Source organism: Moschus berezovskii, chromosome 5, assembly GCF_049115385.1.
Source record: "Moschus berezovskii isolate FMDL1 chromosome 5, NW_MosBer_1.0, whole genome shotgun sequence".
In the NCBI taxonomy this organism is placed as follows: Eukaryota; Metazoa; Chordata; class Mammalia; order Artiodactyla; family Moschidae; genus Moschus; species Moschus berezovskii.
In genome coordinates this window covers 11274379-11851094 of record NC_142464.1, presented here as the reverse complement: position 1 = coordinate 11851094, position 576716 = coordinate 11274379, and the positions used below count along the sequence as shown (strand labels likewise).

The window sequence follows — 576716 nt, the reverse complement described above, 5'->3', positions numbered from 1 at the left end:
CTGTTGAGGAAAGTTCCTCTCCAGGAATTTTAGATAGCTTTATTGACTTGCTTAACTGATAGAACATGATAAAGAATACTTTATGGGACTTTTGAGGCTAGATCCTAAGAAGTTCTGTAACTTTTATGCAGGCCTACAGAGCACTCTCTGAAATTTCTGAGCTGCCACCTAAGAAGTTTGCCTAACCTGAGTCTGCCATGCTGCAGGAGTGCTCCAGCTGACAGTCCCAGCTAGCCCTGCCTCCAGCCATAGCTTCCAGGATGTCAGACATGTAAGTGAAGCTGCCTTGAACTCTCCAAAGCAGAGTATTAGCTGGCTGAGTATCACTGAGTAACCTCAGTCAACGCTATGGGGAGCAGAACCCTCACCTGACCGAAGTCCTCTTAAACTCTTGGTCCATAAAATTGACAGTTATATGTAAGTGACTGTGTTTTTAAGTCACCTAGTTTGGGAAAGTGTGTCGCTTCTCTGTTCCTGAATAGCAAATCATCCCCGTATTTAGTGACTTACAATGATAGCCATTATCTCTCTGTGTCTGTTTGGGTCAGGAAGTTGAACGGCCACAGCTGGACTGACTTTTCACTGCTCTACAATGTCTGAACTGGGAATACTTGAAAGCCAGGAGTGACTCGATGGCTGAGGGCTTGAGTCATATGAAAACTTACACTTCTGGTGGTTGCTTTGGATTGTTAGCCAGGACCTCAGCTGATCTGTTGACTGGCACACTATGTAGCTTTGTGATCTTTCCATGAGGTCTCTTCATGTGGGCTAGTTTGGACTTCCTCAGGGCTTGGTACCAGGTTCCAAATGAGTGAATGCTCTGCTGTCTCTATGTCTTAGTTTTGTAAATCACATATGTTCTTTTTGATATAGTCATGGGCCATCTAGATTAAGGGGAGGAAAGACAAATCTTAGGTGACCAAGGCCTCAGGTTTGTTTTTGTTTGTCTGTTTGTTTTGCTTGGGCCAAAGGGTTTCTTGGACACAAGGCTTTCAGTGGTAAAACCAGAAAAGTTCCAGGCAAACCAGGATGAATTGGTCACCCTACTAACCTCCTGTTCTGGAGGAGTATCAGAGTCACATTTTTTTTTTTTTTTTTACGGTTTTACCATTTATTTATTTATTTATTTTTGGTAATTTATTTTTTATTGGAGGCAAATTATTTTACAATATTATATTGGTTGGTTTTGCCATACACTGACATGAATTCGCCCCGGATGTACATGAGTTCACCCTCCTGAACCCCCCTCCCACCTCCCTCCTCCCCTTATCCTCCCTCTGGGTCATCCCCACATGCCAGCCCTGAGCATCTTATAACATGCATCGACCCTGAACTAGTGATTCATTTCACATATGACAAAATACGTGTTTCAATGCCATTCTCCCAAATCATCCCACCCTCACCCTCTCCCACAGAGTCCCAAAGACTGTTCTATACATCTGTGTCTCTTTTGCTGTCTTGTATACAGGGTTATCATTTGCATCGTTCTAAATTCCATATATATGCGTTAGTATACTGTATTGGTGTTTTTCTTTCTGGCTTACTTCACTCTGTATAATAGGCTCCAGTTTCATCCACCTCATTAGAACTGATTCAAATGTATTCTTTTTAATGGCTGAATAATACTCCATTGTGTATATGTACCAAAGCTTTCTTATCCATTCGTCTGCAGATGGACATCTAGGTTGCTTCCATGTCCTGGCTATTATAAACAGTGCTGCAATGAACATTGAGTACATGTGTCTCTTTCAATTCTGGTTTCCTCGGTGTGTATGCCCAGGAGTGCGATTGCTGGATTATATGGCAGTTCTATTTCCAGGTTTTTGAGGAATCTCCACACTGTTCTCCATAGTGGCTGTACTAGTTTGCATTCCCACCAATAGTGTAAGAGGGTTCCTTTCTCTCCACATCCTCTCCAGCATTTATTGCATGTAGACTTTTGGATAGCAGCCATTCTGACTGGTGTGAAATGGTATCTCATTGTGGTTTTGATTTGCATTTCTCTGATTATGAGGGATGTTGAGCATTTTTTCATGTGTTTGTTAGCCATGTTTATGTCTTCTTTGGAGAAATGTCTGTTTAGTTCTTTGGCCCATTTTTTAATTGGGTCATTTATTTTTCTGGAATTGAGCTGCAGGAACTGCTTGTATATTTTGGAAATTAATCCTTTATCAGTTGCTTCATTTGCTATTATTTTCTCCCATTCTGAAGGCTGTCTTTTCACCTTGCTTATAGTTTCCTTTGCTGTGCAGAAGCTTTTGATTTTAATTAGGTCCCATTTGTTTATTTTTGCTTTTATTTCCAATATTCTGGGAGGTGGGTCATGGAGGATCCTGCTGTGATTTATGTTGGAGAGTGTTTTGCCTATGTTCTCCTCTAGGAGTTTTATAGTTTCTGGTCTTACATTTAGCTCTCTAATCCATTTTGAGTTTATTTTTGTGTATGGTGTTAGGAAGTGTTCTAGTTTCATTCTTTTACAAGTGGCTGACCAGTTTTCCCAGCACCACTTGTTAAAGAGACTGTCTTTTGTCCATTTTATATTCTTGCCTCCTTTGTCAAAGATAAGGTGTCCATAGGTGCATGGATTTATCTCTGGGCTTTCTATTTTGTTCCATTGATCTATATTTCTGTCTTTATGCCAGTACCATACTGTCTTGACGACTGTGGCTTTGTAGTAGAGCCTGAAGTCCGGCAGGTTAATTCCCCCAGTTCCATTTTTCTTCCTCAAGATTGCTTTGGCTATTTGAGGTTTTTTGTATTTCCATACAAATTGTGAGATTATTTGTTCTAGTTCTGTGAAAAATATCGTTGGTAGCTATTACTTTGGGTAGTATACTCATTTTCACAATATTTATTCTTCCAATCCATGAACATGGTATATTTCTCCATCTATTAGTGTCCTCTTTGATTACTTTCAGTAGTGTTTTATAGTTTTCTATGTACAAGTCTTTTGTTTCCTTAGGTAGATATATTCCTAAGTATTTAATTCTTTTCGTTGCAACAGTGAATGGAATAGTTTCCTTAATTTCTCTTTCTATTTTCTCATTATTACTGTATAGGAATGCAAGGGATTTCTGTGTGTTGATTTTATATCCTGCAACGTTACTGTAATTATTGATTAGCTCTAGTAGTTTTCTGGTAGAGTCTCTAGGGTTTTCTGTGTAGAGGATCATGTCATCAGCGAACAGTGAAAGTTTTACTTCTTCTTTTCCAATTTGTATTCCTTTTATGTCTTTTTCTGCTCTGATTGCTGTAGCCAAAACTTCCAGAACTATGTTGAATAGTAGTGGTGAGAGTGGGCACCCTTGTCTTGTTCCTGACTTTAGGGGAAATGCTTTCAGTTTTTCATCATTGAGGATAATGTTTGCTGTGGGTTTGTCATATATAGCTTTTATTATGTTGAGGTATGTCCCTTCTATTCCCACTTTCTGGAGGGTTTTGATCATAAATGGATGTTGAATTTTGTCGAAGTCTTTCTCTGCATCTATTGAGATAATCATATGATTTTTATTTTTCAGTTTGTTAATGTGGTGTATTAGGTTGATTGATTTGCGGATATTGAAGAATCCTTGCATTGCTGGGATAAAGCCCACTTGGTCATGATGTATGATCTTCTTAATATGTTGTTGGATTCTGATTGCTAGAATTTTGTTAAGGATTTTTGCATCTATGTTCATCAGTGATATTGGCCTGTAGTTTTCTTTTTTTGTGGGGTCTTTACCTGGTTTTCACTTTCATCAAGAGGCTTTTGAGTTCCTCTTCACTCTCTGCCATAAGGGTAGTGTCATCTGCATATCTGAGGTTATTGATATTTCTCCCAGCAATCTTGATTCCAGCTTGTGCTTCTTCCAGCCCAGCGTTCCTCATGATGTACTCTGCATATAAGTTAAATAAGCAAGGTGACAATATACAACCTTGACGTACACCTTTTCCTATTTGGAACCAGTCTGAAAGAGGAGAGTGAAAAGGTTGGCTTGAAGCTCAACATTCAGAAAACAAAGATCATGGCATCTGGTCCCATCACTTCATGGGAAATAGATGGAAAAACAATGGAAACAGTGTCAGACTTTGTTTTTTTGGGCTCCAAAATCACTGCAGATGCTGATTGCAGCCATGAAATTAAAAGACGCTTGCTCCTTGGAAGGAAAGTTATGACCAACCTTGATAGTATATTAAAAAGCAGAGACATTACTTTGCCGACCAAGGTCCGTCTAGTCAAGGCAATGGTTTTTCCCGTGGTCATGTATGGATGTGAGAGTTGGACTGTGAAGAAAGCTGATCGCCGAAGAATCGATGCTTTTGAACTGTGGTGTTGGAGAAGACTCTTGAGAGTCCCTTATACTGCAAGGAGATCCAACCAGTCCATTCTAAAGGAGATCAATCCTGGATGTTCATTGGAGGGACTGATGCTAAAGCTGAAACTGCAATACTTTGGCCACCTCATGAGACGAGTTGACTCACTGGAAAAGACTCTGATGCTGGGAAAGGTTGGGGGCGGGAGGAGAAGGGGACGACGGAGAATGAGATGGCTGGATGGCATCACCGACTCTGTGAACATGAGTTTGAGTGTACTCCGGGAGTTGGTGATGGACAGGGAGGCCTGGCGTGCTTTGATTCATGGGGTCGCGGAGAGTCAGACACGACTGAGCGACTGAACTGAACTGAACTGAACTTACCTGGTTTTGCGATTAGGGTGATGGTGGCCTCACAGAATGAGTTTGGAAGTTTCCCTTCCTCAGCAATTTTCTGGAAGTTTGAGTAGAATAGGTGTTAGCTCTTCTCTAAATTTTTGGTAGAATTCGGCTGTGAAGCCGCCTGGACCTGGGCTTTTGTTTGCTGGAAGATTCCTGATTACAGCCTCTAGTTCCATGCTTGTGATGGGTCTGTTCAGATTTTCTATTTCTTCCTGGTTCAGTTTTGGAAAGTTGTACTTTTCTAGGAATTTGTCCATTTCTTCCAGCTTATTCATTTTATTGCCATGTAATTGCTGATAGTATTCTCTAATAATCCTTTGTATTTCTGTGTTGTCAGTTGTGATCTCTCCATTTTTATTTCTAATTTTATTGATTTGGTTCTTCTCCCTTTGTGTCTTGATAAGTCTGGCCAGTGGTTTGTCAATTTTATTTACCTTCTCAAAGAACCAGCTTTTGGCTTTGTTGATTTTTGCTATGGTCTCTTTTGTTTCTTTTGCATTTATCTCTGCCCTAATTTTTACAATTTCTTTCCTTCTACTGACCCTGGGGTTCTTCATTTCTTCCTTTTCTAGTTGCTTTAGATGTAGAGTTAGGTTATTTAGTTGACTTTTTTCTTGTGTCTTGATGTGTGCCTATGTTGCTGTGAACTTCCCCCTTAGCACTGCTTTTATAGTGTCCCACAGGTTTTGGGTTGTTGTGTTTTCATTTTCATTCATTTCTATGCATATTTTGATTTCTCTTTTGATTTCTTCTATGATTTGTTCATTATTCAGCAGTGTGTTGTTCAACCTCCATATGTTGGCATTTTTAATAGTTTTTCTCCCATAATTGAGATCTAATCTTACTGCATTGTCGTCAGAAAAGATGCTTGGAATGATTTCAACTTTTTTGAATTTACCAAGGCTAGATTTATGGCCCAGGATGTGATCTATCCTGGAAAAAGTTCCGTGTGAGCTTGAGAAAAAGGTGAAATTCATTGTTTTGGGGTGAAATGTCCTATAGATATCTATTAGGTCTAACTGGTCTATTGTATCATTTAAAGTTTGTGTTTCCTTGTTAATTTTCTGTTTAGTTGATCTATCCATAGATGTAAGTGGGGTATTAAAATCTCCCACTATTATTGCATTATTGTTAATTTCCCCTTTCAGACTTGTTAGTAATTGTCTTACATATTGCGGTGCTCCTATGTTGGGTGCATAAATATTTATAATTGTTATATCTTCTTGGATTGATCCTTTGATCATTATGTAGTTTCCTTCTTTGTCTCTTTTCACAGCCTTTGTTTTAAAGTCTATTTCATCTGATATGAGTATTGCTACTCCTGCTTTCTTTTGGTCTCTATTTGCATGGAATATCTTTTTCCAGCCCTTCACTTTCAGTCTGTATGTTTCCCTCGTTTTGAGGTGGGTCTCTTGCAGACAACATATATGGGGGTCTTGTTTTTGTATCCATTCAGCCAGCCTTTGTCTTTTGGTTGGGGCATTCAACCCATTTACATTTAAGGTAATTATTGATAAGTATGATCCCGTTGCCATTTTCTTTATTGCTTTGGGTTCGAGTTTATACACCCTTTCTGTGTTTCCTGTCTAGAAAACATCCTTTAGCATTTGTTGGAGAGCTGGTTTGGTAATGCTGAATTCTCTAAGCTTTTGCTTGTCTGTAAAGCTTTTGATTTCTCCTGCATATTTGAATGAGATCCTTGCTGGGTACAGTAGTCTGGGCTGTAGGTTATTTTCTTTCATCACTTTAAGTATGTCTTGCCATTCCCTCCTGGCCTGAAGAGTTTCTGTTGAAAGATCAGCTGTTATCCTTATGGGAATCCCCTTGTGTGTTATTTGCTGTTTTTCCCTTGCTGCTTTTAATATTTGTTCTTTGTGTTTGATCTTTGTTAATTTGATTAATATGTGTCTTGGAGTATTTCGCCTTGGGTTTATCCTGTTGGGGACTCTCTGGGTTTCTTGGACTTGGGTGATTATTTCTTTCCCTATTTTAGGGAAGTTTTCAACTATTATCTCCTCAAGTATTCTTTCATGGTCTTTCTTTTTGTCTTCTTCTTCTGGGATTCCTATGATTCGAATGTTGGAGTGTTTAACATTGTCCCAGAGGTCTCTAATATTGTTCTCATTTCTTTTAATTTGTTTTTCTTTTTTCCTCTCTGTTTCATTTATTTCTACAATTCTATCTTCTAGCTTGCTTATCCTGTCTTCTGCCTCTGTTATTCTACTGTTTGTTCCCTCCAGAGTGTTTCTGATCATTGCATTATTCATTGTATATTGACTCTTTTTATTTCCTCTAAGTCCTTATTAAACCTTTCTTCCATCTTCTCAATCCTTTTCTCCAGGTTATTTATCTGTAACTCCATTTTGCTTTCAAGATTTTGAATCATTTTCACCACCAAAATTCGAAATTCTTTATCAGGTAGATTCCCTATATCTTCCTCTTTTTTTTGTGTTGATGGGCATTTATCTTGTTCCTTTACTTGCTGGGTATTTCTCTGCCTCTTCATCTTGCTTATATTGCTTTGCTTGGGGTGGCCTTTCCCTCTTCTGGCAGTTTGTAGAGTTCTCTTTATTATGTAGTTTCCTCTCTGTGTGTGGGGTTGGACAGGTGACTTGTCAAGGTTTCCTGGTTATGGAAGCTTGTGTCGGTGTTCTGGTGGGTGGAGCTGGATTTCTTCTCTCTGGAGTGCAATGAAGTGTCCAGTAATGAGTTATGAGATGTCAGTGGGTTTGGAGTGACTTTGGGCAGCCTGTATATTGAAGCTCAGGGCTAGTTTCCTGTGTTACTGGAGAATTTGCGTGGTATGTCTTGCTCTGGAACTTGTGGACCCTTGGGTGGTGCTTGGTTTTAGTGTAGGTATGGAGGCGTTTGATGAGCTCCTATCGATTAATGTTCCCTGGAGTCAGGAGTTCTCTGGTGTTCTCAGGGTTCGGCCTTAAGCCTCTTGCCTCTGGTTTTTGGTCTTATTCTTGGAGTAGCCTCTAGATGTCTCTATCTGTCATTTCCAAGGTGGTTCCCTCTGTTTTAGCTTCTGTTTGCTGGTCTCTTCAGTGTCTAATTTCCACCCTGAAACTAGGGGGTGGGTGGATACTTTTTAAGGCTCAGTTGTTCAGTCCTGTTCTGGGAAGGGAGGAACGCTGCAGAGAAACATCTCTGGCGTCTGTGGGGAGTGCTCACAGCGTCTCGGCCACAGTATGTTTGCCCCCGCTCACAGCGCGTGTGTTGTCCCAGTCTACACTGCACAGGCTCTAGGTTGCTCTGCTGGGAACTGTCTGAGGCCGGCGCTGGGTTGTACACACTTCCCAGGTCTGAGAGGCTCAAGTTCAGGTTCTCAGGTACTCCACAAAGGCGCAGACTTGGTTGGGCCTGCGTTTTGTGCCTTCCCTGGTCTGAGCAGCTCAGGGGACCAAGTGTTTGGCGAGCGTGGTCTCTGCGACTTATCGCCTCCACAGTCCCCGCCACTCAGTTTTCTGGGTGTACAACCAGCACACCTTCTCAGGGGGATATCGACTGGCCCGAGTCCAAGAAGTCCTGATTAGCAACAAGCCTGCCTGCAGTTTGTATCAGATGCCTTTCTGGGGCCGCGGTTGGCCCCTCCGGCTCTGGCTGCCCTCCCTGCCTGTCTCGGTGGGGGATGGGGGATGGGCCGACCGCAGCCGGCTCACTCTGCTCAGTCCTTTATTTTGTGAGCAGGGCTGGCCGAGTCTTAGGTTAGAGCTTTCCGCCTTTTCGTGAGGAAGCTATCCCACAGTCTGCTTTGCTCTCCCCAGTTCTCTCAAATTGTTCTCGTGGCATTCAAGCCCAGTCCTCTCTCTGAGCAGTTCAGCCGGCTCCTCCCTGCCCAGCCCCCGCTTGCTAATGGCTTATGCAGGCATCTGTGCTGCTTCTCTGCTGGGAGTTACCTTTTGGCGGGTAATCTGTGGGTTTTAAAAAAATCTTAAAAAAAAAAATTGTTATGTGGCCCTCTGAGCTTCCAAGGCTCGCCACAGTTTCGCCAGTGAGAGTGTTTCCTGGTGTTTGGAAACTTCTCTCTTTTTAAAGCCTCCCTTCCCGGGACGGAGCTCCGTCCTTACTTCTTTTGTCTCTCTTTTTATCTTTTATGTTTTTTCCTACCTCCTTTCGAAGACAATGGGCTGCTTTTCTGGGTGCCTGACGTCCTCTGCCAGCATTCAGAAGTTGTTTTCTGGACTTTACTCCACGTTCAAATGTTCTTTTGATGAATTTGTAGGGGAGAGAGTGGTCTCACCATCCTATTCCTCCGCCATCTTGTTCCTTCAGAGTCACATTTTATTAAAAGTGGGAGACAGCGATGGGGCCATCTTTGAAAAATAAATCCTCCCACAGGTGTTTTATTTATTCCAGAATGTATACCTGGAACACCAGTAGGGCAGTGAACCATTCATCGGAGTACAAATTCTGTGAGAACAGATATATTTCTTCTGTTGTTTATCAGTGAGTTTCAAGACCTAGTATAGTATAGTGATTGGCACAGAGTCATTGTCAATAAATATTTATGGAATGACTGAATGGATAAATGTTAAGTCCTATAACATTCCATTACTTAAAATCCAGGTAATATATGACTTTACCACACTTTTCTTGCTTGCTAGTAACCAGAGGATAAATTATTAAAAAAAATTTTTTTAATGAAATAACAGCCTTTCAGGGTGGTAGAAAGTAGAAAACTAATCAAACCCGATGGACTTTAGAGACTATCACTTCATCCTGTGAGACCAACCCCTAAGTTTTCTCCCTTAGGTGCACTTGACAGGCAGAATTTTGGATGACTGTAGTAGGGACAAGATGACAAGGTGCTAAGGTTCCTTATATTTGTCTGACACGCAGGGTATTCCTGTTGTGATAGGGTCCTTTTGGTCAAAAGTCATACCCTTTTTCTCATTTAAGCAAGTGGTGGTTAAAAATATTACTTTTGCTTTGGAAAACCCATAAGTTGGAGAAGGGTGAATAGGGAAATTTCTACAGTAAGAACCTAAGGCTTTGGGAGAGGAATTGATGTTAAGAAAAATTAAGGGAGGAGGTCCATGCTTTAAATCAGATTCTTTTAAAGGATGTAACATGAACCAATGTAGAAAATTGGAGGACCATTTTGGCAGCTGGCTGTACTCTGTGTTCATTTTCTCATCTTTCACATCAGGGGATTTATTAATACTTTCCAGAGTTTAAACACGGGGTTACATTATTTAACAACTCCAAAATTTTAATAAATTTTAAATAGCATGTTTCTGACAGGAGGACATTGATCTCAAAGAACGAAGACCTGTTTGGGGAAAAAATGGGAAATGTGATGGGATGATAGGATCCAGGTAGAGAATGGAAGAGTTCAGATGTCAGACAAAGAGAATTTTTTTCATACTGCAAAAGAGTGACTTTTCCTTTTCCTGTTTTTGCCTTGACATGTCAGTGCCCTAAATTATTTCCACACGTTCTCCATAATTCTAAGTTTCTTAATCTTGACATTTGTAAAATAGATTTTAAAAGGTGAAAATCCTACCTCTATTTATCATTCTTCACATTGATGCTAAAAGACTAGATATTATATTTATAAAACAAGGTTAATTTCTATAAAGAAATTCTGTAATATATCACATCATTCCATAAAAGCCATAAAATTTACTGAGAGAGCTTGTTACAGTATCAAATAATTTTGGTATAAATTATTGATAAATGACACAAATGATTCTGATTTAGTTACCAAAATAAATTACATACACTTGAAAATAAACCTCTTTATTAATTTCTTGCTATTTAAAAACTATTTTAAATTTGGAGTTGTTATAATGTAACCTCCTGCTTCAACTTTGGACACTATTGATAAATTCCCTGCTATGAAAGATGAGGAAATTCACACATAATGTAGCCAGCTGCCAACATGGCCTCCAATGATTCTTACTCCCCTGCATTTTCACACTTATTTTGTTCCCTCTTTCACTGAATAAGATGTATGTGACTCATAGAAATTGTGTGAGGTAATGGCTGTTAGCTTTTGTCAACAATTAAGTTTTGAGGGATCTAATACATAGCAGTAGATAACCGGTTCACATATCTAATTCCCACTTTCTTGCTCATCTGTTTCCACTTTCTTCAGTGTCCATGATTTGCATGACTTCAGTTTTCTTGTTCGCTTGGCCAGAAAGAGCTAAATTCTATCCCCTGGCACCTGTCCTATTATGAGATGCTGACATAGCTTCTTGATAACAGACCAAAATGTGGAAATTTTCATGGTATAGCTCCTCTCTTCTCCTTCAAGTATTTATATAGCACAAGAATCTCTCTACTGTTCGTTCTCCAGTGCCTTCAGATAATTACTTTTTGTAGGATTTTACAGTTATTTTATGAGGAAATTGCCTGGTATTGTCTTACGCTATTAATAAGAGAATCAGAAATTCCTCCCTTATTTTTAAAAAATTTGTTCTTTGTTTAACTGGGTTTTGAATCAAATAATAGTTGATAGCTGCTTTTTCATCCATCTTTCTAACTAGAAGTTCTTCCAATTTGGTTTCTTTTAGTAAAAGACAAAAACATACCTGGTTTACAGTTCTCTTTTACTCTTTGTAACTCTTATAGCAAACCCAAGCATTAAAATACAGGGTAGATTTTGTTGAACCTGTATTTAAAAGCACAGACTTTCTATTATCATATATTTCAAACTCTATCTCCAGGAACCAGTGAGAAGTTGAATAATCAGGGAGAACTAGGTAACTTGATAACTGGGTGACATTGGGTGAGTTGTTGGGTCACTGTGTGCCTGAGTTTGTGAATTTGGGACAAAAATATCTATCAAAAGTATAGTGTCAAGGATTAAATGAGGTGATAAAGTCCCAATAAAGAGTAGGTAATAAGAAAATGTTGATTGTCTGTTTAACTCCTCATTTCACATTTTTCTCACTCCTAAATTAAATTAGGATGCTCTTAATTATTTTGGGGCTTCCCTGGTGGCTCAGAGGTTAAAGTGTCTGTCTGCAATGCGGGAGACCTGGGTTCAATCCCTGGGTCGGGAAGATTCCCTGGAGAAGTAAATGGCAACCAACTCCAGTATTCTTGCCTGGAGAATCCCATGGACAGATGAGCCTGGTGGACTACAGTCCACAGGGTCGCAAAGAGTCGGACACGACAGAGCAACTTCACTTCACTAATTATTTTTAATCTTTCCCTATTTATTTTGCTAATTATGCCATTTTATTTATAACTTTCTATGATTATTTGAGACTTGTTTATACTTCTCATTATGTTTTAAGTGTTTCAAGAGACAGATTTTGCTTATTTGTAGTGCCTTGTATAGATTAAAAGTATTCAGTGAGAATCTGCAGAATTTATTTTCTTGAGTTGCCATTTCATCATCATTATAGCAGTTTCCTTGCGAGATATTATAAAACCCAATATCTGTTCTTAAAATGCATGAAACACTCTTAGTAACATTGATTTTTCCCATTTTTTTTCAGTGTTTAAAAATAAATCTAAAGATTTGACTTAAAGTTTTCAAATTCAAAAGCACACACTAATCAGTTTGATCCTGTATCCATAATGGCAAATGTCTCTCTATCTTAACTTCAAATGTTTTGTGAGGTTTATAATCAAGAACTAAAAAAGTCAACAAAACACTTCTCTGTCTTTATTCAAGTATTTTTAGCAGTTGACTAGATGGTATGACTATACATCCATGTTTGTTTGGTTTATTCAGATACACTTGAATTTATTTGTGTACAAGCATGTTGTTTTTCTCTCCCTTCAATACGTGGGAGCTATTGTTTTCGTTTGCCTAGCATAAAACATGCCCCACCTTCACATCATAGGAATGGATAAATGATCTCATCAATGCCAACAAAACGATTCTTCACTTTAAAAATGTGAATCTCTAGTGGGTATGCCCAAGGAAGAAAGTAGCTAAAACAGAATAATTTATGACAGTGTGACTCTGATTAAGACTTCATAAACACCTTCTACTAAGGCTCCCTCTTCTTTTTTTTTTTTTCTAGATTTCTTTTTTGATGTGGACCATTTTTAAAAGTCTTTATTGTTACAATATTATTTCTGTTTTATGTTTTCGTTTTTTGACCTTGCAGCGTGTGGGATCTTAGCTCCCCAACCAGAGACTGAACCCACACCCCCTGTATTGGAAGACAAAGTCTTAACCACTGTACCATCAGGAAAATCCCCCCTCTTCTTGAAGTTTGTTGAGCTCTACCTCTGGTATAGTGAGATAAGATTCTTTCCTTTTCTTTTGGTGGGTTGGGGGGAGGCGAGCATAAGTTAATCATAATTTTTTTTTCTTTTGAACGATAAAAAAGTACAGAAAATCTCTTTTTGGAATTGCTTTATATACTCTTGGACACAAAAATATCATAATAGTAATTTTTTTTGATTCTGTACTTGAAGCAAAGTCCTGTTCTTCTTTTCCCGTTTTCCATTTCATGTTCCCGTGAGAGAACTTAAACCAATTGCTCAAAGTCCATTGTAGAAAAGGCTTTAACTATCACTGCTCTAAAACAGAAACCCAATGAGAGAAGAGGACTAGAGAGAAACCACAGTCTAGATATTAGGTGATACTGGGGCTTGAAGGAAAATGTTCAGGCACTGTGTCAGGAAGCAGAATGCTCAGTGTAGGCCTTCTTATGGCTAAATGCTCTGTAAACAGCTGTGACTAAGCACATAGTGTGGATTTCTGAAAGCTAAATGACTTCAGGAAAATTCTGCTTGCTTTTGAGGGCATCAATGTACAGTTTCTTTTTGTGATTTGTCAAGCTACTTATAAGTTATTAATTGCCTATTGTGTAAGGGAAAGTGCTTCTGTATAGGTGTTCTATCCTTAAAACTCATTTGTAGATTTCAAACAGCCTATAATGCATAGATCTGTTGCTCTCCTTTACTCCTTTCACTGTCCCCTTCTATATTATGTGTGATGTCTTCCTTCATTCATGGTTTATGTGCAAAATTAAGACTATGGAGGCCCCTGAATGCCCACTTAACGTGTTGTTTTTACTACTGAAAGCCTTTACACCTTCATAAGTAGTGCTTAGTTGCTAGAACCTCTCTATGTGTTAATTCGTAGCTTATCATAGAAGCTTAAGAAATGAGTCTTATGAAAGCTTCCACTGCTGGAACTATATTGATGCAAACAGAATTGAGAGAGTTCAGTTATTAAGGCTCCTTTAGAACACATTGATAACTGTCAAAGTTTTTGGTGAGGTGACATTCAACTTTTTCCCCATGACCTCATTACTGAATTTGGAGAAGGCAATAGCAACCCACGCCAGTATTCTTGCCTGGAAAATCCCATGGACAGAGGAGCCTGGTAGGCAGCAGTCCATGGGGTCGAGAAGAGTCGGACACAACTGAGTGACTTTACTTTCACTTTTCACTTTTACACATTGGAGAAAGAAATGGCAACCCACTCCAGTGTTCCTGCCTGGAGAATCCCAGGGATGGGGAAGCCTGGTGGGCTGCCGTCTGTGTGGTCGCATAGAGTTGGACATGACTGAAGCAACTTAGCAGCAGCAGCATTAATGAATTATAATGAATGCAAATCTTAAACTAAATTATTGAACAAATATAGATTACCACGTGTGAACAAAACTGTATATACAGCATTTTCTGTCAGTTTGATTATGTTCCAGCTCTCTTTATTAGGTGCCCTAATGGCAACCCACTCCAGTATTCTTGCCTGGAGAATTCCATGGACAGAGGAGCCTGGTAGGCTGCAGCCCATGGGTCACAAAGAGTCGGACACGACTGAGTGACTAACACTTTCACTTTCAAGACCATCTTCAATAAAGCATTTCACTTCAGTTCAGCTCAGGTGCTCAGTTGTGTCCGATGCTTTGCGACCCCGTGGACTGCAGCACACCTGGCTTCCCTTTCCATCACCAACTCCCGGAGCTTACTCAAACTCATGTCCATTGAGTCGGTGATGCCATCCAACCATCCCATCTTCTGTCATCTCCTTCTCCTCCTGCCTTCAATCTTCCCATCATCAGGGCCTTTACAAATGAGTCATTTACTTGAAACAATTGCAAGAATGTGCTGAAGGCAGGATTTGGCTGATTTATATCTGACGAAAGGAAAACAGAATTCTCCACTCTAGGGTCTGGATCCCAGCACAATTAAGACCTAAGCCTCAAGCTCTGTGTCCAAAGATTCAGGTACTAGGGCTTCCTAGATTACTATACTTTTATGCAAGGGCAGGAGTGTCTTAAAACTTTAGGTAACCCACGTGTCTGGAATACCACTATTGTTACCATTGAAAACACATTTTTAATATTTATCATGCTGACAACACAAACATTCATTTCACAAATGAGACCCCACTTTGTTACTCATTATTTTAATTGTTAAAAATCCAGTATTGGTCACAAATAAAGAAAGCTGGAGTTTTTAGAATAGCTGTCTCTAAAGTCTGATCTTTCTCATATAATGCTAGGTGACTATCCCTGGAATGTGAATTTTCAATTAAGATAATTGATTAAATTTAAGGTGTAATTGGGCTTCCCTCATAGCCCAGTTGGTAAAGAATCCGCCTGCAATGTGGGAGACCTGGGTTTGATCCCTGGGTTGGGAAGATCCCCTGGAGAAGGGAAAGGCTACCCACTCCAGTATTCTGGCCTAGAGAATTCCATGGACAGAGGAGCCTGCCAGACTATAGTCCACGGAATCACAAGAGTTGGACACGACTTAGCGACTAAATCACCACCAAGGTGTAATTTAAGCTAAATAACACATATTACATAATATACTATTTATGTTTAAATATTTTAATGCAAATTTAAGGTGTTTTGTTATTCTGAAATTTTCAGAGATTATAAATGTTCATGGTTTTAGAAATTCAGGCTCAGGAATTCTGTGATTCAAATATTAGTTAAGTTTTAGCCATATCAATAATTAAATCTAGTTTTGTATCAGAGTTGGAAAGCAAAACGACTGTGAAATAGTAGCTCCAGAATCTCTACTTGGTCTGAGTCTTTGGAAGGAAAGTCTAGTAATGAATTTACTAGACTTTGTATTTACATAACAAGGCCACTGTTTTTACTTGGATTTTATGTTTATTTGGATGGCTTTGAATGTGAGATTATGGAGGACCCTGCTTGGATATTTTCACTGGGCAGACTTATGCAATATAACTTTAAAAAGTTGAATGGCATATATTTTTAATAATTCATTTGTAATGTATGTGAGGCATTTATGCTCAAATTTTAAAATTTTGAATGTTTGATTATTCTGATCTATAAGAGAGACAAAATTATCTAGTGGATGGGAAGGTTTATTGCAGAATTTGATTTGAGTTCCACAAATGACAATAAAATAGTAGAAGTTCCTTTTCTATAACATTAAGCATTAGTATATACTTCCTGAGTCTAAACATAATGGCAGGTCTAACAAGAAGCAGGTTTATGGTCTAAAAAAAAGTACCAATTTATCTTCATTATAATTGTTTCCCTAAGAAATAGTTATTATATTATACTCCGATTTACTAAATCTGTGTTACATCATATATATAGTTTCATGGACCAATTGCGATTTTTAATATGATTCTTTTTTTTTAGAGTAAATAAATTGATATTATAGAAAATTATAATGCCATACAAATTTCCCATCTCTTGAAAATTATTCACAAAGGTGCTTTAATCACTATAAGACCTCACTTTTTCATTTGTAAAACTATGATTCTCTCCTTAAAAGGAAATTATATTTGTAAATCATCTGATGATGAAAGAATCTGTATAAAATTTGTGAGTTATTCCTTATAGTGAAAATCATGGTGAAATTTTTAAACAGATGATTTTCAATTAGTATGAACTATTTTTTTATTCTCCCCTAATACCATACTCTTTACAGTTCTTCAGAAATTGGATTCATTTGTTCCATTATCTTTAAAGTCTCTAATCTCAAAAGCTATTCTGTGTTTCAAAAAGGCTTAAAGCTATTATGTGGTCCCTCAACTTAGGCAGAGAATGGCTTTTGAGATCACGAACATATGGATGAGAGTCAATAAGATCATTCTGAGAGAGAAAAGATAATGAGAAAAGAATAGGGTAGAAGAAAGAGCCCTGAAGAATAACAGCATTAGGGAAAGTGAAAAATATGGGCAAAGGAAAATTTGAAAATTATTGACATCTTCTATGCTAGGAAAAAAGATGAGTAAGTGGTCAGATGTATCAAACCCTGTTTCACATTTCTGGTGAAGCTGTAGAAGGTTTAAAAGACCACTGATTGCATGATAAAGGTGAGAATGGATAAACTAAACAGTAGTGTTTGTATTTTAAGCTGTCAAAAAGTGGTAGAGTCAAGTAAGTCTAAGTAAATTCCAAACATAGACAAACCTTCCCTGTCTTGTCACAAGTCAGTGCCAGCTTGCATTTCTGGGTTAGTCTGCGAATCACTCGCAGATGTAATAGGTTTGTTATAGGCAAAGAAAAACTGTGAGGACAAGGGGAAAACAACCACACTGGGGCTAACATGTTACATCTGAATCTGAAGGAGACTTAAGAACTCTGCTCCCCCCAGTTCTCCTCTGTGGGGATTTTGCTGAATAAGCTCAGTGTTGCTGTGAACTTAAAACTGCCCTAGAAAAGAAAGTTTACTAATTTAAAAGAAATGACATGCAGAATTGATTGGATTTACACCAGGGTAACTGAAACAGGGGGCTTCCCTGGTGGCTCAGAGGTTAAAGCGTCTGCCTCCAATACGGGAGACCTGGGTTCGATCCCTGGGTCGGGAAGATCCCCTGGGGAAGGAAACGGTAACCCACCCCAGTATTCTTGCCTGGAGAATCCCATGGACGGAGAAGCCTGGTAGGCTACAGTCCACGGGGTCGCATAGAGTCGGACACGACTGAGCGACGGAATGGATGAATGGATGGAACTGAAACAGGAGAACGTGTTAGTAACAGATCAATAGCTAAACTAAAGCATGTTCAGTTCAGTCGCTCAGTCGCGTCCGACTCTCCGCGACCCCATGAATCACAGCATGCCAGGCCTCCCTGTCCATCACCAACTCCCGGAGTTCACTCAAACTCATGTCCATCGAGTTGGTGATGCCATCCAGCCATCTCATTCTCTGTCATCCCGTCTCCTCCTGCCCCCAAACTAAAGCATGTAGGATAAGACAATTAAAAATTACTGACTAGAAAAGCAAAGTCTGAGAGGAAAATATAACATGGCCTACTATACATGTAATTTATGTCCCAGGAAAGAAGGAGAATGGGCAGGAAAATAAAATATGAAGAGAAAATAGCCTAGATGTTTTCAAAGCTGGTTAAAGTCTCAAACCCCAGAATTAAGAAGCCTGCTGAATACCAGGCAAGATAAACACAAAGAAAGTCTTGCCAAGGTAAATCATAGTCAAGCTGTTGAAAACCAAAGATAAAGAGAAAAACCCTAGACATAGTCTTGATTAAGAAATATGGATGATTGACTAAATACACAGAAGCTAGAGAAATGGAATAACCTTAAATGCTGAAAGGATGTCAGTTCACAGTTCTTTACCTAATGAAAATATCTACTACAATTAAAATGAAGTAAACATGACTTCAGAAAAATTACGAGGTTATTCTTCACTAGCAGACATGTCTGAACAGTAGCTTAAAGAAGTCTTTTTTAGAATGAAGGGAATTTGCCCAATTGGAAAGTTGGATGTTTAATAAGAAAACAAAGAACACAGAAAAGGATAAACACGTGGATAAATATGAAAATGAAAGTCATAAGTCAGTTATATCAATAATTATATAAATATTGATGGAATAAACTGCAAAATGCAGAAAATGTCAGCTGGACTTAAAAGTAAGACCCAATAATACAATTTATAATTGGGTCTTGTTTTTTAAGCAGCCTGACATTAAGCCATTGAAAATAAGGATGCAGAGGACTTCCCTGGTAGTGTAGTTGATAAGAATCCACCTGCCAATGCGGGGGACAGCAGTTTGATCTCTGGTCTAAGAAGATTCCACATGCTATGGAGAAACTAAGCCTGTGCGCCACACTACTGAAGTCTGCACTCTCCAGGGCCTGTGAACTGCAATTAGTGAGACCCTGTGTAGCAACTACTAAAGCCTGCACACATGCAGCCTGTGCTCTGCAGCAAGAGAGAAACTACCGTAATGAGAAGCGTGAGCTAGAGAGTAGCTCCCACTCAACTAAAGAGAGCCCACGTGCAGCAGTGAAGACCCCGTACAGCCAAAAATAAAGATAAGTAAATACATGAATAATAAGGATGCAGAGGCGTTGGAAGTGAAACCACTGAGAATCCTGTCACAAAACAGATAAAGTTAGCTAAAATTTGTAGTAGATAAAGTAGACTTCAAGTCAATGGATAGTATCAGAAATGAAGAGAAAAGTTTGGAGAGTTTTCATGACTAGATTTTAAAATTTATTCTAAAGTCACAGTAATTAAGACAGTGTGATATTGGTGTAAGGGTAAACAAGTAGATCAACAGAACAGATTACAGTGCAAACCTACATGTATAGAGTCACTTAATTTTTTACAAAGGTGCCAATATAATTTAAAAGGGAAAAAAATCCTTAAAATATTGATGTTGGGAGCACCATAAAATGAATATTTATGAAACCAAAAACATTTATGACCACTTCATACTGTACATGAAAATTGATTTGTGACATAGATCTAAACATGAATGCTAAATAACTAGAAGAAAACATAATAAAGGGAAAAATTTATGACTGTAAAGAAGGCAAAGATTATTTAGACAGGATACAGAAAGCACTAACCAAAAATATTTTTACATAGATAGTACAAAGATTTTAGCAAAATTAAAGTTTCTTTTTATCAATAGACATAAGAAAGTCACAGACTTAGAGATAATATTTACAATATAAACATCTAACAAAGTACCAATATGGAGTAACTAAAGACTGACTTGTAATGAATAATAATTTGGGACTAATAAAAGATAAACAAACCAGTTAAAATACATAATGTAGATGAATCTGCATTTCACAACATAAAACATTTGAATGGTCAATAAATATATAAAAGGTGCTTAGATCATTCATCATCAGGGAAATGAAAATTTAAATTGTAATTATATCTCTTCATATTTATAAGAATAAAACAATTTTACTAAAGGATATGCAAAATCAAGTATGGTCAGTATACCTCATACATTGCAGGGAGTGTGTAAAATGGTGCCCCCACCTTTGATAATTTTTTTGCAGTTTCTTGTAAAGTTTGAAAAGGCATTGCCCAAAGAAAGGCAATGCCAAACAATACTCAAACTACGGCACAATTGCACTCATCTTGCTGCTGCTGCTAAGTCACTTCAGTCGTGTCCGACTCTGTGCGACCCCATAGACGGAAGCCCACCAGGCTCCCCTGTCCCTGGGATTCTCCAGGCAAGAACACTGGAGTGGGTTGCCATTTCCTTCTCCAATGTGTGAAAGTGAAAAGTGAAAGTGAAGTCGCTCAGTCGTGTCTGACCCTTAGCGACCCCACGGACTGCAGCCTACCAGGTTCCTCCATCCATGGGATTTTCTAGGCAAGAGAACTGGAGTGGCTTGCCATTGCCTTCTCCTGCACTCAGCTTACACATTAGTAAAGTAATGCTCAAGATTCTCCAAGCCAGGCTTCAGCAATATGTGAAGAGTGAACTTTCATATGTTCAAGCTGAATTTAGAAAAGGCAGAAGAACCAGAGATCAAATTGCCAACATCCCCTGGATCATCCAAAAAGCAAGAGAGTTACAGAAAAACATCTATTTCTGCTTTATTGACTATGCCAAAGCCTTTGACTGTGTGGATCACAATAGACTGTGGAACATTCTGAAAGAGATGGGAATACCAGACCACCTGACCTGCCTCTTGAGAAACCTGTATGCAGGTCAGGAAGCAACAGTTAGAACTGTACATGGAATAACAGACTGGTTCCAAATAGGAAAAGGAGTATGTCAAGGCTGTATATTGTCACCCTGCTTATTTAACTTATATGCAGAGTACATCATGAGAAACGCTGGGCTGGAAAAAGCACAAACTGGAATCAAGAATGCTGGGAGAAATATCAGTAACCTCAGATATGCAGATGACACCACCCTAATGACAGAAAGTGAAGAGGAACTCAAAAGCCTCTTGATGAAAGTGAAAGAGGAGAGTGAAAAGGCTGGCTTGAAGCTCAACATTCGGGAAACTAAGATCATGGCATCTGGTCCCATCACTTCATGGCAAATAGATGGAGAAACAGTGGCTGGCTTTATTTTTGGGGGTTCCAAAATAACTGCAGATGCTGATTGCAGCCATGAAATTAAAAGACGCTTGCTCCTTGGAAGAAAATCTATGACCAACCTAGACAGCATATTAAAAAGCAGAGATATTACTTTGCCAACAAAAGTCCATCTAGTCAAAGCTATGGTTTTTCCAGTAGTCATGTATGGATGTGAGAGTTGGACTATAAAGAAAGCTGATTGCTGCAGAATTGATGCTTTTGAACTGTGGCGTTGGAGAAGACTCTTGAGAGTCCTTAGACTGCAAGGAGATCCAAGCAGTTCATCCTAAAGGAAATCAGTCCTGAATATTAATTGGAAGGACTGATGTTGAAGCTGAAATTCCAGGACTTTGGCCATCTGATGGGAAGAGCTGACTCATTTGAAAAGACCCTGATGCTGGGAAAGATTGAGGGCAGGAGAAGGGGACGACAGAGGATGAGATGGTTGGATGGCATCACCGACTCAATGGACATGAGTTTGGGTGAACTCCAGGAGTTGGTGATGGACAGGGAGGCCTGGCGTGCTGCGGTTCATGGGGTCACAAAGATTTGGACATGACTGAGCGACTGAACTGAACTGTGAAGTTTAAACATACACATACCTTTGATTTGCTCATTCCCTTTGTGACTCAGACGGTAAAGCATCTGCCTATAATGCCTACAATGCAGGAGACGCAGGTTCAGTCCCTGGGTCGGGAAGATCTCCTGGAGAAGGAAATGGCAACCCACTCCAGTATTCTTGCCTGGAAAATTCTATGGACAGTGGAACCTGGTAGGCTACAGTCCATAGGGTCGCAAAGAGTGGAACATGACTAAGCGACTTCACTTTCACTTTCACCTTTGACTTTGCAAGTGTACATCTAGGTATATCCCCACCCCATCCCCAAAATTAGTTCACAACTTCACAAAAAATTTTGTATAAGAAGAATGCTTATATTAGTTTTGTTCCAGTAGAGCATCAGACAAAGCACGGAAGTTGAGAATATAATGATTTCAGTAGAAAGGGTGATTAAGTTGGCGCTAGTTGTAAAGAACCCTCCTGACAATGCAGCAGATGGAGGAGATGCAGGTTTGATCTTTGGTTCAGGAAGATCCCCTGGAGGAGGCCATGGCAACCCACTCCATTATTGCCCAGAGAATCCCATGGACAGAGGAGCCTATTGGGGTCACAAAGAGTTGGACACGACTGAAGTAACTTAGCATGCCATCTGAGAAAGAAGCGCCCTTGGAACTGAAGTTTTGTCCATCTTTGGCCTGACAGTGGAGCCATTGCCTTTAACAATGTGAACTTCAAGTACAGCTCAAATGGCCCTCTAGTATTGAAGGATCTGAGAGCAAGCACTGACTCAAGAGAAAAGGTTGGCTTTTTGGGAAGAACACGGTGGTACAATTTTGATGGATAACAATTCAACATCCCATATTGGACTTCACAATTTAAGGAAGAAAATATCAGATTACAAACAACCCATAAAAGACTGGAAACAACCCAAAAGTTCATCAACAGGAAATGTGAAAACAAACTGTAGTTAATTTCATATAATGAAACACTATGGGAGTAGTGAAAGTCGTAATAAACCACAAACACACTCAATCACGTTAGCGAATCTTTAAAATATTATTTGTGTGAAAGAAGCCAAACACAAAGAATACATACCATATGCTGCGAAGTAACTTCAGTCGTGTCCGACTCTGTGCGACCCCATAGACGGCAGCCCATCAGGCTTCCCCGTCCCTGGGATTCTCCAGGCAAGAACACTGGAGTGGGTTGCCATTTCCTTCTCCACACACCATATGACTTCATTAAAAAAAAATTATTGGAGTATCAGTTCAGTTCGGTCGCTCAGTTGTGTCCGATTCTTTGCAACCCCGTGGACTGCAGTGCGCCAGGCTTCCCCGTCCATCACCAACTCTCAGAGCTTACTCAAACTCATGTCCATTGAGCCAGTGATGCCATCCAACCATCTCATCCTCTGTCATCCTCTTCTCCTCCCACCCTCAATCTTTCCCAGCATCAGGGTCTTTTCAAATGAGTTCTTTGCATCAGGTGGCCAAAGTATTAGAGTTTCAGCTTCAGCATCAGTCCTTCCAATGAATTTTAAGGGATTGATTTCCTTGAGGATGGACTGGTTGGCTCTCCTTGCAGTCCAAGGGACTCTTCAAGAGTCTGTTCCAACACCACAGTTCAAAGGCATCAATTCTTTGGCACTCAGCTTTCGTTTATACTCCAACTCTCACATCCATACATGACTACTGGAAAAACCATAGCTTTGACTAGAGGGACCTTTGTTGTCTCTGCTTTTTAATATACTGTCTAGATTGGTCATAATTTTTCTTCCAAGAAGCAGGCTGCTTTCAATTTCATGGCTGCAGTCACCATCTGCAGTGATTTTTGGAGCCCCCCAAAAATGAAGTCTGTCACTGTTTCCACTGTTTCCCCATCTATTTGCCATGAAGTGATGGGACCAGATGCCACGATCTTCGTTTTCTGAATGCTGAGTTTTAAGCCAACTTTTTCATTCTCCTCTTTCACTTTCATCAAGAGGCTTTTCATTTCTTCGCTTTCTGCCATAAGGGTGGTGTCATCTGCATATCTGAGGTAATTGATATTTCTCCTGGCAGTCTTGATTCCAGCTTGTGCTTCATCCAGTCCACCATTTCTCATGATGTACTCTGCGTATAAGTTAAATAAGAAGGGTGTCAATATACAGCCTTGACTGTATATTATTGGACTGTCAAAGATTTGGAACTGATTTGGAACCAGTCTGTTATTCCATGTCCAGTTCTAACTGTTGCTTCTTGACCTGCATACAAATTTCTCAAGAGGCTAGTTGATTTATAAAGTTGTGTTGGTTTCAGGTGTACAATAAAAGGTATCATTTATATATAAACCTATAGCCACTCTTTTTTAGATTGTTTTCCCGTATAGGTCATTACAGAATAATGACTGAAGTTTTCTATGCTATACAGCAAGTCCTTATTAGTTATCCATTTTAGATATGGCAGTATGCATGTGTCACTCTCAATTTCCCAATTTATCCTCCCACCAAGCCTTTCACCACTGGTAACTATAAATTTGTTTTCTGCACCTGTGACTCTCTTCTGTTTTGTAAATAAGTACATTTGCATCTTTCTTTTAGATTCCACATTTAAGCAATACCCTATATTTGTCTCTCTTCATCTGACTTCACTCAGTATCTCAGTATGATAATCTCTAGGACCATCAACTAGCTGTAAATGGCATTATTTCTTTGTTTGTATGGCTGAGTAATGTTTTGTTGTATATGTGTACCACATCTTCGTTACCAAATCCTTTGTTCTTTTCAGTCTTTGTTATCCAGTTCAGTTCAGTTCAGTCGCTCAGTCGTGTCCTACTCTCCATGACCCCATGAATCACAGCATGCCAGGCCTCCCTGTCCATCACCAACTCCCGGAGTTCACTCAAACTCATGTCCACAGAGTCGGTGATGCCATGCAGCCATCTCATTCTCTGTCGTCCCCTTCTCCTCCCGCCCCCAACCTTTCCTAGCATCAGAGTCTTTTCCAGTGAGTCAACTCGTCACATGAAGTGGCCAAAGTATTGGAGTTTCAGCTTTAGCATCAGTCCTTCCAATGAACACCCAGAATTGATCTCCTTTAGAATGGACTGGTTGGATCTCCTTGCAGTCCAAGGGACTCTCAAGAGTCTTCTCCAACACCACAGTTCAAAAGCATCAATTCTTCGGCAATCAGCTTTCTTCACAGTCCAACTCTCACATCCATACATGACCACGGGAAAAACCATAGCCTTGACTAGACGGACCTTTGTTGACAAAGTAATGTCTCTGCTTTTTAATATACTATCAAGGTTGGTCATAACTTTCCTTCCAAGGAGTAAGTGTCTTTTAATTTCATGGCTGCAATCAGCATCCGCAGTGATTTTGGAGCCCCAAAAAATAAAGTCTGACACTGTTTCCACTGTTTTTTCATCTATTTCCCATGAAGTGAAGGGACCAGATGCCATGATCTTTGTTTTCTGAATGTTGAGCTTCAAGCCAACCTTTTCACTCTCCTCTTTCACTTTCATCAAGAGGCTTTTGAGTTCCTCTTCACTTTCTGCCATCAGGGTAGTGTCATCTGCATATCTGAGGTTATTGATATTTCTCCCGGCAATTTTGATTCCAGCTTGTGCTTCTTCCAGCCCAGCATTCCTCATGATGTACTCTGCATATAAGTTAAATAAGCAAGGTGACAATATACAGCCTTGACGTACTCCTTTTCCTATTCGGAACCAGTCTGTTGTTCCATGTACAGTTCTGACTGTTGCTTCCTGACCTGCATACAGGTTTCTCAAGAGACAGGTCAGGTGATCTGGTATTCCCATCTCTTTCAGAATGTTCCACAGTTTATTGTGATCCACACAGTCAAAGGCTATAGCATAGTCAATGAAGCAGAAATAGATGGTTTTCTGGAACTCTCTCGCTTTCTCCATGATCCAGTGGATGTTGGCAATTTGATCTCTGGTGCCTCTGCCTTTTCTAAAACCTGCTTGAACATCTGGGAATTCACGATTCACATATTGCTGAAGTCTGGCTTGGAGAATTTTGAGCATGACTTTGCTAGCTTGTGAGATGAATGCAATTGTGCGGTAGTTTGAGCATTCTTTGGCATTGCCTTTCTTTGGGATTGGAATGAAGACTGACCTTTTCCAGTCCTGTGGCCACTGCTGAGTTTTCCAGATATGATGACATGTTGAGTGCAGCACCTTCACAGCATCATCTTTCAAGATTTGAAATAGCTCAACTGGAATTCCATCACCTGCACTAGCTTTGTTCATAGTGATGCTTTCTAAGGCCCACTTGACTTCCCATTCCAAGATGTCTGGCTCTAGGTCAGTGATCACGTTATCGTGACTATCTTGGTCATGAAGATCTTTTTTGTACAGTTCTTCTGTGTATTCTTGCCACCTCTTCTTAATATCTTCTGCTTCTGTTAGGTCCATACCATTTCTGTCCTTTATCGAGCCCATCTTTGCATGAAATGTTCCCTTGGAATCTCTGACTTTCTTGAAGAGATCTCTTGTTTTTCCTATTCTGTTGTTTTCCTCTATTTCTTTGCATTGATCGCTGAGGAAGGCTTTATTATCTCTCCTTGCTATTCTTTGGAACTCTGCATTCAGATGCTTATATCTTTCCTTTTCTCCTTTGCTTCTCACTTCTCTTCTTTTCATAGCTATTTGTAAGACCTCCTCAGACAGCCATTTCACTTTTTTGCATTTCTTTTCCATGGGGATGGTCTTGATCCCTGTCTCCTGTACAATGTCACGAACCTCCGTCCAGAGTTCATCAGGCACTCTATCAGATCTAGTCCCTTAAATCTATTTCTCACTTCCACTGTATAATCATAAGGGATTTGATTTAGGTCATATCTGAATGGTCTAGTGGTTTTCCCTACTTTCTTCAATTTAAGTCTGAATTCAATATTACAGTAATCCAGGCCTATGCCCCAACCAGTAACGCTGAAGAAGCTGAAGTTGAACGGTTCTATGAAGACCTACAAGACCTTTTAGAACTAACAGCCAAAAAAGATGTCCTTTTCATTATAGCGGACTGGAATGCAAAAGTAGGAAGTCAAGAAACACCTGGAGTAACAGGCAAATTTGGCCTTGGAGCACGGAATGAAGCAGGGCAAAGGCTAATAGAGTTTTGCCAAGAGAATGCACTGGTCAGAGCAAACACCCTCTTCCAACAACACAAGAGAAGACTCTACACATGGACATCACCAGATGGTCAACACCGAAATCAGATTGATTATATTCTTTGCAACCAAAGATGGAGAAGCTGTATACAGTTAGCAAAAACAAGACCAGGAGCTGACTGTTGCTCAGATCATGAGCTCCTTTGTTATCAAGGTGTTAGCTATTTTGCCTTGTTCTTTAATTTTGTCTATTTTTTCCTTGTTTTCTATTTCTTTGTCATTTTGTTTCCTTTTTTGAAGACATTTTAAACTGCATTTTCAGCCTTTCTATTGAATTTTCCATTTCAGGATTTTTATATTTATTTTAAAAACTTCTTTTATGTCTCTGAACGTCTTTTTTTAAATCCATCCCTTTCTTGTTTCATGGTTATAACGTGTTTTCTTGTTTATTAATGATTGACTTTGAAATTTTGTTCTTCTGTAAAGTCAGTTTCTTAAAAATTACTTTGTTTGAAACCATGTTGAAGACTTTACTCAGATTTCTGGTGTCTTTGATATTACCCTCATAATTAAAAGCTTGGGGTAAAAATGGTAATTGGAAACTCTGAAAATACAGGTGGAAATTACTGACTGGCTTCTCTAGAATGATCTGAATGGAATTTTTGCTGGAGAACCCCAGTTTCCCAATACTTTAAGATTTTCCTAAGACTGTGGATTTCTGAGAGAGTTTTCTTTTATAGTACAAATTACTTTTTGGAATGTTAAGCTCAGTGCTCTGGTGGTTAAGTGGGAAAACAGGACATGTGTCTCAACTTTCAACATGTAATCCAGTTGATATGAGTCATTCGGTCCTTCACTTGTCCAGAACAGACTTCCCCAGTGTTCAGCCAGTGCTGAGAAGGGGCAGCCATCAGATTGTGAAGAGGAAGGTGTGTCTGGGGAAACCCCGATTTGTCACACAGCGTTGACCCAGTCCTCCCTATTTTAACCTCTAAACCCTTTGGGTTTCCACGGTGGCTCAGGTGGTAAAGAATCTTCCTGCAGTGCAGGAGAGCAGGCTTTGATCCCTGGGTCAGGAAGATCCCCTGGAGAAGGGCGTGGCAACACACTAGAGTATTCTTGCATGGAGAATTCCATGGACGCAGGCACCTGGCAGGTCACGATCCATGGGTTGCAGAGTTGGCATGTTTGAGTGACTAACATTTCCACTATAAATTTCAGAAAAACCTGTTTACAAATGTTGAACCTTTTGAGGATTCTTCTTTGTAAACTAAAACCTAAGTCTTAGATGTTGCTACTGCTTATTTTAGATTAGGCATTCTAACTCCCATCTGTTTTTCTGGGTTCCAAAAGTTTGTTGCTTTTGTTAACCTCTCTTGTTTGTCTTCTGACTTTTTGTCTTCAAAATATGCAGTTAGAGTGAAGTTTTTGAAGGTGGAGAATTGAATTGTTTATTAAGTGTACTTTTTTAATTCAGAAGACTTTTTATTAATTGACTTTAGAAGGTAAGAAATGAAGTCTTCTACAATTCTTGAGAGTACTTATTACTGTGACAACTTAAGCATGTAAAATTAGAATATCTTTAATAGGCTTCCCATAATTATTTTAAGCATTAATTATTTTTATGAACGCAGAATGTTTTCATGACAACAAGCAATTATCTTTGACAGTAAAATTTAAATGTATTAATGACTACTAGTTATTCTAGTGTGTTTGGTTATTAGCAGTTATTTAGAATTTAGTCACAGTAAATTCACGTTGTACATATTCCTTTTATGCATTTTCCAGACTCCTCTCCTAATTGATTATTACCTTCATAAGAAAAATTTATCTTTATCACAACTCTAAACTCTAGGACCTACAGTGTCTTGTATGTCTGATGAGAGCACTAACTTTATGTTGTGTGCATTTTAAGAGAGGGAAAACCAACAGGACTGAAGTACATCCTACTCTAATTACTTGTATTTCAGTGTAACAATTGATAGGTGGATCCAGAGAATCCATATAACATTTTTAAAGCTAGTGAAATTTTATAAAACCTTAAAATAAATTATATTTTTTGTGTGTGGAATTCTTATTAGAATAATCCCACTGATTATCATCTGTGTACTTAGGCAAAATGAACGCTTACTGGCACTGTATATGACACAGTTCTGCACTTCAGTTTTTCCCGTTGTTGTGCCCCAAAACTATTTTAAAATGGTACCTGAGCCTAGTATTGCTTAAGTGTTCCTTGGAACTTACTTGGTAAAAGATAAGTTTATGTTTTCAAAACTATCCTGTGATTTCTGTCTTTAGTTCAGTTTAATATGGATGTTTTAAATTTGCATGATTCTGACAAGAATAGAGTGTTAAAACCTGAGGACTTTTGGTTTCACAAATGAAATCAAAATAAATAAAGAAGGAGGAAACTGACTTTTCTGTTCAAATAGCTTTGTATAATTTTTAGGAATTAGACTTGAGATCAGTCAATGTTTGAGAAAAGTTTTCAGTTAACTTTTGCAAGGCACTGTTTAAAACTTCTTTTCAAACTAGTGTAGATGGATATTGTAACTGTGTGTTGCAACCCAATCTTGTAACTATGTTTTTTTTTTTCTTCATTAAACCTAATTTGTATTGTCTGAATAAATAACTCCCAGAAGAATTCCCTCACTCAAAGGGAGGTCTGAAAATTATAGCAAGTTACCTGCTTTTCTCATTAATTTGAAATAAGATTAGTTTGATTTATAAATGATGGATTATTTCATCTAATGTTTGTTGTTCCTCAGAATAGTGTATCCCTTCTAAAAGAGAAAGTTATTGATCTTTTCCCGAGAACTGTAGATACAAGAAAGAGTTGAGAGTAGTGTTAATACTGATGGTGCTGGTCATTTGAAAACAACTAAAATGAGTGAGAGTCTAGGCTAAGTTTCTCCTTTCATTGGCATATGAGAGTCAAAGAAAGTAAGAGTGATGAACGATAGGAATACTTACTATGTGTCGGACCCATTTTAATCAGCTGTATGGTATTAACTCATCTTCAGAACAACTCTGTAAAGTAAATACAATTATTATCATCCCCATTTCATAGAAGAAGAAATAGAGGTAAGTCATGGGGCTGATAAATGATAAAACTGGGCTTTGCATCCAGACAGTCTGGTTCTGGAGTCCATTAGCTTAACTACCACTCTAAATTGTTGCTACTAAAAGAGATTTTCTGCAGAAAAATATGAAATTGCTCTCAAATAAAAGAAGAAAAAGAAGTGGGGATAAAAGAACATAGCCAAACCAAGTGAGTCAAGGTCATGGGGCTCTGATTTATTGACATGGATCAGTATTATTGTGAGATTTTAACTTATTTGGCTTATTTAGAGAAAAGAGTAAAATAAAGATGACTAAAGGGGCTTCCTGGATGGCTCAGTGGATAAGAATCTGCCTGCAACACAGGAGACTCAGATTTGATCCCTGGGTCAGGAAGATCTGTCTGAAGGAAGAAATGGCAACCCACTTCAATATTCTTGCCTGGAGAGTCCCATGGACAGAGGAGCCTGGCCAGCTACAGTGCAAAGGGTTGCAAAAAGTCAGACACAATTGAGCTACTAAGCATGCAGGAAATAAATTTGTCACATTAAAATCAAGAAGAAACACGATATACCTTGTATATTCAGTAGTTTTTCTTCTCACTTATTCTACTGATATTATTGTAATTCCAAACGGAGGATGGAAGTGAGAGTCACATTAACATGTATATGTATAACTGAATCACTGATGTACACCTAGAACAAACACAACATTTTTAATCAACTATACATCAAAGTAAAATAAAAATAAATAACTTACTGAAAAAAAGTTTTGAGGTGCTAATTTGACATTCAGTGATCAGTGCTAAGTAAGCTGTTGGATTAATGTAACTTAAGCTCAGAAGTCTGGGCTGAAGATAAAAATTGGAGATCATTAAGACATAATGATATTTAAAGTCATGAAATTCCTTGGTATTATCTAGGAAGAGGGTAGACAGAGAGAAGGAAATCTCATATTAGGGTGAGAGGAGAAGGCAATAAAGGAGCCTGGGAAAGAGCAGTTCATAGAACAAGAGGAAATGCAGAAATGTGTGATGCAGGAAAGCCAGGAAAGTAAGAGTGGTAGAATGTACCTAAGCCTGCTGAGGATTAGATTATGCGCAAGAAAAGTTTACTGTGTTTGGCAATGTGGAAGGCACTGATGAATTTAGCAAAAGTAGTTTCAATGGACTGTGGACAGGGAAGCTAGATTGAGATGTATGGAAAAATTAACAGGAAGTAAGCGCTGTGATTCATGGGGCCGCAGAGAGTCGGACATGACTGAGCGACTGAACTGAACTGGAGCAGGGGTAAACTAATATAGGGAGAGGCTTAGCAGACTAATTCTACTACGCTATTCTCGTGTCCGACTCTATGAGACCCCATGGACTGTACCCGCCAGGCTCCTCTGTCCATTGACTTCTCCAAGCAAGAACACTGGAGTGGATAGCCATTCCCTTCTCTAGGGGATTTTCCCTACCCAGGGATCGAACCCGCGTCTCCTGCTTTGCAGGCAGACTCTTTCCCATCTGAGCCACCAGGGAGGCCCTCATCAGACCAAGCCAAGTTTTAATCACTAACCTCCTCAACTCTATGGAACTGTCATTCACATGATTCTATCATCTTTTTCTCTTTGTTTACCTCTTATTTATCCTTCTACTTCATCTTTCCCTTTAAAATTCGATTACTGTATCTTAGGGAATTCATTTTCTCTGGTTAAAAGTCTTCAGCCATATCTTTCAATGTTATTTCTGCTTGCTTACTTTATCTTTGCCTTGAATGGGGACATTGACTCCCCTCACATACCATGCAGGCCAGGAGTGGGAGCATTATCCTTGTTGACTATTGCCATTTTCAGGCAATACCCCTCCTCTTCTGAGTTTTCCCAAAGAGTAGGATGGAATTTTAGTTATCTTAAAAGTAGCAGGGCTCTCAGAGTGTCTTGCATATAGTATTCATTGTACTGCATATTCCATTTTATGTAAGACTTCAGCAACCATGGATTTTGGGAACCATAGCCCATGGATATTTAGGGGTGATTGTAGTTTCTTTCTCTTAAAACTCTTGCCTGTATTTGTTTGTTTGTTTTTTTCCTCTAGAACTCTTTCTTGGGACCAGACTATAACTCAAAGAAACATTGTTCGATATATCAGAGAGTAAGGATTTTGATTATGAAGTTTTCAGCTTTACGTCCTCTGAATGTTATACCTGAAAAACAAGAAACTAACATATTTCTTCTAAATATGAAATACCAAAATAGTCATTTTAGAAGGATAATCTGAAATAATGTGGTTGCTAAGAATACTTGGGAGCTAATGTAGTGCATAAGAAAGTGGATGAAAATTATTATAATTTTTATTGTAAAAATATTTCATATACTTATTTTATTTTCATTTCTAGATTACAGTGTATTGGCAAAGCAATAGTTTTCTCTGAATTTATAATTTGGTTTGTCTTCATGAAATGTTTCTCTCTTTCTAACTCAACCTTTAACCCAGAGACATTTGAGCCCTAGGAAAATTATCCCTTTGGGACAAGAATTTTTCACTTTAAATGACTCATTATTCAGTTTTGAGTAAAAGAATTTGATTAAAAAGGTTAAGTACCCAAGAAAATGTATAATCTACAATTGTAGAAAAAAAATTTAATAATCAAACATTCTTTTTTCATATCCCCATAATTAAACCCATGGTCACCATAATTTCTAAATCTCTTATATGTCATTCATCCATCATCTCAAATCTCTAATGTAGCTTCTTGGTAAGAATAAATGATATATTGAATCATGACCAGTTTTATTATTTAGCATAACAGCTTGAAAATGAATCTATCGTCAGAATTTTTTTTTTAACCTATGTATATACCCAAATATGGCTTCCCAGGTAGCACAATGGTAAAGAATCTATCTGCCAAAGGAGGAGACGCAAGAGATGTGGATTCAATCCCTTGGTTGAAAAGATCCCATGGAGAAGGAAATGGTAACCAGGTCCAGTATTCTTTCATGGAAAATTCCATACACAGAGGAAGCTGGCCAACTGCAGTGCATGGGGTCACAAAGAATCAGACATGACTGAGTGACTGAGCTTGCACACATGCATACCCTGATATAGAAAACAAACCTCTGGATAGCAGAAAGATTAATTAGCAATAAGGTCTCTAGAGGCCCTCACTGTCAGTTCTCAGTCCTGTCTTATGAAAAAACCTTCTAAGCTAAAACGTTCTCTTCTTTGTGAATGTAATGTGGTTTTTCTTATAGAAAGTGATCACATATTCTAAGAGTCTAATTTAATGTATTTAATTGTCTATTTCACTTCTCTTTTTGAGTATAAGACAGTTCAAGCCAGAGACTTAGTTCTTTGGCTGGATCTCCTCAAACTAATGGGGTTTTGCTTACTAGCTCAGTCAGTAAAGAATCTTCCTGCAATGCAGGAGACCTGGGTTTGATTCTTGGGTTGGGAAGATATGCTGGAGAAGGAAATGGCAACACACTTCAGTATTCTCGCCTGGAGAATCCCATGGACAGAGGAGCCTGGCAGGCTATAGTCCATGGGGTCGCAAAGAGTCAGACACGACTTAGCCATTGAACTACCACCACATACCTCAAACTGAAGATGCTACCGTTAAAACAACAATAATTACAAAATGTGAAATCTGTGGTTCAGTTCAGTTCAGTTCGGTCGCTCAGTCGTATCCGACTCTTTGTGACCCATGAATCTCAGCACACCAACTCCCGGAGTTCACTCAAACTGAGGTCCATCGAGTCGGTGATGCCATCCAGCCATCTCATCCTCTGTCGTCCCCATCTCCTCCTGCCCCCAGTCCCTCCCCGAATCAGGGTCTTTTCCAGTGAGTCAGCTCTTCGCATGAGGTGGACAAAGTATTGGAGTTTCAGCTTCAGCATCAGTCCTTCCAATGAATGTAAACTCTAAACTTCACTGTTCCAAGTAGAACATGATTGTGAAAGTGGGTTATTTTCCAAATCTTACAGCAATACACAGGACTTTTTTTTAAGTTGCAGTTGCTGACCCCCAGGAAGTAGCATTGGCTCTGTTGAGACCGTTTATTGGTATTACAGTAAATACACGTACTTCATTGTTGTTGTTGCTCAGTTGTGTCTGACTCTTTGTGACCGCTTGAACTGCAGCCCACCAGGCTTCCTTGTCCTTCACTATCTCCTGGAGTTTGCTCAGACGCAAGTCCATGGAGTTGGTGATGCCATCCAACCATCTCATCCTCCGTCGTTGCCTTCTCCTCCTGCCCTCGGTTTTTTCCAGCATCAGTATCTTTTCCAAACAGTTGGCTCTTCACATTAGGTGGCCAACGTTTTGGAGCTTCAGCTTTAGCATCAGTCCTTCCAATGAATGTTCAGGGTTGATTTCCTTTAAGACTGACTGGTTTGATATCTTTGCTGTCCAAGGGACTCTCAAGAGTCTTCTTCAGCCCTGCAATTCAAAAAAATCAATTCTTCGTCATTCAGCTTTCTTTATGGTCCAGCTCTCACATCTGTACCTGACTCCTGGAAAAACCATAGCTTTGACTGTATAGATGTTTGTTAGCAAAGTGATATCTCTGCTTTTTAATACGCTGTCTAGGTTTGTCATAGTTTTTCTTCCCAGGAGCAAGTGTCTTAATTTCATGGCTGCAGTCCCTGCCATGATTTTGTGAAGTTGCTCAATCATGTCTGACTCTTTGCGATCGCATGGACTGTAGCCTACCAGGCTCCTCTGTCTGTGGAATTCTCCAGGCAAGAGTACTGGAGTGGGTAGCCTTTCCCTTCTCCAGGGGATCTTCCCAACCCTGGGATTGAACCCAAGTCTCCCTCATTGCAGGCAGACACTTTACTGTCTGAGCCACCAGGGAAGCCCTGATTTTGGAGCCCAGGAAAATAAAATCTGTCACTGTTTCCACTTTTTATCCATCTATTTGCCATGAAGTGATGGGATCGGAGAATATGATCTTAGTTTTTTGAATTTTGTGTTTTAAGCCAGCTTTTCCACCCTCCTCCTTTACCCTCATCAAGAGACTGTTTAGTTCCTCTTTGCTTTCTGTCGTTAAAGTGGTATCATCCGCGTATTTGAGGTTCTTGATATTTCTCCTGGCAATCTTGATTCCAGCTTGTGATTCACCTGACCTTTGTAGGCCTTTATTTTTTTTCACATAAGTAATACATATTTGCCCCTTCCTTTTTCCTTCCTGTTTAACAGAATCACAATGCTTTTCTTACAGTGAAGATGAATTATTTTCCTTTTTTGACTTGAGCAACCACCAAGCAGTATAGATTTGGGGAGAAATAAAGGGATCTCATGTAAAGTTTATTTTTTTTTAATATGAAGACAGAATTTGTAGGTCAGAGTTGTTTAAGTATTATGCCTTAGTTTATAAGTTTAGGCAAATCATTAAACTTCTCAGGACTTCATTTACCTCATCTGTGGAATGAAAATCATGGACTAAATTACAAATTCTTGCAGTGCTAAAAATTCAGTTATTATTTGATTGATATGAATCAGTCTAAGATTAAAAATTGAAAGTGGAACAATACCTTTTTAACAATCATGAAAAAATTATTAAGCACTAAATTTATCCATGGCAATATTTTTCTATAAAATTTAAAGAATTAAGTGTCTACTTTGAACTAGCTTACATTTAAAAAGGAAAAAGTCAAATAGGTCACCAGGGCCATTAAAGAAGACATGTCAAGATATATCTTGACATTTCTTCATTCAGCCTATTCACTTAACATCTCTTAGCTAGACCTTGTGCAGGCAACAGAGGATTCAGAGATGAATAAAACATGGCTTCTAACCTCGAGGAGTTTACAATTTAACATGTTTAAATGTCACTGCTAAATTATGACCATAAAAACCTGAATAGCAAACTTGTAAATTGGGATTTTCCTTATTCTTTAGAACTGACATTATCTTCCTTTACTAAATTAATCAGGGACTTTATTAAGTTAGTCAGTGTAAGTGTAAACTTGAATTTTGTATTATGGTTTTTTCACAGTGCCACGTTTTTCCTAGTCTGTAGGCTTGATAAAGGAAGGTACAGGTCTTATTTGAAGCTGTTATGCTAGCACTTAGTACAGTGATTAGAGTGGAGAGATACTTGATATGTTTGGTGAAATGAATTAAGGGCATAACATAGGTTGACATTTCTTACTATGATATAATTTTTGCTTGTTTACTTTGTAGTATACACATACAGATTACTGCATAAAGGACTATTGTGTTGCTCAATGAGTTATGGTAAAGTAAGCACCTGTATAACCACTACGAAGGTTAATAAAAAAGATCATTGCCCCCTTTTAACTCCTACTCCTTCCCTTCTTCCAAAAATCACACTGATTCCTTGTGCTATCCACATGGCCCAAGAGGCTTCCAAAAGCATTACTCAGCTTGTCATCACCTCTAGTGGGATTAGGAGACACTAAGTGGGACTTTCCAGGCACTTCTCTGTGTGTCTTTCTTCTGACTCTTGGTCCTTGTAATTTGGTCTGCCGTAATGGAAGATCACAATATTTTAAACCAAGGCACAGAGGTCATATTGAAAAGAGATACTAATTTTAAACAATGATAAACATATAATCTTCCTGCCATTGCAGGAGATGCAAGTGACATGGATTTGATCCCTTGTCATGAAGGTCCCCTAGAGTAGGAAATGGCAACCCACTCCAGTATTCTTGCCTGGAAAATTCCATGGACAGAGGAGCCTGGCAGGCTACAATCTATGGGGTCGCAGAGTCAGACACAACTGAGCAACTGAGCATGTGCTGCTGCTGCTGCTGCTAAGTCACTTTAGTCGTGTCTGACTCTGTGTGACCCCATAGACGGAAGCCCACCAGGCTCCCCCGTCCCTGGGATTCTCCAGGCAAGAACACTGGAGTGGGTTGCCATTTCCTTCTCCCCGTTATTTGGTCTTCAGTTTTGAACTTTATAGTTAAATACACAAATATTGTTCAGTTCAGTCACTCAATAGTGTCCAACTCTTTGCGACCCCATGGACTGCAGCACACCAGGTTCCTTGTCCCTCACCAACTCCCAGAGCTTATTCAAACTCATGTCCATTGAGTCGGTGATGCCATCCAACCATCTCATCCTCTGTTGTCCCCTTTTCCTCCCGCCTTCAAACTTTCCCAGCATCAGAGTCTTTTCCAATGAGTCAGTTCTTTGCACCAGGTGGTCAAAATATTGGAGTTTCAGCTTCAACATCAGTCCTTTCAATGAATATTCAGGACTATTTCCTTTAGGATGGACTGGTTGGATTTCCTTGCAGTCCAAGAGACTCTCAAGAGTCTTCTCCAACACGACAGTTCAAAAGCATCCATTCTTTCGCACTCAGTTTTCGTTATAGTCCAGCTCTCACACCCATACATGACTAGTAGAAAAACCATAGCTTTAACTAGATGGACCTTTGATGGCAAAGTAATGTCTCTGCTTTTTAATATGCTGTCTAGGTTGGTCATAACTTTCCTTCCAAGGAGTAAGCATCTTTTAATTTCATGTCTGCAGTCAGCATCTGCAGTGATTTTGGAGCCCAAAAAAATAAAGTCTGACATTGTTTCCACTGTTTCCCCATCTATTTCCCATGAAGTGATGGGACCAGATGCCGTGATCTTCGTTTTCTGAATGTTGAGCTTCAAGCCAACTTTTTTACTCTCCTCTTTCACTTTCATCAAGAGGCTTTTGAGTTCCTCTTCACTTTCTGCCATAAGGGTGGTGTCATCTGCATATCTGAGGTTATGGATATTTCTCCCGGCAATCTTGATTCCAGCTTGTGCTTCTTCCAGCCCAGCGTTCCTCATGATGTGCTCTGCATAGAAGTTAAATAATCAGGGTGACAATATACAGCCTTGACGTACTCCTTTCCCTATTTGGAACCAGTCTGTTGTTCCATGTCCAGTTCTGTTCTTCCTGACCTGCATACAGGTTTCTCAAGAGGCAGGTCAGGTGGTCTGGTATTCCCATCTCTTGAAGAATCTTCCACAGTTGATTGTGATCCACACAGTCAAAGGCAGTGATTTTGGGGCCCCCCAAAATAAAGTCTGTCACTGTTTCCATTGTTTCCCCATCTGTTTGCCCTGAAGTGATGAGACTGGATGCCATGATCTTCGTTTTCTGAATGTTGAGTTTTAAGCCACCTTTTTTCACTCTCCTCTTTCACTTTCAAGAGGCTCTTCTTCACTCTCTTCCGTAAGGGTGGTGTCATCTGTATATCGGAAGTTATTGATATTTGTCCCTGCATTCTTGATTTCAGTTTGTGCTTCATCCAGCCTGACTCACTGGAAAAGGCCCTGATGCTTGGAAAGTTTGAAGGCAGGAGGAGATGGTTGGATGGCATCACTTACTCGATGGACATTAGTTTGAGTAAGCTCTGGGAGCTGGTGATGGACAGGGAAGCCTGGTGTGCTGCAGTCCATGGGGTCACAAAGAGTCGGACACAACTGAGCCACTGAGCTGAAGTGAACTGATAATGGCATGTATCCACCATTGTAGTATCATACAAAGTATTTTCACTACCCTCAAAATCCTCTGTGTTCTGCCTCCCCACAACACTGGCAGCCACTGATCCACTGATCTTTTTGCCGTCTCCATAGTTTTACCTTTTCCAGAATTTGAGTAGTTGGAATCATATGGTGTGTAGGTAGCCCTTTCACACTGGCTTATTTCACCTAGTAATATATGCTTAAGGTTTCTTCATGTCTTTTCATGGATTGATAACTCATTTTTAGCTCTGAATAATATTCCATTGTCTATTTACACCACAATGTATTTATCCATTCACTTTCTAAAAGACATCTTGAATGCTTCCAAATTTTGGCAGTTACAAATTAAGTTGATACAAGCTTCCGTGTTCAGATTTTCATGTGGACATAGATATCAACATTTGAGTAAATATCAAGGATTGTGATTACTGGATTGTATTGTAAGAGTATGGTTTGCTTTGTATGAAACAGCCAGACCATCTTCCAAAGTGGCAATATCATCTTTCATTCCCATTTGCAGTGTGTGAATTTGGGTTGCTCTGTATCCTCTCCAGCATTTGTTGTCAGTATTTTGGATTCTGGCCATTCTAATAGATGTATAATGGTATTTCTTTGTTTTAATTCTCAGTTCCCTAATGACATATGATGTTGAACATCTTTTCATATGTTTACTTGCCATCTGTATATCTTCTTTAGTGAGGTGTCTGTTAAGACCTTTTGCCCATTTTTAAACATGAGATTATTGATTTTCTTTTTGAGTTTTAAGAATTCTTATAAATGTTGGATGATAGTCCTTTATCAGATATGCCTTTTGTTAGTATTTCCTCCTGTTCTGTTGGTTATCTTCTCCTTCTTTTGACATTGTCTTTTGCAGAGCAGAATTTTCTTTTAGTTGGAGGATAATTATTTCACAGTGTTGTGTTGGTTTCTGCCATGCAACAAATTATATCAGCCTTAAGTGCATATATATATATACCCCTTCCTCCAGAGCAGAAGTTCTTAATTGTAATGAAGTCCAAATTATCAATTATTTCTTTCATGGATTATACTTTGGGTGTTGTATTTAAAATATTATCACCATGTCTGTTATCTAGATTTTATTCTATGTTTTTCTGGGAGTTCTATAGTTTCTTTTTTAAAGCACCACAGATTTTTTTAAGCTGTATTCAGAAAAGTTGATATACAAAATTTAACATAAACATCATAGTGAGTTTTTTTTTTTTTTTTGGCTGGGCTGTACATAATGCAAGATCTTAGTTTCCCTACCAAGTATTGAACCTGCACTCTCTGCAGTGGAAGTGCAGAGTTTAAACCCTTGGACCACTGGGAAAGTCCCAGGAGTTCTGTAGTTTTACATTTTGCATTTATATCTACAATCTATTTGACTTAATCTTTGTGGAGGGTGTAAGGTCTGCAAAGATTCTTTTTTGTCCCTGCCTGTGACTGTCTAGTTGTTCTAGCACCGTTTGTTGAGAAGATTATCTTTGTTCCACTGATTTGCCTTTCCTCTTGTGAAAGATTAATTGATTGTGTTTATCTAGGTCTATTTCTTGGTTCTCTATTCTGTTTCATAGATCTGTTTGTTTCTTCTTTTGCAACATATTACTGTCTTGATCACTGTAACTTTATACTAAGTTTTGAAGTCAGATAGTTTCAGTCCTCTGCCATGCTTTTCTTTACTTAAACATCCCTTCCTAGTTGCTCCAGTACCTCTGCAACTACTATATTTCACTGAGTTTGTGCATGTCTGTTTTTTAATCCTTCTTGCTCTTTTGTGGTCTGTCCTGATCATCTTATCACTTTGCTTTCTTTATTTAATAATCTATATTGAAATTTATAACTAATTGTTTTTAAATTTACATGTGGCAAGCTTCTTCCCTGAACCCCTCTCATTCTCATCAGAAAGAAGTTCCATTGAAAGTAAGGAAAATCAACACATCTCCACAATAATTGCCTCAAGTTCCCATATATCCCCCTGGCTTGCACTGTCATACTTTCCCATGAATTTCATAATACCTTATATCATATCTCTGCATATTCTGCCAGCCCTTGAATTGACTAATTTCTGCTGCTGCTGCTAAGTCACTTCAGTCGTGTCCGACTCTGTGTGACCCCATAGACGGAAGCCCACCAGGCTCCCCCGTCCCTGGAGTGGGTTGCCATTTCCTTCTCAGGCCTCATTTCTCCTTCTAACTATAAGCAGGCTGAGGTCTCCTTGAACTGTACTCCAGCTTTATTCATTTCTATTGTATTTCATTTACAATACTGAGCTTAGTTGTTGTAATAGATTTCTCAGTTTTCTGAAGAAAAGGACAATTTATTAATTTTGATACCCACAAACAGCTGTCCCAGTGACCCGTAAGTAGCAGTTGCTCCATTATGTACATATGTTGAATTCCTGATTAAAACTAGAGCTACTGAGCCCCTGCTACTGCAACTGGAGAACGCCCACATAGCATGAATTTTAGTCATTTGTGATAATGAAATTTATCAAAATTTAAACAGTGCAAAAGCTAGCATCAGTTCATCATTGGTAGTTAAGTCATTTTAATAGATCCCCTCTGAGGACTTTTCCTATTCAAGTATTTTGTGATTTGTCATATGTGAAACGAATCACTAGCTCAGGGTCAATGCATGTTATAGGATGCTCGGGGCTGGCATGCGGGGATGACCCAGAGGGAGGATAAAGGGAGGAGGGAGGTGGGAGGGGGGTTCAGGAGGGGGAACTTATGTAAACCTGGGGCAAATTCATATCAATGTATGGCAAAACCAATCAATATAATATTGTAAAATAATTTGCATCCAATAAAAAATAATTACCTAAAAAAAATAAATAAAAAAAAATAAAAAATAAAAAAATATTCAGTTTTGTTCACAGTTGAAAAAGTTAATTGGCAGAGATATGAGTTCAGTTCAGTTCAGTCACTCAGTCGTGTCCAACTCTTTGCGACCCCATGAATCACAGCATGCCAGGCCTCCCTGTCCATCACCAACTCTAGGAGTTCACTCAAACTCATGTTCATCGAGTCGGTGATGCCATCCAGCCATCTCATTCTCTGTTGTTCCCTTCTCCTCCCGCCTCCAATCCCTCCCAGCATCAGAGTCTTTTCCAGTGAGTCAACTCATCGCATGAGGTGGCCAAAGTATTGGAGTTTCAGCTTTAGCATCAGTCCTTCCAATGAACACCCAGGACTGATCTCCCTTAGAATAGACTGGTTGGATCTCCTTGAAGTCCAAGGTAGATAGTAGAAAAAATTCAGGAGAAGAATCTAAGAATTCCTAGATTTCTATATAAATTCCATAATTTATAAACTGAAAAATCAGTCCTTTAGTAGATAATGAACTGTGTAATTTCTTATGAAGTTATTTCCATTCCTTTGGTGAAAGTGAAAGTCAGTCACATATGTCCAACTCTTTGTGACTCCATGGACTATACAGTCCATGGAATTCTGCAGGCTAAAATACTGGAGTGGGTAGCCTTTCCCTTCTCCAGGGGATCTTCCCAACCCGGGGATAGAACCCAGGCCTCCTACGTTTCAGGCAGTCTTTACCAGCTGAGCCACAAGGAAAGTCCAAGAATACTGGAGTGGGTAGCCTATCCCTTTTCCAGGGGATATTCCTGACCCAGGAATTGAACCGTGGTCTACTGCATTACAGGCAGATTCTGTACCACTGAGATATCAGATATTTACATATATTTTAATGGTTCTTTGTTTTTATATTTCTGAGCAATTTCAATCATATAAAACTTTAGAGATTTTTATTCACAGAAGTATTGCACTATTTTTAGTATGTTCTATGAAAAACTTCATTCAGAACTAGAATTATTAAAATTAATATTAATCTCTAGAGATATATTTTTCAGCAGATGGGAGAATACTTAGGCTTGCTTGCTTGCTTGCTTGCTAAGTCACTTCAGTCGTGTCCGACTCTGTGTGACCCCATAGACAGAAGCCCACCAGGCTCCCCCGTCCCCGGGATTCTCCAGGCAAGAACACTGGAGTGGGTTGCCATTTCCTTCTCCAATGCATGAAAGGGAAAAGGGAAGCTACTAAACCTAATTCATAAAACACTATCTAGGGTAATGAGACTTTAATGTTCTTTTCAATTTTTCCATTAACTTGAAGTGTCCAGGACTTTCAGATAAGTTATTTTGGTACAATCACTATGGGACAAATATGACTCTGTTGCTGTGGAAAACTTACTCCTTAAATGTGCATTTTCCCTTTTATGTTGAGATCTCTTAATTCCTTTTCTATACTCCCATAATGTAACATATCAAAGAATATAAGTATTCTAAAACTTTTTTATTATGATTATATTGATATGTAAAATATGTATCTGAGATTATGGTGATTAATATTAAAAATGAAGAAGAAGGAAAAGTTTAGCTTTTTAAAGGTAACAGTATTGTAGCTACCAAGAATCAGAGCCCACCATTAATTCTATAAACTACTAAAACATTTATATGTCGTAATCCAAATATAATAATTGCCTGATTTATATAACTTGATAGAAAAATTGGAAATTTGAATTTTAAATGTGGAAATCAAAGTTCCTGGAAGTTATGTGTCTGAGTATTTAGTACCACATAATGCTCCAAGAAGATACATTCGAGAAATGAATTCTTAGAAGTTCAGCTTATATGTTATATATCTTACAGTTATGAAAGCTGTCTAATCTAGTTTAATATAATACTTTACTAACTTGATATTGAAACAGTTATTTTAATAATTAACATATTAGTTGATTTTGGAAATCATTTAACCGAACTCACTCTAAGAAATATTGCAATATGTCAATACTCTAAAGCTAATGTAGTAGCATTTATTTATTTATTTATCTTTGGCTGTGCTGGGTCTTCGCTGCTGTGTGGTTTTTTCTCTAGCTGTGATGAGAAGGGGCTACTCTGGTTGCAGTGCACAGTGGTGGCTTCTCTTGTTGTGGAGCACGGATTATAGGGCACATGGACTTCAGTAATTGTAGCGCGTGGGCTCAGTAGTTGCAGCTGGTGGGCTCTAGAGCACAGGCTCTAGTTAACTGTGGCACACAGGCTTAGTTTCTCTTAGGCATGTGGGATCTTCCCAGACCAGGGACTGAATGCATGTCTCTAGCATTGGGATTCTTCACCACTGAGCCACCAGGGAAGCCCAATAATTGAACTTTTATCATGATATAACTTCCACTTTACTTCTATGGGTTTGTAAATATTTGGATCAAACAATTGAACATAACTTTAAAAGGTGAACAGGTAGAATTATTCAAGTATTTTTATTCGCCAATCACATAGTAAGATTAGCTTCTAAAAATAAAGCCTGAAGATTGAAGGTAATATTTTAGAGGATATTTTAACAATGGATAGATTAGATAATCTGAAAATCCTCCCAGTAAAAATTTAAAGCAAAATGAGATTAATATATTTGAAAGAATATCTGAAATTACAGTAAAGTGAAGACAATCCTTTTGGGTCACAGATAAAGGTGGCATGTGAAGCAGGCTTTCTTGGATTGAGGTGGTAGATAGGTGAAGCTTAGGAAAAATTCTGAGAGCTGATTTTGTTGGAGCCCTGGAAAAGGAGGGCTAAGGGAAAAGTGGGGAGTTAGTTTGGGTTTTAATGGTGATCCAGCTACAGGTTCTTCTGATCATGAGTGTACAGAATCATACTCTCTGTGTATTAGGGCTTTTGGAGGTCTACCCTTCAGTGAAATGGTGGCTGAGAGAAATCTACTCACTTGGACAGTGTGATGATAGGAAGTTTGTTGGGGTAGTCATAGGCCCTGTATGGAAATAACCTGATCTGCTGAGGATTTGTTAACATGGATCAACCCATACAAGTTTAGGTTCTGAGTACCTGTGAGGTCCAGGAAACCCCAAGCTAACAAATTAACAAAACAAGTAGTCTTTACTTCACACCTACTAGGATGGCTATAATCAATAAAACAGAAGGTAACAACTGTTAGCCAGGAAGTGGAGAAATTGGAAACCTCATGCATTGAAGTGGGATGTAAAATGATGGAGCTGCTAGGGTAAACTGTTGGTTCCTCAAAAAGTTAAACACAGAATTGCCATATGGCCCAGCAGTTCCCTTCCTAGGTACATGTCTAAACAAATGAAAAGCAGGGACGTAAGTAGTTGTACACCAATTTTCATAACAATTCAGTTCAGTCACACATTCATGTCCAACTCTTTGTGACCCCATGGACTGCAGCACACCAAGCCTCCCTGTCCATCACCAACTCCCAGAGTTGAATCAGATTCATGTCCACTGAGTTGGTGATGCCATCCAACCATCTCATCCTCTGTCATCCCCTTCTCCTCCTACCTTCAATCTTTCCCAGCATCAGGGTCTTTTCCAATGAGTCAGTTTGATGCATCAGGTGGCCAAAGTATTGGAGTTTCAGCTTCAACATCAGTCCTTCCAATGAATATTCAGGATTTATTTCCTTGAGGATGGACTGGTTGGATCTCCTTGCAGTCCAAGGGACTCTTGAGGGTCTTCTCCGACACAACGGTTCAAAAGCATAAATTCTTCTATGCTCAGCTTTCTTTATAGTCCAAGTCTCACATCCATACATGACTACTGGAAAAACCATAGCCTTGACTAGACGGACTTTTGTTGGCAAAGTAATGTCTCTGATTTTTAATAAACTGTTTAGGTTGGTCATAACTTTTCTTCCAAGGAGTAAACATCTTTTTATTGCATGGCTGCAGTCACCATCTGCAGTGATTTTGGGCCCCCCAAAAATAAAGTCTGTCACTTTTTCCCCATCTATTTGCCATGAAGTGATGAGACCGGATGCCATGATCTTAGTTTCCTGAATGTTGAGCCTTAAGCCAACTTTTTCAGTCTCCTCTTTAACTTTCATAAAGAGGCTCTTTAGTTCCTCTTCACTTTCTGCCATAAGAGTGGTGTCATCTGCATATCTGAGGTTATTGATATTTCTCCCAGCAATCTTGATTCCAGCTTGTGCTTCATCCAGCCCAGTGTTTCTCATGATGTACTCTGCATATAAGTTAAATAAGCACAGTGACAATATACAGCCTTGACGTACTCCTTTTCCTATTTGGAACCAGTCTGTTGTTCCATGTCTGGTTCTGACTGTTACTTCCTGAACTGCATACAGGTTTCTCAAGAGGCAGGTCAGGTGGTCTAGTATTTCCATCTCTTTCAGAATTTTCCACAGTTTGTTGTGATCCACACAGTCAAAGGCTTTGACATAGTCAATGAAGCAGAAATAGATGTTTTTCTGGAACTCTCTTGCTTTTTCCATGATCCAGCGGATGTTGGCAGTTTGATCTCTGGTTCCTCTGCCTTTTCTAAAACCAGCTTGAACATCTGGAAGTACATAGTTTACGTATTGCTGAAGCCTGACTTGGAGAATTTTGAGCATACTTTGCTAGCATGTGAGATGAGTGCAATTCTGTGGTAGTTTGAGCATTCTTTGGCATTGCCTTTCTTTGGGATTGGAATGAAGACTGACCTTTTCCAATACTGTGGCCACTCCTGAGTTTTCTAAATTTGCTGGCATATTGAGTGCAGCACTTTCACAGCATCATCTTTTAGGACTTGAAATAGCTCAACTGGAATTCCATCACCTCCACTAGCTTTGTTCATAGTGATACAGCATTGTGCAAAACAGCTGAAAGGTAGAAATAATCTAAGTGTCTATCAACAGATGGATGGATAAACAAAATGTGATTTATACTCAGCTATGAAGTTATGAAATCTTGATATATGCTACAACATGGATAGACACTAATAATATTTTAAGTGTAATAAGCCAGACATAGAAAGGCAAATATTGTATGATTCCTCCATTTATACCTCCATTTATATGAGGTATCTAGCATAGGCAAATTCATCAAGATGGGAAGTAGAATAGAGGTTAATGGAGGTTGGGGGAGTAGGAAAGGAAGAGTTATTGTTTAATGGATACAGAATGGCTGGAGGCAAAATGTTTTGAGCATAACAGTGGTTCACCCAATACTGAGAATGTATGTAATGCCCCTGCACTGTTGGAAATATAAATTGGTACAGCCATTACAGAAAGACTCTACTATGGAGGTTCCTCCAAAAAAAAAAATGGTAAAGAAGGATAGAACTACCACATGATCCAGCAATTTTACCTCTGGGTATTTATTCAAAGGAAATGAAAGCACTCTCTTAGATATCTGAACTCCCATGTATATTGCAGCATTATTCACAATTTTCCTAAGACATGGAAACACTTGTATCCATAAATGGAATAATGCTTAAATAAAATGTGGTACATATATTCAACAGAATATTATTCAGCCATTAAAAAAGGAGATCTTGCCATTTGTGACTGTGTAGATGAAACTTGAGGGCATTAAGCTAAGTGAAATAATTCAGACAAAAAAAATTCTGTATGAGATCACTTACATGTGGCATCTAAAAAGGTTGAATTCATAGATATAGAGAATAGAATGGTGGCTGCCAAGGGCTGGAGTTGGGGGAAATGAGGGGATATTGGTTAATGAGTGTGAACTTCCCGTTGTAAGAGGAGTACATTCTGAGGCTATAATGTGCAACATGGTAACTATGGTTTCCAGTACTGTATTGTATACTTGAAAGTTGCTAAGAAAGCATATCTTAAATGTTCTCATCACCACCACAACAAAATGGTAATTATGTGAGGTGAAGGATGTGTTAGTTAACCTATTGTGATGAACATTTTGCAATGCATGTGTATTAAATGTGACGGTTATCACATTGTACACTTTAAAATTATCCATTGTTATTATTCAATTATAGCTCAGAAATGTTGGAGAAAAATAATATGATCTTAATTTCACCTACCTTACCAGGGCTTCCCTGGTGGCTCAGAGGTTAAAGCATCTGCCCCCAGTGCGGGAGACCCAGGTTCGATCCCTGGGTCGGGAAGATCCCCTGGAGAAGGAAATGGTAACCCACTCCAGTATTCTTGCCTGGAGAATCCCATGGACGGAGAAGCCTGGTAGGCTACAGTCCACGGGGTTGCAAAGAGTCAGACACGACTGAGCGACTTCACTTTCACTTTCACCTTACTGTTAGGGACTGAATGTTTGTCTCCCTCAAATTTATATGTTGAAATTCTAACCCAATGTGATGGTATTAAGAGGTTTTAACTTTGAAAGGTGATTAGATCGTGAGCATGGAGTCCTCATGAATGGGATTAGTGCTCTTATAAAGGATACCTCAGAAAGCTCTATAACCATCCAGGACACAGCAAGAAAATGTCCATCTGTGAACAAGGAAGTGGGCTCTCACCCGACACTAAATCATTTGGCACATTGATCTTGAACTTCCAGACTCCATAACTGTGGGAAATAAATGTTTGCTATTAAAGCCATCTGTCTATGGTATTTTTGCTACAACAGTTCAAATGGACCAAGATACCCACCACCAAAGTTTCTTGGGTACCCTCAGGAGTTCAGACTGCAATTTGAAAATCATACTTTGAGAATAAGATTATATGACTAGATTAAAAGCACAGCTATGTGCCATTCATAAGAAAAATATCTAAAGTGTAAGTTGAAAGTATTTACTAGGGTGACAAAAGATAGACCAAAAAATATGCATGTGTTGTCAGAATCAGGCTAGGTAGGCTTTAAGGCAAAATGCATTACTAAATATAAAGAGTGTAATAATATTATGATTAATATTCTTCAGGAAAGTCTAATAATCCTAAATTTATAGTGTACCAAATAAGATACCACCTAAATATATAAAGACAAATTTAACAAATACATAATTATAGTGAAATGTATTACCACAAGGGCTTCCCAGTGGCACTGGTGGTAAAGAACCTGCCTGCCAAAGCAGGAGACATAAGAGATGCAGATTAAGTTTCTGGATCAGGAGAATCCCCTGAAGGACGGCATGGCAACTCACTCCAGTATCCTTGCCAGGAGAATGTCATGGACAGAGAAGCCTGGCAGGCTACAGTCCAGAGGGTTGCAAAGAGTCGGTCATAACCGAAGCAACTTAGCACACACTCACATATTACCACAAAGTATAATATGTTAATATATATCTGTAATTACTAGCTTCTCAGAGAAATGAACAACAAAATAAACAAGCTTGTTCTAATTGATTTATGGATATGCTGACACTCTAACTAATGCCAGATAGTTCATAAAGTGTGTGTTTAACCTCCATATGCTGAAGGTTAAAACTCTGGCTCTCACAACCTTATGTTGTGATTGAGATGCTTCCTAATTGATTGAATTAATTTAAGGGGAAATAATATAGGCTCTAGGATTCTTGATTAACTCTTTTGAGCTATTGGGACATTTTATTTCTCTTTTAGGAAATATTGCTTGAAGTGACTACTGAAAAGATGTTATACATACTCAAGTATAGCTTTCTTCTAATAAATAATAGTGAGGAAACTTCTCTATGCTCAAGAACATGGAAGTAAAGAAATAAGCTGCCTCTCAGAGATAAATTATTAAATCAGTTCATACTGGATCAGAAAAAGAGATATTCAAGATTCACTTCTCCCATACTAGGGAAGTTTTCAGCTATTATCTCTTCAAATATTTTCTCAAATCCTTTCTCTCTTTCTTCTCCTTCTGGGACCCCATAATGATAATGTTGCTGCGTTTAATGTTGTCCCAGCGGTCTCTTAGGCTGTCTCTTTTTTTCACTCTTCCTTCTGTATTGTGTTTTGCAGCCGTGGTTTCCGCTTTTCTGTCTTCCAGGTCACTTATCCATTCTTCTGCCTCAGTTATTCTGTTACTGATTCCTTCTAGTGTATTGTTCATCTCTGTTCTTTAGTTCTTCTAGGCCTTTGGTGAACATTTCTTGCATCTTCCCCATTGTTTTCCTGAGATCCTGGACCATCTTCACTATCATTATTCTGTCTTTTTCTGGAAGGTTGCCTATCTTCCCTTCATTCAGTTGTTTTTCTGGGCTTTTATCTTGTCCCTTCATCTGGGACAGAATTCTCTGTATTTACATTTTATCAATTTAATAACTTTCTGTGATGTGATTTTCATCCTGGAGGCTTCAGGATTGTAATTTTTCTAGTTTTTTCTGTCTGCCCTCTGGTAGATGAGGCTAAGCATCTTGTGTAAGCTCCCTGATGGAAGGGACTGGTGGTGGGGAAAACTGGGTTTTGCTCTGGTGAGCAGAGCTGTGTTCAGTAAAATTGTAATTGAATTGTCTGCTGATGAGTGGGGCTGCACTCCCTCCCTTTTAGTTGCTTGGCCTGAAGCAACCCAGTCCTGGAGTCTACAAGTTCTGTGGTCTCAAGAGGGCTCATGCCAAGGGGGATCTCCCAGGATTGCTGCTGCCAGTACTCACCTCCCTGCAGTGAGCCACTGCCAGCCCATGCCTCCATAGGAAACCCTCCAATATCAGCAGATAGGTCTGGTTCAGTCTCCTGTCTGGTCACTGCTCCTTTCCCCCGGGTCCTAGTGCATGCAAGATTTTGTTTGTACCCTCCAAGAGTGGAGTCTCTGTTTCTCCCAGTCCTGTGAGAGCCCTGAGATCAAATCCCACTGGGCTTCAAAGTCAGATTTCCTGGAGATTCCTGGTCCCTTTAGCAGATCCCCAGACTGGGAAGCCTGCCATGGGGTTAAAAACCTTCACAACAGTGGGAGAACTTCTTTGGTGGTGGTGTTCTCCAGTTTGTGGGTCACCCACCTGGCAGGTATGGGATTTGATTTTATTGTGATTGCATCTGTCTGCTGTCTCATCGAGGCTGCTTCTTTGTCTTTGGACATGGGGTATCTTTGTTTTGTGGGTTCCAGCATCCTTCTCTTGATGGTTGTTCAGTAGCTAGTTGTGATTTTGGTGCTCTCTCAGGGAGATGAACACATGTCCTTCTACTCCACAGTCTTGAACCGACCTGCCTTTGCTAACAATTGTGGTGATGTCGACCTTGTTACATACCTAATGGGACAGCTTGGTAACTCTGGCTATTCAGAGGAGACAATTAACTTATTTTTCTTTGATTCTTTTGCTTTACCGCCTATGATTTGGTTTCCTGGGCATTTTCACTTAAAATATATTCACCTATAATCTACCAATCAGTGAACACAAATCATAACTGGTTTTTGTAAATGAAAGTAGCATCTTAAAAAAAATACCAGTTGTTTCTGCCTTAGGTTATAGTGAGTCAGCTCCCCAGAGTCTGATTCCGTTGCATGTACAAGAAATCAAAATCCCAGACATCCAGAGCTTAACTGGAATGATATGGTGGCCCCGAGGTCCTTCTGACTGTGTGGGTCTGTTGGGAAGACTGCAGATCTCTCATGAGAGATAACTGACCTCACTGCCATGTGCTTCATTCTAACTGCAACACTTACTACTCCAGGTAAGGGCATGCACTGGCTCATTATCCTGGGTTTGAGCATCAGATAAGAATAAACCAGTACATCTCTCCCTACTATTTTTCATAGATTTGACAACAAATACATTGGACCTCTAGTACACTGTTAGGACAGCGGAGAATTAAGGTGATATGAGAATTCTCAGACTTCCAACATTTTATGGTGTAGAGATAAGTGAAAGTGTTAGTCACTCAGCTGTGTCTGACTCTTTGTGACTCCATGGACTGTATGGACTGTAGCCTTACAGGCTTCCCTTCTATGGAATTCTTCAGGCAAGAATACTGGAGTGGGTAGACATTCCCTTCTCCAGGGGATCTTCCTGACCCACTGATCAAGCTCAAGTCTCCTGAACTGCAGGCAGATCTTTACTTTCTGAGCCACCAGAGATGAAAAACAAGTAAGCAATAGTACAAGACTGGTGTAAGTGAGGATTCTACAAGGGATACAGAAAATGTCTGAGGGTATTCAGAGGAAACAGAAATCACCTCTGCTTGAGGGAGAAAACTTAATGGAGGAAGTAGTAGGTAAAATGGCTCAGTAGTGAAGAATACACCTGCCAGTGCAGGAGATGCAAGTTTGATCCCTGGGTTGGGAAAATCCCCTGGAGAAGGAGCTAGCAACCCACTCCAGTATTCTTGCTTGGGAAGTCTTATGGGCAGAGGAGCCTGGCAGGCTACAGTTTATGGGGTCTCAAAACAGTCAGACATGACTTTGTGACTAAACAGCAGCAACAAAGTATGTAAAACAGCCTTGAAGAGGTGTGACTGATAAAGGGATATTTTCAAATCTATTTAAAAATTCTTGCTTATCCCCATACATATGCTTAAACCCACTGGGTGGCTTCCTGCTCTTTAGAGACAAAGACTGAAATACTTAGCATGTCTGCTTATCCAGCTCTATCTTACCCTGCACTCTCTGCTCACCTGTACTCTGACCTTCTTTGGGGTCTTGTTAATGCTGTGCTCACTCCTGGTCTAGTGACTTTGGACATGCCAATCCCTCTGCCTGAAACCCATCTGCCCACCATCTTATCTGTATTTCCTAATTTGCTCTTACAAAGTCTCTTGATTTCAGTTAAAAATGAATATCATCAAAGTCTGCTTGTTACAGTGTAAATGACATTCACTGGTTAAACACTGTCATGTGCCACTTCACTTTTATTCCAGTGCATGCACTGTGCTGTTTCACAGATCTAATTACGCATGTTCCTGTTTGATTATTTGATTTGTTGGAACCCAGATACTCCAGACTGTAAACTCAAAGAACGATGAGACATTATCTGCTTTTTTTCCCATCAGATGCTTCAGTTCAGTTCAGTTCATCACTCAGTCATGTCCGACTCTTTGCGACCCCATGGACTGCAGCATGCCAGGCCTCCCTGTCCATCACCAACTCCCAGAGTTTACCCAAACTCATGTCCATTGAGTCAGTGATGCCATCCACACATCTCATCCTCTGTCATCCCCTTCTCCTCCTGCCCTCAATCCCTCCCAGCATCAGTGTCTTTTCCAATGAGTCAACTCTTCTCATGAGGTAGCCAAAGTACTGGAGTTTCAGCTTCAGCCTCAGTCCTTCCAATGAACACCCAGGACTGATCTTTAGAATGGACTAGTTGGACCTCCTTGCAGTCGAAGGGACTCTCAAGAGTCTTCTCCAGCACCACAGTTCAAAAGCATCAATTCTTTGGTGCTCAGCTTTCTTCACAGTCCAACTCTCACATCCATACATGACCACTGGAAAAACCATAGCCTTGACTAGACGGACCTTTGTTGGCAAAGTAATGTCTCTTCTTTTTAATAGGCTATCTAGGTTACCACCCTGCATACACTCACCCACCACCTGACCCATTGTCGCTATGCAATAAATATTTATTGAATGAATGAGAAATGCGAAAAAGGAGAAGTTGTTTTAGATTGTGGGCAAAATGCAAATCAAAATACAGAGGTGAAAACTGCCCAAGCTCAAGGACATAGGAAATTATGCTTTAGTGTCAGAGATTTATTATTCAACTGCAGGATATGCAGAGATGAGTTAGTTAATGCCTCTGGAAAGGACTAACCCTCACTAAAAACACTTCTTGCTACCAACCAGATTCTTGACAGAAAGAAAGAGTTGTTATTCATCAAGTGGTAGAAAAGTGTGACAAAGTAAAATAATTTAGAGAAACAATTAGTAATGTTTCAAGAACATTTGTTAATTGATTGTACAAAATATGGTCAAAGTCAGGTACCGGTGCAAAACCAAAGCCTTGAAAGAAATGAACAAAGCACCTTGTCTGAGCTTGCAGTGACATTGTTAGTTTTCAGAAAGAACTGGTCTTAGAGCAAATCATGCATAGACCAAATTTCCTTTTTTAAAATTGTATTAATGCAAAATTTACACACAGTGAAATGCAAAAAATCTTAAGGGTATAATTTGAAGATTTTGAAAAATTCATGTAAATCTAATCTACAACATTTTCCAGATGATAGAATTTTCCCTTCCTCCCAGACAATTCCTTCTTGTCCATTCCCAGTCAGCTCCCTCTCCCACAGGAAGCTACTGCTATAAAATCTAAATCCATAAAGTAGTTTTGCCTGTTCTGGATCTTCATATAAATGAAATTATACAGTAAGCAAAATTTGGTGTCTTGTTTCTGTTGCTCAGCATATTTTGAAGATTCATCCATGTTGTTGCATATCAGTTCAGTTCAGTTCAGTTCAGTCGCTCAGTCGTGTCCGACTCTCCGCGATCCCATGAATCACAGCACGCCAGGCCTCCCTGTCCATCACCAACTCCCAGAGTTCACTCAAACTCATGTCCACAGAGTCGGTGATGCCATCCAGCCATCTCATTCTCTGTCGTCCCCTTCTCCTCCCGCCCCCAACCTTTCCCAGCATCAGAGTCTTTTCCAGTGAGTCAACTCGTCGCATGAGGTGGCCAAAGTATTGCAGCTTCAGCTTTAGCATCAGTCCCTCCAATGAACATCCAGGATTGATCTCCTCCAGAATGGACTGGTTGGATCTCCTTGCAGTATAAGGGACTCTCAAGAGTCTTCTCCAACACCACAGTTCAAAAGCATCGATTCTTTGGCGATCAGCCTTCTTCACAGTCCAACTCTCACATCCATACATGACCACAGGAAAAACCATTGCCTTGACTAGACGGACCTTGGTTGGCAAAGTAATGTCTCTGCTTTTTAAAATACTATCAAGGTTGGTCATAACTTTCCTTCCAAGGAGCAAGCGTCTTTGTTGCATATAGCAGTGGTTCATTCCTTCATGTCACTTCAGAGTAGTCTGTTGTCTGAATATACAATTTATTTACTTAGTTTCATTTTGACATACATTTGGATTGTTTCCATTTAGGACTTACTAATACTATAAATAAATAATACAAATTATTAACTTCATATCAACATGAATAAATTTACTATGAACATTATTGTACAAATATTTGTGGATATATATTTATTTTTTTATATAATTGTATTTATTTGTTTTTGGCTGTGCTGGGTCTTCATTGCTGTGAAGGCTTTTCTCTAGCTGCAGCCGGTGGGGACTACTCTTTGTTGACAGTACATGGTCTTCTCATTGTGGTGACTTCTCTTGTTGTGGAGCATGGGTTCCAGTAATTGTGGCACATGGGCTTGTAGGATCTTCGTGGATCAGGGATTGAACCCGTGTCTCTTGCATTGGCAGGCAGGTGGACTCTTTACCACTGAGCCACTAGGGAAGCCTGGACATATATTTACTTTAATCTCAGGTATATACCTAGGTGGTGCAGTGGTAAAGAATCTGCTTGCAAATGCAGCATGCAAGAGACATGGGTTTGATTGGGAAAATCCCCTGGGGTAGGAAATGGCAACCTGCTGCAGTTTTCCTACCTAGAGAATTCCATGGACAGTGGAGCCTGGCAGGCTATGGTCTATGGGATGCAAAGAATAGGACACAACTGAGCACACGCACACACATACACACACACACTCACATTACCCCCGCCCCCCCACAAGGAAATTGATGGGGCATCAGTTCAGTTCACTTTAGTCACTGAGTTGTGTCTGACTCTGCGACCCCATGGACTGCAGCACGCCAGGCTTCCCTGTCCATCACCACCTCCCAGAGCTTACTCAAACTCATGTCCACTGAGTCAGTGATGTCATCCAATCATCTCATCCTTTGTTGTCCCCTTCTCCTCTGGCCTTCAGTCTTTCACAGCATCAGGGTCTTTTCCAGTGAATCAGTTCTTCGCATCTGGTGGCCAAAGTATTGGAGTTTCATCTTCAGCATTAGTCCTTCCAATGAATATTCAGGACTGATTTCTTTGAAGATGGATTGGTTGGATCTCCTTGCAGTCCAAGAGACTCTCAAGAGTCTTCTCCAATACCACAGTTGGAAAGCATCAATTCTTCAGCACTCAGCTTTCTTTATAGTCCAACTCTCACATCCATACATGACTACTGGAAAAACCATAGTTTGACTAGATTGCCCTTTCTTGGCAAATTAATGTCTCTACTTTTTAATATGCTGTCTAGGTTGGTCATAGCTTTTATTCCAAGGAGCCAGCATCTTTTAATTTCATGGTTGCAGTCACCATCTGCAGTGATTTTGGAGCCCAAGAAAATAAAGTCTTGTCACTGTTTCCACTGTGTCCCCATCTGTTTGCCATGAGATGATGGAACTGGATGCCGTGATCTTAGTTTTCTAAATGTTGAGTTTTAAGCCAATTTTTTCAATCTCCTTTTTCATCAAGAGGCTCTTTAGTTTTTCTTTGCGTTCTACCATAAAGGTGGTGTCATCTGCATATCTGAGGTTATGGATATTTCTCCCAGCAATCTTAATTCCAGCTTGTGCTTCATTCAGTCCAGCATTCCTCATGATGTACTCTGCATACAAGTTAAATAAACAGGGTGACAATATACAGCCTTGATGTACTCCTTTCCCTATTTGGAACCAGTCTGTTCCATGTCCAGTTCTAACTGTTGCTTCTTGATCTGCATACAGATTTCTCAGGAGGCAGGTCAGGTGGTCTGGTATTCCCATCTTTTTAAGAACCAGAGATCAAATTGCCAACATCCATTAGATAATCAAAAAAGCAAGAGAGTTCCAGAAGAATATCTACTTCTGCTTTATTGACTATGCCAAAGCCTTTGACTGTATGGATCTTGACAAACTGTGGAAAATTCTTAAAGAGAATTTGTGATCCACAATTTGACCTCTGGTTCCTCTGCCTTTTCTAAATCCAGTTTGAACATCTGGAAGTTCTCAGTTCATATACTGTTGAAACTTGGCTTGGAGAATTTTGAGCATTACTTTGCTAGCCTGTGAGATGAGTACATTTCTGTGGTAGTTTGAGCATTCTTTGGCATTGCCTTTCTTTGGGATTGGAATGAGAACTGACCTTTTCCAGTCCTGTGGCCACTGCTGAGTTTTCCAAATTTCCTGGCATATTGAGTGCAGCAGTTTCACAGCATCATCTTTTAGGACTTGAAATAGCTCAACTGGAATTCCATCACCTCCAGTAGCTTTGTTTGTAGTGATGCTTCCTAAAACCCACTTGACTTTGCATTCCAGATGTCTGGCTCTAGGTGAGTGATCACACCATCCTGCTTATCTGGGTCATGAAGGTCTTTTTTGTACAGTTCTTCTGTATGTTCTTGCCACCTCTTCTTAATATCTTCTGCTTCTGTTAAGTCCATACCATTTCTGCCCTTTATTGTGCCCATCTTTGCATGAAATGTTCCCTTGGTATCTGTAATTTTCTTGAAGAAATCTCTAGTTTTCCCATTTTATGATGGGGCATAGGTAGGAATTTGATTAACTTTATAAGAAATCTCACTGCTGTTTTCCAAAGGCTGTAACATTTTACCCTCTCGCTAGCGATGTGTGAGAGCTCTGGTTATTCCCACCAACACTTGGTATTGTCATTGTTTTCAATTTGACATGGTATGTGTATAGTGGTGTTGCATTTTGGTTTTAATTTTCATTTCCCTGATGATTGATGATTTTAAGCATTTTTCATGTCTAACTTATCATTTGTATATTTTCCTATGTGAAGTATCTGATCAATCTTTTACCAGTTTCTTCACATGCAGTTGTCTCATATTATTAGTGATTTGCAGGATTTATGTATATATTCTGGAAACAAGTTATTTTTCTGATAAATATTTTGCGAAGATTTTCTCTTGGTCTGTCCTTGCTTATTAATATTCTTAATGGTGTCTCCAATGAACAGATGTTTTTAATTTGAATGAAATCTAAGTTGTCATTTTCTTTTTATAGTTAGAGCTTTCTGTTTCCTAAGAAGTGTTTGCCTAACTCAAGTTGGCAAAGAAAGTCTCCTCAAATTTCCCTAAATGTATTAACATTTTAGCCTTTGCTTTTAGGTTTGTGATCTTAAGTCTGTGTGGGTTTATTTCTGCAATTTCTATGCTTTTCGTTTGGTCAGCTTATCTGTCCTTTTGCCAGTACTACACTAGCTTGATTACTATAAAGTTATACTATTTCTTGAAATCAAGTAGTATAAACTCTCCAATCTATTGCTCCTTTTTCAAGATTAGCTTTCTAGATATTTTGTATTTTCATATACATTTTGGAATCAACTTACCATTTTCTGAAAGCAAAACAAACTTTAAAAATTCTGCTGGGATCGTGATTAGGGTTGCATTAAATTTACTGATCAGTTTGGGAAAACATAATATTTTAACAATATTAAGTTTTCCAATTTATTGATGTATATTTCTCTTTTAGTTCAGGTGTTCTTTAATTTTTTCTCAGCTATGATTAGTGGTTTAGTGAAGAGCTCTTACACTTCTTGGAGAAGGAAATGGCAACCCATTCCAGTGTTCTTGCCTGGAGAATCCCAGGGACTGGGGAGCCCGGTGGGCGGCCATCTATGGGGTCGCACAGAGTCGGACACGACTGAAGCGATTTAGCAGCAGCAGCAGCAGCTTACACTTCTGCTATTGCTTCTGTCTGAGTACCATATTTTTCATATTATTATTTAGGATTTTCTTTTGTTTCATTTTCTTAGTACTCATTGCTAAAATCCAGAAAAAAACAATTGATTTTTGTATTTGACTTGTATTGGTATCCTGTAAATATTTCTAAAAGTACCTAATAATTCTAGGAGTTGTTTTGTAGACCTTTTGGTATTTTCAATGTAAATAATTTGTTATATTTAAATATGGAAGCATTTTAGGTTTTTTTTTTCCAGTTCTTACGTATTTTTGTTTTGCATTGTTTCATTCACTAGAATCTCAAGAAAAATGTTGACTAGAAGTGGTGAGTGAACATCCTTGCTTGTTCCCAATATTAAGACAGCATTCAGGTTTTTACCATCAAGCATAATTTTAACTGTAGATTTCTACAAATATCTCTTATTAGGGTCTATTCCGAATGTATTAGTTGTTAAAAGTTATTTATTTAATTCTGGGCTGTGCTGGGTCCTTGTTGCTGCATAGGCTTTTCTTTAGTTGGGGCAAGCCGGGGCTGCTCTCTAGCTCTGGACCTGGGCTTCTAATCGCAGTGGCTTCTCTCCTGTTGCAGAACGCAGGTGTGTGGGCTCCAGTAGCTATGACACGTGGGCTCAGGACTTGTGGTTCCCCAGCTCTAGAGCCCAGGCTCAGTAGTTGTGACATCTACTGAAATCTTTGCACATCATCGAACCCGTGTCTCCTGCATTGACTCTTTACCACTGAGCCATCAGGGAAACCCTGTTATTTTATTTTTTTTATCATGAAGACGTGTTGATTTTTTTTTTAAACGCTTTTTCTGTACCTACTGAAATGATCATATAATTTTCTCTTTTCATGCTTATGTGGTTAACTGTATCCATTGATTTTTAAATGTTGAACTAACTGTGCCTTCCTGTGAAACATTTCACTTGGCTATATTTCTTTTTTATACATTGTTAGATTTAAATTATAATAATTTGTTAGGGAATTTTATGTCGATATTCATGGGAGGTATTGGTTTGTAAATTTATTTTTGTAATGTCCTTATCTGGTTTTGGGATCAAGATTATCCTAACCTTATAAAATGAATTGCAGAGTGTTTTTTCTCCTTCTATTTTCTGAAAAAAAAATTGTGTAGAATTAGTATTATTTCTTCTTTACATGCTAGGAGCATTCATTAGACACTCCAGATTAGCCTGGAATTTTCCTTGAGGGAAAACTTCTAATTACAAATTCAAAGAGATATTGTAATACTCAGATTGTCTAACTTCTTATATCTGTTTTGGCAATTTGTATCTCCTTCCCCCAATTTTTTTCTTGAGTTTTTCCTGAGTTGTCCAGTTTTTGCTTGCTTATTCATTGTTGGACGTATTGGGTCTTAGTGGTGGCACCCGGGATCTTCCACGCAACACGTGGAATCTTTTGTTGTGGCATGTGGGCTCAGGAGTTCAGGCATGCTGGCTTGGTCACACCATAGCATGTAGGATCTTATTTCCCCAACCAGGGAAAGCTGTGTCCCTGCATTGGAAGGTGGATTCTTAACCACTAGACTACTAAGGAAGTCCCTGGCCAGTTTGAAAAAAATAGCATAAAAATATTAACAATACCATCTTTTTGAAATTTAATGTCTGCAGTTTCCCTAGTGATACCCTCTTTCATTCTTTATACTTGTTTTCCCTCTTTTATTGTTGATTAGTCTAGTTTATCAGTTTTATTAATCTTTTCAAGGAATCCACTTTTGACTTTGTTAGTTATCTTTGTGTTTATATTCTGTTTCACTTTTTGTTTATATTCTGATTGCTGCTTTTATATTTATTATTTTCTCCCTTTTATTTATTTAAATTTAATTTAATATTTTTATAACTTTAGTTGAAACTTAGTTTAGTTCTTCTTTTCCAATATAGAGCTGCAAAGTTCCCTTTAAGAATCACTTTAGCAGTATCACAGACTTCTATCTGTTGTGATTTCATTATTATTTAGTTAACAGTGTTTCCTAATCAATCTGTGTTTTCTTTTTGGATCTTTGAATCATTTATAAATGTATTGCTTAACTTTCAAATATTTCGATATTTTCAAATATTTGATATTTTGTGTTCATTGATTTTTACTTTAATTTTATTATGATCAGAGAACATAATTCACATGATTTTAATCCTTTACATTTTGAGACTTCTTTTTTTTTTTCTCAGCACATGATTTATCTTGGTGACTATTACATGTGCATTTTAAAAGAGTAAGTATTCTGTAGGTGCTGGATAAGTGAAGTGAAATGAAGTCACTCAGTCATGTCTGACTCTTTCCTACCTCATAGACTGTAGCCTACCAGGCTCCTCCGTCCATGGGATTTTCCAGGCAAGGGTACTAGAGTGGGTTGCCATTTCCTTCTCCAGGGGAACTTCCTGACCCAGGAATCGAACCCGGATCTCCCTCATTGCAGGCAGATGGTTTACCGTCTGAGCCACAGGGGAAGCCCTGGAGGTGCTGGGTATAGTATCCATAAAACAATCAGATTAAATTGCTTGCCAATGTTAAGTCTTACATTCTTCCTGATTTCTCAGTTTGCTTATTCTATCGGTGACTGAGAAAGGAGTGTTAAAATCAGTTCAGTTCAGTTCAGTCGCTCAGTCGTGTCCGACTCTCCGCGACCCCATGAATCACAGCACGCCAGGCCTCCCTTTCCATCACCAACTCCTGGAGTTCACTCAAACTCATGTCCACAGGGTCGGTAATGCCATCCAGTCATCTCATTCTCCGTCGTCCCCTTCTCCTCCCGCCCCCAACCTTTCCCAGCATCAGAGTCTTTTCCAGTGAGTCAACTCGTCGCATGAGGTGGCCAAAGTATTGGAATTTCAGCTTTAGCATCAGTCCTTCCAATGAACACCCAGGATCGATCTCCCTTAGAATGGACTGGTTGGATCTCCTTGCAGTCCAAGGGACTCTTAAGAGTCTTCTCCAGCACCACAATTCAAAAGCATCAATCTTCGGCAATCAGCTTTCTTCACAGTCCAACTCTCACATCCATACATGATCACGGGAAAAACCATAGCCTTACTAGACGGACCTTTGTTGGCAAAGTAATGTCTCTGCTTTTTAATATGCTATCAAGGTTGGTCAAAGCTTTCCTTCCAAGGAGTAAGTGTCTTTTAATTTCATGGCTGCAAATCAGCATCCGCAGTGATTTTGGAGCCCCAAAAAATAAAGTCTGACACTGTTTCCACTGTTTTCCATCTATTTCCCATGAAGTGATGGGACCAGATGCCATGATCTTTGTTTTCTGAATGTTGAGCTTCAAGCCAACCTTTTCACTCTCCTCTTTCACTTTCATCAAGAGGCTTTTGAGTTCCTCTTCACTTTCTGCCATAAGGGTAGTGTCATCAGCATATCTGAGGTTATTGATATTTCTCCCAGCAATTTTGATTCCAGCTTGTGCTTCTTCCAGCCCAGCGTTCCTCATGATGTACTCTGCATAGAAGTTAAATAAGCAGGGTGACAATATACAGCCTTGACGTACTCCTTTTCCTATTTGGAACCAGTCTGTTGTTCCATGTACAGTTCTGACTGTTGCTTCCTGACCTGCATACAGGTTTCTCAAGAGGCAGGTCAGGTGGTCTGGGATTCCCATCTCTTTCAGAATGGTCCACAGTTTATTGTGATCCACACAGTCAAAGGCTTTGGCATAGTCAGTGAAGCAGAAGTAGATGTTTTTCTGGAACTCTCTTGCTTTCTCCATGATCCAGCGGATGTTGGCAATTTGATCTCTGGTTCCTCTTCTTTTTCTAAAACCTGCTTGAACATCCGGGAGTTCATGGTTCACATATTGCTGAAGCCTGGCTTGGAGAATTTGAAGTCAAGTGGGCCTTAGAAAGCATCACTACGAACAAAGCTAGTGGACGTGATGGAATTCCAGCTGAGCTATTTCAAATCTTGAAAGATGATGCTGTGAAAGTGCTGCACTCAATATGCCAGCAAATTTGGAAAACTCAGCAGTGGCCACAGGACTGAAAAAGGTCAGTCTTCATTCCAATCCCAAAGAAAGGCAATGCCAAAGAATGCTCAAACTACCGCACGATTGTACTCATCTCACACACTAGTAAAGTGTTAAAATATGCAACTATAATTGTGGCTTTGTCAGTTCTTCCCTTTAATTTTTTCAGGTTTTTCTTTACATAGTTTGAAACTCTGTTATTATTACGTTGGAAGAGGATTATGACTTCTTACTGACTCTTTAGCATCTTGGAATGTACATTTTTAACCTTTTGTATGTTTACAATGGCTACTTTAAAGACTTTATTTCCCAGTGCCAACATGTCTCATCTTTGAGATCATTTGTTTTGTCTATTTTTTTCATGGTTACATGCTATATGTTCTTGTGTCTTCACACATCTAGTCATTTTTGATAGTCTGCAGAGTATTGTAGATACTTTGTTTTTGAAAATTTAGTTTACTTTGTTTCCCTAAAGATCACTCAATTTTATACTAATGGACAGTTAATTTACTAGAGTGTCAGCTTGATCCTGTTGAGCTCTCTTTTAAGACTTAATTTGGTTGTGCTTAAGATGGCCTTACTATGACTCTTCTGAAGCAAATCCTTTTTAGGCTGTCAACTAAATGCCCAGAATGTTCAATAAGTTCTTTCCACTGTGGATGATTGAAACTCCAGGTTTTCCTAGCAACATATTATGTCCAGAATTATTATTCAACTCACTGTCACCCAGTAACTGTTCTGTTCTAGTCCTTGTAAAATTTTGTCCTGTATGTAGTACAAAGTCGTATTTGGCCCAAAGTCTGTGGAATCCTGTGAAGATTTCTGTTGTTTCTTTTCTGAACATCTTTCTCTCTGGTACCTTTCCAGCAAATTCCAGTTACCACAGCAGCCCCAAACATTGATTTCTGTTTCCTTCAGTCAGAATGATCATGCCTTGCTCTTTTGGACTCTACTTGCCTCCGATTCATTTTGGAAAGAGGACAAAATAAGGATGAATGCATAGCTTACCTCATGCATTTCTCTTTTCAGAGGGATTACGTCTAGTTCTTTCTGTTGTACATTGCTTGAGAACAATTGCTTTACATAGTGTTTCAAGTTCTATAGTTGTCTCTGGTTGTAGTCTATCATGATCAGAACTTAAAGTTCACATAGATGTTAAAAAATTGTCTCCAGTACATCTTGTCTGTTTTGAAAAATGTGGAGGGAGTATTGGGCTTCCCAGGTGACACAGTGGTAAAGAATCCATCCACAGTGCAGGAGACACAAGAGACACAGGTTTGATACCTGGGTTTGGAAGATGCCCTGGAATAGGATATGGCAACCCACTCTGGTATTCTTGCCTGGAAAAATTCAGTGGGCAGAGAAACCTGGCAGGCTGCAGTCCATGGGGTCGCAGAGAGTTAGACATGGCTGAGTGACTGAGCATGCACGTGCAGAAGGGCGATTTTAGTAAAATTTTTGGAAATGGTTTGTCAAAATAATATACATCTACTAACTTTCTTATATACATATCACCTGTGAAATATTTTAGCTTAACAAAGAAAGCAATAATTAACAAAAGTCTTTCTAACATATGCATAATTTACTTTGTCTTTTTTAGCTCCCTCCATCATCATCATCATCTTTCTCTCTCTCTCCAAAATTTTTCGTTTATCATTCTTCTACCTCTCAGATTTTTTCTTAGAGTTGGTCCAATTTGTTTCCTTCCACACTCAGGGACATTAACCCTCTAGGGATTTGTGTCTTTAGGAGCTCTTTGCTACTCATTGCAAATGTCTAACTTGCTTTTCTAAAAAAAAAAAATCTGTTTTTTACCCATTTTTTTTCTAAAAAGGGGTAAAACAAATTGCCGTCTGTCTGACTTGTCTTGTGTGTGTGTACACATACAGAGAAGCAGCATCAGGGAGGGGCTAACTTGGTTTTAAATTATCCTGGTCTAGACAGTTGCCACAATCTTCCAGAGACAACAGGTTTGGGGACTTTTCTATCATTTCTCTTTTTATTTCTTTATTCTATGAAGGAATAATTCTCTATTAAATGATGCTGTTGGTATCAATTGCGTACCCTCCAGCTGCTTCCAGTGTATTGATTGAGCTTCTAGTACTGTTGAATGACTCTTTAATTTTACTTAAAGTAATAAACAAATAAAATGTAGATTATCTTTATCAACAAGTTTTTCACAGATACATCAGTAGATTGGGAGTGTGGAAATCAGCATTAAGAAATCCAAAATGCTTATTTAAAGACTTGCAAAATGTTGAGATGACCTCATGTTTCCAGACATGTCTGATGTATAAGTGTACACAATGTACCTTGCTTTAGAAAACTGCTAGTTTCTGTAGTCCCTTACGTCTCAAGGATAGACTTAAAAATATCTATTTAGCTCATGCTCTGTGTCTGACACTAGGCTGGGACAGAATAATTTCTTTTAAGTGATTGACCAGAAGGAAAATAGTCCCAGCAAAAGGGGCTTGCTTCCCAGGTGGATCAGTGGGTAAAGAACCTGTCTGCAATGCAGGAGATGCAGAAGACTTGGGTTCTTCCTGGGTCGGGTAGATATCCTGGAGGAGGGCACTGCCTCACTCCAGTATTCTTGCTGGAGATTCCCATGGACAGAGGGACCTGGCAGGCTACAGTCCGTAGGTCGCAAAGAGTCGGACACGACTGAAGTGAGTGAGCGTGCATACACACAGGATGCAAGAAGGTGATTCTTTGAGTATTTGAAAACTATTTTAGTTGGCTGATGTGAGTTTGAGTGGAGCCTAAATGACATGTGAGAGGGAGAACAAACCTCTCCTAGCTGCATAGCAGAAACCATAGAGAAGGGGGAAAATGACACCTGCAAATTTGTCTCATTACTTGTGATTTGACTTTGAATGCACTTTGCACCTGTTCTTTTGATCTTCACTTGTTCACAAGTTTGTCCATTAAATTGAAAGTGAGCACAAGTATTTGAAAAATTAAATTACTCTTCCACTGACTCTAAAAAGAATCAGTCTAAGACAACAAAATTTTATGTCACTTTGAAAAAATTACTTTTTTCCACAAGTTTATATTTACAACTGGTAGGTTGTATTAAATAGTATTATGGTAAATTCATCCTGGACCAATATGGAAATCTTCAGTTATATGAGAAAATTCATAGTAAATGTTAATAGAAGAAATAAAAAACACTAACTTAAGTTGACAGTAAACTGCATACTAAACAAAACTACAAAATTTGAGTGGAGAAATTGGATTTGATAGGTTTATGACTGCAAAAGAACACTCAAAAAGGCAAAAGCTATAAAGTGTAAAAGTGGATGTGAAAAACAGACTGATTACTCAAAGGAAAATGTAATATAAAATGTTTTTATAAAGTAGTTGATACCTGGTGAATATTTTCAAATAAAATTCCAATGTAGACAAAATTTCTCATTTAAATATTTACATTTATTAAAAATAATGTCAAAGCATCCTCAGGATTAAAACAGTGGGATAAAAAAATGGAACAGGTAAAGCATCTTATTCATGTGCAAGATATATCTAAAACAAGTTACATTGTTTACAGAAGAGTGTAACAATTTTTCTAACATTTTACTATAATTCTTGCTCAGTCTTCTCAGTTATAGTTAAAATCATAGATACTGAGACAGATGCTGTTAAATCTGAAAAAGTTGAAACTCAATTTACAAATGTTCTGATAGTTATTAATATATCAAAGTGTACTGCAACCCATGCTTTAAAAGCTCTCCCATATCTTGTGTAACTCTGTATATTATGGAATCATTCATATTTGCAAATACTCACTTGCAAAATGTATTTGAATCCAAATCAAACCTACCTGACAGGTCTTCATCAGAGAATATCTAGATCCCTTCAATGCAAGTGGGACTTGGTAAGTTCTCAGGATGCTTTGGTATGTTCTAAGGTACAGGATAAACTTGAATCCATTTTAGAAAAGATATTTTTCATATCTCCTGTCCCCTCCCCAACTCTACTAGAGAGAATGTTAAATCATCTTCTTTTCTACAAAATTAAAGTTACATGGTTACAAAGTACCAACATTCAGGGTAAAAATTAACCTCCTGTTAAAAAGTAGAGACATTACTTTGCCAACAAAGGTCCGTCTACTCAAGGCTATGGTTTTTCCCGTGGTCATGTATGGATGTGAGAGTTGGAATGTGAAGAAAGCTGAGCGCCGAAGAATTGATGCTTTTGAACTGTGGTGTTGGAGAAGACTCTTGAGAGTCCCTTGGACTGCAAGGAGATCCAACCAGTCCATTCTAAAGGAGATCAATCCTGGATGTTCATTGGAAGGACTGATGCTAAAGCTGAAACTGCAATACTTTGGCCACCTCATGCGACGAGTTGACTCACTGGAAAAGACTCTGATGCTGGGAAAGGTTGGGGGCGGGAGGAGAAGGGGACGACGGAGAATGAGATGACAGGATGGCATCACCGACTCGATGGACATGAGTTTGAGTGAACTCCGGGAGTTGGTGATGGACAGGGAGGCCTGGCGTGCTGTGATTCATGGGGTCACAAAGAGTTGGTCGCGACTGAGTGACTGAACTGAACTGAAGCTATTTAGTGGGATAGGCAAGACATGAGTGGTAAAGCGATAACAAAAAGGAATAAATATATGTGTGTCTTAGGTTTAAGCTGAGAAACCATTCTTTGCAGATTTTAAATGACAGGGCCATGAAACTGGAAAGACCGGAGAACGATGTACAGTCACTTCTTAATGCGTATGTTGAAAACAGAGTGCAGTTCCCTGCCTTCAATTTAGTGCTTCCCCTGAAAAGTTAAGCACCAGCAAGAAGTTTATTTAAAAAGGCATTTATCATCGTATCATCTACTGGATCACCCATTTGAGTGTTTAAATAGCTCTTAGTCCTGTGTAACAGAAGAGAAATAAAACTATATCAATATATCAAAGAATATATGTTTAATTTTTCTAAGCCTCTTGTGCCAACTCCTTCATAAAGAAATGAAATAAAAATTTTATTTAAAAGTTCTTTCAAAACATAGCACACTTTTTTAAAAAGACCAAATCATTCTATTGTTACACTGAACTGAAGAAACTATTGACAGAGAAAAATAGCAAAATGTATATATGAAGCTTAGTGAAGTCGCTCAGTCGTGTCCAACTCTTTGCGACCCCATGGACTGTAGCCCTCCAGGCTTCTCCATCCATGGAATTTTCCAGGCATGAGTACTAGAGTGGGTTGCCATTTCCTTCTCCAGGGTATCTTTCTATATGAAGCTTCCTGTCTGTCAGAAAAAAAAGACAGGAAAAAGGACCCAAGAAAGTGTGCAGAGAATAGCCAGAAGTTTGTACACAATATTAACTTTGAAGAGTGTAGATAAAAGAAAATGGAACATGTCATTTTGTTCAGTCCATTTACCACTTCACAATATGGGCTAAATCGTTTGTTTACACATGCTGTTAGTATTTTAAATTTCTATACATTATTTTTTTACTTTTTATGTGTTTGTTTTTCCTGTCACTCATAATTATTTCTCTAAGTGTGAAACTTTATGTTTAATTTGTCTGTAATAATGCTTCCATCAGTAAAGAGCCTGATGTTGATTATCTAGTTCCTTTACTCTCCATGTAGGAGGAAAATTCCACCCATATATTAAGAGCTCTGTAGTTTTAGCAGAAACAGTGTTCCTAGTAACTCTTGAGAAACAGCAGTGAGAGATCCTAAAAGTAAATCAAGTGAAATTAAAGCACCTGTAGGTCATTTGGCACAAGTAGGCAACTGTCACGTTAGCTTTTACTTTCTTAGGTAATGGAATTGGTTACATAATGCTTTATAATTCCAGTGGAGTACTGTTTGGTCTTCTAAAATCTAAACTTTCAAGATTTAAGACAGTGATGAAAGGCAAATGGTAACTTGGCTGACTTCTTAGCTGTTTAGTGTGGTGTATGGTGTTTTGTTTTGTGATGAGAACACACTAATAAGGATCTTTCATCAAGATTGGCTCTGTCAGAGCAATGGAGGATGTGAGATGGAGAGGTGAGAGCTCAAGCCCCTTGTTCAGTGACACTCAGGATCCTTGAGTGTATGTGGAGTTGGGAAGTTCTGGGAAGAGCAAAGTACGATTTAATTTCAGAGCTTATACAAGCAAGTCTACTTGCCTTGGCTTCTCGTTTTATGTCATAAAATTTTCAATAATTGCTATTAAATATGATAAAACTTAAAGGAAATAGTTTTCTGAATCAGGAAATTGTTATTATTATGGCTGTTAACGTGAAAATCTGAAACAGGCAAGTCAGTCTCTTGTGAAGGCTGAACATCCTTTCACCTGGCCTATCTTTAGAGCAGGAGTGGGGGTAATCATAAAGGATAGTATTATGCAGGTCTGAGGTGATGGACAGGGAGGCCTGGCAACTGCAGTCCTTGGGGTTGCAAAGAGTCAGACACGACTGAGTGACTGAACTGACTGACTGACTGAAGCTGGTGCTAGTGGTAAAGAATCTGCCTGCCAATGCAGAAGATATAGGAGATGCAGGTTTGATGCCTGGTTTGGGAAGATCCTCTGGAGTAGGAAATGGCAACCTACTAGTATTCTTGCCTGGGACATCCCATTGATAGAGAAGCCTGGTGGGCTGTAGTCCACGGGATCGCAAAGAGTTGGACGTGACTGAGCACTGAAAAAAATCTGCACTCCCCAAAAGCAAGCATTCATTTTGGGCTATATGCAGCCCATTTCCCAGAGTCCTGAGCAAAGTCTGACCCAATGGTCTGAAGAAAATGTTTATTTCAGTAGAAGCTGAGCATAACCAGGGACACATATTACAGTCAAAAACCTTCTTCTGCAGAATCTTTTAAAAACAATTAGATGAGAAGGTGCAATTTTTTGGACCTAATTCATGCCAAGATCTTGCATATACTTAGGAGCAAATACTTGCATATGTGTCATTATAAACAAACACGGCAAATATTGCTACCCAATCTTTTTCCACACAACTTTTCAGACAGCTAATACCAATAAACCAGAGGGTCCTGCAAATTAAAATCTTCTATTTTTGATCTAGTCTAGTAAACCTGATGCCAAAATTGGATGGCCCTAGAGACCAACTTAACATAAATTTACTGAATAATTTAATCATCAGAATACTTTGTATGGTTACATGAGATCACAGTGAGGCATAAAATGTGGTGTACACCCTTGAGGAACTTTGAATCTTGTAGGAGAGAGAAGACACAGATTGGAATCATGAGGTATTAAGTGATAATTGGGCAAGACGGTCAAGAGGGTCCTACAGGAAATCTAGATGAGAGAGCTGGAAGGTGTAAAATGTTTAAGCATATAAAGAGCAACAATTGGGGAATTTGGCTAAGGTAGGGAGGAGCAGAGAAAAGAAGGTAAGATCCAGAGAGGAAGAGAGTTGCTCAAAGGGCTCCAGGATTGTGAAGAAAGCTGATCGCCGAAGAATTGATGCTTTTGAACTGTGGTGTTGGAGAAGACTCTTGAAAGTCCCTTGGACTGCAAGGAGATCCAACCAGTCCATTCTAAAGGAGATCAATCCTGGGTGTTCATTGGAAGGACTGATGCTGAAGCTGAAACTGCAATACTTTGGCCACCTCATGTGACGAGTTGACTCACTGGAAAAGACTCTGATGCTGGGAAAGGTTGGGGGCGGGAGGAGAAGGGGACGGCAGAGAATGAGATGGCTGGATGGCATCACCGACTCTGTGGACATGAGTTTGAGTGTACTCCGGGAGTTGGTGATGGACAGGGAGGCCTGGCGTGCTGTGATTCATGGGGTCGCGGAGAGTCGGACACGACTGAGCGACTGAACTGAACTGAACTGATCCTGAAAAACAAGTCTTTACTGTCTGCTCCACTCTGCATTGTCTACAGCATATAGGTGCCTCGAGTTAGACAGAAGGATTGTTGGAGCCACAGATGCATCAGTGTTTCTAGAATGCCTAATAATATAAGGAATATGTTTGAATTGTTTGAAGTTTTTTTTTAAGTGGAGAACAAACAGTGAAATCAAACCAATTCTTGAATACTAAGTTTTATAAGATTGGAGAACACTAAGGCATTTTTATACTACTAAATTAGTTACTAGACATAGAAATGTATCTGTAAAGTATACTGTATACTTAATCAAATATTTAATGGACAGCCTTTGTTTGTCTCTTTTACAACTTAAACCAACTATTTTCACTGTATATTTATGAGAGGAAGCTGTTAGTTCTTTCTGTGACTTGTAGAAATTATTTTTGCCATGGAACTCTTTACAAAGTTATCTTCTAATTTTATTTTCCCTAGCACATTCTACTTAGGCTAGCAATGCATTATAAGTGCTGTATTTAATAATGCTGCATAGAAAGCTTTATTTCTGTTCCAGTGATTAAATTTACTGAAAGTAACTATGTAAACTTAATTTTTTATCTAATATTATATCCAAAAGATATTTATCCAAGGAATATGGCAAAGTCAGTGTCTGTATTTGTTGAACATAACATTTTACAAACTCTGTTTACTGATATCTTCAACTAATCTTATATTTTTCCAAAAAATGCACAGTGTTTAATTGCACACAACTGGATATAAACTTCAAATGTGCTTACTTGGATCATTCTCTGTTTGGAAAAGAAATATCTACCATTATAACCAAGGTTTCTCTTTTTATTTAGTTTTAAAGCAGTTGAAAACATAGTGCAGTGAACCCATCTTTAAAGAGGTTTCCTAGTGGGATCTCAGAGCTTAAATACTGCTAGCAGGATTGCAGATGGTCCGTCTATATGATATAGCCTATCAGATGACTGATCTCTTACATGGGCAGATGGCAGAGGCCTGACAGCAGCTCAGTTTCCAAGTTGCAAGTGAGTGTATGTGTGTGTGTGTGTGTGTGTGTATAACCACTGAAGAACAAAGCTCCTTTACTCTGAAAGGCAAAAATAATTGTATATGTTACGTAGGCCATATTTGTCAGCACAACACTGAAAACTAACTCTTGAGTTTTGGAGTTATGCATGAAAAGAATAGATTACCTAACTAAAAACAAAGCAAAACAAAAAATTGTAAGGCTGCTGATTTACCTAAATTATGGTTCTAAATTTTCTATAAAATAAAAAATCAGAGAACTCTGCTCAATATTATGTAACAACCTAAATAAGAAAAGAATTTGAAATAGAATAGGCACATGTATATGTATATTTGAATCACTTTGCTATACACCTGAAACTATCACAATATCGTTAATCAACTATATTCTAAAAAATAAAAAAAACCTGAAATAGTTGAAGAATGATGAGCATCTGAAATAGCTGAAGAATGATTCAGTTGAAGAATGCTTCAGAAAATTTTAAATTTAATGTTAATTTTTACTCTTTGAAAATTGGAGAATTATATTCTTCACTAGTGAAAGATATTTGAAATTTAAGAAAAATAATTTGCATCTTTTCATCTATAAGAATCTAAAATACTCTTTTTTATAACCTCCTGTTCTCTGTCTTTTCAAAAAAAATACAATTCTATATTCAATTTGAACTCATCTCTTCTGAGAAATAAATGAAAAAATTTCAGAAAATTGTTAGCTGCAGAGTAGGCACTGGAGTAGTGGTGCTCCTTTGCTGTATCTGTGAAGGACACAGTTATTTCATTAGCTCCCGGAGCTAGTTGATCTGGAAAATCTCAGTTGTTTTCCTTTCAAAATTATTCTGTCATCTGACACATCTCAATCATTTATCATGAGAACAGTCAGAAATGAGGGATTTTGTTTTCTTCTTTTTTTTCTGATCTAAGATGTAGTAAGTAAGCAAACAAATTTCCATAATTTCTGGTGCAACCTGTCCCAGGAAACAAGATATTTTGAGAAGAAAATGAGTTGGTGCCTGCCTGGAGGGTAGATGCGGTAAACCATCTATCCCCTCAGGAGATGGAAGGCAGCCACACATTTAGCAGCAAATACTCAGTCAACTGACAGAGCAGGCAGTTGGCAGCACAGGAAAAGTGCATCTGTTGCATTATTAAGTATCAGGATGACAAACAGAGGTCGTAATTAAGCTTGTACTTAACAGCTCATTGCCTTGAGTAGCAACAACTACGATTTTCTAAAGGCACCCTCCTATCACGTCTCCCATTTCCTCACAGAGAAATGTAATGATGTCAGAGTTGTCATCACTAGGGCAATTTATCAGCGCTCTCCTTAATTAAAACCTTTCCTCTAGTCTTCTTGCTAACATTTTTATATTTTCCAGCTTTTAAAATTACTTCAGTTGCTCTTTGGAGACAAATCACTGTATAAATCCCCAAACACAAATAAGTCATCCCAATTACATGTTGTCTAAAGCAATTACTTCATTTATATATGTCTATTCAAAATGAGAAAGAAAAGTATTAGAGAAACTTCAGATGAATACTATATTTTGATAAATAATAACACTGAAGTGGGATTATGCAATGAAATGGCAAGGTATTGTATAAAACCTACATTACATATGTTACATATTACATCTTTGCACAAAGATTGAGTAGTTTCTGTTACAGGTGAAAGAAAAGAAAGGAAGTATACTTAGCAGGTAATTAGAAATAATATTTTTACAGAGCTAATTTGTCCTAACTTATTTTTAAAAAGAGTAAAATAATGAATTAGAATTCCATATTCAAGACAAATAAAATGTACTAATTTTGATTAAATAAGAAACCAAAAGAAACACACACAAAAAGCAGCTGTTCAAAGAGTGATTCAGTTCAGTTCAGTCGCTCAGTCGTGTCTGACTCTTTGCGACCCCATGAATCACAGCACACCAGGCCTCCCTGTGGCAATTAGTACCTGATCAAAAGCATAATAAAAAAAACCTGAGGATTCTAGTTAATAAGGATTATTCTAAGATGTTTCAAGTTTGGTATGTTGAGCCAGGTACAAGTAAATAAAAAATATAACTTTCTAATTTCTCCAACCATATGTAAATTATAAGTGATGTTTGAGGTCCCTGCATAATAAAATGTTGTATGGATGTGAAAGCTGGACTATAAAGAAAGCTGAGTGCAGAAGTTTTGATGCTTTTGAGCTGTGGTGTTGGAGAAGACTCCTGAGAGTCCCGTGGACTTCAAGGAGATCAAACCAGTCAATCCTAAAGGAAATCAATATTGAATATTCAATGGAAGGACTGATGCTAAAGCTGAAACTCCAATACTTTGGCCACCTCATCCGAAGAACTAACTCATTAGAAAAGACCCTGATGATGGGAAAGATTGAAGGCATGAGGAGAAGGGGACGAGACAGGATGAAATGGTTGGATGGTATCACTGACTCAATGGACATGTGTTTGAGTAAGCTCTGGGAGTTGGTGATGGACAGGGAAGCTTGGTGTGCTGCAGTCCATGGGGTAGCAAAGAGTCAGACTCAACTGAGAGACTGAACTGAATGTTGAAAGTCAAGTAAGAAGGAATAAAGCATGGTTTTTAGGTTCTACTAAAAGTATGGATCATTTAGGTTCTGTTAAGAAAAAAAGAACAACTGAGAGGTCTGTGAATTTACTGTATGTAAATTTCTCATGAGTTTTCGGTGAAGAGTTTTTGGTCTATAGGTACCATAGAAGATCAGGCATTGGACAATAGACACATCAGTACTGAGGGCCTCACATTCCTGAGCAGTCCAGTAGGCAAATCCACAGTGATTAATATGGTTATTTTTTCGCCATTATTGTTCCTGTTTTGTTGTTATTATTGCTCAGCTGATACTCCAGTAAAGCTGCTCCTTCTGTAGTCAGCCTAATTTATTTGCTCTAGGACAGTGACAGTCAAGTAAGCACAGGATGCAAAAGATTGAGTAGGCTGTTCTCCCCTGACTGTTTCTAGTCCTCTTACAGGGAGAACAGGTACTAGGGAAGAACACTAGTTTCACTTGACATTTTCATTGCTCACTTTTCTCTTCCTTTTTATTTTTTAAAAATAATCCCCACCATTGCGAAAAGTCTGCTGGTAGATAAAAGAATCCGTGGAAGGTTCCAACAAATCTGCAGTGGAGGATTTTTTATTTAAGTATAATGGACTTGGATGAACATGTGAACGAGAAGGTGGAAGCTAGAGTATCCTTTCTTTTTGCATGGATTGTATCAGTGCCCTCTTGCCTTCCAGTGCATATTCTTGCCTAAGCTTGTGACTCAGTTTAAGAGCAAGGATTTTGGAAAAAGTCCTAGGTTTAAGTACTGGCTTCTACCTTGGTGGGTCATGTGATTCTGGGCGGGTCAGTTATACTTTCCTGGCTTTGGTCACCTCATATGTGAAAATATAGAGTCGTGATGATACCTACTTCAGAGACATTTTGAGATAAATAAATATAAGACTATGTAAGGGATTTAGTGTAGTCAGACATATAAACAATTAACAAATAATACTCTTGTACAGCTTGAAAGGCATTTCCCACTCAAAATCATTCACTCTTCCAATTAACAGTGTGTATGAAAAAGATAAAGTATTGATCCTCAAGGGCAAATGATAGGAAAAGAACTGCTTTTGGAGTACTTATCGTTTGTTTCAAAAGAGAACAGACCTGTCAGCAACTGTGTCAAATACACAGCTATGGGAACCCTTGTTGCAGCTTTGAGGGCACACTGTAACCAGCCAAGATATTTTGGAAATTTAGCTGCCATTAAGCTTGTGGCAAGGTCCTTGATCTACCGTGGAAGCTTAAGGCTGTCCCATGAGCCAGCAAGAGAGAACTGTGTTAAGGTTTATTCTTCGTTGGGATTGAATTTTTGATGGCTTAGCTGTTTTAGGACTAGGATGGACCACCTGGGCTCTCAGAGATACCCTGGGACACCCCACTGAAAGACATTATTTGCCAGCTCACTGTGTTAGCATAACACATCCCATGGTGAGCTGTTTCATTTCACTATGATCCCTAACCCAAACCTGGTTGATTTTTGGCTGACTGAAGTTCACTGCCTCTTCAAGGCTGGTCAGTTTTGCTGCTTTATTCTCTTTCATCACAGACCTCCTTTTGTCCTACCTATTCTACCTTCCTATTCCTTTTTGGTAAGATTACTCTAGGTTTCCTGGCTTGAGCATTTTGTTTTGATCCTTAGTGTCAAAACTTTTGAGCAAATTTGTAACATTTCTGACATGAAGTTCAAGTACCACAAAAGATAGCTTTTTTTCCTACTCACCTGCCATCATGATGATCCGTAGGTTTTCTCATAGCCTTGACCATCTTACTTCTCTATCCCTAAGTCCTAGTTGCCTGGCACAAATTTAACCTTTGTTAAACCTACCACTTTACATTTTGCATACCTACAACAGACTTGCTCATTGAGGCTGGAAAAAATACACAATCACAACTGCATTCATGGTACACAGTTTATAGCTCCAAGACAGCAATATTAAATTTATGACAACAGATCTCAAAAGAGCACTCAGTTAAGCCCAGAAGCCCAGTAATACTTCCTTTATCAACCTTTCCTCACATTCTCTAAAAGATCTTCTGTTTCTTCAAACACCCCAAATTCTATCCCCTTTTCTCACTCATATCTGTTGACCTTATTTCACTAATAAAATAGAAAGCATAAGAAAAGCACCTTATGTTTTCACTGTTAACCCCCCAAAGACATCTGGCTTTGAAAACCTATAGGGCTTATATCCTGAGGAGACATAGGGCCATAGGGAATGGAGATTCTGCTCTTGAAGAACTGATGTGCAGATTCACTTATCCTGGGACTCAGTCCACAAACAGCACTTTGAAAAGTGCCCAGGCCATATGTGAAGGAGATTCACTTGCTGATCTTAAAGCATTTGCCAGAGGGACAAAAGCGTGTTTAGATTCTTTCCAGGGCTGAAAGTGCTAGTGGGTGCCATTTGTGTACTCTGACTTGCTAGCACCCGCCTCCTCGCGATGCTTTCGTAGCCCTGCCAGAGGCAGCAGGTGCATGCTCTGCCCCCTTGTGTCTCTGCCAAAGTCCTTTTGGAGGTGATGGGCAGGTGTTCACCCCTCCATGTATGTTCCAGTCACTTCACTGGAGGTGGTGGGTGAGTATCCTGCCTCCCCCACAGACCCCCAGAGCCAGTGGGCACATGCAACACACACAGAATATGCCCCTTGAGCACTGGGCTCTGGTGGCTGGGTGGATTGTTTCAGAGCCCATAGTTCTGAAACAGAGAGAGGCTTCAAGAGACAGCCAAGTACCAGTGCAGGATTAAACAATAAAGTGTATTGCCTACATGAGGCCACCTCTTTAAGACTGGGAGAGAGAGCTGTTTTACCTAATATATAGAACAAACATGAAGAGTCAAGAAAAATGAGGAAATAAAAGAGTAGGCTCCAAAAAGAAGAGCAAGACAAATCTTCAGGGAAAAAAAAAGTTAATTAAATGAGATGAGTAACTTCCATAATAAAGAATTCAAAGTAGTAGTCATAAAGATGCTCTGCTCACTGATCTTAGGAAGAGAATGGATGAACAGAGATCTTCGATAAAGGGATAGAAAATAAATACCAAACAGAAGTCACAAAACTGAAGAATACAATAACTGAACTGAAAATATACTTAGAAGGGTTCAATAGTGGACTTGAATGAAGCAGAAAAAAAAAAAAAGATTAGGGATCTGGGAGACAAGGAAGTGGAACTCACCCAGACAGAGAAGCAAAAAACAAAAAAGTTAAGACTGCTTAAGGGACCTGCCTCTTGAGAAACCTGTATGCAGGTCAGGAAGCAACAGTCAGAACTGTACATGGAACAACAGACTGGTTCCAAATAGGAAAAGGAGTGCGTCAAGGTTGTATATTGTCACCCTGCTTGTTTAACTTATATGCAAAGTACATCATGAGGAACGCTGGGCTGGAAGAAGCACAAGCTGGAATCAAGATTGCTGGGAGAAATATCAATAAGCTCAGATATGCAGATGACACCACCCTTATGGCAGAAAGTGAAGAGGAACTCAAAAGCCTCTTGATGAAAGTGAAAGAGGAGAGTGAAAATGTTGTCTTGAAGCTCAACATTCAGAAAACAAAGATCATAGCATCTGGTCCCATCATTTCATGGGAAATAGATGGGAAAACAGTGGAAACAGAATCAGACTTTATTTTTTTGGGCTCCAAAATCACTGCAGATGCCGATTGTAGCCATGAAATTAAAAGACACTTACTCCTTGGAAGGAAAGTTATGACCAACCTAGATAGTATATTAAAAAGCAGAGACATTACTTTACCAACCAAGGTTCATCTAGTCAAGGTTATGGTTTTTCCAGTGGTCACATATGGATGTGAGAGTTGGACTGTGAAGAAAGCTGATCGCCGAAGAATTGATGCTTTTGAACTGTGGTGTTGGAGAAGACTCTTGAGAGTCCCTTGGACTTCAAGGAGATCCAACCAGTACATCCTAAAGGAGATCAATCCTGGGTGTTCATTGGACGGACTGATGTTGAAGCTGAAAGTCCAATCTTTTGGCCACCTGATGCGAAGAGCTGACTCATTGGAAAAGACCCTGATGCTGGGAAAGATTGAGGGCAGGAGGAGAAGGGGACGACAGAGGATGAGATCACTGACAGAGGATGGCATCACCGACTCGATAGACATGAGTTTGAGCGAGCTCTGGGAGTTGGTGATGGACAGGGAGGCCTCATGTGCTGCAGTCATCGGGGTTACAAAGAGTCGAACATGATTAAGAGACTGAACTGAACTGAACTAGGAGGAGTGAAATCCAGGGTGATTCTGTGGATCTCAGAAGTAAGAGTTCTGTCATTTTGTGGCTCCTGCTGGCTCTCAAGAATCCAACTGACTGTTCGATCAATCAGCTATGGTCATCCTGACAGGATATAGAACAGAGCAATAGGGGCCTAATTCCCAATCAGCATACATGGGTGAAAATATAAAATTTGGGAATGATTGTTCCTCCAAATAGATGTTCCAAAGATTTAAAGCATTTTGTTTTATACATAAATGAATGAATCTAAGGGAATACTCTTTTCTTAAAATCTCACTGAACTTAATGCATCCTCTTTATCCTAGCCCTTGGCTGTAAGAAAAAGTTATGCAAAAATAGAATAGGCTGCGTTCAACATTTTCTTTAAATATTGTTTGGGAAAATGTCTGACATACTGTTTGTCAGAGGCAAAAGTTTCCAGGGAGCTATAGTTAGTGGCTATAAAAGCATTAAGAGAAGCATTGTATTAAATGTTACCCTTAGCTGATCTAGCTGAAGAAAAAAATGACAAAAGAGAAGAGTGTTTGAGACTCAAGGGGTAAGATAAAAAGTCACCATTCACAGTTTGGAGAAATCAAAAAGGCCCTGTTGAAATCTGAATGCAGCCTCTCTATTTGGCTGTCCTGTAACGTGCTAAGTCGCCTCAGTCGTGTCCTGCTCTTTGTGACCCGAACTGTAGCCCACCAGGCTCCTCTGTCCATGGGATTCTCCAGGCAAGATACTGGAGTGGGCTGTCAACCCCTTCTTTAGGGTTCTTCCCAACCCAGGGATCGAATTAGAGTCTCTCATGTCTACCTGTGTTGGCAAGCAGGTTCTTTACCACCAGCACCACCTGGGAAGCCTTTGGTTGTACTAGCAGAGGGAAACGGACCTGAGTCATACAGTGAAGTGTACACCTAGGGTGACCTGGCTGAAGCACTAGAGTAGGTGCCAGCCCAAGAAAGGTTAAAAAGATCATGTTTCCTGAGGTGTCTGGGAAAGCCCAGAGGAGAGAACACTGTGCTTCCTAACACAGGTTAATATTTAGTTGCTAATGATAACTGATGGAGAAGGAAATGGCAACCTACTCCAGTATTCTTGCCTGGAAAATCCCATGGACAGAGGAGCCTGGCAGGCTATAGTTCATGGGTCACAAAGAGTTGGGTACAACTTAGTGACTAAACAACAGTGATAACTGAGGGCTTATTATGTGTCATATACCTCAGATTGGCTTGCTTTATTTCACTTAACATTCAAAATAGCTTAATGAGATAAGTACTGTTCTCTACTCCAGTTTACTGAAGTGGCCACAGAAAGTCCACGGTTTTGGACCATGTGATTTTATTTTGATACTCCATATAAACAGATGTCAGCATAAAAAAATTTTAAGAGGAAAACCAGCCCCTTCATTGTTAAAAGTTTATCCTAAAATAAACTAAGTGATGACAGTTTCTCAGGCAGCACCCAACATTAGTGAAGTTCTAACTTTGTGCCATATTAAAGATTTGTAAGCTTGACCAGGGTTATGAATTTGATTATTTTTTAAATGGCTGGCAATTTAGCAGGTTATCTTGGCCAAACCCCTCAAATAGAAAAAAAAAAAATGCCTTGCACTTTGGCAAGTGAATATTTTTTATTTGTATGCTCATCCAAAACAGGGGATACAGCATTTCTATTTCTGTATACCAGAGTCAGGCTTCCCAGGTGGCACTACTCTTAAAGAACCCACCTGCCAATGCAGAAGACTTAACAAACATGGGTTTGATCCCTGGGTCGGGAAGATCCCCTGGATGAGGGCATGGCAATCCACTCCAGTATTCTTGCCTAGAGAATGCCATGGACAGAGGAGCCTGGTGGGCTATAGACCGTGGAGTCATAAACAGTCAGACACGACTGAAGTGACTTAGCATGCATGCATGCAGAGTCAACAAGGATATTCATTATTATTCTGAGCATGCATGATAAAATTGTTAATTACAAGTTTATAACCAAGTTAATGAACTTATGATATTTCTGTAATTTATGTATTATAACAAATAAAATGTGTAGTTAATGTAATTAATTATTAGTTACAAATTTAACGATAACTAGCTCAGTTAATACTTTGTAGAACTATGAATTCTCATATCACATGCATTTTTTTTTGTCTCCTAACTTGTATTTTGATTATTTGAATATCTCCCCCTCTGTATTTTAGGCACAACTAGCTAGGGACTATGGAGAAGGAAATGGCAACCCACTCCAGTATTCTTGCCTGGAGAATCCCAGGGACAGAGGAGCCTGTGGGCTGCCATCTATGGGGTCACGCAGAGTGGACACGACTGAAGCAACCTAGCAGCAGCCAGGGACTATAATTTAATTATAGTCTCAGAATTTTCCCCAGTTATGTCAAGAATTAGGATTCTTTAACTTTGGTACCTCAAGCACACAACTTTTACGGTAGTTTGGGGAGAATTATTTTCCATGTCTGAGTTTCCTTATCACAGCAATACCTTCTATTGCTTATTTCTATTCCAGGACCTATAAATTGCTTCACAGTAGGGTTTTCGAAGCTAGATATTGTATACCAATCTCCACAGTTTTTGCCAAATATCTGTACTGTTACCTAATTAATATTTTCTTTAAATAAATTCAAGACTTTTATCTAAATTTTACTTGTGAAGGAACTATCTAACTATTGCAAATGGGAAGACAGAATAAGGCAAGTGATTTGCAATAGTTGTATAGATCCTTTATAAATAGACTATATTTATACAATTTATGGGCTTCTCCAATGACTCGCTGGTAAAGAATCTGCCTACAGTGCAGGAGATGCCGGTTCCATCTCTGGTTCAGGAAGACCCCCCAGAGGAGGAAATGACAACCCTCTCCAATATTCTTGCCTGGGTAATCCCATGGACTAAGGAGCCTAGCAGGCTACAGTCCATCGGCTCACAAAAGAATTAGACAAGACTGAGCGACTAAGCATGCACAAGCATATAATTTATAGGTATAATCACCTATAGAATAATTATATAGATTAAAATAATATGCTGGAAACAAAGCTTTGGCTTTATTTTCTTACCAGCTCTCAACTGAAAGAGGGAGAGAGAGAGTAGCAGTTATTAGAGAAGCGTTAAATGCACACTGGCACTAATCTCAGTCTTTACCATTGATGCAATCAAGCTAATCAAAGAAGTTTATAAAGGAGTTGGTTTCTTATGATCTAATGCTATGTTACCTCATGCCACTTTTTAAATTTTTAATTTATTTTTAATTGGAGGATAATTGCTTTATGATATTGTGTTGCTTTCTGCTGCATATCAACATGAATCAGCTATAGATATACACATGTTTCCTCCCTCTTGAACTTCCCTCCCACCTCCCATCCTTGCCCACCCTTCCAGGTTGTCACAGAACACTGGATTTGAACTCCCTGCATCATGCAGTAAATTTCCACTGGCTATCTAATTTTACATATGGTAATTATTGTTTCAATGATACGCTGTCAATTCACCCTCCCCCACCACCATGTCCAAAAATGCCCGTGAACATCTTATTTCCAATCATGTTTTTTTTTGGGAAACATGCCTTATGACATGGATCACAAACAATGTGCATCATACCTTAGCTCAAATCCCCTCTCCTTAATTGCCTGATTTTTAACAAGTTACTTAATTCCTTTAAACCTTGATTTTTTACTGAAGAGAGGAATGATAGTATTTGCATTTCTTTTTTTTTATATTTTGTGAAATTTATTCCAAAGTATTTCATATTCAAGATAATGTTATTGCTATTTTTTTAAATTTAAAATTCTGATTTTTTAGAAAAAAATTTTTATTTTGAGATAATGAACATTCATAGGAAATAGCAAAAATAGTAGTGGTCTCATGTACCTTTCACCCAGTTTCCCCCAGTGGCTACACCTTGTTATTACAATAGTAAAATCAGGAAATTGATATTGATACATGGTGTGTGTATAGTTCTGTGCCATTTTGTCACATGTGTAGATTCAGGTAACCAACACTCTATTCAAGATGCACCACAAAGATGTTCCTTGTGACTGTAAGTCATCTCCAACCAATTATCCTAATATCTGTTAGCCATGAATCTTTTCCCCATTTATATAATTTTGTCATTTTTGAGAATGTTTTATAAATGAAATCATACAATACGTGCCTTTCTGAGACTGGCATTTTTCACTCAACATAAATACCCTGGAGATAAATCCATGTTTTCATGTGTACCTGTAGTTCATCCTCTTCATTGTTGAGTAGTGTTCTGTAGTACATTGTACCACAGTTTAGCCATTCACTCATTAAAGGACATTTGAGTTAGTTCCTGTTTTGGGCTATTACAATAAAATATTATGTAGTCACTCCCACCTCTGTCTCCTCCTCCTTCTTCATATTCTTATTTGAATGCTTTCTCATACCATAAAATTTACACTGTTATAGTGCACAATTTTATGGTTTTATTATATTTGCAGAGCTGTGTGACTATCACTACTACTTAACTGTAGAACATTTTCATCACCCCAAAAAGAAACTGTATACCCATCAGCAATCACTCCCCTTCCTTCCTCCCTAGCCCCTGGAAACCACTAATCTACTTTCTGTATCTGGACGTTTCATATAAATGAAGTGATACTATATGTGGTTCTTATGACTAGCTCCTTTCACTTAACATAGTATCCTCAAGGTTCATCTACTTTGTTACTTGTGTCGGTACTTTATTCTTTTTTTTTTTAAATGGAGTAACTTTGGTTTTACGAGCAGCAAGCAAAGTACAGAAGCAAAAATGCATTACAGGAGCATTAAGTTCTACATTAGGTAACAGCGTCTAATCTGAAATCACACCCGTAATATCATTTTTCAGGATATCTGGGAAATAGTTATTTCCCAGGATTGTCTGAACCATAGCTACTCTATTTTGACTTTTAATTGTAAAAAAAAAATTTTTTTAATAGCCAAAGCAGATGTCACCATTAATGACGTCAGTGTTTTTCTAGGTATGAGAAGATGCAAGAATTGGAACTCATGAAACCTTTTTCTGAAAAGATCTAACTATCTGAAGACCTGTTCTGCCAGTTGTTTTTTTTTTTTCAGAGCACAGAGTGCCTCATTCTTGATTTTCACCCTGAACTTCTTTCAGGGGGTGTTGAAGGTCAGCAGCTTGCAATGGTCATGATGTAATCTTTGTAGAGGCAGCTGGCAAGTACCAAATTCCAGTCAGCAGGGTCCCTTCATAGCCATATATCTGACCATGTGACACTATTTCATGGCCATTGTGTCCTGCGGTGCTGGGAAGGCTCATTCCCAGGTCTAGGGAAGTGATGGGCCACTCAGTGTGCTAAAATTGGACCAGGCCTTGCAAGTAGCAAAAGTCTCTGGACCACTGTCTTACTAGCCTCCTGGTCCAGGAAAATATTTCCTCTTGTTGCTTTTTCCCATACCCAGAGTCACATTATTACAATTATTGATCTCATATGAAACTGTCAGTTCAGCATTAGATCACAGGCTCAGTGAAACAAGTGACATAGAAAATAATATATCCATAGCTAGCAGTTATTAGTAAAATAAGAATTATAAGTCAAGAACTTTCATTAGATAAAGCCTGGTATACCCCAAGTCACCTGACTTCATTCGTTAAATGATTATAGTCTGGTGTTAATCTCCTGGTTGTACATGATGGAGCATCCGACCTTTATCTGAAGATTGGTTACTGAGATAAGCCTTAGAAACTAACCTAGAGTGTCCTTTTTAATAACTTAATTAAATCTTTTAGCAGTATCACGTAACAAGGAGCTGTCTCAGCAGTGAATCTTAGTAAACACTAGACATTAACAAAACTAGAAACTTAATTTAACAATTTACAAAACTTAATATTCCATGATTTTTCATTATGGAGGCCCTGTAGCCAGGGAGGCTTTAACCCATCAAATAAAAAATGAGGTTTGTCAGGGAGCTGGGAAAAGCCAAGCAGCCATCTTGGATTTCCCATAGCCCTGACTCTGATTTCCAGCTATTGTTTTTAATTTTCCAATTTAGAAGAAGACTGTTGCCATGGTTTAAGGACATTAGGATGGCACAATATAAGCAGAATGAGCTTTTACATGTCTACAAACCCGACAATTGGATTAATTTCTAAAACTAGTATAGGATCACTTTGAGAACATATGATATAATATTCACAACGTGTCTAGTCTTGTGCCTAGAGTTTACTGAAAACACGTGAACTCCTACTATGTGTCAACTATGGTCTTTTGGTGCCTCAGCATCTGGAAGACATCACAGAGCAGAGCTCTGCTTTCAGGGAACTTGATTCTAGTAAGGGCAGACCAACCACAACCAACTCAGGTCGTTTCTGGCAGTAGGTAAAGCTCTGAAGTAAACAAAACAAGGCAACATGAAAGAAACTGACTGGTATCCAGTGAGTGCTGATTTCCTCCTGTACTGTCACCTCTGTATCAGCTCAGTCTCTCAGTCGCGTCCGACTCTTTGTGACCCCGTGGACTGCAGCACGCCAGGCCTCCCTGTCCATCATCAGCTCCTGAAGTTCACTCAAACTCATGTCCATTGAGTCGGTGATGCCATCCAGCCATCTCATCCTCTCTTGTCCCCTTCTCCTCCTGCCTTCAGTCTTTCCCAGCATCAGTGTCTTTTCCAATGAGTCAGTTCTTTGCATCAGGTGGCCAAAGTATTGGAGTTTCAGCTTCATCACCTCTATATGGTTAGTATTTAATATATGTGAAAAGGATGAACTATTGAGAATATGCTTGTCAACTGACGTAAATAAAGGGCAAACACCAGAATAAATAATAATTGCAGTTTAAAACATAATTAAATGTGAAAAGTGAAAGTGTTAGTCAATCATGTCCCACTCTTTGTGACCCTGTAGACTGCAGAAATACATGGGCCACATTTTAGGTTTCTGTACTGCTCTTCAGTTCAGTTCAGTTCAGTTCAGTCGCTCAGTCGTGTCCGACTCTCCGCGACCCCATGAATCACAGCACGCCAGGCCTCCCTGTCCATCACCAACTCCCGGAGTACACTCAAACTCATGTCCACAGAGTTGGTGATGCCATCCAGCCATCTCATTCTCCGTCGTCCCCTTCTCCTCCCGCCCCCAACCTTTCCCAGCATCAGAGTCTTTTCCAGTGAGTCAACTCGTCTCATGAGGTGGCCAAAGTATTGGAGTTTCAGCTTTAGCATCAGTCCCTCCAATGAACATCCAGGATTGATCTCCTTTAGAATGGACTGGTTGGATCTCCTTGCAGTATAAGGGACTCTCAAGAGTCTTCTCCAACACCACAGTTCAAAAGCATCAATTCTTCGGCGATCAGCTTTCTTCACAGTCCAACTCTCACATCCATACATGACCACGGGAAAAACCATTGCCTTGACTAGACGGACCTTGGTCGGCAAAGTAATGTCTCTGCTTTTTAATATACTATCAAGGTTGGTCATAACTTTCCTTCCAAGGAGCAAGCGTCTTTTAATTTCATGGCTGCAATCAGCATCTGCAGTGATTTTGGATCTGCTCTAAGTTTTTTGTAAAGCACATGCTCTTATTTTTGAAACAGAGGACATTTAAATGATCATGTTTTGCAAATTAAATGCAGTTGAGGCTTTATCACCTACTTTTGTCATGAAAAAAAAAGTGAAAGTGTTAGTTACTTCTCTTCAGACTCATCATTTGCAGTTTTTATAAAGTAAAAGTAAAGTGTTAGTCGCTCAGTCATGTCCAACTTTTTGTGACCCTGTGGACTGTAGCCCTCAAGGCTCCTCTGTCCATGAAATTCTCCAGGCAAGAATACTGGAGTGGGTAGCCTTTTCCTTCTTCAGAGATCTTCCTGACCAAAGAATCGAATCTGGGTCTCCTGGATTGCAGACAGATTCTTAAGCATCTGAGCTACTTTTGTCATGGTTGTGTTTAAAAAAAAAAACAACAAAACTCCAGAACTCATTTTATTATGCTTCATGGGTTTGGTTTCAAAAAAGTTAACATTTCACCTCATAGTTAAAACCCCTAATATACTTTGGGGAAATTTTCACGAATTTTTTTTTCAAATATATGTTTCTACATAGACAAATTTCACTAGGTAATTTCTCAAGAGAAAATTTTTAAAAAAAACTTTCTCACTTTTTTCTTTTTTTTGCATTATAAAAAAATAGTGAACCACGGTTTTAAACTGAACTAAATGAACCTTTTGCAGACTCTCTAGAAATGGGAGCTTACTGTTGAATTCAGCTATCAACAGATTCCCTGAGCGGGGCAGCACTCTAGGTCAGAGCGCTAATGGTAATGGAATGGGAAACCAAGTTGAAATAATGAAATTTTGTGTGAAAAGCACAGGATGGATTTATACAGACAAATAAATTTCAAAGACCTATTATTTGTCCCGTGAAAGATAAATTGGAGGCATTGCAGATTAACTTTGGAGTGCTAGGAAAAAGGTTTCTCTTCTAATTCTTTTATCACTTTTTCATCTTTGTCACTTGTAATGGCTTTGAGTTCTATTTCTCTTACTGGACTCTGTTAACATCTTTCCAGTGTCTAACTGGTTTAATTATTGGAATTTAAGATTCTGACGAATCAATTAAAGAGACTATCAACTTGGAGACAGGATGCCCAGTTAGAAAATACTGAAAAGGCAACACATTTGCTCCTGGTGTCTTTCATCTCAGTCATTGTTGAATCTTGCTTTTCCTTCTCAAGTTACAATAACCTTTCAATTTTTGTGATGGAAGGAAAGATCAAGCTGATTCTCAGAACCCACAAATGAGTCTCTTACCCTTCTCTACTTCTTCAAAGATTCAGCTAAATTTGACTTGCAGTTATGTTTTCAGTGTAATTACCAGGAACAGAAGAAAATTGCTTCCTTTATTATCATAACTGAAAAACACCATTTCTTTATTCTTCCATTTTTTTTAATGTTACTTTTTATATCAGTGCGATTCATGTAAATTTCATTTGTTCTAGGGCAATTCACAATAAGAGATTTTCAAAGTAATGTTTTTTTTTTTTTCTTTTCTGTCAGAACCCCTACCTCTAAAACAAGTAAGTTCAGTTCTGCTTGTCCATAATTTACTTTAGAAGCCTAATGATTCTATTTCCCAGAATAGTAATTATGAATGTTTAACAGACTAGATGACATAGTGGAAAAAGCTGTGATCTAGTTCTGACCCCAGTGTTTACTATTTGTCCTTTAGCAAGTGAAATCTGAATATCACCAGTTACGTATCTGTAGAACATAAAATATAGAAATGCATATGTCTGCTTTTTAAGCAGACTGAAGCAGCATACAAGAGCTCATGAAGCATGACTCCGGTTAACCTCATTTTTTAGTGCTCATTTTATGCAGCCACTTGTGTTCATTTGGACAGATATCATTTTGGGAGCTTGAATTATGGTGTTGAATACCTCAGTTCTTCTCTAAACAAATCCATGGAGATAACCGCTGAGATTCCAAACACAGGATGAAAGAGCAGTTCAGAGCCACCCTTAGCCACATTCTTGAAGTGTATATCTCGTAGGTGGACTGCCTCAGACTTCTTGAAAGTTTACTTGGCAATAATGATCCAAATGATATACTGTCTGTAATAGTACTGATTCACTGATAAGTCTGTATTGAAATTTTGGGGTCAGCCCACCTCACATAATCCATTTCTCTCTCCGTTCTCTCTTTTACCAAACCTACCAGCCAGGAATGCCTTGTCACACAAGGCTGCTTGGGGATTTGGCCTGTGTGGCTGTTTCATCCAGAAGCTCTCTGAAATCCAGACTAGTTCAGGGATTTCCGGTCTGTAGCAAATGGAAGACCCTTAAAAGACTAAAATTAAGTTTTATTTTACTTTGTGAGATGAGGTGGAACTGAGTAGAGCTGACTGAGGACAAGATTTCAGAAAACAGAGGCTGATCAGTAACAAGACACTGTGATGGTCAATTTTTTATGTCAACTCGACTAGCCTGAGGTGTGCAGTAGTTTGGTCAGCACCAGTCTAGATTCCAAAGAAGGAATTCAGCCTGAAGACTCCAATGTAGAAACCCTGCCTGAGTTTCTCACTTGCCTCACCAACCTTCAGAATTTTGACTCAAGACTGTGATGTTAAATCTTAAATGAATTTCTAGCCTGTCAGCTTGCCCTCCAGATTTCGACTTGTCAGCCATCATAAACATGTAAGCTAGTTTCTTATGATGAAGTGCTTGTGCATTCTCTCTGTCTGCCTGAAACAAAACAAGCACATTTCAGTACAACAGAGTAAATAGGGGGAAGAAGACAACAGTTTAATATGTAAATTCACTCACTACTTAGTCCTTTCAAATGTAACCTACTCCTTGTTTTCCAACCTTTACTTCTTGCATCCCAACCAAGTGTCTAACTTGAAATTCTGCTGCAGTAAGCTTCTATGTTCAAGTTGCCAAGTTTCTAAATAAAAGTTGTGGGGGTTTTTTTCCTGCCAAATTCTAATCTTATCTCAAGGATAATACCCTCTGATCTTAAATTATAACCATTTACAGATCTCCTTAAAATCCATTTGTGTGCTTTGGAAAGAAAGCTAAAACTTGCTCTCTTTAAAGACATGATGGAGCTATAATTCGTGTTCATTCTGGGAGGCCCAAGACACCATTATTTAAGAAAATGAGAGATCACAGAAAGGAACTAGTGTTTAGGAGACTGGAATAGAGTTGTTTGAAAAGATTGAGAGACATGATCACTGTGGTTGTCATCTGTACATTTGCAGAGGAGCCAATCAGGAATAAGCTGACCCAATTATCTAGCAATTACCGTGCCAGGCCCTTTGGGTGCAGAAGCCTGGAATCTAATGAGAAAGACAAAGCTAAAACATACTAAGCATTTACATAAATATTTTTAGGTTCACAAAACCTTTTGTTCATATGCATGAATAAAATAATAAAGCAAAAATTATATTTAAAAATAAAGAATAAGTTGAGCTGCTTGTTGAAGTTATAGGAGTGACCAGAGCAGGGCTTCACTGGTGTATCTTGGTTTCTCACTGTTTCAGCCCTGTTCCTGGTAGCTCCTGGAGGTGCTGTGTAATACCACCTGAGAGCCATTGAGAGGTCAAGATTTCCTATTTTCTCAGTTTCTAGGGCCCATGGATTATATGTGTACACATTCACTTGAACACACTTGCTTGGGGGCAGAGAATCATTGGGGAAAAAAAAAACGACTCATGTATACATAAAGAAATATTTCAATTTCAGAAATTTTTTTAAAAATAAAAGCACGTGCCTTAAGACTACATTTCAGAAAAATTATGTGAAAATGATTACAAGGCTGTAGAAATTCAGAAGGGGAAATGCCAGTCTGACTGAACAAATCAAGACAGACTTCACTGGGAAGCTGACAGTCGATATGCTGAATCTGGACAAGAGAAGAGGACAAGAAGGGAACCACGTAGGAGTGGTGACAGTGAGAACATGAGTGCTGGAGCTGGAATGACTGAACTTGATATTGGGAGACTGACCATGTGGAACAAAGAGCCTGCACGACACATTTGGAAAGATTGAGATATGTTACCAAGAGCTTCCGTTGTAGCTCAGTTGGTAAAGCATCGGCCTGCAGTACAGGAGACCTGGGTTCGATCCCTGGGTTGGGAAGATCCTCTGGAGAAGGAAATGGCAACCCACTCCAGTATCCGTGCCTGGAAAATCTCATGGACCCAGGAGCCTGGTGGGCTTCAGTCCATGGGGTTACGAAGAGTCGGGCATGACTGAGTGACTAACACTTACTTATTTACTTACTTACCAAGGGCAGGCCCTGAAGTATTGGGTTACCTCTAAACGTCCAGCCTGTATAACTTTACCCAATACATATTGGATGTTTAAAATTACACATAAAATTAGGAAATTTTATTTAATTCAGGAGATAATGGGAGAGCAACATCTTTCTAGATTAGACAAGTACATTGTGCTATTTCCTCCTATAGATCTCATATTTAAACTATGAATTATTAATGTTCTTCTGTGTATTCTTGCCACCTCTTCTTAATATCTTCTGCTTCTGTTAGGTCCATACCATTTCTGCCCTTTATTGAGCCCATCTTTCCAGGAAATGCTCCCTTGGTATCTCTAATTTTCTTGAAGCGAACTCTAGTCTTTCCCATTCTATCGTTTTCCTCTATTTCTTTGCATTGATACACAAAATACACAGAAGAATGATACAAAAAGATCTTCATGACCCAGATAAACACGACGGTGTGATCACCCATCTAGAGCCAGACATCCTGGGATGCAAAGTCAAGTGGACCCTAGGACGCATCACTATGAACAAAGCTTCTGGAGGTGATGAAATTCCAGTTGAGCTACTTAAAATCCTAAAAGATGATGCTGTGAAAGTGCTGCACTCAATATGCCAGCAAATTTGGAAAACTCAGCAGTGACCACAGGACTGGAAAAAGTCAATTTGCATTCCAATCCCAAAGAAAGGCAATGCCAAAGAATGCTCAAACTATTGTACAATTGCACTCATCCCACACAGTAGCAAAGTAATACTCAAAATTCTCCAAGCCAGGTTTCTACAGTATGTGAACCATGAAATTCCAGATGTTCAAGCTAGATTTAGAAAAGGCAGAGGAACCAAAGATCAAATTGCCAACATCTGTTGGATCATCAAAAAAGCAAGAGAGTTCCAGAAAAACATCTACTTCTGCTTTATTGACTATGCCAAAGCCTTTGACTGTGTGGACCACAACAAACTGTGGAAAATTCTTAGAGATGGGAATACCAGACCACCTGACTTGCCTCTTGAGAAATCTGTATGCATGTCAGGAAGCAACAGTTAGAACTGGACATGGAACAACAGACTGGTTCCAAATCGGGAAAGGAGTATGTTAAGGCTGTATATTGTCACCCTGTTCATTTCACTTATATGCAGAGTGTATTATGAGAAATGCCAGGCTGGATGAAGCACAAGCTGAAATCAAGATTTCAGGGAGAAACATTAATAACCTCAGATATGCAAATGACACCACCCTTATGGCAGAAAGTGAAGAAGAACTAAAAAGCCTCTTGATGAAAGTGAAAGAGGAGAGTGAAAAAGTTGGCTTACAGCTCAAGATGCAGAAAACTAAGATCATGGCATCCCATTCCATCACTTCATGGCAAATAGATGGGGAAACAATGGAAACAGTGACAGACTTTATTTTTTGGGCCTGGAAAATCACTACAGATGGTGATCACAGTCATGAAATTAAAAGACCCTTGCTCCTTGGAAGAAAATCTATGACCAACCTCGATGGCATATTAAAAAGCAGAGACATTACTTTGCCAACAAAGGTCCATCTAGTCAAAGCTATGGTTTTTCCAGTAATCATGTATGGATGTGAGAGTTGGACTATAAAGAAAGCTGAGCGCCGAAGAATTGATGCTTTTGAATTGTGGTGTTGGATAAGACTCTTGAGAGTCCCTTGGACTTCAAGGAGATCCAACAAGTCGATCCTAAAGGAAATCAGTCCTGAATATTCATTGGAAGGACTGATGCAGAAGCTGCAACTCCAATACTTTGGCCACCTAATATGAAGAGCTGACTCCTTGGAAAAGATCCTGATGCTGGGAAATATTGAAGGCAGAGGAGAAGGGGACGACAGAGGATGAGATGTTGGATGTTATCACCGACTGGATGGATATGAATTTGAACAAGCTCTGAGAGTTGGTGATGGACAGGGAAGCCTGACGTGCTGCAGTCCATGGGGTCACAAAGAGTTGGACATGCCTGAGTGACTGAACTGACTGACTGACTGATTATTAATGTGTTATTAATGTAGGACTTCCCTAGAGGCTTGATGGTAAAGAATCTGCCTGTAATGAGACGTGGGTTCTATCCCTGGGTTTGGAAGATCCCCTTGAGGAGAACATGGCAACCCACTTCAGTATTCTTGCCTGGAGAATCCTCATGGACAGAGGAGCCTGGCAGGCAACAGTCCATGGTTTGCAAAGACTTGGACACGAGTGACCAACTAAGCACATTATTACCGCAAATATATTTTAAAGTAATAACCCAATATTGATTTGAACTCTTGATAATATTCACAATATTATGAAAGCAACACATTGCCAACTCCCAAAAACTTTACAATTGTTTTGTTAAATGTAATAAAGTTAACCAAGTACTAAGATGCATGTTTTCTACTACCACAAGTTACTTTTTCTATCTTTTAAGTATTATTTTGATAGTAGGCTTCCCTGGTGACTCACATGGTAAAGAATCTGCCTGTAATGCAGGAGACCTGGGTTGGGAAGATCCCTTGGGGAAGGGAATGGCACCCCACTCCAGTATTCTTGTCTGGAGAATTCCATGGACAGTGGAGCCTGGTGGACTGTAGTCCATGGAGTTGCAAAGAGTCGGACACACCTGAGCGACTAACACTTTCACTTTCACAGTTTTGATAGTACTTGGAATTTATTTTAATCATATATTGTAAGACACACAGATGTGGAAACGAGTGTTTATGAGGCAAGAACTCTCACAGATTCTTAGAAACAGGAGGCATAGTACACCCTGCAGGGTTGGGCGGGGGGCACATGGAAAAGCTCCAAAGCTGGTCAGGAGGCAGAAGGTATGGGAGAAATCATGGGCAGGAGCCTTTACTGTGGTTTCTGTGGGCAGGTACAATTGAGGCAGTGTAAGCAGGGTTAGGATTGGCTAGTGTGAGTAATTTCAGCAGTCTCTGCGGGCATAGGGCTTTGTTGTCTGGTACTTAGCTTTTGGAGTGATTGAGATAAGGGGATATTGCCCTGGAGTGTAAGAGCCCCTAACCCTAAAAAATTGGCTGACACTGGGAGGGGTAGTTCTTTCAAGCTAGCAAGTATGTAATCCAGGAACTACCTGGTATATAGCTCTGATCTACTAACGAGAGACCAGAAAATCCTAAACTGTTATAAAGTAGGCCCATAATGCTGAAAACCTGCCTAGGGAACCATGTATAAGTCAGGAACTGAATTAGCCTAGAAGTACTGGGGCTGACTGATATTCCCAATATTCATGCTGATGAAGCTCTGTGCTACTGATACAAGAATCTTTCTTTAGTAGCTTCAGGCGGTTAGATCGGGGCAGCTGAAGAAGATTAAATTAGAAAGGCAAGGGCAGAGGAGGAGCTTTTAAAATTTGTTTTCAAGGTGAGCCATCAAACTGAAATAAAATATGAGATATGAAGACAGTAAGAAAAATAACCAGTCAGGAGATGAATTCATTCCAGATAAAAATGAAAAATGTTGAGCAGTCTTAAAATGACTTTAAGTCTTTTTAAAACCCTATCTTAGTCTACTCATGTTGCCATAATGTAATGCCGTAGACTGGATGGCTTAAAAACCAGATTCATTTTCCTGCAGTTTTGGAGGCTGTTAAGTCCAAGATCAAGGTGCTGGCAAGGTCTGCTGATGGCAAGAGCTCTCTTCCTGGCTTGCGGAGGGCTGGCTTCTCACTCTGTTGTCACAGGCCAGAGAGAGCGGACATCAGCTCCAATGTATCGGATTACTACCCTTCTGACTTCTTTTAACCCTAATCACCTTGAAAACTCTATCTCCAATACAGTCACATGGACGATTAGGGTTTTAACATACAAATTTGGGGAGGTGACACATTGAGTTCAAAGCAATATGCCTCTGCTGCTGCTGCTGCTAAGTCTCTTCAGTCGTGTCCGACTCTGTGTGACCCCATAGACGGCAGCTCACCAGGCTCCCCAATCCCTGGTATTCTCCAGGCAAGAACAGTGGAGTGGGTTACCATTTCCTTCTCCAATGCATGAAAGTGAAAAGTGAAAGTGAAGTCGCTCAGTCGTGTCCGACTCTTCATGACCCCATGGACTGCAGCCTATCAGGCTCCTCCATCCATGGGATTTTCAAGGCAAGAGTACTGGAGTGGGTTGCCAATATACCTCTAGCTGCCCAAAATTCATGTCTTTATCATGTGCAAAATACATTCATTAGTCCGCACAGCCCCAAAAGCCTTAATTCATTCTAGCATCAACTCTAAAGTCCAAAGTCTAATCTAAATACCATCTAAATCAGATATGGAGATTCAGTGTGGAGATTCCTTAAAAAACTGGAAATAGAACTGCCACATGACTCAACAGTCCCACTCCTGGGCATACACACCGAGGAAACCAGAACTGAAAGAGAGACATGTACTCCAGTGTTCATCGCAGCACTGTTTATAATAGCCGGGACATGGAAGCAACCTAGATGTCCATCTGCAGACGAATGGATAAGAAAGCTGTGGTACATATACACAATGGAGTACTACTCAGCTATTAAAAAGAATACATTTGAATCAGTTCTAATGAGGTGGATGAAACTGGAGCCTATTATACAGAGTGAATTAAGCCAGAAAGAAAAACACCAATACAATATACTAATGCATATATATGGAATTTAGAAAGATGGTAACGATAACCCTTTATACGAGACAGCAAAAGAGACACAGATGTATAGAACAGTCTTTTGGACTCTGTGGGAGAGGTAAGGGTGGGATGATTTGGGAGAATGGCACTGAAACATGTATATTTTCATATGTGAAATGAATCGCCAGTCCAGGTTCGATGCATGATACAGGGTGCTCGGGGCTGGCGCACTGGGATGACCCAGAGGGATGATATGGGGAGGGAGGTGGGAGGGGGGCTCAAGATGGGGAACACATGTACACCCGGGGCGGATTCATGTCAATGTATGGCAAAACCAATACAATATTGTAAAGTAAATAGCCTCCAATTAAAATTAAAGAAAAATCAGATATGGATGAGATTCAAGGTACATTTCATCCTGAAACAAAAATTCTTTTCTAGCTGTGAACCTGCGATATCAGACAATTATGTGCTTCTGAAATACAGTGGTGGTTCAGGCATAGACATTACCACTCCAAAAGAAAGAAATAGGAAAGGATAGGGTGACAGGTCCCAAGCAAATCCAAAACCTAGCAAGGCAGATTCTTTTAGATTAAAAAAACATTTTATTGGAGTATAGTTGCTGAGCAGTGTTCTGTTAGTTTCTGCTGTACAGCAAAGTAAGTCAGTTACATGTGTACATAGATCCACTCTTTGATTTCCTTCCCATTTAGGTCATCACAGAGCACCGAGCAGAGTTCCCTGGCTACACAGTAGGTTCTCATTAGTTATCTGTTTTATACATTGTAATGCATATATTTCAATCCCAATCTCCCAATTCACCTATCCCTCCTCTTCACCCCTTTGTGTTCATATGTATGTTCTGTATATTTGTGTTTCTATTTCCTTCTTCACAAATAGGTGAAAGTGAAAGTCACTCAGTCGTGTCTGAATCTTTGTGACCCCATGACTATACAGTCCATGGAATTCCCCAGGCCAGAATACTTTAGTGGGTGACCGTTCCCTTTTCCAGGGGATCTTCCCAACCCAGGGATTGACCCCAGGTCTCTCGCATTGCAGGAGGATTCTTTGCCAGCTGAGCCACCAGAGAAGCCCTGGTGCAAATAGGTTAAGCTGTACCATTTTTTCTAGATTGCACATAGGTGTGTTAATATACAGTATTTGTTTTTCTGACTCACTTCACTTTATATGACAGTCTTTAGATTTATCCACATCTCTACAGATAACTCAATTTTGTTTCTTGTTGTGTTTGAGTAATATTCCATTGTCTATACACACACACATATATATATTACACATTATACAGTGGAAGTGACCAATAGATTTAAGAGATTAGATCTGTTAGAGTGCCTGAAGAACTATGGACAGAGGTTCATGACATTGTACAGGAGGCAAGGAACAAGAACATCCCCAAGGAAAAGAAATGCAAAAAGGCAAAATGGTTGTCTGAGGAGGCCTTACAAATATATGTGAATATAGAGGAGAAACGAAAGGCAAAGGAGAAAAGGATATATACTCATTTGAATACAGAGTTCCAAAGAATAGCAAGGAAAGATAAGAACACCTTCCTCAGTAATCAGTGCAGAGAAACAGAGGAAAACAAGAGAATGGGAAAGACTAGAGATCTCTTCAAGAAAATTAGAGTTACCAAGGGAAATTTTCATGCAAAGATGGGCTCAATAAAGAACAGAAATGGTATGGACCTAACAGAAGCAGAAGATATTAAGAAAAGGTGGCAAGAATACACAGAAGAACTATACTAAAAAGATCTTCATGATCCATATAATCCTGATAGTGTGATCACTCACCTAGAGCCAGACATCCTGGAATGCAAAGTCAAGTGGGCCTTAGGAAGCATCACTGCAGACAAAGCTAGTGGAGGAGATGGAATTCCAGTTGACCTATTTCAAATCCTGAAAGATGATGCTGTGAAAGTGCTGCACTCAATATGCCAGCAAGTTTGGAAAACTCAGCAGTGGCCACAGAACTGGGAAAGGTCAATTTTCATTCAAATCCCAAAGAAAGGCAATGCCAAAGAATGTTCACACTACCACAAAATTGCACTCATCTCACACACTAGCAAAGCAATGCTCAAAATTCTCCAAGCCAGACTTCAACAGTACATGAGCCATGAACTTCCAGATGTTCAAGCTGGATTTAGAAAAGGCAGAGGAACCAGAGATCTAATTGCCCACATCTGTTGGATCACCAAAATAGCAAGAGAGTTCCAGAAAAACATCTTCTTCTGATTTATTGACTATGCCAAAGCCTTTGACTGTGTGGACCACAACAAACTGTGGAAAATTCTGAAAGAGATGGGAATACCAGACCACCTGACTTGCCTCTTGAGAAATCTGTATGTAGGTCAGGAAGCAACAGTCAGAACTGGACATGGAACAACAAACTTGTTCCAAATTGGGAAAGAAGTACGTTAAGGCTGTATATTGTCACCCTGTTCATTTAACTTATATGCAGAGTATATCATGAGAAATGCCAGGCTAGATGAAGCACAAGCTGAAATCTAGATTGCTGGAGAAATATCAACAACCTCAGATACGCAGATGACACCATCCTTATGGCAGAAAGTGAAGAAGAACTAAAAAACCTCTTGATGAAAGGGAAAGAGTAGAGTGAAAAAGCTGGCTTAAAGCTCAGTACTCAGAAAGCTAAGATCATGGCATCTGGTCCCATCACTTCATGGCAAATAGATGGGGAAACAGTGGGAATAGTGACAGACTTTATTTTTTGGGCTCCAAAATCACTGCAGATGGTGACTGCAGCCATGAAATTAGAAGAACCTTGCTCCTTGAAATAAAAGTTATGACAGCGTGTTAAAAAGCAGAGACATTAGTTTGCCAACAGAGGTCTGTTTAGTCAAAGCTATGGTTTTTCCAGTAGTCATGTATGGATGTGAGAGTTGGACTATAAAGAGCTGAGTGCTGAAGAAGTGTTGCTTTTGAACTATGGTGTTGGATAAGACTCTTGAGAGTCCCTTGGACTGCAAGGAGATCCAGCGAATCAATCCTGAAGGAATTCAGTCCTGAATATTCTTTGGAAGGACTGATGTGGAATCTGAAATTCCAATACTCTGGCCACCTGATGCAAAGAACTGACTCACTTGAAAAGACCCTGATCCTGGGAAAGCCTGAAGGTGGGAGGAGAAGGGGACAACAGAGGATGAGATGGTTGGATGGCATCTCTGACTTGATGGACATGAGTTTGAGCAAGCTCTGGGAGTTGGTGATGAACCGGGAAGCCTGGTGTGCTTTAATCCATGGGGTCACAAAGAGTCGGACACAAGTAGCAACTCAACTGAACTGATACACACACATGCACACACACACACATTAGGTTTCCCAGGTGGCACTAGTGGTGAGGACCCTGCCTGCCAGGAGATGTTAGAAATGTGGGTTCAATCCCTGGATCTGGAAGAGCCACTGGAGGACGGCATGGCAGTCCCCTCCAGTATTCTTGCCTGGAGAATCCCATGGACAGAGGAGCCTGGTGGGATATAGTCCATAGGGTTGCAAAGAGTCAAAGACAACTAAAGGAACTTAACAGGCATGCATACATACATACATACATATATATCCATGCTTTATCCATTCCTCTGTTGATGTTTAGGTTGCTTCCATGTCCTGGCTATTGTAAATAGTGCTCCAATGAACATTGAGGGGTACATATCTTTTGGAATTATGGTTTTCTCCAGGTGTGTGCCCAGGAGTGGGATTTCTGGGTCATATGATAGCTCTATTTTTAATTTTTTAAGGAACCTCCACACTGTTCTCCATGGTGGCTGTGTCAGTTTACATTCCCACCAACAGTGCAAGAGGGTTCCCTTTTTTCCATACCCTCTCCAGCATTTATTGTTTATAAATTTTCTTGGGAATAATCCTCTTTGGCTCCATGCCCCACCTTGTGGACCCACTGGGGTGGCAGTCCTGTGGTTTTTCCAGGTGGAGGTCTCATCCCCAAGGCTTCAGTTGGAGGCCATATGGCCTGTTGAAACCAAGGTGATGGTCCATGCTTTGAAGCTTAAGAAGGAATCTGATGATCTCTAAATGGCCTTTGGAGTCTTTCTTTTCGTTTCTTAAAGGATAGTGTACATTTGCAGCCCAATAGCTCTTTGCTTCCCTCTTATAGAATCTAAGCATTTTAACAGCCTTCTTTCATTTCATCCTGTCTCAGTATCCCTAATTGTCTGTGATTCTGCCAACAAAATCCTCTAGTCCTGGTTTTTGCTTAGGTGGTAGATAATTTTGCGGAGAAGGCAATGGCAAGCCACTCCAGTACTCTTGCCTAGAAAATTGCATGGACAGAGGAGCCTGGTGGGCTGCAGTCCATGGGGTTGCTACTAGTCGGACACGACTGAGCGACTTCACTTTCACTTTTCACTTTCACACATTGGAGAAGGAAATGGCAACCCACTCCAGTGTTCTTGCCTGGAGAATCCCAGGGATGGGGGAGCCTGGTCGGCTGCCGTCTATGGGGTTGCACAGAGTTGGACACGACTGAAGTGACTTAGCAGCAGCAGCAGCAGCAGATAATTTTGTGATTCTAATCCCTACTAGTCTTATTTTCAAAGGTTGGATAGCCATACCCTCTGTTTTTTCTTTAGGAAAAGCTTACTCATTTTTTTTTTTTTTGGTAAAATGTATAAACATTTTCTAAGTATTCAAGTGGTGCTTCCTTTTTGCTCAACAATTCCTTCTTCAGTTCCGCTCCCTCTTCTTGCATTTTATTATAAGCAGTCAGGAGGAACCACACTGCTCCTTTAACACTTTGCTGAGCAACCTCTACAGCTAAAAACCCACGTTTTTTGATATTCCATTTTATTATAAAAAACCGATTTTAAAAGTATAGTTGCTATATGTTGTGTCTGATACAGTAATTCACAATTTTTAAAGGTTATATTCCATTCATAGTCATCATAAAATATTTGCTGCTATTTCCTTGTGCAGTATATCCTTGTAGCTGACTTTGTCCGTAATAGCCTGTGGCTCTTAGTTCCCGATTCTCTTCATGCCCTCCCTCTTCCCTCTGCCAGTCTGCACAGCCAGCCTGTTCTCTGTGAGTCTGCTTCTTTTTCTTTCGGTCACTAGATTCCACATATAGGTGACAGCATACAGTGCTCTTCTTTGTCTTGCTTACCTCTCGTAGCATAGTGCTCTGCCCCAGGTCCGTCCATATTGCTGGAAATGGCAAAAATTTATTCTTTTTAATGGCTGAATGGTATTCCATTGTATGTATGTGCATTTCATCCATCCGTCAGTGGACCCTTAGGTTGCTTCTATGTCTTGAAAGTTGAATAATACTGCTATGAACATTGGGGTGCATGTGTATTTTCGAGTAGAATTTTTGTATTTTCCAGATATATACCCAGGAGTGAGATTGCTGGATATGGTATTTCTGTTTTTAGTTTTTTTTTAGAAACCTCCATAGTGTTTTCCACAATATGAATGGAGGCACTAAGTGAGAAGTTAAAAGTTTTTAACAAAGAGCCAAACAACCAAATAGAGGTGAAGAGCAAATAACTGAAATAAAAATACACTCAAAGGAATCAACAGTAGATTGAATGATACAGGGCAGCAGATCAGTGAGCAAGAAGACAAAGAGTAGTGCAGATCACTGCCACTGAACTAAATACTCATTTTTATTGCTTGCAAGTTCTCTTTTTCACAGAACTAGAACACCAGTTCAACCAAGTTCTTTGCCCTTTATCACATGGTTATCTTTTCTTAGTTTCCAGTAACATGTTCTTCATTTCCATCTGAGGCTTCACCAGAATGACCTTGAATGTCCATATTTCTACTAACATAACGGTTCATAATTATTTGTTTATTCTCTAATAAGATAGACTGCCTCTCAAGCTCTCCTCTTTTTTTTTGAATCCTTACTAGAATCACCTCTAACATCTGTAGTTCTACCAATATTGTCCTCACAGTAACTCAGGCTTTTATTAGCATGTATCTCAAAAACTCCTCCAAGCCTCTGCTCACTACCCAGTTTGCAAAGCCCCTTCCATATTTTTAGCAATTGTTACAGCAGCAGCCTACTTCTTGGTACCAGAATCAGAAAGGAAAAGGAATGATCTCTATTTAAAAAAATATGTATATAATCATATGGATAGGAAAAAGATCCAGTTGGTAACCCTAGAAAATATATTAGCATTTGAAAACTCATAAAATTTAAAACATAAACTCTGAAATGGGACAAAGTTAAAGACCTAACAAACTGGAAGAGAGAACTAAGAATTGTACCCAAGATGCAGCATAAAGAAAAAAATTGAAAAAATTTTGAGATATGATGTTCAAAAATCCTTAATAGAATTTTAATGGGATGCTAGCAAAAGATAATAGAGGAATGTTACAGCAGCATATTCAGAGAGATAATGTCTGAGAAGTTTTAATATGTGTAAATAAAACTCAATAAGAAAAACACTCATCTACAGTGTACTAATCCAAGAAAAGTTAGAAGGAGGAGGACAGATGAAGCCATTAGAAACTGCTGATGAAACTAAACTATGGAATAAAATGATGTAACTCAAAATACATTGTAGTGACAACAAATGTAAATGGATTACATGAATCTGGTTAAATTAAAAATTACTAGCTTAGATATTAAAAAAATCAGTTATATGGTGTTTATAGGAGACACTGACACAGAAACACGCACACCGCCAAATCCAGGCACACCCACCCTAAAACAGAAAAGTTAAAATGAGGAAAAGCAAAGGAGACATTCCAGGCATATACGGACCTAAGGAATATAAGTCAGATGCATTAGCATTAATAAAGAATATTTATAAAAAGAGTATAAAAATTAAAACTGTGTATGTTTAATATAGATGTAGACTGTAACCCCCCTTCCAAAAAAAAAGCTATAAAAGCTCAGAATTACAAAATAAAATTGACAAACTTATTATCATAATGGGAGAATTTAACACCTCTCTTAGAAACTACTAATTTGGAGAATATACAGAGAGGATTTGAGTAACACATATGCTGCTGCTCAGTCGCTTCAGTTGTGTCCAACTCTGTGCGACCACCCTATAGACGGCAGCCCACCAGGCTCCTCTGTCCCTGGGATTCTCTAGGCAAGAACACGGGAGAGGGTTACCATTTCCTGCTCCAATGCATGAAAGTGAAAAGTGAAAGTGAAGTTGCTCAGTCATGTCTGACTCTTCACGATCCCATGGAGTGTAGCCTACCAGGCAAGAGTACAGGAGTGGGTTGCCATGTCCTTCTCCAGAGTAACACATATAGCATGATTTTAAATTTATATATATCTTTGTACCCCAAAGAGAACCCAACAGAGAATACACACAGTTCTAAAGCATGCATGCAACATTTAAAAGTTTAAAATTTACTATATACTTGCAGTCACAAAGAATCACAACCATTCACATATTATCTAGTCACTAGTCTATTAAAATTAGAAATTAACTATTACAAATAGTAATGAAAATCCTTAGGTGGGGAACCTGAAAAAATGAAAAGCCTAAACAATGTATGGATTAAAAAATAATTCACAAAGAAAATTATAAAATATATTAACTGAATGATTAAAAAACTAAAATACTAAAAAATAAAAATAATTATTTATGAGATATAGCTAATGCAGTGGAATAAAAATTGAATGTATATATATTACATTCATATTCTAGTCAATATATTGTAATTATTAATCACCATAAAGAGAATGTTTCCTCTTTTTTTTTAACTTTTATTTAATAAATGGTACAAAGCACAATGCCAAAAACATTAACAGGTAAAATTTCACCAAATGAAAAAAATACTATAGAATACACAGTTGAAAAAAGCTACATTAAGTTATTTTAAAACTGCCTCAGGCTGCAAAAAGAAAAAAAAAACCCAATGCCATACTTAAGTTATCCCTCTCTCAAAATAATGCCATTCATGTTATAAACCATGAGCATCCCATCAAAAGACGGGGACTGCTTTTGTTAATTCATGTATATATATGACTGTATCACATTGCTATACACCTGAAACAAACACAACACTGTGAATGAAATATAGTACAATATAAAATAAAAATAAGTAACAGACCCTTGGGGCTTTACACAGAGTTAGAGTTCCTATCAGAGGGATAACAGCACCACAGCTATACTGAATCCTCATGAAGGAGGCACACGAATGACTGAATTACAAGAGTTACAGGAATTAGAGCTGCCTTCCTCAGCAATCAGTGCAAAGAAATAGAGGAAAACAACAGAATAGGAAAAACAAGAGATCTCTTCAAGAAAATTAGAGATTGCAAGGGAACATTTCATGCAAAGATGGGCTCAATAAAGGACAGAAATGGTATGGACCTAACAGAAGCAGAAGATATTAAGAAGAGGTGGCAAGAATACACAGAAGAACTGTACAAAAAGAACTTCATGACCAAGATAATCACGGTAACGTGATCACTGACCTAGAACCAGACATCTTGGAATGTGAAGTCAAGTGGGCCTTAGAAAGCATCACTATGAACAAAGCTAGTGGAGGTGATGGAATTCCAGTTGAGCTATTTCAAATCTTGAAAGATGATGCTGTGAAAGTGCTGCACTCAATATGCCAGCAAATTTGGAAAACTCAGCAGTGGCCACAGGACTGGAAAAGGTCAGTCTTCATTCCAATCCCAAAGAAAGGGAATGCCAAAGAATGCTCCAACTACCACACAATTGCACTCATCTCACACGCTAGTAGTCATGCTCAAAATTCTCCAAGCCAGGCTTCAGCAGTATGTAAACCGTGAACTCTCAACTGTTCAAGCAGGTTTTAGAAAAGGCAGAGGCACCAGAGATCAAATTGCCAACATCCGCTGGATCATGGAGAAAGCGAGAGAGTTCCAGAAAAACATCTATTTCTGCTTCATTGACTATGCCAAAGCCTTTGACTGTGTGGATCACAATAAACTGTGGAAAATTCTGAAAGAGATGCGAATACCAGACCACCTGACCTGCCTCTTGAGAAACCTGTGTGCAGGTCAGGAAGCAATAGTCAGAACTGTACATGGAACAACAGACTGGTTCCAAATAGGAAAAGGAGTACGTCAAGGTTGTATATTGTCACCTTGCTTACTTAACTTATATGCAGAGTACATCATGAGGAACGCTGGGCTGGAAGAAGCACAAGCTGGAATCAAGATTGCTGGGAGAAATATCAATAACCTCAGATACAAAGATGACACCACCCTTATGGCAGAAAGTGAAGAGGAACTCAAAAGCCTCTTGATGAAAGTGAAAGAGGAGAGTGAAAAGGTTGGCTTGAAGCTCAACATTCAGAAAACAAAGATCATGGCATCTGGTCCCATCACTTCATGGGAAATAGATGGGGAAACAGTGGAAACAGTGTCAGACTTTATTTTTGGGGGCTTCAAAATCACCTCGGATGCTGATTGCAGTCATGAAATTAAAAGACACTTGCTCCTTGGAAGGAAAGTTTTGACCAACCTAACCTGAGACATTACTTTGCCAACCAAGGTCCATCTAGTCAAGGCTATGGTTTTTCCCGTGGTCATGTATGGATGTGAGAGTTGGACTGTGAAGAAACCTGATCGCTGAAGAATTGATACTTTTGAACTGTGGTGCTGGAGAAGACTCTTGAGAGTCCCTTGGACTGCAAGGAGATCCAAGCAGTCCATTCTAAAGGAGATCACTCCTGGGTGTTCATTGGAAGGACTGATGCTAAAGCTGAAACTCCAATACTTTGGCCACCTCATGCGACAAGTTGATTCACTGGAAAAGACTCTGATGCTGGGAAGGATTGGGGGCGGGAGGAGAAGGGGACGACGGAGAATGAGATGGCTGGATGGCATCACTGACTCGATGGACATGAGTTTGAGTGAACTCCGGGATTTGGTGATGGACAGGGAGGCCTGTCATGCTGTGATTCATGGGGTCGCAAAGAGTTGGACACGACTGAGCGACTGAACTGAACTGATGAAGACCTACAAGACCTTTTAGAACTAACACCCCAAAAAGATGTCCTTCTATTTTAGGAGACAGGAATGCAAAAGTAGGCAGTCAAGAAACACCTGGAGTAACAGGCAAATTTGGCCTTGAAGCACAGAATGAAGCAGGGCAAAGGCTAATAGAGTTTTGCCGAGAGAACGCACTGGTCATAGCAAACACCCTGTTTCAACAACACAAGAGAAGACTCTACACATGGACATCACCAGATGGTCAACACTGAAATCAGATTGATTATATTCTTTGCAGCCAAAGATGGAGAAGCTGTATACAGTTAGCAAAAACAAGATCAGGAGCTGACTGTGGCTCAGATCAGAACTCCTTATTGCCAAATTCAGACTTGAAGAAAGTACGTAAAACCACTAGACCATTCACGTATGACCTAAATCAAAGACTGTAAAGTCATGTCTAAAATTTGTCTTACTGCTACTCACTGAGTTCCATTTGTGCTGTTTGCTACCTCTTCAGTTTTAAAATTTGCAGTCGTTACCAGTCAATGTAAAATTTCTGTACTCTTAGAAAAGTTCACAAATTCATTTATACCTTTTTTAGTAGACATTTACCCAGGCATTAAAAGTAATATAAAATTAACACAAGGAATAATCATTTACCACAGTAGTTTGGATTGTTGAGCTATGTATAAAAATACCAGTGTAATTCCTGATTGTGCATAGCAGCATATGAGCCAATTTCTAATGGGGTGAAATATTTATGCATTATAAAAGAGCAATTAGTTTGAGCTGGAATGGTCACAGATGTCTTTTGTTAAATTTCTGAATGAGTAGAACCCAAGTAGCTATCTAGTTTGTGTATATTTAGAGACAAAGAGGAGTTGATGATTACACTTAGAGATGTGCGTGTATCTTGTTTAGGAAACAGTGAAGTGTCTGACCTAGCTAAAGAAAAGGATCTACACTGAGAAATAGTGAAGAAAACATGGATTACTGGAGCAGGTTGCATTGTAGAGGGTCTTCTGTGACCTAAGAAGATAAATTAAGAGCAGTCTTTATTTATGTATGTTCCTAGGATCATTAATAGAGTTCCTCCAAAACGACCTCTCAGGTCAGATGTGGAAAATACTGAGTTTCTTTACTGTGAGTCTTCTCTAAGACATTAATATGTTAATGGGCATTTTGATTTCCAGTAGGAAAATACAGCATTTCCCAAACCTATTTGACCATGGAACCCTTGCTAGGGAAACAATGCATGGATCAAGTATTCTATATATATTGGTATCAATCTCAGTCTACAAACTGTAATATATTAAGATATGTACTGTTCTATAGTTTAAAATAGTACATTTTATGTCTAGTGTAATCCTTTTTCCCAGATTGGCAGAAATTCAAGGTCTTTCCATTTTCTCCATGAATGTATCCATGTTCTGGAGTCTTCTAATGCTAAGGAGTTAGGTGATTGTGGAATGAGGTATGACATTTATCCACTGTGTCATCTGTGTATGCTGGACATCTACTGAAATGTCCTGCTTGCTGTCTTGTCCCAGGTGATTGGCCTGTACCACTATTACTGAGACATGTGTTACTCAGATCCAGTGGTTCTCTTTGTTCCTTCCATATCGTAATTCTCATGTTGATGGGAATAACTTCACTAATCTGTTCCATGTTGAGGTACAAGAAATTCTGTATGAATGTACAATGCCCCATCTTTCTTAGACATGTTATTTAATTGTTCTCTGGGGGCTTCCTAATTCCTCTTGGTTTCTGTTTATGAAATGCGGCATGTATTCCATACACCTAATGATTTGAGGCTTTTCCCATGAGGTTTCTGCCTAGATCTTTACCCTCTGCCAGACCACCTGACCTGCCTCTTGAGAAACCTGTATGCAGGTCAGGAAGCAACATTCAGAACTGTACATGGAACAACAGACTGGTTCCAAATAGGAAAAGGAGTACATCAAGGTTGTATATTGTCACCCTGCTTATTTATATGCAGAGTACATCATGAGGAACACTGGGCTGGAAGAAACACGAGCTGGAATCAAGATTGCTGGGAGAAATATCAATAACCTCAGATACAAAGATGACACCACCCTTATGGCAGAAAGTGAAGAGGAACTAAAAAGCCTCTTGAAGAAAGTGAAAGAGGAGAGTGAAAAGGTTGGCTTGAAGCTCAACATTCAGAAAACAAAGATCATGGCATCTGGTCCCATCACTTCATGGGAAATAGATGGGGTAACAGTGGAAACAGTGTCAGACTTTATTTTTTTGGGCTCCAAAATCACTGCGGATGCTGATTGCAGCCATGAAATTAAAAGACGCTTACTCCTTGGAAGGAAAGTTATGACCAACCTAGATAATATATTAAAAAGCAGAGCCATTACTTTGCCAGCAAAGGTCTGTCTAGTCAAGGCTATGGTTTTTCCAGTGGTTATGTATGGATGTGAGAGTTGGACTGTGAAGAAAGCTGATTGCCAAAGAATTGATGCTTTTGAACTGTGGTGCTGGAGAAGACTCTTGAGAGTCCCTTGGACTGCAAGGAGATCCAACCAGTCCATTCTAAAGGAGATCAGTCCTGGGTGTTCATTGGAAGGACTGATGCTAAAGCTGAAACTGCAATACTTTGGCCACCTCATGTGATGAGTTGACTCACTGGAAAAGAGTCTGATGCTGGGAAGGATTGGGGGCGGGAGGAGAAGGGGACGACAGAGAATGAGATGGCTGGATGGCATCACTGACTTGATGGACATGAGTTTGAGTGAACTCCGGGATTTGGTGATGGACAGGGAGGCCTGTCATGCTGTGATTCATGGGGTCGCAAAGAGTCGGACACGACTGAGTGACTGAACTGAACTGATGCATTGTTTTTGTTTCCTGGGAAACTAAGTTTTCAAAACTCATAAGCAGCAAAATACTCTTTCTCTTATACTTCTGTAATTTCTTCTCCTCTGGGGAAATGATCTAGCTGTCCCTTAGTTTTTCTAATGGTTAGTTTCAAACCAGCTTTTTCACTCTCTTCTTTCACCCTTTTCAGGAGACTCTTTAGTTCGTCTTCACTTTCTGCCATTAGAGTAATATCATCCTTATATCTGAGCCTGTTGACAATTCTCCCAGAAATCTTGAGTCCAACTTGTGATTCATCCAGCACAGCACTTCGCATGATATACTCTGCATATCAATTAAATAAGCAGAGTAATGATATATAGCCTTTCTAAACTATGAACCAGTCCTTTGTTCCATGTTCATTTCTAACTATTGCTTCTTGACTGGCACACAGGTTTCTCAGGAGGCAAGTAAGGTGGTTTGGTACTCATCTCTTTAATCATTTTTCACAGTTTGTTGTGATCCACATGGTCAAAGGGCTTCCCTGATAGCTCAGCAGGTAAAGATACCACCTCCAACACAGGAGTCTCAAGAAACATGGATTTGATCCCTGGATCACGAAAATTCCCCTGGAGGAGGAAATGGCAACCCACTCTAGTATTCTTGCCTGGAAAACCCCATGAAGAGAGGATCTGGTGGGCTATATAGTCCATAGGGTTGCAAAGATTTGGACACGACTGAAACAACTGACCACCATGCATACATACAGTCAAAGGCTTTAGCATAGTCATTGAAGCAGACATAGATGTTTTTCTGGAACCCCCTTACTTTCCTCAGTAAATAATGAATAATTCATTGTCTTTGTAGTCTTCTGTGGAGCCCTTTTCTACATTGACTCTTGAAAAGCCTCTCTTGCTGTTGCGAACTCTTCTTCCACCATATGAAGTAGGCCGGTTTTCTTGTTGAAGACATGGGGATCAACCCAGAGCCAACTTCAAACAGCAGACATGTAGCTTACTCCAGTTGAGCTGCCAACTGATTAAAGGTTCATAAGTGATCTTAGCTGAGACCCAAACTGCCAGTTGAGCCTCTACCAAAGTGTTAAAATGAATCATAAGCAAATGAAATGGTTGTCTAACCTATTTTATTGCACCAGTATAAAAATGTACAGTACAGTACAAAAAATAATATAATATGGTAGGAACGAAAGAAGAGATGCTTTGGGGAAAATATTCTCTCAAACATGGACATATGGGATCAAGACAAACTGAAATGGCGTAAGCTGGGGCCTTGACAGGCCTTATTTTCACGGAATGATCCAAGTGGTTTTCTCGGTTTAGGTGCCTCATGTTCATGCTTGTGCCAGGAAATTCATTTATTTCTGGACTAGATCTGAGCATTTAATTCAAACTCAACAAAATCATGCAAATGTTTTATTAAACAGTGTTCTCAAATGAGATATTGCATGAAAAAGAAAAAGGAAGGGTAAAGTGTGATCATGGGGACTGTAATCTTCAGGAACTCAGAAAACTGTAGACAGGTTAGTGGATGGACCCGTCTTTGATGAGGTCATGGCATCATACTGCAGTTGTACCTTTGTGTAATTCACTGTCACTCTCACTGACTTGGATTCAAGAGGTTGTTCTGTTGTCACTGATAAAATGAAAGCAAACAGTTGTCTTAGTTTGAACATATTCTCAGATATTCAGTTCAGTTCAATTCAGTTCGGTTGCTCAGTTGTGTCCGACTCTTTGCAACCCCATGAATCACAGCATGCCAGGCCTCCCTGTCCATCACCAACTCCCGGAGTTCACTCAAACTCATGTCCATAGAGTTGGCAATGCCATCCAGCCATCTCATTCTCTGTTGTCCCCTTCTCCTCCTGCCCCCAACCTTTCCCAGCATCAGAGTCTTTTCCAGTGAGTCAACTCGTCGCATGAAGTGGCCAAAGTATTAGACTCATCTAAATGCCTAATTAAATGGATTGACCTAAAGATTTCCTCAAAGCAATGAGATAAGTGTCATAAAACCAAGAGATATTAAAAATATGAAGGGACTCATGATTCATGTCTGAATCTAAATGCTGCCTTGTAAAAATTGACTGCTACCAGTAAGCTGTGATTAGCTAGGCTCAAGTAGTTCCGTTGCTCATTCGTGTCCCACTCTTTGCGACCCTGTGGACTGTAGCCTACCAGGCTTCTCCGTCTATGGGATTCTCCAGGCAAGAATACTGGAGTGGGTTACTGTTTCCTTCTCCAAGGCATCGTCCCGACCCAGGGATCAAACCGGGGTCTCCCGCATTGGAGGCAGACGCTTTAACCTCTGAACCACCAGGGAAGCCCCACACAAGTAGTACTAACTCTAATCTCATGAGACCTACTACTAGCCCTATTAATTGCTTCATTACAGGTTTATTTTACATCAATTATCTTATTTAATCTTTACAGCAATCCTAAGATTTAGATATTTTTTTATTCACATCTTCGAGATGAAGAAACTGAAACTGAGCTAGAATAATGGGCCAAAGTTAACACAACTGGCAAATAGTGGTACAAGAGTTTATAGTCTGGAAAGTTTTTTTTGGCATTAGTCCTTTTTTTCTCAATGATGCTGGTTTTTTTCAACCTATTGCAAAGGCACTAGAAACCATCAGTGCCTCAGGGACCATTGACCAAAAAAAGGAAGGAGAGGGGAATAAACCAGGCAGTTCTCTGGGCCCCTCATCCTAGGTTCAGCCAGAGCACATCTTTTATATATGAGTTGCATTTAAAGTTTTATTTTAAAAATTTCCAAATGTGATGGTATAACGGGATGCCCATTTTGAACCATGGTGTTGGAGAAGAATCGTGAGAGTCCCTTGGACAGCAAGGAGATCCAACCAGTCCATCCTAAAGGAAATCAGTCATGAATGCTCATTGGAAGGACTGATGCTAAAGCTGAAACTCCAATGCTTAGGCCACCTAATGTGAGGAACTGACTCATTTGAAAAGACCTTATCAATGTATGGCAAAGGCAACCAATATAATATTGTAAAATAAAAAAAAATAAATTAAAAAATAAAAAAAAAAAGAAAAGACCTTATGCTGGGAAAGATTGAAGGCAGGAGAAGGGGACGAGAGAGGATGAGGTGGTTGGATGGCATCACTGATTCGATGGATGTGAGTTTGAGTAAGCTATGGGAGTTGCTGATGGACAGGGAAGCCTGGCATACTTCAGTTCTTGACCCCAAGGATTTGGGGTCACTGTAGTACTTGGGATCACAAAGAGTCGGACACGACTGAGCAACTGAACCGAACTGAACCGTGGTGTCTCCTAAAGCTATACTAGTAGTTTCTTGAAATCAGAACAGTCTTATCCTTTCTTTGATCTCACAAGTGGGAAAATTCCCATGTCTTGGAGCGGATGGAAGTTACTGCCTTTAGAATGTGCTTTGGGCTCTAGGATCCCCCATTGACCCTGGCAGCCTTGCTGTCTTTTGCATCAAAGCCCGTTACATTATTCACGTACCTGCAACCTTCTCATTCTTATCAGTGATATCACTGTTACCACAACTCACTGAGTTCTCTCCAAAGAGAGAAGTGATATCTTCTCCAAATATCTTGAGACAGTTTTCAATGAGAAACTGTATGAAAGAAATCTGTAATACAAAGGGGCAAAAAATCAGGTATTACTGTACATATGACATAATTAAATCACATTTTGTACATGGATCTTGGCTCTAACAAAAAACTACAAAAGAAGTCTGAGAAAAATTCAGACTTGATTAAAAATATATGTATATATATATATTATATATACATCAGCATTTTCTAACAAATAACTGATACTTTCAAGAGGACTTTGGGCACAAATTTTAAAATTCTTTTAGTCGGTGGACTAAAGTTATGTGACCTAGTTTAATAGCTAAAATTTTGTAATGATGGTTACATGCTTAAAACTAGGATGATTTTTAAGTAGCCCACATAGGATGTTTGGGACAAAAATGTATCTTCTCTTATTCAGGTCAGTTCAGTCACTCAGTCGTGTCCGACTCTTTGTGAACCCATGAATCACAGCACCCCAGACCTCCCTGTCTATCACCAACTCCTGGAGTTCACTCAAACTCATGTCCATCGAGTCGGTGATGCTATCCAGCCATCTCATCCTCTGTCGTCCCCTTCTCCTCCAGCCCCCAATCGCTCCAAGCATCAGAGTCTTTTCCAGTGAGTCAACTCTTCGCATGAGGAGGCCAAAGTATTGGAGCTTCAGCTTTAGCATCAGTCCTTCCAATGAACACCTAGGACTGATCTCCTTTAGAATGGACTGGTTGGATCTCCTTGCAGTTCAAGGGACTCTCAAGAGTCTTCTCCAGCACCACAGTTCAAAAGCATCAATTCTTTGGCAATCAGCTTTCTTCACAGTCCAACTCTCAAATCCATACATGACCACGGGAAAAACGATAGCCTTGACTAGACAGACCTTTGTTGGCAAAGTAATGTCTCTGCTTTTTAATATGCTATATATTTTTATTAAAATTTTTCTGGGTTAATTGAGATGGAATTTATATAGAGCATCTCATTAAAATTTATAAAGTATCGAATACAACACAAATTGTGAAATTCACTTCAGTGAAGAAATATCTGAAACTTGGGTGGCAGAGGTTTCAGTGTGGGGCGGGGCGGTTTCTGAAGGAAGAAAGCACCTGGAGAGAAAACATGTCTGTCTGTCTGACTTCATCGCCTTGCCTCACACTTGCTGTCCGGGGGAGCTTGGAGAAGAGCTCTGATCTTAGCATGTTGTGGCTCTGTGAGGATGTTCTGAAATATTTTACTAGCCTCCTCATCCTCTAGCGGAGACACAGTAGAAGCCAAGTACTTTCCTGAGAGCCACAACTGGCAGAGTGTGGCCAGTATGTGTGGAGCCTTGGGTGCTCGTATTGCCCAGGCCGCCTAAGATGTGCTGACAGTGACCAGATGTCCTGGGTGTTGTCATCATTGTGTAATGATGACATCACAGATTGGAGGCTTGTACACCCCTCAGTGATTCGGCTGGGAGTTGAACCTTGGGTCTCAGATTCCAAAGCCAGGTTCTTTTCTATCATATCCTCCTGCTCTTACCTCTCTATTGTTTAATCTCTTGGATGGCAAAGGAGAAGTGACTCAACTGTTCTCAGTTATAATACACCTTCCCATGCCCAACCAGAGTAGGACCCTGCCACTCCAAGGCAGTGTAATTAAAATGTGCATTTTTAAAAACTGGTTCATTGGAATTAATACCACGGACTTCAGGTTCAAAATGGGGACTCTGCCCCGCAAGGCATAAAAATGAGAGATCTCATTACCTTTTTGGTGAGGTTTTCTAATTCTGAGCTGCCGGAATTAAGCAGGCAAAGAATGCTTGGGGCTATACACACTGACAAATTATAAGCTGTCATCTGATTGGTTGAGGAATGTTGCTCAATGTTGTGTAACATTCCAAAAAGGTATCGCAGAAAAACTACATTGGCTCTTGGCAGCTGGTCTAGAAGCCTAATGACAGAAAAAGCAATTGTAAATAAAGTGAGTCATTTTGCTTAGTAAGTGGAAATACAGAGAACAAAGTACTTCTTTTTATACCATGTACACAGTCCATTCTCACAGTTCTAGGCATGAATGCATACAAAAATGTTTCACCGAATTTAATTCCTGAACCAGATAAGAACTACCCTGGTTAGTTATGTGTTTGTATTTAAGATCATACCACTGGCAGATTGGCTCTTTATCATCTCTTTTTGGACAGGTGGATTTCATCTCCAACAGTTTCATGTATTCAGAATGTGTAAAAAGGTCAAGCATTCCGTATTAATAAGATTAGCAGAAAAATACCAATTGCAATGTCACCAATACGGCATGCATCTCTTTTCAAGCTGGCTTCCAAGGGTATGATCAAGTGAAACCCCTTGATACTGGTCATTGTTTTAGAGGACAAAGTTGTAAACTACAAGCTAATATTTTCCTAACAGTATGTTGGTTGTATTTTCTCCGAGTTGAGTAATTATTGCATCATTACCTCTGGGTCGCAGTCATTTTCTCCTCCTCATTCTCTTGATCAATAACATCAAGCCATTTATCATAGAGACTGGTGGAAAATATGCTTCCTTGGATATTTCGAAGAAAATCCTTATATAGATCAAAAAACAGGTATTATTCTTATGATAAATTCGGTGGAGAAATTGCAGAGAAAATATTTCGCTGAAAAATTCAATTCAGTCCACAATTCCTTCACAACTATGCCGACTGCTTCACACAGAGCTTGGCTGTGATTCTCCACAGCCTTGCACATCCAGAAGTACTGGTTGGATTTTCCCCAACTAAAATTAGAAGCATAAAAGTAGAGTCTGGGCTGTATTGAGAATGAAGCTGAAGCTCCTTCTATCACCTGGAACTCACTGTTTGTGTACATGTTAGCACATTAGTACAAACTGGAAAGGTCTGGTGATAACTCATCCTAAATCCTATTAGTTTCTTGAAAAGAAGTGCACATTCCATCGTGTTCGTTTGCTTCAGACACAGTGCTTGCTCTTAATTCAAGAAAGAGAAGTTCTGAAATAAAATTACACCCCTACATGCTCTTATACACATATTAAGAGAAAAGCTGACGTATGTGTGTTCTTTGGGAAAAACCTAGTATCGTAATAGCTTCAGTCTTTTTCTTTTTTAAAAAAAAAACCATATAAAAGTTCAGTTCTACAGACTTTTAAGCAACAGGTGTTAGAAATAAACCAAAAGCCCCAATGGGTACACTACATGTTACCCTTACAACTCTTTGGATGGAATATTTCTCCCTAAAGAGGAAACTGAGAACCTAGATACATGGCAACTTCACACCTGTGGGATAGAATATGCAAATGTAAGCTTCCTAAGTGGAGGCCTGGAAAGTGTATCCTGATGAACAAGTCTTCATATCATAGAATGGGGCCTATTAAAAGAGATGAGGTTGTTAAGTGTTGCGCAAGACTGAGGGGAAATGATTCCATTGCCTTGCCGGCTCCAAAGGCACACCTTGCCTCCCCTGGTCTTAATATACAGCCTGACTTCTCTTCGTAGTATCTTGTTCAGGCAGTGTTTCTAGGCGACTATCATGATGATAATCGTGTCACTGTTGACTTGTTTCAGTGCTCACTGAGCTGCTGTTTGTGTCAGGCGCTCTTTTGAGTACTGAGGATAGAGTGTGAAGATAATGTACAAAGCCTCAGTCCTCTCATACTTTTTCTTGTAATTGGTATACAGTACCCAATCATGGTCATTAGGTTTTCACTATGCTTCTTATGGCGTGCCCACAGTATATTTGGAAGGAGGAAGCACTCCATTTCAGTTCAGCCGTTCAATCGTGTCCTACTCTTTGCGACCCCATGGACTGCAGCACCCCAGGCTTTCCTGTCCATCACCAACACCTGGGTCTTGCTCAAAGTCATGTCCATCGAGTTGGTGATGCCATTCAGCATCTCATCTGGCTATGGCTTCTGGGAGTGTGGGAGTGTGCAGCAGGGCCTTTGCCTTGTGTACCAAACTACATGCACTTGGAGTGTGTCTCTTCTCTCTCCTGGACCCTGTGCTGTAGAATCGATCGGTGAGACTGAGTTTGGTTAAGCCAGGACATGACTCATGCAGAATATGCCATGGGTATTTGCTCCTGGACCTCTGTTTATAGACAGTTTAATGGAAAACTCAATGTGGTTCTGACTCTATATTCATTTCTGATTTAGACCAACTCTGTGTTTGCTTTGACATATGGTATTATCAAGGCCAAAGCTGCAAAGTCTGATGCCCCACCAAGATCAATCAACTTTAGGAAGAGAAAACTTTGGGATTGTCGAAGATTTGTACCCATAAGTAGGCACCCTCTTACTAGTGTGTGCTTATAGCATGGAAAGAGGTAAGAGCCTAGGTATACTTGCTCACAAATCAAATTGGTTCCAAGTGTGCACCTTATAGTGGGTAGCACACTACTTGCTATTTGGAGACCTAGTGTGTATTATTATGGTGCAAGTGTAGTAGGGGGCAACCCTAAGTCATTTCTGCACTGTATCTATTATCGTACAATCGAACATTAACAGGGGACAAGGAAACACCATATGTTATTTAGTTTCTAAGATAATTTTAGTAACCTGTCTGTAGTTATCACTACATTAATATATTTTGGTTCATAGCTGCTAACAAGTACCAAGATGGATTGATTAACTTTCTATTCTGTTCTATTATCCCCCTGGTAGAAATTTAACTACACACTTGTGATTTAGCTCTATCATTTCAAACTCAGTCTATTTTTTTGTATAAATCTATTGAATTTTTCAAACTTCCAAACTGATTTTGACTGTTGCACTCACTTTAAAAATAAGATTTATAAGCTGAGGCATGTAGTAAAACTGGTTACCATGTAACTGTAACCTTGGGTGGTGGGTTAAACATACAAATATTAACAAAGGGTGTTAAAGATGTAAGGGAGATAAAAGGAGGAACAAATGGTGGAGTCATCCCTACACTGATTTTAAAGTAAAAGGCATTGATAAACAGGGGGAGGATGATGACGTGATCAGAGACATTGGTGGCCTCACTAAGCATTTTTGAGTCATTGTAAGACAGAGAATGAGATGGCTGGATGGCATCACCGACTCTGTGGACATGAGTTTGAGTGAACTCCGGGAGTTGGTGATGGACAGGGAGACCTGGCGTGCTGTGATTCATGGGGTCGCGGAGAGTCGGACACGACTGAGCGACTGAACTCAACTGAACTGAACTGAAGACACATGGGCTTTCCAGGTGACGCTAGTGGTAAAGGATCTGTCTGCCAATGCCGGAGATGCAGGAGATGCAGGTTCGATCCCTGAATCAGGAAGATCCCCTGGAGAAGGGCATGGCAACCCACTCTAGTATTCCTGCCTGGAGGATCCCATGGACAGAGGACTCTGCTGGGCTTCAGTCCGTGGGATCACAGAGAATCTGATGCAACTAGGCGACTCACACACAGACACACACACACACACACACACGAGTTTACCATAGTAAGTAAACATCTGTCTTGCATCCATGCTAAGTTGTTTCAGCCATGTCCGACTCTGTGCCACTCCATGGATTATAGCCAGAGAGACTACTCTGACCATGGGATTCTCCAGGCAAGAATACTGGAGTCGGTATGCCAGTCCCTCTTCCAGGGGATCCTTCCAACCCAGGGATCAAACCCAGGTTTCCTACATTACAGACAGATTCTTTACTGTCTGAGCCGCCTGGGAAGTTACTTCTGTTAACTGTTTCCAAAACCTCAATATGAATTTTATTTTTGAAATGTTGCCTTCATTAGGAAGGTGATGAGGAAGTCATCAAAAGCAGGAAGCTTGTATTGGTAAACACTCAATGTGTAAGTGGGTATTTTGAAATTTATTATTATTCTTTTGCACGGAGTGTTCTGGAGTCAAGATGTGCAATGATAAAGGAAAATATCTAATGTATGGAGCTTATAATATTTGAGGTACCTTCCTTCAATTTTGTCTTTGTGAAGTGTTTTTCACTTTTTCAGATCCTTCCTCTCTAATGCCTATTATGTTTCTTGGGCATTCATAATGAAGGACCAGTCATATAGCTTCAGATTTACTCTGTGCGTGGATAATGCCCAAACTTTCCTTACCTTTAAGACGGATGCTACCACGAGAACGGATTCATCATCCAAGTTCACTTTGTCCCCAGAGTTTAGTTTCTCCTTTAGGGCTCTGCATGATTTTATACTGGCTGATTTTGCGAAGATGGCTTCTGTGAATGGCCCTTTTTGATTGATAAAGGAAAGAATATCCTATACGGAAGAAAAGAAAGGAAAACTATGGGACGTTTGATATCTACAAGCCCAGAGCACAAGCTTGCTCCTGTTTTGACAGAGCTGTGGTATATGAGGCTACAGTGCTAGAACTGGACTGAAGTCAATTTGAAATTTTTTCTTCAGTGTCTCTAAATATATTATCTACCCAACAATCGATTTTGCATTCATACACTGAAACATTTTAAATACTTGTGTTAAAACGCCCCTCCAGGTCCTCCCCACCATTCTAGGCAAAACAAAGAACTCTCTCACTCGAAGAAAAAAATGGGCATTAGGTTGATTATGCTCAGCTCCCAGCCTGTCCCAGCCTCTGGTCAATCTCCAGAATTCCTTGCCCCAGCCGTTTTAAGAGATAACTACTCTGAACAACCTTGCAAAAGAATAGTCCCCCTTAAGACAGTAGCTTTCCACATACATGCCTTTATATACTTACTGTTTTCTTGGGCAAGGGCAGCAGCTCACTGATCTGACTACTGCCCCTTCTCGCCTTATTAAAGGTGATCTGTTCCTGTACAGTGCTGGTCTCATTCTTTGTCTCAACCTCGCCTGCTCTAACTACCTTACCTTCAGTTCAGTTCAGTCGCTCAGTCGTGCCCGACTCTCCGCGACCCCATGAATCACAGCACGCCAGGCCTCCCTGTCCATCACCAACTCCCGGAGTACACTCAAACTCATGTCCACAGAGTCGGTGATGCCATCCAGCCATCTCATTCTCCGTCGTCCCCTTCTCCTCCCGCCCCCAACCTTTCCCAGCATCAGAGTCTTTTCCAGTGAGTCAACTCGTCGCATGAGGTGGCCAAAGTATTGCAGTTTCAGCTTTAGCATCAGTCCCTCCGATGAACACCCAGGATCGATCTCCTTTAGAATGGACTGGTTGGATCTCCTTGCAGTCCAAGCGCCTCTCAAGAGTCTTCTCCAACACCACAGTTCAAAAGCATCGATTCTTCAGCGATCAGCTTTCTTCACAGTCCAGCTCTCATATCCATACGTGACCACGGGAAAAACCATTGCCTTGACTAGACGGACCTTGGTTGGCAAAGTAATGTCTCTGCTTTTTAATATACTATCAAGGTTGGTCATAACTTTCCTTCCAAGGAGCAAGCGTCTTTTAATGTCATGGCTGCAATCAGCATCTGCAGTGATTTTGGAGCCCCAAAAAATAAAGTCTGACACTGTTTCCACTGTTTTTCCATCTATTTCCCATGAAGTGATAGGACCAGATGCCATGATCTTTGTTTTCTGAATGTTGAGCTTCAAGCCAACCTTTTCACTCTCCTCTTTCACTTTCATCAAGAGGCTTTTGAGTTCCTCTTCACTTTCTGCCATAAGGGTACCTTACCTTACAGAGTCCATTTTAACTGGTCTGAGCTGAAACAAATGAGTCTTTGCTGATATCAGTGGAATGGATGAGAGTATCTTTTTATCTTGTATTTGCCTTTTGACTCTGCAGTACCTAAATCAGATGTTATTCTTTGAAGTAATATTATGAAACTTACCGGACAAAGCCAGACTTCTTCATTAGGGTGTAGATTTGGAAGAGAACACTTGATTTCTCACAACTCAGCTCCTCAGGAAGGTTCAGTTCAGTTCAGTCGCTCAGTCATGACCAACTCTTTGCGACCCCATGAATCACAGCACACCAGGCCTCCCTGTCCATCACCAGCTCCCGGATTTCACACAAACTCAAGTCCATCGAGATGGCCATCCAGCCATCTCATTCTCTGTCGTCCATTCTCCTCCCACCCCCAATCCTCCTGCCCCCAATCCTGTAATCAGGAAGGTTACAGAAAACCAAAATAAGACCTACCAGAATTGGGGTGGGCAGAGTGTCATTATCACATAAGTCCTCAAAAGGAGCTCCAAAGAGCTGTTTTGGCTTTGTGGCTGGTAGAGTTGGGTGTTGGTTGTTTTTGGGAGTCCTGGAGGTGCACCAAAAGGGCCACTTTTTGACAGAACTCTTACTAACTGTCTTCTTCTCTGGATCTAATGTAGAAGAGAGATTTTCACTAGTAGTATTTTAGATTATTTAGCCTAATTTCCACCACTTACATTCAGCAGCATGTTCATTGCAGAGGCTGAAAGAGAGAAACTGAACCATTTGTTACATAGACTTCCCCGCATTCTGAAACGGGCTAATTGCATCCTTGTGGTGTTAACGACTTCTTCTTCCCCGTGTTCTGCAAACCAGCAGTTAAACCTAGAGGCGTGATCAGACTCAGGGTTGATTCTCCCTGTGACAGTATTCCCCAGACAGTGCTACCTCTTCCCTTTGCCCTGTGTCATGAGGCACTTAACCTGTAGTTATACAGGTCTCCTAATGTTAAGTATTATCAGTGGATTCCGGTATCAGATCTCATTTTAAAAGCAAAAAATATTCAGTATTCAAATCAAGCAGCATTTGCTTATCCTTTGCTTTTGTAGAAAGTTTCCTTCCTCTGTTCAGTTACCTCTTTGGCTTTCTGAGTACCCAGTCATGCCCACTTTTCTCCCATCAAAAGAATCGCATTTCATGAGACATCCTGCCTGACCCTGCTTTTCAGTCAGCCTCTGGACCTCTCCTCTGGGAAGCCGCACCCCTCAGTCAGCTCCAAGGATGACTTCCTGCCCTGAGGGTCCTTGGGAAGTAGTCATTAAATGCAGACTATGTGGTAAGATTACAGGTGGCCATTTTTCTGTAACACCTTACTCAGCTAACCCAAAGATGAGTTTTAACTCCCAACAGCCCCTGTCAAAGGAATGCAGATGAAGGGCTTTTCAAAGAAAGGGTGATCGGCAATGAAAAATTGGGTTCAAAGTTTCTCGTGCCCAGCTATGAATGTTTTCCTGATAGTTGCTCAATAAAGCTGCTGAATATTTCCTTAAATAACCTGCTTAAATAACCAGCTAAAGAAGTCAATAGAGGAGCCAAGTTGTAGAAAAATAAACAGAAGAATTTAACCAAGTATTTTAAAATGCCCATCCACTTGGCTTTTCTGAGACATAGTGAGTGCATCACCATGTCCATTCAGGTGGGTGAACCACTTGTGCTGGGTGAGAGAACCAGAAGGCTCCTATTCTGCCTTTTAATTGGATAATTTACCTAAAACTCTTTGAGTTTCAATTTGATCAAGTGTAACATGAATGATGCTACTTACACCTCACAGAACTACATAACATAATGTACTACTCAGCACAAGACATGGCACATAGCAGCCTTAATAAAGGTAACTTCCCTCCTTCAAAGGGCCTAAGGCACCCTAGACATCAGTCAATTCCCCCCAAGCAGGCCCCACCCCCATTCTCCATTTGATTTTGCAGCCTCCAGAATGTGTGCATTCCTGAAGGAATGCCATCATTTTGCCTTAGGCTCTTCCTGCCCTGACATTCATACAGGCATCATTTTAAAAGGAGATAATGAAGAAAGCAAATGCATTCTTAAATTCAGAAAGAGATTCTCCTAATTAATATGTACAAATGTTAAAAAGATACATGTTTATATGGGTTGAGTTGCTTTATGCACCCTGGTTTCCCTACTCTTAACCTGATTATTTCTAAACTACCCGAACGTATTCATGTATTCCAAATGTATTCATATATTGTTTAATAAGAATACTCTTAGGAAAAAAGCTCTATCAGTTGCCACAAAGCTATACGTTCAGCTACTCTATAAGCATAGATGGAAAGGAAAATAGACAATAAGCCCTATATTATTTTCAGGCCTAGATGGACTTTTCACAATGTACATTGGTTGGTGTTACAGTACTTGTTGGCTCTGTGCCCAATAAAAATACATACTGTAGCCACGAAAAGTATGGTGCTCAGTTGTTCAGTCGTGTCCAACTCTTGCGACCCCCACAAAGTATAGCACGTCAGGCTCCTGTCCATGGGATTTCCCGGATGATAAAACTGGAGTGGGTTGCCAAGGTCTGTTAAACAGGTTAACTTTATAACCTGATCTTTGTTTAACAGTCCTGGTAAGATTTAGTTTAGTGTTCCTCATGTTCACATTAGGGTTTGAATGTTAAAAAGTGAAATTTTGAAACTTTGTGGGTATAGAATAGCAATTATAAGAATAAAATTACTTTAAGTAGAAATTCTATTCTGGCCTCAATACTTTCTAAGTTAGCAAGACAATTTATTCAGAGAAAGAAATGTCAATGGGACAATATTGGAATGGTAGCAGGGATAATTGCAAGAGGAAAGATTAAAAGCAAACAAACATAAACATTCAGTCCAGTTCCATTTGCAACCTGGGTCTGAAGCAGACTTGAAAGTGAGCTTGATGTGGAGATAGAATCGAGAGTTCATTCTCAGGGGCGATCCTAAGATGGTGGAGCAATAGGACGGGGAGACCACTTTCTCCCCCACAAATTCATTGAAAGAATATTTGGACGCTGAGCAAATTCCACAAAACAACTTCTGAATGGTGGCTGAGGACATTAGGCACCGAGAAAGGCAGGCCCTTCTCTTCAAAAGGAGGTAAGACAAAATATGAAAGAGAAAAAGAGAGACAAAAGAGGTAGGGATGGACGTTGTCCCGGGAATGAGTCTTAAAAGAGGTGAAGTTTGCAAACACCAGGCAACACTCTCACTGGCAGGTCAGTGGGGAGTTTTGGAATCTCAGAGGGCAACATGACTAGGAGGAAAAATAAATAAAACCCACAGATGAGGTGCCTAATGGCAACTCCAGGCAGAGAAGTAGCCCAGACACTCACATCTGGCACCATATGGAGGCTGAAACAACATGCTTCTGAATAACCTACAAATCACAGAAGAAATCAAAAGATGCAGAGAAATGAGTGAGAATGAAAACACAACAACTGATAATATATGGGACAGTGTAAAAGCAGTGCTAAGGGGAAGGTTCATAGCAATACAGGCTTCCCTCAAGAAACGAGGAAAAAGTCAACTAAATAACCTAACTAACCCTAAAGCAACTAGAAAAGGAAGAAATGAAAAACTCTAGGGTTAGTAGAAGGAAAGAAATCTTAAAAATTAGGGCATAAATAAGTGCAAAAGAAACAAAAGCGACCATAGGAAAAAAATCAACGGAGCAAAAAGCTGGTTCTTTGAGAAGTTAAATAAAATTGACAAATCATTAGCCAGAGTCATCAAGAAGCAAAGGGAGAAGAATCAAATCAACAAAATTAGAAGTGAAAACGGAGAAATCGCAACAGACAACACAGAAATACAAAGGATCATATGAGACTACTCTCAGCAATTTTATGCCAGTAAAATGGACAACTTGGAAGATATGGACAAATTCTTAGAAAAGTATAACTTTCCAAAACTGAACCAAGAAGAAATAGAAGATCTTAACAGACCTTTCACAAGCATGGAAATCGAAACTGTAATCAGAAATGTTCCAGCAAACAAAAGCCCAGGACAGGATGGCTTCAAGGCTGAATTCCACCAAAAATTTAGAGAAGAGCTCACACCTATCCTATACAAACTCTTCAACAAAATTGCAGAGGAAGATAAACTTCCAAAATCATTCTATGAGGCCACCGTCACCCTAATACCAAAACCTGACAAGGATGTCACAAAAAAAGAAAACTACTGGCCAATATCACGAATGAACATAGATGCAAATTCCTTAACAAAATTTTAGCAAACAGAATCCATACATCATGACCAAGTGGGATTTATCCCAGGGATGCAAGGATTCTTCAATATCTGCATATCAATCAATGTAGTACCCCACATTAACAAATTGAAAGATAAAAACCATATGATTATCTCAATAGATGCAGAGAAAGCCTTTGACAAAATTAAACATCCATTTATGAAAGAAACCCTCCAGAAAGCAGGTATAGAAGGAACATACCTCAACATAATAAAACCTATATATGACAAACCCAAAGCAAACATTATCCTCAGTGGTGAAAAATTGAAAGCATTTCCCCTAAAGTCAGGAACAAGATGAAGGTGCCTACTCTCACCACTACTATGCAACATAGTTTTGGAACTTTTGGCCACATCAATCAGAGCAGAAAAAGAAAGAAAAGGAATCCAGATTGGAAAAGAAGCAGTAAAACTCTCACTGTTTGCAGAATACACGATCCTCTATATAGAAAACACTAAAGACTCCACGAGAAAATTACTAGAGCTAATCAATGAATATGGTAAAGTTATAGGATATAAAATTAACACACAGAAATCCCTTGGATTCCTATACACTAACAATGGGAAAACAGAAAGAGAAATTAAGCAAACAATTCCATTCACCATTGCAACGAAAAGAAATACTTAGGAATATAAAACAAAAGACCTATACATAGAAATGTATAAAACACCGATGAAAGAAATCAAAGAGGACACAAATAGATGGAGAAATATAGCATGTTCATGGATTGGAAGAATCAATATAGTGAAAATGAGTATATTATCCAGAGCAATCTACAGATTAAATGTAATCCCTATCAAGATACCAACGGTATTTTACAGAGAATTAGAACAAATAATTTCACAGTTTGTATGGAAATACAAAAATCCTTTAATAGCCAAACGAAGACTGGAACTGGAGGAATCAACCTGCCTGACTTCAGGCCCTATTGCAAAGCCACAGTCATCAAGACAGTGTGGTATTGGCACAAAGACAGAAATATAGATCAATAGGACAAAATAGAAAGCCCAGAGAAAAATCCACACACCTATGGACACCTTATCTTTGACAAAGGAGGCAAGAATTTACAATGGCGAAAGACAATCTCTTTAACAAGTGGTGCTGGGAAAATTGGTCAACCACTTGTAAAAGAATGAAACTAGAATACTTTCTAACACCGTACACAAAAATAAACTCGAAATGGACTAAAGATCTAAATGTAAGACCAGAAACTATAAAACTCCTAGAGGAAAACATAAGCAAAACACTCTCCGACATAAATCACAGCAGGATCCTCTATGAGCCACCTCCCAGAGAAATGGAAATAAAAGCAAAAATAAACAAATGGGACATAATTAAACTTAAAAGCTTTTGCACAACGAAGGAAACTATAAGCAAGGTGAAAAGACAGCCTTCAGAATGGGAGAAAATAATAGCAAACGAAGCAGCTGACAAAGAATTAATCTCAAAAATTTACAAGCAACTCCTTCAGCTCAATTCCAGAAAAATAAACCACCCAATCCAAAAATGGGCCCAAGAATTAAACAGACATTTCTCCAAAGAAGACATACAGATGGCTAACAAACACGTGAAAAGATGCTCAACATCACTCATTATCAGAGAAATGCAAATCAAAACCACAGTGAGGTACCATCTCACGCTGGTCAGAATGGCTGCTTTCACAGTGTCTACAAACAATAAATGCTGGAGCGGGTGTGGAGAAAAGGGAACCCTATTACACTGTTGGTGGGAATGCAAGCTAACAGAGCCACTATGGAGAACAGTGTGGCGATTCCTTAAAAAACTGGAAATAGAACTGCTGGGTATACACACTGAGGAAACCATAATTGAAAGAGACACATGTACTCCAATGTTCACTGCAGCACTGTTTACAATAGCCAGGACCAGGAAGCAAGCTAGATGTCCATCTGCAGACGAATGGATAAGAAAGCTGTGGTACATATACACAGTGGAATATTACTCAACCATCAGAAGGATACATTTGAATCAGTTCTAATGAGGTGGATGAAACTGGAACCTATTATACAGAGTGAAGTAAGCCAGAAAGAAGAACACCAATACAGTATACTAACGCATATATATGGAATTTAGAAAGATGGTAACAATAACCCTATATGTGAGACTGCAAAAGAGACACAGATGTATAGAACAGTCTTTTGGACTCTGTGGGAGAAGGAGAGGGTGGGATGATTTGAGGGAATAGCATTGAAACCTGAATATTATCATATGTGAAACAGATCACCAGTCCAGATTCGACGCATGAGGCAGGGTGCTCAGGGCTGTTGCACTATGATGGATGACCCGAGGGTTGGGATGGGGAGGGATGTGGGAGGGGGTTTCAGGATGGGGTACACGTGTACACCCAGGCTGATTCATATCAATGTATGGCAAAATCACAACAATATTGCAATTAGCCTCCAATTAAAATAAATTTTAGAAAAAGAAAAAAAAAACATTGTCATGAGAAATATCAATAACCTCAGGTATGCAGATGACACCACCCGTATGGCAGAAAGCGAAGAACTAAAGAGTCCCTTGATGAATGTGAAAGAGGAGAGTGAAAAAGCTGACATAAACTCAACATTCTGAAAGCTAAGATCATGGCATCTAGTCCCGTGACTTCATGGCAAATAGATGAGGAAACAGTGGAAAGAGTGACAGACTTGATGTTTCTGGGTGCCCAAATCACTGCAGACGGTGACTGCAGCCATGGAATTAAAAGATGCTTGCTCCTTGGAAGAAAAGTTTTGACCAACCCAGATAGCATATTAAAAAGCAGAGACATTACGTTGCTGACAAAGGTCCATGTAGTCAAAGATACGCTTTTTCCAGCAGTCATGTATGGATGTGAGTGTTGGACTATAAAGAAAGCTGCTGCTGCTGTAAGTCACGTCAGTCGTGTCCGACTCTGTACGACCCCATAGACAGCAGCCCACCAGGCTCCCATCCCTGGGATTCTCCAGGCAAGAATACTGGAATGGGTTGCCATTTCCTTCTCCAGTGCATGAAAGTGAAAAGTGAAAGTGAAGTCGCTCAGTTGTGTCCGGCCCTTTGTGACCCCATGATCTGTAGCCTACCAGGCTCCTCCGTCCATAGGGTTTCCCAGGCAAGAGTACTGGAATGCGTTGCCATTTCCTTCTCCAATAAAGAAAGCTGAGCACCGAAGAATCGATGCTTTTGAACTGTGCTGTTGGAGAAGACTCCTAACAGTCCCTTGGAGAGCAAGGAGAAGCAACCTGTCCATTCTAAAGGAAATCATTACTGAATGTTCATTGGAAGGACTATTGCTGAAGATGCAACATCAATACTTTGGCCAGGTTATGCAAAGAACTGTCTCATTTGAAAAGACCCTGATCCTGGCAAAGATTGAAGGCGGGATGAGAAGGGACGACAGAGGATGAGATGATTGGATGGCATTACCAACTCGGTGGACATAGGTTTGAGTCAACTCTGGCCGTTGGTCATGGACAGGGAGGCCTGGTGTGTTGCAGTCCACGGGGTCGCAAAGAGTCAGACACGACTGAGATGAACTGAACTGAACAATGTTGTTTAGCTTTTATTGCTATTTTTGTCTTCTGTGAAAGTTTCCTTTTTTAATGCTTTATTTTATATTGGAGTATAATTGGTTAGTAATGTTGTGTTAGCTTCTGGTGTACAGAAAAATGGTTCAGTTATACATACATCTATTTTTTTCAAATTCTTTTCCCATTTAGGTTCTTACAGAGTATTCAGCATTGTTCCCTGTGGTATAGAGTATGTCCTTGTTGGTTATCCATTTTAAATAGAGCAGTCTGTACATGTCAATCCCAAACATACCTAGTTGAGATATGTCTTTTATCATAGGTCACTTTAAATCAGCATGGGAAGTAATCAGAATGAACATTTTACTAATAATATCATTAATTCGTAAAATATTCATTAAGCACAATACCAGACATTCCAACACAAGTGTCTTAAGATTTCTCTTCTCTTGAAAATCAAAATCATAGGAAAATATTGAATAAAATAGTCTTCCCCCAAAGAGAACTAGCACATTCAGTTTACTAACAGGATAAACGAGAATGTTGATAACTGAATTATATTGCAAGACTCCAAGTTAAACTAGTTAAAGGCGAATATTAGATTTTCTATAAATAGATGTTTGATCAAGGTGCTTGCTAATTTATCTTCTCTGCTTATAAACTGTATGCAAGAGCATTTGGACTTTCATAATTACAAAATATACTGAGCCAAAATTAATTTTGCGAGCAAATAGCAAATGGTTTAGTTACTATTCTTTTTGAAATATATTTTCTTCAATAAATATACCAACATAAAAACAACAAGAGTTCAAGTCTAACCAGAATGCCCAAGGCCACTTCCGCCTAAGCACAGAATAGGTTCTGGGTCTTATCTAAGCCACACAGTCATCTAAGCACCTCCTGTGAGGGGCCCAAGATACTGGACAAAACCTTGGGATGGGGAATGTGTGTTTCCAGGCCATAAGAAGCTCATGTTCTAATAAGATACGTAGATGTGTGTGTGTGTGTGTGTGTGTGTGTGTGTCTTTAAGTTGTTCAGTCGTGCCCAACTCTTTGTGATCCCACGGACTGTAGGCTGCCAGGCTCCTCTGTCAGTGGGATTCTCCAGGCAAGAATATTGGTGTGGCTGATAGCCATTCCCTTTGCCATGGGATCTTCCTGACCCAGGGATCGAACTCAGGTCTCCTGTGTTGCAGGCAGATGCTTTACCATCTAGGCCACCAGCAGCTCACACAAATGTGTGAATCCGTAATTATATGTAGGAAGTGCTATGCTGTCTGCCTAGAGAAATTAGAAAAAAAAGTCTTCCTATAAGTGAATTGGGTCTTGATTTCGGACCTTTGGGGCTTCTCTGGGCTTGATTCTGGGTGGAATTGGTGCCTGCCTATACTGCCTTCCAGCCCCACATGGAGAACTGGCTGCACGTCAAGAGTTTGTTTTCAGGAGTAGAAACAAGAGCCAAGAGAAGCCACTTGCAGGAAGGGAAGGGTCTCACCTTTCCCCTGCTGATTCCTGGCCTCCTTCCTGGCTGAGTGCTTGGGTTTCAGGATTAACTGGTCTTGAATCTCTTGGGGCCCCTCCAGGAAGGCCTCCTGGAGGGCAGAAGCAGAAGTGCAGTCCTCAAGTCCCTGCTGCAGCAGCCCAGTAGCTGGAACCGCACTCATTTTAATTCCATAGGGATGTTCGTGACCTATATGGAGAAAATCTAAATATAAATTCAGACCGATGGTGATGGGTGTGATCAAACCCACCTTACCATTAGAGAGTGTGCCACACTGGTGTGACTGCTGGGTAGAGAAGGCTGTGACTCCCGAGTAAGCACAATGTGCAGTCTCAAGGGGACACACTACAAAAAGCAGGTGCCGAAGCAAAAGAGTTCAAAACATAACAAGAAAAGTGTTTTTTAGACACCTTGCTTGGCTTGGAAGGTATATATTCATCAGTGAATTGCACAATATTGACTTTCATCGTGTTTCCATCTGAGAATATCTGTGGCCTTCTAGTTTCTGCCTTGACACGCTACACCTGTACATCTTAGGCAAAGTGCTAGCCTTAAGATTCCTCCTTTGAAACACTGACCCTCACACATAGACTCATAAGGATCAAAGTAAATATATGAATAAGCATTGGTGCTTAATATTTTTAAAATAATCGGACTGTGTATGTTAAGAATGGCTCTGATCAGTGTTCTACCCCACATGTCAGTTTAACATATTTTCCATTTCCTTTTGTCGGTGTAGTAGGCAGAGTGCAGTGGGGTGGTCTGCCTTAATGTTTCCCTCCCACTGCTGCTTCCCTCTGAGGGGTTTCCTACAAGGCAGTGATCAGAGACAAGCCTGCATGTCTGAGAAAACCCAGAAGTAAAGTGCAAAACTGTTTACAGAGTGGAAAACCACACCAGAAATCATCGGGAGTTGCCTGCCAAGTGATTTGTTTTGCTCTTTCATGCTATAAATTGCTTCCTCTCCATAGAATTCTCTAAGACCCTGTGCTGTCCTGTGGATTCCATCTTTAAAGAAGTGCATGAAAGCTCCTTTTCTTTTGTTTCTGATGTATTAAATGCAACTGGAGGAGTTCTTGCTTTTGCTTTACATCTGGCATAAACGCAATGTCAATGCTCTATTCAGAACAAGAATCACAGCGACTTCCAAAAGAAGCTCCTGTGAGAGTAATAAAATACAGCCAAGTCACCAGGATAACCAGGAGCTAATCCATACTTGTGAGCTGAGAACATGTTAAGAAATGCATTCAGAATGACTGCTGAGGCAGCATCATGAAAGACAGCCTCTTAGGAGTCCTTAGAGCCAGCCATGGTGTTTGAAGCTATTCTAAGCTTAAAAGTTGTCATCTGCATGGTTTTGTTTAAATTAATGCATTTTATTAGACTAAATATGTTTAAATGTTCAGTTTTTTTCACTTTACTGCTGACTGACTTTTATAAGGATGTGAACAAGACAAGAAAACACGTGAAACGGGTGAGGTGATTTTGTCCTCAGCTTTATATTGGTGACTCCATGTATTCTAAGACTGGGAATATACATATCACAGAAAAAACTTAGTTGTTTAGATTCTCCAGACCACATGAAAATGTTGCTCAGATCACTTGAAAGAGTAATAGACTCACAGAATTGCTGAACGGATGAAAAATGTTAAAAAAGGATTATGTAAGAGGAAGTGCGCTAAGATTTCTAGCAGAAGCCGTCGTCCCCATGACGATATTGCAAGTTCTACTACAAGTTTTGTCTTCTCCCTTGTTTTAATCCCTTCTTTTTTCACTGACCACCCTGATTTGCTCATCCAAGAATGTGCATTATTATTTCTAGTTAACTTGCTATGGTAACTATTTTAGGAAAGATGTAGTCTATTTATCGAACATTTCAAGAGCAGTGCTAGTGAACTCAGCTTGAGAAACAGCAAAGTACATGCAGGTGGTTTAGTCAGTGAAGAATCTAAGTGTCTGAGTGTGATTACTTCGTTTTCTTTTTATGATGCTGGGAAAAGCTTTGGACACAGAGTAGGTATTAAATCAATGTACTTGAGGTCAGAGGCATGGCTGGATTTTAGACATGTGTACCCCAGTGTTCATCACAGCACTGTTTACAATAGCCAGGACATGGAAGCAACCTAGATGTCCATTGACAGACAAATGGATAAGAAAGCTCTGGTACATATACACAGTGGAATATTACTCAACCATCAGAAGGATACATTTGAATCAGTTCTAATGAGGTCGATGAAACAGGAGCCTATTGTACAGAGTAAGGTAAGCCAGAAAGAAAACCACCGATAGAGTATACTAATGCATATATATGGAATTTAGAAAGATGGAAAAGATAACCCTCTATGCGAGACAGCAAAAGAGACACAGATATATAGAACAGTCTTTTGGCAGTGTGGGAGTAGGCGAAGGTGGGATTATTTGAGGGAATAGCATTGAGAAATGAATATTATCATATGTGAAAGAGATCACCAGTCCAGGTTCGATGCATGAGGTAGGGTTCGCAGGGCTGGTGCACTGGGATGGATGACCCAGAGGGTTGGGATGGGGAGGGATGTTGGAGGGGGTTTCAGAATGGGGTACAGATGTACACCTATGGCTGATTCATATCAATGTATGGCAAAATCACTACAATATTGTGAAGTAGTTAGCCTCCAATTAAAATAAATAAATTTTAGAAAAAGAAAAAAAAAGATTGCCTGGAGAAATATCAATAACCTCAGGTTGGGGGCGGGAGGAGAAGGGGACGATGGAGAATGAGATGGCTGGATGGCATCACCGACTCTGTGGACATGAGTTTGAGTGTACTCCGGGAGTTGGTGATGGACAGGGAGGCCTGGCGTGCTGTGATTTATGGGGTCGCGGAGAGTCGGACACGACTGAGCGAGTGAACTGACTGACTGACTGACTGATGCAGATGACACCACCCTTATGGCAGAAAGCGAAGAACTAAAGAGTCCCTTGATGAATGTGAAAGTGGAGAGTGAAAAAGTTGGCATAAAATCAACATTCTGAAAGCTAATATCATGGCACCTAGTCCCATTACTTCATGGCAAATAGATGGGGAAACAGTGGAAACAGTGACAGACTTTATGTTTCTGGGTGCCTAAATCATTGCAGATGGTGACTGCAGCCATGGAATTAAAAGATGCTTGCTCCTTGGAAGAAAAGTTTTGACCAACCCAGATAGCATATTAAAAAACAGAGACATTACTTTGCTGACAAAGGTCCATGTAGTCAAAGATACGCTTTTTCCAGTAGTCATGTGGATGTGAGGTTTGGACTATAAAGAAAGCTGAGCACCAAAGAAATGATGCTGTTGAGCTGTCGTGTTGGAGGAGACTCTTGAGAGTCCCTTGGACTGCAAGGAGATCCGACCAGTCCATTCTAAAGGAGATCAGTCATGAATGCTCCTTGGAAGGACTGATGCTACAGCTGAAGCTCCAATACTTTGGCCACCTGATGGGAGGAACTAACTCATTTGAAAAGACCCTGATGCTGGGAAAGACTGAAGGCAAGAGAAAGAGACGAGAGAGGACGAGATTTTGGGATGGCATCACTGATTCGATGGATGTGAGTTTGAGTAAGCTCCGGGAGTTGCTGATGGACAGGGAAGCCCGGCACGCTACAGTCCTCGTCCCCAAGGCCTTGGGGTCACTGTAGTCCTTGGGGTCACAAAGAGTCGGACACGACTGAGCAACTGAACCGAACTGAACCGTGGTGTCTCCTAAAGCTGTACTAGTAGTTTCTTGAAATCAGAACAGTCTTATCCTTTCTTTGATCTCACAAGTGGGAAAATTCCCATGTCTTGGAGCGGATGGAAGTTACTGCCTTTAGAATGTGCTTTGGGCTCTAGGATCCCCCATTGACCCTGGCAGCCTTTCTGTCTTTTGCATCAAAGCCCGTTACATTATTCACGTACCTGCAACCTTCTCATTCTTATCAGTGATATCACTGTTACCACAACTCACTGAGTTCTCTCCAAAGAGAGAAGTGATATCTTCTCCAAATATCTTGAGACAGTTTTCAATGAGAAACTGTATGAAAGAAATCTGTAACACAAAGGGGCAAAAAATCAGGTATTACTGTACATATGGCATAATAGTAAATCACATTTCATACATGGATCTTGGCCCTAACAAAAAATACAAAAGAAATCTGAGAAAAATTCAGACTTGATTAAAAATATATGTATATATATATATATATATATATATATATTATATATACATCAGCATTTTCTAAGAAATGACTGATACTTTCAAGAGGACTTTGGGCACAAATTTTAAAATTCTTTTAGTCGGTGGGCTAAAGTTATATAATGTGACCTAGTTTAATAGCTAAAATTCTGTAATGATGGTTACATGCTTAAAACTAGGATGATTTTTAAGTAGCCACAAAGGATGTTTGGTACAAAAATGTATATTCTCTTGTTAAGTTTTATTTATTTTTATTGAAATTTTTTCTAGTTTTATTGAGATGGAATTTATATAGAGCATCTCATTAAAATTTATAAAGTATCGAATACAACACAAATTGCGAAATTCACTTCAGTGAAGAAATATCTGAAACTTGGGTGGCAGAGGTTTCAGTGTGGGGCGGGGCGGTTTCTGAAGGAAGAAAGCACCTGGAGAGAAAACATGTCTGTCTGTCTGACTTCATCGCCTTGCCTCACACTTGCTGTCCGGGGGAGCTTGGAGAAGAGCTCTGATCTTAGCATGTTGTGGCTCTGTGAGGATGTTCTGAAATGTTTTACTAGCCTCCTCATCCTCTAGCGGAGACACAGTAGAAGCCAAGTACTTTCCTGAGAGCCACAACTGGCAGAGTGTGGCCAGTATGTGTGGAGCCTTGGGTGCTCGTATTGCCCAGGCCGCCTAAGATGTGCTGACAGTGACCAGATGTCCTGGGTGTTGTCATCATTGTGTAATGAGGACATCACAGATTGGAGGCTTGTACACCCCTCAGTGATTCGGCTGGGAGTTGAACCTTGGGTCTCAGATTCCAAAGCCAGGTTCTTTTCTATCATATCCTCCTGCTCTTACCTCTCTATTGTTTAATCTCTTGGATGGCAAAGGAGAAGTGACTCAACTGTTCTCAGTTATAATACACCTTCCCATGCCCAACCAGAGTAGGACCCTGCCACTCCAAGGCAGTGTAATTAAAATGTGCATTTTTAAAAACTGGTTCATTGGAATTAATACCACGGACTTCAGGTTCAAAATGGGGACTCTGCCCCGCAAGGCATAAAAATGAGAGATCTCATTACCTTTTTGGTGAGGTTTTCTAATTCTGAGCTGCCGGAATTAAGCAGGCAAAGAATGCTTGGGGCTATACACACTGACAAATTATAAGCTGTCATCTGATTGGTTGAGGAATGTTGCTCAATGTTGTGTAACATTCCAAAAAGGTATCGCAGAAAAACTACATTGGCTCTTGGCAGCTGGTCTAGAAGCCTAATGACAGAAAAAGCACTTGTAAACAAAGCGAGTCATTTTGCTTAGTAAGTGGAAATGCAGAGAACAAAGTACTTCTTTTTATACCACATACACAGTCCATTCTCACAGTTCTAGGCATGAATGCATACAAAAATGTTTCACTGAATTTAATTCCTGAACCAGATAAGAACTACCCTGGTTAGTTATGTGTTTGTATTTAAGATCATACCACTGGCAGATTGGTTTTATCATCTCTTTTCGGACCAGTGGATTTCATCTCCAACATTTTCATGTATTCAGATGCTGTAAAATGGTCAAGCATCCCATATTAATAGGATTAGGAGAAAAACACGAGTTGCAATGTCACCAATAAGACATGCATCTCTTTTCAAACTGGCTTCCATGGGTATGATCAAGTGAAACCCCTTGATACTGGTCATTGTTTTAGAGGACACAGTTGTAAACTACAAGCTAATATTTTCCTAACAGTATGTTGGTTGTATTTTCTCCGAGTTGAGTGATTATTGCATCATTACCTCTGGGTCGCAGTCATTTTCTCCTCCTCATTCCCTTGATCAATAACATCAAGCCATTTATCATAGAGACTTGCAGAAAATATGCTTCCTTGGATATTTCGAAGAAAATCCTTATATAGATCAAAAAACAGGTATTATTCTTATGATAAATTCAGTGGAGAAATTGCAGAGAAAATATTTCGCTGAAAAATTCAATTCAGTCCACAATTCCTTCACAACTATGCCGACTGCTTCACACAGAGCTTGGCTGTGATTCTCCACAGCCTTGCACATCCAGAAGTACTGGTTGGATTTTCCCCAACTAAAATTAGAAGCATAAAAGTAGAGTCTGGGCTGTATTGAGAATGAAGCTGAAGCTCCTTCTATCACCTGGAACTCACTGTTTGTGTACATGTTAGCACATTAGTACAAACTGGAAAGGTCTGGTGATAACTCATCCTAAATCCTATTAGTTTCTTGAAAAGAAGTGCACATTCCATCGTGTTCGTTTGCTTCAGACACAGTGCTTGCTCTTAATTCAAGAAAGAGAAGTTCTGAAATAAAATTACACCCCTACATATTCTTATACACATATTAAGAGAAAACCTGACATATGTGTGTTCTTTGGGAAAAAGCTAGTATCGTAATAGCCTCAGTCTTTTTCTTTAAAAAAAAAAAAAAAGCATATAAAAGTTCAGTTCTACAGACTTTTAAGCAACAGGTGTTAGAAATAAACCAAAAGCCCCAGTGGGTACACTACATGTTACCCTTACAACTCTTTGGATGGAATATTTCTCCCTAAAGAGGAAACTGAGAACCTAGATACATGGCAACTTCACACCTGTGGGATAGAATATGCAAATGTAAGCTTCCTAAGTGGAGGCCTGGAAAGTGTATCCTGATGAACAAGTCTTCATATCATAGAATGGGGCCTATTAAAAGAGATGAGGTTGTTAAGTGTTGTGCAAGACTGAGGGGAAATGATTCCATTGCCTTGCCGGCTTCAAAGGCACACCTTGCCTCCCCTGGTCTTAATATACAGCCTGACTTCTCTTCGTAGTATCTTGTTCAGGCAGTGTTTCTAGGCGACTATCATGATGATAATCGTGTCACTGTTGACTTGTTTCAGTGCTCACTGAGCTGCTGTTTGTGTCAGGCGCTCTTTTGAGTACTGAGGATAGAGTGTGAAGATAATGTACAAAGCCTCAGTCCTCTCATACTTTTTCTTGTAATTGGTATACAGTACCCAATCCTGGTCATTAGGTTTTCACTATGCTTCTTATGGCGTGCCCGCAGTATATTTGGAAGGAGGAAGCACTCCATTTCAGTTCAGCCGTTCAGTCGTGTCCTACTCTTTGCGACCCCATGGACTGCAGCACCCCAGGCTTTCCTGTCCATCACCAACACCTGGGTCTTGCTCAAAGTCATGTCCATCGAGTTGGTGATGCCATTCAGCATCTCATCTGGCTATGGCTTCTGGGAGTGTGGGAGTGTGCAGCAGGGCCTTTGCCTTGTGTACCAAACTACATGCACTTGGAGTGTGTCTCTTCTCTCTCCTGGACCCTGTGCTGTAGAATCGATCGGTGAGACTGAGTTTGGTTAAGCCAGGACATGACTCATGCAGAATATGCCATGGGTATTTGCTCCTGGACCTCTGTTTATAGACAGTTTAATGGAAAACTCAATGTGGTTCTGACTCTATATTCATTTCTGATTTAGACCAACTCTGTGTTTGCTTTGACATATGGTATTATCAAGGCCAAAGCTGCAAAGTCTGATGCCCCACCAAGATCAATCAACTTTAGGAAGAGAAAACTTTGGGATTGTCGAAGATTTGTACCCATAAGTAGGCACCCTCTTACTGCTGCTGCTGCTGCGTCACTTCAGTCGTGTCCGACTCTGTGTGACCCCATAGACGGAAGCCCACCAGGCTCCCCCATCCCTGGGATTCTCCAGGCAAGAACACTGGAGTGGGTTGCCATTTCCTTCTCCACACCCTCTTACTAGTGTGTGCTTATAGCATGGAAAGAGGTAAGAGCCTAGGTATACTTGCTCACAAATCAAATTGGTTCCAAGTGTGCACCTTATAGTGGGTAGCACACTACTTGCTATTTGGAGACCTAGTGTGTATTATTATGGTGCAAGTGTAGTAGGGGGCAACCCTAAGTCATTTCTGCACTGTATCTATTATCGTACAATCGAACATTAACAGGGGACAAGGAAACACCATATGTTATTTAGTTTCTAAGATAATTTTAGTAACCTGTCTGTAGTTATCACTACATTAATATATTTTGGTTCATAGCTGCTAACAAGTACCAAGATGGATTGATTAACTTTCTATTCTGTTCTATTATCCCCCTGGTAGAAATTTAACTACACACTTGTGATTTAGCTCTATCATTTCAAACTCAGTCTATTTTTTTGTATAAATCTATTGAATTTTTCAAACTTCCAAACTGATTTTGACTGTTGCACTCACTTTAAAAATAAGATTTATAAGCTGAGGCATGTAGTAAAACTGGTTACCATGTAACTGTAACCTTGGGTGGTGGGTTAAACATACAAATATTAACAAAGGGTGTTAAAGATGTAAGGGAGATAAAAGGAGGAACAAATGGTGGAGTCATCCCTACACTGATTTTAAAGTAAAAGGCATTGATAAACAGGGGGAGGATGATGACGTGATCAGAGACATTGGTGGCCTCACTAAGCATTTTTGAGTCATTGTAAGACAGAGAATGAGATGGCTGGATGGCATCACCGACTCTGTGGACATGAGTTTGAGTGAACTCCGGGAGTTGGTGATGGACAGGGAGACCTGGCGTGCTGTGATTCATGGGGTCGCGGAGAGTCGGACACGACTGAGCGACTGAACTCAACTGAACTGAACTGAAGACACATGGGCTTTCCAGGTGACGCTAGTGGTAAAGGATCTGTCTGCCAATGCCGGAGATGCAGGAGATGCAGGTTCGATCCCTGAATCAGGAAGATCCCCTGGAGAAGGGCATGGCAACCCACTCTAGTATTCCTGCCTGGAGGATCCCATGGACAGAGGACTCTGCTGGGCTTCAGTCCGTGGGATCACAGAGAATCTGATGCAACTAGGCGACTCACACACAGACACAAACACACACACACACACGAGTTTACCATAGTAAGTAAACATCTGTCTTGCATCCATGCTAAGTTGTTTCAGCCATGTCCGACTCTGTGCCACTCCATGGATTATAGCCAGAGAGACTACTCTGACCATGGGATTCTCCAGGCAAGAATACTGGAGTCGGTATGCCAGTCCCTCTTCCAGGGGATCCTTCCAACCCAGGGATCAAACCCAGGTTTCCTACATTACAGACAGATTCTTTACTGTCTGAGCCGCCTGGGAAGTTACTTCTGTTAACTGTTTCCAAAACCTCAATATGAATTTTATTTTTGAAATGTTGCCTTCATTAGGAAGGTGATGAGGAAGTCATCAAAAGCAGGAAGCTTGTATTGGTAAACACTCAATGTGTAAGTGGGTATTTTGAAATTTATTATTATTCTTTTGCACGGAGTGTTCTGGAGTCAAGATGTGCAATGATAAAGGAAAATATCTAATGTATGGAGCTTATAATATTTGAGGTACCTTCCTTCAATTTCCTTGGCAACCCACTCCAATATTCTTGCCTGGAGAATCCCATGGATGGAGGAGCCTGGTGGGCTACAGTCCATGGGGTCGCAAAGAGTCGGACACGACTGAGCGACTTCACTTCACTTCACTTCACTTCCTTCAATTTTGTCTTTGTGAAGTGTTTTTCACTTTTTCAGATCCTTCCTCTCTAATGCCTATTATGTTTCTTGGGCATTCATAATGAAGGACCAGTCATATAGCTTCAGATTTACTCTGTGCGTGGATAATGCCCAAACTTTCCTTACCTTTAAGACGGATGCTACCACGAGAACGGATTCATCATCCAAGTTCACTTTGTCCCCAGAGTTTAGTTTCTCCTTTAGGGCTCTGCATGATTTTATACTGGCTGATTTTGCGAAGATGCCTTCTGTGAATGGCCCTTTTTGATTGATAAAGGAAAGAATATCCTATACGGAAGAAAAGAAAGGAAAACTATGGGACGTTTGATATCTACAAGCCCAGAGCACAAGCTTGCTCCTGTTTTGACAGAGCTGTGGTATATGAGGCTACAGTGCTAGAACTGGACTGAAGTCAATTTGAAATTTTTTCTTCAGTGTCTCTAAATATATTATCTACCCAACAATCGATTTTGCATTCATACACTGAAACATTTTAAATACTTGTGTTAAAACGCCCCTCCAGGTCCTCCCCGCCATTCTAGGCAAAACAAAGAACTCTCTCACTCGAAGAAAAAAATGGGCATTAGGTTGATTATGCTCAGCTCCCAGCCTGTCCCAGCCTCTGGTCAATCTCCAGAATTCCTTGCCCCAGCCGTTTTAAGAGATAACTACTCTGAACAACCTTGCAAAAGAATAGTCCCCCTTAAGACAGTAGCTTTCCACATACATGCCTTTATATACTTACTGTTTTCTTGGGCAAGGGCAGCAGCTCACTGATCTGACTACTGCCCCTTCTCGCCTCATTAAAGGTGATCTGTTCCTGTACAGTGCTGGTCTCATTCTTTGTCTCAACCTCGCCTGCTCTAACTACCTTACCTTCAGTTCAGTTCAGTCGCTCAGTCGTGCCCGACTCTCCGCGACCCCATGAATCACAGCACGCCAGGCCTCCCTGTCCATCACCAACTCCCGGAGTACACTCAAACTCATGTCCACAGAGTCGGTGATGCCATCCAGCCATCTCATTCTCCGTCGTCCCCTTCTCCTCCCGCCCCCAACCTTTCCCAGCATCAGAGTCTTTTCCAGTGAGTCAACTCGTCGCATGAGGTGGCCAAAGTATTGCAGTTTCAGCTTTAGCATCAGTCCCTCCGATGAACACCCAGGATCGATCTCCTTTAGAATGGACTGGTTGGATCTCCTTGCAGTCCAAGCGCCTCTCAAGAGTCTTCTCCAACACCACAGTTCAAAAGCATCGATTCTTCAGCGATCAGCTTTCTTCACAGTCCAGCTCTCATATCCATACGTGACCACGGGAAAAACCATTGCCTTGACTAGACGGACCTTGGTTGGCAAAGTAATGTCTCTGCTTTTTAATATACTATCAAGGTTGGTCATAACTTTCCTTCCAAGGAGCAAGCGTCTTTTAATGTCATGGCTGCAATCAGCATCTGCAGTGATTTTGGAGCCCCAAAAAATAAAGTCTGACACTGTTTCCACTGTTTTTCCATCTATTTCCCATGAAGTGATGGGACCAGATGCCATGATCTTTGTTTTCTGAATGTTGAGCTTCAAGCCAACCTTTTCACTTTCCTCTTTCACTTTCATCAAGAGGCTTTTGAGTTCCTCTTCACTTTCTGCCATAAGGGTACCTTACCTTACAGAGTCCATTTTAACTGGTCTGAGCTGAAACAAATGAGTCTTTGCTGATATCAGTGGAATGGATGAGAGTATCTTTTTATCTTGTATTTGCCTTTTGACTCTGCAGTACCTAAATCAGATGTTATTCTTTGAAGTAATATTATGAAACTTACCGGACAAAGCCAGACTTCTTCATTAGGGTGTAGATTTGGAAGAGAACACTTGATTTCTCACAACTCAGCTCCTCAGGAAGGTTCAGTTCAGTTCAGTCGCTCAGTCATGACCAACTCTTTGCGACCCCATGAATCACAGCACACCAGGCCTCCCTGTCCATCACCAGCTCCCGGATTTCACACAAACTCAAGTCCATCGAGATGGCCATCCAGCCATCTCATTCTCTGTCGTCCATTCTCCTCCCACCCCCAATCCTCCTGCCCCCAATCCTGTAATCAGGAAGGTTACAGAAAACCAAAATAAGACCTACCAGAATTGGGGTGGGCAGAGTGTCTTTATCACATAAGTCCTCAAAAGGAGCTCCAAAGAGCTGTTTTGGCTTTGTGGCTGGTAGAGTTGGGTGTTGGTTGTTTTTGGGAGTCCTGGAGGTGCACCAAAAGGGCCACTTTTTGACAGAACTCTTACTAACTGTCTTCTTCTCTGGATCTAATGTAGAAGAGAGATTTTCACTAGTAGTATTTTGGATTATTTAGCCTAATTTCTACCACTTACATTCAGCAGCATGTTCATTGCAGAGGCTGAAAGAGAGAAACTGAACCATTTGTTACATAGACTTCCCCGCATTCTGAAACGGGCTAATTGCATCCTTGTGGTGTTAACGACTTCTTCTTCCCCGTGTTCTGCAAACCAGCAGTTAAACCTAGAGGCGTGATCAGACTCAGGGTTGATTCTCCCTGTGACAGTATTCCCCAGACAGTGCTACCTCTTCCCTTTGCCCTGTGTCATGAGGCACTTAACCTGTAGTTATACAGGTCTCCTAATGTTAAGTATTATCAGTGGATTCCGGTATCAGATCTCATTTTAAAAGCAAAAAATATTCAGTATTCAAATCAAGCAGCATTTGCTTATCCTTTGCTTTTGTAGAAAGTTTCCTTCCTCTGTTCAGTTACCTCTTTGGCTTTCTGAGTACCCAGTCATGCCCACTTTTCTCCCATCAAAAGAATCGCATTTCATGAGACATCCTGCCTGACCCTGCTTTTCAGTCAGCCTCTGGACCTCTCCTCTGGGAAGCCGCACCCCTCAGTCAGCTCCAAGGATGACTTCCTGCCCTGAGGGTCCTTGGGAAGTGGTCATTAAATGCAGACTATGTGGTAAGATTACAGATGGCCATTTTTCTGTAACACCTTACTCAGCTAACCCAAAGATGAGTTTTAACTCCCAACAGCCCCTGTCAAAGGAATGCAGATGAAGGGCTTTTCAAAGAAAGGGTGATCAGCAATGAAAAATTGGGTTCAAAGTTTCTCGTGCCCAGCTATGAATGTTTTCCTGATAGTTGCTCAATAAAGCTGCTGAATATTTCCTTAAATAACCTGCTTAAATAACCAGCTAAAGAAGTCAATAGAGGAGCCAAGTTGTAGAAAAATAAACAGAAGAATTTAACCAAGTATTTTAAAATGCCCATCCACTTGGCTTTTCTGAGACATAGTGAGTGCATCACCATGTCCATTCAGGTAGGTGAACCACTTGTGCTGGGTGAGAGAACCAGAAGGCTCCTATTCTGCCTTTTAATTGGATAATTTACCTAAAACTCTGTGAGTTTCAATTTGCTCAAGTTTAACATAAATGATGCTACTTACACCTCACAGAACTACATAACATAATGTACTACTCAGCACAAGACATGGCACATAGCAGCCTTAATGAAGGTAACTTCCCTCCTTCAAAGGGCCTAAGGCAGCCTAGACATCAGTCACCTCCCCCAAGCAGGCCCCACCCCCATTCTCCATTTGATTTTGCAGCCTCCAGAATGCGTGCATTCCTGAAGGAATGCCATCACTTTGCCTTAGGCTCTTCCTGCCCTGACATTCATTCATACAGGCATCATTTTAAAAGGAGGTAATGAAGAAATCAAATACATTCTTAAATTCAGAAAGAGATTCTCCTAATTAATATGTACAAATGTTAAAAAGATACATGTTTATATGGGTTGAGTTGCTTTATGCACCCTGGTTTCCCTACTCTTAACCTGATTATTTCTAAACTACCTGAAAGTATTCATGTATTCCAAATGTATTCATACATTGTTTAACTTTAATAAGAATACTCTTAGGAAAAAAGCTCTATCAGTTGCCACAAAGCTATACGTTCAGCTACTCTATAAGCATAGACGGAAAGGAAAATAGACATTAAGCCCTATATTATTTTCAGTCCTAGATGGACCTTTCACAATGTACATTGGTTGGTGGTACAGTTCTTGTTGGCTCTGTGGCCAATAAAAATACATACTGTAGCCACGAAAAGTATGGTGCTCAGTTGTTCAGTCGTGTCCAACTCTTGCGACCCCCACAAAGTATAGCACATCAGGCTCCTGTCCATGGGATTTCCCGGATGATAAAACTGGAGTGGGTTGCCAAGGTCTGTTAAACAGGTTAACTTTATAACCTGATCTTTGTTTAACAGTCCTGGTAAGATTTAGTTTAGTGTTCCTCATGTTCACATTAGGGTTTGAATGTTAAAAAGTGAAATTTTGAAACTTTGTGGGTATAGAATAGCAATTATAAGAATAAAATTACTTTAAGTAGAAATTCTATTCTGGCCTCAATACTTTCTAAGTTAGCAAGACAATTTATTCAGAGAAAGAAATGTCAGTGGGACAATATTGGAATGGTAGCAGGGATAATTGCAAGAGGAAAGATTAAAAGCAAACAAACATAAACATTCAATCCAGTTCCATTTGCAACCTGGGTCTGAAGCAGACTTGAAAGTGAGCTTGATGTGGAGATAGAATCGAGAGTTCATTCTCAGGGGCGATCCTAAGATGGTGGAGCAATAAGACTGGGAGACCACTTTCTCCCCCACAAATTCATTGAAAGAATATTTGGACGCTGAGCAAATTCCACAAAACAACTTCTGAATGGTGGCTGAGGACATTAGGCACCGAGAAAGGCAGGCCCTTCTCTTCAAAAGGAGGTAAGACAAAATATGAAAGAGAAAAAGAGAGACAAAAGAGGTAGGGATGGACGTCTGTCCCGGGAATGAGTCTTAAAAGAGGAGAAGCTTGGAAACACCAGGCAACACTCTTACTGGCAGGTCAGTGGGGAGTTTTGGAATCTCAGAGGGCAACATAACTGGGAGGAAAAATAAATAAAACCCACAGATGATGTGCCTAATGGCAACTCCGGGCAGAGAAGTAGCCCAGACACTCACATCCGGCACCATATGGAGGCTGAAACAACATGCTTCTGAATAACCTACAAATCACAGAAGAAATCAAAAGATGCAGAGAAATGAGTGAGAATGAAAACACAACAACCGATAATATATGGGAAACTGTAAAAGCAGTGCTAAGGGGAAGGTTCATAGCAATACAGGCTTCCCTCAAGAAACGAGGAAAAAGTCAACTAAATAACCTAACTCTAACCCTAAAGCAACTAGAAAAGGAAGAAATGAAAAACTCTAGGGTTAGTAGAAGGAAAGAAATCTTAGAAATTAGGGCATAAATAAGTGCAAAAGAAACAAAAGCGACCATAGGAAAAAATCAACGGAGCAAAAAGCTGGTTCTTTGATAGTTAAATAAAATTGACAAACCATTAGCCAGAGTCATCAAGAAGCAAAGGGAGAAGAATCAAATCAACAAAATTAGAAGTGAAAACGGAGAAATCGCAACAGACAACACAGAAATACAAAGGATCATATGAGACTACTCTCAGCAATTTTATGCCAATAAAATGGACAACTTGGAAGATATGGACAAATTCTTAGAAAAGTATAACTTTCCAAAACTGAACCAAGAAGAAATAGAAGATCTTAACAGACCTTTCACAAGCATGGAAATCGAAACTGTAATCAGAAATCTTCCAGTAAACAAAAGCCCAGGACAAGATGGCTTCAAGGCTGAATTCTACCAAAAATTTAGAGAAGAGCTCACACCTATCCTATACAAACTCTTCAACAAAATTGCAGAGGAAGATAAACTTCCAAAATCATTCTGAGGCCACCGTCACCCTAATACCAAAACCTGACAAGGATGTCACAAAAAAAGAAAACTACAGGCCAATATCATGAATGAACATAGATGCAAATTCCTTAACAAAATTTTAGCAAACAGAATCCAACAACATATTCAAAAGATCATACATCATGACCAAGTGGGCTTTATCCCAGGGATGCAAGGATTCTTCAATATCTGCATATCAATCAATGTAGTACAGCACATTAACAAATTGAAAGATAAAAACCATATGATTATCTCAATAGATGCAGAGAAAGCCTTTGACAAAATTAAACATCCATTTATGAAAGAAACCCTCCAGAAAGCAGGTATAGAAGGAACATACCTCAACATAATAAAACCTATATATGACAAACCCACAGCAAATATTATCCTCAGTGGTGAAAAATTGAAAGCATTTCCCCTAAAGTCAGGAACAAGATGAAGGTGCCTACTCTCACCACTACTATGCAACATAGTTTTGGAACTTTTGGCCACATCAATCAGAGCAGAAAAAGAAAGAAAAGGAATCCAGATTGGAAAAGAAGCAGTAAAACTCTCACTGTTTGCAGAATACACGATCCTCTATATAGAAAACACTAAAGACTCCACGAGAAAATTACTAGAGCTAATCAATGAATATAGTGAAGTTACAGGATATAAAATTAACACACAGAAATCCCTTGCATTCCTATACACTAACAATGGGAAAACAGAAAGAGAAATTAAGCAAACAATTCCATTCACCATTGCAATGAAAAGAAATACTTAGGAATATAAAACAAAAGACCTATACATAGAAATGTATAAAACACCGATGAAAGAAATCAAAGAGGACACAAATAGATGGAGAAATATAGCATGTTCATGGATTGGAAGAATCAATATAGTGAAAATGAGTATATTATCCAGAGCAATCTATAGATTAAATGTAATCCCTATCAAGCTACCAACGGTATTATACAGAGAATTAGAAAAAATAATTTCACAGTTTGTATGGAAATACAAAAATCCTTTAATAGCCAAACGAAGACTGGAACTGGAGGAATCAACCTGCCTGACTTCAGGCCCTATTGCAAAGCCACAGTCATCAAGACAGTGTGGTATTGGCACAAAGAAAGAAATATAGATCAATAGGACAAAATAGAAAGCCCAGAGAAAAATCCACACACCTATGGACACCTTATCTTTGACAAAGGGGGCAAGAATTTACAATGGCGAAAGACAATCTCTTTAACAAGTGGTGCTGGGAAAATTGGTCAACCACTTGTAAAAGAATGAAACTAGAACACTTTCTAACACCGTACACAAAAATAAACTCGAAATGGACTAAAGATCTAAATGTAAGACCAGAAACTATAAAACTCCTAGAGGAAAATATAAGCAAAACACTCTCCGACATAAATCACAGCAGGATCCTCTATGAGCCACCTCCCAGAGAAATGGAAATAAAAGCAAAAATAAACAAATGGGACATAATTAAACTTAAAAGCTTTTGCACAACGAAGGAAACTATAAGCAAGGTGAAAAGACAGCCTTCAGAATGGGAGAAAATAATAGCAAACGAAGCAGCTGACAAAGAATTAATCTCAAAAATTTACAAGCAACTCCTTCAGCTCAATTGCAGAAAAATAAACCACACAATCCAAAAATGGGCCCAAGAATTAAACAGACATTTCTCCAAAGAAGACATACAGATGGCTAACAAACACGTGAAAAGATGCTCAACATCACTCATTATCAGAGAAATGCAAATCAAAACCACAGTGAGGTACCATCTCACGCTGGTCAGAATGGCTGCTTTCACAATGTCTACAAACAATAAATGCTGGAGCGGGTGTGGAGAAAAGGGAACCCTATTACACTGTTGGTGGGAATGCAAGCTAACAGAGCCACTATGGAGAACAGTGTGGCGATTCCTTAAAAAACTGGAAATAGAACTGCTGGTTATACACACTGAGGAAACCATAATTGAAAGAGACACATGTACTCCAATGTTCATTGCAGCACTGTTTACAATAGCCAGGACGTGGAAGCAACCTAGATGTCCATCTGCAGAAGAATGAATAAGAAAGCTGTGGTACATATACACAGTGGAATATTACTCAACCATCAGAAGGATACATTTGAATCAGTTCTAATGAGGTGGATGAAACTGGAACCTATTATACAGAGTGAAGTAAGCCAGAAAGAAGAACACCAATACAGTATACTAACGCATATATATGGAATTTAGAAAGATGATAACAATAACCCTATATGTGAGACTGCAAAAGAGACACAGATGTATAGAACAGTCTTTTGGACTCTGTGGGAGAAGGAGAGGGTGGGATGATTTGAGGGAATAGTATTGAAACCTGAATATTATCATATGTGAAACAGATCACCAGTCCAGATTCGACGCATGAGGCAGGGTGCTCAGGGCACTATGATGGATGACCCAGAGGGTTGGGATGGGGAGGGATGTGGGAGGGGGTTTCAGGATGGGGTACACGTGTACACCCAGGCTGATTCATATCAATGTATGGTCCCATCACTTCATGGGAAATAGATGGAAAAACAGTGGAAACAGTGTCAGACTTTGTTTTTTGGGCTCCAAAATCACTGCAGATGCTGATTGCAGCCATGAAATTAAAAGACGCTTGCTCCTTGGAAGGAAAGTTATGACCAACCTTGATAGTATATTAAAAAGCAGAGACATTACTTTGCCAACCAAGGTCCGTCTAGTCAAGGCAATGGTTTTTCCCGTGGTCATGTATGGATGTGAGAGTTGGACTGTGAAGAAAGCTGATCGCCGAAGAATCAATGCTTTTGAACTGTGGTGTTGGAGAAGACTCTTGAGAGTCCCTTATACTGCAAGGAGATCCAACCAGTCCATTCTAAAGGAGATCAATCCTGGATGTATATTGGAGGGACTGATGCTAAAGCTGAAACTGCAATACTTTGGCCACCTCATGCGACGAGTTGACTCACTGGAAAAGACTCTGATGCTGGGAAAGGTTGGGGGTGGGAGGAGAAGGGGACGACAGAGAATGAGATGGCTGCATGGCATCACTGACTCTGTGGACATGAGTTTGAGTGTACTCCGGGAGTTGGTGATGGACAGGAAGGCCTGGCGTGCTGTGATTCATGGGGTCGCGGAGAGTCGGACACGACTGAGCGACTGAACTGAACTGAACTGAACTGATGGCAAAATCACTACAATATTGCAATTAGCCTCCAATTAAAATAAATTTTAGAAAAAGAAAAAAAAAAGATTGCCTGGAGAAATATCAATAACCTCAGGTATGCAGATGACACCACCCTTATGGCAGAAAGCGAAGAACTAAAGAGTCCCTTGATGAATGTGAAAGAGGAGAGTGAAAAAGCTGGCATAAACTCAACATTCTGAAAGCTAAGATCATGGCATCTAGTCCCGTGACTTCATGGCAAATAGATGAGGAAACAGTGGAAAGAGTGATAGACTTGATGTTTCTGGGTGCCCAAATCACTGCAGACGGTGACTGCAGCCATGGAATTAAAAGATGCTTGCTCCTTGGAAGAAAAGTTTTGACCAACCCAGATAGCATATTAAAAAGCAGAGACATTACATTGCTGACAAAGGTCCTATGTAGTCAAAGATACGCTTTTTCCAGCAGTCATGTATGGATGTGAGTGTTGGACTATAAAGAAAGCTGCTGCTGCTGTAAGTCACGTCAGTCGTGTCCGACTCTGTACGACCCCATAGACAGCAGCCCACCAGGCTCCCATCCCTGGGATTCTCCAGGCAAGAATACTGGAATGGGTTGCCATTTCCTTCTCCAGTGCATGAAAGTGAAAAGTGAAAGTGAAGTCGCTCAGTTGTGTCCGGCCCTTTGTGACCCCATGATCTGTAGCCTACCAGGCTCCTCCGTCCATGGGGTTTCCCAGGCAAGAGTACTGGAATGCGTTGCCATTTCCTTCTCCAATAAAGAAAGCTGAGCACCGAAGAATCGATGCTTTTGAACTGTGCTGTTGGAGAAGACTCCTAACAGTCCCTTGGAGAGCAAGGAGAAGCAACCTGTCCATTCTAAAGGAAATCATTACTGAATGTTCATTGGAAGGACTATTGCTGAAGATGCAACATCAATACTTTGGCCAGGTTATGCAAAGAACTGTCTCATTTGAAAAGACCGTGATCCTGGCAAAGATTGAAGGCGGGATGAGAAGGGACGACAGAGGATGAGATGATTGGATGGCATTACCAACTCGGTGGACATAGGTTTGAGTCAACTCTGGCCGTTGGTCATGGACAGGGAGGCCTGGTGTGTTGCAGTCCACGGGGTCGCAAAGAGTCGGACACGACTGAGATGAACTGAACTGAACAATGTTGTTTAGTTTTTATTGCTATTTTTGTCTTCTGTGAAAGTTTCCTTTTTGAATGCTTTATTTTATATTGGAGTATAATTGGTTAGTAATGTTGTGTTAGCTTCTGGTGTACAGAAAAATGGTTCAGTTATACATACATCTATTTTTTTCAAATTCTTTTCCCATTTAGGTTCTTACAGAGTATTCAGCATTGTTCCCTGTGGTATAGAGTATGTCCTTGTTGGTTATCCATTTTAAATAGAGCAGTCTGTACATGTCAATCCCAAACATACCTAGTTGAGATATGTCTTTTATCATAGGTCACTTTAAATCAGCATGGGAAGTAATCAGAATGAACATTTTACTAATAATATCATTAATTCGTAAAATATTCATTAAGCACAATACCAGACATTCCAACACAAGTGTCTTAAGATTTCTCTTCTCTTGAAAATCAAAATCATAGGAAAATATTGAATAAAATAGTCTTCCCCCAAAGAGAACTAGCACATTCAGTTTACTAACAGGATAAACGAGAATGTTGATAACTGAATTATATTGCAAGACTCCAAGTTAAACTAGTTAAAGGCGAATATTAGATTTTCTATAAATAGATGTTTGATCAAGGTGCTTGCTAATTTATCTTCTCTGCTTATAAACTGTATGCAAGAGCATTTGGACTTTCATAATTACAAAATATACTGAGCCAAAATTAATTTTGCGAGCAAATAGCAAATGGTTTAGTTACTATTCTTTTTGAAATATATTTTCTTCAATAAATATACCAACATAAAAACAACAAGAGTTCAAGTCTAACCAGAATGCCCAAGGCCACTTCCGCCTAAGCACAGAATAGGTTCTGGGTCTTATCTAAGCCACACAGTCATCTAAGCACCTCCTGTGAGGGGCCCAAGATACTGGACAAAACCTTGGGATGGGGAATGTGTGTTTCCAGGCCATAAGAAGCTCATGTTCTAATAAGATACGTAGATATGTGTGTGTGTCTTTAAGTTGTTCAGTCGTGCCCAACTCTTTGTGATCCCATGGACTGTAGGCTGCCAGGCTCCTCTGTCAGTGGGATTCTCCAGGCAAGAATATTGGTGTGGCTGATAGCCATTCCCTTTGCCATGGGATCTTCCTGACCCAGGGATCGAACTCAGGTCTCCTGTGTTGCAGGCAGATGCTTTACCATCTAGGCCACCAGCAAAGCGCACACAAATGTGTGAATCCGTAATTATATGTAGGAAGTGCTATGCTGTCTGCCTAGAGAAATTAAAAAAAAAAAAAAATGTCTTCCTATAAGTGAATTGGGTCTTGATTTCGGACCTTTGGGGCTTCTCTGAGCTTGATTCTGGGTGGAATTGGTGCCTGCCTATACTGCCTTCCAGCCCCACATGGAGAACTGGCTGCACGTCAAGAGTTTGTTTTCAGGAGTAGAAACAAGAGCCAAGAGAAGCCACTTGCAGGAAGGGAAGGGGCTCACCTTTCTCCTGCTGATTCCTGGCCTCGTTCCTGGCTGAGTGCTTGGGTTTCAGGATTAATTGGTCTTGAATCTCTTGGGGCCCCTCCAGGAAGGCCTCCTGGAGGGCAGAAGCAGAAGTGCAGTCCTCAAGTCCCTGCTGCAGCAGCCCAGTAGCTGGAACCGCACTCATTTTAATTCCATAGGGATGCTCGTGACCTATATGGAGAAAATCTAAATATAAATTCAGACCGATGGTGATGGGTGTGATCAAACCCACCTTACCATTAGCGAGTGTGCCACACTGGTGTGACTGCTGGGTAGAGAAGGCTGTGACTCCCGAGTAAGCACAATGTGCAGTCTCAAGGGGACACACTACAAAAAGCAGGTGCCCAAGCAAAAGAGTTCAAAACATAACAAGAAAAGTGTTTTTTAGACACCTTGCTTGGCTTGGAAGGTATATATTCATCAGTGAATTGCACAATATTGACTTTCATCGTGTTTCCATCTGAGAATATCTGTGGCCTTCTAGTTTCTGCCTTGACACGCTACACCTGTACATCTTAGGCAAAGTGCTAGCCTTAAGATTCCTCCTTTGAAACACTGACCCTCACACATAGACTCATAAGGATCAAAGTAAATATATGAATAAGCATTGGTGCTTAATATTTTTAAAATAATCGGACTGTGTATGTTAAGAATGGCTCTGATCAGTGTTCTACCCCACATGTCAGTTTAACATATTTTCCATTTCCTTTTGTCGGTGTAGTAGGCAGAGTGCAGTGGGGTGGTCTGCCTTAATGTTTCCCTCCCACTGCTGCTTCCCTCTGAGGGGTTTCCTACAAGGCAGTGATCAGAGACAAGCCTGCATGTCTGAGAAAACCCAGAAGTAAAGTGCAAAACTGTTTACAGAGTGGAAAACCACACCAGAAATCATCGGGAGTTGCCTGCCAAGTGATTTGTTTTGCTCTTTCATGCTATAAATTGCTTCCTCTCCATAGAATTCTCTAAGACCCTGTGCTGTCCTGTGGATTCCATCTTTAAAGAAGTGCATGAAAGCTCCTTTTCTTTTGTTTCTGATGTATTAAATGCAACTGGAGGAGTTCTTGCTTTTGCTTTACATCTGGCATAAACGCAATGTCAATGCTCTATTCAGAACAAGAATCACAGCGACTTCCAAAAGAAGCTCCTGTGAGAGTAATAAAATACAGCCAAGTCACCAGGATAACCAGGAGCTAATCCATACTTGTGAGCTGAGAACATGTTAAGAAATGCATTCAGAATGACTGCTGAGGCAGCATCATGAAAGACAGCCTCTTAGGAGTCCTTAGAGCCAGCCATGGTGTTTGAAGCTATTCTAAGCTTAAAAGTTGTCATCTGCATGGTTTTGTTTAAATTAATGCATTTTATTAGACTAAATATGTTTAAATATTCAGTTTTTTTCACTTTACTGCTGACTGACTTTTATAAGGATGTGAACAAGACAAGAAAACACGTGAAACGGGTGAGGTGATTTTGTCCTCAGCTTTATATTGGTGACTCCATGTATTCTAAGACTGGGAATATACATATCACAGAAAAAACTTAGTTGTTTAGATTCTCCAGACCACATGAAAACGTTGCTCAGATCACTTGAAAGAGTAATAGACTCACAGGATTGCTGAACGGATGAAAAAAGTTAAAAAAAGATTATGTAAGAGGAAGTGCGCTAAGATTTCTAGCAGAAGCCGTCGTCCCCGTGACGATATTGCAAGTTCTACTACAAGTTTTGTCTTCGCCCTTGTTTTAATCCCTTCTTTTTTCACTGACCACCCTGATTTGCTCATCCAAGAATGTGCATTATTATTTCTAGTTAACTTGCTATGGTAACTATTTTAGGAAAGATGTAGTCTATTTATCGAACATTTCAAGAGCAGTGCTAGTGAACTCAGCTTGAGAAACAGCAAAGTACATGCAGGTGGTTTAGTCAGTGAAGAATCTAAGTGTCTGAGTGTGATTACTTCGTTTTCTTTTTATGATGCTGGGAAAAGCTTTGGACACAGAGTAGGTATTAAATCAATGTACTTGAGGTCAGAGGCATGGCTGGATTTTAGACATGTGTACCCCAATGTTCATCACAGCACTGTTTACAATAGCCAGGACATGGAAGCAACCTAGATGTCCATTGACAGACAAATGGATAAGAAAGCTCTGGTACATATACACAGTGGAATATTACTCAACCATCAGAAGGATACATTTGAATCAGTTCTAATGAGGTCGATGAAACAGGAGCCTATTTTACAGAGTAAGGTAAGCCAGAAAGAAAACCACCGATAGAGTATACTAATGCATATATGTGGAATTTAGAAAGATGGAAAAGATAACCCTCTATGCGAGACAGCAAAAGAGACACAGATATATAGAACAGTCTTTTGGCAGTGTGGGAGTAGGCGAGGGTGGGATGATTTGAGGGAATAGCATTGAAAAATGAATATTATCATATGTGAAAGAGATCACCAGTCCAGGTTCGATGCATGAGGTAGGGTTCGCAGGGCTGGTGCACTGGGATGGATGACCCAGAGGGTTGGGATGGGGAGGGATGTTGGAGGGGGTTTCAGAATGGGGTACAGATGTACACCTATGGCTGATTCATATCAATGTATGGCAAAATCACTACAATATTGTAAAGTAGTTAGCCTCCAATTAAAATAAATAAATTTTAGAAAAAGAAAAAAAAAAGATTGCCTGGAGAAATATCAATAACCTCAGGTATGCAGATGACACCACCCTTATGGCAGAAAGCGAAGAACTAAAGAGTCCCTTGATGAATGTGAAAGAGGAGAGTGAAAAAGCTGGCATAAACTCAACATTCTGAAAGCTAAGATCATGGCATCTAGTCCCATGACTTCATGGCAAATAGATGAGGAAACAGTGGAAAGAGTGACAGACTTGATGTTTCTGGGTGCCCAAATCACTGCAGACGGTGACTGCAGCCATGGAATTAAAAGATGCTTGCTCCTTGGAAGAAAAGTTTTGACCAACCCAGATAGCATATTAAAAAGCAGAGACATTACGTTGCTGACAAAGGTCCATGTAGTCAAAGATACGCTTTTTCCAGCAGTCATGTATGGATGTGAGTGTTGGACTATAAAGAAAGCTGCTGCTGCTGTAAGTCACGTCAGTCGTGTCCGACTCTGTACGACCCCATAGACAGCAGCCCACCAGGCTCCCATCCCTGGGATTCTCCAGGCAAGAATACTGGAATGGGTTGCCATTTCCTTCTCCAGTGCATGAAAGTGAAAAGTGAAAGTGAAGTCGCTCAGTTGTGTCCGGCCCTTTGGGACCCCATGATCTGTAGCCTACCAGGCTCCTCCGTCCATGGGGTTTCCCAGGCAAGAGTACTGGAATGCGTTGCCATTTCCTTCTCCAATAAAGAAAGCTGAGCACCGAAGAATCGATGCTTTTGAACTGTGCTGTTGGAGAAGACTCCTAACAGTCCCTTGGAGAGCAAGGAGAAGCAACCTGTCCATTCTAAAGGAAATCATTACTGAATGTTCATTGGAAGGACTATTGCTGAAGATGCAACATCAATACTTTGGCCAGGTTATGCAAAGAACTGTCTCATTTGAAAAGACCCTGATCCTGGCAAAGATTGAAGGCGGGATGAGAAGGGACGACAGAGGATGAGATGATTGGATGGCATTACCAACTCGGTGGACATAGGTTTGAGTCAACTCTGGCCGTTGGTCATGGACAGGGAGGCCTGGTGTGTTGCAGTCCACGGGGTCGCAAAGAGTCGGACACGACTGAGATGAACTGAACTGAACAATGTTGTTTAGTTTTTATTGCTATTTTTGTCTTCTGTGAAAGTTTCCTTTTTGAATGCTTTATTTTATATTGGAGTATAATTGGTTAGTAATGTTGTGTTAGCTTCTGGTGTACAGAAAAATGGTTCAGTTATACATACATCTATTTTTTTCAAATTCTTTTCCCATTTAGGTTCTTACAGAGTATTCAGCATTGTTCCCTGTGGTATAGAGTATGTCCTTGTTGGTTATCCATTTTAAATAGAGCAGTCTGTACATGTCAATCCCAAACATACCTAGTTGAGATATGTCTTTTATCATAGGTCACTTTAAATCAGCATGGGAAGTAATCAGAATGAACATTTTACTAATAATATCATTAATTCGTAAAATATTCATTAAGCACAATACCAGACATTCCAACACAAGTGTCTTAAGATTTCTCTTCTCTTGAAAATCAAAATCATAGGAAAATATTGAATAAAATAGTCTTCCCCCAAAGAGAACTAGCACATTCAGTTTACTAACAGGATAAACGAGAATGTTGATAACTGAATTATATTGCAAGACTCCAAGTTAAACTAGTTAAAGGCGAATATTAGATTTTCTATAAATAGATGTTTGATCAAGGTGCTTGCTAATTTATCTTCTCTGCTTATAAACTGTATGCAAGAGCATTTGGACTTTCATAATTACAAAATATACTGAGCCAAAATTAATTTTGCGAGCAAATAGCAAATGGTTTAGTTACTATTCTTTTTGAAATATATTTTCTTCAATAAATATACCAACATAAAAACAACAAGAGTTCAAGTCTAACCAGAATGCCCAAGGCCACTTCCGCCTAAGCACAGAATAGGTTCTGGGTCTTATCTAAGCCACACAGTCATCTAAGCACCTCCTGTGAGGGGCCCAAGATACTGGACAAAACCTTGGGATGGGGAATGTGTGTTTCCAGGCCATAAGAAGCTCATGTTCTAATAAGATACGTAGATGTGTGTGTGTGTGTGTGTGTGTGTGTGTGTGTGTCTTTAAGTTGTTCAGTCGTGCCCAACTCTTTGTGATCCCATGGACTGTAGGCTGCCAGGCTCCTCTGTCAGTGGGATTCTCCAGGCAGGAATATTGGTGTGGCTGATAGCCATTCCCTTTGCCATGGGATCTTCCTGACCCAGGGATCGAACTCAGGTCTCCTGTGTTGCAGGCAGATGCTTTACCATCTAGGCCACCAGCAAAGCGCACACAAATGTGTGAATCCGTAATTATATGTAGGAAGTGCTATGCTGTCTGCCTAGAGAAATTAAAAAAAAAAAAAAATGTCTTCCTATAAGTGAATTGGGTCTTGATTTCGGACCTTTGGGGCTTCTCTGGGCTTGATTCTGGGTGGAATTGGTGCCTGCCTATACTGCCTTCCAGCCCCACATGGAGAACTGGCTGCACGTCAAGAGTTTGTTTTCAGGAGTAGAAACAAGAGCCAAGAGAAGCCACTTGCAGGAAGGGAAAGGGCTCACCTTTCTCCTGCTGATTCCTGGCCTCGTTCCTGGCTGAGTGCTTGGGTTTCAGGATTAACTGGTCTTGAATCTCTTGGGGCCCCTCCAGGAAGGCCTCCTGGAGGGCAGAAGCAGAAGTGCAGTCCTCAAGTCCCTGCTGCAGCAGCCCAGTAGCTGGAACCGCACTCATTTTAATTCCATAGGGATGTTCGTGACCTATATGGAGAAAATCTAAATATAGATTCAGACCGATGGTGATGGGTGTGATCAAACCCACCTTACCATTAGCGAGTGTGCCACACTGGTGTGACTGCTGGGTAGAGAAGGCTGTGACTCCCGAGTAAGCACAATGTGCAGTCTCAAGGGGACACACTACAAAAAGCAGGTGCCCAAGCAAAAGAGTTCAAAACATAACAAGAAAAGTGTTTTTTAGACACCTTGCTTGGCTTGGAAGGTATATATTCATCAGTGAATTGCACAATATTGACTTTCATCGTGTTTCCATCTGAGAATATCTGTGGCCTTCTAGTTTCTGCCTTGACACGCTACACCTGTACATCTTAGGCAAAGTGCTAGCCTTAAGATTCCTCCTTTGAAACACTGACCCTCACACATAGACTCATAAGGATCAAAGTAAATATATGAATAAGCATTGGTGCTTAATATTTTTAAAATAATCGGACTGTGTATGTTAAGAATGGCTCTGATCAGTGTTCTACCCCACATGTCAGTTTAACATATTTTCCATTTCCTTTTGTCGGTGTAGTAGGCAGAGTGCAGTGGGGTGGTCTGCCTTAATGTTTCCCTCCCACTGCTGCTTCCCTCTGAGGGGTTTCCTACAAGGCAGTGATCAGAGACAAGCCTGCATGTCTGAGAAAACCCAGAAGTAAAGTGCAAAACTGTTTACAGAGTGGAAAACCACACCAGAAATCATCGGGAGTTGCCTGCCAAGTGATTTGTTTTGCTCTTTCATGCTATAAATTGCTTCCTCTCCATAGAATTCTCTAAGACCCTGTGCTGTCCTGTGGATTCCATCTTTAAAGAAGTGCATGAAAGCTCCTTTTCTTTTGTTTCTGATGTATTAAATGCAACTGGAGGAGTTCTTGCTTTTGCTTTACATCTGGCATAAACGCAATGTCAATGCTCTATTCAGAACAAGAATCACAGCGACTTCCAAAAGAAGCTCCTGTGAGAGTAATAAAATACAGCCAAGTCACCAGGATAACCAGGAGCTAATCCATACTTGTGAGCTGAGAACGTGTTAAGAAATGCATTCAGAATGACTGCTGAGGCAGCATCATGAAAGACAGCCTCTTAGGAGTCCTTAGAGCCAGCCATAGTGTTTGAAGCTATTCTAAGCTTAAAAGTTGTCATCTGCATGGTTTTGTTTAAATTAATGCATTTTATTAGACTAAATATGTTTAAATATTCAGTTTTTTTCACTTTACTGCTGACTGACTTTTATAAGGATGTGAACAAGACAAGAAAACACGTGAAACGGGTGAGGTGATTTTGTCCTCAGCTTTATATTGGTGACTCCATGTATTCTAAGACTGGGAATATACATATCACAGAAAAAACTTAGTTGTTTAGATTCTCCAGACCACATGAAAACGTTGCTCAGATCACTTGAAAGAGTAATAGACTCACAGGATTGCTGAACGGATGAAAAAGGTTAAAAAAAGATTATGTAAGAGGAAGTGCGCTAAGATTTCTAGCAGAAGCCGTCGTCCCCATGACGATATTGCAAGTTCTACTACAAGTTTTGTCTTCTCCCTTGTTTTAATCCCTTCTTTTTTCACTGACCACCCTGATTTGCTCATCCAAGAATGTGCATTATTATTTCTAGTTAACTTGCTATGGTAACTATTTTAGGAAAGATGTAGTCTATTTATCGAACATTTCAAGAGCAGTGCTAGTGAACTCAGCTTGAGAAACAGCAAAGTACATGCAGGTGGTTTAGTCAGTGAAGAATCTAAGTGTCTGAGTGTGATTACTTCGTTTTCTTTTTATGATGCTGGGAAAAGCTTTGGACACAGAGTAGGTATTAAATCAATGTACTTGAGGTCAGAGGCATGGCTGGATTTTAGACATGTGTACCCCAATGTTCATCACAGCACTGTTTACAATAGCCAGGACATGGAAGCAACCTAGATGTCCATTGACAGACAAATGGATAAGAAAGCTCTGGTACATATACACAGTGGAATATTACTCAACCATCAGAAGGATACATTTGAATCAGTTCTAATGAGGTCGATGAAACAGGAGCCTATTTTACAGAGTAAGGTAAGCCAGAAAGAAAACCACCGATAGAGTATACTAATGCATATATGTGGAATTTAGAAAGATGGAAAAGATAACCCTCTATGCGAGACAGCAAAAGAGACACAGATATATAGAACAGTCTTTTGGCAGTGTGGGAGTAGGCGAGGGTGGGATGATTTGAGGGAATAGCATTGAAAAATGAATATTATCATATGTGAAAGAGATCACCAGTCCAGGTTCGATGCATGAGGTAGGGTTCGCAGGGCTGGTGCACTGGGATGGATGACCCAGAGGGTTGGGATGGGGAGGGATGTTGGAGGGGGTTTCAGAATGGGGTACAGATGTACACCTATGGCTGATTCATATCAATGTATGGCAAAATCACTACAATATTGTAAAGTAGTTAGCCTCCAATTAAAATAAATAAATTTTAGAAAAAGAAAAAAAAAAAGATTGCCTGGAGAAATATCAATAACCTCAGGTATGCAGATGACACCACCCTTATGGCAGAAAGCGAAGAACTAAAGAGTCCCTTGATGAATGTGAAAGAGGAGAGTGAAAAAGCTGGCATAAACTCAACATTCTGAAAGCTAAGATCATGGCATCTAGTCCCGTGACTTCATGGCAAATAGATGAGGAAACAGTGGAAAGAGTGACAGACTTGATGTTTCTGGGTGCCCAAATCACTGCAGACGGTGACTGCAGCCATGGAATTAAAAGATGCTTGCTCCTTGGAAGAAAAGTTTTGACCAACCCAGATAGCATATTAAAAAGCAGAGACATTACGTTGCTGACAAAGGTCCATGTAGTCAAAGATACGCTTTTTCCAGCAGTCATGTATGGATGTGAGTGTTGGACTATAAAGAAAGCTGCTGCTGCTGTAAGTCACGTCAGTCGTGTCCGACTCTGTACGACCCCATAGACAGCAGCCCACCAGGCTCCCATCCCTGGGATTCTCCAGGCAAGAATACTGGAATGGGTTGCCATTTCCTTCTCCAGTGCATGAAAGTGAAAAGTGAAAGTGAAGTCGCTCAGTTGTGTCCGGCCCTTTGTGACCCCATGATCTGTAGCCTACCAGGCTCCTCCGTCCATGGGGTTTCCCAGGCAAGAGTACTGGAATGCGTTGCCATTTCCTTCTCCAATAAAGAAAGCTGAGCACCGAAGAATCGATGCTTTTGAACTGTGCTGTTGGAGAAGACTCCTAACAGTCCCTTGGAGAGCAAGGAGAAGCAACCTGTCCATTCTAAAGGAAATCATTACTGAATGTTCATTGGAAGGACTATTGCTGAAGATGCAACATCAATACTTTGGCCAGGTTATGCAAAGAACTGTCTCATTTGAAAAGACCCTGATCCTGGCAAAGATTGAAGGCGGGATGAGAAGGGACGACAGAGGATGAGATGATTGGATGGCATTACCAACTCGGTGGACATAGGTTTGAGTCAACTCTGGCCGTTGGTCATGGACAGGGAGGCCTGGTGTGTTGCAGTCCACGGGGTCGCAAAGAGTCGGACACGACTGAGATGAACTGAACTGAACAATGTTGTTTAGTTTTTATTGCTATTTTTGTCTTCTGTGAAAGTTTCCTTTTTGAATGCTTTATTTTATATTGGAGTATAATTGGTTAGTAATGTTGTGTTAGCTTCTGGTGTACAGAAAAATGGTTCAGTTATACATACATCTATTTTTTTCAAATTCTTTTCCCATTTAGGTTCTTACAGAGTATTCAGCATTGTTCCCTGTGGTATAGAGTATGTCCTTGTTGGTTATCCATTTTAAATAGAGCAGTCTGTACATGTCAATCCCAAACATACCTAGTTGAGATATGTCTTTTATCATAGGTCACTTTAAATCAGCATGGGAAGTAATCAGAATGAACATTTTACTAATAATATCATTAATTCGTAAAATATTCATTAAGCACAATACCAGACATTCCAACACAAGTGTCTTAAGATTTCTCTTCTCTTGAAAATCAAAATCATAGGAAAATATTGAATAAAATAGTCTTCCCCCAAAGAGAACTAGCACATTCAGTTTACTAACAGGATAAACGAGAATGTTGATAACTGAATTATATTGCAAGACTCCAAGTTAAACTAGTTAAAGGCGAATATTAGATTTTCTATAAATAGATGTTTGATCAAGGTGCTTGCTAATTTATCTTCTCTGCTTATAAACTGTACGCAAGAGCATTTGGACTTTCATAATTACAAAATATACTGAGCCAAAATTAATTTTGCGAGCAAATAGCAAATGGTTTAGTTACTATTCTTTTTGAAATATATTTTCTTCAATAAATATACCAACATAAAAACAACAAGAGTTCAAGTCTAACCAGAATGCCCAAGGCCACTTCCGCCTAAGCACAGAATAGGTTCTGGGTCTTATCTAAGCCACACAGTCATCTAAGCACCTCCTGTGAGGGGCCCAAGATACTGGACAAAACCTTGGGATGGGGAATGTGTGTTTCCAGGCCATAAGAAGCTCATGTTCTAATAAGATACGTAGATGTGTGTGTGTGTGTGTGTGTGTGTGTGTGTGTCTTTAAGTTGTTCAGTCGTGCCCAACTCTTTGTGATCCCATGGACTGTAGGCTGCCAGGCTCCTCTGTCAGTGGGATTCTCCAGGCAGGAATATTGGTGTGGCTGATAGCCATTCCCTTTGCCATGGGATCTTCCTGACCCAGGGATCGAACTCAGGTCTCCTGTGTTGCAGGCAGATGCTTTACCATCTAGGCCACCAGCAAAGCGCACACAAATGTGTGAATCCGTAATTATATGTAGGAAGTGCTATGCTGTCTGCCTAGAGAAATTAAAAAAAAAAAAAAATGTCTTCCTATAAGTGAATTGGGTCTTGATTTCGGACCTTTGGGGCTTCTCTGGGCTTGATTCTGGGTGGAATTGGTGCCTGCCTATACTGCCTTCCAGCCCCACATGGAGAACTGGCTGCACGTCAAGAGTTTGTTTTCAGGAGTAGAAACAAGAGCCAAGAGAAGCCACTTGCAGGAAGGGAAGGGGCTCACCTTCCTCCTGCTGATTCCTGGCCTCGTTCCTGGCTGAGTGCTTGGGTTTCAGGATTAACTGGTCTTGAATCTCTTGGGGCCCCTCCAGGAAGGCCTCCTGGAGGGCAGAAGCAGAAGTGCAGTCCTCAAGTCCCTGCTGCAGCAGCCCAGTAGCTGGAACCGCACTCATTTTAATTCCATAGGGATGTTCGTGACCTATATGGAGAAAATCTAAATATAGATTCAGACCGATGGTGATGGGTGTGATCAAACCCACCTTACCATTAGCGAGTGTGCCACACTGGTGTGACTGCTGGGTAGAGAAGGCTGTGACTCCCGAGTAAGCACAATGTGCAGTCTCAAGGGGACACACTACAAAAAGCAGGTGCCCAAGCAAAAGAGTTCAAAACATAACAAGAAAAGTGTTTTTTAGACACCTTGCTTGGCTTGGAAGGTATATATTCATCAGTGAATTGCACAATATTGACTTTCATCGTGTTTCCATCTGAGAATATCTGTGGCCTTCTAGTTTCTGCCTTGACACGCTACACCTGTACATCTTAGGCAAAGTGCTAGCCTTAAGATTCCTCCTTTGAAACACTGACCCTCACACATAGACTCATAAGGATCAAAGTAAATATATGAATAAGCATTGGTGCTTAATATTTTTAAAATAATCGGACTGTGTATGTTAAGAATGGCTCTGATCAGTGTTCTACCCCACATGTCAGTTTAACATATTTTCCATTTCCTTTTGTCGGTGTAGTAGGCAGAGTGCAGTGGGGTGGTCTGCCTTAATGTTTCCCTCCCACTGCTGCTTCCCTCTGAGGGGTTTCCTACAAGGCAGTGATCAGAGACAAGCCTGCATGTCTGAGAAAACCCAGAAGTAAAGTGCAAAACTGTTTACAGAGTGGAAAACCACACCAGAAATCATCGGGAGTTGCCTGCCAAGTGATTTGTTTTGCTCTTTCATGCTATAAATTGCTTCCTCTCCATAGAATTCTCTAAGACCCTGTGCTGTCCTGTGGATTCCATCTTTAAAGAAGTGCATGAAAGCTCCTTTTCTTTTGTTTCTGATGTATTAAATGCAACTGGAGGAGTTCTTGCTTTTGCTTTACATCTGGCATAAACGCAATGTCAATGCTCTATTCAGAACAAGAATCACAGCGACTTCCAAAAGAAGCTTCTGTGAGAGTAATAAAATACAGCCAAGTCACCAGGATAACCAGGAGCTAATCCATACTTGTGAGCTGAGAACATGTTAAGAAATGCATTCAGAATGACTGCTGAGGCAGCATCATGAAAGACAGCCTCTTAGGAGTCCTTAGAGCCAGCCATGGTGTTTGAAGCTATTCTAAGCTTAAAAGTTGTCATCTGCATGGTTTTGTTTAAATTAATGCATTTTATTAGACTAAATATGTTTAAATATTCAGTTTTTTTCACTTTACTGCTGACTGACTTTTATAAGGATGTGAACAAGACAAGAAAACACGTGAAACGGGTGAGGAGATTTTGTCCTCAGCTTTATATTGGTGACTCCATGTATTCTAAGACTGGGAATATACATATCACAGAAAAAACTTAGTTGTTTAGATTCTCCAGACCACATGAAAATGTTGCTCAGATCACTTGAAAGAGTAATAGACTCACAGGATTGCTGAACGGATGAAAAAGGTTAAAAAAAGATTATGTAAGAGGAAGTGCGCTAAGATTTCTAGCAGAAGCCGTCGTCCCCATGACGATATTGCAAGTTCTACTACAAGTTTTGTCTTCGCCCTTGTTTTAATCCCTTCTTTTTTCACTGACCACCCTGATTTGCTCATCCAAGAATGTGCATTATTATTTCTAGTTAACTTGCTATGGTAACTATTTTAGGAAAGATGTAGTCTATTTATCGAACATTTCAAGAGCAGTGCTAGTGAACTCAGCTTGAGAAACAGCAGAGTACATGCAGGTGGTTTAGTCAGTGAAGAATCTAAGTGTCTGAGTGTGATTACTTCGTTTTCTTTTTATGATGCTGGGAAAAGCTTTGGACACAGAGTAGGTATTAAATCAATGTACTTGAGGTCAGAGGCATGGCTGGATTTTAGACATGTGTACCCCAATGTTCATCACAGCACTGTTTACAATAGCCAGGACATGGAAGCAACCTAGATGTCCATTGACAGACAAATGGATAAGAAAGCTCTGGTACATATACACAGTGGAATATTACTCAACCATCAGAAGGATACATTTGAATCAGTTCTAATGAGGTCGATGAAACAGGAGCCTATTTTACAGAGTAAGGTAAGCCAGAAAGAAAACCACCGATAGAGTATACTAATGCATATATGTGGAATTTAGAAAGATGGAAAAGATAACCCTCTATGCGAGACAGCAAAAGAGACACAGATATATAGAACAGTCTTTTGGCAGTGTGGGAGTAGGCGAGGGTGGGATGATTTGAGGGAATAGCATTGAAAAATGAATATTATCATATGTGAAAGAGATCACCAGTCCAGGTTCGATGCATGAGGTAGGGTTCGCAGGGCTGGTGCACTGGGATGGATGACCCAGAGGGTTGGGATGGGGAGGGATGTTGGAGGGGGTTTCAGAATGGGGTACAGATGTACACCTATGGCTGATTCATATCAATGTATGGCAAAATCACTACAATATTGTAAAGTAGTTAGCCTCCAATTAAAATAAATAAATTTTAGAAAAAGAAAAAAAAAAGATTGCCTGGAGAAATATCAATAACCTCAGGTATGCAGATGACACCACCCTTATGGCAGAAAGCGAAGAACTAAAGAGTCCCTTGATGAATGTGAAAGAGGAGAGTGAAAAAGCTGGCATAAACTCAACATTCTGAAAGCTAAGATCATGGCATCTAGTCCCGTGACTTCATGGCAAATAGATGAGGAAACAGTGGAAAGAGTGACAGACTTGATGTTTCTGGGTGCCCAAATCACTGCAGACGGTGACTGCAGCCATGGAATTAAAAGATGCTTGCTCCTTGGAAGAAAAGTTTTGACCAACCCAGATAGCATATTAAAAAGCAGAGACATTACGTTGCTGACAAAGGTCCATGTAGTCAAAGATACGCTTTTTCCAGCAGTCATGTATGGATGTGAGTGTTGGACTATAAAGAAAGCTGCTGCTGCTGTAAGTCACGTCAGTCGTGTCCGACTCTGTACGACCCCATAGACAGCAGCCCACCAGGCTCCCATCCCTGGGATTCTCCAGGCAAGAATACTGGAATGGGTTGCCATTTCCTTCTCCAGTGCATGAAAGTGAAAAGTGAAAGTGAAGTCGCTCAGTTGTGTCCGGCCCTTTGTGACCCCATGATCTGTAGCCTACCAGGCTCCTCCGTCCATGGGATTTCCCAGGCAAGAGTACTGGAATGGGTTGCCATTTCCTTCTCCAATAAAGAAAGCTGAGCACCGAAGAATCGATGCTTTTGAACTGTGCTGTTGGAGAAGACTCCTAACAGTCCCTTGGAGAGCAAGGAGAAGCAACCTGTCCATTCTAAAGGAAATCATTACTGAATGTTCATTGGAAGGACTATTGCTGAAGATGCAACATCAATACTTTGGCCAGGTTATGCAAAGAACTGTCTCATTTGAAAAGACCCTGATCCTGGCAAAGATTGAAGGCGGGATGAGAAGGGACGACAGAGGATGAGATGATTGGATGGCATTACCAACTCGGTGGACATAGGTTTGAGTCAACTCTGGCCGTTGGTCATGGACAGGGAGGCCTGGTGTGTTGCAGTCCACGGGGTCGCAAAGAGTCGGACACGACTGAGATGAACTGAACTGAACAATGTTGTTTAGTTTTTATTGCTATTTTTGTCTTCTGTGAAAGTTTCCTTTTTGAATGCTTTATTTTATATTGGAGTATAATTGGTTAGTAATGTTGTGTTAGCTTCTGGTGTACAGAAAAATGGTTCAATTATACATACATCTATTTTTTTCAAATTCTTTTCCCATTTAGGTTCTTACAGAGTATTCAGCATTGTTCCCTGTGGTATAGAGTATGTCCTTGTTGGTTATCCATTTTAAATAGAGCAGTCTGTACATGTCAATCCCAAACATACCTAGTTGAGATATGTCTTTTATCATAGGTCACTTTAAATCAGCATGGGAAGTAATCAGAATGAACATTTTACTAATAATATCATTAATTCGTAAAATATTCATTAAGCACAATACCAGACATTCCAACACAAGTGTCTTAAGATTTCTCTTCTCTTGAAAATCAAAATCATAGGAAAATATTGAATAAAATAGTCTTCCCCCAAAGAGAACTAGCACATTCAGTTTACTAACAGGATAAACAAGAATGTTGATAACTGAATTATATTGCAAGACTCCAAGTTAAACTAGTTAAAGGCGAATATTAGATTTTCTATAAATAGATGTTTGATCAAGGTGCTTGCTAATTTATCTTCTCTGCTTATAAACTGTATGCAAGAGCATTTGGACTTTCATAATTACAAAATATACTGAGCCAAAATTAATTTTGCGAGCAAATAGCAAATGGTTTAGTTACTATTCTTTTTGAAATATATTTTCTTCAATAAATATACCAACATAAAAACAACAAGAGTTCAAGTCTAACCAGAATGCCCAAGGCCACTTCCGCCTAAGCACAGAATAGGTTCTGGGTCTTATCTAAGCCACACAGTCATCTAAGCACCTCCTGTGAGGGGCCCAAGATACTGGACAAAACCTTGGGATGGGGAATGTGTGTTTCCAGGCCATAAGAAGCTCATGTTCTAATAAGATACGTAGATGTGTGTGTGTGTGTGTGTGTGTGTGTCTTTAAGTTGTTCAGTCGTGCCCAACTCTTTGTGATCCCATGGACTGTAGGCTGCCAGGCTCCTCTGTCAGTGGGATTCTCCAGGCAGGAATATTGGTGTGGCTGATAGCCATATCCTTTGCCATGGGATCTTCCTGACCCAGGGATCGAACTCAGGTCTCCTGTGTTGCAGGCAGATGCTTTACCATCTAGGCCACCAGCAAAGCGCACACAAATGTGTGAATCCGTAATTATATGTAGGAAGTGCTATGCTGTCTGCCTAGAGAAATTAAAAAAAAAAAAAAAATGTCTTCCTATAAGTGAATTGGGTCTTGATTTCGGACTTTTGGGGCTTCTCTGGGCTTGATTCTGGGTGGAATTGGTGCCTGCCTATACTGCCTTCCAGCCCCACATGGAGAACTGGCTGCACGTCAAGAGTTTGTTTTCAGGAGTAGAAACAAGAGCCAAGAGAAGCCACTTGCAGGAAGGGAAGGGGCTCACCTTTCTCCTGCTGATTCCTGGCCTCGTTCCTGGCTGAGTGCTTGGGTTTCAGGATTAACTGGTCTTGAATCTCTTGGGGCCCCTCCAGGAAGGCCTCCTGGAGGGCAGAAGCAGAAGTGCAGTCCTCAAGTCCCTGCTGCAGCAGCCCAGTAGCTGGAACCGCACTCATTTTAATTCCATAGGGATGTTCGTGACCTATATGGAGAAAATCTAAATATAAATTCAGACCGATGGTGATGGGTGTGATCAAACCCACCTTACCATTAGCGAGTGTGCCACACTGGTGTGACTGCTGGGTAGAGAAGGCTGTGACTCCCGAGTAAGCACAATGTGCAGTCTCAAGGGGACACACTACAAAAAGCAGGTGCCCAAGCAAAAGAGTTCAAAACATAACAAGAAAAGTGTTTTTTAGACACCTTGCTTGGCTTGGAAGGTATATATTCATCAGTGAATTGCACAATATTGACTTTCATCGTGTTTCCATCTGAGAATATCTGTGGCCTTCTAGTTTCTGCCTTGACACGCTACACCTGTACATCTTAGGCAAAGTGCTAGCCTTAAGATTCCTCCTTTGAAACACTGACCCTCACACATAGACTCATAAGGATCAAAGTAAATATATGAATAAGCATTGGTGCTTAATATTTTTAAAATAATCGGACTGTGTATGTTAAGAATGGCTCTGATCAGTGTTCTACCCCACATGTCAGTTTAACATATTTTCCATTTCCTTTTGTCGGTGTAGTAGGCAGAGTGCAGTGGGGTGGTCTGCCTTAATGTTTCCCTCCCACTGCTGCTTCCCTCTGAGGGGTTTCCTACAAGGCAGTGATCAGAGACAAGCCTGCATGTCTGAGAAAACCCAGAAGTAAAGTGCAAAACTGTTTACAGAGTGGAAAACCACACCAGAAATCATCGGGAGTTGCCTGCCAAGTGATTTGTTTTGCTCTTTCATGCTATAAATTGCTTCCTCTCCATAGAATTCTCTAAGACCCTGTGCTGTCCTGTGGATTCCATCTTTAAAGAAGTGCATGAAAGCTCCTTTTCTTTTGTTTCTGATGTATTAAATGCAACTGGAGGAGTTCTTGCTTTTGCTTTACATCTGGCATAAACGCAATGTCAATGCTCTATTCAGAACAAGAATCACAGCAACTTCCAAAAGAAGCTCCTGTGAGAGTAATAAAATACAGCCAAGTCACCAGGATAACCAGGAGCTAATCCATACTTGTGAGCTGAGAACATGTTAAGAAATGCATTCAGAATGACTGCTGAGGCAGCATCATGAAAGACAGCCTCTTAGGAGTCCTTAGAGCCAGCCATGGTGTTTGAAGCTATTCTAAGCTTAAAAGTTGTCATCTGCATGGTTTTGTTTAAATTAATGCATTTTATTAGACTAAATATGTTTAAATATTCAGTTTTTTTCACTTTACTGCTGACTGACTTTTATAAGGATGTGAACAAGACAAGAAAACACGTGAAACGGGTGAGGTGATTTTGTCCTCAGCTTTATATTGGTGACTCCATGTATTCTAAGACTGGGAATATACATATCACAGAAAAAACTTAGTTGTTTAGATTCTCCAGACCACATGAAAATGTTGCTCAGATCACTTGAAAGAGTAATAGACTCACAGGATTGCTGAACGGATGAAAAAGGTTAAAAAAAGATTATGTAAGAGGAAGTGCGCTAAGATTTCTAGCAGAAGCCGTCGTCCCCATGACGATATTGCAAGTTCTACTACAAGTTTTGTCTTCGCCCTTGTTTTAATCCCTTCTTTTTTCACTGACCACCCTGATTTGCTCATCCAAGAATGTGCATTATTATTTCTAGTTAACTTGCTATGGTAACTATTTTAGGAAAGATGTAGTCTATTTATCGAACATTTCAAGAGCAGTGCTAGTGAACTCAGCTTGAGAAACAGCAGAGTACATGCAGATGGTTTAGTCAGTGAAGAATCTAAGTGTCTGAGTGTGATTACTTCGTTTTCTTTTTATGATGCTGGGAAAAGCTTTGGACACAGAGTAGGTATTAAATCAATGTACTTGAGGTAAGAGGCATGGCTGGATTTTAGACATGTGTACCCCAATGTTCATCACAGCACTGTTTACAATAGCCAGGACATGGAAGCAACCTAGATGTCCATTGACAGACAAATGGATAAGAAAGCTCTGGTACATATACACAGTGGAATATTACTCAACCATCAGAAGGATACATTTGAATCAGTTCTAATGAGGTCGATGAAACAGGAGCCTATTTTACAGAGTAAGGTAAGCCAGAAAGAAAACCACCGATAGAGTATACTAATGCATATATGTGGAATTTAGAAAGATGGAAAAGATAACCCTCTATGCGAGACAGCAAAAGAGACACAGATATATAGAACAGTCTTTTGGCAGTGTGGGAGTAGGCGAGGGTGGGATGATTTGAGGGAATAGCATTGAAAAATGAATATTATCATATGTGAAAGAGATCACCAGTCCAGGTTCGATGCATGAGGTAGGGTTCGCAGGGCTGGTGCACTGGGATGGATGACCCAGAGGGTTGGGATGGGGAGGGATGTTGGAGGGGGTTTCAGAATGGGGTACAGATGTACACCTATGGCTGATTCATATCAGTGTATGGCAAAATCACTACAATATTGTAAAGTAGTTAGCCTCCAATTAAAATAAATAAATTTTAGAAAAAGAAAAAAAAAAGATTGCCTGGAGAAATATCAATAACCTCAGGTATGCAGATGACACCACCCTTATGGCAGAAAGCGAAGAACTAAAGAGTCCCTTGATGAATGTGAAAGAGGAGAGTGAAAAAGCTGGCATAAACTCAACATTCTGAAAGCTAAGATCATGGCATCTAGTCCCGTGACTTCATGGCAAATAGATGAGGAAACAGTGGAAAGAGTGACAGACTTGATGTTTCTGGGTGCCCAAATCACTGCAGACGGTGACTGCAGCCATGGAATTAAAAGATGCTTGCTCCTTGGAAGAAAAGTTTTGACCAACCCAGATAGCATATTAAAAAGCAGAGACATTACGTTGCTGACAAAGGTCCATGTAGTCAAAGATACGCTTTTTCCAGCAGTCATGTATGGATGTGAGTGTTGGACTATAAAGAAAGCTGCTGCTGCTGTAAGTCACGTCAGTCGTGTCCGACTCTGTACGACCCCATAGACAGCAGCCCACCAGGCTCCCATCCCTGGGATTCTCCAGGCAAGAATACTGGAATGGGTTGCCATTTCCTTCTCCAGTGCATGAAAGTGAAAAGTGAAAGTGAAGTCGCTCAGTTGTGTCCGGCCCTTTGTGACCCCATGCTCTGTAGCCTACCAGGCTCCTCCGTCCATGGGATTTCCCAGGCAAGAGTACTGGAATGGGTTGCCATTTCCTTCTCCAATAAAGAAAGCTGAGCACCGAAGAATCGATGCTTTTGAACTGTGCTGTTGGAGAAGACTCCTAACAGTCCCTTGGAGAGCAAGGAGAAGCAACCTGTCCATTCTAAAGGAAATCATTACTGAATGTTCATTGGAAGGACTATTGCTGAAGATGCAACATCAATACTTTGGCCAGGTTATGCAAAGAACTGTCTCATTTGAAAAGACCCTGATCCTGGCAAAGATTGAAGGCGGGATGAGAAGGGACGACAGAGGATGAGATGATTGGATGGCATTACCAACTCGGTGGACATAGGTTTGAGTCAACTCTGGCCGTTGGTCATGGACAGGGAGGCCTGGTGTGTTGCAGTCCACGGGGTCGCAAAGAGTCGGACACGACTGAGATGAACTGAACTGAACAATGTTGTTTAGTTTTTATTGCTATTTTTGTCTTCTGTGAAAGTTTCCTTTTTGAATGCTTTATTTTATATTGGAGTATAATTGGTTAGTAATGTTGTGTTAGCTTCTGGTGTACAGAAAAATGGTTCAATTATACATATATCTATTTTTTTCAAATTCTTTTCCCATTTAGGTTCTTACAGAGTATTCAGCATTGTTCCCTGTGGTATAGAGTATGTCCTTGTTGGTTATCCATTTTAAATAGAGCAGTCTGTACATGTCAATCCCAAACATACCTAGTTGAGATATGTCTTTTATCATAGGTCACTTTAAATCAGCATGGGAAGTAATCAGAATGAACATTTTACTAATAATATCATTAATTCGTAAAATATTCATTAAGCACAATACCAGACATTCCAACACAAGTGTCTTAAGATTTCTCTTCTCTTGAAAATCAAAATCATAGGAAAATATTGAATAAAATAGTCTTCCCCCAAAGAGAACTAGCACATTCAGTTTACTAACAGGATAAACAAGAATGTTGATAACTGAATTATATTGCAAGACTCCAAGTTAAACTAGTTAAAGGCGAATATTAGATTTTCTATAAATAGATGTTTGATCAAGGTGCTTGCTAATTTATCTTCTCTGCTTATAAACTGTATGCAAGAGCATTTGGACTTTCATAATTACAAAATATACTGAGCCAAAATTAATTTTGCGAGCAAATAGCAAATGGTTTAGTTACTATTCTTTTTGAAATATATTTTCTTCAATAAATATACCAACATAAAAACAACAAGAGTTCAAGTCTAACCAGAATGCCCAAGGCCACTTCCGCCTAAGCACAGAATAGGTTCTGGGTCTTATCTAAGCCACACAGTCATCTAAGCACCTCCTGTGAGGGGCCCAAGATACTGGACAAAACCTTGGGATGGGGAATGTGTGTTTCCAGGCCATAAGAAGCTCATGTTCTAATAAGATACGTAGATGTGTGTGTGTGTGTGTGTGTGTGTGTGTGTCTTTAAGTTGTTCAGTCGTGCCCAACTCTTTGTGATCCCATGGACTGTAGGCTGCCAGGCTCCTCTGTCAGTGGGATTCTCCAGGCAAGAATATTGGTGTGGCTGATAGCCATTCCCTTTGCCATGGGATCTTCCTGACCCAGGGATCGAACTCAGGTCTCCTGTGTTGCAGGCAGATGCTTTACCATCTAGGCCACCAGCAAAGCGCACACAAATGTGTGAATCCGTAATTATATGTAGGAAGTGCTATGCTGTCTGCCTAGAGAAATTTAAAAAAAAAAAAAAATGTCTTCCTATAAGTGAATTGGGTCTTGATTTCGGACCTTTGGGGCTTCTCTGGGCTTGATTCTGGGTGGAATTGGTGCCTGCCTATACTGCCTTCCAGCCCCACATGGAGAACTGGCTGCACGTCAAGAGTTTGTTTTCAGGAGTAGAAACAAGAGCCAAGAGAAGCCACTTGCAGGAAGGGAAGGGGCTCACCTTTCTCCTGCTGATTCCTGGCCTCGTTCCTGGCTGAGTGCTTGGGTTTCAGGATTAACTGGTCTTGAATCTCTTGGGGCCCCTCCAGGAAGGCCTCCTGGAGGGCAGAAGCAGAAGTGCAGTCCTCAAGTCCCTGCTGCAGCAGCCCAGTAGCTGGAACCGCACTCATTTTAATTCCATAGGGATGTTCGTGACCTATATGGAGAAAATCTAAATATAAATTCAGACCGATGGTGATGGGTGTGATCAAACCCACCTTACCATTAGCGAGTGTGCCACACTGGTGTGACTGCTGGGTAGAGAAGGCTGTGACTCCCGAGTAAGCACAATGTGCAGTCTCAAGGGGACACACTACAAAAAGCAGGTGCCCAAGAAAAGAGTTCAAAACATAACAAGAAAAGTGTTTTTTAGACACCTTGCTTGGCTTGGAAGGTATATATTCATCAGTGAATTGCACAATATTGACTTTCATCGTGTTTCCATCTGAGAATATCTGTGGCCTTCTAGTTTCTGCCTTGACACGCTACACCTGTACATCTTAGGCAAAGTGCTAGCCTTAAGATTCCTCCTTTGAAACACTGACCCTCACACGTAGACTCATAAGGATCAAAGTAAATATATGAATAAGCATTGGTGCTTAATATTTTTAAAATAATCGGACTGTGTATGTTAAGAATGGCTCTGATCAGTGTTCTACCCCACATGTCAGTTTAACATATTTTCCATTTCCTTTTGTCGGTGTAGTAGGCAGAGTGCAGTGGGGTGGTCTGCCTTAATGTTTCCCTCCCACTGCTGCTTCCCTCTGAGGGGTTTCCTACAAGGCAGTGATCAGAGACAAGCCTGCATGTCTGAGAAAACCCAGAAGTAAAGTGCAAAACTGTTTACAGAGTGGAAAACCACACCAGAAATCATCGGGAGTTGCCTGCCAAGTGATTTGTTTTGCTCTTTCATGCTATAAATTGCTTCCTCTCCATAGAATTCTCTAAGACCCTGTGCTGTCCTGTGGATTCCATCTTTAAAGAAGTGCATGAAAGCTCCTTTTCTTTTGTTTCTGATGTATTAAATGCAACTGGAGGAGTTCTTGCTTTTGCTTTACATCTGGCATAAACGCAATGTCAATGCTCTATTCAGAACAAGAATCACAGCGACTTCCAAAAGAAGCTCCTGTGAGAGTAATAAAATACAGCCAAGTCACCAGGATAACCAGGAGCTAATCCATACTTGTGAGCTGAGAACATGTTAAGAAATGCATTCAGAATGACTGCTGAGGCAGCATCATGAAAGACAGCCTCTTAGGAGTCCTTAGAGCCAGCCATGGTGTTTGAAGCTATTCTAAGCTTAAAAGTTGTCATCTGCATGGTTTTGTTTAAATTAATGCATTTTATTAGACTAAATATGTTTAAATATTCAGTTTTTTTCACTTTACTGCTGACTGACTTTTATAAGGATGTGAACAAGACAAGAAAACACGTGAAACGGGTGAGGTGATTTTGTCCTCAGCTTTATATTGGTGACTCCATGTATTCTAAGACTGGGAATATACATATCACAGAAAAAACTTAGTTGTTTAGATTCTCCAGACCACATGAAAACGTTGCTCAGATCACTTGAAAGAGTAATAGACTCACAGGATTGCTGAACGGATGAAAAAAGTTAAAAAAAGATTATGTAAGAGGAAGTGCGCTAAGATTTCTAGCAGAAGCCGTCGTCCCCATGACGATATTGCAAGTTCTACTACAAGTTTTGTCTTCGCCCTTGTTTTAATCCCTTCTTTTTTCACTGACCACCCTGATTTGCTCATCCAAGAATGTGCATTATTATTTCTAGTTAACTTGCTATGGTAACTATTTTAGGAAAGATGTAGTCTATTTATCGAACATTTCAAGAGCAGTGCTAGTGAACTCAGCTTGAGAAACAGCAGAGTACATGCAGGTGGTTTAGTCAGTGAAGAATCTAAGTGTCTGAGTGTGATTACTTCGTTTTCTTTTTATGATGCTGGGAAAAGCTTTGGACACAGAGTAGGTATTAAATCAATGTACTTGAGGTCAGAGGCATGGCTGGATTTTAGACATGTGTACCCCAATGTTCATCACAGCACTGTTTACAATAGCCAGGACATGGAAGCAACCTAGATGTCCATTGACAGACAAATGGATAAGAAAGCTCTGGTACATATACACAGTGGAATATTACTCAACCATCAGAAGGATACATTTGAATCAGTTCTAATGAGGTCGATGAAACAGGAGCCTATTTTACAGAGTAAGGTAAGCCAGAAAGAAAACCACCGATAGAGTATACTAATGCATATATGTGGAATTTAGAAAGATGGAAAAGATAACCCTCTATGCGAGACAGCAAAAGAGACACAGATATATAGAACAGTCTTTTGGCAGTGTGGGAGTAGGCGAGGGTGGGATGATTTGAGGGAATAGCATTGAAAAATGAATATTATCATATGTGAAAGAGATCACCAGTCCAGGTTCGATGCATGAGGTAGGGTTCGCAGGGCTGGTGCACTGGGATGGATGACCCAGAGGGTTGGGATGGGGAGGGAAGTTGGAGGGGGTTTCAGAATGGGGTACAGATGTACACCTATGGCTGATTCATATCAATGTATGGCAAAATCACTACAATATTGTAAAGTAGTTAGCCTCCAATTAAAATAAATAAATTTTAGAAAAAGAAAAAAAAAAAGATTGCCTGGAGAAATATCAATAACCTCAGGTATGCAGATGACACCACCCGTATGGCAGAAAGCGAAGAACTAAAGAGTCCCTTGATGAATGTGAAAGAGGAGAGTGAAAAAGCTGGCATAAACTCAACATTCTGAAAGCTAAGATCATGGCATCTAGTCCCGTGACTTCATGGCAAATAGATGAGGAAACAGTGGAAACAGTGACAGACTTGATGTTTCTGGGTGCCCAAATCACTGCAGACGGTGACTGCAGCCATGGAATTAAAAGATGCTTGCTCCTTGGAAGAAAAGTTTTGACCAACCCAGATAGCATATTAAAAAGCAGAGACATTACGTTGCTGACAAAGGTCCATGTAGTCAAAGATACGCTTTTTCCAGCAGTCATGTATGGATGTGAGTGTTGGACTATAAAGAAAGCTGCTGCTGCTGTAAGTCACGTCAGTCGTGTCCGACTCTGTACGACCCCATAGACAGCAGCCCACCAGGCTCCCATCCCTGGGATTCTCCAGGCAAGAATACTGGAATGGGTTGCCATTTCCTTCTCCAGTGCATGAAAGTGAAAAGTGAAAGTGAAGTCGCTCAGTTGTGTCCGGCCCTTTGTGACCCCATGCTCTGTAGCCTACCAGGCTCCTCCGTCCATGGGATTTCCCAGGCAAGAGTACTGGAATGGGTTGCCATTTCCTTCTCCAATAAAGAAAGCTGAGCACCGAAGAATCGATGCTTTTGAACTGTGCTGTTGGAGAAGACTCCTAACAGTCCCTTGGAGAGCAAGGAGAAGCAACCTGTCCATTCTAAAGGAAATCATTACTGAATGTTCATTGGAAGGACTATTGCTGAAGATGCAACATCAATACTTTGGCCAGGTTATGCAAAGAACTGTCTCATTTGAAAAGACCCTGATCCTGGCAAAGATTGAAGGCGGGATGAGAAGGGACGACAGAGGATGAGATGATTGGATGGCATTACCAACTCGGTGGACATAGGTTTGAGTCAACTCTGGCCGTTGGTCATGGACAGGGAGGCCTGGTGTGTTGCAGTCCACGGGGTCGCAAAGAGTCGGACACGACTGAGATGAACTGAACTGAACAATGTTGTTTAGTTTTTATTGCTATTTTTGTCTTCTGTGAAAGTTTCCTTTTTGAATGCTTTATTTTATATTGGAGTATAATTGGTTAGTAATGTTGTGTTAGCTTCTGGTGTACAGAAAAATGGTTCAGTTATACATATATCTATTTTTTTCAAATTCTTTTCCCATTTAGGTTCTTACAGAGTATTCAGCATTGTTCCCTGTGGTATAGAGTATGTCCTTGTTGGTTATCCATTTTAAATAGAGCAGTCTGTACATGTCAATCCCAAACATACCTAGTTGAGATATGTCTTTTATCATAGGTCACTTTAAATCAGCATGGGAAGTAATCAGAATGAACATTTTACTAATAATATCATTAATTCGTAAAATATTCATTAAGCACAATACCAGACATTCCAACACAAGTGTCTTAAGATTTCTCTTCTCTTGAAAATCAAAATCATAGGAAAATATTGAATAAAATAGTCTTCCCCCAAAGAGAACTAGCACATTCAGTTTACTAACAGGATAAACGAGAATGTTGATAACTGAATTATATTGCAAGACTCCAAGTTAAACTAGTTAAAGGCGAATATTAGATTTTCTATAAATAGATGTTTGATCAAGGTGCTTGCTAATTTATCTTCTCTGCTTATAAACTGTATGCAAGAGCATTTGGACTTTCATAATTACAAAATATACTGAGCCAAAATTAATTTTGCGAGCAAATAGCAAATGGTTTAGTTACTATTCTTTTTGAAATATATTTTCTTCAATAAATATACCAACATAAAAACAACAAGAGTTCAAGTCTAACCAGAATGCCCAAGGCCACTTCCGCCTAAGCACAGAATAGGTTCTGGGTCTTATCTAAGCCACACAGTCATCTAAGCACCTCCTGTGAGGGGCCCAAGATACTGGACAAAACCTTGGGATGGGGAATGTGTGTTTCCAGGCCATAAGAAGCTCATGTTCTAATAAGATACGTAGATGTGTGTGTGTGTGTGTGTGTGTGTGTGTGTCTTTAAGTTGTTCAGTCGTGCCCAACTCTTTGTGATCCCATGGACTGTAGGCTGCCAGGCTCCTCTGTCAGTGGGATTCTCCAGGCAGGAATATTGGTGTGGCTGATAGCCATTCCCTTTGCCATGGGATCTTCCTGACCCAGGGATCGAACTCAGGTCTCCTGTGTTGCAGGCAGATGCTTTACCATCTAGGCCACCAGCAAAGCGCACACAAATGTGTGAATCCGTAATTATATGTAGGAAGTGCTATGCTGTCTGCCTAGAGAAATTAAAAAAAAAAAAAAATGTCTTCCTATAAGTGAATTGGGTCTTGATTTCGGACCTTTGGGGCTTCTCTGGGCTTGATTCTGGGTGGAATTGGTGCCTGCCTATACTGCCTTCCAGCCCCACATGGAGAACTGGCTGCACGTCAAGAGTTTGTTTTCAGGAGTAGAAACAAGAGCCAAGAGAAGCCACTTGCAGGAAGGGAAGGGGCTCACCTTCCTCCTGCTGATTCCTGGCCTCGTTCCTGGCTGAGTGCTTGGGTTTCAGGATTAACTGGTCTTGAATCTCTTGGGGCCCCTCCAGGAAGGCCTCCTGGAGGGCAGAAGCAGAAGTGCAGTCCTCAAGTCCCTGCTGCAGCAGCCCAGTAGCTGGAACCGCACTCATTTTAATTCCATAGGGATGTTCGTGACCTATATGGAGAAAATCTAAATATAGATTCAGACCGATGGTGATGGGTGTGATCAAACCCACCTTACCATTAGCGAGTGTGCCACACTGGTGTGACTGCTGGGTAGAGAAGGCTGTGACTCCCGAGTAAGCACAATGTGCAGTCTCAAGGGGACACACTACAAAAAGCAGGTGCCCAAGCAAAAGAGTTCAAAACATAACAAGAAAAGTGTTTTTTAGACACCTTGCTTGGCTTGGAAGGTATATATTCATCAGTGAATTGCACAATATTGACTTTCATCGTGTTTCCATCTGAGAATATCTGTGGCCTTCTAGTTTCTGCCTTGACACGCTACACCTGTACATCTTGGGCAAAGTGCTAGCCTTAAGATTCCTCCTTTGAAACACTGACCCTCACACGTAGACTCATAAGGATCAAAGTAAATATATGAATAAGCATTGGTGCTTAATATTTTTAAAATAATCGGACTGTGTATGTTAAGAATGGCTCTGATCAGTGTTCTACCCCACATGTCAGTTTAACATATTTTCCATTTCCTTTTGTCGGTGTAGTAGGCAGAGTGCAGTGGGGTGGTCTGCCTTAATGTTTCCCTCCCACTGCTGCTTCCCTCTGAGGGGTTTCCTACAAGGCAGTGATCAGAGACAAGCCTGCATGTCTGAGAAAACCCAGAAGTAAAGTGCAAAACTGTTTACAGAGTGGAAAACCACACCAGAAATCATCGGGAGTTGCCTGCCAAGTGATTTGTTTTGCTCTTTCATGCTATAAATTGCTTCCTCTCCATAGAATTCTCTAAGACCCTGTGCTGTCCTGTGGATTCCATCTTTAAAGAAGTGCATGAAAGCTCCTTTTCTTTTGTTTCTGATGTATTAAATGCAACTGGAGGAGTTCTTGCTTTTGCTTTACATCTGGCATAAACGCAATGTCAATGCTCTATTCAGAACAAGAATCACAGCGACTTCCAAAAGAAGCTCCTGTGAGAGTAATAAAATACAGCCAAGTCACCAGGATAACCAGGAGCTAATCCATACTTGTGAGCTGAGAACATGTTAAGAAATGCATTCAGAATGACTGCTGAGGCAGCATCATGAAAGACAGCCTCTTAGGAGTCCTTAGAGCCAGCCATGGTGTTTGAAGCTATTCTAAGCTTAAAAGTTGTCATCTGCATGGTTTTGTTTAAATTAATGCATTTTATTAGACTAAATATGTTTAAATATTCAGTTTTTTTCACTTTACTGCTGACTGACTTTTATAAGGATGTGAACAAGACAAGAAAACACGTGAAACGGGTGAGGTGATTTTGTCCTCAGCTTTATATTGGTGACTCCATGTATTCTAAGACTGGGAATATACATATCACAGAAAAAACTTAGTTGTTTAGATTCTCCAGACCACATGAAAACGTTGCTCAGATCACTTGAAAGAGTAATAGACTCACAGGATTGCTAAACGGATGAAAAAGGTTAAAAAAAGATTATGTAAGAGGAAGTGCGCTAAGATTTCTAGCAGAAGCCGTCGTCCCCATGACGATATTGCAAGTTCTACTACAAGTTTTGTCTTCGCCCTTGTTTTAATCCCTTCTTTTTTCACTGACCACCCTGATTTGCTCATCCAAGAATGTGCATTATTATTTCTAGTTAACTTGCTATGGTAACTATTTTAGGAAAGATGTAGTCTATTTATCGAACATTTCAAGAGCAGTGCTAGTGAACTCAGCTTGAGAAACAGCAGAGTACATGCAGGTGGTTTAGTCAGTGAAGAATCTAAGTGTCTGAGTGTGATTACTTCGTTTTCTTTTTATGATGCTGGGAAAAGCTTTGGACACAGAGTAGGTATTAAATCAATGTACTTGAGGTCAGAGGCATGGCTGGATTTTAGACATGTGTACCCCAATGTTCATCACAGCACTGTTTACAATAGCCAGGACATGGAAGCAACCTAGATGTCCATTGACAGACAAATGGATAAGAAAGCTCTGGTACATATACACAGTGGAATATTACTCAACCATCAGAAGGATACATTTGAATCAGTTCTAATGAGGTCGATGAAACAGGAGCCTATTTTACAGAGTAAGGTAAGCCAGAAAGAAAACCACCGATAGAGTATACTAATGCATATATGTGGAATTTAGAAAGATGGAAAAGATAACCCTCTATGCGAGACAGCAAAAGAGACACAGATATATAGAACAGTCTTTTGGCAGTGTGGGAGTAGGCGAGGGTGGGATGATTTGAGGGAATAGCATTGAAAAATGAATATTATCATATGTGAAAGAGATCACCAGTCCAGGTTCGATGCATGAGGTAGGGTTCGCAGGGCTGGTGCACTGGGATGGATGACCCAGAGGGTTGGGATGGGGAGGGAAGTTGGAGGGGGTTTCAGAATGGGGTACAGATGTACACCTATGGCTGATTCATATCAATGTATGGCAAAATCACTACAATATTGTAAAGTAGTTAGCCTCCAATTAAAATAAATAAATTTTAGAAAAAGAAAAAAAAAAAGATTGCCTGGAGAAATATCAATAACCTCAGGTATGCAGATGACACCACCCGTATGGCAGAAAGCGAAGAACTAAAGAGTCCCTTGATGAATGTGAAAGAGGAGAGTGAAAAAGCTGGCATAAACTCAACATTCTGAAAGCTAAGATCATGGCATCTAGTCCCGTGACTTCATGGCAAATAGATGAGGAAACAGTGGAAACAGTGACAGACTTGATGTTTCTGGGTGCCCAAATCACTGCAGACGGTGACTGCAGCCATGGAATTAAAAGATGCTTGCTCCTTGGAAGAAAAGTTTTGACCAACCCAGATAGCATATTAAAAAGCAGAGACATTACGTTGCTGACAAAGGTCCATGTAGTCAAAGATACGCTTTTTCCAGCAGTCATGTATGGATGTGAGTGTTGGACTATAAAGAAAGCTGCTGCTGCTGTAAGTCACGTCAGTCGTGTCCGACTCTGTACGACCCCATAGACAGCAGCCCACCAGGCTCCCATCCCTGGGATTCTCCAGGCAAGAATACTGGAATGGGTTGCCATTTCCTTCTCCAGTGCATGAAAGTGAAAAGTGAAAGTGAAGTCGCTCAGTTGTGTCCGGCCCTTTGTGACCCCATGCTCTGTAGCCTACCAGGCTCCTCCGTCCATGGGATTTCCCAGGCAAGAGTACTGGAATGGGTTGCCATTTCCTTCTCCAATAAAGAAAGCTGAGCACCGAAGAATCGATGCTTTTGAACTGTGCTGTTGGAGAAGACTCCTAACAGTCCCTTGGAGAGCAAGGAGAAGCAACCTGTCCATTCTAAAGGAAATCATTACTGAATGTTCATTGGAAGGACTATTGCTGAAGATGCAACATCAATACTTTGGCCAGGTTATGCAAAGAACTGTCTCATTTGAAAAGACCCTGATCCTGGCAAAGATTGAAGGCGGGATGAGAAGGGACGACAGAGGATGAGATGATTGGATGGCATTACCAACTCGGTGGACATAGGTTTGAGTCAACTCTGGCCGTTGGTCATGGACAGGGAGGCCTGGTGTGTTGCAGTCCACGGGGTCGCAAAGAGTCGGACACGACTGAGATGAACTGAACTGAACAATGTTGTTTAGTTTTTATTGCTATTTTTGTCTTCTGTGAAAGTTTCCTTTTTGAATGCTTTATTTTATATTGGAGTATAATTGGTTAGTAATGTTGTGTTAGCTTCTGGTGTACAGAAAAATGGTTCAGTTATACATATATCTATTTTTTTCAAATTCTTTTCCCATTTAGGTTCTTACAGAGTATTCAGCATTGTTCCCTGTGGTATAGAGTATGTCCTTGTTGGTTATCCATTTTAAATAGAGCAGTCTGTACATGTCAATCCCAAACATACCTAGTTGAGATATGTCTTTTATCATAGGTCACTTTAAATCAGCATGGGAAGTAATCAGAATGAACATTTTACTAATAATATCATTAATTCGTAAAATATTCATTAAGCACAATACCAGACATTCCAACACAAGTGTCTTAAGATTTCTCTTCTCTTGAAAATCAAAATCATAGGAAAATATTGAATAAAATAGTCTTCCCCCAAAGAGAACTAGCACATTCAGTTTACTAACAGGATAAACGAGAATGTTGATAACTGAATTATATTGCAAGACTCCAAGTTAAACTAGTTAAAGGCGAATATTAGATTTTCTATAAATAGATGTTTGATCAAGGTGCTTGCTAATTTATCTTCTCTGCTTATAAACTGTATGCAAGAGCATTTGGACTTTCATAATTACAAAATATACTGAGCCAAAATTAATTTTGCGAGCAAATAGCAAATGGTTTAGTTACTATTCTTTTTGAAATATATTTTCTTCAATAAATATACCAACATAAAAACAACAAGAGTTCAAGTCTAACCAGAATGCCCAAGGCCACTTCCGCCTAAGCACAGAATAGGTTCTGGGTCTTATCTAAGCCACACAGTCATCTAAGCACCTCCTGTGAGGGGCCCAAGATACTGGACAAAACCTTGGGATGGGGAATGTGTGTTTCCAGGCCATAAGAAGCTCATGTTCTAATAAGATACGTAGATGTGTGTGTGTGTGTGTGTGTGTGTGTGTGTCTTTAAGTTGTTCAGTCGTGCCCAACTCTTTGTGATCCCATGGACTGTAGGCTGCCAGGCTCCTCTGTCAGTGGGATTCTCCAGGCAGGAATATTGGTGTGGCTGATAGCCATTCCCTTTGCCATGGGATCTTCCTGACCCAGGGATCGAACTCAGGTCTCCTGTGTTGCAGGCAGATGCTTTACCATCTAGGCCACCAGCAAAGCGCACACAAATGTGTGAATCCGTAATTATATGTAGGAAGTGCTATGCTGTCTGCCTAGAGAAATTAAAAAAAAAAAAAAATGTCTTCCTATAAGTGAATTGGGTCTTGATTTCGGACCTTTGGGGCTTCTCTGGGCTTGATTCTGGGTGGAATTGGTGCCTGCCTATACTGCCTTCCAGCCCCACATGGAGAACTGGCTGCACGTCAAGAGTTTGTTTTCAGGAGTAGAAACAAGAGCCAAGAGAAGCCACTTGCAGGAAGGGAAGGGGCTCACCTTCCTCCTGCTGATTCCTGGCCTCGTTCCTGGCTGAGTGCTTGGGTTTCAGGATTAACTGGTCTTGAATCTCTTGGGGCCCCTCCAGGAAGGCCTCCTGGAGGGCAGAAGCAGAAGTGCAGTCCTCAAGTCCCTGCTGCAGCAGCCCAGTAGCTGGAACCGCACTCATTTTAATTCCATAGGGATGTTCGTGACCTATATGGAGAAAATCTAAATATAGATTCAGACCGATGGTGATGGGTGTGATCAAACCCACCTTACCATTAGCGAGTGTGCCACACTGGTGTGACTGCTGGGTAGAGAAGGCTGTGACTCCCGAGTAAGCACAATGTGCAGTCTCAAGGGGACACACTACAAAAAGCAGGTGCCCAAGCAAAAGAGTTCAAAACATAACAAGAAAAGTGTTTTTTAGACACCTTGCTTGGCTTGGAAGGTATATATTCATCAGTGAATTGCACAATATTGACTTTCATCGTGTTTCCATCTGAGAATATCTGTGGCCTTCTAGTTTCTGCCTTGACACGCTACACCTGTACATCTTGGGCAAAGTGCTAGCCTTAAGATTCCTCCTTTGAAACACTGACCCTCACACGTAGACTCATAAGGATCAAAGTAAATATATGAATAAGCATTGGTGCTTAATATTTTTAAAATAATCGGACTGTGTATGTTAAGAATGGCTCTGATCAGTGTTCTACCCCACATGTCAGTTTAACATATTTTCCATTTCCTTTTGTCGGTGTAGTAGGCAGAGTGCAGTGGGGTGGTCTGCCTTAATGTTTCCCTCCCACTGCTGCTTCCCTCTGAGGGGTTTCCTACAAGGCAGTGATCAGAGACAAGCCTGCATGTCTGAGAAAACCCAGAAGTAAAGTGCAAAACTGTTTACAGAGTGGAAAACCACACCAGAAATCATCGGGAGTTGCCTGCCAAGTGATTTGTTTTGCTCTTTCATGCTATAAATTGCTTCCTCTCCATAGAATTCTCTAAGACCCTGTGCTGTCCTGTGGATTCCATCTTTAAAGAAGTGCATGAAAGCTCCTTTTCTTTTGTTTCTGATGTATTAAATGCAACTGGAGGAGTTCTTGCTTTTGCTTTACATCTGGCATAAACGCAATGTCAATGCTCTATTCAGAACAAGAATCACAGCGACTTCCAAAAGAAGCTCCTGTGAGAGTAATAAAATACAGCCAAGTCACCAGGATAACCAGGAGCTAATCCATACTTGTGAGCTGAGAACATGTTAAGAAATGCATTCAGAATGACTGCTGAGGCAGCATCATGAAAGACAGCCTCTTAGGAGTCCTTAGAGCCAGCCATGGTGTTTGAAGCTATTCTAAGCTTAAAAGTTGTCATCTGCATGGTTTTGTTTAAATTAATGCATTTTATTAGACTAAATATGTTTAAATATTCAGTTTTTTTCACTTTACTGCTGACTGACTTTTATAAGGATGTGAACAAGACAAGAAAACACGTGAAACGGGTGAGGTGATTTTGTCCTCAGCTTTATATTGGTGACTCCATGTATTCTAAGACTGGGAATATACATATCACAGAAAAAACTTAGTTGTTTAGATTCTCCAGACCACATGAAAACGTTGCTCAGATCACTTGAAAGAGTAATAGACTCACAGGATTGCTAAACGGATGAAAAAGGTTAAAAAAAGATTATGTAAGAGGAAGTGCGCTAAGATTTCTAGCAGAAGCCGTCGTCCCCATGACGATATTGCAAGTTCTACTACAAGTTTTGTCTTCGCCCTTGTTTTAATCCCTTCTTTTTTCACTGACCACCCTGATTTGCTCATCCAAGAATGTGCATTATTATTTCTAGTTAACTTGCTATGGTAACTATTTTAGGAAAGATGTAGTCTATTTATCGAACATTTCAAGAGCAGTGCTAGTGAACTCAGCTTGAGAAACAGCAGAGTACATGCAGGTGGTTTAGTCAGTGAAGAATCTAAGTGTCTGAGTGTGATTACTTCGTTTTCTTTTTATGATGCTGGGAAAAGCTTTGGACACAGAGTAGGTATTAAATCAATGTACTTGAGGTCAGAGGCATGGCTGGATTTTAGACATGTGTACCCCAATGTTCATCACAGCACTGTTTACAATAGCCAGGACATGGAAGCAACCTAGATGTCCATTGACAGACAAATGGATAAGAAAGCTCTGGTACATATACACAGTGGAATATTACTCAACCATCAGAAGGATACATTTGAATCAGTTCTAATGAGGTCGATGAAACAGGAGCCTATTTTACAGAGTAAGGTAAGCCAGAAAGAAAACCACCGATAGAGTATACTAATGCATATATGTGGAATTTAGAAAGATGGAAAAGATAACCCTCTATGCGAGACAGCAAAAGAGACACAGATATATAGAACAGTCTTTTGGCAGTGTGGGAGTAGGCGAGGGTGGGATGATTTGAGGGAATAGCATTGAAAAATGAATATTATCATATGTGAAAGAGATCACCAGTCCAGGTTCGATGCATGAGGTAGGGTTCGCAGGGCTGGTGCACTGGGATGGATGACCCAGAGGGTTGGGATGGGGAGGGAAGTTGGAGGGGGTTTCAGAATGGGGTACAGATGTACACCTATGGCTGATTCATATCAATGTATGGCAAAATCACTACAATATTGTAAAGTAGTTAGCCTCCAATTAAAATAAATAAATTTTAGAAAAAGAAAAAAAAAAAGATTGCCTGGAGAAATATCAATAACCTCAGGTATGCAGATGACACCACCCGTATGGCAGAAAGCGAAGAACTAAAGAGTCCCTTGATGAATGTGAAAGAGGAGAGTGAAAAAGCTGGCATAAACTCAACATTCTGAAAGCTAAGATCATGGCATCTAGTCCCGTGACTTCATGGCAAATAGATGAGGAAACAGTGGAAACAGTGACAGACTTGATGTTTCTGGGTGCCCAAATCACTGCAGACGGTGACTGCAGCCATGGAATTAAAAGATGCTTGCTCCTTGGAAGAAAAGTTTTGACCAACCCAGATAGCATATTAAAAAGCAGAGACATTACGTTGCTGACAAAGGTCCATGTAGTCAAAGATACGCTTTTTCCAGCAGTCATGTATGGATGTGAGTGTTGGACTATAAAGAAAGCTGCTGCTGCTGTAAGTCACGTCAGTCGTGTCCGACTCTGTACGACCCCATAGACAGCAGCCCACCAGGCTCCCATCCCTGGGATTCTCCAGGCAAGAATACTGGAATGGGTTGCCATTTCCTTCTCCAGTGCATGAAAGTGAAAAGTGAAAGTGAAGTCGCTCAGTTGTGTCCGGCCCTTTGTGACCCCATGATCTGTAGCCTACCAGGCTCCTCCGTCCATGGGATTTCCCAGGCAAGAGTACTGGAATGGGTTGCCATTTCCTTCTCCAATAAAGAAAGCTGAGCACCGAAGAATCGATGCTTTTGAACTGTGCTGTTGGAGAAGACTCCTAACAGTCCCTTGGAGAGCAAGGAGAAGCAACCTGTCCATTCTAAAGGAAATCATTACTGAATGTTCATTGGAAGGACTATTGCTGAAGATGCAACATCAATACTTTGGCCAGGTTATGCAAAGAACTGTCTCATTTGAAAAGACCCTGATCCTGGCAAAGATTGAAGGCGGGATGAGAAGGGACGACAGAGGATGAGATGATTGGATGGCATTACCAACTCGGTGGACATAGGTTTGAGTCAACTCTGGCCGTTGGTCATGGACAGGGAGGCCTGGTGTGTTGCAGTCCACGGGGTCGCAAAGAGTCGGACACGACTGAGATGAACTGAACTGAACAATGTTGTTTAGTTTTTATTGCTATTTTTGTCTTCTGTGAAAGTTTCCTTTTTGAATGCTTTATTTTATATTGGAGTATAATTGGTTAGTAATGTTGTGTTAGCTTCTGGTGTACAGAAAAATGGTTCAGTTATACATACATCTATTTTTTTCAAATTCTTTTCCCATTTAGGTTCTTACAGAGTATTCAGCATTGTTCCCTGTGGTATAGAGTATGTCCTTGTTGGTTATCCATTTTAAATAGAGCAGTCTGTACATGTCAATCCCAAACATACCTAGTTGAGATATGTCTTTTATCATAGGTCACTTTAAATCAGCATGGGAAGTAATCAGAATGAACATTTTACTAATAATATCATTAATTCGTAAAATATTCATTAAGCACAATACCAGACATTCCAACACAAGTGTCTTAAGATTTCTCTTCTCTTGAAAATCAAAATCATAGGAAAATATTGAATAAAATAGTCTTCCCCCAAAGAGAACTAGCACATTCAGTTTACTAACAGGATAAACGAGAATGTTGATAACTGAATTATATTGCAAGACTCCAAGTTAAACTAGTTAAAGGCGAATATTAGATTTTCTATAAATAGATGTTTGATCAAGGTGCTTGCTAATTTATCTTCTCTGCTTATAAACTGTATGCAAGAGCATTTGGACTTTCATAATTACAAAATATACTGAGCCAAAATTAATTTTGCGAGCAAATAGCAAATGGTTTAGTTACTATTCTTTTTGAAATATATTTTCTTCAATAAATATACCAACATAAAAACAACAAGAGTTCAAGTCTAACCAGAATGCCCAAGGCCACTTCCGCCTAAGCACAGAATAGGTTCTGGGTCTTATCTAAGCCACACAGTCATCTAAGCACCTCCTGTGAGGGGCCCAAGATACTGGACAAAACCTTGGGATGGGGAATGTGTGTTTCCAGGCCATAAGAAGCTCATGTTCTAATAAGATACGTAGATGTGTGTGTGTGTGTGTGTGTGTGTGTGTGTGTGTGTGTGTGTCTTTAAGTTGTTCAGTCGTGCCCAACTCTTTGTGATCCCATGGACTGTAGGCTGCCAGGCTCCTCTGTCAGTGGGATTCTCCAGGCAGGAATATTGGTGTGGCTGATAGCCATTCCCTTTGCCATGGGATCTTCCTGACCCAGGGATCGAACTCAGGTCTCCTGTGTTGCAGGCAGATGCTTTACCATCTAGGCCACCAGCAAAGCGCACACAAATGTGTGAATCCGTAATTATATGTAGGAAGTGCTATGCTGTCTGCCTAGAGAAATTAAAAAAAAAAAAAAATGTCTTCCTATAAGTGAATTGGGTCTTGATTTCGGACCTTTGGGGCTTCTCTGGGCTTGATTCTGGGTGGAATTGGTGCCTGCCTATACTGCCTTCCAGCCCCACATGGAGAACTGGCTGCACGTCAAGAGTTTGTTTTCAGGAGTAGAAACAAGAGCCAAGAGAAGCCACTTGCAGGAAGGGAAGGGGCTCACCTTCCTCCTGCTGATTCCTGGCCTCGTTCCTGGCTGAGTGCTTGGGTTTCAGGATTAACTGGTCTTGAATCTCTTGGGGCCCCTCCAGGAAGGCCTCCTGGAGGGCAGAAGCAGAAGTGCAGTCCTCAAGTCCCTGCTGCAGCAGCCCAGTAGCTGGAACCGCACTCATTTTAATTCCATAGGGATGTTCGTGACCTATATGGAGAAAATCTAAATATAAATTCAGACCGATGGTGATGGGTGTGATCAAACCCACCTTACCATTAGCGAGTGTGCCACACTGGTGTGACTGCTGGGTAGAGAAGGCTGTGACTCCCGAGTAAGCACAATGTGCAGTCTCAAGGGGACACACTACAAAAAGCAGGTGCCGAAGCAAAAGAGTTCAAAACATAACAAGAAAAGTGTTTTTTAGACACCTTGCTTGGCTTGGAAGGTATATATTCATCAGTGAATTGCACAATATTGACTTTCATCGTGTTTCCATCTGAGAATATCTGTGGCCTTCTAGTTTCTGCCTTGACACGCTACACCTGTACATCTTAGGCAAAGTGCTAGCCTTAAGATTCCTCCTTTGAAACACTGACCCTCACACATAGACTCATAAGGATCAAAGTAAATATATGAATAAGCATTGGTGCTTAATATTTTTAAAATAATCGGACTGTGTATGTTAAGAATGGCTCTGATCAGTGTTCTACCCCACATGTCAGTTTAACATATTTTCCATTTCCTTTTGTCGGTGTAGTAGGCAGAGTGCAGTGGGGTGGTCTGCCTTAATGTTTCCCTCCCACTGCTGCTTCCCTCTGAGGGGTTTCCTACAAGGCAGTGATCAGAGACAAGCCTGCATGTCTGAGAAAACCCAGAAGTAAAGTGCAAAACTGTTTACAGAGTGGAAAACCACACCAGAAATCATCGGGAGTTGCCTGCCAAGTGATTTGTTTTGCTCTTTCATGCTATAAATTGCTTCCTCTCCATAGAATTCTCTAAGACCCTGTGCTGTCCTGTGGATTCCATCTTTAAAGAAGTGCATGAAAGCTCCTTTTCTTTTGTTTCTGATGTATTAAATGCAACTGGAGGAGTTCTTGCTTTTGCTTTACATCTGGCATAAACGCAATGTCAATGCTCTATTCAGAACAAGAATCACAGCGACTTCCAAAAGAAGCTCCTGTGAGAGTAATAAAATACAGCCAAGTCACCAGGATAACCAGGAGCTAATCCATACTTGTGAGCTGAGAACATGTTAAGAAATGCATTCAGAATGACTGCTGAGGCAGCATCATGAAAGACAGCCTCTTAGGAGTCCTTAGAGCCAGCCATGGTGTTTGAAGCTATTCTAAGCTTAAAAGTTGTCATCTGCATGGTTTTGTTTAAATTAATGCATTTTATTAGACTAAATATGTTTAAATATTCAGTTTTTTTCACTTTACTGCTGACTGACTTTTATAAGGATGTGAACAAGACAAGAAAACACGTGAAACGGGTGAGGTGATTTTGTCCTCAGCTTTATATTGGTGACTCCATGTATTCTAAGACTGGGAATATACATATCACAGAAAAAACTTAGTTGTTTAGATTCTCCAGACCACATGAAAACGTTGCTCAGATCACCTGAAAGAGTAATAGACTCACAGGATTGCTGAACGGATGAAAAAAGTTAAAAAAAGATTATGTAAGAGGAAGTGCGCTAAGATTTCTAGCAGAAGCCGTCGTCCCCATGACGATATTGCAAGTTCTACTACAAGTTTTGTCTTCGCCCTTGTTTTAATCCCTTCTTTTTTCACTGACCACCCTGATTTGCTCATCCAAGAATGTGCATTATTATTTCTAGTTAACTTGCTATGGTAACTATTTTAGGAAAGATGTAGTCTATTTATCGAACATTTCAAGAGCAGTGCTAGTGAACTCAGCTTGAGAAACAGCAAAGTACATGCAGGTGGTTTAGTCAGTGAAGAATCTAAGTGTCTGAGTGTGATTACTTCGTTTTCTTTTTATGATGCTGGGAAAAGCTTTGGACACAGAGTAGGTATTAAATCAATGTACTTGAGGTCAGAGGCATGGCTGGATTTTAGACATGTGTACCCCAATGTTCATCACAGCACTGTTTACAATAGCCAGGACATGGAAGCAACCTAGATGTCCATTGACAGACAAATGGATAAGAAAGCTCTGGTACATATACACAGTGGAATATTACTCAACCATCAGAAGGATACATTTGAATCAGTTCTAATGAGGTCGATGAAACAGGAGCCTATTTTACAGAGTAAGGTAAGCCAGAAAGAAAACCACCGATAGAGTATACTAATGCATATATGTGGAATTTAGAAAGATGGAAAAGATAACCCTCTATGCGAGACAGCAAAAGAGACACAGATATATAGAACAGTCTTTTGGCAGTGTGGGAGTAGGCGAGGGTGGGATGATTTGAGGGAATAGCATTGAAAAATGAATATTATCATATGTGAAAGAGATCACCAGTCCAGGTTCGATGCATGAGGTAGGGTTCGCAGGGCTGGTGCACTGGGATGGATGACCCAGAGGGTTGGGATGGGGAGGGATGTTGGAGGGGGTTTCAGAATGGGGTACAGATGTACACCTATGGCTGATTCATATCAATGTATGGCAAAATCACTACAATATTGTAAAGTAGTTAGCCTCCAATTAAAATAAATAAATTTTAGAAAAAGAAAAAAAAAAAGATTGCCTGGAGAAATATCAATAACCTCAGGTATGCAGATGACACCACCCTTATGGCAGAAAGCGAAGAACTAAAGAGTCCCTTGATGAATGTGAAAGAGGAGAGTGAAAAAGCTGGCATAAACTCAACATTCTGAAAGCTAAGATCATGGCATCTAGTCCCGTGACTTCATGGCAAATAGATGAGGAAACAGTGGAAAGAGTGACAGACTTGATGTTTCTGGGTGCCCAAATCACTGCAGACGGTGACTGCAGCCATGGAATTAAAAGATGCTTGCTCCTTGGAAGAAAAGTTTTGACCAACCCAGATAGCATATTAAAAAGCAGAGACATTACGTTGCTGACAAAGGTCCATGTAGTCAAAGATACGCTTTTTCCAGCAGTCATGTATGGATGTGAGTGTTGGACTATAAAGAAAGCTGCTGCTGCTGTAAGTCACGTCAGTCGTGTCCGACTCTGTACGACCCCATAGACAGCAGCCCACCAGGCTCCCATCCCTGGGATTCTCCAGGCAAGAATACTGGAATGGGTTGCCATTTCCTTCTCCAGTGCATGAAAGTGAAAAGTGAAAGTGAAGTCGCTCAGTTGTGTCCGGCCCTTTGTGACCCCATGATCTGTAGCCTACCAGGCTCCTCCGTCCATGGGATTTCCCAGGCAAGAGTACTGGAATGGGTTGCCATTTCCTTCTCCAATAAAGAAAGCTGAGCACCGAAGAATCGATGCTTTTGAACTGTGCTGTTGGAGAAGACTCCTAACAGTCCCTTGGAGAGCAAGGAGAAGCAACCTGTCCATTCTAAAGGAAATCATTACTGAATGTTCATTGGAAGGACTATTGCTGAAGATGCAACATCAATACTTTGGCCAGGTTATGCAAAGAACTGTCTCATTTGAAAAGACCGTGATCCTGGCAAAGATTGAAGGCGGGATGAGAAGGGACGACAGAGGATGAGATGATTGGATGGCATTACCAACTCGGTGGACATAGGTTTGAGTCAACTCTGGCCGTTGGTCATGGACAGGGAGGCCTGGTGTGTTGCAGTCCACGGGGTCGCAAAGAGTCGGACACGACTGAGATGAACTGAACTGAACAATGTTGTTTAGTTTTTATTGCTATTTTTGTCTTCTGTGAAAGTTTCCTTTTTGAATGCTTTATTTTATATTGGAGTATAATTGGTTAGTAATGTTGTGTTAGCTTCTGGTGTACAGAAAAATGGTTCAATTATACATACATCTATTTTTTTCAAATTCTTTTCCCATTTAGGTTCTTACAGAGTATTCAGCATTGTTCCCTGTGGTATAGAGTATGTCCTTGTTGGTTATCCATTTTAAATAGAGCAGTCTGTACATGTCAATCCCAAACATACCTAGTTGAGATATGTCTTTTATCATAGGTCACTTTAAATCAGCATGGGAAGTAATCAGAATGAACATTTTACTAATAATATCATTAATTCGTAAAATATTCATTAAGCACAATACCAGACATTCCAACACAAGTGTCTTAAGATTTCTCTTCTCTTGAAAATCAAAATCATAGGAAAATATTGAATAAAATAGTCTTCCCCCAAAGAGAACTAGCACATTCAGTTTACTAACAGGAAAAACGAGAATGTTGATAACTGAATTATATTGCAAGACTCCAAGTTAAACTAGTTAAAGGCGAATATTAGATTTTCTATAAATAGATGTTTGATCAAGGTGCTTGCTAATTTATCTTCTCTGCTTATAAACTGTATGCAAGAGCATTTGGACTTTCATAATTACAAAATATACTGAGCCAAAATTAATTTTGCGAGCAAATAGCAAATGGTTTAGTTACTATTCTTTTTGAAATATATTTTCTTCAATAAATATACCAACATAAAAACAACAAGAGTTCAAGTCTAACCAGAATGCCCAAGGCCACTTCCGCCTAAGCACAGAATAGGTTCTGGTCTTATCTAAGCCACACAGTCATCTAAGCACCTCCTGTGAGGGGCCCAAGATACTGGACAAAACCTTGGGATGGGGAATGTGTGTTTCCAGGCCATAAGAAGCTCATGTTCTAATAAGATACGTAGATGTGTGTGTGTGTCTTTAAGTTGTTCAGTCGTGCCCAACTCTTTGTGATCCCATGGACTGTAGGCTGCCAGGCTCCTCTGTCAGTGGGATTCTCCAGGCAGGAATATTGGTGTGGCTGATAGCCATTCCCTTTGCCATGGGATCTTCCTGACCCAGGGATCGAACTCAGGTCTCCTGTGTTGCAGGCAGATGGTTTACCATCTAGGCCACCAGCAAAGCGCACACAAATGTGTGAATCCGTAATTATATGTAGGAAGTGCTATGCTGTCTGCCTAGAGAAATTTAAAAAAAAAAAAAAAAATGTCTTCCTATAAGTGAATTGGGTCTTGATTTCGGACCTTTGGGGCTTCTCTGGGCTTGATTCTGGGTGGAATTGGTGCCTGCCTATACTGCCTTCCAGCCCCACATGGAGAACTGGCTGCACGTCAAGAGTTTGTTTTCAGGAGTAGAAACAAGAGCCAAGAGAAGCCACTTGCAGGAAGGGAAGGGGCTCACCTTTCTCCTGCTGATTCCTGGCCTCGTTCCTGGCTGAGTGCTTGGGTTTCAGGATTAACTGGTCTTGAATCTCTTGGGGCCCCTCCAGGAAGGCCTCCTGGAGGGCAGAAGCAGAAGTGCAGTCCTCAAGTCCCTGCTGCAGCAGCCCAGTAGCTGGAACCGCACTCATTTTAATTCCATAGGGATGTTCGTGACCTATATGGAGAAAATCTAAATATAAATTCAGACCGATGGTGATGGGTGTGATCAAACCCACCTTACCATTAGCGAGTGTGCCACACTGGTGTGACTGCTGGGTAGAGAAGGCTGTGACTCCCGAGTAAGCACAATGTGCAGTCTCAAGGGGACACACTACAAAAAGCAGGTGCCCAAGCAAAAGAGTTCAAAACATAACAAGAAAAGTGTTTTTTAGACACCTTGCTTGGCTTGGAAGGTATATATTCATCAGTGAATTGCACAATATTGACTTTCATCGTGTTTCCATCTGAGAATATCTGTGGCCTTCTAGTTTCTGCCTTGACACGCTACACCTGTACATCTTAGGCAAAGTGCTAGCCTTAAGATTCCTCCTTTGAAACACTGACCCTCACACATAGACTCATAAGGATCAAAGTAAATATATGAATAAGCATTGGTGCTTAATATTTTTAAAATAATCGGACTGTGTATGTTAAGAATGGCTCTGATCAGTGTTCTACCCCACATGTCAGTTTAACATATTTTCCATTTCCTTTTGTCGGTGTAGTAGGCAGAGTGCAGTGGGGTGGTCTGCCTTAATGTTTCCCTCCCACTGCTGCTTCCCTCTGAGGGGTTTCCTACAAGGCAGTGATCAGAGACAAGCCTGCATGTCTGAGAAAACCCAGAAGTAAAGTGCAAAACTGTTTACAGAGTGGAAAACCACACCAGAAATCATCGGGAGTTGCCTGCCAAGTGATTTGTTTTGCTCTTTCATGCTATAAATTGCTTCCTCTCCATAGAATTCTCTAAGACCCTGTGCTGTCCTGTGGATTCCATCTTTAAAGAAGTGCATGAAAGCTCCTTTTCTTTTGTTTCTGATGTATTAAATGCAACTGGAGGAGTTCTTGCTTTTGCTTTACATCTGGCATAAACGCAATGTCAATGCTCTATTCAGAACAAGAATCACAGCGACTTCCAAAAGAAGCTCCTGTGAGAGTAATAAAATACAGCCAAGTCACCAGGATAACCAGGAGCTAATCCATACTTGTGAGCTGAGAACATGTTAAGAAATGCATTCAGAATGACTGCTGAGGCAGCATCATGAAAGACAGCCTCTTAGGAGTCCTTAGAGCCAGCCATGGTGTTTGAAGCTATTCTAAGCTTAAAAGTTGTCATCTGCATGGTTTTGTTTAAATTAATGCATTTTATTAGACTAAATATGTTTAAATATTCAGTTTTTTTCACTTTACTGCTGACTGACTTTTATAAGGATGTGAACAAGACAAGAAAACACGTGAAACGGGTGAGGAGATTTTGTCCTCAGCTTTATATTGGTGACTCCATGTATTCTAAGACTGGGAATATACATATCACAGAAAAAAATTAGTTGTTTAGATTCTCCAGACCACATGAAAATGTTGCTCAGATCACTTGAAAGAGTAGTAGACTCACAGGATTGCTGAACGGATGAAAAAGGTTAAAAAAAGATTATGTAAGAGGAAGTGCGCTAAGATTTCTAGCAGAAGCCGTCGTCCCCATGACGATATTGCAAGTTCTACTACAAGTTTTGTCTTCGCCCTTGTTTTAATCCCTTCTTTTTTCACTGACCACCCTGATTTGCTCATCCAAGAATGTGCATTATTATTTCTAGTTAACTTGCTATGGTAACTATTTTAGGAAAGATGTAGTCTATTTATCGAACATTTCAAGAGCAGTGCTAGTGAACTCAGCTTGAGAAACAGCAGAGTACATGCAGGTGGTTTAGTCAGTGAAGAATCTAAGTGTCTGAGTGTGATTACTTCGTTTTCTTTTTATGATGCTGGGAAAAGCTTTGGACACAGAGTAGGTATTAAATCAATGTACTTGAGGTCAGAGGCATGGCTGGATTTTAGACATGTGTACCCCAATGTTCATCACAGCACTGTTTACAATTGCCAGGACATGGAAGCAACCTAGATGTCCATTGACAGACAAATGGATAAGAAAGCTCTGGTACATATACACAGTGGAATATTACTCAACCATCAGAAGGATACATTTGAATCAGTTCTAATGAGGTCGATGAAACAGGAGCCTATTTTACAGAGTAAGGTAAGCCAGAAAGAAAACCACCGATAGAGTATACTAATGCATATATGTGGAATTTAGAAAGATGGAAAAGATAACCCTCTATGCGAGACAGCAAAAGAGACACAGATATATAGAACAGTCTTTTGGCAGTGTGGGAGTAGGCGAGGGTGGGATGATTTGAGGGAATAGCATTGAAAAATGAATATTATCATATGTGAAAGAGATCACCAGTCCAGGTTCGATGCATGAGGTAGGGTTCGCAGGGCTGGTGCACTGGGATGGATGACCCAGAGGGTTGGGATGGGGAGGGATGTTGGAGGGGGTTTCAGAATGGGGTACAGATGTACACCTATGGCTGATTCATATCAATGTATGGCAAAATCACTACAATATTGTAAAGTAGTTAGCCTCCAATTAAAATAAATAAATTTTAGAAAAAGAAAAAAAAAAGATTGCCTGGAGAAATATCAATAACCTCAGGTATGCAGATGACACCACCCGTATGGCAGAAAGCGAAGAACTAAAGAGTCCCTTGATGAATGTGAAAGAGGAGAGTGAAAAAGCTGGCATAAACTCAACATTCTGAAAGCTAAGATCATGGCATCTAGTCCCGTGACTTCATGGCAAATAGATGAGGAACCAGTGGAAAGAGTGACAGACTTGATGTTTCTGGGTGCCCAAATCACTGCAGACGGTGACTGCAGCCATGGAATTAAAAGATGCTTGCTCCTTGGAAGAAAAGTTTTGACCAACCCAGATAGCATATTAAAAAGCAGAGACATTACGTTGCTGACAAAGGTCCATGTAGTCAAAGATACGCTTTTTCCAGCAGTCATGTATGGATGTGAGTGTTGGACTATAAAGAAAGCTGCTGCTGCTGTAAGTCACGTCAGTCGTGTCCGACTCTGTACGACCCCATAGACAGCAGCCCACCAGGCTCCCATCCCTGGGATTCTCCAGGCAAGAATACTGGAATGGGTTGCCATTTCCTTCTCCAGTGCATGAAAGTGAAAAGTGAAAGTGAAGTCGCTCAGTTGTGTCCGGCCCTTTGTGACCCCATGCTCTGTAGCCTACCAGGCTCCTCCGTCCATGGGATTTCCCAGGCAAGAGTACTGGAATGGGTTGCCATTTCCTTCTCCAATAAAGAAAGCTGAGCACCGAAGAATCGATGCTTTTGAACTGTGCTGTTGGAGAAGACTCCTAACAGTCCCTTGGAGAGCAAGGAGAAGCAACCTGTCCATTCTAAAGGAAATCATTACTGAATGTTCATTGGAAGGACTATTGCTGAAGATGCAACATCAATACTTTGGCCAGGTTATGCAAAGAACTGTCTCATTTGAAAAGACCCTGATCCTGGCAAAGATTGAAGGCGGGATGAGAAGGGACGAGAGAGGATGAGATGATTGGATGGCATTACCAACTCGGTGGACATAGGTTTGAGTCAACTCTGGCCGTTGGTCATGGACAGGGAGGCCTGGTGTGTTGCAGTCCACGGGGTCGCAAAGAGTCGGACACGACTGAGATGAACTGAACTGAACAATGTTGTTTAGCTTTTATTGCTATTTTTGTCTTCTGTGAAAGTTTCCTTTTTGAATGCTTTATTTTATATTGGAGTATAATTGGTTAGTAATGTTGTGTTAGCTTCTGGTGTACAGAAAAATGGTTCAATTATACATACATCTATTTTTTTCAAATTCTTTTCCCATTTAGGTTCTTACAGAGTATTCAGCATTGTTCCCTGTGGTATAGAGTATGTCCTTGTTGGTTATCCATTTTAAATAGAGCAGTCTGTACATGTCAATCCCAAACATACCTAGTTGAGATATGTCTTTTATCATAGGTCACTTTAAATCAGCATGGGAAGTAATCAGAATGAACATTTTACTAATAATATCATTAATTCGTAAAATATTCATTAAGCACAATACCAGACATTCCAACACAAGTGTCTTAAGATTTCTCTTCTCTTGAAAATCAAAATCATAGGAAAATATTGAATAAAATAGTCTTCCCCCAAAGAGAACTAGCACATTCAGTTTACTAACAGGATAAACGAGAATGTTGATAACTGAATTATATTGCAAGACTCCAAGTTAAACTAGTTAAAGGCGAATATTAGATTTTCTATAAATAGATGTTTGATCAAGGTGCTTGCTAATTTATCTTCTCTGCTTATAAACTGTATGCAAGAGCATTTGGACTTTCATAATTACAAAATATACTGAGCCAAAATTAATTTTGCGAGCAAATAGCAAATGGTTTAGTTACTATTCTTTTTGAAATATATTTTCTTCAATAAATATACCAACATAAAAACAACAAGAGTTCAAGTCTAACCAGAATGCCCAAGGCCACTTCCGCCTAAGCACAGAATAGCTTCTGGGTCTTATCTAAGCCACACAGTCATCTAAGCACCTCCTGTGAGGGGCCCAAGATACTGGACAAAACCTTGGGATGGGGAATGTGTGTTTCCAGGCCATAAGAAGCTCATGTTCTAATAAGATACGTAGATGTGTGTGTGTGTGTGTGTGTGTGTGTGTGTCTTTAAGTTGTTCAGTCGTGCCCAACTCTTTGTGATCCCATGGACTGTAGGCTGCCAGGCTCCTCTGTCAGTGGGATTCTCCAGGCAAGAATATTGGTGTGGCTGATAGCCATTCCCTTTGCCATGGGATCTTCCTGACCCAGGGATCGAACTCAGGTCTCCTGTGTTGCAGGCAGATGCTTTACCATCTAGGCCACCAGCAAAGCGCACACAAATGTGTGAATCCGTAATTATATGTAGGAAGTGCTATGCTGTCTGCCTAGAGAAATTTAAAAAAAAAAAAAAATGTCTTCCTATAAGTGAATTGGGTCTTGATTTCGGAACTTTGGGGCTTCTCTGGGCTTGATTCTGGGTGGAATTGGTGCCTGCCTATACTGCCTTCCAGCCCCACATGGAGAACTGGCTGCACGTCAAGAGTTTGTTTTCAGGAGTAGAAACAAGAGCCAAGAGAAGCCACTTGCAGGAAGGGAAGGGGCTCACCTTTCTCCTGCTGATTCCTGGCCTCGTTCCTGGCTGAGTGCTTGGGTTTCAGGATTAACTGGTCTTGAATCTCTTGGGGCCCCTCCAGGAAGGCCTCCTGGAGGGCAGAAGCAGAAGTGCAGTCCTCAAGTCCCTGCTGCAGCAGCCCAGTAGCTGGAACCGCACTCATTTTAATTCCATAGGGATGTTCGTGACCTATATGGAGAAAATCTAAATATAGATTCAGACCGATGGTGATGGGTGTGATCAAACCCACCTTACCATTAGCGAGTGTGCCACACTGGTGTGACTGCTGGGTAGAGAAGGCTGTGACTCCCGAGTAAGCACAATGTGCAGTCTCAAGGGGACACACTACAAAAAGCAGGTGCCCAAGCAAAAGAGTTCAAAACATAACAAGAAAAGTGTTTTTTAGACACCTTGCTTGGCTTGGAAGGTATATATTCATCAGTGAATTGCACAATATTGACTTTCATCGTGTTTCCATCTGAGAATATCTGTGGCCTTCTAGTTTCTGCCTTGACACGCTACACCTGTACATCTTAGGCAAAGTGCTAGCCTTAAGATTCCTCCTTTGAAACACTGACCCTCACACATAGACTCATAAGGATCAAAGTAAATATATGAATAAGCATTGGTGCTTAATATTTTTAAAATAATCGGACTGTGTATGTTAAGAATGGCTCTGATCAGTGTTCTACCCCACATGTCAGTTTAACATATTTTCCATTTCCTTTTGTCGGTGTAGTAGGCAGAGTGCAGTGGGGTGGTCTGCCTTAATGTTTCCCTCCCACTGCTGCTTCCCTCTGAGGGGTTTCCTACAAGGCAGTGATCAGAGACAAGCCTGCATGTCTGAGAAAACCCAGAAGTAAAGTGCAAAACTGTTTACAGAGTGGAAAACCACACCAGAAATCATCGGGAGTTGCCTGCCAAGTGATTTGTTTTGCTCTTTCATGCTATAAATTGCTTCCTCTCCATAGAATTCTCTAAGACCCTGTGCTGTCCTGTGGATTCCATCTTTAAAGAAGTGCATGAAAGCTCCTTTTCTTTTGTTTCTGATGTATTAAATGCAACTGGAGGAGTTCTTGCTTTTGCTTTACATCTGGCATAAACGCAATGTCAATGCTCTATTCAGAACAAGAATCACAGCGACTTCCAAAAGAAGCTTCTGTGAGAGTAATAAAATACAGCCAAGTCACCAGGATAACCAGGAGCTAATCCATACTTGTGAGCTGAGAACATGTTAAGAAATGCACTCAGAATGACTGCTGAGGCAGCATCATGAAAGACAGCCTCTTAGGAGTCCTTAGAGCCAGCCATGGTGTTTGAAGCTATTCTAAGCTTAAAAGTTGTCATCTGCATGGTTTTGTTTAAATTAATGCATTTTATTAGACTAAATATGTTTAAATATTCAGTTTTTTTCACTTTACTGCTGACTGACTTTTATAAGGATGTGAACAAGACAAGAAAACACGTGAAACGGGTGAGGTGATTTTGTCCTCAGCTTTATATTGGTGACTCCATGTATTCTAAGACTGGGAATATACATATCACAGAAAAAACTTAGTTGTTTAGATTCTCCAGACCACATGAAAATGTTGCTCAGATCACTTGAAAGAGTAATAGACTCACAGGATTGCTGAACGGATGAAAAAGGTTAAAAAAGGATTATGTAAGAGGAAGTGCGCTAAGATTTCTAGCAGAAGCCGTCGTCCCCATGACGATATTGCAAGTTCTACTACAAGTTTTGTCTTCGCCCTTGTTTTAATCCCTTCTTTTTTCACTGACCACCCTGATTTGCTCATCCAAGAATGTGCATTATTATTTCTAGTTAACTTGCTATGGTAACTATTTTAGGAAAGATGTAGTCTATTTATCGAACATTTCAAGAGCAGTGCTAGTGAACTCAGCTTGAGAAACAGCAGAGTACATGCAGGTGGTTTAGTCAGTGAAGAATCTAAGTGTCTGAGTGTGATTACTTCGTTTTCTTTTTATGATGCTGGGAAAAGCTTTGGACACAGAGTAGGTATTAAATCAATGTACTTGAGGTCAGAGGCATGGCTGGATTTTAGACATGTGTACCCCAATGTTCATCACAGCACTGTTTACAATTGCCAGGACATGGAAGCAACCTAGATGTCCATTGACAGACAAATGGATAAGAAAGCTCTGGTACATATACACAGTGGAATATTACTCAACCATCAGAAGGATACATTTGAATCAGTTCTAATGAGGTCGATGAAACAGGAGCCTATTTTACAGAGTAAGGTAAGCCAGAAAGAAAACCACCGATAGAGTATACTAATGCATATATGTGGAATTTAGAAAGATGGAAAAGATAACCCTCTATGCGAGACAGCAAAAGAGACACAGATATATAGAACAGTCTTTTGGCAGTGTGGGAGTAGGCGAGGGTGGGATGATTTGAGGGAATAGCATTGAAAAATGAATATTATCATATGTGAAAGAGATCACCAGTCCAGGTTCGATGCATGAGGTAGGGTTCGCAGGGCTGGTGCACTGGGATGGATGACCCAGAGGGTTGGGATGGGGAGGGATGTTGGAGGGGGTTTCAGAATGGGGTACAGATGTACACCTATGGCTGATTCATATCAATGTATGGCAAAATCACTACAATATTGTAAAGTAGTTAGCCTCCAATTAAAATAAATAAATTTTAGAAAAAGAAAAAAAAAAGATTGCCTGGAGAAATATCAATAACCTCAGGTATGCAGATGACACCACCCGTATGGCAGAAAGCGAAGAACTAAAGAGTCCCTTGATGAATGTGAAAGAGGAGAGTGAAAAAGCTGGCATAAACTCAACATTCTGAAAGCTAAGATCATGGCATCTAGTCCCGTGACTTCATGGCAAATAGATGAGGAAACAGTGGAAAGAGTGACAGACTTGATGTTTCTGGGTGCCCAAATCACTGCAGACAGTGACTGCAGCCATGGAATTAAAAGATGCTTGCTCCTTGGAAGAAAAGTTTTGACCAACCCAGATAGCATATTAAAAAGCAGAGACATTACGTTGCTGACAAAGGTCCATGTAGTCAAAGATACGCTTTTTCCAGCAGTCATGTATGGATGTGAGTGTTGGACTATAAAGAAAGCTGCTGCTGCTGTAAGTCACGTCAGTCGTGTCCGACTCTGTACGACCCCATAGACAGCAGCCCACCAGGCTCCCATCCCTGGGATTCTCCAGGCAAGAATACTGGAATGGGTTGCCATTTCCTTCTCCAGTGCATGAAAGTGAAAAGTGAAAGTGAAGTCGCTCAGTTGTGTCCGGCCCTTTGTGACCCCATGATCTGTAGCCTACCAGGCTCCTCCGTCCATGGGATTTCCCAGGCAAGAGTACTGGAATGGGTTGCCATTTCCTTCTCCAATAAAGAAAGCTGAGCACCGAAGAATCGATGCTTTTGAACTGTGCTGTTGGAGAAGACTCCTAACAGTCCCTTGGAGAGCAAGGAGAAGCAACCTGTCCATTCTAAAGGAAATCATTACTGAATGTTCATTGGAAGGACTATTGCTGAAGATGCAACATCAATACTTTGGCCAGGTTATGCAAAGAACTGTCTCATTTGAAAAGACCCTGATCCTGGCAAAGATTGAAGGCGGGATGAGAAGGGACGACAGAGGATGAGATGATTGGATGGCATTACCAACTCGGTGGACATAGATTTGATCAACTCTGGCCGTTGGTCATGGACAGGGAGGCCTGGTGTGTTGCAGTCCACGGGGTCGCAAAGAGTCGGACACGACTGAGATGAACTGAACTGAACAATGTTGTTTAGCTTTTATTGCTATTTTTGTCTTCTGTGAAAGTTTCCTTTTTGAATGCTTTATTTTATATTGGAGTATAATTGGTTAGTAATGTTGTGTTAGCTTCTGGTGTACAGAAAAATGGTTCAATTATACATACATCTATTTTTTTCAAATTCTTTTCCCATTTAGGTTCTTACAGAGTATTCAGCATTGTTCCCTGTGGTATAGAGTATGTCCTTGTTGGTTATCCATTTTAAATAGAGCAGTCTGTACATGTCAATCCCAAACATACCTAGTTGAGATATGTCTTTTATCGTAGGTCACTTTAAATCAGCATGGGAAGTAATCAGAATGAACATTTTACTAATAATATCATTAATTCGTAAAATATTCATTAAGCACAATACCAGACATTCCAACACAAGTGTCTTAAGATTTCTCTTCTCTTGAAAATCAAAATCATAGGAAAATATTGAATAAAATAGTCTTCCCCCAAAGAGAACTAGCACATTCAGTTTACTAACAGGAAAAACGAGAATGTTGATAACTGAATTATATTGCAAGACTCCAAGTTAAACTAGTTAAAGGCGAATATTAGATTTTCTATAAATAGATGTTTGATCAAGGTGCTTGCTAATTTATCTTCTCTGCTTATAAACTGTATGCAAGAGCATTTGGACTTTCATAATTACAAAATATACTGAGCCAAAATTAATTTTGCGAGCAAATAGCAAATGGTTTAGTTACTATTCTTTTTGAAATATATTTTCTTCAATAAATATACCAACATAAAAACAACAAGAGTTCAAGTCTAACCAGAATGCCCAAGGCCACTTCCGCCTAAGCACAGAATAGGTTCTGGGTCTTATCTAAGCCACACAGTCATCTAAGCACCTCCTGTGAGGGGCCCAAGATACTGGACAAAACCTTGGGATGGGGAATGTGTGTTTCCAGGCCATAAGAAGCTCATGTTCTAATAAGATACGTAGATGTGTGTGTGTGTGTGTGTGTGTGTGTGTGTGTCTTTAAGTTGTTCAGTCGTGCCCAACTCTTTGTGATCCCATGGACTGTAGGCTGCCAGGCTCCTCTGTCAGTGGGATTCTCCAGGCAGGAATATTGGTGTGGCTGATAGCCATTCCCTTTGCCATGGGATCTTCCTGACCCAGGGATCGAACTCAGGTCTCCTGTGTTGCAGGCAGATGCTTTACCATCTAGGCCACCAGCAAAGCGCACACAAATGTGTGAATCCGTAATTATATGTAGGAAGTGCTATGCTGTCTGCCTAGAGAAATTAAAAAAAAAAAAAAATGTCTTCCTATAAGTGAATTGGGTCTTGATTTCGGACCTTTGGGGCTTCTCTGGGCTTGATTCTGGGTGGAATTGGTGCCTGCCTATACTGCCTTCCAGCCCCACATGGAGAACTGGCTGCACGTCAAGAGTTTGTTTTCAGGAGTAGAAACAAGAGCCAAGAGAAGCCACTTGCAGGAAGGGAAGGGGCTCACCTTTCTCCTGCTGATTCCTGGCCTCGTTCCTGGCTGAGTGCTTGGGTTTCAGGATTAACTGGTCTTGAATCTCTTGGGGCCCCTCCAGGAAGGCCTCCTGGAGGGCAGAAGCAGAAGTGCAGTCCTCAAGTCCCTGCTGCAGCAGCCCAGTAGCTGGAACAGCACTCATTTTAATTCCATAGGGATGTTCGTGACCTATATGGAGAAAATCTAAATATAGATTCAGACCGATGGTGATGGGTGTGATCAAACCCACCTTACCATTAGCGAGTGTGCCACACTGGTGTGACTGCTGGGTAGAGAAGGCTGTGACTCCCGAGTAAGCACAATGTGCAGTCTCAAGGGGACACACTACAAAAAGCAGGTGCCCAAGCAAAAGAGTTCAAAACATAACAAGAAAAGTGTTTTTTAGACACCTTGCTTGGCTTGGAAGGTATATATTCATCAGTGAATTGCACAATATTGACTTTCATCGTGTTTCCATCTGAGAATATCTGTGGCCTTCTAGTTTCTGCCTTGACACGCTACACCTGTACATCTTAGGCAAAGTGCTAGCCTTAAGATTCCTCCTTTGAAACACTGACCCTCACACATAGACTCATAAGGATCAAAGTAAATATATGAATAAGCATTGGTGCTTAATATTTTTAAAATAATCGGACTGTGTATGTTAAGAATGGCTCTGATCAGTGTTCTACCCCACATGTCAGTTTAACATATTTTCCATTTCCTTTTGTCGGTGTAGTAGGCAGAGTGCAGTGGGGTGGTCTGCCTTAATGTTTCCCTCCCACTGCTGCTTCCCTCTGAGGGGTTTCCTACAAGGCAGTGATCAGAGACAAGCCTGCATGTCTGAGAAAACCCAGAAGTAAAGTGCAAAACTGTTTACAGAGTGGAAAACCACACCAGAAATCATCGGGAGTTGCCTGCCAAGTGATTTGTTTTGCTCTTTCATGCTATAAATTGCTTCCTCTCCATAGAATTCTCTAAGACCCTGTGCTGTCCTGTGGATTCCATCTTTAAAGAAGTGCATGAAAGCTCCTTTTCTTTTGTTTCTGATGTATTAAATGCAACTGGAGGAGTTCTTGCTTTTGCTTTACATCTGGCATAAACGCAATGTCAATGCTCTATTCAGAACAAGAATCACAGCGACTTCCAAAAGAAGCTCCTGTGAGAGTAATAAAATACAGCCAAGTCACCAGGATAACCAGGAGCTAATCCATACTTGTGAGCTGAGAACATGTTAAGAAATGCATTCAGAATGACTGCTGAGGCAGCATCATGAAAGACAGCCTCTTAGGAGTCCTTAGAGCCAGCCATGGTGTTTGAAGCTATTCTAAGCTTAAAAGTTGTCATCTGCATGGTTTTGTTTAAATTAATGCATTTTATTAGACTAAATATGTTTAAATATTCAGTTTTTTTCACTTTACTGCTGACTGACTTTTATAAGGATGTGAACAAGACAAGAAAACACGTGAAACGGGTGAGGTGATTTTGTCCTCAGCTTTATATTGGTGACTCCATGTATTCTAAGACTGGGAATATACATATCACAGAAAAAACTTAGTTGTTTAGATTCTCCAGACCACATGAAAATGTTGCTCAGATCACTTGAAAGAGTAATAGACTCACAGGATTGCTGAACGGATGAAAAAGGTTAAAAAAGGATTATGTAAGAGGAAGTGCGCTAAGATTTCTAGCAGAAGCCGTCGTCCCCATGACGATATTGCAAGTTCTACTACAAGTTTTGTCTTCGCCCTTGTTTTAATCCCTTCTTTTTTCACTGACCACCCTGATTTGCTCATCCAAGAATGTGCATTATTATTTCTAGTTAACTTGCTATGGTAACTATTTTAGGAAAGATGTAGTCTATTTATCGAACATTTCAAGAGCAGTGCTAGTGAACTCAGCTTGAGAAACAGCAAAGTACATGCAGGTGGTTTAGTCAGTGAAGAATCTAAGTGTCTGAGTGTGATTACTTCGTTTTCTTTTTATGATGCTGGGAAAAGCTTTGGACACAGAGTAGGTATTAAATCAATGTACTTGAGGTCAGAGGCATGGCTGGATTTTAGACATGTGTACCCCAATGTTCATCACAGCACTGTTTACAATAGCCAGGACATGGAAGCAACCTAGATGTCCATTGACAGACAAATGGATAAGAAAGCTCTGGTACATATACACAGTGGAATATTACTCAACCATCAGAAGGATACATTTGAATCAGTTCTAATGAGGTCGATGAAACAGGAGCCTATTTTACAGAGTAAGGTAAGCCAGAAAGAAAACCACCGATAGAGTATACTAATGCATATATGTGGAATTTAGAAAGATGGAAAAGATAACCCTCTATGCGAGACAGCAAAAGAGACACAGATATATAGAACAGTCTTTTGGCAGTGTGGGAGTAGGCGAGGGTGGGATGATTTGAGGGAATAGCATTGAAAAATGAATATTATCATATGTGAAAGAGATCACCAGTCCAGGTTCGATGCATGAGGTAGGGTTCGCAGGGCTGGTGCACTGGGATGGATGACCCAGAGGGTTGGGATGGGGAGGGATGTTGGAGGGGGTTTCAGAATGGGGTACAGATGTACACCTATGGCTGATTCATATCAATGTATGGCAAAATCACTACAATATTGTAAAGTAGTTAGCCTCCAATTAAAATAAATAAATTTTAGAAAAAGAAAAAAAAAGATTGCCTGGAGAAATATCAATAACCTCAGGTATGCAGATGACACCACCCGTATGGCAGAAAGCGAAGAACTAAAGAGTCCCTTGATGAATGTGAAAGAGGAGAGTGAAAAAGCTGGCATAAAATCAACATTCTGAAAGCTAATATCATGGCACCTAGTCCCATTACTTCATGGCAAATAGATGGGGAAACAGTGGAAACAGTGACAGACTTTATGTTTCTGGGTGCCCAAATCACTGCAGATGGTGACTGCAGCCATGGAATTAAAAGATGCTTGCTCCTTGGAAGAAAATTTTTGACCAACCCAGATAGCATATTAAAAAGCAGAGACATTACGTTGCTGACAAAGGTCCATGTAGTCAAAGATACGCTTTTTCCAGTAGTCATGTGGATGTGAGGTTTGGACTATAAAGAAAGCTGAGCACCAAAGAAATGATGCTGTTGAGCTGTCGTGTTGGAGGAGACTCTTGAGAGTCCCTTGGACTGCAAGGAGATCCCACCTGTCCATTCTAAAGGAGATCAGTCATGAATGCTCACTGGAAGGACTGATGCTACAGCTGAAGCTCCAATACTTTGGCCACCTGATGGGAGGAACTAACTCATTTGAAAAGACCCTGATGCTGGGAAAGACCGAAGGCAAGAGAAAGAGACGAGAGAGGACGAGATTTTGGGATGGCATCACTGATTCGATGGATGTGAGTTTGAGTAAGCTCCGGGAGTTGCTGATGGACAGGGAAGCCTGGCACGCTACAGTCCTCGACCCCAAGGCCTTGGGGTCACTGTAGTCCTTGGGGTCACAAAGAGTCGGACACGACTGAGCAACTGAACCGAACTGAACCGTGGTGTCTCCTAAAGCTGTACTAGTAGTTTCTTGAAATCAGAACAGTCTTATCCTTTCTTTGATCTCACAAGTGGGAAAATTCCCATGTCTTGGAGCGGATGGAAGTTACTGCCTTTAGAATGTGCTTTGGGCTCTAGGATCCCCCATTGACCCTGGCAGCCTTGCTGTCTTTTGCATCAAAGCCCGTTACATTATTCACGTACCTGCAACCTTCTCATTCTTATCAGTGATATCACTGTTACCACAACTCACTGAGTTCTCTCCAAAGAGAGAAGTGATATCTTCTCCAAATATCTTGAGACAGTTTTCAATGAGAAACTGTATGAAAGAAATCTGTAACACAAAGGGGCAAAAAATCAGGTATTACTGTACATATGGCATAATAGTAAATCACATTTCATACATGGATCTTGGCCCTAACAAAAAATACAAAAGAAATCTGAGAAAAATTCAGACTTGATTAAAAATATATGTATATATATATATATATATATATATTATATATACATCAGCATTTTCTAAGAAATAACTGATACTTTCAAGAGGACTTTGGGCACAAATTTTAAAATTCTTTTAGTCGGTGGGCTAAAGTTATATAATGTGACCTAGTTTAATAGCTAAAATTCTGTAATGATGGTTGTTACATGCTTAAAACTAGGATGATTTTTAAGTAGCCACAAAGGATGTTTGGTACAAAAATGTATATTCTCTTGTTAAGTTTTATTTATTTTTATTGAAATTTTTTCTAGTTTTATTGAGATGGAATTTATATAGAGCATCTTATTAAAATTTATAAAGTATCGAATACAACACAAATTGTGAAATTCACTTCAGTGAAGAAATATCTGAAACTTGGGTGGCAGAGGTTTCAGTGTGGGGCGGGGCGGTTTCTGAAGGAAGAAAGCACCTGGAGAGAAAACATGTCTGTCTGTCTGACTTCATCGCCTTGCCTCACACTTGCTGTCCGGGGGAGCTTGGAGAAGAGCTCTGATCTTAGCATGTTGTGGCTCTGTGAGGATGTTCTGAAATATTTTACTAGCCTCCTCATCCTCTAGCGGAGACACAGTAGAAGCCAAGTACTTTCCTGAGAGCCACAACTGGCAGAGTGTGGCCAGTATGTGTGGAGCCTTGGGTGCTCGTATTGCCCAGGCCGCCTAAGATGTGCTGACAGTGACCAGATGTCCTGGGTGTTGTCATCATTGTGTAATGAGGACATCACAGATTGGAGGCTTGTACACCCCTCAGTGATTCGGCTGGGAGTTGAACCTTGGGTCTCAGATTCCAAAGCCAGGTTCTTTTCTATCATATCCTCCTGCTCTTACCTCTCTATTGTTTAATCTCTTGGATGGCAAAGGAGAAGTGACTCAACTGTTCTCAGTTATAATACACCTTCCCATGCCCAACCAGAGTAGGACCCTGCCACTCCAAGGCAGTGTAATTAAAATGTGCATTTTTAAAAACTGGTTCATTGGAATTAATACCACGGACTTCAGGTTCAAAATGGGGACTCTGCCCCGCAAGGCATAAAAATGAGAGATCTCATTACCTTTTTGGTGCGGTTTTCTATTTCTGAGCTGCCGGAATTAAGCAGGCAAAGAATGCTTGGGGCTATACACACTGACAAATTATAAGCTGTCATCTGATTGGTTGAGGAATGTTGCTCAATGTTGTGTAACATTCCAAAAAGGTATCGCAGAAAAACTACATTGGCTCTTGGCAGCTGGTCTAGAAGCCTAATGACAGAAAAAGCACTTGTAAACAAAGCGAGTCATTTTGCTTAGTAAGTGGAAATGCAGAGAACAAAGTACTTCTTTTTATACCACGTACACAGTCCATTCTCACAGTTCTAGGTATGAATGCATACAAAAATGTTTCACTGAATTTAATTCCTGAACCAGATAAGAACTACCCTGGTTAGTTATGTGTTTGTATTTAAGATCATACCACTGGCAGATTGGTTTTATCATCTCTTTTCGGACCAGTGGATTTCATCTCCAACATTTTCATGTATTCAGATGCTGTAAAATGGTCAAGCATCCCATATTAATAGGATTAGGAGAAAAACACGAGTTGCAATGTCACCAATAAGACATGCATCTCTTTTCAAACTGGCTTCCATGGGTATGATCAAGTGAAACCCCTTGATACTGGTCATTGTTTTAGAGGACACAGTTGTAAACTACAAGCTAATATTTTCCTAACAGTATGTTGGTTGTATTTTCTCCGAGTTGAGTGATTATTGCATCATTACCTCTGGGTCGCAGTCATTTTCTCCTCCTCATTCCCTTGATCAATAACATCAAGCCATTTATCATAGAGACTTGCAGAAAATATGCTTCCTTGGATATTTCGAAGAAAATCCTTATATAGATCAAAAAACAGGTATTATTCTTATGATAAATTCAGTGGAGAAATTGCAGAGAAAATATTTCGCTGAAAAATTCAATTCAGTCCACAATTCCTTCACAACTATGCCGACTGCTTCACACAGAGCTTGGCTGTGATTCTCCACAGCCTTGCACATCCAGAAGTACTGGTTGGATTTTCCCCAACTAAAATTAGAAGCATAAAAGTAGAGTCTGGGCTGTATTGAGAATGAAGCTGAAGCTCCTTCTATCACCTGGAACTCACTGTTTGTGTACATGTTAGCACATTAGTACAAACTGGAAAGGTCTGGTGATAACTCATCCTAAATCCTATTAGTTTCTTGAAAAGAAGTGCACATTCCATCGTGTTCGTTTGCTTCAGACACAGTGCTTGCTCTTAATTCAAGAAAGAGAAGTTCTGAAATAAAATTACACCCCTACATATTCTTATACACATATTAAGAGAAAACCTGACATATGTGTGTTCTTTGGGTAAAAGCTAGTATCGTAATAGCTTCAGTCTTTTTCTTTTAAAAAAAAAAACATATAAAAGTTCAGTTCTACAGACTTTTAAGCAACAGGTGTTAGAAATAAACCAAAAGCCCCAATGGGTACACTACATGTTACCCTTACAACTCTTTGGATGGAATATTTCTCCCTAAAGAGGAAACTGAGAACCTAGATACATGGCAACTTCACACCTGTGGGATAGAATATGCAAATGTAAGCTTCCTAAGTGGAGGCCTGGAAAGTGTATCCTGATGAACAAGTCTTCATATCATAGAATGGGGCCTATTAAAAGAGATGAGGTTGTTAAGTGTTGCGCAAGACTGAGGAGAAATGATTCCATTGCCTTGCCGGCTCCAAAGGCACACCTTGCCTCCCCTGGTCTTAATATACAGCCTGACTTCTCTTCGTAGTATCTTGTTCAGGCAGTGTTTCTAGGCGACTATCATGATGATAATCGTGTCACTGTTGACTTGTTTCAGTGCTCACTGAGCTGCTGTTTGTGTCAGGCGCTCTTTTGAGTACTGAGGATAGAGTGTGAAGATAATGTACAAAGCCTCAGTCCTCTCATACTTTTTCTTGTAATTGGTATACAGTACCCAATCCTGGTCATTAGGTTTTCACTATGCTTCTTATGGCGTGCCCGCAGTATATTTGGAAGGAGGAAGCACTCCATTTCAGTTCAGCCGTTCAGTCGTGTCCTACTCTTTGCGACCCCATGGACTGCAGCACCCCAGGCTTTCCTGTCCATCACCAACACCTGGGTCTTGCTCAAAGTCATGTCCATCGAGTTGGTGATGCCATTCAGCATCTCATCTGGCTATGGCTTCTGGGAGTGTGGGAGTGTGCAGCAGGGCCTTTGCCTTGTGTACCAAACTACATGCACTTGGAGTGTGTCTCTTCTCTCTCCTGGACCCTGTGCTGTAGAATCGATCGGTGAGACTGAGTTTGGTTAAGCCAGGACATGACTCATGCAGAATATGCCATGGGTATTTGCTCCTGGACCTCTGTTTATAGACAGTTTAATGGAAAACTCAATGTGGTTCTGACTCTATATTCATTTCTGATTTAGACCAACTCTGTGTTTGCTTTGACATATGGTATTATCAAGGCCAAAGCTGCAAAGTCTGATGCCCCACCAAGATCAATCAACTTTAGGAAGAGAAAACTTTGGGATTGTCGAAGATTTGTACCCATAAGTAGGCACCCTCTTACTGCTGCTGCTGCTGCGTCACTTCAGTCGTGTCCGACTCTGTGTGACCCCATAGACGGAAGCCCACCAGGCTCCCCCATCCCTGGGATTCTCCAGGCAAGAACACTGGAGTGGGTTGCCATTTCCTTCTCCACACCCTCTTACTAGTGTGTGCTTATAGCATGGAAAGAGGTAAGAGCCTAGGTATACTTGCTCACAAATCAAATTGGTTCCAAGTGTGCACCTTATAGTGGGTAGCACACTACTTGCTATTTGGAGACCTAGTGTGTATTATTATGGTGCAAGTGTAGTAGGGGGCAACCCTAAGTCATTTCTGCACTGTATCTATTATCGTACAATCGAACATTAACAGGGGACAAGGAAACACCATATGTTATTTAGTTTCTAAGATAATTTTAGTAACCTGTCTGTAGTTATCACTACATTAATATATTTTGGTTCATAGCTGCTAACAAGTACCAAGATGGATTGATTAACTTTCTATTCTGTTCTATTATCCCCCTGGTAGAAATTTAACTACACACTTGTGATTTAGCTCTATCATTTCAAACTCAGTCTATTTTTTTGTATAAATCTATTGAATTTTTCAAACTTCCAAACTGATTTTGACTGTTGCACTCACTTTAAAAATAAGATTTATAAGCTGAGGCATGTAGTAAAACTGGTTACCATGTAACTGTAACCTTGGGTGGTGGGTTAAACATACAAATATTAACAAAGGGTGTTAAAGATGTAAGGGAGATAAAAGGAGGAACAAATGGTGGAGTCATCCCTACACTGATTTTAAAGTAAAAGGCATTGATAAACAGGGGGAGGATGATGACGTGATCAGAGACATTGGTGGCCTCACTAAGCATTTTTGAGTCATTGTAAGACAGAGAATGAGATGGCTGGATGGCATCACCGACTCTGTGGACATGAGTTTGAGTGAACTCCGGGAGTTGGTGATGGACAGGGAGACCTGGCGTGCTGTGATTCATGGGGTCGCGGAGAGTCGGACACGACTGAGCGACTGAACTCAACTGAACTGAACTGAAGACACATGGGCTTTCCAGGTGACGCTAGTGGTAAAGGATCTGTCTGCCAATGCCGGAGATGCAGGAGATGCAGGTTCGATCCCTGAATCAGGAAGATCCCCTGGAGAAGGGCATGGCAACCCACTCTAGTATTCCTGCCTGGAGGATCCCATGGACAGAGGACTCTGCTGGGCTTCAGTCCGTGGGATCACAGAGAATCTGATGCAACTAGGCGACTCACACACAGACACAAACACACACACACACACGAGTTTACCATAGTAAGTAAACATCTGTCTTGCATCCATGCTAAGTTGTTTCAGCCATGTCCGACTCTGTGCCACTCCATGGATTATAGCCAGAGAGACTACTCTGACCATGGGATTCTCCAGGCAAGAATACTGGAGTCGGTATGCCAGTCCCTCTTCCAGGGGATCCTTCCAACCCAGGGATCAAACCCAGGTTTCCTACATTACAGACAGATTCTTTACTGTCTGAGCCGCCTGGGAAGTTACTTCTGTTAACTGTTTCCAAAACCTCAATATGAATTTTATTTTTGAAATGTTGCCTTCATTAGGAAGGTGATGAGGAAGTCATCAAAAGCAGGAAGCTTGTATTGGTAAACACTCAATGTGTAAGTGGGTATTTTGAAATTTATTATTATTCTTTTGCACGGAGTGTTCTGGAGTCAAGATGTGCAATGATAAAGGAAAATATCTAATGTATGGAGCTTATAATATTTGAGGTACCTTCCTTCAATTTCCTTGGCAACCCACTCCAATATTCTTGCCTGGAGAATCCCATGGATGGAGGAGCCTGGTGGGCTACAGTCCATGGGGTCGCAAAGAGTCGGACACGACTGAGCGACTTCACTTCACTTCACTTCACTTCCTTCAATTTTGTCTTTGTGAAGTGTTTTTCACTTTTTCAGATCCTTCCTCTCTAATGCCTATTATGTTTCTTGGGCATTCATAATGAAGGACCAGTCATATAGCTTCAGATTTACTCTGTGCGTGGATAATGCCCAAACTTTCCTTACCTTTAAGACGGATGCTACCACGAGAACGGATTCATCATCCAAGTTCACTTTGTCCCCAGAGTTTAGTTTCTCCTTTAGGGCTCTGCATGATTTTATACTGGCTGATTTTGCGAAGATGCCTTCTGTGAATGGCCCTTTTTGATTGATAAAGGAAAGAATATCCTATACGGAAGAAAAGAAAGGAAAACTATGGGACGTTTGATATCTACAAGCCCAGAGCACAAGCTTGCTCCTGTTTTGACAGAGCTGTGGTATATGAGGCTACAGTGCTAGAACTGGACTGAAGTCAATTTGAAATTTTTTCTTCAGTGTCTCTAAATATATTATCTACCCAACAATCGATTTTGCATTCATACACTGAAACATTTTGAATACTTGTGTTAAAACGCCCCTCCAGGTCCTCCCCGCCATTCTAGGCAAAACAAAGAACTCTCTCACTCGAAGAAAAAAATGGGCATTAGGTTGATTATGCTCAGCTCCCAGCCTGTCCCAGCCTCTGGTCAATCTCCAGAATTCCTTGCCCCAGCCGTTTTAAGAGATAACTACTCTGAACAACCTTGCAAAAGAATAGTCCCCCTTAAGACAGTAGCTTTCCACATACATGCCTTTATATACTTACTGTTTTCTTGGGCAAGGGCAGCAGCTCACTGATCTGACTACTGCCCCTTCTCGCCTCATTAAAGGTGATCTGTTCCTGTACAGTGCTGGTCTCATTCTTTGTCTCAACCTCGCCTGCTCTAACTACCTTACCTTCAGTTCAGTTCAGTCGCTCAGTCGTGCCCGACTCTCCGCGACCCCATGAATCACAGCACGCCAGGCCTCCCTGTCCATCACCAACTCCCGGAGTACACTCAAACTCATGTCCACAGAGTCGGTGATGCCATCCAGCCATCTCATTCTCCGTCGTCCCCTTCTCCTCCCGCCCCCAACCTTTCCCAGCATCAGAGTCTTTTCCAGTGAGTCAACTCGTCGCATGAGGTGGCCAAAGTATTGCAGTTTCAGCTTTAGCATCAGTCCCTCCGATGAACACCCAGGATCGATCTCCTTTAGAATGGACTGGTTGGATCTCCTTGCAGTCCAAGCGCCTCTCAAGAGTCTTCTCCAACACCACAGTTCAAAAGCATCGATTCTTCAGCGATCAGCTTTCTTCACAGTCCAGCTCTCATATCCATACGTGACCACGGGAAAAACCATTGCCTTGACTAGACGGACCTTGGTTGGCAAAGTAATGTCTCTGCTTTTTAATATACTATCAAGGTTGGTCATAACTTTCCTTCCAAGGAGCAAGCGTCTTTTAATGTCATGGCTGCAATCAGCATCTGCAGTGATTTTGGAGCCCCAAAAAATAAAGTCTGACACTGTTTCCACTGTTTTTCCATCTATTTCCCATGAAGTGATGGGACCAGATGCCATGATCTTTGTTTTCTGAATGTTGAGCTTCAAGCCAACCTTTTCACTTTCCTCTTTCACTTTCATCAAGAGGCTTTTGAGTTCCTCTTCACTTTCTGCCATAAGGGTACCTTACCTTACAGAGTCCATTTTAACTGGTCTGAGCTGAAACAAATGAGTCTTTGCTGATATCAGTGGAATGGATGAGAGTATCTTTTTATCTTGTATTTGCCTTTTGACTCTGCAGTACCTAAATCAGATGTTATTCTTTGAAGTAATATTATGAAACTTACCGGACAAAGCCAGACTTCTTCATTAGGGTGTAGATTTGGAAGAGAACACTTGATTTCTCACAACTCAGCTCCTCAGGAAGGTTCAGTTCAGTTCAGTCGCTCAGTCATGACCAACTCTTTGCGACCCCATGAATCACAGCACACCAGGCCTCCCTGTCCATCACCAGCTCCCGGATTTCACACAAACTCAAGTCCATCGAGATGGCCATCCAGCCATCTCATTCTCTGTCGTCCATTCTCCTCCCACCCCCAATCCTCCTGCCCCCAATCCTGTAATCAGGAAGGTTACAGAAAACCAAAATAAGACCTACCAGAATTGGGGTGGGCAGAGTGTCATTATCACATAAGTCCTCAAAAGGAGCTCCAAAGAGCTGTTTTGGCTTTGTGGCTGGTAGAGTTGGGTGTTGGTTGTTTTTGGGAGTCCTGGAGGTGCACCAAAAGGGCCACTTTTTGACAGAACTCTTACTAACTGTCTTCTTCTCTGGATCTAATGTAGAAGAGAGATTTTCACTAGTAGTATTTTGGATTATTTAGCCTAATTTCTACCACTTACATTCAGCAGCATGTTCATTGCAGAGGCTGAAAGAGAGAAACTGAACCATTTGTTACATAGACTTCCCCGCATTCTGAAACGGGCTAATTGCATCCTTGTGGTGTTAACGACTTCTTCTTCCCCGTGTTCTGCAAACCAGCAGTTAAACCTAGAGGCGTGATCAGACTCAGGGTTGATTCTCCCTGTGACAGTATTCCCCAGACAGTGCTGCCTCTTCCCTTTGCCCTGTGTCATGAGGCACTTAACCTGTAGTTATACAGGTCTCCTAATGTTAAGTATTATCAGTGGATTCCGGTATCAGATCTCATTTTAAAAGCAAAAAATATTCAGTATTCAAATCAAGCAGCATTTGCTTATCCTTTGCTTTTGTAGAAAGTTTCCTTCCTCTGTTCAGTTACCTCTTTGGCTTTCTGAGTACCCAGTCATGCCCACTTTTCTCCCATCAAAAGAATCGCATTTCATGAGACATCCTGCCTGACCCTGCTTTTCAGTCAGCCTCTGGACCTCTCCTCTGGGAAGCCGCACCCCTCAGTCAGCTCCAAGGATGACTTCCTGCCCTGAGGGTCCTTGGGAAGTGGTCATTAAATGCAGACTATGTGGTAAGATTACAGATGGCCATTTTTCTGTAACACCTTACTCAGCTAACCCAAAGATGAGTTTTAACTCCCAACAGCCCCTGTCAAAGGAATGCAGATGAAGGGCTTTTCAAAGAAAGGGTGATCAGCAATGAAAAATTGGGTTCAAAGTTTCTCGTGCCCAGCTATGAATGTTTTCCTGATAGTTGCTCAATAAAGCTGCTGAATATTTCCTTAAATAACCTGCTTAAATAACCAGCTAAAGAAGTCAATAGAGGAGCCAAGTTGTAGAAAAATAAACAGAAGAATTTAACCAAGTATTTTAAAATGCCCATCCACTTGGCTTTTCTGAGACATAGTGAGTGCATCACCATGTCCATTCAGGTAGGTGAACCACTTGTGCTGGGTGAGAGAACCAGAAGGCTCCTATTCTGCCTTTTAATTGGATAATTTACCTAAAACTCTGTGAGTTTCAATTTGCTCAAGTTTAACATAAATGATGCTACTTACACCTCACAGAACTACATAACATAATGTACTACTCAGCACAAGACATGGCACATAGCAGCCTTAATGAAGGTAACTTCCCTCCTTCAAAGGGCCTAAGGCAGCCTAGACATCAGTCACCTCCCCCAAGCAGGCCCCACCCCCATTCTCCATTTGATTTTGCAGCCTCCAGAATGCGTGCATTCCTGAAGGAATGCCATCACTTTGCCTTAGGCTCTTCCTGCCCTGACATTCATTCATACAGGCATCATTTTAAAAGGAGGTAATGAAGAAATCAAATACATTCTTAAATTCAGAAAGAGATTCTCCTAATTAATATGTACAAATGTTAAAAAGATACATGTTTATATGGGTTGAGTTGCTTTATGCACCCTGGTTTCCCTACTCTTAACCTGATTATTTCTAAACTACCTGAAAGTATTCATGTATTCCAAATGTATTCATACATTGTTTAACTTTAATAAGAATACTCTTAGGAAAAAAGCTCTATCAGTTGCCACAAAGCTATACGTTCAGCTACTCTATAAGCATAGACGGAAAGGAAAATAGACATTAAGCCCTATATTATTTTCAGTCCTAGATGGACCTTTCACAATGTACATTGGTTGGTGGTACAGTTCTTGTTGGCTCTGTGGCCAATAAAAATACATACTGTAGCCACGAAAAGTATGGTGCTCAGTTGTTCAGTCGTGTCCAACTCTTGCGACCCCCACAAAGTATAGCACATCAGGCTCCTGTCCATGGGATTTCCCGGATGATAAAACTGGAGTGGGTTGCCAAGGTCTGTTAAACAGGTTAACTTTATAACCTGATCTTTGTTTAACAGTCCTGGTAAGATTTAGTTTAGTGTTCCTCATGTTCACATTAGGGTTTGAATGTTAAAAAGTGAAATTTTGAAACTTTGTGGGTATAGAATAGCAATTATAAGAATAAAATTACTTTAAGTAGAAATTCTATTCTGGCCTCAATACTTTCTAAGTTAGCAAGACAATTTATTCAGAGAAAGAAATGTCAGTGGGACAATATTGGAATGGTAGCAGGGATAATTGCAAGAGGAAAGATTAAAAGCAAACAAACATAAACATTCAATCCAGTTCCATTTGCAACCTGGGTCTGAAGCAGACTTGAAAGTGAGCTTGATGTGGAGATAGAATCGAGAGTTCATTCTCAGGGGCGATCCTAAGATGGTGGAGCAATAAGACTGGGAGACCACTTTCTCCCCCACAAATTCATTGAAAGAATATTTGGACGCTGAGCAAATTCCACAAAACAACTTCTGAATGGTGGCTGAGGACATTAGGCACCGAGAAAGGCAGGCCCTTCTCTTCAAAAGGAGGTAAGACAAAATATGAAAGAGAAAAAGAGAGACAAAAGAGGTAGGGATGGACGTCTGTCCCGGGAATGAGTCTTAAAAGAGGAGAAGCTTGGAAACACCAGGCAACACTCTTACTGGCAGGTCAGTGGGGAGTTTTGGAATCTCAGAGGGCAACATAACTGGGAGGAAAAATAAATAAAACCCACAGATGATGTGCCTAATGGCAACTCCGGGCAGAGAAGTAGCCCAGACACTCACATCCGGCACCATATGGAGGCTGAAACAACATGCTTCTGAATAACCTACAAATCACAGAAGAAATCAAAAGATGCAGAGAAATGAGTGAGAATGAAAACACAACAACCGATAATATATGGGAAACTGTAAAAGCAGTGCTAAGGGGAAGGTTCATAGCAATACAGGCTTCCCTCAAGAAACGAGGAAAAAGTCAACTAAATAACCTAACTCTAACCCTAAAGCAACTAGAAAAGGAAGAAATGAAAAACTCTAGGGTTAGTAGAAGGAAAGAAATCTTAGAAATTAGGGCATAAATAAGTGCAAAAGAAACAAAAGCGACCATAGGAAAAAATCAACGGAGCAAAAAGCTGGTTCTTTGATAGTTAAATAAAATTGACAAACCATTAGCCAGAGTCATCAAGAAGCAAAGGGAGAAGAATCAAATCAACAAAATTAGAAGTGAAAACGGAGAAATCGCAACAGACAACACAGAAATACAAAGGATCATATGAGACTACTCTCAGCAATTTTATGCCAATAAAATGGACAACTTGGAAGATATGGACAAATTCTTAGAAAAGTATAACTTTCCAAAACTGAACCAAGAAGAAATAGAAGATCTTAACAGACCTTTCACAAGCATGGAAATCGAAACTGTAATCAGAAATCTTCCAGTAAACAAAAGCCCAGGACAAGATGGCTTCAAGGCTGAATTCTACCAAAAATTTAGAGAAGAGCTCACACCTATCCTATACAAACTCTTCAACAAAATTGCAGAGGAAGATAAACTTCCAAAATCATTCTGAGGCCACCGTCACCCTAATACCAAAACCTGACAAGGATGTCACAAAAAAAGAAAACTACAGGCCAATATCATGAATGAACATAGATGCAAATTCCTTAACAAAATTTTAGCAAACAGAATCCAACAACATATTCAAAAGATCATACATCATGACCAAGTGGGCTTTATCCCAGGGATGCAAGGATTCTTCAATATCTGCATATCAATCAATGTAGTACAGCACATTAACAAATTGAAAGATAAAAACCATATGATTATCTCAATAGATGCAGAGAAAGCCTTTGACAAAATTAAACATCCATTTATGAAAGAAACCCTCCAGAAAGCAGGTATAGAAGGAACATACCTCAACATAATAAAACCTATATATGACAAACCCACAGCAAATATTATCCTCAGTGGTGAAAAATTGAAAGCATTTCCCCTAAAGTCAGGAACAAGATGAAGGTGCCTACTCTCACCACTACTATGCAACATAGTTTTGGAACTTTTGGCCACATCAATCAGAGCAGAAAAAGAAAGAAAAGGAATCCAGATTGGAAAAGAAGCAGTAAAACTCTCACTGTTTGCAGAATACACGATCCTCTATATAGAAAACACTAAAGACTCCACGAGAAAATTACTAGAGCTAATCAATGAATATAGTGAAGTTACAGGATATAAAATTAACACACAGAAATCCCTTGCATTCCTATACACTAACAATGGGAAAACAGAAAGAGAAATTAAGCAAACAATTCCATTCACCATTGCAATGAAAAGAAATACTTAGGAATATAAAACAAAAGACCTATACATAGAAATGTATAAAACACCGATGAAAGAAATCAAAGAGGACACAAATAGATGGAGAAATATAGCATGTTCATGGATTGGAAGAATCAATATAGTGAAAATGAGTATATTATCCAGAGCAATCTATAGATTAAATGTAATCCCTATCAAGCTACCAACGGTATTATACAGAGAATTAGAAAAAATAATTTCACAGTTTGTATGGAAATACAAAAATCCTTTAATAGCCAAACGAAGACTGGAACTGGAGGAATCAACCTGCCTGACTTCAGGCCCTATTGCAAAGCCACAGTCATCAAGACAGTGTGGTATTGGCACAAAGAAAGAAATATAGATCAATAGGACAAAATAGAAAGCCCAGAGAAAAATCCACACACCTATGGACACCTTATCTTTGACAAAGGGGGCAAGAATTTACAATGGCAAAAGACAATCTCTTTAACAAGTGGTGCTGGGAAAATTGGTCAACCACTTGTAAAAGAATGAAACTAGAACACTTTCTAACACCGTACACAAAAATAAACTCGAAATGGACTAAAGATCTAAATGTAAGACCAGAAACTATAAAACTCCTAGAGGAAAATATAAGCAAAACACTCTCCGACATAAATCACAGCAGGATCCTCTATGAGCCACCTCCCAGAGAAATGGAAATAAAAGCAAAAATAAACAAATGGGACATAATTAAACTTAAAAGCTTTTGCACAACGAAGGAAACTATAAGCAAGGTGAAAAGACAGCCTTCAGAATGGGAGAAAATAATAGCAAACGAAGCAGCTGACAAAGAATTAATCTCAAAAATTTACAAGCAACTCCTTCAGCTCAATTGCAGAAAAATAAACCACACAATCCAAAAATGGGCCCAAGAATTAAACAGACATTTCTCCAAAGAAGACATACAGATGGCTAACAAACACGTGAAAAGATGCTCAACATCACTCATTATCAGAGAAATGCAAATCAAAACCACAGTGAGGTACCATCTCACGCTGGTCAGAATGGCTGCTTTCACAATGTCTACAAACAATAAATGCTGGAGCGGGTGTGGAGAAAAGGGAACCCTATTACACTGTTGGTGGGAATGCAAGCTAACAGAGCCACTATGGAGAACAGTGTGGCGATTCCTTAAAAAACTGGAAATAGAACTGCTGGTTATACACACTGAGGAAACCATAATTGAAAGAGACACATGTACTCCAATGTTCATTGCAGCACTGTTTACAATAGCCAGGACGTGGAAGCAACCTAGATGTCCATCTGCAGAAGAATGAATAAGAAAGCTGTGGTACATATACACAGTGGAATATTACTCAACCATCAGAAGGATACATTTGAATCAGTTCTAATGAGGTGGATGAAACTGGAACCTATTATACAGAGTGAAGTAAGCCAGAAAGAAGAACACCAATACAGTATACTAACGCATATATATGGAATTTAGAAAGATGATAACAATAACCCTATATGTGAGACTGCAAAAGAGACACAGATGTATAGAACAGTCTTTTGGACTCTGTGGGAGAAGGAGAGGGTGGGATGATTTGAGGGAATAGTATTGAAACCTGAATATTATCATATGTGAAACAGATCACCAGTCCAGATTCGACGCATGAGGCAGGGTGCTCAGGGCACTATGATGGATGACCCAGAGGGTTGGGATGGGGAGGGATGTGGGAGGGGGTTTCAGGATGGGGTACACGTGTACACCCAGGCTGATTCATATCAATGTATGGTCCCATCACTTCATGGGAAATAGATGGAAAAACAGTGGAAACAGTGTCAGACTTTGTTTTTTGGGCTCCAAAATCACTGCAGATGCTGATTGCAGCCATGAAATTAAAAGACGCTTGCTCCTTGGAAGGAAAGTTATGACCAACCTTGATAGTATATTAAAAAGCAGAGACATTACTTTGCCAACCAAGGTCCGTCTAGTCAAGGCAATGGTTTTTCCCGTGGTCATGTATGGATGTGAGAGTTGGACTGTGAAGAAAGCTGATCGCCGAAGAATCAATGCTTTTGAACTGTGGTGTTGGAGAAGACTCTTGAGAGTCCCTTATACTGCAAGGAGATCCAACCAGTCCATTCTAAAGGAGATCAATCCTGGATGTATATTGGAGGGACTGATGCTAAAGCTGAAACTGCAATACTTTGGCCACCTCATGCGACGAGTTGACTCACTGGAAAAGACTCTGATGCTGGGAAAGGTTGGGGGTGGGAGGAGAAGGGGACGACAGAGAATGAGATGGCTGCATGGCATCACTGACTCTGTGGACATGAGTTTGAGTGTACTCCGGGAGTTGGTGATGGACAGGAAGGCCTGGCGTGCTGTGATTCATGGGGTCGCGGAGAGTCGGACACGACTGAGCGACTGAACTGAACTGAACTGAACTGATGGCAAAATCACTACAATATTGCAATTAGCCTCCAATTAAAATAAATTTTAGAAAAAGAAAAAAAAAAGATTGCCTGGAGAAATATCAATAACCTCAGGTATGCAGATGACACCACCCTTATGGCAGAAAGCGAAGAACTAAAGAGTCCCTTGATGAATGTGAAAGAGGAGAGTGAAAAAGCTGGCATAAACTCAACATTCTGAAAGCTAAGATCATGGCATCTAGTCCCGTGACTTCATGGCAAATAGATGAGGAAACAGTGGAAAGAGTGATAGACTTGATGTTTCTGGGTGCCCAAATCACTGCAGACGGTGACTGCAGCCATGGAATTAAAAGATGCTTGCTCCTTGGAAGAAAAGTTTTGACCAACCCAGATAGCATATTAAAAAGCAGAGACATTACATTGCTGACAAAGGTCCTATGAGGTCAAAGATACGCTTTTTCCAGCAGTCATGTATGGATGTGAGTGTTGGACTATAAAGAAAGCTGCTGCTGCTGTAAGTCACGTCAGTCGTGTCCGACTCTGTACGACCCCATAGACAGCAGCCCACCAGGCTCCCATCCCTGGGATTCTCCAGGCAAGAATACTGGAATGGGTTGCCATTTCCTTCTCCAGTGCATGAAAGTGAAAAGTGAAAGTGAAGTCGCTCAGTTGTGTCCGGCCCTTTGTGACCCCATGATCTGTAGCCTACCAGGCTCCTCCGTCCATGGGATTTCCCAGGCAAGAGTACTGGAATGCGTTGCCATTTCCTTCTCCAATAAAGAAAGCTGAGCACCGAAGAATCGATGCTTTTGAACTGTGCTGTTGGAGAAGACTCCTAACAGTCCCTTGGAGAGCAAGGAGAAGCAACCTGTCCATTCTAAAGGAAATCATTACTGAATGTTCATTGGAAGGACTATTGCTGAAGATGCAACATCAATACTTTGGCCAGGTTATGCAAAGAACTGTCTCATTTGAAAAGACCGTGATCCTGGCAAAGATTGAAGGCGGGATGAGAAGGGACGACAGAGGATGAGATGATTGGATGGCATTACCAACTCGGTGGACATAGGTTTGAGTCAACTCTGGCCGTTGGTCATGGACAGGGAGGCCTGGTGTGTTGCAGTCCACGGGGTCGCAAAGAGTCGGACACGACTGAGATGAACTGAACTGAACAATGTTGTTTAGTTTTTATTGCTATTTTTGTCTTCTGTGAAAGTTTCCTTTTTGAATGCTTTATTTTATATTGGAGTATAATTGGTTAGTAATGTTGTGTTAGCTTCTGGTGTACAGAAAAATGGTTCAGTTATACATACATCTATTTTTTTCAAATTCTTTTCCCATTTAGGTTCTTACAGAGTATTCAGCATTGTTCCCTGTGGTATAGAGTATGTCCTTGTTGGTTATCCATTTTAAATAGAGCAGTCTGTACATGTCAATCCCAAACATACCTAGTTGAGATATGTCTTTTATCGTAGGTCACTTTAAATCAGCATGGGAAGTAATCAGAATGAACATTTTACTAATAATATCATTAATTCGTAAAATATTCATTAAGCACAATACCAGACATTCCAACACAAGTGTCTTAAGATTTCTCTTCTCTTGAAAATCAAAATCATAGGAAAATATTGAATAAAATAGTCTTCCCCCAAAGAGAACTAGCACATTCAGTTTACTAACAGGAAAAACGAGAATGTTGATAACTGAATTATATTGCAAGACTCCAAGTTAAACTAGTTAAAGGCGAATATTAGATTTTCTATAAATAGATGTTTGATCAAGGTGCTTGCTAATTTATCTTCTCTGCTTATAAACTGTATGCAAGAGCATTTGGACTTTCATAATTACAAAATATACTGAGCCAAAATTAATTTTGCGAGCAAATAGCAAATGGTTTAGTTACTATTCTTTTTGAAATATATTTTCTTCAATAAATATACCAACATAAAAACAACAAGAGTTCAAGTCTAACCAGAATGCCCAAGGCCACTTCCGCCTAAGCACAGAATAGGTTCTGGGTCTTATCTAAGCCACACAGTCATCTAAGCACCTCCTGTGAGGGGCCCAAGATACTGGACAAAACCTTGGGATGGGGAATGTGTGTTTCCAGGCCATAAGAAGCTCATGTTCTAATAAGATACGTAGATATGTGTGTGTGTCTTTAAGTTGTTCAGTCGTGCCCAACTCTTTGTGATCCCATGGACTGTAGGCTGCCAGGCTCCTCTGTCAGTGGGATTCTCCAGGCAAGAATATTGGTGTGGCTGATAGCCATTCCCTTTGCCATGGGATCTTCCTGACCCAGGGATCGAACTCAGGTCTCCTGTGTTGCAGGCAGATGCTTTACCATCTAGGCCACCAGCAAAGCGCACACAAATGTGTGAATCCGTAATTATATGTAGGAAGTGCTATGCTGTCTGCCTAGAGAAATTAAAAAAAAAAAAAAAATGTCTTCCTATAAGTGAATTGGGTCTTGATTTCGGACCTTTGGGGCTTCTCTGAGCTTGATTCTGGGTGGAATTGGTGCCTGCCTATACTGCCTTCCAGCCCCACATGGAGAACTGGCTGCACGTCAAGAGTTTGTTTTCAGGAGTAGAAACAAGAGCCAAGAGAAGCCACTTGCAGGAAGGGAAGGGGCTCACCTTTCTCCTGCTGATTCCTGGCCTCGTTCCTGGCTGAGTGCTTGGGTTTCAGGATTAACTGGTCTTGAATCTCTTGGGGCCCCTCCAGGAAGGCCTCCTGGAGGGCAGAAGCAGAAGTGCAGTCCTCAAGTCCCTGCTGCAGCAGCCCAGTAGCTGGAACCGCACTCATTTTAATTCCATAGGGATGCTCGTGACCTATATGGAGAAAATCTAAATATAAATTCAGACCGATGGTGATGGGTGTGATCAAACCCACCTTACCATTAGCGAGTGTGCCACACTGGTGTGACTGCTGGGTAGAGAAGGCTGTGACTCCCGAGTAAGCACAATGTGCAGTCTCAAGGGGACACACTACAAAAAGCAGGTGCCCAAGCAAAAGAGTTCAAAACATAACAAGAAAAGTGTTTTTTAGACACCTTGCTTGGCTTGGAAGGTATATATTCATCAGTGAATTGCACAATATTGACTTTCATCGTGTTTCCATCTGAGAATATCTGTGGCCTTCTAGTTTCTGCCTTGACACGCTACACCTGTACATCTTAGGCAAAGTGCTAGCCTTAAGATTCCTCCTTTGAAACACTGACCCTCACACGTAGACTCATAAGGATCAAAGTAAATATATGAATAAGCATTGGTGCTTAATATTTTTAAAATAATCGGACTGTGTATGTTAAGAATGGCTCTGATCAGTGTTCTACCCCACATGTCAGTTTAACATATTTTCCATTTCCTTTTGTCGGTGTAGTAGGCAGAGTGCAGTGGGGTGGTCTGCCTTAATGTTTCCCTCCCACTGCTGCTTCCCTCTGAGGGGTTTCCTACAAGGCAGTGATCAGAGACAAGCCTGCATGTCTGAGAAAACCCAGAAGTAAAGTGCAAAACTGTTTACAGAGTGGAAAACCACACCAGAAATCATCGGGAGTTGCCTGCCAAGTGATTTGTTTTGCTCTTTCATGCTATAAATTGCTTCCTCTCCATAGAATTCTCTAAGACCCTGTGCTGTCCTGTGGATTCCATCTTTAAAGAAGTGCATGAAAGCTCCTTTTCTTTTGTTTCTGATGTATTAAATGCAACTGGAGGAGTTCTTGCTTTTGCTTTACATCTGGCATAAACGCAATGTCAATGCTCTATTCAGAACAAGAATCACAGCGACTTCCAAAAGAAGCTCCTGTGAGAGTAATAAAATACAGCCAAGTCACCAGGATAACCAGGAGCTAATCCATACTTGTGAGCTGAGAACATGTTAAGAAATGCATTCAGAATGACTGCTGAGGCAGCATCATGAAAGACAGCCTCTTAGGAGTCCTTAGAGCCAGCCATGGTGTTTGAAGCTATTCTAAGCTTAAAAGTTGTCATCTGCATGGTTTTGTTTAAATTAATGCATTTTATTAGACTAAATATGTTTAAATATTCAGTTTTTTTCACTTTACTGCTGACTGACTTTTATAAGGATGTGAACAAGACAAGAAAACACGTGAAACGGGTGAGGTGATTTTGTCCTCAGCTTTATATTGGTGACTCCATGTATTCTAAGACTGGGAATATACATATCACAGAAAAAACTTAGTTGTTTAGATTCTCCAGACCACATGAAAACGTTGCTCAGATCACTTGAAAGAGTAATAGACTCACAGGATTGCTGAACGGATGAAAAAAGTTAAAAAAAGATTATGTAAGAGGAAGTGCGCTAAGATTTCTAGCAGAAGCCGTCGTCCCCGTGACGATATTGCAAGTTCTACTACAAGTTTTGTCTTCGCCCTTGTTTTAATCCCTTCTTTTTTCACTGACCACCCTGATTTGCTCATCCAAGAATGTGCATTATTATTTCTAGTTAACTTGCTATGGTAACTATTTTAGGAAAGATGTAGTCTATTTATCGAACATTTCAAGAGCAGTGCTAGTGAACTCAGCTTGAGAAACAGCAAAGTACATGCAGGTGGTTTAGTCAGTGAAGAATCTAAGTGTCTGAGTGTGATTACTTCGTTTTCTTTTTATGATGCTGGGAAAAGCTTTGGACACAGAGTAGGTATTAAATCAATGTACTTGAGGTCAGAGGCATGGCTGGATTTTAGACATGTGTACCCCAATGTTCATCACAGCACTGTTTACAATAGCCAGGACATGGAAGCAACCTAGATGTCCATTGACAGACAAATGGATAAGAAAGCTCTGGTACATATACACAGTGGAATATTACTCAACCATCAGAAGGATACATTTGAATCAGTTCTAATGAGGTCGATGAAACAGGAGCCTATTTTACAGAGTAAGGTAAGCCAGAAAGAAAACCACCGATAGAGTATACTAATGCATATATGTGGAATTTAGAAAGATGGAAAAGATAACCCTCTATGCGAGACAGCAAAAGAGACACAGATATATAGAACAGTCTTTTGGCAGTGTGGGAGTAGGCGAGGGTGGGATGATTTGAGGGAATAGCATTGAAAAATGAATATTATCATATGTGAAAGAGATCACCAGTCCAGGTTCGATGCATGAGGTAGGGTTCGCAGGGCTGGTGCACTGGGATGGATGACCCAGAGGGTTGGGATGGGGAGGGATGTTGGAGGGGGTTTCAGAATGGGGTACAGATGTACACCTATGGCTGATTCATATCAATGTATGGCAAAATCACTACAATATTGTAAAGTAGTTAGCCTCCAATTAAAATAAATAAATTTTAGAAAAAGAAAAAAAAAAAGATTGCCTGGAGAAATATCAATAACCTCAGGTATGCAGATGACACCACCCTTATGGCAGAAAGCGAAGAACTAAAGAGTCCCTTGATGAATGTGAAAGAGGAGAGTGAAAAAGCTGGCATAAACTCAACATTCTGAAAGCTAAGATCATGGCATCTAGTCCCGTGACTTCATGGCAAATAGATGAGGAAACAGTGGAAAGAGTGACAGACTTGATGTTTCTGGGTGCCCAAATCACTGCAGACGGTGACTGCAGCCATGGAATTAAAAGATGCTTGCTCCTTGGAAGAAAAGTTTTGACCAACCCAGATAGCATATTAAAAAGCAGAGACATTACGTTGCTGACAAAGGTCCATGTAGTCAAAGATACGCTTTTTCCAGCAGTCATGTATGGATGTGAGTGTTGGACTATAAAGAAAGCTGCTGCTGCTGTAAGTCACGTCAGTCGTGTCCGACTCTGTACGACCCCATAGACAGCAGCCCACCAGGCTCCCATCCCTGGGATTCTCCAGGCAAGAATACTGGAATGGGTTGCCATTTCCTTCTCCAGTGCATGAAAGTGAAAAGTGAAAGTGAAGTCGCTCAGTTGTGTCCGGCCCTTTGTGACCCCATGATCTGTAGCCTACCAGGCTCCTCCGTCCATGGGGTTTCCCAGGCAAGAGTACTGGAATGCGTTGCCATTTCCTTCTCCAATAAAGAAAGCTGAGCACCGAAGAATCGATGCTTTTGAACTGTGCTGTTGGAGAAGACTCCTAACAGTCCCTTGGAGAGCAAGGAGAAGCAACCTGTCCATTCTAAAGGAAATCATTACTGAATGTTCATTGGAAGGACTATTGCTGAAGATGCAACATCAATACTTTGGCCAGGTTATGCAAAGAACTGTCTCATTTGAAAAGACCCTGATCCTGGCAAAGATTGAAGGCGGGATGAGAAGGGACGACAGAGGATGAGATGATTGGATGGCATTACCAACTCGGTGGACATAGGTTTGAGTCAACTCTGGCCGTTGGTCATGGACAGGGAGGCCTGGTGTGTTGCAGTCCACGGGGTCGCAAAGAGTCGGACACGACTGAGATGAACTGAACTGAACAATGTTGTTTAGTTTTTATTGCTATTTTTGTCTTCTGTGAAAGTTTCCTTTTTGAATGCTTTATTTTATATTGGAGTATAATTGGTTAGTAATGTTGTGTTAGCTTCTGGTGTACAGAAAAATGGTTCAGTTATACATACATCTATTTTTTTCAAATTCTTTTCCCATTTAGGTTCTTACAGAGTATTCAGCATTGTTCCCTGTGGTATAGAGTATGTCCTTGTTGGTTATCCATTTTAAATAGAGCAGTCTGTACATGTCAATCCCAAACATACCTAGTTGAGATATGTCTTTTATCATAGGTCACTTTAAATCAGCATGGGAAGTAATCAGAATGAACATTTTACTAATAATATCATTAATTCGTAAAATATTCATTAAGCACAATACCAGACATTCCAACACAAGTGTCTTAAGATTTCTCTTCTCTTGAAAATCAAAATCATAGGAAAATATTGAATAAAATAGTCTTCCCCCAAAGAGAACTAGCACATTCAGTTTACTAACAGGATAAACGAGAATGTTGATAACTGAATTATATTGCAAGACTCCAAGTTAAACTAGTTAAAGGCGAATATTAGATTTTCTATAAATAGATGTTTGATCAAGGTGCTTGCTAATTTATCTTCTCTGCTTATAAACTGTATGCAAGAGCATTTGGACTTTCATAATTACAAAATATACTGAGCCAAAATTAATTTTGCGAGCAAATAGCAAATGGTTTAGTTACTATTCTTTTTGAAATATATTTTCTTCAATAAATATACCAACATAAAAACAACAAGAGTTCAAGTCTAACCAGAATGCCCAAGGCCACTTCCGCCTAAGCACAGAATAGGTTCTGGGTCTTATCTAAGCCACACAGTCATCTAAGCACCTCCTGTGAGGGGCCCAAGATACTGGACAAAACCTTGGGATGGGGAATGTGTGTTTCCAGGCCATAAGAAGCTCATGTTCTAATAAGATACGTAGATGTGTGTGTGTGTGTGTGTGTGTGTGTGTGTGTGTCTTTAAGTTGTTCAGTCGTGCCCAACTCTTTGTGATCCCATGGACTGTAGGCTGCCAGGCTCCTCTGTCAGTGGGATTCTCCAGGCAGGAATATTGGTGTGGCTGATAGCCATTCCCTTTGCCATGGGATCTTCCTGACCCAGGGATCGAACTCAGGTCTCCTGTGTTGCAGGCAGATGCTTTACCATCTAGGCCACCAGCAAAGCGCACACAAATGTGTGAATCCGTAATTATATGTAGGAAGTGCTATGCTGTCTGCCTAGAGAAATTAAAAAAAAAAAAAAAATGTCTTCCTATAAGTGAATTGGGTCTTGATTTCGGACCTTTGGGGCTTCTCTGGGCTTGATTCTGGGTGGAATTGGTGCCTGCCTATACTGCCTTCCAGCCCCACATGGAGAACTGGCTGCACGTCAAGAGTTTGTTTTCAGGAGTAGAAACAAGAGCCAAGAGAAGCCACTTGCAGGAAGGGAAAGGGCTCACCTTTCTCCTGCTGATTCCTGGCCTCGTTCCTGGCTGAGTGCTTGGGTTTCAGGATTAACTGGTCTTGAATCTCTTGGGGCCCCTCCAGGAAGGCCTCCTGGAGGGCAGAAGCAGAAGTGCAGTCCTCAAGTCCCTGCTGCAGCAGCCCAGTAGCTGGAACCGCACTCATTTTAATTCCATAGGGATGTTCGTGACCTATATGGAGAAAATCTAAATATAGATTCAGACCGATGGTGATGGGTGTGATCAAACCCACCTTACCATTAGCGAGTGTGCCACACTGGTGTGACTGCTGGGTAGAGAAGGCTGTGACTCCCGAGTAAGCACAATGTGCAGTCTCAAGGGGACACACTACAAAAAGCAGGTGCCCAAGCAAAAGAGTTCAAAACATAACAAGAAAAGTGTTTTTTAGACACCTTGCTTGGCTTGGAAGGTATATATTCATCAGTGAATTGCACAATATTGACTTTCATCGTGTTTCCATCTGAGAATATCTGTGGCCTTCTAGTTTCTGCCTTGACACGCTACACCTGTACATCTTAGGCAAAGTGCTAGCCTTAAGATTCCTCCTTTGAAACACTGACCCTCACACATAGACTCATAAGGATCAAAGTAAATATATGAATAAGCATTGGTGCTTAATATTTTTAAAATAATCGGACTGTGTATGTTAAGAATGGCTCTGATCAGTGTTCTACCCCACATGTCAGTTTAACATATTTTCCATTTCCTTTTGTCGGTGTAGTAGGCAGAGTGCAGTGGGGTGGTCTGCCTTAATGTTTCCCTCCCACTGCTGCTTCCCTCTGAGGGGTTTCCTACAAGGCAGTGATCAGAGACAAGCCTGCATGTCTGAGAAAACCCAGAAGTAAAGTGCAAAACTGTTTACAGAGTGGAAAACCACACCAGAAATCATCGGGAGTTGCCTGCCAAGTGATTTGTTTTGCTCTTTCATGCTATAAATTGCTTCCTCTCCATAGAATTCTCTAAGACCCTGTGCTGTCCTGTGGATTCCATCTTTAAAGAAGTGCATGAAAGCTCCTTTTCTTTTGTTTCTGATGTATTAAATGCAACTGGAGGAGTTCTTGCTTTTGCTTTACATCTGGCATAAACGCAATGTCAATGCTCTATTCAGAACAAGAATCACAGCGACTTCCAAAAGAAGCTCCTGTGAGAGTAATAAAATACAGCCAAGTCACCAGGATAACCAGGAGCTAATCCAGACTTGTGAGCTGAGAACGTGTTAAGAAATGCATTCAGAATGACTGCTGAGGCAGCATCATGAAAGACAGCCTCTTAGGAGTCCTTAGAGCCAGCCATGGTGTTTGAAGCTATTCTAAGCTTAAAAGTTGTCATCTGCATGGTTTTGTTTAAATTAATGCATTTTATTAGACTAAATATGTTTAAATATTCAGTTTTTTTCACTTTACTGCTGACTGACTTTTATAAGGATGTGAACAAGACAAGAAAACACGTGAAACGGGTGAGGTGATTTTGTCCTCAGCTTTATATTGGTGACTCCATGTATTCTAAGACTGGGAATATACATATCACAGAAAAAACTTAGTTGTTTAGATTCTCCAGACCACATGAAAACGTTGCTCAGATCACTTGAAAGAGTAATAGACTCACAGGATTGCTGAACGGATGAAAAAGGTTAAAAAAAGATTATGTAAGAGGAAGTGCGCTAAGATTTCTAGCAGAAGCCGTCGTCCCCATGACGATATTGCAAGTTCTACTACAAGTTTTGTCTTCTCCCTTGTTTTAATCCCTTCTTTTTTCACTGACCACCCTGATTTGCTCATCCAAGAATGTGCATTATTATTTCTAGTTAACTTGCTATGGTAACTATTTTAGGAAAGATGTAGTCTATTTATCGAACATTTCAAGAGCAGTGCTAGTGAACTCAGCTTGAGAAACAGCAAAGTACATGCAGGTGGTTTAGTCAGTGAAGAATCTAAGTGTCTGAGTGTGATTACTTCGTTTTCTTTTTATGATGCTGGGAAAAGCTTTGGACACAGAGTAGGTATTAAATCAATGTACTTGAGGTCAGAGGCATGGCTGGATTTTAGACATGTGTACCCCAATGTTCATCACAGCACTGTTTACAATAGCCAGGACATGGAAGCAACCTAGATGTCCATTGACAGACAAATGGATAAGAAAGCTCTGGTACATATACACAGTGGAATATTACTCAACCATCAGAAGGATACATTTGAATCAGTTCTAATGAGGTCGATGAAACAGGAGCCTATTTTACAGAGTAAGGTAAGCCAGAAAGAAAACCACCGATAGAGTATACTAATGCATATATGTGGAATTTAGAAAGATGGAAAAGATAACCCTCTATGCGAGACAGCAAAAGAGACACAGATATATAGAACAGTCTTTTGGCAGTGTGGGAGTAGGCGAGGGTGGGATGATTTGAGGGAATAGCATTGAAAAATGAATATTATCATATGTGAAAGAGATCACCAGTCCAGGTTCGATGCATGAGGTAGGGTTCGCAGGGCTGGTGCACTGGGATGGATGACCCAGAGGGTTGGGATGGGGAGGGATGTTGGAGGGGGTTTCAGAATGGGGTACAGATGTACACCTATGGCTGATTCATATCAATGTATGGCAAAATCACTACAATATTGTAAAGTAGTTAGCCTCCAATTAAAATAAATAAATTTTAGAAAAAGAAAAAAAAAAAGATTGCCTGGAGAAATATCAATAACCTCAGGTATGCAGATGACACCACCCTTATGGCAGAAAGCGAAGAACTAAAGAGTCCCTTGATGAATGTGAAAGAGGAGAGTGAAAAAGCTGGCATAAACTCAACATTCTGAAAGCTAAGATCATGGCATCTAGTCCCGTGACTTCATGGCAAATAGATGAGGAACCAGTGGAAAGAGTGACAGACTTGATGTTTCTGGGTGCCCAAATCACTGCAGACGGTGACTGCAGCCATGGAATTAAAAGATGCTTGCTCCTTGGAAGAAAAGTTTTGACCAACCCAGATAGCATATTAAAAAGCAGAGACATTACGTTGCTGACAAAGGTCCATGTAGTCAAAGATACGCTTTTTCCAGCAGTCATGTATGGATGTGAGTGTTGGACTATAAAGAAAGCTGCTGCTGCTGTAAGTCACGTCAGTCGTGTCCGACTCTGTACGACCCCATAGACAGCAGCCCACCAGGCTCCCATCCCTGGGATTCTCCAGGCAAGAATACTGGAATGGGTTGCCATTTCCTTCTCCAGTGCATGAAAGTGAAAAGTGAAAGTGAAGTCGCTCAGTTGTGTCCGGCCCTTTGTGACCCCATGATCTGTAGCCTACCAGGCTCCTCCGTCCATGGGATTTCCCAGGCAAGAGTACTGGAATGGGTTGCCATTTCCTTCTCCAATAAAGAAAGCTGAGCACCGAAGAATCGATGCTTTTGAACTGTGCTGTTGGAGAAGACTCCTAACAGTCCCTTGGAGAGCAAGGAGAAGCAACCTGTCCATTCTAAAGGAAATCATTACTGAATGTTCATTGGAAGGACTATTGCTGAAGATGCAACATCAATACTTTGGCCAGGTTATGCAAAGAACTGTCTCATTTGAAAAGACCGTGATCCTGGCAAAGATTGAAGGCGGGATGAGAAGGGACGACAGAGGATGAGATGATTGGATGGCATTACCAACTCGGTGGACATAGGTTTGAGTCAACTCTGGCCGTTGGTCATGGACAGGGAGGCCTGGTGTGTTGCAGTCCACGGGGTCGCAAAGAGTCGGACACGACTGAGATGAACTGAACTGAACAATGTTGTTTAGTTTTTATTGCTATTTTTGTCTTCTGTGAAAGTTTCCTTTTTGAATGCTTTATTTTATATTGGAGTATAATTGGTTAGTAATGTTGTGTTAGCTTCTGGTGTACAGAAAAATGGTTCAGTTATACATACATCTATTTTTTTCAAATTCTTTTCCCATTTAGGTTCTTACAGAGTATTCAGCATTGTTCCCTGTGGTATAGAGTATGTCCTTGTTGGTTATCCATTTTAAATAGAGCAGTCTGTACATGTCAATCCCAAACATACCTAGTTGAGATATGTCTTTTATCATAGGTCACTTTAAATCAGCATGGGAAGTAATCAGAATGAACATTTTACTAATAATATCATTAATTCGTAAAATATTCATTAAGCACAATACCAGACATTCCAACACAAGTGTCTTAAGATTTCTCTTCTCTTGAAAATCAAAATCATAGGAAAATATTGAATAAAATAGTCTTCCCCCAAAGAGAACTAGCACATTCAGTTTACTAACAGGATAAACGAGAATGTTGATAACTGAATTATATTGCAAGACTCCAAGTTAAACTAGTTAAAGGCGAATATTAGATTTTCTATAAATAGATGTTTGATCAAGGTGCTTGCTAATTTATCTTCTCTGCTTATAAACTGTATGCAAGAGCATTTGGACTTTCATAATTACAAAATATACTGAGCCAAAATTAATTTTGCGAGCAAATAGCAAATGGTTTAGTTACTATTCTTTTTGAAATATATTTTCTTCAATAAATATACCAACATAAAAACAACAAGAGTTCAAGTCTAACCAGAATGCCCAAGGCCACTTCCGCCTAAGCACAGAATAGGTTCTGGGTCTTATCTAAGCCACACAGTCATCTAAGCACCTCCTGTGAGGGGCCCAAGATACTGGACAAAACCTTGGGATGGGGAATGTGTGTTTCCAGGCCATAAGAAGCTCATGTTCTAATAAGATACGTAGATGTGTGTGTGTGTGTGTGTGTGTGTGTGTGTGTCTTTAAGTTGTTCAGTCGTGCCCAACTCTTTGTGATCCCATGGACTGTAGGCTGCCAGGCTCCTCTGTCAGTGGGATTCTCCAGGCAGGAATATTGGTGTGGCTGATAGCCATTCCCTTTGCCATGGGATCTTCCTGACCCAGGGATCGAACTCAGGTCTCCTGTGTTGCAGGCAGATGCTTTACCATCTAGGCCACCAGCAAAGCGCACACAAATGTGTGAATCCGTAATTATATGTAGGAAGTGCTATGCTGTCTGCCTAGAGAAATTAAAAAAAAAAAAAAATGTCTTCCTATAAGTGAATTGGGTCTTGATTTCGGACCTTTGGGGCTTCTCTGGGCTTGATTCTGGGTGGAATTGGTGCCTGCCTATACTGCCTTCCAGCCCCACATGGAGAACTGGCTGCACGTCAAGAGTTTGTTTTCAGGAGTAGAAACAAGAGCCAAGAGAAGCCACTTGCAGGAAGGGAAGGGGCTCACCTTCCTCCTGCTGATTCCTGGCCTCGTTCCTGGCTGAGTGCTTGGGTTTCAGGATTAACTGGTCTTGAATCTCTTGGGGCCCCTCCAGGAAGGCCTCCTGGAGGGCAGAAGCAGAAGTGCAGTCCTCAAGTCCCTGCTGCAGCAGCCCAGTAGCTGGAACCGCACTCATTTTAATTCCATAGGGATGTTCGTGACCTATATGGAGAAAATCTAAATATAGATTCAGACCGATGGTGATGGGTGTGATCAAACCCACCTTACCATTAGCGAGTGTGCCACACTGGTGTTACTGCTGGGTAGAGAAGGCTGTGACTCCCGAGTAAGCACAATGTGCAGTCTCAAGGGGACACACTACAAAAAGCAGGTGCCCAAGCAAAAGAGTTCAAAACATAACAAGAAAAGTGTTTTTTAGACACCTTGCTTGGCTTGGAAGGTATATATTCATCAGTGAATTGCACAATATTGACTTTCATCGTGTTTCCATCTGAGAATATCTGTGGCCTTCTAGTTTCTGCCTTGACACGCTACACCTGTACATCTTGGGCAAAGTGCTAGCCTTAAGATTCCTCCTTTGAAACACTGATCCTCACACATAGACTCATAAGGATCAAAGTAAATATATGAATAAGCATTGGTGCTTAATATTTTTAAAATAATCGGACTGTGTATGTTAAGAATGGCTCTGATCAGTGTTCTACCCCACATGTCAGTTTAACATATTTTCCATTTCCTTTTGTCGGTGTAGTAGGCAGAGTGCAGTGGGGTGGTCTGCCTTAATGTTTCCCTCCCACTGCTGCTTCCCTCTGAGGGGTTTCCTACAAGGCAGTGATCAGAGACAAGCCTGCATGTCTGAGAAAACCCAGAAGTAAAGTGCAAAACTGTTTACAGAGTGGAAAACCACACCAGAAATCATCGGGAGTTGCCTGCCAAGTGATTTGTTTTGCTCTTTCATGCTATAAATTGCTTCCTCTCCATAGAATTCTCTAAGACCCTGTGCTGTCCTGTGCATTCCATCTTTAAAGAAGTGCATGAAAGCTCCTTTTCTTTTGTTTCTGATGTATTAAATGCAACTGGAGGAGTTCTTGCTTTTGCTTTACATCTGGCATAAACGCAATGTCAATGCTCTATTCAGAACAAGAATCACAGCGACTTCCAAAAGAAGCTCCTGTGAGAGTAATAAAATACAGCCAAGTCACCAGGATAACCAGGAGCTAATCCATACTTGTGAGCTGAGAACATGTTAAGAAATGCATTCAGAATGACTGCTGAGGCAGCATCATGAAAGACAGCCTCTTAGGAGTCCTTAGAGCCAGCCATGGTGTTTGAAGCTATTCTAAGCTTAAAAGTTGTCATCTGCATGGTTTTGTTTAAATTAATGCATTTTATTAGACTAAATATGTTTAAATATTCAGTTTTTTTCACTTTACTGCTGACTGACTTTTATAAGGATGTGAACAAGACAAGAAAACACGTGAAACGGGTGAGGTGATTTTGTCCTCAGCTTTATATTGGTGACTCCATGTATTCTAAGGCTGGGAATATACATATCACAGAAAAAACTTAGTTGTTTAGATTCTCCAGACCACATGAAAACGTTGCTCAGATCACTTGAAAGAGTAATAGACTCACAGGATTGCTGAACGGATGAAAAAGGTTAAAAAAAGATTATGTAAGAGGAAGTGCGCTAAGATTTCTAGCAGAAGCCGTCGTCCCCATGACGATATTGCAAGTTCTACTACAAGTTTTGTCTTCGCCCTTGTTTTAATCCCTTCTTTTTTCACTGACCACCCTGATTTGCTCATCCAAGAATGTGCATTATTATTTCAAGTTAACTTGCTATGGTAACTATTTTAGGAAAGATGTAGTCTATTTATCGAACATTTCAAGAGCAGTGCTAGTGAACTCAGCTTGAGAAACAGCAAAGTACATGCAGGTGGTTTAGTCAGTGAAGAATCTAAGTGTCTGAGTGTGATTACTTCGTTTTCTTTTTATGATGCTGGGAAAAGCTTTGGACACAGAGTAGGTATTAAATCAATGTACTTGAGGTCAGAGGCATGGCTGGATTTTAGACATGTGTACCCCAATGTTCATCACAGCACTGTTTACAATAGCCAGGACATGGAAGCAACCTAGATGTCCATTGACAGACAAATGGATAAGAAAGCTCTGGTACATATACACAGTGGAATATTACTCAACCATCAGAAGGATACATTTGAATCAGTTCTAATGAGGTCGATGAAACAGGAGCCTATTTTACAGAGTAAGGTAAGCCAGAAAGAAAACCACCGATAGAGTATACTAATGCATATATGTGGAATTTAGAAAGATGGAAAAGATAACCCTCTATGCGAGACAGCAAAAGAGACACAGATATATAGAACAGTCTTTTGGCAGTGTGGGAGTAGGCGAGGGTGGGATGATTTGAGGGAATAGCATTGAAAAATGAATATTATCATATGTGAAAGAGATCACCAGTCCAGGTTCGATGCATGAGGTAGGGTTCGCAGGGCTGGTGCACTGGGATGGATGACCCAGAGGGTTGGGATGGGGAGGGATGTTGGAGGGGGTTTCAGAATGGGGTACAGATGTACACCTATGGCTGATTCATATCAATGTATGGCAAAATCACTACAATATTGTAAAGTAGTTAGCCTCCAATTAAAATAAATAAATTTTAGAAAAAGAAAAAAAAAAAGATTGCCTGGAGAAATATCAATAACCTCAGGTATGCAGATGACACCACCCTTATGGCAGAAAGCGAAGAACTAAAGAGTCCCTTGATGAATGTGAAAGAGGAGAGTGAAAAAGCTGGCATAAACTCAACATTCTGAAAGCTAAGATCATGGCATCTAGTCCCGTGACTTCATGGCAAATAGATGAGGAAACAGTGGAAAGAGTGACAGACTTGATGTTTCTGGGTGCCCAAATCACTGCAGACGGTGACTGCAGCCATGGAATTAAAAGATGCTTGCTCCTTGGAAGAAAAGTTTTGACCAACCCAGATAGCATATTAAAAAGCAGAGACATTACGTTGCTGACAAAGGTCCATGTAGTCAAAGATACGCTTTTTCCAGCAGTCATGTATGGATGTGAGTGTTGGACTATAAAGAAAGCTGCTGCTGCTGTAAGTCACGTCAGTCGTGTCCGACTCTGTACGACCCCATAGACAGCAGCCCACCAGGCTCCCATCCCTGGGATTCTCCAGGCAAGAATACTGGAATGGGTTGCCATTTCCTTCTCCAGTGCATGAAAGTGAAAAGTGAAAGTGAAGTCGCTCAGTTGTGTCCGGCCCTTTGTGACCCCATGATCTGTAGCCTACCAGGCTCCTCCGTCCATGGGATTTCCCAGGCAAGAGTACTGGAATGGGTTGCCATTTCCTTCTCCAATAAAGAAAGCTGAGCACCGAAGAATCGATGCTTTTGAACTGTGCTGTTGGAGAAGACTCCTAACAGTCCCTTGGAGAGCAAGGAGAAGCAACCTGTCCATTCTAAAGGAAATCATTACTGAATGTTCATTGGAAGGACTATTGCTGAAGATGCAACATCAATACTTTGGCCAGGTTATGCAAAGAACTGTCTCATTTGAAAAGACCCTGATCCTGGCAAAGATTGAAGGCGGGATGAGAAGGGACGACAGAGGATGAGATGATTGGATGGCATTACCAACTCGGTGGACATAGGTTTGAGTCAACTCTGGCCGTTGGTCATGGACAGGGAGGCCTGGTGTGTTGCAGTCCACGGGGTCGCAAAGAGTCGGACACGACTGAGATGAACTGAACTGAACAATGTTGTTTAGTTTTTATTGCTATTTTTGTCTTCTGTGAAAGTTTCCTTTTTGAATGCTTTATTTTATATTGGAGTATAATTGGTTAGTAATGTTGTGTTAGCTTCTGGTGTACAGAAAAATGGTTCAGTTATACATACATCTATTTTTTTCAAATTCTTTTCCCATTTAGGTTCTTACAGAGTATTCAGCATTGTTCCCTGTGGTATAGAGTATGTCCTTGTTGGTTATCCATTTTAAATAGAGCAGTCTGTACATGTCAATCCCAAACATACCTAGTTGAGATATGTCTTTTATCATAGGTCACTTTAAATCAGCATGGGAAGTAATCAGAATGAACATTTTACTAATAATATCATTAATTCGTAAAATATTCATTAAGCACAATACCAGACATTCCAACACAAGTGTCTTAAGATTTCTCTTCTCTTGAAAATCAAAATCATAGGAAAATATTGAATAAAATAGTCTTCCCCCAAAGAGAACTAGCACATTCAGTTTACTAACAGGATAAACGAGAATGTTGATAACTGAATTATATTGCAAGACTCCAAGTTAAACTAGTTAAAGGCGAATATTAGATTTTCTATAAATAGATGTTTGATCAAGGTGCTTGCTAATTTATCTTCTCTGCTTATAAACTGTATGCAAGAGCATTTGGACTTTCATAATTACAAAATATACTGAGCCAAAATTAATTTTGCGAGCAAATAGCAAATGGTTTAGTTACTATTCTTTTTGAAATATATTTTCTTCAATAAATATACCAACATAAAAACAACAAGAGTTCAAGTCTAACCAGAATGCCCAAGGCCACTTCCGCCTAAGCACAGAATAGGTTCTGGGTCTTATCTAAGCCACACAGTCATCTAAGCACCTCCTGTGAGGGGCCCAAGATACTGGACAAAACCTTGGGATGGGGAATGTGTGTTTCCAGGCCATAAGAAGCTCATGTTCTAATAAGATACGTAGATGTGTGTGTGTGTGTGTGTGTGTGTGTGTGTCTTTAAGTTGTTCAGTCGTGCCCAACTCTTTGTGATCCCATGGACTGTAGGCTGCCAGGCTCCTCTGTCAGTGGGATTCTCCAGGCAGGAATATTGGTGTGGCTGATAGCCATTCCCTTTGCCATGGGATCTTCCTGACCCAGGGATCGAACTCAGGTCTCCTGTGTTGCAGGCAGATGCTTTACCATCTAGGCCACCAGCAAAGCGCACACAAATGTGTGAATCCGTAATTATATGTAGGAAGTGCTATGCTGGCTGCCTAGAGAAATTAAAAAAAAAAAAAAATGTCTTCCTATAAGTGAATTGGGTCTTGATTTCGGACCTTTGGGGCTTCTCTGGGCTTGATTCTGGGTGGAATTGGTGCCTGCCTATACTGCCTTCCAGCCCCACATGGAGAACTGGCTGCACGTCAAGAGTTTGTTTTCAGGAGTAGAAACAAGAGCCAAGAGAAGCCACTTGCAGGAAGGGAAGGGGCTCACCTTCCTCCTGCTGATTCCTGGCCTCGTTCCTGGCTGAGTGCTTGGGTTTCAGGATTAACTGGTCTTGAATCTCTTGGGGCCCCTCCAGGAAGGCCTCCTGGAGGGCAGAAGCAGAAGTGCAGTCCTCAAGTCCCTGCTGCAGCAGCCCAGTAGCTGGAACCGCACTCATTTTAATTCCATAGGGATGTTCGTGACCTATATGGAGAAAATCTAAATATAAATTCAGACCGATGGTGATGGGTGTGATCAAACCCACCTTACCATTAGCGAGTGTGCCACACTGGTGTGACTGCTGGGTAGAGAAGGCTGTGACTCCCGAGTAAGCACAATGTGCAGTCTCAAGGGGACACACTACAAAAAGCAGGTGCCCAAGCAAAAGAGTTCAAAACATAACAAGAAAAGTGTTTTTTAGACACCTTGCTTGGCTTGGAAGGTATATATTCATCAGTGAATTGCACAATATTGACTTTCATCGTGTTTCCATCTGAGAATATCTGTGGCCTTCTAGTTTCTGCCTTGACACGCTACACCTGTACATCTTAGGCAAAGTGCTAGCCTTAAGATTCCTCCTTTGAAACACTGACCCTCACACATAGACTCATAAGGATCAAAGTAAATATATGAATAAGCATTGGTGCTTAATATTTTTAAAATAATCGGACTGTGTATGTTAAGAATGGCTCTGATCAGTGTTCTACCCCACATGTCAGTTTAACATATTTTCCATTTCCTTTTGTCGGTGTAGTAGGCAGAGTGCAGTGGGGTGGTCTGCCTTAATGTTTCCCTCCCACTGCTGCTTCCCTCTGAGGGGTTTCCTACAAGGCAGTGATCAGAGACAAGCCTGCATGTCTGAGAAAACCCAGAAGTAAAGTGCAAAACTGTTTACAGAGTGGAAAACCACACCAGAAATCATCGGGAGTTGCCTGCCAAGTGATTTGTTTTGCTCTTTCATGCTATAAATTGCTTCCTCTCCATAGAATTCTCTAAGACCCTGTGCTGTCCTGTGGATTCCATCTTTAAAGAAGTGCATGAAAGCTCCTTTTCTTTTGTTTCTGATGTATTAAATGCAACTGGAGGAGTTCTTGCTTTTGCTTTACATCTGGCATAAACGCAATGTCAATGCTCTATTCAGAACAAGAATCACAGCGACTTCCAAAAGAAGCTCCTGTGAGAGTAATAAAATACAGCCAAGTCACCAGGATAACCAGGAGCTAATCCATACTTGTGAGCTGAGAACATGTTAAGAAATGCATTCAGAATGACTGCTGAGGCAGCATCATGAAAGACAGCCTCTTAGGAGTCCTTAGAGCCAGCCATGGTGTTTGAAGCTATTCTAAGCTTAAAAGTTGTCATCTGCATGGTTTTGTTTAAATTAATGCATTTTATTAGACTAAATATGTTTAAATATTCAGTTTTTTTCACTTTACTGCTGACTGACTTTTATAAGGATGTGAACAAGACAAGAAAACACGTGAAACGGGTGAGGTGATTTTGTCCTCAGCTTTATATTGGTGACTCCATGTATTCTAAGACTGGGAATATACATATCACAGAAAAAACTTAGTTGCTTAGATTCTCCAGACCACATGAAAATGTTGCTCAGATCACTTGAAAGAGTAATAGACTCACAGGATTGCTGAACGGATGAAAAAGGTTAAAAAAAGATTATGTAAGAGGAAGTGCGCTAAGATTTCTAGCAGAAGCCGTCGTCCCCATGACGATATTGCAAGTTCTACTACAAGTTTTGTCTTCGCCCTTGTTTTAATCCCTTCTTTTTTCACTGACCACCCTGATTTGCTCATCCAAGAATGTGCATTATTATTTCTAGTTAACTTGCTATGGTAACTATTTTAGGAAAGATGTAGTCTATTTATCGAACATTTCAAGAGCAGTGCTAGTGAACTCAGCTTGAGAAACAGCAGAGTACATGCAGGTGGTTTAGTCAGTGAAGAATCTAAGTGTCTGAGTGTGATTACTTCGTTTTCTTTTTATGATGCTGGGAAAAGCTTTGGACACAGAGTAGGTATTAAATCAATGTACTTGAGGTCAGAGGCATGGCTGGATTTTAGACATGTGTACCCCAATGTTCATCACAGCACTGTTTACAATTGCCAGGACATGGAAGCAACCTAGATGTCCATTGACAGACAAATGGATAAGAAAGCTCTGGTACATATACACAGTGGAATATTACTCAACCATCAGAAGGATACATTTGAATCAGTTCTAATGAGGTCGATGAAACAGGAGCCTATTTTACAGAGTAAGGTAAGCCAGAAAGAAAACCACCGATAGAGTATACTAATGCATATATGTGGAATTTAGAAAGATGGAAAAGATAACCCTCTATGCGAGACAGCAAAAGAGACACAGATATATAGAACAGTCTTTTGGCAGTGTGGGAGTAGGCGAGGGTGGGATGATTTGAGGGAATAGCATTGAAAAATGAATATTATCATATGTGAAAGAGATCACCAGTCCAGGTTCGATGCATGAGGTAGGGTTCGCAGGGCTGGTGCACTGGGATGGATGACCCAGAGGGTTGGGATGGGGAGGGATGTTGGAGGGGGTTTCAGAATGGGGTACAGATGTACACCTATGGCTGATTCATATCAATGTATGGCAAAATCACTACAATATTGTAAAGTAGTTAGCCTCCAATTAAAATAAATAAATTTTAGAAAAAGAAAAAAAAAAGATTGCCTGGAGAAATATCAATAACCTCAGGTATGCAGATGACACCACCCGTATGGCAGAAAGCGAAGAACTAAAGAGTCCCTTGATGAATGTGAAAGAGGAGAGTGAAAAAGCTGGCATAAACTCAACATTCTGAAAGCTAAGATCATGGCATCTAGTCCCGTGACTTCATGGCAAATAGATGAGGAAACAGTGGAAAGAGTGACAGACTTGATGTTTCTGGGTGCCCAAATCACTGCAGACGGTGACTGCAGCCATGGAATTAAAAGATGCTTGCTCCTTGGAAGAAAAGTTTTGACCAACCCAGATAGCATATTAAAAAGCAGAGACATTACGTTGCTGACAAAGGTCCATGTAGTCAAAGATACGCTTTTTCCAGCAGTCATGTATGGATGTGAGTGTTGGACTATAAAGAAAGCTGCTGCTGCTGTAAGTCACGTCAGTCGTGTCCGACTCTGTACGACCCCATAGACAGCAGCCCACCAGGCTCCCATCCCTGGGATTCTCCAGGCAAGAATACTGGAATGGGTTGCCATTTCCTTCTCCAGTGCATGAAAGTGAAAAGTGAAAGTGAAGTCGCTCAGTTGTGTCCGGCCCTTTGTGACCCCATGATCTGTAGCCTACCAGGCTCCTCCGTCCATGGGATTTCCCAGGCAAGAGTACTGGAATGGGTTGCCATTTCCTTCTCCAATAAAGAAAGCTGAGCACCGAAGAATCGATGCTTTTGAACTGTGCTGTTGGAGAAGACTCCTAACAGTCCCTTGGAGAGCAAGGAGAAGCAACCTGTCCATTCTAAAGGAAATCATTACTGAATGTTCATTGGAAGGACTATTGCTGAAGATGCAACATCAATACTTTGGCCAGGTTATGCAAAGAACTGTCTCATTTGAAAAGACCCTGATCCTGGCAAAGATTGAAGGCGGGATGAGAAGGGACGACAGAGGATGAGATGATTGGATGGCATTACCAACTCGGTGGACATAGGTTTGAGTCAACTCTGGCCGTTGGTCATGGACAGGGAGGCCTGGTGTGTTGCAGTCCACGGGGTCGCAAAGAGTCGGACACGACTGAGATGAACTGAACTGAACAATGTTGTTTAGTTTTTATTGCTATTTTTGTCTTCTGTGAAAGTTTCCTTTTTGAATGCTTTATTTTATATTGGAGTATAATTGGTTAGTAATGTTGTGTTAGCTTCTGGTGTACAGAAAAATGGTTCAATTATACATATATCTATTTTTTTCAAATTCTTTTCCCATTTAGGTTCTTACAGAGTATTCAGCATTGTTCCCTGTGGTATAGAGTATGTCCTTGTTGGTTATCCATTTTAAATAGAGCAGTCTGTACATGTCAATCCCAAACATACCTAGTTGAGATATGTCTTTTATCATAGGTCACTTTAAATCAGCATGGGAAGTAATCAGAATGAACATTTTACTAATAATATCATTAATTCGTAAAATATTCATTAAGCACAATACCAGACATTCCAACACAAGTGTCTTAAGATTTCTCTTCTCTTGAAAATCAAAATCATAGGAAAATATTGAATAAAATAGTCTTCCCCCAAAGAGAACTAGCACATTCAGTTTACTAACAGGATAAACAAGAATGTTGATAACTGAATTATATTGCAAGACTCCAAGTTAAACTAGTTAAAGGCGAATATTAGATTTTCTATAAATAGATGTTTGATCAAGGTGCTTGCTAATTTATCTTCTCTGCTTATAAACTGTATGCAAGAGCATTTGGACTTTCATAATTACAAAATATACTGAGCCAAAATTAATTTTGCGAGCAAATAGCAAATGGTTTAGTTACTATTCTTTTTGAAATATATTTTCTTCAATAAATATACCAACATAAAAACAACAAGAGTTCAAGTCTAACCAGAATGCCCAAGGCCACTTCCGCCTAAGCACAGAATAGGTTCTGGGTCTTATCTAAGCCACACAGTCATCTAAGCACCTCCTGTGAGGGGCCCAAGATACTGGACAAAACCTTGGGATGGGGAATGTGTGTTTCCAGGCCATAAGAAGCTCATGTTCTAATAAGATACGTAGATGTGTGTGTGTGTGTGTGTGTGTGTGTGTCTTTAAGTTGTTCAGTCGTGCCCAACTCTTTGTGATCCCATGGACTGTAGGCTGCCAGGCTCCTCTGTCAGTGGGATTCTCCAGGCAAGAATATTGGTGTGGCTGATAGCCATTCCCTTTGCCATGGGATCTTCCTGACCCAGGGATCGAACTCAGGTCTCCTGTGTTGCAGGCAGATGCTTTACCATCTAGGCCACCAGCAAAGCGCACACAAATGTGTGAATCCGTAATTATATGTAGGAAGTGCTATGCTGTCTGCCTAGAGAAATTTAAAAAAAAAAAAAAATGTCTTCCTATAAGTGAATTGGGTCTTGATTTCGGACCTTTGGGGCTTCTCTGGGCTTGATTCTGGGTGGAATTGGTGCCTGCCTATACTGCCTTCCAGCCCCACATGGAGAACTGGCTGCACGTCAAGAGTTTGTTTTCAGGAGTAGAAACAAGAGCCAAGAGAAGCCACTTGCAGGAAGGGAAGGGGCTCACCTTTCTCCTGCTGATTCCTGGCCTCGTTCCTGGCTGAGTGCTTGGGTTTCAGGATTAACTGGTCTTGAATCTCTTGGGGCCCCTCCAGGAAGGCCTCCTGGAGGGCAGAAGCAGAAGTGCAGTCCTCAAGTCCCTGCTGCAGCAGCCCAGTAGCTGGAACCGCACTCATTTTAATTCCATAGGGATGTTCGTGACCTATATGGAGAAAATCTAAATATAAATTCAGACCGATGGTGATGGGTGTGATCAAACCCACCTTACCATTAGCGAGTGTGCCACACTGGTGTGACTGCTGGGTAGAGAAGGCTGTGACTCCCGAGTAAGCACAATGTGCAGTCTCAAGGGGACACACTACAAAAAGCAGGTGCCCAAGCAAAAGAGTTCAAAACATAACAAGAAAAGTGTTTTTTAGACACCTTGCTTGGCTTGGAAGGTATATATTCATCAGTGAATTGCACAATATTGACTTTCATCGTGTTTCCATCTGAGAATATCTGTGGCCTTCTAGTTTCTGCCTTGACACGCTACACCTGTACATCTTGGGCAAAGTGCTAGCCTTAAGATTCCTCCTTTGAAACACTGACCCTCACACATAGACTCATAAGGATCAAAGTAAATATATGAATAAGCATTGGTGCTTAATATTTTTAAAATAATCGGACTGTGTATGTTAAGAATGGCTCTGATCAGTGTTCTACCCCACATGTCAGTTTAACATATTTTCCATTTCCTTTTGTCGGTGTAGTAGGCAGAGTGCAGTGGGGTGGTCTGCCTTAATGTTTCCCTCCCACTGCTGCTTCCCTCTGAGGGGTTTCCTACAAGGCAGTGATCAGAGACAAGCCTGCATGTCTGAGAAAACCCAGAAGTAAAGTGCAAAACTGTTTACAGAGTGGAAAACCACACCAGAAATCATCGGGAGTTGCCTGCCAAGTGATTTGTTTTGCTCTTTCATGCTATAAATTGCTTCCTCTCCATAGAATTCTCTAAGACCCTGTGCTGTCCTGTGGATTCCATCTTTAAAGAAGTGCATGAAAGCTCCTTTTCTTTTGTTTCTGATGTATTAAATGCAACTGGAGGAGTTCTTGCTTTTGCTTTACATCTGGCATAAACGCAATGTCAATGCTCTATTCAGAACAAGAATCACAGCGACTTCCAAAAGAAGCTCCTGTGAGAGTAATAAAATACAGCCAAGTCACCAGGATAACCAGGAGCTAATCCATACTTGTGAGCTGAGAACATGTTAAGAAATGCATTCAGAATGACTGCTGAGGCAGCATCATGAAAGACAGCCTCTTAGGAGTCCTTAGAGCCAGCCATGGTGTTTGAAGCTATTCTAAGCTTAAAAGTTGTCATCTGCATGGTTTTGTTTAAATTAATGCATTTTATTAGACTAAATATGTTTAAATATTCAGTTTTTTTCACTTTACTGCTGACTGACTTTTATAAGGATGTGAACAAGACAAGAAAACACGTGAAACGGGTGAGGTGATTTTGTCCTCAGCTTTATATTGGTGACTCCATGTATTCTAAGACTGGGAATATACATATCACAGAAAAAACTTAGTTGTTTAGATTCTCCAGACCACATGAAAACGTTGCTCAGATCACCTGAAAGAGTAATAGACTCACAGGATTGCTGAACGGATGAAAAAAGTTAAAAAAAGATTATGTAAGAGGAAGTGCGCTAAGATTTCTAGCAGAAGCCGTCGTCCCCATGACGATATTGCAAGTTCTACTACAAGTTTTGTCTTCGCCCTTGTTTTAATCCCTTCTTTTTTCACTGACCACCCTGATTTGCTCATCCAAGAATGTGCATTATTATTTCTAGTTAACTTGCTATGGTAACTATTTTAGGAAAGATGTAGTCTATTTATCGAACATTTCAAGAGCAGTGCTAGTGAACTCAGCTTGAGAAACAGCAAAGTACATGCAGGTGGTTTAGTCAGTGAAGAATCTAAGTGTCTGAGTGTGATTACTTCGTTTTCTTTTTATGATGCTGGGAAAAGCTTTGGACACAGAGTAGGTATTAAATCAATGTACTTGAGGTCAGAGGCATGGCTGGATTTTAGACATGTGTACCCCAATGTTCATCACAGCACTGTTTACAATAGCCAGGACATGGAAGCAACCTAGATGTCCATTGACAGACAAATGGATAAGAAAGCTCTGGTACATATACACAGTGGAATATTACTCAACCATCAGAAGGATACATTTGAATCAGTTCTAATGAGGTCGATGAAACAGGAGCCTATTTTACAGAGTAAGGTAAGCCAGAAAGAAAACCACCGATAGAGTATACTAATGCATATATGTGGAATTTAGAAAGATGGAAAAGATAACCCTCTATGCGAGACAGCAAAAGAGACACAGATATATAGAACAGTCTTTTGGCAGTGTGGGAGTAGGCGAGGGTGGGATGATTTGAGGGAATAGCATTGAAAAATGAATATTATCATATGTGAAAGAGATCACCAGTCCAGGTTCGATGCATGAGGTAGGGTTCGCAGGGCTGGTGCACTGGGATGGATGACCCAGAGGGTTGGGATGGGGAGGGATGTTGGAGGGGGTTTCAGAATGGGGTACAGATGTACACCTATGGCTGATTCATATCAATGTATGGCAAAATCACTACAATATTGTAAAGTAGTTAGCCTCCAATTAAAATAAATAAATTTTAGAAAAAGAAAAAAAAAAAGATTGCCTGGAGAAATATCAATAACCTCAGGTATGCAGATGACACCACCCTTATGGCAGAAAGCGAAGAACTAAAGAGTCCCTTGATGAATGTGAAAGAGGAGAGTGAAAAAGCTGGCATAAACTCAACATTCTGAAAGCTAAGATCATGGCATCTAGTCCCGTGACTTCATGGCAAATAGATGAGGAAACAGTGGAAAGAGTGACAGACTTGATGTTTCTGGGTGCCCAAATCACTGCAGACGGTGACTGCAGCCATGGAATTAAAAGATGCTTGCTCCTTGGAAGAAAAGTTTTGACCAACCCAGATAGCATATTAAAAAGCAGAGACATTACGTTGCTGACAAAGGTCCATGTAGTCAAAGATACGCTTTTTCCAGCAGTCATGTATGGATGTGAGTGTTGGACTATAAAGAAAGCTGCTGCTGCTGTAAGTCACGTCAGTCGTGTCCGACTCTGTACGACCCCATAGACAGCAGCCCACCAGGCTCCCATCCCTGGGATTCTCCAGGCAAGAATACTGGAATGGGTTGCCATTTCCTTCTCCAGTGCATGAAAGTGAAAAGTGAAAGTGAAGTCGCTCAGTTGTGTCCGGCCCTTTGTGACCCCATGATCTGTAGCCTACCAGGCTCCTCCGTCCATGGGATTTCCCAGGCAAGAGTACTGGAATGGGTTGCCATTTCCTTCTCCAATAAAGAAAGCTGAGCACCGAAGAATCGATGCTTTTGAACTGTGCTGTTGGAGAAGACTCCTAACAGTCCCTTGGAGAGCAAGGAGAAGCAACCTGTCCATTCTAAAGGAAATCATTACTGAATGTTCATTGGAAGGACTATTGCTGAAGATGCAACATCAATACTTTGGCCAGGTTATGCAAAGAACTGTCTCATTTGAAAAGACCCTGATCCTGGCAAAGATTGAAGGCGGGATGAGAAGGGACGACAGAGGATGAGATGATTGGATGGCATTACCAACTCGGTGGACATAGGTTTGAGTCAACTCTGGCCGTTGGTCATGGACAGGGAGGCCTGGTGTGTTGCAGTCCACGGGGTCGCAAAGAGTCGGACACGACTGAGATGAACTGAACTGAACAATGTTGTTTAGTTTTTATTGCTATTTTTGTCTTCTGTGAAAGTTTCCTTTTTGAATGCTTTATTTTATATTGGAGTATAATTGGTTAGTAATGTTGTGTTAGCTTCTGGTGTACAGAAAAATGGTTCAATTATACATACATCTATTTTTTTCAAATTCTTTTCCCATTTAGGTTCTTACAGAGTATTCAGCATTGTTCCCTGTGGTATAGAGTATGTCCTTGTTGGTTATCCATTTTAAATAGAGCAGTCTGTACATGTCAATCCCAAACATACCTAGTTGAGATATGTCTTTTATCATAGGTCACTTTAAATCAGCATGGGAAGTAATCAGAATGAACATTTTACTAATAATATCATTAATTCGTAAAATATTCATTAAGCACAATACCAGACATTCCAACACAAGTGTCTTAAGATTTCTCTTCTCTTGAAAATCAAATTCATAGGAAAATATTGAATAAAATAGTCTTCCCCCAAAGAGAACTAGCACATTCAGTTTACTAACAGGATAAACGAGAATGTTGATAACTGAATTATATTGCAAGACTCCAAGTTAAACTAGTTAAAGGCGAATATTAGATTTTCTATAAATAGATGTTTGATCAAGGTGCTTGCTAATTTATCTTCTCTGCTTATAAACTGTATGCAAGAGCATTTGGACTTTCATAATTACAAAATATACTGAGCCAAAATTAATTTTGCGAGCAAATAGCAAATGGTTTAGTTACTATTCTTTTTGAAATATATTTTCTTCAATAAATATACCAACATAAAAACAACAAGAGTTCAAGTCTAACCAGAATGCCCAAGGCCACTTCCGCCTAAGCACAGAATAGGTTCTGGGTCTTATCTAAGCCACACAGTCATCTAAGCACCTCCTGTGAGGGGCCCAAGATACTGGACAAAACCTTGGGATGGGGAATGTGTGTTTCCAGGCCATAAGAAGCTCATGTTCTAATAAGATACGTAGATGTGTGTGTGTGTGTGTGTGTGTGTGTGTGTGTCTTTAAGTTGTTCAGTCGTGCCCAACTCTTTGTGATCCCATGGACTGTAGGCTGCCAGGCTCCTCTGTCAGTGGGATTCTCCAGGCAGGAATATTGGTGTGGCTGATAGCCATTCCCTTTGCCATGGGATCTTCCTGACCCAGGGATCGAACTCAGGTCTCCTGTGTTGCAGGCAGATGCTTTACCATCTAGGCCACCAGCAAAGCGCACACAAATGTGTGAATCCGTAATTTTATGTAGGAAGTGCTATGCTGTCTGCCTAGAGAAATTTAAAAAAAAAAAAAAAAATGTCTTCCTATAAGTGAATTGGGTCTTGATTTCGGACCTTTGGGGCTTCTCTGGGCTTGATTCTGGGTGGAATTGGTGCCTGCCTATACTGCCTTCCAGCCCCACATGGAGAACTGGCTGCACGTCAAGAGTTTGTTTTCAGGAGTAGAAACAAGAGCCAAGAGAAGCCACTTGCAGGAAGGGAAGGGGCTCACCTTTCTCCTGCTGATTCCTGGCCTCGTTCCTGGCTGAGTGCTTGGGTTTCAGGATTAACTGGTCTTGAATCTCTTGGGGCCCCTCCAGGAAGGCCTCCTGGAGGGCAGAAGCAGAAGTGCAGTCCTCAAGTCCCTGCTGCAGCAGCCCAGTAGCTGGAACCGCACTCATTTTAATTCCATAGGGATGTTCGTGACCTATATGGAGAAAATCTAAATATAAATTCAGACCGATGGTGATGGGTGTGATCAAACCCACCTTACCATTAGCGAGTGTGCCACACTGGTGTGACTGCTGGGTAGAGAAGGCTGTGACTCCCGAGTAAGCACAATGTGCAGTCTCAAGGGGACACACTACAAAAAGCAGGTGCCCAAGCAAAAGAGTTCAAAACATAACAAGAAAAGTGTTTTTTAGACACCTTGCTTGGCTTGGAAGGTATATATTCATCAGTGAATTGCACAATATTGACTTTCATCGTGTTTCCATCTGAGAATATCTGTGGCCTTCTAGTTTCTGCCTTGACACGCTACACCTGTACATCTTAGGCAAAGTGCTAGCCTTAAGATTCCTCCTTTGAAACACTGACCCTCACACATAGACTCATAAGGATCAAAGTAAATATATGAATAAGCATTGGTGCTTAATATTTTTAAAATAATCGGACTGTGTATGTTAAGAATGGCTCTGATCAGTGTTCTACCCCACATGTCAGTTTAACATATTTTCCATTTCCTTTTGTCGGTGTAGTAGGCAGAGTGCAGTGGGGTGGTCTGCCTTAATGTTTCCCTCCCACTGCTGCTTCCCTCTGAGGGGTTTCCTACAAGGCAGTGATCAGAGACAAGCCTGCATGTCTGAGAAAACCCAGAAGTAAAGTGCAAAACTGTTTACAGAGTGGAAAACCACACCAGAAATCATCGGGAGTTGCCTGCCAAGTGATTTGTTTTGCTCTTTCATGCTATAAATTGCTTCCTCTCCATAGAATTCTCTAAGACCCTGTGCTGTCCTGTGGATTCCATCTTTAAAGAAGTGCATGAAAGCTCCTTTTCTTTTGTTTCTGATGTATTAAATGCAACTGGAGGAGTTCTTGCTTTTGCTTTACATCTGGCATAAACGCAATGTCAATGCTCTATTCAGAACAAGAATCACAGCGACTTCCAAAAGAAGCTCCTGTGAGAGTAATAAAATACAGCCAAGTCACCAGGATAACCAGGAGCTAATCCATACTTGTGAGCTGAGAACATGTTAAGAAATGCATTCAGAATGACTGCTGAGGCAGCATCATGAAAGACAGCCTCTTAGGAGTCCTTAGAGCCAGCCATGGTGTTTGAAGCTATTCTAAGCTTAAAAGTTGTCATCTGCATGGTTTTGTTTAAATTAATGCATTTTATTAGACTAAATATGTTTAAATATTCAGTTTTTTTCACTTTACTGCTGACTGACTTTTATAAGGATGTGAACAAGACAAGAAAACACGTGAAACGGGTGAGGAGATTTTGTCCTCAGCTTTATATTGTTGACTCCATGTATTCTAAGACTGGGAATATACATATCACAGAAAAAACTTAGTTGTTTAGATTCTCCAGACCACATGAAAATGTTGCTCAGATCACTTGAAAGAGTAATAGACTCACAGGATTGCTGAACGGATGAAAAAAGTTAAAAAAAGATTATGTAAGAGGAAGTGCGCTAAGATTTCTAGCAGAAGCCGTCGTCCCCTTGACGATATTGCAAGTTCTACTACAAGTTTTGTCTTCTCCCTTGTTTTAATCCCTTCTTTTTTCACTGACCACCCTGATTTGCTCATCCAAGAATGTGCATTATTATTTCTAGTTAACTTGCTATGGTAACTATTTTAGGAAAGATGTAGTCTATTTATCGAACATTTCAAGAGCAGTGCTAGTGAACTCAGCTTGAGAAACAGCAAAGTACATGCAGGTGGTTTAGTCAGTGAAGAATCTAAGTGTCTGAGTGTGATTACTTCGTTTTCTTTTTATGATGCTGGGAAAAGCTTTGGACACAGAGTAGGTATTAAATCAATGTACTTGAGGTCAGAGGCATGGCTGGATTTTAGACATGTGTACCCCAATGTTCATCACAGCACTGTTTACAATAGCCAGGACATGGAAGCAACCTAGATGTCCATTGACAGACAAATGGATAAGAAAGCTCTGGTACATATACACAGTGGAATATTACTCAACCATCAGAAGGATACATTTGAATCAGTTCTAATGAGGTCGATGAAACAGGAGCCTATTTTACAGAGTAAGGTAAGCCAGAAAGAAAACCACCGATAGAGTATACTAATGCATATATGTGGAATTTAGAAAGATGGAAAAGATAACCCTCTATGCGAGACAGCAAAAAAGACACAGATATATAGAACAGTCTTTTGGCAGTGTGGGAGTAGGCGAGGGTGGGATGATTTGAGGGAATAGCATTGAAAAATGAATATTATCATATGTGAAAGAGATCACCAGTCCAGGTTCGATGCATGAGGTAGGGTTCGCAGGGCTGGTGCACTGGGATGGATGACCCAGAGGGTTGGGATGGGGAGGGATGTTGGAGGGGGTTTCAGAATGGGGTACAGATGTACACCTATGGCTGATTCATATCAATGTATGGCAAAATCACTACAATATTGTAAAGTAGTTAGCCTCCAATTAAAATAAATAAATTTTAGAAAAAGAAAAAAAAAAGATTGCCTGGAGAAATATCAATAACCTCAGGTATGCAGATGACACCACCCTTATGGCAGAAAGCGAAGAACTAAAGAGTCCCTTGATGAATGTGAAAGAGGAGAGTGAAAAAGCTGGCATAAAATCAACATTCTGAAAGCTAAGATCATGGCATCTAGTCCCGTGACTTCATGGCAAATAGATGAGGAAACAGTGGAAAGAGTGACAGACTTGATGTTTCTGGGTGCCCAAATCACTGCAGACGGTGACTGCAGCCATGGAATTAAAAGATGCTTGCTCCTTGGAAGAAAAGTTTTGACCAACCCAGATAGCATATTAAAAAGCAGAGACATTACGTTGCTGACAAAGGTCCATGTAGTCAAAGATACGCTTTTTCCAGCAGTCATGTATGGATGTGAGTGTTGGACTATAAAGAAAGCTGCTGCTGCTGTAAGTCACGTCAGTCGTGTCCGACTCTGTACGACCCCATAGACAGCAGCCCACCAGGCTCCCATCCCTGGGATTCTCCAGGCAAGAATACTGGAATGGGTTGCCATTTCCTTCTCCAGTGCATGAAAGTGAAAAGTGAAAGTGAAGTCGCTCAGTTGTGTCCGGCCCTTTGTGACCCCATGCTCTGTAGCCTACCAGGCTCCTCCGTCCATGGGATTTCCCAGGCAAGAGTACTGGAACGGGTTGCCATTTCCTTCTCCAATAAAGAAAGCTGAGCACCGAAGAATCGATGCTTTTGAACTGTGCTGTTGGAGAAGACTCCTAACAGTCCCTTGGAGAGCAAGGAGAAGCAACCTGTCCATTCTAAAGGAAATCATTACTGAATGTTCATTGGAAGGACTATTGCTGAAGATGCAACATCAATACTTTGGCCAGGTTATGCAAAGAACTGTCTCATTTGAAAAGACCCTGATCCTGGCAAAGATTGAAGGCGGGATGAGAAGGGACGACAGAGGATGAGATGATTGGATGGCATTACCAACTCGGTGGACATAGGTTTGAGTCAACTCTGGCCGTTGGTCATGGACAGGGAGGCCTGGTGTGTTGCAGTCCACGGGGTCGCAAAGAGTCGGACACGACTGAGATGAACTGAACTGAACAATGTTGTTTAGTTTTTATTGCTATTTTTGTCTTCTGTGAAAGTTTCCTTTTTGAATGCTTTATTTTATATTGGAGTATAATTGGTTAGTAATGTTGTGTTAGCTTCTGGTGTACAGAAAAATGGTTCAATTATACATACATCTATTTTTTTCAAATTCTTTTCCCATTTAGGTTCTTACAGAGTATTCAGCATTGTTCCCTGTGGTATAGAGTATGTCCTTGTTGGTTATCCATTTTAAATAGAGCAGTCTGTACATGTCAATCCCAAACATACCTAGTTGAGATATGTCTTTTATCATAGGTCACTTTAAATCAGCATGGGAAGTAATCAGAATGAACATTTTACTAATAATATCATTAATTCGTAAAATATTCATTAAGCACAATACCAGACATTCCAACACAAGTGTCTTAAGATTTCTCTTCTCTTGAAAATCAAAATCATAGGAAAATATTGAATAAAATAGTCTTCCCCCAAAGAGAACTAGCACATTCAGTTTACTAACAGGATAAACGAGAATGTTGATAACTGAATTATATTGCAAGACTCCAAGTTAAACTAGTTAAAGGCGAATATTAGATTTTCTATAAATAGATGTTTGATCAAGGTGCTTGCTAATTTATCTTCTCTGCTTATAAACTGTATGCAAGAGCATTTGGACTTTCATAATTACAAAATATACTGAGCCAAAATTAATTTTGCGAGCAAATAGCAAATGGTTTAGTTACTATTCTTTTTGAAATATATTTTCTTCAATAAATATACCAACATAAAAACAACAAGAGTTCAAGTCTAACCAGAATGCCCAAGGCCACTTCCGCCTAAGCACAGAATAGGTTCTGGGTCTTATCTAAGCCACACAGTCATCTAAGCACCTCCTGTGAGGGGCCCAAGATACTGGACAAAACCTTGGGATGGGGAATGTGTGTTTCCAGGCCATAAGAAGCTCATGTTCTAATAAGATACGTAGATGTGTGTGTGTGTGTGTGTGTGTGTGTGTGTCTTTAAGTTGTTCAGTCGTGCCCAACTCTTTGTGATCCCATGGACTGTAGGCTGCCAGGCTCCTCTGTCAGTGGGATTCTCCAGGCAAGAATATTGGTGTGGCTGATAGCCATTCCCTTTGCCATGGGATCTTCCTGACCCAGGGATCGAACTCAGGTCTCCTGTGTTGCAGGCAGATGCTTTACCATCTAGGCCACCAGCAAAGCGCACACAAATGTGTGAATCCGTAATTATATGTAGGAAGTGCTATGCTGTCTGCCTAGAGAAATTTAAAAAAAAAAAAAAAATGTCTTCCTATAAGTGAATTGGGTCTTGATTTCGGACCTTTGGGGCTTCTCTGGGCTTGATTCTGGGTGGAATTGGTGCCTGCCTATACTGCCTTCCAGCCCCACATGGAGAACTGGCTGCACGTCAAGAGTTTGTTTTCAGGAGTAGAAACAAGAGCCAAGAGAAGCCACTTGCAGGAAGGGAAGGGGCTCACCTTTCTCCTGCTGATTCCTGGCCTCGTTCCTGGCTGAGTGCTTGGGTTTCAGGATTAACTGGTCTTGAATCTCTTGGGGCCCCTCCAGGAAGGCCTCCTGGAGGGCAGAAGCAGAAGTGCAGTCCTCAAGTCCCTGCTGCAGCAGCCCAGTAGCTGGAACCGCACTCATTTTAATTCCATAGGGATGTTCGTGACCTATATGGAGAAAATCTAAATATAAATTCAGACCGATGGTGATGGGTGTGATCAAACCCACCTTACCATTAGCGAGTGTGCCACACTGGTGTGACTGCTGGGTAGAGAAGGCTGTGACTCCCGAGTAAGCACAATGTGCAGTCTCAAGGGGACACACTACAAAAAGCAGGTGCCCAAGCAAAAGAGTTCAAAACATAACAAGAAAAGTGTTTTTTAGACACCTTGCTTGGCTTGGAAGGTATATATTCATCAGTGAATTGCACAATATTGACTTTCATCGTGTTTCCATCTGAGAATATCTGTGGCCTTCTAGTTTCTGCCTTGACACGCTACACCTGTACATCTTAGGCAAAGTGCTAGCCTTAAGATTCCTCCTTTGAAACACTGACCCTCACACATAGACTCATAAGGATCAAAGTAAATATATGAATAAGCATTGGTGCTTAATATTTTTAAAATAATCGGACTGTGTATGTTAAGAATGGCTCTGATCAGTGTTCTACCCCACATGTCAGTTTAACATATTTTCCATTTCCTTTTGTCGGTGTAGTAGGCAGAGTGCAGTGGGGTGGTCTGCCTTAATGTTTCCCTCCCACTGCTGCTTCCCTCTGAGGGGTTTCCTACAAGGCAGTGATCAGAGACAAGCCTGCATGTCTGAGAAAACCCAGAAGTAAAGTGCAAAACTGTTTACAGAGTGGAAAACCACACCAGAAATCATCGGGAGTTGCCTGCCAAGTGATTTGTTTTGCTCTTTCATGCTATAAATTGCTTCCTCTCCATAGAATTCTCTAAGACCCTGTGCTGTCCTGTGGATTCCATCTTTAAAGAAGTGCATGAAAGCTCCTTTTCTTTTGTTTCTGATGTATTAAATGCAACTGGAGGAGTTCTTGCTTTTGCTTTACATCTGGCATAAACGCAATGTCAATGCTCTATTCAGAACAAGAATCACAGCGACTTCCAAAAGAAGCTCCTGTGAGAGTAATAAAATACAGCCAAGTCACCAGGATAACCAGGAGCTAATCCATACTTGTGAGCTGAGAACATGTTAAGAAATGCATTCAGAATGACTGCTGAGGCAGCATCATGAAAGACAGCCTCTTAGGAGTCCTTAGAGCCAGCCATGGTGTTTGAAGCTATTCTAAGCTTAAAAGTTGTCATCTGCATGGTTTTGTTTAAATTAATGCATTTTATTAGACTAAATATGTTTAAATATTCAGTTTTTTTCACTTTACTGCTGACTGACTTTTATAAGGATGTGAACAAGACAAGAAAACACGTGAAACGGGTGAGGTGATTTTGTCCTCAGCTTTATATTGGTGACTCCATGTATTCTAAGACTGGGAATATACATATCACAGAAAAAACTTAGTTGTTTAGATTCTCCAGACCACATGAAAATGTTGCTCAGATCACTTGAAAGAGTAATAGACTCACAGGATTGCTGAACGGATGAAAAAGGTTAAAAAAGGATTATGTAAGAGGAAGTGCGCTAAGATTTCTAGCAGAAGCCGTCGTCCCCATGACGATATTGCAAGTTCTACTACAAGTTTTGTCTTCGCCCTTGTTTTAATCCCTTCTTTTTTCACTGACCACCCTGATTTGCTCATCCAAGAATGTGCATTATTATTTCTAGTTAACTTGCTATGGTAACTATTTTAGGAAAGATGTAGTCTATTTATCGAACATTTCAAGAGCAGTGCTAGTGAACTCAGCTTGAGAAACAGCAAAGTACATGCAGGTGGTTTAGTCAGTGAAGAATCTAAGTGTCTGAGTGTGATTACTTCGTTTTCTTTTTATGATGCTGGGAAAAGCTTTGGACACAGAGTAGGTATTAAATCAATGTACTTGAGGTCAGAGGCATGGCTGGATTTTAGACATGTGTACCCCAATGTTCATCACAGCACTGTTTACAATAGCCAGGACATGGAAGCAACCTAGATGTCCATTGACAGACAAATGGATAAGAAAGCTCTGGTACATATACACAGTGGAATATTACTCAACCATCAGAAGGATACATTTGAATCAGTTCTAATGAGGTCGATGAAACAGGAGCCTATTTTACAGAGTAAGGTAAGCCAGAAAGAAAACCACCGATAGAGTATACTAATGCATATATGTGGAATTTAGAAAGATGGAAAAGATAACCCTCTATGCGAGACAGCAAAAGAGACACAGATATATAGAACAGTCTTTTGGCAGTGTGGGAGTAGGCGAGGGTGGGATGATTTGAGGGAATAGCATTGAAAAATGAATATTATCATATGTGAAAGAGATCACCAGTCCAGGTTCGATGCATGAGGTAGGGTTCGCAGGGCTGGTGCACTGGGATGGATGACCCAGAGGGTTGGGATGGGGAGGGATGTTGGAGGGGGTTTCAGAATGGGGTACAGATGTACACCTATGGCTGATTCATATCAATGTATGGCAAAATCACTACAATATTGTAAAGTAGTTAGCCTCCAATTAAAATAAATAAATTTTAGAAAAAGAAAAAAAAAAGATTGCCTGGAGAAATATCAATAACCTCAGGTATGCAGATGACACCACCCGTATGGCAGAAAGCGAAGAACTAAAGAGTCCCTTGATGAATGTGAAAGAGGAGAGTGAAAAAGCTGGCATAAACTCAACATTCTGAAAGCTAAGATCATGGCATCTAGTCCCGTGACTTCATGGCAAATAGATGAGGAAACAGTGGAAAGAGTGACAGACTTGATGTTTCTGGGTGCCCAAATCACTGCAGACAGTGACTGCAGCCATGGAATTAAAAGATGCTTGCTCCTTGGAAGAAAAGTTTTGACCAACCCAGATAGCATATTAAAAAGCAGAGACATTACGTTGCTGACAAAGGTCCATGTAGTCAAAGATACGCTTTTTCCAGCAGTCATGTATGGATGTGAGTGTTGGACTATAAAGAAAGCTGCTGCTGCTGTAAGTCACGTCAGTCGTGTCCGACTCTGTACGACCCCATAGACAGCAGCCCACCAGGCTCCCATCCCTGGGATTCTCCAGGCAAGAATACTGGAATGGGTTGCCATTTCCTTCTCCAGTGCATGAAAGTGAAAAGTGAAAAATGAAGTCGCTCAGTTGTGTCCGGCCCTTTGTGACCCCATGATCTGTAGCCTACCAGGCTCCTCCGTCCATGGGATTTCCCAGGCAAGAGTACTGGAATGGGTTGCCATTTCCTTCTCCAATAAAGAAAGCTGAGCACCGAAGAATCGATGCTTTTGAACTGTGCTGTTGGAGAAGACTCCTAACAGTCCCTTGGAGAGCAAGGAGAAGCAACCTGTCCATTCTAAAGGAAATCATTACTGAATGTTCATTGGAAGGACTATTGCTGAAGATGCAACATCAATACTTTGGCCAGGTTATGCAAAGAACTGTCTCATTTGAAAAGACCCTGATCCTGGCAAAGATTGAAGGCGGGATGAGAAGGGACGACAGAGGATGAGATGATTGGATGGCATTACCAACTCGGTGGACATAGATTTGATCAACTCTGGCCGTTGGTCATGGACAGGGAGGCCTGGTGTGTTGCAGTCCACGGGGTCGCAAAGAGTCGGACACGACTGAGATGAACTGAACTGAACAATGTTGTTTAGCTTTTATTGCTATTTTTGTCTTCTGTGAAAGTTTCCTTTTTGAATGCTTTATTTTATATTGGAGTATAATTGGTTAGTAATGTTGTGTTAGCTTCTGGTGTACAGAAAAATGGTTCAATTATACATACATCTATTTTTTTCAAATTCTTTTCCCATTTAGGTTCTTACAGAGTATTCAGCATTGTTCCCTGTGGTATAGAGTATGTCCTTGTTGGTTATCCATTTTAAATAGAGCAGTCTGTACATGTCAATCCCAAACATACCTAGTTGAGATATGTCTTTTATCGTAGGTCACTTTAAATCAGCATGGGAAGTAATCAGAATGAACATTTTACTAATAATATCATTAATTCGTAAAATATTCATTAAGCACAATACCAGACATTCCAACACAAGTGTCTTAAGATTTCTCTTCTCTTGAAAATCAAAATCATAGGAAAATATTGAATAAAATAGTCTTCCCCCAAAGAGAACTAGCACATTCAGTTTACTAACAGGAAAAACGAGAATGTTGATAACTGAATTATATTGCAAGACTCCAAGTTAAACTAGTTAAAGGCGAATATTAGATTTTCTATAAATAGATGTTTGATCAAGGTGCTTGCTAATTTATCTTCTCTGCTTATAAACTGTATGCAAGAGCATTTGGACTTTCATAATTACAAAATATACTGAGCCAAAATTAATTTTGCGAGCAAATAGCAAATGGTTTAGTTACTATTCTTTTTGAAATATATTTTCTTCAATAAATATACCAACATAAAAACAACAAGAGTTCAAGTCTAACCAGAATGCCCAAGGCCACTTCCGCCTAAGCACAGAATAGGTTCTGGGTCTTATCTAAGCCACACAGTCATCTAAGCACCTCCTGTGAGGGGCCCAAGATACTGGACAAAACCTTGGGATGGGGAATGTGTGTTTCCAGGCCATAAGAAGCTCATGTTCTAATAAGATACGTAGATGTGTGTGTGTGTGTGTGTGTGTGTGTGTGTGTCTTTAAGTTGTTCAGTCGTGCCCAACTCTTTGTGATCCCATGGACTGTAGGCTGCCAGGCTCCTCTGTCAGTGGGATTCTCCAGGCAGGAATATTGGTGTGGCTGATAGCCATTCCCTTTGCCATGGGATCTTCCTGACCCAGGGATCGAACTCAGGTCTCCTGTGTTGCAGGCAGATGCTTTACCATCTAGGCCACCAGCAAAGCGCACACAAATGTGTGAATCCGTAATTATATGTAGGAAGTGCTATGCTGTCTGCCTAGAGAAATTAAAAAAAAAAAAAAATGTCTTCCTATAAGTGAATTGGGTCTTGATTTCGGACCTTTGGGGCTTCTCTGGGCTTGATTCTGGGTGGAATTGGTGCCTGCCTATACTGCCTTCCAGCCCCACATGGAGAACTGGCTGCACGTCAAGAGTTTGTTTTCAGGAGTAGAAACAAGAGCCAAGAGAAGCCACTTGCAGGAAGGGAAGGGGCTCACCTTTCTCCTGCTGATTCCTGGCCTCGTTCCTGGCTGAGTGCTTGGGTTTCAGGATTAACTGGTCTTGAATCTCTTGGGGCCCCTCCAGGAAGGCCTCCTGGAGGGCAGAAGCAGAAGTGCAGTCCTCAAGTCCCTGCTGCAGCAGCCCAGTAGCTGGAACAGCACTCATTTTAATTCCATAGGGATGTTCGTGACCTATATGGAGAAAATCTAAATATAGATTCAGACCGATGGTGATGGGTGTGATCAAACCCACCTTACCATTAGCGAGTGTGCCACACTGGTGTGACTGCTGGGTAGAGAAGGCTGTGACTCCCGAGTAAGCACAATGTGCAGTCTCAAGGGGACACACTACAAAAAGCAGGTGCCCAAGCAAAAGAGTTCAAAACATAACAAGAAAAGTGTTTTTTAGACACCTTGCTTGGCTTGGAAGGTATATATTCATCAGTGAATTGCACAATATTGACTTTCATCGTGTTTCCATCTGAGAATATCTGTGGCCTTCTAGTTTCTGCCTTGACACGCTACACCTGTACATCTTAGGCAAAGTGCTAGCCTTAAGATTCCTCCTTTGAAACACTGACCCTCACACATAGACTCATAAGGATCAAAGTAAATATATGAATAAGCATTGGTGCTTAATATTTTTAAAATAATCGGACTGTGTATGTTAAGAATGGCTCTGATCAGTGTTCTACCCCACATGTCAGTTTAACATATTTTCCATTTCCTTTTGTCGGTGTAGTAGGCAGAGTGCAGTGGGGTGGTCTGCCTTAATGTTTCCCTCCCACTGCTGCTTCCCTCTGAGGGGTTTCCTACAAGGCAGTGATCAGAGACAAGCCTGCATGTCTGAGAAAACCCAGAAGTAAAGTGCAAAACTGTTTACAGAGTGGAAAACCACACCAGAAATCATCGGGAGTTGCCTGCCAAGTGATTTGTTTTGCTCTTTCATGCTATAAATTGCTTCCTCTCCATAGAATTCTCTAAGACCCTGTGCTGTCCTGTGGATTCCATCTTTAAAGAAGTGCATGAAAGCTCCTTTTCTTTTGTTTCTGATGTATTAAATGCAACTGGAGGAGTTCTTGCTTTTGCTTTACATCTGGCATAAACGCAATGTCAATGCTCTATTCAGAACAAGAATCACAGCGACTTCCAAAAGAAGCTCCTGTGAGAGTAATAAAATACAGCCAAGTCACCAGGATAACCAGGAGCTAATCCATACTTGTGAGCTGAGAACATGTTAAGAAATGCATTCAGAATGACTGCTGAGGCAGCATCATGAAAGACAGCCTCTTAGGAGTCCTTAGAGCCAGCCATGGTGTTTGAAGCTATTCTAAGCTTAAAAGTTGTCATCTGCATGGTTTTGTTTAAATTAATGCATTTTATTAGACTAAATATGTTTAAATATTCAGTTTTTTTCACTTTACTGCTGACTGACTTTTATAAGGATGTGAACAAGACAAGAAAACACGTGAAACGGGTGAGGTGATTTTGTCCTCAGCTTTATATTGGTGACTCCATGTATTCTAAGACTGGGAATATACATATCACAGAAAAAACTTAGTTGTTTAGATTCTCCAGACCACATGAAAATGTTGCTCAGATCACTTGAAAGAGTAATAGACTCACAGGATTGCTGAACGGATGAAAAAGGTTAAAAAAGGATTATGTAAGAGGAAGTGCGCTAAGATTTCTAGCAGAAGCCGTCGTCCCCATGACGATATTGCAAGTTCTACTACAAGTTTTGTCTTCGCCCTTGTTTTAATCCCTTCTTTTTTCACTGACCACCCTGATTTGCTCATCCAAGAATGTGCATTATTATTTCTAGTTAACTTGCTATGGTAACTATTTTAGGAAAGATGTAGTCTATTTATCGAACATTTCAAGAGCAGTGCTAGTGAACTCAGCTTGAGAAACAGCAAAGTACATGCAGGTGGTTTAGTCAGTGAAGAATCTAAGTGTCTGAGTGTGATTACTTCGTTTTCTTTTTATGATGCTGGGAAAAGCTTTGGACACAGAGTAGGTATTAAATCAATGTACTTGAGGTCAGAGGCATGGCTGGATTTTAGACATGTGTACCCCAATGTTCATCACAGCACTGTTTACAATAGCCAGGACATGGAAGCAACCTAGATGTCCATTGACAGACAAATGGATAAGAAAGCTCTGGTACATATACACAGTGGAATATTACTCAACCATCAGAAGGATACATTTGAATCAGTTCTAATGAGGTCGATGAAACAGGAGCCTATTTTACAGAGTAAGGTAAGCCAGAAAGAAAACCACCGATAGAGTATACTAATGCATATATGTGGAATTTAGAAAGATGGAAAAGATAACCCTCTATGCGAGACAGCAAAAGAGACACAGATATATAGAACAGTCTTTTGGCAGTGTGGGAGTAGGCGAGGGTGGGATGATTTGAGGGAATAGCATTGAAAAATGAATATTATCATATGTGAAAGAGATCACCAGTCCAGGTTCGATGCATGAGGTAGGGTTCGCAGGGCTGGTGCACTGGGATGGATGACCCAGAGGGTTGGGATGGGGAGGGATGTTGGAGGGGGTTTCAGAATGGGGTACAGATGTACACCTATGGCTGATTCATATCAATGTATGGCAAAATCACTACAATATTGTAAAGTAGTTAGCCTCCAATTAAAATAAATAAATTTTAGAAAAAGAAAAAAAAAGATTGCCTGGAGAAATATCAATAACCTCAGGTATGCAGATGACACCACCCGTATGGCAGAAAGCGAAGAACTAAAGAGTCCCTTGATGAATGTGAAAGAGGAGAGTGAAAAAGCTGGCATAAAATCAACATTCTGAAAGCTAATATCATGGCACCTAGTCCCATTACTTCATGGCAAATAGATGGGGAAACAGTGGAAACAGTGACAGACTTTATGTTTCTGGGTGCCCAAATCACTGCAGATGGTGACTGCAGCCATGGAATTAAAAGATGCTTGCTCCTTGGAAGAAAATTTTTGACCAACCCAGATAGCATATTAAAAAGCAGAGACATTACGTTGCTGACAAAGGTCCATGTAGTCAAAGATACGCTTTTTCCAGTAGTCATGTGGATGTGAGGTTTGGACTATAAAGAAAGCTGAGCACCAAAGAAATGATGCTGTTGAGCTGTCGTGTTGGAGGAGACTCTTGAGTGTCCCTTGGACTGCAAGGAGATCCCACCTGTCCATTCTAAAGGAGATCAGTCATGAATGCTCACTGGAAGGACTGATGCTACAGCTGAAGCTCCAATACTTTGGCCACCTGATGGGAGGAACTAACTCATTTGAAAAGACCCTGATGCTGGGAAAGACCGAAGGCAAGAGAAAGAGACGAGAGAGGACGAGATTTTGGGATGGCATCACTGATTCGATGGATGTGAGTTTGAGTAAGCTCCGGGAGTTGCTGATGGACAGGGAAGCCTGGCACGCTACAGTCCTCGACCCCAAGGCCTTGGGGTCACTGTAGTCCTTGGGGTCACAAAGAGTCGGACACGACTGAGCAACTGAACCGAACTGAACCGTGGTGTCTCCTAAAGCTGTACTAGTAGTTTCTTGAAATCAGAACAGTCTTATCCTTTCTTTGATCTCACAAGTGGGAAAATTCCCATGTCTTGGAGCGGATGGAAGTTACTGCCTTTAGAATGTGCTTTGGGCTCTAGGATCCCCCATTGACCCTGGCAGCCTTGCTGTCTTTTGCATCAAAGCCCGTTACATTATTCACGTACCTGCAACCTTCTCATTCTTATCAGTGATATCACTGTTACCACAACTCACTGAGTTCTCTCCAAAGAGAGAAGTGATATCTTCTCCAAATATCTTGAGACAGTTTTCAATGAGAAACTGTATGAAAGAAATCTGTAACACAAAGGGGCAAAAAATCAGGTATTACTGTACATATGGCATAATAGTAAATCACATTTCATACATGGATCTTGGCCCTAACAAAAAATACAAAAGAAATCTGAGAAAAATTCAGACTTGATTAAAAATATATGTATATATATATATATATATATATATATATATATATTATATATACATCAGCATTTTCTAAGAAATAACTGATACTTTCAAGAGGACTTTGGGCACAAATTTTAAAATTCTTTTAGTCGGTGGGCTAAAGTTATATAATGTGACCTAGTTTAATAGCTAAAATTCTGTAATGATGGTTGTTACATGCTTAAAACTAGGATGATTTTTAAGTAGCCACAAAGGATGTTTGGTACAAAAATGTATATTCTCTTGTTAAGTTTTATTTATTTTTATTGAAATTTTTTCTAGTTTTATTGAGATGGAATTTATATAGAGCATCTTATTAAAATTTATAAAGTATCGAATACAACACAAATTGTGAAATTCACTTCAGTGAAGAAATATCTGAAACTTGGGTGGCAGAGGTTTCAGTGTGGGGCGGGGCGGTTTCTGAAGGAAGAAAGCACCTGGAGAGAAAACATGTCTGTCTGTCTGACTTCATCGCCTTGCCTCACACTTGCTGTCCGGGGGAGCTTGGAGAAGAGCTCTGATCTTAGCATGTTGTGGCTCTGTGAGGATGTTCTGAAATATTTTACTAGCCTCCTCATCCTCTAGCGGAGACACAGTAGAAGCCAAGTACTTTCCTGAGAGCCACAACTGGCAGAGTGTGGCCAGTATGTGTGGAGCCTTGGGTGCTCGTATTGCCCAGGCCGCCTAAGATGTGCTGACAGTGACCAGATGTCCTGGGTGTTGTCATCATTGTGTAATGAGGACATCACAGATTGGAGGCTTGTACACCCCTCAGTGATTCGGCTGGGAGTTGAACCTTGGGTCTCAGATTCCAAAGCCAGGTTCTTTTCTATCATATCCTCCTGCTCTTACCTCTCTATTGTTTAATCTCTTGGATGGCAAAGGAGAAGTGACTCAACTGTTCTCAGTTATAATACACCTTCCCATGCCCAACCAGAGTAGGACCCTGCCACTCCAAGGCAGTGTAATTAAAATGTGCATTTTTAAAAACTGGTTCATTGGAATTAATACCACGGACTTCAGGTTCAAAATGGGGACTCTGCCCCGCAAGGCATAAAAATGAGAGATCTCATTACCTTTTTGGTGCGGTTTTCTATTTCTGAGCTGCCGGAATTAAGCAGGCAAAGAATGCTTGGGGCTATACACACTGACAAATTATAAGCTGTCATCTGATTGGTTGAGGAATGTTGCTCAATGTTGTGTAACATTCCAAAAAGGTATCGCAGAAAAACTACATTGGCTCTTGGCAGCTGGTCTAGAAGCCTAATGACAGAAAAAGCACTTGTAAACAAAGCGAGTCATTTTGCTTAGTAAGTGGAAATGCAGAGAATAAAGTACTTCTTTTTATACCATGTACACAGTCCATTCTCACAGTTCTAGGTATGAATGCATACAAAAATGTTTCACTGAATTTAATTCCTGAACCAGATAAGAACTACCCTGGTTAGTTATGTGTTTGTATTTAAGATCATACCACTGGCAGATTGGTTTTATCATCTCTTTTCGGACCAGTGGATTTCATCTCCAACATTTTCATGTATTCAGATGCTGTAAAATGGTCAAGCATCCCATATTAATAGGATTAGGAGAAAAACACGAGTTGCAATGTCACCAATAAGACATGCATCTCTTTTCAAACTGGCTTCCATGGGTATGATCAAGTGAAACCCCTTGATACTGGTCATTGTTTTAGAGGACACAGTTGTAAACTACAAGCTAATATTTTCCTAACAGTATGTTGGTTGTATTTTCTCCGAGTTGAGTGATTATTGCATCATTACCTCTGGGTCGCAGTCATTTTCTCCTCCTCATTCCCTTGATCAATAACATCAAGCCATTTATCATAGAGACTTGCAGAAAATATGCTTCCTTGGATATTTCGAAGAAAATCCTTATATAGATCAAAAAATATGTATTATTCTTATGATAAATTCGGTGGAGAAATTGCAGAGAAAATATTTAGCTGAAAAATTCAATTCAGTCCACAATTCCTTCACAACTATGCCGACTGCTTCACACAGAGCTTGGCTGTGATTCTCCACAGCCTTGCACATCCAGAAGTACTGGTTGGATTTTCCCCAACTAAAATTAGAAGCATAAAAGTAGAGTCTGGGCTGTATTGAGAATGAAGCTGAAGCTCCTTCTATCACCTGGAACTCACTGTTTGTGTACATGTTAGCACATTAGTACAAACTGGAAAGGTCTGGTGATAACTCATCCTAAATCCTATTAGTTTCTTGAAAAGAAGTGCACATTCCATTTTGTTCGTTTGCTTAAGACACAGTGCTTGCTCTTAATTCAAGAAAGAGAAGTTCTGAAATAAAATTACACCCCTACATGCTCTTATATACATATTAAGAGAAAACCTGACGTATGTGTGTTCTTTGGGTAAAAGCTAGTATCGTAATAGCTTCAGTCTTTTTCTTTTAAAAAAAAAAACATATAAAAGTTCAGTTCTACAGACTTTTAAGCAACAGGTGTTAGAAATAAACCAAAAGCCCCAATGGGTACACTACATGTTACCCTTACAACTCTTTGGATGGAATATTTCTCCCTAAAGAGGAAACTGAGAACCTAGATACATGGCAACTTCACACCTGTGGGATAGAATATGCAAATGTAAGCTTCCTAAGTGGAGGCCTGGAAAGTGTATCCTGATGAACAAGTCTTCATATCATAGAATGGGGCCTATTAAAAGAGATGAGGTTGTTAAGTGTTGCGCAAGACTGAGGAGAAATGATTCCATTGCCTTGCCGGCTCCAAAGGCACACCTTGCCTCCCCTGGTCTTAATATACAGCCTGACTTCTCTTCGTAGTATCTTGTTCAGGCAGTGTTTCTAGGCGACTATCATGATGATAATCGTGTCACTGTTGACTTGTTTCAGTGCTCACTGAGCTGCTGTTTGTGTCAGGCGCTCTTTTGAGTACTGAGGATAGAGTGTGAAGATAATGTACAAAGCCTCAGTCCTCTCATACTTTTTCTTGTAATTGGTATACAGTACCCAATCCTGGTCATTAGGTTTTCACTATGCTTCTTATGGCGTGCCCGCAGTATATTTGGAAGGAGGAAGCACTCCATTTCAGTTCAGCCGTTCAGTCGTGTCCTACTCTTTGCGACCCCATGGACTGCAGCACCCCAGGCTTTCCTGTCCATCACCAACACCTGGGTCTTGCTCAAAGTCATGTCCATCGAGTTGGTGATGCCATTCAGCATCTCATCTGGCTATGGCTTCTGGGAGTGTGGGAGTGTGCAGCAGGGCCTTTGCCTTGTGTACCAAACTACATGCACTTGGAGTGTGTCTCTTCTCTCTCCTGGACCCTGTGCTGTAGAATCGATCGGTGAGACTGAGTTTGGTTAAGCCAGGACATGACTCATGCAGAATATGCCATGGGTATTTGCTCCTGGACCTCTGTTTATAGACAGTTTAATGGAAAACTCAATGTGGTTCTGACTCTATATTCATTTCTGATTTAGACCAACTCTGTGGTTGCTTTGACATATGGTATTATCAAGGCCAAAGCTGCAAAGTCTGATGCCCCACCAAGATCAATCAACTTTAGGAAGAGAAAACTTTGGGATTGTTGAAGATTTGTACCCATAAGTAGGCACCCTCTTACTAGTGTGTGCTTATAGCATGGAAAGAGGTAAGAGCCTAGGTATACTTGCTCACAAATCAAATTGGTTCCAAGTGTGCACCTTATAGTGGGTAGCACACTACTTGCTATTTGGAGACCTAGTGTGTATTATTATGGTGCAAGTGTAGTAGGGGGCAACCCTAAGTCATTTCTGCACTGTATCTATTATCGTACAATCGAACATTAACAGGGGACAAGGAAACACCATATGTTATTTAGTTTCTAAGATAATTTTAGTAACCTGTCTGTAGTTATCACTACATTAATATATTTTGGTTCATAGCTGCTAACAAGTACCAAGATGGATTGATTAACTTTCTATTCTGTTCTATTATCCCCCTGGTAGAAATTTAACTACACACTTGTGATTTAGCTCTATCATTTCAAACTCAGTCTATTTTTTTGTATAAATCTATTGAATTTTTCAAACTTCCAAACTGATTTTGACTGTTGCACTCACTTTAAAAATAAGATTTATAAGCTGAGGCATGTAGTAAAACTGGTTACCATGTAACTGTAACCTTGGGTGGTGGGTTAAACATACAAATATTAACAAAGGGTGTTAAAGATGTAAGGGAGATAAAAGGAGGAACAAATGGTGGAGTCATCCCTACACTGATTTTAAAGTAAAAGGCATTGATAAACAGGGGGAGGATGATGACGTGATCAGAGACATTGGTGGCCTCACTAAGCATTTTTGAGTCATTGTAAGACAGAGAATGAGATGGCTGGATGGCATCACCGACTCTGTGGACATGAGTTTGAGTGAACTCCGGGAGTTGGTGATGGACAGGGAGACCTGGCGTGCTGTGATTCATGGGGTCGCGGAGAGTCGGACACGACTGAGCGACTGAACTCAACTGAACTGAACTGAAGACACATGGGCTTTCCAGGTGACGCTAGTGGTAAAGGATCTGTCTGCCAATGCCGGAGATGCAGGAGATGCAGGTTCGATCCCTGAATCAGGAAGATCCCCTGGAGAAGGGCATGGCAACCCACTCTAGTATTCCTGCCTGGAGGATCCCATGGACAGAGGACTCTGCTGGGCTTCAGTCCGTGGGATCACAGAGAATCTGATGCAACTAGGCGACTCACACACAGACACACACACACACACACACACGAGTTTACCATAGTAAGTAAACATCTGTCTTGCATCCATGCTAAGTTGTTTCAGCCATGTCCGACTCTGTGCCACTCCATGGATTATAGCCAGAGGGACTACTCTGTCCATGGGATTCTCCAGGCAAGAATACTGGAGTCGGTATGCCAGTCCCTCTTCCGGGGGATCCTTCCAACCCAGGGATCAAAGCCAGGTTTCCTACATTACAGACAGATTCTTTACTGTCTGAGCCGCCTGGGAAGTTACTTCTGTTAACTGTTTCCAAAACCTTAATATGAATTTTATTTTTGAAATGTTGCCTTCATTAGGAAGGTGATGAGGAAGTCATCAAAAGCAGGAAGCTTGTATTGGTAAACACTCAATGTGTAAGTGGGTATTTTGAAATTTATTATTATTCTTTTGCACGGAGTGTTCTGGAGTCAAGATGTGCAATGATAAAGGAAAATATCTAATGTATGGAGCTTATAATATTTGAGGTACCTTCCTTCAATTTTGTCTTTGTGAAGTGTTTTTCACTTTTTCAGATCCTTCCTCTCTAATGCCTATTATGTTTCTTGGGCATTCATAATGAAGGACCAGTCATATAGCTTCAGATTTACTCTGTGCGTGGATAATGCCCAAACTTTCCTTACCTTTAAGACGGATGCTACCACAAGAACGGATTCATCATCCAAGTTCACTTTGTCCCCAGAGTTTAGTTTCTCCTTTAGGGCTCTGCATGATTTTATACTGGCTGATTTTCTGAAGATGCCTTCTGTGAATGGCCCTTTTTGATTGATAAAGGAAAGAATATCCTATACGGAAGAAAAGAAAGGAAAACTATGGGACGTTTCATATCTACAAGCCCAGAGCACAAGCTTGCTCCTGTTTTGACAGAGCTGTGGTATATGAGGCTACAGTGCTAGAACTGGACTGAAGTCAATTTGAAATTTTTTCTTCAGTGTCTCTAAATATATTATCTACCCAACAATCGATTTTGCATTCATACACTGAAACATTTTAAATACTTGTGTTAAAACGCCCCTCCAGGTCCTCCCCGCCATTCTAGGCAAAACAAAGAACTCTCTCACTCGAAGAAAAAAATGGGCATTAGGTTGATTATGCTCAGCTCCCAGCCTGTCCCAGCCTCTGGTCAATCTCCAGAATTCCTTGCCCCAGCCGTTTTAAGAGATAACTACTCTGAACAACCTTGCAAAAGAATAGTCCCCCTTAAGACAGTAGCTTTCCACATACATGCCTTTATATACTTACTGTTTTCTTGGGCAAGGGCAGCAGCTCACTGATCTGACTACTGCCCCTTCTCGCCTCATTAAAGGTGATCTGTTCCTGTACAGTGCTGGTCTCATTCTTTGTCTCAACCTCGCCTGCTCTAACTACCTTACCTTCAGTTCAGTTCAGTCGCTCAGTCGTGCCCGACTCTCCGCGACCCCATGAATCACAGCACGCCAGGCCTCCCTGTCCATCACCAACTCCCGGAGTACACTCAAACTCATGTCCACAGAGTCGGTGATGCCATCCAGCCATCTCATTCTCCGTCGTCCCCTTCTCCTCCCGCCCCCAACCTTTCCCAGCATCAGAGTCTTTTCCAGTGAGTCAACTCGTCGCATGAGGTGGCCAAAGTATTGCAGTTTCAGCTTTAGCATCAGTCCCTCCGATGAACACCCAGGATCGAGCTCCTTTAGAATGGACTGGTTGGATCTCCTTGCAGTCCAAGCGCCTCTCAAGAGTCTTCTCCAACATCACAGTTCAAAAGCATCGATTCTTCAGCGATCAGCTTTCTTCACAGTCCAGCTCTCATATCCATACGTGACCACGGGAAAAACCATTGCCTTGGCTAGACGGACCTTGGTTGGCAAAGTAATGTCTCTGCTTTTTAATATACTATCAAGGTTGGTCATAACTTTCCTTCCAAGGAGCAAGCGTCTTTTAATGTCATGGCTGCAATCAGCATCTGCAGTGATTTTGGAGCCCCAAAAAATAAAGTCTGACACTGTTTCCACTGTTTTTCCATCTATTTCCCATGAAGTGATGGGACCAGATGCCATGATCTTTGTTTTCTGAATGTTGAGCTTCAAGCCAACCTTTTCACTCTCCTCTTTCACTTTCATCAAGAGGCTTTTGAGTTCCTCTTCACTTTCTGCCATAAGGGTACCTTACCTTACAGAGTCCATTTTAACTGGTCTGAGCTGAAACAAATGAGTCTTTGCTGATATCAGTGGAATGGATGAGAGTATCTTTTTATCTTGTATTTGCCTTTTGACTCTGCAGTACCTAAATCAGATCTTATTCTTTGAAGTAATATTATGAAACTTACCGGACAAAGCCAGACTTCTTCATTTGGGTGTAGATTTGGAAGAGAACACTTGATCTCTCACAACTCAGCTCCTCAGGAAGGTTCAGTTCAGTTCAGTTCAGTCGCTCACTCATGACCAACTCTTTGCGACCCCATGAATCACAGCACACCAGGCCTCCCTGTCCATCACCAGCTCCCGGATTTCACACAAACTCAAGTCCATCGAGATGGCCATCCAGCCATCTCATTCTCTGTCGTCCATTCTCCTCCCGCCCCCAATCCTCCTGCCCCCAATCCTGTAATCAGGAAGGTTACAGAAAACCAAAGTAAGACCTACCAGAATTGGGGTGGGCAGAGTGTCATTATCACATAAGTCCTCAAAAGGAGCTCCAAAGAGCTGTTTTGGCTTTGTGGCTGGTAGAGTTGGGTGTTGGTTGTTTTTGGGAGTCCTGGAGGTGCACCGAAAGGGCCACTTTTTGACAGAACTCTTACTAACTGTCTTCTTCTCTGGATCTAATGTAGAAGAGAGATTTTCACTAGTAGTATTTTAGATTATTTAGCCTAATTTCCACCACTTACATTCAGCAGCATGTTCATTGCAGAGGCTGAAAGAGAGAAACTGAACCATTTGTTACATAGACTTCCCCGCATTCTGAAACGGGCTAATTGCATCCTTGTGGTGTTAACGACTTCTTCTTCCCCGTGTTCTGCAAACCAGCAGTTAAACCTAGAGGCGTGATCAGACTCAGGGTTGATTCTCCCTGTGACAGTATTCCCCAGACAGTGCTACCTCTTCCCTTTGCCCTGTGTCATGAGGCACTTAACCTGTAGTTATACAGGTTTCCTAATGTTAAGTATTATCAGTGGATTCCGGTATCAGATCTCATTTTAAAAGCGAAAAATATTCAGTATTCAAATCAAGCAGCATTTGGTTATCCTTTGCTTTTGTAGAAAGTTTCCTTCCTCTGTTCAGTTACCTCTTTGGCTTTCTGAGTACCCAGTCATGCCCACTTTTCTCCCATCAAAAGAATCGCCTTTCATGAGACATCCTGCCTGACCCTGCTTTTCAGTCAGCCTCTGGACCTCTCCTCTGGGAAGCCGCACCCCTCAGTCAGCTCCAAGGATGACTTCCTGCCCTGAGGGTCCTTGGGAAGTGGTCATTAAATGCAGACTATGTGGTAAGATTACAGGTGGCCATTTTTCTGTAACACCTTACTCAGCTAACCCAAAGATGAGTTTTAACTCCCAACAGCCCCTGTCAAAGGAATGCAGATGAAGGGCTTTTCAAAGAAAGGGTGATCGGCAATGAAAAATTGGGTTCAAAGTTTCTCGTGCCCAGCTATGAATGTTTTCCTGATAGTTGCTCAATAAAGCTGCTGAATATTTCCTTAAATAACCTGCTTAAATAACCAGCTAAAGAAGTCAATAGAGGAGCCAAGTTGTAGAAAAATAAACAGAAGAATTTAACCAAGTATTTTAAAATGCCCATCCACCTGGCTTTTCTGAGACATAGTGAGTGCATCACCAGGTCCATTCAGGTGGGTGAACCACTTGTGCTGGGTGAGAGAACCAGAAGGCTCCTATTCTGCCTTTTAATTGGATACTTTACCTAAAACTCTTTGAGTTTCAATTTGCTCAAGTTTAACATAAATGATGCTACTTACACCTCACAGAACTACATAACATAATGTACTACTCAGCACAAGACATGGCACATAGCAGCCTTAATGAAGGTAACTTCCCTCCTTCAAAGGGCCTAAGGCAGCCTAGACATCAGTCACCTCCCCCAAACAGGCCCCACCCCCATTCTCCATTTGATTTTGCAGCCTCCAGAATGTGTGCATTCCTGAAGGAATGCCATCACTTTGCCTTAGGCTCTTCCTGCCCTGACATTCATACAGGCATCATTTTAAAAGGAGATAATGAAGAAAGCAAATGCATTCTTAAATTCAGAAAGAGATTCTCCTAATTAATATGTACAAATGTTAAAAAGATACCTGTTTATATGAGTTGAGTTGCTTTATGCACCCTGGTTTCCCTACTCTTAACCTGATTATTTCTAAACTACCTGAAAGTATTCATGTATTCCAAATGTATTCATACATTGTTCAGCTTTAATAAGAATACTCTTAGGAAAAAAGCTCTATCAGTTGCCACAAAGCTATACGTCCAGCTACTCTATAAGCATAGACGGGAAGGAAAATAGACATTAAGCCCTATATTATTTTCAGGCCTAGATGGACCTTTCACAGTGTACATTGCTTGGTGTTACAGTTCTTGTTGGCTCTGTGGCCAATTAAAATACATACTGTAGCCACGAAAAGTATGGTGCTCAGTTGTTCAGTCGTGTCCAACTCTTGCGACCCCCTCGAAGTATAGCACGTCAGGCTCCTGTCCATGGGAATTCCCGGATGATAAAACTGGAGTGGGTTGCCAAGGACTGTTAAACAGGTTAACTTTATAACCTGATCTTTGTTTAACAGTCCTGGTAAGATTTAGTTTAGTGTTTCCTCATGTTCAAATTAGGGTTTGAATGTTAAAAAGTGAAATTTTGAAACTTTGTGGGTATAGAATAGCAATTATAAGAATAAAATTACTTTAAGTAGAAATTCTATTCTGGTCCAAATACTTCCTAAGTTAGTAAGACATTTTATTCAGAGAAAGACATGTCAATGGGACAATATTGGAATGGTAGCAGGGATAATTGCAAGAGGAAAGATTAAAAGCAAACAAAAAACATAAACATTCAGTCCAGTTCCATTTGCAACCTGGGTCTGAAGCAGACTTGAAAGTGAGCTTGCTGTGGAGGTAGAATCGAGAGTTCAAGTCTCAGGGGCGGTCCTAAGATGGCAGAGGAATAGGAAGGCGAGACCACTCCCTCCCCCACAAATTCATCAAAAGAACATTTGAACGTTGAGCAAATTCCACAAAACAACTTCTGAATGCTGGCTGAGGACATTAGGCACCCAGAAAGTCAGTCCCTTGTCTTCAAAAGGAGGTAGGACAAAATATGAAAGAGAAAAAGAGAGACAAAAGAGCTGGGATGGACGTCTGTCCCGGGAAGGGAGTCTTAAAAGAGGAGAAGTTTGCAAACACCAGGCAACACTCTCACTGGCAGGTCAGTGGGGAGTTTTGGAATCTCAGAGGGCAACATAACTGGGAGGAAAAATAAATAAAACCCACAGATGACGTGCCTAATGGCAACTCCGGGCAGAGAAGTAGCCCAGACACTCACATCCGGCACCATATGGAGGCTGAAACGACATGCTTCTGAATAACCTACAAATCACAGAAGAAATCAAAAGATGCAGAGAAATGAGTGAGAATGAAAACACAACAACCGTAATATATGGGACACTGTAAAAGCAGTGCTAAGGGGAAGGTTCATAGCAATACAGGCTTCCCTCAAGAAACGAGGAAAAAGTCAACTAAATAACCTAACTCTAACCCTAAAGCAACTAGAAAAGGAAGAAATTAAAAACTCTAGGGTTAGGAGAAGGAAAGAAATCTTAGAAATTAGGGCATAAATAAGTGCAAAAGAAACAAAAGCGACCATAGGAAAAAATCAACGGAGCAAAAAGCTGATTCTTTGAGAAGTTAAATAAAATTGACAAACCATTAGCCAGAGTCATCAAGAAGCAAAGGGAGAAGAATCAAATCAAAAAAATTAGAAATGAAAACGGAGAAATCACAACAGACAACACAGAAATACAAAGGATCATAAGAGACTACTCTCAGCAATTTTATGCCAATAAAATGGACAACTTGGAAGAAATGGACAAATTCTTAGAAAAGTATAACTTTCCAAAACTCAACCAAGAAGAAAGAGAAGATCTTAACAGAACCATAACAAGCACAGAAGTCAAAACTGTAATTAGAAATCTTCCAGTAAACAAAAGCCCAGGATCAGACGGCTTCACGGTTGAATTCTACCAAAAATTTAGAGAAGAGCTCACACCTATCCTATGCAAACTCTTCCACAAAATCGCAGAGGAAGATAAACTTCCAAAATCATTCTGTGAGGCCACCGTCACCCTAATACCAAAACCAGACAAGGATGTCGCAAAAAAAGAAAACTACAGGCCAATATCACGAATAAACATAGATCCAAAAATCCTTAACAAAATTTTAGCAAACAATCCAACAACATATTCAAAAGATCATACATCATGACCAAGTGGGCTTTATCCCAGGGATGCAAGGATTTTTCAATATCTGCATATCAATCAATGTAATATACCACATTAACAAATTGAAAGATAAAAGCTATATGATTATCTCAATAGATGCAGAGAAAGCCTTTGACAAAATTCAACATCCATTTACGATAAAAACCCTACCAGAAAGCAGGTATTTAAGGAACATACCTCAACACAATAAAAGCTATATATGACAAACCCATAGCAAACGTTATCCTCAATGGTGAAAAATTGAAAGCATTTCCCCTAAAGTCAGGAACAAGACGAAGGTACCCACTCTCCCCACTACTATGCTACATAGTTTTGGAAGTTTTGGCCACAGCAATCAGAGCAGAAGAAGAAAGAAAAGGAATCCAAATTGGAAAAGAAGCAGTAAAACTCTCACTGTTTGCAGAATACATGATCCTCTATATAGAAAACACTAAAGTAGTTTTCCACCAGAAAATTTTACTAGAGCTAATCAATGAATATAGTAGTTACAGGATATAAAATTAACACACAGAAATCCCTTGCGTTCCTATACACTAACAATGAGAAAACAGAAAGAGAAATTAAGGAAATAATTCCATACACCATTGCAATGAAAAGAAATACTTAGGAACATATCTACCTAAAGAAACAAACGACCTATACATAGAAATGTATAAAACACTGATGAAAGAAATCAAAGAGGACACAAATAGATGAAGAAATATAGCATGTTCATGCATTGGAAAAATCAATATAGTGAAAATGAGTACACTACCCAAAGCAATCTATAGATTAAATGCAATCCCTATCAAGCTGCTGCTGCTGCTGCTAAGTCACTTCAGTCGTGTCCGACTCTGTGTGACCCCATAGACGGAAGCCCACCAGGCTCCCCCGTCCCTGGGACTCTCCAGGCAAGAACACTGGAGTGGGTTGCCATTTCCTTCTCCAATGTGTGAAAGTGAAAAGTGAAAGTGAAGTCGCTCAGTCGTGTCCGACCCTTAGCGACCCCATGGACTACAGCCTACCAGGCCGTTCCATCCATGGGATTTTCTAGGCAATAGTACTGGAGTGGCTTGCCATTGCCTTCTCCACCCTATCAAGCTACCAACGGTATTTTACAGAGAATTAGAACAAATAATTTCACAGTTTTTATGGAAATACAAAAAAACCTTTAATAGCCGAACGAAGACTGGAACTGGAGGAATCAACCTGCCTGACTTCAGGCCCTAATGCAAAGCCACAGTCATCAAGACAGTGTGGTATTTGCACAAAGACAGAAATATAGATCAATAGAACAAAATAGAAAGCCCAGAGATAAATCCACACACATATGGACAGCTTATTTTTGATAAAGGAGGCAAGAATTTACAGTGGAGAAAAGACAATCTCTTTAACAAGTGGTGCTGGGAAAATTGGTCAACCACTTGTAAAAGAATGAAACTAGAACACTTTCTAACACCGTACACAAAAATAAACTCAAAATGGATTAAAGATCTAAATGTAAGACCAGAAACTATAAAACTCCTAGAGGAAAACATAAGCAAAACACTCTCCGACATAAATCACAGCAGGATCCTCTATGACCCACCTCCCAGAGTAATGGAAATAAAAGCAAAAATAAACAAATGGGACATAATTAAACTTAAAAGCTTTTGCACAACGAAGGAAACTATAAGCAAGGTGAAAAGACAGCCTTCAGAATGGGAGAAAATAATAGCAAACGAAGCAGCTGACAAAGAATTAATCTCAAAAATTTACAAGCAACTCCTTCAGCTCAATTCCAGAAAAATAAACCACCCAATCCAAAAATGGGCCCAAGAATTAAACAGACATTTCTCCAAAGAAGACATACAGATGGCTAACAAACACGTGAAAAGATGCTCAACATCACTCATTATCAGAGAAATGCAAATCAAAACCACAGTGAGGTACCATCTCACGCTGGTCAGAATGGCTGCTTTCACAATGTCTACAAACAATAAATGCTGGAGCGGGCGTGGAGAAAAGGGAACCCTATTACACTGTTGGTGGGAATGCAAGCTAATAGAGCCACTATGGAGAACAGTGTGGCGATTCCTTAAAAAACTGGAAATAGAACTGCTGGGTATACACACTGAGGAAACCATAATTGAAAGAGACACATGTACTCCAATGTTCACTGCAGCACTGTTTACAATAGCCAGGACCAGGAAGCAAGCTAGATGTCCATCTGCAGACGAATGGATAAGAAAGCTGTGGTACATATACACAGTGGAATATTACTCAACCATCAGAAGGATACATTTGAATCAGTTCTAATGAGGTGGATGAAACTGGAACCTATTATACAGAGTGAAGTAAGCCAGAAAGAAGAACACCAATACAGTATACTAACGCATATATATGGAATTTAGAAAGATGATAACAATAACCCTATATGTGAGACTGCAAAAGAGACACAGATGTATAGAACAGTCTTTTGGACTCTGTGGGAGAAGGAGAGGGTGGGATGATTTGAGGGAATAGCATTGAAACCTGAATATTATCATATGTGAAACAGATCACCAGTCCAGGTTCGACGCATGAGGCAGGGTGCTCAGGGCTGTTGCACTATGATGGATGACCCAGAGGGTTGGGATGGGGAGGGATGTGGGAGGGGGTTTCAGGATGGGGAACACGTGTACACCCAGGCTGATTCATATCAATGTATGGCAAAATCACAACAATATTGCAATTAGCCTCCAATTAAAATAAATTTTAGAAAAAGAAAAAAAAACATTGTCATGAGAAATATCAATAACCTCAGGTATGCAGATGACACCACCCTTATGGCAGAAAGCGAAGAAGAACTAAAGAGCCTCTCGATGAAAGTGAAAGAGGAGAGTGAAAAAGCTGGCATAAACTCAACATTCTGAAAGCTAAGATCATGGCATCTAGTCCCGTGACTTCATGGCAAATAGATGAGGAAACAGTGGAAAGAGTGACAGACTTGATGTTTCTGGGTGCCCAAATCACTGCAGACGGTGACTGCAGCCATGGAATTAAAAGATGCTTGCTCCTTGGAAGAAAAGTTTTGACCAACCCAGATAGCATATTAAAAAGCAGAGACATTACGTTGCTGACAAAGGTCCATGTAGTCAAAGATACGCTTTTTCCAGCAGTCATGTATGGATGTGAGTGTTGGACTATAAAGAAAGCTGCTGCTGCTGTAAGTCACGTCAGTCGTGTCCGACTCTGTACGACCCCATAGACAGCAGCCCACCAGGCTCCCATCCCTGGGATTCTCCAGGCAAGAATACTGGAATGGGTTGCCATTTCCTTCTCCAGTGCATGAAAGTGAAAAGTGAAAGTGAAGTCGCTCAGTTGTGTCCGGCCCTTTGTGACCCCATGATCTGTAGCCTACCAGGCTCCTCCGTCCATGGGATTTCCCAGGCAAGAGTACTGGAATGGGTTGCCATTTCCTTCTCCAATAAAGAAAGCTGAGCACCGAAGAATCGATGCTTTTGAACTGTGCTGTTGGAGAAGACTCCTAACAGTCCCTTGGAGAGCAAGGAGAAGCAACCTGTCCATTCTAAAGGAAATCATTACTGAATGTTCATTGGAAGGACTATTGCTGAAGATGCAACATCAATACTTTGGCCAGGTTATGCAAAGAACTATCTCATTTGAAAAGACCCTGATCCTGGCAAAGATTGAAGGCGGGATGAGAAGGGACGACAGAGGATGAGATGATTGGATGGCATTACCAACTCGGTGGACAAAGGTTTGAGTCAACTCTGGCCGTTGGTCATGGACAGGGAGGCCTGGTGTGTTGCAGTCCACGGGGTCGCAAAGAGTCGGACACGACTGAGATGAACTGAACTGAACAATGTTGTTTAGTTTTTATTGCTATTTTTGTTTTCTGTGAAAGTTTCCTTTTTGAATGCTTTATTTTATATTGGAGTATAATTGGTTAGTAATGTTGTGTTAGCTTCTGGTGTACAGAAAAATGGTTCAATTATACATATATCTATTTTTTTCAAATTCTTTTCCCATTTAGGTTCTTACAGAGTATTCAGCATTGTTCCCTGTGGTATAGAGTATGTCCTTGTTGGTTATCCATTTTAAATAGAGCAGTCTGTACATGTCAATCCCAAACATACCTAGTTGAGATATGTCTTTTATCGTAGGTCACTTTAAATCAGCATGGGAAGTAATCAGAATGAACATTTTACTAATAATATCATTAATTCGTAAAATATTCATTAAGCACAATACCAGACATTCCAACACAAGTGTCTTAAGATTTCTCTTCTCTTGAAAATCAAAATCATAGGAAAATATTGAATAAAATAGTCTTCCCCCAAAGAGAACTAGCACATTCAGTTTACTAACAGGAAAAACGAGAATGTTGATAACTGAATTATATTGCAAGACTCCAAGTTAAACTAGTTAAAGGCGAATATTAGATTTTCTATAAATAGATGTTTGATCAAGGTGCTTGCTAATTTATCTTCTCTGCTTATAAACTGTATGCAAGAGCATTTGGACTTTCATAATTACAAAATATACTGAGCCAAAATTAATTTTGCGAGCAAATAGCAAATGGTTTAGTTACTATTCTTTTTGAAATATATTTTCTTCAATAAATATACCAACATAAAAACAACAAGAGTTCAAGTCTAACCAGAATGCCCAAGGCCACTTCCGCCTAAGCACAGAATAGGTTCTGGGTCTTATCTAAGCCACACAGTCATCTAAGCACCTCCTGTGAGGGGCCCAAGATACTGGACAAAACCTTGGGATGGGGAATGTGTGTTTCCAGGCCATAAGAAGCTCATGTTCTAATAAGATACGTAGATGTGTGTGTGTGTGTGTGTGTGTGTGTGTGTGTGTCTTTAAGTTGTTCAGTCGTGCCCAACTCTTTGTGATCCCATGGACTGTAGGCTGCCAGGCTCCTCTGTCAGTGGGATTCTCCAGGCAGGAATATTGGTGTGGCTGATAGCCATTCCCTTTGCCATGGGATCTTCCTGACCCAGGGATCGAACTCAGGTCTCCTGTGTTGCAGGCAGATGCTTTACCATCTAGGCCACCAGCAAAGCGCACACAAATGTGTGAATCCGTAATTATATGTAGGAAGTGCTATGCTGTCTGCCTAGAGAAATTTAAAAAAAAAAAAAAATGTCTTCCTATAAGTGAATTGGGTCTTGATTTCGGACCTTTGGGGCTTCTCTGGGCTTGATTCTGGGTGGAATTGGTGCCTGCCTATACTGCCTTCCAGCCCCACATGGAGAACTGGCTGCACGTCAAGAGTTTGTTTTCAGGAGTAGAAACAAGAGCCAAGAGAAGCCACTTGCAGGAAGGGAAGGGTCTCACCTTTCTCCTGCTGATTCCTGGCCTCGTTCCTGGCTGAGTGCTTGGGTTTCAGGATTAACTGGTCTTGAATCTCTTGGGGCCCCTCCAGGAAGGCCTCCTGGAGGGCAGAAGCAGAAGTGCAGTCCTCAAGTCCCTGCTGCAGCAGCCCAGTAGCTGGAACAGCACTCATTTTAATTCCATAGGGATGTTCGTGACCTATATGGAGAAAATCTAAATATAGATTCAGACCGATGGTGATGGGTGTGATCAAACCCACCTTACCATTAGCGAGTGTGCCACACTGGTGTGACTGCTGGGTAGAGAAGGCTGTGACTCCCGAGTAAGCACAATGTGCAGTCTCAAGGGGACACACTACAAAAAGCAGGTGCCCAAGCAAAAGAGTTCAAAACATAACAAGAAAAGTGTTTTTTAGACACCTTGCTTGGCTTGGAAGGTATATATTCATCAGTGAATTGCACAATATTGACTTTCATCGTGTTTCCATCTGAGAATATCTGTGGCCTTCTAGTTTCTGCCTTGACACGCTACACCTGTACATCTTAGGCAAAGTGCTAGCCTTAAGATTCCTCCTTTGAAACACTGACCCTCACACGTAGACTCATAAGGATCAAAGTAAATATATGAATAAGCATTGGTGCTTAATATTTTTAAAATAATCGGACTGTGTATGTTAAGAATGGCTCTGATCAGTGTTCTACCCCACATGTCAGTTTAACATATTTTCCATTTCCTTTTGTCGGTGTAGTAGGCAGAGTGCAGTGGGGTGGTCTGCCTTAATGTTTCCCTCCCACTGCTGCTTCCCTCTGAGGGGTTTCCTACAAGGCAGTGATCAGAGACAAGCCTGCATGTCTGAGAAAACCCAGAAGTAAAGTGCAAAACTGTTTACAGAGTGGAAAACCACACCAGAAATCATCGGGAGTTGCCTGCCAAGTGATTTGTTTTGCTCTTTCATGCTATAAATTGCTTCCTCTCCATAGAATTCTCTAAGACCCTGTGCTGTCCTGTGGATTCCATCTTTAAAGAAGTGCATGAAAGCTCCTTTTCTTTTGTTTCTGATGTATTAAATGCAACTGGAGGAGTTCTTGCTTTTGCTTTACATCTGGCATAAACGCAATGTCAATGCTCTATTCAGAACAAGAATCACAGCGACTTCCAAAAGAAGCTCCTGTGAGAGTAATAAAATACAGCCAAGTCACCAGGATAACCAGGAGCTAATCCATACTTGTGAGCTGAGAACATGTTAAGAAATGCATTCAGAATGACTGCTGAGGCAGCATCATGAAAGACAGCCTCTTAGGAGTCCTTAGAGCCAGCCATGGTGTTTGAAGCTATTCTAAGCTTAAAAGTTGTCATCTGCATGGTTTTGTTTAAATTAATGCATTTTATTAGACTAAATATGTTTAAATATTCAGTTTTTTTCACTTTACTGCTGACTGACTTTTATAAGGATGTGAACAAGACAAGAAAACACGTGAAACGGGTGAGGTGATTTTGTCCTCAGCTTTATATTGGTGACTCCATGTATTCTAAGACTGGGAATATACATATCACAGAAAAAACTTAGTTGTTTAGATTCTCCAGACCACATGAAAATGTTGCTCAGATCACTTGAAAGAGTAATAGACTCACAGGATTGCTGAATGGATGAAAAAAGTTAAAAAAGGATTATGTAAGAGGGAGTGCGCTAAGATTTCTAGCAGAAGCCATTGTCCCATGACGATATTGCAAGTTCTACTACAAGTTTTGTCTTCTCCCTTGCTTTAATCCCTTCTTTTTTCACTGACCACCCTGATTTGCTCATCCAAGAATGTGCATTATTATTTCTATTTAACTTGCTATGGTAACTATTTTAGGAAAGATGTAGTCTATTTATCGAACATTTCAAGAGCAGTGCTAGTGAACTCAGCTTGAGAAACAGCAAAGTACATGCAGGTGGTTTAGTCAGTGAAGAATCTAAGTGTCTGAGTGTGATTGCTTCGTTTTCTTTTTATGATGCTGGGAAAAGCTTTGGACACAGAGTAGGTATTAAATCAATGTACTTGAGGTCAGAGGCATGGCTGGATTTTAGACATGTGTACCCCAGTGTTCATCACAGCACTGTTTACAATAGCCAGGACATGGAAGCAACCTAGATGTCCATTGACAGACAAATGGATAAGAAAGCTCTGGTACATATACACAGTGGAATATTACTCAACCATCAGAAGGATACATTTGAATCAGTTCTAATGAGGTCGATGAAACAGGAGCCTATTTTACAGAGTAAGGTAAGCCAGAAAGAAAACCACCGATAGAGTATACTAATGCATATATGTGGAATTTAGAAAGATGGAAAAGATAACCCTCTATGCGAGACAGCAAAAGAGACACAGATATATAGAACAGTCTTTTGGCAGTGTGGGAGTAGGCGAGGGTGGGATGATTTGAGGGAATAGCATTGAAAAATGAATATTATCATATGTGAAAGAGATCACCAGTCCAGGTTCGATGCATGAGGTAGGGTTCGCAGGGCTGGTGCACTGGGATGGATGACCCAGAGGGTTGGGATGGGGAGGGATGTTGGAGGGGGTTTCAGAATGGGGTACAGATGTACACCTATGGCTGATTCATATCAATGTATGGCAAAATCACTACAATATTGTAAAGTAGTTAGCCTCCAATTAAAATAAATAAATTTTAGAAAAAGAAAAAAAAAAGATTGCCTGGAGAAATATCAATAACCTCAGGTATGCAGATGACACCACCCGTATGGCAGAAAGCGAAGAACTAAAGAGTCCCTTGATGAATGTGAAAGAGGAGAGTGAAAAAGTTGGCATAAAATCAACATTCTGAAAGCTAATATCATGGCACCTAGTCCCATTACTTCATGGCAAATAGATGGGGAAACAGTGGAAACAGTGACAGACTTGGTGTTTCTGGGTGCCCAAATCACTGCAGATGGTGACTGCAGCCATGGAATTAAAAGATGCTTGCTCCTTGGAAGAAAAGTTTTGACCAACCCAGATAGCATATTAAAAAACAGAGACATTACGTTGCTGACAAAGGTCCATGTAGTCAAAGATACGCTTTTTCCAGTAGTCATGTGGATGTGAGGTTTGGACTATAAAGAAAGCTGAGCACCAAAGAAATGATGCTGTTGAGCTGTCGTGTTGGAGGAGACTCTTGAGAGTCCCTTGGACTGCAAGGAGATCCCACCAGTCCATTCTAAAGGAGATCAGTCATGAATGCTCACTGGAAGGACTGATGCTACAGCTGAAGCTCCAATACTTTGGCCACCTGATGGGAGGAACTAACTCATTTGAAAAGACCCTGATGCTGGGAAAGACTGAAGGCAAGAGAAAGAGACGAGAGAGGACGAGATTTTGGGATGGCATCACTGATTCGATGGATGTGAGTTTGAGTAAGCTCCGGGAGTTGCTGATGGACAGGGAAGCCTGGCACGCTACAGTCCTCGACCCCAAGGCCTTGGGGTCACTGTAGTCCTTGGGGTCACAAAGAGTCGGACACGACTGAGCAACTGAACCGAACTGAACCGTGGTGTCTCCTAAAGCTGTACTAGTAGTTTCTTGAAATCAGAACAGTCTTATCCTTTCTTTGATCTCACAAGTGGGAAAATTCCCATGTCTTGGAGCGGATGGAAGTTACTGCCTTTAGAATGTGCTTTGGGCTCTAGGATCCCCCATTGACCCTGGCAGCCTTGCTGTCTTTTGCATCAAAGCCCGTTACATTATTCACGTACCTGCAACCTTCTCATTCTTATCAGTGATATCACTGTTACCACAACTCACTGAGTTCTCTCCAAAGAGAGAAGTGATATCTTCTCCAAATATCTTGAGACAGTTTTCAATGAGAAACTGTATGAAAGAAATCTGTAACACAAAGGGGCAAAAAATCAGGTATTACTGTACATATGGCATAATAGTAAATCACATTTCATACATGGATCTTGGCCCTAACAAAAAATACAAAAGAAATCTGAGAAAAATTCAGACTTGATTAAAAATATATGTATATATATATATATATATATATTATATATACATCAGCATTTTCTAAGAAATAACTGATACTTTCAAGAGGACTTTGGGCACAAATTTTAAAATTCTTTTAGTCGGTGGGCTAAAGTTATATAATGTGACCTAGTTTAATAGCTAAAATTCTGTAATGATGGTTGTTACATGCTTAAAACTAGGATGATTTTTAAGTAGCCACAAAGGATGTTTGGTACAAAAATGTATATTCTCTTGTTAAGTTTTATTTATTTTTATTGAAATTTTTTCTAGTTTTATTGAGATGGAATTTATATAGAGCATCTTATTAAAATTTATAAAGTATCGAATACAACACAAATTGTGAAATTCACTTCAGTGAAGAAATATCTGAAACTTGGGTGGCAGAGGTTTCAGTGTGGGGCGGGGCGGTTTCTGAAGGAAGAAAGCACCTGGAGAGAAAACATGTCTGTCTGTCTGACTTCATCGCCTTGCCTCACACTTGCTGTCCGGGGGAGCTTGGAGAAGAGCTCTGATCTTAGCATGCTGTGGCTCTGTGAGGATGTTCTGAAATATTTTACTAGCCTCCTCATCCTCTAGCGGAGACACAGTAGAAGCCAAGTACTTTCCTGAGAGCCACAACTGGCAGAGTGTGGCCAGTATGTGTGGAGCCTTGGGTGCTCGTATTGCCCAGGCCGCCTAAGATGTGCTGACAGTGACCAGATGTCCTGGGTGTTGTCATCATTGTGTAATGAGGACATCACAGATTGGAGGCTTGTACACCCCTCAGTGATTCGGCTGGGAGTTGAACCTTGGGTCTCAGATTCCAAAGCCAGGTTCTTTTCTATCATATCCTCCTGCTCTTACCTCTCTATTGTTTAATCTCTTGGATGGCAAAGGAGAAGTGACTCAACTGTTCTCAGTTATAATACACCTTCCCATGCCCAACCAGAGTAGGACCCTGCCACTCCAAGGCAGTGTAATTAAAATGTGCATTTTTAAAAACTGGTTCATTGGAATTAATACCACGGACTTCAGGTTCAAAATGGGGACTCTGCCCCGCAAGGCATAAAAATGAGAGATCTCATTACCTTTTTGGTGCGGTTTTCTATTTCTGAGCTGCCGGAATTAAGCAGGCAAAGAATGCTTGGGGCTATACACACTGACAAATTATAAGCTGTCATCTGATTGGTTGAGGAATGTTGCTCAATGTTGTGTAACATTCCAAAAAGGTATCGCAGAAAAACTACATTGGCTCTTGGCAGCTGGTCTAGAAGCCTAATGACAGAAAAAGCACTTGTAAACAAAGCGAGTCATTTTGCTTAGTAAGTGGAAATGCAGAGAATAAAGTACTTCTTTTTATACCATGTACACAGTCCATTCTCACAGTTCTAGGTATGAATGCATACAAAAATGTTTCACTGAATTTAATTCCTGAACCAGATAAGAACTACCCTGGTTAGTTATGTGTTTGTATTTAAGATCATACCACTGGCAGATTGGTTTTATCATCTCTTTTCGGACCAGTGGATTTCATCTCCAACATTTTCATGTATTCAGATGCTGTAAAATGGTCAAGCATCCCATATTAATAGGATTAGGAGAAAAACACGAGTTGCAATGTCACCAATAAGACATGCATCTCTTTTCAAACTGGCTTCCATGGGTATGATCAAGTGAAACCCCTTGATACTGGTCATTGTTTTAGAGGACACAGTTGTAAACTACAAGCTAATATTTTCCTAACAGTATGTTGGTTGTATTTTCTCCGAGTTGAGTGATTATTGCATCATTACCTCTGGGTCGCAGTCATTTTCTCCTCCTCATTCCCTTGATCAATAACATCAAGCCATTTATCATAGAGACTTGCAGAAAATATGCTTCCTTGGATATTTCGAAGAAAATCCTTATATAGATCAAAAAATATGTATTATTCTTATGATAAATTCGGTGGAGAAATTGCAGAGAAAATATTTAGCTGAAAAATTCAATTCAGTCCACAATTCCTTCACAACTATGCCGACTGCTTCACACAGAGCTTGGCTGTGATTCTCCACAGCCTTGCACATCCAGAAGTACTGGTTGGATTTTCCCCAACTAAAATTAGAAGCATAAAAGTAGAGTCTGGGCTGTATTGAGAATGAAGCTGAAGCTCCTTCTATCACCTGGAACTCACTGTTTGTGTACATGTTAGCACATTAGTACAAACTGGAAAGGTCTGGTGATAACTCATCCTAAATCCTATTAGTTTCTTGAAAAGAAGTGCACATTCCATTTTGTTCGTTTGCTTAAGACACAGTGCTTGCTCTTAATTCAAGAAAGAGAAGTTCTGAAATAAAATTACACCCCTACATGCTCTTATATACATATTAAGAGAAAACCTGACGTATGTGTGTTCTTTGGGTAAAAGCTAGTATCGTAATAGCTTCAGTCTTTTTCTTTTAAAAAAAAAAACATATAAAAGTTCAGTTCTACAGACTTTTAAGCAACAGGTGTTAGAAATAAACCAAAAGCCCCAATGGGTACACTACATGTTACCCTTACAACTCTTTGGATGGAATATTTCTCCCTAAAGAGGAAACTGAGAACCTAGATACATGGCAACTTCACACCTGTGGGATAGAATATGCAAATGTAAGCTTCCTAAGTGGAGGCCTGGAAAGTGTATCCTGATGAACAAGTCTTCATATCATAGAATGGGGCCTATTAAAAGAGATGAGGTTGTTAAGTGTTGCGCAAGACTGAGGAGAAATGATTCCATTGCCTTGCCGGCTCCAAAGGCACACCTTGCCTCCCCTGGTCTTAATATACAGCCTGACTTCTCTTCGTAGTATCTTGTTCAGGCAGTGTTTCTAGGCGACTATCATGATGATAATCGTGTCACTGTTGACTTGTTTCAGTGCTCACTGAGCTGCTGTTTGTGTCAGGCGCTCTTTTGAGTACTGAGGATAGAGTGTGAAGATAATGTACAAAGCCTCAGTCCTCTCATACTTTTTCTTGTAATTGGTATACAGTACCCAATCCTGGTCATTAGGTTTTCACTATGCTTCTTATGGCGTGCCCGCAGTATATTTGGAAGGAGGAAGCACTCCATTTCAGTTCAGCCGTTCAGTCGTGTCCTACTCTTTGCGACCCCATGGACTGCAGCACCCCAGGCTTTCCTGTCCATCACCAACACCTGGGTCTTGCTCAAAGTCATGTCCATCGAGTTGGTGATGCCATTCAGCATCTCATCTGGCTATGGCTTCTGGGAGTGTGGGAGTGTGCAGCAGGGCCTTTGCCTTGTGTACCAAACTACATGCACTTGGAGTGTGTCTCTTCTCTCTCCTGGACCCTGTGCTGTAGAATCGATCGGTGAGACTGAGTTTGGTTAAGCCAGGACATGACTCATGCAGAATATGCCATGGGTATTTGCTCCTGGACCTCTGTTTATAGACAGTTTAATGGAAAACTCAATGTGGTTCTGACTCTATATTCATTTCTGATTTAGACCAACTCTGTGGTTGCTTTGACATATGGTATTATCAAGGCCAAAGCTGCAAAGTCTGATGCCCCACCAAGATCAATCAACTTTAGGAAGAGAAAACTTTGGGATTGTTGAAGATTTGTACCCATAAGTAGGCACCCTCTTACTAGTGTGTGCTTATAGCATGGAAAGAGGTAAGAGCCTAGGTATACTTGCTCACAAATCAAATTGGTTCCAAGTGTGCACCTTATAGTGGGTAGCACACTACTTGCTATTTGGAGACCTAGTGTGTATTATTATGGTGCAAGTGTAGTAGGGGGCAACCCTAAGTCATTTCTGCACTGTATCTATTATCGTACAATCGAACATTAACAGGGGACAAGGAAACACCATATGTTATTTAGTTTCTAAGATAATTTTAGTAACCTGTCTGTAGTTATCACTACATTAATATATTTTGGTTCATAGCTGCTAACAAGTACCAAGATGGATTGATTAACTTTCTATTCTGTTCTATTATCCCCCTGGTAGAAATTTAACTACACACTTGTGATTTAGCTCTATCATTTCAAACTCAGTCTATTTTTTTGTATAAATCTATTGAATTTTTCAAACTTCCAAACTGATTTTGACTGTTGCACTCACTTTAAAAATAAGATTTATAAGCTGAGGCATGTAGTAAAACTGGTTACCATGTAACTGTAACCTTGGGTGGTGGGTTAAACATACAAATATTAACAAAGGGTGTTAAAGATGTAAGGGAGATAAAAGGAGGAACAAATGGTGGAGTCATCCCTACACTGATTTTAAAGTAAAAGGCATTGATAAACAGGGGGAGGATGATGACGTGATCAGAGACATTGGTGGCCTCACTAAGCATTTTTGAGTCATTGTAAGACAGAGAATGAGATGGCTGGATGGCATCACCGACTCTGTGGACATGAGTTTGAGTGAACTCCGGGAGTTGGTGATGGACAGGGAGACCTGGCGTGCTGTGATTCATGGGGTCGCGGAGAGTCGGACACGACTGAGCGACTGAACTCAACTGAACTGAACTGAAGACACATGGGCTTTCCAGGTGACGCTAGTGGTAAAGGATCTGTCTGCCAATGCCGGAGATGCAGGAGATGCAGGTTCGATCCCTGAATCAGGAGGATCCCCTGGAGAAGGGCATGGCAACCCACTCTAGTATTCCTGCCTGGAGGATCCCATGGACAGAGGACTCTGCTGGGCTTCAGTCCGTGGGATCACAGAGAATCTGATGCAACTAGGCGACTCACACACAGACACACACACACACACACACACGAGTTTACCATAGTAAGTAAACATCTGTCTTGCATCCATGCTAGGTTGTTTCAGCCATGTCCGACTCTGTGCCACTCCATGGATTATAGCCAGAGGGACTACTCTGTCCATGGGATTCTCCAGGCAAGAATACTGGAGTCGGTATGCCAGTCCCTCTTCCGGGGGATCCTTCCAACCCAGGGATCAAAGCCAGGTTTCCTACATTACAGACAGATTCTTTACTGTCTGAGCCGCCTGGGAAGTTACTTCTGTTAACTGTTTCCAAAACCTTAATATGAATTTTATTTTTGAAATGTTGCCTTCATTAGGAAGGTGATGAGGAAGTCATCAAAAGCAGGAAGCTTGTATTGGTAAACACTCAATGTGTAAGTGGGTATTTTGAAATTTATTATTATTCTTTTGCACGGAGTGTTCTGGAGTCAAGATGTGCAATGATAAAGGAAAATATCTAATGTATGGAGCTTATAATATTTGAGGTACCTTCCTTCAATTTTGTCTTTGTGAAGTGTTTTTCACTTTTTCAGATCCTTCCTCTCTAATGCCTATTATGTTTCTTGGGCATTCATAATGAAGGACCAGTCATATAGCTTCAGATTTACTCTGTGCGTGGATAATGCCCAAACTTTCCTTACCTTTAAGACGGATGCTACCACAAGAACGGATTCATCATCCAAGTTCACTTTGTCCCCAGAGTTTAGTTTCTCCTTTAGGGCTCTGCATGATTTTATACTGGCTGATTTTCTGAAGATGCCTTCTGTGAATGGCCCTTTTTGATTGATAAAGGAAAGAATATCCTATACGGAAGAAAAGAAAGGAAAACTATGGGACGTTTCATATCTACAAGCCCAGAGCACAAGCTTGCTCCTGTTTTGACAGAGCTGTGGTATATGAGGCTACAGTGCTAGAACTGGACTGAAGTCAATTTGAAATTTTTTCTTCAGTGTCTCTAAATATATTATCTACCCAACAATCGATTTTGCATTCATACACTGAAACATTTTAAATACTTGTGTTAAAACGCCCCTCCAGGTCCTCCCCGCCATTCTAGGCAAAACAAAGAACTCTCTCACTCGAAGAAAAAAATGGGCATTAGGTTGATTATGCTCAGCTCCCAGCCTGTCCCAGCCTCTGGTCAATCTCCAGAATTCCTTGCCCCAGCCGTTTTAAGAGATAACTACTCTGAACAACCTTGCAAAAGAATAGTCCCCCTTAAGACAGTAGCTTTCCACATACATGCCTTTATATACTTACTGTTTTCTTGGGCAAGGGCAGCAGCTCACTGATCTGACTACTGCCCCTTCTCGCCTCATTAAAGGTGATCTGTTCCTGTACAGTGCTGGTCTCATTCTTTGTCTCAACCTCGCCTGCTCTAACTACCTTACCTTCAGTTCAGTTCAGTCGCTCAGTCGTGCCCGACTCTCCGCGACCCCATGAATCACAGCACGCCAGGCCTCCCTGTCCATCACCAACTCCCAGAGTACACTCAAACTCATGTCCACAGAGTCGGTGATGCCATCCAGCCATCTCATTCTCCGTCGTCCCCTTCTCCTCCCGCCCCCAACCTTTCCCAGCATCAGAGTCTTTTCCAGTGAGTCAACTCGTCGCATGAGGTGGCCAAAGTATTGCAGTTTCAGCTTTAGCATCAGTCCCTCCGATGAACACCCAGGATCGAGCTCCTTTAGAATGGACTGGTTGGATCTCCTTGCAGTCCAAGCGCCTCTCAAGAGTCTTCTCCAACACCACAGTTCAAAAGCATCGATTCTTCAGCGATCAGCTTTCTTCACAGTCCAGCTCTCATATCCATACGTGACCACGGGAAAAACCATTGCCTTGGCTAGACGGACCTTGGTTGGCAAAGTAATGTCTCTGCTTTTTAATATACTATCAAGGTTGGTCATAACTTTCCTTCCAAGGAGCAAGCGTCTTTTAATGTCATGGCTGCAATCAGCATCTGCAGTGATTTTGGAGCCCCAAAAAATAAAGTCTGACACTGTTTCCACTGTTTTTCCATCTATTTCCCATGAAGTGATGGGACCAGATGCCATGATCTTTGTTTTCTGAATGTTGAGCTTCAAGCCAACCTTTTCACTCTCCTCTTTCACTTTCATCAAGAGGCTTTTGAGTTCCTCTTCACTTTCTGCCATAAGGGTACCTTACCTTACAGAGTCCATTTTAACTGGTCTGAGCTGAAACAAATGAGTCTTTGCTGATATCAGTGGAATGGATGAGAGTATCTTTTTATCTTGTATTTGCCTTTTGACTCTGCAGTACCTAAATCAGATCTTATTCTTTGAAGTAATATTATGAAACTTACCGGACAAAGCCAGACTTCTTCATTTGGGTGTAGATTTGGAAGAGAACACTTGATCTCTCACAACTCAGCTCCTCAGGAAGGTTCAGTTCAGTTCAGTTCAGTCGCTCACTCATGACCAACTCTTTGCGACCCCATGAATCACAGCACACCAGGCCTCCCTGTCCATCACCAGCTTCCGGATTTCACACAAACTCAAGTCCATCGAGATGGCCATCCAGCCATCTCATTCTCTGTCGTCCATTCTCCTCCCGCCCCCAATCCTCCTGCCCCCAATCCTGTAATCAGGAAGGTTACAGAAAACCAAAGTAAGACCTACCAGAATTGGGGTGGGCAGAGTGTCATTATCACATAAGTCCTCAAAAGGAGCTCCAAAGAGCTGTTTTGGCTTTGTGGCTGGTAGAGTTGGGTGTTGGTTGTTTTTGGGAGTCCTGGAGGTGCACCGAAAGGGCCACTTTTTGACGGAACTCTTACTAACTGTCTTCTTCTCTGGATCTAATGTAGAAGAGAGATTTTCACTAGTAGTATTTTAGATTATTTAGCCTAATTTCCACCACTTACATTCAGCAGCATGTTCATTGCAGAGGCTGAAAGAGAGAAACTGAACCATTTGTTACATAGACTTCCCCGCATTCTGAAACGGGCTAATTGCATCCTTGTGGTGTTAACGACTTCTTCTTCCCCGTGTTCTGCAAACCAGCAGTTAAACCTAGAGGCGTGATCAGACTCAGGGTTGATTCTCCCTGTGACAGTATTCCCCAGACAGTGCTACCTCTTCCCTTTGCCCTGTGTCATGAGGCACTTAACCTGTAGTTATACAGGTTTCCTAATGTTAAGTATTATCAGTGGATTCCGGTATCAGATCTCATTTTAAAAGCGAAAAATATTCAGTATTCAAATCAAGCAGCATTTGGTTATCCTTTGCTTTTGTAGAAAGTTTCCTTCCTCTGTTCAGTTACCTCTTTGGCTTTCTGAGTACCCGGTCATGCCCACTTTTCTCCCATCAAAAGAATCGCCTTTCATGAGACATCCTGCCTGACCCTGCTTTTCAGTCAGCCTCTGGACCTCTCCTCTGGGAAGCCGCACCCCTCAGTCAGCTCCAAGGATGACTTCCTGCCCTGAGGGTCCTTGGGAAATGGTCATTAAATGCAGACTATGTGGTAAGATTACAGGTGGCCATTTTTCTGTAACACCTTACTCAGCTAACCCAAAGATGAGTTTTAACTCCCAACAGCCCCTGTCAAAGGAATGCAGATGAAGGGCTTTTCAAAGAAAGGGTGATCGGCAATGAAAAATTGGGTTCAAAGTTTCTCGTGCCCAGCTATGAATGTTTTCCTGATAGTTGCTCAATAAAGCTGCTGAATATTTCCTTAAATAACCTGCTTAAATAACCAGCTAAAGAAGTCAATAGAGGAGCCAAGTTGTAGAAAAATAAACAGAAGAATTTAACCAAGTATTTTAAAATGCCCATCCACCTGGCTTTTCTGAGACATAGTGAGTGCATCACCAGGTCCATTCAGGTGGGTGAACCACTTGTGCTGGGTGAGAGAACCAGAAGGCTCCTATTCTGCCTTTTAATTGGATAATTTACCTAAAACTCTTTGAGTTTCAATTTGCTCAAGTTTAACATAAATGATGCTACTTACACCTCACAGAACTACATAACATAATGTACTACTCAGCACAAGACATGGCACATAGCAGCCTTAATGAAGGTAACTTCCCTCCTTCAAAGGGCCTAAGGCAGCCTAGACATCAGTCACCTCCCCCAAACAGGCCCCACCCCCATTCTCCATTTGATTTTGCAGCCTCCAGAATGTGTGCATTCCTGAAGGAATGCCATCACTTTGCCTTAGGCTCTTCCTGCCCTGACATTCATACAGGCATCATTTTAAAAGGAGATAATGAAGAAAGCAAATGCATTCTTAAATTCAGAAAGAGATTCTCCTAATTAATATGTACAAATGTTAAAAAGATACCTGTTTATATGAGTTGAGTTGCTTTATGCACCCTGGTTTCCCTACTCTTAACCTGATTATTTCTAAACTACCTGAAAGTATTTATGTATTCCAAATGTATTCATACATTGTTCAGCTTTAATAAGAATACTCTTAGGAAAAAAGCTCTATCAGTTGCCACAAAGCAATACGTCCAGCTACTCTATAAGCATAGACGGAAAGGAAAATAGACATTAAGCCCTATATTATTTTCAGGCCTAGATGGACCTTTCACAGTGTACATTGCTTGGTGTTACAGTTCTTGTTGGCTCTGTGGCCAATTAAAATACATACTGTAGCCACGAAAAGTATGGTGCTCAGTTGTTCAGTCGTGTCCAACTCTTGCGACCCCCTCGAAGTATAGCACGTCAGGCTCCTGTCCATGGGAATTCCCGGATGATAAAACTGGAGTGGGTTGCCAAGGACTGTTAAACAGGTTAACTTTATAACCTGATCTTTGTTTAACAGTCCTGGTAAGATTTAGTTTAGTGTTTCCTCATGTTCAAATTAGGGTTTGAATGTTAAAAAGTGAAATTTTGAAACTTTGTGGGTATAGAATAGCAATTATAAGAATAAAATTACTTTAAGTAGAAATTCTATTCTGGTCCAAATACTTCCTAAGTTAGTAAGACATTTTATTCAGAGAAAGACATGTCAATGGGACAATATTGGAATGGTAGCAGGGATAATTGCAAGAGGAAAGATTAAAAGCAAACAAAAAACATAAACATTCAGTCCAGTTCCATTTGCAACCTGGGTCTGAAGCAGACTTGAAAGTGAGCTTGCTGTGGAGGTAGAATCGAGAGTTCAAGTCTCAGGGGCGGTCCTAAGATGGCAGAGGAATAGGAAGGCGAGACCACTCCCTCCCCCACAAATTCATCAAAAGAACATTTGAACGTTGAGCAAATTCCACAAAACAACTTCTGAATGCTGGCTGAGGACATTAGGCACCCAGAAAGTCAGTCCCTTGTCTTCAAAAGGAGGTAGGACAAAATATGAAAGAGAAAAAGAGAGACAAAAGAGCTGGGATGGACGTCTGTCCCGGGAAGGGAGTCTTAAAAGAGGAGAAGTTTGCAAACACCAGGCAACACTCTCACTGGCAGGTCAGTGGGGAGTTTTGGAATCTCAGAGGGCAACATAACTGGGAGGAAAAATAAATAAAACCCACAGATGACGTGCCTAATGGCAACTCCGGGCAGAGAAGTAGCCCAGACACTCACATCCGGCACCATATGGAGGCTGAAACGACATGCTTCTGAATAACCTACAAATCACAGAAGAAATCAAAAGATGCAGAGAAATGAGTGAGAATGAAAACACAACAACCGTAATATATGGGACACTGTAAAAGCAGTGCTAAGGGGAAGGTTCATAGCAATACAGGCTTCCCTCAAGAAACGAGGAAAAAGTCAACTAAATAACCTAACTCTAACCCTAAAGCAACTAGAAAAGGAAGAAATGAAAAACTCTAGGGTTAGTAGAAGGAAAGAAATCTTAGAAATTAGGGCATAAATAAGTGCAAAAGAAACAAAAGCGACCATAGGAAAAAATCAACGGAGCAAAAAGCTGATTCTTTGAGAAGTTAAATAAAATTGACAAACCATTAGCCAGAGTCATCAAGAAGCAAAGGGAGAAGAATCAAATCAAAAAAATTAGAAATGAAAACGGAGAAATCACAACAGACAACACAGAAATACAAAGGATCATAAGAGACTACTCTCAGCAATTTTATGCCAATAAAATGGACAACTTGGAAGAAATGGACAAATTCTTAGAAAAGTATAACTTTCCAAAACTCAACCAAGAAGAAAGAGAAGATCTTAACAGAACCATAACAAGCACAGAAGTCAAAACTGTAATCAGAAATCTTCCAGTAAACAAAAGCCCAGGATCAGACGGCTTCACGGTTGAATTCTACCAAAAATTTAGAGAAGAGCTCACACCTATCCTATGCAAACTCTTCCACAAAATCGCAGAGGAAGATAAACTTCCAAAATCATTCTGTGAGGCCACCGTCACCCTAATACCAAAACCAGACAAGGATGTCGCAAAAAAAGAAAACTACAGGCCAATATCACGAATAAACATAGATCCAAAAATCCTTAACAAAATTTTAGCAAACAATCCAACAACATATTCAAAAGATCATACATCATGACCAAGTGGGCTTTATCCCAGGGATGCAAGGATTTTTCAATATCTGCATATCAATCAATGTAATATACCACATTAACAAATTGAAAGATAAAAGCTATATGATTATCTCAATAGATGCAGAGAAAGCCTTTGACAAAATTCAACATCCATTTACGATAAAAACCCTACCAGAAAGCAGGTATTTAAGGAACATACCTCAACACAATAAAAGCTATATATGACAAACCCATAGCAAACGTTATCCTCAATGGTGAAAAATTGAAAGCATTTCCCCTAAAGTCAGGAACAAGACGAAGGTACCCACTCTCCCCACTACTATGCTACATAGTTTTGGAAGTTTTGGCCACAGCAATCAGAGCAGAAGAAGAAAGAAAAGGAATCCAAATTGGAAAAGAAGCAGTAAAACTCTCACTGTTTGCAGAATACATGATCCTCTATATAGAAAACACTAAAGTAGTTTTCCACCAGAAAATTTTACTAGAGCTAATCAATGAATATAGTAGTTACAGGATATAAAATTAACACACAGAAATCCCTTGCGTTCCTATACACTAACAATGAGAAAACAGAAAGAGAAATTAAGGAAATAATTCCATACACCATTGCAATGAAAAGAAATACTTAGGAACATATCTACCTAAAGAAACAAACGACCTATACATAGAAATGTATAAAACACTGATGAAAGAAATCAAAGAGGACACAAATAGATGAAGAAATATAGCATGTTCATGCATTGGAAAAATCAATATAGTGAAAATGAGTACACTACCCAAAGCAATCTATAGATTAAATGCAATCCCTATCAAGCTGCTGCTGCTGCTGCTAAGTCACTTCAGTCGTGTCCGACTCTGTGTGACCCCATAGACGGAAGCCCACCAGGCTCCCCCGTCCCTGGGACTCTCCAGGCAAGAACACTGGAGTGGGTTGCCATTTCCTTCTCCAATGTGTGAAAGTGAAAAGTGAAAGTGAAGTCGCTCAGTCGTGTCCGACCCTTAGCGACCCCATGGACTACAGCCTACCAGGCCGTTCCATCCATGGGATTTTCTAGGCAATAGTACTGGAGTGGCTTGCCATTGCCTTCTCCACCCTATCAAGCTACCAACGGTATTTTACAGAGAATTAGAACAAATAATTTCACAGTTTTTATGGAAATACAAAAAAACCTTTAATAGCCGAACGAAGACTGGAACTGGAGGAATCAACCTGCCTGACTTCAGGCCCTACTGCAAAGCCACAGTCATCAAGACAGTGTGGTATTTGCACAAAGACAGAAATATAGATCAATAGAACAAAATAGAAAGCCCAGAGATAAATCCACACACATATGGACAGCTTATTTTTGATAAAGGAGGCAAGAATTTACAGTGGAGAAAAGACAATCTCTTTAACAAGTGGTGCTGGGAAAATTGGTCAACCACTTGTAAAAGAATGAAACTAGAACACTTTCTAACACCGTACACAAAAATAAACTCAAAATGGATTAAAGATCTAAATGTAAGACCAGAAACTATAAAACTCCTAGAGGAAAACATAAGCAAAACACTCTCCGACATAAATCACAGCAGGATCCTCTATGACCCACCTCCCAGAGTAATGGAAATAAAAGCAAAAATAAACAAATGGGACATAATTAAACTTAAAAGCTTTTGCACAACGAAGGAAACTATAAGCAAGGTGAAAAGACAGCCTTCAGAATGGGAGAAAATAATAGCAAACGAAGCAGCTGACAAAGAATTAATCTCAAAAATTTACAAGCAACTCCTTCAGCTCAATTCCAGAAAAATAAACCACCCAATCCAAAAATGGGCCCAAGAATTAAACAGACATTTCTCCAAAGAAGACATACAGATGGCTAACAAACACGTGAAAAGATGCTCAACATCACTCATTATCAGAGAAATGCAAATCAAAACCACAGTGAGGTACCATCTCACGCTGGTCAGAATGGCTGCTTTCACAATGTCTACAAACAATAAATGCTGGAGCGGGCGTGGAGAAAAGGGAACCCTATTACACTGTTGGTGGGAATGCAAGCTAACAGAGCCACTATGGAGAACAGTGTGGCGATTCCTTAAAAAACTGGAAATAGAACTGCTGGGTATACACACTGAGGAAACCATAATTGAAAGAGACACATGTACTCCAATGTTCACTGCAGCACTGTTTACAATAGCCAGGACCAGGAAGCAAGCTAGATGTCCATCTGCAGACGAATGGATAAGAAAGCTGTGGTACATATACACAGTGGAATATTATTCAACCATCAGAAGGATACATTTGAATCAGTTCTAATGAGGTGGATGAAACTGGAACCTATTATACAGAGTGAAGTAAGCCAGAAAGAAGAACACCAATACAGTATACTAACGCATATATATGGAATTTAGAAAGATGATAACAAAAACCCTATATGTGAGACTGCAAAAGAGACACAGATGTATAGAACAGTCTTTTGGACTCTGTGGGAGAAGGAGAGGGTGGGATGATTTGAGGGAATAGCATTGAAACCTGAATATTATCATATGTGAAACAGATCACCAGTCCAGGTTCGACGCATGAGGCAGGGTGCTCAGGGCTGTTGCACTATGATGGATGACCCAGAGGGTTGGGATGGGGAGGGATGTGGGAGGGGGTTTCAGGATGGGGAAAACGTGTACACCCAGGCTGATTCATATCAATGTATGGCAAAATCACAACAATATTGCAATTAGCCTCCAATTAAAATAAATTTTAGAAAAAGAAAAAAAAACATTGTCATGAGAAATATCAATAACCTCAGGTATGCAGATGACACCACCCTTATGGCAGAAAGCGAAGAACTAAAGAGTCCCTTGATGAATGTGAAAGAGGAGAGTGAAAAAGCTGGCATAAACTCAACATTCTGAAAGCTAAGATCATGGCATCTAGTCCCGTGACTTCATGGCAAATAGATGAGGAAACAGTGGAAAGAGTGACAGACTTGATGTTTCTGGGTGCCCAAATCACTGCAGACGGTGACTGCAGCCATGGAATTAAAAGATGCTTGCTCCTTGGAAGAAAAGTTTTGACCAACCCAGATAGCATATTAAAAAGCAGAGACATTACGTTGCTGACAAAGGTCCATGTAGTCAAAGATACGCTTTTTCCAGCAGTCATGTATGGATGTGAGTGTTGGACTATAAAGAAAGCTGCTGCTGCTGTAAGTCACGTCAGTCGTGTCCGACTCTGTACGACCCCATAGACAGCAGCCCACCAGGCTCCCATCCCTGGGATTCTCCAGGCAAGAATACTGGAATGGGTTGCCATTTCCTTCTCCAGTGCATGAAAGTGAAAAGTGAAAGTGAAGTCGCTCAGTTGTGTCCGGCCCTTTGTGACCCCATGATCTGTAGCCTACCAGGCTCCTCCGTCCATGGGATTTCCCAGGCAAGAGTACTGGAATGGGTTGCCATTTCCTTCTCCAATAAAGAAAGCTGAGCACCGAAGAATCGATGCTTTTGAACTGTGCTGTTGGAGAAGACTCCTAACAGTCCCTTGGAGAGCAAGGAGAAGCAACCTGTCCATTCTAAAGGAAATCATTACTGAATGTTCATTGGAAGGACTATTGCTGAAGATGCAACATCAATACTTTGGCCAGGTTATGCAAAGAACTGTCTCATTTGAAAAGACCCTGATCCTGGCAAAGATTGAAGGCGGGATGAGAAGGGACGACAGAGGATGAGATGATTGGATGGCATTACCAACTCGGTGGACATAGGTTTGAGTCAACTCTGGCCGTTGGTCATGGACAGGGAGGCCTGGTGTGTTGCAGTCCACGGGGTCGCAAAGAGTCGGACACGACTGAGATGAACTGAACTGAACAATGTTGTTTAGTTTTTATTGCTATTTTTGTCTTCTGTGAAAGTTTCCTTTTTGAATGCTTTATTTTATATTGGAGTATAATTGGTTAGTAATGTTGTGTTAGCTTCTGGTGTACAGAAAAATGGTTCAATTATACATATATCTATTTTTTTCAAATTCTTTTCCCATTTAGGTTCTTACAGAGTATTCAGCATTGTTCCCTGTGGTATAGAGTATGTCCTTGTTGGTTATCCATTATAAATAGAGCACTCTGTACATGTCAATCCCAAACATACCTAGTTGAGATATGTCTTTTATCGTTGGTCACTTTAAATCAGCATGGGAAGTAATCAGAATGAACATTTTACTAATAATATCATTAATTCGTAAAATATTCATTAAGCACAATACCAGACATTCCAACACAAGTGTCTTAAGATTTCTCTTCTCTTGAAAATCAAAATCATAGGAAAATATTGAATAAAATAGTCTTCCCCCAAAGAGAACTAGCACATTCAGTTTACTAACAGGAAAAACAAGAATGTTGATAACTGAATTATATTGCAAGACTCCAAGTTAAACTAGTTAAAGGCGAATATTAGATTTTCTATAAATAGATGTTTGATCAAGGTGCTTGCTAATTTATCTTCTCTGCTTATAAACTATATGCAAGAGCATTTGGACTTTCTTAATTACAAAATATACTGAGCCAAAATTAATTTTGCGAGCAAATAGCAAATGGTTTAGTTACTATTCTTTTTGAAATATATTTTCTTCAATAAATATACCAACATAAAAACAACAAGAGTTCAAGTCTAACCAGAATGCCCAAGGCCACTTCCGCCTAAGCACAGAATAGGTTCTGGGTCTTATCTAAGCCACACAGTCATCTAAGCACCTCCTGTGAGGGGCCCAAGATACTGGACAAAACCTTGGGATGGGGAATGTGTGTTTCCAGGCCATAAGAAGCTCATGTTCTAATAAGATACGTAGATGTGTGTGTGTGTGTGTGTGTGTGTGTGTGTGTGTCTTTAAGTTGTTCAGTCGTGCCCAACTCTTTGTGATCCCATGGACTGTAGGCTGCCAGGCTCCTCTGTCAGTGGGATTCTCCAGGCAAGAATATTGGTGTGGCTGATAGCCATTCCCTTTGCCATGGGATCTTCCTGACCCAGGGATCGAACTCAGGTCTCCTGTGTTGCAGGCAGATGCTTTACCATCTAGGCCACCAGCAAAGCGCACACAAATGTGTGAATCCGTAATTATATGTAGGAAGTGCTATGCTGTCTGCCTAGAGAAATTAAAAAAAAAAAAAATGTCTTCCTATAAGTGAATTGGGTCTTGATTTCGGACCTTTGGGGCTTCTCTGGGCTTGATTCTGGGTGGAATTGGTGCCTGCCTATACTGCCTTCCAGCCCCACATGGAGAACTGGCTGCACGTCAAGAGTTTGTTTTCAGGAGTAGAAACAAGAGCCAAGAGAAGCCACTTGCAGGAAGGGAAGGGGCTCACCTTCCTCCTGCTGATTCCTGGCCTCGTTCCTGGCTGAGTGCTTGGGTTTCAGGATTAACTGGTCTTGAATCTCTTGGGGCCCCTCCAGGAAGGCCTCCTGGAGGGCAGAAGCAGAAGTGCAGTCCTCAAGTCCCTGCTGCAGCAGCCCAGTAGCTGGAACAGCACTCATTTTAATTCCATAGGGATGTTCGTGACCTATATGGAGAAAATCTAAATATAAATTCAGACCGATGGTGATGGGTGTGATCAAACCCACCTTACCATTAGCGAGTGTGCCACACTGGTGTGACTGCTGGGTAGAGAAGGCTGTGACTCCCGAGTAAGCACAATGTGCAGTCTCAAGGGGACACACTACAAAAAGCAGGTGCCCAAGAAAAGAGTTCAAAACATAACAAGAAAAGTGTTTTTTAGACACCTTGCTTGGCTTGGAAGGTATATATTCATCAGTGAATTGCACAATATTGACTTTCATCGTGTTTCCATCTGAGAATATCTGTGGCCTTCTAGTTTCTGCCTTGACACGCTACACCTGTACATCTTAGGCAAAGTGCTAGCCTTAAGATTCCTCCTTTGAAACACTGACCCTCACACGTAGACTCATAAGGATCAAAGTAAATATATGAATAAGCATTGGTGCTTAATATTTTTAAAATAATCGGACTGTGTATGTTAAGAATGGCTCTGATCAGTGTTCTACCCCACATGTCAGTTTAACATATTTTCCATTTCCTTTTGTCGGTGTAGTAGGCAGAGTGCAGTGGGGTGGTCTGCCTTAATGTTTCCCTCCCACTGCTGCTTCCCTCTGAGGGGTTTCCTACAAGGCAGTGATCAGAGACAAGCCTGCATGTCTGAGAAAACCCAGAAGTAAAGTGCAAAACTGTTTACAGAGTGGAAAACCACACCAGAAATCATCGGGAGTTGCCTGCCAAGTGATTTGTTTTGCTCTTTCATGCTATAAATTGCTTCCTCTCCATAGAATTCTCTAAGACCCTGTGCTGTCCTGTGGATTCCATCTTTAAAGAAGTGCATGAAAGCTCCTTTTCTTTTGTTTCTGATGTATTAAATGCAACTGGAGGAGTTCTTGCTTTTGCTTTACATCTGGCATAAACGCAATGTCAATGCTCTATTCAGAACAAGAATCACAGCGACTTCCAAAAGAAGCTTCTGTGAGAGTAATAAAATACAGCCAAGTCACCAGGATAACCAGGAGCTAATCCATACTTGTGAGCTGAGAACATGTTAAGAAATGCATTCAGAATGACTGCTGAGGCAGCATCATGAAAGACAGCCTCTTAGGAGTCCTTAGAGCCAGCCATGGTGTTTGAAGCTATTCTAAGCTTAAAAGTTGTCATCTGCATGGTTTTGTTTAAATTAATGCATTTTATTAGACTAAATATGTTTAAATATTCAGTTTTTTTCACTTTACTGCTGACTGACTTTTATAAGGATGTGAACAAGACAAGAAAACACGTGAAACGGGTGAGGTGATTTTGTCCTCAGCTTTATATTGGTGACTCCATGTATTCTAAGACTGGGAATATACATATCACAGAAAAAACTTAGTTGTTTAGATTCTCCAGACCACATGAAAATGTTGCTCAGATCACTTGAAAGAGTAATAGACTCACAGGATTGCTGAACGGATGAAAAAAGTTAAAAAAGGATTATGTAAGAGGGAGTGCGCTAAGATTTCTAGCAGAAGCCGTCGTCCCCATGACGATATTGCAAGTTCTACTACAAGTTTTGTCTTCTCCCTTGCTTTAATCCCTTCTTTTTTCACTGACCACCCTGATTTGCTCATCCAAGAATGTGCATTATTATTTCTAGTTAACTTGCTATGGTAACTATTTTAGGAAAGATGTAGTCTATTTATCGAACATTTCAAGAGCAGTGCTAGTGAACTCAGCTTGAGAAACAGCAAAGTACATGCAGGTGGTTTAGTCAGTGAAGAATCTAAGTGTCTGAGTGTGATTGCTTCGTTTTCTTTTTATGATGCTGGGAAAAGCTTTGGACACAGAGTAGGTATTAAATCAATGTACTTGAGGTCAGAGGCATGGCTGGATTTTAGACATGTGTACCCCAGTGTTCATCACAGCACTGTTTACAATAGCCAGGACATGGAAGCAACCTAGATGTCCATTGACAGACAAATGGATAAGAAAGCTCTGGTACATATACACAGTGGAATATTACTCAACCATCAGAAGGATACATTTGAATCAGTTCTAATGAGGTCGATGAAACAGGAGCCTATTTTACAGAGTAAGGTAAGCCAGAAAGAAAACCACCGATAGAGTATACTAATGCATATATGTGGAATATAGAAAGATGGAAAAGATAACCCTCTATGCGAGACAGCAAAAGAGACACAGATATATAGAACAGTCTTTTGGCAGTGTGGGAGTAGGCGAGGGTGGGATGATTTGAGGGAATAGCATTGAAAAATGAATATTATCATATGTGAAAGAGATCACCAGTCCAGGTTCGATGCATGAGGTAGGGTTCGCAGGGCTGGTGCACTGGGATGGATGACCCAGAGGGTTGGGATGGGGAGGGATGTTGGAGGGGGTTTCAGAATGGGGTACAGATGTACACCTATGGCTGATTCATATCAATGTATGGCAAAATCACTACAATATTGTAAAGTAGTTAGCCTCCAATTAAAATAAATAAATTTTAGAAAAAGAAAAAAAAAAGATTGCCTGGAGAAATATCAATAACCTCAGGTATGCAGATGACACCACCCGTATGGCAGAAAGCGAAGAACTAAAGAGTCCCTTGATGAATGTGAAAGAGGAGAGTGAAAAAGCTGGCATAAACTCAACATTCTGAAAGCTAAGATCATGGCATCTAGTCCCGTGACTTCATGGCAAATAGATGGGGAAACAGTGGAAACAGTGACAGACTTGATGTTTCTGGGTGCCCAAATCACTGCAGATGGTGACTGCAGCCATGGATTTAAAAGATGCTTGCTCCTTGGAAGAAAAGTTTTGACCAACCCAGATAGCATATTAAAAAACAGACATTACGTTGCTGACAAAGGTCCATGTAGTCAAAGATACGCTTTTTCCAGTAGTCATGTGGATGTGAGGTTTGGACTATAAAGAAAGCTGAGCACCAAAGAAATGATGCTGTTGAGCTGTCGTGTTGGAGGAGACTCTTGAGAGTCCCTTGGACTGCAAGGAGATCCCACCAGTCCATTCTAAAGGAGATCAGTCATGAATGCTCACTGGAAGGACTGATGCTACAGCTGAAGCTCCAATACTTTGGCCACCTGATGGGAGGAACTAACTCATTTGAAAAGACCCTGATGCTGGGAAAGACTGAAGGCAAGAGAAAGAGACGAGAGAGGACGAGATTTTGGGATGGCATCACTGATTCGATGGATGTGAGTTTGAGTAAGCTCCGGGAGTTGCTGATGGACAGGGAAGCCTGGCACGCTACAGTCCTCGTCCCCAAGGCCTTGGGGTCACTGTAGTCCTTGGGGTCACAAAGAGTCGGACACGACTGAGCAACTGAACCGAACTGAACCGTGGTGTCTCCTAAAGCTGTACTAGTAGTTTCTTGAAATCAGAACAGTCTTATCCTTTCTTTGATCTCACAAGTGGGAAAATTCCCATGTCTTGGAGCGGATGGAAGTTACTGCCTTTAGAATGTGCTTTGGGCTCTAGGATCCCCCATTGACCCTGGCAGCCTTGCTGTCTTTTGCATCAAAGCCCGTTACATTATTCACGTACCTGCAACCTTCTCATTCTTATCAGTGATATCACTGTTACCACAACTCACTGAGTTCTCTCCAAAGAGAGAAGTGATATCTTCTCCAAATATCTTGAGACAGTTTTCAATGAGAAACTGTATGAAAGAAATCTGTAACACAAAGGGGCAAAAAATCAGGTATTACTGTACATATGGCATAATAGTAAATCACATTTCATACATGGATCTTGGCCCTAACAAAAAATACAAAAGAAATCTGAGAAAAATTCAGACTTGATTAAAAATATATGTATATATATATATATATATATATATATATATATATTATATATACATCAGCATTTTCTAAGAAATAACTGATACTTTCAAGAGGACTTTGGGCACAAATTTTAAAATTCTTTTAGTCGGTGGGCTAAAGTTATATAATGTGACCTAGTTTAATAGCTAAAATTCTGTAATGATGGTTGTTACATGCTTAAAACTAGGATGATTTTTAAGTAGCCACAAAGGATGTTTGGTACAAAAATGTATATTCTCTTGTTAAGTTTTATTTATTTTTATTGAAATTTTTTCTAGTTTTATTGAGATGGAATTTATATAGAGCATCTTATTAAAATTTATAAAGTATCGAATACAACACAAATTGTGAAATTCACTTCAGTGAAGAAATATCTGAAACTTGGGTGGCAGAGGTTTCAGTGTGGGGCGGGGCGGTTTCTGAAGGAAGAAAGCACCTGGAGAGAAAACATGTCTGTCTGTCTGACTTCATCGCCTTGCCTCACACTTGCTGTCCGGGGGAGCTTGGAGAAGAGCTCTGATCTTAGCATGTTGTGGCTCTGTGAGGATGTTCTGAAATATTTTACTAGCCTCCTCATCCTCTAGCGGAGACACAGTAGAAGCCAAGTACTTTCCTGAGAGCCACAACTGGCAGAGTGTGGCCAGTATGTGTGGAGCCTTGGGTGCTCGTATTGCCCAGGCCGCCTAAGATGTGCTGACAGTGACCAGATGTCCTGGGTGTTGTCATCATTGTGTAATGAGGACATCACAGATTGGAGGCTTGTACACCCCTCAGTGATTCGGCTGGGAGTTGAACCTTGGGTCTCAGATTCCAAAGCCAGGTTCTTTTCTATCATATCCTCCTGCTCTTACCTCTCTATTGTTTAATCTCTTGGATGGCAAAGGAGAAGTGACTCAACTGTTCTCAGTTATAATACACCTTCCCATGCCCAACCAGAGTAGGACCCTGCCACTCCAAGGCAGTGTAATTAAAATGTGCATTTTTAAATACTGGTTCATTGGAATTAATACCACGGACTTCAGGTTCAAAATGGGGACTCTGCCCCGCAAGGCATAAAAATGAGAGATCTCATTACCTTTTTGGTGAGGTTTTCTATTTCTGAGCTGCCGGAATTAAGCAGGCAAAGAATGCTTGGGGCTATACACACTGACAAATTATAAGCTGTCATCTGATTGGTTGAGGAATGTTGCTCAATGTTGTGTAACATTCCAAAAAGGTATCGCAGAAAAACTACATTGGCTCTTGGCAGCTGGTCTAGAAGCCTAATGACAGAAAAAGCACTTGTAAACAAAGCGAGTCATTTTGCTTAGTAAGTGGAAATGCAGAGAATAAAGTACTTTTTATACCATGTACACAGTCCATTCTCACAGTTCTAGGCATGAATGCATACAAAAATGTTTCACTGAATTTAATTCCTGAACCAGATAAGAACTACCCTGGTTAGTTATGTGTTTGTATTTAAGATCATACCACTGGCAGATTGGTTTTATCATCTCTTTTCGGACCAGTGGATTTCATCTCCAACATTTTCATGTATTCAGATGCTGTAAAATGGTCAAGCATTCCATATTAATAGGATTAGGAGAAAAACACGAGTTGCAATGTCACCAATAAGACATGCATCTCTTTTCAAACTGGCTTCCATGGGTATGATCAAGTGAAACCCCTTGATACTGGTCATTGTTTTAGAGGACACAGTTGTAAACTACAAGCTAATATTTTCCTAACAGTATGTTGGTTGTATTTTCTCCGAGTTGAGTGATTATTGCATCATTACCTCTGGGTCGCAGTCATTTTCTCCTCCTCATTCCCTTGATCAATAACATCAAGCCATTTATCATAGAGACTTGCAGAAAATATGCTTCCTTGGATATTTCGAAGAAAATCCTTATATAGATCAAAAAATATGTATTATTCTTATGATAAATTCGGTGGAGAAATTGCAGAGAAAATATTTAGCTGAAAAATTCAATTCAGTCCACAATTCCTTCACAACTATGCCGACTGCTTCACACAGAGCTTGGCTGTGATTCTCCACAGCCTTGCACATCCAGAAGTACTGGTTGGATTTTCCCCAACTAAAATTAGAAGCATAAAAGTAGAGTCTGGGCTGTATTGAGAATGAAGCTGAAGCTCCTTCTATCACCTGGAACTCACTGTTTGTGTACATGTTAGCACATTAGTACAAACTGGAAAGGTCTGGTGATAACTCATCCTAAATCCTATTAGTTTCTTGAAAAGAAGTGCACATTCCATTTTGTTCGTTTGCTTAAGACACAGTGCTTGCTCTTAATTCAAGAAAGAGAAGTTCTGAAATAAAATTACACCCCTACATGCTCTTATATACATATTAAGAGAAAACCTGACGTATGTGTGTTCTTTGGGTAAAAGCTAGTATCGTAATAGCTTCAGTCTTTTTCTTTTAAAAAAAAAAACATATAAAAGTTCAGTTCTACAGACTTTTAAGCAACAGGTGTTAGAAATAAACCAAAAGCCCCAATGGGTACACTACATGTTACCCTTACAACTCTTTGGATGGAATATTTCTCCCTAAAGAGGAAACTGAGAACCTAGATACATTGCAACTTCACACCTGTGGGATAGAATATGCAAATGTAAGCTTCCTAAGTGGAGGCCTGGAAAGTGTATCCTGATGAACAAGTCTTCATATCATAGAATGGGGCCTATTAAAAGAGATGAGGTTGTTAAGTGTTGCGCAAGACTGAGGAGAAATGATTCCATTGCCTTGCCGGCTCCAAAGGCACACCTTGCCTCCACTGGTCTTAATATACAGCCTGACTTCTCTTCGTAGTATCTTGTTCAGGCAGTGTTTCTAGGTGACTATCATGATGATAATCGTGTCACTGTTGACTTGTTTCAGTGCTCACTGAGCTGCTGTTTGTGTCAGGCGCTCTTTTGAGTACTGAGGATAGAGTGTGAAGATAATGTACAAAGCCTCAGTCCTCTCATACTTTTTCTTGTAATTGGTATACAGTACCCAATCATGGTCATTAGGTTTTCACTATGCTTCTTATGGCGTGCCCGCAGTATATTTGGAAGGAGGAAGCACTCCATTTCAGTTCAGCCGTTCAGTCGTGTCCTACTCTTTGCGACCCCATGGACTGCAGCACCCCAGGCTTTCCTGTCCATCACCAACACCTGGGTCTTGCTCAAAGTCATGTCCATCGAGTTGGTGATGCCATTCAGCATCTCATCTGGCTATGGCTTCTGGGAGTGTGGGAGTGTGCAGCAGGGCCTTTGCCTTGTGTACCAAACTACATGCACTTGGAGTGTGTCTCTTCTCTCTCCTGGACCCTGTGCTGTAGAATCGATCGGTGAGACTGAGTTTGGTTAAGCCAGGACATGACTCATGCAGAATATGCCATGGGTATTTGCTCCTGGACCTCTGTTTATAGACAGTTTAATGGAAAACTCAATGTGGTTCTGACTCTATATTCATTTCTGATTTAGACCAACTCTGTGGTTGCTTTGACATATGGTATTATCAAGGCCAAAGCTGCAAAGTCTGATGCCCAACCAAGATCAATCAACTTTAGGAAGAGAAAACTTTGGGATTGTCGAAGATTTGTACCCATAAGTAGGCACCCTCTTACTAGTGTGTGCTTATAGCATGGAAAGAGGTAAGAGCCTAGGTATACTTGCTCACAAATCAAATTGGTTCCAAGTGTGCACCTTATAGTGGGTAGCACACTACTTGCTATTTGGAGACCTAGTGTGTATTATTATGGTGCAAGTGTAGTAGGGGGCAACCCTAAGTCATTTCTGCACTGTATCTATTATCGTACAATCGAACATTAACAGGGGACAAGGAAACACCATATGTTATTTAGTTTCTAAGATAATTTTAGTAACCTGTCTGTAGTTATCACTACATTAATATATTTTGGTTCATAGCTGCTAACAAGTACCAAGATGGATTGATTAACTTTCTATTCTGTTCTATTATCCCCCTGGTAGAAATTTAACTACACACTTGTGATTTAGCTCTATCATTTCAAACTCAGTCTATTTTTTTGTATAAATCTATTGAATTTTTCAAACTTCCAAACTGATTTTGACTGTTGCACTCACTTTAAAAATAAGATTTATAAGCTGAGGCATGTAGTAAAACTGGTTACCATGTAACTGTAACCTTGGGTGGTGGGTTAAACATACAAATATTAACAAAGGGTGTTAAAGATGTAAGGGAGATAAAAGGAGGAACAAATGGTGGAGTCATCCCTACACTGATTTTAAAGTAAAAGGCATTGATAAACAGGGGGAGGATGATGACGTGATCAGAGACATTGGTGGCCTCACTAAGCATTTTTGAGTCATTGTAAGACAGAGAATGAGATGGCTGGATGGCATCACCGACTCTGTGGACATGAGTTTGAGTGAACTCCGGGAGTTGGTGATGGACAGGGAGACCTGGCGTGCTGTGATTCATGGGGTCGCGGAGAGTCGGACACGACTGAGCGACTGAACTCAACTGAACTGAACTGAAGACACATGGGCTTTCCAGGTGACGCTAGTGGTAAAGGATCTGTCTGCCAATGCCGGAGATGCAGGAGATGCAGGTTCGATCCCTGAATCAGGAAGATCCCCTGGAGAAGGGCATGGCAACCCACTCTAGTATTCCTGCCTGGAGGATCCCATGGACAGAGGACTCTGCTGGGCTTCAGTCCGTGGGATCACAGAGAATCTGATGCAACTAGGCGACTCACACACAGACACACACACACACACACACACGAGTTTACCATAGTAAGTAAACATCTGTCTTGCATCCATGCTAAGTTGTTTCAGCCATGTCCGACTCTGTGCCACTCCATGGATTATAGCCAGAGGGACTACTCTGTCCATGGGATTCTCCAGGCAAGAATACTGGAGTCGGTATGCCAGTCCCTCTTCCGGGGGATCCTTCCAACCCAGGGATCAAAGCCAGGTTTCCTACATTACAGACAGATTCTTTACTGTCTGAGCCGCCTGGGAAGTTACTTCTGTTAACTGTTTCCAAAACCTTAATATGAATTTTATTTTTGAAATGTTGCCTTCATTAGGAAGGTGATGAGGAAGTCATCAAAAGCAGGAAGCTTGTATTGGTAAACACTCAATGTGTAAGTGGGTATTTTGAAATTTATTATTATTCTTTTGCACGGAGTGTTCTGGAGTCAAGATGTGCAATGATAAAGGAAAATATCTAATGTATGGAGCTTATAATATTTGAGGTACCTTCCTTCAATTTTGTCTTTGTGAAGTGTTTTTCACTTTTTCAGATCCTTCCTCTCTAATGCCTATTATGTTTCTTGGGCATTCATAATGAAGGACCAGTCATATAGCTTCAGATTTACTCTGTGCGTGGATAATGCCCAAACTTTCCTTACCTTTAAGACGGATGCTACCACAAGAACGGATTCATCATCCAAGTTCACTTTGTCCCCAGAGTTTAGTTTCTCCTTTAGGGCTCTGCATGATTTTATACTGGCTGATTTTCTGAAGATGCCTTCTGTGAATGGCCCTTTTTGATTGATAAAGGAAAGAATATCCTATACGGAAGAAAAGAAAGGAAAACTATGGGACGTTTCATATCTACAAGCCCAGAGCACAAGCTTGCTCCTGTTTTGACAGAGCTGTGGTATATGAGGCTACAGTGCTAGAACTGGACTGAAGTCAATTTGAAATTTTTTCTTCAGTGTCTCTAAATATATTATCTACCCAACAATCGATTTTGCATTCATACACTGAAACATTTTAAATACTTGTGCTAAAACGCCCCTCCAGGTCCTCCCCGCCATTCTAGGCAAAACAAAGAACTCTCTCACTCGAAGAAAAAAATGGGCATTAGGTTGATTATGCTCAGCTCCCAGCCTGTCCCAGCCTCTGGTCAATCTCCAGAATTCCTTGCCCCAGCCGTTTTAAGAGATAACTACTCTGAACAACCTTGCAAAAGAATAGTCCCCCTTAAGACAGTAGCTTTCCACATACATGCCTTTATATACTTACTGTTTTCTTGGGCAAGGGCAGCAGCTCACTGATCTGACTACTGCCCCTTCTCGCCTTATTAAAGGTGATCTGTTCCTGTACAGTGCTGGTCTCATTCTTTGTCTCAACCTCGCCTGCTCTAACTACCTTACCTTCAGTTCAGTTCAGTCGCTCAGTCGTGCCCGACTCTCCGCGACCCCATGAATCACAGCACGCCAGGCCTCCCTGTCCATCACCAACTCCCGGAGTACACTCAAACTCATGTCCACAGAGTCGGTGATGCCATCCAGCCATCTCATTCTCCGTCGTCCCCTTCTCCTCCCGCCCCCAACCTTTCCCAGCATCAGAGTCTTTTCCAGTGAGTCAACTCGTCGCATGAGGTGGCCAAAGTATTGCAGTTTCAGCTTTAGCATCAGTCCCTCCGATGAACACCCAGGATCGAGCTCCTTTAGAATGGACTGGTTGGATCTCCTTGCAGTCCAAGCGCCTCTCAAGAGTCTTCTCCAACACCACAGTTCAAAAGCATCGATTCTTCAGCGATCAGCTTTCTTCACAGTCCAGCTCTCATATCCATACGTGACCACGGGAAAAACCATTGCCTTGGCTAGACGGACCTTGGTTGGCAAAGTAATGTCTCTGCTTTTTAATATACTATCAAGGTTGGTCATAACTTTCCTTCCAAGGAGCAAGCGTCTTTTAATGGCATGGCTGCAATCAGCATCTGCAGTGATTTTGGAGCCCCAAAAAATAAAGTCTGACACTGTTTCCACTGTTTTTCCATCTATTTCCCATGAAGTGATGGGACCAGATGCCATGATCTTTGTTTTCTGAATGTTGAGCTTCAAGCCAACCTTTTCACTCTCCTCTTTCACTTTCATCAAGAGGCTTTTGAGTTCCTCTTCACTTTCTGCCATAAGGGTACCTTACCTTACAGAGTCCATTTTAACTGGTCTGAGCTGAAACAAATGAGTCTTTGCTGATATCAGTGGAATGGATGAGAGTATCTTTTTATCTTGTATTTGCCTTTTGACTCTGCAGTACCTAAATCAGATCTTATTCTTTGAAGTAATATTATGAAACTTACCGGACAAAGCCAGACTTCTTCATTTGGGTGTAGATTTGGAAGAGAACACTTGATCTCTCACAACTCAGCTCCTCAGGAAGGTTCAGTTCAGTTCAGTTCAGTCGCTCACTCATGACCAACTCTTTGCGACCCCATGAATCACAGCACACCAGGCCTCCCTGTCCATCACCAGCTCCCGGATTTCACACAAACTCAAGTCCATCGAGATGGCCATCCAGCCATCTCATTCTCTGTCGTCCATTCTCCTCCCGCCCCCAATCCTCCTGCCCCCAATCCTGTAATCAGGAAGGTTACAGAAAACCAAAGTAAGACCTACCAGAATTGGGGTGGGCAGAGTGTCATTATCACATAAGTCCTCAAAAGGAGCTCCAAAGAGCTGTTTTGGCTTTGTGGCTGGTAGAGTTGGGTGTTGGTTGTTTTTGGGAGTCCTGGAGGTGCACCGAAAGGGCCACTTTTTGACGGAACTCTTACTAACTGTCTTCTTCTCTGGATCTAATGTAGAAGAGAGATTTTCACTAGTAGTATTTTAGATTATTTAGCCTAATTTCCACCACTTACATTCAGCAGCATGTTCATTGCAGAGGCTGAAAGAGAGAAACTGAACCATTTGTTACATAGACTTCCCCGCATTCTGAAACGGGCTAATTGCATCCTTGTGGTGTTAACGACTTCTTCTTCCCCGTGTTCTGCAAACCAGCAGTTAAACCTAGAGGCGTGATCAGACTCAGGGTTGATTCTCCCTGTGACAGTATTCCCCAGACAGTGCTACCTCTTCCCTTTGCCCTGTGTCATGAGGCACTTAACCTGTAGTTATACAGGTTTCCTAATGTTAAGTATTATCAGTGGATTCCGGTATCAGATCTCATTTTAAAAGCGAAAAATATTCAGTATTCAAATCAAGCAGCATTTGGTTATCCTTTGCTTTTGTAGAAAGTTTCCTTCCTCTGTTCAGTTACCTCTTTGGCTTTCTGAGTACCCAGTCATGCCCACTTTTCTCCCATCAAAAGAATCGCCTTTCATGAGACATCCTGCCTGACCCTGCTTTTCAGTCAGCCTCTGGACCTCTCCTCTGGGAAGCCGCACCCCTCAGTCAGCTCCAAGGATGACTTCCTGCCCTGAGGGTCCTTGGGAAGTGGTCATTAAATGCAGACTATGTGGTAAGATTACAGGTGGCCATTTTTCTGTAACACCTTACTCAGCTAACCCAAAGATGAGTTTTAACTCCCAACAGCCCCTGTCAAAGGAATGCAGATGAAGGGCTTTTCAAAGAAAGGGTGATCGGCAATGAAAAATTGGGTTCAAAGTTTCTCGTGCCCAGCTATGAATGTTTTCCTGATAGTTGCTCAATAAAGCTGCTGAATATTTCCTTAAATAACCTGCTTAAATAACCAGCTAAAGAAGTCAATAGAGGAGCCAAGTTGTAGAAAAATAAACAGAAGAATTTAACCAAGTATTTTAAAATGCCCATCCACCTGGCTTTTCTGAGACATAGTGAGTGCATCACCAGGTCCATTCAGGTGGGTGAACCACTTGTGCTGGGTGAGAGAACCAGAAGGCTCCTATTCTGCCTTTTAATTGGATACTTTACCTAAAACTCTTTGAGTTTCAATTTGCTCAAGTTTAACATAAATGATGCTACTTACACCTCACAGAACTACATAACATAATGTACTACTCAGCACAAGACATGGCACATAGCAGCCTTAATGAAGGTAACTTCCCTCCTTCAAAGGGCCTAAGGCAGCCTAGACATCAGTCACCTCCCCCAAACAGGCCCCACCCCCATTCTCCATTTGATTTTGCAGCCTCCAGAATGTGTGCATTCCTGAAGGAATGCCATCACTTTGCCTTAGGCTCTTCCTGCCCTGACATTCATACAGGCATCATTTTAAAAGGAGATAATGAAGAAAGCAAATGCATTCTTAAATTCAGAAAGAGATTCTCCTAATTAATATGTACAAATGTTAAAAAGATACCTGTTTATATGAGTTGAGTTGCTTTATGCACCCTGGTTTCCCTACTCTTAACCTGATTATTTCTAAACTACCTGAAAGTATTCATGTATTCCAAATGTATTCATACATTGTTCAGCTTTAATAAGAATACTCTTAGGAAAAAAGCTCTATCAGTTGCCACAAAGCTATACGTCCAGCTACTCTATAAGCATAGACGGGAAGGAAAATAGACATTAAGCCCTATATTATTTTCAGGCCTAGATGGACCTTTCACAGTGTACATTGCTTGGTGTTACAGTTCTTGTTGGCTCTGTGGCCAATTAAAATACATACTGTAGCCACGAAAAGTATGGTGCTCAGTTGTTCAGTCGTGTCCAACTCTTGCGACCCCCTCGAAGTATAGCACGTCAGGCTCCTGTCCATGGGAATTCCCGGATGATAAAACTGGAGTGGGTTGCCAAGGACTGTTAAACAGGTTAACTTTATAACCTGATCTTTGTTTAACAGTCCTGGTAAGATTTAGTTTAGTGTTTCCTCATGTTCAAATTAGGGTTTGAATGTTAAAAAGTGAAATTTTGAAACTTTGTGGGTATAGAATAGCAATTATAAGAATAAAATTACTTTAAGTAGAAATTCTATTCTGGTCCAAATACTTCCTAAGTTAGTAAGACATTTTATTCAGAGAAAGACATGTCAATGGGACAATATTGGAATGGTAGCAGGGATAATTGCAAGAGGAAAGATTAAAAGCAAACAAAAAACATAAACATTCAGTCCAGTTCCATTTGCAACCTGGGTCTGAAGCAGACTTGAAAGTGAGCTTGCTGTGGAGGTAGAATCGAGAGTTCAAGTCTCAGGGGCGGTCCTAAGATGGCAGAGGAATAGGAAGGCGAGACCACTCCCTCCCCCACAAATTCATCAAAAGAACATTTGAACGTTGAGCAAATTCCACAAAACAACTTCTGAATGCTGGCTGAGGACATTAGGCACCCAGAAAGTCAGTCCCTTGTCTTCAAAAGGAGGTAGGACAAAATATGAAAGAGAAAAAGAGAGACAAAAGAGCTGGGATGGACGTCTGTCCCGGGAAGGGAGTCTTAAAAGAGGAGAAGTTTGCAAACACCAGGCAACACTCTCACTGGCAGGTCAGTGGGGAGTTTTGGAATCTCAGAGGGCAACATAACTGGGAGGAAAAATAAATAAAACCCACAGATGACGTGCCTAATGGCAACTCCGGGCAGAGAAGTAGCCCAGACACTCACATCCGGCACCATATGGAGGCTGAAACGACATGCTTCTGAATAACCTACAAATCACAGAAGAAATCAAAAGATGCAGAGAAATGAGTGAGAATGAAAACACAACAACCGTAATATATGGGACACTGTAAAAGCAGTGCTAAGGGGAAGGTTCATAGCAATACAGGCTTCCCTCAAGAAACGAGGAAAAAGTCAACTAAATAACCTAACTCTAACCCTAAAGCAACTAGAAAAGGAAGAAATTAAAAACTCTAGGGTTAGGAGAAGGAAAGAAATCTTAGAAATTAGGGCATAAATAAGTGCAAAAGAAACAAAAGCGACCATAGGAAAAAATCAACGGAGCAAAAAGCTGATTCTTTGAGAAGTTAAATAAAATTGACAAACCATTAGCCAGAGTCATCAAGAAGCAAAGGGAGAAGAATCAAATCAAAAAAATTAGAAATGAAAACGGAGAAATCACAACAGACAACACAGAAATACAAAGGATCATAAGAGACTACTCTCAGCAATTTTATGCCAATAAAATGGACAACTTGGAAGAAATGGACAAATTCTTAGAAAAGTATAACTTTCCAAAACTCAACCAAGAAGAAAGAGAAGATCTTAACAGAACCATAACAAGCACAGAAGTCAAAACTGTAATCAGAAATCTTCCAGTAAACAAAAGCCCAGGATCAGACGGCTTCACGGTTGAATTCTACCAAAAATTTAGAGAAGAGCTCACACCTATCCTATGCAAACTCTTCCACAAAATCGCAGAGGAAGATAAACTTCCAAAATCATTCTGTGAGGCCACCGTCACCCTAATACCAAAACCAGACAAGGATGTCGCAAAAAAAGAAAACTACAGGCCAATATCACGAATAAACATAGATCCAAAAATCCTTAACAAAATTTTAGCAAACAATCCAACAACATATTCAAAAGATCATACATCATGACCAAGTGGGCTTTATCCCAGGGATGCAAGGATTTTTCAATATCTGCATATCAATCAATGTAATATACCACATTAACAAATTGAAAGATAAAAGCTATATGATTATCTCAATAGATGCAGAGAAAGCCTTTGACAAAATTCAACATCCATTTACGATAAAAACCCTACCAGAAAGCAGGTATTTAAGGAACATACCTCAACACAATAAAAGCTATATATGACAAACCCATAGCAAACGTTATCCTCAATGGTGAAAAATTGAAAGCATTTCCCCTAAAGTCAGGAACAAGACGAAGGTACCCACTCTCCCCACTACTATGCTACATAGTTTTGGAAGTTTTGGCCACAGCAATCAGAGCAGAAGAAGAAAGAAAAGGAATCCAAATTGGAAAAGAAGCAGTAAAACTCTCACTGTTTGCAGAATACATGATCCTCTATATAGAAAACACTAAAGTAGTTTTCCACCAGAAAATTTTACTAGAGCTAATCAATGAATATAGTAGTTACAGGATATAAAATTAACACACAGAAATCCCTTGCGTTCCTATACACTAACAATGAGAAAACAGAAAGAGAAATTAAGGAAATAATTCCATACACCATTGCAATGAAAAGAAATACTTAGGAACATATCTACCTAAAGAAACAAACGACCTATACATAGAAATGTATAAAACACTGATGAAAGAAATCAAAGAGGACACAAATAGATGAAGAAATATAGCATGTTCATGCATTGGAAAAATCAATATAGTGAAAATGAGTACACTACCCAAAGCAATCTATAGATTAAATGCAATCCCTATCAAGCTGCTGCTGCTGCTGCTAAGTCACTTCAGTCGTGTCCGACTCTGTGTGACCCCATAGACGGAAGCCCACCAGGCTCCCCCGTCCCTGGGACTCTCCAGGCAAGAACACTGGAGTGGGTTGCCATTTCCTTCTCCAATGTGTGAAAGTGAAAAGTGAAAGTGAAGTCGCTCAGTCGTGTCCGACCCTTAGCGACCCCATGGACTACAGCCTACCAGGCCGTTCCATCCATGGGATTTTCTAGGCAATAGTACTGGAGTGGCTTGCCATTGCCTTCTCCACCCTATCAAGCTACCAACGGTATTTTACAGAGAATTAGAACAAATAATTTCACAGTTTTTATGGAAATACAAAAAAACCTTTAATAGCCGAACGAAGACTGGAACTGGAGGAATCAACCTGCCTGACTTCAGGCCCTACTGCAAAGCCACAGTCATCAAGACAGTGTGGTATTTGCACAAAGACAGAAATATAGATCAATAGAACAAAATAGAAAGCCCAGAGATAAATCCACACACATATGGACAGCTTATTTTTGATAAAGGAGGCAAGAATTTACAGTGGAGAAAAGACAATCTCTTTAACAAGTGGTGCTGGGAAAATTGGTCAACCACTTGTAAAAGAATGAAACTAGAACACTTTCTAACACCGTACACAAAAATAAACTCAAAATGGATTAAAGATCTAAATGTAAGACCAGAAACTATAAAACTCCTAGAGGAAAACATAAGCAAAACACTCTCCGACATAAATCACAGCAGGATCCTCTATGACCCACCTCCCAGAGTAATGGAAATAAAAGCAAAAATAAACAAATGGGACATAATTAAACTTAAAAGCTTTTGATAACGAAGGAAACTATAAGCAAGGTGAAAAGACAGCCTTCAGAATGGGAGAAAATAATAGCAAACGAAGCAGCTGACAAAGAATTAATCTCAAAAATTTACAAGCAACTCCTTCAGCTCAATTCCAGAAAAATAAACCACCCAATCCAAAAATGGGCCCAAGAATTAAACAGACATTTCTCCAAAGAAGACATACAGATGGCTAACAAACACGTGAAAAGATGCTCAACATCACTCATTATCAGAGAAATGCAAATCAAAACCACAGTGAGGTACCATCTCACGCTGGTCAGAATGGCTGCTTTCACAATGTCTACAAACAATAAATGCTGGAGCGGGCGTGGAGAAAAGGGAACCCTATTACACTGTTGGTGGGAATGCAAGCTAATAGAGCCACTATGGAGAACAGTGTGGCGATTCCTTAAAAAACTGGAAATAGAACTGCTGGGTATACACACTGAGGAAACCATAATTGAAAGAGACACATGTACTCCAATGTTCACTGCAGCACTGTTTACAATAGCCAGGACCAGGAAGCAAGCTAGATGTCCATCTGCAGACGAATGGATAAGAAAGCTGTGGTACATATACACAGTGGAATATTACTCAACCATCAGAAGGATACATTTGAATCAGTTCTAATGAGGTGGATGAAACTGGAACCTATTATACAGAGTGAAGTAAGCCAGAAAGAAGAACACCAATACAGTATACTAACGCATATATATGGAATTTAGAAAGATGATAACAATAACCCTATATGTGAGACTGCAAAAGAGACACAGATGTATAGAACAGTCTTTTGGACTCTGTGGGAGAAGGAGAGGGTGGGATGATTTGAGGGAATAGCATTGAAACCTGAATATTATCATATGTGAAACAGATCACCAGTCCAGGTTCGACGCATGAGGCAGGGTGCTCAGGGCTGTTGCACTATGATGGATGACCCAGAGGGTTGGGATGGGGAGGGATGTGGGAGGGGGTTTCAGGATGGGGAACACGTGTACACCCAGGCTGATTCATATCAATGTATGGCAAAATCACAACAATATTGCAATTAGCCTCCAATTAAAATAAATTTTAGAAAAAGAAAAAAAAACATTGTCATGAGAAATATCAATAACCTCAGGTATGCAGATGACACCACCCTTATGGCAGAAAGCGAAGAAGAACTAAAGAGCCTCTCGATGAAAGTGAAAGAGGAGAGTGAAAAAGCTGGCATAAACTCAACATTCTGAAAGCTAAGATCATGGCATCTAGTCCCGTGACTTCATGGCAAATAGATGAGGAAACAGTGGAAAGAGTGACAGACTTGATGTTTCTGGGTGCCCAAATCACTGCAGACGGTGACTGCAGCCATGGAATTAAAAGATGCTTGCTCCTTGGAAGAAAAGTTTTGACCAACCCAGATAGCATATTAAAAAGCAGAGACATTACGTTGCTGACAAAGGTCCATGTAGTCAAAGATACACTTTTTCCAGCAGTCATGTATGGATGTGAGTGTTGGACTATAAAGAAAGCTGCTGCTGCTGTAAGTCACGTCAGTCGTGTCCGACTCTGTACGACCCCATAGACAGCAGCCCACCAGGCTCCCATCCCTGGGATTCTCCAGGCAAGAATACTGGAATGGGTTGCCATTTCCTTCTCCAGTGCATGAAAGTGAAAAGTGAAAGTGAAGTCGCTCAGTTGTGTCCGGCCCTTTGTGACCACATGATCTGTAGCCTACCAGGCTCCTCCGTCCATGGGATTTCCCAGGCAAGAGTACTGGAATGGGTTGCCATTTCCTTCTCCAATAAAGAAAGCTGAGCACCGAAGAATCGATGCTTTTGAACTGTGCTGTTGGAGAAGACTCCTAACAGTCCCTTGGAGAGCAAGGAGAAGCAACCTGTCCATTCTAAAGGAAATCATTACTGAATGTTCATTGGAAGGACTATTGCTGAAGATGCAACATCAATACTTTGGCCAGGTTATGCAAAGAACTGTCTCATTTGAAAAGACCCTGATCCTGGCAAAGATTGAAGGCGGGATGAGAAGGGACGACAGAGGATGAGATGATTGGATGGCATTACCAACTCGGTGGACAAAGGTTTGAGTCAACTCTGGCCGTTGGTCATGGACAGGGAGGCCTGGTGTGTTGCAGTCCACGGGGTCGCAAAGAGTCGGACACGACTGAGATGAACTGAACTGAACAATGTTGTTTAGTTTTTATTGCTATTTTTGTCTTCTGTGAAAGTTTCCTTTTTGAATGCTTTATTTTATATTGGAGTATAATTGGTTAGTAATGTTGTGTTAGCTTCTGGTGTACAGAAAAATGGTTCAATTATACATATATCTATTTTTTTCAAATTCTTTTCCCATTTAGGTTCTTACAGAGTATTCAGCATTGTTCCCTGTGGTATAGAGTATGTCCTTGTTGGTTATCCATTTTAAATAGAGCAGTCTGTACATGTCAATCCCAAACATACCTAGTTGAGATATGTCTTTTATCGTAGGTCACTTTAAATCAGCATGGGAAGTAATCAGAATGAACATTTTACTAATAATATCATTAATTCGTAAAATATTCATTAAGCACAATACCAGACATTCCAACACAAGTGTCTTAAGATTTCTCTTCTCTTGAAAATCAAAATCATAGGAAAATATTGAATAAAATAGTCTTCCCCCAAAGAGAACTAGCACATTCAGTTTACTAAAAGGAAAAACGAGAATGTTGATAACTGAATTATATTGCAAGACTCCAAGTTAAACTAGTTAAAGGCGAATATTAGATTTTCTATAAATAGATGTTTGATCAAGGTGCTTGCTAATTTATCTTCTCTGCTTATAAACTGTATGCAAGAGCATTTGGACTTTCATAATTACAAAATATACTGAGCCAAAATTAATTTTGCGAGCAAATAGCAAATGGTTTAGTTACTATTCTTTTTGAAATATATTTTCTTCAATAAATATACCAACATAAAAACAACAAGAGTTCAAGTCTAACCAGAATGCCCAAGGCCACTTCCGCCTAAGCACAGAATAGGTTCTGGGTCTTATCTAAGCCACACAGTCATCTAAGCACCTCCTGTGAGGGGCCCAAGATACTGGACAAAACCTTGGGATGGGGAATGTGTGTTTCCAGGCCATAAGAAGCTCATGTTCTAATAAGATACGTAGATGTGTGTGTGTGTGTGTGTGTGTGTGTGTGTGTCTTTAAGTTGTTCAGTCGTGCCCAACTCTTTGTGATCCCATGGACTGTAGGCTGCCAGGCTCCTCTGTCAGTGGGATTCTCCAGGCAGGAATATTGGTGTGGCTGATAGCCATTCCCTTTGCCATGGGATCTTCCTGACCCAGGGATCGAACTCAGGTCTCCTGTGTTGCAGGCAGATGCTTTACCATCTAGGCCACCAGCAAAGCGCACACAAATGTGTGAATCCGTAATTATATGTAGGAGGTGCTATGCTGTCTGCCTAGAGAAATTAAAAAAAAAAAAAATGTCTTCCTATAAGTGAATTGGGTCTTGATTTCGGACCTTTGGGGCTTCTCTGGGCTTGATTCTGGGTGGAATTGGTGCCTGCCTATACTGCCTTCCAGCCCCACATGGAGAACTGGCTGCACGTCAAGAGTTTGTTTTCAGGAGTAGAAACAAGAGCCAAGAGAAGCCACTTGCAGGAAGGGAAGGGTCTCACCTTTCTCCTGCTGATTCCTGGCCTCCTTCCTGGCTGAGTGCTTGGGTTTCAGGATTAACTGGTCTTGAATCTCTTGGGGCCCCTCCAGGAAGGCCTCCTGGAGGGCAGAAGCAGAAGTGCAGTCCTCAAGTCCCTGCTGCAGCAGCCCAGTAGCTGGAACAGCACTCATTTTAATTCCATAGGGATGTTCGTGACCTATATGGAGAAAATCTAAATATAGATTCAGACCGATGGTGATGGGTGTGATCAAACCCACCTTACCATTAGCGAGTGTGCCACACTGGTGTGACTGCTGGGTAGAGAAGGCTGTGACTCCCGAGTAAGCACAATGTGCAGTCTCAAGGGGACACACTACAAAAAGCAGGTGCCCAAGCAAAAGAGTTCAAAACATAACAAGAAAAGTGTTTTTTAGACACCTTGCTTGGCTTGGAAGGTATATATTCATCAGTGAATTGCACAATATTGACTTTCATCGTGTTTCCATCTGAGAATATCTGTGGCCTTCTAGTTTCTGCCTTGACACGCTACACCTGTACATCTTGGGCAAAGTGCTAGCCTTAAGATTCCTCCTTTGAAACACTGACCCTCACACATAGACTCATAAGGATCAAAGTAAATATATGAATAAGCATTGGTGCTTAATATTTTTAAAATAATCGGACTGTGTATGTTAAGAATGGCTCTGATCAGTGTTCTACCCCACATGTCAGTTTAACATATTTTCCATTTCCTTTTGTCGGTGTAGTAGGCAGAGTGCAGTGGGGTGGTCTGCCTTAATGTTTCCCTCCCACTGCTGCTTCCCTCTGAGGGGTTTCCTACAAGGCAGTGATCAGAGACAAGCCTGCATGTCTGAGAAAACCCAGAAGTAAAGTGCAAAACTGTTTACAGAGTGGAAAACCACACCAGAAATCATCGGGAGTTGCCTGCCAAGTGATTTGTTTTGCTCTTTCATGCTATAAATTGCTTCCTCTCCATAGAATTCTCTAAGACCCTGTGCTGTCCTGTGGATTCCATCTTTAAAGAAGTGCATGAAAGCTCCTTTTCTTTTGTTTCTGATGTATTAAATGCAACTGGAGGAGTTCTTGCTTTTGCTTTACATCTGGCATAAACGCAATGTCAATGCTCTATTCAGAACAAGAATCACAGCGACTTCCAATAGAAGCTTCTGTGAGAGTAATAAAATACAGCCAAGTCACCAGGATAACCAGGAGCTAATCCATACTTGTGAGCTGAGAACATGTTAAGAAATGCATTCAGAATGACTGCTGAGGCAGCATCATGAAAGACAGCCTCTTAGGAGTCCTTAGAGCCAGCCATGGTGTTTGAAGCTATTCTAAGCTTAAAAGTTGTCATCTGCATGGTTTTGTTTAAATTAATGCATTTTATTAGACTAAATATGTTTAAATATTCAGTTTTTTTCACTTTACTGCTGACTGACTTTTATAAGGATGTGAACAAGACAAGAAAACACGTGAAACGGGTGAGGTGATTTTGTCCTCAGCTTTATATTGGTGACTCCATGTATTCTAAGACTGGGAATATACATATCACAGAAAAAACTTAGTTGTTTAGATTCTCCAGACCACATGAAAATGTTGCTCAGATCACTTGAAAGAGTAATAGACTCACAGGATTGCTGAACGGATGAAAAATGTTAAAAAAGGATTATGTAAGAGGAAGTGCGCTAAGATTTCTAGCAGAAGCCGTCGTCCCCATGACGATATTGCAAGTTCTACTACAAGTTTTGTCTTCTCCCTTGCTTTAATCCCTTCTTTTTTCACTGACCACCCTGATTTGCTCATCCAAGAATGTGCATTATTATTTCTAGTTAACTTGCTATGGTAACTATTTTAGGAAAGATGTAGTCTATTTATCGAACATTTCAAGAGCAGTGCTAGTGAACTCAGCTTGAGAAACAGCAAAGTACATGCAGGTGGTTTAGTCAGTGAAGAATCTAAGTGTCTGAGTGTGATTGCTTCGTTTTCTTTTTATGATGCTGGGAAAAGCTTTGGACACAGAGTAGGTATTAAATCAATGTACTTGAGGTCAGAGGCATGGCTGGATTTTAGACATGTGTACCCCAGTGTTCATCACAGCACTGTTTACAATAGCCAGGACATGGAAGCAACCTAGATGTCCATTGACAGACAAATGGATAAGAAAGCTCTGGTACATATACACAGTGGAATATTACTCAACCATCAGAAGGATACATTTGAATCAGTTCTAATGAGGTCGATGAAACAGGAGCCTATTTTACAGAGTAAGGTAAGCCAGAAAGAAAACCACCGATAGAGTATACTAATGCATATATATGGAATTTAGAAAGATGGAAAAGATAACCCTCTATGCGAGACAGCAAAAGAGACACAGATATATAGAACAGTCTTTTGGCAGTGTGGGAGTAGGCGAGGGTGGGATGATTTGAGGGAATAGCATTGAAAAATGAATATTATCATATGTGAAAGAGATCACCAGTCCAGGTTCGATGCATGAGGTAGGGTTCGCAGGGCTGGTGCACTGGGATGGATGACCCAGAGGGTTGGGATGGGGAGGGATGTTGGAGGGGGTTTCAGAATGGGGTACAGATGTACACCTATGGCTGATTCATATCAATGTATGGCAAAATCACTACAATATTGTAAAGTAGTTAGCCTCCAATTAAAATAAATAAATTTTAGAAAAAGAAAAAAAAAAGATTGCCTGGAGAAATATCAATAACCTCAGGTATGCAGATGACACCACCCGTATGGCAGAAAGCGAAGAACTAAAGAGTCCCTTGATGAATGTGAAAGAGGAGAGTGAAAAAGTTGGCATAAAATCAACATTCTGAAAGCTAATATCATGGCACCTAGTCCCATTACTTCATGGCAAATAGATGGGGAAACAGTGGAAACAGTGACAGACTTGGTGTTTCTGGGTGCCCAAATCACTGCAGATGGTGACTGCAGCCATGGAATTAAAAGATGCTTGCTCCTTGGAAGAAAAGTTTTGACCAACCCAGATAGCATATTAAAAAACAGAGACATTACGTTGCTGACAAAGGTCCATGTAGTCAAAGATACGCTTTTTCCAGTAGTCATGTGGATGTGAGGTTTGGACTATAAAGAAAGCTGAGCACCAAAGAAATGATGCTGTTGAGCTGTCGTGTTGGAGGAGACTCTTGAGAGTCCCTTGGACTGCAAGGAGATCCCACCAGTCCATTCTAAAGGAGATCAGTCATGAATGCTCACTGGAAGGACTGATGCTACAGCTGAAGCTCCAATACTTTGGCCACCTGATGGGAGGAACTAACTCATTTGAAAAGACCCTGATGCTGGGAAAGACTGAAGGCAAGAGAAAGAGACGAGAGAGGACGAGATTTTGGGATGGCATCACTGATTCGATGGATGTGAGTTTGAGTAAGCTCCGGGAGTTGCTGATGGACAGGGAAGCCTGGCACGCTACAGTCCTCGACCCCAAGGCCTTGGGGTCACTGTAGTCCTTGGGGTCACAAAGAGTCGGACACGACTGAGCAACTGAACCGAACTGAACCGTGGTGTCTCCTAAAGCTGTACTAGTAGTTTCTTGAAATCAGAACAGTCTTATCCTTTCTTTGATCTCACAAGTGGGAAAATTCCCATGTCTTGGAGCGGATGGAAGTTACTGCCTTTAGAATGTGCTTTGGGCTCTAGGATCCCCCATTGACCCTGGCAGCCTTGCTGTCTTTTGCATCAAAGCCCGTTACATTATTCACGTACCTGCAACCTTCTCATTCTTATCAGTGATATCACTGTTACCACAACTCACTGAGTTCTCTCCAAAGAGAGAAGTGATATCTTCTCCAAATATCTTGAGACAGTTTTCAATGAGAAACTGTATGAAAGAAATCTGTAACACAAAGGGGCAAAAAATCAGGTATTACTGTACATATGGCATAATAGTAAATCACATTTCATACATGGATCTTGGCCCTAACAAAAAATACAAAAGAAATCTGAGAAAAATTCAGACTTGATTAAAATGTATATATATATATATATATATATATATATAATATATACATCAGCATTTTCTAAGAAATAACTGATACTTTCAAGAGGACTTTGGGCACAAATTTTAAAATTCTTTTAGTCGGTGGGCTAAAGTTATATAATGTGACCTAGTTTAATAGCTAAAATTCTGTAATGATGGTTGTTACATGCTTAAAACTAGGATGATTTTTAAGTAGCCACAAAGGATGTTTGGTACAAAAATGTATATTCTCTTGTTAAGTTTTATTTATTTTTATTGAAATTTTTTCTAGTTTTATTGAGATGGAATTTATATAGAGCATCTTATTAAAATTTATAAAGTATCGAATACAACACAAATTGTGAAATTCACTTCAGTGAAGAAATATCTGAAACTTGGGTGGCAGAGGTTTCAGTGTGGGGCGGGGCGGTTTCTGAAGGAAGAAAGCACCTGGAGAGAAAACATGTCTGTCTGTCTGACTTCATCGCCTTGCCTCACACTTGCTGTCCGGGGGAGCTTGGAGAAGAGCTCTGATCTTAGCATGTTGTGGCTCTGTGAGGATGTTCTGAAATATTTTACTAGCCTCCTCATCCTCTAGCGGAGACACAGTAGAAGCCAAGTACTTTCCTGAGAGCCACAACTGGCAGAGTGTGGCCAGTATGTGTGGAGCCTTGGGTGCTCGTATTGCCCAGGCCGCCTAAGATGTGCTGACAGTGACCAGATGTCCTGGGTGTTGTCATCATTGTGTAATGAGGACATCACAGATTGGAGGCTTGTACACCCCTCAGTGATTCGGCTGGGAGTTGAACCTTGGGTCTCAGATTCCAAAGCCAGGTTCTTTTCTATCATATCCTCCTGCTCTTACCTCTCTATTGTTTAATCTCTTGGATGGCAAAGGAGAAGTGACTCAACTGTTCTCAGTTATAATACACCTTCCCATGCCCAACCAGAGTAGGACCCTGCCACTCCAAGGCAGTGTAATTAAAATGTGCATTTTTAAAAACTGGTTCATTGGAATTAATACCACGGACTTCAGGTTCAAAATGGGGACTCTGCCCCGCAAGGCATAAAAATGAGAGATCTCATTACCTTTTTGGTGCGGTTTTCTATTTCTGAGCTGCCGGAATTAAGCAGGCAAAGAATGCTTGGGGCTATACACACTGACAAATTATAAGCTGTCATCTGATTGGTTGAGGAATGTTGCTCAATGTTGTGTAACATTCCAAAAAGGTATCGCAGAAAAACTACATTGGCTCTTGGCAGCTGGTCTAGAAGCCTAATGACAGAAAAAGCACTTGTAAACAAAGCGAGTCATTTTGCTTAGTAAGTGGAAATGCAGAGAATAAAGTACTTCTTTTTATACCATGTACACAGTCCATTCTCACAGTTCTAGGTATGAATGCATACAAAAATGTTTCACTGAATTTAATTCCTGAACCAGATAAGAACTACCCTGGTTAGTTATGTGTTTGTATTTAAGATCATACCACTGGCAGATTGGTTTTATCATCTCTTTTCGGACCAGTGGATTTCATCTCCAACATTTTCATGTATTCAGATGCTGTAAAATGGTCAAGCATCCCATATTAATAGGATTAGGAGAAAAACACGAGTTGCAATGTCACCAATAAGACATGCATCTCTTTTCAAACTGGCTTCCATGGGTATGATCAAGTGAAACCCCTTGATACTGGTCATTGTTTTAGAGGACACAGTTGTAAACTACAAGCTAATATTTTCCTAACAGTATGTTGGTTGTATTTTCTCCGAGTTGAGTGATTATTGCATCATTACCTCTGGGTCGCAGTCATTTTCTCCTCCTCATTCCCTTGATCAATAACATCAAGCCATTTATCATAGAGACTTGCAGAAAATATGCTTCCTTGGATATTTCGAAGAAAATCCTTATATAGATCAAAAAATATGTATTATTCTTATGATAAATTCGGTGGAGAAATTGCAGAGAAAATATTTAGCTGAAAAATTCAATTCAGTCCACAATTCCTTCACAACTATGCCGACTGCTTCACACAGAGCTTGGCTGTGATTCTCCACAGCCTTGCACATCCAGAAGTACTGGTTGGATTTTCCCCAACTAAAATTAGAAGCATAAAAGTAGAGTCTGGGCTGTATTGAGAATGAAGCTGAAGCTCCTTCTATCACCTGGAACTCACTGTTTGTGTACATGTTAGCACATTAGTACAAACTGGAAAGGTCTGGTGATAACTCATCCTAAATCCTATTAGTTTCTTGAAAAGAAGTGCACATTCCATTTTGTTCGTTTGCTTAAGACACAGTGCTTGCTCTTAATTCAAGAAAGAGAAGTTCTGAAATAAAATTACACCCCTACATGCTCTTATATACATATTAAGAGAAAACCTGACGTATGTGTGTTCTTTGGGTAAAAGCTAGTATCGTAATAGCTTCAGTCTTTTTCTTTTAAAAAAAAAAACATATAAAAGTTCAGTTCTACAGACTTTTAAGCAACAGGTGTTAGAAATAAACCAAAAGCCCCAATGGGTACACTACATGTTACCCTTACAACTCTTTGGATGGAATATTTCTCCCTAAAGAGGAAACTGAGAACCTAGATACATGGCAACTTCACACCTGTGGGATAGAATATGCAAATGTAAGCTTCCTAAGTGGAGGCCTGGAAAGTGTATCCTGATGAACAAGTCTTCATATCATAGAATGGGGCCTATTAAAAGAGATGAGGTTGTTAAGTGTTGCGCAAGACTGAGGAGAAATGATTCCATTGCCTTGCCGGCTCCAAAGGCACACCTTGCCTCCACTGGTCTTAATATACAGCCTGACTTCTCTTCGTAGTATCTTGTTCAGGCAGTGTTTCTAGGCGACTATCATGATGATAATCGTGTCACTGTTGACTTGTTTCAGTGCTCACTGAGCTGCTGTTTGTGTCAGGCGCTCTTTTGAGTACTGAGGATAGAGTGTGAAGATAATGTACAAAGCCTCAGTCCTCTCATACTTTTTCTTGTAATTGGTATACAGTACCCAATCATGGTCATTAGGTTTTCACTATGCTTCTTATGGCGTGCCCGCAGTATATTTGGAAGGAGGAAGCACTCCATTTCAGTTCAGCCGTTCAGTCGTGTCCTACTCTTTGCGACCCCATGGACTGCAGCACCCCAGGCTTTCCTGTCCATCACCAACACCTGGGTCTTGCTCAAAGTCATGTCCATCGAGTTGGTGATGCCATTCAGCATCTCATCTGGCTATGGCTTCTGGGAGTGTGGGAGTGTGCAGCAGGGCCTTTGCCTTGTGTACCAAACTACATGCACTTGGAGTGTGTCTCTTCTCTCTCCTGGACCCTGTGCTGTAGAATCGATCGGTGAGACTGAGTTTGGTTAAGCCAGGACATGACTCATGCAGAATATGCCATGGGTATTTGCTCCTGGACCTCTGTTTATAGACAGTTTAATGGAAAACTCAATGTGGTTCTGACTCTATATTCATTTCTGATTTAGACCAACTCTGTGGTTGCTTTGACATATGGTATTATCAAGGCCAAAGCTGCAAAGTCTGATGCCCAACCAAGATCAATCAACTTTAGGAAGAGAAAACTTTGGGATTGTCGAAGATTTGTACCCATAAGTAGGCACCCTCTTACTAGTGTGTGCTTATAGCATGGAAAGAGGTAAGAGCCTAGGTATACTTGCTCACAAATCAAATTGGTTCCAAGTGTGCACCTTATAGTGGGTAGCACACTACTTGCTATTTGGAGACCTAGTGTGTATTATTATGGTGCAAGTGTAGTAGGGGGCAACCCTAAGTCATTTCTGCACTGTATCTATTATCGTACAATCGAACATTAACAGGGGACAAGGAAACACCATATGTTATTTAGTTTCTAAGATAATTTTAGTAACCTGTCTGTAGTTATCACTACATTAATATATTTTGGTTCATAGCTGCTAACAAGTACCAAGATGGATTGATTAACTTTCTATTCTGTTCTATTATCCCCCTGGTAGAAATTTAACTACACACTTGTGATTTAGCTCTATCATTTCAAACTCAGTCTATTTTTTTGTATAAATCTATTGAATTTTTCAAACTTCCAAACTGATTTTGACTGTTGCACTCACTTTAAAAATAAGATTTATAAGCTGAGGCATGTAGTAAAACTGGTTACCATGTAACTGTAACCTTGGGTGGTGGGTTAAACATACAAATATTAACAAAGGGTGTTAAAGATGTAAGGGAGATAAAAGGAGGAACAAATGGTGGAGTCATCCCTACACTGATTTTAAAGTAAAAGGCATTGATAAACAGGGGGAGGATGATGACGTGATCAGAGACATTGGTGGCCTCACTAAGCATTTTTGAGTCATTGTAAGACAGAGAATGAGATGGCTGGATGGCATCACCGACTCTGTGGACATGAGTTTGAGTGAACTCCGGGAGTTGGTGATGGACAGGGAGACCTGGCGTGCTGTGATTCATGGGGTCGCGGAGAGTCGGACACGACTGAGCGACTGAACTCAACTGAACTGAACTGAAGACACATGGGCTTTCCAGGTGACGCTAGTGGTAAAGGATCTGTCTGCCAATGCCGGAGATGCAGGAGATGCAGGTTCGATCCCTGAATCAGGAAGATCCCCTGGAGAAGGGCATGGCAACCCACTCTAGTATTCCTGCCTGGAGGATCCCATGGACAGAGGACTCTGCTGGGCTTCAGTCCGTGGGATCACAGAGAATCTGATGCAACTAGGCGACTCACACACAGACACACACACACACACACACACGAGTTTACCATAGTAAGTAAACATCTGTCTTGCATCCATGCTAAGTTGTTTCAGCCATGTCCGACTCTGTGCCACTCCATGGATTATAGCCAGAGGGACTACTCTGTCCATGGGATTCTCCAGGCAAGAATACTGGAGTCGGTATGCCAGTCCCTCTTCCGGGGGATCCTTCCAACCCAGGGATCAAAGCCAGGTTTCCTACATTACAGACAGATTCTTTACTGTCTGAGCCGCCTGGGAAGTTACTTCTGTTAACTGTTTCCAAAACCTTAATATGAATTTTATTTTTGAAATGTTGCCTTCATTAGGAAGGTGATGAGGAAGTCATCAAAAGCAGGAAGCTTGTATTGGTAAACACTCAATGTGTAAGTGGGTATTTTGAAATTTATTATTATTCTTTTGCACGGAGTGTTCTGGAGTCAAGATGTGCAATGATAAAGGAAAATATCTAATGTATGGAGCTTATAATATTTGAGGTACCTTCCTTCAATTTTGTCTTTGTGAAGTGTTTTTCACTTTTTCAGATCCTTCCTCTCTAATGCCTATTATGTTTCTTGGGCATTCATAATGAAGGACCAGTCATATAGCTTCAGATTTACTCTGTGCGTGGATAATGCCCAAACTTTCCTTACCTTTAAGACGGATGCTACCACAAGAACGGATTCATCATCCAAGTTCACTTTGTCCCCAGAGTTTAGTTTCTCCTTTAGGGCTCTGCATGATTTTATACTGGCTGATTTTCTGAAGATGCCTTCTGTGAATGGCCCTTTTTGATTGATAAAGGAAAGAATATCCTATACGGAAGAAAAGAAAGGAAAACTATGGGACGTTTCATATCTACAAGCCCAGAGCACAAGCTTGCTCCTGTTTTGACAGAGCTGTGGTATATGAGGCTACAGTGCTAGAACTGGACTGAAGTCAATTTGAAATTTTTTCTTCAGTGTCTCTAAATATATTATCTACCCAACAATCGATTTTGCATTCATACACTGAAACATTTTGAATACTTGTGTTAAAACGCCCCTCCAGGTCCTCCCCGCCATTCTAGGCAAAACAAAGAACTCTCTCACTCGAAGAAAAAAATGGGCATTAGGTTGATTATGCTCAGCTCCCAGCCTGTCCCAGCCTCTGGTCAATCTCCAGAATTCCTTGCCCCAGCCGTTTTAAGAGATAACTACTCTGAACAACCTTGCAAAAGAATAGTCCCCCTTAAGACAGTAGCTTTCCACATACATGCCTTTATATACTTACTGTTTTCTTGGGCAAGGGCAGCAGCTCACTGATCTGACTACTGCCCCTTCTCGCCTCATTAAAGGTGATCTGTTCCTGTACAGTGCTGGTCTCATTCTTTGTCTCAACCTCGCCTGCTCTACCTACCTTACCTTCAGTTCAGTTCAGTCGCTCAGTCGTGCCCGACTCTCCGCGACCCCATGAATCACAGCACGCCAGGCCTCCCTGTCCATCACCAACTCCCGGAGTACACTCAAACTCATGTCCACAGAGTCGGTGATGCCATCCAGCCATCTCATTCTCCGTCGTCCCCTTCTCCTCCCGCCCCCAACCTTTCCCAGCATCAGAGTCTTTTCCAGTGAGTCAACTCGTCGCATGAGGTGGCCAAAGTATTGCAGTTTCAGCTTTAGCATCAGTCCCTCCGATGAACACCCAGGATCGAGCTCCTTTAGAATGGACTGGTTGGATCTCCTTGCAGTCCAAGCGCCTCTCAAGAGTCTTCTCCAACACCACAGTTCAAAAGCATCGATTCTTCAGCGATCAGCTTTCTTCACAGTCCAGCTCTCATATCCATACGTGACCACGGGAAAAACCATTGCCTTGGCTAGACGGACCTTGGTTGGCAAAGTAATGTCTCTGCTTTTTAATATACTATCAAGGTTGGTCATAACTTTCCTTCCAAGGAGCAAGCGTCTTTTAATGGCATGGCTGCAATCAGCATCTGCAGTGATTTTGGAGCCCCAAAAAATAAAGTCTGACACTGTTTCCACTGTTTTTCCATCTATTTCCCATGAAGTGATGGGACCAGATGCCATGATCTTTGTTTTCTGAATGTTGAGCTTCAAGCCAACCTTTTCACTCTCCTCTTTCACTTTCATCAAGAGGCTTTTGAGTTCCTCTTCACTTTCTGCCATAAGGGTACCTTACCTTACAGAGTCCATTTTAACTGGTCTGAGCTGAAACAAATGAGTCTTTGCTGATATCAGTGGAATGGATGAGAGTATCTTTTTATCTTGTATTTGCCTTTTGACTCTGCAGTACCTAAATCAGATCTTATTCTTTGAAGTAATATTATGAAACTTACCGGACAAAGCCAGACTTCTTCATTTGGGTGTAGATTTGGAAGAGAACACTTGATCTCTCACAACTCAGCTCCTCAGGAAGGTTCAGTTCAGTTCAGTTCAGTCGCTCACTCATGACCAACTCTTTGCGACCCCATGAATCACAGCACACCAGGCCTCCCTGTCCATCACCAGCTCCCGGATTTCACACAAACTCAAGTCCATCGAGATGGCCAACCAGCCATCTCATTCTCTGTCGTCCATTCTCCTCCCGCCCCCAATCCTCCTGCCCCCAATCCTGTAATCAGGAAGGTTACAGAAAACCAAAGTAAGACCTACCAGAATTGGGGTGGGCAGAGTGTCATTATCACATAAGTCCTCAAAAGGAGCTCCAAAGAGCTGTTTTGGCTTTGTGGCTGGTAGAGTTGGGTGTTGGTTGTTTTTGGGAGTCCTGGAGGTGCACCGAAAGGGCCACTTTTTGACAGAACTCTTACTAACTGTCTTCTTCTCTGGATCTAATGTAGAAGAGAGATTTTCACTAGTAGTATTTTAGATTATTTAGCCTAATTTCCACCACTTACATTCAGCAGCATGTTCATTGCAGAGGCTGAAAGAGAGAAACTGAACCATTTGTTACATAGACTTCCCCGCATTCTGAAACGGGCTAATTGCATCCTTGTGGTGTTAACGACTTCTTCTTCCCCGTGTTCTGCAAACCAGCAGTTAAACCTAGAGGCGTGATCAGACTCAGGGTTGATTCTCCCTGTGACAGTATTCCCCAGACAGTGCTACCTCTTCCCTTTGCCCTGTGTCATGAGGCACTTAACCTGTAGTTATACAGGTCTCCTAATGTTAAGTATTATCAGTGGATTCCGGTATCAGATCTCATTTTAAAAGCAAAAAATATTCAGTATTCAAATCAAGCAGCATTTGGTTATCCTTTGCTTTTGTAGAAAGTTTCCTTCCTCTGTTCAGTTACCTCTTTGGCTTTCTGAGTACCCGGTCATGCCCACTTTTCTCCCATCAAAAGAATCGCCTTTCATGAGACATCCTGCCTGACCCTGCTTTTCAGTCAGCCTCTGGACCTCTCCTCTGGGAAGCCGCACCCCTCAGTCAGCTCCAAGGATGACTTCCTGCCCTGAGGGTCCTTGGGAAATGGTCATTAAATGCAGACTATGTGGTAAGATTACAGGTGGCCATTTTTCTGTAACACCTTACTCAGCTAACCCAAAGATGAGTTTTAACTCCCAACAGCCCCTGTCAAAGGAATGCAGATGAAGGGCTTTTCAAAGAAAGGGTGATCGGCAATGAAAAATTGGGTTCAAAGTTTCTCGTGCCCAGCTATGAATGTTTTCCTGATAGTTGCTCAATAAAGCTGCTGAATATTTCCTTAAATAACCTGCTTAAATAACCAGCTAAAGAAGTCAATAGAGGAGCCAAGTTGTAGAAAAATAAACAGAAGAATTTAACCAAGTATTTTAAAATGCCCATCCACCTGGCTTTTCTGAGACATAGTGAGTGCATCACCAGGTCCATTCAGGTGGGTGAACCACTTGTGCTGGGTGAGAGAACCAGAAGGCTCCTATTCTGCCTTTTAATTGGATAATTTACCTAAAACTCTTTGAGTTTCAATTTGCTCAAGTTTAACATAAATGATGCTACTTACACCTCACAGAACTACATAACATAATGTACTACTCAGCACAAGACATGGCACATAGCAGCCTTAATGAAGGTAACTTCCCTCCTTCAAAGGGCCTAAGGCAGCCTAGACATCAGTCACCTCCCCCAAACAGGCCCCACCCCCATTCTCCATTTGATTTTGCAGCCTCCAGAATGTGTGCATTCCTGAAGGAATGCCATCACTTTGCCTTAGGCTCTTCCTGCCCTGACATTCATACAGGCATCATTTTAAAAGGAGATAATGAAGAAAGCAAATGCATTCTTAAATTCAGAAAGAGATTCTCCTAATTAATATGTACAAATGTTAAAAAGATACCTGTTTATATGAGTTGAGTTGCTTTATGCACCCTGGTTTCCCTACTCTTAACCTGATTATTTCTAAACTACCTGAAAGTATTCATGTATTCCAAATGTATTCATACATTGTTCAGCTTTAATAAGAATACTCTTAGGAAAAAAGCTCTATCAGTTGCCACAAAGCTATACGTCCAGCTACTCTATAAGCATAGACGGGAAGGAAAATAGACATTAAGCCCTATATTATTTTCAGGCCTAGATGGACCTTTCACAGTGTACATTGCTTGGTGTTACAGTTCTTGTTGGCTCTGTGGCCAATTAAAATACATACTGTAGCCACGAAAAGTATGGTGCTCAGTTGTTCAGTCGTGTCCAACTCTTGCGACCCCCTCGAAGTATAGCACGTCAGGCTCCTGTCCATGGGAATTCCCGGATGATAAAACTGGAGTGGGTTGCCAAGGACTGTTAAACAGGTTAACTTTATAACCTGATCTTTGTTTAACAGTCCTGGTAAGATTTAGTTTAGTGTTTCCTCATGTTCAAATTAGGGTTTGAATGTTAAAAAGTGAAATTTTGAAACTTTGTGGGTATAGAATAGCAATTATAAGAATAAAATTACTTTAAGTAGAAATTCTATTCTGGTCCAAATACTTCCTAAGTTAGTAAGACATTTTATTCAGAGAAAGACATGTCAATGGGACAATATTGGAATGGTAGCAGGGATAATTGCAAGAGGAAAGATTAAAAGCAAACAAAAAACATAAACATTCAGTCCAGTTCCATTTGCAACCTGGGTCTGAAGCAGACTTGAAAGTGAGCTTGCTGTGGAGGTAGAATCGAGAGTTCAAGTCTCAGGGGCGGTCCTAAGATGGCAGAGGAATAGGAAGGCGAGACCACTCCCTCCCCCACAAATTCATCAAAAGAACATTTGAACGTTGAGCAAATTCCACAAAACAACTTCTGAATGCTGGCTGAGGACATTAGGCACCCAGAAAGTCAGTCCCTTGTCTTCAAAAGGAGGTAGGACAAAATATGAAAGAGAAAAAGAGAGACAAAAGAGCTGGGATGGACGTCTGTCCCGGGAAGGGAGTCTTAAAAGAGGAGAAGTTTGCAAACACCAGGCAACACTCTCACTGGCAGGTCAGTGGGGAGTTTTGGAATCTCAGAGGGCAACATAACTGGGAGGAAAAATAAATAAAACCCACAGATGACGTGCCTAATGGCAACTCCGGGCAGAGAAGTAGCCCAGACACTCACATCCGGCACCATATGGAGGCTGAAACGACATGCTTCTGAATAACCTACAAATCACAGAAGAAATCAAAAGATGCAGAGAAATGAGTGAGAATGAAAACACAACAACCGTAATATATGGGACACTGTAAAAGCAGTGCTAAGGGGAAGGTTCATAGCAATACAGGCTTCCCTCAAGAAACGAGGAAAAAGTCAACTAAATAACCTAACTCTAACCCTAAAGCAACTAGAAAAGGAAGAAATTAAAAACTCTAGGGTTAGGAGAAGGAAAGAAATCTTAGAAATTAGGGCATAAATAAGTGCAAAAGAAACAAAAGCGACCATAGGAAAAAATCAACGGAGCAAAAAGCTGATTCTTTGAGAAGTTAGATAAAATTGACAAACCATTAGCCAGAGTCATCAAGAAGCAAAGGGAGAAGAATCAAATCAAAAAAATTAGAAATGAAAACGGAGAAATCACAACAGACAACACAGAAATACAAAGGATCATAAGAGACTACTCTCAGCAATTTTATGCCAATAAAATGGACAACTTGGAAGAAATGGACAAATTCTTAGAAAAGTATAACTTTCCAAAACTCAACCAAGAAGAAAGAGAAGATCTTAACAGAACCATAACAAGCACAGAAGTCAAAACTGTAATCAGAAATCTTCCAGTAAACAAAAGCCCAGGATCAGACGGCTTCACGGTTGAATTCTACCAAAAATTTAGAGAAGAGCTCACACCTATCCTATGCAAACTCTTCCACAAAATCGCAGAGGAAGATAAACTTCCAAAATCATTCTGTGAGGCCACCGTCACCCTAATACCAAAACCAGACAAGGATGTCGCAAAAAAAGAAAACTACAGGCCAATATCACGAATAAACATAGATCCAAAAATCCTTAACAAAATTTTAGCAAACAATCCAACAACATATTCAAAAGATCATACATCATGACCAAGTGGGCTTTATCCCAGGGATGCAAGGATTTTTCAATATCTGCATATCAATCAATGTAATATACCACATTAACAAATTGAAAGATAAAAGCTATATGATTATCTCAATAGATGCAGAGAAAGCCTTTGACAAAATTCAACATCCATTTACGATAAAAACCCTACCAGAAAGCAGGTATTTAAGGAACATACCTCAACACAATAAAAGCTATATATGACAAACCCATAGCAAACGTTATCCTCAATGGTGAAAAATTGAAAGCATTTCCCCTAAAGTCAGGAACAAGACGAAGGTACCCACTCTCCCCACTACTATGCTACATAGTTTTGGAAGTTTTGGCCACAGCAATCAGAGCAGAAGAAGAAAGAAAAGGAATCCAAATTGGAAAAGAAGCAGTAAAACTCTCACTGTTTGCAGAATACATGATCCTCTATATAGAAAACACTAAAGTAGTTTTCCACCAGAAAATTTTACTAGAGCTAATCAATGAATATAGTAGTTACAGGATATAAAATTAACACACAGAAATCCCTTGCGTTCCTATACACTAACAATGAGAAAACAGAAAGAGAAATTAAGGAAATAATTCCATACACCATTGCAATGAAAAGAAATACTTAGGAACATATCTACCTAAAGAAACAAACGACCTATACATAGAAATGTATAAAACACTGATGAAAGAAATCAAAGAGGACACAAATAGATGAAGAAATATAGCATGTTCATGCATTGGAAAAATCAATATAGTGAAAATGAGTACACTACCCAAAGCAATCTATAGATTAAATGCAATCCCTATCAAGCTGCTGCTGCTGCTGCTAAGTCACTTCAGTCGTGTCCGACTCTGTGTGACCCCATAGACGGAAGCCCACCAGGCTCCCCCGTCCCTGGGACTCTCCAGGCAAGAACACTGGAGTGGGTTGCCATTTCCTTCTCCAATGTGTGAAAGTGAAAAGTGAAAGTGAAGTCGCTCAGTCGTGTCCGACCCTTAGCGACCCCATGGACTACAGCCTACCAGGCCATTCCATCCATGGGATTTTCTAGGCAATAGTACTGGAGTGGCTTGCCATTGCCTTCTCCACCCTATCAAGCTACCAACGGTATTTTACAGAGAATTAGAACAAATAATTTCACAGTTTTTATGGAAATACAAAAAAACCTTTAATAGCCGAACGAAGACTGGAACTGGAGGAATCAACCTGCCTGACTTCAGGCCCTAATGCAAAGCCACAGTCATCAAGACAGTGTGGTATTTGCACAAAGACAGAAATATAGATCAATAGAACAAAATAGAAAGCCCAGAGATAAATCCACACACATATGGACAGCTTATTTTTGATAAAGGAGGCAAGAATTTACAGTGGAGAAAAGACAATCTCTTTAACAAGTGGTGCTGGGAAAATTGGTCAACCACTTGTAAAAGAATGAAACTAGAACACTTTCTAACACCGTACACAAAAATAAACTCAAAATGGATTAAAGATCTAAATGTAAGACCAGAAACTATAAAACTCCTAGAGGAAAACATAAGCAAAACACTCTCCGACATAAATCACAGCAGGATCCTCTATGACCCACCTCCCAGAGTAATGGAAATAAAAGCAAAAATAAACAAATGGGACATAATTAAACTTAAAAGCTTTTGCACAACGAAGGAAACTATAAGCAAGGTGAAAAGACAGCCTTCAGAATGGGAGAAAATAATAGCAAACGAAGCAGCTGACAAAGAATTAATCTCAAAAATTTACAAGCAACTCCTTCAGCTCAATTCCAGAAAAATAAACCACCCAATCCAAAAATGGGCCCAAGAATTAAACAGACATTTCTCCAAAGAAGACATACAGATGGCTAACAAACACGTGAAAAGATGCTCAACATCACTCATTATCAGAGAAATGCAAATCAAAACCACAGTGAGGTACCATCTCACGCTGGTCAGAATGGCTGCTTTCACAATGTCTACAAACAATAAATGCTGGAGCGGGTGTGGAGAAAAGGGAACCCTATTACACTGTTGGTGGGAATGCAAGCTAATAGAGCCACTATGGAGAACAGTGTGGCGATTCCTTAAAAAACTGGAAATAGAACTGCTGGGTATACACACTGAGGAAACCATAATTGAAAGAGACACATGTACTCCAATGTTCACTGCAGCACTGTTTACAATAGCCAGGACCAGGAAGCAAGCTAGATGTCCATCTGCAGACGAATGGATAAGAAAGCTGTGGTACATATACACAGTGGAATATTACTCAACCATCAGAAGGATACATTTGAATCAGTTCTAATGAGGTGGATGAAACTGGAACCTATTATACAGAGTGAAGTAAGCCAGAAAGAAGAACACCAATACAGTATACTAACGCATATATATGGAATTTAGAAAGATGATAACAATAACCCTATATGTGAGACTGCAAAAGAGACACAGATGTATAGAACAGTCTTTTGGACTCTGTGGGAGAAGGAGAGGGTGGGATGATTTGAGGGAATAGCATTGAAACCTGAATATTATCATATGTGAAACAGATCACCAGTCCAGGTTCGACGCATGAGGCAGGGTGCTCAGGGCTGTTGCACTATGATGGATGACCCAGAGGGTTGGGATGGGGAGGGATGTGGGAGGGGGTTTCAGGATGGGGTACACGTGTACACCCAGGCTGATTCATATCAATGTATGGCAAAATCACAACAATATTGCAATTAGCCTCCAATTAAAATAAATTTTAGAAAAAGAAAAAAAAACATTGTCATGAGAAATATCAATAACCTCAGGTATGCAGATGACACCACCCTTATGGCAGAAAGCGAAGAAGAACTAAAGAGCCTCTCGATGAAAGTGAAAGAGGAGAGTGAAAAAGTTGGCTTAAAACTCAACATTCTGAAAGCTAAGATCATGGCATCTAGTCCCGTGACTTCATGGCAAATAGATGAGGAAACAGTGGAAAGAGTGACAGACTTGATGTTTCTGGGTGCCCAAATCACTGCAGACGGTGACTGCAGCCATGGAATTAAAAGATGCTTGCTCCTTGGAAGAAAAGTTTTGACCAACCCAGATAGCATATTAAAAAGCAGAGACATTACGTTGCTGACAAAGGTCCATGTAGTCAAAGATACGCTTTTTCCAGCAGTCATGTATGGATGTGAGTGTTGGACTATAAAGAAAGCTGCTGCTGCTGTAAGTCACGTCAGTCGTGTCCGACTCTGTACGACCCCATAGACAGCAGCCCACCAGGCTCCCATCCCTGGGATTCTCCAGGCAAGAATACTGGAATGGGTTGCCATTTCCTTCTCCAGTGCATGAAAGTGAAAAGTGAAAGTGAAGTCGCTCAGTTGTGTCCGGCCCTTTGTGACCCCATGCTCTGTAGCCTACCAGGCTCCTCCGTCCATGGGATTTCCCAGGCAAGAGTACTGGAATGGGTTGCCATTTCCTTCTCCAATAAAGAAAGCTGAGCACCGAAGAATCGATGCTTTTGAACTGTGCTGTTGGAGAAGACTCCTAACAGTCCCTTGGAGAGCAAGGAGAAGCAACCTGTCCATTCTAAAGGAAATCATTACTGAATGTTCATTGGAAGGACTATTGCTGAAGATGCAACATCAATACTTTGGCCAGGTTATGCAAAGAACTATCTCATTTGAAAAGACCCTGATCCTGGCAAAGATTGAAGGCGGGATGAGAAGGGACGACAGAGGATGAGATGATTGGATGGCATTACCAACTCGGTGGACAAAGGTTTGAGTCAACTCTGGCTGTTGGTCATGGACAGGGAGGCCTGGTGTGTTGCAGTCCACGGGGTCGCAAAGAGTCAGACACGACTGAGATGAACTGAACTGAACAATGTTGTTTAGCTTTTATTGCTATTTTTGTCTTCTGTGAAAGTTTCCTTTTTGAATGCTTTATTTTATATTGGAGTATAATTGGTTAGTAATGTTGTGTTAGCTTCTGGTGTACAGAAAAATGGTTCAATTATACATATATCTATTTTTTTCAAATTCTTTTCCCATTTAGGTTCTTACAGAGTATTCAGCATTGTTCCCTGTGGTATAGAGTATGTCCTTGTTGGTTATCCATTTTAAATAGAGCAGTCTGTACATGTCAATCCCAAACATACCTAGTTGAGATATGTCTTTTATCGTAGGTCACTTTAAATCAGCATGGGAAGTAATCAGAATGAACATTTTACTAATAATATCATTAATTCGTAAAATATTCATTAAGCACAATACCAGACATTCCAACACAAGTGTCTTAAGATTTCTCTTCTCTTGAAAATCAAAATCATAGGAAAATATTGAATAAAATAGTCTTCCCCCAAAGAGAACTAGCACATTCAGTTTACTAAAAGGAAAAACGAGAATGTTGATAACTGAATTATATTGCAAGACTCCAAGTTAAACTAGTTAAAGGCGAATATTAGATTTTCTATAAATAGATGTTTGATCAAGGTGCTTGCTAATTTATCTTCTCTGCTTATAAACTATATGCAAGAGCATTTGGACTTTCTTAATTACAAAATATACTGAGCCAAAATTAATTTTGCGAGCAAATAGCAAATGGTTTAGTTACTATTCTTTTTGAAATATATTTTCTTCAATAAATATACCAACATAAAAACAACAAGAGTTCAAGTCTAACCAGAATGCCCAAGGCCACTTCCGCCTAAGCACAGAATAGGTTCTGGGTCTTATCTAAGCCACACAGTCATCTAAGCACCTCCTGTGAGGGGCCCAAGATACTGGACAAAACCTTGGGATGGGGAATGTGTGTTTCCAGGCCATAAGAAGCTCATGTTCTAATAAGATACGTAGATGTGTGTGTGTGTGTGTGTGTGTGTGTGTCTTTAAGTTGTTCAGTTGTGCCCAACTCTTTGTGATCCCATGGACTGTAGGCTGCCAGGCTCCTCTGTCAGTGGGATTCTCCAGGCAAGAATATTGGTGTGGCTGATAGCCATTCCCTTTGCCATGGGATCTTCCTGACCCAGGGAACGAACTCAGGTCTCCTGTGTTGCAGGCAGATGCTTTACCATCTAGGCCACCAGCAAAGCGCACACAAATGTGTGAATCCGTAATTATATGTAGGAAGTGCTATGCCGTCTGCCTAGAGAAATTAAAAAAAAAAAAATGTCTTCCTATAAGTGAATTGGGTCTTGATTTTGGACCTTTGGGGCTTCTCTGTGCTTGATTCTGGGTGGAATTGATGCCTGCCTATACTGCCTTCCAGCCCCACATGGAGAACTGGCTGCACGTCAAGAGTTTGTTTTCAGGAGTAGAAACAAGAGCCAAGAGAAGCCACTTGCAGGAAGGGAAGGGGCTCACCTTTCCCCTGCTGATTCCTGGCCTCCTTCCTGGCTGAGTGCTTGCGTTTCAGGATAAACTGGTCTTGAATCTCTTGGGGCCCCTCCAGGAAGGCCTCCTGGAGGGCAGAAGCAGAAGTGCAGTCCTCAAGTCCCTGCTGCAGCAGCCCAGTAGCTGGAACAGCACTCATTTTAATTCCATAGGGATGCTCGTGACCTATATGGAGAAAATCTAAATATAAATTCAGACCGATGGTGATGGGTGTGATCAAACTCACCTTACCATTAGCGAGTGTGCCACACTGGTGTGACTGCTGGGTAGAGAAGGCTGTGACTCCCGAGTAAGCACAATGTGCAGTCTCAAGGGGACACACTACAAAAAGCAGGTGCCCAAGCAAAAGAGTTCAAAACATAACAAGAAAAGTGTTTTTTAGACACCTTGCTTGGCTTGGAAGGTATATATTCATCAGTGAATTGCACAATATTGACTTTCATCTTGTTTCCATCTGAGAATATTTGTAGCCTTCTAGTTTCTGCCTTGACACGCTACACCTGTACATCTTAGGCAAAGTGCTAGCCTTAAGATTCCTCCTTTGAAACACTGACCCTCACACATAGACTCATAAGGATCAAAGTAAATATATGAATAAGCATTGGTGCTTAATATTTTTAAAATAATCGGACTGTGTATGTTAAGAATGGCTCTGATCAGTGTTCTACCCCACATGTCAGTTTAACATATTTTCCATTTCCTTTTGTCGGTGTAGTAGGCAGAGTGCAGTGGGGTGGTCTGCCTTAATGTTTCCCTCCCACTGCTGCTTCCCTCTGAGGGGTTTCCTACAAGGCAGTGATCAGAGACAAGCCTGCATGTCTGAGAAAACCCAGAAGTAAAGTGCAAAACTGTTTACAGAGTGGAAAACCACACCAGAAATCATCGGGAGTTGCCTGCCAAGTGATTTGTTTTGCTCTTTCATGCTATAAATTGCTTCCTCTCCATAGAATTCTCTAAGACCCTGTGCTGTCCTGTGGATTCCATCTTTAAAGAAGTGCATGAAAGCTCCTTTTCTTTTGTTTCTGATGTATTAAATGCAACTGGAGGAGTTCTTGCTTTTGCTTTACATCTGGCATAAACACAATGTCAATGCTCTATTCAGAACAAGAATCACAGCGACTTCCAAAAGAAGCTCCTGTGAGAGTAATAAAATACAGCCAAGTCACCAGGATAACCAGGAGCTAATCCATACTTGTGAGCTGAGAACATGTTAAGAAATGCATTCAGAATGACTGCTGAGGCAGCATCATGAAAGACAGCCTCTTAGGAGTCCTTAGAGCCAGCCATGGTGTTTGAAGCTATTCTAAGCTTAAAAGTTGTCATCTGCATGGTTTTGTTTAAATTAATGCATTTTAATAGACTAAATATGTTTAAATATTCAGTTTTTTTCACTTTACTGCTGACTGACTTTTATAAGGATGTGAACAAGACAAGAAAACACGTGAAACGGGTGAGGTGATTTTGTCCTCAGCTTTATATTGGTGACTCCATGTATTCTAAGACTGGGAATATACATATCACAGAAAAAACTTAGTTGTTTAGATTCTCCAGACTACATGAAAATGTTCCTCAGATCACTTGAAAGAGTAATAGACTCACAGGATTGCTGAACGGATGAAAAAGGTTAAAAAAGGATTATGTAAGAGGAAGTGCGCTAAGATTTCTAGCAGAAGCCGTCGTCCCCATGACGATATTGCAAGTTCTACTACAAGTTTTGTCTTCTCCCTTGTTTTAATCCCTTCTTTTTTACTGACCACCCTGATTTGCTCATCCAAGAATGTGCATTATTATTTCTAGTTAACTTGCTATGGTAACTATTTTAGGAAAGATGTAGTCTATTTATCGAACATTTCAAGAGCAGTGCTAGTGAACTCAGCTTGAGAAACAGCAAAGTACATGCAGGTGGTTTAGTCAGTGAAGAATCTAGTGTCTGAGTGTGATTACTTCGTTTTCTTTTTATGATGCTGGGAAAAGCTTTGGACACAGAGTAGGTATTAAATCAATGTACTTGAGGTCAGAGGCATGGCTGGATTTTAGAAGATTATCACAAAATAGAGACTATTTAGTAGTTAGTAAATGGAACTGAGAACGTCAAGACTGGAATATCAAAAATAATGTGTGAAAAAAGAAATTCCCGCTTGCGTTGCTTTCATATCTAAGTGAGTAAATAAAGAGTAAGTAAATAATCGTTTTCAAGACAACTCTGTCAAGTGGAAAAAGTAAAGAAGAAAAATTCACACTGCAGTTCCCAAATAGACCATAAGCTGCTGCATGAAGAGATAGATGCTATCTGTGCTTGGGATAGAGCAGTTGCTTAGAATTATTTAAGACGTGTATAAATGAATACTGAAAGAGATTTTCAGTTTAAGGGCATTTAAGCTTAAGACTGATCAACCATTACTTTGAGACTTTAAAGTTACAATTTGGAACCCAACCAACTCCATCTTAGGTTTTCCCTGACACTTACCAGTAAGTGGATATGAGGCCTTTTTCTTGCTAGAACTGATCCACAACTGGTAATCTTTCTCAGAGCCCTTGAAAACAAAAAGAGCTATGTGTCACAGCAAATCTTCCTAGTAGGTACTTGAAGAACATATTTCCTTAGCATTTCTATAGTTTCAAAAGAAGAATCTGGGCGAGTATAAATGCTATTTGGTCCGTGGGAGTGGCAACAATTTTTTAGTTAACAATGCTGATTCTAGTAACCCCTGTCCCTCTCTCATAGCCTCCAGTGGACCATCTGAGATTCTTGTCCTATTTGATAAAGGGTGAGAATCTGTGGGACCACAGTGCAGTCACAGTCAGCCTCTCACTTTGTGGGTGGTCCATGTATAAAAAAATCATAGTAATTTTCAATAAAATTGTAAATAAATATATAAATAAAATTTATAAATTATAAATAAAAAATAAAATAATTAAAAAAAACCTTCTCTTCACTATGGAAGAGAAGTCTAATCTCAAGAATCCTGCTTTCTGCTGTTTTGAGACTCCTTGGAGAATGCTGGCTTTTGCCTTAAAATGCCCCTGCCCAGTCAAGCATGTTGTCCAGAAAGCCACATACTCTGCCATGACTGTTCCTGAACAAAGTAAAACTTGAAAGGCATTAGCTCAGCAACCATTAACAAAATGAGACGGATGCCCAGGAGGCCTTGAGTAGATGGCAGCCTACTGGCTGTGATGTAGGCAAGCACCACTCAAGGGGGAGAAGGGACAAGGACTCTAACCTGGAGGAGGAGTCAGGTGTAGAAAACAGTTTCTTCCAGCAGAATCACTGCCTAAGAATACTGAATATCCCATTTGAAACAAGTATAAATTAGAAAGACAGCTAAATTAAAGAGCCCTCCAGGAGAGGATAAAGCAAAAAAATGTTTGAAATAGAGTTGTTGATGATAGGTACTAGGCACTACGCTTACCTTTGACTACTGATTAACAATCATGGCCTTGCCATGAAGGAAGCAAAGTCCCAGGTATGGAAGCAGTCACACACACAAACACACATGTAAGTAAATAGGCTCAAAATTGCATTGCAAATAGAAATGAGAGAGCTGATAAAATCTTTTCTTTTAAGGTAAAAGTTGGAAAAACTATGATGGAATCCCTTAAATCAGGCATATGTATATAGGCAAATAACCCTGGTTATTCACTGAAATAGAAATTTTTTGTCTAGTGAGATTGATCACTTTAACCAAAGGAAAGTTACAAAAATGAAATAAAATGAGTTCTAACATTAATCAGTCTCCCCAACCTTATTCCCTAAAGCCACTTTCTTCTAAGATTTAATTCTCATTCAGGGCATATATATCATATAGATTAGAAATCAATGCAGAGGGGTGCTATACTCAATGCATATGAATTCAATTTTATTTAAAATGTATTATTATATTTTTACAGAAATCTTGATGTCTTATACCAAATTCTGGTTGCCCTGAGGTTTTAAAGGGCTTTATTATACCATTGAGAAACATAAATACAAATATTGTAATTATGTCATATCACAATAGCAAGACATTTTCACACTTATGTATAAATATGTATTCATAATTATATGTACATTTTACACATTTATATATATATATAATTTTACATAAGGATCTATGCTTTACAAGTGTTTTCTTCAGTTCTGTCCATCTGAATGTTCCACTCCTCTTTCACCTTCTGAACCCTCATCCTCAAACATAGCCATCTCTTTCACTAAAAAATTTTTAATAAGCCATAACAGTCCTATCAAAACATAAAGGAGCAGACACTTGAAAACAAAATGAGATGAAACAGATGTGTACACAAACGTCCCCAGACCCATGGTCTTATTCAGAACTTGTCTTCTTCAGCAGTTCACAAGAGGCATTAGCCATTGCATTCTAGGACCTGCATCAAGGGGATGTAGCTTCTTGCCAGGTGGTCTTTACATCAAATTTACAACAAAACATATCATTTAGGATTTTCTCATACTGCGTTGAGTCCTCTGGTGCAATCAGGGTAAATGGAGATGGGACAGGAGGAATTAGGAAAGAAGATACAGAAAGAATAATCCAATAGAGGAGGAAATAATTATACTCATAAATATTTTCTTGTCTATGTGTGTATATATATATAATAAAAATACATTTTTCATTAAAACTGTAAAATTATAGCCTGATTTCATTATGCTCTGACTTCAGTTCACACAAAATTTACAATGGGAATACACAAATAACACATCTGTATAGATTATTAAGGGGCTTCCTTGGTGGCTTAGACAGTAAAGAATCCTCCTACAATATGGTAGACCCAGATTTGATCCCTGGGTCAGGAAGATCCTCAAAGAAGGGAATGGCAACCCATTTCAGTATTCTTGTCTGGAGAATTCCATAGACAGAGGAGCCTGGTGGGCTATATAGTCCATGGGCTTTCAAAGAGTCGGATATGACTAAGTGAGTAACACACACATAGGTTATTAATATAGTTTGGCTGCCTTCAAATTCTCCAAAATATAACTGACTTATCTGAAATAATCAGCTGTCTTATGATGATAGATACATTATACACAAACACAGACACACACATACACACACAAATCTCAAAAACCAAAGTTGGTTTTTTAACTAAAAATAACTTGCAGGTAACTTACAGTTATTCCTAGCTTTGAAAGTGACATATTGATGACATCATTCACTGTGTCTGAGTTTGTCACTGTCACAGTAACAGACTGCAAAAAAGAAGCGCAAACATGCTATAAGTGAAACAGTTTTAAACAAGTGAGCAAATAGTTATCGTTCAAGTATTGTCTATATTACAAGGCAAAGCTTATAATTCAGGTAACGACAAAGTAAAATGCTTGTATATAGAATATAAGGCCCTAATTATAGTCTATTTTGATTCCTTTGTATAACATGAAGCTAGTAGAAAGCATTTCAGTAAAACAGATATTTCTGTTAAAGGATTTGAGACACACAAAATAAAATAGCTTAAGCAAGAGCTAGAAAGACTGAGAATTCCACAAGGGCACATAGGCTGACCCTTAGCACCTTAAGTCTGTTTCCATAATGGAGGTAAAATAGTTTAAAAAAAGTACCATCTCGGTCTTCAGGTGTCATGATTACTAAGATTTTCATGATTTAAATCTAATGAATCAATTAAATAAAACCAATGAATCTAGGAAATGAGATTGAAAATTTTTTAAATTTAAGTTCCATTCTAAACTCTGCCAGTGAACAGGGTGTTTATAATAGCTCTTGACCACACAACACATTAAAAAATGCTCCATAAAAATAGGAAGACAACTTATAGAAAATTAATACAAGATAATGGTGACTAAAATTTCTTAAACTTGGTGAAAGACATAAATTTATAAATTCAAGAAGTTCAGAAAATACCAAACAGGTAGATTAAAAGAAAATCATTCTTTGACACTTCATAGCCACACAGTTAAAAATCAAAAATAAAGAGGAAGTCTTGAGAGCAGCTGAAGAAAAATGACAAATCACATATAGAGGGTTGATGTTTGAGTGAGCACAGAGTACTCATCAGAAAACATACAAACTAAAAGTGAAACATATTTACAGTGTTGAAAGGAAAACATTTGCAAACAAAATTCTATATCCAGCAAGAATACCCTTCAAGAGTGAAGGTGAAATAAAGACATTTCAGAAAGAAACTAAGAAAATCTGTTGGTACCAGATACGTACAAGAAAAGGACAGTTCTCCAGGATAAAATGAAGTATTAGAAGGAAACTTGAATCTTCAGGAATGAAGAACATCAGAAATGTTTATTTTGTGTAAGTTATACATAAATAAAGTTGATTTTAAAATTTCTCAGTGAAAAATTTTAAATGTAACCCATTGTCACAAATCAAAGTAGGACAAGATGAAAGTGTGCTTTGCTGCAGGAGAACCCTCTAGTTGCATCTCTTGCCAGTATTGCATTTATCTGGTGCTCAGAAACAGATAGGGATTTTGCTTGGCTTTACTCTTGGCCAGGAGATAACTGTCTTAAATGACTTTCCTTTTCTTCTTTCAAATACTGTTTTGTGTCATCTAGAGTTACTGTAAACTATAGTAGATCAAAGTATCATAAAAAAAAAATCCAGAATATCTATTCATCACAAATGTCTAGGCTATAGCACTACACGTTCAAAAGTCAAATTACATGCAAATAACTGGGGCTAATGGTATGATTTTTTTTCCCCAGTAGCATAAACAAAATAAGGTAGAGATATGCTGATCCTTTCAAAGTATCATCCCTTTTGGCTCAGTTCTATCCGGACATTCCTCAGAATGAAAGACCTTTCAAAAGTCTTCTGCATTTAACGTTACCTTCCTCTTAATCCTGTGCTGAAAAGGGGCATTATTGAGATCAGCTAACAAAATGGAAAAGTAAATGGTTGATTAAAGTATTACATGTATGGTAACTTACATGTAAATAATTTACATGTAAATAGCTGTGTGATGGTTATATGAGAGACCATCCTTTTTCTTAGGACATACCTAATTATTTAAGGAGAAAGGGCATGGTGTACGTATGACCCTCAAAAATAGACACACACACACATATATATGTGTGTTCTTTGTACTATTTTTGTAACTTTTCTATAAGTTTACAATTATTCCAAATAAAAATGTCACAGAAAAAAAAAGTGGAAACAATCCAAACCACAATGTACGCAAGTAGCAGCCATTAAAAAAGTTTATTTCCAATAGGAAATACCTGCTTATTGCAGTGATCCACTATAGTTGTTATTAAAAAGATCCAGAGAAATATTATGAACACTTAACAGGCAATATTTTTCCCCATGCTTAAGCACTGTAACTGTTGTGGGCCCCTCTTGCATCATATTGTCTAGGATTTGCTTTCTGTATATGCAAAGATACTCATCTTTGTGTGGGAAAAGATGTGTTCCCACAGAGTACTTGCTAAATTACGGCCCCTCTCTCTTTCTCCTTTCGTTCTCCCTCCTGCCCACCCCATCTCTCTCTCTCTTCTGTATCTCTATCAGTTTCATTTTGCTAAGTTGAGAACTTGGAATTTAATTTTTGATCTTAAAAATACTTACACGGGCACTGTTTTTGATGTCCTCAGTGACGATTTTGAGGGGAACGCTTTTTGGCTGATCCTTCTCTTTGGCTAGATTGATGTACCTAATAAAATTCAATAATAACCAAGAATAGGGTAGACGAATTAGCTTTAGCTATTAGCTTATTTTCAAATCAATCCATGTTGCTAATATTTTTAATACTGTTATTACTCTCTTTAAAACATTTATTTATTTATTTGGCTGCACCGGGTTTCACTTGCGGCCACAAGATCTTTACTTATGGCATACAGACTCTTAGTTGTGGCGTGTGGGATCTCTCTAGTTCCCTGACCAGGTACTGAACCCAGGCACCTGCACTGGACCACCAGGGAAGTCCCTTATTTGTTATTATTATTCTTTTAATGTCTATTTTTTTTTATTTTGCTTTGTTTTAATTTTTATTTTTTTAATTTTTATTGGAGGCTAATTATTTTACAATATTATATCGGTTGGTTTTGCCATACATTGACATGAATCCACCCCAGGTGTACATGAGTTCCCCCTTCCGAACCCCACTCCCACCTCCCTTCTCCCCTTATCCTCCCTCTGGATCATCCCCGCATACCAGCCCAGAGCATCCTGTAACATGCATCGAGCCTGAACTGGCGATTCGTTTCACATATGATAATATACATGTTTCAATGCCATTCTCCCAAACCATCCCACCCTCACCCTCTCCCACAGAGTCCCAAAGACTGTTCTATACATCTGTGTCTCTTTTGCTGTCTCGTATACAGGGTTATCATTTGCATCTTTCTAAATTCCATATATATGCATTAGTATATTGTATTGGTGTTTTTCTTTCTGGCTTAATTCACTCTGTATAATAGGCTCCAGTTTCATCCACCTCATTAGAACTGGTTCAAATGCATTCTTTTTAATGACTGAGTAATACTCCATTGTGTATATGTGCCAAGCTTTCTTATCCATTCGTCTGCAGATGGACATCTAGGTTGCTTCCATGTCCTGGCTATTATAAACAGTGCTGCAGTGAACACTGGAGTACATGTGTCTCTCAATTCTGGTTTCCTCGCTGTGTATGCCCAGGAGTGCGATTGCTGGATCATATGGCAGTTCTATTTCTAGTTTTTTGAGGAATCTCCACACTGTTCTCCATAGTGGCTGTACTAGTTTGCATTCCCACCAACAGTGTAAGAGGGTTCCCTTTTCTCCACACCCTCTCCAGCATTTATTGCATGTAGACTTTGGGACAGCGGCCATTCTGACTGTTGTGAAATGGTATCTCATTGTGGTTTTGATTTGCATTTCTCTGATTATGAGGGATGTTGAGCATTTTTTCATGTGTTTCTTAGCCATCTTTATGTCTTCTTTGGAGAAATGTCTGTTTAGTTCTTTGGCCCATTTTTTGATTGGGTCATTTATTTTTCTGGAATTGAGCTGCAGGAGCTGCTTGTATATTTTGGAGATTAATCCTTTATCAGTTGCTTCATTTTCTCCCATTCTGAAGGCTGTCTTTTCACCTTGCTTATAGTTTCCTTTGCTGTGCAGAAGCTTTTGATTTTAATTAGGTCCCATTTGTTTATTTTTGTTTTTATTCCCAATATTCTGGGAGGTGGGTCTTGGAGGATCCTGCTGTGATTTATGTTGGAGAGTGTTTTGCCTACATTCTCCTCTAGGAGTTTTATAGTTTCTGGTCTTACATTTAGCTCTCTAATCCATTTTGAGTTTATTTTGGTGTACGGTGTTAGGAAGTGTTCTAGTTTCATTCTTTTACAAGTGGCTGACCAGTTTTTCCAGCACCACTTGTTAAAGAGACTGTCTTTTCTCCATTTTATATTCTTGCCTCCTTTGTCAAAGAGGAGGTGTCCATAGGTGCGTGGATTTATCTCTGGGCTTTCTATTTTGTTCCATTGATCTATATTTCTGTCTTTATGCCAGTACCATACTGTCTTGATGACTGTGGCTTTGTAGTAGAGCCTGAAGTCCGGCAGGTTAATTCCCCCAGTTCCATTCTTCTTCCTCAAGATTGCTTTGGCTATTCGAGGTTTTTTGTATTTCCATACAAATTGTGAGATTATTTGTTCTAGCTCTGTGAAAAATATCGTTGGTAGCTTGATAGGGATTGCATTGAATGTATAAATTACTTTGAGTAGTATACTCATTTTTACAATATTTATTCTTCCAATCCACAAACATGGTATATTTCTCCTTCTATTAGTGTCCTCTTTGATTACTTTCACTAGTGTTTTATAGTTTTCTATGTACAAGTCTTTTGTTTCCTTAGGTAGATATATTCTTAAGTATTTAATTCTTTTTGTTGCAACAGTGAATGGAATAGTTTCCTTAATTTCTCTTTCTATTTTCTCATTATTAGTGTATAGGAATGCAAGGGATTTCTGTGTGTTGATTTTATATCCTGCAACTTTACTGTAATCATTGATTAGCTCTAGTAGTTTTCTGGTAGAGTCTCTAGGGTTTTCTGTGTAGAGGATCATGTCATCAGCGAACAGTGAAAGTTTTACTTCTTCTTTTCCAATTTGTATTCCTTTTATGTCTTTTTCTGCTCTGATTGCTGTAGCCAAAACTTCCAGAACTATGTTGAATAGTAGTGGTGAGAGTGGGCACCCTTGTCTTGTTCCTGACTTTAGGGGAAATGCTTTCAGTTTTTCACCGTTGAGGATAATGTTTGCTGTGGGTTTGTCATATATAGCTTTTATTATGTTGAGGTATGTCCCTTCTATTCCCACTTTCTGGAGGGTTTGTATCATCAATGGATGTTGAATTTTGTCAAAGTCTTTCTCTGCATCTATTGAGATAATCATATGATTTTTATTTTTCATTTTGTTAATGTGGTGTATTACGTTGATTGATTTGCGGATGTTGAAGAATCCTTGCATTCCTGGGATAAAGCCCACTTGGTCATGATGTATGATCTTCTTAATGTGTTGTTGGATTCTGACTGCTAGAATTTTGTCAAGGATTTTTGCATCTATGTTCATCAGTGATATTGACCTGTAGTTTTCTTTTTTTTGTGGCATCTTTACCAGGTTTTGGGATTAGTGTGATAGTGGCCTTATAGAATGAGTTTGGAAGTTTCCCTTCCTCAGCAATTTTCTGGAAGAGTTTGAGTAGAATAGGTGTTAGCTCTTTTCTAGATTTTTGGTAGAATTCGGCTGTGAAGCCGTCTGGACCTGGGCTTTTGTTTGCTGGAACATTTCTGATTACAGCCTCTAGTTCCGTGCTTGTGCTGGGTCTGTTCAGATTTTCTATTTCTTCCTGGTTCAGTTTTGGAAAGTTGTACTTTTCTAGGAATTTGTCCATTTCTTCCAGGTTATTCATTTTATTGCCACATAATTGCTGATAATATTCTCTAATAATCCTTTGTATTTCTGTGTTGTTGGTTGTGATCTCTCCATTTTCATTTCTAATTTTATTGATTTTGTTCTTCTCCCTTTGTTTTTTGATGAGTCTGTCTAGTGGTTTGTCAATATTTTTTACCTTCTCAAAGAACCAGCTTTTGGCTTTGTTGATTTTTGCTATGGTCTCTTTTGTTTCTTTTGCATTTATCTCTGCCCTAATTTTTATGATTTCTTTCCTTCTACTGACCCTGGGGTTCTTCATTTCTTCCCTTTCTAGTTTCTTTAGATGTAAGGTTAGGTTATTTAGTTGAATTTTTCTTGTTTCTTGAGGTGTGCCTGTATTGCTATGAACTTCCCCCTTAGCACTGCTTTTACAGTGTCCCAGAGGTTTTGGGTTGTTGTGTTTTCATTTTCATTCATTTCTATGCATATTTTGATTTCTCTTTTGATTTCTTCTATGATTTGTTCGTTATTTAGCAGCGTGTTGTTCAGCCTCCATATGTTTGAATTTTTAATGGTTTTTCTCCCGTAATTGAGATCTAATCTTACTGCATTGTGGTCAGAAAAGATGCTTGGAATGATTTCAATTTTTTTGAATTTACCAAGGATAGATTTATGGCCCAGGATGTGATCTATCCTGGAAAAGGTTCCATGTGTGCTTGAGAAAAAGGTGAAATTCATTATTTTGGGGTGAAATGTTCTATAGATATCTATTAGGTCTAACTGGTCTATTCTATCATTTAAAGTTTGTGTTTCCTTGTTAATTTTCTGTTTAGTTGATCTATCCATAGATGTAAGTGGGGTATTAAAATCTCCCACTATTATTGCATTGTTGTTAATTTCCCCTTTCATACTTGTTAGCAATTGTCTTACATATTGTGGTGCTCCTATGTTGGGTGCATAAATATTTATAATTGTTATATCTTCTTCTTGGATTGATCCTTTGATCATTATGTAGTTTCCTTCTTTGTCTCTTTTCACAGCCTTTGTTTTAAAGTCTATTTTATCTGATATGAGTATTGCTACTCCTGCTTTCTTTTGGTCTTTATTTGCATGGAATATCTCTTTCCAGCCCTTCACTTTCAGTCTGTATGTGTCCCTCATTTTGAGGTGGGTCTCTTGTAGACAACATATATGGGGGTCTTGTTTTTGTATCCATTCAGCCAGCCTTTGTCTTTTGGTTGGGGCATTCAACCCATTTACGTTTAAGGTAATTATTGATAAGTATGATCCCGTAGCTTTTTTCTTTATTGCTTTGAGTTCGAGTTTATACACCCTTTCTGTGTTTCCTGTCTAGAGAAATCCTTTAACATTTGTTGGAGAGCTGGTTTGGTGATGCTGAATTCTCTCAGCTTTTGCTTGTCTGTAAAGCTTTTGATTTCTCCTTCATATTTGAATGAGATCCTTGCTGGGTACAGTAGTCTGGGCTGTAGGTTATTTTCTTTCATCACTTTAAGTATGTCTTGCCATTCCCTCCTGGCCTGAAGAATTGAAAGATCAGCTGTTATCCTTATGGGAATCCCCTTGTGTGTTATTTGCTGCTTTTCCCTTGCTGCTTTTAATATTTGTTCTTTGTGTTTGATCTTTGTTAATTTGATTAATATGTGTCTTGGAGTATTTCACCTTGAGTTTATCCTGTTGGGGATTCTCTGGATTTCTTGGACTTGGGTGATTATTTCTTTCCCCATTTTAGGGAAGTTTTCAACTATTATCTCCTCAAGTATTCTCTCATGGTCTTTCTTTTGGTCTTCTTCTTCTGGGACTCCTATGATTCGAATGTTGGAGTGTTTAACATTGTCCCAGAGGTCTCTAATATTGTCCTCATTTCTTTTAATTCATTTTTCTTTTTTCCTCTCTGTTTCATTTATTTCTACATTTCTATCTTCTAGCTCACTTATCCTGTCTTCTGCCTCTGTTATTCTACCGTTTGTTCCCTCCAGAGTGTTTCTGATCTCATCTATTGCATTATTCATTGTATACTGACTCTTTTTTATTTCCTCTAAGTCCTTATTAAAACTTTCTTCCATCTTCTCAATCCTTTTCTCAAGGTTCTTTATCTGTAATTCCATTTTGCTTTCAAGATTTTGAATAATTTTCACCACCAAAATTCGAAATTCTTTATCAGGTAGATTCCCTCTATCTTCCTCTTTTGTTTGTGTTGGTGGGCATTTATCTTGTTCCTTTACTTGCTGGGTATTTCTCTGCCTCTTCATCTTGCTTATATTGCTTTGCTTGGGGTGGCCTTTCCCTCTTCTGGCTGTTTGTGGAGTTCTCTTTATTATGTAGTTTCCTCGCTGTGTGTGTGGGGTTGGATGGGTGACTTGTCAGTGTTCTGGTGGGTGGAGCTGGATTTCTTCTCTCTGGAGTGCAATGTAGTGTCCAGTAATGAGTTATGAGATGTCAGTGGGTTTGGAGTGACTTTGGGCAACCTGTATATTGAAGCTCAGGGCTATTTTCCTGTGTTGCTGGAGAATTCGCGTGGTATGTCTTGCTCTGGAACTTGTTGACCCTTGGGTGGTGCTTGCTTTTAGTGTAGGTATGGAGGCATTTGATGAGCTCCTATCGATTAATGTTCCCTGGAGTCAGGAGTTCTCTGGTGTTCTGAGGATTCGGGCTTAAGCCTCTTGCCTCTGGTTTTTGGTTTTATTCTTGGAGTAGTCTCTAGACTACTCTATCTGTCATTTCCAAGGTGGTTCCCTCTGTTTTAGCTTCTGTTTGCTGGTCTCTTCAGTGTCTAATTTCTGCCCTGATACTAGGGGACGGGTGGACACTTTTTAAGGCTCAGTTGTTCAGTCCTGCTCTGGGAAGGGAGGAACGCTGCAGACAAATATCTCTGGCGTCTGTGGGGAGTGCTCACAGCGTCTCGGCCACACTGGGTTTGCCCCCACTCACAGCACGTGTGTTGTCCCAGTCTACACTGCACAGGCTCTAGGTTGCTCTGCCGGGAACTGTCCAAGACCGGCGCTGGGTTGTATGCACTTCCCAGGTCTGAGAGGCTCAAGTTGTTTTAATTTTTAGATTTTTGGCTGTGCTGGGTCTTTGTTGGTGTGGAGGCCCATCTCTTGTTGTAATCAGTGGGGGCCATGCTCTAGCTGCAGTTCACGAGCTTCTCCTTGCAGTGGCTTCTCTTGTTGTGGGCATGCGGGCTTCAGTAGCTGTAGTTCGGTTCCTGGGCTCTGTAGCATGGGCTCAGTTAACTGTGGTGCACAGGCTTAGCTGCTCCGTGGCATGGGGGATCTTTCTGTATCAGGAATCAAACCTGTGTCTCCTGCATTGGCAGGCAGATTCTTTACCACTGAGCCATCAGGGAAGCCCTTGTTATTATGCTTAAAATCATGGAGACATAAACTGAGTAAAGTCAAATTAGGGATTGGAAGAAGATATGCAAAAATATTTTCAGGAAAATAAGATAGGACCCAGAAAATAACAGATTGCCTTTATTATGTGAGATTTGGGCAGCAGATCCAATCCTCAAAGTTTTCCTCCCTAGATTGGAGGGCCCAGGGCCTTCCTGGGTTAAAGGACAGGAAGTAGCATTTGCTTTGAGAATCTTTCATTAGAGTAATCTACACTTATGGAAATTTAACATATGTTTTGAGAATAATGTTAGTTCCAACCATTAAGATGGAGAGAAGGGAAAGATGACAGTGACACACAGAACTTCCTTAAAACTAAGCAGAGCGTACATGTAAATGAGAGAGCATTCTTTGCAGTAGCAGTCAGGATAAATCTAAACAAGAAGTTATTTGAGGGGGAGTCTAACAATTCATACCCAAGGAGAAGGACAAAGTTTGGGGGCACTGCCTTGAAGAGATTTGCATTCTTCTATCATGGATTAAAGATTTAAAATACGTATACTGTTGTCAAAATACCTTTGAAGGAAGGACTGCCATTTTTCCTTTTGTTCAGAAGAATTGCAATATTAAAAAATGGAAGAAAAATTACATGAAATACTTACACTAGCATATTAAGACTTGTACTAACATATTACGTGCTATTCCAGATTTTAAAAAAAATCAGCAGGCCAGTTGTTAACTAATGTGTATGCATGTGTAAGTTGTACATTCTTCATAATTAGGCTCTTGATATGGAGTCTCTCTTTTTTAAACCATATTACAGTGATGAGAAGTAGATGTTAAACTTGACGAGAAGTTGTTTTGAAATCTAAACACTTAAGTGCAGGTGTGATGCAAGCTGTGTAATCATGGGCAAGTCACTGAACCACTCTGAGCCTCGGTTTCCAGAACTGGAAAAGGATTACGTATACCTGAGGGTTCTTGTAGGTAGAAGTGCTATTCAGACATAAAGAACATTATTATTCAGATTAAATCATACTTTGGAATTGGCATTTGGATGGAACCATCTTATCTCAGAAACAGGAGTATCGTATTAGGAAAAAACCCTATTCCTTTATATGTGTACTATATAGTATATTGTAATATATGAAATTAGTTTCTAGAAAACTTATTCTTCATTACTATGATCCTCTGATGAAGATCAATGTACTGCTAGATTATTAAAGATGAGCATTTTCTCTGCTAAAGTTTGTGTAGCATTTAATATCCAGAGCTGAAAATGTTTTAGGCTCATTCATACACAGACTTATCACTTACTAACTTTTATTTATTGTGGTAAATTATGCATAACATAAAACTGACAATTAGTGATCATCTGTACATTAACATTATTGTGCAACCATCACCATTGTGTAGTTCTGGAATATTTTCATTACCCAACAGTGAACCCTGTGTGCATTAAGGAGTCACACCCCAGTCTCCTCCATCCTCAGCCCCATACCAGCTTTGGTTTATACATTCATTAGTTGATAAACATTTAGGTTATTTCCACTTTTTTTTTTGGCTGTGATGGATAAAGCAGCTATGAGCATTTGTGTATAAATTTTTTGTGTGGATATAAATTTTCATTTCTCTTGGATATATGCCCGGAATATGTATGTTCTCCTATGGCTGCCATATTTTATATTCCTACCAAAACACTGCTCCTATCCCCATCCCCATTTCAAGAACTGTTTGACCAGGAAGTAGAGTGCCCTCTGACCTCCCCAACCTGCATATATACACGAACACAGCTTCTAATTACTCACTGCAATCTTCAGAAAAGTAAAATAGCAAATGGCAAAAGCACTAGGTGTCAGGCATTGTTATGAATGCCATGTATGTTCTTACACAGCTTTTAAACCTAAATAACATGTGTAAACCTGGCTTCCTCCTTTCTAGCCTCACTTGGAAAAAAGTTTCTTGGACACTGCCTTATCAGAAGCTGCACATTCCCAAAAGAAATTGCTTCCTTTCACTTACAACAAGGAAAAGATGTTTAAGCAATAGGAACTGTATCTTTAGAGAAATAAGTCCTGGAAAGGAGACATATAGAGAATGATACAAATACATATTTCTTCCCCAAAAACTTTCAAAGTTTTCATTAAATCAACAGCTGCATTCTAGAATTTAGCAAATTTACCACTTGGCAACATTTTAGTTGTCTTATCTCTGTGATGATACAGGAGATCTTGGTGGTCAGGTGAGGAGGACAAGAAAGTGTGGCCAGTGCGTGTGATGAATGCCCAGTGTGTGTAAAAGACTGAGGTGTGGGGTATGGTTGTTCCAAATGGCAGTTGTGAATGTTTCATGACACTTGCAAACCCGGGACGGTCAACTTGGGATATTCATATTCCCCATCCTCACTCCAGTCTAAGAATGAAATTGGAAAACTGACCTGTACTCCATGGAACCATAGCTTTGTTTTACTGTCACCCTTCTACACACACCAAATAAGATTTGTGCACAGCAATTCAGGCAACCTAGTATTTGATGACACAATTAATGTTATGTGTATAATTAAATCCCATTTTAAAGGGAATTAATTTTGGAATATAAAGTCAGTTTTTCAAATATAATTGTACTTTTTCAAGAAAGATAAAAGGGATAGACGGTAGGATATTGGTGACAGGTCCTAGAGTCTTGCTCTCATGATCCTGCTTTCTCATACAAGGGTACCATGAATACATGAGGATCTGGCTTTCCAGGTAGCTCACATAGCCCATTTGAAGAACCACTGATCAAAACCAAGGGAAATTACTCTGGTCATTTCCACTATTTACTATCCCTATGCACATAAAAACCTTTTTTGGGGGGAGAAGTACAAGGCATATGTGTGTCATTTGTTGTTGTTTAAGTCACTCAGTCGTGTCTGACTCTTTTTGCAACCACATGGACTATAGCCTGCCAGGCTCCTCTGTCCATGGATTTCCTAGGCAGAATACTGGAGTGGGTTGCCATTTCCACTTCCAGGGGATCTTCCTGACCCAGGGATTGAACGGGCGTCTCCTGCAAGTCTCCTACATTGCAGGCAGATTCTTGACCACTGAGCCTCCAGGGACACCCATATGTGTCATTATGGTCAGTCAAGAAGTGAGTCACTGGCTTAATATACAATCAGATTAAAATGTTCTGCTTTCTAACCCACGCAGATCCAGGACACCGAGCTGTAGGTCTCACCTGAAGGTGTCCACAAAGTTCACCGTGGGCCAGCCCGGGACAAAGGACTTCCTGGCACTGATGCTGGCCTCACCAGCCTGGTCTGTACAGTTGGCAGTCCACATGGTGCTCAGTGGTGTTTTATCTTTTATCTCAAAGTTCTTTTTATACCTGGAAAGAACCAAATAATACCTCTGTTAGTTTGTTTCTTAAACGTAATGGGAGCAGCTGTGTTCATGCTAAGATGCTAAGGTGCTTCTTACTGCTGGAGGGCCAAGCATGCCTCCTTCATCTCTATTTCTTTCTGTGGACGGCATGGCTAGGTGTTTGATAGATCTTTTCAAAAATGCATGTTGAGCGGAGGCTGGTCCAGGAAGTCCCTGAAAACACTTCCTTAATGGTAGGAATAGACATTTTCTGAATGTTAAGTAATGTGTATAGACCATCCTTTATATTTTAGAGCATTTTTAGAGAACCATTAACTCAATTATCAGTCTCATATTTATTATATATATTAAAAATAAATCTTATATAAATGTAAATAGCATTTTATAATTATAATAATATAAATGTAGAAAATATATAATTTTTAAAAATTATTATAATTAGTTTATTATTCATTCATGTCTTGCATACATCAAAAAGTATTGAGAGGCTACACCAAATACATGCATGATATATAGTTTATAAAAATAGTTATACAACTTTTTCCTTAACAGAGACCAAAAAAATAATAATAAAGGCTAGATTAGAGAAATTTAAAATACATTTTCAACTTTAATTTTTAAAAAAAGATGTCTTATTTTCTAGCCTAGGTTATTTTAAATTTCCTTTCTTAAAATTTTGTTCATACCATTTTCTCTTATAGCTAAAAACTGAAAAATTGTTAGCATAAAACTGAACCCCAACTTAAAACTTAATCAGTCAATCAGTCAGTCAGTCAACCTCAGATCAGTGGCCAGGATGTCTTCTGTGTAGATGATAGACATCTTTCCCATTTACCTCTGGGAAGTCAGAAGGTCACCAATGAAACTGCTCTCTGACAGTTTCTGCTGATTCTCTTTTGACTTCTACCATGGAAACCACCATATCTCTTGGTTAATTCAAAAATTTAACTCTTGAGATTTAGATAGCTACAAGCCCTATGAAAGATGCCGAGGTAACTGGGGCACACAGCTTTGGAGCTTTCTACAATTCAGAACCACATGTAGTCACACTAATTGTAGAATGAGATCAGAGATACCTCATATGCAGAAATGCCTTTGATTCCTCTGGTTCAGGGAACAGTTAAAGCTCCAACTCTTCAATGGGATTTATGAAATGAAAATAATTTTGCAAGAAGCCCGCTTGAAGGATAATCTCAATTTAGTGGGCACTATGAATATAAATATGATGGAAACCTGCTTTGTGATACAAGGTGGGTTTTTTCTATAGTCGATTTCAACATTTTTACCCTGTGCCTGTGTATTTGAATATTTTATGAAACACAATTATAAGATAAAATTATTTTTTCTATATAGTAACTCTAAAAGCATTTTCAAATTAAAAATTTATGCCCAATGGTGGTAAAGAATCCGCCTGCAATGCAGGACACCCCCGTTCGATTCCTGGATTGGGAAAATCACCTGGAAAAGGGAAAGGCTACCCACTCCAGTATTCTGGCCTGGAGAATTCCATGGACTGTATACTCCATGGGGTCGCAAAGAGTCAGACACGACTGAACGGCTTTCACTTAATGGGAAAAATAGATGCCTATCTGCTGGATTTTATAGATTTTTTTTTTTTTCTGATGTAGACATCCAAATGTTTTGACACCTAAGGTACTGTGTGGAAACTTCCAAATACACTGACCTGGGAAAAGGTATTTCAATAATTCTCTTCTTAGTGAAATGAAGTGCCAAGATTATTCACTCCCTTGAAACCAAACCAAGGAGTTATCCAAAGGCCCAGAGCATGGTTTCCATTTTCCAGTAACACTGAGTATTTACCATATAGTGAGCACTGTTCTAAGTATTTTATAAACATTTTTTTCATTTGTCAGCTACACTAAGTGGTCTTTATTAGCTCCATTTTACAGGTGAGGAAGCTCACAGAGAGGTTAAGTAAATTGCCCAAGCAATAGAAACAGGGTTTGAACTCAGACAGCCTAACTCATGAGCCTGTGCTCCTACCCACTTGGCCTCCATGGCTGTTGATCTCAGCTTCCCTGAGGTACCCTTCTCCTGTTTCCTATCCTCAGCCTCAACAGTTCTCCAGGAACCACCAGGCTTTCTGACGGAATTGTTCTTTAATCTGCAGACTGACATGATAAATCTCATGACACTATACCAACAAAACGAGATGCCAGCTTGGAAATGTTTAAAACAACAAAAATTTATACTGCAGTGGATTCTCCTAGGATCTCGTTGTATTTCTTCACACTTAGTCATGACTTAATGAGATTTTCTCACAAGTTAGAACGAATCTAATGTAAACGGACTGAAGGATGAGAGGGAAGAGGAGGACTACGTTTACAATTTTTGTGCATCCCTTACTACGGATTCCCACACCCCCGTCCTTTCCTCTTTGTTGTTCTTTTTCAGTTGCTAAGTCATGTCAGACTGTTTGCACCCCCATGGACTGCAGAATGCCAGGCTCCCCTGACCTTCACTGTCTCTGGGAGTTTGCTCAGATTCTTGTCAGACAGTGAGGCTACATAACTATCTCTAACTCTGCTGTCCCCTTCTCCTCCTGCCCTCAGTCTTTCTCTGCATCAGGGTCATTTCCAGTGAGTTTACTCTTAACATCAGGTTGCCAAAGAATTGGAGCTTCAGCTTCAGCATCAGTCCTTCCAATGAATGTTCCAGGTTGATTTCTTTTTGGATTGACTGGTTTGATCTCTGTGCTGTCCACAGGACTCTCAAGAGTCTTCTTCAGCACTACAGTTCAAAAAAATCAATTCCCTGGTGCTCCACCTTCTTTATGGTCCAACTCACATCCATACATGACTCCTGGAAAAACCACAGCATTTACTATAGGGACCTTTGCTGGCAGAGTAATGTCTCTGCTTTTTAATATGCTATCTAGGTTTGTCATATCTTTTCTTCCAAAGAGCAAGCGTCTTTTAATTTCATGGCTGCAGTCACCATCTGCAGTGATTTGGTAGTCCACATCTCTCACTGTTTCCACTTTCAGTTCAGTTCAGTTCAGTCGCTCAGTCGTGTCCGACTCTTTGCGACCCCATGAATCGCAGCACACCAGGCCTCTCTGTCACCTGCTCCTATAGTTCACTCAAACTCATGTCCATCGAGTTGGTGATGCCATCCAGCCATCTCATCCTCTGTCATCCCCTTCTCCTCCTGCCCCCAATCCCTCCCAGCATCAAAGTCTTTTCCAGTGAGTCAACTCGTCGCATGAGGTGGCCAAAGTATTGGAGTTTCAGCTTTAGCATCAGTCCTTCCAATGAACACCCAGGACTGATCTCCTTTAGAATGGACTGGTTGGATCTCCTTGCAGTCCAAGGGACTCTCAAAAGTGTTCTCCAGCACCACAGTTCAAAAGCATAAATTCTTCGGCGCTCAGCTTTCTTCACAGTCCAACTCTCATATCCATACATGACCACTGGAGAAACCATAGCCTTGACTAGACGGACCTTTATTGGCAAAGTAATGTCTCCGCTTTTTAATATGCTATCTAGGTTGGTCATAACTTTTCTTCCAAGGAGTAAGCGTCTTTTAATTTCGTGGCTGCAATCAGCATCTGCAGTGATTTTTGAGCCCCCATAAATAAAGTCTGACACTGTTTCCCCATCTATTTTGCCATGAAGTGATGGGACCAGATGCCATGATATTAATTCTTTGAATGTTGAGTTTTAGGCCAACTTTTTCACTCTCTTCTTTCACTCTCATCACGAGGCTCTTTAGTTCCTCTTTGCTTTCTGCCATCAGAGTGGTATCTGCATATCTGAGGTTGTTGCTATTTCTCCCAGCAATCTTGATTTCAGCTTATGATTCATCTAGTCTGGTATTTTGCATGATGTGCTCTGCATATAAGTTAAATAAACAGGGTGACAATATACAGCTTTGTCATACTCCTTTGCCCAATTTTGAATCTGTCATTCCATGTCTGGTTCTAACTGTCGCTTCCTGACCTGCATACAGGTTTCTCAGGAGGCAGGTCAGGTGGTCTGGTATTCCCATCTCCTGAAGAACTCTCCACAGCTTTTTGTGATTCACACAGTCAAAGGCGTTAGTGTAGTCAATGAAGCAGAAGTAGCTGTCTTTCTGGAATTTCCTTGCTTTCTTTATGATCCAGCGAATGTTAGAAATTTGATCTCTGGTTCTTCTGCCTTTTCTAAACCCAGATTGTACATCTGGAAGTTCTAGGTTCACATACTGATGAAGCGTAGCTTTAAGAATTGTGAGCCTAACCTTACTAACATGTGAAATGAGAGCAGTTGTATGGTAGCTTGAATATTCTTTGACATTGCCCTTCGTTGGAATTGGAATGAAAACTGACCTTTTCCAGTCCTGTGACCACTGCTGAGTTTTCCAGATTTGCTAACACATTGAACACAGCACTTTAACAGCATTCTGTTTTCAGATTTTAGATAGCTCAGCTGGAATCCCATCAGCACTGCTAGCCTTGTTTGTAGTAATGCTTCCTAAGGCCCACTCAGCTTCATGCTCCAGAACGTCTGGGTCCAGGTGAGTGACCACAACATCGTGGTTATCTGGGTCTTTAAGACCTTTTTTGTACAGTTCTTCTGTGTATTCTTGCCAACTCTTCTTAATATCTTTAGCTTCTCTTAGGTCCATACCATTTCTGTCCATTATTATGCCTATCTTTGCATGAAATGTTCCCTTGAAAATTTCCAATTTTTTTGAAGAGATTTGTTAGTCTTCCCCATTCTATTGTTTTCCTCTGTTGCTTTACATTGTTCATTGAAGAAGGCCTTGTTATCTCTCCTTGCTATTCTCTGGAACTCTGCATTCAGTGGGGTATATCTTTCCCTTTCTTCCTTGCCTTTCACTTCTTTTCTCAGCTATTTGTAAAGCCTCCTCAGACATCCACCTTGCTTTCTTGCATGTGTTTTTCTCCAGAATGGTTTTGGTCACAGCCTCCTGTACAGTGTTACAAACTTCTGTCCATAGTTCTTTAGTGCTCTACCAAATCCAATCCATTGAATCTATTTGTTACTTCCACTGTACAATCACAAGGGATTTGATTTAGGTCATACCTGAATGACCTAGTGGTTTTCCCTACTTTCTTCAATTTAAGCCTGAATTTTGCATTAAGGAGCTCATGATCTGAGCCACAGGCTGCTCCATGTCTGGTTTTTGCTAACTGTACAGAGTTTCTCCATCTTTATCTGTAAAGAATATAATCAGTCTGATTTCGGTATTGACCATTTGGTGATGTCCATGTGTAGAGTCTCTTCTTGTTTTGCTGGAAGAGGATGTTTGCTATGACCATTGTGTTCTTTTGACGACAAAACTCTGTTCACCTTTGCCCTTCTTCCTTTCCCCTATCTCAGTCTTTATACTGGAGGGTAAGCCCCAATGGTTTGTGGAGTTTATGGGATTCTAGGCAGACTTCCCCTATTCCAACACAAGACTGTTCCCTTAGATGCTTGGAAATAGAGATTGTGGTATAGTGTGTAAGTATCTGCTGTTTGTGTATCTGCTGTTTCACTGATAAGTTAATAGTAATCATCTTTTGATCTAAATAACATTCATTTTTTATTGTTTCTGTATTCTGTAACAACTAAATGTGAGGATCAGTTCAGTTCAGTTCAGTTCAGTCGCTCAGTCGTGTCCAACTCTCCGCGACCCCATGAATCACAGCACGCCAGGCCTCGCTGTCCACCACCAACTCCCGGAGTTCACTCAAACTCATGTCCACAGAGTCGGTGATGCCATCCAGCCATCTCATTCTCCGTCGTCCCCTTCTCCTCCCGCCCCCAAACTTTCCTAGCATCAGAGTCTTTTCCGTGAGTCAACTCATCGTATGAGGTGGCCAAAGTATTGGAGTTTCAGCTTTAGTATCAGTCCTTCCAATGAACACCCAGGATTGATCTCCTTTAGAATGGACTGGTTGGATCTCCTTGCAGTACAAGGGACTCTCAAGAGTCTTCTCCAACACCACAGTTCAAAAGCATCAATTCTTAAAAATGGTGTTGGCTATGTATAGTCCCTTCTTATTTGTTAATTCTTCATAGGCCTCTACTAGTATTAATGTCTTAATATTTATAAAGTAGATCCTGTTATAAAAATAAAACTAATAATTTTATTTGAAAGATAGCTTATTAGCATTCTAATGAATATCAAAATGATGTTGAAGAATTCATGAGATTAATTCTTGACAACAGAAGTTTCTAATGTTTGTAGTATGGGAAAAAATGACCCAAAAAAATCTCAAAATAATTTTCACTGAACATTCAGTTCAGTTCAGTTCAGTCACTCAGTCGTGTCTGACTCTTTGCGACCCCATGAATCACTGAACATTAACATCCTACAACTGGAGAAATATAATTTCTCTGTGAAGAAATAAATATTTAAATCCCCCTTATTATTACCTAGAAACTGAAATCTGCTTATTCTGATCAAATGCATAGGGAGAAGTTAGTAAACTATTTATTCCATTTGTGTTAATTTCTATAGCATCAGCCTCAAGATGAGTGAGTTTTCAGCTGAAGTCTGAAGGTGAGCTGAGGCAGTAGGGAACCTCGGTGCCTCCACCTCTTATGGCTAAGTGGCAAAACTAGGTGCTACACTCAGATTGTTAATTTGAACAGATTGATTCAAGGCAGGATACAATATTCCATCTAAGAGTGAGGCATGACAGGGAAGAAATATGTTTGTTATCACAGGAGGTATTTTCTTTTTAGTTGTTTCCTTCTGAAAAAAAATTTTTTTAACATTAATAATGATCATGAATATACCTAAATGTTACTGTGGGAATGATCTTCTAGGTCTTTTTCTAAAACTTCTGGTGAAGTACAAGTACTCAGTACTGTAGTTACTGTAGTGGGGGAGTTGTGTCCCCCCACTGGCTGCTAAAGTCCTATACAGTGACGCCCTCACTGCAAATACGACTATATTGGAGATAGAGCTTTGGGTGATGTCATGGAGGCGAGGTCTTAAAGGGTAAGATTCAAATGCAGTCGGCTTGGTGGGCTTACTGGCACCAAGGAAATGCCTTGTGAGCACACAATGAGAAGACAGTCATCTGCAAGGCAGGAAGAGAGCTCTCACTGGAGCCTCACCATATGGTTCCTGATCTTGGATTTACAGCCTCCAGAGCAATAAGAGAATACATTTATTTTGTAAAGCCACCAAGTCTATGGTCTTAGTTGCATCTTTGTTGAGGGTTGAGAGTAAAGTGTACCCCGCTGGTTCTGTCTCCAACATATATTCCACATCTGTGTGGCTGAATCTTTTGTTTCTACTGCCAACCCCAAGGTGGAGTCCTTGATACTGTTCACAGGACTGTTGCCTCCCTGACTAGTCTCCCTGCTTCCACTCTTGCTTACTCCAAAATATCTCGTCTACTGATAGCCAGAAAGTTACTATCCTAGTTAAACACCTTTCAGCATACTTTTAACCCCTTACTGTGGCCTATGGGGACCCTGTGTGACTGGACCCCTGACTACAGTGTTATAATGTCATGCCCCTCACTTTAGGCTCCAGTCACATTGGCCTTCCCAGAACTACCCCCATCCACGGGGCCCAGCTGCACCCAGGCAAGCCTGCTGCTCCCTTGGCCTGGAAGGCTCAGCTGCCTTGGCTGGGAATGGCAGCTGTGCTTCAACGCACAGGTCTAGTTTAGAGGCTGCCTTCTTGAGAAGGCGTCCCGGATAACCCCTTTCTAATATGGTCCCATCTTCTTCACGGTCCCCTTCATGACACTCATGATATCTATCTACCTTGTATCACAAGCACAGGTCACAATCTCTCCCTCCCCCCTCATTTTTTTATCATCTTTCTATAGATGAGAGACCCTGCCTGTCGTATTTTCTTAAAGGTTAGCAAAGGTGCCATTTTATAGTAATTAGGAAAGCATGTAATATATACGCACTTGGTATTCGACACAAGCAACAAATCACTAAATAAGGAGAGGTACCGCTGCTGCTTCCTCTAGCCGCTTTTGAGTTCTGCGGGGCTGTGGATCAGCAGGGTACCATTAGCGCCCTCGGATGATGACGTGTTCTCACTGTTGATGTCCACCTCAACAGAAGGGCTTCTGAAAAACATCAAACACCACAGAACAGCTAGTCACTGGTCAGATATACGATGGGGTTTATGTTAAATGTCAAGATTGACACAACTCTAAAAACGAGCCCCAGTGTGACACAAACAGGGCGTCACAGCTCAGATCCAGGAATCAGCAAGCTATAGAAAGTTACTGAGAGAATGAGGTCACTCAGGGAGTTGATGTGGACAGGCAGCAATTTCAAGGACAAAGCCCTCGGGCATGTGAACTCTTAGAGGCAGGGACTAGAGAAAGGAGCGGAGCTGGTCATGAACTGTTAGAAAGAGGAGAATCAGGAGGCCAAAGGTAGAGAGGATGATAGGAAGGCAAAAACAGACAACAGTAAAAACCCAGTAACCACACAAAATAGGATAATGTGTGGCCTATTAGAGATAAAAAGATATGGAGATTTGCCAAGAAGTAATTACAACTTGGTTTCATGTTAGCCTAAAATTTTAGATAACTGAGGATTCTGGAAAATTCACTTCAATCATATCTAAATCAATATTCACATTTTGGGGAAAGTTCTCTAAGATCAGCTAAATAGTACTGGAAACATCAAAAAAGTTTCTAAATACTAGTTATTAGTTGATTGAGCTATGACTAAGGTCTAACAGAACTGCCTGATCAAAACAACTAAACTGTACTGAACATAAAGACTCTTTGAAAAATAGAGCAGATATTTTCACAGATCTACAGAAAATTTTAGCCTTGAAGCCAATAAAATATCCTTCTACTCCCTGGCCCACCTGGAGAATGTAAAGCTGCTCACTTGTGTTCTGCAGTATGAATCTTAGTAACACCAGTAGCTTTTCATGAAACCCACGCTGAAGTTAAAAATTAGTTCACATGTCTTAGAAGAAACAAAATAAAATCTGTCATGTGACCACCAGTTTGTTTTGATGATAAAAAATACTATATTAAAGGATTACCTGATGTGATAAACCTTGAATGACAACCAAAAAGCTCAAAGTGCTTTTTGATTGCCCTGAAAATCCTTTTTTCTCCAATTCTCGGCACTGAAAGCTGAGTATGTCTCCAGCACTTGGCAGAGTACTGTGAACAAACCCATGAAGCCTGACGACTCTGTAGTAATCCAGGTCACTGGCCATTATGATGTCAGTGTACTGAGGCTCATGCCATAGTTGACAAGCTTACACATTTGCTCCCCTGATTTTACCTCTATCTTTCAATTTTTTTGGAGAAGGGGATGGCAGCCCACTCCAGTATTCTTGCCTGGAGAATCCCATGGACAGAAGAGCCTGGTGGACTACAGTCCATGGGGTCCCAAAGAGTCGGACACAGCTGAGCGACTGATGCTTCGATTTTTTTAAATTAACATTTTTATTTTGAAATAGCTGTAGATTCACATGTAGTTACAAGAAATAACACAGAGTCTATAACCTTTTACCCAGTTTTCCGCGATGGTAGTATCTCTCTAAACTATAGTACTATATAACTAGGATATTAACATTGAAACTGTCAAGATACCGCACATTTCCATCAACTCAGTGATCCTTTACAGCCACACAGACTCCCCTCCACTTCTGCCACCTCTTTAATCCCTGCAGCCACTAATTTTTCTCCTTTAATTTTGCCATTTCAAGAACGTTACCTCAACGGGCTCATACAGTGTGTAACGTTTGGGATTTGCTCCCGTTTTGCTCCCTGCTCAGCATAACTGGAGACCCACCTAGACTGTGGCAGGCATTCACAGTTATCTCTCTGTGGCTCTCAGTAGCAGTCCGGGAGAACGATGTATGTTTGTTTAACCATGTTGTGGAGCACCTGTGCTGTCTTCAGTTTGGGGCTGTTACAAATAAAGCTGCACCAAACATTTGTGTACACTTCTTTTGGTGTCAATGTTAACATCCATTTCTCTAGGTTAAAGGCCTAGGAGTGTAAATGCCTGATTGTATGGTAGTTGTAGGTCTTCCCTGGTGACTCAAGGGTAAAGAATCTCATATCCATACATGACCACTGGAGAAACCATAGCCTTGACTAGACGGACCTTTATTGGCAAAGTAATGTCTCCGCTTTTTAATATGCTATCTATGTTGGTCATAACTTTTCTTCCAAGGAGTAAGCGTCTTTTAATTTCGTGGCTGCAATCAGCATCTGCAGTGATTTTTGAGCCCCCGTAAATAAAGTCTGACACTGTTTCCCCATCTATTTTGCCATGAAGTGATGGGACCAGATGCCATGATATTAATTCTTTGAATGTTGAGTTTTAGGCCAACTTTTTCACTCTCTTCTTTCACTCTCATCACGAGGCTCTTTAGTTCCTCTTTGCTTTCTGCCATCAGAGTGGTATCTGCATATCTGAGGTTGTTGCTATTTCTCCCAGCAATCTTGATTTCAGCTTATGATTCATCTAGTCTGGTATTTTGCATGATGTGCTCTGCATATAAGTTAAATAAACAGGGTGACAATATACAGCTTTGTCATACTCCTTTGCCCAATTTTGAATCTGTCATTCCATGTCTGGTTCTAACTGTCGCTTCCTGACCTGCATACAGGTTTCTCAGGAGGCAGGTCAGGTGGTCTGGTATTCCCATCTCCTGAAGAACTCTCCACAGCTTTTTGTGATTCACACAGTCAAAGGCGTTAGTGTAGTCAATGAAGCAGAAGTAGCTGTCTTTCTGGAATTTCCTTGCTTTCTTTATGATCCAGCGAATGTTAGAAATTTGATCTCTGGTTCTTCTGCCTTTTCTAAACCCAGATTGTACATCTGGAAGTTCTAGGTTCACATACTGATGAAGCGTAGCTTTAAGAATTGTGAGCCTAACCTTACTAACATGTGAAATGAGAGCAGTTGTATGGTAGCTTGAATATTCTTTGACATTGCCCTTCGTTGGAATTGGAATGAAAACTGACCTTTTCCAGTCCTGTGACCACTGCTGAGTTTTCCAGATTTGCTAACACATTGAACACAGCACTTTAACAGCATTCTGTTTTCAGATTTTAGATAGCTCAGCTGGAATCCCATCAGCACTGCTAGCCTTGTTTGTAGTAATGCTTCCTAAGGCCCACTCAGCTTCATGCTCCAGAACGTCTGGGTCCAGGTGAGTGACCACAACATCGTGGTTATCTGGGTCTTTAAGACCTTTTTTGTACAGTTCTTCTGTGTATTCTTGCCAACTCTTCTTAATATCTTTAGCTTCTCTTAGGTCCATACCATTTCTGTCCATTATTATGCCTATCTTTGCATGAAATGTTCCCTTGAAAATTTCCAATTTTTTTGAAGAGATTTGTTAGTCTTCCCCATTCTATTGTTTTCCTCTGTTGCTTTACATTGTTCATTGAAGAAGGCCTTGTTATCTCTCCTTGCTATTCTCTGGAACTCTGCATTCAGTGGGGTATATCTTTCCCTTTCTTCCTTGCCTTTCACTTCTTTTCTCAGCTATTTGTAAAGCCTCCTCAGACATCCACCTTGCTTTCTTGCATGTGTTTTTCTCCAGAATGGTTTTGGTCACAGCCTCCTGTACAGTGTTACAAACTTCTGTCCATAGTTCTTTAGTGCTCTACCAAATCCAATCCATTGAATCTATTTGTTACTTCCACTGTACAATCACAAGGGATTTGATTTAGGTCATACCTGAATGACCTAGTGGTTTTCCCTACTTTCTTCAATTTAAGCCTGAATTTTGCATTAAGGAGCTCATGATCTGAGCCACAGGCTGCTCCATGTCTGGTTTTTGCTAACTGTACAGAGTTTCTCCATCTTTATCTGTAAAGAATATAATCAGTCTGATTTCGGTATTGACCATTTGGTGATGTCCATGTGTAGAGTCTCTTCTTGTTTTGCTGGAAGAGGATGTTTGCTATGACCATTGTGTTCTTTTGACGACAAAACTCTGTTCACCTTTGCCCTTCTTCCTTTCCCCTATCTCAGTCTTTATACTGGAGGGTAAGCCCCAATGGTTTGTGGAGTTTATGGGATTCTAGGCAGACTTCCCCTATTCCAACACAAGACTGTTCCCTTAGATGCTTGGAAATAGAGATTGTGGTATAGTGTGTAAGTATCTGCTGTTTGTGTATCTGCTGTTTCACTGATAAGTTAATAGTAATCATCTTTTGATCTAAATAACATTCATTTTTTATTGTTTCTGTATTCTGTAACAACTAAATGTGAGGATCAGTTCAGTTCAGTTCAGTTCAGTCGCTCAGTCGTGTCCAACTCTCCGCGACCCCATGAATCACAGCACGCCAGGCCTCGCTGTCCACCACCAACTCCCGGAGTTCACTCAAACTCATGTCCACAGAGTCGGTGATGCCATCCAGCCATCTCATTCTCCGTCGTCCCCTTCTCCTCCCGCCCCCAAACTTTCCTAGCATCAGAGTCTTTTCCGTGAGTCAACTCATCGTATGAGGTGGCCAAAGTATTGGAGTTTCAGCTTTAGTATCAGTCCTTCCAATGAACACCCAGGATTGATCTCCTTTAGAATGGACTGGTTGGATCTCCTTGCAGTACAAGGGACTCTCAAGAGTCTTCTCCAACACCACAGTTCAAAAGCATCAATTCTTAAAAATGGTGTTGGCTATGTATAGTCCCTTCTTATTTGTTAATTCTTCATAGGCCTCTACTAGTATTAATGTCTTAATATTTATAAAGTAGATCCTGTTATAAAAATAAAACTAATAATTTTATTTGAAAGATAGCTTATTAGCATTCTAATGAATATCAAAATGATGTTGAAGAATTCATGAGATTAATTCTTGACAACAGAAGTTTCTAATGTTTGTAGTATGGGAAAAAATGACCCAAAAAAATCTCAAAATAATTTTCACTGAACATTCAGTTCAGTTCAGTTCAGTTCAGTCACTCAGTCGTGTCTGACTCTTTGCGACCCCATGAATCACTGAACATTAACATCCTACAACTGGAGAAATATAATTTCTCTGTGAAGAAATAAATATTTAAATCCCCCTTATTATTACCTAGAAACTGAAATCTGCTTATTCTGATCAAATGCATAGGGAGAAGTTAGTAAACTATTTATTCCATTTGTGTTAATTTCTATAGCATCAGCCTCAAGATGAGTGAGTTTTCAGCTGAAGTCTGAAGGTGAGCTGAGGCAGTAGGGAACCTCGGTGCCTCCACCTCTTATGGCTAAGTGGCAAAACTAGGTGCTACACTCAGATTGTTAATTTGAACAGATTGATTCAAGGCAGGATACAATATTCCATCTAAGAGTGAGGCATGACAGGGAAGAAATATGTTTGTTATCACAGGAGGTATTTTCTTTTTAGTTGTTTCCTTCTGAAAAAAAATTTTTTTAACATTAATAATGATCATGAATATACCTAAATGTTACTGTGGGAATGATCTTCTAGGTCTTTTTCTAAAACTTCTGGTGAAGTACAAGTACTCAGTACTGTAGTTACTGTAGTGGGGGAGTTGTGTCCCCCCACTGGCTGCTAAAGTCCTATACAGTGACGCCCTCACTGCAAATACGACTATATTGGAGATAGAGCTTTGGGTGATGTCATGGAGGCGAGGTCTTAAAGGGTAAGATTCAAATGCAGTCGGCTTGGTGGGCTTACTGGCACCAAGGAAATGCCTTGTGAGCACACAATGAGAAGACAGTCATCTGCAAGGCAGGAAGAGAGCTCTCACTGGAGCCTCACCATATGGTTCCTGATCTTGGATTTACAGCCTCCAGAGCAATAAGAGAATACATTTATTTTGTAAAGCCACCAAGTCTATGGTCTTAGTTGCATCTTTGTTGAGGGTTGAGAGTAAAGTGTACCCCGCTGGTTCTGTCTCCAACATATATTCCACATCTGTGTGGCTGAATCTTTTGTTTCTACTGCCAACCCCAAGGTGGAGTCCTTGATACTGTTCACAGGACTGTTGCCTCCCTGACTAGTCTCCCTGCTTCCACTCTTGCTTACTCCAAAATATCTCGTCTACTGATAGCCAGAAAGTTACTATCCTAGTTAAACACCTTTCAGCATACTTTTAACCCCTTACTGTGGCCTATGGGGACCCTGTGTGACTGGACCCCTGACTACAGTGTTATAATGTCATGCCCCTCACTTTAGGCTCCAGTCACATTGGCCTTCCCAGAACTACCCCCATCCACGGGGCCCAGCTGCACCCAGGCAAGCCTGCTGCTCCCTTGGCCTGGAAGGCTCAGCTGCCTTGGCTGGGAATGGCAGCTGTGCTTCAACGCACAGGTCTAGTTTAGAGGCTGCCTTCTTGAGAAGGCGTCCCGGATAACCCCTTTCTAATATGGTCCCATCTTCTTCACGGTCCCCTTCATGACACTCATGATATCTATCTACCTTGTATCACAAGCACAGGTCACAATCTCTCCCTCCCCCCTCATTTTTTTATCATCTTTCTATAGATGAGAGACCCTGCCTGTCGTATTTTCTTAAAGGTTAGCAAAGGTGCCATTTTATAGTAATTAGGAAAGCATGTAATATATACGCACTTGGTATTCGACACAAGCAACAAATCACTAAATAAGGAGAGGTACCGCTGCTGCTTCCTCTAGCCGCTTTTGAGTTCTGCGGGGCTGTGGATCAGCAGGGTACCATTAGCGCCCTCGGATGATGACGTGTTCTCACTGTTGATGTCCACCTCAACAGAAGGGCTTCTGAAAAACATCAAACACCACAGAACAGCTAGTCACTGGTCAGATATACGATGGGGTTTATGTTAAATGTCAAGATTGACACAACTCTAAAAACGAGCCCCAGTGTGACACAAACAGGGCGTCACAGCTCAGATCCAGGAATCAGCAAGCTATAGAAAGTTACTGAGAGAATGAGGTCACTCAGGGAGTTGATGTGGACAGGCAGCAATTTCAAGGACAAAGCCCTCGGGCATGTGAACTCTTAGAGGCAGGGACTAGAGAAAGGAGCGGAGCTGGTCATGAACTGTTAGAAAGAGGAGAATCAGGAGGCCAAAGGTAGAGAGGATGATAGGAAGGCAAAAACAGACAACAGTAAAAACCCAGTAACCACACAAAATAGGATAATGTGTGGCCTATTAGAGATAAAAAGATATGGAGATTTGCCAAGAAGTAATTACAACTTGGTTTCATGTTAGCCTAAAATTTTAGATAACTGAGGATTCTGGAAAATTCACTTCAATCATATCTAAATCAATATTCACATTTTGGGGAAAGTTCTCTAAGATCAGCTAAATAGTACTGGAAACATCAAAAAAGTTTCTAAATACTAGTTATTAGTTGATTGAGCTATGACTAAGGTCTAACAGAACTGCCTGATCAAAACAACTAAACTGTACTGAACATAAAGACTCTTTGAAAAATAGAGCAGATATTTTCACAGATCTACAGAAAATTTTAGCCTTGAAGCCAATAAAATATCCTTCTACTCCCTGGCCCACCTGGAGAATGTAAAGCTGCTCACTTGTGTTCTGCAGTATGAATCTTAGTAACACCAGTAGCTTTTCATGAAACCCACGCTGAAGTTAAAAATTAGTTCACATGTCTTAGAAGAAACAAAATAAAATCTGTCATGTGACCACCAGTTTGTTTTGATGATAAAAAATACTATATTAAAGGATTACCTGATGTGATAAACCTTGAATGACAACCAAAAAGCTCAAAGTGCTTTTTGATTGCCCTGAAAATCCTTTTTTCTCCAATTCTCGGCACTGAAAGCTGAGTATGTCTCCAGCACTTGGCAGAGTACTGTGAACAAACCCATGAAGCCTGACGACTCTGTAGTAATCCAGGTCACTGGCCATTATGATGTCAGTGTACTGAGGCTCATGCCATAGTTGACAAGCTTACACATTTGCTCCCCTGATTTTACCTCTATCTTTCAATTTTTTTGGAGAAGGGGATGGCAGCCCACTCCAGTATTCTTGCCTGGAGAATCCCATGGACAGAAGAGCCTGGTGGACTACAGTCCATGGGGTCCCAAAGAGTCGGACACAGCTGAGCGACTGATGCTTCGATTTTTTTAAATTAACATTTTTATTTTGAAATAGCTGTAGATTCACATGTAGTTACAAGAAATAACACAGAGTCTATAACCTTTTACCCAGTTTTCCGCGATGGTAGTATCTCTCTAAACTATAGTACTATATAACTAGGATATTAACATTGAAACTGTCAAGATACCGCACATTTCCATCAACTCAGTGATCCTTTACAGCCACACAGACTCCCCTCCACTTCTGCCACCTCTTTAATCCCTGCAGCCACTAATTTTTCTCCTTTAATTTTGCCATTTCAAGAACGTTACCTCAACGGGCTCATACAGTGTGTAACGTTTGGGATTTGCTCCCGTTTTGCTCCCTGCTCAGCATAACTGGAGACCCACCTAGACTGTGGCAGGCATTCACAGTTATCTCTCTGTGGCTCTCAGTAGCAGTCCGGGAGAACGATGTATGTTTGTTTAACCATGTTGTGGAGCACCTGTGCTGTCTTCAGTTTGGGGCTGTTACAAATAAAGCTGCACCAAACATTTGTGTACACTTCTTTTGGTGTCAATGTTAACATCCATTTCTCTAGGTTAAAGGCCTAGGAGTGTAAATGCCTGATTGTATGGTAGTTGTAGGTCTTCCCTGGTGACTCAAGGGTAAAGAATCTGTCTGCAAATGCAGGAGATGAGGGATTGATTCTTGGGTGAGCAAGATTCTCTGGAGAAGGACATGGCCACCCACTCCACTCTTCTTCCCTGGAGAATCCCAAGGACAGAGGGGCCTGGTGGTCTACAGTCCACAAGGTCACAAAGAGTTGGACATGACTTAGCAAATAACAACAGCAATGGTATCTTGTTTTTAAAGAAAATGTCAAATTGTTTTCCAGAGTGGCTGTACCATTTCACATTCTCACCAGCACTGTATGAGTGATTCAGTTTCCCCACATAAGTGTTTGGTGGTGTCGTTTTTAGGCGTTCTGATAGCTGTGCAGTGCCATGTCATTGTGGATTTAATTTGCATTTCCCTAATAGTTAATGATGCTGAGCATCTTCTCATGCTTATTTGCCTTCTATGTGTCTTCAGTGTTATGGAGCCTCCAGTCTTCTGCTAAAAGCATTTTATGTAAAGACGGTATTCTCTTTCCACTAGAAAATTGACCATTGTACAGTTGAGGAGGCTGCCACTCAGTCTGGGTAACTGTGAGGCCAAGAAGCCCAGTATAATAATAATGAAGGATCAGCTCCAACTGACCCAGGGGTCACACCGCTTCTGGGCAGCAAGGCCCCTAACCTCTTCTCCTGAGGACGGTCTCTTTCCTTTGACAATGGCGGAGAACTGGAATTTGACCATATGGCAGTTTGTGGTTTCTCTTGTCAGCTCTTATAATGGTTATCTGAATACATATTTTATATTCCCATTAGACTCTTATGGGGGCTTCCAAGGTGGCAAAGTGGGTAAAGAATCCACCTGCAATGTAGAAGACACAGGAGATATGGGTTCAGTTCCTGGGTGGGGAAGATCCCCTGGAGGAGGACATGGCAACCCACTCCAGTATTCTTGTCTGGAGAATCCCATGGACAGAGGAGCCTGGTGGGCTACAGTCCATGGGGTGGCAAAGAGTGAGACATGACTGAAGCGATTGAGGACGCATGCAGACTCTTAAGGACGTCAAGGAATGAGTCTGTTTTTAATTTATCATTTAATTCTCACAGGCGTTGGCACATGGGAAGAATGCAAAACATTTTGTTGAATAAATCAGTGAGATAGCTTTCTGCCGTGGATGGGGGGCAAAGGATCATCTGAAGTAATCTCTCTTTCACTTCATTTGCTCAACGGCGTTTGAACTTGCACTAAAGGAAAGACATTTGGTTAGGTCTGGGCAGAGGGAGCAAAAGGGATTCTAGCTGAACTCTAGATTTAGGTGGAGCAGACAGAAATTAAACAGTCTCACCAGTAAGTCTTAATGCCAGACTCTGGTAGGTACTATGAAGAAAAATTAGAGAGTGCGATGAGCAGTTACCACTGAGAATGGACACCTGACTTTGTGGAGAGGGCAGGCAAGGAAGGCTTCTTTGAAGGACTCATTCGAAACAAGCTTTTAAAGATAATTTGGAATTAATTAGAAAATTGGTGAGGTTGGGGAGGGAGAGAAAGAGGGATGGAGACAGGAGGGCGGAGAGAGAGAGAGGGAGAATGAGAGAGGGAAAAAGAGAGAAGAGAAAGAAAAAAGTGTTTGGGGAGAGTGTGTTTCATGTTTATGCCAAAGGGATAGAACTCGAATCTGTGAAATTTCAGCAACATTGAAAGGGTTTACTGGGGTGGAGACACAAACAAGAGGTATGAGAAGGTGCAGTAAGTCTGAAAAGGTACTGGAGGCCAGAAGTAAAAGTCTGTGTAGTTTTTTCTGACCTATCATAAAACCAAACTAGCATGGCAGGCGGGTTCTTTACCACTGGCACCACCTGGGAAACCCAAGCATGGAAGCAGCAAATAGACAGTGGCCTCCAGAGACTGCTTACTGCTTTTAAAGGGACGGTGCTATTGGACATGCTTGACTGTATTTAGAACCATAGAGGCTCATTGGGCAACATTTTCTGGCCTCTCATCAAGGGTCTGGCAGAATCTATTTAAGGCAAGAAATGTAGACAGACATATCTCTGCACTTTCCCCAATTCCCAGATTATCTCCATTCTCTTTCTCTTTTGGAGCACTTAGAGCCAGGAAAACTTCTCACCTTCTGGAATCTATTCACTGGTAATCAGTTTTGACTTGTTTCAGACTTTTTAGGCTATTCTCCTCCAGAGGTTCTGAGTCATCAGATCCAAAGAACCTGTATTTGTGAAAAGCGTTTTGTGTGACTCTTGCATGTAACCAGGATTGTGATTGTTTTAGGTATCCATTGAGAAAGAAGTGTTCTTTTATCATCTTTCCCTTGGAATGAAGCAAATCTCAGAAAGATCAAGGGAGCTTTCCTTAGTCGTGTAGTAGTTAACTTTAAAGCTTAATTTTTACCAAAATACCATTACTAGTTGTTTTAATTTTTGAAAGAACTAAATGGAATAATAGTGACAAGCTGTTTTAATTTATTTCATCAAACATTGAACTCTTGCCCTAAATATCAAATAGAAGAGGTGATCCTATGCCAGTAGTACCAACATTTAAACACATTGCAAAGACAAGACTACTTTCTTAATTCTGTTTTTTCCCTTAGGTTTTAAAATTTTTGATTAAATGTCTGTATTGGAAAACGAATGGTGTATTATCAAGAATGTGAGTTTTGGATCCCAGTTACCTAGCCTTGACCCCCTCCTTGCTCTTCACTACATACATGAGAAGATAAGGAAAAGCAGTTTACAGCGTCCTCATTTGTAAAAGAGAGATGATGGCAAAAGTGCCTGCCTAACAGGCTTGTTATTAAAAGTAGGTAATACTCTGGAAAGCCCACTATGGTTCCTAGCACAGTAATCCCTCAGTTAATGTTAGTCATACTCTTAGGAGACTGTGAGACTTTGTACTGAGAAACAGCACACACTCTCATGGATATTCCTCCATGAGAAAGCAGGGAGATGGAACAGGCGCCAGTGTTGACTGACGGGCTGTGAGGTGCGTGCTCCCTCTCAGGCAGTTGATGTATGTCATCTGACTTCTTTGAAGCAGATTTGTGAGGTAAGAATCATTATTTACAGTTTTACAAACAGAGAAACTGAGGCTCGGTAAAGTTAAGTGACTGAGAGTTACAGGTCTAACAATTCATAGAGGCGTGCTTGCCTAATTTAAAAATCATATGGTGTTTCCACGACTAAACAATGTTTACTCTCTGGAGAGAGGAAGTATATCTAAGCTACCTCACGTTTAGGTTGGTTCCCAGATTATTTAATTGGAGTGTATCTGACTGTTTTCATTAACTGTCAGCATTGTATGCAGGCAGTAAAGAATTCACCTGCAGTGCAGGAGACCCTGGTTCGATCCCTGGATTGGGAAGATCCCCTGGAAAAGGAAATGGCAACCCTCTCCAGTATTTTTGCCTGGAGAATTTCATGGACAGAGGAGCCCAGCCAGCTCCATGGCTTGCACGGGGTGCAAAGAGTCAGATGTGACTGAGTGACACACACACACACACACACACACACACACACACTCTTCTCCTCAAAATGGCAGGTTGTGGAACCCTTAGCCAAAGCTGGAAGTGTGGGCACACACATACACACACACACACACACACATACACTCTTCTCCTCAAAATGGCAGGTTGTGGAACCCTTAGCCAAAGCTGGAAGTGTGGACACACACACACACACACACACACACACACACACACACTCTTCTCCTCAAAATGGCAGGTTGTGGAACCCTTAGCCAAAGCTGGAAGTGTGGACACACACACACACACACACACACACACACTCTTCTCCTCAAAATGGCAGGTTGTGGAACCCTTAGCCAAAGCTGGAAGTGTGGGCCAACGCTCAGACAGGAAGTTGGTAACATCTCCCCACGTGGATAGCACACCCCTGTTACTTTAGGGACCCTTACTTGGACTTTAGACAGACTGGGCGGAGCAGGCAGGACTTGAAAGTGAATCGCTGATTCACCTCCTGATGTCCAGTTGTTCTCATCTCTAATGACAGATACCAGACTGAATTTGTGGTTGAACCTTTCCAGTGCCTCTCCAACCCATCCCCATTCTGGGTCACTGTCCCGGTGAGTAAATTCTCTCCTGAGGAACTTCTCTCCTGCTGCTGCCTGCTAATTGATTTCTACCTTCACAAGAGGGAAGCGAATCCTTGGCAGTGAGCACTTGTTCCACTACCCTTTGCTGCCCTCTGCTGACCATACCTGGAAATTATGTTTAACCTTCAGGCCCTTGGTTGAAGCCAGATTTCTAAACAGTCAGAGAATCCTGGCATACAAAAAATGAAATAAACAAAATAACTGATATAGCATGCATCATTTTTAAAAGTAGAATTTCAAAAATATACACGAAAATGTATTTCAAATTTCAAAAAAAAAATACACAGTGAACTAAATATTTAAATGTACCTTTAATAAATAGTCATACCTCAGTATCTGTGAAGGGTTAATTCTACCCAGTATGCCCTGTAGATACTGCAATACATGGATATTCAAGTGCCTTGTGTAAAATGGTATGCTATTTACATATAACCTATGCACATCCTTCTGTATGCTTTATATCATCTATAGGTGATAATCCTATAATCTATAGATGCAAGGTAAATATAATGTAAATATTGCATAGTATATATTTACATAGTTGCCAGTGCACAGCAAATTTAAATATTGCTTTTTGGAATTTTCTGGAATTTTGAGGGGAACACATTTTTATCTTAGGTTAGTTGAATCCATGGATGTGAAACCTGTGGACACATAGGGCCTATAGTACTAGCTTATATGTACATAAACCCTGCCATCCATCTTTTCATTCACAGGAGAGGTCTTATAGCACAGTTAAAGTTATGCAACCAGTATTAATCTTTTTCATCATGTATGTGTATGAAAAAACCATAAAACTTAGAAGAAACCAACAGCAAAAAATAAGAAGGTCCAAGTGGAGCAGATTTAAATTGACTCCTGAAGAAAACAGGAGTCTCTTTAGTTAAGAGAACAGAAAAAAAACTTGATTAAACTCCCTGCCCTCACAAACTTAACATCTGCAGGTCAAGAACCCAAATAATAAGTGGTTAGGAAACAAGAATAATCAGAGAAGAAAGATTTCTTAGAAATTAAAGGTCAGTTCAGTTCAGTCGTTCAGTCGTGTCCAATTCTTTGTGACCCCAGGGACTGCAGCACGCCAGGCCTCCCTGTCCATCACCAACTCCCAGAGCTTGGTCAAACTCATGACCATCGAGTCAGTGATGCCATCCAAACATCTCATCCTCTGTCGTCCCCTTCTCCTCCCGCCCTCAATCTTTCCCAGTATCAGGGTCTTTTCCAATGAGTCAGTTCTTTGCATCAGGTGGCCAAAGTATTGGAGTTTCAGCTTCAACATCAGTCCTTCCAATGAACACCCAGGACTGATCTCCTTTAGAATGGACTGGTTGGATCTCCTTGCAGTCCAAGGGACTCTCAAGAGTCTTCTCCAACACCACAGTTCAAAAGCATCAATTCTTCAGCGCTCAGCTTTCTTTATGGTCCAACTCTCACATCCATACATGACCACTGGAAAAACTATAGCTTTGACTAGGCAGACCTTTGTTGGCAAAGTAATGTCTCTGCTTTTTAATATGCTGTCTAGGTTGGTCATAGTATTGTTACCTAAATGAATAATTTATTTGAAACTCTTGAAGGTTGAGTTTAAGGAATCCAATTTGACCTTGACACTTGGAACATTCATCTTTCCATCTTATGATATAGATTACCTTATTTTTCTCAATAAATAAAGCTATTCAGTATTTCAGTAAGTAATAATTCATAAGGCAGTAATCTAAATGCTATTTCAGTTTATAGAATCAGCATGTAAATAAAACTTGGAAGACAATAATAACTGTAAAAGAGAATCTAATATTGACATTGATCATGTAAGAAAAAGGGAGTTTGAGTGTTAAAGGCAGCAGACACATGTGGACGGTTATGTCAGACACAAATGTTTCTCACCTTCTCAAAATACACTATCTAAAATTGATGTAACAAAATATGGAGACTAAGCATATTCTTTAAAATTATAATCACCAGAAGAACCAAAATACTGTAACTGGAAAAACTTAGCAATGGATAGATAAAGAAATATGAACTAAATTTATCATCTCTCAGTAGATACTGTCTAAAGTTGATGAACAAGAGGTGGAAGAACTAACGTAAGTTTCAGAGGTATGGTAATAACTAGCAGCAGAATAAAAGAAAATGTTTGAAAGTGGGGAGCTGACTTAGATATGGGGAGTGGGAGAGTGAGGTCAGGTAGAGAACTTTTCACTCAGCACCACTCTGTACTGTTTGAGCTTTAAAAAAAACTTGCATATGTATTAATTTTACACATGAAAAGTGAAAAAACAAAAGCAAGAAATTTCTGCAGCTGCAACTCTTGGCACCACTTCCCTCCACAGCTGCAGTCTTTCTCCTTACACTAACCATCAGTCAGATCCTGCCGAGACAGGAAGGAGGGAAACAGCAAAGTTTCTGCCTGAAGTTTAGGTTTAGGTTTTTCTTTTTTGGCTTATGCTTGTGTTTTATCTTTTCAATGGCCCACCTTTTGCAATACTAACTTTTGAATTTAGTTTGTGATATCTAGAATCTCCTTAAAGTCTTGCTAAACTTTTGTATCCTTCTCTTCCTTTTTCTTACTTTTTTTTAAATTGAGGGAAAATTAGTATATCATATTCATAGAAACTTCAGGTAGACAATACTATAAATCACTATTGGTGTACAATACAAAGTAATCAGTAAGTCTAGTAACTAGCCATCACCATACACTTGATCCCCTTCCTTCATTTCACCCTCCTTCAACCCCTTCCCTTCTGGTACCCAGCAATCTGTTCTCTGAATCTATGAGTTTGCTTTTGTTTTGTTTTTTCTATTCCATGTAAGAGAAATTGTATGTTATTTGTCTTTCTTCATCTGTCTTATTTCACTTGGCAGAATGCCTCCAAGCTCCATCCATGTTGTCACAGATGGCAAGATTTCCTTCATTTATGGCTGCCTACTATTCTGTTGCATATATGTGTGTGTGTGTGTATGGCATCTTTATCCATCTTGGACATTTCGGTCATTTCCATATCTTGGCTGTTGTAATAATGCTGCAGTGAACACAGGGGTGCATATACCTTTTCAGATTAGTGTTTTTTTCTTCAGATAAATACCTGGAAGTATTGGGTTGGCCAAAGATGTCATTCAGCTTTTTTTCTATAAGATGCTATGGAAAAACCTGAATGAACTTTTTGGCTAATCCATGCTGGGAGGGATTGGGGGCAGGAGGAGAAGGGGACGACAGAGAATGAGATGGCTGGATGGCATCACCGACTGGATGGACGTGAGTTTGAGTGAACTCCAGGAGTTGGTGATGGACAGGGAGGCCTGGCGTGCTGTAATTCATGGGGTCACAAAGAGTCGGACACGACTGAGTGACTGAAATGAACTGAACTGAACTGAATAGAATTGCTACCTCAGTTAGAAATTCTGTCCTCAATTTTTAAAGAAATCTTCAAACCGTTTTTCACAGTGGTTGAAGCAGTTTACATTCCCACCAACACTATACAAGAGTAATCCTGAAGCTTTGGTCTTACTGAGATCCTGGTGTTTTAATTTTGACTCTGGTCACCAACTGCCTATCTGGGTCCAACTCAACCTACCTAGGTAGGAAGGAAAAGTTTATGGAAGAGTGATGACGATCACAATCATCAGAGTAAATAAAGCAGTGTATATCACTAAGTTAAAAAACATAGTGCTAAGGAAGTAGGGTGATGGTCTCTACCCCATTCCTCATATTTTCATGGAGAAAAGTGTACTTCACCACTAGAAAGAATGTGGTTGGAAGAATTTGGGAGTAGAGGTTTTCTCTAGACCACAGTTTTGCATGAGACAAGAAACTAGAATATCTAAATTTTCCAAGAAGGCAATAATGTCTCACATGTCACTCTGAGAGAAAGTAGGCAGCATATATGGGGAGATCGCACGAGCACCACCCAAACAAAACAGGAAAAAGCACAAAGAAGAAATGCACACATATATTAAACATGTACAAGCACAGCTGTCGGGCAGTTTCCGGTCAGTGAATGCAGATTCCCAGACTGTGGACTTGGCTCTGGCGCAGCCGGCTGGCCTGCCGTGGGACTGAGACCCGCTGTTCTCAAGTCCTCACTGTCTCCAACACAGGTGCCACTGAGTCTCTCTCATGTTCTTTGGCTGAGAATCGCAGCGTTGACCCACATTACACAACTAGAGATCAGGATTTAAAGAAGCTACATTCTCATGCAAGACAGCCTAGGATGCAGCTGCGGATACAGGAACCCAGACAACGAAGTAAGACCCTCTGGCTGAGACTGAGCCCATAACATTGGGAGTGAAGGCATTTGGGCTTTAATTTCTGTGGTCTTTTATTTGCAGGGGGGTTAGTTTTGAGGAAGTCAAATAATAAGAGCTTCCTGTTGTTTGCATTTGGAGCATTTTTGTGTTGCTGATCCAGTCGTTGTGTTCACTTCATAAACTCTGGTGATGTATTCTGGCCAGCATGCTAGGACACAATTAGTGATAGAATAGAATGCGGAGTGAATTCTGAGTTTATGGTGCTTCATGGAGTCCTGTCTGACTCACATGCTGCTAGAGTCTTGTGGGCAAAGAGTGACATGCCCGTCAGTAGTTCCCGCGGGGCGGTTTGTGCAGCAAGAAGCAGAGTGCCAGATGGTGAGAGCATGCAGCCTCCCCACTCAGGGACGGCCACCTGGCTGACGTCTGACCTCTTGAAGGCATGGCTCATGACATCGCTTCCAGCCTCCCTTCATGTACTTGGTGCCTTCGTGATTTTTCTTTGTTTGCCTGTCACCCACACTAATACTTTAGAAAAAATGTATGTGTACTTAAAAATCTTTAGCTCGTATGTTAAAATGTGTTATGTATTTTTCTGAATACATATTTAAAATACATAATTACCAAAGTAAAAAAAAAAAAAAGCTTATCGCCATCACCATGAATATTTTTTCACATAGCTACCTGGAAGCACTGGCTACCAAAATAAGTGGCATGATGCCAGTGGAGCACACAGTGTGGTATGACAAAAGGTTAAAACCCTGGCAGACGCTGGGGGGGATGCACGTTACTCCTGCCTTCAGGTTTCCGGTCTAGTCCTGATGACGGGAACTGGAGAAGTGCTTGGGGCTCCTCTCCCCACTTTCTCTCATACCATCCCCAGCACGGAGAGGAACACTTTCGGAGACTTGCAGGAGTGCAGGTAAGGTGCTTTCTAGTTCTGCCCGTGGAATTCAGGATGCAGGCCTTCTTACTCCCACGCTAGAGCTGGGCTTAAGTGAGCAGGATGGAAGTGTTCTGAGTGTTCACAGTTCAGTCATGGAGGAGTAGTAGCAAACCTATTTGTGCTTTAGGTCTAAGCCTCATCCTCCTACCCAGCATTAATAGGAACCCCATAGTTTAGATACTAGTAAATACATTTCAATCTCTTCCTATTTTCTGTGTCTGTTTCCAAACTGGTTAAAGCCCAGAAAGTAGAAGCCCAAATTCCAACACAGATCTTGGTACAAAAACCAGTGAAAGAGTGAGAGAAGAAAATGGTGAGAGAAGAAAACGCTCCTGTCACACAGCGAAACACTGTTTATAAACATTTGCTGCTGCTGCTGCTGCTAAGTCACTTCAGTCGTGTCCAACTCTGTGTGATTCCATAGACAGAAGCCCACCAGGCTCCCCCTTCCCTGGGATTCTCCAGGCAAGAACACTGGAGTGGGTTGCCATTTCCTTCTCCAGTGTGTGAAAGTGAAAAGTGAAAGTGAAGTCGCTCAGTCGTGTCCGACCCTTAGCGACCCCACGGACTGCAGCCCACCAGGCTCCTCCATCCATGGGATTTTCTAGGCAAGAATACTGGAGTGGCTTGCCATTGCCTTCTCCTTCTCTTATAAACCTTTCAGTTCAGTTCAGTTCAGTCGCTCAGTCGTGTCCAACTCTCCGCGACCCCATGAATCACAGCACGCCAGGCCTCCCTGTCCATCACCAACTCCCAGAGTACACTCAAACTCATGTCCACAGAGTCGGTGATGCCATCCAGCCATCTCATTCTCCGTCGTCCCCTTCTCCTCCCGCCCCCAACCTTTCCCAGCATCAGAGTCTTTTCCAGTGAGTCAACTCGTCGCATGAGGTGGCCAAAGTATTGCAGTTTCAGCTTTAGCATCAGTCCCTCCAATGAACATCCAGGATTGATCTCCTTTAGAATGGACTGGTTGGATCTCCTTGCAGTATAAGGGACTCTCAAGAGTCTTCTCCAACACCACAGTTCAAAAGCATCGATTCTTCGGCGATCAGCTTTCTTCACAGTCCAACTCTCATATCCATACATGACCACGGGAAAAACCATTGCCTTGACTAGACGGACCTTGGTTGGCAAAGTAATGTCTCTGCTTTTTAATATACTATCAAGGTTGGTCATAACTTTCCTTCCAAGGAGCAAGCGTCTTTTAATTTCATGGCTGCAATCAGCATCTGCAGTGATTTTGGAGCCCAAAAAAATAAAGTCTGACAGTTTCCACTGTTTTTCCATCTATTTCCCATGAAGTGATGGGACTGTTTAGTGACAGCTTATTATGGAAGTTCAGTTCAGTCGCTCAGTTGTGTCCAACTCTCCGCGACCCCATGAATCACAGCACTCCAGGCCTCCCTGTCCATCACCAACTCCCGGAGTTCACTCAAACTCATTTCCATCGAGTCGGTGATTTTATTATGGAAAAGAGGTGTTAAAAAGTTAATGCACCTTGACGGTCAAATATTGTGATTGTGAGTTTTTTCTCCAGCCTGGGGTTAGATTCATGTGGTAAGTCTCCTTGGCTGAGCTGGACCCTAGAGCAGGGGAGCTCTTCCATGTTCCCTAGTCTCTGAGAGGCAGTGAGGTACAGTAGAAAAAATATTGGTTTTGGAGTCAGGTCTGGGAATGTATTCTGGATGTTTGAAGTTGGGCAAATTACCTAACCTACCTGAATCTCTCTTTTTACAGGTATAAAATGAGGATAGTTTGTTCTGAGGATTGAGATAATGCATGTGTGTGTGTGTGTCTGACTCTTTGCGACCCCATATATCATAGCCTGCCAGGTTCCTCTGTCCACGGGATTTTCCAGGCAAGAATACTGGAATGGGTTGCCATTTCCTACTCCAGAGATAATGCATGTAATAATGTGCTAACTTGATGCCAGAGTCCATTCCTGTCTACAAGTTGAGCTAAAGATACTCTATGAAGGACTCTTCCTGCCTGCTCGGTGTTCCTTCATGGTCACCCCCTTGGCATCAGCAGTTACGAAACCTTTCTTTTGGATCCAGTCCTTGTCTTTCCACACTCTACTCTCCTCGCAGTCCTGAGCTGAGGCTTTGGAGCCATTCCTTACTGCAGAGGGCTTGTCACTGGAGACTCAGACCTCATCCTTTGCTTTGCTCCCTGGCCCTCCCCGTGTCCCCTCACCAGTTCCCAAGGCCACAGGCTGCAGCCCAAGTGTCTCACTTCCTCACGAGCCCCACCCTCTGGTCTCCTAGCAGGAATGAGACTGAACAGATGTAAAGCATTCATTGGTGCTTGGCACATGGTAGATATTCATTGCCTATAAATTTCCTTTCTTAGATCTGGAAACTTTGAGTTGGTTTCCACAGAGCTGTATTGATTATTATGGTTGAGTAAAGCAACCCAAGAATGGTATTTTAGACATGAACTATTTTGGTATTACTGACTCAATCTTTAAAACCACTAACTTCTGCACATAGACAAGGAGACTGCCATTCAGATAGAAATCATATCCATGTCCAGGCATCTACTTGATGTATCTGTATCTAACTAGTTTTTAGAGATGTTTGAGATCTTTCCCTTGCATGGAAGCAGAGTGTGGTCAGCCTGCTTATGCTCAGAGGCCTTTTCCAGCGCAGATGAAATTCCAAGACAATAAAGATTTTGATCTGATGTTAAGTTCCTTTGTGCAAACAAGCTTACGTAGCAAAATGATGCAGATAAATGTAGATGAAAATGGACCTAGACAAATAAATGAAACTGCATTATGTTTCTCTAGTATAAACATAAATGGTAGGATAAAAATAGGTGAAGTGGTAACATAAACTGACTTGTGCAATCAGAGGGTCAGCTCTGACATTTTTCTCCCTAGGCCTTTTCTAATAGTTTTGTTGCTAGGGCTACAGTGTTTTTGCCAGATTGGAACAGGATTGTCCGCTCTAATGGAGATTAAGTAGCTTTCCCAGCTAGATTTTTATTTTTTTAATAAGCATAGGTTAATTCTGCTGACTTTCAAAGCCATAATCATGAAGAATGGAAAGATTACTAAAGATCTGTTTTTAGAAAATATAATAAAATTTGAAGATTAATAGACAGGTTTTATTCCATAGTTATTCCAACACAAACTTTTATCATGGTTACAATGAATAAATAACTGAAATATAGTTTCATACACGGAATTTTTAAAAATGAGAAATATTTACAAGATAAGCCAAAAATTAATGCCTCAAGGAGTAATGAACAATTCTCCTGGTAAGTTGGAAAACTGGTTCACAAATGCTTGAAAATTCATACCTGAGTTTTTTCTATAAGCAATATAGATAAGGTATAGGAAAATGTCCTCTGTGCTTTGGTTGCTTCCCATCATTGGTCAGTGATCTGAGAGAAGTGGAAATACAAACTCACCAATGAAACTTAAAGCCCAGTAAAGGAAAATTGACTTATTCTGGACACTCAGTTGCTAATAGGATGTAGACGCTAAGAGCCACTTAAGAAAATGGTGAAGAAACATTCCTTTCGATGTGCTTGCTGTGGAGTCAAATGGACTTCCACGGTCATGGACAAAGGACACCATCTAAACTTTAAAACACAGTGCCATTCGCAAGCCCATTGACCCTGCAGTTTTGTGCACTAAAGCATGAGAGTTAAATGAAACAGTTCATGTAAAATGCCAAGCCAAAGACAGATGCTGTGTTTTCTCTCCCGATGTCTTTTTGTAGCCAGAAGTCCCAATGTTAACTTTCAATAAGAAAAGCTGAATATTAGTCTTTAGAGTCAAAAGAAATGCACAGTATTAGTGACACCTGGTGGAAAACATAGGTATTACAATGTAGCATTATTTCAGCGATCCTGAATTTTCACATTTAATAAAATTAAGATAAATCTTACAATTACATGAAACAGAAGGTAAAGAAAAAATTAAATATGTGTGTGAGTACCTGCTTTATTATGCTAGTAATTTTTCAGTCCATAATTACAAAACATAGAGGAGGTTAGGGACCTAAGGAACTGAAGGCATACTAGTGATAACAATGCATTCAGCCTCCATGTTTATACAGCGATTAAAAACAGAAGCATGTAGTGTTTTCCCTGTCCTCATCTCTTCACAGGCGTCATGTGCCAAAGGGGCTCCCTTCCCAAGTTTTCAGATAAAAATTCATTGTAGGGTGTCCTGAGGTAGGAAAACAGCCAGTTGTTTCAACACGGGATTGAGATGAAATAGAAGGCCATCCCATTTGAGGTACTGTGGATGGATTGAACAAATAATGATGTTTTAAATGTGAGCCTTCAGTATCAGAGAATCAGTTGCTTTGAGCCAGGGAGAGGTTTGAATATTTGTGAACAAAAGAGCAAAAGTATCTATTACAGGGTCAGCAAACTGTGACTCATGGACCAAATACAGCACATCAGCTTTTTGTTACTGGAACACAGCCATGCTCATTCGTTTACTTACTGTCTGAGGAGCTTTCATAATGACTGACTCACTTGAGTAGGCGCAAGAGACCATATTGGCTGCAGAGTCTAAACTGACCCTTTACAGAAAAAGTTTGCCAATCCCTGGTCTATTAGATCCTTTCATTCGATTTTCACACCTCTCCCCACCATCTCCTTGGGAGGAGTGTATTTCCCTTTCCCACTGAAGTTTGGCTTAACCATAAGACTTGCCTTGGTCAGTGGAATGTGGAAAAGCATCAGTGTACAAGTTTGAAGCGAAGCCTCAGAGTTCTGTGCCCCTTCAGTGGTGAAGTGAGACTTGTGACCTGTACTTATGCGAGAATGAGGCAATGAGGCAAGTCTGACCTGCAGACTTGGAGAAACAAACGTTTGTTGTCACTGTTGTGCTTGTTTGTGTGTTAGTTGCTTAGTCGTGTCTGACCCTTTGCAACCCCATAGACTGGAGCCCACCAGGCCCCTCTGTCCATGGGATCCTCCAGGCAAGAACCCTGGAGTGGGTTGCCATTTCAGCCAATACGTGAGATTGTTCTACCTCTGCATAAAAGTACCAGAGGACTGACTTCTCTGTCCAGCTCACGATACTGGGAGAAGGACCCTGAAGACTAGGTGGGGTTCAGTCACTTCTGGGGCTCTAGTGCAGACTTTGATGGGCTCAACTGGAACATGTTTTCATTCTTCTACCTATACTAAGCAGAACTGAGTCAGTGCAGGCTGGGTCTGGAGGCTGACCAGACTCTCTTGGAATCAGCTTCTAACATGGTGGGAATGTCAGTCACAATTCTTTCCTCTTGTTAGATTAAATATTTTCCTCCCAAGGTGAGTCTCAAGGTATAGAAACAGAGTGGGACAAGTTCAATGGGAATCATAGGCCAAAGTTTTTCCAGTCAAGTTTTATCAATAAAGCTCACAGTTTGGCTTCTTCCTACTCAACTCCAGTTAAGTATATTTCTGAATTGATATATAATCTGTAAGAGGTAAAAAAGATCATGACTAGCTCCTCAGAAAACTCACAATAGTAATATGCAATCTAATTTACCATCTTAACAACGCTGACTGCGTCAAAGTGATCAAAATATTTAAAAATGTAATTTCCCAGAATTCTTAGTCTTACATCTCAGCTTGTTAGAATGCTAAGGTTCCTCATTGTCACTTTTTTTTTTTAAACTATCCATATTACTTTTTTTGAAACCATCAGTTTGACTCCTTTGGAGATGTCACTGGGTAACACCAGTGACCCATTTATTAGAGTTCCCAAATTTGTGACTTGAGAGTCCTTGGGCTGCCCTAGCTCTCTAGTTTTCAGCCTTCCCTTTGATTCTTTATGTAATTAATGTTCTTTCATTAATTTTTTTTAAAGCCAATTTTTGCTGTTTTTTTTGTTTTTAAAGAGCCTAGCTAATGCAGAATTGGTAATATAGAGTAACTTCTAGGCAATAGACTGTATGGCAGAGCTCCTATTGAGACTAACATTCAAATCCAGAGCATAAATTTCTGGACGTAACTCTTGAAAAGAGTATGAATCATAAAAAATCATCATCATAATAAATCATTATTAAGATCACTAATATTAAATACATAAATGACAGACATTTAAGTGTTATCAGTAATCCATAATGTTGCTACAACCACATTTATTATTCCTATTAGCAAAGAGGCAATGTTTCCAGAAGCAGTCATTGCTTTCTATAAAGATTTTCAAACATATTTCCTAAAACAGGACCATAATTTTCAACTCTCTTCATATTTTTACTCAAGTTCTACTTCTGCTTTCCTTCTCAATCTCTCAAATGTCAGCAGCCCAAGAATTCAACTGTCTTAATAGTGACCACTGTAACACACCTCATGCTGTTTGGAAACAGAGACTCTGTTGTTCAGTTGCTAAGTTGTCTGACTCTTTGCAGAACCCCAGGGCCCTATCCTCCACTATGTCCTGGAGTTTGCCCATATTCATGTCCATTGATTCAGTGACACTGCCATCTCATCTTCTGCTGCCCTCTTCTCTTTTTGCCTTCAGTATTTCCCAGCATCAGGGTCTTTTCCAATCAATCAGCTCTTCGCATCAGGTGGCCAAAGTACTGGAGCTTCAGCTTCAGCGTCAGTCCTTCCAATGAATATTCAGGGTTGATTTCCTTTAGGATTGACTGGCTTGACCTGCTTCCAGTCCAAGGGACTCTCAAGTCTTCTCCAACACCGTAGTTCAAAAACATCAATTCTTCAGTGTTGAGCCTTCTTTATGGTCCAACTCTTACATCCATACATGACTACTGGAAAAACCATAGCTTTGACTAGATGAACCTTTGTTGGCGAAGTAGTCTCTGCTTTTTAATATGCTGTCTAGGTTGGTCATAACTTTTCTTCCAAGGAGTAAGCATCTTTTAATTTTATGGCTGCAGTCACCGTCTGCAGTGATTTTGGAGCCGCCAAAAATAAAGTCAGCCACTGTTCCCCATCTATCTGCCATGAAGTGATGGGACTGGATGCCATGATCTTAGATTTCTGAATGTTGAGCTTTATAGCCAACTTTTTCACTCTCCTTTTTCACTTTCATCAAGAGTCATATCTTTTCTTCCAAGGAGCAAGTGTCATTTAATTTCATGGTTGCAGTCACCATCCACAGCAATTTTGGAGCCCAATAAAATTTGTCACTGCTTCCACCTTTTCCCTACTTGCCGTGACATGATGGGACCAGATGCCATGATCTTTGTTTTTTGAATATTGAGTTTTGACCATTCCTAAATCAACACAATTTCCACTTCTACATAACTGCTTTTCTTATTCAGGAAAAAAAGACATGGGTGGACCTACGTTAGATACTTTCAGCTCCTCTCTGGGGATGGCTTTTGCAGCAGCATACATGATACCCATCATCAAAGATCGGCACCTATGTGTCCAGCAGCACCAAGAGATGAAAGAATGCAAGACATCGCCCTTTATTCTCAACAAACACCCAACTGGATCAGAGAAAAGTTATTCCAAGTGAAATAACACAGGCAAACACACAATGAAATAAACCTGTTCAGTTACTTTAAGGTTCTTTGTCATATACTTTCCTCTCCTTCCTAAGATCTTAAGCTTTGGAAAGGCCAGGACTTTGTTTCATTCTTCCTAATACTTGGCATGCAGTAGTCTTATTCTGCACATTAATAGATGCTCATTATGTAATTTTTGAATGAATGGATATAGATTATGTGTATTTACTTAATAGTGAAGGTTGAATGAATACATATAAAGATCTCGGAACAGTGTCTGTTACTACATACTTAAAAAACTGAATTATTATAAAATAAGTTAAGATTTTGTAATAGAGATTAGAAAGGAATTTTTATGTTTGCTTTAAACTCACCCTGGAAAAATAGGTGGGAACTGAAAGAATATACCGGATGAGAGTATTAATGAAGGCACAGGCAGAGGAATAAACATGATGTTTAAGTATACAGCTGACCTTTGAACAACAGTTTGAATTGTGCAGGTCCACTTATATTTGGCTATTTTTCAATAGTAAATACTATAGTACTACATGATCCATGGTTGGTTGAATCCATGGGTTTGGGGTAATCACAGATATGAAGGGCTGGCTATAAGTTTTACTGGGATTTTCAGTTGCTTAGAGGGTCAGTGTTCAACCCCCATGTTGTTCAAGGGTCACTGATAATAAACCTAAGAGCATAGAGAGGTTGTAAACAATCTAACATTTGCTAAGCTGAATTAATTCTAAATGACATTTATCATTTTACATGAAGAACAATGTTTATTTTAAATCTGTTATAGGGTGAAGGCGGTTTAATAAAAGTTTGTCCAGTAAATTGAAAGTACCTCAAGACTTACTCAACTTTGTATCCTTAGGCCCTCCCTACAACATAGTAGACACAAGAAATAATATGCCGTACTGAATCCATAACTACTTAACTGTATCAATACACCATATAAAAAATTTAATACAGATTTAAAACATACACATTTAACTTTATTTCATCGTCATTTAAAGCTTGATTTTATAAAACATAAAAAGACATTCTTAAGAGTTCTGTATCACAACAATTTGAAAAGCGGGAATATCCACAGCTTTATAGGCTCAAGTTACATAAATTAAACTCAAATAATTGGACATTTTTTCAATATGGAAACTATATGAATGAAATAAATGGCAAAAGGATGCAATAGAAATATTTCACTACTTATGGACTATCATTAGTTACTTTCAGGACCTAAATAAAGATTCTGAATATTTATATTTCTTTTGTTCTATTTTATATTTAAATATTTCTCTACATTCTGAGTCAAACTACTTGACCAAAAGTCTGATTTAGAAAGGCATTTAGAAAAAGTTTTTCCACCTACGGTTACTACCTTCAAAGAAAGTAACACTGCAGTACTGATGCAATCTGTGCAGTAAATTATGTCAACCCTATGGAAAGCCAGATAGGTACCAAAAATGGAACAATTTTGCACAGATTCAGTAAATATCATGTTAAGTTTTCCTCATCTAAAAATTAACCGATGAAATAAAACCTATCAACTATAGTTGATCTGGTAGGAAAACCACATTTGAGAGTTACAAGTGCCTTACTGTCCATATCTCACCCTCAGTCATTGACAGGAATTTTGTAGGCTACCATGCTATTTACTTTGTGAATTGTAGTAGTAAATGAACGAAGACGAACTTCCTCAGAATTCGTAATGAACTGTGGTCCCGACTCTTCCCATTTTTCAGGTACAACCAGATCTTTGTCTGTATAAATGAGGAGATCAAATGAACCTAAATTGGAGATAAAATCATTAAAGTACATTATTTTTTCCAAAGTAGAAGAACCCTCCTTGTCTCTCTCACATTTTGAACTGTCCACGGTATTAGAAAAGATAGTTTAGCCTGGTCTGTAATGACTAGTCAATTGCTTTTCCTCAATAGAAATTTACTGTAGTACAGAAAATATTGCACTCCTTTTGCTTCAGCACTCCTTTTGCTTTATCTTATGAAAGCTTCAAGTTTGCTTTTAAAAGAGAAAACCACTTCTGCAGAAAGTACGGAGTCAATCACAGAATAGCATAAAGGTAACCTGAAGGAAAGCTAACATCTGAGTTCTGTGACTGATGTAGCCTGGGGCCTAGAGCAGTGTCTCGCATAAAGTAGGCATTCAGGAAATATCTGATAAGGTAGAAAAGCAAGACAGTTATGGCTAGCCTTAAAATTATACATAAAAAATTAAGATAATGAAAGGGATTACATTAAGACATTCAAGAATGAATATTGTGGAATACTTTCATTCCTTTCCTTTTCAGAATTTCCAAATTTCCAGAATGCATGTAACACTACTTCTGCTTTATAATGCATTTTTCATTTTTATTATGTAATATTAATAATTAAGAAAAAATTTAATAAAGGGCTAATTCTTAAAGTAGTCTTTTCCCTGACAAATTTTAAGTCAATGTGAAGTTGTATAATACTTACAAGAAACTTCCAACAGTGGCAGAAATGTTACTGTAGCTGTGATCTGTCTGATCACTGAACGGATTTCATCTTGGATAGCTTTCTGAGACTTTTCTCTGGGTGCACTATTGAAGAAACCAAATCAATTTAAGTGTTAACAAATTATTTAAAACACTGGTAAGACTGATTAAATGTTTCCAAGATCAAATAAGTAATACATTAAAATGGAGGGTTTTTTTTAAGTTATAAGTGTATTAGGGCCTATATACCACAAGAGGCATATGCATTTTTATTATTTCATTTATCATTCCAGTCATTTTCTAGGGGTGGTCTTAAAATCAGGTCATTTGGTATCAGATAATCAGAAAACTGGCCAAGTGCTTCAAGTTAGGAAATCTACAGCACCTTTCAAAAAATGAAAATAATAGTATCTAAAATATTTTGTTGGTGCATTTTTCGTAATGCTAATTCCCTACTGCCTCAAGTAAGATATTAAATATAAAATTATTTTATAAGCTAAAAATTTCCTAAAATAAACCAAAGGCTTCAAAAGCAAACTACATTTCATTATGAGAAATGATTCTGAATTTACCAGTAAGCAAGCCTAGGACAATGCTAGACATGATCATATGAGCATTTCCCGTTCAGGTGGTCTGGAAACTATTTTATGAAGTGTCTTAGAAAATTTGGGGCATTCAATGAAACACAATAGAGCTGAATCTTAGGCTGTGGGAATCTAGGATAATCCCTGATGGTTAAAAGTACTTTTAAACAATTCACTAAATGGGCCACCAGGTACATACTACCATAAACACTGAAGGGTGAAAATCACCAATTTACACTATAGGCAATTATGTTAACAGTACATTATCTATATAAGACAGTGAACTATTCTTTGCCACAGGAGACTAAGGATCAAATTAAACATCCTAGAAAAAAAATTGTACTTTATATGAAACTTGTTCAATATAGTTAGAACTCATTTGGTAAAGAAAATAAATTTTAAAACATACAAAAATGGAAGTAATTCCTACTTACCTGTCATCTTTTGCAGTCTTGTCACACTCAATATCAAACTGCCATCTTTCAAGGACCTCTCCACTTTCAATATTTGAGATGACTACCACCAGTTTCTGAACTGAACACTTGTATAACCATTCTGCAATACACAGAACAAGGCATCTTTTTTAGTTTACTGCATTACAGAGCAACTCTCAAGGCCGACTTCTTATCCTCAGCAAATTTCTCCCACTGCTATTTTGGTTCCCCTCCAAATTGTGCAGAAAACTTGCCCCATCAATGGCCTAGCTCCCGATTTCCAATTCTCAGTATTTGTGCAAGGTATAGCACTGTGTGTTAAGGACAGTGAACATGAGGAACTTCCATCCTAATCCAAGGGAAGGGTGTAGGAGATGTCATTAATCTATTCACAATAATAAATGTGAAATTATAACTGTTGTAACTGCTATGATGGTGCAGTTTCCTATGACGTAATAGCAGTTACCTATGATGGTGCAACATACAGTACAATTAGAGCACAGAATAGGAAATTCTGACTCAGAGGGATTTTGTTCTAAGAGACAACAATATATATATGCAGAACAGGGAAGAGGGTATAGATTTTAAAATGTGAAATGATGGATTTATTTTGGCGGTGTGAGGTCTAAGTTGCAGCACGTAGGATCTCACTGCTAAAGGTATAGGGCTTAGACTCAGAACAGAGCACTGGATCAGAGGACTGAAAGGAGGCCAATACAACTGCAGTTTAAGAAAGGGAGGATGAATAAGGTGGGTCTGACAAGATAAACGGCCTAGACCACACAAGGCCAGGAGAGCCAAATTAAAGATGTTACACTGTAAGAACTAAGGAGGTCATTACTGTGTCTGAAGCAGAGCATGATGTAATTCAAGTTGTATTTGAAAACTATCCTTCTGGATGTGATGTAGAAGGTAAACTGGAAGTAAACAGAGGATCTAGGGCACTGATTCACGAATAACTCAAGCAAGAGCTAATAAAGGCTTAGAGAAAGACATACTGGTAGAGATGGAGCAGTAGACAGATTCAAGAGATTTCATAGTTAAAACTGTTAAGATTTATTGGATTACCTCAGGGTAAGGAAGAGGAATGAATCAGGGATAGCTCCCAAGTTTCTGATTTATATCAGTAGTCACCAAAGAGAACTGAAATCGAGATGATCCTAAATTCAGTTTTTAATATACTGAGTGTGAAGTGGTATATTTATAGCTGCATAAAGACATTAAGGGAGTCACTCAATATATGATACATGTAAGAGGTCAACTAGAGACAGATTCGGAGAAGGCAATGGCAAGCCACTCCAGTACTCTTGCCTAGAAAATCCCATGGATGGAGGAGCCTGGTAGGCTGAGTCCATGGGGTCACTCAGTCAGACATGACTAAGCGACTTCACTTTCACTTTTCACTTTCACGCATTGGAGAAGGAAATGGCAACCCACTCCAGTGTTCTTGCCTGGAGAATCCCAGGGACGGGGGAACCTGGTGGGCTGCTGTCTATGGGGTCGCACAGAGTCGGACACGACTGAAGTGACTTAGCAGCAGCAGGGACAGATTACAGTAAGAGGGCCTCAGACTGAGCCCTCAATTAATCTTAGAAACTGAGAATACTTTATTCAGGAATCGGCAGTTTATTTTTTTAAAGAGAGAAAATATTTTAGAAATGTTGAAGGCTTATGGGTCACCTATGTAGCATAATATTCTTTAAAATGTAATATTCTTAGCTTGCAAGCAGTACAAAAATAAGCCACTTGCTGGATCTGGCCTGTTGGCCTCGCTCACCCTGGCATATATGAACAACTTTTACCAATTTACATGTGAAAAAGAGATTGGGTGGTAATTTGAAGATACGGGGAAGTTGGTGATTTTTTTCTCCATAAGAGAAATAGGGTACAGTTCCTAAGGCTAGAGAAGTGGAATTTAAAAGACTGAATAGTTTGCCTGTAAAGCATTTCCTGCATTTTAACTAAAGGGAGAACTTAAGTAGGAAAGTGTAGATACATCTGACAAGAAATGTTATTGGTCTCAAAGGACACAAACCAAAACCCAGTAACTTAGGCAAGGCTGGCTTGCTACTTTAAGATGAAGACATACATCCATAGTTGCCTAGAGGTTCCATACCAAAATATCTGAATCCTGGCGTATGAATGACTATGGGTGGCTTAGCTCTGAAGTTAATGAAAACGCAATGATGTAATCTGAAAATGAAGCCAGTTGAAACAACAAAAATGATCATGAATTTAAAAAAAAAAAAAATGCCGGCTGTAGTATTTTTAGAACTAGTATTTTGGAAGAGCTAATGGGCAGAAAGGGAGAAACATTTTACAACACAGAGAAATTAGAAACAAGAATCCTAAGTGGAGAGAAATATGAAAGAGTAACTAGTAGAAATTCTAGAAATAAAAGGAAAAGATGGAGCATACTGATCCAACAATACTTCGACTTCTTGAGCTAAAAGAAGAAAATGAGTGTGCAGATAGAAAAGGCTTACTGACTCACAGGCATGATTAAAAAAAAAAAAGACAAATGGAAAACAGGTGAAAAATAAGAAAATTCTAATGAGTGCTGTCATTTAGTAGTTCCTTCTTTTTAAAGTTTAGTTCCCTAAGTTAAATCTGATTTTAGTGCCTTCATCTTAATATAATGATGGCTTTAGACTCCAAGCAGCTACAAAAAATATATGCAGTGGATTTTTCTCAGATAATGAACGCCATCATAATTACATAAAATTCCAATGTGTTCTATCATCCCTGAAGAAGTTGATGGAGATTGTTTTGTTAAGCCATCAGATTCCGAACCTTAAAATATTACCCGAAAGTGGAGGAATGGTGGGAATTCTTTCAATTTCTATGTTCTTTGCTTCCTCCGCAATTGGTTCACTGTATTGGAGATGGTAGTGCGGTTTACACTACCCTGTACAGAGCTGAAAAATGATCACCAAGAAGCTAGAAAATGTTGATCGTACGTGTGCTCGTATCCAACTCTTTACAACCCAATGGGCTGTAACCCGCCCGGCTCCTCTGTCCATGGGATTATCCTGACAAGAATACTGGAGTGGGCTGGCATTTCCTCCTCCAGCGGATATTCCGGACCCAGGATGGAACCCCAGTCTTCTGTGTCTCCTACATTGGCAGGTGGATTCTTTACCACTGAGTCACCTGGGAAGGCCCGAGGATCCTATTAACATAAAGGCCTGCAAAACTCAAAACTGTGTCCAACAATAAAATACCTTTTAGTTGATCCACCACATTATTTAGGTATTTTATGAGCTCAGGATCAGTAGTTACAAGCAAGGTGAGTCCATATTTCTGCACCCGAGTAAAGGTTTCCGATGGATATATGCCACGCTGATATAAAATACTGTTGATCCCAAATGCTGAAAACATAAGAAATATTAAAGTCATCGTCACGTTGTAACTTCGGGGGAAATAAAGGCATATGTAGATGGGGTTATGGTTTCATTAATAGTGTAAAGTTATAAATGTCTAAACACGTGTTTGTGTTTTGCTGAAAGCCGAGTAGGTACCAAGTGGCATTAAAAAAATCCTTAAAATCTTGCGTGTGAGTGATAGCTGCATTTATGTGGCAATAGAAGAAAAATGCCAAACTGCACTAATCTACCAGTGCCAAATTTCATTTCATTGTCAAACAAGTCCGAATGCCTATTTTATGGGTCAGTTCAGTCGCTCACTCGTGTCCGACTCTGCGTTGAGGGTGTCAAAACAGGCCACTGACAGACGAGTACCAAGCCCAGGCAGGCCTCTGCCATCTCTCTTTCCTCCTTTTCTCCTCACCGGTCCTGCCAGCTTCTGTCGGCAGGTACCCCAGGCCGAGCTCAGAACGCCCCTCCCGAAGTCTAGCCCTCCAGGGCGCGCCCGAGGCCCCTCGCCGTGGCGGGGGCGGGGGGTGTGGGAGGAGCTCTGCACCCGAAAGAAACGCTCCCGAGACGGGGCCCACCGCAAGGCGGGCCTCCGGGGCGCCCGGGCCGCCTCCTCCGCCGGGAGCAACGCGGGCGGAGGCGGCGCCCGCCGCCCCACTTCCTGATCCCGCCTGCCGGCGCCGGAGGCCGCGGTAACAGGGCCGGGGTTCGGGGCCGCTCCGGCCGGGCCGCGGGCCTGCGGGCGGCCTGCGCCCGGCTCTCCCGCCCACCGCCCCGCGCGAGGACTTACAGAAGAACTCGGCCACGATCTCGGCGCTCCCGCGCAACGTGATGCCTTGCTCCCGGGAGAGTTGCAGCGCCATGGCCAGGCCCACGGGTGACGGTACGCGCTTCCACCCGGCAGACAGCGACGCCAGGGGCTTCCGGAGCAGTTCCCCGCCACTCGTTTCAAAAAGAACGACGCAGGACGCCGTCGCGCCCTTTGCGCAGGCGCGGAGCGCGTCTAGACCCCGCCCGTCGCGCCCTTTGCGCAGGCGCGAAGAGCCTCTGGACCCCGCCCTGCGCGGGGGCGTCGGAGCGGCGGTTCGCGCAGGCGCAGTGGGGAGGCGCAGTTCCTGGTGGTGACGTCTGGCTGGGTTCCCGCCGTAGCGGTGGGCTGGCTGGAGGCTGGAGGGGAAGACGGTAGGTCCAGGTTTTAGTGGCCGCTCGCTGGGTCTGCGGACCGTAGTGACCTAGGAGCACAATTCCCGAGTTTGAAAGATTCTTTGAAAGTGTTATGAACCGTCCGCCACCCTCAGTGGCTCCAGTGGGCCTTAGTCAGCGGTCGGAACTTGCTAGGTGCAAGTTTGCTTCCCGAGTGGCTCAGACGGTGAGGACTCTGCCTGCAGTGCCGGAGACCTGCAATGCACGAGCCCGAGGTTGGGAAGATTCCCTGGAGAAGGGAATGGCAACGCACTTCAGGATTCTTCCCCGGGGAATTTCATGGGCAGAGGTGCCTGGCAGGCTGCAGCCGCTGGGGTCACGGAGTCGGACGCGACTGAGCGCCTAACACTTTCACTTTCTTTCAAAGCAGCTGCGTGCCGCAGACAAGTTTTTAGAGGTATTACTGTGCCGGTTTTTCCTGAGAAAAGGGCTAGGGATTAAAGGGACGAACGGCATCTCTTTTTCTGTCCTTCGTCCTGGCTCAGCTCGAGTCTACCCCCGACCCCGCTGCTAGGCGGAGTCTGGAGGCAGCAAGAGTCTGCGTCTGATCGCCCAGCCTCTACTCTGTGTACCCCGCCACCCCTAGGCAGCTGGTCAGGGAAGTCATCTCACCAAAAAGGCTCGTCAACACTGAAGAGCTTCTCAGTGAATTTTGGCTCAAATCCAGTGGCTTTTAATGTTTCTATGAGAAGTATTAAGCAGATGTTGTTTAGTCGCTAAGTAGTGTCTGCTTCTTTTGCGACCCCATGGACTTGTAGCCTGCCAGGCTCCTGTGTCCATGGGATTCTCCCCGCAATAATACTGGAGTGGGTTGCCATTTCCTCCTCCAGGGGTCTTCCCCCACCCAGGAATCAAAGCGGCTTCTCCTTCATTGGCAGGCGGATTCTTTACCACTGAACCACCAGGGAAACCCAATTAAGCAGATAGTGCACTACTAATGTCATGTCTATTGTCAAGCAATTGAGTTCCTACAGCAGGTGGAGAAATTATTTGTAAAATGAAGTCTGAGAAACCTGCCCGGATGTTGTTATTTAATTATATGAGAAAGTGCCTGGGTTTATTATTTTTCTATTGATGTGTAACAAATTATAACACGTTAGTAGTTTTTTAAAAAAACACACCCATTTATTATCTCAGTCCTTAGATCGAGAGTCTGGGCATGGAATGGCTGGGTGCTGTATGTAGTCTGGTAAGTTTGAAGTAAAGACACTTGGCTGCAAAAGGGATCTCATCTAAACTCCAGGTTTGAGGTCCTTGGTTCCTGGCAGAATTACTATCTTTGTTCTTAAACTGAGGTCCTCATTGGCTTGCTAGCTGTTGGCCAGAGGCCAGTCTTGAGCCCTTGTCACACTTCCACTCTCTCTCTTTCCAAGGAGGTCCTTTTTATAACTCATGTGATTAAGTCAGACCCAAGCAGACGATTTCCTCTTTGTTAAACCTAATCTTCAAAATGATTTTGCCTCATAACTACATGTCTGGCCACACTCAAGAGGAGGGAGGGATTATATAGGATATGTTCCCTAGAGACCACAAATTTGGGGGGCCAACTTAGAACTCTGCCTATACACAGTGTTATATGTCAGAATTTAATCAGTTTGAAGAGTGAAACAGGTATATAGGTAATAAGCTGACTTGATCCAGTAATACTTTCCTTACATCCTTTAGTCTCTGTGGTACAAGTGTGTTTGCGTGTCTTTAAATCACCTCCTTTTCATTTCTTCCACCAGGATTTTGGGTTAGAGCCACGTTGGTAGAGCGTGATGCCCACCTTTCTCCATGTAGAAATTGTCTCTCTTTCTAAGGAGCTTACTACTTAGCACTTCAGGAAAGACATCCTTCGGTTTCATAATACTAGAGTTTGTTAATTTTTTTTGAAGATGCAAATAATCATTAGTATCAATATAATTTGGGAATTCTAGAAGGCTGGTGAAATATATGAGGTTTCCATCTGTAGAGGAAGTATTTGTTAGTACTTACTTTGTGTTCTTAAGAACTTAAGTTTGTGTGACTTAAGAACTTGAAATATGCTGGTTTGAATTGAGATATTCTTCAAGAATAATGTACCAGATTTTGAAGTCTTAGTATGAGAAACAAATGTGTGTGTGTATATATATATATATATATATGTAACAAATGTGTATATATGTATTGAGTTAGGTGTTCAGTTCAGTTGCTCAGTCGTGTCCAACTCTTTGTGGCCCATGGACTGTAGCCCACCAAACTCCTCAGTCCATGGGATTTTCCAGGCAAGAATGTCATTTCTTTCTCCAGGGTGTCTTCCCGAGCCAGGGATCCTATCTGGGTCTCCCACATTGCAGGCTGGCTATTTACCTTCTGAGCCACCAGGGAAGCCCTGTAAAGTATATTGATAGTAAAGGATATTGATATGTCTTTCATTGATTACTTATTCCAATGATACTATATGTGCATTGGATTAAATATTAAAATAATTTCACTTTTTTTTTCTTTTTAGTTTTTTAGTCTACCAGAACATTTTACAATTGCATATGTAACTTGTGTTCTATTTATACTGGATAGTGCTGGTCTTTTTTATGAAATCTAAGAGATAACTTGTTTTAACCAGAATCCCATACGATTCTGATGCAAGTTCTTAAATCACTCTTTGAAAAGCAGTAAACTGTGATGGTGATTTTAGTAATACCGGCCTAGGAGCTTGAATTATTGGACAAAGCGGATGCCAGAGCTTAAATAAGATGTACATCAGAGCAAGATATTTTGAAAAAAGAATTAAGTTTTGATGACTGATGTGGAGGAAGAATGAAATGGTAGTACAGAATCCAAGGTGGCAAGCTGCTGCTGCTAAGTCGCTTCAGTCGTGTCCGACTCTGTGCAACCCCATAGACGGCAGCCCACCAGGCTCCCCCATCCCTGGGATTCTCCAGGCAAGAACACTGGAGTGGGTTGCCATTTCCTTCTCCAACGCATGAAAGTGAAAAGTGAAGTCGCTCAGTCGTGTCCGACTCTTAGCGACCCCATGGACTGGAGCCCACCAGGCTCCTTCGTCCATGGGAGTTTCCAGGCAAGAGGACTGGAGTGGGTCACCAGTGCCTTCTCCGCAGTATATGCTAGTGTTGGTCAAAGCTGCTGAACTCTGAGCCCGTTCTGTTTCTTCTTTATCACTGTAACACATGACTCTAGAAGCTTTGGTGGAACTCCTTTCCCATTGACTTTTGGGTGCTTGGTTTGAAGTTGACCCCATCTTATCTAAGCATGCACTCTTATCCTTACAAAAAGTTTTTTAAAAACTTGTTTTCAGGTACTTGAATTGACTTTTATTCACAATTTGGTGACATCTTTCTAATGTGTTTTGAAGGTTTTTTTGGACAGGGAGAAGTATAAATTAAGATTTATTTCTGAAGAAAATTCAAGCAAACTGTATAACCAAGCAACTAGAATTAATAAAAGAAATAAATATGAAAACATATGTCATAAACAGGCCTGTATTCCATATTAGGGTGCTAAAATCAGAAATACTCATGCAGATTTCTAAAGCTAGAATCAAATGGAATTTTAGATGGACAGTGACAGTAACTTAGCTGGACAATCTTAGAGATGAAGAAAATGAGGTCCAGAGTGATTATATAGTCTATTCAGTATCTGGTTTATTGTTGTTCAGTCGCTCAGTCGTGTCTGACTCTTTGCAACCCCATGGACTGCAGCATGGCAGGCTTCCTGTCTATTAACCCAGTATCTGTTTAGTAGAAAATTTAGTAATAGAATCTAGGGTTCCTGGTTTAGTTTCTTTTGAAAGTATTTCTGTTTGAAGATACTCTGGAAGATGCTTGTTTTTAAAATATTAACTGATTTTAGACTAAGCATGTTCAGTAACCTTAGGTTGTTGAGTTGTTGCTAAGTCGTGTCCAACTCTTGCAGCCCCATGGACTGTAGTCCTCCAGGTTCCTCTGTCTGTGGGATTTCCCAGGCAAGAATACTAGGGTGGGTTGCCATTTCCTTCACCAGGACTCTTCCCCACCCAGGGATCAAACCCACATCTCCGGCATTGGCAGGTGGGTTCTTTAGCACTGAGGCACCGAGGAAATCCTGTGAACTTTCAGTAGCCTTATAGGTGTCAGTGTGTTAGTGTTAGTCGCTCAGTCGTGTCCAACTTTTTGCGACCCCATCGACTATACAGTCCATGGAATTCTCTAGGCCAGAATACTGGAGTGGGTAGCCTTTCCCTTCTCCAGGGGATCTTCCCAACCCAGAGATTGAACCTAGGTCTCCCGCATTGCAGGTGGATTCTTTACCAGCTGAGCCACAAGGGAAGCCCCAAAATACTGGACTGAGTAGCCTATCCCTTCTCCAGGGGATCTTCCCAACCCAGGAATCCCGGCAATTCTTCTTCTTCTTCAGTCGCTCAGTCGTGTCCGACTCTCCGCGACCCCATGAATCATAGCACGCCAAGCCTCCCTATCCATCACCAACACCTGGAGTTCACTCAAAATCATGTCCACAGAGTCGGTGATGCCATCCAGCCATCTCATTCTCTGTCGTCCCCTTCTCCTCCCGCCCCCAACATTTCCCAGCATCAGAGTCTTTTCCAGTGAGTCAGCTCGTCGCATGAGGTGGCCAGAGTATTGCAGTTTCAGCTTTAGCATCAGTCCCTCCAATGAACACCCAGGATTGATCTCCTTTAGAATGGACTGGTTGGATCTCCTTGCACTACGAGGGACTCTCAAGAGTCTTCTCCAACACCACAGTTAAAAAGCATCAATTCTTCGGCGATCAGCCTTCTTCACAGTCCAACTCTCACATCCATACATGACCACGGGAAAAACCATAGCCTTGACTAGACGAACCTTTGTTGGCAAAGTAATGTCTCTGCTTTTAAATATACTATCAAGGTTGGTCATAACTTTCCTTCCAAGGAGTAAGCGTCTTTTAATTTCATGGCTGCAATCAGCATCTGCCGTGATTTTGGAGCCCAAAAAAATAAAGTCTGACACTGTTTCCACTGTTTTTCCATCTATTTCCCATGAAGTGATGGGACCAGATGCCATGATCTTTGTTTTCTGAATGTTGAGCTTCAAGCCAACCTTTTCACTCTCCTCTTTCACTTTCATCAAGAGGCTTTTGAGTTCCTCTTCACTTTCTGCCATAAGGGTAGTGTCCCGGCAATTAGAATCCATGATCAGTTTTGTGCCAGAATGCAAATAGCTGCAACTGCCACAAGATGGCACTGTTTACATGTGAAATAATACCTTTAAAAAATTCAGTCCCTGTATGTGTGCTTTAGTTCAAAGTGAAATGAGGGAAAAAGAATTTAGTGATTTCTAAGGTATTTGTATCTGTGGAACACATCAGAATGAAATGTTGGATCATAAGATAATACAGAATTGGTATCCTTCTTTTAAGCATATTTATTTACATTTAAGTTGCATATTTGTTTTCACATGGAAAGAGAAAACATTTGGGATAGTTGCATCACTATTCTGATAGACTTTACACAACTTTCCATCAAATTTCCAGATGTTATTTTATTCTTGAGTCCAGTATCTTTAAATGGAGCATTTTGTTCTGAAATGGGTGAAGCAAGAATGTTTATAACAACTTTAATAAGACATTTATTTACTAAATTTAGGTAAAAATTCTGTGCACACAGGAATTTATATTTTGTCAATATGAGAAATTTGCCTTCTTTAACTGCAAGGATGCTGTCATGAGTCTGTGTTACTCTGTTTCTTATATAGATGTTTTCTCATACGATTTGTAGAGCAAGAATTAAAATCAGAAACTTTTACTCAGATTACTCTGTAGGTCGAGTGAATGTTTACATTATTCATAAGCTTAAAAATTAACTTACATAATGTAACTCTCCTAAAGATCCATTTTCCCCAAACACTTTCCTCCTAAGGACTGTTTGATTGTTGTTCCACATGCTCAAGCTAATAGAACAGTTTTAAATCCTGGAATTTTATCAGTAAACAGTGGCTTAATTAACTTAACAAATGTATTTCTGTACTTGCATAATTCATCATTTTTAATGATCCAGTTGCATACATAAGATATTAACATTTTACAGTAGTAAAAATTAGGTACAAAAATTATTGAGAACATATTAATAACTCCGTAAGTTCTTGTAATGAAAAATATGGGCTGTTCTTATCAGAAAGTATTCCCATGTTGTATTGTTTTATTATAATTCTGTTATAATAAGTGATACATAGAGACTTAGAGTCTTCCATAGCTCAACCATAATTAGGCACCAAAAGGTATAGTTTGAAAGTAAAATGAAAATCTTATTTATATTTAATTCTCAGATTGTTTGATGGAGCATTTATATATTTATATGTATCAACAAATATAGGTATGTGATATATACATGAAAAATGGGTCCTGTAATCAGTTGCCTCTGACAGCAGAATATATTTTAAAATACAAGTGAAATTTCAAAGAAGTCAGAACAGGGCCTGATATGGAATCTAAAAACACAAAGACTATGAAAAATTTAGAGCCATGGTTGCAATTAATAAAAACAGATTTAAAGTGTTAAATGACTTTATAATTACTAATTATTAAATTTGGTTAAATATTTTATGCCTGTAGTGCCTTTTTAAGCATGTTGCTTCTGTAGATAAGATCACTTTTATTGTTCTTAATATGTAAATATAAATGAATTAGTTTTGTTAAATCTACCAACTAATAATAAAATTAAGATGTTAGTTGAGTAAATGGAAAATATTTTTTGAGACATTCCATAGATATTCCAAATAAATAAGCCATACTTTGAATGTTTCTCAAATATTTCTTAGTATCATTTTATAAAAAATTTATAGGAAGAAAAAGCTTTGTGAAAATACGAAAAATCACTTCATTTTAAATTTATGTTTTTCTATTTATATAAGCTTGGTTTTTTCAACTGGAACAGTTTTCTTATAACTTGCCTGTGTTTATACCTCAATCAAACAATATAGTAGTCAAGCCATACTTATCAGGTTACAAATCAGTCACACACATTAATTCTATTATGTGTGCTGAGCTTTTCTACTTATAAATTGAATATGACAGCATTTAAAATTCTTGAATGATGTATATAACCTGTAAACCTCAACTAACAGCACGAAGACTTACTGAATCCCAAAGTTTTTGGTTTAATGTTGAAGATCAAGTGGATTAAATATTAAATAGTGTCTTTTTTTGATTGCTAAGTCCCAGTATGGTTGTAAATATAGATGGAAACATTTTACTTCTCAATAGATTGCAGTTGTTTGGGTGATCTAGAATATACCTCTTTAAACTTGTGTTATGCTATTATCAAAATAAAAGAAAACTTGAAATCAAATTTCATTTAATTATTGTATCTCCAAGAATATCCTTGCAGAATCTAGTGTGAGAAACAACAGAATGCAGCATATATATGGTTTTAAATTTACTCACAGAATTTTATTATTAAAAGAAATGTGTGGTCTTTTTGTATAATTAAAAAGGTATTAATAAGATAGATTTCAGGGCTTCCCTGGTAGCTCAGCTGGTCAAGAATCCACCTGCAATGAGGGAGGCCTCGGTTGGATGCCTGGGTAGGGAAGATCCCTTGGAGAAGGGAATGGCAACCCACTCCAGTATTCTTGCCTGGCAAATCCCGTGGATGGAGGAGCCTGGTGGGCTACAGTCCATGGGGTCACAAAAAGTCAGACACGACTGAGCAAATACATAAACATAGCACAGCATTTTGTTTTTGGAATTTTACATTAAGATTCTTATTGTGATAGTCGCTCAGTCATATCTGACTCTTTGTAACCCATGAACGATAGCCTGCCAGGCTCCTCTGTTCATGGTATTTTTCTGGCAAAAATACTGGAGTGGGTAGCCATTCCCTTCTCCAGAGGATCTTCCTGATCTGAGTCAAGAATCTTATTAATTTTGAGTTATCGTTAATCTCTATTAAATTAATAAGAAATTGTAATATTTACTTCCCAAGGGCAGTCCAAAATACGACTGTTAACATAGAAGATGAACATTTTAGGAACTTAAGAAGGTATGTGTTGCTATTCCTAGAATGGCTGCCTGCCTTAGGAGAAAGATCGGCAGGGCGGGAAGAGCAGGCCTTTAGTACCCCAGGTAAGTTTGCTCGCGCCTCCAGGGAGACTGGAACTTGAAGGAAGGTTATTCAAAGCACTGTGGAAATGTAAATGTTCCTTCCTCTTCTCTTTCTCAAAGATCTTGTTTAAAATAATGTATCTCATCAGTAACAGAAAATAATGAATACCCCCCAATATAGGTTTGCTGGTTTAGTCACTAAGTTGTGTCTGACTCTTTGTGTAGCCTGCCAGGCCCCTCTGTCCATGGGATTTCCCAGGCAAGAATACTGGAGTGGGTTGCCATTTCTTTCTCCACAATATAGGTTTATTTATCTCTAATGATAGACATTTTCCACAGTATTAGGTACAGTGCTTGCATGTGTATATATGTATGTAGGAAATTAAGAAAGATGTAAAGAAGTATTTATTTAAAGATGATTCTTATATCACTAGAAAATAATTTTACTATTACTAAATATATTAACTATATTAAGACGTGGTTAACATGCTTCCTTATTCTTAAAACTCTTGGTTTAAATACTTACGAAGAGTGATTTAAAAGTCAGATACTTCAGCTTAATTTAATACTTGGATTTTTTCAATTTGTTGTTTTGTTTTTTGGCCATCAAAACCAAAAAAGATACATCACGGAGATGTGAAGGTGCAAGTGAAAGATACTTATTTTTGTTTATCAGTATTCAGCAATTATGCAGAGCCTTGAAAAACTACTAAATTCCCCATTTTCTTGGTACCAATTAAATATTCTTGCAAACTAATTTAAAAATGTTGTATCTTTATAGTTTTAATGAATGGGTCTATAAACAAAAGTTTTAAGTATTTTTGGCCTGTTTCTTTAAACTATAAGAATGCTTTTCTATTAGTTTGGAACTAATTGCTTTTGTCTTAATTGCCTTTGGAACTAAATTATAATTTAGAAATATTATAACTAGATTAGGAAAACTCGTTTACAAGTTTTTTAATGCACAGATGAAGTTTTTTTTAAAAAATAATTGACACTGACATGCTCTTTCAGCAACACAAGTGTCTTTTGAAAAAGAAATTCCTCATTTTAAGTCACTTTTTCTTTGAAAGAACATGAATGTTAATTTTTCTGAAATTCTTGTTGGACCGCACAGTATCTATTCTTAGCTGCACAGTGGAAGCCCCAGTAGATTTTCAACTGTTGACTTTCATTTCTTGAGGACACCGGTCATGATCGGTGATTTTCTGACACGCAGATTGTGAGGGTGTTGGTGTTGATCCATTTGTTACATTTTAGTACAGCTTAGTTTATTTTCTTGGATAAAATAATCAGCTTAAATGGGAATTCCACATTTCTTCCTGTACCCCAGTGAATCGGTTTGTGCACATCCCACTCTGGAAATAGTTGGTTTAGATGGTATATGGAGAAACCCAACTGGTTACAGGATATATCACCTGAAGTTGGGGATGGTCCTGGTCCTTGCTTGTCCCCCTCTCCAAGGCACACATGGAATGGATGTAGCTAGGATGGTCAACTTGCATTCTTGTGTAGAAATCTGAGTTACTGTTCTCCTTGCTGGCTTCTGCCAGGGCAATCCTGTGAGGAAAATACATGATCGTTATTGAGAAGGAGTGCCCCAGACTTTTCCACTTAAATGTGCTAAAGGCACATTCATTCATTTTCCACTTAAATGTGCTGAAGGCATAGAATAAATACCCTCTTAGGAGTTTTGACAAATTCTTATGTGATAAAAACCCACTTGGATCACAAGAAAAAGCTTTACTGCTGGTAGCATAGGGGTAGCGTGTCATGGCATGGTCTGAAGAAGCAGGACTCTCCAAGCAGTCTATCAGAAGCAAACTTCATAGGCAGACGTGCAAGAAAGGGTTGCCAAAATAGCATGTTCCAGAAACTTTTTAGAGCAGACTATCTGAACAATTTAAGAAAAATTATCTAAGGGCCTTTTCCCCTCGTGTGTAAAATGGGAGTGGTAATAGTACTTGCCACATAAGATTTTTGTGAGGATTCCATTAGAAAATGCAAATGAAGCCTTGATTTACTGTTAATGTATTATATTACTCCTGTTGTTGTTATTATTATTGTTTAGGTAGATTTTCCTCCGTTTTCCCATGCAACTTTCCTGGGTCAGATACATGTTTAGTAGAGGATAACTGAAGGAGTCCTTAGGTAAAGCAACTTAAAGCAGAGATGGGGACACACTCTCTTAATATTGTGACAAAGATGACATACTGCTACTACTAACTACCACTTATTAAGCACTTATTTTCTGCCAGGCACAGTTCCAAGTGCTTTATGTGAATCAATGTATTTAATCCCTTCACAAACCCATGAGTTGTGTACTATTATTACCTGCATTTTTTTACAATGGAGGAAACGAAGTTACAGAAGGAGCCTGGATCAGTTTATCCAAGGTCACCCGGCTAAAAGAACAGAAATCAAGTCCGGGAAAATCTAGATGATAGCAGGATATGAATCCTGAAAGTGTGGAAGGCCTGGCTCTATTTTTAATAATCTAGCTTGAGGGACCCTTTATGCTCTGTCCTTCCCTCTATTCTTGATGTGAAACTCCTGGAACCCACCCAGCAGTGGAATACAACAAAGCTGAATGGCTGGAAACCTAGTGGAAACAGCATAGAGAGAAGAGCCTGGGCTTAGGGCTTGTCTAGGCTGAAGTATTGTCCCTTCAGGTTGAGAGTGGGCAACCAAAAAGGGTACCTGAGTAGGACTGGAACAACAGAAGTGGTTTTATTTTATGCACCATATAAATGCTTTGGCTAAGAAACAGGTTGGTGATTGAAATCTAGCCTTCCCAGCTTGCCAACTCTGGATCGTTCCAACAAAAGGAAGTGAGAATATAAAGGGATGACAAATCTCTGAGACATTTTGAAAATGTGTTCAAGTGTTTGAACTCTGAAGAATTAAGTCTGGTATCTTAGAGGTCATCGTGGAATTGTATACATGGAGATCATGATAACTAAATGTGTGAAATTGGATTAATCTTCCTTCAAGTGAGTTTGTGTCAGGAAAAGACTCGGAAGGATCTGGGAGTAATAACTAATAAAATGACAAATGGTTGAAGAAGACACAGTGATGGAAACTCAGAAGAAATGAAGAAGTGGGAGGCAAATCATGAGATGAATGTCCTGAAAACCTACTTAATGAATTTGAGTTGGGTGGTAGAATATTTTAGTAGTTCAGTTCACAATTCAGTAGGAATGGGAAAACATCGTTAAATTTCGCACTTAAAAGATCTTTGGTGATTAAGTGGAAGCAATTTGGGTCATGCAGAGGTGATGGACATCTTTTCCAAGGAGTTTGGAAGTGAGGGGTAGGGAGAGTGGGGTGATAACGAGCAATTGCTGGAATTTTGAAATTTTATTTTTAGGAATATAGAGGAAAGAGAGCCAGAAGATATATATAAACTGTGGTTGTAAGTTGGAAAGTTAACTAACAGAGTCCCAGACCACAGAAAATAGCAGCATCAAGGAGGGTAAGCCTTAAAAGAGACCATTTCTTCTTGGGAAATGAAACTATGCAAGAAAGTAGAAGTGAGAGTATAGAATACTCACTAAGTACCCACTTATTATAAAAGACTATTAAAGGATATGAATAAATCGCCAGATGAAGAGATGCGTAGGGTGAGGTCCAGAAGCTCTGTGTGGCACGTGAAGAATTCTGGTTTCCCTACACAGAAACTTTCTGAAAAAGGGCAAGCGTGGTCCTTTTGGGTTTTTTATGGAGGCTTCATTACATAGTCATGATTGATTGATGGGTTCCACCTCCAGTCCCTGGGGGTGGGACTGAAAGTTCTGATTAATCACAGGGTTGGTTTTCCTGGCAACTCCCACCCTTGGATGGGAGCCAAAAGTCACCTTCCTGGAGCTTTATCTGCAACTGAAGGTTAAGGGACCAAATGTTACCCTTTTTGCCCTTATCAGTCAGGAACTTTCAAGGGTTTTGGAAGTTGTGAGCCAGAAACTGTGAATGAAGACCAAATGTCTATCAATATATATGTATCTGGCCACTCTGTATGTATGTTGTATATGTTGCTGATAAGGGAGAGTTGAAGAGGACCCTCTCCTGCGGGCCTCAGGTCTCGGTAAGGACGAAGAGAAGAATCTGAGCTCTTACCCGTGGCAAAAACAAGTTTATTAAGGAAAGAGCAGAACACCTCAAGGGAGAGATGGGCCAAGTCAGGAGAGGCAGTGGTGCCCAAGAGGCGCGGTACGGGGTTTTTTAAGACTGGACTTTTACATACTTATTTAGGTGGATGTGAGCTAACGGTATTGATTGCACGTTACATAACAGCAGGCTCTCCTGTGCATGTCTTTCCCATAATTAAGTCTGTTATAATCAGATGTCTATGTATAGAATATTTATGAATCTTTTAGGGGCTCCTGAGGTCTCTTGAGGACACAGCTGTGCATCAAAGGTGCAAGTGCCAGAGTTGGAGAAGCCCTTGGGTTTAGTTTGTATCTACTGTGTGCCTAGGGTGCAATGGCAGGAGTTGGAAAAGTCTCTGGTTATTTTGTAGCATATCTGTGAGCTCTCCTGGGCTACACTGTTGGGGTGTATGCCTCACTTCCTAACATACACACACAAACACCTTCACGTCTGTGTGTGTGTGTGTGTGTATTTCTCACATATACTTGGTCATGAACAAATACATAAATTTCCTGTGAATCACAGTGTTGCAGTAACTTTCAGTTCTCAGTGGAGGGAGGGGCAGGTAGGCAAGTAGGCAGAGATAGGCAGACAAGGTTTTTTAGCCCAGCCATTGTGGGGAATGGGAAGAAAAAGCAACCAAGGAGAAGTAACATTCAGTTCAGTCGCTCAGTCGTGTCTTGACTCTTTGTGACCCCATGAACCGCGGCACGCCAGGCCTCCCTGTCCATCACCACCTCCCAGAGTTTACCCAAACTCATGTCCATTGAATCAGTGCTGCCATCTAACCATCTCATCCTCTGTGTCCCCTTCTCCTCCTGCCCTCAATCTTTCCCAGCATCAGGGTCTTTTCAAATGAGTCAGCTCATCGCATTAGGTGGCCAAAATATTAGTAACAATACAGAGCATTTTTTCTCAAGAGATTTTTTTTTTCTCTGTAGATATTTATTGAGTAATATTTATCTTGTGGTACTGTGTAGCTGCAAGAGAGAAAAGAAAATAACCTTGCTTTGCCAGGTAAATCTAGTTGGAAGCCAGTACACAAAAATAGCTGCAAATAAGGAGGTATCAGATGAGAACCAAGTGAATATATGCAGGAAATGCACAATGATATCCAAGATAACTATGGGACTGTTTCTTGGAAGACAACTTCAAGAGTGCTTCGAACTGGGTGGCGAGATGGGTGGTGGTTAGGGAAGGTTTAATGTCAAATACTAAGTTCAGTTTGAGTCATAAAGTAGGGAAATGACCTTTTCAGATGGAACTTCCAGATGTTCAAGCTAGTTTTAGAAAAGGCAGAGGAACCAGAGATCAAATGGTTAACATCCGCTGGATTATCGAAGAAGCGAGAGAGTTCCAGAAAAACATCTATTTCTGCTTTATTGACTATGTCAAAGCCTTTGACTGTGGATCACAATAAACTGTGGAAAATTCTGAAAAAGATGGGAATACCAGACCACCTGACCTGCCTCTTGAGAAATCTGTATACAGGTCAGGAAGCAACAGTTAGAACTGGACATGGAACAACAGACTGGTTCCAAATAGGGAAAGGAGTACGTCAAGGCTGTATATTGTCACCCTGCTTATTTAACTTATATGCAGAATACATCATGAGAAACGCTGGGCTGGATGAAGCACAAGCCGGAATCAAGATTGCTGGGAGAAATGTTAATAACCTGAGATATGCAGATGATACCACTCTTATGGCAGAAAGCGAAGAGCTAAAAGAGCCTTGATGAAAGTGAAAGAGGAGAGTGAAAAAGTTGTCTTAAAGCTCAACATCCAGAAAACTAAGCTCATGGCATCTGGTCCCATCACTTCATGGGAAATAGATGGGGAAACAGTTTGGGGGGGCTCCAAAAATCACTGCAGATGGTGACTGCAGCCATGAAATTAAAAGATGCTTACTCCTTGGAAGGAAAGCTATGACCAACCTAGACAGCATATTAAAAAGCAGAGACATTACTTTGCCAACAAGGGTCCATCTCGTCAAAGCTATGGTTTTTCCAGTAGTCGTGTATGGATGGAGAGTTGGACTGCAAAGAAGGCTGAGTGCTGAAGAATTGATGCTTTTGAACTGTGGTGCTGGAGAAGACTTGAGAATCCCTTGGACTGCAAGGAGATCCAACCAGTCCATCCCAAAGGAAATCAGTCCTGAATATTCATTGGAAGGACTGATGTTGAAATTCCAATAGTTTGGCCACCTGATGCGAAGAACTGACTTATTTGAAAAGACCCTGATGCTGGGAAAGATTGAAGGCAGGAGGAGAAGGGGCAACAGAGGATGAGATGGTTGGATGGCATCAGTGACTCACCGGATGAGTTTGAATAAGCTCTGGGAGTTGGTGATGGACAGGGAGACCTGGCGTGCTGCAGTCCATGGGGTCGCAAAGGGTTGGACACGACTGAGCGACTGAACTGAACTAAACTGAAACCTGTAAGTAGGATATTACAGGCACAGAACTGAAAATCAACAGACCCAAGGTTTAAACACCAAACTAGCTTGCTTTTTACCTGGGACACAGTTCTCATGTAATCAGGTCACATCTGGGTCTTCTTTCTTTTTCCTTTTGTAACAGGCTGGAAAACTTGTCCTTTTCCGAGACTTTAAAGAGCCATTGAAGGTTTTGGAGTGGGAATATGGAGTGATGTTTAGTAGCATTAGTATAGCAAATGTATAGATTATAGAGTTGTGGGCTTCCCTGGTGGCTCAGACGGTGAAGCAACTGCCTGCAATGCAGAAGGCCCAGGTTCGATCCCTGGGTCGGGAAGATCCCTGGAGAAGGGACCGGCAACCCATTGCAGTGTTCTTGCCTGGGAAATCCTATGGACAGAGGAGCGTGGCATACAGTACAGGCTGCAGAGATAGTAACAAGCAAAGCAAGAGTACTTGAGTACTTCTTCCGTGTTTAAAGTCTGGTGAGTGCTGTAATTACCAGGAGAATCCCAGGATTTGCCTCATTATCACAGATTCATCTATTTCCCCCCTTTTCCTCTTTCTAAAGTTGTCTTTGGTGTTTTCTATTTATGGTTCTTTAACTCCCCTAAACTTCCAGTCATTTAAAAATCTCCTGTGCTTTCCTGCTGTCCTTGTTTGCTCTGTCTCCCACTCTTCTGTTTGTATGAGTTGTCCTGCTCTCTCTATCCTGACTTTATTCAGCCTCAGTCACAGAGAGTCCTGGTAAACTGATGGCCTGCTCCTTTCAGTTTCTCAGATCAATGGAATGTTCTGTAATATTTATTAAACTTCAGTGGCTACTAATGTTTGATATCATATTATTATGTAACTGCAGTAAAATATTTCTGATTTTTTGGTACTATGATCAACTGTTCAGTGTATTAAATTTAGTGTGGTTGTATTTGTGACTGGATAGTAGCCCCGGGAACCCTAGAAGTTTCTTACCATTTTACTGAGTTTTCACTCAATTTTAATTAAATTTGAAAGCCTCTAGAATTGAGATCAGAAATTCATATACATTAATTTGATCTTTATGCTCTCTTTGAAATACCAAAATGTTGTTGTTGGTTTCTATTTTATTGTTTTCTATTTAAAATCAGCTTCCCTGGTGGTCCAGTGGTTAAGAATCCACCTGCCAGTGCAGGGGACATGGATTTGATTCCTGCTCTGGAAACATCCTGAATGCCACAGGGCAGCTAAACCCCATGTGCCCCAACTATTAAAGCCCAATGCTCTGGAGCCCGCATGCTGCAAATACTGAAGCTTGCGTGCCTAGAGCCTGTGCTCTGAAAGAAGCCACTACAATGAGAAGCCTGCTCACCAACGAGGCATAGCCCCAGTTGCCCCTGCCAGAGAAAGCCCAAGCGCAGCAATGAAGACCCAGCACAGCCAAAAAATAAATAAATGAGCAATAAAGGGTTTCTAAAAAAACAACTATCTGTTTCTACTTTATTATCCACAACATAGTAGATATTAGAACACATGGAATGAAAGTGAAGTATGAAGTGAACAGAAGAAGTTTTAATCCTGGAATATGGATTCATCTACACACATGTGATCCTGATGCGACTTGAGTCCATAATAATTTCCATTTAAGAGCATCATTATAGTAGTTTTTAAGTCTCTTGAAATTATTCAATTTGAAGCTACTGAAGGCTTTAGAAAGTAGAGATTCCGAGTAATTAATACTTAATACAGATTTTAACTGAAGACAACAAGAATACATCATGTTGTTAAATTAGCTATTTAATTCTGAGATAATTTATGAATGATTCAGTCCACCCTTCTTCTTGAAACCTTTTTTCATCAGTGAAAGAGGGCAGTCAAATTTGGTTTTATCTTGAGAGTTCAAGAAGGGGTGAAAAATGAGTCTGAAAGAGTCTATTCTGAAAAATGGACCTAATTTTGAAGTTCAGCTGGAATAAGAAATTGTTAAATTTTGTATAGAAAATTGTATCTCACTTCATAATTATCTGATTATTTGATTTATCAAGTAAACAGCATAATGTTTCTTAAAGCCTCTGAATACTTTTTCCAACCATGACAGATTAAATGAATACAGAGGGTGAACAGAAATGGGAGGGGGTCCTGGAGCTGTATCCTTATGCAGGAAGAGGGCAGTGCTTTGGGAGAGTGCAATTTACATGAGCATCTGGGTCTTTTGTTGTGTTTTGGATGGATGACCTGAGTCTGATATATTGGTGAATAGCATTAACAAAGGTCTGATTATCAAAGGCTAGGAAGAAAAATGCAATTAGCCACAGCAATGAGGTGATGTCTATGTTTGGGGAAAAAACCTGGTATCTAACTGGCTATAGAAAACATTGAAATGATACATTAGTAAAAGTCCTGATTTGTGTGTGTGTGTGTGTGCGTGCGCGCATTATTTTAACTCAGTGGGATATAACCAAAAATAGTCATTTTTTGAATAATGTTTGGGTTATGTGATGAAAGTGGGATTATGTGATGAAAGTACCTGTTACTAACAAAATAATGTGATAAACTCGATGAATTCTTAATTTATAACACACCAGTTTCACCAATCTGACAATTGCAATACTGTTTCTATTTAAAGAAAATTAGAATTAAGTAAAAGTGATTGGAGTTCAAAAGAAGTTTGCTCTTTTTCTGTTGTTTTTTTCCTCTATAAACCATGCCACCCAGAATAGAGAACCATATCTAATCTCCCAATTAGGTCAGGCCCTAGGATAATCAATCTCTTTAACAGCAGATTCCTTGTTTTAGCAAATGAATGCTTGGTTTCAAAAGCAGTTTTGTGTTGAGAAAGAAGTGCAGTTGGCATGGGTGATTAGAACTCTTTTAAACCCTGTAAAAAGCTTCTGTAGATTGTTTTATGCCCACACTTTGTGAACTGAAGTAAATGCTGTATATATCCATCTTAAAATGAATATGGTGGGGGCTTTCTACAGCCTGTGACAATGTCTACGTGCATAGAAATGAAATTATTTTAAGGCCATATTTTTACCTATTTGAATTACACCGATTTTGATAATATCTAAAAGCAGTATATATGTTTTTAGTAGATGCTCTTCGTATTTATTATGTTCATTAGTGACAGTAATGTAATTATTACATTAAACCACAACAGACTGAAAATACAATGACAGATTAACATGATTCTTATATTTGTTGTTTGGACCACATTTATATTATTTTTATATCTGATGACTTTCAGTTCCTATTCATGCTATATGCAAATAGGTCATGTGAGACAACTTTGAAACCAAGAAGAAATAATAAAAATTGAAGTTTATACAGGAGGAAGGTGGTGGCAGGATGAACTGGGAGACTGGGCTTGACGTATATACACACTGATACTACGCACTCTACTCAGTGCTGTGTGCTGACCTGAATGGGCAGGAAGCCTTCCCATACCTGTACCCGAGGAGATATGTGTATACACTTCGCTGTACAGCAGAAACTAATACAGTACAAAGCAAGTATACTCCAATAAATATTAATTTAAAAATAAAAAAGTTTATAAACATTGTGTATTAAGTTAAAATTATAGACTTAATTTTGCTCACAACTCAGCTCATTTAATCTAAGATATTAAAATGTAGTAAAGTACTTTTCAATATAGTACAAAAATTCTAGGGTTTCAATAAGTTATATTAGATAATTATTGTTCAAAATGTGATTGCTGGAACTTACCAGTGATGCTTGAAAGTGATACAAAAGTAATTCAGGAAGCCACAAACTGCCTGTTTTAGGAAAGCAGATTATATACTTAAAAATACGGTGTTGAAACATTTGCAAGGTAGTTAAGAAAAAAGCATTCTCAAACATATTTTGTATGTTACTGTTCAATTTTATTATGTAACAGTCAGTTCTATCGATTTTTCTCCCCTCTTAAAAATTGTTTCAAATGTGCTTAATTTTTGGGAAGTTAATATTTCTCATAGTGACAGTTGATAAAACATCTGAGGAAAAATTGAAAGCAGATGGTCTTTAAGAAACAGTTATCACTAATTACTTTGTACCTTTCACACAAATATCAGCACATGTATGGGATTAAATTACTGTTTTAAGCAGGATTCCTTATTTTGGGCTGTGCAGGCGCTTGGTTGCCGCATGGACTTGTCCCCAGTTGCGGTGTGCAGGCTTCTCTTTGTGGCGGCTTCTTTGGTTGCAGAGCATGGGCTCTAGGGTACTTGGGCTTTGGCAGTGGCGGCACGTGGCTCGGTAGTTGGGGCTTCCAGGCTCTTGAACACAGGCTCAAGAGTAGTGGCCTACGGGCTTAGCTACTCCATGTCGTGTGGGATCTTCCCGGATCAAGGATCCAATCCGTGGCTCCTGCACTGGCAGGTGGATTCTTTACCGCTGAGCCAAAGGGGATCCTCACTATTGGAAGTAAGGTTCTAAGGCACAGTTGGTAGATATCGTAGTGATTCACTGAAACAAGACTTTTAAAATACAGGCATTGCTTTAAAAACAAACAAACAACAAACAGGCATTCTTAATAATACCAAATACCGAAATAGAATTGATGTTTACTCATGCTTATTATAATATATGCGTGTGCATGCTAAGTCACTTCAGTTGTGTCTGAGTCTTTGCATATGGACTGTTGCAGAGAAGTCCACCAGACTTCTCTGTTCATGGGATTCTCCAAACAAGAATACTGGAGTGGGTTGCCATGCCCTTCTCCAGGGGATCTTCCTAACTCCGGGATCAAACCTGCATCTCTTATTTCTCCTGCATTGGCAGGCTGGTTCTTAATCACTAGCGCCACCTGGGAAGCCCATTCTACTGTATAACAACATTTTAATATTGTTAGTAGAATAACTTCTGCATGTTAAATACTTTTGTATATTAAAAATTTTAACTGGAAGACTGTTCAATGTCTAGATCTGTTACTTAGCTATATTTTAGATTGAAAACTTAATTATTATAGTTTATCAGGCAGTACACATTTGATTTAATGAAATCAAATCACTTGTGCTGCTGCTGCTGCTAAGTCGCTTCAGTCGTGTCCGACTCTGTGCGACCCCATAGACGGCAGCCCACCAGGCTCCCCCGCCCCTGGGATTCTCCAGGCAAGAACACTGGAGTGGGTTGCCATTTCCTTCTCCAATGCGTGAAGGTGAAAAGTGAAAATGAAGTCGCTCAGTCATGTCAGACTCTTAGCTACCCCATGGACCGCAGCCTACCAGGCTCCTCCGTCCATGGGATTTTCCAGGCAAGAGTACTGGAGTGGGGTGCCATTGCCTTCTCCATCAAATCACTTAGGTTTATACAATAGATTTCTTATATCCCAGTGATTTTCAGGATCCAGAGATTTCCAATCTGAAATCCTTTATTATCTTAGAACTCTTATAGCTAAATTTATATATGGATTATTTTATCCTTGTCAGGCACACACATTAAAACACACACATTAACCATAGTATGAGAAAAGGAAGTCTGAAAGAAAATATAGCAAAATGGATATCTTTGGGTGCTTTGGGGGTGATTTCTTAAATCTTCCTGGAGAAGGAAATGGCAACCCACTCCAGTATTCTTGTCTGGAGAATCCCATGGACAGAAGAGCCTGGAAGGTTACAGTTCATGGGGTCGCAAAGAGTCGGACATGACTGAGTGACTTCACTTTCACTTTCTTAAATCTTATGTACTGTATTATATAGACTTTTGATTCTTTTATAATTAGGAAAGATATAAATATTTTCAGTTTCAAAAAACATACAGTTCCAGCATAGGTGATATGTAATTGGACAAAATTTTTATATAGTTTGACAATAACTTTTTCTTTTCCTCTTGAACCTTGTAAAACCTGTTTGGGCAAATACCCTGTTCTTTCCTTGGCACTACTGCTGATTTGGCTGTACTGTTGAAATCAAACATTCAATGGAAGGTGCCCTTTGAGTAGATTAAAGCAACCCAGGAATGATCCAAAATAACAAATAGTAAACATGGTAAACAGAAATTTTATCTATTGAGGATTTCTCAACACTTTTATACTATGAAAAATCATTAAAGAGCTTTTATTAACATAGGTTATATCTGAGTATTTATCACATTAGATTTTAAAGCTGAGAAATCTTTGAATTTTTTTTTATTATTATGCTTTAAGATAATAATGAATAATCGTTTCATGTTGGGGCTTCCCTGGTGGCTCAGTGGTAGAGAATCCACCTGCCTACGTGGGAGACGTGGGTTCCATCCCTGGGTCAATAAAATCCTCTGCAGGAGGAAATGGCAACCCACTCTAGTATTCTTGCCTGGAGAATCCCATGGACAGAAGAGCCTGACGGGCTACAGTCCGTGGAGTGGCAAAACAGGCAAGACTTAGTGACTAAACAACAACTTTACATGTTAAAATACGTAATATAGATTTTTCAGAACAACAAGAAGTAGTGAGAAGAATGACACTGTTTTACATTTAGTAAATGTCTTGAATATATATCTTAATAGAAGATCGCTGGGTTCTTATAATCTGCTTCTGCATTCAGTTTGTTGTATTATGGTATTTAGGTTGACATATATGAAGAAAAGTTGACTTCCTGCAAATATGTAGTTGGAAAGGGAGGACAATTTTAATAACTTTTCAAGATAGTTCTGGATATTCTTTTTAATATTACATCAAATCTCAACAAGTAGTAGTTTGTTAAAGACAAGTTGTCATGTGAAATCTGAAACCATGTCAGTAAACTTTTAAGACTTGAACTTGACCTATTTCTCAAGGAAGGTTTCTAAAAGGAATCTGAATTTTTATTTTAAAAATAATAAAGTATAATATTCCAATAATAAAAAATAATCCCAAGAATATTCTGAGGATATTTTAAGGGTTAATTTGCATCCAAATTGCTTTCTAAAACATTTGAGCACTGCTCAAATCTCTGAGCTAAATTTCTTAATTCTTAGATGGATCAACTTTAGAGTTTACTATTTGTTGCATGGAAGATGTCTTAAAGCCTTTACTTTTCATCTCTTTGGAGGTAATTTTATATATATGAATTTATCAGATGTGAGCAGTGTGGGAATACAGTAAAAACTTGATCAGTGGTTGTTGGCATGGTGTGGTATTTTTGCAGAGTTCTGTCCTCGCTGTAAGTATGCAAAGATAATTTCCAAACAAAATAACTGCTTGAGCGCTGAGAACCAAAATACTGATTTCCAAAAGAAAATACTTGTTTCAGTCATAAGTTTCTATGGCAAAAACTGAAGCCAAAATACTCGTTTTCTTTTATGACACTCATATGTCAGACCCTACTAAAAATAATTTAGAAGTTCCCACACATTGATGATATCTCTTTTCTTTGTAAACATTTGTACAAAATATCTCAACAAGGAATCCATCATCAAAATTTTCTAAAATCCTTCTTTTTTTCAAAATAAAGTTCTAATTGACTTTACTAGGAAATGTGGATGACATGTTTTCATGTTCTTTTTTTGAATGACAAAAGCAATGTTGTCATTCTTTATTAACAAGTCCAGGAGTAATGCCAGAGAATTCCTGTGGATGTGGCTGTCCAATCTATTCAAGATTCCAAGGAAACCATCTGTTATCCTCCCTACACTCCTAGAATAGACCTGATTCTCCTAATGTGCACTCTCAGTCCTACAACCTTGGGCTTCCCCACATTACAGTCATTGCAGTTGGTAATTATCTCTTTGCACAGTCAATTGAATAACTGCTTCTCTCACTACAGGGTTAGCTCCTAGACAGAAAGGTCTGAGCTGGATTTTCCGTCTCATGCCCAGTACCTTCAGCACAGTCTTTGGCACATGATGGGAACTCTTTAAGATTTTCAGGGTAGTATATGATAGATTGGAGAAAAAAATGCAACCCACTCCAGTGTATTCTTGCCTGGGAAATCGCATGGACAGAGGAGTCTGGCAGGCTACAGTCCATGGGGTTGCAGAGTCAGATATGACTTAACAATTAAACCACCAACCACACATATGATAGAATACCACTGAGCGTTTAATGTACTTTGGTGTCCCCAGAGTATTTTCCTGTATCTTTTATATTTGGGGATTCTTCATCCTTCTTGAAAGTGGCTTTTGTGATAAATCTCAGTTCTTGTTTCTTTCTTGCTTTCTTGACTGTTCCATTTTTGTCTACTTTCATGGCCTTTGTTCTAATTTCTAGTTCCTTAAGGTGAGGATGAAGTTCTGTCTTGCCCTTTGCTTTTTTCTCTTTTGTACGCTTTCTCTCAGTTAGGCATACCATCTGTGATTCTCAGATCTAAGTCTCTAATTCCAGTCTCTCCCTCAAACCACAGTTGTGTATCTTCCAAGTATTCTCTCTACGTTTCTTTAAAGCCAATTGATCCATGGCTAAATCCACCGCCTCCCACCCTGTGCCGTTATTCCTGTGGCTTCTCTGTGACCTGGCGACACCTGTGCTGCCCTCGTCTTTGCTTTCACTGAGCCCCACCAGGTCTCTCACGCGGGGTCAGTGTTTGCATCTCAGCTGCCATCGCACTAGCTCACACCTTGGCTGTCTCATGCCCGTTCTGTGGTGATGGCATTCACACTCTGCCTCCTCTGTTCCAGTTCTCATGGCATTGAAACATCGTGTATGCTGGTACGAGGGTACTTTCCACACGTAAGTTTCCTCTTAAAAGTCTCACTCGATAATTTGCATGTTGCCTGGGCATTTGATGGTATTAGGGAATTATTATTTTAAGATTCGATAGCGGTATTGAGGTTGCATTAAAAAGAAGAGGTCCTTATCTTTTATATTTAATACACACATACTAAAATGTTTATGAATAATTGGTATGAGGCCTGGGATTTGATTCCAGTCATATAGAGTGAGAAAGCACGGATGGCAGCATAGACAGATAGACCAGAGTTGATGCTGACTATTCTTTATAGTCATATGTATGTTTGAAATTCTGCATAGTAAAAATCAAGTCAACTCTTTAGTTCTTCAAGTGCTCATAAAATAAAGTCCAAGCTCTTTAAGAATTGAAAGCCACAGTCAGTCCCAGTCTGTCTTCCCAGTGTCATTGGCCAGTGTCTCCTACGTATATCCTTTGCTAATACAGCAGCTCAGCAGACTCGTCAGTTTGTGCATGTGACCACCTTTCCCCAACTTTCTGCATTCCCGTGCACTTCTTATCAGGAGCGCCTTGACTGCAGGTTTGCCTTTAGTCTAGGTATAAGGTAGCTTGCAAGATCTGTGTGTCGCTGTAGAGCCCCCAACAAATGACAGAGGTTTGGTGATTAAACTCGCCAGGTTTTTCTTTGGGCGGGTCTCCCAGAAGCCTCCAATGGACTTGAGCTGCAGTTTCCCACACTGGTATCTGACTGTCGAGCACATCAGTATTGCTTTCCTTTCCTTCTTGGTCTCACCTGTCCACTTTTGTACTAGTGCTTCTGGGAACAAGTTCCATAAAGTCCTAGTTTCAGGCGCTTCTTCTGTGGCTTGCCAATCTTATTCAGCTGTAAACTCATCCTTTTCTGGTTCTGTGCCTTTTCTGGTTCTGTTCAAGCCTGTATCTTGGCCGTGCATCTCCCCCCACTTCCTAACTGTTACTTACATTATTGTCATTTTCAGTCTTAAATTTTAAACAGTGCCAATTTTAGAAAACTTTGAACATAAAAACATTACAGAGAAAAAAAATGCATGGTTCCAACACCCCATCATTGTCATTTTCAGTCTTAAATTTTAAAACAGTGCCAATTTTAGAAAACTTTGAACATAAACATATTTCAGAGAAAAAGTCCATGTTTACAACACCCCAGACATGAACATTTCCTCTAGTTTTTTTTGTGTGTGTGTATCTGTAAACATCTGACCTCTTTACAGGAGCTTGAAGATCCACTTCCAAGATGGCTCATTCACATGGTTCTTGGCAGAACCCCTGGCGCCTTACTGACTTGGGCAGAAGGTTTTAGTTCCTTGTGTATCGATCTTACAGTGTATCCTGGGTGTTTATACGAGATGGCATCCAGGGGAAGTGATTTAAGAGAGTCACAGTATCTTATCATGACTTAACCTTGGAAGTAACATATTGCTTCTGCTGTATTCTATTGGTCATACACTGATGAACCCAGGTAAAAAGTAGGAAGAAACTATATAGGGGCGTGAATGTCTTGAGGCTGGAATTATTGAGGGTATCTTTGACGAGCAGAGCTAGTCTGTAATCTGGAGCTATTTGGGGAGTTTTCAAAGACTGCCTTTAGGGCACCTCTTTTTTGTGTCTTTCTGGCCTGGCCTCTGAAGAGAAATCGTCTTATATCCCTCGTCACTGTGTCTCAGCTGCCTTTTTAAGATTGTGGGCTTTCTCCTAGTTCTCTCTGTTTTCATGCTGTCTTTCTTTCTTTGTTATTAGACTGAAACTTCTCTAATTCTGCAAATAAGACTTAAACATATTTTTAAGCCACTCCCATTTATTCCTAATTTCTAAAGTATATCCAATTTCTAGAATTAGATTGTTCCACAGGCAGCCCTGTTAAATAATTTTTCTCAGATTTTGTTGTTTATTTTCAGAATTGTTTCTTTACCTTAAGAAGGTGAAATGTTCTTTTATAACAGCTTCCTCCAGTTTTAGTTGTTCATTAATAAAATCTGTCACTCTTCCCTTGGTGAAATAATAGTTTGGGTCACTGATATCTAAAACTATGATCAGATTCTATGCACCAAAGACAGGCTGGGTTATAGTGGTGAGAGGGCAATGGTTAAGAATGGTTAAATGTGAGCATATGCTACAAATGAATTCACAATCCTGCTTCTCTTGCTGCTGGTAAACTACAGAAAACATTTCTTCCTCCTCAGACTCATCAATCTCATTTACTGGCAGACCTTCATCCTCAGAGTCTTAGGTGTATTCAGCTTTACACAATTCTCAACCTTCTCTTTCATGTAACTATTTGCTGTCTACATGAATGGAACCCTCCAATTTGGCATTATCCAGAGCTCCAACCATTCTTGGAGTACAGAATGAAGCAGGGCAAAAGCTAATAGAATTTTGCCAAGAGAACACACTGGTCATAGCAAACACGCTCTTCCAATAAAACAAGAGAAGACTCTACACATGGACATCACCAGATGGCCAACACCGAAATCAGATTGATTATATTCTTTGCAGCCAAAGATGGAGAAGCTCTATACAGTCAGCAAAAACAAGACTGGGAGCTGACTGTGGCTCAGATCATGAACTCCTTATTGCCCAATTCAGACTTAACGAAAGTGGAGAAAACCACTAGACCATTCAGATATGACCTAAATCAAATCCCTTATGATTATACAGTAGAAGTAAGAAATAGATTCAAGGGATTAGATCTAATAGAGGGAGTGTCTGAGGAACTATGGATGGAGGTTCATGACACTGTACAGGAGGCTGGGATCAAGACCATCCCCAAGAAAAAGAAATGCAAAGAAGACAAAATGGTTGTCTGTGGAGGCGTTACAAATAGCTGTGAAAAGAAGAGAAGTTAAAGGCAAAGGAGAAAAGGAAAGATATACCCAGTTGAATGCAGAGTTCCAAAGAACAGCAGTGAGAGATAAGGAAGCCTTTCTCAGTGATCACTGCAAAGAAATAGAAGAAAACAACAGAACAGGAAAGACTAGAGATCTCTTCAAGAAAATTAGCAATACCAAGGGAATATTTCATGCAAAGGTGGGTTTGATAAAGGACAGAAATGGTATGGACCTAACAGAAGCAGAAGAAATTAAGAAGAGGTGACAAGAATACATAGAAGAACTATACAAAAAAGATCTTCACAACCCAGAAAATCACGATGGTGTGATCACTCACCTAGGGCCAGACATCCTGGAATGTGAAGTCAAGTGAGCCTTATGAAGTATCACTATGAATAAAGCTAGTGGAGGTGATGGAATTCCAGTTGAGCTACTTCAAATCCTAAAAGATGATGCTGTGAAAGTGTTACATTCAATATGCCAACAAATTTGGAAAACTCAGCAGTGGCCACAGGACTGGCAAATGTCAGTTTTCATTCCCATCCCAAAGAAGGGCAAAGCCAAAGAAAGCTCAAACTAAAGCACAATTGCACTCATCTCACACACTAGTAAAGTCATGCTCAAAATTCTCCAAGCCAGGCTTCTGCAGTATGTGAATCATGAACTTCCAGATGTTCAAGCAGGTTTTAGAAAAGGCAGAGGAGCCAGAGATCAAGTTGCCAACATCCGCTGGATCATGGAGAAAGCAAGAGAGTTCCAGAAAAACATCTATTTCTGCTTCATTGACTATGCCAAAGCCTTTGACTGTGTGGATCACAATAAACTGTGGAATATTATGAAAGAGATGGGAATACCAGACCACCTGACCTGCCTCTTGAGAAATTTGTATGCAGGTCGGGAAGCAGCAGTTAGAACTGGACATGGAACAACAGACTGGTTCCAAATAGGAAAAGGAGTATGTCAAGGCTATATATCGTACCCTGCACTTTTAACTTATATGCAGGTATATCATGAGAAATGCTGGGCTGGATGAATAACAGGCTGGTATCAAGATTTCCAGGAAAACTATCAATAACCTCAGATATGCAGATGACACCACCCTTTTGGCAGAAAGCAATTAAGAACTAAAGAGCCTCTTTATGAAAGTGAAAGAGGAGAGTGAAAGAGTTGGCTTAAAGCTCAACATTCAGAAAACTAAGATCATGGCATCTGGTCACATCACTTCATGGCAAATAAATGGGGAAACAGTGGAAACAATGACAAACTTTATTTTTTTGACTTCCAAAATCACTGCAGATGGTGACTGCAGCCATGAAGTTAAAAGACACTTGCTCCTTGAAAGAAAAGTTATGATCAACCTAGACAGCATATTAAAAAGCAGAGACATTAGTTTGTCTTTCTCTTCAAAGCTATGGTTTTTCCAGTAGTCATGTATGAATGTGAGAGTTGGACTATAAAGAAAGCTCAGTGCCGAAGAATTGATGCTTTTGAACTGTGGTGTTGAAGAAGACTCTTGAGAGTCCCTTGGACTGCAAGGAGATCCAACCAGTCCACCCTACAGGAAATCAGTCCTGAATATTCATTGGAAGGACTGATGTTGAAGCCGAAACTCCAATACTTTGGCCACCTGATGTGAAAAGCTGACTCCTTGGAAAAGACCCTGATGCTGGAAAGATTGAAGGCAGGAGAAGGGGATGACAGAGGATGAGATGGTTGGATGGCATCACCAACTCAATGGCATGAGTTTGAGTAAACCCCAGAAGTTGGCAATTGACAGGGAGGCCTGGCATGTTGCAGTCCATGTGGTCGCAAACAGTCAGACCTGATTGAGCAACTGAACTGATCTGAGAGCTCCAGTCTTACCATCTTAACTGTTCATAATGCTCCAGCTGCTCATGCTGCTTATTTCTTCTCATGACTGAGAAAGTCAATGAATTCTCTACAAGGTGACTTTTTATTTTTTCTTCTTTAAAAAAAAACAAGGAAAAAACTGGCATCCTTTGACTTCATGAGGTTTGTCCAGGCAGCCAGAGCATCTTCATTTGAGATTGGCATTTATAAATCAGTCATCATTTCTCCCTATCACTTTTCTTCCCATCCATATCTTTCCACTTGCTGACATTTTCAGCTTCAGATTTCTTTCTATTTATTCCCTGTTCCTCTCTTGTTCCTCACTAATCTGAAGGATAAAGTCACCTTCACATAGACTCTCTGGCTAACAGAGTTGAAATCATCACCAAGAGTTGCAACAATGTCAGGATCCAAATCCAGTTGAGGGCCCAAAATAGGAGCTGGTTTATTTACCAATCAATAACTTCCTTATCACTGACTCGATGGACATGGGTTTGGGTGGACTCCGGGAGTTAGTGATGGACAGGGAGGCCTGGTGTGCTGCAGTTCATGGGGTCGCAAAGAGTCAGACACGACTGAGCGACTGAACTGACCTGAACTGAACTTCCTTACATTCAGTTTTAAACTCTGATTAAGGCAAATTAGTTCCAGGGCCTACAATTATCAAAGTCTCCTCTTTCTCCTCTCTCTTGTTACGTGTACTGAAGGTAATTTGGATTTAAGCATGTCGGGCCCAGATGCTTCTTTCGAATGCTGTAGGGGTCGTAATCATCATCAAAGCAGTCTTCATAACTTCCTCTGTTTTGTTCACATTCTTCATTTATTTTCTTTGGAGGCAACAGAACCCTCTGGGGTGCTTTTGCATCTGTTTGGTAAAGACTCTGACTCGAATGGACCATGTGAAAAAGACACACCTTTCCTCTCTGTAAAGGACTTTTTGCCCCCATTCATTGCAATGTGGGGCTAATATCAAGAACAGTGACCTGAGGGTCCCAGAGCAGGTGACACAGCTTGGAATCGGACAAAGCCCAGATAGCACGTCTCAAGGCCATATCATACATGTGTTCTTGGCCTTCAAAGTGTAGGCCTGAAGAATTGGCTAAGAAACACAATAAAAGCTACAAATATTCCATACAGCAAGGTCTAAAAACACCTAATCCCTGCCTCCCACACCTGCAGGGTTAGCCAAAGCCATCAGGAGTCCTAAGTTAACCGACTGTGTACCCCACTCAAGCTTGAAAGTCCACACAGCCCACAAGCCTGTAAAGCCCAGGCTTGACACAAACACTGATTTCTCCTGCCCTTTTGTCCCCTCCTTCATCCATTTCTTATTTATTTCTCAAGGTTCCCTGTCCATTTACCAAGATGTTGAAGTCTGAATGATTTTTCCACTCCAGTTTGAACTGTAGAACAGGAAGTGGGAATGACCATTTGTTAGCATTTTTCATGTTCCAACCAAATTACATGAGGGTAGTTGTAGAATACATGTTTTCACTTCATTTTATAGGCACTGACATATATTTCTTAATTTTTAAAGTTTTCTATAGAGATAACAATCTGAGAATTGCTTGAGAATGTTTGAGAATAATGCAAAAAGAATCTTTGGTTTGGAAACAAATATAATTTAAAATATAATGTAGTCCATAAAAATGTGTTGATACACATGTTTAAATAACTGATTGTGAAATGATTATTGTATAAGCAGATGAAAATTTTATCATCGTAAATACAAGTCAGTGCATTAAGAGCAAGAAATTAGTATTATGAAATTCTAAGATTTGTTTATATATATATATACACATATACATATATGTGTGTGTGCATATATATATAAACAAACCTGGTGGCTCAGATGGTAAAGCGTCTGCTTGCAATGTAGGAGATCCAGGTTTGATCCCTGGGTTGGGAAGATCCCCTGGAGAAGGAAATGGCAACCCACTCCAGTACTCTTGCCTGGAAAATCCCTTGGACAGAGGAGCCTGGTAGGCTACAGTCCATGGGGTCGCAAAGAGTAGGACACGACTGAGCGACTTCACTTCATATATATATATATATATATATATATACACATACACACAATATTCCTCTTTCTTATGTTGAGATAAACCTTGAGTTTATCTATTCTTTTTGTACTTTGAAGATGTTGCTGCACTTATCTTCTAGCTTGCATTGTTTTCTGCAAGAAATCTGTCACTACTATCCTTGTGTCTCTATATTATCTTTGTATTCAGGTTCCTTTTAAGATTTTTCTCTTTAGCGCTAGTTTTAAATAATTTTGTTATAATATGCCTTGATGTATTTTTTTTTCTTCCGTATTTCTTGTTCTTGAGGTTTTCTAAGTCTCTTGGATCCGTGAGTTTATGATTTTAATCAAATTTAGTACATTTTCAGCTGCTACTGCTTTAAATAGTCCCACCTCCCACCCACCCTTTTGGAGACTCCAGTTATATGCACATTTGGCTGCCTTTAGTCATCTCACAGTTAATGGATACTCTATTAATGTTTTCAATCTTTTTTCTCTATATATTTCATTTTAGATAGTTTCTGTTGCGGTGGCTACAAGTTCATTAATTTTTACTTTATTTTCAGTGTGTAATTTATTAATTTCGACTCATATTTTTCCTCTTAGACATTGTAATCTTAATCTCTAGACATTCCATTTGGGTTACATTTATATCTTCTATATTTTACTTATTTTCAAACTTTTACTGCTTGAGAATATGGAATACAGTTGTAACTGGTTTAATGTCCTTGTCTACTAATTTTATCATCCGTGTTGGTTATGATTGATTTTTTATCATTACAGATTATATTTTCCTACCTCTTTGTATGCCTGGTAATTTTTCAATTTGATATAAGACATGAATTTTACCTTTGGTGTTTAATGTTTTTGTGTTCTATTAAGGTATTCTTGAGCTTGTTTTAGGATATAGTTAGCTGGAAAACATTTGATCCTATATGGATCTTGCTTTTAAGCTTTGTTAGGTGAAACTAGAGTTGTATTTCGTCTAGAGCTAACTCATCCCCACAGGTGAGATAGGTTCCTTCTTAGTACTCTGAACTAAGAGTATAATGAAATTTTACACTTTGATGGCTGTGGTGGTTTAGTCGCTAAGTCATATCCGACTCTTTGTGACCCCACGGACTATAGCCCGCCAGGGTCCTCTGTCCAGAAGATTTTCCAGGCAAGAGTACTGATGTGGGTTGCCATTCCCTTCTCCAGGGGATCTTCCCAACCCAGAGATCAAACCTGGGTCTCCTGCACTGCAGGCAGATTCTTTACCAACTGAGCTACAAGGGAAGCCCTGATGGCTGAGACAGACATTATTCCTGACCCTGTTTGGCTCCTGTTTGGTCCCTCTAATCTTTCTTTGCTTGACCTCAGGTAGTTTCCTCAGTATGTATGTACTGATCAGGACTCCACTTAATACATAACGAAGACTTCTGCAGATCTCAATCTGCACATCTCAAGAGTTCTCTCTTTGTCCCTTCCAGTACTCTGTGATGAAAATTTTAGTATCTTAATTTTCCTGGACTCCTAGCTCTGTCTCATAACTTAAGGAGATACCTGGCTCCATCTGACATTCCTCTCCCTGTACAATACACCTGAAATGTTCTTCAGGCAGTAAACTAGTAATCAAAGGGCTCACTTGAACTTTAACTTTTCCCTATCCTTCCTTTCCTGATATCCAATGTTTTGAATACTGTTTTCTCATATATTTTGTCTGTCTTTTTCCCCAGTTGTTTCAAGAGGGAATGTAAATTTAACCCCTCTTATTCAGTCTTAAATGAAATAGAAGTCCCTTTGCTTAATTTTTTAAAATCTTGCACCAGCCTTACATGCTGGTGTAAACTCCACTTGGTCATGATGAACCAGTCTTTTTTTTGGATTGGGTTTGCCAGTAGTTTGCTGAAGAATTTTGCATCTGTGTCTGTGATGGATATCGGTCTGTACTTTCATTTCCTCATAATGTCTTCATCTGCTTTTGGTCTCAGGTAATGCCACCTTCATAAAATGAGTTGGGAAATGTTTTCTAATCTTCTAGTGTCTGCAACAAGCTGTGCATAATTTATAATTTTTCTTTATTAAATGTTGAATAGAATTTCCCAGTGAAAATATTTGGACCTGGAGTTGTCTTTGTTGGAAGGTTTTAAGGACAAGTTCAATCCCTTTAATAGATATAAGACTGTTAAGATTCCCTTTTTCCTTTTGAGTGAAATGTGATACTTTGGATCGTTTAAAGAATTGATGAATTTCATCAGAGTTGCTAAGAGCAATTTCTGTGGAATGGTGCATGCAAAAGCCAGGCTGGAAAGGACTTAAGAGGTCTTTAGAGGAGTTTTGGTGCACAGGATGTGGTAGTTTCTGAAGAGAAGTTGGTTCAAGAGAAGGGTTTTTTTTTTAATTATTTATATATAAACAGGAACAATAGAATATATGCTGATGAGAGTAACCCAGTAGAAAATTCTGGTTGCCCAATGTTTAATTCATATGATTAGTGTGTAATCAAATAAGATAAAAGTTAAACTGTAGAATGGTATGCAAAGAGAGTTTTAATATGAATCTAGTACACATTTTTCTTGAGCTTTTCTTTCTTGCATCCTTCATCCAGGGAGATTACTGGATAGTCAAGAGCTTCTCCACCAGCTTGGAAAAAACAAACTGCTAGGTAACTCTTGATCTTCAGGCTTAATCCCAAATGAGAATTATTGTAGTTGAAAGGGGAGATGTTTTAATATGTTATTACTGTCCCTTGGTTCCCCACTTACTCTCCCATCAGTTCACCAGCTGATATTTTGTTTCTGAAATGGGAAATAGAAAATTATGTTGATGATTTTTACTCTGTTGTGAAAATAACCACTGAATGGAACCAGCGAGATGCTCTACTGGCCTTAGAAAAGGAAGGAGTCTCAGCAACTGGGATGGAAACAGTTATAGAGGGGATGTGGGATGAGAGATGACCCTGCTGACTGAGATCAACAAATTACCTCTGATTTGGAGCCAGTCATCATGCAGAGATCTGGGACAAGAGTGTCACAGGCAAAGCATACCATAAGTGCGAAATCTGAGAGGGAAAATGCTTAATGGTATTCACGGTATAATGTGACAAAATACAGTAATAGTGAATGTCACAAGATGAGATCTCCGATATAAGACAGGATCCAAATTATTAGGGATTTATGGACTATGGTTTAAAAAATTGCATTTTATTATTTGTTTGATACTGAAGAGAAGATTTCTGTTTTTAAAGATCACTTGGACTGCTGCATTAAAAAAATAGACTGGAGCAAGCAAGAATGAAGGCTGATAGACTGTTGTGGTAATTCATAAAATGGTGGTATTATATGCTGGGGTGGAGATAAATTAAATAGATAGATTTGGAATGTGTTTTGGAGTGAAGGTCAAAATCTGAAATTGAAATCCTTCTGTGGCTTACTTATCGTATGATTTCGGACATTTTTTAAAACCTTTCCTACATTTCTTCTCATCTGCAGAGTGGAGATTATGGGAATATTAAAGTAACACATATAAAATGTAAGCTTTATGCCATGATGTCTGCCATGTAGTGGTCCCTTAATAAATGGTGATTATCATTCTTATGTTGTTGGAGTCCCATAACTGATATTCCTGTGTCCAGTTCTCTTTCACACAAATATATCTCCATATTGCCACTAGAATTATATTTTAAGTTATGGATTACACAATTTCTTTGCTTCAGAAACTCAAGTCCTTCAAATCAGTGTTGTATATACCAAGGACGCACACATGTCATTGCGTCTTCACCTCTCACGTCAGTCTTCTCCCATTTACCATAGACTTTGGACTGGTACTTCATAAATTTTAAAGTGCCTGTAGCTCACCAGGGGATCTTCTTAAAATGCAGACCCTAAATCAGAAGGTTAGAGGTTCTGCATTCCTAACAAGCCTCCAGGGGTTGCTGTTTCTTCTGGTCTCTGGACCACACTTTGAGAAGCATGGGACTTTAAGTCCCTGAAAGGTTATATGGTGTCCCTGTAACTTTGGCTCTTCTCGTCAGTCTGATCTCATTGTCCAGACTGACCTTGCCTTATTTCTCTGCTTAATGAAATCATTCTCATCTTTCAAGGTCTATCTAGCTCAAAGATCACATTCTCTATAAAATTTTCAAGTGTCCATTTTATTTCTCACTGCAACTTCCCAAATGTTTGCTTTCTCCAGTCCCCGTAGTATTTTGTAATAGTTCTTATTACAGCATACATCATTTTGCACTGAAACTGATACTTAGATCCATGATTTTCCTTATTGTACGGTGCTGCTTGGGGGTCAAGCACGTGTCTCTCTTTCTTCCTTAAGTTGCATGGCTCCTTGCACAGAGGGTACCGGGTAGTGCCCAGTAAATATTTCTTGAATAAATGAAGCTGATATATACGTTTGAATAGCAGTGGATCACTTTATATAGCAAATGTTACTTCAGGTAAATTAAAAAGCTTTTTTAAGGCTTAAAGTATTGATTTTCATTTCTTTATGTAAAATACTTCTATACTTCTTAAATTTTCTTCAGTGTTTCTAGCTAATCACCCAAAGCATTAGATATCCATAATGTATATCTATTAGTTCTTAACAGAGAAGTGTATCTTTTCGAGGTTGTAAAGCCTTAGGCTTTCTCTTAGCTAATGCCAAGCTAAAATTTATAAAATTATACACACTGTGACTAATGATTTCTCTTACCTGTGCTATCAGAGAGTAACATGATTAAAATTTTTGCCTAAAGCTGATAAAGAATGAGAAGAATAGTGGGAATATAACTGCATTTCTAACATTCAAAGTATATAAAGAGAAGAATAGGAAAACTACTTAGTATATGTTTTAATATCTATAGCCAAACCCCCAAATTTTCATTTCAAATTTTTTTAGAAATAACATTTGTCTAATGCGTCAACTTCTCAAGAAGTCTTTAGCCTTTATGAAATTTTCTCAAAGAAAGAAATTAGATTAGCCCTCCCTCCTCGCCTCATCCAGGGAAAATCTCTTCGAAATCTGTTAGAACTCCTTGCTTACTTTGCACTGTAAGATGAGAGCATCTCCTAAAATGGCTGAGCTAGAGATATGTATGGCTATCAGAACTTGGATGGCTCTGTTCTCAGGACTGATCAGTTGTGTTTTCCTCATGCACAACTCTTGGTGTTGCTGATTTCTGTTAAGTAGACTTTCAAATTTTAATTTGCATAGCATTAGCACTTTTCCCTGAGAAGCACCAGTTTTATGGAGACATTTCCTTGTTGTTCTCATGCAATTAAAAAAAAATCCACGGGGCATTCATTAACACTTCTAAAAGTGATAGGCTGCGTTTTTATGCCATTTTCATTTGCACTGCTTCTGATCTTGCCGTAACTAATTAAAGGGGAATTTAAGGTAATATAAACTGTTTTTTTGGCTGTAATAAAGCTATTTTTCTTGTCTGGTAAAGAAGAAAAGGATACAAGGTCTCTTGAACAAAGGATAAGGATGTACCCTTCATGGCTTGACTCTCAAGAAGCCACATAGTCCATTATGTTCGAGCTCACGTCCGTTGTGAAACTTTCTTCCTGGGTAATTTCTACTACTTAGTATTCTGTCCTCTTACCTCAGCCCAGGAAGGATGCCCTTAAGCAGATATCTTTGGAGGGAAGGTAGGATTTCAACTGAGACTTGAAATAGGAATATAATTATAGTATTAGGAGGAAAGCTAGTTGGTTATGCTTTATTTGTAGGAGACCAAGGTTCAGAGCCTGGGTTGGGAAGATTCCCTGGAGAAGGGAATGACAGCCCACTCCAGTATTCTTGTCTGGAGAATCCTATGGGAGCCTGGTGGGCTACGGTCCATGGGGTCACAAAGAATTAGACACGACTGAGCAACTAACACTTTCATTTATTTAGAAAGAATTGTCAGCTGAAGCCACATATAGGGAGGAGGTCAGTAACATTCTGCAGGTAGCTCAGTAACCAGCTTTGTTGGATAATAATAGATATTTTAAAAAGGAATATTGAGACAGATTTTTGAGAAACTTCAGTTTGGAGCATGAATTTGGTACATATTGGACTTTATAAAGTACATATTGGTAAGCTATTAAAGTATTTTTTTTTTGACTGCCAGGATGATGGCCATATTAAATTTGGATGGCATGGTTAAGAGATATCCTGGGACTACAAGTAATTCTCAACTAATTAGGAAAAGGAGGAAAATACAATAGATGAAACTGAGTCTTGGCAAACTGACCTGCATATATGATCATGTCCATGTCAAGTTCACAAACTCAAACAGTAAATGAGCAATTTTAGTAACAGGAGAGCTTCCCTTGTGGCTCAGACAGTAAAAAATTTGCCTGTAATTCAGGAGTCCTGGGTTTGATCCCAGGGTCAGGACAATCCCTTGGAGAAGGGGATGGCAACCCACTCCAGTGTTCTTACCTGGAAAATTCCATGGACAGAAGAGCCTGTGGGCTACAGTACATGGGGGTTGCAAAGAGTTGGATACACCGAGCAACTAACACTTTCACTTTCACATAGTAACAGGAATCATGCCTTTTACTGGGAAATAGCAACAAAGAACACTAACCAGAAATTTTGGAAGTCAGGGAGGTGACATGCATGTCACAAAAACCTCCCATTTGGAAGCTCCCTTGCCAGTGGGGGATAAGTTCAGAGTACAGTAATCAGGTGAAGAAAGGGTTTATTATAATTGAGGCAGAGAATTAGGGACTCCTTGTTACTCACTGAGGTTCAAAACAGGATTTCAATTTTATAGTTTCTTTGTGTGTGGTGGGATGGAAAATGTGGAATACAGGAGCTGGGATTTTAGACTAATTAATCTGGCAGAAAATAGAAAGAGCCAGACCCTCAGTCTGATGAATAAGGCCAACTGTATCTGTCTACATGATTTCCCTAGGCTTACACCTAGTTGACTGGACCTTAGTTTTGGTTAGTGATGGAGGCGATCGGCTTGAGGAAATCCAGCTGTTAGTGCTGGATCATCACATCTAATCCAACAGTGGTACTGACATTGTAAACTGATGTGGGGATGAACCCACAGTCGTTGAATCAGCTTTGGGGAAGAAGCAGAGAAAATGACTCAGGGTGTAGCAGATGTTTCATTTAATGTCTGTCCCCTCTGGAAAACTCTTTAGTGGGCTTTATGACAATGTTCAGATGCAGTGATCTGTTATTCAAGTCCCCATCCAATACAAATTAAATGCCTCTGTCCTATATTATCTCTTACTATTCCCTACATTGAGTTTCCATTGCAAGCAACTTAATTTACACACTATCCTCATATATGCCATGCTTCTCATTTTCCACTTCTTTTTTTACACTTCTTTCTTCCTGGGACATCCTTTTTAAAGGTTTTCTCTATCTACAAAATTGTGTAAGATCCAAGACAGTCTTTTGTGTACCCTTTGTTTATTTCAGCACAAAGTAACTTCTCTCCCAACATCAATCTTATCCATAAAACATTTGCTTATCCTTCATTCCTGTGAGAATTCTTGATTCTTCTTAATCCATATTTATTATTGCCAGTTTATTGAGAGTCTACTAGGTAGACTTTGTAACAAGTTCCAGCCTTTGGAATTCCTAATCTCTGTCAAAATATATCGCTGGATGTATTACTCTGCTCAGTTTATCATAGACTGGGGAGGCTTAAACAACAAAAATTCATTTCTCAGAGTTGGAGAGACTGGCAAGTCCAAGATCAGGGTGCCCTTGTCCTGGCTTGCAGATGCCTGTCCTTTTGCTGTGCTCACACATTGTAGAGAGACAAAACTGAGATGTCTCTTCCTCTTCCTAGAAGGGCACTAATCCCATCATGGGAGCTTCACCCTCATGACCTCATCTAAACCTAATTACCTCCCAAAGACCACCAACCCCTCATACCATCACTTTAGGGATTCAATATATGGATTTGGGGTGGGGGGACACAAATATTCAGTCCATAACATTCTACCTCCCATAATTCGTGTCCTTCTTGCTTGCAAAGTGTATTCCATCCCAGCATCCCGAGAACTCTCCACTTGTTCTAACATCAACTCTAAAGTCTAAAGTCCAGCTTCATCTAAGTTTCATCTAAATCAGATATAAATGAAACTCAAGGTACAATTCATCCTGAGGCCAAATTCTTCTCTAGCTATAACCTGTAAAATCAGACAAATTATTCTTTTCCAAACTACAGTGGTAGGACATACTATAGGATTGACATTCCCATTCCAACTGGGAGAAATAGGAAAGAAGGGAGGAGTGATAGGTCCCAAAGGTTCTAAAACCTATCAGAGAAAATCCATTAGCTATGATGGTGCAGGAATAATCCTTGGTTCGATGCTTTATCCTCCGAGCCCACTGGGGTACAAAAGTCACCTTTACATTTCATCTGGTTGATCCCACCCCTGGGGCTAGGCAGGGCCAAGGCTTTCTACAGAGGCCCTAACCACACTGGGGCTGTATGTGGAGGCAGTGGTCCCCTCCTCTGAAACCACAGTGGAGGCACCTTTGTCCTGCCTTTTCCCAGGGCCTGTGCACTGGGCCTGTGGTGGAGGCGGGCAGGCCTGACGATCTCTGAATCATCTCTTGGGTCCTTCTTCCCTTCCCTTTTCTTGAAAAATATTCCCGGTGTAAAATTTAAGATGTTTGACAGCCTTCCTTCATCCTTTCCCACTTTCTCTGTTCCCTTTTAGTTCATTTGGCAGTGCCTTGCTGATTTAGTCCTATCGATATCTCTGGTCTCTGCTGAGATGGCTGATAATTTCATGAGCCATGCTCATGACCTCTTTATCAAATGATTGCTCAGACACACTGAGTGTTCTCTTCAGAACAAGTTTTCTCACTTTTGCCATATGGATAGGCTGTGATTTTTTTTTTCCCCACAGCTCCAAATTCTGGTTCCTTTTTACTTAACAATTATGCTTCAATTTATTTCTTCCTTTAGCATTTTACTGTAGGTAGTCAGGAGTGATCAAGCTACTCCTTCAATACTTTGCTTAGAAATCTCTTCTGCTCAGTATCCAATTACATTGCTTGCAAGTTCTATCTTCTATAGAGCACTAGAACGTGAATACGATTTATACGAGTTCCTTGCCACTTTATAGCAAGGATCGCCTTTCCTTCAGTTTTCAATGTGTTCCTCATTTCCATCTGAGATCTTGTCAGAATGTCCTTGGCCATCCATGTTTCTACCAAGATTCTAGTCATGATTATTTATGTATTCTTTAAGAAGAATCTTTTCTTTCTGAGCTTTCATCAGAATCACCCTTAACGTCCATATTTCTATCATGTACCTCAAACTTCCTTTAGCCTTTACCCATTACTCAGTTCTAATGTCACTTATACATTTTTAGGTAGCTGTTAAACCCTAGTGGCTCAGACAGTAAGGAATCTGCTTGCAATAATGTAGGAGACCGGAGTTCGATCCCTAGGTTGTGAAAGTCCCCTGGAGAAGGGAATGGCAACTCATCCAGTGTTCTTGCCTGGAGAATCCCATGGATGGAGGAGCCTAGTGGACTATAGTCCTCAGGGGTCACAAAGAGGTGGACACAGCTTAGCAACTAACACTTTCACTTTTCACTAAAGCAGCATCCTACTTTCTGGTGCCACTGGCACATAACAATTCCAAATGTTTATGTACTTAATAACAGGACTTCCAGATACATGAAACAAAAACAGAACTGTAAGAAGTAGATAAATTCACAATGATAGTTGGAGATTTCAACATTAATTTTCAATAATTAATAGAATAAGAAGACAGAATATTAGGAAAATTACAGATTGAACAGTATCATCAACCAGCTTGATCTAATTGACATTTATCGCACCCTCCAACTAACAGTAGCAGAATACACATTCTTCTCTAGTGCGTAGGAAGTGTTTATCAAGATAGACTGAATGCTGAGTCAAAAAATAGACTTAAATACAATTTAAAATGTTAAAATCACATTAAACATGATATCTGACCACAAAGGAATTAAATTAGATATCAGTAATAGAAATAATTTTTGATAAATCATCAAAAATTAAACATAGTGTTAAATAAACCATTGCTCACAGAAGAAATGAAAAGGGTAATTAACAAGTATTTTGGCTAGAATGAAACTAAAACATATCAGTTAAAATTTATGGAATGCAGCTAAACAGTACATAGAAAAAATTTTGTAACACTGATTTCATATTTTACGAAAGAAGAAAGATCACCAATGACCCAAGCTTTAACTTTAAGAAGTTAGAAAAGGAGAAGATGAAACCCAGAGTTAGCAGAAGAAAAAGAATAATGAAAATACTAGCAAAAATCCATGAATTATAATACAAAATAACACAAAAATCAATGAAATTCAAAGCTGATTTCTTGAGAATATCAATAATATTGACAAAATTCAGTATTTTGATCAAGAAAAAAAAAGAGGAGATGCATATTGCAAAAATCAGGAATAAGATAGATGAATCACTGCAGATTATACCAATATATTAAAGAGATCAGAGGAGAATACATACACATGGCAAGCAGATACACGAAGAGATACTCAGCATCCTCAGTCATCAGGGAAATGTGAATCAGAACCACAATGATCTCACATCTGTAAGATGGCTGTTATCAAAGTGATAAGAAATGTGTGGGCAAGCATGTGGAGAAAACGGAACACTTGTGTATTGTTTGGGGGGTGTAAATTGGTGCAGTGATTTTGGAAAACAGTATGGGGATTCCCTCAAAAATTAAAAATAGAACAATCATATGATTCACCAACTCCGCTTTTGGGTATATAGCCAAAGGAAATAAAAACCCTAACTTGAAAAGATATCTGCACCTCCATGTTCATTGCAGCATTATTTTAAACAGCTGAGACATGGTAACAGTCTAAGTACATTAACGGGTGAAGAAAGATGTGATACATCTTCACATATATATGATGAACCATCATTCACCTATAAAAAGGACGAAATCTTACCATGTTTGACAACATAGATGGACCTAAGTGAAATAGTCCAATAGAGAAATACAAATATTGAATGATCTCACTTATATGTGGAATCTAAAAAGAAAAAAAACCAAAAGTGAACTCAGAGAATACAGGTTGGTGGTTACCAGAATTAGGGAGTGGGAGGTATTAGAGTGGTGATATGAGAGAAGATGGTCAAAAGGTACAAACTTCCAGTTATAAGATAAATTAAGTCCTGGGGATGTAATGTACAATATTGTGACTATGGTTAGCAATACTGAAAGCTAAGATCATAAAAGTCATCATCAATAGAAAAAGTTCTTTATCACTAGCACCACGTGGGAAGCCTGTACCTAACCGTGGTTGGCTAACTTATTGTGGTGATCATTTTCAATATGTATATATATATCTCAAATCATTGTGTTGTACACTTAAAACTAATTCAATGCTATATGTCAGTTATATTTCAATAAAGATAGTAGGGGAATATTATATACATTTTCACACTAGTAATTTAGATAAATGACACAGACCAAGTCCCTAAAAGCTATCAATCCTCATTCAAAATTTAGATAACGTGAACAGCCCTATATATTACTGGAGTGGGGTGCCATTGCCTTCTCCACTATATATTAAAGTAATTGAATTTTTAGCTAGAAACCTCCCCCCCCCTCCAAAAAACCCAAAAAACAGAAAAAAAACATGCCCAGGTGGTTTCACTGGTTAATTCTAATGTAAAAAGAAATAATACCAAATTTGTGTAAATTCTTTCAAAATTTAAAGAGGAGATACTGCTTGCCAGATGATTCTGTGAGGCCAGGAATTCCCTGATATCAAAAGCAGACGAAGACATTACATGGAAAGAAAATCACAGACCAATATCTGTCTTTAATGTAGATACAAAAAGTTTTAACAAAATTTTCAAAAATCAAATACAACAATGTGTAGAAGTGACAATACATCATGACCAAGATAAAACCAGGAATGTGGGGTCAGTTTTAACATTTGAAAATTTGTCAGTTTAATACACTATGATCAGCTCAATATATGGAGACAAAAGCATTTGACAAAATCTAGTATCAATTCCTGATTAAAATCTTGCAGAAAAGTAGAAGCAAAGAGATAATTTCTTAACTTGATAAAGAATTATAAGAAAAAACTACAATTAAAATTATTCTCCATGATGAAGAGTTGAGTATTTTCCTCACTAAGGTCATGAACAAGAGAAGGTTTTCTGCTTTTACCACTTCTATTCAACATTATAGGTTCTAGACACGGAGGGAGGAAAAAAACCCAAAGGCATACAAATTGCAAAGGAAGAAATAAAACTGTCTTTATTGACTGATGGCAGGATTGTCTCTGTACAAAATCCAATGAAATAATGAAAATAAAACTTATTTACATTAATTCAAAATGTATTAAGTGAATTTTGCAAGTTTGCAAGAAACAAAATCAACATACCAAAAAAAAAAAAAATCAATTGTGAAATGGCCTCTCTCAGTAGTTTTGTTAAATTGAATCGTATTAGGATTATCAAAAGAAGATAAAGAACCTGTTGATAACTCTGAGTATGTATGTATCACTCTTTCATGGATACCATGTTGTTAATAGACTCAGAGGATGAAGTCTGCTTTGTTTTCTACCTTCAGACTATTAAGTGTGCCCTCTGAAACAGCAAGGGTTGAAGTTACACTTAGGACTCTGAAACTCTTCAACTTTTTATTCTATTTAATTCTGTTCTTTATTTGTCCTACCTAATTCTTGCATTCCAGGCTATTGTATTGGCAAATATATGACCCCACAGAAATCAAGAATTATCTCATGTAGAGACTCATGATGTTCTTCAGTCTTCAGTCTTTTGTTTTGTCTAATTCGCTTACTTCACTCAGATGTTCTAAATAGCCATATTCAAGGAATCTTTGTGTTAGATATTGAAACCTAGAATAAAATTCCAAGAAGTAAATAACGATTTTAGCTACATCACGTAATTCCTACCTCTACACTGGTTCCCAGGGTTTGATTTGACACAGGTGGGGCTTAAAGAGTTGGCCCATTTCCAAACCATCTCCTATATAAACATTGACTAAGAAATTGGTTGCAGTGTCGGTTATGGTCCACACAAGTGATTATGCTTAACTGACATCAAAAATATTCTTTTTTCTGTATTTCCATCCAAATAGTTAAAAATATGTGACAGATTATCCATGCATTTGAGTGAGAATAACACTAAATGACTTTAGTTTTTAGGATAAGAGAGGAAGCTTTTTGGTTTATTTGATGGAAACATTTAATATTTTAAAATGCTGCAATGTGTTAGAAAATACAGTGTCAAAGTTTTGAATAATTTAGAAGTGTATGTTTCTAAAAAATAAAAATAAGAAAATTAACATATATCAGATAAACATAACTCTATGCCTATTTTAAAATAGCTTTCATATTCTTTGACCCTGAGAATTTAAAAACTAATGACAAGAATTCTTATAAAGTAAAAGTAAAGCCAAGATGTCCCAATTATTCTAGCTTTTTGGTATTACCTCTTTTTTGGTATATATTCAATCTTAGTAGACTAACTTCTGTCTTAAATATTGTGAGAGTCATACTATTTTGCCCAATACTTCTACTGATTTTTGGTTTAAGGTGGGTCATTTTTAATCTAAACTCTGGCCTCTGTAGATTTCTCAATTCCTATTTTTCATTTTCTCTAGCTTCTGTCATTTTCCTACTCTGCTTCTTTCTTAGGTATAAACTCAGTCACACTTTTTTTTTTTCCCCCATTTCCCCAAATTCAAGAAGACTGTCGTGTGTCTTAGATTATATGGTTGATACAGGAGGATTGATGGTTGGTACAGAAAGCAAAAACAGCAAGTTAAATAACTAAACATCCTCTGCTCATGCTGGCTGGAATTCCTCATTGGCCATTTGTCTTTTTTGTCATTTTTCTGAGTTCCTTTTCTTTCCCTCTGCCAGATTTTTCTGCCATCCCTAGTAATTCAAGTACCTGATCACCATATCTGCATCAGCCTTTGCCCATTAATGAAAAAGGTTCACAATTTTTTTCTGAACAGATAAAATCAGAATTTTCCCCCTACATTAACTGATCAGTCCAAAGAAATTTTAAAAAATCTGTGATAAGTAAACAAACAATAAATAACTTAAATATTTCACTTATTTATTTCATATATTAAGATACGGAGTACTTTTGTGGAGAATATCTCATGTGGTGGCTTCCCTGGTAGCTCAGCTGGTCAAGAATCCACCTGAAATGTAGGAGACCCTGGTTCAATTCCTGGGTCGGGAAGATCCACTGGAGAAGGCATAGGCTACCCACTCCAGTATTCTTGGGCTTTCTTGGTGGTTCAGCTGGTAAAGAATCTGCCTTCAGTGCATGAGACCTGGGTTGGATCCCTGGGTTGGGAAGAACCCTGGAGGAGGGCATGGCAACCACTCCAGTATTCTTGCCTGGAGAATCCCATGGACAGAGGAGCCTCACAGGCTACAGTGCTGGTGTCGCAAAGAGTCAGACACGACTGAGCAACTAAGCTCAGCATGGCATCTCCAGCATCTCCTGTGGGTGTTGACTTGGTGTCAGTTGATGCCACTGGTAAGGTTGTTTTGGTTCTTGACAGCAGTGCCACTGTCATTAATTGGTGCCCGTGCCCAGTAGTGGGCTTCCCAGGTGGCGCTAGAGGTAAAGAACTGCCTGCCAATGCAGGAGACATAAGAGATGTGGGTTCAATCCCTGGGTCAGGATGATCCCCTGGAGGAGGGCATGGCAACCCACTGCATTATTCTTGCCTGGAGAATCCCATGGACAGAGGAGCCTGGTGGGCTGCAGTCCATTGGGTCGCATAGAGTTTGACATGACTGAAGCAACTTAGCATGTATGCATGTGCCCAGTAGATATTAAACACTTTGAAAATCACCCCTAACTACGTCTATTTTCCTATTTGAAATAAAGAAGATCATTAATGTAGTTTTATTTTTAGTGTTTTATATTATGATTCTCAATTTTTGGTTGACCCATTTCAGATTGCTTTCCTTTCATGCTTTTAATCAAAGATTGATAATATCTTAAAGAAATGATATACTCATAAAGAAAAGTGTCTAGTAAAGCATATTATTTTCTGTTTGATTTTTTCCTAATCTCCTTACCTCAAAATCTAGATGCAGTTATATGTGATTTTCCCAGTGGTACATAGGTCAGAATTTAGCTTGTAAACACATTTTTACCTGTAAATTCTAGAAAACATTTCACTGTTTCTGTGTTTTCTGCTTTATGGGATTTTTGATAAGTAAACAAAAAAATCTCTAAGTTGATCTGTGTTGTTACTGCTATTATGAAAGCTGAAAGACTAAAACTTCAGTGTATGTAATATATTCAGGCATAATATTTATTTAGATTCATCTTGTGGCTGATTTTCTCTGGTTTAAGTATAAACTTCCAAAAATGAACACAGCAGTGCCTTAATCATATGTATCATACTAGTTTGACTCCTAGGATGTTTACTTCAGGAGTATGTGCTTGACTCAGTGTTTATAGCTTCAGAAAATTTGAACCTAGTTTCCAGAAATCAGCCTATAAACTTGATTTGAAATAAGAAGACAATATTTTCTCAAAATAAGGCCATCTCTTTTAGATTTACTTATAACTGCTGAGAAACGAGGAATTTTGAATCTTGGGAATGTGAGAATAGGATGATTTCGGTTCTATGTAGACTTCATAGCCCCTAAGATGTAAGTGTAAATAAAATGATGGCTTTGCTGCAGCTGGTAAAAGTGCCAGTGCCAACATCTTCACTGCAGTAAAAGAAGCAGTAGAACGGCTGCTGTTTACTTTTTATAAGCTCTAACTTAACACTTTTAAGGTGAAGTTAACAGTTTTTCAAAATCCAGATTTACAAGCTCAGATGAACAGTGAAGAAATTCCAAGATGCCTATAAGAACCTGGAGCTGCAGACCAAATTTCTTTACAAATCTTGGCACTTAAGATATACCACAATTCTAAGATTCTAACACCTACATTTTTTCATCATGCTTTAACATCTCTGGACACAGGCTGTATCTTGTGGCAGTCCTGATGGATTTGTCCTTGTTTGTGTGCACGAAAACGTGCAGGAGTGTCAGGAACTTGCAATATAATTTTAGAGACGGTACAGCATCACCAGCACATTTGATGGCAGAGATGACAGTATTGTGCAGAAAAATATGGTCACCCATGTGCCCCATGATTTTGAATTAAATGTATTTTGAAAGACTGGACTTCGAATGGGAGTGAGCTTTCATTTCAGTTCAGTCACTGAGTTGTGTCTGACGCTTTGTAACCCAATGGACTGCAGCACGTCAGGCCTCCCTGTCCATCACCAACTCCTGGAGTTTACTCAAATTCATGTCCATTGACTTGGTGATGCTATGCAGGCATCTTATCCTCTGTCGTCCCCTTCTCCCGCCGCCTTCAATCTTTCCCAGCATCGTGGTCTTTTCAAATGAGTCAGTTCTTCGCATCAGGTGACCAAAGTATTGGAGTTTCAGATTTCGCATAAGTCCTTCCAATGAATATTTAGGACTGATTTCCTTTGGGATGGACTGGTTGGATCTCCTTACAGTCCAAGGGACTCTCAAGAGTCTTTTCCAACACCACAGTTCAAAAGCATCAATTTTTCATCACTCAGCTTTCTTCACAGTCCAATTCTCACATCCATACATGACTACTGGAAAACCATAGCTTTCACTAGGCGGACCTTTGTTGGCAAAGTGATGTCTCTGCTTTTTGATATGCTGTCTGTATTGGTCATATCTTTTCTTCTAAGGAGCAAGCATCTTTTAATTTCATGGTTGGAGTCACCATCTGCAGTGATTTTGGAGCCCAAGAAAATAAAGTCAGCCACTGTTTCCCCATCTATATGCCATGAAGTGATGGGACTGGATGCCATGATCTTAGTTTTCTGAATGTTGAGCTTTAAGCCAACTCTTTCACTTTCCTCTTTCACTTTCATCAAGAGGCTCTTTAGTTCTTCTTCTCTTTCTTCCATAAGGGTGGTGTCATCTGAATATCTGAGGTTATTGATATTTTTCCTGGCAATCTGGATTCCAGCTTGTGCTTCCTCCAGCCAAGCGTTTCTTATGATGTACTCTGCATAGAAGTTAAATAAGCAGAGTGACAATATACAACCTTGATGTATTCCTTTCCCTATTTGGAACCAGTCTGTTGTTCCATGTCCAGTTCTAACTGTTGCTTCCTGACCTGCATACAGATTTCACAAGAGGCAGGTGAGGTGGTCTGGTATTCCTGTCTCTTTCAGAATTTTCCAGTTTGTGGTGATCCACACAGTCAAAGGCTTTGGCATAGTCAATAAAGCAGAAATAGATGTTTTTCTGGAACTCTCTTTTTCTATGATTCAACATATGTTGGCAATTTAATCTCTGGTTCCTCTGCCTTTTCTAAAACCTGCTTGAACATTTGAATGTTCATAGTTCATGTACTGCTGAAGCTTGGCTTGGAGAATTTTGAGCATGACTTTACTAGCGTGTGAGATGAGTGCAATTGTATGGTAGTTTGAGCGTTCTTTGGCATTGCCTTTCTTTGGGATTGGAATGAAAACTGACCTTTTTCAGTCCTGTGGCCACTGCTGAGTTTTCCAAATTTGCTGGCATATTGATGCAGCACTTTCACAGTATCATCTTTTAAGATTTGAAATAGTTCAACTGGAATTCCATCCCCTCCACTAGCTTTGTTCATAGTGACACTTCCTAAGGCCCACTTGACTTTGCATTCCAGGATATCTGGCTCTAGGTGAGTGATCATACTATCATGACTATCTGGGTCATGAAGATATTTTTTGTATAGTTCTGTGTATTCTTGCCACCTCTTCTTAATATCTTCTGCTTCTGTTAGGTCCATACCAGTAGAAATTCTTTAACCAACTAGTTTTGCTTGCATTTTCATTTTTATGTAGGCTTAAGAATGACATAAGATAAAAACCTAAACCTTAATAAAATTTAAAGTCTTATCAATAAGTATGCAGTAAAAGTTCTGAGTTACTGAAAACGTGTTGTTGTTACTTATTTAGCAGTATTTGTTTTCCTATCTCTGTGGTACATAAAGTAAGAGCACCCTTACAATCAATTTGGTATTATGTTTCTGCGATGGATATTAATTGTTGGATTATAGAATTTTTGAATTACTAAATTTTGTTTGTGAATAGCTGATTTTAAAGAAGTTTTTGTTGTTGCTGTGTTTTAAAGAGGGTGTTATGAATCATATCATATCAAAAGAGTCATTAAAGTGTTTCTCAAAGAGAATTAAAAATAAAATTTTTAAAGGATTTAATATAGCTTTTCATTCTCATAAGTAACATTCTTTTTGAGAACTACTTCCAAATATGTTCTTTAAAGGCAGACTTCAAAATCTAATCCTGAGCCCTAAGTAAACTATTTTGGCTTATTTATTGTGGACAGTCATCTTTGAGGGTTTTGAAGTTTGGTTTGGGAGAGGATTTAGCACTCTGCATGTTTATATTTGAGGTTGCAGTATCAACTAACTATCTTTCCGAAAAGGAAATAGACATCGTACATAGCTTGCAACACTCAGTATTTTGAGAATGTTTGCCATTGTTGTACTTGATGATTATTTAAAAAAAAAAAAAATCTCTCTGATCCCTTTTCCCGAAGAGGAAATCAAAATTACCTTTCAACCACTTCACTGTCTCTGTATGTGCATGCATGCTAAATTGCTCAGTCATATCTGACTCTAGGATGACATGGACTGTAGCCTGCCAGGCTTCTCTGTCCATGGGATTTTTCAGGCAAGAATACTGGGATGGGTTGTCATTTCCTTCTCCAGGGGATCTTTCTGACCCAGGGACCATCCTGTGTCTCTTACATGTTCTGCATTGACTGGTGGTTTCTTTGTCATTAGCACCACTTGGAAAGCCCATCTATATGTAATCTATGATTTAATATCACTAAACCAATGAGGAGACACCTGATCTTCCTAGCATTGTTCAATAAAGATCGTTTTATGTCAGTGAACTTCTCAAATAATGGAGGCATAGACAAATAAATGCCAAACCTAAAATTTTCGTTTACTATTTCTGACAGAACTATTTCTACAAAACACCTTTGTATTATTCTCAAAGAGTACTGGAAATTGAAGCCTTAAACATATGTGTTATATGGCAATCTTGGGCTTTCCTGGTGGCCCAGATGGGTAAAGAATCTTCCTGCAATGCAGGAGACCTGGGGTTCAACCCTTGGATTGGGAAGATCGCCTGAAGAAGGGAATGGCAACCCACTCCAGTGTTCTTGCCTGAAGAATTCCATGGACATAAGAGCCTGGCAGCTATAGTTCATGGGGTCACAAAGAGTTGGAGATGACTGAGCGACTAGCACACACACAGCAATCACAGGAGGGAAACTGTCTTATTTGTTGATGGGTCTTTAGCACACAGTGAACAATAAGATAAGAGGAATGGACAGATTCTTTCCCAGCTGAGCCACAAGGGAAGCTTGAGCGTGGACTACACTCAACTAAGTGAACGCTCCCTCTTTGTAGACTTGCTATTCTGAATATCAGTTATAGCAGATGATGTGTTATGGCCCCTTGGGTTGTGTGTACAACGCAGGGGCCTCCGTCTCCAGGGGTCTGTTACGACCCCAAAAACGGGACTCTTGGATGTGTACTTTGATTTCTCCAGACAGGTGGTTTCATCATCTCATGCACTATTTTGTGTGTGTATCAGATATTTAGTGCAATATAAATCAACCCGGCTACAATAACAGTGGACTTCTGCTGCTAGGTGAGCTGGGATTCTAAGCTCTTGATTCTCCAGTCTTCCCCAGCATCATACTGAAAGCCAGAGCCATCTTTATTTTCTCCATCTGTCCCTGAGAGTCACTGCACTATTTTTGACAGAATTTCAATATTCTGATCAATAATTGAATTAAGCATCGCCTTGCTAGATACCCTGGGTTAGGAAGATTCCTATGCACCCTAATATTCTTGGGGCTTCCCTGGTGGCTCAGACGGTAAAGAATCTGCCTGCCATGCAGGAGAGCAGGGTTTGATCCAGGCAGGAGACTGGGGTCAGGAAGGTCCCTTGAAGGAGGGCATGGCAACATGCTGCAGTATTCTTGCCTGGAGAATTCCATGGACAGAGGCACTTGGAGGGCTATAGTCATTGGGGTTGCAAAAAGTCAGACACAACTGAGCGACTAACACTTTCACATTCAGCCTAGAAAATTTTAGTTTGCCATATGCTTGATCTTTAGGCCTCCAATTTCTTCAATATCCATTGTATTAGATACAGAATTGACAGTGTTTCCCTGTTTAAAAATCTCCAGTGGGTCCCTATTTTTTTTATTAATTTTTTTTGCCAACTATTAAAATACAATTGCCAGCAGCAGCTTAGTTCTGTAATGTCACACTTCAAGGACATACTTGTATATTTTGTCAGCGGCTTGAGATGCCACTGAGTCTTTTTAAAGTACTTGATCCTGCTTTAACTTCTTTTCCAATTTCGTTAAGCTATAATCAACATATAACATGGTGTAAGTTTAAGGGGTGCCTGTGTTGATTTAATATGTTTATATATTGCAAAATGATTGCCACCATAACTTTGGCTGGCACCTCCATCCTGTCACAGTTACCATTTCTTTTTTGTGGTGAGAACATTTAAGGTCTACTCTCTTAGAAACTTTCCAGTGTATCATATAGAATTATTAGTTACAATCACTGTGCTGTACTTAACTCCTCCATGTTAATCTTCTGGAGAAGGCAATGGCAAGCCACTCCAGTACTATTGCCTAGAAAATCCCATGGATGGAGGAGCCTGGTAGGCTGCAGTCCGTGGGGTCGCTAAGGGTCGGACACGACTGAGCGACTTCACTTTCACACAGTGGAGAAGGAAATGGCAACCCACTCCAGTGTTCTTGCCTGGAGAATCCCAGGGATGGGGGTGCCTGGTGGGCTTCCATCTATGGGGTCACTTACAGCTGGCATTTGTATGCTTTGACCAGTATCTCCCCATTCCCCCACCGGCCCTCTCACCCAGTCCCGGGTAGCACTCTTGTCTTTATTCTTGTGTATTCATTTCTAAATGCCTACGTTTGTCACTACCTTAACTGAGATACCGTGGTGTGCTGACGTGCCAGGTGCTATGGTGGTTCCAGAAGCGGATATGATTTTTATCCTTATCTAGCTTATAAACTAGCTTTCTTCACCATTTGGAGCTGAAACCTACTACTTCCATTGTATATTCTGGTTTTAGAACGTGAAGATTGTTTCTGTTGCTGGAGGAAAGTAAAATTCTATTGAATGTTAGCAAATTGCTCTCTTTTCCTGCCTTTTCTTTCCTCATTGCCTAAAATATGATGGAAAAGTACTTTATATTGTCCTAAGTATTTTTCACAATTCTCAGTTCATTTTGAACATAGCACTTTTGACACTGATGTAAAACATATTGTATGTATAGCTGTGCATTTTTTTTTTTACTTTACAATATATTATATGTATTTTTCCATTTAATTAAGTATATTCTGAAAACATGTTATTTAATGTCTGTTTAACAGTCAATCTTATTTAACCATCTCCTATTTTGGGCTATTTGGTTTGTGTCCAATATTTTTCTCTTTTTTTGGCTTCTTTTACAATTTTGAGTAATGCTTCTGTGAACATCCTGGTACATAATTCTTTGCCTGCATTTCTGATTATTTCCTTATGCTGTTCTCCAGTCTCCAAATACTGTCCATTTCTTGTGCCCAGGGACTATGTAGATAGACTGTTTTTTCAATCTATGTCCAATGAAATTACTTTTCACTTAATGATTTTTAGGCCTTTTTTGATGACCAGATGGAGTGTTGCCCATCTGCACCTGAAGATCTTCTACAGTCTATTCCAACATACCCTCTTAGAGCAAGATAGGACACTGTGAAGACAGGAGAAGGAAGGTAAAGGCCTGTATACCTTGCTGGATGATGATGGTGGGGCACATAAAGTCTAGTCCTCTGTCTTGGGGCTGTACCCATGTGCACGTCTGTGTGTGTGATGGGAGGAGAGATGGAGTGGGCTGCTTGCTATAGACTAAATGGTAACATTCCCCCCTCACCCCCGCCCAGCTCCTAATTCATATGCTACAGTCCTAACCACCCCCTCCCCAATGTGATGGTATTTGGAGATAAGGCCTTTGGGAAGTTTCTTAAATTTAGATGAAGTCATGAAGGTGGGGCCTTCATGATGGGATTAGCGCCCTTATAAGAAGGGGCACCAGAGAGTCTGCTTTTTCCTGCTCTCTACCATGAGACAGTGAGAAAGAGACCATCTGCAAGCCAGGAAGGGAGATCTTACCAAGAACTCATTTGGCCCACACCTTGGTCTTGGACTCCCCAGCTTCCAAAGCTGTGAGAAAATAGGTTTCTTTTCTTTGTTACCCAGTCTATGGAATTTTGTTATGGCAAATGTGCTGTTGAAGACAACTAATTTATGATTCCCTGTGAGCTGGAAAAACGGCAATACACAGATGTTTCAGACTGACACTGAGTATTAGCTTTAGAAACCCTGAAACTGCAAACTCAAGTACTTAGCCAACTATAATAAAATATTTTGTCTCATTTTTATTACTATTTCTTTAGTTTTGCTTTTTTCTTACTTTTTTTCTTTATGTAGTGTATTACAGATGAGCTGCATATTACAGCTCAAACTCATGTCCATTAGGCGTGTATATTATACATGCTATTTCAGCTTCAATGTTTCATTATGGATTTTAACCAGTAGTTCAGATCAGGAGAGAACTGACTGATAATCATTTCAAAGAGAGTCCTTTTTTCAAGTAAGTTTTAGAAAAGGCAGAGGCACCAGAGATCAAATTGCCAACATCTGCTGGATCATGGAGAAAGCAAGAGAGTTCCAGAAAAGCATCTTATTTCTGCTTCATTGACAATGCCAAAGCCTTTGACTGTGTGGATCACAATAAACTGTGGAAAATTCTGAAAGAGATGAGAATACCAGACCACCTGGCCTGCCTCTTGAGAAACCTGTATGCAGGTCAGGAAGCAACAGTTAGAACTGGACATGGAACAATAGACTGATTCCAAATAGGGAAAGGAGTATGTCAGTAGTCACTCTGCTTGTTTAACTTATATGCAGAGTACATCATGAGGCACGCTGGGCTGGAAGAAGCACAAGCTGGAATCAAGATTGCCGGGAGAAATATCAATAACCTCAGATATGCAGATGACACCACCCTTATGGCAGAAAGTGAAGAGGAACTCAAAAGCCTCTTGAGGAAAGTGAAAGAGGAGAGTGAAAAGGTTGGCTTGAAGCTCAACATTCAGAAAACTAAGATCATGACATCTGGTCCCATCACTTCATGGGAAAGAGATGGGGAAACAGTGGAAACAGTGTCAGACTTTATTTTTTGGGGCTCCAAAATCACTGCGGATGCTGATTGCAGCCATGAAATTAAAAGACGCTTACTCCTTGAAAGTTATGACCAACCTAGATAGTATATTAAAAAGCAGAGACATTACTTTGCCAGCAAAGGTCGATCTAGTCAAGGCTATGGTTTTTCCCTTGGTCATGTATGGATGTGAGAGTTGGACTGTGAAGAAAGCTGATCACTGAAGAATGGATGCTTTTGAACTGTGGTGCTGGAGAAGACTCTTGAGAGTCCCTTGGACTGCAAGGAGATCCAACCAGTCCATTCTAAAGGAGATTGATCCTGGGTGTTCATTGGAAGGACTGATGCTGAAGCTGAAACTCCAATACTTTGGCCACCTCATGCAACGAGTTGACTCACTGGAAAAGACTCTGATGGTGGGAGGGATTGGGGGCAGGAGGAAAAATGGGTCGACAGAGAATGAGATGGCTGGATGGCATCACCGACTCGATGGACATGAGTTTGAGTGAACTCCGGGAGTTGGTGATGGACAGGGAGGCCTGGCGTGCTGTGATTCATGGGGTCGAAAAGAGTTGGACACGACTGAGCGACTGAACTGAACTGAACTGAACTATCCACTCATCTATAAAAGTGCTACTTTCAATCCTTGCTAACTAAAAAAAAAAAAAAAACAGAAATATCCCTTTTAGTTGACTCTTTGTTAAGATATTGTAACTTTTCATTTTTATGAAATTTCTAAAATGTAGTGTTTCAGCTTTGTTTACTTTGTGATAGAGGAGTTGTTGCTGTTTAGTTGCTAAGTCCTGTCTGACTCTGTGACCCTGTGAACTGCAGCACACCAGGCTTTTCTGTCCTTCACTGTCTCCTGGATGTTGCTCAAACTCATGTCCATGAGGTCAGTGACACCATTCAACCATCTCATGCTCTGTCACACTCTTCTCCTTCTGCCCTCAATCTTTCCTAGCATCAGGGTCTTTTCCAATGAGTCACCTCTTCGCATCAGGTGGCCAAAGTATGGAAATTTCAGCTTCAGCATCAGTCCTTCCAATGAATATTCAGGGTTGATTTCCTTTAGTGTTGACTGGTTTGATCTCTTTGCTGTCCAAGGGACTCTCAAGAGTTTTCTCCAGTACTACAGTTTGAAAGCATCAATTCTTTGGTGCTCAGCCTTCTTTATGGTCCAACTCTCACAGGCATACCTGACTACTAGAAAAACCATAGCCTTGACTCCGTGCACCTTTGTCAGCAAAGTGATGTCTCTGCTTTTTAATATGCTGTCTAGATTTGTCATAGATTTTCTTTCAAGGAGCAAGTCTTTCAAGTCTTTTAATTTCATGCCTGTGATCACCATCTGCAGCGATTTTGGAGACCAAGAAAATAAAATATGTCACTGTTTCCACTTTTTCCCCATTTATTTGCATGACTGGATGCCATGTTACTTATGTGTTAACAGTGGATTGTAAAGAGGAATTATTTATATTGAACCACTTTTCTTTCTTTATATTTACTGTTTTGCCTTGTTAGACATGCTGTTGTAAATAAATTGCTGGATTTAATCATACCAGGAAATATTTGTCTTTTGTGATCACTGGGTTATATGGGATGTGTGAGCTGAATAATTTATTGGGCTGCACATTTTCCTTTGAAATGTTTGAAGGACCCTTAAGTGCTGTTGAAAGTGAAGGATAGAACTGCTCTCAGGAAAACAAAGGTTTTGTTACATTTTTCTCAAGTAATAAGGATATCCAGATAAAGTAAAAACAAAGCAGTAAAAATTGCACACATAGTGCCATATGCCACTAACAGAAAATATCAACCAAACAGAATAGTCCCCAGTGGGACCTTGCTAACTTACATTTACTTTCTCATGAAGTAGTGGGTCTTTCAGAGGGGAAATCAAATGCCCTGACTCTCACCAAATATATGTCCCCCTCCTCTCTATGAATCCAGACTCCATTTTCAAATAGAGTAGGCTGTAGTAGGAAATGAAACCTTGACTGGTATCAAATGATGTCTCAGATGATCAACAAAGCTACTTCATAGTCATTATTATCCTCATCTTATTTTACATTTAAAAATTAAAAGCAACAATGGCCGAATATCACTGGTGGTTATGGTGATTATGTGAGATATATATCTGAGAGAGAGAGATGTATAGGCACTGAGTCCAGGATTGACACCAAAGCAGATGCTTCTAAATTCTTGGGTGTTTTTATTGGCTGAAAAAGCCTGGTAGACTTAAAGTATCATGCTACTATGATAGTGTGATGCATCTGTGTTTCTCTGGAATGGCAAACTGATGGAACTGTCAAAGATGGAACTGAAGGGGAATTTTGGTTGTTATGGTTTGCAGAATATGGAGGCAGTTAGGCTTCCTAAGATGCCAAGTTGAACATTTTGGATATATCTTAAATATTTGAGAAAATAGAGTATGTTTAGGATTCTGCTTAATGGACTCAATTAACTTAGCCTTGTAAATGACACTTTTTTAAAATTAGTCTCCTCACTCCTATACTTGGATTAAGATTAATTTTTTTCCCTTTCAATTCTACTAGAGAAGTAGGATACTTTGGAGACTCAACAAGCAGTCTAATGGGTGGTAAGTGTACTTGTATTTGTGCTAACTGGCTTCAGTAGGAAACACAATGAAATAAGTGTGGATGAGATGGAAATTCCAGTCTGATTTAACTGGCAACGCACTGATGATGAAGCTGAAGCTCCAATACTTTGGCCACTTGATGCAAAGAGCTGACTCACTGGAAAAGACCATGATGCTGGGAAAGACTGAGGGCAGGAGGAGGAGGGGGTGGGAGAGGATGAGATGTTTGGACGGCATCACTGACTCAATGGACATCAGTTTGAGCAGACTCCATCAGTGTTAGTCGCTCAGTCATGTCCAACTTTTTGCGACCCCATTGACTGTAGCCCACCGGGCTCCTCTGTCCGTGGGATTCTCCAGGCAAGAATACTGGAGTGGGTTGCCATTCCCTTCTCCAGGGGATCTTCCTGACCCAGGGATCAAAACTGGGTCTCCTGTATTGCAGATGAATTCTTTCATCATCTGAGCCACCAGGGGAACCCAGGAGATTGTACAGGACAGGGGAGCCTGCCGTGATTCAGTGCATGGGGTCACAGAGCTGGACACAACTTAGCGACTGAACAACAACAACACAAAGTCCAACTTCTCATGAGCTCAAACTCATGTCCATTGAGTCAGTGATGCCGTCCAAACATCTCATCCTCTCCCACCTGCTTCTCCTCCTGCCCTCAGTCTTTCCCAGCATTATGGTCTTTTCCAGTGAGTCAGCTCTTTGCAGCAAGTGGCCAAAATATTGGAGCTTCAGTGTAAAAAAGCAACTTGTGATTGTCATCAGAAAACAGAACTTATTCTCCTGTGCACTTGATTGTTCTTCATAAAAGTCTTACTTCCTAACAAAATGCAACAGAAGGTAGATTTCCCCCTGCACAGTGGCTAATACAGCAGAGTTTGTGGTATATACACATTTGTGTAGTTAACTGAGTGGAGTTCTCAGATTAGACCATAAGTTTATACATTCTTGTTAAAGTCTCAGGTTACAGAACCCCATCAGTTATTTTTATGAAAAGACTTGTCCTGCTTTAAGTTCTGAACTTCATCAGTTGTTTCTAGGAGAGTGGTGTTCTTTTCCAGTATCTTTTGTAAATCCGGTTGTTCTCTTTTCATGTGTAAATTCTGGAATGCTTCAGTTAGGAGAGCTCTTGGTCTCTCACCTGAGTTTCTAATTATGGCCTGTTAGCTTTGAAGGTTGTGGCTCTCTGTCAGGATTCACATGTGGCAGAGCCATGGTGAGGGGAGAGATCCATAAAGTCCCCTTTGGTGGGAGTCACTTTGCATTTGAAGTCTAACCTGAAATGCCTTCACTGGGTGCCAGCACCGTGACACTTTCTGTGTTAACGGCAGTAAACTGTCAGAAAGCAGCAGTGATGGGCAGTGTCATTTCAGTGCTTGGTGACCACACCATGCCACTAGTAGTTTTGCGAAAAAGACACTGGGATTTGCACAGCGTTTAAGGTACCCTTACCGAGGTAGAGGAAAATTGGAAAAGTGACTGATGCAAGTTTAGAAATAGACCCTCGGGCCATTTATTTACAGTAGAAGGAGCAGGTGAGGAAGCTCACTTTTCAAGATTGAGGAGATAGTTTGATGAACAGCATGAAGTACTTTCATATAGAAGCAACATTATAGACTTTTTGGCATCAGGGTCAACCTAAATGTGTTACCAGAAAGAGTAGCTAGGTACCAGGCAAGATCAAATCCTAATGAGGTAAGTGAAATCTGTATCAAAGAACAGAGTGGGTACTGTGAAATGCAGGCTATGTAGTCAAGGATGGCTCTGAGAATCTAGTCAAAGTGTGGGCTGCTTTCCCAGTTGGGAAGTGATGGGTGGTCTCCACGGTGAGGGAAGCAGGACACTGATGTACAGTAGTTCCCCCTCATCCACAGGGAGCTTTGAAGATCCACAGTGGATTCTGAAATCTCAGATAGTACTGACACATATTATTATATTTATATATGGACATATGGGGCTTCCCTGGTGGCTCAGAGGTTAAAGCGTCTGCCTCCAATGCGGGAGACCCGGGTTCGATCCCTGGGTCGGGAAGATCCCCTGGAGAAGGAAACGGTAACCCACTCCAGTATTCTTGCCTGGAGAATCCCATGGACGGAGAAGCCTGGTAGGCTGCAGTCCACGGGGTCGCATAGAGTCGGACACGACTGAGCGATGGAACGAACGAACGAACGATATGGACATATATTATTCTTTCCTCTGTATTCATACCTATTATGCAGTTTAATACAGTTTAACCGTGAACTTCCAGATGTTCAAGCTGGTTTTAGAAAAGGCAGAGGAACCAGAGATCAAATTGCCAACATCCGCTGGATCATCAAAAAAGCGAGAAAATTCCAGAAAAACATCTATTTCTGCTTTATTGACTATGCCAAAGCCTTTGACTGTGTGGATCACAATAAACTGTGGAAAATTCTGAAAGAGATGGGATACCAGACCACCTGACTTGCCTCTTGAGAAACCTGTATACAGGTCAGGAAGCAACAGTTAGAACTGGACATGGAACAACAGACTGGTTCCAAATAGAGAAAGGAATACATCAAGGCTGTATATTGTCACCCTGCTTATTTCACTTATATGCAGAGTACATCATGAGAAATGCCAAGCTGGGTGAAGCACGAGCTAGAATCAAGATTGCCAGGAGAAATATCAATAACCTCAGACATGCAGATGACACCACCCTATGGCAGAAAGTGAAGAGAAACTAAAGAGCCTCTTGATGAAAGTGAAAGAGGAGAGTGAAAAGGTTGGCTTAAAGCTCATCATTCAGAAAACTAAGATCATGGCATCTGGTCCCATCACTTCATGGCAAATAGATGGGGAAACAGTGGAAACAGTGGCTGACTTTATTTTTCTGGGTTCCAAAATCACTGCAGATGGTAATTGCAGCCATGAAGTTAAAAGACACTTGCTCCTTGGAAGGAAAGCTATGACCCACCTAGACAGCATATTGAAAAGCAGAGACATTACTTTGCCATCAAAGGTCCATCTAGTCAAGGCTATTGTTTTTCCAGTGGTCATGTATGGATGTGAGAGTTGGACTATAAAGAAAGTTGAGCGCCAAAGAATTGATGTTTTTGAACTGTGGTGTTGGAGAAGACTCTTGAAAGTCCCTTGGACTGCATGGAGATCCAACCAGTCCATTCTAAGGAGATCAGTCCTGGGTGTTCATTGGAAGGACTGATGTTGAAGCTGAAACTACAATCCTTTGGCCACATGATGCGGAGAGCTGACTCATTTGAAAAGACCCTGGTGCTGGGAAAGATTGAGGGCGGGACGAGAAGGGTTCGACAGAGGATGAGATGGCTGGATGGCATCACCGGCTTGATGGACATGAGTTTGAGTGAACTCCGGGAGTTGGTGATGGACAGGGAGGCCTGGCGTGCTGCAGTTCATGGGGTCGCTAAGAGTCAGACACAACTGAGCGACTGAACTGAACTGATACAGTTTAATTTATAAATTAAGCAATGTAAGAGATTAACAGCTACCTAAAATACAACATCGGAGAAGGCAATGGCAAGCCACTCCAGTACTCTTGCCTAGAAAATCCCATGGATGGAGGAGCCTGGTAGGCTGCAGTCCATGGGGTCGCTAAGGGTCGGGGACACAACTGAGCGACTTCACTTTCACTTTTCACTTTCCACTTTCACACATTGGAGAAGGAAATGGCAACCCACTCCAGTGTTCTTGCCTGGAGAATCCCAGGGAAGGGGGAGCCTGGTGGGCTTCCGTCTATGGGGTCACACAGAGTCGGACACGACTGAAGTGACTTAGCAGCAGCAGCAAAAACAACATGGGCTTCCCGGGTGGGGCAATGGTGAAGAATCTGCCTGCCAGTGCAGGAAATGCAAGAGATGTGGGTTTGATCCCTGAGTCAAGATGATCCCCTGGAGGAGGAAGTGGCAACCTGCTCCAGTATTCTTGCCTGGAAAATTCCAGACGGAGGAGCCTGGGTGCTACATCCCATGGGGTTGTAAAGAGTCGGACATGACTGAGCACACATACATACAGTAATACAATAGAAAAATTATAACTGTATACTATAATGAAATTTATATGACAGTCCTTTCTCTCCTCAGTCTTCTACTCTGTTGGAAATGTGATTTCTTCATCTGCAGATGTAGCCGCTCTAGTAATTTTTGTGTTTTTCAGTCTAAACCTATTCCTGAATCTGTGTAACTTGCAATTATTGGCTTGCTGCTACTGCTGCTAAGTCACTTCAGTCATGTCTGACTCTGTGTGACCCCATAGACGGAAGCCCACCAGGCTCCCCTGTCCCTGGGATTCTCCAGGCAAGAACACTGGAGTGGGTTGCCATTTTCTTCTCCAATGTGTGAAAGTGAAAAGTGAAAGTGAAGTCGCTCAGTCGTGTCCGACCCTTAGCGACCCCACGGACTGCAGCCCACCAGGCTCCTCCATCCATGGGATTTTCTAGGCAAGAGTACTGGAGTGGCTTGCCATTGCCTTCTCTGAATTAATGGCTTGGTGTCACTCAATTCAGGGGATTCCTCGCTGAAATTTCTGTAGAGGTTCCATGCTTTCTGGAACAACATGTTGCTGTCAGTTCGGCTATGTTTTCTGTTTATGTCCTGCACACACAGCCTTAATGTCTTTTCTGTCTTCATTAAGCATTCACTGTGCATCGTGGCTGTAACTTTTGCAGTTTGAGGTGAGACATCAAAACTAGCACAGATTTCTTTCTCCTTTACAGTTTCATGCACAGGGAAAGATTCATGTCTACAGTAGATCTTAGTAACTTCAGCCTACTACTAACATCATTTTCTTTCCTGATTATGTTGAGAACTTTGACATTTCACTTTAAGGAAGCTCTTTGGTATATCTGAATGGCCAGCCTCATTCCTCTTGTGCTTTGGTGGGCTTCCCTGGTGGCTCAGAGGTTAAAGCGTCTGCCTCCGATGCGGGAGACCCGGGTTCGATCCCTGGGTCGGGAAGATCCCCTGGAGAAGGAAACGGTAACCCACTCCGGTATTCTTGCCTGGAGAATCCCATGGATGGAGAAGCCTGGTAGGCTCCAGTCCACGGGGTCGAAAAGAGTCGGACACGACTGAGCGACGGAATGGAATGGAAAGGCTACTTGAACACAAGCACTGTGATACCACAACTGTTGATTGATCTAGCTGATAACCGAGATGCTAATGAGTGACTAATGTGTGGGATATGCTGGACAAAGGACTGATTTGCATCCAGGGCAGAACAGAGTGGGATGGTTCATCATGCAATTAAGAATGGTGCCAAAAATGAATTGTTTGTTTCTGGAATTTTACAGTTAATATTTTCAGGCATGTCTGTGTGTGTGTGTGTGTGTGTGTGTGTGTGTGTGTGTATTGGCAGGGGATGGAGTACTGGAACCTAGGAAAGCAAAACTGTGAAGGACTTGTTTATCCTGCTTGACTGATTATGGGCAATTCTTGTTAAACAAGGGTGTGGAGACAGTTCAGTTGTGAAAAGCAACTTTTGTAAAATTTGTAACAAATGGTGGTGGGATAACTGTATATTCACCTGTAAAAGAATAAAGATGAAACTCTACATCATAAAAAAAAAAAAATGAAGCTGTGAATGAGGAGGAGCTACTGGAGTGGCCACGATGCACAGTGAATGCTTAATGAAGACAGAAAAGACATTAAGGCTGTGTGTGCAGGACATAAACAGAAAACATAGCCGAACTGACAGCAACATGTTGTTCCAGAAAGCATGGAACCTCTACAGAAATTTCAGCGAGGAATCCCCTGAATTGAGTGACACCAAGCCATTAATTCAGAGGAGGCAATGGCAAGCCACTCCAGTAAGCCACTGTAACCTTTTTTTTTTCTTTTACTGGCTATGCCACAACTTGAAGGATCTTAGTTCCTTGACCAGGGATTGAACCTATGCCCACTGCAGTGGAAGCATGGAGTTTTAACCACTGGACCGCCAGGGAAATCCCATGTAACCATTTTAAAAATTCATTTGATGCAGTCATTTTGACTGAAGAAAGATACCCTTCTACTAATTGTCTCCTTATTCCATGCTTATTAGGAAAATTTTTACTTTCTGCTTTATTGTTTTATTTTTAGACTTTTATATCTATGTTTTACTTGTATTTCAAATCTTCAACATGTTTTAAATTACAGAAGTAATATATTTTCCTGGAGGCACATGAAAAATACAACAATGTAGACATATGGATAGGAATGAAATGGGAATCTCCAATCTCCTGCATTCCCACCTCCTTGAGTTAACGATTAGTAATTTACCACAGGTTTCCCAGGAATAGTCAGAGGACATTTCTTGTGTACCTTTGAAAAACAAAAGTTAAGTCCTTAGGAGGTAACCTACTAGTGCAGTCTTTGGTAAGTTGTTTTGCTGCAACTGTGTACAAAAGCAATTAAAGTTAGATTGAAACTTTGGGCTTATGCACTAGAGAACACACTGTTCTCCAAAGTGAAGTTAGAAGAATCTTGATGCCAAATTTTCAAAGGATGTGTCATAAACAATTTTTAATGTTTTTAAGTTTCACACCTCTAGCAAAAAATATTAAATATTTAGGAGAGTTAAAGATTAAGAGGAGTATTTGAGAGGGAAGTATCTGAATGCTGTAATAACTCTTCCAACTTGTCGGTTAGGCAGAATGGAGATTTTTCCTTTTATACTCATTCGAGAGAGAGAAGAACCCCTTGAAAAGACATTTCAGTACTGGATATATGCTGGGCATAGTGAACTGGGGTCTGATCCTCACCTGAGAAATTCAGTGGATGAGAAGTTTAATAAATTGTATGTCCTGGATGACTTGGAGTTAGTAAATAATTTTTTTTCTAAAGTGATTTAAAAATTAATGATTTCATTATGAATAATATCACATTCATTGGTTAACAATACAGAAAGTTCACTTTATTAATGTTTTTAATTTTAATTTTTTAGCTTAATTCTTTTTTAATTCCCCCATGTATTTTATCTTCTATTTCTCTAAGGTAAAGCTCTTAATGGGCAAAAGATCTATGTGCTTTTGAAAATTCACTTTAAAAAGAAATTTTTGATATGTGAGATTACAGTTCATGTAATTTTTCTTTTTCATAAAATTTATAATTCTATTTTGAAGGAAAAATATGTCAAAATTGCATTATAAGTAATTGAATTACATATTTAAAATTGGTTGAATTTTACTATATATGATTTATATTTTAATAATGCTGATTAAAAATGCATTATCTGGAAAAATTGGTTGAAAGTTATTAGAGTAGAATAATGTAAGTTCCTGAAGCATAATTCAGAAATACCCAGTAAATGTGTGTTCATGATATTCATATATGAAAACCTTGATAACCATGTTACAAAATGTAAAATTTCCTCTTGCTTTGGTCCTATACTAATGATTTGTATTTGCTGTCTTTTATGTTTAGTTTTCCACTGATTCAACATTGAATCCTGGCACATTATATTTGGAAACTGAGTGATCACTTTTAAAATATATGTCCTGTGCTTGCCAGATGGATCTGGAAGCTCTCCCAGTAATGCTTTCATTGTCATAATCCACTTCACAATTCTATCATGAATGAGGTCATTAGGGAATGACATCATTTTCAGTACCTCCCAGATTGCAATTAAAAAAAAATGCAATGGTTTTTTTTTAAAAAAGTTGTGTCTCTTACGTAATCATGTCTTAAGCAAGACATAGTTCCTAAATCATACACATGTGCATGCACACTCACACATGCAAACAAGGCAGCTTGAAGTTGTGGGTGGTCATGAAGTACTAAAGGTTCAGGAAATACTAAGGAACATTTTAGGTAAGCCAACAGGAAGAGGCCAGCAAGACTGGGTAGATGAATTCAGAAGGGAAGTAAGAAAGCAATTAGGAGCTTTTCTGCCATTTTTCCTCCTTCAGGAGGCTATGTAGAAAGTTGCTGCTCTTTCTAAAATGAATTGTGTAGCAAGAATTTAAAATAAAATTCCCATTTATATATTCAGTCACACAGCCATATATTCGACAAATATGTGATAGTAACCACATAGGATAACCACCGACTCGATAGACATGAGTTTGAGTGAACTCCGGGAGTTGGTGATGGACTGGGAGGCCTGGCGTGCTGTGGGTCATGGGGTCGCAAAGAGTCAGACACAACTGAGCGACTGAACTGAACTGAACTGATACAGTTGTCAAGGAGTCAGACGTGGTCTCTGCCCTTATGGAGATAAAATTCTAGCTGGAGAAATAATCAATCACTAATCAATTACAGAGATAATTTAAAATGTTCAAATATGGTCAGTGTTAGGAAAAGAAGCATGTGTTTCTAGAAAAGTCTACATCAGAAAGTGATAAACTAAATCTAGGGGGTCATGAAAATCTTTCCTCGGCTTAGCTTTATAAGAAAATTAGGAATTAATTATTTATGGAAGTGTGGAGTTTGGAAGAAAAAGCTCTAGGAAGAACCTCATGTGCAGTGTCCCTGGGGTAGAAAAGAACACCCTGTGCAGGTAGCAAGCTGTCAGGACAAAACTCGGAAATTGAGAGGGAAAAGCAGCTTTCTCTCGACGATATTTTCCCTTACCAGAAAAAACTTTTAAATAGAAATATTTCCTCTTTGAAAATTAAATATCTTTTGAAAAGATGAAATCAAGTCCATCTTAACACAAATTGTTTTTGAAAGTAAACAGCATCAATATATAATTAGGTTCTAAGGCAGTTGTTGCAGGGAGAGAAGGCAGTGAGGGGCACAGTGGAATTATGCTGCTTATATGCTCAGACTCAGCAAATAGGCCTTATGGTGGGGGCCATGTAAAGGTTCTATCCCAGTAATCTTGTCTGACCTGCACAGAAGCTAATACCGTGGCATCAGCTTTTGAGAAAAGAAAGAGCTTTATTGTGAGGTCAAGGGGTAAGGAGACAGAGGCAAGGGTCGCAAATCTGTCTTCTTGGTCCACAATTTTGGGGAAATTTTTAGCAGTTAGAGGAGTTTCAAATTTGGAAACTGATTCAGTTCAGTCGCTCAGTCGTGTCCGACTCTTTGCGACCCCATGAAACCACAGCACGCCAGGCCTCCCTGTCCATCACCAACTCCTAGAATTCACCCAAACTCATGTGCATCGAGTTGGTGATGCCATCCAGCCATCTCTTCCTCTGTCGTCCCCTTCTCCTCCTGCCCCCAATCCCTCCCAGCATCAGGGTCTTTTCCAATGAATCAACTCTTCGCATGAGGTGGCCAAAGTATTGGAGTTTCAGCCTCAGCATCAGTCCTTGCAATGAACACCCAGGATCAATCTCCTTTAGAATGGACTGGTTGGATCTCCTTGCAGTCCAAGGGACTCTCAAGAGTCTTCTCCAACACCGCAGTTCAAAAGCATCAATTATTCAGCGCTCAGCTTTCTTCACAGTCCAGCTCTCACATCCATACATGACCACTGGAAAAACCATAGCCTTGACTAGATGGACCTTTGTTGACAAAGTAGTATATCTTTTTTTATATGCCATCTAGTTTAGTCATAACTTTCCTTCCAAGGAGCAAGCATCTTTTAATTTCATGGCTGCAGTCACCATCTGCAGTGATTTTGGAGTCCCAAAAAATAAAGTCTGACACTGTTTCCCCATCTATTTGCCATGAAGTGATGGGACCAGATGCCATGATCTTAGTTTTCTGAATGATGAGCTTTAAGCCAACTTTTCCACTCTCCTCTTTCACTTTCATCAAGAGGCTTTTTAGTTCCTCTTCACTTTCTGCCATAAGGGTGATGTCATCTGCATATCTGAGGTTATTGATATTTCTCCCAGCAATCTTGATTCCAGCTTGTGCTTCCTCCAGCCCAGTGTTTCTCATGATGTACTCTGCATATAAGTTAAATAAGCAGGGTGACAATATACAGCCTTGATGCACTCCTTTCCCTATTTGGAACCAGTCTGTTGTTCCATGTTCTGTTCTAACTGTTGCTTCCTGACCTGCATATAGGTTTCTCAAGAGGCAGGTTAGGTGGTATTCCCATCTCTTTCAGAATTTTCCACAGTTTATCATGATCCACACAGTCAAAGGCTTTGGCATAGTCAATAAAGCAGAAATAGATATTTTTCTGGAACTTTCTTGCTTTTTCGATGATCTAGCAGATGTTGGCAATTTGAGCTAGTCTGAAATCAGTTCATATAAGCTAATTTTGCTGCTGTAAGCCAAATGTTCTTAAAGAGCTCTGATGGCAATATTTCTCTTGAGTTCCATAGACTGATAATTCTTGGCTTTAAGATATCCTGGAGATATAGTTCCTATCCTGCACATGTTCAGTGCTTTCTCTGTAAGATAATTGAAAGTTTAATTAATCGATCCACCTATTTAAAGAGGCAGAACCAGTTTAGGCTAGTCAGTGTTTTATGTGCTATTTCTATCTGGTAATGTTAGATAATTTAACAGCATTCAAGAAATGGTAATAGAATACCTGTTATGCCCCAGTCACTGGCTGGCCTTGAGGTCCTGGTATGTCTCACTGCAGTGCCCATATTGATAATGACAGTGATAGCCATAAAGATTCGAATGAACAGGAATGACACAGTTATGACCCCTGAACTCCTTTCTGTTTCCTGCTGGTTGGCCCTCGTCTTGCAAGTGTGTGCCAGAGATTATTGTAAATACGGTAATTGTAGTTGCAGTTGTTCTGATCTGGCCCAATTGAGATAGGAGAGTGGAAGGTTTTCTTGAGCAGAGAAATAACTTCCTAAACAGTTCCTACCAATGAGAGAAATCTAAAACGAGGTTTAATACCGTTTTTTAAAACAGAGGTTATGTTTGAAGCTCCATAAATGATTTGATTTTCTGGGAAAGGGGAATGAGTTTTATTTTTACTGGGGGTGTTTACATCAAAGACCATGTTAAGAAACTGCTAAACTATGCATTTGGTAGGTTTTGTTTCTATGCACAGTTATACAATGTACCCCTTCCTCGTATCAGTTTATGTCTTCCAACCTGTTGCCATGAGGCTTGCCTGCTTCCTATTATGGGGAGTATATATTTTCCTTCCTTCTCCACTGATTTTGAATTTAGCCATACAATTTTCTCTGCTCTTTGGAATGTGAACAGATATGACTACACTATATACAGTTAGAAGCTTTAAACGAAATTCTAAAGAAAAAGCCTTTTGCTTTTCAAAATGTTAGTTTGAAAATGGTATGCTCCACATAAAGGCTTCAACCTCAGCCCAAACCTTCCAACAAGACCCTCAGAGCCAAGCCAAGGAGAGCCACTGTAGCTGCATCCATCCAGCCGCTGCCTCTGTGAAACATTAAGAAGAACGAGATGCTTGTTTTTGTAAGATCATGAGATTTTACAGCTGTTATGCAGAAAAATTGAAAAGTACAGAATCTGATACTTAGACAAGGAGTGTTACCATATAAAAACTTAAAATATGTGGCCCTGATTCTGGGGGCAGGAGACCTAGCCATGAGGAAACTTGATGGAGGCTGGAAAATTGGTGACACTTTTTATTCAGTAAATAAACATTTGGTAAAACGTTACCTGAGGTAACTTGAAAGGCAAACATGAATATCATGTTCTCAAGGCTTTCTGTAAAGAAGATTTGAAATGTTGCTAATGTGACTCGGTTGTTAGAAGCTGTGTTTGATAAGATAACACAGGAAGGAAAATGATCTCAAGCATAAGTGACTTGTTTAGGATGAACAGGAAATTAAAATGAGAAACTACAGGATTCTCAGGGTTAGAAAATCAAACTGTTTCTCATCTCTAACTGGTTAAAATAGAAACACTTTGAGTCACAAAGGCTCAGATTGATAAAAGAATAGTGTATAATACATGTTATATATATTATACAATACATGTATTATACATATACTATGTATAATACAAGTTACATATATGTATATTATATAATACATGTACATATACTATGTATAATACATGTTATATATATTATATGTACTATGTATAATACATGTATTATATAATATACATATAATATATAACATGCGTAATAATATACAATACATATTATAATATATAAAATACTGTGTAATATTTAATATATATTATATATTTATATTAATATATTAATAAAATCTTGTTTTAATTAATATTAAGAATATTAATAATTAAGAATTAGAATAATAATTAATACTGATAATAAGTAATGTTATTTTTAATATAATATAATTAATATACTATATAGCATATTAAAAAGCAGGGACATTACTTTGCCAACCAAGGTCCATCTAGTCAAAGCTATGGTTTTTCCCGTGGTCACGTATGGATGTGAGAGTTGGACTGTGAAGAAAGCTGATCACCGAAGAATTGATGCTTTTGAACTGTGGTGCTGGAGAAGACTCTTGAGAGTCCCTTGGACTGCAAGGAGATCCAACCAGTCCATTCTAAACAAGATCAATCCTGGGTGTTCATTGGAAGGACTTATGCTAAAGCTGAAACTCCAATATTTTGGACACCTCATGCGACAAGTTGACTCACTGGAAAAGAGTCTGATGCTGGGAGGGATTGTGGGTGGGAGGAGATGGGGAGGACAGAGAATGAGATGGCTGGATGGCATCACCGACTCGATGGACATGAGTTTGGGTGAACTCCAGGAGTTGGTGATGGACAGGGAGGCCTGGCATGCTGTGATTCATGGGGTCGCGGAGAGTCGGACACGACTGAGCGACTGGACTGAACTGATATTATATAAATATATAAATATTTATTTATATATTTATTTAAACCGTGTCTCCTGTGTGTGTGTGCTAAGTCACTTCTGTCTTGTCTGACTCTGCAACCTTTTGGACTGTAGCCCGCCAGGCTCTTCTGTCCATGGTATTCTCCAGGCAAGAATACTGAGTGGACTGCCATGCCCTCCTTCAGGAGGATCTTCCCGACACAGAGATCAGACCCGCGTCTCCTATGTCTCCTACATTGGCAGGCCGGTTCTTTAGCACTAGTGTCACATGGGAATTTAAATCCTGATTATTGAGATCGAAAGATAGACATACAAATACTAAGAAAAGACTTCACTAGCAATGAATATTGACGGCCTATATGCAGAACATTGTTTCTAAGAGTAAAATGCAGTCTTATGGTCAGAATGACTATCCTCAATGCTTTGGTTGATGTTAAATGTCAGACTGTCTAAGGCCGTATAGCATCTCCAGGAGCTCTCACTGAGTTGTAATAAGATGTACAGAATGTCACTGATGAAGTCCACCTAGAAACTTCAAATTGCTTCTATTGTCTCCTTTCCTGCCTTTAAAATCTCTGACTAACTGCTCAGGAAGATACCAGAATAAAAAATGTGAAGAAACAAGTGTGGGAGAGAGACACAGAGTGGAAGTCAATGAGTGATAATCAGTGTATTTATTTGGGATAAGCAAAGAAAAGAGATAGCTAATCATTTATAATTTTAATCTTTTGCTTTGTGTTTCCAAAATCCAAGCACTTTTTAGTTTTATTTTCTTTCGTATTTCTAAAATGTATTTTGTAATATCAACCAAGTTGCAATAATCTTGAAAATTTTTATTTGGCTTCAGATTAACCCTTCACTTGTATTATACAATCAAACATAATATATACTAAAACAAATACATAATTCATAATGTGAATCTTTAAAAAATTAAACCTTTCATTCAGATAATAAAGCTTACTATTTCAGGAAAATGATACTATGATTCTAATGTAATACAGCATTATTATTATTGTATATTTTTATAATAATAAGCATACAGATGTATATATATTAAATATTAAAGATGGCTTGAAATTATTAGGAAAAACTTACAAATTTGGGAAAACAAATGTCATGTTGTCAGAGAGTCATAGAAGAAAATATTTCCATGCTCATAAAAATCTATTTCTAAAAGGGAATATGTATGTATATATATACACACGCACATACACACACATATTTATATTTCCAGGCAGGCACAATAAAAAGGCATCGATATTCAGAGGCAATCTTTAGGGAAATTTTTACTATTCTGCCTTGACTGAAGTTCTTTGTAATATTTGACCATATTCAAACTAATTGGAGGTTAAATACTGAAGATGCTAATGCCAACAAGAGTTACCACTTATCTTTTGTTATAATCTAGAGTTTGAAATATTATTTTCCAGGAATTTGTGGGTCTTCTTGGAAATCTGTCTTTTTAGAATTACATATTTGGAAAATTAGTATGTAATACCAGTAGGGCATGAACTCATAAAAGATTTTTAGAAATCTTACATAATTTTGATTCGTCTGGTATGTAGGTTAAACATTTTTGGTGGAGTGAAACCATAGTAAAGAATTCTGCTTATCTTTGACATTTATTTCACTCATTATGAAGTATGGATGTTATACTACATGCTTAATTCAAAAATGAAGAAACCTGAATTTTCCCAGAGACTTTTCAATTTTTACTGCAAAATTTTTTCCATGAAGCTATTTATTATTTTCTTGCAGAAAAATATATTTTCTGGTATTAGATTTACTATGTTGTTCAGTTCAGTTCAGATCAGTCGCTCACTCGTATCCGACTCTCCGCGACCCCATGAATCACAGCACGCCAGGCCTCCCTGTCCATCACCAGCTCCCGGAGTTCACTCAAACTCATGTCCACAGAGTCGGTGATGCCATCCAGCCATCTCATTCTCTGTCGTCCCCTTCTCCTCCCGCCTCCAACCTTTCCCAGCATCAGAGTCTTTTCCAGTGAGTCAACTCATCGCATGAGGTGGCCAGAGTATTGCAGTTTCAGCTTTAGCATCAGTCCTTCCAATAAATACCCAGGATTGATCTCCTTTAGAATGGACTGGTTGGATCTCCTTGCAGTCCAAGGGACTCTCAAGAGTCTTCTCCAGCACCACAGTTCAAAAGCATCGATTCTTCGGCGATCAGCTTTCTTCCCAGTCCAACTCTCACATCCATACATGACCACGGGAAAAACCATAGCCTTGACTAGATGGACCTTTGTTGGCAAAGTAATGTCTCTGCTTTTTAATATACTATCTAGGTTGGTCATAACTTTCCTTCCAAGGAGTAAGCGTCTTTTAATTTCATGGCTGCAATCAGCATCTGCAGTGATTTTGGAGCCCCAAAAAATAAAGTCTGACACTGTCTCCACTGTTTTTCCATCTATTTCCCATGAAGTGATGGGACCAGATGCCATGATCTTTGTTTTCTGAATGTTGAGCTTCAAGCCAACCTTTTCACTCTCCTCTTTCACTTTCATCAAGAGGCTTTTGAGTTCCTCTTCACTTTCTGCCATAAGGGTGGTGTCATCTGCATATCTGAGGTTATTGATATTTCTCCCAGCAATCTTGATTCCAGCTTGTGCTTCTTCCAGCCCAGTGTTCCTCATGATGTACTCTGCATATAAGTTAAATAAGCAAGGTGACAATATACAACCTTGACGTACTCCTTTTCCTATTTGGAACCAGTCTGTTGTTCCATGTACAGTTCTGACTGTTGCTTCCTGACCTGCATACAGGTTTCTCAAGAGGCAGGTCAGGTGGTCTGGTATTCCCATCTCTTTCAGAATGTTCCACAGTTTATTGTGATCCACACAGTCAAAGGCTTTGGCATAGTCAATGAAGCAGAAATAGATGTTTTTCTGGAACTCTCTTGCTTTCTCCATGATCCAGTGGATGTTGGCAATTTGATCTCTGGTGCCTCTGCCTTTTCTAAAACCTGCTTGAACATCTGGGAGTTCATGGTTCACATATTGCTGAAGCCTGGCTTGGAGAATTTTGAGCATGACTTTACTAGCGTGTGAGATGAATGCAATTGTGCGGTAGTTTGAGCATTCTTTGGCATTAACTTTCTTTGGGATTGGAATGAAAACTGACCTTTTCTAGTCCTGTGGCCACTGCTGAGTTCTCCAAATTTGCTGGCATATTGAGTGCAGCACTTTCACAGTATCATCTTTCAAGATTTGAAATAGCTCAACTGGAATTCCATCACCTCCACTAGCTTTGTTGTTAGTGATGCTTTCTAAGGCCCACTTGACTTCACATTCCAAGATGTCTGGCTCTAGGTCAGTGATCACGTTATCGTGAATATCTTGGTCGTGAAGATCTTTTTTGTACAGTTCTTCTGTGTATTCTTGCCACCTCTTCTTAATATCTTCTGCTTCTGTTAGTTCCATGCCATTTCTGTCCTTTATCGAGCCCATCTTTGCATGAAATGTTCCCTTGGAATCTCTAATTTTCTTGAAGATATCTCTTGTTTTTCCTATTCTGTTGTTACTATGTTGAGCCTTTCTCAAATATGGTTTTTTCTTACCATTGGTGCATCTTCCCACAGTGAACTTAGCTATAAAGCTCCAGAGGCCACTATGGTCTCAGTTATGTGCTCTCCATGAATGGTGCTATATATGAAGTGACACTTTGAGAAAATTTTCTAAAGATTTTCTGAGGACTTCACAGAGATTCAATGGATCTACAGCCACCCAAAATGGGCTGATACATTTTAAGGGTTTATAGTAGCTTTGACCCCTGAAAGATGGGGTTTGATTACCAGCTGTATCATTTGCTAGCTCATCAGCCTCAGGTAACATTCTTACTTTCTCTAAATCTCAATTTCCTCACCTGAAAAAGAACAATAAAATGTCCAACTGACAGCTCTGCTGGAAAGATTAACTATTATACATAAAGGCACCTATTGAGCCTATTACATGGGTTGAAACAGTTCAGTTCAGTCACTCAGTCATGTCTGACTCTTTGAGACCCCATGGACTGCAGCATGCCAGGCCTCCCTGTCCATCACCAACTCCCAGAGCTTGCTTAAACTCATGTCCATTGAGTCAGAGATGCCATCCAACCATCTCATCCTCTGTCGTCCCCTTCTCCTCCTGCTTTCAGTCTTTCCCAGCATCAGGGTCTTTTCCAATGAGTCAGTATTGGAGTTTCAGCTTCAACATCAGTCCTTCTAATGAATATTCAGGCTTTATTTCCTTTAGGATTTATTGGTTTGATCTTCTTGCAGTCCAAGGGACTCTCAAGAGTCTTCTCCAACACCAGAGTTCAAAAGTATCAATTCTTCAGCGCTCAGCTTTCTTTACAGTCCAACTCTCACATCCATACATGACTAGTGGAAAAACCATAGCTTTGACTATTGAAACTAGTTTTATTTATTGAAACGCAGTAAATAGTAGCAGTTATTTGTTTTCTTACTTACATTTTTAGGTCTCATTTGTTTATTCAATGCTTATGGTTAGTTGTTTAAAATCTCAGAAGAGTAGTTATAAACAGATTACTTTTAATGATCACTTAGCATGTTGCCCATTAACATATATTCTGTATATCATAGAGTTAGTAAGTAGCAGAAAATAAATTTAGACAAAGGTCCTTCTATCTCCAAACCTATGTGCTTTCTTCTCTTCTATGCTGCCTCCAACTTCAGATATGTGTGTGTGTGTATCTTTAATTACATTGACATGACAGCTCATAATCTATAAGTTTTGTGATTGAACATCTACAGTAAGTATTTATAAGACAAAAGCTATAAATTTCAAATGCCGGAGAGGTTGTAGAGAAAAGGGAACCCTCCCAAAGTGTTGGTGAGAATGTAAATGAGTGCAGCCACTATAGAGAAAGGTATGGAGATTCCTCAGAAGACTAAAAATGAACTTGCCATAGAATCCAGCAATCCCCCTCCTGGGCATATATCCAGACAAAACTATAATTCAAAAAGAAACATGTACCCAGTGTTCACAGCAGCACTGTTTGCAATAGCAAAGAAATGGAAACAACCGAAATGCCCACCAACAGATGAATGGATAACAATACTGTGCTGCATATATACAATGGAATATTACTCAGGCCTAAAAAAGTGCCATTTGCAGCAATATGGATGGATCTAGAGATTAGCATACTTAAGCAAAGTAAGTCAGAAAGAGAAAGACAAATACCATATGATATCACTTATGTGTGAAATATAAAATATGACACAAATGAACTTAACTATTAAACAGAAATCAACTCACAGCTATAGAGAACAGATTTATGGTTGCCAACAGGGAGGGGGCGGTGAGGGAGTTTTGGCTTGGAAGTTTGGAATTAGTAGATGGAAATTATTCAATTTAGAATAGAAAAACCGCAAGGTCCTACTATATAGCACAGAGAACTATATTTAAAATCCTGTAATAATTCATAACCTAAAAGAATATTAAAAAGAATATGTGTGTGCATCACTGAATCACTTTGTTGTATACCAAGAATGAACACAACATTGTGAATCAGCTATATTTCAATAAAATTGTTATAAATTTCGTTATTTATTAGTGACTTCCCTCTTAAAATGGGCTTCCCTGATAGCTCAGCAGGAGACCTGTGTTTGATCCCTGGGTTGGGAAGATCCCCTGGAGAAGGGAAAGGCACAGGGAACTATATCACTCCAGTATTCTGGCCTGGAGAATTTCATGGACTGTATAGTCCATGGGGTCACAAAGAGTCGGATACGACTAAACTACTTTCATTTTCACTTTTCCTCTTAGACTAGACAATCCCTATCTATCATCTATCTGTCTATTTATCTCTCAAGATCTGCCTTTAGTCTAAAGGCTTGTAGATGATTTTACAAGGTTATGACCAGCTTATTTTGTGTGTGTGATGTTAGGTATTTATCTTAGTAAACAGGAATAAAAAAGGTAAGTTTTTTTTTCTGCTTTCTAAGTTGTCTCAATGAAAAATATCTTTGGAATCTACACTTTATTTTCAGTTTTTTTTAAACTAAATACATTTATTCTTCCTTCTGGAGTAGCTGTATTATTAAATATTTTAGTAGTGAAACTTGTGTTCATTGACTTCTGAATTTAATTCGCTTTCTTTTCAAACCAAAATCAACATAGGTGTTACCTTTTGTCGCATGTGGTTATTATTGACACCATTTTTAATCTTTAGTGCATCACTATGTAATCTGGCTATCTTATTGCACCTTTTTTTTTTTCTTTCTGAGAATAGGGGCTAATTCAACTAAACTTCCAAAAGAAACTGGTGACTGATTGCGCTTCTGGCCCCATAGGATACTTAACAGTGGAGGAGAGAACTTCTTCTGTTCTCTTTCCAGTTCTCCCCAAGAACAATACCTCCGACCCTGAGGCTGGCTAGAGCCTTCCTTCCTGACCACCTTCAAGTCTAACTTCAAGTGCTGACAGAATTATATAATAGTTGCCAAAATTATGTGTTTTTATGGACTAACAAGTCGTTTGTCATAAAAAGGAGATTAAGTGAGAACCTCAGTAGCAAGGGGAAAGACAGGAGCCCTTTGTCCTCTGAATATTTGTCCCAGACAGGGTTGAATTGCTTACAATTATGAATATTGAAGAGTTTTTACAGCAGTCCAGGGCCCTCTGCTCAGTTCCAAGTAGGCAGCATTATCCCTTTGAGGGATAAAACTTTCGATAATTTCTCAGTGATAACCTTAGCATTTTATGGTGAGGACAGTGCAAAATTTTCCTAGATTTATTACATACTGTTGTCCTAGAATGTTTGTTATACATTCTTTTTCTTTCAGGATAAATTCTCTCTTTCTCAGAGACCTTATTTTCCTTGAGTATTTAGTTCATTTTTGGAAAATCAGAAAGTACTTCTGAGGAATGATTTTATTAGAAAAGCAAACCATTTGATCATGCCTCTAAAGATGTGGCAGAAAATGGATGTTTCTTCCAGGGAAAAGGACATTGTATAAATGACTCCATCCACATTAAGCATTTCATATAGCTACTTTTCAGTTATTAAACTACTAATTGTTGGCAAATCTCTGTGTCAATGTATAGACAATTAGCAAAATGTTAGAGTCTCAGAGAGTAAAAGAAATTACCTAGATCGAAAAGAGTTTAGACTGCGAGAATGTAAAATTTTAATGACTGTGGCACTCACAACAGTGTTTGCTGATACTAGCTTCAATCACTGAATGCTGCCGCTGCTCATCCAAGGCAAAATGGTACGGTGTTTAAATAGGTGGACACGTGACCTCACGTCACCTGGATTCGAGCCCTAGCTGCGTCACCTGAGAGCTGTGTGTCCTTGGGTGAGTTACTTATTCTCCCTGCAACTCAGCTTACCCATATTTAAATAAGAGGTAGTAATATTATTTACCTCAGGAGAATGTTTAGTTATCATAAAGTACTTATGACTAAAGTTTACACAACACAAGTGCTGTGTGAATGTGTAATAGGTTCATACCCTGTCATCAGTGTGCAATGTTTGTAGGTCTACTGTATTCACAGATACTCATCTGCACTGATGATCGCTGCCTAGAAGGAATGTTTCATCAGGAAAAACTAGTGCCATTTCGTACAGAAAAGCGGAAGCTGCTTGTGTACTCTTGGAGGTAAGGATACAAAATTTAAATTTAATTTTAACTAGGAAATTTTAAATCGTTACTTTTTGTTGTAAACTCCCTAAGGGCATAGACTGACCATTTTATATATATACTCTACAGGGCAGAACAGATGATTACATATAATTGTTGTTGTTTTTTAGTCGCTAAGTCCTGTCTGACTCTTTGTGACCCCGTAGACTGAAGCCTGCCAGGCTTCTCTGTCCACAGGATTTCCCAGGCAAGAATACTGGAGTGGGTTGCCATTTCCTTCTCCAGGAGATCTTCCCAACCCTTAGATTGAACCCATGTCTCCTGCATTGGCAGGCAGATTCTTTACCACTGAACCACCGGGAAGTCCATATATGATAGTAGGAAAAATTAATAGTTACTTTTAAAATGAATTAAAATTTGGTCATACAGATATCAAGCTCCCTTATTTTGTTTTATAAGTGGAGTAAATACAGTCCCTGGAATGCAGACATGACCCTTAATTCTCACATATTCCATTGTTCTATAGTTCAGGTTATAGGGGACTTGTTAAAAATGAAAACCAAAATGCTACATGTATGCTGTCTGGAACTAGAATAACATGTTAACAGTTTGTGCACGAGTCACATTTAAATAATCTATATTTATAAAATAATATCTTAAGAATTATAATTCTACCAAGTTTCAATGGAAGCAACTGCATATTCACTTAACATCAGTGAAACAAAAATTTTACAAGATTATTTTAAAAGATAGACAAAAGAAATTTAAAACAGAAGCAATTTACTCTTAAGACTCAAGCTTCAAAATTCTACATTTGTAAAATATTAACTGAGTTGTAATTCTGCTAAGCTACTATTTGAATAATGGTTCAGTTCAGTTCAGTCGCTCAGTCGTGTCCGACTCTTTCTGACCCCATGAATCACAACACGCCAGGCCTCCCTATCCATCACCAACTCCCGGAGTTCACTCAAACTCATGTCCATCGAGTTGGTGATGCCATCCAGCCATCTCATTCTCTGTTGTCCCTTTCTCCTCCCGCCCACAATCCTTCCCAGCATCAGAGTCTTTTCCAGTGAGTCAACTTGTCGCATGAGGTGGCCAAAGTATTGGAGTTTCAGCTTTAACATCAGTCCTTCCAATGAACACCCAGGATTGATCTCCTTTAGAATGGACTGGTTGGATCTCCTTGCAGTCCAAGGGACTCTCAAGAGTCTTCTCCAGCACCACAGTTCAAAAGCATCAATTCTTCGGTGATCAGCTTTCTTCACAGTCCAACTCTCACATCCATACATGACCACGGGAAAAACCATAGCCTTGACTAGACGGACCTTGGTTGGCAAAATAATGTCTCTGCTTTTTAATATGCTATCTAGGTTGGTCATAACTTTCCTTCCAAGGAGTAAGCGTCTTTTAATCTCCTGGCTACAATCAGCATGTGCAGTGATTTTGGAGCCCAAAAAAACAAAGTCTGACACTGTTTCCCCATCTATTTCCCATGAAGTGATGGGACCAGATGCCATGATCTTCGTTTTCTGAATGTTGAGCTTCAAGCCAACCTTTTCACTCTCCTCTTTCACTTTTATGAAGAGGCTTTTAGTTCCTCTTCACTTTCTGCCATAGGGTGGTGTCATCTGCATATCTGAGGTTATTGATATTTCTCCCAGCAATCTTGATTCCAGCTTGTGCTTCTTCCAGCCCAGCGTTCCTCATGATGTACTCTGCATATAAGTTAAATAAGCAGGGTGACAACATTCAACCTTTATGTACTCCTTTTCCTATTTGGAACCAGTCTGTTATTCCATGTCCAGTTCTAACTGTTTCTTCCTGACCTGCATACAGGTTTCTCAAGAGGCAGGTCAGGTGGTCTGGTATTCCCATCTCTTTCAGAATGTTCCACAGTTTATTGTGATCCACACAGTCAAAGGCTTTGGCATAGTCAATGAAGCAGAAATAGATGTTTTTCTGGAACTCTCTTGCTTTCTCCATGATCCGGCGGATGTTGGCAATTTGATCTCTGGTTCTTAGACCCTAATGCTGGGACAGACTGAAGGCAAAAGGAGAACAGGGCAGCAGAGGATGACATGGTTAGATGGCATCAGTGACTCGATGGACAAGAATCTGAGCAAGCTCTGAGAGGTAGTGAAGTACAGGGAAGCCTGGTGTGCTGCATGCAGTACACAAGGCCGCAATAGGCACGACTGAGTGACTGAACAACAACAAATATTCACTCAACAGCAATGAAGGTAAAAGAGAAAGCAAACTTCCTTAGAAAAGAAACAAAAATAATTTTGCTGTGGTACAGGAGCTTCAAAAGTTGGCCCAGTTGGGGGCTAGATTATTCAGCTTTCAGGATGTGGGGTGGAAAATATCTGGTGCTTGGTATAGACATTTCTCATTGCTGATGGAGAATGTGCTGGGCTAGGGCTGTCTCTTAATAATCAGTATTCTTCGTGATGTCCATACTTCCCTTGCACAAACTGCCCCCGGAACTCATATTCAACATCTGACTAGAGGATGCAGGAGAGAAAGAAAGGCTGAAGCTGAATCAGGTTGCATAAATGGCCAAACTCGTCTTCAGTGTCATTTGTACTGGATTCCATTTTTGAACATGTGTAATCCAATGGCATTACCAAAAGTGCTAAGTCGTGCTTCAGTCGTGTCCAACTCTTTGTGACCCCATGGTCTGTAGCCTGCCAGGTTCCTTTGTCTGTTGGAATTCTCTAAGCGAGAATACTGGAGTGGGTTACCATTTCCTTCTCCATGGCATTAACAAAAGAAGGCATAGTGAATTTTTACGTTCTGTTCCAGAGTGAGTCTGCCAAGTTAGACACAAGAGGATACATTGCATATGGCATTTGTAGTGAAATTATTGAAAAAGTACAGCAAATTGATGGAGGGAACATTCTGTGAATTTGATCCCATGGAAGTGATATTTGGTCCCCAGAGGATACACTTAGATACTTGATCCCTCAGCCAGTGCAAATTAATGCTCTTTTAATCGGAGAAGGCAATGGCAAGCCAGTCCAGTACTCTTGCTTAGAAAATCCCATGGATGGAGGAGCCTGGTAGGCAGTCCATGGGGTCACTAAGGGTTGGACACGACTGAGCGACTTCACTTTCACTTTCACACATTGGAGAAAGAAATGGCAGCCCGCTCCAGTGTTCTTGCCTGGAGAATCCCAGGGACGGGGGAGCCTGGTGGGCTTCCGTCTATGGGGTCACACAGAGTCGGACACGACTGAAGTGACTTAGCAGCAGCAGCAGCAGCTCTTTTTATCAGATTATCAATGATCTGGTAATCTAGTAGAGGACTTGGTGGTCCTCTCAGACCTTTGGCACATGCTCTTCTTTAAACATTGGGGTGTAAGAAGCTCCTTTTCATCTGACAGATTAAATTTAAGCTCTGCCTAACTGATTTTTTCCCATCATATGTATTTTTTCTTATTCTTGAGTTTTCTCTTGGCCAATAGAATTTTTGACCAATTATTGTAAGTTTTGTTCCTCGTGGGAAATCATTTGGCTTTAAAAAGAACAAATACTTCTTTCTCCTTTTTCTATAAGGATTTTTCCTTAGTTTTTGTAGGTGTGCAGCTGTTCACAATTATGACTGATTGTTTCATCTGCTTTGGACAGTTTCTCCTCTGTGGTTAAGGGGTGAATTCTCTGTTAAATGGACAATCCAGTATATTTAACTTCATTTTCCCAATGAAGGTCAGAAATGACTAAGTTTTTGAAATTTTCAAATATTACTTTCAAACTATGTATTTTCTATCTTCAATGAAGTCAGTTCTCACCTTGAAGAATTTTATTTTGATCCGTTAATTCCTTATATGTAATTTCTTATATTTAAGGAGGTGAAAACCATGGAAGAAAATAGTTTCAATAAATGCTGAGTTTTCAAAGAGAAACTTTGGAATTCATAGAGTCTTTCTAAATCAGCTTAATTTTTTTCATATAAATATAGCTGAAGATACTTGCTCAAATGTAAACAGGACTTGGATAATTTTCCCGAAGTCTGTGTGTAAGCTTTTCCTTCGTATTTTGCGAAGTACTTGATTGTTAGTAAATTTTTCTCGAACGACTTAAGTTTATATCCCTTTGTGAACTAGCTCTGTGTGTGAGTATATGTATTTTGGCTAAAGGCTTTAATATCTTTGTTATCAATCTTACTGTCAACAGACTTGCTTTATTCAGTTGAATAGTGGCAGTCTCATTATCTATAGCTATATCTGCTGTGAAACCAAGTAGCATTGCTTATCAGCATCTGGCATTGCCTTAAGATTAACTTTTTGCTTCTCTTCAAATATGATGAAATATGGCAACAATAAAACGCTGTTGTAAAATGATAACTTTTTCTAGTGTGTTTCATTATGGGAAAGAAAAATTTTAAAGACATTTTCAAAAGTCTATGATATATTTCACCTAAATAAATCCCTCTATTCAAAGATATGTATATACAGCATATGTATTTATGTATAAGCAGAATTTTTGTTTATGTTTGTGTACACAATATCCTTACCTGTTTTCATTATGGGATAGAATGCAAATCTAGGAAATCCTCTAAAGGGGATTATATTTTAACATATTTGAGTCAATTTTAGGAAAATAAACCACAAAACCTGATTAAATTACCAACTTTATTTGGTTTTGTTTATTTTTAATGAATTCTTTAGTGATTTCTGTCTAGATAAAATTCAGACTATATACTGTATCTTTTGGAACATACCCATCAACAAATTGCAAACTTCTGTAACTTCCACCATTTTAGAATTATCTTCTTTTGTTAAACTTTTTACAAAAATCGCCAAAAAATCAAGAAAATATAATCTAATATGGTCTCCATATAATTTACATGTGCTTATATTTCTTAATGCAAATATATCTGGGAATAAATAGATTCCCAGTGTAAATAAAAATATTTTTTATTAAAAACGTGTTTCCATTAGTTTGAGGTCTTGTCCATTTACTTACCATTATTTTCTCAGATTCTAGAATAACGTATAGAGTAGAAGAAGAATAAATACTATGTCTTCAAAAAATCATAGTAACTGGTGAGTTTTTGAGTCATCACTGCCATTTTCAGCATCAACATAAGCATCTATTAATGAACAGCACTTTATACTCACCATATGCCTTTATGTATAAAGTAGTACTTATTAAGAAGTACGTCAAGGTTGTATATTGTCACCCTGCTTATTTAACTTATATGCAGAGTACATCATGAGGAACACTGGGCTGGAAGAAGCACAAGCTGGAATCAAGATTGCCGGAAGAAATATCAATAAGCTCAGATATGCAGATGACACCACCCTTATGGCAGAAAGTGAAGAGGAACTCAAAAGCCTCTTGATGAAAGTGAAAGAGGAGAGTGAAAAGGTTGGCTTGAAGCTCAACATTCAGAAAACAAAGATCATGGCGTCTGGTCCCATCACTTCATGGGAAATAGATGGAAAAACAGTGGAGACAGTGTCAGACTTTATTTTTTGGGGCTCCAAAATCACTGCAGATGCTGATTGCAGCCATGAAATTAAAAGACGCTTACTCCTTGGAAGGAAAGTTATGACCAACCTAGATAGCATATTAAAAAGCAGAGACATTACTTTGCCAACCAAGGTCTGTCTAGTCAAGGCAAGTTTTTCCCATGGTCATGTATGGATGTGAGAGTCGGACTGTGAAGAAAGCTGATTGCCGAAGAACTGATGCTTTTGAACTGTGGTGCTGGAGAAGACTCTTGAGAGTCCCTTGGACTGCAAGGAGATCCAACCAGTCCATTCTAAAGGAGATCAGTCCTGGGTGTTCACTGGAAGGACTGATGCTAAAGCTGAAACTCCAATACTTTGGCCACCTCATGCGAAGAGTTGACTCACTGGAAAAGACTAAGATGCTGGGAAAGATTGGGGGCAGGAGGAGAAGGGGACGACAGAGGATGAGATGGCTGGATGGCATCACCGACTCGATGCACATGAGTTTGGGTGAACTCTGGGAGTTGGTGATGGATAGGGAGGCCTGGCGTGCTGTGATTCATGGGGTAGCAAAGATTTGGACATGACTGAGTGACTGAACTGAACTAAACTGAAGTCCTTATTAAAAACATATGAGACATGAAAAACACAACACCCAGAATGTGTCTGTTTTACTGATGATGATGCTAGTTAACTGATGGCATATTCAGGCCAGTACTTCTGAGCTGTGATTCACTACAGTATTCCTTAGACTGCATCTCAACAGATATCTGTACTTTTTAATATTCAAAGTCTTAATTGACTTTGTACAACATGGAGAGAAGCATACTTACCATGGTGTTCAAAACCTTAAATGACCTAATTCAGTGTGATTAAATGTTCCCAAGGTCCATGGCATCTAGTCACTTGTAATTTTGTTGCAACATATATTTGTATTGCAAGAAATATTAGCTGGTGTGAATGTGAAAAAAGCACCCATACAGTGCAGTTTTGTATCCATTATACCCAAGTGTGGGTTTCCCAGGTGGCTCAGTGGTAAAGAATCCGCCTGCAATGCAGGAGATGCAGATTCCATCCCTGGGGTGGGAAGATCCCTTGGAGAAGGAAATGGCAACCCACTCCAGTATCTTGCGTGGAAAATTCCATGGACTGAGGAGCCTGGTAGGCTACAGTCCATGGGGTCGCAAAGAGTAGGACACGACTGAGCAACTTCAATTTCTTTTCCTTTCTTTAGGGATTCCAGTGTATATGTGAATAAAATGAGATCAAATTCCAACCTTCTTTATTACCCTATCAATCTTTTATTCGTTCTTTTTATATGCACCAGTCTGCATTCATCACAGACCTACTGTGCATTCGCCAGGCATTCGTACTAGACTTTGCTATGTAAGCTTATAATCTAGTGGAAAGGGCATACATTAAATCAATTGCAACAAACGTAAATGTATGATAAAAAAAAGTGAGAAGATTTTGAAATACTTTTTCTCATTGCTTTTTATGCTTTGGATGTTATCATTACTTTACATTGAGATATAATGGACGGAGGAGCCTGGTAGGCTGCAGTCCGTGGGGTCGCTATTGGTAGGACACGACTGAGCGACTTCACTTTCACTTTTCACTTTCACACATTGGAGAAGGAAATGGCAACCCACTCCAGTGTTCTTGCCTGGAGAATCCCAGGGGTGGGGGAGCCTGGTGGGCTGCCGTCAATGGGGTCACACAGAGGCGGACACGACTGAAGTGACTTAGCAGCAGCAGCAGCAGCAACATTGTATTAGCTTCAGGTGTGCAGCTTAATGATTCAGTATCCCTGTATATTATGAAACGATCACCACAGTTAATCCAGTTAGCATCCATCACCACACATAGTTGCACATTGTTTCTTGTGATAAGAATTTTTACCATTTACTCCCCTATCAAGTTTCAAATATTCAATACAGTAGTATTAACTACATTCATCATGCTCTACATTACATCCGCAGGACTTCTTTATTTGATAACTAGAAGTTCGCACCTTTTAACCACTTTCATTCATCTGCTCACCTCCCAGTCCCTTCCTCTGGCAGTCATCAGCCTGTTCTTTGTATCTTTGTTCTTCTTTTTTAAGATTCCACATGTAAGTGAGTATTTATCATCTAGGTCTGACTTAGCATAATGGCTTCAGGATCCATCAGTGTTTCAGGATCCATCAGTGTTGTTAAAAATGGTAATATTTCTGCTTGTTATGGTTGCATAATTTTCCATTTTGTGTATCATGTTTTCTTTCAGATATTGTCTTTATTGCCTGTTACATGCCTTCATTTTTATTAGTATTTTTACCTTCACTTTGTTGTCTGTAAAATAACCAGTAAGAAATGATTGTGTAGAAAGAGGAAATCATGAAAACATCACTAGTTGATCTGGGTTCTGGTTTCAGGTTTGGCACTAATTAGCAATATTATTTTAATAATATATTACAGTTTTAGCCTTACATTTCCCAGTTGCAAAATTGGTCAGTTGTCTAAAGTCCCGTAACTAGTATGCTCTGTGCTGCTTTTGAGTAGGTAATCTTTGCATTGGTTTTCACAAGAATGATGGAATTATTCTGTGACATTGTTTTAATTGTATTATATTTATTTATTTCAACCTATCAACCCATGAGAGTATAGGTATCTTGAAGGCCAGTCCTTGAGTCCTTTACATCTTGTGTTCCTAGAGAACTCAATGCACACTTTGTTGAATGTTTAATATACTTTAAAAGTATATTTGTGATGGCAAATATTCCAAGATGACTTTTCATTATAATCTATCCCAGAATGACAAATTGAAACATAGGTCTGAAGATAAATACATTTCAGGTACATTAAGAAGAATAATGAGTGTTTTTACAAAGATTACATTTTTAGGAACAAAGTCTATTCAAACAAAGACTTTATGCAGAACAGCAATTATGAGTCTGTAATTTTATTTGTGTCCAGCAGATGCCACCAGTGCCTCAAATAAAACTCGTATGGGTAAATTTAGAAAAAGCCCACATTTAAAAGTAAGCAGATGTCATTAAAATCCAAGAGAATATTACACAATCATTCAGATCTTCAGTTAAATGCAAAATAAAACGACATGTTTATCTTTCTAAAAATGTCTTCAAATTTTCAGTTTGTAATTCTTTGCAGTTATTCTAGGAAAGTAAAGACTACATAGAAAAAAAGTAACACAAACTGGGAGATTATTTTAGCAAAAAAGCCTCCTCTAAGGTCAGGGTGAGTTCCAAGATGACTGTTTTAGATGTACTTTCCCTGAAAAGTTTATAAAAACAATCAGAAAAAGAATAAAGATGATTCCGTTTCTCCTTTTTCCTCAGCTGTCCTTTGTCTTCATTGGTTGGTAGCTCCTTGGCTGCTCACAACTTATGAAGAGATGTACATTAGGCAGTGTGGAAACGGGAGGAGGAAAGCCAGGGACAGCCGATACTGACAGAACTTAATTTGAGAAAATTAATGTTGTTCAAAGTTTTCTTGGCATTGAAAGCTTTGATTCATAATCATAACATCCTTCTTCCTGAATATTGTTATGTTCTTTTTCCCAATGGACTGATTAATAATTTTTCTTTTCTTTGAAAATTAAAAATGAACAAATGGTTACTCACGAGTTCTTGAAATGTCTTTTGTTTTTCTTTGATTTTTTAAAAACCCCTTACTGCCTTTCTTTTTTAATATAAGAAGCTAGACTATCTTAGATGTTAACTATTTACAACTTAATTTAGATTCACCATTTCCTTTATTTGAAAGTTTATGCTTTATCCAAACTTAATGGATTTTATTAACTGATTAAAATTCACAAGTCATATTAAAAAGTAGGATTTCTTAATATTTTTGTGAGGTATGATAGAATATTGTTTTAACATGTTAGAGTAACTTTTCTCACTTTACCTAATTTGATCAAATTAATGATTTGAAACATATTATTAATTTGTCATTAGATAGATCTTTAATATATCACCCTACTTAAGAGATTTAAGAAATACTCTGAAAAGCTGTTTGTTTAGAGAAATTTTATGGTTCTAGAATGCTTTTGATGAAATGTGTAATTGTTAAGGATTAACATCTAAAGCACACGTGTGAAAATGACAGAATTTTGTTAATTTTTAAATTGCATAATTTAGTAACGGAGTTCAAACAAAGGAACAGTGTAGCCTGTGTGACGCCCCTGAATCTCTGAGAAAGCACTTCTCCTCACCCACTGTGACTCAGTACTCATCCATTTCCACATCTATGTCTGGTGTCCCCATCCTAAGTACGGAGGGAATCAGGGGAAGGAAAACCAAGAATGAGATTCTCTGTGTAAGAACCGCGTAATCTGATACTGAAAATTAAAGCCACGTAGACTGTGAGTCGATGCAGTCATCTATGTGGCATGCAGTTACAGGCTCTACATTTGCTCATTGTCTTGCAGTCATCTGAAGAAGAATTTACTTGGAACAGTGCAGCGTGATCTCTGTTTTGATGTTATGTGCCCTGTTGGACTCATCCATATAGACATGTATGCTATATGCTTTTCTTTGGAATCTTGAGTTTTTCTAACTTTTTTCAGCTTTGATTTGTCATGAAAATAGACACATAATCATGGGTTCAGTGCTTTAAAGAATCAAGATGGAGCTCATGAAAAAAGAAGACTTTCCCACTCTGCCTCACACTGCCCTATGTGTGTTCTATAGTAAAGTGTGAAATGGGGAGAATCCCCTGTGTCTCCTGCATGTTAAGCAGCTACCTTGGTGGGGAGCAGTTATAGAAAGAAGAAGGGTGATTGGGAGGAGCTGGACATAGCACTGGGAAATGTGGGTAGAGCTGGTACAAATTTTGTGAGGTAAGTAGAATTCTGGTGGTTGGAATGTTTTTTCAAGGTATTGTAGAATTTGATTTACATTGTTCCCCAGGGTAAGTTCCATCCGCATTCCATCTCCCTCTTAGATGTCTTAAAAATTATTTTTCTTCATTTCACTACTTGATCTGTTAAGCAATAGTAAGGCTTTTATGACTTTACTAGCAATGTTTAGTCATGTGAACTAAAATTGTTTTACATGTCTCTCTCTTTTTAAAAGCAACTAAGATTTTCCAACACAGAGGACCTACCTTAAAATAATAATTTGAAAAACTTACTATCTAGGGTATGCTACATTTGCATAAAAATCTTGGGCAGTACGTAAAAACTGGATTCATTTTAAAAGTGTCTTTGCTTCAAGGCACATCTTATCCAATGGGACTGTTTATAGCCTACCTTGTATTTCAGTGCTTGCGAGCTCTGTGAGCAAACAGAATTTGCTTACAGGGTGAAACACATGTTTATGGTCCTGAATAAACTGCTCAGATTCAAAAACTATTTGTGTGACAGTGCTAGACGAAGGAATGCTGGAGCCAAATGGGATGTTTGTAGCCTGTATTTGCATATCAATACCCAGACTCCCCTTTAGGAATACTACTGCTTCGTGACAATGCTGTTGTCTGAGGTCTGGGGCAAAGGAAAACCATAAAAGTTGGGACTCACTTTTCAATGCCCTCGATTCTTTTCTTGTGCTTTGGAAAACTGTGAAACAAGGTCACCAAGTTCCATTCTCCATAGTTTTATTATGCTTTCAATGAAGCAATTGAACCTGCACGGAACCCAGACAGACAGACATCACAAGGCCACTTTGTAGAAAGGCAGCTTCTTTCGAACGTGAATGCTGAAGCTCCATTTGTGAGTTTCATGGATTTGGGGCCTGTATACTATTTAAAGAACCAAAGGGAACCAAACCTTTAAACAAAATATGTAGAACCCTTTTGCCTGCAGAAAAAAGTATAAAATTAAGGATTCTTTTAGCCACGAAGAAGTTAACCTAAGAATGTGATAGCTATTTGGAAATCCAGCCATGAGTACTGAAGTTATTTTGTAAGGTGATGTCATTTTCTACCTGGTTTTCAAACGGAAGTCTGTTGTCAGTCCTTATTTTTTAAATGGGATCACAGAGCCTGTTCATAGTTTTGCTGAGGTTTTACTTAGAGAAAGATTATTATTGTTTTTTTTTTTTTTCTGACAACACTTTGGACTTCCTGATGGGAATTTTAGTAAATTTTACCTTATATTTTAGAATGCAGTTGATTTCTTTGGTTGGTTAAACTCTATAGAAACAAAGATAAAAAGAAATGCATGTTTTCATATTACTGCCTTTACCCACTACTGCATAGTTGAAAACACTTTGTGAGAGTGCTATGATTGGAAGTGTCAGGTTTAGCAGGATTTCTTCATGGATAAATTTTCCCACACAACTACACTGTATTGTGTTCTCAAACAATTTTTTTTGAACCCACTTCACTTTACCAAACATATTGTTTTGCTTTTTGATTTTATCATTAGTTTGCTTTTTCTGTGTAGTCCAGACATGTTTCTCCTGAATATTCTTTTACAGCGATCTCAAGAATGACTTACACCATCTAAAATTGTCTTGAATATAGAGAATGCTGCTAACAATGTTTCAATTGCTTTGTCCAGAGCTCTGAACAATTTTCCTGATTCACCTCCAATTATCTATTCATGCTGTGCTAAGTTGCTTCAGTCCTGTCTGACTCTTTGCATCCGCATAGACTATAGCCCACAGGCTCCTCTGTCCATGGGATTCTCCAGGCAAGAATACTGGAGTGCATTGCCATGCCCTCCTCCAGGGGATCTTCCCAACCCAGGAATCAAATCCATGTCTCTTATGACTCCTGCATTGGCAGGTAGATTCTTTACCATCTGATTTCTAGTCATATCTTTATCTAGTACCAAAAATATGTTAGTGCCCTTGAAATGGCTTCACTATCCTTGATTTTTACATAAAATTTAGTATTTTGACTCTGTTTTTATTTTCTTTTCTGATATTGCCCTTCTATTCTACCTCTTAAAATGTGCATATGACCCTATTCCTTTCTTTCTGAATTTCATTTCTCAATGTTTTCAACCATCTTTAGGTCTTCACCTACAACAACCATGTGGAAGGGAACTCCAGTGATCACTTTTGGCCCATATTTTATTTTAATAGCTAAGATGGTCATTTGCTATTTCCATTGATTGTTTTATTTATCACAAACTTGGTAGGTCTAAAACTAAATACTGTCGTTATTTTCCTGTGGTTGGTTTTATTTTCCTATTTGTGCAAATTCTTTGATGTTCTTTTCTTCAAAAGAATATGGCTGAGTTTAATAATCTCTTCTAATGAATAGAATGTGGCACAAGTGACATGTGTGAGTTCTGAGGATAGGTCATAAAAAACTTGGCCGCTTCTGGGTCTTGCTTGCTCTTATGTCACTCGCTGTGGGAGGAACTTGCCACCATATTGTGAGGACAGCCTCACAGTCCATGTGGAGAGGAGCAGAGCCTTCCAGTCATAGCTGCAGCAACGTGCCAGCCATGTGTGTGAGCTCATGTGGACGTGGCTCTTCCAGCCTCACTCAGGCCTTTGGATGGTAGGCTGACGTCTGTCCCATTAACTGCATCCACATGAGAGACCCTGAGCCAGAATCACCAAGCCAAATGGTTCCTAAATTCCCAGTTCTCAGAGAATGCCCAAGATTAGAAATACTGCTGTTTTATGCCATAGAGTTTGGGCTAATTGATTATACAGCTCTTTCACCATTCCTCCAGCATTCACTTATTTTCCTCTATCTGAAGAACTTTTCAGTCTCATGGCTTCTTAAGTTAATGTGATTTTGTTATCTGTCACTTCTTTGAAGTATGATTATCAGGTTACCCCCCAATTTAGCTCAGATTATCACCTCCCAGATGGCTGAAATGTTTAGCCTTTTAGCCAGCCTCCCTGACTCCCTTCTTTCAATATCTATAATGCACCGATAGAAGATTGTTTGTCTCTGAAACACATGGATTCCATACATTTTCTCTGCTCAAAAACCTATAGTTTTCCCATTTGTCTTCAAACTAAAGCCTTATATTGTTAGTGTAATGTATTAGGGTCTTGTTGAAAACTGTTCACTCCTAAGCACCCTGTTGATTTTGCTTTGATATTATTTTGCGACTTGCTTTGACTTCCTGGTAGGCAGAATGTACTTTCCACCCTTGATTAGGGGCTTGGCCATGTGACTTACTTTGGTAAGAGAGTTGTAGCAGACAGAACATAAAGTCATGAAATGCCCTTAGGTTGTTGGGCTTGCCAAATTGTACTTCTGTCATTCCTGTGAGAGACACATGACCCAGCTAGACTGCTGGTCCAAGGAAGATGAGAGAAATGAGTATGCATGAGCCCAGTACAATGTGAGGAGTTCAGCCCAGCCAGCCAATAGAGCTACCTAACCATGTCCACTCCAGATCAGCCAACCCTTGGCCATCCCTGTGAGAATAAATAACTATTGTTTTAAATCACTGAGTTTTCAAAGTGGTTAATATTATACAGTAACCTCTTTCACTTTAACTTAATCTTTTCAAATATAGTATTTTTTTCTGTATAAAATTAACACATTACTCCCTGACTGTTCCCTATTCACTAAATACACTGATCAATTCCTATGTACACTTTTACATTTTCTCACATATCCTTTAGGGACTTTTTTAACAATAAAGAGTATTTATTAAGTTATTAGTAACTCAAGCTGCAATATTATCACTTTTATGAAGTCTGATAGAGGTGATATTATTGTTCATTTTAAGTGTGAGAGAGCTGGCAGCTTAAAATTTGTCCAAATTTACATGGTAAGTAAGAGCAGGATTTGAACTCAAGATTTCGTGATTAAAAACTCATTTACTCATAACCAAGGTACTGTATTCCTGTTTCAGCTTCAGTACTTTCTGATAACTCAAATCCATAGATTATGCTACTTTTTTCAATTGCAAATGAATTTAGTATTCCAAGCAGTAATCATTTTTATAATACTTTTTAATTTATTTATTTATTTTAATCGGAGGCTAATTATTTTACAGTATTGTGGTGGTTTTTGCCATATATTGACATAATTCAGCCACAAGTGTACATGTGTCCCCCATCCTGAAACCCCCTTCCAACTCCCTCCCCATCCCATCCCTCTGAGTTGACCCAGTGCACTGGCTTTGAGCGCCCTGTTTCATGCATCAACCTTGGACTGGTCATCTATTTCACATATGGTAATAGACATGTTTCAATGCTATTCTCTCAAATCATCTACCCTTGCCTTCTCCCACAGAGTCCAAAAGTCTGTTCTTTATAGCTGTATCTCTTTTGCTGTCTCATGTATAGGGTCATTGTTACCATTTTGCTAAATTCCATATATATGCATTAATATACTATATTGGTGTTTTTCTTTCTGACTAACTTCACTCTGTATAATATGCTCCAGTTTCATCCACCTCATTGAAATTGATTCACATGGGTTCTTTTCAATAGCTGACTAATATTCCGTTGTGTATATGTACCACAACTTTCTTCTCCATTTGTCTGCCAGTGGACATCTAGGTTGCTTCCATGTCTTGAATACTGTAAACAGTGCTGTGATGAACATCGGGGTACGTGTGTCTCTTTCAATCCATGTTTCATTGGTTTGTATGCCCAGCAGTAGGACTGCTGGGTTGTATGGCAGGTTTTTTTTTTTTTTTCTTTTTTTAAGGAATCTCCACACTGTTCTCCATAGTGGCTGTACCAGTTTGCATTCCCACCAAGAGTGTAAGAGGGTTCCCCTTTCTCCACACCCTCTACAGCATTTATTGTTTGTAGACTTTCTGATAGCAGCCATTCTGAACTGTGTGAGATGGTACCTCATCGTGGTTTTGATTTGCATTTCTCTGATAATGAGTGATGTTGAGCATCTTTTCATATGTTTGTTAGCCATCTGTAAGTCTTCTTTGGAGAAATGTCTGTTTAGTTCTTTGCCCCACTTTTTGATTGGGTTGTTTATTTTTCTGGTAATGAGCTACATGGGCTGCTTGTATATTTTGGAGATTGATTGTCAGTTGCTTTGTTTGCTATTATTTTCTCCCATTTTGAAGGCTGTCTTTTCACATTGCTTATAGTTTCTTTCGTTGTGCAAAAGCTTTTAACTTTAATTAGGTCCCATTTGTTTGTTTTTGCTTTTATTTCCATTACTTTAGGAAGTGGGTCATAGAGGATCTTGCTGTGGATTATGTCAGAGAGTGTTTTGCCTATGTTTTCCTCTGGGAGTTTTATAGTTTCTGGTCTTACATTTATATCTTTAATCCATTTTGAGTTTGTTTCTCTGTATGGTGTTAGAAAGTGTTCTGCTGCTGCTGTTGCTTCTAAATTGCTTCAGTTGTGTCCGACTCTGCGCGACCCCATAGACGGCAGCCCACCAGGCTCCCTTGTCCCTGGGATTCTCGAGGCAAGAGCACTGGAGTGGGTCGCCATTGCCTTCTCCAATGCATGAAAGTGAAAAGTGAAGTCGCTCAGTCATGTCCGACTCTCTGCGACCCCATGAACTGTTGCCTATCAGGCTCCTCCATCCATGGGATTTTCCAGGCAAGAGTACTGGAGTGGGGTGCCATTGCCTTCTGCAGAAACTGTTCTAGTTTCATTCCTTTACGGGTGGTTGACCAGTTTTCCCAAAACCATTTGTTAAAGAGATTATCTTTTCTCTTTGAATATTTTGCCTCCTTTGTCAAAGACAAGGTGTCCATAGGTGCGTGGATTTATCTCTGGGCTTTCTATTTTGTTCCATATTTCTGTCTTTGTGCCAGTGCCATAAGTCTTGATGGCTATAGCTTTGTAGTATAGTCTGAAATCAGGCAGGATGATTGCTCCAGTTCTCTTCTTATTGCTCAAGATTGCATTGGCTATTCCAAGTTTTTTTGTGTTTCCATACAAATTGTGAAATTATTTGTTCTAGTTCTGTGAAAAGTACCATTGGTAGCTTGATAGTTCAGTTCAGTCCAGTCGCTCAGTTTTGTCTGACTCTGTGACCCCAGGTACTGCAGCATGCCAGGCCTCCCTGTCCCTCACCAACTCCCGGAGTTTACCCAAACTCATGTCCATTGAGTCGGTGATGTCATCCAACCATCTCATCCTCTGTCATCCCCTTCTCCTCCTGCACTCAGTCTTTCCCAGCATCAGGATCTTTTCAAATGAGTCAGCTCTTCACAACAGGTGGTCAAAGTATTGGAGTTTCAGCTTCAACATCAGTCCCTCGAATGAACACCCAGGACTGATCTCCTTTAGAATGGACTGGTTGGATCTCCTTGCCGTCTAAGGGACTCTCAAGAGTCTTCTCCAACACCACAGTTCAAAAGCATTGATTCTTTGGTGCTCAGCTTTCTTTATAGTCCAACTCTCACATCCATACATGGCTACTGGAAAAACCATATCCTTGACTAGATGGACTTTTGTTGACAAAGTAATGTCTCTGCTTTTTAATATGCTGTCTAGGTCATAAATTTTCTTCCAAGGAGTAAGCGTCTTTTAATTTCTTGGCTGTAGTAACCATCTGCAGTGATTTTAGAGCCCAAGAAAATAATGTCAGCCACTGTTTCCCCATCTATTTGCCATGAAGTGATGGGACCAGATGCCATGATCTTAGTTTTCTGAATGTTGAACTTTAAGCCAACTTTTTCACTCTCCTTTTTCACTTTTGGCAAGAGGTTCTTTAGTTCCTCTTCACTTTCTGCCATAAGGGTAGTGTCATCTGCATATCTGAGGGTTATTGATATTTCTCCCAGCAGTCTGGATTCCAGCTTGTGCTTCATCCAGCCCAGCATTTCTCATGATGTACTCTGCATATAATTTAAATAATCAGGGTGACAATATACAGCCTTGACACACTCCTTTCCTTATTTGGAACCAGTCTGATGTTCCATGTCCAGTTCTAACTGCTGCTTCCTGACCTGCACACAGGTTTCTCAAGAGGCAGGTCGGGTGATCTGGTATTCCCATTTCTTTCAGAATTTTCCACAGTTTATTGTCATCCACATAGTCAAAGGCTTTGGCATAGTCAATAAAGCAGAAATATATGTTTTTCTGGAACTCTTTTGCTTTTTCAATGATCCAGTGGATGTTGGCAATTTGATCTCTGGTTCCTCTGCCTTTTCTAAAACCAGCTTGAACATCTGGAAGTTCACAGTTCACATATGGCTGAAGCCTGGCTTGGAGAATTTTGAGCATGACTTTACCAGCGTGTGAGATGAGTGCAATTGTGCAGTAGTTTGCGCTTTCTTTCACATTGCCTTTCTTTGAGATTGGAATGAAAACTGACCTTTCCCAGTCCTGTGGCCACTGCTGAGTTTTCCAGATTTGCTGACGTATTGAGTGCAGCACTTTCACAGCTTCATCTTTTAGGATTTGAAATAGCTCAACTGGAATTTCATCATCTCCAGTAGCTTTGTTCGTAGTGATGCTTCCTAAGGACCACTTGACTTCACATTCCAGGATGTCTGGCTCTAGGTGAGTATGAAAAAGCTTGATAGGGACTGCACTGAATATGGATTGGTTTGGGTATATACTTATTTTCATTATATTGATTCTTCTCATCCATGAACATGGTATATTTCTCCATTTATTTGTGTCCTCTTTGATTTCTTTCATCATGTTTTATAGTTTTCTGTATATAGGTCTTTTGTTTCTTTAGGTAGATATATTTCTAAGTATTTCTTTTCATTGCAATGGTGAATGGAATTGTTTTCTTAATTTCTCTTTCTGTTTTCTTATTGTTAGTATATAGGAATACAAGGGATTTCTGTGTATTAATTTTATATCCTGAAACTTTACTATATCCATTGATTAGCTCTAGCAGTTTTCTGGTGGTGTCTTTATGGTTTTCTATGTAGAGGATCATGTCATCTGCAAACAATGAGAGTTTTACTTCTTTTCCAATCTGGAATCCTTTTATTTCTTTTTCTTCTATGATTGCTGTGACTAAAACTTCCAAAACTATGTTGAATATTAGTGGTGAGAGTGGGCACCCTTGTCTTGTTCTTGACTTTAGGGGAAATGCTTTCAGTTTGTTGCCATTGTGAGAATGTTTGCTGTGGGTTTATCATATATGGCTTTTATTAAGTTCAGGTATGTTCCTCCTATGCCTGTTTACTGGATAATTTTTATCATAAATGGGTATTGGAATTCATCAAAGTCTTTCTCTGCATCTATTGAGATAATCATATGGTTTTTATCTTTCAATTTGTTAATGTAGTGTATCACATTGATTGAGTTGTTAATAATGAAGAATCCTTGCATCCCTGGGATAAAACCCACTTGATATTATCTTTTTAATATGTTGTTGGATTCTGTTTGCGAGAATTTTGTTGAATATTTTTGCATCTATGTTCATCGGTGATATTGGCCTGTAGATTTATTTTTTTGTGTGTGGCATCTTTGTCTGGTTTTGGTTTTAGGGTGATGGTGGCTTCATAGACTGAGTTTGGGAGTTTACCTTCTTCAAATTTTCTGGAAGAGTTTGCATAGGATAGGAGTTAGCTCTTCTCTAAATTTTTGGCAGAATTTCACCTTTGAAGCCATCTGGTCCTGGACTTTTGTTTGTTGGGAGATTTTTTATTACAGTTTTTATTTCCGTGCTTGTGATGGGTCTGTTAAGATTTTCTATTTCTTCCTGATTCAATTTTGGAAGGTTACACTTTTCTAAGAATTTGTCCATTTCTTCCAAGTTGTCCATTTTATTGGCATATAGTTGCTGATAGTAGTCTCATGAATAATCCTTTGTATTTCTGTGTTGTCTGTTGTGATTTCTCCATTTTCATTTCTAATTTTGTTGATTTGATTCTTCTCCCTTTTTTTCTTGATGAGTCTGGCAAATGGCTTGTCTATTTTATTTATCTTCTCAAAGAACCAGCTTTTAGTTTGGTTGATTTTTGCTATAGTCTCTTTTTTTTCCCTTCATTTATTTCTGCTCTGATTTTTTAAGATTTCTTTCCTTCTACTAACTGGGGGTTCTTCATTTCTTCTTTTTCTAGTTGCTTTAGGTGTAAAGTTAGGTTCTTTATTTGATTTTTGTCTTGTTTCTTGAGGTAAGCTTGTATGGCTATGAGCCATCCCCTTAGCACTGCTTTTACTGAATCCCATAGGTTTTGGGTTATTGTGTTTCATTTTCATTTGTTTCTATAAATATTTTGATTTCTTTTTTTATTTCTTCTATGATTTGTTGGTTATTCAGAAGTTTGTTGTTTAGTCTCCAAAGTTTGTATTTTTAATAGATTTTTTCCCTGTAGTTGACATCTAATCTTACTGCATTGTGATCAGAAAAGATGCTTGAAATAATTTCAATTTTTTTGAGTTTACCAAGGCTAGATTTTTGGCCCAGGATGTGATCTATCCTGGAGAATGTTCTGTGTGCACTTGATAAAAAGGTGAAATTCATTGTTTTGGGGTGAAATATCCTATAGATGGGCTTCCCTGGTGGCTCAGAGGTTAAAGCGTCTGCCTCCAATGCGGGAGACCCGGGTTCGATCCCTGGGTCGGGAAGATCCCCTGGAGAAGGAAACGGTAACCCACTCCAGTATTCTTGCCTGGAGACTCCCATGGACGGAGAAGCCTGGTAGGCTACAGTCCACAGGGTCGCAAAGAGTCGGACACGACTGAGCGACGGAACGGAACGGAACGGATCCTATAGATATCAATTAGGTCTAACTGGTCCATTGTATCATTTGAAGTTTGTGTTTCCTTGCTAATTTACTGTTTGGTTATCTATCCATAGGTTTGAGTGGGGTGTTAAAGTCTCCCACTATTATTATGTTACTGTTAATTTCCCCTTTCATACTTGTTAGTATTTGCCTTATGTATTGCAGTGCTCCTATTTTGGGTGTATATGTATTTATAATTGTTATATCTTCTTCTTAGATTGATCCTTTGATCATTATTTAGTGTCCTTCTTTGTCTCATTTCATGGTCTTTATTTCAAAGTCTATTCTATCTAATATGAGTATTGCTACTCCTGTTTTCTTTTGGTCTCTGTTTGTGTGAAATATCTTTTTCCAGCCTTTCACTTTCAGTCTGTATGTGTCCCTGGGTTTGATGTGGGTCACTTGTAGACAGCATATGAAGGAGTCTTGTTTTTGGATCCATTCAGCCTGTCTTTGTCTTTTGGTTGGGGCATTCAACCCATTTCCATTTAAGGTAATTATTGATAAGTATGATCCCATTGCCATTTACTTTGTTGTTTTGGGTTCGAGTTTATAAACCTTTTCTGTGTTTCCTGTCTAGAGAAGATCCTTTAGCGTTTGTTGAAGAGCTGGTTTGATGGTGCTGAATTCTCTCATCTTTTGCTTGTCTGTAAGACTTTTGATTTCTCCTTCATATTGGAATGAGATCCTTGCTGGGTACAGTAATCTGGGTTGTAGGTTTTTCTCTTTCATCACTTTAAGTATGTCCTGCCATTCCCTTCTGGCCTGAAGAGTTTCTATTGAAAGATCAGCTGTTATCCTTATGGGAATCCCCTTGTGTGTTATTTGTTGTTTTTCCCTTGCTGCTTTTAATAGTTGCTCTTTATGTTTGATCTTCGTTAGTTTCATTAATATGTGTCTTGAGGTATTTTGCCTTGTGTTTATTCTGTTTGGGACTCTCTGGGTTTCTTGGACTTGAGTGGCTATTTCCTTTCCCATTTTAGGGAATTTTTCAACTATTATCTACTCAAGTATTTTGTCATGACCTTTCTTTTTTGTCTTCTTCTTCTGGGACTCCTATGATTCGAATGTTGGGGCGTTTAACATTGTCCCAGAGGTCCCCGAGGTTGTCCTCATTTCTTTTAATTCTTTTTTCTTTTTTCCTCTCTGCTTCATTTATTTGTACCATTCTATCTTACACCACAATTACCCTATCTTCTGCCTCAGTTATTCTACTGTTGGTTCCTTCCAGAGTGCTTTTGATCTCATTTATTGCATTATTCATTATTGATTTACTCTTCTTTATTTCTTCTAGGTCCTTGTTAAACATTTCTTGCATCTTCTCAATCTTTGTCTCTATTTATCTGTAACTCCATTTTGTTTTCAAGATTTTGGATCATCTTGACTATCGTTATTCTGAATTCTATTTCAGGTAGACTCCCCATCTCCTCCTCTTTTGTTTGGTTTGGTGGACATTTATCACGTTACTTTACCTGCTGAATATTTCTCTGCCTTTTCATTTTGTTTAGATTGCTGTGTTTGGGGTGCCTTTTCTGTAGGCTGGAAGTTTGTGGTTCCTCTTTATTGTGGAGCCTGCTCCCTGTTGAATGGGTTGGACTAGTGGCTTGTCAAGATTTCCTGGTAAGGGAAGCTTGCATCTGTGTTCTGGTGAGTGGAGCTGGATCTCTTCTCTCTGAAGTGCAATGAAGTGTCCAGTAGTGAGTTTTGCGGTGTCTATGGGTTTGGCATGACTTTGGGAAGCCTGTCTTTTAATGCTCAGGGCTATGTTCCTGCATCGCTGGAGAGTTAGCATGTTATGTCTTGCTCTGGAACTTGTTGGCTCTTTGGTGGAGCTTGGTTTCAATTTAGGTATGGAGGCTTTTGGGTGAGCTCTTGCCTATTAATGTTCCCTGAAATCAGGAGTTCTCTGATGTTCTCAAGTTTTGGAGTTAAGCCTCCTGCCTCTGGCTTTCAGTCTTATTCTTGCAGTAGCCTCAAGAGTGCTCCACCCATACAGCACAGATGATAAAACATCCAGGTTAATGGTGAAACAATTCTCCACAGTGAGGGACACCCAGAGAGGTTCACAGAGTTACATGGAGGCAAGAACAGGGAGGAAGGAGATAGAGCTGACAAGGAGGAGAAGAGGGAATCAAATAGGGAGAAACCAGTCTAGCCAGTAATCATTTCCGTAAGTGTTCTCCACAGCCTGGAACACCAGAGAGATTCACAGAGTTAAGTAGAGAAGAGAAGGGGGAGGGAGTAGATAAGGGTGACCTGGGGGAGAAAAAGGACAGTCGAAAGGGGAGAGAGCAATCAAGCCAGTATTCACAACCCAAGTGAGAATGGATACTGAAGGTTAGAGTCATAAAGGTACAAAATTGATAGCAAAAAGCAAAGATTAAAAATCTAGAGTAGAGGTTAGACTCTCAAAAAATATTAAAAATATAAAACAAAATCAATCATAAAAATTATATATATGTATATTTGTAGTTTGCTTTAAAAATGGGGTCTTTTTTGCAAGGTAATAGTAGGTTATAAAAATGAAAATTAAAGGAGTAATAAAGAACTTAAAAAATTAAAAAGTGATAATGGTAAAACTATATCTAGGAGTTTCTCTGGAGATGTTGTGGGTAGTGTGGGGTCAGTTCAGTTTCAGATAGTTCCTTCTTCCAGCTTGTACTTGTTCTCAAGGTCTATAGGCCCCCTCCAATTCTTAGTCATTGTTAACTACAGGGTTTTAATCTGTTGCACCTGTCACTTCCAGAGCGGTTTCTGCTTTGTTTATTTTGGCTTCCTCTTTTTGCAAGTCTCTTCAGTGTCTAATTTCTGCCCTGACACAAGGGGGTGAAGGTGTCAGGCTTATTTAGGCTCAATTGTTCAGTTGGGTTGTGGGGAGGGGCACTGCAAACAAATATTGCTGGCGTGTGTGGGGAGTGCTCACAGTGTATGGACCACACTAAATTTTCCCCAGCTCAAGCTGGTGTGTGCTTCCCAGGTCTACACTGCTCAGGCTCCTGGGTGCTTTGCAAGGGCCGTGTCCAAAGTGGGCCCTGCTTTTCGTGCACTTTCCCGGTCTAAGCTGCTCAGGTTCTCGGGTACTCAGCAAGGGCACAGGCCTCATTGGGTGTGTGTTTTGTGCCCTTCCCAGGTTGAAGAAGCTCAGGTGGCCAGGTGCTTGGTGAGAGCACTGTCCCAGGTGGGCCGCGCATCGTGATCACCTCCCTGGTCCCAGCCGCTCAGTCCCCGGGTGCTCCGTGAGAGCACTGTCCCGGGTGGGCCGCACATCGTGATCACCTCCCTGGTCCCAGCTGCTCAGTCCCCGGGTGCTCCGTGAGAACAGCGCCTCAGTTGTGCCCTGTGTCTCCTCTGGGGAGCTGATCTCAGGCCGCGATCTTGCTGGTGGATGTCGACCATCCAGGATCCCAGGAAGACGTGGTTAGCAACTGAAAGCCTACTCGCAGTTTGGTGGAGGATGCCCTTTCTGGGGCTGAGCGTGCAGCAGCCCCTTGCCTTCTGGCCCTGGCTGTCACACGTACGTACCTCTCTGCCTACAGCGGGGGGTGGGGGTGGGGAGTGGGGAGAGACCTGTAGGCAACTGGTTAGCTCTCCTTTGGTATTCGCTCAATCCTTTGTTCTGTGAACAGGCCAGGTTGTGCATTAGAGCCTTTCTCGGGAAAGTTCTCTTTCTTTTTTCTCTCTCTGGTGATCCAAGTTTGGGTTGCTGTCTCATGTTAGCTCCCTCAGACTGTTCTCAGGGCATTCAGGCCCAGTCCTTAACCTAAGCACCGATGATGCAGCCCCCGCCTCCCTGTCTAGCCCCCACTTGCTGGGGTGCACGTGAGCATCTGGGATACTTCTTTGCTGGCAGTTGAGGTTAGGCACATATTCTGTGGTCCTGCCAACACCCCACCCCACACCCACCCCCCAGTTATGTTGCCCTCTGAGATTCCAAAACTCCCCACAGACCCACCTGTGAGAGGGTTTCCTAGTATTTGGAAACTTATCCTCCTTCACGACTCCCTCCCCAGGATGGGTCTCTGTCCCTAACTCTTTTGTCTCTCCTTTTGTCTTTTATATTTTGTCTTACCTCCTTTCGAAGACAATGGGCTGCCTTTCTGGGTGCCTGATGTCCTCCGCCAGAGTTCAGAATTTGCTTTGTGGAAGTTGCTCAGCATTCAAATGATTTTTTGATGAATTTGTGGGGAAGAAAGTGGTTTCCATGTCCTATTCCTCCACCATCTTGGGACCGCCCCCCCCGCCTCATTTTTATAATATTAGTGAGTGGTGTTTCTTTAGCATTTTATAATTAACATTGTATGTTGTAATCTTTATTCAATCCTCATAACCTCTTGAAAAATGCATGGTTATTATTTTCTCTGTATGGAAAACAAGAACCTGAAGTTAAATAGTTTGGTCTGAATAAATTAGCTCTACATGGTGGACCTAAAAGAGAGATGTCATGGGCTGAACTGTGTCCACTCCTCCCGCTCAATTCATATGTTGACACCTTAGTCCCCAGTGAGATGGTATTTGGACTTGGGGCCTTCCATGAGGTAATAAAAGTTAAACAATGTTGTAAGCATGGGGCCCTAATCTCTCATAAGCAATGCTCTTAGAGGAAGAGGAAGGGACCCCAGAGTGCTCCCTCTCTGTGCCCACAGAGGAAAGCCCATGTGTGGATGCAGCGGGAAGCTGGCTGTCTACAAACCAGCAAGAGAGCTTGCACCAGAAACTACCCTGATGGTACCTTGGCGTTGGACTTCTAGTCTCCAGGACTGCCAGAAAATAAAATTCTGTTTAAGCTACGCAGTGGGTGGTAGTTTGTTTTGGCAGCCCTAGCTAATACAAGAGCTAAACTTTTTCACTGCCAGTGTCTATCTGCTTAACTTCTTAAATCAATTCTGCATTATGTTTGTCATTAACTCTCTGAGGATAGAAATGATACCTTCATATCCCCTAGCATATCTTATTTGAATAGTAGATCCTCCGATGTTTAATAGGCTCAAACAGGTTTACAAGTGGAAGAGGCTACGATGTCAACTTTAAAGTGGAACTGTTCAGATCCAGAGGGGTCCAAAGACAGCAAACATGGCTCTGCAGGTAGTGAAGGGCAGTGTCTGGAATTCAGGACCTACCACCATCCTCTCAGATACAGTGTGTCCATCACTTCAGTGGTGAATGTGGAAATTGAATGTGTCACCCTTGTTGCTGTTACTATATCTTATTTTTTAAATTTATTTTAATTGGAGGCTAATTACTTTATAATATTGTAGTGGTTTTTTAAGTTATTAAGCTGCATCATAGATATTATTTTATTAGGTATCTACGGTCCATCTCCGGAGAAGGCAATGGCAAGCCACTCCAGTACTCTTGCCTAGAAAATCCCATTGATGGAGGAGCCTGGTAGGCTGCAGTCCGTGGGGTCGCTAAGAGTCGGACACGACTGAGCAACTTCACTTTCACTTTTCACTTTCACACATTGGAGAAGGAAATGGCACCCCACTCCAGTGTTCTTGCCTGGAGAATCCCAGGGATGGGGGAGCCTGGTGGGCTTCCGTCTATGGGGTCACACAGAGTTGGACACAACTGAAGTGACTTAGCAGCAGCAGCAGCAGCATGGTACATCTCACTGAATTTTCAAGATTCATTCATATGGTCATAGGTCTATTAAGTTAACTGAAAAAAACCTTTTATTGAGAGTTTATTAATGCCTGAATTTGCCTTAAATTCAGGTCAAAGAGTATATTCTTTAAAGCATTAGTTGCTCATTTGTGTCTGACTCTTTTCAATCCCATGGACTGTAGCCTGCCAGGCTCCTCTGTCCATGGAATTGTCCAGGCAAGGATATTGGAGTGGGTTGCCATGCCCTACTACAGGGGATCTTCCCGACCTAGGGATCGAACTTAGGTCTCCTGCATTGTGGGCAGATTCTTTACAATCTGAGCCAGTAGGGAATCCTCTTAAAAAAACAAAAAAAACCTTAAAATTCTTCTTTTTATTGGAGGACAGTTGCTCCACAGTATCGAGTTGACTTCTGCCACACACACATCAACAGGAATCAGCCCCAAGTATACACATGTCCCCTCTCTCCTGAGCCCCCCTCCACTCTCACCCCATCCCACCACCCCTAGGTTGTCACCTTTTTAATAATGTTTTAGAATGGAACCCAAATGCCACAGAAAGGCAACAATTGCAACTAGAGCAAGATTCTAACTATAGAAAGAAAAATGGTTACCACATGATATACCAAAAAGGGAATAGAAATCTAGGATTCTCAGTGTGACAAAACATATTTAACCAACATATTGTTTTGTTTCTTATTGATTAAGTGAAAAATGTTTAAATGTTATATTTGTGTGTGTGAGAATGAAAAATGTGAACATGTTTATGTGCTTAATCTAATTGTACAAACCATGCTTGTCTTTATTTTCCAGAAAAGAAACCCAACCTCAGGAGTCCCAAGGACATATCCAAGGCACGTACATCTGTTTGTCCATCTATCAAATCAGGCTGTGCAGGTGATTTGCTGCTCTGTGGTAGGTACATAATGTGTAAATGACTGGAGTTGGAATGGAAACCATTGAAACTACCCCTGTAAAGAAAATGGCAAGGTCTTTTACTATTATCAGGAGCTATTTAAATGCTAAAGCAAAAGGATGCTAACTTGTGGCCTTGTTGCTAGTCTCGGTAGAGAAGAAAATGTTTAAATTAACATGAAGCTTCAAATCTATTTCCACTTCATAGAGAGGTCTGAAATTTATCATCACAGTAACATGTGAAGACTTGCACAGCTGTGGTTGGTGGGGCTTTTGTTTAATGAATAAACAACACTTACAAGTTGATGGTGCAGTTTCTCATTTTTATTCAGTTATGCAGCCAAAATATAGACCAATAAGTTAGAATCACAACATTTCAAGCTCTTTTTCTGTTTCAAAAGTGAAGGTTTGAATCATGTGGATGTGAAACCAGCAAAACTCCACATGCAGAAAGGCAGTATGACATGGTGGAACAGGTGCTGGCAGGGAGGCAGAGCTCTGGGGTCCAACCGACATTCATCCCTTAAAGCAATCAGAGGCCGGTAAAGCGACCCTGGGCCTCAGGGAAGCTATTCTCCTCTGGACCAGGTTCACGATAAAGTCCTTGCCTAACTGCAGACAGTGTGGTGAAAATCACATTTAATAATACCATTTGCATTTGTATGATCTTTTATAGTTCACAAAATCCTTCCTCTTTTTTTTTTCCTCATAAAAATAGGACTAACTAAGAGAGGCAATGCTCCATTTTTCCCATTTCAGTCACAGAGAGGCTTGGAGGTTTAGGTGTGCTCAAGGCAAGGAGCTGAGAGTAGATGTCCTTGTCACTGTCGTCCAGTAGGGTTCTCTGGCGAAAAGTGCAAATGAGTACCATGTATGTAGGGGGAAACACTTGGCCAAGGTAGCTCCTATTGTGAAAATAGTCTGTTAACAACAATCAATCATGCCATTGGGCTTAATTTAAAAGTATATAATATAATTTATTTTGTTACTTGCCCCAGTTTTGGTATGGGTAGATTACAGAATTTATATGTTTTGTTTTCTACATCCATAAGATGGGGATAAAAAATACAGAATAAATGAGATGTGGTGATAATTAAATCATGTAAATGCTTAAAACTTACTTAGCATATGGCAAGAATTCAATAAACATAATCATTATTATCATCAAAATTGGATAAAGAAAAGTTACACTTGTATGGGATGTGTTTTAGGGCTTCTAAGATGGCTCAGTGATGAAGAATTTCTCTGCCAATGCAGGAGATATAGGAAATGCGTGCTCAATCCCTGAGTTGGAAAGATCCCCTGCAGTACAAAATGGCAACCCACTCCAGTATTCTTGCCTGGAGAATTCCATGGACAGAGAAGCCTGGCGAGCTGCAATCCATTGGGTCACAAGGAGTCAGACACGACTAAGCAACTGAACGCATGTGTACTCACAGGGTGGGTTCTAACCCTGGGAAACCACCTGTAACTGAATTGTCATTTCCTGGTAGTTTCATGAAATTGCCTTTACAATCCTGTAACTGTTCCTAGTTTGCTGTGAAGATAGCCTGATGTAGGAGATGGTAGTGGCTCACTAGACTAAGGGCCCAAAAATTAAATTGCATTTCATCACTGAGTTGTTAAACTGTACACCTTCTATCATAGTCTTGATTTCTTTGTACACAAAATAAGAGCACTTGTATTTTTGTTCTTGCCTTATTTAAGATTTAGGCAATGATCCATTCACTCACTAAGCAAAGAGACAAGGCGCTAATAGTTAAAGAGGTAAAGATTAAAAAGAGATAATCCTTGACCTCACAGATCTTCAAGTGTAGTAAGGGGAATTCAATCTGTAAAGAGATGATTATAAGAAGGTACTATATACATACAAGAACTGAGATGTGTATAAACGGTCGCAGTGAAAAATAGAGGCAAAATTAATGACTCCTTTTCAGTAAAATGGTGTGGAGATGAGTTGGTTTCTAAGAAAGATGACATTTGAATTGAATCTTGAAAAACAAGAATATAAGGATGGGCTTTTAGACAAAGGGACTAGCATTACAACTTTACAAAGACTGATACAAATAACCCTTCAAGATCTACACTTTTGGAATTCTGCACAGATGTATTTACAACGTTTCCTTAAAATTTTATCAAACCAAGGCAGAAATTCAAAATTATTGTGGCATTACTCACAACAGCCAAGACAAGGAAACAACCTACCTGTCCACTGATGGATGAATAGATAAAGAAACACATGCACAGGCACAAACATATCCGAATATTACTCAGCCTCAAGAAAGAAGGAACATCCATAGACCTTGAGGGCATTGTTCTGAGTGAAATAAGTCAGAGAAAAGCAAATACCATATGATTTCACTGTATATGTAATCTTAAAGAAACAAACTCATAGGAACAGAGAGAGGATTGGTGGTGGCAGGGCAGAAGGATGATGGAAACCCTGAGGTGTTGGTTAAAGGATATAAATTTCAGTTATGAGATGAAAAGTTCTGGGAACCTCATACACAGCAAAGAATGGCACATGACTAAGCGACTGAACAGCAAACATGAAGCATGGTGACTGCAGTTAACAATACTGTACTCTGTACTTGAAAGTCGCTGTGAGAGTAGAACTTTAATGTTCTCACTGTAACAACAACAACATGGCAGTCATACGAGGGGAAGGGTGTGTTAACTAACTTTATTGTGATTAACGCTTGTTGCTTAATTACTCAGTTGTGTCCGACTCTCTGAGGCTCCATAGACTATAGTCTGCCAGTCTCCTTTGTCCATGGAATTTTCCAGGCAAGAATATCAGAGCGGGTTGCTGTTTCCTTCTCCAGGGGATCTTCCAACCCAGGGATCAAACTGCATCTCTTATGTCTCCTGCATTGGCAGGCAGATTCTTTACCACTAGTGCCACCTGGGAAGCCCTAAAATTGTGGTACACACAATATATACATGTATCAAATCATGACATTGTACACCTTAAACTTACACAATATTATATGTCAATTATATCTCGATAAAACTGGAAGAAAAAGTAATAAGAAAAGTAAATTGAAGAACTCAAAGGGAAGAGACAGGGAACCTGAGAAGAGATAAACTTCAGGGTGATTTATGCACTTTGTTGTTCAGTTGCTGGGAAAGGTTGGGGGCGGGAGGAGAAGGGGACGACGGAGAATGAGATGGCTGGATGGCATCACTGACTCTGTGGACATGAGTTTGAGTGAACTCCGGGAGTTGGTGATGGACAGGGAGGCCTGGCGTGCTGTGATTCATGGGGTCGCGGAGAGTCGGACACAACTGAGCGACTGAACTGAACTGAACTGAACTGTGTCCGACTCTTTTTGATCCCATGAACTGCAGCATGCCAGGCTTCCCTGTCTTTCACTATCTTCCGGAATTTGCGCAAACTCATGTCCATTGAGTCAGTGATATAATGCAACTGTCTCAGCCTCTGTCGCTCCCTTCTCCTCCTGCCTTCAATCTTTCCCAGCATCAGGGTCTTTTCCAATGAGTTTGCTCTTCTCATCAAGTGGCCAAAATATTGGAACTTCAGCTTCATCACCAGTCCTTCCAATGAATATTTAGGATTTAGTTCCTTTAGGATTGACTGGTTTGATCTTCTTGCTATCCAAGGGACTCTCAAGAGTCTTCTCCACACCACAGTTCAAAAGCATCAGTTCTTTGGCACTCAGCCTTCTTTATTGTCCAACTCTCATATCCATACATGACTACTGGAAAAACCATAGCTTTTACTATATGGACCTTTGTTGACAAAGTAATGTCTCTGTTTTTAATACACTGTCTAGATTCGTCATAGCTATTCTTCCAAGGAGCGAGCATGTTTTTTTAATTTCATGAAGGGAAATGTGAGTGGGGAAGAGCCATGTATAAGCACGCTCAGGTGGAAAAATGCAACTTGTAAGGTATGTTCAGTTTATCAAAAAAGTATGTCAGACATGCAGATGACACCACCCTTATGGCAGAAAGCGAAGAAGAACTAAAGAGCCTCTTGATGAAAGTGAAAGAGGAGAGTGAAAAAGTTGACTTAAAGCTCAACATTCAGAAAACTAAGGTCATGGCATCCGGTCCCATCACTTCATGGCAAATAGATGGGGAAACAGTGGAAACAGTGGCTGACTTTGTTTTTTTGGGCTCCAAAAGCACTGCAGATGCTGATTGCAGCCATGAAATTAAAAGACGCTTACTCCTTGGAAGGAATGTTATGACCAACATAGACAGCATATGAAAAAGCAGAGACATTACTTTGTCAACAAAGGTCCATCTAGTCAAGGCTATGGTTTTTCCAGTGGTCATGTATGGATGTGAGAGTTGGACTGTGAAGAAAGCTGAGCACCGAAGAATTGATGCTTTTGAACTGTGGTGTTGGAGAAGACTCTTGAGAGTCCCTTAGACAGCAAGGAGATCCAACCAGTCCATCCTAAAGGAGATCAATCCTGGGTGTTCATTGGAAGGACTGATGTTGAAGCTGAAACTCCAATACTTTGGCCACCTGATGTGAAGAGCTGACTCATTTGAAAAGACCCTGATGCTGGGAAAGATTGAGGGCAGGAGGAAAAGGGGACGACAGAGGATGAGATGGTTGGGTGGCTTCACCGACTCAATGGACATGGGTTTTGGTGGACTCTGGTAGTTGGTGATGGACAGGGAGGCCTGGCGTGCTGCGGTTCATGGGGTCGCAAATAGTTGGACATGACTGAGCGACTGAATTAACTGAACTGATGTTGTATAGGATCCATGGAAGAGTCTAGGTCATATTCTGTAGCAGTGGTCCCTAAGTGCTTCACTGGTAATTGCCTCATAAATGGTGAGAATTCTGGTTGCTTTTTGAGTAGGTAAGCACATAAACTCATCAGTGGTTACGTTTTCTTTTTAAAAAATAACTGTTGGGTACACCTATAATGTACATAAGGGACACTATTATAAGTGAAACTTTTAACAGCCCATTCACTGTTAATTCCAGAAAAATTGTCAAATATTTAAATATTACTGGTCACTAATCCACATAGACTTAATATTATAATCTGGCTTTTATACTTTTTAAAGCACAAGATTGGTGATGTCAGTGTCCATTTTGTGATTTGAACTTATTCAGTTGAAAACTTAGAATAATTTTTTTGTGACATGATCAAAATGAAATAGTATACAAACATTATTAGAACTGCATAGTAACCTTCCTTTAATCATTCCTTCTATGTGTTCAGTGATTTATTTCTTAGTACCATTATTCAATATATATTCCTGAGCTTCTTTAGTAATTAGCTTATTAGTTAATGAATGAAAAACCTAGATTAAGTCAGGGACTCAGTTAGGTGCCAAGAATTTAGAGTTGATTCAGGCTTGGTCTCAAAGAGATAAGTACCTGGATAAAATATAGATTAGATGTACTGTGTTCATGGAGGAATGACTGAGAAAATGGCTGTTCTATCATGTTGTTGTATCATAACTTCATTCTGCTTGGGGTAATTGACAGAGCCACCTCTCCCTTCTCCTCACACCTGGACAAACTGGACATCATCCTGACCTCTCTAAAGTTAACTACCTGCAGCCTGAAGGGGCTGCTTCATGCTATCATCTCAATGTGGCAAAATCATGGCCATGTCTCAGCAAGCTATCCATTTGCACTCACTGCAAGGATCCTTGCCATCAAATCTTTCCTCCCCAACATAGTATCCTCCATCAGTTCAGTTCAGTTCAGTCACTCAGTCGTGTCCGACTCTTTGTGACCCCATGAATCACAGGATATATAACTGCAGAAAATTTTGGAGGAGACTCCAAAAAATAGAGGGAGAAGTTTAAAGATGATTTTTTTCACTTCTCATTGGGAATCTTAGGGGCAGCTTATCAGGTCTAAGTAGAGCAGAGGTCCAGGGTTCCCTTCACACATGGAGGAGACATGAAAGAGGCCTAACAATGGAGATGATGTAGACAGTGAATGCTGGACTGATGAGGGAGAGACCGTGGAGGAATTTTTGACATTCCAGCAAATGCCGGTGTGATGACCAAAAACCATGAAATTAAGCTGGTAACAATTTAGGGGAAGTGGTTATTTTTTTAACGTGTGATTGAATATGGGAGTTGAAAACATAACTTGAATGTAGATCAAATGTCTCCTCGCTCAGAATTCTCTATTATGAAATTATCTGTCCTTTTTTATGTCTGTCTGAAAGAAAAGTCACTCCGTTGTGTCCAACTCTCTGCCACCCCATGGACTGTAGCCCACCAGGCTCCTCTCTCCATGGGGATTCTCCAGGCAAGAATAGTGCAGTGGGTTGCCATGCCCTTCTCCAGGTGATCTTCCTGACCCAGGGATCAAACCTGGGTCTCCTGCCCCACAGGCAGATTCTTTACCATCTGAGCCATCAGGGTCTACTCCTTGTTTAAAGCTTTCTCGTGGCACTATTTCTGGTGGGGGCTAAGTATACTGAGAGTAACTGCTACTTCCATCTTTATGTGTTGCAATCTTCTTATCGAGTTGCGTTATATTTGTTTTGTTACATCCTTCTCTCCGGCAGGACCTCACACAATGTGTTTTACTTCTCACACAGTAGGTACTTTGCATGTAGCATGTTATGAAATTAACTGAATCGTATATAAAATGCCATTTAGTTTGTATTCTGGGAAAGAACCTTCTGTACACTGCATCATAGGACAAGGTGGTGTCACGTCACTCTTCTTCTCATGTATCTGAGTAAATTCTCACACAAACACTTAACCAAAGGAACAGGAGTGTTGGTGATATTCTATTGGTTACAAATAGATGGATTTTCAGAGAATTTGGTTACAAACATGGTTTTTCAGAGAATTTACCCTGAGTTTTGTAAAGCAGATGAGGCCATCTTGTGGTTCCATATGGATATTCATTATGTCTTCAGAATGACATTATACTTATCCATCATCATAGAAGTTTCTAATGGCAGGGTACTATTTTTAAGAATATGTAAACCTTCCATAAAGATTTAGATTTTCACTCACAAAAAGATTATGTATGGAAAAACTCTGGCTATGATTCCTCAATAAACATTAAGAAAATGAACAGAATAACTTCAGCATGGAGTCTATAATTCTAAGAGTTTTCTTCCTTACTTGATCCTGGCTTCATTACGTAGGATTTTTCTTTTATGATTTTTCTTTTATTCCACTTTCATAACTGACATTATCTAATTTATTCATTCCTGTTATGCAACTTGAAAATTCAGTGAACCGTTGATTTAAGCTTATTTTGGTCACCAACATCTCCATGAGTCTGTATGAGGCCCCAAAAGTGGCTACCTCATACTGGAAAAGATGAGATATTGATTCTTTTCCATATTTTAAAATGTTAAAATAGTTTTGTTTGTAATTGAAGGGAACTGCAACTATGGGGATATGATTATGAAATAGGCACTGGAGAGTCTGAGAAAACAGAAACTACTCAACCTATTTAAAATAATTTTTGTATCTCAAATGTAATTTTTGTATCTCATAATGACCATAAAATCCAAGTTGTATTTTTACAATAAATATATTGTAGAATACATTAGAAAAATACATTAAGAAGAAATATTTATGTGTTAATTAAGGTATATGACAAACCAAAACTTTATAATCTGGAACTAAAAGTTTAAATATTTGACATTTTATATAAATTTACACATTTTATATATTACATTGATATACATTTATTGTACATATTTTATATTTTTCCCAATATGTACTTACATACTTATTTTCCAAAGTATTTGCATTTTAGAGTCAACTAATACTTTACTGATAACTTATTAAAAGACAAAAACAAACAAATAGAACAATAGCATAAAATATTCTCCAGACTGAAAAAGGACTGGCCATTTACATAGTTATTTCAGGCTCTCTTAACCTATATCCCACAGCACCAGGCTAAGCAGGACAAATACTCTGAGTGGAAGCAAATGCCTTTGCCATGCTCTTACAAATTTATGTTCTCATTAATATAAAAATACTGGGAAGAGAGGATATTTTATATTTCTTTTAGTATCACAGCTATATTCTACATCTCTTAGTTAAGATTTAATCACTATTGGGAATTGAGGCTCACAAAGAAGGAGAAAAAACAGTCCTTCAATGACCAAATGTGACTTTCAGAAATCACACTTGGTGATTAATGTGATTAATCCTGCATTTAAATGGAGTCAGAAAAGAAGAAGAACACCTTACTTCTTTGAACTATATTTCATATCACAAATGCTAATGTCAAACAAAGAGTAGAGAGTCATGTGAAAAAACTGTAAGAGGTAATTCAGTACAGAAAGTTACATGGAATTATTTTCTATTAACTAATCAAAATCATCATTAATGTAAATGAAATCTATTTTAGCTTCAAGGAGTGTCGCTGATTCTTTAACAAATCTGAAAGAATAAAGAATGAATGTATAAGAATAGTAATATAATGGTAAGGTATAATAATTATACATTGACCTAATTGCACAATATAGTACAAAGTGTAATCAGTACTGTGAAGAGCAATTTAGTAATCACTGAAAATTCTTAGGTGTTTCCTTCATGGTCCAGTGACATAAAGCAAATGTTGTATGTTTTATGCCAAAGTCAGTCATCACTTTTGAACTGGTTTTTAAGTTTATCCTTATTGAGTAAAAAAAATTATCTATTGTTGATTTCCAATAAATATGAAAGTACTTTGATATTACATTGCTTAGGGTGTACTTAAACTACATGTTTCAGCCTTTCACAACTCACCGTGATACTGTTTGCCCTCTTACATACAAACTGAAATGTTCTTTGAGTAAAATCTTCCTTAGCTGATATATTTTTGTTAATATAGAGATATGCTAATTCCAGAAAAAAAGGAAACAAGAATCCTAATCACTAAATCAGAAACATTATTTATCAACAGTATTGAGTAACCTCCAGGTACTATCTATCTTTGTAATGTAGACAAATTTCGGATAATAGATTTTTTTTTCTCCCACTTTAAAGAAGTAATTTTTACCTTTTAGAGGTTTACAAGTAGCAAGCTGAATAATCAGGGTTTTTTGGTACTCCAGTGGCACTAATAAATGAACAACAGCCTCTTTGCTAAGGCTGTCTGTGTCTCTTCTGCTTTCTAGGCATGGTGGTGGTTTAGACTCTAAGTCGTGTCCGACACTTGTGACTGCATGGACTGTAGCCTGCCAGGCTTCTCTGTCCATGGGACTCTCCAGGCAAGAACACTGGAGTGGGTTGCCATTTTCTTCTCCAGGGGATCTTCCCAACCCAGGGATCGAATCTAGGTCTCCTGCATTGCAGGCAGCTTCTTTACTGACCAGCAACAAGGGACACCCTGCTTTCTAGGCATGTTCCATTTAAATGGTTCCCTGTCCTCCATGAACATGCGTGTTCCCAGTGGCCGCTTCTAATGCTGTGGCATAGATTTGTGAGGGGAGGAAGCACTGTTCTCTGTGTCCCCACCTCTCACACCTCTTGTTCATCACCTGGGGATCTTGTTCAGCTACAACTTCTGATTCAATTGGGCTGGGGTGGGGCCTGCAAGCCCCTATTTTTTTTTCTTTTTTAAAAATACGTATTTTATTACAGAGAGTAGCTGGGAGTTAGGCCAGAGGTAATTGCAATATTGAGATGCCTTTAAAATTTTTATTTTATTTTAGTTTTTGGACTGTGCTGGGTCTTCACTGCTGTACACAGTCTTCCCCTAGCTGCGGTGTGCGGGCTTCTCATCGTGGTGGCTTTCCCTGTTGCAGAGCCTGGGTTCCAGGGCGAGTGGGCGCAGGAGTTAAATCTTGAGGGCTCTAGAGCTTGGGCTCAGTAGTTGTGGTACATAGGCTTCGTTGCGTGTGGAATCCTCCCGGACCAGGGACGGAACTCATGTTCCCTGCATTGGCAGGTGGATTCTCAACCAGCAGACCCCCAGGGAAGTCTGAGAGTCCGTCTTTCTAACTTCAGGTAACCCAGTGGCTGCTGGCCCACTGGACGTCATTTTGTCTGCTAGGTATCCCCTATGTGATGAATTCATCTCTTCTCTTAATTAAATGAAAGCTCTTGAAACCTAATGTATCTTCATGTTTTCCCAGGAGGACCAAGCACAGCACTGTGCATATAGTGGGTACTCAGTAAATGTTTGTTACTTATCAGAAAATAAGCAAGAATAAACCTGTTGCCCTCTGGTGACCTACTTTTTGTTTCCTTTCACAATGCATGAACAATAGCCCTCTTCTCAAACTGTAAGTTGATAGCGCACAACTCTGAAAAGTGGTATTGCTGAGAATATAAAGTTGAAATTTTAAGGTTATGCTGGAAGTCACAGGACCAGATGACAAATTTATAGCTGGTTCTTTTTTTGCCTATCCTTTGCCCTCCTTGTCTTGGTATGTTCTAGGTGTAGCCTGGGATAGGTGCCCTTTTCAGCTCACGAAAATAAAAGCACTGCATGGCATGAAGTTTAGAGTGAGAGCCTCTTCAAGGGAAGGGAAGGTGAACAGGAGGCTTAGGATTATGACTTGAAACTTCTCTCTAATTTTAAAGCATCAGTGGATATTCACGCAGAACTACATGTGCATGACTTTGACCTATTTCTCCTCTTTCGAAGAAGTGAAATTGTATGTCTTTGGGGCCATATGTTTACTGTAAACAATAAATAGTTTGCTCCTAAGCATCTTGATGAAAGTGAAAGAGGAGAGTGAAAGGTTGGCTTGAAGCTCAACATTCAGAAAACCAAGATCATGGCATCTGGTCCCATCACTTCATGGGAAATAGATGGAAAAACAGTGGAAACAGTGTCAGACTTTATTTTTTAGGGCTCCAAAATCACTGCGGATGCTGATTGCAGCCATGAAATTAAAAGACGCTTGCTCCTTGGAAGGAAAGTTATGACCAGCCTAGACAGCATATTAAAAAGCAGAGACATTACTTTGCCAACAAAGGTCCGTCTAGTCAAGGCTATGGTTTTTCCAGTGGTCATGTATGGATATGAGAGTTGGACTGTGAAGAAAGCTGATCGCTGAAGAATCGATGCTTTTGAACTGTGGTGTTGGAGAAGACTCTTGAGAGGCGCTTGGACTGCAAGGAGATCCAACCAGTCCATTCTAAAGGAGATCGATCCTGGGTGTTCATCGGAGGGACTGATGCTAAAGCTGAAACTCCAATACTTTGGCCACCTCATGCGACGAGTTGACTCACTGGAAAAGACTGTGATGCTGGGACGGATTGGGGGCGGGAGGAGAAGGGGACGACAGAATGAGATGGCTGGAAGGCATCACCGACTCTGTGGACATGAGTTTGAGTGTACTCCGGGAGTTGGTGATGGACAGGGAGGCCTGGCGTGCTGTGATTCATGGGGTCGCAAAGAGTTGGACACGACTGAGCGACTGAACTGAACTGAAGCATTTTGGAATACTGAAAAGGTCAAAAGTGTGGCTATTTTGTTTTTCTCTGAGATCACTAGGCATCTTATTTCCCAATGTGTGAAGTGAAGTCATTCCGTGGGTCATTTGGACAACTTGACTTCTCTGTATAAGGGGTGGGTAACTCTGCTTAGCATGTAGACACTCTTTTATATGCTCTGTGCTTTAAAACCATTGTTTCTTTTATTTCTCCTAATATTCTGTGTAAGTGATGCCTTAGCTAAATGAGAAGAATAGTTGAAGGCATATTAGCATCAAGTCTTAATAAAGATAGATTAAATGGCCTTCCTAAGGCATCTGGTCCCATCACTTCATGGGAAATAGATGGAAAAACAGTGGAAACAGTGTCAGACTTTATTTTTTGGGGCTCCAAAATCACTGCGGATGCTGATTGCAGCCATGAAATTAAAAGACGCTTGCTCCTTGGAAGGAAAGTTATGACCAATCTTGATAGTATATTACAAAGCAGAGACATTACTTTGCCAACCAAGGTCCGTCTAGTCAAGGCTATGTTTTTTCTAGTGGTCATGTGTGGATGTGAGAGTTGGACTGTGAAGAAAGCTGATCACCGAAGAATCAATGCTTTTGAACTGTGGTGTTGGAGAAGACTCTTGAGAGTCCCTTGTACTGCAAGGAGATCCAACCAGTCCAATCTAAAGGAGATCGATCCTGGATGTTCATTGGAGGGACTGATGCTAAAGCTGAAACTGCAATATTTGGCCACCTCATGCGACGAGTTGACTCGCTGGAAAAGACTCTGATGCTGGGAAATGTTGGGGGCGGGAGGAGAAGGGGATGACCGAGAATGAGATGGCTGGATGGCATCACCGACTCTGGACATGAGTTTGAGTGAACTCCGGGAGTTGGTGATGGACAGGGAGGCCTGGCGTGCTGTGGTTCATGGGGTCACGGAGAGTCGGACATGACTGAGTGACTGAACTGAACTGAACTGAAGGTCAATACACTAGTTATTGACAAATTTCACCAGATCTCAGCTCAAATCCCCAAGATACTTAACCAAGGTAGCTCCTTCTTTCTTCCTAGACACTTTATTTCCAGGAAGTAGTTAAGGTCTATAAACCTTTTGAAAATAAGAAATATATTTTATTCTCAGAACTGAGAGTAGAAAAGCAATGGTTATACTGTTTTACAAATTATAGCAGAGTTTAAATTGGACTGTGTTTAGGACCCTGAGAAGATAATGGCAAATCATTCTTCTTTAGAAATAATGTCATCATTTATGGACAGAAAATAGTTCTCCATTTTAAAGAATAGATCCCTGTAGGAGTTACTGAGTTTTCTATAGCAAGAGATACTAAATAGAATAAATGATGTCCCAGAATATTCTGTTGCCTTTGATTTCAAATAGTGTATTTTATTATGATTTTTCATTCCTGGCTACAATAGGAGGCAGGAAGAAAACCTCTCTTTTGAATCTAGCACCTAAAAAACAAACATTTGTGGATCTTGGAGTCAGTGAAAATTCAAGGTACAAAATATCTTTTCTTGCCTTCATATACTTTCCCAGTGCTTTTCCTTATTAAACATGAATCATTTAAAAACATCAAGGTTTTGAGAAGGTTAATGTCATGGGCCAAAAAGAATGGAATCACAAAACCTGAGACACATTTCTGTCACTGAAAGTCTTTCTCAGAAACTTGTCTTCCCACTTTCCCTTCTTTAACCATTCTGCCCTGGCAATACCCAGAAAATATCAAGTGTTCTTTTCTTTAATGGTTTAAATGGGGAAACCAAAGGACAGAAAGCTTAATGAATTTGTCTTTTTAAGAAAGCTTTTGTAGAAGCCATAGTTTAAAAAACAATACAAGTGAACTATGCAGAAGACAATAAACACATTAACCTGTTAAAAATACAGTATATTTACCAAAGGAATATTAGCAGGTATATCTCTAGATGATGGATCATAGATGTTTTTATTTTATCTTTCTTTTACACATTTTCTTCAATCAACATTTATTGTCTTTCTTATAAAAAACAACAAAAATAGTTTGTGAAAGTTTAAGATATATACATTTTAAAATTATGCTAACAGTGTTACATAAGGTTCAGTTCAGTTCAGTTCAGTCGCTCAGTCGTGTCCGACTCTCCGCAACCCCATGAATCACAGCACGCCAGGCCTCCCTGTCCATCACCAACTCCCGGAGTACACTCAAACTCATGTCCACAGAGTCAGTGATGCCATCCAGCCATCTCATTCTCCGTCGTCCCCTTCTCCTCCCGCCCCCAACCTTTCCCAGCATCAGAGTCTTTTCCAGTGAGTCAACTCGTCGCATGAGGTGGCCAAAGTATTGGAGTTTCAGCTTTAGCATCAGTCCCTCCAATGAACATCCAGGATTGATCTCCTTTAGAATGGACTGGTTGGATCTCCTTGCAGTATAAGGGACTCTCAAGAGTCTTCTCCAACACCACAGTTCAAAAGCATCGATTCTTCGGCGATCAGCTTTCTTCACAGTCCAACTCTCACATCCATGCATGACCACGGGAAAAACCATAGCCTTGACTAGACGGACCTTGGTTGGCAAAGTAATGTCTTTGCTTTTTAATATACTATCAAGGTTGGTCATAACTTTCCTTCCAAGGAGCAAGCGTCTTTTAATTTCATGGCTGCAATCAGCATCTGCAGTGATTTTGGAGCCCAAAAAAACAAAGTCTGACACTGTTTCCACTGTTAGAGAGGTACAAAGGAAAAATCTTGAGAGGCAAACTGAGTAGAAAAGTACTATTAAATTGTAGCTTGGATAACAACCCCTGCGGTTTGGAGGGTAAATAGCTGTTTCTCTCTTATCCACCTCTCTGTCCCAGCTCATTGCTAAATGCATCAGGATTGTGTAGCTGTGTGCAGCCTTAAGCCCAGGCAGATGGATCCTTTGCATTATTTCTCAATTCTCACAAGTGTCCTCCCTTCAGGATCACCAGGCCGGCGCGTTTCCTGTCTCCCCTCAGAGTTACCGCTATATCATATAGACTGACGTCTCAGCTGGAGGCCTGTATTCCATCAACCCATCTCTGTTACATCAAAGATTTCTTCACCCACACTTCTGTTAATGAATCCCACAAAGTCTCTATTTCTTGTTTTCTATTGTTCCAAGTTTAAATTCTTTTCATGCTCTCTAGTTATGCTATAATTGGCTACCAAACTATTTCTCTGAGTTCATTTTCCGCCATTCAGTTCAGTTAGTTCAGTCAGTCAGTTCAGTCGCTCAGTCGTGTCCGACTCTCCACGACCCCATGAATCACAGCACGCCAGGCCTCCCTGTCCATCATCAACTCCCGGAGTTCACTCAATCTCATGTCCATCGAGTCAGTGATGCCATCCAGCCATCTCATTCTCCTCCCGCCCCCAATCCTTCCCAGCATCAGAGTCTTTTCCAGTGAGTCAACTCGTCGCATGAGGTGGCCAAAGTATTGGAGTTTCAGCTTTAGCATCAGTCCTTCCAATGAACACCCAGGATTGATCTCCTTTAGAAGGGACTGGTTGGATCTCCTTGCAGTCCAAGGGACTCTCAAGAGTCTCTCCAGCACCACAGTTCAAAAGCATCAATTCTTCAGCGATCAGCTTTCTTCACAGTCCAACTCTCACATCTATACATGACCACGGGAAAGACCATAGCCTTGACTAGACGGACCTTTGTTGGCAAAGTAATGTCTCTGCTTTTTAATATGCTATCTACGTTGATCATAACTTTCCTTCCAAGGAGTAAGTGTCTTTTAATTTCATGGCTGCAATCAGCATCCGCAGTGATTTTGGAGCCCCCCAAAATAAAGTCTGACACTGTTTCCACTGTTTCCCCATCTATTTCCCACGAAGTGATGGGACCAGATGCCATGATCTTCGTTTTCTGAATGTTGAGCTTCAAGTCAACTTTTTCACTCTCCTCTTTCACTTTCATCAAGAGGCTCTTTAATTCCTCTTCACTTTCTGCCATAAGGGTGGTGTCATCTGCATATCTGAGGTTATTGATATTTCTTCCGGCAATCTTGATTCCAGCTTGTGCTTCTTCCAGCCCAGTGTTCCTCATGATGTACTCTGCATATAAGTTAAATAAGCAGGGTGACAACATTCAACCTTTATGTACTCCTTTTCCTATTTGGAACCAGTCTGTTGTTCCATGTCCAGTTCTGACTGTTGCTTCCTGACCTGCATACAGGTTTCTCAAGAGGCAGGTCAGGTGGTCTGGTATTCCCATCTCTTTCAGAATGTTCCACAGTTTATTGTGATCGACACAGTCAAAGGCTTTGGCACAGTCAATGAAGCAGAAATAGATGTTTTTCTGAAACTCTCTTGCTTTCTCCATGATCCAGCGGATGTTGGCAATTTGATCTCTGGTGCCTCTGCCTTTTTTAAAACCTGCTTGAACATCTGGAAGTTCATGATTCACATATTGCTGAAGCCTGGCTTGGAGAATTTTGAGCATGACTTTACTAGCGTGTGAGATGAGTGTGATTGTGCGGTAGTTTGAGCATTCTTTGGCATTGCCTTTCTTTGGTGATTCCGCCATTCACCACCTCTCAATTCTCGTTAAGTAATTCTCTCACTCTCCCATGTGAATCACGCATGGTTTCATATTTGTTCTGCTGTGTATCTTTCTCTTTTCAGTCTACTCAGATACTAATGACCCTTGCCTTTGGCCCAGTTCCCATGTTCTGCACGAAGCCTGATGGACAAGTCAGCTTGCAGAGAACTCTCTTTTACTGATCCTCACTTGTTCATGAAATCTGAAGATGAAAATTTATATGCAAAGCAGGAATTGGCTACAACCACTTTTCATATACTAGACAACTAGCTTTTTCATGTAAGGAGACATGGTTCTTTTTTTAGGGAAAAAGCTCAATAGACTTTGGGAATAGCGAAGCGTCCTTGTAGCATAGATTACTGAAAGATTGCCAAGTTCTTCAAATTAAAGAGTAGAAATACGGATTACCTGAGGTTGTGTACAAGAGAGGGTAGGAAGTTGGAAATACTGGAGAAGAGATGACATGGGGTCTGAAAAAATGTAGCTAAGATCGCTAAGGGAGCATGGACAGTAAGAAGTTACCCATGCCTGGGATAGGCTCAAGAATATATACACGTATTAGCTTTAAGTTCATGTCTGTCCTGTGCTGAAAGCCCCACCTTCTGCTGTGGCAGACCTTAAAGAAACCTCTGTCCTGTGTCAGTGGTATCCTGAAGGAGTGAAGGAATCCAAGTGATTGCCAGTGGAGCGCAAAACTGTGCAGACCAAGGGTAGCAGCTGCAGAAGGGAGATGTTGAGTGTAAACTTTTCAAGAACAGAATCAGAAAACTGAAGCCAAAGGACACTAGGGGAAATGCTTCACCAATGATTCCCATCTAGTGGAGTGGTGACTGGGTTTTTCATAGCACATAAGAAAAAGTAAAGTTACAGTATTTACATATTAAAATGAAGTGGGCACGAAAGAGTTGGGGGCACCTAGGGAGCTGTCGGGGGGGGGGTACCTCAATTTTGAGCCAACTATAATTCGTCTCTTAGGTCTGTGGTAGTTTCAGGTCTGTAAGCATTATTTCCTGCACAGATTGTAATCTGAGGGAGGAAGTAACTCTTATACCCTTTCACATCTCCACAGTTGCTTCTTTGAGGCAGCTGCTTAATAAATACTTGCTGCTGCTGCTGCTGTTGCTGCATCACTTAGTCGTGTCCGACTCTGTGTGACCCCATAGACAGAAGCCCACCAGGGTCCCCCGTCCCTGGGATTCTCCAGGCAAGAACACTGGAGTGGGTTGCCATTTCCTTCTCCAATGTGTGAAAGTGAAAAGTGAAAGTGAAGTTGCTCAGTCATGTCCGACCCTTAGCGACCCCACGGACTGCAGCCTACCAGGCTCCTCCATCCATGGGATTTTCTAGGCAAGAGTACTGGAGTGGCTTGCCATTGCCTTCTCCGAAATACTTGCTAGATTGTAGCTAAATTCAGTTCAGTTCAGTCGCTCATGTCCGACTCTCTGTGACCCCATGAATCACAGCACACCAGGCCTCCCTGTCCATCACCAACTCCCGGAGTTCACTCAAACTCATGTCCATCGAGTCGGTGATGCCATCCAGCCATCTCATCCCCTGTTGTCCCCTTCTCCTCCTGCCCCCAATCCCTCCCAGCATCAGGGTCTTTTCCAATGAGTCAACCCTTTGTGTGAGGTAGCTAAAGTATTGGAGTTTCAGCTTTAGCATCAGTCCTTCCAGTGAACACCCAGGATTGATCTCCTTTAGGATGGACTGGTTGGATCTCCTTGCAATCCAAGGGACTCTCAAGAGTCTTCTCCAACACCACAGTTCAAATGCATCAATTCTTGGGCGATCAGCTTTCTTCACAGTCCAACTCTCACATCCATACATGACCACGGGAAAAACCATAGCCTTGACTAGACAGACCTTTGTTAGCAAAGTAATGTCTCTGCTTTTTAATGTGCTATCTAGGTTGGTCATAACTTTCCTTCCAAGGAGTAAGCGGTCTTTTAATTTCATGGCTGCAATCAGCATCCGCAGTGATTTTGGAGCCCAAAATAATAAAGTCAGCCACTCTTTGCACTGTTTCCCCATCTATTTGCCATGAAGTGATGGGACCAGATGCCATGATCTTTGTTTTCTGAATGTTGAGCTTCAAGCCAACTTTTTCACTCTCCTCTTTCACTTTCATCAAGAGGCTCTTTAGTTCCTCTTCACTTTCTGCCATAAAGGTGGTGTCATCTGCATATCTGAGCTTATTGATATTTCTCCCTGCAATCTTGATTCCAGCTTGTGCTTCATCCAGCCCAGTGTTTCTCATGATGTACTCTGCATATAAGTTAAATAAGCAGGGTGACAATATACAGCCTTGACGTACTCCTTTCCTGATTTGGAATCAGTCTGTTGTTCCATGTCGAGTTTTAACTGTTGCTTCCTGACCTGCATACAGGTTTCTCAAGAGGCAGGTCAGGTGGTCTTGTATTCCCATCTCTTTCAGAATTTTTCACAGTTTATTGTGATCCGCACCGTCAAAGGCTTTGGCATAGTCAATAAAGCAGAAATGAAGTTGAAATAAAAGAGTGTTTTTTCTTAATTACAGGAAAGCACTTCAAATATTATTGCCAATGTTATGTGTCAAGTCATTTTTATATACTAATTTGTATACTAATTTTTAAAAGACTTTCAGAATACTTATCTTGACATTTATGTGGAAAGATAAACAAAACTGTATTGTCAGAATTTATATAAAATGGACCAGTCAGAAAACATTTTTTTCTCTGTACTGAATGGAGAATAATCACAGGGCTTTGCATTTCTTGCTGTTAGGATTATGGTTCTTAGTATTTGGACAAATCATAAACTAGGACTCTTCTAATGTAATCTTTCTCTGTAAGTTACACAACCAGATAAGGTATATAAGAAAGGTGGCAAAATTACTTTTATTTAACTTACAGTCTCTGTTTGTTTTGGCTATAATAAATTAAGTCAAGATATATGCAAGTAGTATGTAGTCATTTAGGAATTTGAAGGTTTATAATTCCTACCGTTAAGAAGGCAGCCTGTCATTTTGAAAGTGCGGTTTAGGGAAGCAAATACACATAATTTTATATAAATTATATAAATACTAGCATACCACTTAGCATAACCTTCATCTTTCCCCAAAAGGCCATCTCAGTGAGTACATATCTGTTGGTGAAATCACTCTCAAACCTTTAGAAAGTGAAATTAAAACTGAAAATAGCTTGGGAGAACTTTATTTTTAGAGGCTAATGGAAGAAATGTCATATTCTTTCAATTTAAATTCTTTTTATCTTATGGACTCTGAACTTGATTCAATTGGAAAAGTGGAAACTTTCTGTAAAAACTAATTTGATAGGTGTATCTGGAGAAGTCAGTTGTGGCAGAAATAATAATCTTTAGACAGTTTTGCTGATGGATGTTGAAGTGAGGCAGGATTATTGTTCTAAGATGATTCAAATGTAATTAATGCTTTTCAGAAAATTCCATTTGAATGTGATGTCTGTGATACTTTGGACACAGACAATGAACCCCCTGGAACTTTATATAAAACATCATATGGTTTCTGAAAGTGTTCAAAATTATCATCCATTATTTGTTACCTGAAAATAGACAATCATGTTGTGTTAAGGAGGACAAAACTAAATCACATGGCTGTGATTACCTGAAACGAACACAGCACTGTAAATTAACTATATTTCAATATAAAATACTTTTTAAGTTAAAAATACTAATTAGTAACTAAGCACTAAGAAAATTAATGCCCAGTGGAATATCCTTACTTTTTTAACACCAGTATTGATGTCAGTCAGCATCTTGTCATATAATCAGTCAGTGCTTTGGAGATTATCAGTTGCTATGTTATCCAACAATACAATTCAGTTTGATTGAAGAGTGAAAGTGCAAGAGTCAAGCTTTTCAAAGCGACCTGGGAAAACTACTTGGCTCTCATACACAGTCCAGAAAACATGAGACTCAAGTCGGAGGAAAGAAGCAACATGGTTTGTATGTGATGGGCTTTCCCTAGGGAGTAATATGAAAGCCAAAAGGCTAAAGGGTGGATCTTGAAAACAGAAATAAGCCTCTTTGCTTCTGTGATATGAAATTCAGATTTGAAGGGTAGAATGTGCCATAACACAATTTTCTTAGAATAAATATTTCTTATACAAATCAATGAACAGTTGAGTCATTGTATGAAAAGTTAGTGCAAAATTGCAATTATAACAATAAATTTAAAGGTACAGATTAAATCACCTTATTTTCATAATTCATAGTTTCATTTTTCAAGGTTAAAAGATAATTGATCTTTTTACATAATGTAATAGAAAATTATTCATTCTCAATTTAGGTGGACTCACTTAAAATTATCGTTTTTGGTAGCTCAAATTATCCTTGAGTTCACTTTTGCACTTTTTGTTTTAGATTTTTCTTAGACATTAAGATAAATATCAAAGATCATTATTAAAGGGAGATAATTTTTTTGTTTAAAAAGATGGAATATTACATATTCTTTGCAATTCCTCATTCAAAATGGAAAGGCATAATTATGTTTAACGTTTGAGCTGTAAGAATACAAGAGTTTCAATCAAGCATTTATTTAGTTGGTTTTCTCAGGGTAACTGCTTCCTGAAGGGGCTTCCCAGGTGATGAAGTGGTAAAGAATCTGCCTGCCAGTGCAGGAGATGCAAGAGACATCGGTTCGATCCCTGGGTCAGGAAGATTCTCTGGTGTAGAAAATAGCAACACACTCCAGTGTTCTTGCCTGGAAAATTCCATGGATAGAGGAGCCTGGCAGGCTATAGTCCACGTGGTCGCAAAGAGTTGGACACAACTGAGCTTGAGAAGGTGGAAATATTTTAATATCTGTAAAGTTTTAATTCCTCTCTTTATATAGCAAATGATGCATGTTTATTAAGAAACATCCTGTGACCTTTATAAATACTGTCTATGCCCCATTACATTTAGAAAGTAAAACAGCATGCTCTCAGGATATAACAAGTAGGTGTTCCTTGATCTTCACTGATCTAGAGAAAGTCCCATCTGATGCACTCTGTGTACCTTTAGTCATATTGAAACAGCAAAAAATAAGATCAAGAACCCAAACTACCAAGTGTGAGTACAATTAAAACGCTTGATTTTCAAAGGCTTTCAAAATATGTATACATACCTAGGCAAAAAGTCCTTTGTCTTTCCAAGGCCAGTTTTTCCTTTGATCCCCTTAATTCCCTTCTGCCTCTTTAGTGCCTGTTCCATCAAATAATCCCTTGTTATCTCTCTTCAGTCCATACATGTCATCTGTTAGCTTATTAATTTATTTGGAAGATTTAACAATATCTTTTATGTGTTAAGCACTACATAGAACATGAATCAGTGAAAATTAAGAGTGGCATAATCATAACAACTATTAACATTTCTTGGGCTTTTCACACATTATATCGTTCTCACACCAAACCATGTGGTTGTCATTGCTTATCCCCCTTCTACAGACAGAGACACCTAGAGAGGAACTTGCTAGTATGGTATGGGGCTGGCATTTGGACCCAGACCTTGAGCCTGCAGAGCAAGGAGACACAGCTCCGTATAAGAAGGCAGACACAGACAGACAAGTATAGTGCCTTATATTCATATTTCTTTCTCTTTCAATTATCATCACAGCTATCCTAGATCAATTCCTTATTGCCTGTATCCTGGGCTACTGTCAGTTCAGTTCAGTTCAGTCGCATCCAACTCTGTGACTCCATGAATCACAGCACGTCAGGCCTCCCTGTCCATCACCAACTCCCAGAGTTCACTCAAACTCCTGTCCATCGAGTCGGTGATGCCATCCAGCCATCTCATTCTCTGTCGTCCCCTTCTCCTCCTGCCCCCAATCCCTGCCAGCTTCAGAGTCTTTTCCAGTGAGTCAACTCTTCACATGAGGTGGCCAAAGTATTGGAGCTTCTGCTTCAGCATCAGTCCTTCCAATGAACACCCATGACTGATCTCCTTTAGAATGGACTGGTTGGATCTCCCTGCAGTCCAAGGGACTCCCAAGAGTCTTCTCCAGCACCACAGTTCAAAAGCATCCATTCTTCAGTGATCAGCTTTCTTCACAGTCCAACTCTCACATCCATACATGACCACTGGAAAAACTATAGCTTTGATTAGACGGACCTTTGTTGGCAAAGTAATGTCTCTGCTTTTTAATATGCTATCTAGGTTGGTCATAACTTTCCTTCCAAGGAGTAAGCGTCTTTTAATTTCATGGCTGCAATCAGCATCCGAAGTGATTTTGGTTTCTTAGGGCTTAGGTAGCAGGGCTTAGGATATTTACATATCTTTTTCAGGGAGGGGGCACAATTAAATTCTTACACTCAGTGTATTTGAGTTCAAGCACTGAGTCTTTAGCTTAGTCCCATTCTAACTAGCAAAGCACCCCCAGGACAGGGATGATATATTCTTCATTTTGTGTCTGCTTAGCATATAGATTTATTGTTCAACCTTATGCTGAAATGAATCAAATTATTTAAGCATATTTGGAAAGATCATAAAAAAGTTCTGAGGCTGCCAATAAAGATCTATTAAGTAACAATTGTATGGGGTCTAATAAAGCCTCAAACATGGTAGTGGTTATTAATCAACACATTAAAAAAAAAAAACCTTAGTTTGGCAGAGAGAAAAGTCCCAAACACACCACCAGAGACTGGCAACTTCAATTTGAGACAGTACGTGTGAGGGAAAAAACAATTATCAGTTGAATATACTCTCAGATGAGCTAATAAATTAGCTAATTTAGAAAATTAGGTTGAAACTATTGTGTCATCTTCTGTTTTTAAGTAGTGAACTTAAAAAAAATGGAAATAGAGTTGCTTCACAATGTTGTGTCAATTTCTGCTGTACAGCAAACTGAGTCAGTTATATGTATGCATATATCCACTCTTTCTTTTTAGATTTCCTTCCCATTTAGGTCACCACAAATCATTGAGTAGGGTTCCTGTGCTGTACAACAGGTTCTCAGTAGTTATCTGGTTTATACATACATGTGTGGGGCTGCCCAGGTGGCACTAGGCGTAAAGAACTCATGTGTCAGTGCAGGAGATGTGGGTTCTAGCCCTGGGTCGAGAAGATCCCTTGAAAGAGGAAATGGCAACGCACTCCCATATTCTTACCTGGGGAATCCCATGGACAGAGAGCCTGGAGGGCTACAGTCCGTAGGGTCGCAAAGAGTCAGCCCGGACTGAAATGACTCAGCACACACACAATATATGTGTATATATATATGCTGATATGTATAGTGTATATGTCAGTCCCAGTCTCCCGGTTCATCCCGCACTTTTCCTCCCCACTTGGTATCCATACACGTATTCTCTACAGCTTTGTTTCTATTTCTGCTTTGTCAATAAACTCATCTGTACCATTTTTCTAGATTCTACATATAAGTGATGTTATATGACATTTGTTTTTCTCTTTCTGACTTTAAGGAGTGGACTTTTGAAGAGAACACCGAAGCCTCTCATGCGCAGAGTATGCTCACTGGGGAATCAAAAAGACGGGCTTATGAAAACCAAAATGTCCAGGAAAGAACAGACAATTTCGTTGGTAAAGTCAAGGGCTGTGAGGCTCACTAATCTTTTCAGTCAGGCTCCCTTCTTAGAGAGAACAGCAGTCAGGACACTTTCCCTACAATCAAAGGTCAGGACAGCAATGTCTGAGTGGCAGGGTAATTCACAGGAAAAGCCGGTAAGTGCGTGCGTGTTTGCCAAAGTGCAGACAGACTGTCACCACAGGGGGCCGACGGACAACCCAGCTGCTGGGCGCGCAGAGGCCCCTGGGGGCGCTCAAGAGGGCAAGGCTGCGAGCTTCACGCAAGGGCCTCGTCTGACAGAATTAAATTTGTTCCCAGTCGTCAGTTGGCCCACAAGATAACCAGGTTGTTAATGGCAGTTTTTGTCGAAAGAAGACTGAGCAGAGGAGTGAATGATACTTGAAGCTAGAAATTGTGAAGAAAAAGTGATACAGTTTACAGGGGAGACCTGAGATTTATGGAGTATTTGCGTCTGGATCTGCCACTGATGATCCACAAGTGTGAGCAAGTCCCTTGGTCTTTCTGAGCCCCACTTTGCTCATTTATGGATTGGGAATAGCACTACCTTGTGGGGATGTCATTAGAGGTGAGAGAAAATATGCATTTAAAATGCTTAACATCTGGAAGGAACAGCTAACTGCTGTTAACATTATTGTTCTATTGGAAACAGTACTGGAGCAACAGTGACATCTTTTCATAATCCAGGTCCATATTTCAGAGTAAACAAGGCATGATGATTGACTTTTACTGGTTTGCCTTGTAACATTTAGATGACTTTTCACTTTACCTGATAAATTGAATGGAAACTTGGTTTGTTGAGTTTAAAAAATAAAATAATACACAGGCCTCTACTGCAACCAGCTCTCATCCACTGACCTTCTCAAAACAGAAGCAGATGGAACCCAGGACAAGAAGACAGGAGAGTTCTTCTCTGTGGTGACTACAGACTAGAGGAATGCTCTAGTGCCACAGGCTCAGGTGTTTGCTGACGTCCAGTGTCCAGTGAATCTGATAGGCGGGGACCCTTACCTGAACCAGCCTGGTCCACTGGGAACTCAAAAACCCACGGCAGGACCACAGACGCCCCAGGCCCAGCAGAAGAGCCTCCTTCAGCAGCTATTGACTGAATAGCCCTTTTAAAGGAGTGTGAAGTTTAAGTAATAGACCTACAGAGATATACAAATATATCATACGTTTTTCTGAGATTTTTGATATCTCAATCTGCAGCCATTCTGTAGGTCCTAGCATTTGGAGCCAAAAAAAAAAAGAAAAAAGTTCACTTTTGCTGGGAGATTGAGAGATGTTTTTGTTTATTTCTTTGTAAAGGCCTTGGATATTGATAAAATAACAAGGCAGAACAGTTGAACAATCTCTCTCTTGAGCCAAATTTAATTATTCTTATTTTTGTAATCAGTCATTGCCTTCTTATCTGGATGAAGACTTTTGGAGGAGAACCAGAAGGATGAGTTCTAAGGGGAAGATGCAGCTCCACTTCAGCTAGCTCAGTCCTGACCCTGCTAGGGAAGAAGGGCCTGGTGGGGCTTGGCCTGTGTTCGTCCACCAAAGGCTGTCACACGTCTGTGAATCAACAGCCCTCCCCTTCCCAACCAGGCAGCTTGTGTGTACAATCAGCTTCTTCTAGCAACTCTGTATCTGTTGGCTTCGAGAGAATATTTTGTCTCCACATATGTTCCTCTCTCCTTTTTTTAAAGATGGATTTAAACCAAGATGCCTCCAGGAACGAGGACGAAATGAGTATATTCACAGAAATATAAAAAAAAAAATACAATTTTGGGGAAAATGCAATAATTTTTGATGAGATGGGTGAAGGACAAGAAGTGAGTTATGTCAATTATTGTAGATACAATTCTCTGATTTAAATCTGGAGGAAAAAAAAGGCAGCCTGTTCTTTCTGCTTTTATTGTATTAACAGCTGAGGTTAGCTAAAGTTATTTAAAATAAAATTAAATTTATGAATAAAAAAAAATAATATGGAAACCATAGAAGTAAATCCTAGCAGCAGCTAAAAGTACAAGTTCGAATTATACAAGATTCCAAACGAGAAGATTAGCTATCACTAGATGGTGCTTGCTGTATGTCAGACTCTGTTCCTGACCTTTACATACAGTGTGTTTGCGTATTAGTTGCTCAGTTGTATCTGACTGTTTGTGACTCCATGGGCTATGACTCTCCAGGTTCCTCTGTCCATGGAATCCTCCAGGCAAGAATTCTGGACTGATTTACCATTCCCTTCTCCAGGGGATCTTCCCAACCCAGGGATTGAACCTGGGTCGCCTACATTGCAAGCTTTACCATTTGAGCACCAGGGAAGCCCTGTATATACAGCCACCCACTCAAATTAAGCAATAGTTTCATAATCAATGGCCACAGAATCCTAGTAAATCAAAATCCTAGTTTGATGAGTTTGAGTTCTGTGTTTATTCAACCCGTAGGTTTCCTACTAGATCTAGGGTTGTCAAACTTATTCTGTAAATGAATAGATGGCAAAAATATTGGGCTGTCAGGGACATATGGTCTGTTGTAACTAGTTAACTTTGCTGTAGTAAGCTACTTTTATGAACAAGTAGGCGTGACTCTGTTCCAGTAAAATTTTATTTCCAGATATTGACAATTTTATATGATTTTCTTTTGATTTGTTTACAGCCATTTGAAAATATTAAAACAATTTAAATTGGCAAGCTGTAACAAAACAGTTTGGATTTGGTTCAGGAGCCATGAATTGCCAAATCCTGTGTCAGAGATGCAAATATTGACATGTTAAGTAGTCATGAAGAAGACTGCAGTACGTGACTGAAAATAGCATTACTTCTTTCCTCAGGCCTTTCTCTTTACCTCTGTAATCTTGAAACTGACTGACTGCTTCCTGCCATTGATCATTCAGTCTTGAACGGTTCAGGACTTTCCCTCTCCCCTCTCTTCCAGGTTGCATCTCAACTCCGGGTGACTGCATAGCACTGAGGCCGAGCCCTGTGGGTAAAGACTGGTCCTCACGTGTCGTGTGTCTGTAATCGCATCCGTGGTCTGTGGTCCAGTGTCCGCAACTGGTCACTACCAGCCCTCCATGACGACACGCTGGGCATTCAGTTTCCAGTCTTGTCTGTGGTAATAGCTGTGTTTATTTCTACAAACTTGTCACTTGTCATTTGAGGCCTCTTTGAGTTCACCAACACTTTCTTAAAAATTTATTTATTTTTATTGAAGGGTGATTGCATCACAATATTGTGTTGGTTTCTGTCATACAGCAACATGAATCAGGCATAGGTGTATATATGTCCCCTCCCTCCTGAACCTCCCTCCCACCCCATCCCACCCTTCTCATCTAAATTCTGCCCCCTTTGGGGGGCTTGGGCTTCTCTGATAGCTCAGTTGGTAAGGATGCAGGAGACCCTAGTTTGATCCCTGGGTCAGAAAAATCTGCTGGAGAAGGGATAGGCTACTCACTCCAGTATTCTTGGGCTTCCCTTGTGGCTCAGCTGGTAAAGAATCTGCCTGCAATGTTGGAAAACTGGGTTTGATCCCTGGGTTGGGAAGATCTCCTGGAGAAGGGAAAGGCTACCCACTCCAGTATTCTGGCCTGGAGAACTCCAAGAACTGTACAGTCCATGGGGTCGCAGAGAGTCAGACACGACTGAGCGACTCTCCCTTTTCACTTTCAGGGGCTTATACAATGTTGCCCTCCTCTGCCACACTATCCTAGGACTGTGGCAGGCCAAACGTTTCTGTCTCTAGCACTGTAGTCCATTAGCCATCTCTCTGCTAATGCTTGCACACTGGGTGGTGGGTGAGAGTCCTGCAAGGCTGCCACTTCCAGGGCTCACCCTGGGAGGCAGAATACAAGACCCTTCTAACTTTGGGCCTCAAACCTATAGGGGCTTCTGCTGCCCCATATTTGTCTCTTCTCAGAGCCCACATCACTCTCTCAAACCGATAATTCTTTAATTCAGCTTCACCTCTGCTTCAGAGGGATATTTTAAAATCACTGGAGTAACAGAAATTTGCTCTTATATCTTCTCAAGTCTTCCAAAAAGGTTCTTTTTGGCATTAAGTTTATACTTTGATTCCTTAGTCTCTGGCCTTTGGAGAGTCAAAAACCTTTTCTTCGAAACTATTGCCTCCAGTGTATTTCCAGAGTTAATTTTGAAACTCAGAAGTTGAAAATTGACTCCCACCCACTTCCTCCCCCCCTCCCCCTCCCCCTCCCCCTTGCACCTGTACGTACATCACTTTAATGGTCCTTTCCTGAGGACACACAGGCCAGATTGAACCCTCCCTTTTGGTAAACGGAGGAAATATACCAGGCCCATAACTAGTTCCTTGGCTAGTGTATGGCATTACTGACATAATGCTGCTGTATCTGCCTTGAGCCCTGTTGAACTGGTACACCCAACATATGGTGAGATAAAGTCTACCCCAGAGTCCACAGGAACTTCCATTCCTTTGAAATGTTTTACTTGACAGCCCAGAATTTAAATTTAAATTCTTGAGTGGAAGAATATATTTGGAATATGTTAGGTTCCCTGCCACATCTTCCAAGGAGGCAGATAGCCAAACATTCTATGGCGTTTCTTTAGGCTTCGTCTTTGGAAGTTTCCTATAACATTTCCTATAACTGAATTTAAGTTATATATTTCCAACATCAATTTCTATTTTATCTTCTATGTTAATTAGCTGGGTCCTTGGTTTTGAGAGCAAAAACAAAAGAGTGTTGTCCCATGAGCAGCATGCCTCAAATAATAAAATGTTGCCAAAATTAAGAACAGAAAAACAGAAAACATTGTCTATTGAGCATGAAATGTCAAAGACATATGGTGTTTTTGTTCGAGTCTTTGAAGGTCAAAACCTTGTTTCATATTTTAGGCCATGAAGGAAGAGCTGACAGACGGTTCAAACAGAATTTTAATGTCAGCCTTCCTTGTAATCTGACCTTAAGGACCAGTATCAAAATCACTATTCTTATTCTCAAGTATTGTGAGTTTACCAAAATTGTGTAACTTTAGGTTACCATGTAGAGATCTCACATGAGCTTCAGAATGTGGAGACAGAAATTTGCTGACCTGCTTTCAGTTGTCGAGTCAAAACCGAGCAACACAAGTTATTGCCAGGTTCAAATAAGAATGCTTAACAATTAAAACAGTTTTTCAAAATGTTTTTGAAGCAAGTAGGGTAATTTTTTATCCTTCAGAAATCCCTTTGGTTCCTGTATTCACTTTTGTCAATCACTGTAAGTGATAGTGGTGAGTTTGTTTTGTATACATTTTATTTATAGCCTAAAAAGAAAATCAAAGGTTCACAAACTTTTCCTATTATCTTAAATTAACAACTCCAGAAAGTCTTGCAATTCATGGGACTTGGTGAAAAGAGATTAGAGCTTTTCAAAGGTTTTTAGAAAGTTGATTTTATTTTAATGAAACTGCTTCTAATTAAGAAAATTATTTATCTTCTACTCAACATCTAAGTGCTCCATCCAGTTAACAAGGCTTTGGCCACCAATGACATAGTTTATCCACTGGTTATCTCACAAAAGTGAATTTGATGGAATGTGTGATAATCTCTAGTTTCTTCACATTATATTCAATCTCTAGCCAATTTCAGAATAAAAGCTAAAAGAATATTCTGTGATCCCTAACAACTGATTGATTAGGGATGACGTTTCAGGCTTTGAGCTGGAAATTCAGTGATTGGGTCTTGCCCTGGAGGTTTAAATTCTATCCTTTTCTGAGCAGCAGTTAAAAATGTAACAAAGCTGCCCAGGAGGCTGACATAGATCATCCACATTCTGGGGCATCGCACTTCACTTAACCATCATTTGGCAAAGATAGGCACAGCCAGGCCTAGTGTGTGAAACCGTTGACAGATGAGCAAGTCCTGATGCTGCAGCAGTCAGAACACAGGAGCTAATAATCGTCTGTGGCAGTGAAGATGAAGTCACCTGCCTTCCTCCCTAAATAAACAGATGGAAAGAGTTTGCAGTTCATTTCTTTCCAAGGTAACAATTTATTTCATTTCTGTTTTACAGTATTGAACCAAAAGTTGTTCTCTTCGGGGAAATTTTATTTTTCTTTAATTATTCTACCCAAACGACAAGAGAGCTGAGTCTTCTGGGGATAGGTGCAGTGAAGTCAAAGTTAATTAGTTTTCTCACAGTGCACTGCATTTGGGTAATATCACTGCAGGGGAACACCAGCATTCAGATTCCTTGATTAAGTGGTGTGCTTCTAGTAAGGCAGAATTCTATCAGAAAAAAAATCTATGTAGAAATAATACTTCAACTTCCTTGAGAGTTGACAGCATTTGATACTCACCTTGGAGTTTTCCTTGGAGTTAGTCCTTTCATCTCCACTTTATCTTTCCTTTAAGGTGTCATGCGGCAAGGGAAAATGATGGAGTGCCCTGCAGGTCCCTAGAGGACTTGAGAACCATGTTCCTATTTAACTGCAACCTAAAGCTCACAAATCAGCTTATTTTTCTCTTGTGATTGTCAAAGTTATACGTTCTGCAGAATTTCAAGGCTAAACAAAGAAATCTACCTCTGTGATCTTTTGTCATTTCATAGATGGGTATTCAGATTAGACTAAGAGCATTACACAAATACACCTATCTATGGCACATAAATGAGCTCTCAAATTGTCTGTTCTTTTCTTATCTGATTAGAGGCTGATTACATGCAAACATGCCAAGTATATGATTCACATGATTAAAATATAAAGTTTAAGCATTGATATTATTTCAGGTGACCCTATTATTAATTTATTAAGCACAGGTCTTGGAAAGAATTCTGTCTCACAAAAGAATAGCATTCTTATGGACTAATGAAATTGGCAAAGTATAAACCTCAGAGTTATACTTAAGACAAGTTACACATTGATATCCTCAAGTCAAGGTCCAAGAAAGATTACCCTTTAATTCAGAAAAAATTCTGGAGATAATCACCTCAAGAATGTCCCTGTTAATTAAAAAAAATTAATTAGCAATTAAAGATATCAGGTAAGTAGCTAAAAATGAATGTTTTCTTCAGCAAGCTCAATGCCTTGTTCATTACATTTCTTCCTTAGAAAATAGCAGATAAAAATTAGAAACCAAGAAAATAAGAGTCCTTGTCACAACTTTCCTAATTAAAGCAATTTTTCCCCTTTATTAGCTCCATTTTGTACGTTCATTACATACAGTAATAAACACTTGACCATCGAAAGTCTTCACTGCAAGGAAATTACCTTTTTCAGTGAGGAAATTTCAGACCTGAGGACTGATTTTCTTTCTTGTCTGTATTTCTGTCTTTGTCAAGAAAGAAGAATTTTCCACAAAATTATGGCCTGACGAGCATTCGATGGCTTTTCCTTAGAGTTCAGCTCCTTAAGCCATGGATGGATCACTAAAGGATGAGATAAAGGAGAGACACTGCTCGTAAAAGGGCCAAGCAAGTGCCTTTTGCTTATTTTCCTTGCATAGCTGACAGTAGCGAGGCACAAGATCATAAATTCAGTGCCACAATTACATATGCTTGCTTTCTGTGTTTTCCCAAGTAAGGTCAGCTGTTCATGGTTCAGTTTTTAATACTATCATTAGCATTATTCACACCTTCATAAGGATTCTTGTCATCAGTGCTTTTCACAAATTCTGGTAGACAAACTGTGAGATTGTTGACAGCCTGATTTGATGATATGAATTCTTTCCGTTTGTTTGTTTGTTTATATGAATTCCTATGATGATACCCTGGGGCAAACTTGATTTCTGTTTCCAATTGTGGAATAAAATAGTGGATTTTGTGTTTTTTTAAGATGAGAGTTAATTCACCATTGTGAGATACCTGAAATCACTACGCTAGGTCCATGTTTTGAATTCTTAGAAATCATTAAACAAGTCTTCTATTGAGAGACCAATGGTGCAATGGTACATAGTAGTAGGAATGATGGAATTGAGCAATTCAGAAGATTTAGGGCTAGTTTTATTTGGCTGTTGCTTCCCACAAAAGGACAAATATAGTACTGGAGTTTTAAAACCTGTGCCTGTTGTGAATTAAATTTACATTCAAATACTGAATGTCAAGAAAAAAATACCAGTCAGTGGTAACACTGCATATAAAGCTACCGAATTCTCCTACCGGCCAAGGCTAGAGCAAGATGTATGATCACACGAGAAGTCAATGAACAATGTAAGGATCAAAAAGACAAGGATCTCTGTGCTCTGTAGGGGCTTGCTTCTTGTCTTTTCTTAGAACTGTGTGCTTGATTGCATTTATTTATTTATTCATTCAGAAAATAATTTTTGAGAACCTGTATCATGCCAAGTACCAGACTAGGCTGTGGACATATGTTAATAACCTCAGGGAGGTTAACAGTTCTATCTCTCTCACTAGTTTTGATAACATAATGCCAAGTTAAAAATCAACTACAGCCATGTTAGTGCTTCCCAGGTGATACTAGTGGTAAAGAACCTGCCTGCCAATGCAGGAGACATAAGAGACGTGGGTTCGATCCCTGGGTCAAGAAGATCCTTTGGAGGAGGGCATACTCCAGTATTCTTGCCTGGAGTATCTCATGGACAGAGGCGCCTGGCAGGCTACAGTCCATGGCGTCGCAAAGAGTCGGACATGACTGAAGTGACTTAGCACTCATGCACAGCTATGTTAGGTGCTATTACACATGAGACAACAGTTCACTGGGAGACTAGAAGGAGTTTACTTAGTCTGGGAGGTCAAGGAAAGATGTCCTGAGAAAGTAACTTTGAAGGAAAGCTAAAAGTTTATGCAGAAGGTCTTATGGCAAGGGAGAGCTAAGTCATGTGAGAGATCATGAAATAAAGAGCCCTGCTTAGCTGTCCAAAACTGTGAGAGCTGAGACCAGAGAGGCAGGCTGGACAACACAGGGCTATTCTACAAGGAACAGGGCTTTTAGGCACTTAGCTTAAAAGCAATGCAAAGTCATTGACGTATTTTAAGAGGGCAAGGAGTCTGCAGTAATATTTGCAATTTTAAAAGATTATTTTGAATATGGAGATGTGAATAAATGGCAGCCACTCCTTATAGTGAGACAAAGAATAGAAGGAAAATAAAACACTCAGTTTCCATATCAAAGTACTCTGATTTTAGGTGTGCACGATGGAAAGACCACAATTGTTTAGATCATTTATGATTCTCCCACATGAATAACATAAAAGGGATAAAAGAAGTATAAACTCCTCAGGCCTAAGAGAAGAGCAAGAAGACAGAGCTGATAGAGGAGTGAGTGGTAGCTGAGTAGCTGTGTAGTGTGGATAACCGTGGAAACCACTAATCTGAGCACAGAGAATGAAATAGGCTCAGAATTTGGGGCCATGAACCTCACCAGACCATGTGATTGAGATGCTGGGCAAAAAGTATGGGCACTGGTTTTAAAGAAACTGTGTTGAGGGTGGAAGAGACAGAAGACTTACTGCAACTGGTAAGTCACGCAGTTCTGTCCTCCTTTCCAACTCTCTCCCGATCTGCATCTTTCCTTTGGAGAAATGTATTAATAGGGAGTTCAGATTCCATTCATTCATATAATCATTTATTCATTTGGTAGGTATTTGTTAGCTACATACTATGTACTAGGAAGTGAACAAAACACATAGGATCTTATGTAATATTCTAGAAGGGAATAGAGATAATATAAAGAGACAAATAAACAAAAATACCAGATAGTGACAAGAATTATGCAGAAGATTAAAGATAACATAATTTGAGAGTGACAATTTTCAGATTGGCTGGTCAGGAAACATTAGCCATGGGTGTGTGTGACATCTTGAAAAATTGTGATTAAGAGCCAATCTGCAAGGTGAAGCATCAGCTCTTTTTCTTACTATTCAAATTCTAGAATGTGAGCAGGCAATGAAGTCTATGTCCCCAAGGGTGAAAGAAAGTATTCTTCTTAACTAAATAGTCACAGAAAAACAACCTTTAGATACTGACTGAGAAGGATTTTTTAAAGTTAAAAAAAAAGGTGGGAAAAGAAAAATGCCTTGCCTCATTAGGACTTTATAGTGAAGCCTTAAATTAACAGTCGCCACCTCTAGACATAGAACATCCAGTCAGCTTTGTAAAGCTTTGATTTTAAATATGACTGGTCAGCCAAAGTTAACCATATAGTCTAAGGGTGCTTCAGTCAAGACAAAGAAATCAGAACAGAAAAATCTGATATAGAAAAAAGGAATAGGCAGATAGTGGGGGGAAATCTAAAAAAAAGTTCTTGAATTATTACCCCAGACACACAAGCTACTAAGTCACTTCAGTCGTGTCCGACTCTGTGTGACCCCCTAGACAGAAGCCCACCAGGCTCCCGTCCCTGGGATTCTCCAGGCAAGAACACTGGAGTGGGTTGCCAGTTCCTTCTCCAATGTGTGAAAGTGAAAAAGTGAAGTCGCTCAGTCGTGTCCGACCCTTAGTGACCCCACGGACTGCAGCCTACCAGGCTGCTCCATCCATGGGATTTTCTAGGCAAGAGTACTGGAGTGGCTTGCCATTGCCTTCTCCTAAGGCACAAGAGAAGGTATTTTATCCTAAAAATCCAAATCTATGAAAATGAACTACCATAAGAAAAACCTTTGAAAAATTAAAAATATGAGTACCAGAGTTTTTACAAAGTAATGTCAGATAAACAATGTTAAGATAGTCACAATAATATTAGCAGTGTTCATTGAGTTAATGAAAAATTTGATATCACTTAATAGGTGGAGGATGGTAGGGAAGTGGTGGTGGACTGTATGAGAATTGATCTCTCATCTAATTTAGTTGTGTTGTTGTTTAGTTGATAAGTTATGTCGAACTGTTTGTGACCCCATGGACTGTAGCCGCTAGGCTCCTCTGTGGGATTTTCCAGGCAAGAACACTGGAATGGGTTGTCATTTCCTTCACCAGGGGATCTTCCCCACCCAGGGATCAAACCCACGTATCCTGCATTGCAGGTGGATTCTCCACCCCTGAGTAACCAGGGAAGCCCATCTAATTTAATGGAAGCATTAAATTAGAATCTGCCTGCAATGCAGGAGACACATTCAATCCCTGGATTGGGAAGATCCCCTCTAAGAGGAAATGGCAATCCATTCCAGTATGCTTACCTGGAAAATCACATGGACAAAGGAGCCTGATGGGCTATAGTCCAAGGGGTTGAAAAGACTCAGACACAACTTAGAAACTGAGCGTGCATGCAAAGTTGATAAATGTATGCATTTAACTTATATGCAGAGTACATCATGATGAACACTGGGCTGGAAGAAGCACAAGCTGGAATCAAGATTGTCAGAAGAAATATCAATAACCTCAGATATGCAGATGATACCACCCTTATGGCAGAAAGTGAAGAGGAACTAAAAAGCCTCTTGAGGAAAGTGAAAGAGGAGAGTGAAAAGGCTGGCTTGAAGCTCAACATTCAGAAAACAAAGATCATGGCATCTGGTCCCATCACTTCGTGGGAAATAGATGGGGAAACAGTGGAAACAGTGACAGACTTTATTTTTTTTGGGCTCCAAAATCACTGTAGATGCTGATTGCAGCCATGAAATTAAAAGACACTTACTCATTGGAAGGGAAGTTATGACCAACCTTGATAGTATATTAAAAAGCAGAGACATTACTTTGCCAACAAAGGTCCATCTAGTCAAGGCTATGGTTTTTCCCGTGGTCATGTATGGATGTGAGAGTTGGGCTGGGAAGAAAGCTGATCGCCGAAGAATTGATGCTTTTGAACTGTGGTGCTTTAGAAGACTCTTGAGAGTTCTTGGACTGCAAGGAGATCCAGCCAGTTCATTCTAAAGGAGATCAATCCTGGGTGTTCATTGGAAAGACTGATGCTAAAGCTAAAACTCCAATACTTTGGCCACCTCATGCGACGAGTTGACTCCCTGAAAAAGACTCTGATGCTGGGAGGGATTGGGGGCGGGAGAAGAAGGGGACGACAGAGAATGAGATGGCTGGATGGCACCACCGACTCGATGGACATGAGTTTGAGTGAACTCTGGGAGTTGGTGATGGACAGGGAGGCCTGGCGTGCTGTGATTCATGGGGTTGCAGAGTCAGACACGACTGAGTGACCAACTGAACTGAACTGAACAGGAGAATAACTTAATTCTTCTAAACAATTAACTATCACTTTAATAAATTAAAATCACATATTTCTATCAGCTTTTTAAAAGTTTAATTTGCTTTTGTTAAAATTATCAGTGTTCATTTAAAGGTAATGTAATTGATAGATATATTTGACTTTCACACCTCTTAGAAGATAGTCAAAATCGTGTTTTCAAATGATGCAACTTTTAGTAAAACTGTGAGGTCTTGTTTAGTTCAGTTCAGTTCAGTTGCTCAGTCGTGTCCGACTCTTTGCGACCCCATGAATCACAGCACGCCAGGCCTCCCTGTCCATCACCAACTCCCGAAATTCACTCGAACTCATGTCCATTGAGTCGGAGATGCCATCCAGCCATCTCATTCTCCTCCTGCCCCCGATCCTTCCCAGCATCAGAGTCTTTTCCAGTGAGTGAACTCTTCGCATGAGGTGGCCAAAGTATTGGAGTTTCAGCTTTAGCATCAGTCCTTCCAATGAACACCCAGAATTGATCTCCTTTAGAATGGACTGGTTGGATCTCCTTGCAGTCCAAGGGACTCTCAAGAGTCTTCTCCAGCACCACAGTTCAAAAGCATCAATTCTTTGGCAATCAGCTTTCTTCACAGTCCAGCTCTCATAGCCATACATGACCACTGGAAAAACCATACCCTGACTAGACGGACCTTTGCTGGCAAAGTAATATCTCTGCTTTTTAATATGCTATCTAGGTTGGTCATAACTTTCCTTCCAAGGAGTAAGTGTCTTTTAATTTCATGGCTGCAATCAGCATCTACAGTGATTTTGGAGCCCCCCAAAACAAAGTCTGACACTGTTTCCACTGTTTCCCCATCTATTTCCCATGAAGTGATGGGACCAGATGCCATGATCTTTGTTTTCTGAATGTTGAGCTTCAAGCCAGCCTTTTCACTCTCCTCTTTCACTTTCCTCAAGAGGCTTTTTAGTTCCTCTTCACTTTCTACCATAAGGGTGGTGTCATCTGCATATCTGAGTTTATTGATATTTCTCCCAGCAATCTTGATTCCAGCTTGTGCTTCTTCCAGCCCAGCGTTCATCATGAGGTACTCTGCATATAAGTTAAATAAGCAGGGTGACAATATGCAACCTTGACGTACTCGTTTTCCTATTTGGAACCAGTCTGTTGTTCCATGTCCAGTTCTAACTGTAACTTCCTGACCTGCATACAGGTTTTTCAAGAGGCAGGTCAGGTGGTCTGGTATTCCCATCTCTTTCAGAATTTTCCACTGTTTATTGTGATCCACACAGTCAAAGGCTTTGGCATAGTCAATGAAGCAGAAATAGATGTTTTTCTGGAACACTCTTGCTTTCTCCATGATCCAGCCGGTGTTGGCAATTTGATCTCTGGTTTCTCTGCCTTTTCTAAAACCTGCTTGAACATCTGGGAGTTCACGGTTCACATATTGCTGAAGCCTGGCTTGGAGAATTTTGAGCATGACTTTACTAGCGTGTGAGATGAGTGCAATTGTGCGGTACTTTGAGCATTCTTTGGCATTGCCTTTCTTTGGGATTGGGATGACGACTGACCTTTTCCAGTCCTGGAAAGTGACCTTTCCAGTGACCTTTCCCAGCCACTGCTGCGTTTTCCAAATTTGCTGGTATATTGAGTGCAGCACTTTCACAGTATCATCTTTCAGGATTTGAAACAGCTCAATTGGAATTCCATCACCTCCACTAGCTTTGTTCATAGTAATGCTTTCTTAGGCCCACTTGACTTCACATTCCAAGATGTTTGGCTCTAGATATATGTATATAAATTTCAGGGCAAAGGTCTGAGCTAGAGATGGGATTTTGAAAGAGAATATGGTATATTAGGGCTTCTCTGGTGGCTCAGACAGTAAAGAATATGGGAGACCTAGGTTTGATCCCTGGGTTGGAAAGATACCCTGGAGGAGGACAAAGCAACCCACTCCAGTATTTTTGCCTGGAGAAATCCCGTAGAGAGAGGGGTCTGGCGGGCTACAGTTCATGGGATCACAAAGAGTCAGACATGACTGAGACTAAGCACAGCACATGGTATATTAAACCATGAGACTGGATGTCCCGGGAGAAATATTAATAATCTCAGATATGCAGATGACACCACCCTTATGGCATAAATTGAAGAGAAACTAAAGATCCTCTTGATAAAAGTGAAAGAGGAGAGTGAAAATACTGGCTTGAAACTCTACATTCAAAGAACGAAGATCATGGCATCTGGTCTCATCACTTCATGACAAATAGATGGGGAAACAATGGAAACAGTGACAGATTTTATTTTCTTGGGCTCCAAACTCACTGCAGATGGTGACTGCAGCCACGAAATTAAAAGATGATTGCTACTTGGAAGAAAAGTTATGACAAACCTAGACAGCATATTAAAAAGCAGAAACATTACTTTGCCAACAAAGGTCCATTTAGTCAAAGCTATGGTTTTTCCAGTAGTCATGTATGGATGTGAGATTTGGACCAAAAGGGAGGCTGAATGACAAAGAATTGATGGTTTTGAACTGTGGTGTTAGAGAAGACTCTTGAGATTGCCTTGGACCGCAAGGAGATCAAACCAGTCAACCCTAAAGGAAATCAGTCCTGACTATTCATTTGAAGGACTGATGCTGATGCTCCAGTACTTTGGCCACTTGATGGGAAAAGCGAACTCTGAAAAGACCCTGATCCTGGGAAAGATTGAAGGTGGGAGGAGAAGGGGAAAGAAAACATGAGATGGCTGGATTTCATCACTGACTCAATGGACATGAGTTTGAGCAAACTCCAGGAGATGGCAAAGGACGGGGAAGCCTGGTGTGCTGCAGTCCATGTGGTCTCAAAGATTTGGACATAACTGAGAAACTGTGCAACACAATAGCTAAATAAAGACTGAGTTTCAAGGATATTTTATTATAAAGAGGTCAGGGGGCAGAAGGGGAATAAGTAGACTGAGAAAGACCTAGGCCAGGCTTCCAGTATTCCTACCACCTTCTGCACCATCCAGTAGACTAGGAAGTTCCAGAACAGCCTGTTGAAGGCATTGCTGAGGGGCCAGTTGGGAGCTGACACTTCAGGAGGAAGAAGAGCTGTTCTCAGGATGAGACCAGGACTCACTTGGGGAAGTTTATGCTTCCATCTCTACTACTTTAGGTTCTAGGTCTAGAAGTTCTTGTTCCCTAAGAGGGCATACTTCAGCCTGGAAGCAAAACTCCCAGTAAATTTAAAGCCATGGTTGATGCCCTCTGCAGAGAAGGCAATGGCAACCCACTCCAGTACTCTTGCCTGGAAAATCCCATGAATGGGGAAGTCTGGTGGGCTGCCATCTATGGGGTTGCACAGAGTCAGACACGACTGAAACGATTTAGCAGCAGCAGATGCCCTCTGAATTTGGGTTCTTTGTGCCACATCAGCGGGTAATGAAAGGACTCATTATAACATCAGACAGCTGGAAAAACAGGAGAGTATGGCATTTTTATTCAGTTTAATGTAGTGGTTAAAACAAACTTTAATGTGTGTAGTCTCTGTGTGTGAAATGTATGCTCCAGCTAGGAAAACTTTATAGGGCACATAGGATGACTCCGTAATGAGATATGGGAAGTTTGTGTTCAGGTCATCTTCCTAAATTTCCAAGGACATTGGATAGCTCTAAGATATCACTGTTGTCCACACTTAAGTCAAGAAAGAAATGACGGGTTTGTTTTCTTTACCATAAGTAGAATGAACAGATGAAAATCATTTCAGTGTATAAACTTTAATATATTTTCTTTCTTTGAGAAAAAAAAAAGATGCATTTATTTCTCCTCTTCAACTCTCTCCTCCCGAGCCCCCACCCCAGAGTCATAACCAAACACTTTATACTTTGCAAATGATTAGAGAATAAAGTGAGAGCAATTTGCAAATTTTAACTCTCTTCCAGTTCATGTAAAAGCAGGGGGGTTTGTGTGTGTGTTTATGTGTGTGTGTATGTGATTCTCTCGTAGTCAACCTGAAGTAGAAGCCCAGATATCATCTGATTTAGGTAAACATTTGCTAAATACCTACTCTCTCCCAAGACTCAGATTTTTCCTAGTTAAGGCATTAATTACAGTAAAGTGATCAACCCTAAGTGGGCTTCCCAGATGGCTCAGTGGTAAAGACTCCACCTGCCAATGCAGGAGATACAGGAGACATGGGTTCGATCCCTGGGAAGGGTTAGGAATATCCCTTGGAGAAAGAAATGGCAACCCACTCCAGTATTCTTCCCTGGAAAATCCCATGGACAGAAGAAACTGGTGGGCTACAGCCCATGGGGTTGCAAAGAGTTAAACATGACTGAGTGACTGAGCACAGGAGGATTTACTCTAAAATTGAAAAAATGTTATAAGAAAAAGCCACATAATCAATTAATTCCTCTAACTTAAAGCACAAGATGATGTAGACAACAATGTTTAACTTTTTTTGAAAAAAAAAACTTTGAAATAATCTACTGTAGTTTTAAAATGAACTAAATTTAAAAAAATTAAATAGAATTACTCAGAGGATGCTATTTTGTAGAAGACAGCATGATGTCATTTTCAATCATAGGAAAAATTATTTTCTCCTGCTGTTCATTTGAGTGAAGAGAAAATTAATTTATAATCCCTTTGATGGCCTTTGTTTTCATTAATTTAATTTCCACTACATGTTAAGATCAGAGATGCTAAAAGAGATGTCAGTGACATCATCTTTTACTTGTAAAACCAGCCCAGTGGGTGCTTTTTGTTAAAGAGGGTTGTTATAACGATCTCTCTAAGCTAAATAATACATTGCAGAAAATAAAACAGAAATAGCATACTGAAGAAAAATTAAGCACACATCATAGGAAAAGTTTATTTCAGAAAAAAATGTGTTCAGTTGTGACACTGCTTTTTCATATGAATAGACGTTGAATCATTCTCTTCAAGTAGTAGTTCTCAGGGTTCTGTTGTTGAGAATCATCTGTACTTTGGGGGCAACGGGGAGCTTCTCCAGCAAATATTAGGATTTAACGGGTATGGAATGTGGCTCATGGATCTCCATTTTTACAAAGACTCCAGGTAATTCTCAAATGATTTGTGGTTTTAGAAACAGTCCTAATTATAAACTTTTTTTTTCTGTTCAGCCCAGCTGAGTGTGATTATGCTTACCTTCCTAGACTGAGGCTGACCAGAGATTTTTTTTTTTCAAATAAAGGTGATCAGCAGAGGCAAACAAATAAGCAGATAGCCCTTTATCTGTGTGAGGTTAAAAGGCTCAAATGATAAGTGCCTGGCTCATGAAACATCCTACCGTGAATGAAGCTCACTTCATAAATATGCCATGCCCTCAGTTATAAATTGATACTGGAAGGGCTGCTGCTGCTGCTAAGTCACTTCAGTCGTGTCCAACTCTGTGCGACCCCATAGACGGCAGCCCACCAGGCTCCCCTATCCCTGGGATTCTCCAGGCAAGAGTACTGGAGTGGGTTGAGAGGCCACTGGGGTCCTTGAAGGCTGCAGTATTGGGAAAGGAAGGAGAAGGACACAAAAAGGAAGCCTGGAAGCTAAGGAAACTTTCACAGGCTTTATAACTTTGCGTAAATTGTATATTAAAATTCACTTAGGCAAGAGACAAATAAAAAGTCTACCTAAAATATTTCTGATCTTGTAGCTGCTACAAACAAGAGTTTTAAAGTTTTATGATGCATTTGCTTGTTGTGGTTGTTATTGTATAATTTTACATGGTTGGTTGGTTGTTTAGTCGCTAAGTCGTGCCTACTCTTGCGATCCCATTGACTGTATGTAGCCCGAGAATCCCAGGGATGGGGGAGCCTGGTGGGCTTCCGTCTGTGGGGTCACACAGAGTCGGACACGACTGAAGTGACTTAGCAGCAGCAGCAGCCCGCCAGGCTCCTCTGTCCATGGGATTTCCCAGGCAAGAATACTGGAGTGGGTTGCCATTTCCTTCTCCAGGGGGTCTTCCTGACCCAGGAATCAAACCAGGGTCTCCTGCATTGCAGGCAGATTCTTTACCGACAGAGCTATGAGGGAAGTTATAACTTTATATGACTTCACAGGAAGTCCTTGTGTTTAGCCTAAAGGCGTTTTGGTTCCAAGTAATCAATTTAGCAAGCCACTCCAGTACTCTTGCCTAGAAAATCCCATGGATGGAGGAGCCTGGTAGGCTGCAGTCCGTGGGGTCGCTAAGGGTCGGACACGACTGAGCGACTTCACTTTCACTTTTCACTTTCACTTTTCACTTTCACACATTGGAGAAGGAAATGGCAACCCATTCCAGTGTTCTTGCCTGGAGAATCCCAGGGACAGGGGAGCCTGGTGGGCTTCCGTCTATGGGGTCACACAGAGTCGGACACGACTGAAGTGACTTAGCAGCAGCAGCAATCAATTTAGGGGCTTCCCTTGTGTCTCCTGTGTTGGCAGGCGGATTCTAATTCCCAGGTAACTCAAGGGTAAAGAATCTGCCTGCCAGTGGAGGGGTCACAGGAGACACAGGTTCGATCCCTGGGTCCGGAAGATCCCCTGGAGTGAGGGCATGGCAACCCACTCCAGTATTCTTGCCTGGAGAATCCCATGGACAGAGGAGCCTGGCGGAGTACAGTCCATAGGGTCACAAAGAGTCGGACACAATTGAAGCGACTTAGCACGCCCACACAATTAACTTAGACCACTTTGGATCGACGGTATACAAGTAAACAAGAATCTGCCTACAGATTTATCAACATTTCCTTTTATTACCGACCGTTTGGAGCTGGGCCCCAACAAGGGTCCTTCCGCCTAGTCTTGTCACAGCCAGTAGAAAGAGACGAAGTCTGGTTCAAATCACCAGTTCAGGATCGATGCATGTTATAGGACGCTCGGGGCTGGTGTGTGGGGATGACCCAGAGGGAGGATAAAGGGAGGAGAGAGGTGGGAGGGGGAACTCATGGACACCTGGGGCGAATTCATGTCAAAGTGTGGCAAAACTAACCAATATTGTAAAATAATTTGCCTCCAGTAAAAAAATAAATTAAAAAAAAAAAAAAAGCAAAGGAAAACGCCGTTCTTCAATAACACGGTGGAGAAGTGAGCCGGCACGCTGGAGCACAGGCCGTGGGCCGCCGGGCCGCTTTGCAGGCGCTGTGCGGGGCCGCACCGCTGCGTTGCTCGCGCTGAGACTGCCCGTCCGCACCCGTGCGCGGGCGGGCCGCCGCCGCAGTGCCGAGCGGCGCTTCTGCACACCGTCCCAGGGCTGCGGGTCTGGGCCGGGCGTCCGGCCCTGGGAAGCCTGCTCTGAAACCGCAGGACCAGGCATCTGCGTGTGGCATCCTATGAACAAGAGAGACTACATGAACCGTGGATAAAAAGAACCGGGAAGGGTCAGACTTGATTACCCAGAGTGTTTCTGTTTCCCGCGGAAGTTTTAATGGGATTTGCCAGTGATTTGTCTTCCTTCTTTTCCTCCTCTCCTCCTCATCCTCTTTTCTCTCTCCTGCTTTCTGCTTTCAAGGCATATTTGATTAGGTAGGTTGATCGTTTCTGGCTTAGAAATGGAGACTGTTTTGTTGTAATTGTTGGGAGACTGATTTCAGCCTTTCTGTACATATGAGGAAAGATTGTGAATGTATCAAGTTTTCAGGAATAAAAATATTGCAAAAGAAGGAACGAAATGAGAATAAGTGGTTTAGAACAGGCAGGAGAGACGTTTTGTTTTGCTTTTAGACATGTGAAAACATTAAAAAAACAACAGAAGTCAGAAAAGGAATATTGAATAGTGTTCAAACTTTATCATAACGGTGAGTTGCTTAAAAAATAGAGTGTTGTGTTCAGTATCCTCTTTCTCTGTTTTTATTTAGTGTCCTGTCTGCCCTGAGCTTTTGGAGATTTAAACATTAACAAATGGCTTTATTATTTCAGTTTGAGAATTGATGGCAGGGCCTGAATCTTGCCAGAAAGTTCTGAGATATACTCTCTTTTGGCAGAAAGAACAATTGCACAGGAACCTGATAAAGCATAACTGAAATCAGACTGCACTGTGATAGATGAAGTAGAAGTACTTATATAAAGCATACTCCCCTCAATATGTGAATTTACAAGCACTGCCGGTCTCTTTCTAGCTTCTTAACTCTCTCTGAAGGTTTTTAGTTGCCTACAAAACATAGTATATAGTATGTACTGCCTTACACACGAAAGATAAACTAGCTTCCCATGTAGGGAGGATTGTATTGCATGTTTAAAATATATTAAATATTACTGAATTAAAACTATATTTTCTCATCACATTTTCAGAATTTTGCTTTAAAAAAGTCTTTTCTAAATTTTGAAATTTTAAGAAATTTTCTTAAAAAATTCTTAATTTTTTTTTATTACCTGATGATTTTAGGGTTGGTTCTTTTCATCTTGAGTGAAATATCAATGGTGCTCTGGTTTGGAGATTTTTATCAACTAAAGTTAGAAACTTCAATACAACCTTATGAAATAAATGCAGCAAAAATAGTTGAATGATAGATATCCTTAAACAATTGCACACACACATTACTGTGTTTTTTATCATATATGTGTGATGTATATTTGCACTAATACCAGGCACCTGGAAATAATTAGAAAAGTAGCTCTTAACTAAGCAAGGCTCATTTGAAATTTGAATCTAAAATTGTGTAATATGATATGTAATTTATGTATCAATGAAAACTACATTTTGCCTGGCTTATTTAATTTTTTGATAACAATTTTTGTTTCAAATCCATCTGTCACAAAATTGTTTCTATTCTCTCTCTTTGTTGCTCCTTTTTAAAAGATTATCTGAGAGCAGGCTTAAGTTAACATACTTATAAAAAAGACACAATTTCCAAGACACAGATGTTTCCAAAATCATTTTTCATTTCATATCTGAATAGTTTTCCTACATTAAGGGCTCCCCTGGTGGCTCAGATGGTAAAAATCTGCCTATAATGCAGGAGACCTGGGTTTGATTCCTGGGTTGGGAAGTTCACCTGGAGAAGGAAATGGCAACCCACTCCACTATTGTTGCTTGGAGAATTCCACGGACATACGAGTCTGGTGGGCTATAGTCCTTGGGGTTGCAAAGTTTTTTTACACTAATGTCATTTATATTGTACAATGATAATTATTTTGCTGTTGCTTTTTGGAAATAAACATGCTGTGCATTGAGTCACATGAAATTGACTTTTGTTTAGGTCAAAATAGTCAAATATCAACAATACCAAAATATTCCACCTATATATGTACTAGAGATTCATTTTTTGTTCTTATATTTCCACTGGGTAGTGGTTTGGGGGGTTTGGGTGTGGGAAATATCTATTTCTTTGGCTTATGATACTGCTTCTTATCCTGAGTGTTCTGTAAATGTAGATTTATGTGCAGCTAAGAGCATTTATCCTTTCTCTGAGTACACTTGTACCTTATAGGGATTTGTACTACATAATCAATTTTTGTGTTTTTATTAAAATTTTTTCTGAGTTTCTTCAAAATAGATATTTTTTGAATAGGAGGAAAGGAAGGATAATTTGAAATTTAGATAAATCTCAGAAAGCAAGAGGAAAAAGATTTATTTGATAACATAGTAAGGTATGAATTTATGGACCTTACTAGTTGCTCAAACAAAAATCTGTTTCTGTTGCATGCTAGATTATGTTTCCTTAAAAACAGCAATTTTTCTGTTTTAAACAATGCTTAGAATCAATCATAGACATTATGAATGGAAGGCAGATGTAGAGGTCACCATTTAAGCAAGTTCTACTTGACCTGTTCCAAACTAATCTGTCTCTATCTTATTTCTAATAATCTCCAGGGATGGATATTTCAGAACCTCTTTCAGGAAAATGTTTCAATGCTTAAGACCTATAAGTACTAAACAATTTGTCAGTTATTTATTTTATTTTCATACAGTCAAAAGTAATAAATGTTCATGTGATATTTTGAAAGCTCCAAAAATTAATAAAAAGTGAACACCCCCTACTCCCATAATCTTACTGATAAATTCTGTGTATACTTTAATTATTTTTCTTGATATTATATTCTTTAGTTTTATATATGTGAATGGAAAAGGAAATATCTAGGCATATTTCTCCATTTTATCGTTATCATTTTTATAATTTCTTCCTTCATCCAGTTTGTAATTTCTTGTCTTCTGGTATTATGATTTGGATTTGTACTCTAACTTCTTCAATATCTCTATTATGTTGTGAAACCCCAATTGGATAAAATATTTTGTTGGCTCTTATCCTTAATATTAGTTCTGTATTTTATTCCGTTGGACTTTTGTTATTCCCTGGTATTTCATTAAAAATGTGAGGGCTACATTCATTCTCTTAAACCATCAGAATATCAATTAATGTGTTTTATTAGGCTTTGAAACATACTGGAAATAATTTGACAGCATAATAAAGGGGGTAGTGAACCTAAATATATCTCTATTTGAAATTCCATAGCTTGCTCAAGTGTAATTACTAAGTGAATGCCTTATAATAATCCTCTTTGGAAGCTGAAATTATGGTTATACTCAGGGAATGAGGGAGGGAAAATAGATGGTTTATTGTTCTACAACCTTCAGTAGGTATATTCATTCACATTGAGAATACTTTGAAAAAACTATATGTAAAAACCTCGAAAAATTACCATGAAGCAACCATTCACACACACACACACACACACACACACACACACACACACACACACACACATTATTTGAGTATAGTTTCTCTACAGTGTTGTTAGTTTCTGCTGTTCAGTTCAGTTCAGTCGCTCAGTCGTGTCCGACTCTCCGCGACCCCATGAATCACAGCACGCCAGGCCTCCCTGTCCATCACCAACTATCTCCTCGTTTTTTTGGATTTCCTTCCCATTAGGTAACCAAAGAGCATTGAATCCCCAGTGCTATACAGTTGGATCTCATTGGTTATCTGTTTTATACATAGCAGTGTATGTATGTCGCTCCCTTATCTCCCGAAGAACCCTACTCCTCCTTTCCCCCTTGGTGTCCATGTTTGTTCCCTATGTCTGTGTCTCTCTTTCTCCTTTGCAGCTAATATCATCTATACCATGTTCCTAAATTCCACATGTGTGAATTAATATATGATATTTGTGTTTCTCTTTCTGACTTCACTCTGTATGATAGTCTCTAGGTCCATCCATGTCTCTGCTAATGGCACGGTTTTGTTCCTTTTATGGCTGAGTAATATTCCATGTATATATGTACTGCATCTTCTTTATCTGTTCCTCTGCTGATGGACATTTAGATTGTTTCCATGTCCTGGCTATTGTAAATAGTGCTGCTGTGATCAATGGGGCAACTATATCTTTTTGAATTATGTTTTTCTCCAGATATATGGCCAGGAGTGGAATTTCTGGGGCAATCATTCATAAATTGAGTCACTTAGCAAATACTAATGAATGTCTACCATGGTGCTGGCTCCAGAGATACAAAAATGAATGATATGTTTCCTTCCCTGGGGGAACTCACATTTTAATAGAGAAGACTGAAATATGAACAAATAATTATAGTACAGTATGAATAGGTGAAAGTATGGAGTGTAATGCAAGAACAAATTGTGCTGTTCGTGAAGACTTCATGGATAAGGCATCATTTGCATTTTTTCCTGTGCTTGGAACATAAGATATGTACAAGTGGAGAGAATAAGAGAAGATAGGGAATTTTTTGCAAAGAAATCTCATTTAAAAAGAAAAAGCAAATGTCTGAGTAATGTTTAAATGTTTCTATTTTCTCTTTCTAATAAAGTGTTTCTATTTTATAGAAAATATGGCCAAATATGATATTTTTCTTAATTTCCTCAGTCCGATCTTTATGATTATCTTGAAACAAAATTGTTATATAGCTTTAGATTATTACTCATGAAATAAATACTGCAATGGAAAACCAGAGATTTAGCACTGTCTGTACTAAATGTTTTGTGTTTCTTGGCCTTGGTTTCCTATTCCATAAAATGGATAAGATGGCTTATATAATCTTGTGTTTCACAACAAAAATATTCTAAATGTTCAATTATACATGTAGTAAGACATTGCTTCAGATATTAGGATGATAAAAAATATCTGACTATTCTGTTTTCCTGATGTTCTAAATTGAATATGGAGAGGAACAATAAGAGCTAAAACAAATGTTTTGGTAAATAGTACCGGTAACAGTAAAATGTGATCTTCACAGTTCTTAATACAGAGAAGGCTTAGCCTTGCAGAGAAAGAGAGAGTTGGATGTCTCAAAGAAAAACAGCTTCAGTATACCAGAGCTTTGTTCAAGTGTGGCCAGGGATAGCTTAAAAAACGTGAAATAGATCTACTGTGAGTGCTATGGAAGGCTATGCTCCATTCCCACTCTTTTCTTAGCAGTTATTCCAGATCCTAATTAAAAGTGGTTTTTATTATTATTTAAATGTTCCACAGGGAAAGACTTGTCACCTTTTAAAAATACTTTTGCAGAACAAAGTGCCTCAATGTCATGACATAAGGATACAGGCAGGAAAAGACAAATGAGCTTTGGCAGTTTTCCCACATGGATAAATCCAGAAGGAGAAGCTAATAAATCAAGAAGGGTCATTGCCTTGAAAAGGAACATTGTCCATTCCTGAATATTTAAACTTATAGAAGTGGGATTCATTCTCAGGGTTCATTCTACCTTTCACTATTTTTGCATCAAAGGTGGTGGGAGGGGGAAGCTGAAAGCTAAACAGAGGCTGAAAATGACAAAAGAAAAAATGTTCTATTTCGATAGCAAAAAAAAGACTCAGCATTTTGGAACTGGGAGAGTATGGAAAGTGATAAAAATATAGCCCATGGCCAATTGTTGAGGTGCGACAAAAACCTTCATAGTATTGTAAAGTAATTATCCTCCAAATAAAATAAATACATTTAAAAAAAAAAAAGAAAAAAAGGAACAAGGCAGGTAAGATGTAAAAATGAGGAAAAAATTTAGCCAATGATCAAAAAATTCTCTTCTGAAATTATCAGTAAAATATGTGTAAGAAATAGTAATCTGTTTTAAATTTTGAAATTTTCCTTTTAAAAAAATGTCAAGATGCTTAGTCATAATTTTATTTAATAAAGCCAAAAGGTAAAAATGATTTTACTATTTAATATAAACAAGCACTTTGCAGAGACAGCTCATTTAAAATCTCGATTATTGAGGCATTTATAGTGCTTATTCTCTTCAATTGAACCCAAAATTTTTAAAAAATTTAAATGGCAGTTAATATAGAATATTTGAAGTTATTTATATTCTTTTGCATGTGTTTTTTACTTTCATAATATTTTAACTACTAACTTCAAAATACAAATACAGAATATAGATTTTTTTTTTTCCAACAGTTATTCTTCTAAGGAATATCTTGTAGTTACTAAAACTTCTCTTTCTTCTCCTTTTTCTTTGGATGTTAAATAATTTTAAGTGCTGTTACCTGTATTCATCTATATGTTTTACAGAGAGAAATAGTAAAAATGTACTTAGATAACTATGGTGCTTAACTTTTTTTTCATTTTTATTATTTTTCTTTAACACAAATAAAGATAAAACCCAATATTATAGTCTTAACTCCATATAAAATTTGTCTGCCTTGACTCTTAATCCATTTCTTTATTTTCATTATAGAACTAATAGACGTTTTAGTTAATTATTTTAAAAGGCATTCACATTTTCCTTATGTTTTCTTATCTACTCACCAGTTTTTTAGGACTAGCTTGAGTTAGTTACATCAGCTATTTACTGTGGGTACTATTAAGGTCATAGGTTCAGGCCACATCTGGGCCTGGAAAGCTGGCCATCTGCTTTGTGAATGTTTCATGTTAGTCCCAATGGTAACAATGCCAAGGAGTTGGGATACTATAGCAAAATGCATCCTACTACTAGGAAAACTCAATTATATTCCCTGCAAAAGAAGACAAATAGATTAGATGAATAGGCCTTCAGAATGGAATTTCTTATTATTCCATTATATGTTACAGCCCATTGATCAAATAATCAAAGACCTAGATACTTCTATTTTAGAGAAGCAAATGCCAACTTCTAGACATCTTTATCACCACTTCCTTGGTGGCTCAGATGGTAAAGAATCTACCCACAGTGTGGGAGACCCAGGTTTGAGCCCTGGGTCAGGAAGATCCTCTGGAGAAGGGAACTGCAACCCACTCCAGTATTCTGTCTTGGAAAATTCCATGGACAGAGAAGCCTGGTGGGCTGCTGTCCATGGGGTTGTAATGAGTTGGACACGACTGAGTAACTAACACTTTCACTTCACTTTTCAGACATCATTATTTTATTGTGAAATAAAGCACATAAAAAGAGTAAAAATATAAATGTGTGAATTATAAATTCATACATAACTATAATGTGATCTCCCATGCAATTCCCTTCCTTTCAACCAAAGTCAAGAAAATAGTGTAAGCACTCCAGAAACCATGGGGTTTTGGGTTGTAATAACCTCCTACCTCTACTATAGAGGTGGCTACTATCCTTATGTGGTGGTTGTTTCCTTTTGTTATTTTTATTCATAGTTTTGCCACACATGCTTGTTTGCCTAAATAATATGGCTTTGTTTTACTAGATGTTTAAGCTCTGTGATTTACTAGGTTTTTAAGCTTTGTATAAATAGACATTTACTGTATGTTTCTTCTGCTCTGTATTTTGAGAGTCATACTAGTTGTGTATCTGTGTTCTGTTTACTTTTGTTATGTAAAGATGCTTGTTTTTTTTTAATCCATTCTATTATAAATTGAATTATTAGGAATAACACTGCTATAAACTTCCCTATACTTGTTTCCTCAAATAGATGTGCATTAGACAAGCAGAAGATATTAAGAAGAGGTGGCAAGAATACACAGAATAACTGTACAAAAAAGATCTTCATGACCCAGACAGTAACGATGGTGTGATAACTCACCTAGAGCAGACATCTTGGAATGTGAAGTCAAATGGGCCTTAGGGAGAATCACTACGAAAAAAGATAGTGGATGTGATGGAATTCCAGTTCAGTTCAGTTCAGTTCAGTTCAGTTGCTCAGTCGTGTCCGACTCTTCGTGGCCGCATGAATCACAGCACGCCAGGCCTCCCTGTCCATCACCAACTCCCGGAGTTCACTCAAACTCATGTCCATCGAGTTGGTGATGCCATCCAGCCATCTCATTCTCTGTCATCCCCTTCTCCTCCCGCCCCCAATCCCTCCCAGCATCAGTCTTTTCCAGTGAGTCAACTCGTCGCATGAGGTGGCCAAAGTATTGCAGTTTCAGCTTTAGCATCAGTCCTTCCAGTGACCACCCAGGATTGATCTCCTTCAGAATGTACTGGTTGGATCTCCTTGCAGTATAAGGGACTCTCAAGATTCTTCTCCAACACCACAGTTCAAAAGCATCAATTCTTTGGCGATATGCTTTCTTCACAGTCCAGCTCTCACATCCATACATGACCACTGGATAAACCATAGCCTTGACTAGACAGACCTTGGTTGGCAAAGTAATATCTCTGCTTTTTAATATACTATCTAGGTTGATCATAACTTTCCTTCCAAGGAGTAAGCGTCTTTTAATTTCATGGCTGAAATCAGCATCTGCAGTGATTTTGGAGCCCAAAAAAATAAAGTCTGACACTGTTTCCACTATTACCCCATCTATTTCCCATGAAGTGATGGGACAAGATGCCATGATTTTTGTTTTCTGAATGTTGAGCTTCAAGCCAACCTTTTCACTCTCCTCTTTCACTTTCATCAAGAGGCTTTTTAGTTCCTCTTCACTTTCTACCATAAGGGTGGTGTCATCTGCATATCTGAGGTTATTGACATTTCTCCTGGCAATCTTGATTCCAGCTTGTGCTTCTTCCAGCCCAGCGTTCCTCATGATGTACTCTGCATAGAAGTTAAATAAGCAGGGTGACAATATACAACCATGACGTACTCCTTTTCCTATTTGGAACCAGTCTGTTATTCCATGTACAGTTCTGACTGTTGCTTCCTGACCTGCATACAGGTTTCTCAAGAGGCAGGTCAGGTGGTCTGGTATTCCCATCTCTTTCAGAATGTTCCACAGTTTATTGTGATCCACACAGTCAAAGGCTTTGGCATAGTCGATGAAGTCTGCTTCATAGATGTTTTTCTGGAAATCTCTTGCTTTCTCCATGATCCAGCGGATGTTGGCAATTTGATCTCTGATGCCTCTGCCTTTTCTGAAACCTGCTTGAACATCTAGGAGTTCACGGTTCACATATTGCTGAAGCCTGGAATTCCAGTTGAGCTATTTCAAATCCTGAAAGATGATGCTGTGAAAGTGCTGCTCTCAATATGCCAGCAAATTTGGAACATTCAGCAGTGGCCACAGGACTGGAAAAGGTCAGTTTTCATTCCAATCCCAAAGAAAGGCAATGCCAAAGAATGCTCAAACTACCACACAATTGCACTCATCTCACACACTAGTAAAGTAATGCTCAAAATTCTCCAAGCCAGCTTTCAGCAGTACGTGAACCGTGAACTTCCAGATGTTCAAGCTGGTTTTAGAAAGGCAGAGGAACCAGATATCAAATTACCAACATCTGCTGGATCATGGAGAAAGCAAGAGAGTTCCAGAAAAGCATCTATTTCTGCTTTATTGGCTATGCCAACGCCTTTGACTGTGTGGATCACAATAAACTGTGGAACATTCTGAAAGAGAATGGGAATACCAGACCCCGTGACCTGCCTCTTGAGAAACCTGTATGCAGGTCAGGAAGCAACAGTTAGAACTGGACATGGAACAACAGACTGGTTCCAAATAGGAAAAGGAGTATGTCAAGGCTGTATATTGGCACCCTGCTTATTTAACTTATATGCAGAGTACATCATGAGAAATGCTGGGCTTGAAGAAGCATAAGCTGGAAGAGAGTGAACAAGTTGGCTTAAAGCTTAACATTCAGAAAACTAAGATCATTGCATCTGTTCCCATCACTTCTTGGCAAATAGATGGAGAAACTGTGGAAACAGTGGAAGACTTTATTTTCTTTTGCTCCAAAATCACTGCAGATGGTGACTGAGTCATGAAATTAAAAGACGCTTACACCCTGGAAAGAAAGTTGTGACCAACTTAGACAGCATATTGAAAAGCAGAGACATTACTTTGTCAACAAAGGTCCGTCTAGTCAAGGCTATGGTTTTTCCAGTGGTCATGTATGGATGTGAGAGTTGGACTATAAAGAAAGCTGAGTGCTGAAGAATTGATGCTTTTGAACTATGGTGTTGGAGAAGACTCTTGAGAATCCCTTGGACTGCAAGGAGATCCAACCAGTCCATCCTAAAGGAGATCAGTCCTGGGTTCATTGGAAGGACTGATGTTGAAGCTGAAACTCCAATACTTTGGCCACCTGATGTGAAAAACTGACTCATTGGAAAAACCCTGATGCTGGGAAAGATTGAGGGCAGGAGGAGAAGGGGACGACAGACGATGAGATGGTTGGATGGCATCACCGACTCACTGGACATGGGTTTGGGTGGACTCCGGGAGTTGGTGATGGACATGGAGGGCTGGCATGCTGCAATTCATGGGGTCACAAAGAGTCGGACACAACTGAGCAACTGAACTGAACTGAGACTATAAACGAGTGGAATTATAGGGTCATGAAAACATTCAGATAGATAGTGAATGGCCCATTCAGGTTTCCTACCTGGTTTACTAGATTCTTCTACTCTCCAGTTCTACTGTATCCTTAAAACTAATTTTAAATGAGTAAAGGGAAAATATTAATATAGTCCTAGAACTATGTATGTCTTTCTTGATATTAGTTAAACATGCTTTTTAGTGATAAAAATTAATAATATTAATTTTTAAAATTAATAATATACAACATATATCCCTGCCTGAATCTAATAAATTTTAATTGGCAAATTATCTACTGTGTACATAGGGTTTTTTTAAAATAATTTGCTGTCACAAATAGTTAAATATACAGACAATAGTATTCTTAAACAGACAAATTTTTCTTTATTTTGTTTGAACAAAACCCTAGATGTAAAATTGACTGGTTAAAGATAAAACAAGAGTTTTGAAGTTTTCAGGAAACTTATCACAATTACTTAACAATAATTTATAAAATTGTCCATTTTTCCTTAAAATGTCTAATTTCCAACATCCATTGAAACATTGAAAAAGCAAAAGAGTTCAAGAAAAATATCTACTTCTGTTTTATTGAGTATGCCAAAGCCTTTGACTGTGTGGATCACAACAAACTGTGGAAAATTCTTCAACAGATAGGAATACCAGACGACCTGACCTGCCTCCTGAGAAATCTGCATGCAAGTCAGGAAGCAACAGTTAGAACTGGACATGGAACAACGGACTGTTTCCAAATTGGGAAAGGAGTATGACAAGGATGTATATTGTCTCCTTGTTTATTTAACTTAGATGCAGAGTACATCATGTGAAATGCTGGGCTGGATGAAGCACAAGCTGGAATCAAGATTGCTGGGAGAAATATCAATAACTTCAGATACACAGATGACACCATCCTTATGGCAGAAAGAGGAACTAAAGAGCCTCTTGAAGAAAGTGAAAGAGGAGAGTGAATAAGTTGGCTTAAAGCTCAACATTCAGAAAACTAAGATCGTGGCATCTGGTTGCAACACTCCATGTCAAATAGTTGAGGAAATAATGGAAACACTGAGAAACTTTATATTTTGGGGTTCCAAAATCACTGCAGATGGTAACTGCAGCCATGAAATTAAAGGACTCTTGCTCCTTGGAAGAAAAGTTATGAGCAACCTAGTTCAGTTCAGTTCAGTCGCCCAGTCGTGTCCGACTCTCCGTGACCCCATGAATCACAGCACACCAGGCCTCCCTGTCCATCACCAACTCCCGGAGTTCACTCAAACTCATGTCCACAGAGTCAGTGATGCCATCCAGCCATCTCATTCTCTGTCGTCCCCTTCTTCTCCCACCCCCAACCTTTCCCAGCATCAGAGTCTTTTCCAGTGAGTCAACTCGTCACATGAGGTGGCCAAGTTATTGCAGTTTCAGCTTTAGCATCAGTCCTTCCAATGAACACCCAGGATTGATCTCCTTTAGAATGGACTGGTTGGATCTCCTTGCAGTACAAGGGACTCTCAAGAGTCTTATCCAACACCACAGAGCAACCTAGACAGCATATTAAAAAGCAGAGACATTACCTTGCCAACAAAGGTCCATCTAGTCAAAGCTTTGGTTTTTCCAGTAGTCATGTATGGATGTGGAGAAGGCAATGGCAAGCCACTCCAGTACTCTTGCCTAGAAAGAAAATCCCATGGATGGAGGAGCCTGGTAGGCTGCAGTCCGTGGGGTCGCTGAGGATCGGACACGACTGAGCGACTTCACTTTCACTTTTCACTTTCACACCTTGGAGAAGGAAATGGCAACCCACTCCAGTGTTCTTGCCTGGAGAATCCCAGGGATGGGGGAGCCTGGTGGGCTTCCGTCTATGGGGTCACACAGAGTCGGACACGACTGAAGTGACTTAGCAGCAGCAGCAGCAGCATGTATGGATGTGAGAGTTGGACTATAAAGAAAACTGAGCACCAAAGAATTGATGCTTTTGAACTGAAGTGTTGGAGAAGACTCTTGAGAAGCCCTTAGACTGCAAGGAGATCCAACCAGTCCATCCTAAAGGAAATCAGTCCTGAATATTTATTGGAAGGACTGATGCTGAAACTGAAACTCCAGTACTTTGGCCATCTGATGTAAAGAACGGACTCATTGGAAAAGACCCTGATTCTGGAAAGAAGATTGAAGGTGGGAGGAGGGGACCGCAGAGGATGACATGATTGGATGGTATCACCGACTTGATGGACATGAGTTTGAGCAAGCTCTGGGAGTTCGTGAAGGACAGGGAAGCCTGGCGTGCTGCATTCCAGGGAGTTGCAAAGAGTTGGGCTGACTGAATTGAACTGAATATAAAATTGTCCATTTTTCCTTATAAAGTCACCAGTTTTAGCATTGAATAGAAACATTTTATAGTTTCCAGTTTTATGATGAAAATAGTGTTTCTTTATTAATTATTAATAAGCATTTTTAAATTAATGACTGGGTTCTTTGGTAGCACAGATGGTAAAGAATCTGCCTGCAATGCAGGATACCCAGGTTCAATCCCTGTGTCAGGAAGATGCCCTGCAGAAGGGAATGGCCGCCCACTCCAGCATTCTTGCCTGGAGAATTTCATGGACAGAGGAGCCTGATGGGCTACAGTCCTGGGATCACAAAGTTGGACATGACTGAGCAACTTTTATTTCATTTCATTTTTTCTTTATTAATAAGAGTAAATAATTTTTTTGCATAGTATTGTTTATATTATTTCTTCATAAATTTATATCTTTTCATCCTTTACTGTTAGGAAGATATGTATCTTATTAAGGTTTTGCAAAAACTTTTAATGTGATATACAATATTTTTTCTGATAAATATGTTGAAAATTTATGAATGCTTTAAATTTTTTGTATTTTTCACCACCTAGTGTTAAAATTTTATATAGCAAAATCATTTATCCTCCTTAATAATCTTTGCTTTTGTTGTAGATCCTCTAAAATTATAATGACTATTCGCCAGTGTATTTTTCACACACTTTGTATTCCCAGGCTACCACATTTCAAAAGTTTGTAGAGCACCATTTTTACCTTATGCCATATTTCCTGCTTTCAATTTTTCTCACCGGAATTTATATTAATATATAATGAATATTTGGATAATGTAATTTTTTCCAAGTGGTTAAGCATATTGTCCAAATACCAATAATAATTATTTTCACTATTAATACGATCAACATCATATACTTTGTTTCTGGACTTTTTGTTTTGTCCATTGTCTTTCCTGAGTCAGGACTATGTATTGTTGTCTGGTTGGACAAGATCCCTTACTTTTATTCTGTTTCAACACTTCTTCTCTTTTGTTAGTCATTCTTTAAAATGAATTTTAGAGTCATATTGTCAAACTCTGAGATATTATGTCCTGGGATATTTATTAGCAATGTGTTACACTTTTAAGTGCAAATTTTGAGAATTTTCAGATTTACAATGTTGAGTTTTCCTGAACAGAAACATTGTTAACATTTTTATTTATTCAGTTCTCACGTCTTGACACTAGGTATATTGTAATAAGTAAATTCTGAAAACATGCCTAAGTATTTAAGTATATTCAGCATAAAAACCTACCTAACCATGTAGGTAGACAAAAACCATGTCTTTTATTTTGACTCAAAGTAAATAGGAATGTAAATATACTTTGCTATTTTCATCTGTTTGTTTTTTAGAAAAATTCTGTTACAGAGAAAGCTTTTATATACAATTCTTAAAATATTATGTGGCAAAACCCCAGTGGAACAATAAGAAACGCACTTACTGTACCAAATAGTTGATGAATAAATGATCAGCCTATTTGCAAACACTGTAATAAAGGAGGATAGACATATGCATGGGACTTGCTCTAATTTCCTGAAGATTAAAGATTAGAAACCACTAAAGAGACAAGATCAGCTAGTGCTCCATTACACCCAGCTGGTATGCCTGGGTGAGTAACTTTGAAATAGTGTAATGAGTGGTATACAAATATGTTCCAGCACACCAGGAAGCAGCACGACTCAGCAGAAGCGCAGATATGAGAAAGAGACCCGCTGAGACTTCAGATACTCAAAGGATAAAGTCAAACTATAGGACAACTATGCTAATATACTTAGAGACATTGGAAAGCCAGAGAATAGGAAACATTTGCTCAAGTTCTGAAAAAAAAATAGAGATATAAAAGATAGAACAATTTAATAACCCGTATTTAAAGGGAAGCTAAGGGTAGTATAAAGTTTTGAGGATAGAGCCAGAGCTTAATTTTGGGCATGTTAGCATTGAGATGTCTGTTGTACATCAAGGTACAGATGTCAGTTGTCTATAATCCTATGACTGTGGAGGTCAGGAGAGAAGTCCAGTCAGGAGAGAAAAATTCCAGAGTCTACATGGTGATGTGTTTCTTTCTATATACAGTTGAGGGCTCAATGCACAGTGGTAGCAAAAACAGAGATTTGTTTCATCTTAGAGGCATGCTGTTTTCCAGAGAATTGACTTAGAAAGGATGTTAGAAGTGTTGAGGGGTATAAGAAAGTGATAATAATGTGATTTAGAAGAATTATTGGGAGTCCTAATTTTTCCAACACATTTGTGTCTTCAAATACAGTGTGAAGACAAAATGTTTGGGGCTGCAGTTATCTTGAGACAATAAAGACCCACTTTTCTAAAGTACTGACATTTTCCCAAATTGTAAAATGGATATAGTTTTACCCTTTTAAGGTAAAATTGGTAAGTAATTAAAATCTCTCAGCAATTATAGGAGCCATTAAAGCAACTATAAGAGACTATATTGAAAATAGAAAAGTCAGAGCAGGACCAAGAGGGTTTCTGAGTCTTGATTAGCAGCACAGTCTTTCTCCTTTTACTAGCATTCTGTGTCATCTTGGGCAAGTAGCTTCATCTTTATGAGTCTTAATGTCATCATTTCTAAAGTAAGGGCATTCAGGTATATATAAAGTTCAATTCAGTTCAGTCGCTCAGTCGTGTCCGACTCTCCGCGGCCCCATGAATCACAGCACGCCAGGCCTCCTTGTCTATCACCAACTCCCGGAGTTCACTCAAACTCATGTCCACAGAGTCGGTGATGCCATCCAGCCATCTCATTCTCCGTCGTCCCCTTCTCCTCCCGCCCCCAACCTTTCCCAGCATCAGAGTCTTTTCCAGTGAGTCAACTCGTCGCATGAGGTGGCCAAAGTATTGCAGTTTCAGCTTTAGCATCAGTCCTTCCAATGAACACCCAGGATCGATCTCCCTTAGAATGGACTGGTTGGATCTCCTTGCAGTACAAGGGACTCTCAAGAGTCTTCTCCAACACCACAGTTCAAAAGCATCAATTCTTCGGCGATCAGCTTTCTTCATAGTCCAACTCTCACATCCATACATGACCATGGGAAAAACCATAGCCTTGACTAGACGGACCTTGGTTGGCAAAGTAATGTCTCTGCTTTTTAATATATTATCAAGGTTGGTCATAACTTTCCTTCCAAGGAGCAAGCGTCTTTTAATTTCATGGCTGCAATCAGCATCTGCAGTGATTTTGGAGCCCAAAAAAATAAAGTCTGACACTGTCTCCACTGTTTTTCCATCTATTTCCCATGAAGTGATGGGACCAGATGCCATGATCTTTGTTTTCTGAATGTTGAGCTTCAAGCCAACCTTTTCACTCTCCTCTTTCACTTTCATCAAGAGGCTTTTGAGTTCCTCTTCACTTTCTGCCATAAGGGTAGTGTCATCTGCATATCTGAGATTATTGCTATTTCTCCCAGCAATATATAAAGTATTGTAATACAAGTATTTCTTATAAAATTGCTTCAGTTAGGATGCCTTAGTACATAGATCAGTACAAATTGTTCAACAATGCAAATCTACTGAAAATTCAGAAAACCATATTTTTGCAGAAGTTTTGAAGGGTTATTTTAAAATCTAGTGGGCAGTCATTCAAAACATAGGACATCTCTACAAGCCAAAATATATTCAATAAATGCAGCTCTTCCAAAATTAATCCCATATCCTTTGAAAATAAGCTTTAGATTTCTAGATCAGGAGAACAACATGCAAACTACATACATATGTTTCAACAAGTTATTTAACAAAGTCTTTTAGGACAAATCTTGCCCACAAAGAATGAGAAGTAGAAATATCTCATAGATGGTAATATAATTACTTGATGGTTGAGGAACCAAACCCCAGAAATTCTGACAATACATTTTGCCTTGATATTTCTTATCATCTCTTGAATAAACCCTATGAGAAAAAAAAAGCTTAATGAGTCCCGTATATTTTCCTTTACATCGGATGCTGAATACACAGGATGAATGTGTCTTAGTTCTGTTACAGGAAACATGTGGTTCACAGGCTAGCTTTTTGAACTGAAACACCTAGCTTTGATATCACTTTGACTCTTGGAGCTAGGAACCACTTATGCCACTGTATCGCTCTTCATTCTTTTTCTGCAGCTACATCTTATATTCCTATAATAAGAAGCCAAATATTTACCCAAGTTAACAGCAAATAGATGAGTTATTTTAACTATTAAAAGAAGGGAGTTCTGATTTGGCGTAAGATGGAATATGTGTATTCTACTCTAGATATCCCAAATATAGCTGTAAAACCTGGGCACAGTTCTTGGATTCGTTTTGGAGTCTTTGAGAATAAGGAGTAGTAGCTGGCTGACTACCCACTCCAGTGTTCTTGCCTGGAGAATCCCAGGGTCGGTGGAGCCTGATGGGCTGCTGTCTATGGGGTCGCAGAGTTGGACACGACTGAAGTGACTTAGCAGCAGCAGCAGCAGCAGCTGGCCGACTAGGGAGGAAACCTGGAATTCAGCATGTACCAGATTGGCAGTAAGTTTCCCATTTTCATCGTGTATACCCTGGCCTGGATACAAAGCAGTCCAAATGCCATAAGAGGGCACGAAGGTGCAGAGTTTCAGGAGAAACTCTCTAGTTCCTTCATGTGGAGTAGGACTGGGGCCTCCACATATTCAGAGAGAGTGGGGGATATCCCCCTTTTAAAGTTTTTCTTTCTTTTCTTCATTCTATTTTGGCTTCCAGACAAACCCATAGTGGCTATGGAAACAAAAGCATCAGTGGTGGCAGCAGGAACACAGAGGAACCTCTTCTTTAATTAGAGGAAGTATGGATCGAAGAAGGTACTTTTCTCCTCCCTGCCATACTGTTCCTTAACCTCACATGCACACAAAGTATGCAGAAGAGTGGAGTAATTAAAACCCCCGCTTTCTGGTCAAGAACCAGAAAGAGAAGAGAGCTTATAAAAGAGAGACCTTAGAATCTTTTATAAGCTGTTCGGCTCACTCCTGAGCTCTAAGTTTGTGTATCTGATCCTAAAGAGGTACCAAAAGATACCAAGAACTAACAGACCATCAGTGACCACTCAGGTACCAAACTGCCCACTAAATGGCTCATATATGTGACAGATGCGAGTAACTCTGCAAAGGTTTGAAATGGAACTAATGTTGAACAGAATATCATGTCAACAGAGTCAAAGAACAGAAAAAGTACAGTGTTAAAGTATTTGAAGAAATGATGGCTGAAAAAAATTGACTAAAGACATAAATCTGCAGGTTTCAGAAATTGAATAATTTCTAAACAATGATAAACCTAAGGAGATCCAAGAGTGGACACATTGTAATCAGACTGCTGAAAACTAAGTTCAAAGAAAAAATATTGATGGTAACCTGGAAAAATGACTCATTACTTTTAGGGAACCATGACCCAAGTGATTTTGTGTCTCTCTTCAGAAACTGAGAAGCCCAGAAGGAAGTGAAACAAAAATTTTAAAGTGCCTCAGGAAGAGAACTGTTAACCTCAGGGTCTATATTCAATAAAAATATCCCTCAGGAATGAAAGGGAAATAAAAACATTTTCAGATGAAAGAAAACTAAGAGAAGTTATTATTAGTAAAATGCTTAAAAAATAATCGCTAAAACAAATTCTTTAGACAGCAGGAACATGATGCCAGAAGCAAAGTTGAATCATACAGAATGAAGGAAGAACAGAAATGGTTGTTAAATACCTGTGTAAATATAAAGTGGTGTTGGAGAAGACTCTTGAGAGTCCCTTATACTGCAAGGAGATCCAACCAGTCCATTCTAAAGGAGATCAATCCTGGATGTTCATTGGAAGGACTGATGCTAAAGCTGAAACTGCAATACTTTGGCCACCTCATGCGACGAGTTGACTCACTGGAAAAGACTCTGATGCTGGGAAAGGTTGGGGGCGGGAGGAGAAGGGGACGACGGAGAATGAGATGGCTGGATGGCATCACCGACTCTGTGGACATGAGTTTGAGTGAACTCCGGGAGTTGGTGATGGACAGGGAGGCCTGGTGTGCTGTGATTCATGGGGTCGCAGAGAGTCGGACACGACTGAGCAACTGAACTGAACTGAACTGAAATATAAAGTCTTTTCTTGAGTTCTTTAAAAATATTTTACAATTAAAATAAGAAATTCTAACAACTTGGATGAGTCTCAGAGGCGCTGTGCTGAGTGACAGCTTGTCTCCGCCGCTTACCTATTGGGTAATAGTTTATGCATCACATCCTTTGTTTCCTTCTAAAGTAGTCACGACCTCCATGTCTATCATATCATCTAGTTTTACCTTAATAATAATCATTAGCAGATGGCACCCCACTCTAGTACTGTTGCCTAGAAAATCCCATGGACAGAGGAGCCTGGTGGGCTGCAGTCCATGGGGTCGTGACTGAGTGACTTCACTTTCACTTACATGCTTTGGAGAAGGAAATGGTAACCCATTACAGTGTTCTTGCCTGGAGAATCCCAGGGACGGGGGAGCCTGGTGGGCTGCCGTCTATGGGGTCGCACAGAATCGGACATGACTGAAGCGACTTAGCAGCAGCAGCAGCAGAAGCACAATATTAGCTATTCATAAAATTTTTTATTTGTCATCTTTATGTCTTCTTTCCCACCTGTCAGTGGTGAATTTGTCCTATTTATCACTGCATTCTTAATATTCAATACTTTGAACAATGTATAGTATACAGTATACATTCATTTGGTAAACATTTATATTTAATGGCTGAATTAATTGGTATTTTAGTAAGGCTGATGCTAACATATTTGTGTCAAAGGAATTGCAGTGTGGTGTCTTATAGTAGCTAATATCTTATGAGTGCTTGCTAGAATTCCAGATGTTGTTCTGATGTTTTCCATGTATTCCTATAACATTCATAACAATTCCATGAGGGAAGTACTGTTCTTATACTCGGTCTAAAGATGAAGAGAAGAGCCATAAGAAGAAAACAGTTTGCCCAAAGTCACACACATGTTAAGTGGTGGACCCATATGGTGAAATCAGGAAATTTGACTTTAGAGCTCTTATCAGCATGATATTGTCCCTGTTTCTACCTAAAAGCAAGGTCATCGTCTGAGGTGCTGTTTGAGTACTCTAGGCATTCAGTGATAAGGCTAGAACTTAGAAAAGAAAAAAAACATGTATGAGGCACACAACGAAGTGTGGATGACAGACTGGACATGGAGCATAGGAAGTGGAGGTTAAAGGATATCTTTGACTTCATACCAGTATCAAGTCAATGACAGCACTCTTTCCTTACTCTTATTTTTGTCAGTAGTGAAAAGTAGAGAGGAAACAGATTTTGGAGGCAGGATCTACATGTGTAAATGACAAGTATGCAGTTTGATGGGAGAGAGATGGGAATAAAATTATAGATTTGGGAATCATTAATACACAGTCAGTACTATGTTTCCTTGGAGAGGGAAATGGCACTCCAGTATTCTTGCCTGGAAAACCCCATGGACAGAGGTACTTGGCGGGTTAGTGTCCAGGAGGTTGCCAAGAGCTGGACACGACTGAGAGACTAAGCACACACTATATTTCCTTATTATAAGTGGTATAATTTACAACTTTCATAATTTTGAATTTGGGGTCCATTTTAATATTGAGGTTATATGTTATATTTTATCTGATGTGTCTTACAATTGAAGATCTTTGGGATTATGTGTTATGAGATGGAGAATATTGAGAAAAGAAAAAAGTTAAGGATTTAATCTTTAAATTGAGAGTTTAAGAGAAGAAGACAAAGATAACAGGAAACCATGAGGAAAGTAAGATCCCAGCCTTCTCTGGTGTCACCTTACTGAGCTAACTGATTTCCTTCTGGCCCTAACACACTAACTCTCAGTCAGTTGAGAGGGACTAAAACCACTTGTAAACTTGCTTAAGTCCATTTCTTTCTATCAGTAAAAGTTTAAAGTAAGTTATAAAGCAAAATTTTGTGAAATAACCATCGTGCTCTTTCTCCTATTCTTGATACCCCAGGACATACCCTGCTCTTAGACCTGCAGAAACACAGGGGCACGGTGTATCATTCCTTTGGGGAATTACACCCCATCAACCCCCAAAACACACAGTTCTCCATGAGTATGATTTCTACCTTGATCATTTTGCCTTTCCATGTCTGATTAATCTCTTGCTGTGTATGAAACATTTTAAACTTTATTTAAAGCTTACCCTCTGAGAATTATATTACTGGACTACCATTCTCTCCCAGGTAAAAACCCTAAATTTATTTAGGTCCAAGGCTTAATTGTCCTTTTCTGTTACTTTTGGGCCTCTTTGCAAAATAATAATAAAATTTCTCATGCATTTTTCATGGCCACAGAGTCAAAATCAGAAAAGCCAAGAGCTTTAAAAAGTTTGGGGCTCTCTGAACCATGTAAAGCAGAGAATTTTGTGCAAAAACAAGGGAAAAGAAAACAAAATAAAGATCAGATTAAGGGTGAGGGTTATATGTAATAAGATTTGATTTTCCTTGAGACATTCAAGAAGGAAATTAATAGTTTAGTGGAAAATATTAGATATATTCAAGGAAAAGTTGAATTTGAGGAAAATGCTCCCATGTGTAAAGGATTTCAGGAGAAGACTAATTGAATGCTTGTAAGAATGATAGAAAAAAATTGGTTCTAAACTACCAAAGATTATTTTTCAAGCTTTCACAATATCTGTTTTCTGGCTAATGGGATAATTAAAATGTCAACTAAAAATGGGTACATTTCAATTACAGCCATACCTTGTGCAATTAAAAATGCCTCACAGCAAAATAAACCTGTTATTACTATTATGGGGGGAGTTTTTATTAGGTTAAGAAATGTATTATCAGATTTGATTGAGGTGATGCAGTAATGTCACCTTTATTCTCGTAAATCAAATAAGGTGCCTGGAAAGTGAACTTTTTAAAACATTTTAAAATTTTCAGCCTGAAGGAAAATAGATAAAGGCATATTCTATTGCTTTAGCAATTTTAGAATGGTAATTACCCTCCCAATAGGTGAGTGAGTGGGAACATTTGGCAGACCACAGGAGTTTAATGCCTGTAAAATGGCCTTTTCTTCAGCTTAATGGCAGGTGTGTGGTGTTGGTTACCTCATTTTCACTCTCATTAGGCAGAAAGTACAGTGATGTTAGATGATTGGAAAACTAGTCTCCAGATTTTTCTATCCTCTTCATTGGGAGATTTATAGATAATCCATTAAAATTTTAATTAGCACTTATATATAACACAGTAAGAAAAGAAATATGAAATACAGATTCTTGATTCAAGGTGGAGTTTTATTTCTGATGGCCAAAGGTTAGCCTTTACTTCAACCATATTTTAAACACAAATGTGTTTGTGTTTAAAAACATATAATGGAAAAAAAATTTTGTGGTGAATTCTTTTAAAAAAGAAATAGGAACTGATCAATCACTATTACCTTAGTTTACTTAGTTGCTGAGGTAAAAATCCGGGAGCCATCCTTGATTCTTCTCTTCGTATCTGACACGCAGTCCATCATCAGGTCTTCTCCATTGTCTTAAAAATTAGAACCCCAGACACTTCTCTACAGCAGCTCTTACCAGCAACTTTGGCCAGCCCTGGTTCCCGCAGCAGCCTCCTACACTGTCACCCCAACATTCTGTTCTCCACTTAGCAGTCAGAACCAGCTGTAAAGTCAAAGCAGATCAGGACTTTCTCCTGTTCACACGTTACGTAGAACGCAATCCCGGCCTTTCCTGGGACCCGCAGGCCTCTGTGACCAGGCCTTTGCCTTCCTCTTAGAAGGCATCCACTGCCGCAGCCACTCTGGCTCCTTGTTTCCAGCCCAGGGTTTTCTCCCTGCAGCACTCCTCACCCTGCAGGCCTCTCCATGTTGCCCACTTAATTTCATTCTCGGCTTTCTTTGCTTCCTGGAACAGACCAGGAAGTCTCCCAAGTTAGGGCGTCTGTGTGGCTCTCCCTGTTCTGGGAGTCTCTTCGTGCAGATGCCTGGATGCTCCGCGGGGCTTCCCCGAGGCCCATCTGGCGTCCTGTCTCGTTTGCTAGCTGCCCCAGTCCCTGCACTCGGATCTTCTCTGTCACCTCCTACTTTTCTCTGCAGCACACATCAGCTTCTGAAATACCGTATCATTTGCTTTTTTCTTTATCATCTTTATTATTTGTCTTCCCTTCAAGCCAGCAACTCTTTGAAACCAGGATTTACTGGTGTCTTTTTTGTTGCTCACTTTTGTGTCCCATTGTGTAGAGCAATGCCTGGCATACAGTAGCCCTGGATTAAATATTTAAGTGAAAGAATGAATGAGATTTAAGTGTATAAGAGTCTGTCAAAGGATTATTTAGATTTAGAGAAACAATTTCAAAATTAAGACTAATAAGACATAAAATATTCTCGTAAGAGTTTATAAATCTTGTCTTCAGGAAGTAGTTGAATACATTCTCTTATTACTGAATCCAGTTGCTGATCTGAGTAATTTTTTAAAAGCAAAATATAAGATTGAAGAGATTAACTATTTCTGTCATTCTGTGTTAGGAGATAAATCTCAAATTTCAAATCAACATCAGCATATATTTTGTAATGTAATCTTTTAGTAATTAATTGTAGAAGCTCCTTTAAATTCTTTTTCACTTCTCCTTACTAAATGAGTTTATCTTTAATATACTTTTGTATCCTTTCATTCCTTGATATTCTTATTTCATGTAGTTTAGAAGGACTTCCCTGGTGGCTCAGATGGTAAAGAATCTGCCTGTAATGCAGGAAACCTGTGTGTTCCATCCTTGGGTTGGGAAGATTCCCCTGGAAGAGGACATGGCAACCCACTCCAGTATTCTTGCCTAGATAATCCCATGGACAGAGGAGCCTGGTGGGCTACAATCCATGGGGTTGCAAAGAGTTGGACATGACTAAGTGACTAAACACACAGAAGATCTATTTTCCTCAAAAAACAGAAACTTTTAAATTAATTTGTACTCTATTCTTATTCCTTAAAAAGTTTTAAAATATAGTTGATTTAAGAAGGAAAAAAAGCTAATGTCCTTCTATATATATGGTAATGGTAATTATTAAAGGAAATTAGTAAAGGAAAAAACACCACTTAAACTTAAAATAATTATTAAAAATTTCATGAACTTTTAAATGATAGTTTAAAGTAACTTTAATAGTATTACACAAACTTGCATTTGTACTGGGGATGGTTCTGATTTATTACGAGGAAGTTTGTATAGTGCTTTCTATTCATCTATTTCACAATAAACTTTTATTTGGATTGAGTTGCAATAAAGAAAGCATAATAGTCAATAATAGTGCTTGATATGTAAGTGTAGTCACTATTAGTTACATAATAAGGAGAGGAAGTGTCCTGAAATGCTGCTATGTAAGGCTAGAGAGTTTGAGTGTACTCCGGGAGTTGGTGATGGACAGGGAGGCCTGGCGTGCTGTGATTCATGGGGTCGCGGAGAGTCGGACATGACTGAGCGACTGAACTGGACTGAACTGAAGGCTAGAGAGTATGACATGACTTTTGGTATGTTTACAGACTAGTGAGACAGATGACTACTTTTCTACAAGGATTAATTTACGTGTCCTTTCTTTGTGATTATGCTTCCCAATTTCCTCAGTGAGGGCCAACAAGACTCGCTTGCATCCATATTTGGTCATGTGACTAATTTATGTTTAAATAGTGTGAGACAAAAGAATACATGTCAATTCCAGGTCATACCCTTAAAAGGAATAGACAGACACTAAACTTAGCTTTTGGAGAAGGCAATGGCAACCCACTCCAGTACTCTTGCCTGGGAAATCCCATGAAGGGAGGAGCCTGGTGAGCTGCAGTTCACGGGGTCGCAGAGTTGGACATGACTGAGCGACTTCACTTTCACTTTTCACCTTAATGCACTGGAGAAGGAAGTGGCAACCCACTCCAGTATTCTTGTCTGGAGAATCCCAGGGACGGGAACCTGGTGGGCTGCCGTCTATGGGATCGCACAGGGTCGGACCCGACTGACGTGACTTAGCAGCAGCAGCAGCAGCAGCAGCAGCAAACTTACTTTTTACTGTTTCCTGCTGTGATATGAATGTTTTGGACGATCTGGGGAAACTTCCAGGGATGTAGAGATGCAAGTTGTACATAGAAAATGACAGAGGTGTCCTACTGGTCTGGCACTGCAATCCTCTGAGCTGTCCTCTGAAACGGTAAACAAAGTCTTATGTACTATGTTGAAGCTTTTACTGGGGATTGTATTGTTATAGCACTATGCTGCTGCTGCTGCTGCTAAGTCACTTCAGTCGTGTCCGACTCTGTGTGACCCCATAGACGGAAGCCCACCAGGCTCCCCCGTCCCTGGGATTCTCCAGGCAAGAACACTGGAGTGGGTTGCCATTTCCTTCTCCAATGTGTGAAAGTGAAAAGTGAAAGTGAAGTCGCCCAGTCGTGTCTGACCCATAGCGACCCCATGGACTGCAGCCTACCAGGCTCCTCCATCCATGGGATTTTGTAGGCAAGAGTACTGGAGTGGCTTGCCAATAGCACAATAGACTTACCTAATAAGACCAGAGAATATGGGGCAAAAACTTAAAAATAAGCAAACATTCATTCAGGGTTTCTGTGCATAAAACATTCCACAATCAATTTTCACTGAATTTTGGATTGGGGGAATTTTGAAAGAATTACTCCATTGTTTTCCAGTTTCTAATAATATCAATGAGGAAACCAATAGCAGACTGAATTTTGTTCTTTACTTCCTGGTAAGGTGTCAAGTACATTTTTTAAAATATCTGGAAGCATTTAGTTTCTTCTCTTGTAATCTGAAGATATATAGTGTTTCTCAATTCTGGGAACTTTTATTATTTCTTAATAATCTCCCACCTTCTATTTTTATTCTTTTTTTTTTTTGTCTTTTGGATTTTTAAAAATATCTCACATTTTTTTCTCATATTTCTGTTTATTTTTTCCCTAAATTTCTGAGCTCTAAGCCAGCAATAAACATGTGGAAAAATAGCCCTGTATTTAAAGTCTCAATTCTCTCATCATGTGAGGACCAAGAGAGCTTTTTCAGTGTGTTTTAAAGTGAAGCTCAGCACCTTCCACAGGTTTATTGCTGTTTATTTCTTATAGATTAGAATTTTTCATGCCCAGCCCCTTCGACACCCCAGCCTTATTGAAATAATGTTGATGATAAAAATAAAATTGTTAATAATAGCTGGCATTTAGTGAGCATTTCTGTGTGACTAACATGGTTTTAAGAATTTTGCTTGTATTATTCCCTTAGCACTTCATGAACTGAAAATTGTAATTATTGCAACTGGGGCAAGCTGACAGTAAATGACTTGCCCAAGTTTCACGACTAAGAGCAAATAGAGCTGGAATTCATGGTGACCTATATTAAAATTTTTAACTCTGCGTAAATGCATAAAATACCAAGAGGCTGTCATTTATATTTTTCCATTGAACCATGTTATATATTTGAGTTTAAACCTTCAGGTAAGAGGAGTTTTTCAAGAAAAAAAATTGCACGTGTTTATCTTTGAAGCTCTGTAGGAATCCTTTGAACATTTTATTGGCGTATGTTTTAAATAGTTCTACTACAAGGGAGCTTCCTTTGTTTATTTCTAACTCGTGACTTCTGTCCATCTCTTTAAGCCTGCTTCTGACCTTTATCTTTTCTTCAAGCTGTAGGAAAACAAGAGTATTCCAAATTAGCCTTGAATTTCTCGTTTGGCTGGGCTATATCAGAGATAATGGCCTGATAAAGAATAAGCAAAAGGTAGATATCTGGGGATTGTTTAATTCAGAGTCCTTTTGGAAACTGCTCAAGAAAATGTTAACTTGATTGGGGAGCTAGGAGGGAAGAGTGAGAAGGACACAAAATTAACTTTTACTGTTTCGTTTCCTGTTTTAAGTGACTATTACTGCATTACTGCTGAAGTGTGTTAACATGAAATGTTGGTTCAGGATATATAGTCACCAGACATAGGTAAAATTATGTCTCTTATCATGGAACTAGAGATACATAATTGGGGAAATTTATCATAAATTTAAGTCATATAATATTTTTAAAATAACTTTCTTTGATTCTTCAATAGAATTAAGGATTAAAGTTCACATTTTACAATAAATATTACTATGTTTTTGTTAATATCTGTTGTAGTTTTATAAATTATATTTATTAATATTCCTTTTAAAGGCTGTTAGAAATTCTAATTCTCCCTGTTTTGCATAGAATTTGTTGACTTCTAAAACTACATTTTTCCCTTTACTGGAAACAGAAAGTGTATTACTAAGAAACAGATGTAAAATAATTCCATCATCCTTAGCTGGTTCCTCAAAGAATCTCCTACTTCCCACCCCCACTGGTTTACATTTTGCAGAGGGAACACTAAACCATGGTAATATTCATCTGATCATTTCATAATGATGGATGCAACAGACTTTCAGAAAAGCCAACTGGGAAAATTTTTTAAATAGTTTTTTTAAAATATATGAAGAAATAGGGAAATATTAGAATGTCAGTGAAAGGGAAATTGTCATGCACTGTCACAAAAGATTAATTTTGTAACACAAAAATGTAGGAAACTTGTGTTTTGCTGTCTTTGTGAGAAAGTCCATGAAATGGAAGTATAAAATTTACAAGACAAATTGGGCCCTTTGAAAGTCAGATCCAAGTATTTGTATGAATATGTGTCTGTGTGTTTTGGGAGAAGTTGTGAAGAATAGTTTCAATCACATGACCTCTATTTTAATTTTATCCACATGACCTTGGATCCTACAGGGACCTCTTAAGATGAAAGAAGTAGGTTGGTGCAGGTGTTGGAGTAAGATCAAAGGACAACAGGCTGTCTTCAAAAAAAAAATAAAACAGGAAAATAAACTGGAGCCAAGTGTTCAAGTACTTTCGTAGCGACATCTACTTCAATGAAAGCCTGTGAATTTGTGATCCAAATTTTATAAAAAAAAAAAAAAACTTACAAACATACTTGTACATTCAAAATAATCAGTTAACCTTCAGGACATGTTAGACAATACAAAAATCACTATTTGAAGAGAGTCATGATGAGATCTGTCTTCCAGAGACACAGCTTATTTGTGAGTAATTATTACCAATACATGAAATGTACCCCTATGGAGACAAGGATGAACTAAAATGTTGTTCCTGGAACTTACACTTTAGAGGAGAAGCTGATATGATGCAACTAATCAGATTAATAAAGCATAATTTTAAAAGTGGTAGGTTCAAAGAAAATAAGTCAGTTTTGGAAAAGTATATGACACAAACTTAACCTAATTTGGAAAAGTAAAGGAAATGATCTTTCCCTTGAGATCAGAGGATTGAGTAGTGGTTAAACAGGTTAAAGTGGAGAGGAAGAAGAGAATCCTATATTGAGGGACCAAGTATATGTAAAATCCTTGTGGAGGGAGAAAGCCTGGAAAGAAAGCCAGAGTGACTGGAGAAGGGGTAGGCAAAAAAAACTGAAGAGGTTGATAAGAATCAGACTATATAATAGTGCTCTATAGGCTGTGTTAAGAATTGTGGTCATCATTCTAAGACAACAGGAAAAATAGATTATAAATTGGGCTAGGTAGGGGGAGAATAAAGATTAGGGATGCAATAAGATCACATTTACATTTTGAAAATGTTAATGTTCCATACCATAGAGTACAGGTTGGATAGGAACTAGAATAAATGCTTGGAGGCCAGTTATTGTAGCAATCCAGGTGAAAGATGAAGATAAATTTGACTAGAAGAGAGGCAGTGGAGATGGACAGACATTAAAGGAATTTAGAAATGATATGTGAGTTGCCTGAACTTGGGAATTTCTTTGAAATGGGAGGTGATGGAGTTATGTATCCTAGACTCCAGCTTAGTTTTTAAGGAGTCAGATGGGTGGCAGTGCCATTTGCTGAGGTACTGCAAGTCTTAGGTTTGTGGGCATAAGACCCTGTTCAGTCTAGGACGTGCTGATACTGCTGGGTCTTTGAAAAATTTACATTAACTGTTCTGTAGGTGGCTGAAGATAAAAGTCGAGCTCAGGAAAGGTTATTGTGAGATATTAATTTAGTGAAGCTGTGGAAATGAATGAAATTAGACTACAGAAACAGCATTTTGTAAGAAGAGAAGGCAAATAAGGATAAACCCAGATGGCATCATTTAAAGGCTAGATTAAGGAAGATGAGCTCTCAGAGATGGGCTGGAAGGAGGTGCCGAGTATATAGGGAGAAAACAGAGAGTATAGTTCAGGAAGCACAAGGAAAACAGAACTGAAAGTCAGAAGTGAATGGTCAGGAGTGCTAATGACTGAGGAGTCAAAACGATCGGGACTAAAATTATCTGTTAAATTTTGCGACAGGATCCTTGTGAGCTTAGGAACAGTTTTGTTGTTGGCATATGTTTTATCCCTCAAGCAAATATCTAGGAGTAGGATATCTAGATTGGAGAAGGAAATGGCAACCCACTCCAGTGTTCTTGCCTGGAGAATCCCAGGGACGGGGGAGCCTGATGGGCTGCTGTCTATGGGGTCACACAGAGTCGGACACGACTGAAGCGACTTAGCAGGATATCTAGGTCATATATGTCCAACTTTCTAAGAAGACTTTTCCAAAGCAACTATATCAGACATTCTACCAAAAATATATATGAGAGTTTTATGTGTTCCATATCCTCACCACCACCCAGTACTGCTAGGCTTTTTTAACAACTTTATTGGGGCAAAGCAAAGTTGACAAACTATAAATCAGTTCAGTTCAGTTCAGTTCAGTCGCTCAGTCGTGTCCGACTCTTTGCGACCCCATGAATCACAGCACGCCAGGCCTCCCTGTCCATCACCAACGCCCAGAGTTCACTCAAACTCATGTCCATCGAGCTGGTGATGCCATCCAGCCATCTCATTCTCTGTCATCCCTGTCTCCTCCTGCCCCCAATCCCTCCCAGCATCAGAGTCTTTTCCAGTGAGTCAACTCATCGCATGAGGTGGCCAAAGTATTGGAGTTTCAGTTTTAGCATCAGTCCTTCGAATGACACCCAGGATTGATCTCCTCTAGAATGGACTGGTTGGATCTCTTTGCAGTCCAAGGGACTCTCAAGAGTCTTCTCCAGCACCACAGTTCAAAAGCATCAATTCTTCGGCGATCAGCTTTCTTCACAGTCCAACTCTCACATCCATACATGACCACGGGAAAAACCATAGCCTTGACTAGACGGACCTTGGTTGGCAAAAACCATAAATACATACATTTAAAATCATATCATATTTAAGATATATATATATATATATATTTAAATTATGTTTAAATCATATATACATATTTTAATTAATTGTATCATAGTTTGATACAACTGACACAGGTATACATACACTGGGCTTCTCTGGTGGCTCAGACGGTAAAGAATCCACCTGCAATGCGGGAGACCTGGATTCAATCCCTGGGTTGGGAAGATCCCCTGGAGAAGGGATAGGCTACCCACTCCAGTATTCTTGCCCGGAGAATCCCCATGGACAGAGGAGCCTGGAGGGCTACAGTCCATGGGGTTGCGAAGAGTTGGACACGTCTGAGTGACTAAGTACATACATACACCTGTGAAATCATTACCACAGGCAAGACAGTACACATACAGTCAGGACAGTACACATGTCCATGACCCCAGAAGTTCTCTTTTTGTCATCCCTCCCTGCCATACTCCTCCTCTGCCGTCCCCTGGTAACCACTGATCTGTTTTCTGTCCATATATTAGGACCAGTATAAAACACATTTTGCATAGGTTTCCCAAAGCTCAGCTGGTACAGAATCCGCCTGCAATGCGGGAAACATGGGCTCGATCCCTGAGTTGGGAAGATCCCCTGGAGAAGGGAAATACTCCAATATTCTGGCCTGGAGAATTCCGTGAACTATATAGTCCATGGGGTTGCAAAGAGTCAGACACAACTGAGTGACTTTCACTTTTGCTTTAAAATAATATGGTTTGTCTAATGCTGGATTGTTAATGAAAGCAAACTTAGCTGATTTCAAATTATTACTAAAATAATACATGTTTATTGCAGTAGAGATAAAATGGAAAAATTTAAGCATAAAAATAATTTATATCTATATACAGAAGTGCATCACACATACAGAGAATCTACATTGCAGGTGGATTCTTTACGAGATGAGCCACAAAGGAAGCCCAGGAATACTGGAGTGGGTAGCCTATCCCTTCTCCAGTGGATCTTTCTAACCCAGGAATTGAACTGGGGTCTCCAGCATTTGGGTAGATTCTTTACCAACTGAGCTATCAGGGGAGCCCATGCAAAATCTGTTTTATACTGGTCCTGTGTATAGGTCAGTGAAAGCATTTTGCTTCTTTAATAGATCAAGAAGGGTAGGTGTGGGATAAGGAATAAGCATTCATAGAAGAAGAAAATGATGGAGAAAGAACAGGGACGCTGAATTTAGGAATATTACTTTACAAATTTGCTAGAAAAATTAGTCACCAGAGACTAGCTTCAACTTTTATTGCAGCCTTTTTTCTATTTCATTGTGGCCAAAGTATTTAATTTTGTCACAAAACATTTAAAAAATTTTCTTTTAGAATTTCACAGTTGTCTTTTATGTTTTTAAAATATGTCAGGGCTCTTAGAGAAGATGGCGGAGGAATAGGATGGAGAGACCACTTTCTCCCTGCAAAATTCATCAAAAGAACATTTGAACTCTCTGAGTAAATTCCACAAAACAACTTCTGAATGCTGGCAGAGGACATCAGCCACCCAGAAAAGCAGCCCATTGTCTTAGAAAGGAGGTAGGAAAAAACATAAAAGATAAAAAGAGAGCCAAAAGAGGTAGGGGTGGAGCTCCGTCCCAGGAAGGGAGGCATAAAAAGGAGAGAAATTTCCAAACATCAGGAAACACTCTCAC

At 40.1% G+C, this 576716-nt stretch overlaps 3 protein-coding genes and 1 long non-coding RNA gene across 4 annotated transcripts; 1 reads left to right on the top strand and 3 right to left on the bottom strand.

Annotated features, from left to right (window-relative positions):
- Positions 1-107622: 107622 nt before the first annotated feature.
- Positions 107623-159679, bottom strand: LOC129562108 (uncharacterized). Its single transcript, XM_088836657.1, has 20 exons — positions 159637-159679; positions 158702-158791; positions 158441-158635; positions 153431-153520; positions 153170-153364; positions 148159-148248; positions 147898-148092; positions 138408-138583; positions 136415-136576; positions 132521-132630; positions 131816-132002; positions 130472-130601; positions 126808-126897; positions 126547-126741; positions 117733-117908; positions 115740-115901; positions 112128-112237; positions 111421-111607; positions 109608-109737; positions 107623-107753 (listed from the first exon to the last, which is right to left on the bottom strand). The coding sequence occupies exons 1-20, from the start codon at positions 159677-159679 to the stop codon at positions 107623-107625; spliced, it is 2844 nt and encodes a 947-aa protein (XP_088692783.1).
- Positions 159680-160065: 386 nt separating this feature from the next.
- LOC129561723 (uncharacterized) lies at positions 160066-358436 on the bottom strand. The gene is made up of 52 exons (XM_088836656.1): positions 358294-358436; positions 355651-355731; positions 348438-348522; positions 346016-346093; positions 343376-343442; positions 340879-341073; positions 331721-331896; positions 329723-329884; positions 326113-326222; positions 325408-325594; positions 324066-324195; positions 311165-311340; positions 309167-309328; positions 305557-305666; positions 304855-305041; positions 303502-303631; positions 300026-300115; positions 299765-299959; positions 290604-290779; positions 288606-288767; positions 284996-285105; positions 284291-284477; positions 282950-283079; positions 279472-279561; positions 279211-279405; positions 270045-270220; positions 268047-268208; positions 264437-264546; positions 263732-263918; positions 262379-262508; positions 212254-212429; positions 210261-210422; positions 206371-206480; positions 205666-205852; positions 204323-204452; positions 200845-200934; positions 200584-200778; positions 195576-195665; positions 195315-195509; positions 190307-190396; positions 190046-190240; positions 185054-185143; positions 184793-184987; positions 179773-179862; positions 179512-179706; positions 174504-174593; positions 174243-174437; positions 169236-169325; positions 168975-169169; positions 163967-164056; positions 163706-163900; positions 160066-160076 (listed from the first exon to the last, which is right to left on the bottom strand). Exons 4-52 carry the CDS (start codon positions 346040-346042, stop codon positions 160066-160068), a joined length of 6975 nt encoding a protein of 2324 aa, XP_088692782.1. The 5' UTR covers positions 346043-346093; positions 348438-348522; positions 355651-355731; positions 358294-358436.
- A 34837-nt stretch (positions 358437-393273) lies between these two features.
- On the bottom strand, positions 393274-399637 carry MAD2L1 (mitotic arrest deficient 2 like 1). The gene is made up of 5 exons (XM_055434102.2): positions 399433-399637; positions 398493-398639; positions 395269-395389; positions 394252-394355; positions 393274-393561 (listed from the first exon to the last, which is right to left on the bottom strand). The coding sequence occupies exons 1-5, from the start codon at positions 399503-399505 to the stop codon at positions 393389-393391; spliced, it is 618 nt and encodes a 205-aa protein (XP_055290077.1). The 5' UTR covers positions 399506-399637; the 3' UTR covers positions 393274-393388.
- Positions 399638-475481: 75844 nt separating this feature from the next.
- On the top strand, positions 475482-505270 carry LOC129561501 (uncharacterized). Its single transcript, XR_008687009.2, has 5 exons — positions 475482-475661; positions 475861-475964; positions 499089-499472; positions 502375-502476; positions 503734-505270. It is a non-coding gene; the product is annotated as an uncharacterized LOC129561501 (long non-coding RNA).
- Positions 505271-576716: the final 71446 nt, after the last annotated feature.

Excerpts from the sequence above, each read along its gene's own strand:
- LOC129562108 (XM_088836657.1), bottom strand. The coding sequence starts at position 159,679 with ATGTTCTCAGCTCACAAGTATGGATTAGCTCCTGGTTATCCTG. Across the intron at positions 153,521-158,440 it reads CAGGAATCAGCAGGAGGAAG|TGTGTCCCCTTGAGACTGCA; the intron begins GTGAGCCCCTTC and ends TGCTTTTTGTAG. Across the intron at positions 130,602-131,815 it reads TAGAAAACCTCACCAAAAAG|ATTTCTTTCATACAGTTTCT; the intron begins GTAATGAGATCT and ends TTTGTGTTACAG.
- LOC129561723 (XM_088836656.1), bottom strand. The coding sequence starts at position 346,042 with ATGTCACTTTCAAAGCTAGGAATAACT. Across the intron at positions 325,595-326,112 it reads AAAATGACTGCGACCCAGAG|GCTTCTAGACCAGCTGCCAA; the intron begins GTAATGATGCAA and ends TTCTGTCATTAG. Across the intron at positions 205,853-206,370 it reads AAAATGACTGCGACCCAGAG|GCTTCTAGACCAGCTGCCAA; the intron begins GTAATGATGCAA and ends TTCTGTCATTAG.
- MAD2L1 (XM_055434102.2), bottom strand. The coding sequence starts at position 399,505 with ATGGCGCTGCAACTCTCCCGGGAGCAAGGCATCACGTTGCGCGGGAGC. Across the intron at positions 395,390-398,492 it reads TGTGGTGGATCAACTAAAAG|AATGGTTATACAAGTGTTCA; the intron begins GTATTTTATTGT and ends TGTGTATTGCAG. Across the intron at positions 394,356-395,268 it reads AAGACTGCAAAAGATGACAG|TGCACCCAGAGAAAAGTCTC; the intron begins GTAAGTAGGAAT and ends TTTCTTCAATAG.